General features: G+C 46.1%; 2 protein-coding genes and 1 long non-coding RNA gene across 7 annotated transcripts; 1 reads left to right on the top strand and 2 right to left on the bottom strand.

Moving 5' to 3' along the window:
- Positions 1–11,559: 11,559 nt before the first annotated feature.
- On the bottom strand, positions 11,560–68,950 carry TBCEL (tubulin folding cofactor E like). 4 transcript variants are annotated; one of them, XM_054693155.1, is made up of 9 exons: positions 68,873–68,940; positions 48,619–48,768; positions 46,820–46,959; positions 40,175–40,356; positions 38,614–38,870; positions 35,880–36,006; positions 34,289–34,405; positions 19,539–19,586; positions 11,560–15,509 (listed from the first exon to the last, which is right to left on the bottom strand). In XM_054693155.1, exons 2-9 carry the CDS (start codon positions 48,749–48,751, stop codon positions 15,191–15,193), a joined length of 1,323 nt encoding a protein of 440 aa, XP_054549130.1. In that variant the 5' UTR covers positions 48,752–48,768; positions 68,873–68,940; the 3' UTR covers positions 11,560–15,190. The 4 variants fall into 4 exon arrangements, with proteins under 4 accessions (XP_054549130.1, XP_054549129.1, XP_037361363.1 ...); XM_054693154.1 differs by lacking the exon at positions 68,873–68,940 and adding an exon at positions 68,737–68,812; XM_037505466.2 differs by lacking the exon at positions 19,539–19,586 and having other exon boundaries at positions 68,873–68,950.
- Positions 68,951–69,003: 53 nt separating this feature from the next.
- LOC129145470 (uncharacterized) lies at positions 69,004–74,828 on the top strand. 2 transcript variants are annotated; one of them, XR_008551057.1, is made up of 3 exons: positions 69,004–69,128; positions 70,294–70,432; positions 71,007–74,828. It is a non-coding gene; the product is annotated as an uncharacterized LOC129145470 (long non-coding RNA). The 2 variants fall into 2 exon arrangements; XR_008551058.1 differs by lacking the exon at positions 69,004–69,128 and adding an exon at positions 69,139–69,455.
- A 25,933-nt stretch (positions 74,829–100,761) lies between these two features.
- Positions 100,762–500,639, bottom strand: GRIK4 (glutamate ionotropic receptor kainate type subunit 4). Its single transcript, XM_054693152.1, is given in 21 exon segments — positions 100,762–101,527; positions 101,530–101,638; positions 104,690–104,808; positions 122,864–122,992; positions 126,646–126,871; positions 128,880–129,045; positions 132,673–132,846; positions 136,530–136,639; positions 149,859–149,972; positions 181,005–181,208; positions 186,429–186,536; positions 209,694–209,798; positions 210,515–210,667; positions 217,837–217,998; positions 245,833–245,886; positions 250,263–250,441; positions 261,764–261,929; positions 265,930–266,027; positions 278,307–278,471; positions 377,374–377,505; positions 500,604–500,639. Coding segments are annotated over 20 exon segments (2,868 nt in total). The 5' UTR covers positions 377,456–377,505; positions 500,604–500,639; the 3' UTR covers positions 100,762–101,282.
- Between the last annotated feature and the right edge of the window lie 18,330 nt (positions 500,640–518,969).

The following is a 518,969-nucleotide window of genomic DNA, read 5'->3' as shown; positions in this document are numbered from 1 at the left end:
GGTCCACAAGATGGTGCTGTCAATGAATCAGCACTGAGAATGGGGGGTGGCAAGGGAGGAAGTGTGAGGCAAGCACTTGAGCAGAGACTGGTCCAGCTTAGCTCCCATTGGGTCAGGAGGCCATTTAGGAAGTGTCTTCAGGGTGTCCACTCGCTGGTCACAGATAAATGACTAAAGTCTGTTTCGCCATGGTCAGCGCGGGTGCTGATTGAGTTGAAATGTACAAAGATACTGACAAGATTTAGATCCAGGGTGCAGGGGTAGCTTAGAGGAGTCACCCAAGATATTTGTGCTTTCTAAAGATGGCATAGACTGATGCTACTTTCTAGGCAGGAGGGAAAACATCTCAAACCAAACAAAGAAATACAGTTGACCCACTAGCAACTAGGGTTTGAACTGCAGGGTTCCCCTTACATATCAGGTGCTCCACTGAGACAGCTTTCTTATGCCAAAGTCAGAGCCTAGTTGAGAAAACCTTGTAAAAGCTTATTATGAAGATTGTGTGTAATTTTGTACAAGCAAGATTGAACACACACGTGATGTCTTTGTGAGTGTGGGTGGGATGGGGCTATCTGGGGAGATGCTCCCCAAGATTTTGATGCTCCAGATTTTGCAAAACTTCTGAGCTCTCAAACATGTCCCTTTCCACCTCCTTAAGAGCTAAAATTTCTCCCAGCACAGAGAGACTCTCCCACAAGGCAATAGTTGCCCCCTTCAGAAGCTGCTCCCATCTGCTCTCCTGTCTGCTAGGCCTTAATCAAGGTTAAGTTGCAACATAACCCAGCCAGTGACATGCTGGCACTGATAAGGGAGGACAGGGAATGGAGTGCAAAGGAGTTGCAAGATGCAGCCAGCACATGCCGCATAGGGCTGGAGGGTGAGTGTGCTCTGTGAAGGAGACTGGGCCATAAGACAGAATAAGGGGAGCGTTTTGGGAGGCAGACTTTACCACTGCCACAGACCCCAGGGGATGATGCAAGCTTGCTAGTAAATCTATTCCTGGCAGCCTGGAAAAGTGTGCCCACACTGAGTAAGGTTGAAATAGCTGAATTACTCTGTTAGACGGCAGAAGGAGGGGTTAAAAAATTGGAAGTGGATACATTGGATGAGGTATATTATGTGAGTCTGGAAGAACCACCAGATGATCATGTTCCATGGAATATTCCAGAAGACAGGCTTATCATTCACCAAAGCCAACAGGAACATATTAATGAGAAAAGCACCATCTTCAGTAGGAGGAGCTCAGTGGTGATTCCCCTGTGCAGACCAGGGCTGCTGGCAGGAGAGGTCGCAGGATTTGACTATCCAATGGCAGTGAGATGATGAGGACTTAAAACAACGAAGAGCAGGTGGCAGCACTCTATTGCCTGAAACCATGCGTTCCTAATCCTCATAATGATCTAGAACATCAGCCAAGAGAGAGTGATCGTTGGAGAGTTGTGGCAATGATTCATAGAGTCTGGTACCCAAGGGGCACAGCAGATGGGCAGCTACAAGTGTGTTGCTTATTACACATAATAAGAAAAGAGCAAGAATAGTTGAACAAGTGGCTGAGGGAAGATGTCCCAATTGAAAGTGTCAATCTGTTGCTCAATCTGTGGACCTGAATCAGTTTTTAAATCTGGAATCTGGAGACTGAAAAGGTAATCAGGTGCCCTGTAACACCGTGGTGACTATGAATGGTGATGATTCTTCCAGCCTCTCCCAAAAGACCTATGATGCCATTACTCAAGAGACTGTAGACCTGGGCAAGGAGAAACACTACACATTCTGAGGGCTGTTGAACAGGAGCTTGAGTTAACATCAATAACAACAATCTTGTTACAGGGGGAACATACAGAGCCTGGGTTATAAAAGGAGTCTTGGCCAAATCCAGTTTGCAGGGGTCCCCTGGGGCTGCAGACCCACCTGGATGTCATCTTCCCAACAGACAATTGAGCTTTATATACTTGGCAGATTCGGTTCTTGGTCTGTGGGTAAGAACTATCGTGGCAAGGAAGATAAGTGGAAAACTTCTGAATTTTAGCTTTATTCCTCCACCTGCAGTTTATCACACACACACCCCCCAATCAAGGTAGTAAATACAGAGGAGAATTCTCCGTAGGGTGGGGGGGAATATGGTAAAACTTAGTGTCACTCTTAAAGAGCAAGAGTGGAATATTCTATCATATCTCCAGTTAAGTGGCAGGCATAGAGCCTGAAGAATGACGCTGGATGACTAAAGCTCAACTAAGTTGCTCCAATTTTCAGCTGCTTTGTTAACAGTGTAACTTTGATAGTCAATTAACTTGGCTTAAGGTAACTGATTTGGCAATGCATTTTTTCCCCTTTCTGGGTCAAATAACGATCAGAAATAGTTCACATTTAAATGGAACAGACAGTCATATACATTTAGAGTTTTACCCCAGAGCTGAACTCTGAACCATCTGGAGCCCACAAACATCACCTTGATTCATTGCATTGATAACTGGGCATGACGAGCAAGAGGTAACCGGCAGGCTGGAGGCCTTGGAAAGACACATGTGTTCCAGATGGTGTGAGATAAATCCTTCAAGGGTTCAGGGCTACTATGTCAGAACATTATTTTTAGGAATCTCATAGTTAGAGATATCCTGGAATATCCCCTCCAAATTAAACACAAAACAAATTGCTGCATCTTGCAACCTCTGCACAAGTAAATTCTTCTACCTCTCTTTGTGTTTCTTTGGTTTCTAGAAGCCATGCACTCCATACCTAGGAAACTACTCCAACCCACATTCCCAGCAATAGGGAACTCAGCCAAATTTTACTTGGGCTGAGAGCCTAAAAACTTTGTCACGAAACCAGGCAGAAATGTGCTTACCACTTGAGCCATATGTTCAGTCCACCCTTTATTGTTGGGGATGACATTGTGGAAAAAGATGGAATGTGTGGTTTACTGCAAAGCCCAGTAGGAGAACTACAATGCTGCAGCCTGGAATTCTGGAGCAAGAATAACATACCTCCTAAAAATTAGCTCCTGGTGTGCAGCTGGAACTAAGGTACACTTGACCAAATAAGAATGTGTTCACAACTTGTCATCAGGAACAGGGTCTTGTTGGACCCACCAAGTGATAAAGTCAGGTGGGCACAGTAGCTATAGGATGGAGAATGTATGTAGCTGTGGCTGGCAATGAGCAATAAGTAGTCAGAAGGCATATCACTTGCCATGGTTATTCCCACACCCCCCATCCCAATCCAGTTCACACACCTGACCATATGTGGACTATGGGGTTATGTGTATGTGATAAACTGCAGGTGGAGGAATAAAGCTAAAATTTGGATAAATATAAACCAGTTTGGGGTGTGTTCAAGTCTAGAGCTGATGGTAGATGTATGAGAGCCTCACTCAGGGGGAGAGGGACTTGAAATACAATGAGAAGAGAACATCTCCCCACTGTGTAGAGCATCAGGTGATCTGTCTTGCCATGTATTCTGTCACGGCAACTATGTCAGGACAAAGGAGATGTGTTGTGAGGTTAAAACATGTACAAACTTGTAAGCAGTGGTGAATCACATAACCTGCTGGATTAGAGCCTGGAAGAAAAAGTTGTAAAATCAGTGACAAGGAGCCCTGGAGTAGAGACATGTGGACAAGCAGATGGGAATGGACATAAAGTGTGAAGATCTCTGCACCATATGTTAACACCCACCGGAAAGCATCCACCACAGAGTAGACAAAATGACTTGGCCAGTTGATACGAGGCAGACTTCGTCTGTGTTGATACAATGGACACATGTATGAAGGGGCCACAGCAGCAGGGGTGGGGGTAATGAATGGACCCAGTAGCATGGACTTCCACTTAGCAAGGCTGATCTAGCTCCTGTTGCCTCAATGTTCAACCTGCCAAAAACAGAGACCACAGCTCAGCCAGTATGTCAATGTTCCTTGGGGAGACCCACTGGCTCCTAGGAGGTAAAATGACTCCATTGTGTTATTATTTTTTTTTTCATCCTGGAAGGGCCAGTGATTCTGTCAAGGATTGACCCATAATCTGGATGTGACTATGCCTTTCCTGGACATCAGCCAGTACCACTAAAGGCAGACTTACAGAATGTTTGCTCTGTAGGTATAGAATCCCATGCAAAATGGACATCTGATTAGGGAATCCACCTTACAAAGAAGGAGCTGTGACGTGTGAGCCCAGGACTATAGGATGCACTGGTTGGAGTACAAATAATATGACGCCGAAGATGCCAGCTCATGCACCCCAAGAGGCTGGGCTGCTGGCCTCCTAGAGACTGTATGTGTGTTAATCAGAAGCTTTTGTATGGTGCAGTGTCCACAATAGGAAGACTACATGAACCAAGGACCAAGCAGTGGGGGCAGGGGTGGCTCCACTTGCCCTTATTCACCTTGAATAGTGAGGGACTTTGTGGGTTGTCAGAAATTGAGATCCAGTCCCCAAGAGAGCACACTGTCACGAGGGGACATAGCAAGCCCCATTGAACTACCTGTTATAACTGACGTTTTCTGTTCACTTTGGGCTCCCTGCATCCAGAGCCCAACGTGAGAGGGGCCACCATCCTGCAAGGAGTCACTGACCCTGGTCTGCGGGAGTTGGCTGCTGGTATGCAATGGGTCCGGGGATAACGTGTGGACTCAGATGGCCATTTTGGGGCCGTTGGTACTCCCTTGCCAATTGTGACTGGGATGGAAAAGTGTAGCAACGCAAGATGAGCAGCATGTGGTCATCAGGGGCTCAGACTGCTCTGGAATTAGGCTTTGGGAGCAACCACTGGGTAAGTCACTGAGATCAGCAGAGGTGATGGTCGAGGTGATAAATGGATAGTTATGGCTGAGGATACCAGTTATGGCCCTTAAATCAGCTGTAGTGACAGTCCATGCCTTCCTCCTTCTTTAAGCTTCCCTGCAGGAAGAGGGGTCCACCGAAAGCCAAGGGGAGCTGCTTCATGGTCATGGATAGAGAACAGGACCTGCGCCTTGCACAGGGCGGTCATGGTCAGTGGCAGCTGCACCACCAGGAACCGCCTTCCAGACAAGAATCTTTCTAGTTACAGGGAGTATGGTGAGCTCACAACTTCCTTCTTTTCCTTCAGGATCAAATCAGTGTGATTCTATTATGTTATGTTATGAGGTTATGTTATTAAGAGGTTCCCAATCAGTGTCCAAGGAAAGCGGGGAAAGACCCAGGCCGTTTCTGCCCACGGCAGTGCTCCTCTCCTGGGAAACCGCGCCAGAGCATCCGAGGGGCTGCAGGCTGTCAGGGCCACATGATCTTATGGCCCCACTTGCCCCGTCCTACTTCCTCCCCTTTTCTTTTCGCAGGTATTATTTCCCATAACCATCTTCCCCACTCCTAATTCCACCTGGTGTCTGCTTCCCAGAGAACTGAATCTGTGACACTGGCGTCTTGGAGACATTCACAAGTCCTGCTTATTTTGCTTCCTTGTAAAACCTGCCTTGGCGATTAGGGATATTTTTGCTGTGCAGTTTTTTCTACCACTTATCCACTGATGGATATCCGTAGTACACTCCTTGAAATGGATGGAGTGATGGAGAAAATGCAAATATGCCCCGGAAGACATCTAAATGGTAAAGACACTCCCAGAGAGGATTCTCAAGGGCACCGCATCTGGAAGTTTATGTCTGGAAGTTTGTGTCTTCTGCCTTGGAATCTTCATTCTTGGAGGTCTGGGTTAGTGTTCATAAAATGGGATAGTCATGGAGTCTTAGTTTTTCATTCCTAAAAATGGTCTTTAAAAAAAACTGATGTAATGTTTCCAAAAATTTTGTATTTATTAGTAACATGGCAATAATTATTCAACTGCAAGCTGCAAGCTTCAGGCATTTAAATTGTAGGGCAAATATTCGCAGCAACATGGATGGAGCTGGAAGGGATTATGTTCAATGAAATAAGCCAGAAAGAAAAAGAAAAACATCAATGGTTTCACTTATAGGAGGAATATAGAAGAACCAAATAGGGATCAGTGAAAAAAATAATAAATTAAAAAACAAAATTAACAGGCAACAATAAATCAGAGACACTCTGCAGGGACGGGGAGGGAGAGGGATCAAAACAGGGAAGGGAAGAGCACAAGGGACTGTGGTGATGCTGCATGGGTGAATTGGTAGTGGGAATAATACAGGCACTACACATGAGAGGAAAAAGCATACGTTGCCCAAAAAAGGGGGAGAATGTAAAATACATATATATATATATGTAATAAAGAAAAATTTTAAGACAAATATCTTAGAAATCTGCCTTTTTAAAGAATTAATATTCTTTGTAAGTGTGTGTGTGTGTGTGTGTGTGTGTGCGTGCGTGTGTGCGCGTGCTGGCCTTTACTATTCTAGATATTGGGCTTAACCTAACAAAGATAGCTTAGTTGTGAGAAAACAGCATTGACTCTAAAAATCACATTGAAGGACTTACTAGTGTTTATAACTAATCAGCAAGATTTTCCAGATCTAAGATCTCAATAATAAAGGATGTTCGTCTAATGAAATTTTAACAGGGACTCAAAGATATTTGAAACCCTTTAAAAGCAGGCCTGAAAGCAACTTTAGTATCTATCTCTAGTCAAGGACTTCGTAATAGTTCATTTTAAGCAGAGCAGCATAAACCAAAACCCTCACAATTTACCTTACAATATCATTCTCGTTAACATATCAGCAAGAAAGCTGAAAAAAATAGGATGGTGGGGGTGGAGGGGCATGCATATGATATTTGCTATTCACCAAGTACCGCCAAATAGATTCCTCTAGAAGAATCACTGGTAGGCAAAACCCAGCTCTGATTAAAGCTTACTGTAGATAATAAGCAGAGGGTTTTCGAGATTTCATCCATCACTTTTCAAGGGCACTCGGCTGAAACAAATGCTCATGCACTGCAAAGGGTGAGTAATACAAATACCTTCTGAAGAGGTGAAATCTCACTTACCCGTGATTAAAAACTACAAATTCCAGAGGAAAGATGGCTCATAAGAGAGAGGATATGTACGGCTCATGCAAATCTGTGGTGCTGAATTCCAGTCCCTGGATTTGCAGACCTAACTGGGAAGGATGAGGACCTGGTGGCAATAGCCAGGGACCCACATCAAGCCCAAGGGCAATCAAGTCTTTGCATGTATGTACAAGGAAACCATTTAACCATTGAAAAAATGTTCTTTACATTTTTGCACACAACACTAATGATAAAGGACTGATCACAAAAATCTACAAAAAGCTGATGAGACTCAACAAAAACAAAGAAAATAATCCAGTCCAAAAATGGGCAGAAGAGCTAAAAAGAAACTTCTCTGAAGAGGAAATGCAAATGGCCAACAGGCATATGAAAAAATGTTCAACATCACTTGTTATCAGGGAAATGCAAATCAAAACTACAATGAGGTACCATCTTACACAAGTGAGAATGGCACATATTAAAAAAACTAGCAACAACAAATGTTGGCGAGGTTGTGGAGAAAAAGGAACTCTCCTGCGCTGTTGGTGGGAGTGCAAACTGGTCCAACCACTATGGAGAGCTGTGTGGAGATTTCTGGACCTACTAAACATAGAGCTTCCATATGATCCAGCAATTCCACTCCTAGGTATTTACCCAAAGGACACAGAAACATCAATTCCAAAGAGCACCTGCACCCCTATGTTTATAGCAGCACTGTTTACAATAGCTAAGCTTTGGAAACAACCCAAATGCCCACAAATAGATGACTGGATCAAGAAGATGTGGTACATATATACCATGGAATATTACTCAGCATTCAAAAAAGATAAACACATGCAACTTGCAGCAACATGGATGCAGCTGGAAGGGATCATGCTCAGCGAAATAAGCCAGAAAGAAAAAGAAAAATACCGGATGGTCTCACTCATAGCAGGAATCTAGAAAACTTAAATAAGGGACCAGGGAAATGAATAACTATAAGAAAGAAAATATCAAAATCAACAAACAACTATGAACCAGAGACACTCTATGGGGGGTGGGGGTTGGGGAAAGGAGGGCTTGGGGTCAAAATGAGGGGATTGTAATTGTATGGGGAATATAAAAATAAAATTTAAATTTAAAAAAAAGAAAAAATGTTCTTTTTCAGACTAATTAATACAAAGTAAAAATCAAAATCAACAAGCAACTATAAACTAGAGACACACTATGGCGGGGGGAGGGCAGGAAGAGGAGGGATTAGGATCAAAATAAGGGGGGTGGGAATTGTAAGGGGAATATAACCAAAATGAAAATGCATACTTTGTGCAAAAATGAAAAATGATCTAAGAATTATATAAAATATTAAAAAAAAGTTCTTTTTCTTTAACTCCAGTGGAGAACAAGTTGGCAATATCTTCCAAACTGACAAACAAACGACCTTTTTGATCCAGCAATCCCACTTTTGGGAATGGATTCTATAGATTTATTTCAAACATGCAAAAGAACATTGCTGTTTACTGCAGCAAACTGAAAAGAGTTCAACAAAAAAAGGTGGGACTGGGTGAGGGAAAAGGAGAAAAACTCCCATGCCTATCAACAATGTTATTGTGGCCAAAGAGATTATGAATTACATCTGCAAATGGAATGCAATGTAGTATTGTTCCTTGAGCAGAGGCCAAGGTGATTCCCCACATACTGCTGTAGAGAGATCTCCAGGAACATTTTTAAGTGAAAAACAGCAAGGCTTGTGATAGTGTATAATGTGTTATTAACTTTGCTCTGTAAGGTGGGAACAGTAAAAATATATTCCTGTTTGCTTTTATTTGTGTAAACTCTGGGAAGGCACACAAACTAATATAAGATGGCATATAGGAGTTAGGGTGCGATTTTCTAAGGAAAACTTCATACTGTTTGATTTTTTAATCAAGTGAATGTTTTCTGTTTAAATGGTTTTTAAAGGATTTTTTGTTTTTTTGGTAAACAAATTGAAATTTAAACCAAACAATATGCTAAGAAAACCAAAGCGATTCATGTTGACCTAGTTGCATACGCGAATAATAAAGTTTGCATCTGCCCTCAAATGTATCAGATATTTCAGAATATATTTCTTTCTCTTGAGCCTGTATTCCTTATTCCCATTCTTATTTAACACCTTAATTGAATACTCACAGTGACTAAGACACGTTCAAGGATGGAGTCTCTGAAAGACTCAACAAACTGAAATTGCATTGTAATTTTTTGGCTGATCTAGATCTTGCAGACCATAATAGATAACCTGTCTTCTCTATTATGTAAGCGATATTTATATTCTTCACAGGGCTCTCTTCAATTTTAAGGAGGAACAATAAGTGACAGCCTCATCCTTTCCCATAACAAAACCTTTGATACAGGCTCTATTAGATTATAAACTTTTTTTCCTGCCATAAGCATCAATTTAAGTTCACTTGAACACCAATCCCTCTTTGATGAAAGTCTGAATTGGAGAGTTTGCTCCCCTTTGATTGCCTACTGAACAAAGTTTTAAAATTCTAGAATGTCTTAGGTTAAAAACCAAATCATCAGTTTTCTTGCATTATGAGGACTCATTTATTCTTATCAAAAGCACGCATCACAAGTGTCAATGTGACATTTTTGAGAAGCAGGAGGACAGCAGATATATGTATCTACTCTATTTCACAACACTGGAAACAGTATGAGAACAAATCCCAATTTGGATTTAGGATCATTAGCCACATCAGTTATTTTGTTATAGAGGATATAAATTTAGTAAATGGATATGCAGGAACATCTCATTTTAGTGTTTGAAGACTAACACTCAAGGAGTGTGTATATGTAGAGGGGGCAGAGAAGAACTTCAGCAAGGACTCCAGTATCACTGTACTGCTGTCAAGTGCAGGAATCTTGCAAATTGCATGGTTTTGAATCCTGGCTCTGTTGTCATTACCAACTGTATTGGCAAGTTTACCTACTCTGTCTATGCCTGTTTCCTCACTAGCAATATGACGGTAACAGCAGTGTCAACGTATTAGGGTTGTTGTTAATATCAAATGGGTCTAATATTAGAGTGGGTTGATAATAAATCCTTGTTCTTAGTATTTAGAAGAAAACATGAAAATAGAAAATTACAAACCTGAACCTCTGGTTCATTCACACAACCAACAATTGGATCTGCTAGGTCCCTGGGATGTTTGTACTATCCTCCTAATATGTGTGCCTTAAAATAGAATGCAAGCACATTGTTCAGGTGCCTAAAACATATTAAAGGCATAACACAAAGATTTTTAAGTGGCTATTAGCAATTCCTATTTTACCTATTTAAAGAGAACATATTTTCTTTATTCTAGTTTATTTCTTAGGCTTAATTATTCTTTAAGTCACTGATTTGAAATAAAATTTTAAAAATGCCACTGACTCAGCAGAATAATGCTAAACTATCTAAGTGAAAAAAAAAAACAACAAAAAAACCCCAAAGTTGCATTTAGAGGAGGGTAAACTGGGAGGCTAGAATATGTTCGCATATTATATTCATATATAAACATATATGTGTGTATATATATTTGAACATTTTGCCAGATCAGTTTAAGAAAGAAAGCTAAACATTTCTAGTGTTACCAAATTTTTGAAAGAATATCAAGTGTATTATTATATTGTAAGAGGTATAATATGGTATTAGGAACTGGTTTAACTCAATTCCTAAATCATAGTTACATTAAAATCTTAAAAGTAGATGAAATGACTCAGGTTAATATCTATAATGGCCTATATATGTTTAAAAAGTTATCTGGCTTTATTTGAAATCTTAAGTTCCAAGTCAAGTTGGAGAATACATGTGGCTTCTTTTACAGAGGAGTTGGAAAGAGAAATGTGACTTCAAAGGCTAATCTTCACGTTTTATGTGCATGCTAGTAACTGGTGAACGTCAGCGTTTTTCAGCCCAAAAGATACTGATGTGTTGAAATATGTCGGCCTTGCTAGCACTTAAAAAACTCACAAGAAATATTAACTAGATAGAATTTAGCACAGACGTTAAAATTATAGTTCCTTGAGATTTGAATGATGTAGAAGTAATCTTCAACAGATCAAGGTGTTCGTGTACTTCTGAAGCACTGAGAGAGAAGTTCGTGGACTCTCTTTTAAATACAGAAATAAAGCACAGTTCTTAGATCTTTATTTTTGGCACTAAGCTAATTCATAACAGTTTACCAAGAAATTACTGATAAGCAGGTAGTGCTTATCACTACCAAACAAGTGTCCAAATCTCTAATTCTTAAAGGAATTATTCTTCAAGGAAAAAAGTTTCCCTTGGATTAGAACTGGCAAAAATTGAATTAATCAAAATGAGAGTTGCTTTCTTACTCAAAAAGGAGGATGCCACATATCTCAAACGGAGGTTTTCATCCTCAAAGGGATACAAAGGAAATAGCAAGAGCATGTTAGAAATATAAAACTTTGTTAACACAAAAGCAATAACACATTTCCTATGAGTCTATTTTGCAGCTTTCATTTCCAAGTTGGGCAAAATTCCAGCTAAGTTTGGTCGAATTCTTACCAGCTTAACCAATTCTCCAGAGGACTCAGCCCCAGCACTGATGTAGAGTTTTAGCTATATAAAAGTAAACATGTACCTTGACCCCACAACTCCAGAAAAAAAATCAGAACACAAAGAGAAAGTGGACTTGAATTTTTAATTTTTTTTAAAGATTATCTATATATTAATAAAAAGTGCAAAGAATAGACCTTCATGTTTAAATTATATTCTAAAATAAAATATATATTTCCATTAACTGCAGGAGACAACTGGCAAGTAAAGAGCCTGAGAGAGTCCAGTCCCTCTCCATCACTACAGTGGACATATATTTTAAGGAAGCACCTATGGAAAATAGAGTGTTCACAACACATCTGGTAATACAGATAGCTTCTGGGGGTTCTTGAAAGCGGTTTGTTTGCATTTTCAATCTAACATGGAATGAAAGGAAAAATCAAATTTATAAAGAGAGACGGCATTCTTCAGAACAATCTAGCATTCTGCATTATTGTCTTACATGCCCTAGAGCTGGCACTTCCCACGTAGAAAGTCACGCTCATGTGCGCATTAGCAACAGCAATCACCAGCTGTCTCAAATAGACCAGCAACTTGTGCAACAAGTGTTGTCTGCTCATAACACTGCTGATTTAGCAACACAACAGAAACAGGTTAGAAGTGAACTTTCTTTTAGTAAACAAGTCTTTAAACACAGCACAGTCGTAACATTCAGCTCTGTAACACACAGCCCATGTTTGGGGTGTATTTTCACTAAAAGGCTTAAAGAAACAAGGGATTACAGAACATCTGGTGCTTTCTTCTGTACTTATGGCAATGGTGGCAACACGTTACAGAAACAATAGAAACTTTTAACAATGAAAAAACATATGACTCTGAAGTTTGGGATATTTCAACAATTCATATTCTAAAACTGATTTCTATTGTGATTTCAGCAGCTTCGTGTCCACATGTAGAAGGGCCCTGTGGCTTTCTTTCACTACCCCTTTCCTTGGTCCTAAGTGAAAAGAATTTGAGAAAAGATATGCTCTGTACACTGTGCCTGCAGCGACCTATCTGTAACACTGGTGGTGACAGCACTTTGTTCCCTAAATGTCACTGGATCTGGATCAAGTCAGTACTAAAATACAGACAAGCTGCAGCAATCAATTATGCATAACTTACAGAGTCAAAGGTCCGTGGTCTCTTTGCTCCTTCTTTTTGGCCCACTATGAAAATAATTTTAGTCGCAAGTGTCTACACAGCACCAATTTTTTTTTTTTCCCCCAAAAGCAGTATCTTTACTCAGCTACCCAAGTGCATCTACTGGGACACATGCTCAACTAGTATTTCTCATTTGCTTCTGTTCTGTGACTCTAAAAGACCAGTAATTGTATTAGATTTTGGTTGAATCAAAAATTATTCAGCAATTATTAAAACCATTGCTTGCAATGCTCTAAAAATACCCACGTCCACTGAATTAAATGAGAAGTTCCCCTGACATGCAACTGTATATAGAAGCATTATGCCTGCAGTTGATGGACACTGTTCTGTGATAACAGAAGGTACAGGTCCCTAAGAGTAAAAAAGCATTTCATAAAACTTTGTCATATATAAAATATCTTATTAATTGTGACCATTTCACTTATGATTAAAGTATGACATAAGTGTTCACTCTGCCTTCTGCTGTGAGACAGTCAGGGGTCATAAAATCTCAAAATAGAACAGTGCATCTATTTCCCAGTCTGACAAAAGCAACGGGCTCGATGACACTGTTTCTCTCTCAAACTCATCTGCACCCATGCGCACATCTACAAGCACCCCATTTTCATCTTCACGACACTATTGCCACACTTCCCCCCGCACCCGACTTCCAAAAACCTGTCAGGAGAATGTGATTGCAAAATAACTGCTCTTGGCTGCATCCAGCCCGGGTCTCCCTTGCACACTTTTCCGATCTTGAGAGATACCTGTGCAGCAGAGGAGACGAGGCCTTGTTCACCTTTCTCAAACCCTTTGGTTTCCACCTTTAAATGTTACAGTGAATGTAGATTTGACTCAGCAGGCCCGAGTCAAAGGCTTAACAGATACTGAACCTGAAGTGCATTAAGAGAATAAACATCTGCTTGTTAGAGCTTAGGAAATTTTAAAAAGTAGCAATAATAAACGCAACTCCCCACACATGAAGAATTTACAAGAGTCATCTAAAAATTTCATAAGAAATTAAAGAATTTGTAGGAGGGGCAGGATCATGTAATGAAGGTGAAAAGATCAAACACAATCAGATGATTACATTCTTCAAAAAATACTTCATGTGCACACCTCCGCCCTCGGCACACTAAGCCATGCTCAGGTCTCCCACCTGTCAACATGGTGGTCCAAGAAAGACATATATAGAGAGAGAGATATATATATAGATATATATAAAGGGACTACATCTGATTAACAAAGGGATAAAAGAACACACAAAATGATTTTGGAGCAGGTAGAGAACTAGCTTTTAAAAGGAAAGTGCTTTACATATGCTTCTGTGGAAAAGATAGAACCTGCTGGCAATTCTGAAGTTTTGGCTTTTACACTTTACTTAAAGATTAGGCAAAGCTGTTCTTCCATAGGAGCAACTGAATTGAAATGTAGAACAAAAAGAATGACTCAATTACATCACAAAATCCTAAGGAAGAACTGGGATTCAAAGTTCCCTTTGATTAAAATTACCCACTTTTAATGCAAAGTGCAAGATCGAGGGCTGAAAATGGTGACAGAGGCAGGAAGTCACAGCACTCTTCCTCCTGCAAGCCCCTCGTCCCACCCCCTCACATGCTGCAGTTAGTTTATTAGCTAATTCTCAACTCTCTTGGTACAAATAACCATTAATCTATTGGATTCTTCATAAAGTCAGGGCTCTATTCCCAATAGTTTAAAGTATGAAAAAGATGGATTGATAGGAAATACACACAATAAGCAAAAATAAAAGAACTCTGGAATTGGACATATTTCATGTTATGGAAGTAATGGTGGCTGCAATGTGTGAGGAACATTAAACTTGAGATAGCTGCTTTCAAGGAGATCAGACTGCTCTGTTCCCAGACAGTTTTAACTCTCCGTCTACTCTTCTTCAAGATCCTAACAGAACATAGGTTCTAAATGAGTACCTGAGATTAGAATCAGGTTGAAATATGCTCAAACACTGAATTATTTTAAAAGGGAAAAAAATGAAGAAACAAAAACCACCCAGGTTGAAAAATAAGAAGTCAGTTATGGACAGAATAAAATATTAGGTAAACATGTGCTGACACATGAAAAATTGAACCAAAAAAAAAAAAAAAAAAAAAGAAAGAAAGGAAGGAGAAAGTGGGAGAGAGGGGCTGACCCTTCAGTAAAGGTTCCTTGTTTCCTGATGTAACTGCTATCGGATGCCCTCCTCGGGGGACATGCCGCTCCTGACAGGTTTACCTAAATGGAAATGATCACCAAGCAATAGACAAGTCATGAGCACAGTAGGAAGTCAGTGATTTCCGACTCATTGTTTCATGAGGGAGAGCACAGGAACTGGAGGTGTGGCTGAAGAAATCTGTGATAGAAAATACCAAAAACAGCCCCCATCCATTCTAGGGGCAAAATATACAAACCCCCCCAAAGCCAAAGAAAATAGAACCAAACAAAACACAACAAAAGCAACCTTCTCCCTCTCCTAAAGAAAACCACATTGGAAATAAACGCCCTGCAAGAAGTCCTCATGGGTATGTTTTCACAAGGCTGGTAGAGGTTATTTTGTTTTGGATTCCACAAAAATTTTATCACCATCCCTAATGCCAAAGGAGTGCAATGCCCGAGAGCTGTACTTCATTTCCTCTGGGCCAAAGGGCGCTTCATGGTCAAAATAGTAGAGAAGCATGTTGCTTGTAGGTAATTGCACTAGAGTTTTTAATTGTTTCTTTAGTTCTGCGACTGTTTGGTCCAGACGAATGCTCATTTCCTCCACCTGATCGTTAAAGTGGACTTCTACTTTTGCACTGCTCTGGGGCCTTAGGTCCACTTCTGCCAAAGGCTCCAACTTCCCATATTTTGTGATCAGTTCATGATACCTACAAAGGAAAACAAACAGTGTCAGCTTAAGCCGTTAGTACAAGAACTACGGACTTCTTCAGAACTATAGGGAAGCTACGTTGCTACTCTCAGCAATTTTCTAATACCCTATTCTTTCTGTCTATCTGTCTATCTAATGACTATTATACAATCTGTGATCTGCTACTGTTACCCTGATATGGCTGTGATCTGGTATGTTGAGGTCAGAGTGAAACCACATCCTGTGGACAGAGGGAGGGTTTCTTCTAAAGATGGTCCCCATGCCTGCTGTTAATCATTATGTAAGAACAGGCTCAGGGAGGGAAGCAGAACTTAGAAAAGCAGATTTTACAAAGATAACAGAAGTGTAACCACTCTGCAGAGTTGCTCTCTTGGACAGATCTAAGCATATGTTCCTTTGTAATAGATAGGAAGATAGAATTAGGCCAGTAGTTTCTGAGCCTTGGAGAAGTTGTAGCTTACAGAAACATCTAGTTGTAGGTTAGTTGTTAACCCAACTCTTTCAGATATACCTGGTTTGAATGTTCCAATCTAGTTTTGTAGGCTACAATACAAAGAACCTGTAGAAGTAAAGAATACATTCTTGTAAGAAAGTAGTAAATGAAGGATACAAATCCCTTGGTCAAGAAAGAAATACAGAACAAAAGATAGCAAGAGAAGAGTGAATTATGAAGTTACGACTAGGGCCCACATGTGGAGAATGCTTGTTTCATGCTTATATCACTGCTAGCTTTGCAGGACATAGGCCTGATTTTACTGAGGAAGTCTAACAGCTTCTTTCACACCAGAGGGAGAAAAAAAATCTGATAAAAGCTTTATTATAACCAAGACACACTGAGGTTAGCTCAGGATTAGAATATAATGATTGCACAAAATAACTCCACCACCTCCCTCACCATATTTAGGGTTTTAACTCAGTTAAATCAGAGTTATAATGAGGCTGGGAAGGAACATCAAAGACACAGTAAGAGGTCTGTGGTTGGGGATGGAAGTAATCATTTCCATCAAGGGGAGGGAGGGGGTATGGTAAAATAGAGTCTTGGAGTTTTAAGAACTGATTTCAGAGTCTTGTCTTATAACTTGTTGTGTAACTTAGGAACTCACTCAATTCTTTAGGATCTCAGTTTCCTTACTAGTAAAACTGGCAAAATAGTTCTGCCTTCCTACCTTATGAGAGTCAAAAGAATTATGTAAAGTAACAGGCAAGTAAGGACTTTATAAATTCTAAGTTCTTATACAACTAAAAATATTAATGTTACATTCCTACCATTCTGAGCTTACATTATTAAAACACATAGATTTCTCAGAAAATATATGACTGAAATCTACTTAAGTAGAACCTTTTTGGAAAAAGTGGTGTTACTGTAACATTGTAAGTTCCCTACTCCACCCTAAGGAAGGACAGAGCTGGGCAGGAGGATGAAGCTAGGAATTTTAACAATAAGATGGTAATAAAGACTGGGGGTGGGGCGGGGAGACTGAGAAGCAGCAGCAGAAGAAGCAGACAGAGATGGAGGAAGATTGGAGGAGGCACATGGAGCAGAAAGACATGTAAAGAAAAAATTACTCTTGCTTCTTGGCCTTGGCCTTGTGCCAAAGACTTGGGGTACATGGAAGGAGACACTTAACATAGACTGGAGTGAGAGACCTTTGGGGAGGCTGAAAATGACAGCCTTAACCTTGATTTTGCTCTTTTCCTTTCAGATTTGCCTGACCCCTTTTGCCCCTTTTCTGTGGTTCCCCACCATAAGGTGTTTTAGACTGCAGCAAGCTTGCAGGCCTCAGCTACCCTGCTTTGGTCCAACCCTGCTTGGTTGGGCATTTGCCCACAAGGGAATGGGTAACTTTGGGTATTTGACTTGGAAACTATATTCTTTCTCTTCTTTCTATTACACACTAATTGTCTCTATTGCACACCAGTTGTATTAAAGTTCTTTTAAAGGTCTTACGCTTTAAAGTATGTTTTGTCTGGATGTGGTAGATGGCAGAACCTATTTAGTGTGGGCAGACTGGGGGTACTGGGGTATCCCTCACCCTACCCTGTAACATTATGACAAAATAGATTACAGAATCTCCTCCCAGAACTTGAGTCAAAAATAGGTTTTTTTGAAACAGATTAAAAAAAAATAGCCATCAGGAACTAACATAAGAGAGGGAATAACCTTATTGCCTTATTTAAGAGGAACAGAAACTCTGTACTACATGATTCAGCTAAGCAAGGATCTGACCTGATCCCAAGAAGCCATTCTGGAAAAGGAGTATAAGGATAAAATCCTGAGCACACCAGCTAATGCTTCCCAGTTTAGAGAAAATTGGGCTGAAGGTATAAGAAGCCAGACAGAAAGAAGACTGAGGAAACAGCATAGGGATCAGAAGTCTCTTCATCCCACTTTCAGAATGTCAGGGTCTTAGCAAAGGCAAACAAAACAGATCAAAAAGTCCAAACCAACCAAAACTACGAGGACTTGAAAATTTCCAAGACTCCACACTGAAAAGATGAAGGATTCAAAGTCTAAATGTGTCTTTCCGCATTCCATCTCCTAGTATATACCTTAAAATAAGTGAAGCCAGGTTATGATAATTGAACAAATCTTAGAAAAGAGAGCAGAAACCATGGGGTCAATTAAATGCTGAACCCAACTCCAGAGAGGTTTCCCTTTCAGACTAGAAAACCAGGCAGAATTATGTTGATAATACCCAGCTCTCAAAATCCACCTAGAAGTCAGCAGAAACAATAGTGAAGGGGTCAAGAAGAGTTTACTCATACTGTGTTTCAGTCAAGAGATGGTCTGGAGAGAGGGACCCTCTTTTAAAAACATAAGCCGGACACAAAATGACAACTAAGCAACTAAGCACATACCACAGCAAAAAGAATACAAGAAAGGAACACATAGAAAAGTAAGGTGGGGGGCAAAATTCAATCTGAAAGAAAACATAACCAAAGGAAAAGATGATGCCCCATAAATATTTTGAGGCCTAAAAATTAGTAAGCGCGAGAACATAATAAAACAAGAGCTCAAAGACAAATGATAAACAGTGCAGTGAGTTGAAAAGAGAATCTGTAGAGATAATGAAACAAATTGAGGAGCAAAACAACACCATTACCGACCAAACACATAAATCAGAGAGCATGACCCAAGAATATAATACCTCATCAAGTTTTGTTCAGAAATAAATTTAACAAGCAGATTTCTGAAATAAGAACTTAAGGAATGGGGTGCCCAAATGCCCTTCAGAGAAATAAAAGAAAAACACCATTCAACAATGAGATTAAATAACTGGTGGTAAGTCCTCACCCTATTTAAAAATAAAAATAAAACTTAAAAATAATAATAGTGTAATTCTAGGTTTATTTGTATTTGGGACTACAGCCAACTGAATTAATCTCAACAATGAACAGATTTATACACAAAATTGTGACCCATGTGCAAAAAATAAATAGTCTTCTTATAATTGGGACAAGCTAGGGTCCTACAGTCTTCTCAAAATCAACACATCCAGAAAGAATTGAATGTCACTCACCAACCACCTTCTCTTCCAGTCTTGCTTATCTCAGTATCTACCATATACTAACTAATTACCCTAGTCAGAAAGTGGACAGTCATCCCGATTCCTTCCTATTTCTCCTCTCCATTTCTTCCATTCAGTTAATTGATTTGCATCTGTCTTGTCCACTTGCTTTGTAAATTCAAGCCACTGCATTAATAGCCTGGATTGCTACTGCTTTCTGTGGATGCATAAGCTGGATGAGCTTCTTCAGTATCTGTTCCAGCCTTCTCCAGGTATGCCTTCCTGGATTCCTGGAAAGCTGAAAAACTACATTTCACACAATCCTTTGCAGATGATTCAGTGGCTCTGGAGAGATAATGTATTTAGAAGAATAGTTGTGGTAGAGGCTTCTTAATTACCAGACTGCAGTTCAAGCAACTTGTTCCAGGAGTCAACACCCTGGTTTGCCAATGTCCAGATCACCACTAAGGTGGTGTGATCCAGCACCAGGGACAGCAGCATCCTCAGACTCCACTCACCTAATTCTAGCAGAGGTAGCAGTCCCTTGGTGGGTTAGTTCTGTGATCCTGTTAAAAGGGAATCAAAGGCAGTCCTTCCAAAGATTTCATAAATAACTTTTCCCCTTTATTAAATTCCTTTCCTCTTAAAACAGCTAGTGTGGCTTTGGTTACCTGTAACTGAATCCCAAATAATATCCCTTCAAATAGTTTCCCATGACTTCAGGGTGACCCCAAGTTGCCTCTTGTTTATATTACAGGCAAAGTGTTTCTTATAAAACACACACTTGATCACATCACTCTCTACTTACAATCATACAAGATCCACTAGAATAAAGTCTTAAGTCTTTAACAAGAATTTTGGTCCTCATGATCTTCAACCCCTGGTGTTATTCTTAAAATTATGTTATTTAGCACAATTGACCTTAAGATAAGATTAATTAGATTGGACAAATCTAATCATATGAACTCTTACAAGCAGAGAAGTTTATTTAGCTAGTGGCAAAAGAGAAAGTCTGAGAGATTCCAAGCATGAGAAGGACTTGACATATCATTGCTCAGCTGAATCACCAGCTGGAGGAGCCCATAGGGAAAGCATGAGAAGGAACAGAATTCTGAATGCACCTGCAAGGTGATTATTCTTCAGAACCTCCAATAAGGAACTGTCCTGCTGAGCCAGTGATTTTGGTCTCTTGACCCCTAAGCAGAGATCCCAGCTGAGCCATGCAGTGCCCAGATTTCTGACCCGAAGAAACTGTGATGTAACAAGAAGGTGTTTTAAGCCATTTACTTTATGGCAATTTGTTATAGCAGCAAAAGTAAACTAATTCAATGACTATAAAAGGCCCTTTATGATCTTGTTCCTTCATAACTTTTTAGTATTATCTTGCTTTATCAGCATTACTACTTTCTACACCTGCCTTTCCATTTGTTTAAGTCTGAAAATCAATGTTTACTTATTAACTTACAGGTAAAGCCTGCAGCTTTATATATGAGTAAAAGTTTGGATATAGGCTATAACAAATATTCACTCTTTATGCTATAAAAAATGAAGAAAAAGTATTAGAGCTGTTACTCATTATACACACTTTGAATATATTCCCCTAAAGTTACGCAAGTGAAAATCATGATTACAAAATATAGGTTTCCCCTGCTGTCCAAAGCAGAATGTTCCTATTTGGTAGACTGCTGCTTGGGTCTAGAAATGCTAAAAAATATTCGCATAGAAATGAATGGAAATAGCATTCCCAGGCCTCCAAAATAACCTACCAAATCATACCAAACAGGTACATTCTACTTTTTCATAGCAAAGAAAATCTGTAATCTGTTCACTTGCAATTATCTTATTTTGTATTCATTTTAAGCTGGGTAAATCAGTAAATACATGACTTTACAATGCCCAGTAAATTTTAGAAACCTGTTTCTCCCTACTTTTCCAGCTTATTTTATTCATGATTCAAATGTCCATTCAAACTTAACTATATTTGCGTACTCTATATTGTCTGAGGTTTTATTAGCATTGGCCTCAAAGTTAGAGTCTTAAGAGGTATATGGGTTTTTTCTTCCCAAAATTATAGTCTTAAGAGGTAAATGGTTTCTGATGACTAAGTATTCTTCAAAACAAATGATCTGAATTTATACCCTGCCAATAAGTACCTCCATTTGATTATGTATTTAGTATTTATTAACATCACTTCTGAACTCGGCAAAATGTTATAAGCCTACCTTACATAAATGACAAGGATGTATTGCAATAATCAAATGCTAAAATGTAATATATACTTTATTTGTTTTAAACACAATTCCACAAAAAACTACTAATGGAAAACTACAAATCACAAGAGAAACACACGCATAAAGGCCAGTGTGACCACATGTGCAACTGAATGATCAACGCAAACCAAATACTAACTGCAACCTTGTGAAAAACACTACCTACAGCCAAACTGGTATTGTGTCCCGCCCCCCCTTATTAGATAAAAACACCCTCTGAAAGAAAATATTCTTTTAACTTTAAGGGTCCCTGAATCATGAGCAGTTAGAAATCAGGCTCCCAGTAAAGTGGGCTTGAAGGTAGTGCTAACAAAGAATGGGATGGCTAGTGAAGCCATCTGTGGTGCAGTCAGGGTAGCTTCCCGCCCAGTGCATGAAAACAAGTCTTTACATGCTATTACCCCTACCCCATGGCACATTTGCCCAATGTGATAGACACATGAGCAGGTGTTAGCACCATGACGGTCAGGTGGGAAGAAGTATGCCTCTTTGCCCTGCTGCCCCCTTCACACTTGATTCCCAAGATAGTTGGGAGCACTTCCCCAGTCATGATTGAGTCACAGGTCTACGACTCCAGAAAGATTTGGCACGCTACTTGAAAAAGAGTGCAGGTTCCTACTATAAATCTTAGCCTACAAGTGGACTCATGATAAAACCTAAAACTGAAAGATGGATAAAGTCAAAAGATTAACTCATTCTCAGCTGAGTAGCCTTCTAAACTATCCTAACCAAATACTACAAACATTAAATATTTTATGTAATTCTTGGGAAACTGGAAAATTAAAGCAGGCCTAGAATGAAGGGGTTTTCATATGGCAAAGCTTCCACATATGGACCCCATGTCTCCAAATCTGTAAAAGAAGCAGCTCACAATCTCAAGGAACACTCTAGAGAAAATGACAGGATTTATATTTCATGTAAGTGTCTCTACGACAATGAGGTTATACGTATCCCTGAGGTGATCTATCTCTCTCTTACAGCTGTCCAAAGATGTGCTCACAGGTGATGGAGGAAACAGTCTTTAACCACTCTGTTAATCTATTGTTCCTCGAATTTAGAATTATATTGAATCAACTGAAGTCTTATTCTAAATAAAGCTATCTTACTCTAAAATAAATCCCTGATACATACATCTCTCTTTTTAATGAATGCAACTAATAAAACATGAAAAAATCCCTGATGGCTCACTGGTTGAACCAAACCACTCATGTATAAATAGAAGAAAAACATTCATTTAGTTAATTTAGTTTCCTGGGACATGATTAAGATTCCTAAATATATTCCAAACAGCTAATTGCTGTTATTTAATCTCTTTTGCTTATAGTATGTTTTCTCTCGTTTTGATATTATTGTATCATGGCATATCAAAGAAATTTCCCTGATATTCTACAAGGCTTTTATACCTTACTGAAATAGTTTTCTCAAGGCAACCAACATCTTATTTATTAAAATACATAAACATCACATCCCATTTAGAGGTAGTAAGGACCTTCGAGATCATTGATTACCTATTTTATAGATATAGTAATTGAAGCCCAGTTAGTTAGCCTAAAGTCTAATAGCTAGAGAACGGAAGGGAAGGCATTAAAACTCAAGTCTTGTTCTCAGATCATCATTATTTCTTAGTTATAACCCTAACAGTTTGCTACAATAATGGACACTGTTCTAGGAACTCTCTTTACCTTTCTATATTTCAAATGCTCCCTTTTCAATCTACTTATGGGTTCTCATTCCTTTTTTACCATCCACATTTGGGTAGTCCTAACAATTCACTCCTAGATTCTCTTCCCTATTTTCTTTCTGATTTTCTATCACAAATCTCATTCTATTAGTTAGCTTAAGCAATAGATATTTCCTGCTTATCTTCCTCAAGCTTTTGTATTTCACCTACCTCCAAAATTATTTATTCTCACCTTTCACACATAGCAAATTATCTAGAACTGAACTTAGTATTTTCCCTATAGTTTTTTTTTTTTAAATCATGGCTTATATCATAGAATTTTGTTTCAACTCACTATATATTAAAGTCTTGTCAAAATTACCTAGTGACAGGATAAATAGAATCTGATCTACTCATAAGCTAGAATACCATATAGCAGTTAAAAGAATGATTTTCATCTACATTTATCAGTATCATTAGGACTTTGGTCAAAATGGCCATGAATTCATATTTTAACAAACTTCTGCTCTGAATAGTTTTTTAAAAATGAATAAAATATAAAAGGTTCAATTCTAAGAAGACAGGTCCAAACTCAAAAATAACAAACATCTCCATGGAACAGAAACTGAACAAAAATAAGTGAAAGTGAAACCACAGGACTGCTGGGTTCCAAATCCAAAGCAGGCAGTAATAGGAGTATTAGTCCTGTGAGCAAAGGAGATTAGATGTACTTCCTCCATGAAAAAGCAAGGAAAAAGTCAGGTTTACTGCTTGAAGTAGGGGTAGGGCTAGGGTGATATGAGACTGGGTATGAAATAAGGATGCAAAAAACTACTACAGATCCACTACCTAGGCTATCTCTTTAGAGCAATAAGTATAAGTGAAAGAAGTGAAAAGATAACTCTACCACCAGAAATTGAAAAAAATCACGCACTAAGTGATTATATCTGTATTATCTGGGTAATTATTGTGGTACAGACTCTCTAAATAAAATCCATTATAATATCACTGCCAGAAAGAAAAAGAAAAAGAAAAATACTGGATGGTCTCACTCATAACAGGAATTTAGGAAACCTAAATAAGGGATTAGGAAAAAGGCTAATTATAATAAAGTAAAAATCAAAATCAACAGGCAACTATAACCAGAGACACACTATGGGGGGTATGGGGGGAGGGAGGAGGGAGTAGGATCAAAACAGGGGGGGGGGGAATTTTACGGGGATGATAACCAAGACAAAAATGCATACATTGTACAAAAATGAAAAATGATGTAAAAAATATATAAAATAAATTTTTTAAAAATCCATTATAAGTTAAAACCCAGAGCATATAATGAAATCAGTAAAAATAAAAATTTTATTTGAAAATGGGCAAACATGAATAGACATTTCTCCAGAGATGACCAATAAGCTTATGAAATGATGTTTAATATCACTAATCATCAAATAAATGCATACTGTATCACATCCTTCAGGATGGCTATTATTAACACACACACACACAAATGAAAAAGGAATAGGGACCACTTACCAACTCATTTAATGAAGCCAGTGTTACCCAGATATCAAAAGTATAAAAAATACAGCTTTTAAAAAAAGAGAATGCTACATACTAATATCCCTCATGAACTTAAACACAATAATCCTTAAAAAATATGAGTAAATTAAATCCAACAATGTATAAAAAGAATTATTACTATAACCAAGTGGAATTTATTCTAGGTATTCAAGGCTGGCTCAACATTTGAAAATCAAACAACATAACCCCCTTGTCAACAAACTAAAGAAGAAAACTCACATCATATGTTAACTGACAAAGAAAAAGTATTTGAAAATAATAAAATATCCATTTATGATAAAAACTTTCAACAAGTTAGAAGTGAGAAAAACTAATTCAACTTGATAATGAACTCTACAAAAAATCCTATAACTACCATTATACTCAGTGGTAAAAGATTGAATGCTTTTTTCCTAAGATCAAAAGAAAGCAAAGATGTCCATTCTTACCACTGTTATGCAACATAGTTTTGGAGGTTATAGCCACTGCGTTGAGATAAGAAAAAGAAATAAAGTCACAGATTGAAAAGGCAGAAATAAAATGCTTCATATTTGCAAATGACATGAAATACTTAGGTAAGTCTAACAAAAGACTTAAATTACTTGTACATTGAAAATTATAAAATGTTGATGGAAGAAATCAAAGAAAGCTTAAATAAATGGAGAGACATACTATATTCATACACTGAAAGATCCAATATAGTGAATATGTCAATCTTCCCCAAACTTATCTATAAGTTAAACAAAATTTCCATCAAATTCCAACAGGATTTTTTTTTGTAGACAGAGACAAGTTTAGTCTAAAACATACATAGAAAAGCAAAGACCTAGAATATCTAAAATAAACTTGAAATGCTGGAAGAATCATTCTACATGAAATTAGAAGTTTACTATATAGCTACAGTAATCAAGACTGTGTGGTATTGGTATGTCTATTTATAGAGATATAGATCAGTGGAAAAGAACAGAGAACGCAGAACAAATATAGTCTCCATTTTTAAAAAAAAGATACAAAGGCAAAGAAATGGGGGAAAGATAGCTTTTTCAATAAATGGTGCTAGAGCAAATAGACAATTACAGGACAAAAGAAATGAATCTTCACCTAAATATCTCATCTTGCACAAAAGTTAACTCAAAAGGAACTACAGATTTAAGTTTAAATGTAAAGCAACAAAAAATTTTAGGGGGAAAAAAAAACAAGAAAATCTTCAAGATTTATAAATAGGCAAAGAATTCTTGACACTAAAAACATGATTAATAAAAAGTAGAAGTTGATGAATTAAACCTCATCAAAATTTAAAACAGTGACAACACCAAATGTTGGCAAAAAGACAGAGAAATGATTACTCATTATTACTGGTGGATATAAAATGGCACACCATTCTAGAAAATGGTACGGTAGTTTCTTATAAAGCTAAACATATAATTAATTATCATACAACTCACCAATGGCATTCATGGGCATTTATCACAGAGGAATGAAAACTATGCATTCTAGGAATGCAAAGATGGCTCAATATCTAAAAAAAAATTGTTAAAATTTAGATATACAAAACAAAAAAAACAAGCTCATGTCAATAAAAAACATTCTATTTAAAAAATGCTATTTATCATAGAAGAAACTTTTAGAAAAACATAGCTGGCAATTGCCTTTAACCTAATGAAGGGCATTTATCAAAAACCTATAGAAAAGTCATACTTCATATAAAAATATTTCACATCTAAACTTAGAAATAATACATTTAATATTATAGCTGAGGGGATACTCTAAAAAATGTGAAAATATCAATAAAATTATTTGTAGGTATAACTGTCTATAAAGAAATCATAAAGAAGTTAAACACTCTAGTCTATACATCAGCAAGACTGATGGATACATGATCAACATGTATTCAATAGCATTCCTATACACTAACAATCAACTGGAAGGCAGTGACAGAAAAAATTATTTCACTTAAAACAGAAACAAAATATATTAAGCATTTAGAAATAAATTTAACAATTCACAAAAGGCAAAGGCCTTTGTGAGAGATTTAGAAACACTGTTGAAAGGTGTAAAAAAAGCTTTAAATGGAAAATACCCTTTATTCACAGATGAGAAGACACAGAGCAAAAAGACTCCTGAATTAGTAAGAGAACTGAATATAATCAGAACCCATATTATAGCTGAAGTTTTTCTAGACCCTGATAAACCAATTCTAAAATTCATAGGGAAAAAGGCCTACAATATCAAACAAATCTAAGGAATACTTAGGTGGGTAAACTCATTCTTATTGGAAATGCAGGCTTACAATAAAGTAATTTAGTAATATAATTCAGTTATTCTATAATGGTACAGGGAGGGGCAGATACACTAATGGAATAGAATAGGACCCTGAAATAGACCCATGCACATAAAAAAATGAGATATATAACAGAGGTAGCATTACAGAGGTGATACTCTCTGTAATGAATTATTCACATGGGGGGAGGGACTCCTCAGATCTCTGATATTATATACAAAAATGGATCCCAGGTAAATCAAAGACATAAATGTGAAAATATTTTCAGGAAAAAAAAAAAATCCAGGATATAATCTTAAAAAAACCATTGCAAAGGAAAAGATTTCTGAAATACGATATATTTAACACTACACTTTAAAACTTCTTTTCAGCAAAATACAAAGTGAAAAGACCAGACTGAAGAAATTGCAGACTGAGAAGAAACTACAATGCACATTGACAAAGAATTAGAAAATCTTACTAATATTTAAATGAATATATAAAATATAACAAGTAGCTACCAAGGATACCAAATTCCTTAGAGTAAGAAATAAGAGAACAGACCCCAAAAGATTTTTACTGTAATATTATTTCCCTTCATTAAAAAATAATCTTGAAGAGTAAAATATTAATCATCATTAATTCTGAACGGTGTGAATACAAGTGTTTATTTTTCTCAGTATTTTTCAATATTTTTGCTTAATTCTAAAAAGCAAAAAGAAAAAGAAAACTGGCCTCTTCCCTGGTCCAAACAAAAGTTCAGATACCAAAAAAAATTCCTTCCACGTACTGACATGGGTGGACTGGTTCTTATCCTTTCTTTCCTTTGCAGTTACATTCAAATACACATATATAACTCCAAACAAGATGAGAAAGGTAGCTTATCTTCTGCTGGGCTGGGAAAGTGGCAGGAAGTCAAAATAAGGTCCAAGGTAATTGGAATGACAAAGGCTGTGAGCAACAGGGAAAGCTAACATTTCAGAGGCTCTCCATGGTGCACCCAGGAGAAAGCCCCTTTTGTTTCCCATCAGACTCCATCTGAATGTGAGGAGTGCTGTGTCATGGCCCTTGTCAGAGGATGATGGAGCCTGGCAATATGGAGAACCCCAGGAGACTCATGTCCAGTGTAGGAATGTTCCTCTACAACAGCAGGTCTTCTGTCTGGAAGGAATATGAGGTAACGGACACAGCAAACTAGGATTTCTCCAGCATCCAAGACAAAATAAGCCTTCATTGAGGTGGTGTCCAAATACAGGCTACTGCCCTGCTCTCACAATAACATGAAGATACAATCAGCTCCATTTAGAAAAGCCATTAGTGTTAAGCAGGAAAAAACAGTCCCCCTATTTTAAAAATCATACCACTAATGACTATCAAATAAACATTTAAAGAATGTCTAATATAATCTTTTACATAATAAATAAAGCTTTCCGAGGTCAAAAATTAGGGATTCCTTGGGACAAACAGAAAGTGAGATTCAGAAAGAGTAAAAGCAAAGCCAAGCCTGTAAGAAAGCCTATTTCTGGCTCTGCTGCTCAATTTCTGACAATAGCATTTCCTCCTACCTAATAACTGTTCACTGGGGCTATTCCTCTTACTTTCTTCTTTAGAAAAAGCAAATTTTAAAGTCTAAAAAAGATACCCCAAATCAATGAATTTACTTCCCTTACTGTCCTTAAAATCAAAATGAAACCATTGAACCCCAAAAGATACAAGATATGATGACTAAAAAGAAATGTGGTTTTTCTTTTTCTCTTGTCTCTCTTTAAAACCCAACAGAGGAAGACTATGTTAGTTAAGTACTAAACAAGGAATTTAACTTTAACCTCTCAAAGGAAATGAAGTGATAAAGTAAACACGAAACAGAGGGGATACTGATAAATACAGGCAATGTGGACAGCCATCTGATAACTAGTGAGGCAAAAATAATGAGCATATGTATTTTAACTGCTACCAGACACATTTCTTCTTCTCTAAGTCCTATTTTTGTACCCCTAGAGAAATCAGGGCTATATCAAAGCACATGTAGAATTTTTTTCTAAGAACTACTTCAAATTCTATGTGAACTTCAGCCCTAAAGTTATAACTGTAGAGAGATAGACACAACCTCTACCACATATCCTCCTTTATTAAAGCCTCCATTGTTAACTAGATCTCTGGGACTCACAGTTTCTCCTTCTAAGTATAAACCAAAATATGTCCATGTAACTTCCCAGTAGAGACCTTTCAATGATTTTCTACTGCTGGCAAGAAACGATCCTAGCCTCCTGGCCTGCACACCAAAGTTCTTTAAAGCCCGCCCTGGCTCCTACCGTCCTCTCGAGCCTTAACTACTACTACCTTCCACTTACACTTTTCACGAGGTCATATCAAATCATCATAGCTGACTACACATAAAGATTTATTTCATACTTCTGTGACTACTTCCCATAGACTCAAATTTGTCTGGAATATTCTCTTCTAACCTGCACCAAATTAACACCTTTTCCAGCAAAGTATCTCTCCTTTGTGTTCCCAGAGCATATTTCAAGTATTCGTTTTATTGAAGAGCTGCTATATTTTCAGGCACTGCTCCAGACCAGAGGACACAGCAAGGTACAAAGCAGAAGTTCCCACTTTCATAGAGCTTATGATTTATTGTAGTGGAACCCAGAAGGTAGATGATGATAAATAAGAAAAATAAAAGTAGAAAAAGAGAGTCATAGGATAGCTACATAGTGCTGCATCTTAACCCCTTGTGCCACCAGGGAGGCCCCTGCAGCACAAGTTCCATCCCCAGCCAGGGAGGTGACCCACATGGCGCAGCAGACCTCTTCTGTCTCGCCCGCTGCTCTTCTCAGCAGTGTATTTCAGTACATCTGCCTGTTTTGCTCCCCACTCTGTCTCTGGTGAATCCTCTCACACCCTGCATCTCTGGCCTGCACTCCAGCTCTTGTATGCATAAATAAATAAATCTTTTTTAAAAAGAGAGTCATAGGAGACAGAGGTTTGCTATTTTATTTATTTTTTTTTTTTTGTGGGACCCTCGCCCGTGGCTGGGGATCAAACTGGCGCTGCAGAGGCTGCGGGCAGCCCTGCAACCCAGCACTCAACCACTGAGCCACCAGGGAAGGCCCAAGTTTGCTATTTTATATAGGATGGTCAGGAAAGGAATATTTGACAAGGTATCAGTGAGGGAGAGTCAAGCAGTTAACTTGGTGCACTGCAAACAGGGAAAAAAGTGCAAAGGGCTGACTGAAGTGAGAGTGTGCTTGGTGTGTTTGAGAAATAGGAAGGAAGGTTTGTTTGTTTTTTAGTAAACTTGAGTCCTTATAAACTAACTGCTATATGGAGAATAAGGTATAGATGGCAGGGTGAATTCAGGGAGACCTATTAGGAGGCTACTATAATCATACAGATAAGAGATGATGAAAGCTTGATCTAAAATGAATAAGAAGTACTTGTATTTTATATATATAGAAAAAATATATATATGTTTAAATGTAGAACTGAGAGAATAAAAACAAATGGATTAGATGTTGGGTGTGAGAGAAAGAAATCAAGGATGATGCTAAGGTTTATGTTCCGAACAACTAGTAAACTGGAGACATGGAGGAAAACCTGCAGAGTGGGTGTGGTGGTAATGGGTGAGGGAGGTGGGGAGGGAGGGTAATGTAGGGTATCAAAAGCTTGATTTGGGACACACTACGTTTAAACATCCAGATGTAGATGCCGAGTAGGCAGTTGGAAATCCTAGCCTGGAATGCAGGGGTGGATCAGAGCTGGAGGGATCAATGTGGCAGTTATTAGAATACAGGTCTGGATAAAGTATCTAGGGGATAAATAGAGAAGAGAAGAAGTCCAAGGACTAAATCCTGGGGTAACCTGATTTGTAGAGGCTGGGAACATAAGGAGGATGCAGCAAAGGAAATATATCTCTAGCTTAGCTCAGATGGCAAGCTTCTTGAGAGTAGACACTACTCTTTTTGTCTTTTTATCTTCACCTTTGGCCCAGTGCCTCTTGCTTCATAGTAAGTATTCAGTAAATAAATTAAACTGTCCTTTGAAACCCAGCTAGAATACAGAATTATTTCCTAGAAGTTCTCCTGGTACAATATGAGAGTTCAATAATTGAAATATGACCAGCCCAGTGAGGACATCTTTTCAACCACCTGCAGCACACACTGAGCTGGTTTTGAAATAACACACCACTGACACACAAGCATGGGGAGACAAGGCACAGATGAAGGCTTTAGGAGAAAGAGCCTATTATTGAGAAGAGCAAACACTATGATGTTTAAAGGCCAAGAATCAGAAACAGAGACTTTTCATCTTCTATTGTTTCACAAAGTAAATAAACATGAAACATTTGGGTGATTGCTCAGTTTTTCTGTGATAGTCTATTATTACCATAAAGAGCTACAGCAGAAAGGCTAAACTTCCAGCTCCACCTACCAGTAGAAAGCAATAAAAAGGATAATTGAGCACCTATAAGACATTATAAAATTCTTAATAAGTTTGTCTCCCTTTAAACATTTATTCTGTTCATCATAAAAAACTGAAATGATTCAAGTAAATGGAGCTTTATGTTAGTCTAACATAGGAAAACAGAATACAAAACTTTCTGGATCATCTTTAAAGTCTTTGTAACCCAAACAACTAATCACATGGAAACAGATGTGTGTGAACATCCAACTGACTCAAAACATACTTTTGCTAACAAAAAGAACATTCAACTGATCCTAATGGCTTTTTATCCATGCCCTCAACGGCTAACTTTTTTACTTGTACCTAAGTTGAGTAGAGAGAGGTGTTTCATGTTTAACGATTCAAGGCAGGAAAATGAAAGAAGAAAAAGCTCAGGGAACATAACAGCTAAGGGATGTTGCAGAAATTAGAATATATAGCAAAATCAATTTAAACAATAATCTCAAAAAATTCATGGTCAAATGAAAAAGAATGTTTTCCTCAAAACAAAGAATATGTCTATTCTGCTTGGAAACTAAAGCTCAAATGTGATTCTGTTGAAACACTGAATCATCCTGAGAATTAAATTTTCACCTCTATGAAAATTTAACTATGCACTGTGCTATTAACTATTCATTGGTATTTTAGGTAGAGATTTTGCATATAATTTGGAAGGCAATTAAAGAGATAAGTATAGTACTAATACCCTGTTTATAGTCCCTAAATTCATAATGAAGGCATTTTAATACAAACTCCTCTGTGCTTATTCACTATTCCATCTTGCTATCAATAGGAATGCTGTTCTAGTTCTTTAAATGGCTATCATAGTTCCTGGCATGTCAAAATGGTTCAAAATATATTTGTTGAGTAAATGGATAATTCTACCAGGGGTCTAATAAGGAAATCTACTAGGGGACAGGTATATTGGTAGATACATGTCAACTTTTTCCAGCATCTCAATGCCTTTCTGATTTGAGACAAACCCAAGATAAATATATGAGGAAGGAACCACATGCCACTAAAAACAAAAGAGGAGTAGAGAATCTTTTTTTTTCTATTCACTGAAAGCTGAAAGCTAGATCATGAGAAGGTGACATAACCTGTATATCTGCAAGTGGAAATTTTAAATCTCAAGATATAGTGAAAGATTAAAGGTTGAACAGATTATTCATAGCAGATATGGAAGAGTCAAGAATTCAAAGCTGTGGCTGTGACTGTCTTCAGAGCAATGAAGTCCAGCAGCTTGCTGATGACTGTTCAATGGCCAGTGAGAAGCATTGTTTGTTTACCCAGAAACAGAAGTCTTAGATGTGCTTTGCTTCCCATCAACCCAACCCAAGCTTAGTGCTCTAATCTTCTTGTAAGTTCTGTGAGCTATATAATGTTCATTCTTTTAACTAAAATCTTATCCTACTTAAGTTGGACAGAGTTGATTTCTACTGTGTACACTAAAAAACTGGCACAGGAAGTGGCTTATAGGCATAGTCCCCTCAGATAATTAAGGATAACTTGGGATTGGTCCCTAGTAGAAGCCAGTGAGTATCCAATTAGTGTGCATGGAAGAGATTCTGCAAGTCCCAGACATGTAGTGAAATAACTAATTATCACTGTTGGTCACATGGTATACTCCAGGTTATTGACAAAGTGCTGCCAAGAATAAAACAATAGTATGAAAAATCCAAGACTGTGGGGAGGAACATCTGTTATTCTAAGGGTACAATAATAGCTTAATATTCTTCTAATAAATTCTTCCCTGATTAAAGGTGATTTCTATGACCTGCATTCAAGAACCCTGACTAGAAGTATAAATGCTTTAGGATAATTACACCCTCAGGAACAGAAAACAATTTACTGCACAAACACACAAACAAACACACACACACACATGCCATTTTGTAGTAGACTAGAAATTAATTAAACATTATATAGTGACAGATTTATGCTCAAAGTCAAGATATTTCTTTCATTATGATGTTAGAATGAATCAAATAAAACTAGATTTTTTTGGTAAAAAATATTTCATAAGTTTAACCTAATATTTCTGGGTTGTGTTAAAAGGCACAGTAATATCTATTTTGCCCCAGCTGCCTGTTTTTAGCTAATTTTAAGTGGCTATCTTCAAAATCCTTAACTTTCTCTAATATTTTTAAATGCTTTGGCTTTAAAATACTGCTAGTAATACCACAATATCTTTATATACAGCACCGGTTGAGCCTTTACACCATGCTGATGCCCTTTAACGTCCACAGATAAGAAAGAACTTTGGCAAAAGATAGTTACGTTCTGTGAGAGTGAATTAGAATCACAGAAATTTGTAAGCAGGACTAACTGATTTGACTCACATTCATCCTAATTTGCATCCTGTTTGTCTGAAATCCTCTGGTCAAATGGGATTTCATATTATTGCTAAAGTCATTAAGGAAAGCATATAACTGTTTTGGTAAGTGATTCTACTTCTTAACACTAGAAAACCTGTTTTGGGATATTTTGCTGTGGTTGTTTAACGTTACCTATATCATATCTGCTACAGTTCTTTTTACATTTACAGACTATTACAGGTGGTTCTTCATCAACAAATATATTAACTATTCATACACTCAAAGGTAATTACTAATTTAGCTGTCAAAATTAATTCATTTAATATTTCCTTAAGAGTCTATTTTCCAGCCCTCTTTCCATATTCTGTAAATCGAGTGTAATTTTGACAAATCTTCCAAACTGCAGGGCTTATTAATTATATCCCAAAGGAAGATGCAAAGTGAAAGAAAAAATATTAGTTTTGGAGGTAGGTGAAAATGTGTCCCTAGAGAAGTAGATCAAAAAGGAATCAATAATATGGAGAATGGAGTAGGAACCGCCGGATGAAGTTAAATACATACCCAAGCATTCTTAGTACAAATGGAAGGCTAGAAGAAATACACGCTTTTGTGTTTCTTCCTTTTTTATATCCTGTAATTAAAGTCCTCTTAAGAGGGCCCAAAAACTTCAATATCATTAGATTTTGCTCTAAAACAGTAGTTATTAAATTGCCTCATTATTGACTAAAGTGTTACAAAACTGATGAGTAATTTTTACCTGAATGGCACGTCTTCCTGTGGAACATCCACATAGTAACGAATGAAAAATCTCTCAGAATCTTCTCGTTCACCATCGGTAACAACACTGCCGTTAAGTTTGGAAACTGATGGCAATCTATAAATAAAACCAAAATAAAGACATTTTATGATACTAAAAACATTTAGTTTTAGAAATAAAATGAGTGGTTTAAAGCTCAGTCTTATTCTCTGGAAAGGGCACATTTGATATAAATTCTGCTTATGTATAACTACCCACATAACTGATGTGATATTAAAGGACCAAAAATATCTAAAGTTTCATTTTTAGCTGTGGCAATGAACCTACCTCACCTTTCAAAATAAAATTCTAGGTAGCAGAATCCAAGTTAAATATAATGCAAGCCACATATGTAATTTAAAATTCTTTTGCAGTCATATTTTAAAAAGCAAAAACAAAACAGGAGAAATCAACTTTAATAAAATATTTTATTTAATCCAAGATAGCCAGGATTTAATCATTTCAACTTGTACTCCATATGAAAAAATAACTAATGAAATACTAAAATTGTTTAATATAAAGTGTTCAAAATCTTGTTTCTGTTTCAGACATATAGCAAATTTCAATTCAGATGAGCCATAATTCAAGAGTACAAAAGTCACCCAAGGCTAGTGGTATCATATTGAACAGTACAAGTCTACAAAACAGTCAGTAAAATTTGGTTACAGAGTTCAAGGTATGAACAAGAGAACTGTGTACAGAAAATAAAGTATAAGGCCTGCTGCAAGACTTAATTCTTCTTAGAAGAAAAGAATGCCAAAATGTCTTTCTTCAGTGCGATAATAATGTATATGTTAACAACTGGAAAGCTGCGAAGGTCTGTGAGGTATTAGCTGGTCAGGCAGATCAATACCCTGTTTAAAGAACCACTCTTGTTCAGGGAACCATAGGCCTACCATTCCCCTTTCAAAACTGCTATGCATAGTTCACAAAGAGAACAAATCAAAGCTCCACGGCCCTGTACACCTTAGCCAAAATGTCCTGCTGCTAAAGGCACCTATAAAAATAAACATTCCTGGGACATTTTAATAGTCTGTGGGAAGGGGAGTCTGAGATATGAAAAGTCAGGGGAGCGGAAAGAAGATAATAGTAGTCAAATATAAGTTAGTCTACATTTCAGAAAACAAAGATTCTGCTTTCTTAAGTGTTACACTATGAGATAGCCCAGTTTTCAGATATTTACATTTTAAGTAACCATTATGTTAACAGAGAAAATCAGACAATTAATACAAAATTGATTCCCTATTAAACCTACTTTTCCTTTATCTGTTCAAATATAGTAAATACAAAAAGCATGAAAATAGAATGAATTTGTGAGCGAATTTTTCAGTGGTCTTGGCAGGCCAATTAGATTTCACATCTTTCTCATCATACTGTATCCCTTTCCTTAAGATTGGAGCTGTAGAAACAGCTCCTTCAAGCACAGTCTGTTCAATAAACAGAGATAAACTAACAGTGTTCTCTGCCCCTCCTCAATAGTTGATAGAATAACACCCCTTTAATGAAACAACAAGTTAACAAGAAAAGACAGCAGAATATCAAGACAACAGACCTGGCTATTACCAATTTTCTTCGCTCCTCAGTGGTATATGGCTGCAGAAGAGGAATTCCTAACAATCTCACTTCCTCAAGTTTGGGGAATGAATTTAACTTGTCAATATCTTCCCAAGACTGCAAACCTAATTTGAGAAATATATAGATTAAGCAAAATTCAGAAAACACACAAGAAAATAAACAGCAAAGAATATTACTTCAATAAATACTTTCTGAAATGTTAAAATGGCCATAAACAAGAGTGTGAATTTTTCTTTATCAAAGGAAATACTGGAATGCAGTTAGACACCATAAAAGCTTTCCTTTATCCCCTCCTATCCCTGTGATCCTGTGGTAAGAGAGGCCTTTGTTTGCCAATATCCACTGATCCACTGATTCTCTACCCAGATGGCTTGTAAAGGGGTTAATAGGCTTTCATAAACAGGATGTGTGCCAATAAAAAGTGATGTAACCAACTCTTTCATCAAATGTAGACTCATTGGACATAATGACCGATCAGTGAGATACCATAGTACTCAAATTTTTACTTAGCAAATTCTAAGGTGGGGCAAGGTCAATAGAACCAGGAACTAAATATTACCTCTTTCATACTGTCCTCTTTTGGGGGGACATGGAAAACAGTTAAAATTTAATAAAAAAAAAAAATCAAAAAACTTGAACCTCACTGAGAAGATTAGGGGTGACAACAAAATAAGATCATTTAGTCCTAATACAACTCTTTTCCAATGACTGAGCAAAAGTATCATCCAAGTCAATACTTGGCACTGGTAGGACAAATATTCCTGTAATAATGAAGCTGGTCAATTTTACAACACATTAAATGCATTTCAGAGAACAATGTAGTCCCTTCCTATTTTTATCAACCTTCAGCAAGGGTAGAGGAAGAGAAGTGATTTATAAGGTCCTGCTGCATAACTATCCCAACTCATAGCCGTCCTCTTCCCTTCAGAATGGCATTTCCAGCTGGAAGAACAGAGTAAGTGCAAGGGGTGTCAAGTTGTGAAATAAACAGCTTTCCTGTGCAACATACTGTTTTTAAAATTTAATTTCCATCTTTAATAACCTACATGTGGAATTAAACTGTTTATGTTTTTTATGTTGTAGGGTAGAGTTATTTTTAGTTATATCATTGTTTTACGAACTAGGCAGAAAGACAATGTCAAGAGAATGGAAAGAAAAGTCACAAACTAAGAGACTGCATCTCTTAGTTTTCTAAAGACACATCTGATAAAAAACAATTATCTAAATCTTAAAGCTCAACAATAAGAAAATGATAAACTATCGAATGGACAAAAAACGTGAACATGTACCTCACGAAAGAAGATATACAGCTGGCAGGTAAGCACATGAAAAGATGTTCAGCATCATATGTCATTAGGGAATAACTAATTAAATCAACAATGAGATACCACTATACAACTATTAGAATGGCCAAAATCCAAAACACAGACAACACCAAATGCTGACAAGACATGGAGCAACAGGAATCTTAATCATTGCTCTTGGAGATGCAAAAATGCTACAGCCACTTTGACAGACAGTTGGCAGTTTCTTACAAAACTAAACATACTCTTATCACATGATCTAACAATTGCACTCCTAGGTATTTACCCAAATGAAATGAAAACCTATGTCCACACAAAAACCTGCACATAGTGGTTTATAGCTGCTGTCAAAACATGGAAGCAACTAAGATGTCCTTTAGTTTGTGAGTAGAAAAACTATGGTATATCCAGGCAATGAAATATTATTCAGTGCTAAAAGAAATGAGTTATCAAGCCATAAAGACACAAAAGAAACTCAAATGCATATTACTAAGTAAAAGAAGTCAATCTGAAAAGGCTACATATTGTATGAGTCCAACTTTATGACATTCTGGAAAAGGTAAAACTATGAAGAAGGCAAAAAGATTGGTGGTTGCCAGGCATTAGAGGGGAGGGAGGGATGAGCAGGAAGGAGCACAGAGGATTGTTAAGGCAGTGAAATGGTCATGAACCATACTACAATAGTGGATATGAGTCATTATACATTTATCCAAACCCATAGAATACAAAACAACAATAGTGAGCCCTAATGTAAATTATGGATTTGGGGTGATGATAGGTCAATGTAGGTTTGGTTGAAACAAATATATCACTTTGGTGCAGGATTTTGATGGGGATGGGAATGTGCACATTTGGGAGGTGGAGATATGTGAGAACTCTGTACTTTCACTCAATTTTGCTGTGAATCTAAAAAATAAAGTGTATTAATTAAAAAATAAAGATGGAAAACAATCATTGCTGTGATATAGCAATGCATCAGATGGCAACAAATTGGCAGCCAACTATAAAGACTGGAAAAGGAAAGTGCATATTCAAAAGGCATTCAGATTGGCATTTCTTGACTTAAATCCAGACAAATTGCTCTAGCCTGTCATTCTTTACACCTTTTCACTCTTCTTTTTACTATTTAACTCATTCATTTCGTTTCACTCTTTCTGTAGCATAATCTCTATAATAAATAAAATCTAAATAGCTAATATAATGCTATATACCACTTGATATTTATCAGAGCATTCATGAAAACAAATGCCTTAAATTTAGATAGTCAATATTATTGTGCATATGATTCCTGAAAATTCAACCTATAAGAAGGCAGAGCTATGACAGAAAGAAATTTCCTTTCCTTGTATTTCATGATTAAGCTCCGGTCAATTCGCATGTCAATGGGGAACACGGCCTGTACCTCACCTGACTTGTGGAGGCTGATGGATCGCAGATTAGGAAACAACCTGGCCAAGGAATCATCAGGCTCCTCAATAGCATTCACATGATTGTTAGCTAGGACGAGGGTATCCAGGGAGGGAAACATAGCTCCTAACTTGCGAATCTCAGTCCAGTCTTGGAGGTTATTGTCTGTTATATGTAGTAGTTTAAGAGAATGACAGCAAATAGAAGGACAAGACACTGTTTCATAGTCATTAAGGCACAGGAAGAGCTCCTCCAAACTGCAGAGAAAAAAGGAAAGATCTCATTGTTTAAAGCAGTTAAGTTTCTATGCATCTATTGTCATTCATCCAGTAAATAAATGCCTACTGTCTGTGGGACTGCTCAGTGCTGTAGAGAAAATACAAAGATGGCTTCCTGAAGCTAAAACATAACTGGGAAGATAAAACCTAAAATACAAAGAACAGCAGAGAATGATATAACCCAGTAATAAATTAACTCTGTGCTTAAATAAGTAAGAGCCAAATTAGCAATACTAACTGTACATATAATTGTAGTTCACATAAGGATGGAACTGAAACTGTAGTCAGAACAATCAGGGAAGACAGATGACCTTGAAAGAGGATAGATTTGCATAAGTGGAGAGGAGATAGGAGAAAATTCCAGAAACACCATGAATAAATGTTCAGAAGTAGAAATGGTAACTATCATTTATTGAACTCCTGTGTCAGGACTAGGCCAGGTCCTTAATAAAGTGTTAGGTCTATTCCTGCAAGGCAGACACAACAGTGCCCAGTCTACAGACGGGAAAGCAGAGCTCAAAGAAGCTATCAGCTCACCCAAGACCACATGGTTAGTGGACTGGGGCTTGTAGGCTCATTCTAGGCCAGCTAGATGTTGGATGTAGTGAGGAAATCAACCTTTTTAGAGTGAGAGTAGAAAATAAGATGGAAAAAAGCAGGGTGAAAGCAGATTCTATAAGGCTTTGATAATCTCCATATTTAGACCGTCAGAAAAAACCATCGTATATTTCTTTAAACTACTTCCCTTGAACACTTATGTGCCAATACAAAGATAGATACAAACAAGATATAACAAAGCATTTCTAAACTGACAAGCAAAAAATATAATTTCTTGCTTAAATTATAGAAAAGGATACCAGGCCCATTTTCCCATCAAGCAAACCAGACACTTAATCTTCTCTGTGTTTATAAATTTAGAGATACTATGTTGTTTTTTCTTTCCTCTCACAGAAAAGGGCTGAAGCCAATTTGAAATCAGGTAATCAGAAGATTCAAATGGAGAAAGGTTAGGTTGATCTAGAAATGATAAATGCTTCTCAGGAATATTTTCTAGCTAAAGGATGACATATCCTATGTCTTGGAGCTAGTCAACACTGAACAAGTATTCCAATGAAAATGTTACTAGATTACCCTCACACCCTCATTCTAATTACTTCGTTTTTCTAACCTCATTCTCTGTTCATTCTGCAGCTCTAGTGTTTCTGAGATGGGAGATCAGCGGTAACTCTATGTACTAACACAGATGGCAACACAGCTCTCTCCACCACGCTCTCAGGGCTTACTCTGGTAATTCCTGCAGTATTGTGTGGACTGTCTCCCAAGAAGCTTTGCTGTTGTTGAGGACAAGCTTTCGAACCCCAGAGAAGGACCCAGCACATGTTCTTTCTAAAACCGACAAATTCAGAGGGTTGGAACTCAGGTTTAGAAACTCCAACTGGGGAACATTTGACACAATTTTACTGACCTAGGAAGAAAACAAGAAAAACACATCAGGCAGTTATCAGAGTTTTTAAATAGTAATCATGCTCAAGAGAGCCTAGGGGAGCAGGTCTCCACATTCACATTCAGAAGTCCTCTTTAGTGCAGTACCCACAGAGATGCAGAAGTAATTGCAATAAACCTTAACAAGTAATTTAATCTTTTTTCTGTGAAATAGTGGCATCACTGGAAATTATTACTACAAAAGAAAGATTTCCCATGTTACCTTCAGCAAGGTTTTGATTCTGTTCTATATGATACTCTCTTTGATAAATAAAGAGAAGATAGTTTAGATGACATTTTAAACTACAAATTTTTAAAGAGCTGAGACTGAGTCATGCAATCTCTTTGAATATCTTTCCTCTCATTCTCAGCACATTAAGGCTAATTAAAAGTTTACTGAAGACCACCTGGTAACAATCCAGGTATTCAAAATTGACTACAGAATTACAATCACTCAGAGTTCAACTTGGTTCAAAGATGTGTTAAATTTTAAAACATTATTTATTCAAATACAAAAAACACCCATACTATACAACGAAAGAGAAAGTTACAACCATCAATTTAATGATTGAGCTTGCAACTTGGTAGACAAAACAACTTACAAGGTACTCATACTACTTTTATTGTAATAAGTAAGGAAACAGGCTCAGAGATGTTAAATAGTTTGGGTCTCACAGTCACAAGTCAGATCTGGGATTAATATATTAGAGCCATTGTAATTTCCAACATACAACAACTAATAAACCATAAATATAACCAGTAAATAATAAAGAACTAGCTTAACAAGTATGAAATAAACCTAGAAGCCCAGCAAAAGTATTAAGTAAACAGCAGTGGTTAAGTAAAACTTATAAAAATAGGAACAGAACAGAATAGTTAGGACTAGTTTCAGAGTCAGAAAACTTGGGTTCAAACCAGGTTCAAACACTTCTCAGCTGTTCAAAATCTCGTTTCCTCATTGGTAAAACAGAGAAAACAGTACCCATCCATTTTATAGGATTGTTGGAAGGATTAAATGAGATAAGTGTATAAAGCATTTAGCATAATGATTGGTACATCTTTTAGAAATTCCTTACATACTATTCAACAGAATGTAATCAAGGACAGTACTTACCTAGTTCACTACTGCAGTGAGCACTTAATTTATTAAAAAAATTAATGGCACAACATCATTCAATAAATGTAACTATAACTAAATTGGCAAGTATAACATGAACTGGTATCTCAACCTTGGCTATATGTCAGAATCATCGGTGGGATTTTTGAAGTAAATTGATTCCCAGGATCTACCATAAACTATCGAATAAGAAGCCTCTTCGTTGGGATCTGGTTTTCTGTTTCTTTTAGAGTTCCATAGGTAATGCCAAGAGAATATCCAGGTTGAGAACTACTGGTATAAAGAAAAGTAATTTGCACTTTCTATCAGAACTACTATGTGTTGTGTAGTTCTGGAGCTCTAAAATCAGTAAGAAGTAGATTACCTCTAAGAAGGTTGAGAAGCAGGCTGGGCAAAATGGTTCAAGGACCTATTTTTCTATCAATTCTAAACATTATCCTTTGAAGTGGTATCATTTTTATCCTCACATTATAAATGTGCTATCTTATAGAAAAAGAAATGAAGAAATGAGCTATCTTTTACAGAAAACACACTAAACTTTAGTTTAAAATGTAAAGAATTCATACCAGTCTGCACATATTCTCCTGCTTGATCCTTATTATGATCAAACAGCACCAAACATTTGTGCAACATATGATGAGGATGTGGAATTTAGTCTGGGGCCAAAAACAGCTAAATAGTCCATACAGGGACCAACCTTCTACTGCACTTTATCACCTGAACATAGATGACATGAAGGAACTTCACATGGAAGATGATGACCAACTATGCTTTACCTCTGTTAAGGGCTAAAACAGATGAAAAGGAAGTGTGCTCCTACTATTTTTTTTTTTAATTTTCTTTTTAAGATTTATACATTTATTTATACAAGCACTGGGTACAGTCAGAAGCGCGGGAGGATGAGAGAATTCACCAGAGCCACAGCGGGGAACAGAACAGGCAGACCGACAAAATACAGTACTGAGGGGAGCAGCGGGCACAGCAGGAGAGGTCTGCGTGCCATGTGGGACCCTCACCGCTGGCCAGGGATCAAACCGGCGCAGCAGAGGCTGCGGGCAGCTTCGCAGCTGAGTGCTCAACCACTGCGCCACCAGGGGAGGCCCAATGTTTGCTCCTACTATTGCATGAAGCGTAACCCCTAACTACAGTACAACCTCAGTTAAATCAAAACAAAACATAAGCCACAACCCTCATTTTTTATAGTAAAGAGGAAATACTCCCAAATGCATAAATTTAGGGGTTTTTGAAGCAATTCTGAGAGAATTCCCAAGGCTAGCAGATATGTTATACAATCTTCATGATCTGCATTTATATTACTCTCCATTGAGAATAAAGATTTGGAATAACATTTCATTTCATAGCCCTGGAATATCCTAAAATGATAAAGTTGGAATATAATGTAAAAATACAAGAAAAGTTACATATGATAGACATAAAAATTTTCCCCAAAGGGCTAAAATTTAAAAGGATTTTCAAATTAATGATTAACTTTTAAATTACTGAGTAGATAAATCAGATTCTAGAAATATTATTTCCATTACACAAGATAATCTTATGTACAAAGGAAAAAGTGACTAATATCAAAGGCTGACAAACATTTGGCGAGTTTCTAGGACAGTACATTAACTTCCCTTCTTAAAAATTCTAAAAATAAAAAAAAACACTCCTCTAGCTGGATTGAATTGCATATACACATGTGCAGAGACACAGGGATGACCTTGGATCACCTTTTCGATACCCACAGTTCTACGATTTAACAGAGGACCCTCTACTTTGGCTTCTAAAAAAGAAAGAAACTAAAGTTTTAAGAAAATGGGTAAAGGGTTTTAAGATAACAATCTGTAATTTATACCCAAGCCATTCTCTGCCTCAGCTGAGTGGCTAATTCCACCTTCCTCTCGACCTCTTGGTTTAATTTCTTTTATAAAATGGTTTTGATAAGGAAGAGAGGAAAAAAGGAGATACCTTGGGAAAGGTCATACAAAAACCTACTTAGCCCAAAATTCAAGACAAAAGCTAAAAAAATGCATCTTATTTTTAGACATAGGTGCCCAATTTTAGAAGGGCAGAGACAAATCTTTGCCTCCCCCCAAAGTAGTATACTTCTCACTCTGCATCTCTAGATAGTCAGAACATTAGTAGTCATTCAAAACACAAAAAGTACAAACTATATTACTTTGTTCCACATTGCTACATCAAATATTGGCTAAAACAAACTTAGTTAATGGCCAAGGACAAGTGATCTTTTTGGTAATGGGTTGTAATGGGGTTGTGTATGGATTGTAATTGGGTTGAAATGCAATGTCTTGAAACCACGACCTAAGGCATTTGTAGCCTGACAGGGTTTTATCAATCCTAAAAATCAATATTCTTTCTTTGTAGTATTTCTCCCATCTCTCTATGCTCTGATATACACTCTAAAAGATTGGGATCAACTGCAGTTAAGGATAAGGACAAAATACAAAGGATGATGAAAACTAAAATAAATTGAAAAATGGAAAGCTGAAGATAGCAGCAACAAACGCTCACTTGAACACTGGCTGGAAACAGACTCTTGAGCACATAAAGGAATATACAACTGAGCACAAAAGAGCACAAATAAACATTCATGACCCTCTGGTTATCTATGTCAGTGTGGCCTGGGAAACAATTAGTGCCTGTCTTTATCTCAGCAGAGAAAAGACTGACTTACCTAGTGTAAACTCTGAGTTCCTATTCATATTTACATAAACTGTTCTTCTAAAGTAGCAATTTTATCATTATTAGACTGTTCCCCCAGTCAGCAAAAGCTGCAAGAGGTCAAAACATGGACCAAAGCACAAAGCAAAAATCTTTGTGAAACTGTTTACTCCCAAAAGAAACATACATAGAGAAATCCTGTAAACATATGAGCAGAAATAATTCAGAGGGAGATCTGGTCTGACTTGCCCTCTCCCAGCTCCAGCAGGTAAAAAACTCACCAAAGGGTCAGTGGTAGGACTATTGTGAGAAATCAGAAGAAGGGGGGCTAATAAGGTATTTTTTTGGTTTCTGTGCAGTGTGGTCAGAGCACACATGTCAATTAAGCCTTTCAATAGACCAAGGAGGCACAGATTGTAATTTGTTGGACAGTGAATTATGTTACTTATAAGTAAATAAATTAATTAATATATGTACAAGTAGAGACTGTTTCTTCAAATAGTCCAATAAATCTGTATATACTAACAAGTCACTTAGAAATCAAGTAACATACATCTTAAAAATTTTTGGTAAACATCTTAATCAAAATAGGGACTATTATTTCGCTGAGCATGATCCCTTCCAGCGCCATCCATGTTGCTGCAAATCGCATGTGTTTATCTTTTTTGAATGCTGAGTAGTATTCCATGGTTTATATGTACCACATCTTCTTGATCTAGTCATCTATTTTTGGGCATTTGGGTTGTTTCCAAAGCTTAGCTATTGTAAACAGTGCTGCTATAAACATAGGGGTGCAGGTGCTCTTTGGAATTGATGTTTCTGTGTCCTTTGGGTAAATACCTAGGAGTGGAATTGCTGGATCATATGGAAGCTCTATGTTTAGTAGGTCAAGAAATCTCCACACAGCTCTCCATAGTGGTTGGACCAGTTTGCAGGATCTTGCTCAGCGAAATAAGCCAGAAAGAAAAAGAAAAATACCGGATGGTCTCACTCGTAGCAGGAATCTAGAAAACCTAAATAAGTGACCAGGAAAAAGAATAACTATAAGAAAGAAAATATAAAAATCAACAAACAACTATGAACCAGAGACACTCTACAGGGGGTGGGGGGCGGAAAAAGGAGGGATTGGGGTCAAAATAAGAGGGTTGTAATTGTATGGGGAATATAAAAATAAAATTTAAATTAAAAAAATAAAATAAATAAACGAAATAAAACCCTTAAAAAAATAGGGAATATAACAGAGCACAGTTACCAGATTAAATAAGATGATGAAATGGATAAATATACAAGAAACTGAAGAAAACTTTCTTAAATAACCAAGATTTCTTAGAATTCATGTAGCATTTAACATCTACAAAGTATCTCAACTTTATCAGCAGTCCTGTCTTATGAATGAGCAAACTGAAGCATTGAAGGATTTAGTGAATTTCTTTCGACCACAGGAAAAAATGGAGCAAGTGGTCTTAACAAATTCTTAAGACAGAATCATTCATTCATTTATGCAGCCAACAAATATTTGAATGCCTAGCATGTTGGATGCTGATGATAAAAATGACAGAATCTTTACTTTGAATAAGCAAGTGATTGCTCTATGTTGTGATAAATCCTTTCACAGCAGCCATTTACAGGTGCTGGAATAATCTGACTCTTCTAAGTAAGCCAGTGACATTTCACAGGGATCAGCAACTTGGACCAAGTGTTGGATACAAAGGAAGTGGCCGGCAGGAAAGAGGAGAAAGGGAACAGGAGGTTCAGAATGAATAAAAGCAAGGAAGCTTTCGTGTCAAGAATTTATCACATGCTGCAAGAAAAAGCATATGACTAAAGATGTAGATAAAGCTCTAGCAACAGCAAAGGACCACATGATGGAGGGCTACCATAGAGAGTTCAGACTTCAGTTTCCAGGTAGTGAAAAGCAACTAAAGGACTTCAAACATGCACAGTCATGTTTCATTTATTAAAAGAATGCTGTTAGCGCTATAGAAGATAGTTTAGATGAAGCAGAAGGGAACCAGAGGCAGGAAAACCTAGTAGGAAGGTTTTCCAATAGTCCATGCAAGAACTATGAGCATAAATTAAGGCAAGAGAACAAATCAAGCAGAACTGTTTTTCCCTGATTCTTAAGGGTAGTTTCTATCAGGTAATGTTATATATATATTATAAGACAGAATATTATAATACCTTTATTTATATTCTTGGTATAGAGTTACACTTAGGTCAAAAGACATCAGTCATGTCAAACCACCAAAGAGACCTAAGGAAAAATTCTAAAATATTTGGAATAAATTTCAGTAGAATGAGTATTTTTATAATAGTTTGAGGCTCAAGCAATTTTTATGTCAACTTGCAGTAATAAATATTGAAATAGTAATAGTGAATTTCATGCATTATTAGCATGAAACCTAAGTGTCATTAACCTCTTGATACCTGGAATGAAGTTTTTCAGTGCTTTTTACGTAAAAGAAAAGCAAATCAGAAATAACAAAGCTAAGTGCCCAAAAAACAGTTGACGCAGTCAATTATTTATCTTGCAACATACAACAAGAATCTCAGGTGAGAACCAGAATTCAGCAGAATAACAGCATAAACAATAATACAATGGTTATTGCTTCGTTTTACCAAAATGCAACAATAAAATTAGTAATTTTACCTCTTGCCAGTCTTCAAGTTTGTTGTCAGAAAGATCTAGTTCTGATACATGAGCACAAAAGGCAGCAATTTCTTTTTCATCTCCTGCACAGGTTATTCCACAGCTGTTCAACACCAGTACACTTGGGAGGTTGAGGCGATCTAAATCATGGAGGAACAAAACACTTTCTACATCAGTCTAATTTCTGCCTACATATATTCAGCCCTCGGGAATCAAAATCAAATGGCATGAAATTGCATAGGACCTGGAAAATATAGGCTATGATGGGATCCAAGGATGCTGAATTCTGAGGGGAGACCGTCAAATACGACCCAGGAGGAAATTAAAAATACTGGATCAGTATCAACAAATATGTCCTCTAGGCTTTAACTCCTGACAGGATTGTTCATCTCAATCATCAACAACAGAGCCATCATCTTCTCTGAACATTACATTAATGTGATTCATGTCTGGACTATTGTCTCCTATTGGCCTCGATTCTTTTTTAATTTAGTTCAAAAATATCACTCCAGATAGCTCTTTTTTCCCCATATAATGTGTATTTTCACCTTTTGCTGCCTATGAAAATGATCTCAAACCATTAGACAGTCTATCTGCTAAGCCATTTCTGTTCTTTAAGTTCATATTATTTAAGAAATCTTTCTCACTTAAGTGGATCTATTTCAAAATCAACATCACTTTCTCTTATATTTGTCCATCAATCATTCCCATTTCATAGTCACGTAGAATAGAATTTGTCCCCTAAGAAAATCAGACTTTTAAAAATACATAATGGTAATGGGGGAAAGTGTTTCAGAATCCGAAACTAAATTTGGTCAAATTGGGGTAATCAAACTATTGCCTGATTCAAAAATAAAAGCACTCTTATTATCTCAGAATAAACATGAGAATTAAACCATTTGTTCCCTATCTGGTATAAAACAATGACTCACAAAGGTAATATTTTATTAATGGGGGCCTCAAATTATATGTTTTTTTTAACTTAGTACTTTTCAGTATCAAATTTCTCAGAATAGGAATGTATCTTGAGAAAAAATTACCAAGTAAGAAGTTCTTTCTGTCATTCCAGTTTATATGAAGTGATAATATATTTGCACCGAGAAATAACACACATACAGTAACCTTTGGATATAGAAACCAAAACACTGTTCAATATTAACCTCATATAATTACAAAGAACTACTTCTAAGAACTTACAACAGCAAGCAAAAATGCAAAGGAAAAACACTCTGCCCTTTTCTAATTAGATCTTTATTCACCCCATAATCCCTCTCCTAAAATGTCTTTATTTCTTCTCTAACCAAATTCTATATTCTTAAAGGGTTAGTTCAAGTGTCATAGATTTGACCCTTTTCTGATCATATAATTAATTCTCTTCTAAGTTTCTTTCCCAATCACTATGGCATTCATTGGATTCAACATAAACTGCAATTATGAACTACAGTTTTAACTTCCTAAATGTGAGTATCTTGCATTCCAGCTAGGCTATACAGTCCTTAGGACACAGGCTCAGTCTTAAACTATCTTGTACACTTCAACTTCTTTGAAAGAATATGCATTTGGAGTATTATCACTCACATATTTCTTGCCCTATGAGTACAACTAAAGTGCCTTTTAGTCAATCTAGAGTAAAACAAGTCCCTTCAGGTTTTTGAAAAAGCTGAAATTCTAGCAAGGGAAAAAGACTATTTGACCCATACTTAAAAAAAGGAAATCATTTCTAAACAAGGCACTATTCTGGTTTAATGTCTTAAGGACATTCTAGTAAATGAATGCTATTTAGACCCCACCATTCTTACCTTTCATAGGTGAGCCCTGAGGTGTGGCTGGGACATGGACTCCCATCCCAGGACCACGGCGGTAAGGAAAGTTTTCAGGACTGTATTTTTCACATAATACTTGCATAAAACTCCTTCCACTAGGTTGATCCATCTTCCTTTCCTAAAATACTACAAGAAACCATCAAAATTATTTAATGAGTCACATAAGACTTTTTTTTTTATGTGATTACTTTTTTGTTTAAACTACTCACTACCACTAAATTACTATTAATTAGCACGGGTGAGTTTTACTTTTCACAATGTAATTCACATAAGACATATTAAGAACCAATTATTTATAAGGCATCAAGCTGGGGCATAACGACATGCACAACATGGTCACCGTCCCCCGGAATGCACACTATGGTGGTATCTTAAGATTTAGAGAAACTATGTATGCAGACAAAAAGATAGCACTGCAATCCAGTATGTGATAATGGAAATATGGGTTAAAAATGCTATAGGATTTAAAAGAAGCAATCATTTCCAACCAAGGATAACAAAAAGACTTTTGGCTGGTCCAGAGGGTTCATGTGGTAACAGGAAAAATGACTTTAAAAGAAATGTATATATTAAATATCAGACTAAAGATTTAGAATGAATTCTCTGATATTTGTTTCTCAAAATCTATTTTCCTCTTTTTCCACAGAAACATCATTTAAAACTATATACTACCTATTTCTATTTAAGTTCCAGTTGATCAATTTATAAATGTCTAGATCACAGAGTAGACACTCACTGAGCACATGTCTATACACTGACAGTTTTGCTGAACAATTTATCCAAAATAATGAGTGTACATCGCAAGTCATCTTGTAAATAAAGGACTGCTCTCTGACAGGACCCTCATTTGTGAGTTTTAGGATAGAGCAAGTTTTAGTACAAGACAATCTGTTCTTTTGTCAACACAGTGATGAGTGTCTGCTACCATCCTCTGTCCCAGCACTGACTGTGTCAAAGCTGAACTGTGTTGTGTGTGTTCATCTAGGACTTGAGGAACCATCAAGAAAGTTCTTTGTTAAGGTAAACTTATCACCAACAGCAAACATAGTACTAGTGACAGGCACATGGCCTCTCTCAAGCAGAACACCAACAGAATTTTTTGAAATGTTTAATAAAAAGTCAAAGATGTTACACTGCTATCTTCCATGCAACTGGCAGTTCAAAGGAATAAAAAGTGTGTAGGGAGGGTGCTGAACTGTCGGTGTCAGAGCTAAAACAGCATCTTTTAACTGGAAGTTTCAGAATGACTTAATTGCTCTACAATACAGGGCATTACTCTTACACACAATCTAAATATAGGCAAACTGACGAATGGTAAGATTAAAGACAAAACAAGTCCTAGTAAGCAAGGAATCTTGGGAACTTAAAAAAGTGATCCCTCACATACCCATGTTCTAACAATTCCTCCCAATAGTCTGGAGTTACCCCCACCCACCTTCTTTTTTTTTTCCTAAAGATTTAAAAGCAATCCCAGTTGCCTTCACAGGTCATCGTCCAAGATATCTATTGGAATAGCTTCCCAGGAATGCGACAGGATACACATTCATACAGGGGCTTCCAATTAGAACATTAAATGTATCAGTAACATAAATCTACTTAACTGTTGAGGCAGAATGAGGAAGAACAGTAGGTGGGAAAGGAAAACTAAAAACCAAACAGAACAAAAAATGAGGAAATACAGGATGGAAAAATACTTTAACTTGAGTCTTTCAAAAGGTTTTTGGAGGTAGAGGGGTAGGGGGTAATATATGACTTTCTGGAAAGAATGGGCATTGAATTATAGCTGACTATCTCTGCAGTTGGCAGTGTTTTAATGCATTGGTGAAAGTGTTCTAAATTGGGGTTAAAAGTCAGGGAACAGGAATCTTGGGTAATGTAGCCTGGTTTCATGATCAAGTCCTAGAGGGTGACTGTGAAAATCTCAACTCATCTGTGCCTCAAATTCTGACTATACTATGCTTTTGTAAAATGTTTGGATAAAGTCAGGATAAAGAACAAGTTGGAGGAGAAGGTGCTCAGTACACTTTTGCCAGATTGATATTAGAAAAGAACATACAGTCTCCTAAATATCTTCAATTACTGTCAAACAATTTGTTCTTTATTTTCCCAATCAAAGGGTGAGATCAAAATTAGTATAAAAATCAACACAACTAGAAACAGAAAATAGACCATGTCTGACCACTAGCACTGGAAGATACATAAGAAATATTTTCTTATGCTGCTCTGCAAGATCTTTATTTACTTCACAAAAAATCTTTATGGTAGAGTATCACGCTTCATAAGGTGTGAGTACTACTAACTCCACTCACAACTTTTAAAAAATATAACTCCTACCCCATAGAGTCCCAAAACCAAGTATTTAATAATATAAAAATAAATTTATCTCCTTATATACGTACAGGTTATTTTTTGGTGGATAAAATTGAAATTAATAAAATTAGTACCTATGGTTGACTCTAGAGAAAAGAAATGAGCACTAAGGTAGAAAGATTTTCTTTTTTCACTGTTCACTATGAATCACCTGAACTCACCAAAGTGTACATCATCTTTTTCTTATATATTATCTTTTCCAAGTATAAAACATCTTAAATGACCTAGTAATGACTTAATAACTTCCCTAAGGGGTTATTAATTCCTCATTATTATCAAATTTTTCTATGAAAAGAAATATAAATTGAGCCATGTGGAATATATAATATCAACAATAATTTTAAAGAACTGGGAGATGACAAAGAAAAGAGATAAAATGGATGGCAAAGCAGAAATAGATTCTTTAGTAAAAAAAGCACTGGAAATTTTAAAGAAAGCAGAGCAACACACACCCGAGACTGAATTAATTACAATTAAAATGAAAGGCAGTAAGACCTCAATTTAAAACTATTTTTATTACTCTATTAAATGTATTTATTTACATAGATTTTACATCACTGTTCATTTTTGAACAATATTTGCTTTCGCCTCTCAGGTGGGTGTAGTCCCTATAAAATTTCCACCACCAGGGCCTCCTGGTGGCACAGGGGTTAAAGTCTCAGCCCTATCAAGCAATCTCCAGCAATCTCCAGCAATCTCCAGCCACTGAGGCTTGAGATGATCCCAGGCCAGGGAGCAACCCACATGGCGCAGCAGACCTCTCCTGTCTCCCCCCTGCTCCCCTCAGCAGTGTATTTCAGTCAGTCTGCCTGTTCTGCTCCCCACTCTGTCTCTGGTGAATCCTCTCATGGCCCCGCACCTCTGGTCTGCACCCCAGTTCTTGTATGCATAAATAAATAAAAATAAATCATTAAAAAAAATCCCACCACCAATCCACCTGTGCACCATCAATATAAACCAGGGACATTCTGCTGGGGAGGAGGAGGGAGAGGGATCAAAACTGGGGAGGGAAGAGTACAAGGGACTAAACACTCTATTTTTATTTTTTTTAAATATTTTATTTTATATAATTCTTACATCATTTTTCATCTTTGCACAATGTATGCATTTTCATTTTGGTTATATTCCCCATACAATTGCACCCCCCCTTATTTTGACCCTAGTCCTTCCCCCCCCCCCATAGAAGCACCCTCAGGCCTGTCACTTCCTCTGCTAGCCAAACTAAATGTGCTAATAAAGTTACCAAAATATTTCATCCAAACTACCCAAATTATAGCCAAACTATTGGGACTCTAGAGCCATAACTGCTCTAAGAGAGGAAGCTACAAAGCCAGAAGCCTGAGGATAAGCTTCAGGCATCCCTGTCACCTCTGACTGTAGAGACTAGCAAAGAAAAAAGAGGTGTTTTCAGCATCGGAAAGTTTATCCTACAGAATTCAAGTTACTGGACGAGTAAATAGCTGTGAACTGATTTACAATTCTAAAAAAATAAATCACAATATTTCAAAATACGAATTAACTTAGGATGAAGCTAAATCTCCAGGAAGAGTTTTCACAGCACATAATGAAGAGGGATACTCTCAAGTAGCTTAAAATTATTTTGAGTCATCTGACATGAACCCATTTCTATACAACTAACCAGTCTTATCTATTTATTAAAGAAGGGGAGAAAAACTACACTCTAATAAAAGTTACCTGCCATTATTTTCCTACCAAATATTTTAAAACAAAAGTTAGGTTAAACATATATTTTATCCAATGGCTCTGCAACTTCACCTATAGGATCCTTCGGTCACATAACATTGCCTTCTAGTCACTTTTCTCCACAAAGGTGCTGGTTTTATTCACCAGACAATTTAAGAATAAAAATCTCTTTACCACCTGCTTAATTTACAAAAATAAAAAATAAAAAAAAATGGAGACAACAAATATATTTAGTTTTCTCTGCTATCTCCTTCTGGCACCTTATAAAGGGTTCCAGTTAGGCTTATTTGCCCATTCACATAGTCATAAAATGTGTGTCCTCACAAAGCTTACAGTCTTACCTTCTTTGATTTGACAAATACAAGCCAGCTACTGAATCTATGCCAAGCACTATGCTAAGCATGAAAAGAAAATTAGAATGAATCAAATCCAAGCGCTATCATCAGGGCAATCACCCTCTAAAAAGCAATACATGAAGATAACACATTCCTGAAGTCACAGGCAATAGTGAACTGAGACATAAGATGTGATTAATTTTTGCAAGTATGATCAAGGAAGTGCAAGGTGAATCTTGAGACATTCTGAAAGATCGGGCTAGCAGGATGGGGAAGAACATTCCAGGCACAGGAAATCATAGACTATGACAAGTGCAAGAGACCTAAAACATGGACTACTAAGTAGTATTGTTAAAACCTCAAGTACATGTGGTGGGGAGTGGAGAGGAGGCAGGAGATTTTGATCAACCTTGCACAGGTTCAACTTTATCCTACAGAGATAAAAGAAAAAATTGATAGATCACTATGAATACAGTGCAATGATGGGGATTACTGACCTTTACTGAAATATCAAGAGGTCAAAAATAATGAGAATTTTAAAATCTCTAAAGATTATACAATCAAGAGTGTGTTCACCTTAAGGGACACAATTTCAGTACCAGTCAAGGGGACAGAAACCATAATATAAGGAGTTAAAGAACTTAATATGACACTGAAAACCATGCTTTGAGAAGGCAAAGCAGGAAAGATCCAATAGCTGATGAAGAAAAACCAAGTATCCAAAAAGAGTTGTATCTTGTTCTTTTTTTAAAAAGACAAAGACAGATGATAGACAGCTTTTATAAATTAAATATTTAAATAAATTTAAATGTAAAATAAATTTATAACTGAATTGGGGGGTGAGACAGGAGACATGAAAGAGGTAAGCAACCAAAAAAAGTAAGTCTGAGGAGGAAACTCTGGAGAGCTTCAAAGAATCTCTTAGGATTATTAACTTTATCAATTTTTCTAAGGTTCGGGTTCTTCTATGAAAAGCCCATTTAATTCCTATTTTGTGGATTCCTAACCTCATGCCCAGAAAGCTTCCTTTTCTGAGAGATCCCTACTGTACCCAAATCCTGCCAGATTCTTGGACATTTCAGGTAGCTGGACTTTCCTTTATTTTCTAAATCCTTCTGATCCTAGCAAGTACACCTCAGCAAATCATAATTACTCTGTGAAAGTATATCTGTGTGCTACACATTTTTCCCTACAGAAAACATTACATAAATGGATCAGTAAAGATCTATCAATAAACTTTTCCCCTAATTGTTTTTTTAAAATACAAGAGATACTTTGAATTTCTAAAATTTCCATTGAAAATAAGCATTAAAAACAAAACAAAACAAAAACTTAGTAACCCCACCATGGAGATGTAGTTTCCCTTTTTATAACTAAGCTAAGCATGTAAATAAGTGATACCCAAAGCTTTCACATCTGAAGCATATTTAGAGCCACATGCATACTAAGAAGCTTTGTTCAACAGATTTAGTGAGTAGATTAAGCCTAAGGATGCACGTTATGGTGTGTTATTTTTTCCAGACTATACTATGTAGATATGTATTTTCTGCACAAAGATTAAATTACTTTTAGATATATAGTTTTCTAAGTTGCCTTTTTGCTAAATAGCTTATGAAAAACTTTTATGCAAGCGAATATAAATCTACATAATCATTTTCAAGGTTTGCTGAGTGTTCCATTAACAAGCTTTCGTGGCTCAAGACATGAATGACAGCTACATCACCTATAAAAACACTTCAGGGACATTGTCCAATCAATATAATTAGGCTAGACAGTCACATTCTGTATGGCACTTCTAATTTCTTTTATCATAAAGTATATGTATTTGCAGCTTACCTTCCCTGAGTACTGTGTAATATATTGAAGCAGATGCCCTCTTTGTATAAGAAATAAGGAAAATAAACTAATTCTAATAAACTTTCAGAACTATTCTGTAAAATTATCGTTCACCAGTTTATAAATTTACTCTAAGCATTCCAAGTACAAAACATGAGTGTAGCTGATAAGTCCATTATCACAACACACCAGCCACCATGATTTCACACCCTGCTATGAACTACCCTACTCCTTCCTCAGCTTCTTTTTCAACTGCCTACCAAACTACACCCAAAGGTAGTAATGCAGCATATTGACTTTTCTTGGTGGAAGATTTAAATAACAACCCAACATTACCAAATGAATGTGACTGTAAATTCCTGGTCATTCCTTGATTTATGCTATTAATAGGGCATTGCCACGCTCTAGCTTATCATAGCACTATGCTTTCTCCTTAAAAACTCCAAAGATATTAAAATAATGACCCCATTTTCTCTATTTCATTATACTAATGGCACTGAAGATGTCTAAGACTGTGGTTCCATGTGAATACTGTCTCAGAGCTGTCGATATTTACTTCTAAGGAACTATACCACATATGAGGCACATTTGATATTAGACAAAGTTTTCTCATCTACAACTGCACCTTAGCAAACACGACTACCTCTCAAGCTGGTAATTTATTATATCTAAACACAGCACTTGAAATAGACAATCCAAACGCACTAGCGCAAGAACTGCATGATTTTGATGAGAAAGTATTTGAGAGGAAAAAAGAAAATACTGTTGCTTAGACTGAAGCACCTCTTTGCATGAATATTTTAAAGCACTTCTTTCTTGATTTCCATAGCTTCTCCCTATCTAGAAACGTTGGCTTAAACCAATTGCCTATATCCTTATTAAATTAGGCATTCTGAAAAACAAAAAGGCACTTTTCATACATTTTTCAGCAATCAGAACAAAAAACATTAAACAATTACTACATCTTTTACTACAACAGCTTCTAAGCTATCCTCACATGCCAGACCCCCAACCCCTTCACAAACAAATTTGCATTTACCTCTATCTTCATAAATGGTCCAGATTTGATTTGGGAAAATCTCAAGGCTTCAATATTGCACTTACTCAAAGTTCAGTAGTAGATATACGTACTCTGGAATCCATGTTCCCCAAAAGTTAAGTGTTCCCACACTGAGATTAACAATCCTTTTAAAGCCTAATAATTTTCCACAACCACCCTCCAAACCGACACTTATCTCTATTTGCAGGACCCAAAATTGAGGTGACTTGCTCAGGTTTCTGTGGCCCGACAGGCATGCTAAGTCATACTTTCTGCAACCCTAATCTTTCAAGTCACGCTGCCTTTACTGAAAAGGAATATATGATGTCAACAGTATAAGGCAGCACACTCAAATCATAGTAATACAACTTATTAAAACATATGAAAACCATACAGCCAGATAACTCTTGTGACCACATCAAAGAAACTAAAAAGTAAGCAACAGTACTGATAGCTCCAGGCACCAAAGGGGGAAATTTATTCTCCATTTCTCTTTCCTAACAAAAAGCAATGAATGAATGATTCTAGACTAGAATAGGTTTCATCAGAAGAAATTTTTATATTCATGCCAACTTTCAGCTATGACTATACAAGTTTAAGTATACTTAAGGCTCTTTACAGAAAGTACCCCCGTTATCTCTACGTGTGAGCACCTACAGAAGCTATCCATGTAAAACAAGACCTCATTAGGAACAGACCATTAGTTCATAACTCCAGCTAATAAACAGCCTTCATTTGCCAGAATGTTAAACATCAGTCACACAGAGAGGCCGCTAAGTTTACAAGTGGTTAAAAAAAAATCACTAGCCTTTTCCACATTTAGTGCTATAATGGTATTATCTGGTCGCAAGTGCTAGTTCTAGAACCAAACTACCTGGAAATAAATCACGACTGACTGCAATCTGTGTCAGTGTGGGCAAATAGTTATTTTGGTTGATTAAGTCTCCATTGCCTCACCTGTGAAAAGAGGTGACAGCCCCTAATTTTAGTGTATAGGGTACTGAAGAATGAAGAAAATATGAATAAAAAGTACATAGCACAGTAGCACATAGAAAGCATTTAATAAATATCACCTTGCTATAACTTCTGTTACTACTACCCCTATTACTACTATCATCACCACCCAGTAAACATGGTAGCATGAATATAGGGCCGCAGGACTTAACATGCAATTTTTGTGAAATAGACTTGATCCAATTTCTTGATAGAGTCTAAACCAGACCAATATTCTAATTAATGTCAGTTAATTCAAGCAGCAAAAATGACTGACATGTATAATGCCATTCCTTCTAAACTGCAAGGCATCCTCTCTCCTCTATCCACCTGTCAAAATTGTGTGTGTCCTTCAACATCCTACTCAGAATATACTTCAGAGATGAAGCCTTTTCAGACATCTCCTGACAAAATGATGTTTCCTTTGAGTGGAGTTCATGGTAACTACCATCAAAATAATCAGTGGGCAATTAATCAATTATTAACATGACATGTTTTCATTTTTGTCCTATATACCATTACTCTAATTATTACAACATTATTATATAATTCAAGCACAGTGGTGAGATTTTCATGTGATTATGTCTTGTGTCCTTAGACTATACAGCTCTTAGGGATGAGGACCATATCATATTTCTTTGTATCTAGCAAGGACTGGCACTTTCCACATAATTGGCACTGAGTAAATGTGTTAATGCATTTTCCGATCACTTCTGATTGTGTGCATCAAATGTATTTTATAAAATATGAACAAATTTAGAGATCCAGAGTACTTAGTAACAAAAATGCTTCAAAGCTACCACTGAAATACATAATATGTCTAACTCTCCATAGGGATTCCAAAATAAGAGAAGAGATGACAGCGCCACAAATCAATTACAAAGTCAAAAACATTTTTACCTAGCTAAATTCTTCTGCAAAACTACAAACAACAGATTTAATACTGCATATATTTTTATATCCATTATATACTTTTTGGTCTATGTGAGTTAATAATTTAATGCCATACTTCACAATAGGCAGTTTAATAACTAAAGATGAATACACATAAGCATGGCTGGTGAGAATGTAAAATGGTACTGGTGCTATGGAAAACAGTGTGGCAATTTTTCAAAAAATTAAACATAGGAATTATCACATGATTCAACACTCACTTCAGGGTATCGTCCAAAAGAATTGAAATAAGAGACTTAGAGAGATACCAATGCTCACAGCAGCATTATTCACAATAGCTAAAAGATGGAAACAAATATTCAAATATCCATAGACAGATGAATGGTTAAGTAAAATGTGGCATACACACATATACATACACATACCATATATGTACACACATACACACACAATGGGATATTATTTTACTTTGAAAAGAAATTCTGACACCAGCTACAACAAGGATGAACCTTGAAGTGAAATAGGCCAGGCCTGTTATTGTGATATTGGCATCTGCCAGTCAGAGCTTAGCATTTGAGAGATTCATTGCAATCATTTCAAACATAAAATGTTATAAAGATAAATGTAAGCATGAGCGGGGAAGTGCTAAAGTTAACAGTTTTCTGAAAAACTGTCTCTCCCCAGGTGTCATAGTAGTCTAGCCTCATTAGCAAATTCATTATTTGTAAATTCGCCTACTCAGTAAAATTTATTTGTAACTCCCAAATACTTGAGGTATTTTCAGTCATCTGTAGATAGTTGCAGAGCAACAAAAACTGAGTCACCAAAGTTGCATTTTTTTCAGCTGAGACAGAAAAAGGCAGCACTATCTGCCTTCTTGTTTCAACTCTCATACCGTAAACAGTGTTCTTTTCACAATATATTTAATGTCAAGACTTTCATGTTTTTGTGCTTTCTCACTGGTGGTGTCACTACTATAAATGGCCCTCAGGTGTGGCCTTAGAGCATTGTATTATGCTTCTAAGCACAAGGATGTGATGTGCTGTACGGAGACAGTGTGTGTTAGATAAGATTCATTTTGGCAGGAACTACAGTTCTCTTCATGCGTATTCAATGTTAATGCATCAACAACATATATTGAATAAGGTATCTTCAAATAGAAGTGTATGTAAAACAAGTTTGATCAGCTAATGAAAATGTACCCAGAGCTGGCAGGCTGGCCCTGTATTTCCCTAGGAGCAATATTCCCTATCCATTAATTCAGTGTTCATGGCAACCTGACTTAAGTATTATGAATAATAGGAATTGACTGCCCTTTGTTAAAAGAAACATCTCGGGGTGGGGGGGAGGAGAGGAATAGATCAATGAATGGAATAGAAAAGAGAGCCCCAAAATAGGGCCATATAAATAAGGCAGGAAGTGGCAACGAGATCATTTGGAAAAGGTCAAACTATTTAATAACTGGTTCCAGGACAAGAATCAACCTGAGAAAAACATAAAAAACTCAACTCCAGATAAAATGAAGATGGCAAACTTCATCCCTTTGAGAAGAAAATAATTACTTTTTTCTAATAAAAGAGCTTTAAGATTCTGATTTGGGGAAATATTTCATCAACAAACATAAGAAGAACCCATAAAGAAAAAGCTGACAAGGAAAACAAAAAAAAAAATGTTCAAAAATATCTAAAATGTAAAGAAGGCAAGTCAGAAACTGAAAAAAAAAAAAAATTTACTTGTTCCACATGTAAATAATATGACAACATACTAAAAAGAAAAAAGAAAAGGCAAGCAGTCCAATAAAAAAATGGACAAAAGACATGCACAGTATTTAACTGAAGATAAAATTCTAATGACTAATAAATATATGTAAAAGGTATTTAATAATACTCAGAGACAAAACTATAGTGTCATTCTCCATAAAATAACAAAACGCCACTCCCCACCACATGTACTTGAGGTTTTAACAATACTACTTAGTAGTCCATGTTTTAGGTCTCTTGCACTTGTCATAGTCTATGATTTCCTGTGCCTGGAATGTTCTTCCCCATCCTGCTAGCCCGATCTTTCAGAATGTCTCAAGATTCACCTTGCACTTCCTTGGTCATACTTGCAAAAATTAATCACATCTTATGTCTCAGTGTGGAAGAACTCTAACATTGCTAGCAGGAATACAAATACCTAGGGAAACAGGTGACAGGTTAATCAGCACTGGTCTAGTGAAACTGAAGAGGTACTTATCCTGTGATCCACAGCTTCTACTCCTCAATGTCAATTCCACAGGAACTTGTATATGCATCAAGAGACAAGTACAATATCCACAATAACAGTGAGACATAGGGCAAATTAGGGTAATTGGGCAGTTTTAGGGACATCGCAGGAAGGGACCTCTGAAGAGTTTAGGAAGGCTTCAGAGATAAGGACAACTAGAGGAATGTAACTAATTCCACTGGGAAAAACAAACATCCCAGGACCAAGGACAACATTGTTAACGCTGGCCTTGGTTTCCCTCAGGTGATAAAGGGAGATAGAGTTTGGGGAAATGGAGAGTGGTTTAATTTATGGACAAATTAGGAGGGCAGCAGACTCATGTCTGGTAGACCACCATCCGCCCCTTTGTCAGAGAGCAGGGATATTTATGCAAGGGGGAGATGAGAAGGGGTCAGCACCAGTGGCCGCCAGCCTGTTTTTCTTCAATAGCCAATGTTTAACTTTCTCTTCCCTAAAATGCAGGGGTGCTCATCTGGGAGACTGGGCCATAAAGATAAATTTATCAAACAAGGGGGAAGGTGCAACAAATGGGGAAAGACAAACCTGTTAGATAAGGAATGTGAAGATCCCCCACTCAGTAGCAGATTAAGTGAGACAGCCGAGAACTAACCAATCACAAAGAGACTGGTGGAGCTTCAGACTAATGAGGGAAAGGAGTTACATATTCCCTGAGACATGACTCCACTTTGGCTTCCTTGCCCCTCCCTGGCCTGGTTTCCTGGCCTGGGAGTCCCACTTTATTTCTGTTCCTTTTCTCCTCAATAAACTTTTTCTTTCTCTAAACAAACCTGCCTCTTCTCGCTTGCTTGCCTGAGCGTCTGCGAAGTTCCTGCTGCGGCTTCGTGAGACACCAACCCGTGGTGGTCTAGTGGCTGGGGCTCAGCGCTGCCCCTGCAGCCTGGGGTCTGTTCCTGTCTGGGAGACTAGGCCTGACAATTCCGGTATCAACAGTATTTGAAATTACAAAAATCCTGGAGATAAAAAAGGCCCCTTACATCTAAGAGCAAGCAGTTGGATAAACTGCATTACATTCATAAAATGAAATGTTACACGACGGAAATTAACAATTGATAACTTGTTATGCCTGCCTCCTCATCAACATGACTTAAAAACAATTTTGAATGAGTAAAATAATCCTAAGAATATACACAGTGTAATTCCACTTATACAAGATTTGAATCATCACACCAGCTACACTCACACATAAACATGGTAAAATCTGTAAAAGAAAAGTCAGAGAACAATAAACACAAAGCTTGGAATGGTGGTATCCCTCAAGGGTAATGGTGTGCAATCAGGGAGAGGAGCACAGGAGGACAAAAAAAAAAAAACAAAAAACAAAAAAAACACTTGATTCCCTGCTCCTCCTCCATCAGTCCCTACCTCTGGAGTTGTACTTAAATTCTTTCTCTTACAGCCCGATGTAATTAATCAGTGAGACCTATTAACAGAACCTTTAAAACACCCCAGTTCTGTTCATCTCCATTACTTTACTCTGGTCTCCGTCAACCTCTCACTAAGACTGCTGCAACAGCCTCCTCCCTGGCCTCTATCATTTCATTCCCTACAAAGCAGCCAAGAGAACTTTTCAAAATGTAAGTCATAGCTTCTTTTAAACTCTCCAATGCCTTCCCTTCTCACTTAGAATAAAATCTAATCTCCTTATCATAGTTTTCAGGGCTTCATTTAATCTATCTCCACTCATCTCTCTCACCTTACTTCCTTCCAAACTTTTCCTAGCCAGCTAGTTTCTTCCTACCATCAAGCTGATCGCCCCTGTCATTGTATTCACAAGAATGCCCTTTTCCTGTCTCTTGGTTTAGCAGGCTTCTTCTCAGCATTTAGGTCATCAATAAATTTAATCACAAATATTCTATTTTCAATGAGGCTGCCCCTGACCACCCCATTAAAAATAGCACAACTGGGCCTCCCTGGTGGCGCAGGTGGTTGAGCGCTGCACTGTGAAGCTATCCGCAGCCTCTTCAGTGTGGGTTCGATCCCGGCTGGCCGGCTGGCCACGTGGCACAGCAGACCTCTCCTGTCTCGCCCGCTGCTCCCCTCAGCAGTGTATTTCATCAGTCTGCCTGTTCTGTTCCCCACTCTGTCTCTAGCGAATCCTCTTACCCTCCCGTGCATCTGGCCTGTACCCCAGTTCTTGTATAAATAAATCTTAAAAAAAAAAAAATTAAAAAAATAGCACAACTGCCACCTTCACTCACTCACCACTTACCCTTTCATTCTTTACTGCACTCAACGCCATCTGTGAGTTTAGTGCTTGTTTTGGGGGCCCTCTCTACCAGAACACAAGTCTCACAAGATCAGGGATCCATCAGTCTTGTTCAGTGTTAGATGGAGCAGTGTCTGGCTCCTGAATTTGTTAGATGAACAGAAGTGAATTTACTGTGAAAAAACTAAGTATTATCACCTGATAGTGAGATGAAAACCAAGTACACCAATGAAAATTAAAAAATTTGAAAACCACTAGAAAAGTATTAACCTTATAGAATATATGCCACAAGTAATCCTTTTTCAACAAATAAGTTTGAGAATACTGATGGAGTGACCCTTTTCTAAGACTGGCCACAAAGGTAACCGAGTTTAAAAGACAGCCATAGGAATTCCATGGATGAAAAGAAAGGGGGCGAACATGTGTAAGGCACAAGTGACAGGAGAAACACAGCGTGCTGCTGTGCCGTATGTGAGTGGAGGGTTGCAAGGTGAAGATAGGCTGGTATGAGCTGGTTTGAGGCTTAGATTCTGTGCAAAAGTTTGTTTTTTAATCTGCAGGCAATGGGGAAAGGCAGGGGGGCAAGGAGGGAAGGAGATTTTTTTTAAAAAATCTGATACTTGGGCCTCCCTGGTGGCTCAAGGGGTTAAGCACCGCACTATGAAGCAATCTGCAGCCTCTGCAGCACCAGTTGGATCCCCCGCCAGCCAGGGAGCAACCCACATGGCGTAACAGACCTCTCCTGTCTCGCCCACTGCTCCCCTCAGCAGTGTACTTTGGTAAATCTGCCTGTTCAGTTCCCACTCTGTCTCTGGCAGACCCTCTCACTCCCGCATCTCTGGCCTGTACCCCAGCTCTTGTGTGCATAAATAAATCAATCTTAAAAAAAAAATCTGATACCAATCCTTTTAAGAAAGCAAAATATCTTTATGACTTTAAATACCAGAAGGGTCACTGTTAAGTCTAAAATGGAAAAAAAAATTGTAAACCTGAATTCTTGAAACCATGAGCAATTTGGTTATTAATAATGAAACCTACTCTCACCCTATTTCATTGACGTGAGGAACATGGCTGGCACGCTGATCATCATTTATGACAACAGCAGATAAAATCTTTTCAGCTTACTAGATGCCTTATACTGTTACTGTACATGTGTTATCTCATTCAATATTCACCCATAGGAGAGGCACAATTATTAACACCATTTTGCCGATGAGAAAATGAAAGCAAACCGAGGGTAAGGTTAAATGGCTAGTGAATGAAAAAGGCAGGATTCAAATCTAGGCTGCTTGACTGCAACAACTTAAAATTAAACCAATTTGCTGAAGTGATATTGCTAAGTTTATTCATATCATCTGCTCAAAAATTGTATGTGCATATCTATTATAATTCAAAGCATCATGCTAGATGAGTGACTCTCAAACTTCATGGTCTATCGACAGATTCCTGGGCTTCATCAGAAATTCTGGTTCAGTATGTTCAGGGTAGAATTCAGAGATATACAATTTTTATCCTAAATTCAGTCAATTCTGATTCATTTGGTCCCTGAACTAGACATTTATTAATGTTGTGCTAGGTGTCCTAGAGACCTGAAGATATTTGAATCTCCTATCTTGTAGTTTGTAATCTACAAGGGTAAGAACAAGGTTCACAAACAATATAGGAAAAGTACAAGAAAGACTTCAAGAAGAGGGGTCATTTGTAATAAAATGATGAGTGGAATTTCATAAAGAGAAAACATTTCCTGCAGACTTTCAAGAATAATGTCATGTACAAAGCAGGAACAGAGGATCTGCAATTATGTCTGAAACAGCAATGTTAGAGAAAAAGTAAAGGCTGTAAAAGGCCCTCAATTCAACCTAAATGGTATGGGCTTTAGATATAAAGACCATATTATGCTAGGAAGCAAGTAATGGCTTTTGAGGAGAAAAATGATAAATCATAGCAATATTCTTTGGAAGTGTATTCTGACAATGCTATGCAAGATCAAGCAGAACATGAATAACAGACAAAGAAGATAGTTAGGCTGTTGCATTCTAATCTCAAAGAAATAAAAGTCAAAATAGGATAGAAGAAAAGATGAAAAAGGGAGAAATGGTAAATCTTAGTAATTGCATGTAGGGCAAAGGCAACAATCAAGCTAAATGATTTCTTTATTCTTTAAGAATGCATTCTTTAAGGTGCACTCTTCAAACTGCATCCCAATTTCACATTACTCTTTAGAACTTCTTACACAGCTTACTTGGCCCCCAAAATGTGAAGATATAGATTATAGCTTATTTAAAACATACAGCAGACAAGAATGGGGATAAAGCAGACTTTTCAGTGGAAGGTGCTGTGAAAACTGGATAGCCACATGCAAAAGGATGAAACTGGACAACTACCTCACACCATACACAAAAATGAACTTAAAATAGATTAACGACCTGGTTATAAGAACTGAAACCATAAAACTCCTAGAAGAAAACACAGGCAGTAAGTTCCTTGACTGTTATGATTTTTTGGTATCTGATTCCAAAGGCATGAGAAACAAAAGCAAGCGTAAACAAATGGGACATCAAACTAAAGTTTCTGCACAATGATAGAAATCATCAACAAAGAAAAAAGGCAGCCTACTGAATAGAATATTTGCAAATCATATATCCAATAAGGGTTAATAACCAAAATAAAGAACTCATACAATTCAATAACAAAGAAACAAACATTGAAAAATGGGCAGAGGATAAGAATAGACAATTTTTTCCAAAAACATACAGATGGTCGACAGGCACATGAAAAGATGTTCAACATCACTAGTAATCACAGAAATGCAAATCACAACTACCAACTTCACACCTGTCAAAATGGCTATCATCACACACACACACACACACACTTAACAGGTGTTGGCAAGAATGTAGAGAAAAGGGAATCCTTATGCAATGTTGGTGGGGATGCAAGTTTTTACAGTCACTATAGAAAATATTATGGAGTTTCCTTTAAAAAATTAAAAATAGAGCTACCATATGATCCAGCAATTCTACTACTGGGTGTTTTCCAAGAAAATGAAAACACTAATTCAAAAAGATATAGGCACCCCTATGTTCACTGCAATATTATTCACAATAGCCAAGCTATGGAAACAACCTAAGTATTCATTGATAGATTAATGGATAAAGGATCTCTCTTTCTCTCTCTCTCACATGAATAATATTAAAAAAGAATACAATCTGTCATTTGTAATAACATACATGACCTTGAGGGTATTATTTTAAGTGAAATAAGATAGATAAGGACAAACACTGTTACGATTTCACTTCTATGTGAAATCTCAAAAACTAAACAAATAACCAAACAAAACAAAACCAATCTTATAGATACAGAGAACAGATTGCTGCATATCAGGAGGGAGAAGGCTTGGGGATGGGTGAAATGGGTGAAGGAGATAGAAAGGCACAAATTTCCATTTATGGAATAAACAAGTCACAGGAATGTGGTGTATAGCATGGGGTCCATAGACAATATAATACAGTAATTTGAAAAACTGCTAAGGATGAATGGAAAATGTTTATTGTGGTGATCACTTCAGACTGTATACAAAGGTTAAATTGTTATGCTGTACACCTGAAAGTAACAAAATACAGATCAGTTATACTTCATTAAATAAGCAACAACAACAAAAAATAAAAAACACAGCCAAGGTCTAAACCAAGTCAGTAAAAAGACCTCTGAGTAGCCAAACTACATGTCACATAGCTCATATGTTAAGAAAAAAAATGTATTTCTACATATGTGTCCATGTATTTGAATGAAATGAAAGGTTATTCAGAGTTACACAATCTCATTTTATACAAAATTCTAACAAATGTTAAGTATTTCATTTCCAAACCCACAGCAGTCTGGAAGCAAAAAATTAGAAGAGGGCAAAGAGCCTGCTATAGGCAGACATTCAACAGTCTCAGGTTCAAGAAAAGAAGTGAAACAAAAAAAGCATACACAATCACTCAGGATAGGTTCGCCACAAATTTTTATTGACAGGTACACATGCTTCCCAGAAAATAAAATTAATGAGAATCTTCATTAACATTCCAAATACCTACCATGAAAAGAAAACTTTTAAACATCCTTTAAAGCTAAATATTTTAAAACAAACATTTACCTGATCAAAATATAATTTGAAAAGATGGCTGATCTAGGCCAACATAGCCTCCTCTTATCAACAGACAGGATACAGTCACAAATATTAAGAAAGACATATTTTGTAAAGCACAAACTTTGAAGATGTAAGAATGCTTTCATGAAATAGCAATCATGGGGCCCCACAGATTAAGTTTAACTTGAGTAATTCTCTTCCTCATATCTTGGCTGCTGAATTGCCGTATTCAGATAATATGAATGCATCGCCAACAAAAATGAGCACTACTATAAACTGGTCTTAAATACATATCCTATAAATTTACTTACTGACATCACACCACATCATTTGACACTCAACATCCTGTAGCAATAGGCTGAGCTACGACTTTAAAAGAGGGTTTTAAATAGAGTAACACATGCAGACCTCTCACTTCGTTCACCAACTCTCATTAACATATATTATGATACTACTCATCTAAGGACATCAACTCTTTTATGATGGAAATATCATTTTCATGGGGGCAATTAAGATGTTAGGTCAAAGTTAAGTTGATGAGTAAGTTAAAATATGTACTAATGCATCAAAAAGTAGACCAGATAATAATTACTGGAGTAACAAGTTTAGGTTTCAGCATCAGACTTTTTTAAATAGCAGAAAAACAAATCAATGTATCTTTACGACACTGAAACATCAAATTACCTTAACTTCCTTATGAGGATAAATCACTAAATGGAATTATCCACAGCAAAGGATGTAGAAAATTAAAAAACGCATTTCAAAAATGTCAAAATACGATCAGGCAATATTAGATATCAAACATCAAGATTAAGGTACTTTAGAAGACACTACATATGCTACATATTATAAATACATAAACAACTGAAGCAGTCAACTGCATCTGGTTGGTTCTTCCCCTCCACCCCTTAAGCATCCATTTTCTTACAACCATCCTTGCTCTCTAGAAGCATACAACATGGGGACACTACAGGGAAAGAAAAGTGCCTTGGAGATAGTACTTTACAAACTGCAAGCTGTGACCCATAAATCAATTTAGTGAATTTTAGTCAGCATGTTTTAGTGAAAGAGAATGGAATAGAGTAGAAATGATCAAAATGCAGGACATGTAATAAGGGTAAATATTGCCTTGTACTTTTCCTCCCCATGCAGGTATGTACCAGATCATGATGTAAAATGTACTACTATGGAGGTCATTTTAAAAATAATAATAAAGCTACCTAGTTTGAAAGCTAGACCTGGAAGTCTAGATCTAAAGCCTAAAGGACCCAAGGGCTGGATGTTTCCATTAGTCCCTAGCACCTACAAGTACAGTAATCTTTTTGCTCATAAGCTTCTGGAAACCAATTCAAGAACTCCAGAGCAACATAAAAAGATCTGGGGCAGCCTTCAGCTAAACCATTATTTGGACCTGAAAGGATTGCTAACTTTCCCAAACAACAGTCCCAGGCATTGCCTACAAGCTCCTTTGTAGCTTAGCAACCTTCAGAGTAGGGCCCCTCCTTCCTCCAGCGACTGTAAACAGAACTCTTCCAAGAAACTTTTCTTAACTACAACTTCTAGAATCAAGAGAAGACAGTATTAAATCTCCTCTCTTTACCAATTCCCAGGATATCGTCCTAGGAGAGGAACCAGAATTCTATACTCATCAGAATATGAAGCTCCACACAGATCCCAGGACAGGATAACCTCCTCCCAGGCCCCATGTTTATCCAATCTCATTCCTCAGCATCTCCTGAGTTGGCGTAGAGATCGTCACAAAAGTCCTTTTTAAATTACCACATGCTTTTAGCAGTGCCTGGAAGGGGCAGGCCTAATGCCCACTGGCTCCTTTCCCGACCACCACCCCACCTTGTCATTTTTTTTTTTTTTTTCGTTTTTGGTTCAGTGGTTCAGAGACAAATGTCCTATTTCCTCAGCAGCCCCAGACTCGCCTCCCATCTCCTGCCAACCAGGAAGCATCTTCCCATCACCCCCTCCACCGCCGCCCCTGGGCCCAGAGAGAAGGCAGGACTCTCCCAACGACTCAGCACCCCCTTCCCTCCTCCACCATGGACAGTACTCCCCACCCTGGCCCAGGGCCTACCCCGCTCCGCCCCAGCCCAGGCCCCGGCCGCCCTCCAGCCCCAGCCCTGTCTCCCGTCCCTCCCCTTCTCCCGGGCAGGCTCCAACCCGCTCCGAGGTCCTCCCCGCCCTTCCCCACACTGCGCCCCCGCAGGAGCGGCGCTCGGCCCCGGAGGGGAGCGCCTTGGGCCTCGAGAGCCCGGCGGAGCCGGCAGGCCCGGGCTCCACTCACCCCTCAGCCCGGGAGGCGGGGGAGCTGCTGCGGCGGCTCCTCGGGCGGCGCCTCTCCTCCCCCCTCCCGGCCACCGGCGTCGCCGCCGCTCGGCCTCCGGCCTGGTCCCGGCCGGCCCGGCCCGGCTCCGCTTCACCTCGTCCCCCACTCCGGCCGCCGGAGCCCAGTGTCCTCCATTGACCCGGAAGCAGCTCTCGCGGCCCAACAACAACACGTGACCCCGTCGCACGTGTCACGTCCGCTGCGTGAGTGGGCGGGGGCGCCAGAGCCGCCGGTCCTCCTAGGCTAACCGGGGTTGCCATGACGACGGGATGTGGGTCCAGCCCGACGGTCACTGGAAGCTCACCTCTGCGCTTTTCCCTTTTGCCAGTCATGGGAGGGGACACGCCCAGGTACAGAGGAGGGTCCATCAGAGCGAAGCAGGGGCTCGGCAGGGCAGAGCCTGGCAGCTGAGAGGCCACTGCCTTTGCCGAAAAGACCACTAGGTTGGACCTTTCCAGACTTACCTGAAATTTTGTCCTGGTTCTCACTCACTTGCTGTGTGGACTTATGGAGTCACTTCCTGTCTCTGGCTTCAGGGTAATCAGTAGGTAGACTCTAGGCTGTAATTTAAAACCATCCGAGTGCTTTGCATCCGGATGTGGGAGCGTTCTGGCCTTTATTCTGCCTTCCCTTTGCAGGACCTGTGGCATCCTGAGTGTTCATGTCCCGACACCAAGGTAGTAATAGCAGCTTCTCTCTATTGAGACCTTTCTGGATATCAGGCATCGTATATATGCCATTTCTGATTTTTACAGACTTTCCAAAGCAGATATTTTATAGAACAGAAAACTGAGGTTGACAAAGGTTAAGTGATCGTCTAAGATCATCCAGTTAGTAAAAATAATCAGGCTCATATTTGAATCCAAAGGTCTTGGCACCAAAGTCCATGCACTTCACACCTGCTATTCTCTTACTGTAGCTCCATATACATTATATCTGACTGTGATGGGTCGTGACTGTTTATACACTTCTTTGTTGATTTCTTTTGTGGGAACATACATGGAATAGGGCTGATGCTTAGGCTGATGCTTCACTAGTCACATTAGGCTGAGGAGGTTTCAGCCTTATATGGTTATGTTAGCAGAAGTGCTAGGAATTAAAGTCTATGTGCATAAGGTGTGTGTGTTTTCATATAGTGTGTATCAGGTAGCACGTGAAGGGGTGTGATGTACCTGCACACACACACACAATATATATGTGTCTATATTATATTTTATAGTATATATAATATAAAATTATATTATATAATGTTAATATAATATATTGTATATAATATATAATATTGTATATTATATAATATATTATATATATTCTGGTAGTTTATCACCATCAGTTCCTAGGGATTGCTCTCATTCTGTTTTGTTTTGTTTTGTCTTACCCCATAGGTAGTACTTAGAGGAGGGGAGAGAGGTGAAAAAAATAACTGGTTAAGAAAAATACTTTGGGGATAAAGGGGAGGGTGAGGCTTGTGGGGTGGCTTAGGTTGCCAGGTTTCCTCTTCCTCCTCCTCTGCAGAGAATCAGCACCTCTGGGTTACCTCAGCATTAATGACTTTGAGAGCATCAGGATGACTGACATGGTCACCATCAAAAGTGGCCTCAGTGGACAGGACCATAAGAACAGAATAAAATTTACAGAGAGGAGGAAGAACAAGGTGGGTGCTTCATGGATTCTTTGTTAATAGACTCACCTGTGAGCTCTGATGCCCGTGAGGAAGCTAGATGTCTTATGAGCAATTAGTAAAAAACGCAAGATATGTGGATAATTATGGTTAACAAATATTGTGTCTAATGTATGTGAAAACATGAGTGTTATGTGTGACTGAGTGTGATTAGTTATAGACTTCATTGTTTCAAGGTATTCTTGAATCACTTTACTTTTTGTATCATTGCTCTCCTTATAAACTCTTAAAATCAAGATCAATGTCTCCACCCATTTCCTATATCTACACAAGACAGCCAGAATTATCTTTCTAAAACTCATACCTGATCATGTTATTGCCTGGAGTTCAAAATCCTACTGACACTCTCAGCGGCTCTTAATTGTTAACATTCTCCTCAAGACTTTGGATGATGGACCCTGCTAACTTCTCCAGCCCCATTTCTTGCTCCTGTCTCCTGTGATGTTGTAACTGCTCTGTTCAATCCATAGCCACTAGGCAGGTATGGCTATTTAGATTTAAATGAATTAAATGAAGTTAAATTAAAATTACATTGCTTTGATCGCAGATATTTGAAGTTGCCTAACTGTAGACGCCTGGTGGGCACCGCAGACGAGACACTGTCTTCTGGAGGCTTCTGTCGGGCGTGGAGCGACTTTCTCTTCATGGATCAGCTGATGATAATGTTTTGCTCGCGAGTCACATATCTTTAAATAATTTGGCACAAATGCTATATTAATCCTTTCCACGAAGCTATGGTTTCGTGAGGGGGAAGTATCATGCTGTAGTGTAATCTTGAAATCTGCAGATCAGAGCTTAGAACGAGGAGTTGAAGACCTGCCACAACACACTTGAAGCCGTGTCGGCCCTCCTCCAGGACAGTCCCTCGGGGCCGGTATTAACCTTTACCTGGCAGGATGCTGTGTTTTAAGAGATTTGTTGGAGGGGGGCCCACGAAAGCTGTGAGAAGAAATTGGTGGCAGTGGGGGCTCCTGATGTTCCTCGTTCTCCATGTTATGTTTCTTCAAGGTCACCATTATTATATGTTGGTGATTGAGCTCCCATCACCAGTTCAAATGGAGGCTGTCCCTGGGAGCAGGAGTCAGAGCTTTCCCTGGATTAGTGAAACTGGTCAAGTCCCATGAGCTCTCTGTCCCTCAGAAGCCTGCTCTGGGCCCTGGGGCTTTGGACACTTGCCTGGCTTCCCAGTCCATCCCGTGGGGGCTGGATGCTCAGTCTTGGTGAAGGGGGAACCGGCAGCTCTTGCTTTTTGCCACTTTCCAGATGTAAATATGTGCTCCCCCCACTGCACCCCAATGCTTTTCATTTCTGGTGTTAGAAAGTATTTAGAAATGGCCTTCCGTGTTCTTCTTTATTGAATGTCTGCGATTGTCCAAACAAGCTGTTTCTCAGTGGGAAAAACTGTCAGAGGGAGCACAGTCCGAGATAACTGTCCTGTGACAATAAACCGTTTTCTCATTTTCGAAAGCTAAAAAAAAAAATTACATTTCTTGAATCCTATGACACTAGTGACATTTTAGGGCATAGTAGCCATATGTGACTGGTGACTGGCATATTTCAAAGTACAGATATGGAATATTTTCACCATCACATAAAGTTCAGTTGGGCAGTGCTGCTCTCAACAACCAAGTCCTCATTATATGATCTGTGGAAACAGGCTCTGCTAAACCCTTTGCTTGACACATTCTTCTTCCAGTGCTTGAGACTGAAAGTTACACATAATTACTTATTCTTAGTATCTCCTTAACAAGCATATAAGCCTCAATGAAGACAGGAGCTAGGCATTGTCACCTCTGATTCCCTGTTATCTCTAAAGTACTGTCATAGAGAAGGAGAGAGTGGATGTTAAACTAAATTGAAAGGATATAAGAGGCTAATTTTGGGTGATTTGATTAGAATTTGTTGATATTTCAATTATTTCAGCCTATGAAGAGCAATCTTGTATGTTTCAACCTAAGGAGAAAGAACTTTTGGAAAAATTGGAACTTCTTTAGTTGGTTCTAGTGAGTTGCCTGTGATTGGGAGGTTAAGCAAAAGCAGAATCTATTAGAACAATGTATAAATAGTTCCTGGGTCTGTTGGACTGGTTAACCAGACAGATTCTAAGATTCTAAGTCTGTGTTCCTCAAGTTTTTCATCCAGGATTGCGTATGCTATGACATCAGTCATAGCTAGCTACTTTCTATGTGCCAGACACTGCTTAATATATTTAATTCCCACAAAGATCTTTTGAAGTATGTTTGGTACCATCAGATTCACCAAGAGAGATTCAGGTTAAGTTATGCACTCAGCAATATACAGGCAGTAAATGGCAGAGGTTGGATTCATTTTTAAGTCAGTCTGCACCAGAATCTGAGTTCCTAATAACCTATAGGGATGGGATACAGTTCTAATATGAAGTTTCAGCCAGATATTTATTTGTCCCTTAATTCAACATAGGTTCATTTTATAGTGGAAGTGTTCCTTGCACTTAGGGAAGCCCGTGTGTATGTATTTTTGATTGAAAGTGTCATAGATTCCATCAGATTCACAAAGAAATCACAACTCAAAAAAATTTAAGCCACATTACCACTTTCAGTTTTGCAATTCTGAGATTCTAGATTTTATTTTTGTCACATTATTGACACTTTTTCCAGGAAATGCACAGTCAGGGCAAGTGAGTATCCAAGCAAATGGCGGAGAGATATTAATTTTATACCTGGAACTATTTAGAAAGTATCAGGATTTCCTTACTTAGCAATATTTAAAAAAACTCTTAATTTGCTTTTCTGCAATTTACATCGTTAGATCAATCACAAGAAGTTTTATTATCAAGAGGGTCTTCCATTTATTAAAATAATTTGCAACAAATTAGTGTGAGTTTCACTAATCCTTCTGTTTTGTTATTGTGTTGGTGATGGTGGTAGTGAAGAATAACAAACTTACAGAAAACTGCACAATTATAATGTACATAAATGTACAGCTCAATTAGTTCTCACAAAGCAAAAATCCATGTAACCACCACCCTACCCCTAGTATAGATTGTCAGTTTTCTAAAATCTCCTCCCAGCCATTCTCTCCAAAGGTAACAACTATTCTGACTTCTAATATGTATCTAATATGTATCTAACTTCCCCATTTTTAAACTTTAACATAAATGGAATAAAATGTAATGCTTTTTCACAACACTGTGAAAGTCCTCCTTGTTGTTGTAAATAGCTATAGTTCATTTATTTTTGTTGCTAAATAGTACTTCACTTATAATCACACTGCAATTTATTCACTCCACTCTTGAAAGACATTTGAGTGGTTTCCAGTTTTTTTTTACTATTAATTATGCATAACAGCACTATGAATATTCTTGTGTTTGACTTTTAGTGAACATCCATACACATTTTTGTTGGCAATATCCTGAAGAGTAAAATGAATGGATCATTGCTTTAGATCAGTACTGTTCATCAGAAATACAGTGGAAGTCTCATGTGGAATTTAAAATGTTCTAGTAACCAAATTAAGAAAGGTTTTAAAAGTGAAATGAATGTTAATAATATAGTTTATTAACCCATAAATCTAAAATATTATCAGTTCAACATGCTATCAATATGAAAATAATTGATTAGATATTTACATTTTTAAAAAAATATTAAATCTTCAAAATTTAATGTATATTTTACATTTATAGCAATAGTTATAGTTCAAATGCTCAATAAGCAAATGTTGATTATTAACTGCTATATATGAACAGTACAGCTTTAGATAATACTATCAGCTTGCCAAAATGATTGTGCTAATTTACATTCATGAGTGCTGTGTATAAGAGTTACAATTGTTCTACATCTTTGTCAACACTTGGTACTATAAGTCATTTTAATTTTAGCCATTCTGATGGTTCTGTAATAATATCTTATTTTGGTTTAATTTGCATTTCCTTGATGATTAGGAGGTTAAGTAGAGTTTCACATGTTTATTGGCCAATTGATATTTTCTTTCATAGAGTCTGAATCCTTTTTTGTTGAGTTGTTCTGTCTTATTAATCTCATATCATTAGTTGAAAAATGTGCTCTCTTTTTCCATTCTCCACAAAGTGTTGCATAATATTGGCAGTATTAATTCTTTAGATGATTGTTTGAGTTCTCCAATGAAGCCATTTTGAGCTGGAGGTTTCTATATGGAAAATTTAAAGTTTATTTCACCCATTTATTTCATAATTACAGCACTATTCAAATTTCTCCTTTTGTCAATTTTAGTAGGTTGTATTTTTCTAGGAATTGACTCCATATAAATTTTCAAATAAAGTTGTTTGTAATATCCTTTGTCAGAGCTAGATTTGGAGTAACATCTCATTTTATTCTAGATCATGAGAATGTATGTCATGTCTTATTCCTTGATTAATCTCACCAATTTTGTTTGTATGAAAGAATTGATTGTTTTGTTGAATCTGTCTTACAATTTTGACTGTTTCATTATTTTCTACTTTTATTCTTATTATTTCTTTCCTTCTGTTCTTATTGGGTATAACTTACTGTTCTTTCTCTAATTTCTTCTTTCCTAAAATAGACCTTTAGAATTGTCTATACCACAGTTGTTAAGTTCATTGTTTGATATAAGCAACCTGATCAAATTTATTGTGTTGTTCAAGCTTCCTATATTCTTACTGACTTTTTGTGACAAATTGATTTTGCAGCATTGTTACAAGCAGATTGATATTAGTTGGGTTAACTGCTGAGCAAGGTATGTTAAAATTTATGACTATGCATTTGTTTTTTTTCTTTTTTTTTTTTTATTTTATTTGTTTATACAAGCACTGGGTACAGTCAGAAGCGCGGGAGGGTGAGAGAATTCACCAGAGCCAGAGCGGGGCGCAGAGCAGGCAGAAGGACTGAAGTACACTGTTGAGCGGAGCAGCGGGCGGCAGGAGGGGTCTGCGCGCCATGTGGGATCCTCCTCCGGTGGCACGGGGAGCAGCTGGGGATCGAACCGGCGCTGCGGAGGCCGTGGGCCGCTTCACAACCCAGCGCGCAACCGCTACGCCACCGGGGAGGCCCCTATGCATTTGTTTTTCCTTGCAGTTCTGAAAATGTTTGCAACAATGCTATAAAATATATGGTGTATATATTATATATTTATTGATATATGTTGTGTTTTGATACACAATTTAAATTATATTTCTTTAAATTGAACTTTTTTCATGATAAACTATCCCACTTATCTCTAGTAATGCTTATTGCTATAAAGATTATTTTGCCTGCACTTGTCTCTGTTGGGAGGTTCTTAATTTGATGATTCAATCTCTTTACTAATTACAGGCCTATTCAGACTTTCTATCTCACCAAAATTTATTCCTGATAGGCTGAATATTTCTATGAATTTTTCCATTTCAAAATCTAGCTTATCCAACATATGGGTATATAATTGTTTATAGTATTTTTATAATTGTTTGTATTTCTGTAAAATCAGTAGAAATGTCCCCATTTATATTTCTGATTTTATTTATTTGAATCTTCACTCATTTTTTCTTATCAAACTAGCCAGAGAGAAAGAGAAAGAGTGTGAGGGCGGGTAGCAAGGAGAGAACAACTCAGCCTTTGCAGATGACTGCTAGGGCAGTCCTTCACAGATTAACTCTGCTTGTTCTGAGTCTAGGGATCATCCTCAGGTGAAGACTTAAGGTTTTCTAAAGACTTCTCTGAGACTGGATCTTATATGAGCATGTGTCTAACTTCTAGTCGTCCATATGCATAGTTGCCTTTGAATGTTCTAGAGTCGCACCTTAGCTTTTCCCCGGGCTTTAGATTTGCTATGGTGGCTTTAGATTTTCTTTTCAACCTACCTTTCAAGTTATACAAGACAGAAATGAGTCAGTCGTGTGGGCACAGAGTACACAATGACTTTCAAATAATGTCTATTCTGTTCCCTTTGGTTCAAGTCATGGAACTGGGAACTGGTTGCTGCTGCTGATGACCAAGAGAGTTGCCACCACATCAGAGAGGTGAAGGCCAAGGATGAGTAAAAGTGTCACAGAGCTTTCCTAAGGTTTTGAGAATTTTTTTCTTGATTAGGCATACTTGTTTGCTGTAAACCTTTGTTTTCAAAACTCCTACAAAATTCCTAGTCTCCTATTTTCTGATTTTCATTGTTTTTTATTCCTTCTGTTGTCACCAACCTTGCTTCTGGAATCATTTTTCTTCTGTGAGACAATCTCCCTTTAATATTTCTTATAGCAATGGAGTAGAGGTGATTAATTCTCTCACTTTTCTCTTAAATAACAGTATTTAATATTAATATTTCAAGAAAATATTTTTGTTAGTTTAGAATTATAGATTGGCAAGTATTTACTATCAGCACTTTGAAAATATCATTCCATTAACTTCTAGTTTCCATTCTTTCTTTTGAAAGATCATCAGTTTTGAAAATTTATGCCAACTATACTGTCAAATAGTTCTCTTGACCCATTTGTGCTTGCCTTCTGAGACTCTTATTACTTGTATGTAATACTTTCTTGATGTGTCTCTTATGTCTTTTATGCTTACCTAGAAATTTTTCATTTATTTTCACTCCAAAATTTACTGTTGGTATATTCTTCTAACCTATCTTCCACTTTATTTATTCTCTTTTCAACTACCTGCAATCTACCCTACAGTCTATCCTTTGAGTTCTTAATTTTTGAGTTCTATAATTTATAAGTTATCTGCCCAAAATCTCAATATGTAAGGTTGTAAAATATGTAAGTCTATGTAAGTCTATGTCTCATAGCTTATTAATATGTAAGTCTATGTCTCATAGCTTATTATTTGAAGTCTGTGTAAATCTGATTCAATTGTACAGTACTTCTCTTGGTTTTTTGTCTCTTCATATGCCTGGTTAACTTTCATTAGAAGACATGTATCATAAACATTGTACTAGTATTTAGTACCTAAAAAAATGGCCGTGTTTCCCCAGAGAGAATTTATATTAGCTTTAGACAGAAACTAGGGCACCAATAATCTCTGAACTCTTTAAAGCAATTTCATATGTTATTTGCCTTTGGACTTCAAAAATCTTTGTGAGCTAATCCACTTCAAGTTCATCCTTTCTTCTCTAAAGTAGCCCTTTAGAAGTCTAACCAAAACATGATGGATTATCAAGGCCTTCCTTGTCTTCGTTTTATCATCCTAGACCCAGAAGGCTGTCAGAAACTGCCCAGGGTATCAAACTTTTAATTGTCTTTCCCTGAATCAGCAGACATTACTAGGAGGAAAACAACCTTAGTGCCTCTCCAGTTTCTGCCTTCCTTTGGATTTTGACCTCTTTCTTTGCCTTACTGGTTATCTGATGGCCACAAACAAAGTTTTAAATAAATATGTTTTTCTAGTTGTCTTCAAAAAGAAACTTAGTTGATATTATCTAGTTCATACTAGAAATGGGAATTGCCATTTCTTTTCTACTATGTCATTTTTAGTATTTTACTAATCTCTGACCTCATTCAAGAAATATAGTGAAAATGAATATGGAAACTTGAGAGAATTTGAGTTACTGTTTTCAGCTAAATGATAATAGTAGATAAACATGCATTGAGCTCTTGCTTGTGCCAGGTATTATTCTTAGATTTTCATACACTTATTCATTTGGCTTCTAACAATGCATCTTATGCAAACTCAAGGTATTTTTCTCCAGTCAGGATTAATCATTAAAGAACAATCTTTCTTCAAATCTTTCTAAAGTACTTTTAGAACTGTTTGCTGCTAGCATTCAGAGACTAGCTCAAAGTTGGCTATAGTAGCCTGTCGACAAAATTTGTGGAATAAATGAATTAATGAATAATAGTGAAACATAATTGAACAGTGATTGTGTTATTGAGTTACTCTTTAAAGAACCATTTGTAGGCCCAATTGAAAATATAATCAAAGCATCTAATCAAGTGCTCTCGGGAATGCTTTAAGTGTTGGCTCACAATAATGCTGCTGCTTAGCTACCTTGTTGTTCTTCACTGTCTGTAAACATTTAGCTCAGCAAAGTTGTGTTACCCTAAGTATTGCTTTCAAGCCAGGAGCTTGTCATAAGTCAACCTGGTTTGCTATTAAGATTAAATATTGCCCATAGTTATCCATCTGTCTTGGAAGATTTAGCTGTTCACCTTCCTCAGGAGGTTCCGTTGAACTCTGTGAATCTGTCATTTTAAAAAATTGTGCCAATTTTGAAATAACACTGAGTACAATTAAAAATATTATACATGATGCTAGTCCAAAAGATGCAGCCAACTCTTGAGGCACCAGAATGAGAATTCTCTCCAATATAAAATTCTGTTATGTGTTATTCCATTATATATTTGCTAGAATTTTATAGGTATTTTTCTGTAAAAATCATTAAGTACTCCCATATGACTCCTTTAAACTTGACTCTTCTTATATAAAGTTGTAAAATAGGGAAGTAAGGTAGACTACATAAAGGGAAAAATGAAATGAGAAAATGAAAATGTGAAGGGGAACTTTGCAAGAGCAGATAATGCTAATCCACATATTGTACATGAAGAAGTTATATAGCAGTGGATATCAGCTCGGTGCTGGTAGGCTAGCTTTCCATAAAATGAAAGCTCTCTCCTTATTTAATGACCTGATTCATTGACTATGCAGTAGTTATAAAATATGTCCCAAATTCTTTTACAGCTTTTCCAATGAGTGGTGGGATCTGTGTGCTTTTTTTCTTGCCTTTGGATGGAACTTCACTGCCCCAGTTGGTGGAGTGAATTGCCATGTACTACAGCTTGTTCTCTTGAGACATTTGTGCTTAGGACTCAGCCACAGCACTGGAAGGTAGTGTCACTACATGCAGAGGTCGTGAAAGGTGTTCCAGTCACGTTGGCCAAAAACCCTGGCTAAGAGCTCAGCCAATAGCTAAGCCAACAACCAAAAATGTGAGTAAATGAGCCTTAACATATTTCCAGCCCCAGTACTGAGCCACCTCCAGCCTCTGAGTATATCCAAATGAGGCCTCAAACATCATGGAACAGAAAATTCTGAATTCTTAATTGATACATGTAGCAAAAAAAAAAAAAATAATAACAGTAATAATAATAATTCCAAATCCAGAACGTAATAAAAAGGTTGTCCTATGCCGCTAAATTTAGGGTAGTTTGTTGTACAGTAATAGACATCTGGAATTCACTCATTGACTGGAATCTGAGCACAGCCTGATGTTCCTGGCTCATCTTTCATTGCTCTTCCTACCCCTGGAATCTTCTTCTGTTCTCCTGGCTCCACCCCTGCCCCCCTCCCTGCCCAGTCTGTCCTCTCTGACCTTAGCCCCTCATGCACTCTCACATTCTCTGGGCTCTTGCTGGTGCTATTTTTCGTCCTGAGCCTCAGGGAATAAGACCTATTTATAGATTAGATGACTAAAGTATGTAAAGTACTTATTATCTGGTACATAATAAACACTCAATAAATGTTAGTTATTTTTGTAAATTCTTTCTATTCTCTTAAGTGAATTTTTATTGACCAATCAAGTCTTAAATTAAGACTTTTGTCTTAAGACTGAGCTCATATGTCAATTCCTCTAAGAAGATATTCCTACTTACCAGCAAATTAAATTGCTTCTTTCATTATGTTTCTAAGTACTTTTCACATCTTCTATTATAGCTTTGGACAAATAACATATTATATATTTGACCTCCATTAAAATCCTAATTCCTCAGAAAATAAAAAGGGGTGGGGTTTAAGAGTAAGGTCTCGAAGTAAAGAATGTCCTTGTCTCTTGTGTGAGTGTGTGTATACTTACACACACACACATACACACACGTATAGTATATATAGACATCAAATGTCATAATGGGGAAAGGGAAGTAGAGAATTGGTTAGATGACTACATGGCTAGACGAGAATTTATAAAATCTTGGTTCCTGATCAAATACTCTCTCCCCTCATAAGACTTAAAGTTTTCAATTTTGTTTAGGATATGTAGGTATATTATTGAGGTCATGATGGCAGAGATTTACATTATTATTAGTTCATTATTGCCATGGTATACCAACCACTGTAGTGGGTGCTATACAATTCAAACTCTATGGTCTATTAGTGATCTACTCACTCTTGCAAACATGCCCCTTTATTGTATGGAAGCCCAAGGATGAATCTAAGGGTGCCAGTACTAGAGGGCTGAAAGCGCAAGAGAAAAATCACATAACTATGCAGTCTGGATGTCCTTTAGCTTCATTTCCAACTGCAAGTTGGAGTACTTCTTCCCCGCCTTACTGAATTTTTTCTAAGTCCCCACTCCTTGACATGCTTTCTCCCTCAAACTTCTTTTTTTCAAGAGCATTATTTATTTATGCAGACAAGAGCTGGGGTACAGGTCAGAGGTGGGGGGGGTGAGAGGATTCACCAGAGACAGAGTGGGGAGCAGAATAGGCAGACTGACTGAAATACACTGCTGAGGGGAGCAGCAGGTGAGACAGGAGAGGTCTACACCATGTGGAATCGAGCTCATGCTGCAGAGGCTGCAGATAGCTTCACAGTCCTGGGTCTCAACCCTTGCTCCACCAGGGAGGACCCTCTCCCTCCAAATTCTTATATCCTTTGTGTGCCTTCCTAATGAGTAGACAACCTCACTTCAGACTTCACTGGGAAAACAAATACTATCAGTGTGATCTTCCTCTACCTTCCCTGGAAATGGACTTGCTCTCGTCCCCATTTCTTCTATTCTTGAAAGGGAACATGTCCCTTCACTTATCAAAGGCCAGTTCCTCCCTTTGTGTTCTGGATTTCTAGTCTCACATCCATAGGCCTCCACCTTCGGGCTCCCCTTCTTTCCAGGTTTCAGCGATCTCATCTTCAATCCTGGAACATTTCCTTTCACAACATTAACATGCTTAGTACCTCTTGACTTTACTTTCTATATCCTTTCCCCTACAGATATATTTTTGTGCACCCTTCTCAGCAAAATTTCCTTAAAATAGTTGCTACACATGTTGTCTCTGCTGTTTCTCTTGCCATTCACTCTTTGGTTACCTGCAATCCGCATTCTCTACCCATCTCTCTCCACTGAAATGATTCTTGTGAGGGCCACAGATGGATGCTTCTGCTTTCATTTTAAATTCCCAGCAGCATTTCTTTCACTTAACCTCTCCCTTCTTTTTGGTTTCTGGGACATCATTTGCTTCTCGTTTTCCTCTTTCATACTGGCTGTTCTTTTAGTTTCCTTGACTAAGTTATCTTCCTCTGCCCTACCTCCAAATATTGGATTCTTAGAGTTCAGTTCCAAGGTCTCTTCTTTCCTCTCCCACTCTAGCCTCTCCCTAGATCATGTTATCTATTGTCCTGGATTTAAATAACATATTTATGCTGATAAATTCTAAATCACCAGCCCAGACATCTCTGAGCCCCAGACCTGCATTTCCAACTGCCTTGTAAATATTTCTATGTAGATAGCTGCTGGACGTCTTAAATTAACATGCACCAGAGAAAACTCACTCTGCTTCCTCCCTATCCTTCAATCTCGTCTTCCCCATCATAGTAAACAGCACTGCTTTCCACACCAGTTGCTAAGGCCAGTATCATGGAATTCATTCTTGACTCTTCCCAATGCTGCCTACCTCTAAAATATGCTTATCTTTATTTCTACAGGTACCAGCTTGAAGAGAGACACTCAATAAATATTTGTTTAATGAGCAAACAAGTAGGAAAAAATTTTTTGTTTGCCCACTTGAGGTACTCTGGAGCAGGTTGCTGGGAGTCTTAGTGTGAGAAATTGGTGTTTTTGTTGCGAACAGGGTAAGAAGACGCTGGAAGTAGGAAAAAGATTTCCCTAGCCTCTAGAATAGGAAGGGATCCTACCTACGGGTAGATGAGTCAAGGTGCCCAGATTGTTTTGGGGCCACATACACGGGTGTGCGGGAAGAAAGACTCACATAGGCTAGGGACCAAACCCTGCTAGGCCACACCTTGGGAACTTTCTTCAGTTTTCTTCATAGAAGGGTTTGTAAACTCACAGAGTGAGTCAACGCTTGGAGAGCCCACTGAAGGAACTGTAGCATGTTTGGAAGAGGGGCAGCTCTAAAGGATGAACACAGAGATCAACAGCAGTGTCAGTGGTGGTAGGAAAGCTCTAGGATGACCAGAAGCCACTGAACATGTATGAGCTTAGGGCCCTGTCAGAGAAAAGTCCTGTAACAGTGAGTTCCCAAGCCCTCATGCCCCTGAGTTACAATAGGCACTTTACATACCCACACATCCTCTATCCCCCTCCTAGACCATCGCTGTCCATATTCACATTTTTAATGCTCCAAGAAGCTCTACAGTAGGGAAAATGGCTTAACTTTATTTCATGCATGTTCCAAACATGTTTGTCCTCAGGGCCCTTTATCATGGTATATCTTTAACATGTCATTGATCCCTATTGTCCCAGCAAATACAGGACTGCAGAGAGACAATATATCCCAAACCTGGACACAGACTGTGGATTCCGGAGAGATATTTACAAAGGGTCTGCAAATCCCTGAGTATTCCAAACCCTGAAGAAACAACAGCTTTCAAATATATATGTGCTGCTTGAAATAATGTGCCAACACCTGTCGTTTAAAAAAGACTAATTCTTAACCACTCCATATAAAATGTGTAACTGTGATCCCATTATGTGGGATCATGAAGACAATTTTCTCATTAAAAAGGACTCTATAAATAAAAGTTTATGATTCAACCATCGTCAAAATGATTTTGACCTAGAAGTAACAACGGCTGATGTCTTCTGGTGCTTTGTAGGCTCAGGCACTGTACTTAGTGCTGTATAACGATTGTTTCATTTAATCCTCATAACAATCCTCTGAGGGCTGTACTCATTACGAATCTCACTTACAGTTGAGAAAAATGAGGCTTAATGGCATTAAGTTTAGCAATTTGTTGAATGTCACACATCATGAAGTGGGAGAGTTGGGATTTGAATCCCAGAGCCTGAGTCTTGACCATCCGACTGTGTGGCCCTGGTCAAGGCAGCGCATCCCAAGGGGCTGAGGCACAGACACGCATTTGAGCTTTCCTCGGGAAGAGTGGAGATTTCTGTGTCCTGTTTTATGGCAGCTAATTCTGTTTCTCCAAATCCCTAAGAAATTTCTCGAAGGACCTCTTCTCCACACGACCACAGTCTTTCTCCTTTTTCTTCATTAATTCTATGACTAAAAAAGGAAGAAATGCAATTCAGCATTTTGAGGACAATGAAGGGTTGGAAGAAGGGACCTTTCCTCACCTTTCTTTTCAGCTAAAAAATGAACACTTGTCCCTTGTGGGGTTGAAGCTATCTCCGTAGCACCTTAAAGAGAATTGAAAAACAGCAAAATTTGAGAGAATCACCAAGAGGGTTACAAAGTAAAATGGTCCTGGGGGAGGAAGACTTTCCTAAAAGAGGGGAATGGATATGGTTCAAACTGGGGCTCATCACCTCACTTCTGATAATAATGCTAAATTATGTGCACACTTCTCAGCCTGGGACCAGGCATGTGATTTGAGTGAGATAAGATCTATCTTTGAACCTTTGGCAAACCAACACACCAGAGAGAAAAAGGAAGGCAAAGGTATAATTGTGGTCCTTCATGCATAAAGATGACAGTGATTGCAAAAGTACAAGTCCTTGACTCTCTGCCCCATAAATTAGCTCCCGTGTGCCACTGCCTAATGCCTCAGATTGACACTACTTTTGTCTTTCTTTCAGCATATGGAGTAGGTTCGTGCTTACACATAAACACTCCATCCCAGATAGCATCCCACCAGGAAAATGGAACATAAAATTGCTTTCCTGAACTGCTTTTCTCTTAGCAAGTTATTTTCCAGAGTTTTCCCAGCATGTCTCAAGCAGCACTCTAACACCTCAACTCCTGAGGTGCCAGCGGGCATATGATAAATGATGGAGTAGGAAGAACACTTATTTAGCATGTAGATGGGAGTTAACAATTGAACTGCCCTTTTAAGAGCTGCATTTAAACATGTGGATCTGAAGGTTTAGACTAGTCTGCTTCACACTGATCTATCCTTAGACCACCCAGAGTGATAACACTCTTTGAGTAATTTCTTTTATAGATTAGTGTGGAGCACTATATTGTCTCAGTGTAAATATATGTATGTTGTGTGTTTCTTCAGCTACAAGCAGGGTGAATGGAGAAAACCAAGGCCAGGAACAAAGATACTCCAAGGTGAGGCCTGGTGGATGTGTACATTGATGATTGGCTCACAGATGGGCCTCAAATTGAGCTTTCTGGATGCTGACTGGGAAAGGGACAGGAGCCTTGTCCATTCACAATGTCTAGAGGAAAAAACCCCATTACTCAGAGGAATTTTAGCTCATTTTAGCACCAAGGTCAGCTAGGGAGTTCTCTGTAGAGGCCTGGGGGAAATAGATACTGTATGACGCCATGAACATTATTCTCAAAACCATTCTTTGCAAGAGTTAGTGAGATTCTTTGGGCTGTTACTCATGAAGAGCCTCTTTCTCAGCTAATAGCATCTTACCATACAAATAATTCTACAGGGGCTCAATATAATGTAATGTAGAGAATCACCTCTCTGCTGGTCAATAAAGTGCAAACAATAAAATAAATTGAAACCTGAAAACATTATATTAATAAACGGGTTGGTTACCATCTGAGTATAAAAATTTACATTTTGCCATTTGATGCTTTACTGACTTAATCAGCTTGGGCCTCCCTGGTGGCACAGGCGGTTGAGCACTGCACTGTGAGGCTGTCCCCAGCCTCTGCAGCATGGTTCAATCCCAGCTGGCCAGCAAGAATCCCACATGGTGCAGCAGACCTCTCCTGTCTTGTCCGCTGCTCCCCTCAGCAGTGTATTTTATCAGTCTGCCTGTTCTATTTCCCGCTCTGTGTCCGGTGAATCCTCTCACCCTCCTGCACATCTGGCCTGTACCCCGGTTCTTGTATAAAAGTAAATAAATCTTTTTTTTTAAAGATTTATTTATTTATGTATACAAGAACCAAGGTACAGACCAGAGGTGGGGGGAGGGCTGGTGAGAGGATTCACTAGAGACAGAGTGGAGAACAGAACAGGCAGATTGACTGAAATACACTGCTGAGGAGAGCAGCGGGCGAGTCAGGAGAGGTCTGCTGCACCATGTGGGTATCTCCCTGGCTGGGGATTTAACTTGTGCTGCACTGGCTGCTGATTGCTTCATAGGTGGCGTCTTAATCCCTTGCGCCATCAGGGAGGCGCAAATCCTTGTATTGATATACTTTTAAATTTAAGGGCCATCAGGGAGGCCCTTAAAAGTAAATAAATCTTAAAAAAAATTTTGTTAATCAGCTTGGAAAGTGTCCTATGCTTTCCCCATAAGTATCACAAGCATCAGAAGGAGAATGTAGCTGAGAGCAGTGAGCAGCAACAGCCTGGAAAAGGGTAATACAGTCATCTGTATCTTCATCATCAAAACCACAAACTCTACTCTTCCAGGACCTTTATTTATTAAACCCTGTACACACTCACTTTCAATGTGTTATGTCTGTAATCATTCAGCAACACTGCAAGAGGAGCTATTTTTTAAAAAGACATTGGCAATTATAACCATTCATGAATTGTCCCCAGTTCATAAGTGATAGAACCACAATTTAACTCCAGTTCTGACTTTGCATCACACCATACGGCGTTTATATTTCTAATGTTTAACTAGGAGTTTGTTTTCCCCTGATATCTTGCAATCCCTCTCTATTTTGTATGACTTCCTTCCAAATGGCACATAGGACAAAAAGTCACTTGAAAAAAAAAATCACTCTGTTGATCTTTTGAGTGTATTTTATACTCCAGTAGAGAGTGAGAAAGAGATGGGGGTGGGGGGGGAACCACTTTTCACTCCTTTTACTCTGTTGGTTGCAACAGTGCAATCTGAGTTCTCCAATAATAAGGTCCAGATGTCTGTTGTCTTAACACATTTTCATTAAACACTGCTTATCTGCATTCCATTAAATAGCTTGCTGCCCCTTTTGAGTCTTTGGGACAGGGAGTTACTCTTTGGTTTTGTTTTCCTGCTTGTATGTGTTTCATTTCATCAGCACACAGCAAACTGAAGCTAGGGAACGTCCTTGTGGCCCTGCCTCCCACACAGATGCATCCAAACCCCAGACCCTTCCTGGCTGACTTAAGATCAATAAATTGTTCAATTGCCCCAAATACCTATCTGAGCCTTACCCGTATAATTTAAGAATATCGCTTTGAAAGAATGGTTGAGCAAGTGTTTTTCACGGTCAATGATTACATTGGAGAGACAGCATAGTTCACCTGACATGTGAAGGTTTTTACTCAATATTCTATTGTCAAGTCTTATCCATATGGAGATCAGAAAAGCTGGTTTGTTCACTTTTACAACTGGAAATTGGCCCAGTCAATTGTTTATTTTTTTTAAAGATTTATTTATTTATGCATACAAGAACTGGGGTACAGGCCAGAGGTGTGGGAGGTGAGAGGATTTACCAGATACAGAGCAGGGAACAGAACAGGCAGACAAACCGAAAGCACTGCTGTGGGGAGCAGCGGGCGAGACAGGAGAGGTCTGCCACACCATGTGGGTATCTCCCTGGCTGGCTGGGATCGAACCCCCACTGCAGAGGCTGCGGACAGCTTCACAGCACTGTGATCAACTGCCTGCACCACCAGGGAGGCCCCCAGTCTATTGTTAAAGTCATAACTAAAAAAAAAAAAAAATCCTTGTATTGATATACTTTTAAATTTTTTCCAGTTTAAAAAAAATGTTTTGCTGTTATAAACAGCTGGAGTGACTATTCTTATTCATGTCTATTTGTGGACATTTGCAGGGATTTGTCTGGACTATACACTAAGATATGGAATTAATGATTCATAAAGTGTACCTCATCTTTACCTTCACTAGATATTGCCAAGTTGTTCTCTGTGTTCCATTCCTACCAGCAGTGAATTGGCTATGTGAGGTTTTTCTTTTACCCACATCCTCACCACATCCTCACCAGTCCCTGATATTATTATATTTAAAAAAATTTATTTTGCATACCTGATGGATATGAAATATTATTTATTGCGGTTTTAAAGGTTCTCAAGTGTTTGAAAAATAGCTGACTTGCTAGATGTCTGTGAACAGCCCTGTTTGGAAGGGAAGTGGATTATGCATGGGAAGAATTCATTTAATGAGTTCCCAGTGGCTGTGGTCAAGGAGGTCAATTGCTGTCAGTGCTTTGAACAGCTATATTTAAAATAAAAATGTCCCTGGGACTCATATTTTGACAAAATGTAAAAAGTTCTTGCCCTTTCCTATGCTATTTCCTTTTTTTCTTTTCAGATTGGGGTATGAACTACCAACAAATAAATATGGCAAGATTGGTGCATGGGGGAAGTAGTGGCTTAGAAATGTGGAGGCTGACTTTAGGCAGTGGCCTGAATTCCCGTAGACATGCTTTGAGATGTTCCTTGCTGTTTGGGGTGAGGAGAAGTGGGTCAGGGGAGGGGGTCGAGTGGAACCTGGGCAGAGAGGTGCTGGAAAGACTCCCCATGGAGATGGGCTAGCCATGTTCTAGAGGCGAGCAGCCCTAACTCCTGAGCCTGATTGATTGGCTGCCTCTTAATCCATGTTTATCTCCCCCTTTGTTATCTCTGAGCCTTTAGTCAAATCTATTTCATCATTTTAGCCTTGATGCAAATCAGTGACATGGAATCAAGGAGAGTCTGAAGTCCACTTGAATATTATTTGTGAAAGAGCAAAAGTGGCCCCAGAGACAACAGTGATTTGTGACTGGACTCCAAAAGACTCCAAAAGAAGTCGGTTGCCAATCTAGTATCCCTGTCTCAGGTAGAGCTTCTACCTCCATTTCAACATTCAAAGATTCTATTAAGGAAGGTTTGATTAAGGGAGCTCGTGGGGTTTCTTATACTTCATTTCCCACACAGGCTGCAGTAGCAGGTGAATTCTGGCTGACCCGATTGTGAAATAAATCCCTTATTCCTTCATTTCCAGGGAGTCAGTGTGATATTGCAGAGAGCATGATCTTTGAAGCTGGCAAACTTGAGTTCACAGCCATTCTGGGAGAGGTCTGTGAACTTGGGCAAATTACTTCAAATCCCTAAGCCTCCAACTCTTCAGTTCTAATGTGAGGGTAAGAGTGACTGCCATGGTGTTACTATGTGGATTAAGTGTGATAGCCTATATGAAGTATGATAGCCTGTGTGAAGTCAAGACATGAGTGAAATATTAGTCCCCTCCCCCTCTTCCTTCCACCTGCACCCGTCTATCTCTGGGACCAGCTTTCCCACACTCCAGGGCCCCTGGCATTTCAGCCCATCAGGATCCTGCGAGATAGGTCTGCTGGCACCAGACCTTGGGTGACCTCCATAACCTTCCTAAAACTTGACCTCTTCCAGATGTCCCTACTATTGGGTAACAGTTCATTTATAATGATGAACTCAGTATTGTACCTCCTGAACCCAAAGAAATCACTCCATCAACCATTTCAGGTACCAAAGCAGGTTTATGGAAGAGATGTGGTATTTGGGGGCAGTTGGAATCTTGCAGTAATTAACACTAACCTTCGTATTATACCACTTACCTTCAGGACAAGTCTTGGTGCTCACTTTTGAAATGAATGGACTTTTCGTGGAAAGCCCCCAGGGAACAGTCATTGTCCTTACTGCACCCTTAAGGTAGCTGCCTCTCCTCTGGAAGAGATTTAAAAGCAATAGATGGGATTATGATTATCTGGCACTCTTTGATTTTCAGTTTAAAAGTTTAACAGTTGGTGGGCAGCTTAGGTGCCAGCCCCATGGAAGCTTTCATCTCTCAGTTGCCATTTCAAATTGCCCCAGCAACAGTGTTCTCCTCCAGGAAGAAGGCAGCCTCAGATAATGGAATTCAAATGGAAACTCTGGCCTGTTGCTTACCCATGGACACTCAGCAGACTGGAATCTTCCTTCCCTCTGGCCCTACAGCCCTTTACAGGCAGCCTCAGTGAAGAAACTAAAGATCAAACAAGTCTAATCTCTGACCCCACACTGGCCACCTAGCAGAGTTCTGGCTTTAGGGCAAGGAGGATCTGAAGTGCTTCCTGTTGCTTTCAAAACCATGTTCATTCTCCACAGGGGCCGCGGAGGCTATCAGTCTGACATACCTCTCAGTTCCGCAGGGAGACTGAGACACCATTTAAGTCTTATTCCAACAGTTCTCAAATCATGTGGGTATTACCAAGCATGCAATCATCATCTAAAAACTCAATTTTAAAGTTCTTTGGGAAAAATAAGAGGGGAACCTTTCCTCCTGTTTATGCTGAGATTTGCTTCTCTTCAATAGTGTAGCTGTTGTGTCTTTCTTAATCTTTGGTGATTACGCTTTTAGTTTTTCACCTAGACTCCAATTTGCTCATAAATCTCTTCATTTTGCCTAATTTAAATGTCTTGGCCAACTTCATCTTTTAATAATGAGAAACAAAATTGGAGACTTAATGACTGGTAAGGAGAGAATTTTCATTTCATCTGGAATGAAAAGAGCTGTTGAAGGCATGTGCATGCTCTCAGACAAGCTGCCCCGGCCTTAGCTGGAAACTACCAAATGTGACTTGATACTATTACACACTTTTTCTACCCAGGATAATTCTCCAGTATGATTACTTGAAAATCCTTCAAATTTAGCCCTACTTAGACCCACCGGATTGCTATGTCTCTATTGATTAGCTGTGAACTATTAATTGAATTCAGGCCATCTGAGAAGCCCCTAGGTCCCTGGGGTGTCCCTCACATGCCCCCATCAGAGCCCAGACAAGTTACCCAGCTGCAATACACTTTTGCCTGAGCCGTATAATGGGGGCCCCGAGACCACACAATCAGATAACTAGGCAGGAGGGTACTATTTCAGCACTTCCACCTGAGCAGACTTGAACTTAAAAGAGAAAAAAAAAAACTATACAAACTATAAAAACTTCTTCTCATACATTTACCTGTGTAAATGTATCAGAACACAGCATGGCTATGTTGCCTAGAATTCCCTCCTTGTCCCAGAACTGAGAGGAAACACTAGCTGGGTAATTCCCTATGTGAAGAGAGGAGCTCTGGTTTCTTTTGCTTGCATAGAATATAGTGGGTTCTCTGATGGAGAGGCCTCTTGCTGCTGGATAGCATAATGGGAACTAGCTGGAGATAAACCAGCCCGTTTCTACTAGGGGCTCACTGGATGTGGAGAAAAAAGTCTCAGACTCTCCCGGGACCACCACTGAGGTGTGTCCCAGGCCATCCTTCCCCATCGGGTATCACATTTCTAAGAAGAATCCTACAGTTTCTCACTTAGTATTTAATCATATCTTGTCTTAGGTTAGAATGCTTTGTGCAATTAGACTTGGTTTTTACCATTTACACATTATAAATGCCTCCAGGGCAAGAATCTTGTTTTTTATTTGTTGTTGTTGTTGTTTATTCATTTATTGATTGATAAATGAATCAGCAATTAATCTCATTATTCCAGCACCTACTATGCTAAGAACATGATGCAGGGCCTCCCCTGGTGGCGCAGGTGGTTGAGCGCCGCGCTGTGAAGCTGTCCACAGCCTCTGCAGCACCAGTTTGTTCCCGGCCGGCCGGCGAGGGTCCCACATGGCGCGGCAGACCTCTCCTGTTGCGCCCACTGCTCCCCTCAGCAGTGTATTTCATCAGTCTGCCTCTTCTGTTCCCCCGCTTTATCTCTGGTGAGTCCTCTCACCCTCCCACACATCTGGCCTGTACCCCAGTTCTTGTATAAATAAATAAATCTTTAAAACAAACAAACAAAAAGAACACGATGCAAAGCTTATTTCTAGGGACTCCAGAGAAGTGTGGTACCTCATTTCTGCAATCCAGTATTTCACAATCTTTCCTGATAAGCTCAAGGCATGTGGAAAGTTAGCAAAGCAGGAGCACTCGGTAAGATCACAATGATTCAAAAACACAAAAGTGACTAGAAGCACATTTTAATGCATTCCTGATACTTACTGACTTTTCCTCTGCCCTTTTGGATTTTCCAAATTTTCTATAATGTATGTGTATTATCATTTATAAAAAATTAAATCTTAAGTGCATTACGTAATAATGCAGTTACAGAAATGTCACAAAATGAAATAGTTTCAGAGCTGGACGAGAGACCCAGGAAGTTCTTTTGGTTTCAAGTGCCTGTTATCGTATGCCTTAGCATCTACAGAGAAATGTATACATGATAGATGTTGAAGGAACTTTTTTTTTAACTATGTAATAATAAATGCTTATTAAGTATGAAGTTTGTTAGTTGAAGACATAATTCCTTGTCAGGTATTTTGTAATCTTATCTTTCATTATTAAATAAATCTCTTCTGTTATTTTGTTGCTGTGTTTCATATCTCTTCAATTGGATGTTTTGTGTTATATATTCTTTCCTCCTTGCATTATAGTTAAATACATTTATCTCCTTTTTAAAATGAGAATTTGTAGGCCATACCTGACAGTCATCGGAGGTGAATGTTGGAATGAAAAGAACTACACTAAAAATAGACAAGATTTTAGAGATAAACAACTGCATTCAAGTCCTAGCCCCACGACTGACTTCTAAATTGTTGCCAGCTAAGAAAAAGAGTTTCCTTCTCTGTAACATGAGGAACATATTACCTCACTATTATGAATATAAAAATAGCATAGATAAAACATACCACACTATCTGGCAATTACTCAGTGCTCATTAAAAATAACTATTACAATAGTTATAAATAATCATAGATTTTTAATGATAATATAAATATTGTTACATTACTCTTCTCAAATTACCACCATAGAGCCTCCCCGGTGGCGCAGCGGTTGAGCGCTGGGATGCGAAGCTGCCCGCAGCCTCTGCAGCGCCGGTTCGATCCCCGGCTGCTCCCCGGCTACCAGAGGAGGGTCCCGCATGGCGCGCAGACCTCTCCTGCCGCCCGCTGCTCCCCTCAGCAGTGTACTTCGGTCCTTCTGCCTGCTCTGCTCCCCGCTCTGGCTCTGGTGAATTCTCTCACCCTCCCGCGCTTCCGACTGTACCCTGTGCTTGTATAAATAAATAAATAAATAAATAAATCTTTAAAAATAAATAAATAAAATAAAAAAATAATAAAATTACCACCATACTAGTTCATCTAGTTCTGACTTCCCACCAAATGTAAGAATCTTCTCTAACATCCTTAATTTGTTAGGGTAACTCTGACATTAACCCGCATACTCACAGTAATAGGGAACATGCTGCTTTGTTTGAAAATTCTTCCTTTAACTGAGCTCTTTTCTGTATATCAGCAATATGTACAATTAGTTCTAGTGGCTGCACAGAATAAAAAGCCTACTTTCTTTTTCACATGACCTCATCCATCTTCATATCCCTCAGCTGATCCAAAAACCTCCCCCTTCCTGCCTCCAAAGGAAGCAGCTGCTGGTACAGGTTTATTGGCTTGAATTGTTTGACTTCTTGGATCCCAGTGGCTTGGGTAAAATCCTGATGGTCGAGGTATGAACTGAAGTGGAGTGCTGACTGCTAAGGGGCCTTCTGGATTTACCGTTTAGGTGGGAAATATCTAGATGTATAAGGGCCTTACTTATACTTTTCCTCATCTAGATTTTTATCTCTGATCAGTACGTAGGATTCTCTCTGAAAGAAAAACCAGCAGCTGGATGCTTACACCAACAACGAAATGAGTGTTCTGGCTATCGGTAGGTGCTATGTTCAGGCCATCAGATCTCATTGCTGTTAGTAATAATAAACACTCAGAAAACCTAGTCAAAACCCTTTGAGTAAAATTCTACCTCATAAATAATATATTTAGCATCTCTGATAATTTCTGAGCATTTATATTTTGTAGCTTGTTTCAAAAGTCAATTCAAATATTAGAGGTGAACAAAGTTGTAGAATCAAAGTGATTTTTCTGTTCCAAGAGCAGAAAGCTAATAAAAACCCAGCACATACAGAATTCTGCTTGTGTTTCGTCCTTTTTTGTCCCTTCTTCCCGAGACGGCATTAGATGACAATATAATGGGAGCTATCCTGGCAAGGAAGGCAGAAAGTACTGGGTTTGAATCTTTCCCTTTCACTATGGAAGATTTCCTTTCCACTAGCTGTGGAATTTGGGTGTATTATTTAACTGCCAGAAGTCTTCTTTTTCTCCCTTGAAAATAGCAATAATTAATTCAGAGGGTTATTAAGAGGATTAAATAAACAATTTGCAGTGTCTGGCCTTCTCCCTTTCTTTCTCTTTGATCTAAATACTAACTAACACCCACCAAAATAACATTTTTGTAAACCCATCACAACTGTCTAGACTTCCCGGTATCATAATCAATCTGCATATAGAGCTATCATTTGTTGACCTTCAAACCATTAGGAATTTTTTCACATTTTTAAAGCCAACTCTCAAGGGGATATTTTCAGTTTTGCTGGCCCGTAAAGAGGAAACTGCATTTGATTTTGAGTACTTTGGTAAGGAAGATCGCATTTGTTCTGTGCAAGTACCACTCTGACAGGCTTATATTGAAATAGATAGACCACACACCAAGTTTTGGTAATTTTATTTTGGAGCAGGAATCACTTTTTGAAGATAATGAGGAGAGAAGGGAGAAGGCTGATTGATTATTACAAAGCTGGTAGAGGAGTCAGGAGGTTGAATTCTTCTAACCTTTATAAAAGGCAGGTAGACAGCTGGAAGAAGCATACCTGCTGATTGGAACCAACTCCCCATCAGCAGATGAATATTATCAACCTGAGCTCGCCACTAGGTTCATGCCCAGTAAAATAAATGAAGTCATGTTTTTGCCTGGTGTAAATTATTAAGTTGTTGTATGCAAGGTTGCTTTAAATCAAGGGTGTATTAGCATATTCCTGTCACTCAATTTCATACCTGCAGCATTTTTATGTACATTTGCTCTTAGTTGAATTTGCCTCATTCATTCATGGGAACCAAATATGTGCAAGGAATCTTATGCACTATGAAAGAATAAGTAATGGAAAAGGCATTTTCTCTTCACTTTAGGAGCCTTACTCAGCTAGATTGGAATAAGGGGCAAAACTATGTGTCAAGTACATATAATTTAATGTAGATATAATTCAAAGTGATAAGGGCCATAAAGAAAGGTTGGGAATGTTCAAGAGGCAAGATTGTTTCCTTCCTCCCTTGGGGGATGAGGATCATAGAAGACTTCACACATGACATGATTTTTTAGCTGGATCTTAAATACGGGTTGGCTTGGGCAATGTAGAGATGAACAGGATGGGCATTCCAGGAAGAGGGAACCGCTAAAGCAAAGACAGAGAAGACAAGTGTAGGGTAAAGAAAATATCAGGCTTTTCTGCCCTTCCGCCATCAGGATAGATGATGGATCCTTGTCCTGAATGCATGCCTGATGGCGGGCACCTGGAATAGGGTGTGGGCATAGGTAGATGAGATTCAGCTATTCAGCTGAGCTAAGACTGTGCTTTTAAGGGCGGCGTCACGGGGGGGACGCCAGCAGCAGCAGTAGCAGCAGCAGCAGAACCTGAAGCAGAAGCCGAGAAGCAGCAGAACGAACGCCAGAGAGTCCAGATAGAGTGAAGACTCGCTGGGGGCTGGGAGGCTGGCAGGCCAGCACCCCTGCCTGCCATATGCCTGGTGAACCCCAAATAAAAAACCTGCAAAACTACTGAGGACTCTGACTCCTCCTTTACCCGGTCTGCATGGGATCAGAAAACCTGGACTGTGCCATGTCCTGCCTTTACAACAAGCATTGGACAAATAGGATACATAGAAAGTAGCTGTGTGAAGGAAGGTGAGTGAGAAAAGTGTCAGAAGGTGGAAAGACCAAGCAGGGACTGGATCAGGCAGGTCCTTTAATCCTCGAAAAATAATGGCAGTCTCAGCAGATCGGCTGCTTAATTGAAACAAAGGAACTGTTTCTGAGTTCTGTAGATTACCGGCCAACCGAACCACTCAAATGTTGACAGTATCATTGTCTGACCTCTTTGAAAATTGTTTTCTGCCGAAAATGGACAAGTTACTGATAAGCATGGAGTATAAATGAAAGTCAGCCTGCATTGCTCTTGTACGTAGCGACTGTTTAAGAACACTATCAGCAGAGCCTTTGGTCTGGCCATTTAATGCTAGAGGAACTTGACTTTGCAGGAAAGAGTTAAGGAGTCAGCTCAGGCATCTTATCACTCACCTGGGAATGGAGGAAAAAAAAACACCTTTTACTTCATGCATCTACATATACGTTTGGCTTAGAAATAAATTACATCAAAGACCACTCGTTGAGAACTAAGCCACTCAAAGCCTGAATACTAAACCCAGCAATGTTATCCAGAAGCACAGAAAAAGGCTGAAGTGATAATGGAGGGTGTTTTCTTTCTTTTGAAATGGATGTAAGGAGCACTGACAATAACCTGCAGGTCTGTACTAACCACGTGTGTACACACACACACACACACACACACACCCCAATTTAACTTATATAAAAAGGGAGGAAAAGCAGCAAAACGAAATTACTTCAGGTCTCTCCGTATAGAACTATTTTTCATCTGATCCTCTTGAAGCTACATTTTAAAGTCCTGTCACATCGGAGCATCTGGCACACACACTTTCTTTCAGTAGTATCACTTGTGCTATTTACCTACTTGTAACTTCTCTTCTTTGACCTTCACATTTGACCAAGTTCTGGCGATTTAAACTGCTTTCCTATGCCCACTCGGTGCTATAGGATTACTGACGATGTGGAAATGGAAGTTACATTCTGTTATTTTTAATGGAAAAGCTACTAAGAATCTAATCAGAACAATCCAAGTAGAATAACTTCCCAGGCAGACTCCTTGTGCTATGGGTAACCAGAGGGCTTAATGGACCAAAAAGGAAAATGGTTCTAAATGTTCCTGTACATCAAAAATTCAGGGTTTTAGGCCTGTATTAATTTTTCACATTGGTTACACACTCGCAGTTTTGTATTCACACTTCTTCGCCCCAATTTAAGACATGTTTGATCTTTTTTTTTTTTCTTAAGAGCTCATAATCCACCTCAGACTATTTCATTGCTCATTTCAGTTCAGCTTTCTGTATTTTTAGGGCTAGGCTCTTTGTCTCTGCAGGTAATCCCACTAATGCAACTTAAAAGAAGCCCAGGACTGAGACAGTGGTGAAAATCTCTGAACAGTGTTGTCAGCAAGCAGGAAGAAGCATCATAGGGGAGAAGTCAGAATCCCCCAAAAAGGAATGCTGAGGGTAAAAACAAAACAAGGGTGTCAACCAGTCATCTTTTGTCAGAAAAGCACTGAATTCATCAACATGAATTAACCATATTTCACTCCAAGGGAAATCTTGGTTTTCTAGACATCAACAAAATCTTGGTTTTCTAAACATCAAAAACAAATAAACAAAAAAGCAAAAAATTAGCAACCCAAAGGCACCAACAGTTTTATTTCTTCCACTCAGTTTATCTCAAATATCTAGCAATTTTAGCCCCTCGGAATCTCTACGTGGTTTATATTTGAAATCATTGACTCGAGCGCTTTGTTATTTTGTGCAGTATGTTCATTGTCTCTTACAGGTAAATTTTGTCTTCCCAGAGACCAGATCATTTCTTATACTTGGTCATTACTTCCCATGGAATCTAACGTGGCGCTGAGGGCTAGGAAATCCCTTCTCAAGGTCATATCATGGAGCTATGAAAAAGCCCCTGCAGTACGAGAGATCTTTTGATCCCTGCTCTCTTCTTAACTTCTCCGATACTGTCAAGGGAGAGCATGACATTGGGCACAGGCCGTGTGGGTAAGGCTCTTTAATTTCCTAGCAGGTGGGTCATTGCACTTAATTGTTTGACCTCCAGTATCCTCTACACAGTCTAATCTGTAAGTGGGGTCAAGTCCTCAGACCCAGCATCAGTCACAACGTACCGCTCCCTGGCACGCTTCAGTAAACCTAGCCAGTGAAATATTTGGATGCATGCTCTTAGCTAAGAGATGGGCAGAGTGCATGGGGGATTTCTTCATGCCTGTTTTGGGTACTCAGCTCTTTTGCTGTGTCTGATCAGAGAGGTGGTTTTCAGTTGCTTGCCTGCTTGCTCTCAGCACTAGCTCTGCTACAAATTGTTTAATGGTAACATTGTCTCATTCATTTTTCAGATTCAGAAATTAGTATGAAATTACTGAAATTTGGATGATTATGTGCAGCTGGCCCTTCAATGGGGTTATTGACACCTTCAGTTCTGAGGCACAGAGGATGGCCAGGTCATCAGCCCCTGAGGGTGCTTTCTGTTGGGGTGATGGTAGGGGACTTGCCGATAGGGAGAATGTCACGTTTCACAAAAGGGCAAGAGACTTTATTTTCTCTCTTTGAGAAGGCCCCATAGGAAGCACTAGCTTAAAGCAAAATCTTTATGAAAGAATTCCTTTGATTTTTCCAAACAGGACTCTTTGTTATTATCCCAAGAGAGCTGACAACCAGTGAGGGAATCAAATCTCCCTTATCATTTCCAGACTCTCTTACCTTGCTGCACACACCCCATTGGTGGGAGGCCCACAAATGTTCTCTCAAGCTTTACTCCAACTACCAATCTGCAGGGTCTGAAATGCCCAGCTCTTTCTGGCCCCATGTATTTGACTCCTGTACCATGGGGAAGTCCCCCTTGGATTCCGAAAGAAAATTAAACTCCTTGGAATCCAAAACTAATAAATGTTCACAGAGTGGGCCCAGGGGGATTGGTTATCATGATATTTTGGTCTCACCTAACCAATAAGAGGGCGGCTGGCAAGTTCCCAGGATGAATGTTCTCCTATGAGCATTGGATTAGAGGAAGCCAAAAGATTTTCGGCCATCTACATGCTCAACTTACACCCCACCTGGGTTCTGAGGTAGAGATCTTGTGACGGATGGGGCCCTAAAAGGCAATTAAAAGAAATAAAGCAAAGTATTATATTTTAATTGATGTAATCTTCAAACTACCTGGGGTGATATCTGACTAGAGTTACCCTAGGTATCAATAGATGGCTATTCTGTGAAAGTGCATTTAGGAAGACAAAACCCTCCCGACTTCATTAACATGTGTATCCATGGGGGAGGGGGGGAAGGGTGATGGGGGGAGGGGTTGCCTCCGACTCCCAGTACTACGAATGGAAAGAAGCCACCTAGACTTTCCTGAGACGTGAAAAGAGAGCTGAAGGGGTGGAGAGAGGGAGAAAAAGAGAAGGGCAGGTGGAGGGGAAGACACAAAGTGGGTTGATATTTTTATTTGCTTTTAGAGCTCCTGGCTATGAGACACACCCATCCATTCTTTCCAAACCCAAACAGTTTTCACCCATCACTAACATTTCAGGGTTTGTTTCTGTTTTATTGTAAATATTCCAGTTGAAGAAAGACAAACAGACAAGAAAAAACTGCTTTATACAGTATACAGAGTCAGATAGAAAATACAGCATGGAAAAGAAAGCCAACAACCAACAGATAAAAGTGGAGACAAACCAAGGAAGAGAACTAGCTGGCTGTGACCTCACTCACCCGCTGGACTGAGGTACAGCAATGGTCTCAGCAGCTAACAGAAACTGTCTAGTGTTGTCAGTCTTATCTTTGTCCACACGGTGAAAGAAAGACTGGATAAATGATTCATGGGGACATTTATTTCACTAATCCATTAAAAAAAAAGTTTGCTATTGATCAACATATCCTGCTCATAAAAACGAGTTTGTTTGTTTTTTTTTTTTTTTAAAAAAAAGCAACTCTTCCTGCCCCAAATGTGATCCGACTAGAGGGACCACTTGTCAGTAGCAAGGGATGGAGCTGTGGGTTGGAGCAATGTGGCACCATTAGGGTCTGCAGTCAACTGACCTTCTGGTGCCCTTCCCCACCAAATCCACGTTCTTCCAAGAGGCTTGAGGCAAGGTTTAAAAAAATACTCAGGTCCGGCAGTTTGCCATCATTTGATGGTTAAAGAGGAAAAAGGATTCAAATTCATGAGAGAGAAGAGGTCAGCCTAGGACAAAATCAACATCCTTTATAGAAATAATCAGAGTGCTGTTTGGCCCCCAGGAAGGCAGCTCCAACTAATTGTCCTGGCACAAAGAGGATGCTGATATGATACTCAAATGGCAAAAACATGAAACTAAGCTCATCATTTCCCCAAGGTGTCTTTATTTCCAGAACAGAAATAATGTGAGAACAGTGGAGGAGTAATTCAATGTGGAGGTGGAGGTGGTGATGAAGGTGGCATTAGGGGCTATTTCTCTCTCCCTCTGAATTTTCGAAGTGTACAATCAGAAATTGCATAGAATTTGTTTTCCATCAGAAAATGAAAACTCTCTGTGTGTGAAACTCCCAATTGGTGAAGCCAAGCAAAGGCCAAGCAGCTGTTGGGAAGCCTCCCCCTCCTATTAGATGAGCGGTCCAAACTCCAGGCCCTGCAAAAATCCCACAAGGAGAGCAGTCACGAGCAGTCATCCCAGAGCCTGGAAAACATCAGTAACTGATTTTGTAGATGGAAGAGAAGTTAAACACTTTACCTAGAGTCACACAAGTTGGGGGTATTTCTGCCCACGCTGAGGTTAGGACTCAAGAGTTTCTAGTTCCCAGGCCTGTGGCTAGGCAATGAGACTTTCCATCTCTCTCCCAGGAACCTGGCAAATTCTTAATTACTTAAGGTCTTTCCACTTAATAAACACACACACACACACACACACACACCTGCACCCAGGTTTCACATCTAATAGCAAGAAATCACCCAATCTGTGATAGCCTTGGGGTGGGGGTGGGGGTGGGGTCGGTGGGGAGGTCCAGTTTTATAGGCAGCTACTGAGTTTGGTTAAAAAGAGATGCAGGTGACAAAGTATGCACCACACCCACAGGTAGCCCTGTTCCTCCTCCCCTGTGGACAGCACGTTCAATGTGAAGCCAAGGCCATGGTATGGGAAACTGTCTCTACCCGGCTCTCCTGTATCCACAGGGCCCCAGGATCCTTTGTGCATTCTGCACCCCTCCCCTATCTTTCGTCTTCAGCGATGACATTCACAAAAGGCCAACTCAAACCCAACAATAGTGAAAGTCAGAAAGAGAAAGAGAAGGGACAGACACGTTAACCCCTGAAAACCCAGGCATTTCAAGGTCTCTGAGTTAATTGGTTTTTGGCATTTTAAAAATTACTTGAATGGACTTTTATTTGAAACTCTCCACCATATTCTCCCCAAGACCCTTCTATGTTTTCCAGTGCCCCCGATCAGCACATAAAAGGAGAGTTCAGCACCTGAAATCTGATGCACTGGCAGCGGTCCATAGCCTAAAGTTTAGGAAAAAGGAACAGGGATAATTTAGACTTTCATTCCCTAGTCCAGTCTCCCCCACCCCCCATCCCGCCCCCCAACAAAACAAAACAAATGAATAGAATCGCAAAGACAACAAAGAAGAGAAAAGGGGGTCAGAAAAGGGAAAAGAAAAGAAAAGAACATTCCACAGAGCTATAGGAATCCAGAAAAGAAAAGCTTCCCTGTTGAGTTTAATTTTTTTTTTTTCCTGTAAGAACCAGACCCAGGGTACAAGAGCCCCTTCTCAGGGGGGAAATTCGACTGATGATCCCACCAATTCACTGCACCTGTCTGGGCAGGGCCCTCCACCCCAGACTGTTATTATGGCCCGAGGGAAAGCCCCTCCGGGAGATGAGTCCATGTGGCCGGGGGGAGAGTGTCCCTTCACCCCTGGGGTGCAACGTCTCTGGGTGGGCCCAGAGCCCTGACCCGGGCGCAGTCTCTGGCTGGGGCGTCAGGCTCTTTGACCTTTTTGTCAAGTTACTGGATCCCAAATCCGCAGGGAAGTGTGGACGCTGTACAAGTCCGGGCTCCCGGCTGACAGCGGCGCCTGCCCAGCCGCTCTCACCTCCCCACCTGGCCGCCAAGTGTCCCGAGCGCCGCGCTCCTGCTACTCGGGCTCGCTGCTGTTGGTGGTCTTGTCCCACTCCAGGCTCTCCTCGCTGCGGGCGGGCGAAGGCCGGGCCCTCAGGCCCTGGAACCGGCGGCACTCGGGGCAGACGCGGATGTGTGTGCAGCCGCGGGCCACCAGGGCGGCCTCCTGGGCCAGTCTCTGCGCCAGCTGATCCGGGTCCCCGGCCCCGCACAGTTTGCCATTGCTGAGCGTCACCGTGCCCCTGGGCCGGCGCTCCTCGGGGATGGGGGTCGGGGCGGTGGCACCCCAGTGCGCCGCCGGCGGGGGTGGGCACTGTCCTGACACAGGATGATGCTGCGCAGCTCCGTCACCATCTCCTGGCAGACAGACACCTGCAGGAAGGGAGGTCACAGGTCAAGCTCTCAGAACCGGCCCTGGCACCCCTGGAGAGTCTGTTGGGGGGGGGTGGAGGGAGGAGGCTGGTGGGGGTGATTAAGGGGCTGCGGGAAGCATATCAGCTTAGGTATGGAGATTACCTGAAGGCCTTTCAATCCATCTCCTCCCCCATACAATAATGTTCAAAGCCCTACAAATGGGCTGTTTAATCTTTCTTGTCTCACCTTCAGAGACAAAGGCAGCAGGGGGTGGAAAAAGAGCCCATGCCATTTTTGTATATTTCGGTTCAATGCTGCTTCTTTCTACTGACTTAACAATTCCTCTTCCTGAAAATTTCATCCATTGATCCCAGTTAAATTTGGACCTCGAAGTCTAGGAAATCAACTATCCCTGTCTTGCATCGCAGTCTTTTAAGTGTTTCAAAAAGCTACCATGTCTCCATCAATAGTCTGCCCAGGCTACAGATGCTCATTCTTTTAATGAACTGGCCAGGGCTGCAAAGGATGCATTCTAATAATTACCTGTAACAACAAAAACAACAGCAACCACTATTCCTACTCTACAGTCTCCTAATAGGAAACCTGTGGGTCCAGGTGTTTCAGAATATTTAGGATTCCAGAAAGGTAATACAATCTATTGTCATCACACCCTGGGGCATCTGGGGCAGAACTCATATTCAGACATGAGTATCTGTAGCAAAATGTATGCAAATTGGCACCGAGTGAGGTACCTCACTGAAGTTCAAGCCAAGTATGATGGCCAGATGCATTTACAACAAATTGACAAAAAAACTTGAAACTTTCCTACAGAATTGGGGATTAAAAATAATGAATTTATACTATTAATACTGTATTACACCTATTTCATAGATGTGGAATGGGAGACTCAGAGAAGTTATATATTCTGCTAAAAATTACCTGGCTAACAAATAGCTGACCTGAAATTTGAAACCACACATATTTCCTTCAAGAGCATGCAGTTCGCTGCTCTTTTGGAAAGGAGACTTTCTCTGAAATGATGGAGAAGCCCATTGTGTTTTCCATGTTCTTTCTTCCAGTCTTTCGGTTCTATTGATAGGATAGCTGATAGTCTTTATCTTTGTTTCAGCTCTTGGCAGTACTTTACTCCCTCACTGAGTTCTTTAAGGTCTATCTAGACAAGGGATAAACTCTTAAGTGAATAACCAAACGTACACAGATTCTCTACTTGAAGCAGCTACAGAGTTAGGATTAAGGCCTGAGTTAGCAAAGACTGTAGGCAAGTCACGGAACTTCTCTGTGCTCTAATAATAACTACAAGTACCTAAGCAACAGCATTTGCCTGATTCCTTGCCTGTGACAAGAATATAACAACCTATCTTTTTTGACTGTCAACTGTGTATATCAAGAACTGTGCTTTGCAGTGGAAATGCAGAGATAGAAGACACCATCCTTATTTTAAGGCAATGCAAATGTCTACTAGCCAAGCTGATACAAAAATGTTTGTATTACAGTTAACGAGTGCTCTATGCACAGATTATAATGGTGATGGAAGCCAGGAGGGATGGCCGACCTGACTGGTCCAGTGGAGAAGGCAATAGAACGGGGGAACTGTGAACTGAACTGTGTCTTATACAATAAGTAGCATTACTACCTAAGGAGTAGACAAAGGGAGAAAGCGAGTAACGCTGGAGAAAGAAGTAGGAAGGGAACCAGGTAACACAGGGAGGAGCTTATGGAAGGAACCATCCACTGTACCAGAGGGCACATTGAGGTTCGATAAGGCCCAATGGGTTCTCTTAGTTTTTGCCCATTGGGACAGGTCAGATCTCTTAGCAGTGGCCTTCCAGAGCAGGGGTGGAGAGAAGCCAGGCTGTCTGGAGTGAGGACTGAATGAGAGGTGAGAGGGACAGATTAGATCACTTTGGTTTCGAAGAGGGCAAGGACTGGGCAAGAATAACAGTAATATTGCTATGATTTTAAAATATGGAATGAGCTTGGGCATCTTTTGGGGTTTCGGGGAGAGGACAGGTAGAAAAGGTGAAGGGGAGAAACAGGATAGTCCCAGAGTAGCTGAGGAAAGATGGGGTCAAGGCAGGCACATCTCCCGAGCTGCAGGGATGGCTGCAACTATGGGTAAATTTATTGGTGGGGTTTTTCATCTGACTTCTTGATGAGGTGGGAGGTAAAATTAGCCTCTACACCTTAAAGGGCAAAGGGCACGAGGAGTGGGTGATGGTGTGGAAGTCCTATGGGGAGGAGGCTGAGCGCAGGAGAGAAAGGACTAGCAGGCAGTGTTGTATCTCAAGACCCTGGGAGCCTGGACTCCATGGATTCACAGCGCAGCACACAGTTATGGATGCTTATGAGCTGTGTCTCCAGTGTCGATGAGGGAAGGAGGTTTTAGGAAGATCCAGAGTTGGGAGATAGAGCTAGAGGTCAACGTACTTAAGCAATCTAATAACACAATTGGCACGTAAGGCTTTGGGCCTTCTTTCACACAGAATGGAAGAAGGCCGGAACATGTCCCTTCTTCTCAGACTCTTCAGTCTGAGCTTCTAAGTCACCAGTTTGGGAATTAAACTTATTTAAAATCCCTGAGAAAGATGTGGCTCTTGGGCTCACGTGTATTAGGATATAGCAAAACATCTTTATGTATAAGGCAAAAAAAACAAACAAACAAAAAAAAAAAACACTTAAAATGGAAGCGCTAAAGCCATTATTTCCACTTATAAATAATTCAGTATTGTCACTGGTTTTCTTTTATCAAACAAACTATGTCTTAAGTTGTATAAGACACCATAGTTTATAAAATATTTTCCATATATTTATTTGCCAGGCTGCTTCGAAGAAGAACCTGAAGCCCACAGACGTTAAGTGGCCTTTCTGTGGCTGCATTAGTAAGTGGTGGGGCCTTGCTCGGGTCTCCTGTCCCAGAGAGTGGCGTTCTCTTCACTGCATTGACCTGTCTTGCCTGACAATTTGTCTGAAATGACTTTGTATGTGCCTGAGCCCGTGAACTCTGCCCGTTGTGCCAACACTACAGTTTGTACCCCTTTGCAGGTTTACCTCAGTAGCTTCTGAGTGTCGAAGAGTCCATAAAAACTCCAACATAGCCATAAAAATGGCCACAATTAAGCCACAAATAAGAACCACGAAGATTCCGCCAATATTCTCCATTCCCAGTCCTATATATAAAAAAATAATAAAAAAAAAACAGTGTAAAGATTAGAAGCTGTAGTCATTGCACCAAAAATGTTGGAATGTTAGTCCTGTAGAAGTTCTGGACACATACTTCTTGAAAAGCTAGAATTATTCCTTTGAAAAAAATGCAGCATAGTTAGAGTAAAAGGCAGGGGAGGGGTCAAGCTGCAAATGGAGGAGATGGTGAGAAGTCCTGGGGGTGAGTGGCGAGAGCCATCTTAAGAAAGGGGTTCGGGCCTCCCCAGTGGCGCAGCGGTTGAGCACTGGGCTGCGAAGCTGCCTGCAGCCTCTGCAGCGCCGGTTCAATCCCCGGCTGCCGGGCGAGAGTCCCACATGGCGCGCAGACCTCTCCTGCCGCCCGCTGCTCCCCTCAGCAGTGTACTTCGTCAGTCTGCCTGCTCTGCTCTCCCCTCTGGCTCTGGTGAATTCTCTCACCTTCCCGCGCTTCTGACTGTACCCAGTGCTTGTATAAATAGATAAATTTAAAAAAAAAAAGGGGTTCAGGCAAATGTTATTTAGCCTAGAGAGACATGACACCAACATCTGTAAGTTCTAGCAGCTTCATACAAATTTTAGTCATCATCCTAATGTGTTTGCATGATAAGCAATTGTTTTAACAAAACCACAGCTAGGAAAAATAATGTTTACTTATCTGTGTCAACACATTCCTAAAATACTCATCTAGAAGGCAAATCTTTTCTTTCTTTTTAAATTTTATTTTATTTTGATTTGCCTTCTTTTTTTCCCCATTGTGATAGCATAGGTTTACAATACCATCTATGGTTTAGGGGAACAGGTGCACCCCCCTAAGATGTGTCACCACAGCACACCCAGCCCCACCAGAGTAACACTTATATTCCTTTACCCAAGAACACGGGGGCCCCTCTCTCCTTTGTTCCTACCCCCAACAAGCCTCCCCATCTGTAGCCTCAATTCTGTAGTCACATTTCCAGAGCTTGTTTTGGTTTAGCTCTGTCAGTTCCTTTGTTTTGTTTCTCCATGTTCCACATAGGAGTGAAATCACCCAGCATTTGTCTTTCTCAGAAGGTAATTTTTTTCGTCCCACCAAACCAGTAGCTCCCCACACCTGGGAGAACCACCTGGGAACCTGTTAAAAATAAAGAATCCAAGCAGTGAAATTGAAATGGTAATCAAAAACCTTCCCAAAAACAAAAGCCCAGGACCTGATGGATTTACAAATGAATTCTACCAAAGATTCAGAGACTAATTAGTGCCTATCCTTCACAAACTCTTCCAAAAAATTGAGAAGGAAGGGACAATACCAAACACGTTCTATGAAGCCAACATTACACTAATACCAAAACCAAATAAGGACAACACAAAAAAGGAAAACTACAGGCCAATCTCCCTAATGAACACTGATGCAAAAATCCTCAATAAAATTTTAGCTATCAGAATCCAACAATGTATCCATAAGATAATTCACCACGACCAAGTAGGATTCATTCCAGGGACACAAGGATGGTTTAACATCAGAAAATCAATCAACGTTATCCAACACATGAACAAAAAGAAATATAAAAACCATATGACAATATCAATAGATGCCGAGAAAGCTTTCGACAAAGTGCAACACCCATTCATGATAAAAGCCCTTGAAATTCTTGGGATACAAGGAACATACCTCAACATCATAAAGGCCATCTATGACAAGCCAACAGCCAGTATCATCCTCAATGGTGAAAAGCTGAAAGCAATTCCATTAAGATCTGGAACAAGACAAGGATGTCCACTCTCACCACTGCTTTTCAATATAATACTGGAAGTCCTAGCCAGAGCAATAAGACAAGAGAAAGACATACAAGGAATCCAAATAGGAAAAGAAGAAGTCAAACTATCACTATTTGCAGATGATATGATAATATACATAGAGAACCCCAAAAACTCCACAGAAAAACTAATTCAACTTATCAATCAATTCAGTAAAGTGGCAGGATACAAAATCAACACGCAAAAGTCAGTAGCCTTCCTATACACAAACAATAAATCTGAAGAAGAAGAAATAAAAAAAAAAATCCCTTTTATTATTGAAACAAAAAAAATCAAATATTTGGGAATAAATCTAACAAAAGAGGTAAAGGACCTATACAAAGAAAATTATAAAACACTGTTAAAAGAAATAGAAGAAGACACAAAGAAATGGAAAGACATCCCCTGCTCATGGATTGGAAGAATAAACATTATTAAAATGGTCATCCTACCAAAAGCAATATACAGATTCAATGCTATTCCAATCAAAATTTCAATGTCATTCTTCAAAGAAATAGAACAATTACTGATGAAATTCATATGGAATCACCAAAAACCCCGAATAGCCAAAGCTCTACTGAAAAAAAAAAGAAGGGAATGGAGGCATCACACTCCCAGACTTCAAACTATACTACAAAGCCATAATCATCAAAACTGCATGGTATTGGAACAAGAACAGACATACAGACCAATGGAATCGAATAGAAAATCCAGAAATAAACCCACAGATTTATGGTCAACTAATCTTTGACAAAGGAGCAAAGACTATGCATTGGAGCAAAGGAAGTTTGTTCAATAAATGGTGCTGGGAAAACTGGGTCGCTACATGCAAAAGAATGAAGCTTGACCACTACCTCACACCATACACAAAAATCAACTCAAAATGGATTAAAGAACTAGACATAAGACCTGAAACCATAAAATATATAGAAGGAAATATAGGCGAAACACTACGTGATTTGCACATCAAAGACATCTTTACAGACACATCACCCAAAGCAGTGATAGTGAAGGCAAAGATAAACAGCTGGGACTACATCAAATTAAAGAGCTTCTGCACAGCAAAAGAGACAATAACAAAAACAAAGAGAAACCCCACCAACTGGGAGAACATTTTTGCACCCAACACTAATGATAAAGGGCTGATCACAAAAATCTGCAAAGAGCTGATGAGACTCAACAACAACAAAGGAAATAACCCAGTCCAAAAATGGGCAGAAGAGCTAAAAAGAAACTTCTCTGAAGAGGAAATGCAAATGGCCAAAAGGCATATGAAAAAATGTTCAACATCACTTGTCATCAGGGAAATGCAAATCAAAACTACCATGAGATACCATCTTACACCAGTGAGAATGGCACATATTAAAAAAACTAGCAACAACAAATGTTGGCGAGGGTGTGGAGAAAAAGGAACTCTTCTGCACTGTTGGTGAGAGTGCAAACTGGTCCAACCACTGTGGAGAGCTGTGTGGAGATTTCTGGACCTACTAAACATAGAGCTTCCATATGATCCAGCAATTCCACTCCTAGGTATTTACCCAAAGGACACAGAAACATCAATTCCAAAGAACACCTGCACCCCTATGTTTATAGCAGCACTATTTACAATAGCTAAGCTTTGGAAACAAGCCAAATGCCCAAAAATAGATGACTGGATCAAGAAGATGTGGTACATATACACCATGGAATATTACTCAGCATTCAAAAAAGATAAACACATGCAATTTGCAGCAACATGGATGGCGCTGGAAGGGCTCATGCTCAGCGAAATAAGCCAGAAAGAAAAAGAAAAATACCGGATGGTCTCACTCATAGCAGGAATCTAGAAAACTTAAATAAGGGACCAGGAAAATGAATAACTATAAGAAAGTGAAAATCAAAATCAACAAAAAACTATGAACCAGAGACATTTTTAGGGGGGCGGGGGCGGGAGGGGAGGGATTGGGGTCAGAATGGGGGGGGCTGCAATTGTATGGGGAATATAAAAATAAAATTTATTATTTAAAAAAAATAAAAAAAAAAAAGAATCCCCATCCTTGCCCCACCATTTTGAATCAATAGCTCTGGAGATGGGGCCCAGGTTTGAAAGACCTTTCACAGGTGACTCCTTTCCAGCCTGGCCTAAAATTAGTTTGCAAATTGGTATTTTTGGAAGCATTATACCTGACAGTAAGTGCCCGGGAGTCAGACTTAGGTTCTGGTTGTATTCCTGGCTTATGGTACACATTCAGCAGCTACTTGTAGGATGCTACGGTGGTTTCATTTTCCGCTGTGCCAAACATTGAGTTTAGCTAGGTAAGTGAGTGGCTTTTTTTGGCGGTGGGGGGTAGGCAACAGAGAAACCCAAATTGTAGGGGCGAGTCATAAACACGTGAAACCTTGATTCAACAGGAGTCAGAGTCATAAATAAAAGTCATCTCTTATCCACGCAGAGGGTGGCTTCCGTCCTGGGCTACTCTGGACTAGCACATGTGAATACTTGTTGCATCAGCTGTGTTGCCACGAGATTATGTCGTGTGGGTGTCACAGAAAACCAGAAATCTGACCTTATTTTCTGCACCTTGGAAAGCCGGGCAACTAGTCCTGCTTAGCTATTCAAGAAGCCTTGGGTTGTCCCTCACAAAGCCTCAGGTGGATGTTTGTTGGTTTTGGGGTTTGTTTTTAAAATAACATAGCATGTTACAGTGCTGTCCACAGCAGCAGTCTGCTAGCATAGGTCCGAGGGCTCACATAATGAGCTCTGTACTACAGCCTACACACAGATAGCTCTGTACTACCTGTGTGAAGGCAAGGGCTTCTGTTTTGAATAAGCAAAGACAGGGGATTATCCAAAAACTCAATTCTATAATTGGAATAGATTTTTACTTCCAGGAGGAAGGTGCTTGCAGTTCATTTGAACACCTGGTTCTCACCTGGAACCCTTTGGGGAGAAGGCTTTTGACCACAGGAGCTCATGATTCATAGGAATCTGGGGTGTGTGTGTGTGTGTGTGTGTGTGGCAGGGGAAGCAAAGGGGACCCTAAGAGAGACTACACCAAGGATCTAGTTGGAGTATGCTGGCAGATGCTCCAGTCACAGGCTTAGGGGTGGTGAGAACTGGGGTACTGAGATGTGCATTTGACACCAAGGATGAACTCGTTTCTCCAGTCAGGATTCAGAGGAGGCGGAATGGAGAACCCCAGTGCCAGGGAAGTGATTGGTGATACTAGTGGTATCCATCTGCTCAGGTAAAGGGGGGCCCCCAGGGGGTCTCCAAGTGACCGCCAAGGCATTATGAAACTCTCCTACCATTTCTTACTAACAGGGATAGTTCTGCCTGGCATAGAAAGTAGAACTAAGATCCCCTCGAAGGACCTCTGCCTGCTTGTGTGTTTCAGCAGAAGAGGTCTTCTGTCCCTTCACCAGGTCCCATTCTGTCATCCAGGTACCACCTGTCTTCCTCCAATTTTCTCCTCCCCACTGGCTCTTTCCCTCAGCACAGACAGGCACTCACATTTCTTACTCCTTAAAGGAAAATTAAAAACCCTCCTTCCTCTCTCTGACACTGTTTAGTGAACAGTCCTGTCCTCTCTCCCCTGGCCCAGCTTTTAGATGTAGTTGTTTATAACAGAACTCTTTCAAGATATTCTAAGGAGGTTCATCTCACAGGAAAGCAAGTAGAAGAAAATGCACCCACACGGCATGTTAAATGCATTTAAAAATTTTGTTTCTGGTCTGAGCAGAAAGAAATAGTTAATTTGTAATTGGCTGATTTCTCAGCTATCACTGTGCATACAAAAAATGTCTGGAAGATGAGAAAAATCTAACCCAAAAATTTGTTTCTAAATGCAATGAAGTTTTTATGACTATTAAATTTAAAAATTAATGAAGTTGAAACAATGTTGCATTTTGGAGATATTTAATTAAACATATCTTAATTTAATTTTGCAGTTTTCTCTTGGCATTTTGTAGCTAATAATATTTCTCAGACCTCGAACATAATTTTGGATGCTTGAAAAGCTTTTAGGCCCTAGGTATTGTCTGTGGTATCTGAAGGCTAAAGTGATCTTCTGAACTCACTTTTGTTCTTCCAATTCACAACTCATACCATGCAATTTTGTCTTGCGCCACTAAAGCCACCTCAACTTATCAAGGTCACCAATGAACATTTACTTTCTAACCTATTGGACATTTTCCTGTCCTGATCTCAAGAGCCCTCTTGGAGCACTTGAAGTTGTCAACCACGCCCCCTTCTTGGCTTCTGATAAAGCCACTGATCTCTGTTCCCTTCTAATCTTTTCAATTGCCTTGACTTGCACTGGGGCATGTTCTCTCATCATTTTCCTGCTTTTGGTGTCTAGCCTCTCCCCCATACACTGGCTATCAGGTAGGTCCTGCTGATTTTACCTCCTAAATACATGTTAATTTCTTACTCTTTCTATCTCTCCTACCACTTCCCTAGCTCAGGTCCCCACCATCTCTTGCTTGGACAGCTGCAGTAGCCTCCCAAATGTCTTCCTGCTAGTAGCTGTGGTTCCTCAGCAAGTCCTCCACAGACTTGCCTAAATGACCTTTCTGAAATGCAAAATCTCAGGTGACAGAAATGTTGATCCCTGCTCTGACCTTCTGTACCTTTCCTCCTGTGTTAAAACCTCTGCTGAAACCCACTTCACCTCCCAGACACACCTGGCTAACCCCATCCTCTCTTTTAAGATTTAGCTCCAGAGTGTGGGTCTGCTAATCCTAAGTGGCCTGTTCAACCACCATTTTTGTTACCTATGGTTCTGCATTCCCATACAAGGTCAGAACTGCCTGGTCAATTAGTTACAGGAGCCCAAGCCTACAAGGTGCCTTTCAAATCAATCAAAAGCAAAACTCTTGATCACCCTAGGATGAGTAATCATCACGATTTATGACTGGGAACACCTGGGGAGGAGGGACCATTGACTGATGTATGACAAGGGACCCCAGAAGCTGATAAGATTGAAACCATGGCTGGGGAAGTAGGGCTTGATTTCAATCTCAATACTAAGTCAGCAAGCAGATGAGAAGTGCCCGGGGTGGGGCAGACTCACAACCCCTGATACTATAGACGACATAGCACATTTTCTAATTTCACCCCTCCCCTTACTCTTTGTCCACCTTCCCCACACAACTGATGCTGCTTGATTATTGTAAGAATAAAAAGGCCAGGATCTTGCCTTTTCGGCAGCATCCTATATTATACATCTTGCTACATGACTCCCGTTTGCCAGTACGTTGCTGTCAGTATAACACAGGAGTCACTTCCTCTAGGCTGCCTTGTCTTGTCCACATGAACCTGCCCCTGCTAGATGTACTGATTTTGTGTTTCACTGATAATGCATCATGAGTCACTGTAGCATTGCATAAAATATTTGTCTAATTTTAACAATGCTTCAGTCAATGACGGACTGCACCCTAGGTGGGTGGTAGGCTGCAACATCTATGTTTGTGTATTTCTCTACCGTGTCCCCACAAAAAGATGAAACTGCCTAATAATGCATTTCTGAGAATGCATCTGCAATAAGTGACACATGACCGACCTGGATTTCCCACTAGACTCTGAGTTCCTTGAGAAGAGCCATGTCTTATTCAACTCCGTAACCTCCTGGTGCCTGGCCCAGAATTAGAGCCCAATAAATACTGAAAGAATGAGCAGAAAGAAAAAGGATAGAGACATCCCAGAGATAGAAGCCCGTATTATCAAAAGCTTTGGATTCATACTGTGATATGGATAATTCCTAATTAAATTTTGTTTGAAATAATAGTAAAGTGTGACAGCTCTTGTTGAGGACACCCAGCTTAGTCACAAAGGCAGATGGCCCAGGCTGAACTGGTGTCTGGCCAGAGTGGGACTGACGGGCAGTGACATGAATAATCTACAAGGAGAACTGACTGTGCTGGGTCCTGGGTGGGTTTTGGGGCAGACAGGAAGGGTTATAAAGGGACACATGATCTGTGCTGGCATCATTTTGATTCAATCAAGGAGGGCTTCTTGGAGGAGCTGAGGTTTAACAGGATGCTGGTGGAAACTGTGAGTCACTCAAGCAACCCCCAACCTTCCTTTCCCAGCTTCTCACATTTCGGCACCTTTATCATGGGTGCTGATTCTTGGCTGGGTGGCCTCCTCCCCTGAGGAGCGAGGCCTTTATACCACTCGTGCCTTGAGGAACTTATTGGAAAGTGGAAGCAAGAATAGATTGCTGGCAGAGTGAGAGTTGAGAAACAGATGGAGCGGGGAGCAAGCGGTGGGAGAGCACAGCAGTTGCATTTAACACCGTCATCAGTCATTCTCCTAGAAGGCAAATGCCTTCCCCAGCACATGGCTGTTACTCAGAAGGAGTCTTTGGTGTGGATTCCCTCCAGCCACAAGGCCCCCTCTGGGCTCACAGATGCCCCAGCACTTGCAAGGGGAAGCCATGAATTCACGCCTTCCCTTCCGTTCTTCAGAGAGAACCACACAGAAGCCATCAACACAGATGGGCCTCAAACTAGGATTTGCTCCCAACATTTGAGCCTCACTACATCCCAGCAATCAGACTGCATCAACTGAAATTGAATCGAGGTCTCCCCACACACACACCTGAATGGTAAAATACTAAGTTCGATGTCACACACAGACTGACCACAAATTCAAATGTTAGCAGATAAATCCAAAGCAATAACTTTCTTTATCGCTAGTATTACAGAGGGCAGAAGCAACCTAAGAGTGTAAGTTTGAATAGATTAGAATCTCCATCCATCCACCCACCCACTGGTTCTGCCTTCAATTCTGATGAGCAAATAATCACTCATTGGATTCAAGGACACATATGTCTCAGATCTTAAAACCCTTGCGTGTCTCCAGGTAACACTGCAAACTCTGAACTGAGATGCAGGGACATGCCTTTTGAACAAGGGGTGAGTACAGTCTGGAAGACAGAGACAGAGGTCGCAGGAGCCAAGGAGGCAGACATAGAGAGGACAGACCGGTGCCACTGTCTCATCAAGGGACAGCGGGGCTCCTTGATGCCAGGCAACAAGTCTTTCTTGCGAAGCTTCCATGAGCTGATCTCTGCGCTAGCTGCTGAAGCTCTGGGCAATGTGCCACGCTAAAAACATTTGACAAGAATGAGAATTCTTTGACCAATATGACTTTCCAGCACTTTCTATTTCAGAGTCATATTCACTTACATCCATGCAAATATATTAAATGGTCCCACTAACACAGACTCATTTGTTGTAAATAGCAACTCTGTGTGCCCACGTGTGAGCTGACCGGTGTGACCTTCCCAGAAAATAGGAAGTGATTTTGTCGTGTTTGCACTGCTGACGACTGCGAAATCGTATGCCTGATGTTTCTTGTATTCACTGTGACATCTGTCACCTAGACCTAGCAGATTCTGGAGGCAATTTTGGTAGAAGAGCAGAGAAAGGGACTCAATACAGAATGGGGATAGGAGAGGCATTTGGTAAATTTTGCAATGTATCAAAACACAAGTTACTTCCTAATTTGTCAAACTTTGGACTGGATGCACCTCCTGTTCCTTATCTCATTTGAATTACCATTAGAAACACTTAAAGAAGGCCACTCTTCCCATTTTACAGTAAAAGAAACGGAAATTCAGAGAACTTTAGTAAGTGCCCAAGTTTTCACAGCTCAGATGTGAAATCTAGAAAAATCCTACTGCCAAGCGAATGTTCTTCATACAAATAAAGCTGCCTCTCAGGAGCGTTGATTATGAACAAGGTTACCATGCTAACGTTTTAATTCAATCCTAACCCTTGCCCTGTGAAATCTACCCTACTTTCCCCTCCAGCTTCCTGACAAGGAAACCAAGGCACTGAGTTGTCAGATAATCAGCCCAAGATCCCATGGCTGATGAGGCTAAGTGTCTGGATCCAAACTGGAGCCTGAGTCCCATGCCATGCACGCCACGCCACGCCACGCCACATCACACCAGCTCTCCCAACTGTGGGTCCCTCACACTACAGGTGTGAGCTCTGAACTCAATCTGGCCTCCAGTGCCTGGACTCATTCCTGAGGACACCCCTACCCCAACAAGCCAGGTGAATAGGGAAGAGGGCCCTGTGTACGGGTTATTAGCTCAACTTACAAAATCCCCTTCTCTCCTTGAGAACATTGTATCAAATGTTTGAATCGATGATTTATTGACTTCATCTCAGCTCTGTTTGCTGACCAAACTGGGCTACAATCTTTGTAATTCCGACCTCACTGATGAAGACACAGTGGACCACCATCACCTTGGTTCCCGATCACGCTTTCTGGTGCAGTCCTGGAGTTCCTCCAGCTCTCAGCAATCAATCTGACTTGATTAGGGAGAGGCTTCCTCTGCAAGCATCTCTCCCACACACTCTCTAAACTCCTATATTCGGGTTTCCAGCCTTAGTTCTCTCCAGAGAAACCAGAGAGCCAAGATGATCAACTGGGGCTCCCTGAGAAGAAAGAGAGAGAAATGTCCCCATCACCCCCTTCTTCCACTGCTCACCCCCACTCTTGCTAAGATGTCTCGCACTTTCCTTCTCACTGTGCAGACAGCAAACTTCCTGCTGTCGAAGGATTTTATGAGTCAATGCCACCGGCCTCTTTTCTATCCCAGAATGGCAACTCTGATTTTCACAGCCTGGTGGTGTATTTCTGCTCCTTTGAAGCTTGATTGTGGGCTTGTTTTTATTCAAGATAAAGGTATTTAATTTCCTTGGAATTCACCCACTACCTTTTTGTCTAGCAATTGTTCTGCAAAGGCTTCGGTAATCCAATCCCTTTGAATTGGGATGCCGGCATCTGTGAGTGGCTAGCGATACTTCTTTTTATAGGAGTTGAGTGAGAAAATAAATAAAATAAGTGTTTATGAAAAGAAAAGGCAGAAGAAAATAAAACAGCTTGGAATGAAGCCTGCTTCTTTTTGTAATTCTCCAGTCTTCCACACGATCGGCCATTTCATTTTATGGCTGTGTATGGAGGTAGGTGGCCACCGAGCTGGGGAGCAGGGAAGAGGAAGAAAGGGCTGATGTGTTGTGGTTCCTAGGAGAGCCAAGTGAGACCTGGCCAAACGACTCGATTCCAGATTGGTGGCTTCCTCCCAATGTTAGGATTCTTCTCTGGAATCTGGCAGGGACATTTGAGCTGCAATATTAGAAGTGGGGTAGCACCAGATCCATTTCTTAGAAATTTCTTCAACTTTAACAAGATAACAAAGTAGAAAAGGCCTATGTTAGGCACAGCGCATTGTCTGGTACATTCTAATTGAAACCAGAGTGCCTATAGCCACTTTCCATTTCAGATATCTCTGAAAAAAGAATCTCCCCCAGACCCCAGCTCCAGTTCCTTCATCTCCATTCCTCTCTGCCTGCTCTATATTTTTCTCCATCCTTGTAGGGTGAATGAATTAATCAGGTTTTTTATGTCACTAGCCCTGTAGCTAGTGAATACCTGGAGTATGGATGTGCATATATGTGTAAATGTGCACATCTGAGCCTAGAGGCTGGAATAAAAGTAGTGGCAGTGAGAGGACAAGCGGTGTGACTATAGAAGAGGTGAGAACACAAGATGACGTGCAAGAGAGAGCCCAGAGAAAGAGCGTAGAGATTCATGGGAGCACTGGGAAGTTTGGTTGCCTGCCTGCCTCCCAGCCCTGCTGCCTGACCTGTGCCTGCCTCCTTGCATGCCAGCCTCCCTGCCTGATGTGCCTGTGAACCTGGTTCCCTGTGAGACCATTAAAGCCTGAAAAGTCCACTGAAGTCTCTGGGACTCCCTTTATGCCTTTGCCCGAATAGACCATGAACCTGCTCTGTGCTCACTGGCACAACACTCCTTTAGGCATGTGTGAAAGCCACTGCTTTAAATCACAAAGAAGAAAGTTCACCTAGGAGCTGATTTGGAAAGTAAATTAAAATGACTGTCTTTTGTTCAAATTAAGACACAAGGGAAAATTATTCCTGAGACTCTGTTCCTGGAGACCATCTAAAGACTTAAAGGAAGAGCTCTTTCAGGTCATGCTGGTCCTGTTTTTCTGCCACAGGAGGAGGTCTTGAGTGAAGAGTTATACTCAGAAAGTCTGATGGCTAATGAGCGAGAGAGCGAGAGAGAGAGAGAGAGAGAGAGAGAGAGAGAGAGAGAGAGAGAGAGAGAGAGAGAGACCAGTAATGGCCCCCTTCAGCCAAACTAGGGCTTCCCACTTGGCTGGGCCGTGTGTCACATGGACTTTTGCTCGGCCAGGAAGCCTTTTAGCCTTTCTGAGTAATGTTTGTTTGGGCTTCAGCCATGGCCAAAATGAGGCCACTGCATTAAACTGGCACTTGCCGCCATGGCTGGGATGGAGTCGATGCCGTGGCTCTTGATGGTGATTGTATCTTCCAGACAGCCCCATCTTCGACATTACTGCTTATTAATGCAGGTCACCCTCTTGTTCCAAAGGACAACCACATAGAGGCAAGTTAACATTTGCTGGTTGATAGATGCCTAGTGTCTGCTGAAGCATTTGGGAGCTGGGCATAATGATTTCCACGATGAATTTACCCTTTTCATCTGTTCAGTTCTCTGTGCCAGGGAACACTTGGCCCCACAGTGCAGAGTGGAGCGAAGACTCCTGGCTGCTTCTACCCATCTTCCCTGGGAACCTGATCTCCCTGACTCACCTCTCCTTCCAAGCTGAGCTCTGCTATCACATTGGTCCTCCTAAAACTCTGTAAGATGGAAGAATTTCCAAAGCCAACCACTCTGCAAAAATCATAACTAAATTTTTCTGCAAATGTACCTAATTTTCTACCTCAAACTCCCATTTCCACCTGATTCCAAAAGGTAGATATTGTCCAGTCACTTCAGGTTCAGGTTCTGATAAATACAGTGTTTCCTCTGTCCCCCCTTACCCCAGGATGCAATTCAGTGCTGATGCTGGAAAGGAGGTTCTGTGTCAGGACATGGGGTGGGGATCAGTGTTCGGTCTTAATGCTGGATTCCACTAGATGGCCAGTGTCCTTGTTTGGGGCCCAGGAAATGAAGCCCTGCCACTGGGCCCTCTCTTCCCTGAACCCCCAAGTGCCATCTCTCATGCTCCCACTGCACCAGGGCACGACATCCATATTTTTGGATTTTGTCAAACTCCAGAAGCAAGAAAAACCTCTTTATAGCTGGGAATAGCCAACTAACCTAGGGGTTATTTCTGCCACTCTCCATCTCCCATCAGGGCACATGGCTCCTTTTCAGGATCTGTCCCACTGAATGAATCCTTTTCCATTCAGAAGCTCCCCATCCTGGCCAGGGCATCTTCTCATCTGGTTTGCAGACTGGGGCTTGGCCCTTTTATTCTTTTTCCACCTTCTAACTTCTAGTGTCAACGTCCTTCCAACTTTCTTTCAGGAATTAAGTAGCCTTCTGTAATCCAAAAGATTTCTCTAGAAAATCAAAACCTTTGTTGCCAAGAAGGTTGTCTCTGTTATGAGTTGTATGAACTGCTTTTGGAACTCAGAGCCAATGACGTTAACTCTTAGCTCCTCCAGAGGCCACGACTGTTCCCTGGGCCCAGGAAGGCCAGGACAAGTTCAGATTCCCACTCCACAGCACCTGCTCCCATCATTCCAGACCTTTAAGGTTCTGGACACTTAGCACACTCCAACTGAGTCCAGGGTGCTGTCGGTGTGCCAAGGCATTTGCATGGATAAGGGTGTTTGTGGGTATCTTCCTTAGACACTGATTTTACTTCGAGTTGAGGTAGGAAAAGCATATTTACATTGAATAGGCATGACTTTTATATTGGAAGATGCAAAATACACATGCATTTTAGGATAAAACAGAAGACTTTAAAGCAATTCTAAGGATGGCCCGCTTTGGACTATGTCCCCAGGTCCCCAGAGCGCACACTCCAGCTCCTCCAATATTAATCCCTTCCACAGGAAAGTTTGGGACATACTGGCTTATAGTCCAAACACCTCTACTCCACTTTTCAATACCCTCATAACTTCAACCTCATCCTACTTACCCAAACCAATTTCTGAGCATAACAACTATGCTCCACCACAGTCCTAAAGCATGGACTCCTGATGCAGGTTTTGTGCTTCAGCCAAATGTCTCTATAAGGCCCTCCATTGCTCAGATCCATCACTTCCTCCTCTGGGCTGCATAACACTTCCTTTAGGACTCGAACAAAGCAGTAGTCCTACAGTGTAATCATTATGGAAACATGTGTGCCTCCTTGCAGGTTCTAAACCTCTTGAGGGGAAAGCCACAATTTCAGAGCCTACCATAGGTTTATAATGTCTATGGGGCAATGAGGGCTATGAGGCCCTTGTCAACACCTGGGGTATCAGGGTTCCTGTTTGGGAGGGAACAGACAGGATGAGGGTAGAAGTGATACCAGGCTAGAAGTCCTGGACACCTTGCTCACTCATTCATTGATTCATCCATTCATTTGTTGCTCACCCTTTCATCAAATACTAATGTCAGATGTTATGCTGGTTCCTGGGATACAAAAATAAATAAGATCCAGCCCTGCCTTTGAGTTTCTCACAATCCATGGTGCACAAATATCAACTGGCACAAAATAAATATCCTAAGAGTTGATTTTAGAAGAGTAATCTAGCCCCGAGGAGCTTGGTGTGGGTGGGTATACTTGTGGTTTGTGGACATTAATCATCCCTCTCAACGTACTTTTATGCCTAGACTTTAGAATAATATTTGTTCTCATTTCTCTTGTTCTGGCATATTGCCGAGTGTTTACCATGATGTGTCATATTCAATCTTCACAATAGCCATGGGCATGTGGCATTACTATTATCTTTATTCTCTACAGGAGGAAACTGAGGCTCAAAGACCTATCATAGGCTACCCATGGAGTGAAGTCCATTTGCCCCAATGCCCAGGATTCAAATCCCAATGCCAGCTGCCCCAGGGAGGGGAGCCATCCTAGGGGCTGGCAGTAGAGCAAACAGGTATGCAGGGAGGTAGAAGTTTGATGAGTTCTTAACAGGAGGGGGGGGAGGAGTCCATCAGACTTTAGTAATATCTAGAATGTGAGAGAGATGTTCTAAATGGAGGTCCCTGAGTGGAAATTGTAAGGTATCTGGATCCTGGGTCCTCATCCCCATGCTTGCCAATTTTGCTCCCCTCCAACTGTTTTTCTCTGGAAATCAGCAGTATACATAAATAAACACAAATAAAGAACTACATAAAGGGAAAGGCCCATGGCTAGCCTTAGGGGTCAGGGATGGGACTGGAGGATGGGCTCAACTCAGTAGTGAGTCCAGGAGAATGAGCTCCAAGGGGTCAAAGGGGATCAGGTTTGGAAAGGAAAGTTGGGGACTCTGCACCTGGTGGGGAGGAGCAGAGCTGGCAACCTGGGCCTGGTGGGATAACGTCAGGAGCCTGGGAGGCTCTACTTGCTCTCAACCACCCCCATTTTGCTCCAGCCTCCTCATCTGTGGTATCTTTGTTAATATCTCGTATGTTTAGTCAGCTGTTCAGAGGCAGGAACTAATGACTGAGTGGGGACTCTGGGCATGAAGGCTGGTCTGGAAAGTGATTAAAGCAGTTTCATGAGTCACTTTAACCTGGCTTAAAAGAACCTGGTAATTGGCAGATTTTGACAGGTCTCAGCCAGTAGCTCTAATCACATACCCCACAACATTTATTGAGTAGCTACTACATGCCAGGCTCTGTAGGGGAGGCTATGGACATAGAAGCCAGTGAGCCCAGGTCCTGGTGTAATGTACCATCCAACAAACAGGATACCAAGAGTTACAATATAGTGTGTTGAGTTGTCCAGGGTAATGCAAGGCACCCGAGCCTCTGTGGGTAGAGGGGCTGGGGCTTCTAGGGAGACAGATACCTGGATATTTCTCCCTTTTTACTCATCAGTCAGAGGAAGGCCTTAAGGTGCTTTGCTCTAGGTCCCAGGTTCACCTTTCCATTTCTACTTTAGATTGTTTCAGATCAAAAGCCAGCATCGCTTTCCTCTACCTCTCCTTGGCAAGATGGTGCTGTCTGCCACCACTCTGAAGTTAACTGTTACCATAGGACAGCATGAATTCATGCTGATTTACCAATTAATACATTTCATTTTGACTGTTTCAGGTCCAGTCAGGCTCAGATTGCTCTCAATATGTGTGCTGCTCCTGGGGAGGGGCTGGAGGAGCGTTTTGCTGCCTCCCCACCCCGGGCCAAGCTCTCTATGCCATCCAGCCCTCCCCAGGGCATCAGGCCCAGCCCCACAGGCCCCACCTACAGTCCCAGCTCACAGCTCTTCAACACACGTTGGCCCCCACTTCTTTCCTCCAGCTGTCTCTGGCCAGTAATGCCCTCCTTCCCTCCCCCCTACCTGTTTGGGTCCTGGGCATCTTCCAATTCTAGTTCCTTCTATCCAACCCACAAGTTTCCTGATGTTTTTCTCTGCAACTCCCCTACTTCTTTCTCTGAACAAACAGCCACTTTCTTCTACTTCACTCCCCTCCCCCAGTCTGTAATTGTGGATTGGCTGGTATCTAGAATTGTTTGCTCATCATTTCAAGTATGCTGGTTTTACTTCCAGAAATCACTTTAAGCTCCTTGATGGTAAGCTTAGAGTCTTTGTTCTCTTATTCCCGGACTATGAAATGGTGCTGTCACTCAACAGTCCCTACTGACGGAATGGCTGGCTGATCATTGAATGTAACTCTCCTGCAGCCAGCTAACAGGGTCAAACTCCCCTGAAATCCTGTGAGCAGCACAGCATGGCCTGAGTGAGGACTCTCAGTTGTTTTCAGGAGCCAATCTCTGAGCTACTCACTCTCTTTTCATAGTAATGCTACAGTGTGCTGCTGCCAGTCTTATGTTTCAGATAAAGAAACGGACACTCAGCAGCATTAACTCATGTACTAAGCTCAGCACAGCAATTGGTGGAGCTTGTATTCAACTGAGGTGTGCCCATGCTGCACCTGCTAATGCTCACTGCCCTTTTCATGGCCGGTTCTGACCTCAGAAGTGGAGAGTCAGTAACTGTGTGGCCTCCTTAGGTTCCTGCTGGGGAAGAGGCAGAATTTGCTCTAAATTACAAAGGGCTGGTCCCCATAGGTTCATAGTCCCTTGACCTCTCTCTGCAGGACAGAGATCCACAGAGACACTTAGAAACACAGTCACCCTTCCACTGTCTCATCAGGGATAATCATTTACACGGAGTAGAAAGGGAGGCCCATGGTATCATTCATTTTACTCCTCAGCTGCCTGTATAGGTAAATTTGTTTCATATTTCAGAAAGACGGCAGTAGATTACTAGAGTGACCATATGATTTATGGTCCAAGCCAGGACATTTTAAGAACAAAAAGGGATTCTAAAAATAACTGACATGTGTTAACTGATTTAGAACAGGTGTAACTAGGACTATCCTGGGCAAACCAGGATATGTGTTACCCCTACAGAAAATATAGGGAGCTCAGGGACCCTGAAAACTCCTTAACTACACAAGACAGTCAGTGATTGCTAACTATTCAGTTCATTCATTCATTCATTCACTCATTCATTCATTCATTCATTCAGATAGCCAGATGACAGGCCCTATGAAGGAGGTGAATCCTGCCCTCATGGAGTCTTCATTCTAATAGAGGAGGTAGAAAGTAAACAAATAAACAGATGGAAAAATATAATATCAGGTGGTGATGAGGTCTGAAAAGAAAACTAAAGCCAGATTCTGGTGATGGGGAGGGGAAGGAGGGAAAACATCTCTGCGGGCACCACTGAGGGAGGTCAGAGCGGGCAAGTGCATAGGCCCAGAGGCTGCAGCAGCCTGGGGAGTGGGTAACAGGAAGGAAAGGGGCAGGCTGAGGGAGAAACAGATCAGGTCTGGCTTTGAGCCACAGAGAACTTGAGGTTTATTCCAAGGGAGATGAGAAGTCACTGGAAAGTTTGCTTAGGGAAATGCTGAAATCTTCACTTTTAAAAAAGAACCCCTCTGGCTATGGGTGTTGGAGAGGAAATAGAGTGGGAAGAGGAGGCCAGACTATTATGAGGTGATGGGGGTCTGGGTCAGGGTGGAAGGGGCAGTGCTGGGGGTGAGAGGTGACTGGACCCAGGAGACAAGGTGGAAGTAGGGCGTCCAGAAATTCTGAGCTGTAGGTACTGGGTACCTGCAATAATCTGAGACTTTGGGGCAAGACTGACCCCTCCAGCCTGGCCCAGCCGGAGGTCCCTTCCACGACTGGTTTTTAGTACATCCTAGAAGTTACCAGCTAGAACATGGATGCCAGAAACAAGCTGCCTGGGTCCTCTGGGGCAGGAAGGGGAAGGCCCTGCCCGTGCTTACCTTTGGCTCTGTGATCTTCCTCTTTGGGGCACTTCCCCCCTTCCCACCATTTGCGCTTCAGGATTTCCAGGCGATTGTTCTCCTGCAGCTGGAGAATGGCCAGATCAAACTCGTCCCGGAAAACCGAGCCTGTGGGGTCACAGGAGAGCCCAGAACATAGGATGTGAGTGCCCTCCTAGGCCCACTTTGCTCCCTTGCCCAGGAAGCCTGCTTGCCACACTTAACTTGGGAGGGAGTGACAAGACAGAGCGGGGTCCCCCAGGACCACTGCTCTCCACTTGGCTCAGTCTGGGCATTGTCTATGGAGAGGAGCATGCCCAGGATTCATGCAGGGCATTCAGGGCCTCCTGCTTTCCTTCTCTCGTGCGGCCGATACATCCGGCCCATGGCTGAAACACCACTATAGGTCAAGTGACAGCTTTCCAGAAAGCTGTGCCACCCACCTCCCCACCCAGGTGCCATCACTTTCTATCCAGATTAAGTGATCTGCCCATCCACACACAGGAAGCTGGGTGCCAGGCTTCCCATCTGCATCCGGGGGCCAGGAAGGGAATTTCTGTGATATAAACCTCTCAGTCAGTTGTCTATGTTCTACTGCATTTAGATTAACTTCTCAAGCACGATAACTCTCATTCCATACTCCTGACAACTATTTCCCCAGAGCAGTCACCATTGAGAGAAGAGCCGCCTTGGATGGGACAGAAGCCTCTTCTCCTTCATCCCTGGGGAGACTCCAGTCCCCAGGCATCCCCAGCCCTACCAGCTGCCAGCTGGCTGCTGCGAACCCACAATCCTACCTGCCCATCGCTCCATTACATTGCTCCTCCCAACCTCCTCAAACAGAAGGGCTTCTGTTCAGTGCAATCCTTTTAAAAGTTTTTCTAATGGAATATGGTCAAGGAGCTTTGGTTCTGGAATTTACTTTTAATCACAAAAACAGGCTTAAATGAAACTGTGGAAAGCTCAATGTCCCAGCACAGGCTCAGGCCTGGGCTTAATAAGCAAAAGCTGCCAAGAAGTTGGAAACCAACTCAGCAGCCCAGTCTTCTTGCCCAAGCTCTGTAAGGTCTGATGGGGACAGATGCCCCTGGGAAGAGACTATGGCGAAGGATTCAGGAGGAAGCTTGGTACATATCGGTTAGTACTCTTAAACACGCATGTGCATAGGAATCACCTGCAGGTCTTGTTGGACTGAAGACTGATTCAGTGAGGCCCAAGAATCCACATTTCTAACAAGTACCAAGCTCTGCTGCTGGGCCATGGATGGCACTTTGATGGGGAAGGAACAAGATCAGCTCCCAGATGTCTTTAGACTCTGACTGCCAGGACTCCACAGCTAGGACCCTCCCTACTACTGATCCAACAACACTCGATTATGCAAACCCCACGTCTGGAGCAGATAAGTCCTGTAACTGATCTGGGTGACCATCAGCAGCACGTCTTCTATAGTGTGTTTAACACACATCTGTAATGAATGGCTACTTGAATGAACAGATGCGAATGAACAGATGCGACTGGGTGACTAATGCGATTGGGTGACAGATGCGATTGGGTGAGACTAATGAACACTCCAGGTTTAGAGTCAACTGTCCAGTCAATAGGGCATTTCAAGCAGTTTTCTAAATATATGCCACCCAACCACAACTGCGCATCAGAGGTCATGAAAAGATGATTATGTTTGCCTGCTTAGTTCCTAACCCCGACTTAGTTCCTAAACCCCAGCTTAGTTTCTACCTCATTCCTTGCTTTTCCTGGACCCAAGTCATGGCTTAATATAGGTATGCCCTTATCTTCCACTTATGATATATATACTTGTCTTTCCTGGACATGACCTCAACTGGACTTGAATTCTGCCCCACCCCATCTATGGACTATTCAATATCCTTCCCAGCCTGAGCACCTGGGTTAGCTACAGCTCACCTTCCGCCCAGCATGTTCTGTCAAGCTAGTGGGACCCATTTAGCAACACGCTCTGCCTGGTAAGTGAAACGCTAGATGTGGAGACAAGCATTCCAGACTCATGTCCAGTTTCTCTACTTAATCTATAACCTTGGACAAATAACTTATAGGCTCTGAGTCTCAGCTGTATCCTGTAGGATGGGAATGACTGCATCCACCTCACAGTTGAGAGAATTAAGGTAACACATCTGACAACAGCATCATGTCAGATATAGGAAAAATATTTCCCTCCCTATTTCCTTGACTATTGATGAAAATTTCTAGAGTTAATCTGAAATATTTGACATTCAGGTTACATTTGTTGAACTACTAGAACATCATCAAGGTGTACTCTAATTTCCTGATTTGCTCCACCATCTTGAAACAAACTATCAGCTTCTCAAAGGGGTACATAATCTGTACTGTTAATGGACAGCAATGAAATATGGTGCAAAGGGAGGGTATGAGAGTTATGAATAAACTGAATGAGGCTTCCTATCGATTGAACTGAGTTCAAGGGTGAGCCATATTATTTCCTGTGTTCATTGGCTTGGCTTCTGATCAGTCTTTAAGAAGTTGCCTGTTTTATCAAACAACAGGCTACTACAGAAATGATGAAAAGGAACTAATGTTCTCCAAGACAGGCTAAATGTGAGATGTTGTGGTAAGGTACCTGACCAGGTTCTCAGGTTTAACCCTCATGTTAAGCTTATGAGGTAGGTATTAAAAACCTAATTTTATGAATGAGATAACTGAGACTCACAGAGGTTAAATAATCCACCCATGGTCCCACAGCCAGTAACAAGGGTGCATTCCTAAGTCTGCCTGACTTCAAACCCATGCTCTGTACACTCTACAGACATAAGTGAAGCCTGTAGTTGACAGAGTTCTGAGTTAGGAGAAGAGCAAGAGAAGGGACATGTAAGATAACTACAGAGATGCACATACTGTATACCAATGTCCCCACATGGCCTGGAGGCCTCAATTCCTGCCCCTTCCCCTGCTGCTATAGACAGGACAGCCCTTTACAGGCATGGCCCTTTACAACACCAGCTCTTAATGGGGTATGTGTGTGTGTAGGTGGGGGGAAGGTGGCATATTTGAATCCCCTGGGGCAGAGCCCTGCTGCAGTCTCAATGGGCAGCCAAATGTGTTCGCCTCTCCTGGTGGAAGTATTACAGAAGCAGAAGATCAAAAGCATGAGTGCCCTTTAGAAAGTGCAACTGGGATACCTTTCTGGAAGCCAAACATCACTTCCCTCCTCTAACAAGCCAGATGGGATGCACTCAGTAAGCTGATGACCAGAACTTTACCGTCCATTCTCAAAAACTACCTAGGCTGACCTGGGGCAGAGGGATCAGTGAGCACCACAAATACTTTGAAAGTTATGTACCTCATCATGACATAGCTTTGGTAGTAATCTTTTCACCAGGGCTTCTAATAGCAAAATTAATTCATTTGAGTTTTACCATCTCTTCCTTTTCAACTCTAGTAGAGATGGCAGCCAACAGAGAAATGGTCAAAGGGAAGGAAGCAGGAGAGGGGAGAACAAAGGTGTAAAGAATCCATGAAGGACACCAAGATGCCCTTTAATAATTAATTAACTGATTAATAACTAATCAATTGGTGCTTGAATTCTTAAGGATTGAGATCTGATCACTGATTAGCAAAAGTATGTGAGTTTGGGCTTGGTTTTTTTTAAACCTCAAGAATGCCCACCTAAAGTCACTGTTAAATTGGTTCTAGAAACAGGGTGTTGAATTCAATGCTGTATTCAGAGGTTGTGGCTACTCTGACCCTGCCTGGTTGAAGCTACCCAAGGAGGCTGTTCCTCTCCTGCATACCGACTGGCATGCCAATCCCATAGCCCTTGGTGTCCAGCAGGCCCCCAATCTGAGTGAGGTTGCAGTTTCGCTGCCGATAGTACTCATTCATGGTGGATTCCAGGAGGAAGGCGTAGTTGGAATTCAACACCCTGGCGATTCCCTCCTCTGTGCTCTTCACAAACACACTTGGCTGCTTGGAATACATGTAATTCCACATGCGTTGGTAGGTCTGATAGCGGGAATTCTGGGAAAAGAATACAAGGAGCAGAATTGGGAAAAGAGAAAGGAAATGATGGTGTGAAAGCAGAGGGATTCAAAGTAGGTCTTAAAATTCTGGCCCATGTGCCTCCCTGGTGGCGCAGAGGTTGAGCGCTGGGATGTGAAGCTGCCCGCAGCCTCTGCAGCGCCAGCTCGCTCCCTGGCTGCTCCCCGGCCACAGGAGGAGGGTCCCACATGGCGCGCAGACCTCTCCTGCCGCCCGCTGCTCCCCTCAGTGGTGTGTTTCCTCAGTCTGCCTGCTCTGCTCCCCACTCTGGCTCTGGTGAATTCTCTCACCCTCCAGCGCTTCTGACTGTACCCAGTGCTTGTATGCATAAATAAATAAATAAATCTTAAAAAAAAAAAAAAAATCTGGCCCTACTCAATCCTCTCCTTTTACTCCATATGCTTTGCCCTTTCTATCTCTGGATTGCCATTGTGTCCCCACAGGAGGGGGATGTTGTACCTTTGATTCCTTTTACAGGAAGACCAAGAAGCAACAGGGGGCTTATGGCACTGTAAACTCTGCCTGCTGATTTGATCCTTGGTTTTGCCTCATCTACCCTAAAGAGGTCTCCTATTGCCAAACTCCACATTCTGGTAGAAGTAAGAATGGAAATTCTGGTTGTATCCTTCATGTTCTTCAGGTAGTGACAGTGAACTTGGGTTTATTCAGGACTTTTAGAGAGATACCATCTGAAGGAATAGTGCTGGCTATTTTATCTCAACCCTACACCAATTTTCTGATCATATATCCAATGCTGGCTTCAAATTTTTTTTTTTTTAAGATTTATTTATTTATTTATTTATACAAGCACTGGGTACAGTCAGAAGCACGGGAGGGTGAGAGAATTCACCAGAGCCAGAACGGGGAACAGAACAGACAGACTGACGAAATACACTGCTGCGGGGAGCAGAGGGCACGGCAGGAGACATCTTAGCGCCATGTGGGACCCTTGCCGGTGGCTGGCAATGGACCCGGTGCTGCAGAGGCTGCAGGCAGCTTTGCAGCCCAGCGCTCAACTGCTGAGCTACCAGGGGAGGCCCTGCTGGCTTCAATTTTACAAATAACAACAAGATTGAGTGAATTGTGGGGGTTATCCAGATTCCGTGTTTGCATAGTGCTTTTGTGGATCTCCATGCCAACAGGCACTGAGGCCGATATGGAAAACAGAAAAATGAAAGCCTTGGACTTGTCTCATGTGAAAATAAACTTCGTGGGTCGCAGGTTGGCTAGACACCTATTAACTCCTCCGTCTGGTCCAGTGTGTCAGCTTACAGAGCTCGGTGGCAGGACCTCAAAGTCAACAGGGCCCCGATCTGAGACTTATCTAGTCTATAATCAATGAAGCCAGTTCATTTAAACTAGTGCTCATCGCATTTCAGCCATCGTTTATAAGTCTAATATTGCTGTGTCTGAGGACTCTATAAAATTTTACCCACTTTAAAAAATTTAAATGCATACATTAACTTCACCCTAGGTAGTAAAAGAAATAAAAATAAAGGTTAAATTCACTGTATCTATATTTTTCTAATACCCATTAAAATAAATATGAATGAAAATAGGGAACCCCCAGAGAGCATGAAAGTTGCATACACCTTTCCCCATACTTTGCCCAATCTCTTGCATCTGCCTGTTTCTGAACTATGTCATTTTATATTAAACTGATAACCTAGTAAGTAAATAAAAATAAAATAAATATAAAATAGTTAAGTCACTGAACTGATTTGTACCTAAAAGCATCACAACTACCACTAACGGTTGTTCATGCCCAATATTTTGGGACAGGTTGATTTTAACCCAAAGTGCTTGTGGGACCTCATTCCAGGGATATTTTATGGAACAGGAGAACAACGAGCCCCATGTGAACCTCCAAACAAGATGTTCAAAAAAGATAATGGGATGAGGAGAGATGTTTGTATCTCCAGCAGATAAACATCTCATCTGTATTCTGCCCAATTCCCGATGTTGGTGAGCAACCAAATGAGTTTACTTGGAAGAAGGTCATGCTGGAGCCTCCGTGAATTGTGCCATACTCAATGGCGGTCTGGTCAGCCAGGTCATCCACTGACTCAATGGGCACATCCATGCGCTGCACGGTCAGGAAGGCTGCCAGGTTGGCCGTGTAGGATGAGATGATGATCAGCGTGAATGCCCACCTATGTAGGAAAAGACCAGGAAGTCATCATTGCCCGGGCACTCCCAGGAGTCTTAACCCCCATCCCAGTCTTGCTGTGACATTGGAGAAACCAGGCATCCCTCTTCTGAAGGAGCTCCCAGCTTAGTGGGGGGAAGAGAAAGGAGGCAGGGCAGATGATATCAACAGAAATGGACAGTTTGTGAGGGTTGCTTGGGAGAAGACGATTTTATTTCCTAAAGGAGGTGATTATTCTTTGGTTGTTATTCGAAAGGGGTGTGTCCATGCACATGAGACAGTTTGGAGACTGAAAATGAGCTAGTTCATGAACCAAGGGTGCCACTTCTGGGGGCTCTGTCCCACATGAGCGCTGGGAGGGCCCCCCTGCTCCTCACGGTGCAGCCAACCTTCAGGTGAGCATCACTGGAGCTGAGCACCTGTCACCCACTACATCAGCTATCTCAAGTATACCATCCGCTATCCCCCTACAATGCAGGGAGGTAAAAGTCTTATCCTAATTTTACAGATGGAGAAACTGAGGCTCAGAGAAGCAAAGTATTTTAAAACCATGTCTACACATTGTAATAGCAGAGACTATTTAAAAGACTAACTGATGACAAGCACCTTTGAACTACTGAGAACTTGGAATTGGAAAATACTCTTATAATGGCTATGTGATTTCAAAATAGAAGGTTGTTTACTGGGTAAAGTGAACTCATTTAAAATGAGAGTAATTTTGCAACTCAGGCAGCATATAAACTAAAGCCATTAAATCTAGTTATTTTTTTTTTCATTTACTTAGGTTAATCAAGCCTTCTACCATCTGGTCAGCAGAAAGGATCTGCTGTCCAATCCACTTGTTTATAGGAGTTCAAACATATATCTAAGCATAATTGAGGTTGGATAATCACATATCCTGAACCAGTGAAGTCCGAATTAATGAGGCTTTACTCATTATGAAGACATTGCCAATGAATGCTTAGCATTTGCAGCTGGAAGCTTCCAGGTGGGTTTTCAAGAGCAGGAAGACAGTCTTACTTCCCCCTCACTGTCCCCCCTTGCCCCCCTCAGCCTCCCTGCCACAGCGACCGTGGAAAAGCCTAAGTACCTCCTCTGAGCTCATTTGCTTGTCTAATAAATCGGGACAATCAGGCCTGCTCTATCTTCAGAGAGTAAGAATAAATGAGATATGTCACTGGTGACTCCATCATCGGTAAAGGACTAGCTGAATGAGACAGAGAGAAATGGAGTGATAGATCTTCAGGCTGAAGATGGGGTGACAATCACTTGACTGTTTTCCTTATTTGTCACCTCTAAGTGCCAGGTGTGTCTGCAGCCTCAACCTGTTGTCCTGGCTCCCGCCTTGGCTCTTACACTCTGTTGGAAGTTGTTTCCTCTTGGCCACTCCCAAAGGAAGTGGGTGTGCATGTGAATGATCCTCAGGGGCCAGTGTTTAGAAGCTGTTTAGCTTCAGGGTTAATGAGCCCTGGGTGTGGACATGACCTCAGAATTGGCTGGGAACATTCCCTCAGTCCCATGGCTACAATCTGGCATCTGTTCCACTCTGGGTGGCTCTTTACAACACTGATCACAAGGAGCAGGTGCGAAAGGGCAGGTAGCTTGGTGGAAGCCCATGGCCTCTGCTGAGAAAGCAAATCATACCCACGCTCTCTCTCCAGCAGGGGTCAGGGGCGTCTTTTCCCCATGTGAAAGGAGCCGTATGCCAAGAAAGCTGGCATTCTTGCTAGCAACATGACATTTTGTCACTTGCTCATGGTGAGGAAGCCAAGGTGAGCGATGACAGCCTCGTCTACTGACACCTCCCGCTCCCCTAGGGAGCTGACCAAACTGAGGCCTGAATTTAATAACCAAGAACTTGGAGAGGTGGAGGGGCACATGGGCAACTCAGGGCAGGGCAGGGGAAGGCTGAGCCCCCTCCCACACATGCACTGGAACAGAGAAACCAAGCCCCATGGGGCCAACTATTCTGAGCCCTGCTGAGCCCATGGGCCAGGGCTGAGCAGTCTGCCGGACACACTGGGCGGGGGAGGGGGGCCCTCCTCACTCTGCAGGAGGGAATTCCTGGGGGGGACCTGACAGGTGGATGAAGCAGGCAATGGGCCCTCTGCAGCGCCTGGGAACTGGAAGGAAAAGCCCCAGGTAGAAGGGATCAAAACCTGCGCTGACTTCTGTTGGTCTCTGGGTTCCTGCTCAGATTTCCATGATTTTGAGGGTCCTCTGTGACTTTCCTACTAGGACTGGCCCTTCTGGGGAATGTGAGACCCAGTTCTCCATGCTGACCCACTCGATGATCTGATAATGGGTGAACACCTTGCCCAAACAGCTTAAACGTGACTGTATTGATCACTTAGCAGGGAAAACAAACACCCCAGCTAGGTGTTTTGCCTTGCTGCCAGCTCCAACCCAGCAGTTCCTCCAGTAACTGTCCAGATGAACTCTGAGCCTGGCTGCCTTGACCAAGGGTGGAAACACCACTACTTTTCCTCTGGCTTGCACGGGATGTGACGGAGGCGAGAGAACCAAAGCTGTGAGCTTTGACCTGCATCCACCAAACCCAACAGTGGGCTTTTAAGTGATGATGAGGAACTTGTACTCTGCAAATTAGCCTCTCCTGGAGATATCCATCCATCCATCCATCCATCCAGCTATCTATCTAGATATCTCATTTAATCATATATGAAGGATGAATATATATATTTTATATGAATATAAAATATATATATATGAATATATATATATATTTCATTTCCCACTATAATGGTCTAATAGAAATTATTTGTCCATACATTTATGTAGCACTTTCAACTTTTCAAAGACTTTTTCCACACATTGAATCATTCAATCATTGTCCCCCACCCTGGCCCAGATGAACCAAGTGGAGATGGAAATTTCGGGCAGAGAGACCAGATGGCTGACAGCCAGTGTGGTCAGAGGTTGGACTTGCTGTCAACTCACCAGGGAAATCCCATCCAACTCTGAGGACTAAAGAGGTTGCATTTTCCCACACCTGCTGAGGTAGGCAAGCCGGGCAGGCCTCAGAGCCAGGTGCAGAGACACAGCTCAAGAAAGCAGGTAGGACAGATGGGGCTGGAGGTGGCCAGGGCTTAGCTTCCCCCATGCAGGGACTTGCAGCCCAGGCTCTTATAAATTTGCATATAATTTTGCATAAATCTGCATATGCCTTCTCAAGCCCAGCCAGTCAACCTCAGGTCAGTTTCAGGTCAGGAAGTCATGACTGCTTTGCTGAGGGGACTCAAGGTCATTTTCTCAGGTCTTTCCCTTTCTGCCTGGGTTCTCCTCTGCATCTAGACTTCCAAGATGGACACCCACTGCCCCCAAACCTTCTGAGCTGGTGTGATTTATGGTTCTCTCTCTGGAAGAGTCAGGGACATGGTCTTTTGCCCATGTGAAAGGAGCTGGATGCCAAGAAAGCTGGCATTGCTGTTAGGGACATGGCATGTGGTCACTTGCTCGTGGTGAGGAAATTTTGAAGGGCAGAAGCTCTGGCTCTGCAACAGCAGCCAGGTGCTAGGGACCCTGCTACCAGCAGTCAGAGCAGGATTATCAGGGGACCCCCTTTTTATCCTCCCCACATTTGGCCCAGCCCCTTCTCTGCTGGGGATCTTACCAGACACCACTGACACAGCGGGTGGACAAGGCGCGAGGGGCGATGGTGGAACCCTGCTGCATGAAGCCCCCGACGGGAAACCAGAGGCTGTTGCCAAGGGAGTACTGGTTCACCAGGAGGTTGCACCGGCCCTGGGCACATGGGTGGGGGCTGTACCACTCGTAGGGGGTCAACCTGTGGGAGAAAAGGAACATGTACCAGTGCCTTGGAGGGTGAGTGGAAAGAAAGGGCTCTGCAGGCACCCAGGAGCTGTCCTTTCTGGCTCACCTTTGTACCTCACTCACTGGCCTTGTGGCCTTTGCTGGATGTGGATTTTCCCAACTAAAAAATGAGGAGGTTGGACTTCTCTGTTGATCTTCGAACTCTTTTTCTTTATTCAAAGCAACATTTTGATTTTTTCAAAATAAATTCTGATATGGAGCTTCCATATACCAAATAGATGAAAGTGGAACCCCCTGACTAAGAGTTGGGAGTGCAAAGGGATAGACAGCTGACAAGTAGCTTCTTCTGCCACTTTCAGCCCTGTGAAGGCATCACAGAGTGACCCTAGCTCCTCCCTACCACCACCCTAAGACACAGAAAACCCTCAGCTTGGAAAAGTGGTCCTCAAATATCAGCCAACATCAGCATCACTGAGAAGGCTTGTTAAAACACAAATTGTTGGGCCTCATCCCTCCAGCTTCTGATTCAGGAAGTCTGGATGCTGCCCACAAATCTGGAAATTCCTAGGTGATGCTGATGCCACTGAAACAGGGACCCCACTTTTAGAACCCCTGGCCTAGATGTTCCCTAAGGCCATGTGTGGTTCTCAACCTTGCATTTCAAACTCCCCTGGAAGCGTAACAAAAATGCCAATGCCAGGATCCCACTCCTACAGGTTCTGCTCTGATTTGCCCAGGGAAGCCCGGACATCAGAGGTAATTTTAGACTCTCGGTGAGTCAGCAGGCACCCAGGATTGAAAGAGCAGCCTGTCTCCAGGCCAGGGGGCAGCCTCCCTCCCCCATCCCCCTGGCCTACGCCAGCCTGTCTGTGAGCAGTGCCTCTGATGTCTAGAAGGCGCTTTCTTCCTGCCAGCCACACACAGGCTTCCTTCCTCTGCTCTCCTCCACCTTGGAGCCTTCTAGCTCTGCCCAGAGAGCCGGGTGTGAGCACGAGCAGAGAAAGCAGGTGCTGCGTGTTCACAGGGCGTGACCATCCTCATTGCCGGGCTCCTGTCCGTTCACTCAGCCTCATGTGCACTGGCTGTCCCTACAGTGTCGTCCGTGTTCCCACCGCTGGCACTTGTTCCTGGATCCACTGCCAATGTGTCCTCGTTGGCCCCGTGTCCTGAGATGTGTGCCTTCTCCCTATGGCCTGAAGAGCTGGCTGGCACTGGAGGTGCCTATTGGTCCTTGGAAGGGAGCTTCAAAAATACAGACTCCCAGGCCCCATCCCTAGAGATTGAGACCACTGGACCTGGAAACTCAAATTTAAAAAATCTCCTCCCTGGGTGATGCTGATAGTAGCTGGCTTGGGAATGGCTGCCTTAGATCAGGGGTTTTCAAACTTTTCCCTCTAAAATTATATCCAGATTTTACCCAAATAATACAGCTGACCCTTGATCAAATGGTTTTGGAGGTGCAGATGATGCTTTCTGAATCCGCGGCTGCAGAGACAATACAGAAGGTCAATAGAAAAGGGATTTGGGTACCTGTGGATTTTGGTAACTTTGGGGATTTGGGGGGTTCCAAAAGCCAGTCCCGTGCAGATTCCAAGGGATGACTTGGTATTTTGGTAAAGTTTTGGAGAAATCAAAAGTGATGTATCAGGTTTTTGACTGGATAGGTCAGCTCCCTTATTTCCCCTCTCGCTATATTATTCAAGGGTCAACAGAATTTAAGAGATAAAAGTGGAACTGAGCTGGATAAAGCTATGGATGCCCTACCTCTTCTCACCCCACCCCCACCCCCCATGGCAGCACTGGTGCCTCCAGGACTTTCATGCTTCTTAGAACCCAGGGTCAGCTATCATGTATATATATATACATTATATATATATATAGAGATAGATAGATACACACACACATATATATGTGTGTATCTATCTATCTATCTATATATGTATATATCATGTCATATCTATATATATGACATGTACGGTTAAAGCTTTAGTGCATTTTTTGGGAATCTTTTTGTTAATTCTGGATCCTGGGGTCAGGTGTGCATGTATGACAGGTAGGGAAGGAGACTTAAACTTTTCAGGGCTGATGAAAAAGCTTGAGGCTGCAGCCCACAGGGCAAAGCAGGCTTATGTGTATATATGTTGTAGCCAAGGTCTCAGACCATTTCCAGGCCCCTGAGATCCCCTGGGAGCTATGGCCTGCTACACACAGGGGCTCAATCACAGGGGGCAAGAGAGAATTACACAGCTGTGGGGCCAGGATTCAAGTAGGCAGTTTCCAAAAAGCGGCAGCAGTCAGACTGGTGAAGTGCAGAGGGGAAGTGTGGACAGCATGCCATCTCCTGCCTGGCTCGCCAGTTATCACTGACAACAGACACTTGACAGTGATGATGCCCACAAACTCAACAAGGAAGATGGCACCTGAGCGGCACACACAGCAGGCTTTGATGACTTCCAGGTTGTAAATGAGGTCTTTCTCTGCCAACTCTAGTGGATGACTTCCCTGAACTTGGCTTTGACCTCCCCTGGAAAGGGCAGATATTGGGTGATTGAAGGTCCCCTCGGTAGGGTAAAAACAGCTCTGCAGTTAGATTAGATGCCCTGTAGTTCTAACTGGATGAGCACACAATCTCCTGGAGCCATCAAATAGGTGAGTTCTTGGGAGAAGACCCCACCAGAAGAGTTGGGGTGCACACTGTAGAATCAGCTGGCCCTATCACTGTCCCCTGAAGGCATGCTTCTAGAGAGCTGGCCCTGACTGTTTCAGATGTTTGCCATCCTCAGTTCCTTGCTTCTGTACTTTCTGGCCTTCTAGAATGGCAAATAAACGCTGAGCAGGAAGCAGGGATTCTGAGTAATGACCGATGAGTCGCTAAAGCTTCTTCTGCTTCTGGGGAGTAAGTTGGCTCTCCAGAAACCCAAGCTGGTCCCACAAACAGCCCTCTCAGTGCACATTCTCAGAAGGCCAGAACTATGGGACGCTCCTCTGGTACCTCTGTGGGCCAGGACAGTCTCTTTTTATTGAGTGGAGGGGCAGAGTAAAAGGAGAGGCCTTATTCACCCCAACCTCTGTTCTGAACCATTTTTCTCAACTCTACTTGCAAACACCTCTCTCCACTCTGCCCTTCCACGTGGTTCCCATCTGACACAGTGCTGTGTTTTCACACCAAATACTGGCTGCAGAAGAGCTAGGTCCTCTGCCGGGAAGGCTTTCTCCCTCACTTGCGCCACCAAGGCCTCCGGTCCACCCCCCCACCCCCGCTCCAGATTTGCAGACTCTGTTTCTTGTCACTCAGCACTTTGTGGCAGATCCTGGCAAGGGCAGATGCCAGGGTAGCCAGACACATTGTGCTTAATCAGAGGGATCTTCCTGTCCCCACCCCCACCCCCTGGCTCCTACACAAGCAAGGGGCCCCAGGCCCCAGACTGGGCAGCTGGAGGGCAAGAGGCAGGGGACAGAAGCAAGTTCGAACAAGCTCACCTGTCCACGTTGTGCACGAGGGAATATGCTACTGGTTGGTGGGAAGCGCCAGGTAGACAGCTGGCAGAGAGCTGTCAGGTCTCCTATCCACTCCCATCTCTCTATTTTGGCACCAAGGTCTCACGCGCCCAGCTCGGCTCCCCACCCCCTCCCCTGCAGTTTCCTGAGGTGGACACGAGGTGGCGTGTGAGGACAGGGAAGGGGAGAGGAGAGTACCGAGCCACTAGGAAGAGGACGCAGCTGACCGCCAGATAGGCTAGAAGCATGAAGAGCCAGACGCCCGGAGAAAATGGGTCCAGGAAGGAGAAATAGCCAGGTCTGCGTCCCTGGAAACAGAGATAAAAGCACAATTCACTGTACATGTTCAGTCAAGGTGGACTCTTGGGCAGGGCAGGGCAGAGGTTTGGTGAGTATGGGTCTGGCTCTAGATAGCATTGCCTTGGGCTCTGGGTGATTGGTTTGAATGATACTGGGGCTTGAAGGTGTAGGGGAAGCCCACCCAGCTGTGATCTCGACAGGCGTAACAAAGATAGCCCAGGCCACATCACTTCCTGGGGTGAGGGAGGCTTTGTGCTAAGTAAGCAAATAGCCCTCAGTGCCCCGCAAATGCAGCCCCAGGTCCTCCAGGGTGGCATGTGTCGGCTCAGAAGTGCCTATGCATCAACGATGTCGATGTCACAGCAGCACCCCTCGTTGGCACTCAAGTCTTCTCCAAAGGATGCTCACTCAACAGGCAGCCTTGGCTTTCCCTCCACAGGGTGATCTCACACATAGTGAGTCCTTCTCGTGCAAACCTCAGCACGGTGCCATGAGACCAGATGATTATTCATTTTGTTGGTGAAGATATCAAAACCCAGGCCAGTCAAGGGATGTCCAAGGTTATGCAGCTGATAAGTGCAAGAGCTGGGACTCAAATGGACGTTTTCTAACACAAAGCCTGAGGCTGTCCCACGATGCTGTGGGAAAACCTGGTTTGTCCCCAAACGAAGGATGTGCTTGGCCAGAGTCGTAGGAGCCTGAGGGTGGAGCCAGGAACAGAAACCTGGGCTCCGAGCTCCCTATCATTTTCTGCAGAAAAGCAAAATGGAATAAGAAGCATCGAGTTCAACAATCTGCTGCAGTCTTTAGCTGTGTGTCTTGGGCAAGTCCGCACCCCTTTCTGGCTTTGACTGGAGTGGGCCAAGATCATGGGTGGCCTCCAAGCCACATGTAATCCACAGGCAACTCTGCTTTGTTTGCCCTGCAATGTTTACCCATATTGGATTAGTTGCCCACATTAAAACGATTGGGAGATGACATATAAAAATCCGGACTTCTGGCTAAAATGGGGTGAAAAAATGGGGTGAGCTGACATGACTGGGCTATATTTCCAATGGGTTGGAGTTGAGTGGGAGCTGCCATTTTAGAAAGTGCTTGCTCTCTCCTGCTTCCCGTTGCCACCTGGGTCTTGCTTCAGGTTTGTTTCTTTTACTAGGGAACGACTGGACTAGATGCTTCCTAAGGAACATTCTCCATTGAAAATGATATGCTTTTATGATTTCAGGTATCCAGGAAGTACATTCCTGGGACTGAAAAGCAATCATAAGCTCAGGGGTTCCATAAACAGATACTTTCCAACTCAAGGTCATTTCCATAATGGCCTGACCTACTGTGAATATCAAGGAATGTTGCTTTTATATGGGGTGTCCAGAAACACAAAGGGGAAATACCTAGGCCAATGCGGAGCTATTTCTAACCAGTTTTTTGAGATTTCATTATCCATTGGCAGCTAGACATGCAGAACACACTGAGGAACTTGAAGTAACACCGGCTACTCCCACTGCAGCATCCAGTGGTGGTGGTTCAGGGGAGGGGGAGAGTTCTGCAAGATCCTGTTGGAGTCAAATAGCTTCTCCTCATAGACATATTCCTGAACCACAAGGGGGTACAGCTGTACATTCTCACCTGAGGACACAGCCCAGCAGGTCAAAGAGCAGAAATAAATAGCTTACACTCTCTGCCAATGGGGTTATCATTTTTTTCCCTTTTGCCCTTCAGAAGTGTGACAGTGACCTCTAGGTGGTCCTTCATAAATTGGTTTCTTTGGGAACTCCCTGGTGGCCAAGGGGTTAAAATCTCAGCACTACTCCATGAGGGCTGCCATGGTGTCCCAGCCAGAGAGCTGATCCACATGGCACAGCAGATCTCTTTTGTCTCACCCCCTGCTCCCCTCAGCAGTGAATGTCAGTCTGCCTGTTCTGTTCCCCACTCTGTCTCTGGTGAATCCTCTCACCCCCCTGTAGCTCTGGCCTGTACCCCAGTTCTTTTACATGAAAATAAATAAAATCTTTTAAAAAAAAAGAAAAGAAATTGGTTTTCTTTCCCAATATGGAACCAGTATGGGCCAGGAACTTGATATGATGAATGAGAACTTGATACCAGCTGCAAGTTCTCTGCCTCACAGGGCATTCAAGCTTGCTCTGCACAGAGCACTCAGGGGATTTATTGGGATCAGGAGACAACTTGAGGCACACAGCCCAGTCCCTGGGGGAACAGAAGAGAGATGGGGAGAAAAGCCCATTTGAGCATGTCTGGTCCATCACTCTGTAGATTCTCTTATAGGAAGAAGGACTCAAGAGCAGCAGAATCAGAGTCCCCTGCTGGGCCTTCCCTCGTCCGTCCGTCACGGGCTGACATTGTCTTCACTGTTATCCTAAGAGCCAGTGGCAGACACAGGAAGACACAGAGGATGCACGCATAGAGTCCGGAAAAATATAAAGGAGCTGATCATGTCTTACCACCTGCTGCAGCAGAAAACACTAGCTTGTTCACTCCCTGGGTCCTTCCAGACCCCATGATTTCCATGAGCCCTGTCATACATGATTATTTCACTGTGTCTCTCAATTGAGAGATATCCAAAAGAAAAAATCTTTTATTGTTGCTTTCTGAATCTGAAACCCCATTAGATGCTCAATGTCAGAAATCTATACCTGATTATATCACCAGGAGTGAAATTGAGGAAAATGACAGCACTATTTAAAGCTGCCTTATTTGGTTATGGATGATAAGGAATGATGCACAGGCGTGGGAAAAATTCCTGGAGACTCAGGTTATAAAACGCAGAACATCACACAAACAAGGACCAAGACATAAAGCCAGCTCTGCTGGAAACCTATCAGTCACGTTGGCAAGGCAACATCTGATTCCACTTGTGATTGACTGACGCCAACCAGAAGAGCAAGGAATGGACAGTGATTTGAGATTTGGGTTTGAGCTTATACTGCCTTGGCGTGGGCTGAGCCCAAGCTGTTTATATGATGCCAAAGAGAAGTATGTTACTTGCAACACTCTGACCGCCTACCATTTTTTCTATGTGGAGGCTTTTGATTGCTTTCTTCCCAAAAGACACCCAAGTTACTACTGGCGCTTAGGGCAAATAAGGTATCATGCCACAGGCATTTCTTCCAAATAATAGGTTTTCCTTAAGCCAAAGGATCTACGATGGTGACACTTTTCTTCTGAAGAACTAATGCTTGCTATATTGATTTCAATACCCAGTTTTCCATATTTACAGATGGAAGAACTGAGATCAGGGAGGGGAGTGTTTTGCTCACATCATTGGCGATGTCTTCAGTTTCTCTGGTGCTCATTCATCAAGCAATGCCGTGGAGATGCCAAGCTCTCCTTCATTTAAATGACTGCTGTACCGCATCTTCCTCTCCTTTCTAGCTTCACAACTTGCTCCAATAAACTTCCTAATTAATCCCACGCCTCCTCCCCAAAGCTAGCAGTATCCCAACCTACTCTTTCTCGCTCTCTTAAATTACTCTTAAACATTTTTTATTTATGACCCATCATCATTTACTTGACTCTGTTGTATTTATAGGTATTTGTATGATTTATATGCATCTCTGTCGACTGCAAGTTGGGTTAGTTCCTCCTGGTGAATTCAACCACTTTGAAGGTAGATAATTGGTCATATAGATTCTATGCCCCTAACATCTAGGATAGGTCAAGCCCTGCAGATGGAATTGAAAATTAGAGAGCACCAAAATTAGAACTGGTGCCCTTGACTTTTGTACAGTGTTTCAGAATGAAACGTCCGAGCCAGCATCCTTGATGCTGTCTGATGGTGGGAGAGATCCAAAGGGCTGGATACCCACTAACCATGATCTTAGTGTGGTGAGAGCCTTTGAATGTTGGCAGTGGAGTTGCTCAGAGAGTTGCCAACTGCCACTACACACCCCTTGCATGTTGAAAATTCCTCTTATCCTTAAAAAGAACTTATTAATCCACTGATGCTCCATTCTATGTGTACCAGGAGAAATAACATTATAGGAAGAATTAATTGCTTTCCCAGAGTCTGAAGCCAAATGCAGAAGGATAACACAGTCAGGGAATACAGGTACAGGTAGTGACTGAAAACACGGATTCTGGAGCCAGGTTTCCCAGGGTTTGATCCTGGCTACAGCACCTATGAATTATGGGACTCTGGGCAAGTCACTTAGCTTTTCTTCACTCCCATTGCTCTTTGGTAACAAGAGAATAATATCAAATCTATCCCATTTTTTTTAAACTCACCAAGTTTAGACACAGTAAGGGCTGCATATGTGTCTGCTCGCTCCCTGTCTAATGATGGTAGCCATGAGTGAAAGGGGAGGGGTTGGTGGTGGGTGACAAAGGAGGCAGCCTCCTTTTATATGGATGCTCCCTCAGTGGACAAGAAATACTATTTTCTGTCCTCCAGTGACACACGTTAAAGATGCTTATAAGGAGAAAGTCATCTAGCTCCAGTCACTTTCCATAATTCCTAGAGTTTCTGTGAGTTACAATACATGCATCATGAGGGTTCCCCCAGAATTCCCTGGGAAGCTATTTGGGTAACATCAGGCTCTCTTCTGGAAAGATGACTGTTAGAAGTCATTGATCCAACCTTTGGAACTCAGTTCCCTCTGACTCTCCCCAGATAGACAGAGTAGGTCAGATGTGTGATAGGTTCTCCTATGTCTGTGAATGGGAAATGTGGAGTCTAGAAACCATTTTCTACATACAAACAAGTGATGTCAACTCTCTTCCTTCTCTACACCCCATTCCCTCTCCAGCAGAACCAATGACAAAGGCTCATCCTCTCCTCCAGGTGGTTTTTGCCAATCTTTGGAACTAACTGGCAATTGATAGAGAGTTACTTTCAATTCCCAGCTGGATCAATGTTCAATAAAACATTCTCTAGGGCTGAAAGATAAAAGAACACAATTTCCATGACTCCTTCTGGGAGAGGCAGAAGGAGGTAATTTCTTTTTGTCTCGCCCCAGGAACACTCAGATAGCCTCCCTCAGTGTGTCTACGATAGATTATCTGGATGATCATTGGTTTAACATGCACTTCTCACCTCAGACTCCAAGAGGAAAAAAGACATATGCAATGAATTCCTCTCCACACGAAACAACCAGATGGGTTTGTTGCCTGTACAACCCAGATGTTAACACATCGACTTTCACTTGGCTGGTTGGAAATCTGGTATGAGGAGACTAAGTACTATCTTGGCAATGACCTTGACTTATTGAGTGGCCTTAGCTGCCACTTTCCTTCTTCTATAAAGTGGAACAACACAAGCAATACGAAGGAGAAAAGTGAGACTTACCAAAGTAATGTTGATAAAACACCTTGAGCTTCTTGGAAGTGGAATGCTCAATAAATAACCAATATTAAAATTCTATATTTAGGGAGTCATATTTCCATTATATGGGCTATTATGTTACTTAGTGTTAAGGACTAGAACACTATTCATTATTTTCTGTTCTCTTATAACATAACAGAGTATTAAGCAGTATTAGAAATGATTCACTGGTTTGCTTAGAATTGTTCTCCATTTTTCTAGACAGTCTTTTCTGAAATGAAACAAACCTTTTTGAAAAACGGGTCATATATCCAGCAAAAATGGTGGGCATTAATTTAATGTTGGCATTTATTTCTCTCATTTTTAATCGCTGTCTGTTTTTTTTTTTTTTTTTTTAACTTTTCTTGAGAGAGAAGACACTAGCCAAGAGTTAAGGGGAAAAACAAGAACAGGGTATGAAACTCTCTCATTTGTCAATCAAAGGTATAGCAGGACATTATAAAGCAAAATTAGTAAACTCATATTTTCAGGAAAGTTTTAGATGCTCAGGCTGGTATAAGATCATAGATAGTATCCTCTGATTAGAAAGGATCTTGAAAGATCTATGCGGCCCTGACATAGAGAACCGTACCTATTATGCCATAAGGACAGATTGATGGAAGTGTATGGACTTGGAGACAGAAAACCTGGGTTCAATACCACTTCCACTATTACACCATCTTTCCTCTAAACCACTAGCTACCCCTAGCCTCAGAATCCTTCTGTATAAAATGGGAATCATAGGAACTGCCTCAGGAGAGGAAACCAGAAGCTGTCTGTGAAAACATGTCATAAATAAAGAGATGCCAGACAGATGTTAGTCAACACACAAATAACCTGGACATATACCCAGCCTCCTTGAATATGACACTGAATTTTTAAAAACATGATTATCCAGTTGGGGGTGATATGTGCCAAATGTTGGATCCCAGGTTGGCTTCTGGCACACTCTGCTGATGCCTTGCTACAGCAGTCAGTGTGTGCTCAAGGAATACAAACTTACTTTAATATTAGTCTGAGCAAAACATCATTAGGCAAATTGCTGCTGCAGAAAAAAAAAAGAGAAAAACTACATGATATCCTCTTATGTCAAATATAAATGTTTTTGTTTTTCTATGCTTTTCTCCCCTCCTTTCACACAGATATTTGAAAGCTCACCATATGCTTTGATATCATAAAACCCTTGGCTGCAAATGCCCTTGGGGTTACACTGCTGTATCACATACTGTACTTTTCAATAGGAAGAAATGAGCTAATATGACCATGAAGGCAAAGAGTCTTGAACTTCAGATGTCCTATTAGTTGACTCCTATCCTTGGAATGCCAGGGGACGTCCCAGATTCTTAAGGCTGGATCTCTATGTATGGCCTGAAAGCTTCTCTGGTCCCAGACTGGAATTCTGATGACTTCTCTGAGGGTGCTCCATTATATGTGGGATATGCAAGCCTCAGGGAAGGAGGATCAATGAGTTTGCTAGGTAGCCATGGCAAGGCCCCAGCAGAAGATGTACCTGGGCTGCCTGAAGCATCTGCCTTCCAATTCTTTTTTTGTTTGTTTTTGAGACCAGCAGGGTAAAGAACAAGAAAAAAAATTTAAAAGAAGACTATTTAGGTCACTCATCCTGCTGCCTGGAGTACTGGGTCTCCAGACAGACATTCAGGGTCCCAGGGCTCAATGCTGCCCACCCAGGAGCCATAGAGAAAAATGATGCTCATAATATCACCTGTTCCCGCTCCCCTTCTCTTGCTTTCTACTTTCCATACTTATCAAGTAAATATTGCATGTTCAGGTTAAGCACATTTTCTATACCAAAATATATTATTATAAATTTATGGTTTGACAAGAAAGCACCTTCTCCTCAATGGATCTCACATCAGGATCTATTTAAGGAGAGAAAGATAAATAAGTAATAATAAAATGCAGTAGATAAGTGCTTTGATTAGAGGTATAGACAGAGGGCTGCAGCTCAGAGAAGGAAGCAATCGGTGCCTTTAGGGGAATCACATTGAAGAGCAGATGCCATTTGGGCTGGGTATTGAAAGCTAGGGAAGAGTTATAATTTTTCCCCCTTTTTGAAATTGTATTATATTACATTGAGGTAATATTGGCATACAACACTGTATATGATTCAGAGGTTAGGCTCATACTCTTCAAATGTATGTTACCACACCATGCTAGCCACCATGGTACTCACAGCAGTCCACTGGGCCCCTTCTGCTCTTACTCTTACTTCCCACTCTTACCCTCCCCATCTGATAGCTTCAATTCTACAGTTAGGTTTCTAAGGCTTGTATTGGTTTGGTTTTATCTGTTCCTTTGTTTTGTTTCTCTATATTCCACATATGAGTGAAATCATCCAGTATTTGTCTTTCTCCTTCTGACTTATTTTGCTTAGTATAATACTGTCCAATTCTATCTGTGTTGCTGCAAATGAAGATTTCAACTTTTTTCTTTTTTAAAAAAGCGGAGTAGTATTCCATTGTGTATATATACCACATCTTAATCCATTCTTCTGCCACTGGGCACTTAGGTTATTTCTGTAACTTTGATATTATATGCTGCAATGAACATAGGAGTGCAGATATTCCATTGAATTAGTGTTTTTGCATTCATTGGGTAGATACCTAGAAGTGGGATTGCCAGATCATATGGTAGATCTGCTTTTAATATTTGGAGAACCCTCCATACTATTTTCCAGAGGGTCTGGGCCAGTCTATTTTCCCACCAATAGTGTTCAAGGGTTTCTTTTTTCCCCACATCTTTGCCAAAACTGATTGTTTCTGGTCTTCTTGATAGGTGCCATTCTCACAGATGTGAGGTGGGATCTCACTGTGGTTTGGAGTTGCATTTCCCTGATGATAAGTGATGATGAGCATTTTTTCACGTGCCCATTAGCCACCTGTATGTCTTCTTTGGAGAAGTGTCTATTAATCTTTCAGCCCATTTTTTAAACTAAGTTGTTTGTTTTCTTTTTGTTGAGTTATATTAGTTATTTGTAGATCTTGCCTATCATAAGGCTGGGGATGAGTTTTTTTAGGTGGTTGGGAGGCAATTAGATGAGTATGAATCCAGATAAGGAGGCGGGAAAAAGCAGACATGAGGGGAAAGCAGTGAACAGTATGGGATGAAGTGCCTGCAGCAAAGACCTGGAAGTGGAACAGGTAAGATGGGCTTTATTTTCCATGCTAAGAAGCTTGAACTTTGTCATGTAAGTGACGAGTAGCCAGTGAGTTATTTTAAGCAGAAGGCTGATATGATCACATTTATAAAATTTAAATAAATTTTAAAAACAACTCTCAGGCTGGAGTATGGATCCAGGTTGGACTGCAGTGGGGAGCAATTCATATAGGTTTATTAAACCTAATAGCTAATACTTCAGTGTGCATCTATCAGACACTGTTACAAGCATCTTACAAAGACATTCTCATCAAATTTGCATGACAATCCATTTTTACAGATGAAGAAATAGACATATATGACATGAAGTTAGTAAATGTCAGATCTGGGACTAAACTCAGGCAGTCTGGCTCCCGAGTCCATGATTTTTCATTCTGTTGCTTCTTAGTGAAGACTTATAATTACCATGTACCTTTGATGGGGTTAAAGTGATGGATAAGGAACAGCCACCTTCAGGGAGGATACAGACCACAGCAACAGTAGCTGTTCCTGCGAATGCTACCTTTGTTTGAGAAACAGTTGAGTTCATCTCAGACTCCTGCTCATCAGGTCTCTCTTGATTCAGTCAATTCAGATTTGTTCTATCCCCAGCTGACTTTTTGGTACTTTCCAAGCATACTGCCTCAGACTCAGAATGCACTTGATAAATATTTGTTGAATAAATGCATAAACTGTCAGTTCTCCTTAGTGTAAGCTATTCATGCCAGCACTCAATTTCTACTCAGTTTGGTTCCCTGTTATAAATCAGTTCTGAGCAGCCATGTGGCATGTGAGTATCTCAGTTTGGAGGCTAGAAGAGGGGAGGAAGCCTGGCAAGTAGGGGAACTATCCGTTTGGGTTATGCAGAGACAGACCAGTAGGGTGTTTATGCATGCATGCGTGTGTGTGTGTGTGTGTGTGTGTGTGTGTTTGAGTGTGTGTGTATGTGAGAGAGAGATTTATCTTAAGGAACTCATGTGATCTGGCTCATGTGATCTGGCTCATATTAAAGTGTCTACTGTAGGTCCAAAATCTGTAGGCCAGACCAGCAGGCTGGAAATCGGCAGGATTTCTACATGACAGTCTTGAGGCAGAATTCCTTCTCCTTTGGGAACCTTGTGTTTGTTCTTAAGATCTTCAACTGAGTAGGTGAGGCCCATCCACATTATCGAGGGTAACCTCCGTTACTTAAGGGCAACTGTTCATAGCTATTAATCACATCTACAAAATACTTTCACAGCAACATCTGCACTAGTGATTGACCACACATCTGGGTATCATAGTCTAGCTAAGGGGATGCATGAAATATCATATCTCAGGGAGTAATGCAGGAGAGCTTGTGCAGGTGTAGATTTGGGGGTGGTAAGAAAACATTTGATCCAATTTAAGATGTCCACAGGATTGGTGGAGTTTCATTTCAGAGAGCTGATATTCAGGACGGGTGCCCAGGTAATGAGAGCAGCCCAGGAGCTGATAGTCCCAGATGGTGGGTACCCTGGGATGAAGAAATAGACATGGGATGAGGAACCTGCACCCATGTGTTTCCTCAAAGCCCATTAGGTCATGAGTAGGGTTCTTGTCCCCTCGGCATTGGTCAAGAAATCCAGAGCCTAGTTGTATTGCCTGGCTGTAGAGAGCAGTTGTGAGAAAGACTGTGTATTTCTATTTCTTTTGGAAGCCCTGTGGGGCTCAGTTAGGAGGCAGGGGCTCAGGAAATGGTAGTGGCTAGAAAAATGCCCAGGGAGTGGGGCAGGTTAAATGACAAGAGCCCTGTCTGAAGAGTCAGGAGACCCACATTCCAGGCCCAGCCTTGAGTAGGGCTACATGTGACTTCGGTTTCCTTCTCTTTGAGATGGGAATCACAGAACCTCGTCTCTCTTCACAGAACAGTCCTGAGAACCAAACCATGAAAGGTGTACAGAGCCCCATGCGGGACACGGTGGTCAGAGGTCACAGAGGAGGGTGGCGGTCTTGTGGCGGAGAGAACACAGTGTGTCACACGCTCCAGAGTTGAACTCTGCTCTTCCACTTCATGTGTGGCCTTGGCCAGGGTCTTAAAAGTGACTGCACCCGTTACCTCATTACTCAACCAAGAACAAGACTATATTGTTTTCTATGGCCACCATGGCAAAAGTCCACACACAGGGTAGCATCAAACATCGATTGTCTCACACTTTTGGAGGCTAAGAAGTTCACAATCAAGTTGTCAGCAGGGCCATGTTCCCTCTGAGGGCTTATGGGAGACTCCTTCCTTGCCTCTTTCCTCCTTTTTGTATAATTAATTTGTCCGTTGTATACATGTCTATTTAACTTTGGGGTACATTTTTACTCCCTATAGGTACACGTTCCACTCACCCATCCCAAACCTCCCTTGTCCTATCCCCACCTCCCTCCTCCATTCCCACTGGTAACTAGTATATTTTTCACTAAGTCTAAGAATTGTTTTTGTTATACTTCGCCAGTATATGTTTTTTGGTTATTTCTATTCCACAGTTAAGGGAACCCATCCAATATATGACTTTGAACTTCTGACTTATTTCACTTAGCATAATTACCTCAAGGTCCATGCATTTTGTCCCAAAAGGCATGATTCCATTTCCTGTAAGAGCTGAGCAGTACATTCCATTGAGTCTATTTTCCACAATTTCTCTACCCAGTCATCTGTTGTTGGGCACGTAGGTTGGTTCCATGACTTGGCAACTGTGGGCAGTGTTGCAATGAACCTAGGGGTGCATAAATCTCTTCTATGTGTTTTCATACTCTTTGGGTAAACACCCAGTAGAGGAATTACCAGATCATATGGGATTCTATTTTGATTCTTGTAGATTTGGTAGTTGCTGGCAACTCCTGGTGTTTCGTGGCTTGTGGATGTATCACTCCAAACCCTGTCTGCAATTTCACATGGTCTTCTTCCCCACGTGTCTGTGTCCAAGTTTTCCTCTTTTATCAAGACGCCGATCACTGGATTAGGTCCTACCTTAACTCACATGGTCTCATCCTAACCTGATTGCTTCTGTAAGAGGCTACATTCAACTAAGCCACATTCACAGGTCCTGCGGCTTAGGACTTCAATGTATCTTTTGAGGGGACACAGTTCAAAGTGTAACAACAAGCCCACATTCAGGGCCTGAAAGAGCACCCCAGGAGGTGCTCAATGAATGGAAGTTATCATCATTATGGAAGAGGAGGAGCAATCCAAATCCCCCTTAATCCACAAACAGACACAGCAATAACAACATCGACTATGACCAAATCCTCACATTTCTTTCTGTCTTAGCCTGGGAAGCCTGTGATTTTGATGCTTTCTCTCCTCCTAGCTGATTCGGCCTCCCTTCCCAAGTCAGGCAGTGATCACAACGGACAGCGAGGTCCAGCACAGGAAAGACTCTCTGAGCAGCCTGAGTAGGCTCTGTGACAAGGAGATTTTCTCTGGAGAAGCAGGGACACAGTTACTGCACCCGTAACTGTGACCACAGCTGTGAGTCCAGGCTGAGGTTGCGAATATAGACAATCCCTTTTCTCTCAGTTGGGATTTCTTTTTTTTTTAAAGAGGTATGTATTATTCATTTATTTATTTGTTTGTTTGTTTGTTTGTTTATACAAGCACTGGGTACAGTCAGAAGCGCGGGAGGGTGAGAGAATTCACCAGAGCCAGAGCGGGGAGCAGAGCAGGCAGAAGGACTGAAGTACACTGCTGAGGGGAGCAGTGGGCGGCAGGAGAGGTCTGCACGCCATGTGGGACCCTTCTCCGGTGGCCAGGGAGCAGCTGGGGATCGAACCGGAGCCGCAGAGGCCGCAGGCAGCTTCACAACCCAGCGCTCAACCGCTGCGCCATGAGGGAGGCCCTCAGGTGGGATTTCACACCTGCGAAGGCAGGTTATCTGGAGGGTCAATTCTTCAGCAGGTACGTGGGATTCCTTCTCTGGAGGGCAGTCTTCTGGTGCCAGATTATGTACTGGAAGATGCCACCTTAGCTTGCCACTGGTCATCTACAGTGACTAGAGTGTTGGGGAAATCCACATAACAGCCATGCACTTAGTTTGTTTGGAGAGATGCTCTTCTGGCTCAGTGGCTCAGACAAGGTAAAGCCAACGATGTACTGGCAGTGCAACGATTAGCCACTTGGTGGATGGGATACAGCCAGGGTTACTCTTCTGGTGCTCCCCCATCAACCATATCTGTCCTCGGAAGTGGGAAGTCATGTCCACCCTCTGCTGCCCGCTCACAAACTCATGTTAATACTCTCTCTAGCCAACCTAACCAGAGAAGTCTTTTCTTCTTTTAAGGGATGCAGACAAGGGAGTGGGCCCGGTGCAAGTGACATTAGATTATCTGCCCTTTATTAAGAGAGGAAGGAGACTACATTCCTCACCAGACGCAAAGCTTGGAGAGAAAAGAGGGGGATCTGGAAGTCGGTGAAGTCCTTGAGAATGTTGGGGTGACTTATCCTGGCTGGGGGTCAGCACTGACCAGTGAGGTCAATCACCAACACACTAAGTGTTGCACCATCACTCCCGGCCAGCCCTATACAGTGAGGCAGAGGCAATTTTTACTGAAAAGTCTGCCAGTGTGACTTTTCCAGGCTTCTTGTTTGCAAGTCCGTGCAGCTGATGGGGGAAAAAATAGCCCAGCATATTTGCATTTAAGTCTTTAAATCTAAATATTTCTGTGAGTCAGTCATTATTACCATATAACTCAGTGTTTGCATGCAAATAACTTTAATGATATAAATGCTTATAAAATAAGTCTCTTACCATATGAACTCGGTAAAGAATGCTAATTCCTAGAGTCATGAATGGCTTCGAGAAATCAATCACCTTCTCCCGTTCAGCAGTAATGGTGAGGCCAGCCACAGCCAGGTCTGCTTTCTGAAAAGGAGAGCGAGCCCATCAATGGGGTGGCGATGACAGTTGGGGGACAAAGGGCTGGTAATCAGAGATCATTATTACTGGAAGTTACTCTGGTTTGGCTTCTCTGCTTAGGGAGTGACTAAGTAGTCTTAGCATATTCAAGATCGAACAATCACTTATGGAAGGACATCGATATTGAAGCTAAAGCTCATGTTCACTTGGGGTTAGGTTCCTCTAGATAAATAACTATACAAATAAGGGGCAATCACTATAGACTGTTCAGAGATAGTCTCAAAATATCCTAGGGGAGAGATTCGGGAAGGGAAAATCGATAGGTAGAGCTCCTGGATTCTCAATATTAAGTAACATTAAGCAGCATTTTTAAAAAAAATTCAGATTAATTTGTTCAGTCGACAAAACTTCTCTGAATCCTGTGTGGTGTAAGATACTTTGGTGGGGTTGGAGGGGTTACAGTGAAAATTAAAAACAGTCAAACCACAGCAATTAGAAACAATCTAGTGCCCCCCATTCACTTCACAGTGAGGAAATGGAGACCAAGAAACTGACCAAGTGGCCCAGCATCGCAAAGCCTGTCCTTGTGGCAATGGGACTGGACCGCTGGCCATTCACAATGCTGTGAAGGTTGAAATTTAGGTGCCACAAGAGAAGTAAAAAGGAGGGTCTCTTTCACGCAAAATCACTAGAGTTTATTCTGAAGAGGTTTCCCTCTTTCTCTCAGTCCCCCACATTGCACCTGAGTGCTCATATCTGATGAAAGTATGTCATGAATTAGGCCTTCTGGGAAGGAGGTGCTATAGGCTTTCTCAATACACCTCTCTGGCAGGAAGCTCTCTCTGGCAGGTCTGTTGCTTTCTCTCTTGTATCTGATTTCAATCCATCCTGATGCAAAGCCAGCTTCCTTCCTATTAGTCTGCTGCTCTGTACATGGAGCAGTGGGAAGAGCCCACATCTGGGGTTCAGTTCTGGTCCACACTCTGGCCCAACTAAGCCAGGCCAGTCATTTGACTTCCTTGCGTTTCCTTGACCTCACACAGGTGAGGGGCTATGAGAGTACAAGGGTCTTTCCCAGCAATTTTCTAATGGTAATTCTCGAAATGTGGTCTATGGTCACCTGCAGGGTGTATTAAATTGTGAATTCCTGACTCTCATCCCAGACCCCCTGAATCAGGCTCTCTGTTCTCAAGACCTGAGTATCAATGTGTACGAAGTTGCTGAGGTGATTCTGACTTAGACTAATATTTAAAAACCATGTTATACAACCGAGGTATATAGTTCACACTGGCTGCCAGCAGTTTACATTCAGCTTAGTTAACTGCTTCTTTAATGCTGGTGGGTGGTTTGATGAAATGAAGAAAGAAATGGGGAAAAGTGAAATGCCTAACAGTCTACAAACAGACCAATCAGTTTGGAATGTGGTGATTCCTAAATCATTGCAAAGAAAGTAGGGAGATAAATATACTGGCCATCATTTTGCACACATGGGAATTTATAATTCATGTGCAAGAAGAACACATACATCCATTGGTAGAGGTGGGTTTCAACATCTGAACCCTCAAGCCTCTATTTCCAACTCATGTTCCATCTGCTGAAGCCACATGATCCAGAAAAGGTTCACAAACTCGGGGTCTAATAAAGGGAAGCCAGGCTTAAAAGAAACTAGAGTGCAGATATAAGAGATTTTAAATAAAAAGTGAAAAATGGGAATGATTCATTGTGCTCACTGTCTTTCTCCAAGAGACTGTTGATTACTGTTAGCAAATGAATGAGCCTTTGGGCGAGAGAGTGCAGTTTGATTAGAAGATTGTTAGTACCTCCGACTGGGAGACTCTCTGAGGGTTGTCTGGGCCTCTCAGAACCTCACCCCCTCAGCAACTTGAGGTCTGAGCATGAGCACAGGGGGAAAACGGCAGCCACAAAGGCCCAGCAGGTACAGTGCCAGCCCTATGTGTGGGTTTACCACAAATGGCAGCCAAGCCCTGCCTAAACCTCAGGGAGACAAAAGTTACTGTGTTGGAATGAAGGACTTAAAGAAAACATTAGGAACACTTAATTATGAAAATGAGCAAGAGGTAAATACAACAAGCCCTTTCTGGTTAGTAAAAATAGATTCAATTTGTTGTCATCTTGCAAAATTAAATACTCACATACCTTATATATAACATTTTCAGTCCTTTGTTCATACTCAAAAGTAAGTTTAGTAGACCGATACCACAAGACTTTACAAGAATGTTCCTAGTAACACTGTTCAAAATAGCAAAAATCAAACAAAAAATTGGAAACAACCAAAATACCACTCTGCAGAATGAACAATAATGTGATTGAAAGAACAGAAGGTAAATGAACCATAGTAACACATTCCAGGGAGAGCTACTGCTAATAATGTGGAGTGTAAAAGCTGGTTCTAACACCTCTACACCTGGATACATATTCAAGAGGAAGGAGTAAGTATCTTCTCCAAGGCACACGTACATATATGTTCATCAGAACTTCATTCAAAATACTCCAAACCTGGAAACAAGCCAAATGTCCATCACAGGAGAATGTAGTATATTTAGGAATATACTAAATTGCAGTATAGACCTACCATGGAATACCACATCACAATGGAAATTAATAATTACATGAAAAATCAGGGATGAAACTCATAGATGCAAACCTTAGTAAAAGAAATCAGTTGCAAAGGACAACCACCACATATAAATGGTCTCATTTAGGTCAAAAATAATAAAATTAGGCAAAACTACTCTTGGGTGACAAAGATTGATTTCTTTTGCTGGGAGGAAAAGCTAGGAGGGGGCATGAAGGAACTTTCCAGGTTTTGGAAATGTTCTAGACCTTGATCTGGGTAGTAATAGATGCATTGATAAGAATTCATTGAGTTGAACATTTAAGACTTTTACACTTACACTATTTAATTTGTACCTTAATAAATTAAAAAGACAAATCCCAGAAGTCAATAAAATATACCCAAATTAGGTAACCAAAGTCAACAACTCTATCTTTAAGTTTCTTTTCCACATCCCCTCACAGCTTTCCTACAAAAACAGCAAACTTTGGATTGAAAGTTGGAAATCATTTCACTATTTATAAAAGTTGGCCAACAAAGACATTATGATAAAACAATTCCATATGGTGAGAAAGCTGGAAATGGACAGCATTGCAGGTACTTTCCTGGATACAAATAGAACGACCACACTCCCGGGAGAGGGTTTGCCTCAAGCTTGGACATTTCTGTCTATTTACAAATAGACACCTGCCCAGTCTGGCCATGCAGAAACACCACTTTATGTGAACATGCTGACTCTACTGCCCCCAGCCTGTCCGTCATTCCTTTGTCCGGTGAAGAGGAAGTTGGGGGCTGGGAAGGAGGAATGACAAGGAAAAGGGCAGTGACAGGCAAAAAGAAACCATGGAGGTTTTGTGGTGGTTGTTTTTTTATGTTGAATTGACTCTCTATAGAACAGTAATTTTCTACCTTGGTTTGGATGCTTCCTGGGGTATCAGCAACGATGTCAATGGATCAGGCTCTTCCAAAAGAACGTGCCTTCATTTTATTTTACCTTTGTTAAAAAGACATTATGCTATAGAGCCATCTTAGATGAGGAGATAATGTGCCATGAAACCAAATTGACAACCAAAGGAGGCTGGGATGCAAAGGTTGCTGGTGTGGGAGGAAGAAGGGTGACAGCCCTTCATCCGAGCCCTCTGCTTCTCCAGCCACTCGAGGGGGTCTGTGTTCTCCAGTGTGAAGAGCAGAAGACAGGACATGGGGAGACCTGACTGCCCTCACGGCTGGGCCACACAGTCATGTGACCTTAGGCAAGTCACTCTATTCTCTAACCCTGAGTTTCCTCAACTTTTAAAAAAAGGGGTCATTCAGATGCCCTCTAAGCTCCTTACAGCTCTAAAACCCTGTCTCCATTTTGCCTGGATCAAAGAGGTTAATTTGCCCTTATTTTGCTCGATGTGATACCCAGCAGGATCAAATGCTACCGAGTGATCCAGGGAAATGAGCTCTGAGGAGCAACCACCAACAGAGACGCAAGGCAGGGGCAATTTATTTTAGGGAAGAAAATCCAGATAGGCCAGGAAGCCCCATCGGGAGAGAGCAGGTCTGGCGGTACAACCAGGGGGCTGGGAAGCCAGCGAAGGTTGGGCTCCCAGAGCCAAGGTTAGGGTCTGTTGGAAGAGCAGTAGGACAGGTAAAGGGGCATGGGCAGAGTTCTAGATGCATCCCGATGTTCCTGGTTGTGTAGAGTGTGTGTGCATGTGTGTGAGTGTGCAGGCACGCAATGATATATAAATACAGCCCCTTCTTGAGAAGGACCCCTCTCTTCTCATTTCTGATTGAAAGTGTTCTTTGAAGAGCTTTGTGTTCTACCTCTGAGAGATCCCCTCTTTTATCTCCTGGATGTCTGTGGAATTTACAAGGGGTGGGCAGGCTGGAGCCCTACTGGAGGTGACTTCCAAAACACACTATCCTTTGCCTTATGGAGTTCAACAGGGGTCACGCCACTGCCACCACTGCTATAAAAGCCTAAAGCCTCTGCATAGCCACTGCTCTCCTCTTGGAATCTGGGGCCTGGCTGGGAGGAAGGCAGGGGGTGCACAGCAAGGCTCTGGTCTGCATCTGGGCTCCGAGCATGCTTCCCTGGAGACCACCATCAAGGAGCAGTCTGGTGGCAGCACCAGGTCCAAGAGAACGGAAGCAAAACCTTCAATTCCTCAACCTCTTTTCCTCCTCTTCTAGACAATAACTGCACCTTTTCAGGCAAAAACCAATCCCAGTACCTCTGAGGTGACCTCCAGCTGCCTTGACCCTGCTTCCATGTGCCTGGCAGCCCCTTCCTTACAGAGCCAGCTAATGAGAGGATTGAAGGGTGAGAAGGCCATATCTCCACAGCTGCTCACTATCCTCTGGGACTCATTTTAGTCGGGTATGGCAGGGGGCACTGCCCACCTATCAGTATGCCAGGGTAGTGAGAGGCGATGTGTGAGGTCGAGCTCCGTGACTATATTCTGCAGACTTCTGCCGGGCCAGTAACATGGAGGTGGGAGAGTGGGTGGCTGAGACGTGAGACTCTGTTATTTAGTTGCTGTGTGACCTTGGACAAGTCATGTAACCTCTCTATAGAGCCAAAGTTTCCGCTTAAAAATAGTAGCTGCTTCCTAGAATTGAGACAATGCAGGAATAGGATCAAAATGGGTGGAAAAAGCACAAGGGACTATGGTGACAGCACACGGGTGAATTGGTGGTGGGAATTTCACGGGGACTATAACCGAGATGATTTCGCATACGTTGTACAAAAATGAAGAACGATATAAAAACATATATAAAATAAAAAATATAATAAAAATAAAAAAATTCTGAGCATGAGACCTGGTTCAAAGTAAGTATCTAACACGTTTGCTGTCAGGAGGAGGATGAGGATGAGGATGAACTTGATGATGACAATCCCCATAAGGCACAGCTTAACCCATGATGAGTTGTAGGAACATCTGGGACCCACAGCCCCATCTACCTCCACGCCAGGCTGGCTCTGTTCACGGAGGCCCCTGGACACCTGGCTTCTGGTGGCCTTTCCCAGGTAAGCTGGAACTCACACAGTGTGACAATGTGGTACGGCTGCCTGTCTCTGAAGAGCCACGTAGGGACTCGCTTAGGCTTCACTCTGCCATCACTCAGAAAACTGAAGGAAACATTGATCCCCCCGATGGGCAACCAAACCCAGTCCTCTTCATAGTCTCTTTCTTGTTACCTGATTCTCCTCTGGGGAGCATGGTTAAAATATCTCCCCAGCTGCCTTTGAATTCCTGGATCCACCATGCTATCTCTGATCAGCTTCCAGATCTTTTTTCACTGGCTTTTCTACACTGTCCCCATCCCACCCCAGCCCCCAGTTTTCCGTCCCTCGGGAGGTCGACTGCTCCTCCAGGCCAGCAGCTTTCCGTTTCTTTGCAAGTCACATCTGCACAGATCATGTTTCACCTGCTGCTCGGGCCCTGTGGTGCCGCCCGTTCTTGGCTGTCATTTATTTAACTCTGTAATTGTGTTACTTAACTCTGGAAAGCTTTGGGAGGCTACAGTTGGAATGAAAAAAAGCGACACAGAATGAGGTTGTAGTGAGCATTCCTGGAAACCTTCATTCCCAGGTAATTGTCTCTGGAGATCCCCTGTACATAGAAAAGGCTTACGGAATTCCAAGCAAGGCCAGATCTGAGGCTATGAGAATGGAGGTAGGAGGAATGGGGGAGACTAGCGTTATCCCCAAACATTCAGATAGGAAGGAGCTCCAAATCCAGAGAGCCTGGTTTGGGGGGAGGGAGAATGTGCATGAGACTCTGGCTGAGGATGACATGGGGCCAACTGAGGGCATCTGGTGTGTGCTGGCTTCTGCCCTCGGATGTGGGATCTCAGGGTAGGCAGGGGATGTCTACAGCATCTACTGCCTCCTCCCCAGTGAGCCCCTCCTAGTTAATGTTCACTGTGCTCTCATTCTTTTTATTGACTCTGCCCTGCTCCAGGCAGTGGGCAGGGCGCTGGGACACAGGAGTGAGCAAACAAGGCATGGTCACTGCTGGGAAAGGGTTTACAGACTATCAAGATATAGTAAATGTCATCAGGGAATAATAAGTGGCATCATGAGAAGTTACAGCAGAGGATTGAGTCTGGGAGGCCCGTGGAGCCTTCCTAAATGAGACTCGAGTCCTATGAGAAGGCCTGGGATAAGCATTCCCAGTTGAAGGCACAGCATGTACCAAGGCCCTGAGGCAGGTGGGGGCTTGGTATATTCCAGGGACTGGAAGAAGGCGAGTAACTGAAGTACACCAGGCTGGGAAACATGCTCTAAGAGGAGGTTGGCAGAAGATGCAATGACTTTAAGAGTCATTGGAAGGCCCTAAATTATTTTAAATAGTAGATAGCCTATAGGATCAGATTCATAATATTAACATGGTTAACACTTATTAACACAACTGACACCTGCGTGTCAGGCACTGAACTCAGGGCTTACAATACTCCTAAGAGGTTGATCACTATTTTACTCCCATTTGACAGTTCAGGAACCTGAGGCACAGAGAGGTTAAGTAATTCACTCAAGGTTGCACAGTAAGTAAGTGGCAGAACCAGGATTCCAACCTGCATCCTGAACCTGTAACAAAATCAGTTTACTCTAGTGAAGAAAAAAGATTCAAGAGAGAAAAGAAAGGGCCATCCTCATTTTTATCCTCACTGTGCCCTCCACACAGGACACTGGCATCCACACTACCACTCCACCAAAGTCGTTCCAGCTGATCATTAGTGGCCTCCCTGTTACAATGTTGAAGGGGTGCTTTCCAGTTCCTTCTTGCTGAACCTCCTGACCGCCACGTTTTTTTTTTTTTTGTCCCTGCCTGGCTTATGTGAATGACCCTAATGCCAAGAACACATCTGTCCTGATCTCCACCTGCTCTACCTTGTGACTACATTGTTTTGTCTCATTGGCACCTAAACAAATTGGGTTCCAATTCTAGCCCTTCCAGCTACTAACTGTATAACAACAGGGAGGTTTTGCAGCTTCTCCAAACTCACTTATAATAATCACCAATTCAGGGTTGTTACGAAGATAAATGAGATAATACAGATAACACACAAAGCATAGAACCTGGCATATAGTAGGTGCCTAAGAAAATGTTCCAGAATTTCCCCCGGTGCCCCTTTGGCCAATCTACCTGACTTTCAAATGCACATTGTACTTTGCTACAGCTCCGAGCCTCAGTTTTCTCACCCATAAAGTGAAGCATAACAACAGCCCTTACCTCATGGAGCCTCTGTGAGGATTAAATGAACAATCCATGCAAAGCCTATCCCTGCCACAGAACAACTCTTGGGGAACCTCACTGGCTCTTACTATTGTAGTTGTGTGTCTGTTTTAGCACAGTGACGGATGCATACACAATGTGATCCTGATAGGCAATGCCATCTAGGCTTGTGATACCCTAACATTGGCATGAAGACAAAATCCCAACACATTTCTCAGAACACATCCCCCCTGCTAAGAGATGCATTACTGAACTGTTGTGGTAGCTCCCATTAGATTATTATAAGAGGATCTCCAAAAGCCTTAATGTATATCACATTTTAAAGTTGTCATTGCCTCCTTTTAGAGCCAAAGCAACTGAGGCTGAAGGAGATTATTAATCTGCTGAAGTGTACAGAGCTAGGCTATGGAGAAAGCTAGAGCCCCAGGGCTCCGCACTCTGCTTTCTTATGGCTGCTCCTGTTCATCATGACTTTCCCTATGTGAATGCACAGTAAGTCCCTAATGAATACCCAGCGCAGGGTATGCCTGTATGCAGAAGAGGTTTCATCAGGGAGCCAGAATGTTACAACCAGATTCAGGTCATGCTCCTGACGCGGTTGATACAGTTCATCCTCCAGCCTGAGGAAGATCTGAGGCCTAGATTCTTGCTAGAGGCTTCCTTTCTCCTCTCACCCTCTTCCCAATTTTCTTCTCTTTGACACTTTGGACAGTGTGCCCAGGAGGCCGCACCCTCCAGGCCAGCAAGAAGAGGGAGAACAGGCTCATGAAGCGGCTTCCAAATTCTCCCCAGTCTTCAGTCTTTTTATGCTGCACAGAGGAGAGGAGCAGATTAACATCTGCAGCTCAGCCCATTTCAAATTAGATTATCTGCTCACTTCCTGTCTTCTGATCGATTTACCTGCTGGATGTCTTTCTCTCTCCCCTCCCTTATGGAGATGACCAGGATACCTCCATGACTCACCGGGGTCACCAAGCTGAGCAGCAAGGGCTCTGAAGGAGACGGGCCGCTCACTCCTGCTGCCGGCGCGGGCATCGGCAGAGTCATCATTTAGACTTTCTAATAACACGGCTCAGGGACGCACACATCTGCTCTCCTGCCACGCGAGGCAGCCTGTCTTCCTGCTCCACCCACCGTGAGCTGGGGCCAAGGATAAGCCGGGGTCACGTGGCACCTGTAAAATGTTTATTGTCCTTGGGCACTGGGGACCAGATGCCAAGCCCAGTGAGTTCTCCCTTCCTTCAGACCAGGAATGAGAACAAGGATAGAGGCATAGCAAAGAGCACCAGTTCCCCCCCACCCCAACACAGGAACAAGGAGGAGGGAACAGAGAATAGCAGCCAGTCATACTCCTCTCTCTCTCTCAATCCAGCCTGTACCACTAGGCCCCAAAGAAGTCCTGCTTCCTGTTCAGAAGGAGGCCCCACCAGAGCCTCTGCAAAGCAATCTGAGCCCACATTTGCAGGCTTTACCCAGGCTCACCTGAACCAGTTGCCCCGTGATCCCCAGGGAGCGAGGCCGAGAGGGTATTAACATTCCTGGGGAGGCAGCAATGTCATCCGCAGGTCCAAGGTCTCCTGGTGCTATTTCTCAAGGTGGCAGTCTACTCTCAGGGTTGAATGAATTTCTTTAGAGTTAAATTAAAAACCCATGAAATATTTAGTTGACTCAGCTCAGGCCTGCATTAAGGGCCGATGTGGGCAGGTTTGGGGAGGCAGCCAAGGTTTAAGGAAAAAAAGGGGTAACAATCCATTCACAGTTGAAGTGGTGCAGCCCTGGGGTTCAAGCTCAGTCAGGAGGTCAAGCAGATAATGTTTACCTTTGACCTCTTAACACACACTCCCTTTCACTGGCATGAACCTTCCTGTTCTTTGGGGTGGGATGGTGCTCTGCCATTCACCAGCTGAGCAAATGACCCCAAGTCTGGACTTCAGTTTCCTCATCTCTAAAGTGGGTGAAATAATGTCTACGGTTTGCAACAGTGAGGATTAAATCCGATAACCTTCATGCATGGAACTCAGGTGTAGCCCCGCCTTTACAATCACCTCTCCCTAATGGAGCCAGCGGGGGCTTTTAAAAACCAAAGCAGATTGTGCTATTTTCCTCTGTATTGCCGTCTTAATCTTTTTATGCCACGGACTCCCAGAGCAGTCTGGTGAGGTCTTTAAAACCTCTTTTTAAATGTTTATTACGTTTAGTCTATTACACAGCAAAACAGCTAGCACAATTACTTTTTTGTGATGGTGACGTAACAAGAGCTGGAGCTGGGTCTAACAGCAGTGCTCTAAGCAGACCGCTGGTGACAAAGTCACGGCCATGGTCACTACAGTTTGCTGCCCACCTTCATAACTGAAGGACGGTTTTCCCTCATAAGTTTATGGGCCCACCTAATGGCCTCTTCAGTTCCCTGTACGTGAGTGGATGTAGGACAAGACCCCAGAGAGATGTCCCAGGCTACTGTCTTTCTTAGTACAGCCCCAGCAGCACCCTGCTGCCACTCACCACACTCCAGCCATGTCGGCCTTTGTCCTGGTACTGAAACATGCCAAGTTCATTTGCACCTTATGATCTTGGCATTGACTTTTCCCTCTGGCTGTGATGCTCTGCCCTGGCCGAGCTAGGTGGGCCTCATCAGACTGTGCAGACCTCAAAGTGCCCTCCCTTGAAGCCCATCGCTGCCTAACACTCTCTGCCTTATTATTATTCAGTTTTATTTTCAGCACAGCAAAAATCACCATCTAAAACTGCCTTGCTCATTTATTCATTTAGTTGCTTATTATCTGTCCAGGAGGCAAGCTCCAGGCAGCAGGCACCTGTTGTCTGCATAGCTACATACAGCTCCAGAGCCTAGAACAGTGCCTGGCCTGAGGCAGGCACTAAGTAAGCAAAATAAATATCCTGACTATTTATCAGAATAACCAAGTGACTAAATAGATGAGTCAATGACAGTAGGAGCTTAGTTTATCTGATTTTTTTACCCTCACTCTGAGATGGGGGAGAATTTTGGAGGACAGTGTTATGACTGAGAGCCAGGGCCAGCTTTGACACTTACTAGGCAAGTCATCTTAAACCAGGTCACTTAACCTTTCTGTACCTTAGTTTCCTCATCTGGAAAATGGGGGCAGAAATAATACATATCTCACAGTTATGTTGTAAAGACTAAGGGAATTAATGTACAAAGAGCACTTAGAACGGTGCCTGGAACAGGAAATATTACACAAGTGTAAGTTGTTATCTTGTTGTTAGTGAAAAGATCAATTTCAATTTTATTTGAAAATAGTTATTATTTCAGAAACATCAATGTAGGTTTTGAAGCGCGTGCAAAGAAATCCCATAATTGGAAAACCAGTATGTGTTAGGTATGTTGTAGGGTGTTGATGTTGTTGAGGTGTGAAAAAGAGACAGCATGGGAGGCTGCATCTCGGATGGACACGGCAAAGGCAGGGTGGCCCTTGAGAAGCTGGGTCTGGACTCATCGCCCCTGTATCATCATCATCCTCACACCCAATTTTCTGAGGATTGGCCAACAGCAAAGAAATTAGAATCCTATCTGATTTTTCTGGATGATATGCCCATTTTTAATCAAAATATGCCCTTCCCCCCCAAAGTGATATACCCTCTAGTCCCTAGGACTGTGAAGGTATATACAGGCCATGTGAAAACAGGCACTGAAGTTCTACCAGTGAATTCACATGCTTCCTCCAGTCTCCTGTCCCTGCTGGTTGCCCCCCAAAGCTGGCTAAGGTCTGGGGTGCAATCATGGGGCCCTGACATGAGACTGGGACAACTGGCCCATTTGGGGATCAAACTTGAAGCCCTAACCTTGCACTGATCAAGAGGCCTGAGCCAGCTCTACTCTACACTTACGAGTGCCAGGCCCGTGCCAGGTAGTGGTGAGGGGTGTCCTACAGAGCATGCTCCACAGACTCGGGCAAGTGGCTTCTGCTGTTGGAGGAACCTGACAGTCCCACCAGCTTCTGGTGCTGTCTTTCTCTTATTTCCCTTCCCACTTGTCAGGCCTGTAATTAGGAATGTTGTGATTCGCAGGCCAGTAATTAGGAATGTGAAAGTACCAGCAGTTGTTGGGAGCATTGCTAAGAGTCACAGAGAATGGTGACTCCCTTCACCCCTTCTCTACTCCACGGCCAGAGGCCGACCCTCACCCCTTCTCTACTGCAAGTCAATGAACCTTCTCAGCTGCTTTCCCCATCCCTATTGTCCTGCTGGATGGAAGGGGGCCCCGGTGTTGCCTCTGTGTCTGGCCGGAGCTGCTCCATGATAACAGGAAGTGAAGGCCAATCTAGCCAAGCAGATCCCTGGCCTGGACGGCATCTAGTCCTGTCCTCATGTCTCATCAGAATATGCAAGTTATACTACTGCAAAGGGCAGGGGGGTTGCATTTTCTCAGGGACCCCTGAAGTTCTTTGAGGAAGGGAGTCAGAGGGTTAGTCATTAGCCTCTGGCCACTCTTTATGAGGGAGGGAAGTGTGCCTGGTTGGTGTTCCACCAACAAAAACACCCCCAAAGCTCTTCCTCATACACCGATTTGAGCCCCACAACCACCTCCCAGTTAGCAGTATGTCAATTTAGAGAGAGAGAATGAGACTTAGCAAAGCTTCATGATGTTAAATTTGGGGGTAACAGCTGCCATTGGAGAGAAGGAAGGGCGGAAAGAGTAAAAGGGAACTGTTGGGAGCAGAGACAAAGGTCCTCAGGGTGCTGGTTCTGGTGTCTCTCTTGGCCTGGATGGGGACCACAGGGTATGAGGCCTCTGTGATAATTCATCAAGTGGACACTTCCGATGTATGTGCTTCTCTACATGTGTATTTCAACAAAAATGTTTTTTAATAAAAGTTAAGTGATCTGCCCAAGTAGAAGGGAGAATGGCCAACTTCAAGCCTGACACCTGGTACCTTCTCTAGGTAAAAAAACCTGGCAGCTACAGAAGGAACTGTGGTGGCTGCATTTATGGTGCCATGTCTGCTAATTTCACACACGTGAGATAGACACGCTCAGGCCTGCCTGTCTTCTGTGCATCTCTCTTTAAACATTTGGATGGCTTCTAATTCAAGAAGGGCAACAAGGAACATCTGGTTGTTTTAACTGGATTTGCATTTGCATCTGGATGGAGAAAAGTCCAAATCCCGTCTAGCCCAAACAGCAGAACAGATGGTCGAACTCCCAGAGGAGTCAACTCTCTGTGGGTTGTGATCACCAGGCGAAGCCCCTGGGGGAGCTGACTTCCTGCGGGAGCTGCAATCACTTCCAGCACTTGTCAGACCCTGCCCTAGATGGGTCCTGCTCCCCAAAGGAGGGTGACCAGTCTGTCCCAGGCTCAACAGCAATGCTCTCACAGTGTATTTATGGCAGAGAGCTGTCAGAAGACCCTAGACTTAACTCTGCCTCTAGCAAGCTGTGTGATCTCGGGCAAGTTACTTAGCCTCCCTGAACTTGTTTTCTTGTGCATGGAAAATGAAAGATAACTGTGTCTAATTCCCCAAGTTGTGAGGATTAAGTGAGTTCAAATATGGGGCCACTCAGCCACACAATAAATGTCCCCTGCTAATGTTACTACACTATTTCTGATTTTGACACCTGCCCCCATCCTCTTGAACCCTGGAGACCTGCCCCCCTGCGTGGTGGGGTTTTTTTTCTGAAGGGCAAGCCCCTTCTACCTGATTTGTTCTTTTTTTTTTTTAAGATTTATTTATTTATACAAGAACCGGAGTACAGGCCAGATTTGCAGGAGGGTAAGAAGATTCACCAGAGACAGAATGGGGAACAGAACAGGCAGAATGACAAAATACACTGCCGAGGGGAGCAGCGGCCGCAACAGGGGAGGTCTGCCATGCCATGCGGGACCCTCACTGGCTGGCCGGCATCGAACCAGTGCTGCAGAGGCTGCGGACAGCTTCATAGTGCTGCGCTCAACCGCCTGCGCCACCAGGGGAGGTCCATTCTTTTTTTTTTTTTTTTAAAGATGTATTTATTTATGCATACAAGAACTGGGGTACAGGCCAGAGATGTGGGGGTGTGAGAGGATTCACCAGAGACAGAGTGGGGAACAGAACAGGAAGATCAACTGAAATACACTGCTGAGGGGAGCAGCGGGCGAGACAGGAGAGGTCTATTGCACCATGTGTGTTAGCTCCCTGGCTGGGGATCGAACTTGTGCTGCACTGGGTGCGGATAGCTTCATAGGTTGTGTCTTAACCCCTTGCGCCACCAGGGAGGCCCTACCTGATTTGTTCTTACTTACTGACTCACCTCCCTGTAGGCCAGACTGACCAGCTCACACATTTACTGGGCTTACTTCCCACACCTACCTTCTGTTTTGATCTCCTGTCTGTGTGCTCTACTGTCTGCCTCTTCCTGGCACCTATCCAGCCTCCCAGTCCACTGTTTTGCTGCCACCCAGGGTTTCTCTGGGATTTGGATAAGGAACCTCCATTTAGCCAGAGTTGACATATCTTTCTAAGTAGTCCAAATTTGTTGACTGGACCACATGCTGCCATTTAAAAGAATCTGGGTCTTCATTTCGCCGCCTTAATTGCAAATGTAGAGACAGCTGGAGTAGGAGTTTGTCATCAAGCAAGGGAGCATATCGGAGGGCTGCAGAAAATAAGGATAATTCAATAGGTTCTGGAAAGAGTGGAACAGAACGGTGCTCTGGGGTGGCTGCCTTGGTAGCTGCCAGCATTGCCATTGGCACGATCGAGCTGAGCCTGGCGCCCATGCTGACAAATGGGATGTCAGTTGCTCCTGACAAGCTATAGGATGGCAAGAAGACTAGTCTGTGCATAAGCCCCCCAAAGTATAGGATAATTTTGGCCAGAAGCTGTGAGTTGGCAAGGCCAAGCCATAGCAACAAGCAAGCTGAACACCACATGACCTGGTACAAATTCACTTCTGCGAGTGAGGCATGACCAGAGGACAGAGGGAACTGTCACATTTGGGATTCTTTGAAGCAGGGCGATTTATCCAAAGGAAGGCAAAGGATGAATCAGGTCTGTCTGCTTGGGAGGACAGGGAGCCACTGCAGCAGGCTTGGATGACTGAGGTTGTACCAGATAAGTGAAGCATAGCATGTGCTCAGGGCACTCAGCACAGTAATGAGAGAACAGTGTGGACCTGTCTGAGTTCAGATCCTGATTCTGCCACTTCTCAGCTCCATGACCCTGGACAAGTCAACAACCTTAGAGCTTCAGTTTGATGATCTAGAAAATGGTATAAAATAATGATATTTTGCCTTGTAAGGTTCTTTAAAGGTGAAATGAGTTAATATTTACAATGCAGCTTTGAGCACTGCATCTGGCACATAGTAAGCATGTAGTGAAAGGTGCCTATTACTAGCTTTAGAGCAATTTCCAGTCTAGGGGAGTCTAGGGAGCCAGGAGCAGTTGAGCACAGCACAAGGGGGTATTAGCTGGGGGGATGCAGGAGTCCAGGCCAGCAATCTGGCTGGGTGTCTGCCCCATGATGTTCAGGCTGCTGTGGCCTCCCTCCAAACATACACACTCAAGGAAACAAAGTCAGGAAGCAAGACAGGAAAAGATTGATCCCAAAGGCAGTTGGAGGATCAATGTGTGTGTGGTGGGGACTAAACAGATAGCCAGTTATGTTAGCCAAAGCTTACAGAGTGAAGCAAAGAGAAGTGAGCTGTGACTTGTGGAACAAATACAGGATTGGGACTCAGTCTTGGAGACAGATGACTAACACTGCACATTCCCACCCCGTGAGGAGAGAAGAGGAGGAGGAGGTTGCTCAAGTTCTTTTGAAGACAATATTGCATGGCAAGTGGGTGGGCTTGCGCATCCAGAGGGGTGAGCTGGAGGCCCAGCTGTGTGGAGCTGGGGAGGGCAGGCCCAGGGAGGGGAGGCAGGGATTTATAGAAGCATGTGCGGGGCATCTTCACTGCTGTGGGAGGGCAGCCCCATAGGAAACACCTCCTGCAGCCCTAACCTGCTGGATGCACCACACACTGGTTGTATTCCCTTTTACCAGTTAAAAGGGCTGTCTGAAAACCTACAAGTGATTCTCAGCATTGAACTCTTCTGTCCAGGTTCTAAGTTCTTTGAGATCAAGGGCTGTAATTGTTGATTTCTTTACACATGCCTTCCTACCATCCACTCATCAACAAGTTCACCCATCTATCTATCCATCCATCCAGCCATCCATCCACCCACCCACCCATCCATCCATAATTACTAAGTGCCATTATATGCTGGGGCCTGGACAGATATAGTTTTTGATCACGGAGAACTTACATTTTAGTGAGGGATAATGGACAATAAACAAATATTCCCATAGTAAACAAGATGATTTTAGATGGTGATCATTTCTTTGAAGATAATCCACAGGTAGGGTGGTAGGGAGTGTCTAGGAAAGGGGGGGTCCCTTAGAGTGGCAGAGAAAGAACGCTTCATAGAGGAGGTGAGATCTGGCTAAGCCTAGATAATGATAAAGCAGTATATTAGAGACTTGGGGAAACATGTTGTTGATATAGAAGAACAAACATACAGGTCCCATAAGAGACAAGGTCATCTGCTGGAAGTGGGCTTGCTGTGCTCAGGAACTAAGAGAAGTCCAGTAGGGATATAGCAGAGAGTGAGGGCAAGGAACATGGAGTCAGAGCCCAGTGGGGCCTTGTTAAGTTCTTCACATCTTAGGGATATTGATGAAAATGTGGTCAATGCAAGGCAGGGTATGGGGAAATGGATATATTCGGTAAACAGAGGAACACATGGTGGACCAGGAAGATCCAGTTACTAATTTCAGGTTCAGAGACGGCCCTTGACTTCCAACTCAAGCTGTTTTTCTCTAAGTCTGAGGACAAGAGACCTCACCAGCACTGCCACCACCTTGTCACCTAACAGAGGTGACTGCTTCCCCAGAGATGGCCCAGGGATCACTCCTTCTGCAGGGAATTTTCTGCTGCCTGTGTTCCTACAGAGAGGGGGCCGGAACAGCAGAACAATCCACCACCACTGCAAGCCCTTTCAGGAGGACCACCTCGCTGCCAGAGCACGCCTGGACGAGGTGCTTTAGTTTTATGGATCAGTTACGCTTCTGTCATCTCCAGACATGGCGCGACAAGGAGGAATTAACCCAGGCCAGCGTGGAGAGTGGAGGAATGACTCCGGATGAGCACATCTGTGAGAGCTGCAGAAACACACACACATACACACACACACACACACACACACGTGTGCACGCATTTGGGGAAGGATGGTGGGAGGCTGAGGAACTGGGCCATAGGCCCGGAAGTGCAAATGAAGTGGCTTAAGTGGGGTGAAGAGGTGGGTGACAGATGACAGGACAGATGAGGACAGGCTAGCACTCCCTGAGAGTCCAATATGTGCCGGCACACCCCACAGGCTATAGCTCACTCATCTCTGAAGATAACCAGCGGTGGTTACTGTCATTTCCATTTCGAGGATGAAGATGTGGGGGTCAGCCCATTCAGAGAGCAGGAATCTGCACCCTGGAGGCCAGGAGGGGAAGAAGGAGGTGTAAAAACAGGGGTGATCACAGTCAACTCTTCTATTTCACCACCGGCCAGTTCTGACCACTCCCAGCACTGGGGCCCAGGGCTGCCCTCCCCCCCAGCCCTCCTCACCTTTATTCTCACCTTACTGCCCTTCTCCGCCTCAGAGTCCTGCTGGCACTCAGGACCCACACCATAACCACCTGATCACTGCATCCAAAGCTACTCTTTTTTTAAAAAATTAATTTATTTATTTATACAAGCACTGGCTACAGTCAGAAGCACGGGAGGGTGAGAGAATTCACCAGAGCCAGAGTGGGGAGCAGAACAGGCAGACTGATGAAATATACTGCTGAGGGGAGCAGCAGGCATGGCAGGAGAGGTCTGCGCACCATGTGGGACCCTCGCCGGCAGCCAGGGATCGAACTGGCACTGCAGAGGCTGCGGGCAGCTTCACAACCCAGCACTCAACCACTGCACCACCAGGGGAGGCCCCAAAGCTACTCTTTTGCTGTGCGCTGTTACTTAGTTCATGAATCTCCCGGCCAGCTGTCATCCAAAGCAGAGACCAGGAGCCAGCCCCGAGACTTCCCTCTCCCCTCCATTCCATAACCAGGCCCCATCCATTTCAACTCTGAAATGTCTGTTTAGTCCATTACCGCCACTTGAGTCTTACTGCTGCTACCATCATTCAAGTCTTCCCTTAAATTATTCAATAGTCCCTGCACTGTTCTCATTGCTTCCACTTTCTCCCTCTATTCATCCACCCAACTGCAGGGGCACAGATTGTTCTCAAACTTGAACATGCATCAGAATCACCTGGAGGGCCTGTTAAAATGCATAGTGCTGAGCCCCATTCCAGAGTTTCTGATGCAGTAAGTCTGGATGAGGCCCCAGAACTTGGGTTTCTGACAAGTCCTAGGTGAAGCTGTTGCTGGTTCAAGTACCATACTTTGAGAACCACTGCTCTGGAGACTATTTCTATACCAAAGATCAAATCAATCACCCATAAAAACTCCAGACTCCCTATTCTCATTAGAATACAGCCTGAACTCTTCCTAGTAATCTTCATAACCTAACCCAGATTTGTCTTTCTACCACCACTTGACCTCCTCTAGCCTATGATGTGGCCACATTGCCCTCTCCAGGGTCCTTAAACCTGCCATCTATTTCAAACTCTGTGTCTATGCCCACACAGTTCTACTGCCTGCCACTCTTTCCCTCTTGACGCTTGTCACATTTTTTCTGTCCATCAAGGTCCAACTTGACTGTTACTTCCTTTAGAGACATCACAGTGTGTTACCATGACCAGGGACTTTGATGTCAGACAAGCTTGGCTTTGAGTTCCAGATCAATCACTTATTAGCTGTGTGACCGAGTTAGCCTCTCTGTTAAGCCAGAGTTAACTTCAGTGTCTTCATTTAAAATGTTATTAACAGCATTTATCTTGTAAGATTATTGTTGGAGAGGAAATGATGCATGATACCTAGCAAGTAGTAGACACTCAGTAAAAATAGCTATTAATATTATTAGTTCTGCTCTAAGATCTTGTCTGGCTTCCTGCTGATGAGCTATTGATACGCTTTTTCCTCTGTTCCCATAAAGTTTTGCATATGATCACATTTTTGCATACACCACATACTATGGCCTTGATATTTTTATACACTGGGCCTCATTCTCAGTATAGTTGGGGGGGGGCATTGTACGAATTATAAAAATCAATCTGCCAGAAGACAGTGGGCACATGGCTGGGCAAACAAAAGCATTTCTGTAGAAGAGAATCTACAGGTGGCTACGGCACCACACCAAAGCAATGATTGGTGAGCAGGGAGAGGGTACCTCTTGTGCAATATGCAACCTGCATAGCTGTACTTGAAGGGTCTATGCACTCAGATGTGAACTCAGTGGAAAAAAAAAATGTCTTATTCAATCTGAAACCACAATCAATGAATCTAAACACAGGTAATGTTGACTGAGGAGGGGAAGGACAGTGGGGTTAATAGGGTGCTAGCTCCAGCTTTAGGAATAAGATCCATACTTCTGGGGAGGGGAGCACAAGGACCAGGGTTAGCAATATCAGAAATTTATGCTTGGAGATTATCAGAAGCTGAATTACTAGAACTAGGTGGCAGAGATGAGGACATGATTTGGAGAAGAAGACAGAAATGCCCAGATGCTGAATTGGAGTTTTCAAAATCACTCCTGACCTCAGACTAGAGCCTGGGGAATAGTTGAGTCTGCAAGTAACGTCTCACCTTTGCCTTGTGGGTGCACAATCAGAACAGAGTATTCTTAGACGATATCACACCACTTCTCAAATCAATTCTCTACTGCCTGTCTATTCTCTTTAACAGCAAGCCAATCTCTTAAAGCTTTCAGATGCCTAATTAATACATTTTCATTTCCTTTGCAGACCCCTCACTCCCCTTAACAGCTGGCACTCGGTGGGGAAGGCAGAAATAATTCCCAAGAAGTTCGTCTTCTGACAAATTTCCCAGGCTGCTTCCAGACGCCCATGGGGTTTGGAGGAGTTCCCAGTCTGAAGCTACTGAAGGAGGTCTGAACAGAACTGAACTCCAACCCCCCAATTCCCCAAATCAACTTCTTTGGTAGAAAAGAACTATTGCAAGGATCTAAAACTGGCAGGCAAAGCCCTGAGGTCTTTTCCTGAATCTGTAGCTGACCTTCTCTGGGGCGCATGTTCTGTGATTCCAGGGAGGCCACAGGCTTGCAACTGCTTGGGAGATAAGGATGTCAGCTGCGCACCCTCCATGTGATGCTTGTTGTCTTCCCTTGGTCCTCCCCCAGCTCCCCTCGCAACATACTCCTGGTCTCTCATGTCCACATGGGAGCAAACATTTCTTTGATCTGTCCTCTCCCTGCCTCCATACCATCTGGACTGTAAACTTTCAAAGACAGAACCAAATCTCATCTGTCCTTTTACCCCAGTCCCCGAGCACAGTGACTGACACATAGTAGGTGTTAAACTACATCTTTTGATTGACTCATCAATCGATAATCTGGTTTTATCAGTCTTGGGTTGACAGTTGGGCTGAAATACACCTGCTGAGGATCATCTCCCTAAGTTTAGGCAGGGAGTACTTGTCATCTGTGCCCTGCTCTGTACGATGTAACTACTGAACTATTTATTAACATTTCTCTGTGCTCCAGGTGCATCGTGATATCTGGATGAGTAAGCGAGTCCGTGTGCTTGCCTCAAGGGCTGTGGGTTTTACTTCCACTAAGACTCCGCCCCAGGGGTCCCCACTGAGAAGTAATTTCTGCCTCCTACTCTCTACTTGAGTATGATGTGGTTTATATTTCTAATAAAGCACTTACTCCATATCACCTTGGGTTAATAATTTCTGCCTGTCTGTCTAACCTCCTAGCTGGACAGCCTTTAAAGGAAAGGGAAGTGGTTTCCTGTCCTGGTATTCCCAGGGATTGGTCCCTCTGGGGCCGTGTTCTCAGCCTGCAAACAGGTGTAATTACAGTAACACCACATTCTGGACAGCGGGTTTGAGGATGTACATGTCATCTGCTGTCCCTCTGAGACTCCTCCCTATTGCCAATCTCCTGGGCCAGCTCATTCCTTTCTCCCCATTCTGGCAGGTAGGCACAGTGGGTTTGAGGATGTACGTGTCATCTGCTGTCCCTCTGAGACTCCTCCCTATTGCTAGTCTCCTGGGCCAGCTCATTCCTTCCTCCCTATTCTGGCAGGTAGGCACAGAGGTGGGAAGACCCACCCTTGTATGGCATTCTCTGTTCCTGCCACCAGCTCTCCTGTGCCCCCTGGTGGTCCAGTAAGCACAGGATGGTGTCCTAACAGGGTATGCATGAGTCTGGGCTTGGCTGCTTGCTGTGTGTCTGAGCCTGGGCTAATCACAAGCCTCCACATCCTCCTCTGTGGAATGGATCATGATCCCTGCCTCTTAGCATGTGAGGATTAAATGGCAGAGCCCCTACCCAGCACCCCGTCCCTGGCAGGACCTAGCAGACCTCCTCCCCTCCTAATCCCTTTCTCTCCTGGGGGCTTAGCGTTGAACTAGGGCAAGGTGTGCCGAGTGTCTGGAGCAGAGGAGAACCCTCCTTCCCCATTCTCTGCAAAGCCCAGGGAATTGAGAGGAAGGAGAGAAGCTGATGGCTTCAGACTGAGTCTCCACTAAAGCAGGCGACAGAAACTATTTGGGCTCACGCTGGTCCCCAAGCCCTGCGCAGTGTTCTGGGGAGCTTGCCCTTGAATGTGGAGGGAGGGAGGCCATCAGAGGAGACTGGAGTGCACAGCTGTATTTGCCACAGCCGATACTGTCATCCCAGAGGAAAGGAACAGTGGCTGCGGGCTCAAAACTGCCTTCATTGGCTTTTTATCAGGTGGGTGAAAGGACTGGCGTGACAGAAAAGCAGCTAAGAAGTTAAAATGAGACCGTGCTGCCACGGGAGGGGTTGGAGAGGGAGTCAGAGAGAAGGTGCTTGAGGCCCAAGATGCAGTCCAGGGTCCAGACCTTTAATTCCCAAGTACAATGAAGGGATGGACTGCCTCCCTGCCCAAGGCTCAGGGTTCCACGTGGGGAGGGTGACTCGACGTGCATTCCTCAAAAAGCCATTCCAGAAAGGTCTCTTCCCCAAGTCAGGCAGTCTTGCCTCCTCCCCTGAAAGGCAGGGCTACTAGGGCGCGGGCTCAACTATCTGCAGGAAAGGAGGTCCCTCCACCCGAAAGGGCTCAGGATGACATGCTGGAATCCCACACTGTTGCCATCCTCTCCTCTGATGGGCATCCTTACCACCCGCCGCCCGCAACGTGGGCTCCGTCCCATCTACCTGGATCCCTGCGCGGCTGTCTAACAGCTCCTCTGCCTCTTGTCTTCCACCTCCAATCCACCCACGCACCTGCTGGAGTCGTCTTCTGGAAACAAAGCCCATTATGCTACTCCCCTCTTGGAATAAAACAGACCATCTTGGTGTTGAATAAAACAGACCATCCCCCACCACCACTTTAGCTCTCTGGACACGGTGTAAATATCCCAACATATAACCCTGTCACATCTGGCCCCTTTCTACCGCGCTGCTCTCCTCTGCTCCCTCCCAGGCTCGACACCCATCACACTCAGCCATCCACCCTGCTCTGCTTGCATCTCAGCATCCGCTGTGCCCAGGACATCCTCTCCTACAGAGATGATGCTTCTCATTCCTCACCCTCCATTCCATCGTCCTTTTCTGGGTGAGCCCTCCCCACTCACACCCTACCACAGCTTGTCTGTACTTGCAGCCGACCTCCGCCGGCCACTCCTGACCCACGTGATCTAGAACACTCTTCCCCAAGTCAGGCAGTCTTGCCTCCTCCCCTGAAAGGCCGGGCTACTTGGGCGCGGGCTCAACTGTCTGCAGGAAAGGAGGGCCCCTCCACCCGAAAGGGCTCAGGATGACATGCTGGAATCCCACACGGTTGCCATCCTCTCCTCTGCTGGGCATCCTCACCACCCGCCGCCCTGTGGGTTTGTGACTCAGTCTTCTCTGCGGCATTTGATGATGATTGTGAGGACGAGGTGAGTTTATACAGACAAGGGCTTAGAATACCTGGACCACAGGAGACATGGAATAAATGCTAACCATCTTCATTAGCATCATTATTAATATTATTCCTACAGCATGTGTCTCCCTGTGCAGTAGTTCTTAGTTTACCTGCCTGCCTCCTGCCTGCCTTCCTTATGGGCAATTGCTCACATCCAAAGAGTGTTTGTCAGAGAGTGGGCATTTTGATGAATGAATGAATGAAAAAATGGTCGAATTCTCATGGAAGTCCATTTCTTCCTGATTTCAGTAAGTTCAGAAGCCAAGCCTTAATGGGGAAGCTAGGGCAAATCCCTCTATTTGTCTAGCTGTCATGCAGAGAAAGAGCTGAAGACTCAGTTTTAGCCCCAGGATCAGTTTCTTTATTTTAAAGAACACAATTTTATGACCTATTTGCAGTTAAAATAGTTTCTGGCTTCAAGGTGAAAAGTAATCCCAGGAGACTTGACTAGTTGTTGTATTTTTTCTTTAGTTCAGCAAAATGTCTCTGGACAACCTTCCCAGTGGACTGAAGCCTTCAACAGCCCCTCCACCCCCCAGGTCTCTGGCAAACTCCTCGCAATCCTCTTGCAAAGGGGCCCAAGAGGGGAAATGGAATGAGGCATTTCAGCTTCATTTACACTTAATTCATCAAAATGTCATTGGTAAGAGCTATTTGATGTCCAAGGCTTATGAGCCTTGGATTTCAGTCTTCCAAAGCCCTTTTCTCTTTGAACTTAAATGTGTCATTCTGCCAATGTGGTCAGGACCACCAACGAGGTACTGAATTCTGAACTTGGATGCTAGAAGGGGCCTTATCTCTTCCCCAATGTGATTTGCTGTCTCCCAAGTTGGGTTCGGAGGATGTGAAGTGCAGTTTCACCCCCTCCTAAGGTACCCATGCTCAAGGCTTCACCAAAAGGAACGCGCCACACATACTTGGTGTGGGTGGAAGGTTCCAGAGAGGCCGTCTGTCCAGCAACCCCTTTACAGGTGAAGACCCTCTTTTGATGGACCAGATTCAGCTATGAGCACCACATCTTCCAAATCCTTTGCCTATAAGAACGTCTCAGAAGTGAATGCCAACTGTGGGTGAAGGGAGATGAGGCTGAAACTCCAGTCGGAAGTGGCTGTGCTGTTGTGGCCACGACCTATGACCCAAGCCTCATCCTACCTCTGCCACTCACTGGCCATGGAACCTGGGTGGGTCATTTTGGATTGGGAAGTTGCAGGTTGCTTAGTTATAAAGTAAGGATCATAGTATTTACTTCATAGAGCTGTTATGGAGGATAAAGAAGTAACTCTTGTGAAAGCAGTTCAAACAGGAAATCACTACTCAAATGTAAAGGGATATTAAGACAACACCTAGGACAAAAGTACCCTGACCCTAGGGATGGATTTATTGCCAGTGGGAAGAAGTGATGGTGGCTTAGCAAGGACTCCTTAACCCATTGATGAATGCAGCCTCCCCTCAGCTCCATCTACTCCCTCCTGTCACCCCAACCCCCTACAATGTTCCAGGCATGTGAATGTCCCCACATTTTCTGAGCAGCCTCACTGAGTCTTTCCACCCACACCAAGTGTGTGTGAGGTGTTCCTTTTGGTTAAGCCCTGAGGGGTTCACCCTAGGAAGGGGTGAAACTGCTTTTCACATTTACTGAGCAGCCTCCATTGCCTCTCAAACAACTCACCCTCTCAAGCTCCACAGCTCCCCCTATTTACAACCCTTTGTCTTGCTCTCCCATAAAAGCCAAGCTTCTTTAAAGAACATTCAGCCATTGCAATCAGATCTCAATCTACCAAGAATGGCTCTTACCAGCGACTTCCATGTTTCTAAATAGGCAAATATTTTTCTGTCCTTCCTCTGAAGCGGTGGAAAATTTCTTTACGATTCTCTTTCAAGAACTTCCACAGGTTCTCCTCTACCTCCGTCTTGAACACGTAGTTTTCTGCTTGGGCACTTCCTTCCCTACTCATAATGTCTGTAGCCACCTACTATTCACCTGTTACTCTAGCATCTGTAGTTTCAGTCTGCTGAGCCACTCTAGCCAACTCTCTGTGGAGTAGCTCTACCCGGATGTCCATAAGTTACTTCAGTGTTACCCTTTCTAAGGCTAAATTCATCCTTCTTTTCCCTCCGACCATTGTTTTTCCCCAGAATGTTTCACCCCAATGACCAGGACCATCATCTGCCCAGATACCCAAGTCAGAAACCATGAGTCCTGAGGCTTTATCTTTTAAATAAATTTCAACAGGCTCCAGATTCTAGGACTTGCACAGAATACATATTCTGTGATCCCATTTTTATGAAAAGAACTTGTCTAAAATACACATACATGGAGAAATCAGAAAGTATGATACTGAAATGTTAACCATGCATGTTACTGGATGGTGGAGTTTACAGTGATGCTTATGTTTTCAAAGGATTGTATACATTATATCACATATGATGTATATCATATATCTAGAAGAAAAAACTTCAGTCTTAAGATAATCTTTGAATGTGTACCTTCCTCTACCTCCCAGAGTACTTTTGGTTCTCAGCATCTCTTATAACAAGAGCTTTTGACCTGTTTCCATTCATCACTGTTCTGAATGCCAGAAGGCTATGGAGTCCACATTGTCATTTAGCCACTATGTTCTGGTCCAGGTAAACTAGCCTAAGACAGAACCCCTGCACACACTTTCATGTCCCCACACACCATGTCCCCTCCCTCCCAGCAGGCACTTCTCTGTCCATGGCCCTCTGCTACCTGGCCAACTTCTCGCTCTTAAAATTTCACGTCATACACGGATGTTGCAGTTGTCTTTCCGAGACATCATTATACACTGGGGAGCCTTTCTCCAGCCTTCTCACCCACCCACACACTTTCCCATCAAAGCATTTCCCACCTGGCTTTTACTCTACTAGACCCCATCAAACAGTGGACTATCTTATCCATCTTTGTATCTAAACAACTTGAACAATATCAGTTAAAAACTCACTTTAAGGGGTGAGTAGATTAGGTAGAGAGGTCAATTGGATGGTGATGGAAACTAGAATTCTCATGGCAAGCATCATGTATAGGGCATATACAAACTTTGATTTATAAGACTGTAATCTGAAACATACAATGTTACAAACCAATGCTTCTTCAATTAAAAACCTCACTTCAAATAAACTTATTGGGCCCTTGAGGCTTCCTGAGCCGTCTCCTCCTCCAAGCTACTCCAGTGTCCCTTCCTCTGCCAATTATCCTCCACCGAGACACCACTGCTGCCGGGCAGGCCTGCTGTGGGCTCAATTGTGAAGGATACAATGGGGGTGAAACAAATCCAAACCTGAGCACCTCCCAAGCCAGCAGCCTCCTCATCACCAGGGCTCAGACAGCACGGGTGCTGGGAGGCCACCCGCCTGCCCCGGTTTATGTACATCCACTTGTTTTCCCTCCCAAGCACACGCCCACCTTTAATGGGATTTACATCCAAACCATGCTCTGATGATTTCCAAACATATGCCGAAAACATGCTTGAATGCTCTTCTCTAACTAATGCACCCTGTATCCAAGCCCGCCAGGTGGGTGAGCAGGTAACAACAGACGTGGAAAGAATGAGGCTCCAGAACATTGCTGGAGATGACATGTGCCTCTGTGCCTCGCTCCCTGGAACCCAGACATCCTCTGTGGTCTTCAGACTCTCAGAGATTCCTTATAAAGAAACAAAGCAAAGGGGCGACAAACCAAGCCAAAACAAACCCTTGCAATCTGCCTGCAGAACTGAGGCTGGCAGAGGAGGAGGAGGGTGAGGGGTGAAGAGCAGAGCAGGAAGGGGTCCAGTGGACCGTGGTGGAGGATTATTGGGGCTTTGGTGGTGGGTGTGCTGTGGTAGCATACATTTTATAAGGTGCAAATCTGTAGGCCTAGAACACAGACAGCATTGTAAACCAATGTTACAAATACTTTAATTAAAAATTAAAAAATAAAGACTCCTTAGCCTGCTACCAGCTCCCTGTTGGGGAGCGTTGTTTAAAACAGGGGGGAGTTGTTTAAATCAGGCTTTTGTTTCTCTGGCTGCAGTTTCAGGCTCCAGGGGAGGCCAGGGGGCAGCTCTGCACACTCACACTCTTAGTACCTCATCCTTATAGTGCTCCCTCCCCCCTCCCCAGTGCCATGTGACCTGTGTGAGTGAGCAGGGACCCCAAAAGCCACAGGTGCCTGCAAGACAACTCCTGAGCCCTGCAGAGAGGTTCTGGTTCTGGACCTCTGGACCCCCATGATGAAACTGCAGCCTCCCCACCACATCCCCTATGATGCACACAATGGCTGCCACTCTGAGCTGTTAGCAGCCATTGGCTTCATTGTAGTTCCTGCACTGGGGAACACATGCTCCTCCAACAGGCAGCGGGGCAGAGAGAGAGGTTGGTGGACCTAAAAGAGTCTAATAGAATCACTCTCGGGCCAAACCAGTGCATGCTCATGCCCAGGTTCACTCAGCCATGGGGATTCCTACCTGGTGTTATCAATAACCCACCAGGTTGGCATCAAGTCCAGCTTAGTGATCTGCAAAGGGAGTCTTGAGTCTTCTGTGGTGGGTGGCTGGGCTTGCTTGGCGGGTCCCCTGTGTCTGCCATCCTTGACCTTCCCATCACCTCACCTCACTCCTTGCACTGAGTGCTTCTAGCCTGCAGCTCTGAGATGTGAGAAAAAGTGGGCCTCTTTGTAACTGGGCCAGCACTGGTTCAACCAGCTGCAGGCAGGGCTGTAGGTAGGGAGGAGGGTGAGGGATGCAGAGAGGGGCACACTAAGCTCTGGACCAGGTCACCTAATGGGGCCTGCTGAGAGAGCAGTTGCCTTGGGATCTGACTTCTTCAAGGCAGGGTCCTAGAGCACACCCCAGAGTATGGGGGGAGAGCTGTGGGGGTGAACTTTTATCGAGAGATGGGGACTCTGCAGAGACATTTTTCTCCCTCTCTGCTATGCTGACTGGTGAGGCAGTAGTGTCACAAGGCCTCTCCGAAGACTGACCAATCAGCTGTGCCTGATGCAAAGCAATGTTCCTTATATGTGCTCTTCCTCCTTGCCTGCCTCCTCCCCTTTCCCTCACTTCCGAGGCCTTGGAGTTGCACTGCCGGAGTTAGCATGCAAGTTTCTGTTCTCCAGGAAGTCTGGCCCAAGACAACACTCCTGCCCACTCTAACCCCAGTGGCATTCAGAAGACCTTCAGGAATGCTCTTTCCTTCTACCCAGAAGTCAGCTCTGTGTGTGCCTGCAGGCACATGTAGGCATGTGCATTAGCATTATTTAAATCCTTGCCAAAAATTCTTTCCAGATGAACACTGAAGCTTGAGGGAAGAATAAGATCACTTCTTTTCAACACACAGCTATAAGTGGATGGATCGAAACTCTAGTTTAGTTCTAACATCAAAATGTGAGCTCTCAGACCAGGAGTGCTCAAGTCTGACCAGGGCTTAAACGCTGGCTCTGAATGTACCAGTTAAGTGATTGTTGGCAGGTTACTCAAGTTCCCTGGCCCTCCGTTTCCTCAACTGTGTAAGTGACAGATTTACGTGTGGTGACTTCTTCCCACAGGGACATTCTGTAGCCCCAAGGACCTGCTGTTACAGCCTCTGAAATGTTCCTGTGCAGCTTGCTGTAGGGTGGATCCAGGCCCTAGGGCTATTGAAATCTCTGGGGAACATTGTGTTTCAGGGAGCTGGGTCCTGGAATCATCTGACTCCTACCCACTCTAACCTCAGTGGCATTTAGACGACCTTCTGGAATGCTCTTTCCTTCTACCAGGATGTCAGCCCAAATATCATTTCCCAAGGGAAGCCTCCCCGCCCACCGACCCTTGGCCTTGAAGACTAGATCCCAAGCCCCTCTAGTGTGTCTCTCAGAGTTGCTTCTATTTCACTTCTTTTGCATTTATCAAACATTGAAATTATATATTAATGTGATCATTTATCATTATCTGTTTCTAACTGGAAAGATGCATGACAGAAGTGTCCATGTTTACCTTGGACACAGTTTCTCCAAGGTCTAGAACAGTGGAAGGTGTCCACTAAATGTTTATTGAACAGAGGGGTTAATGAATTTGTTCCCAGTACTATGTAGCCAAGTCTTGATGAGAACAAAGCAGGGGTGTTGTGGCTTGAAAGCCAACCCCAGGTGAATGTTAAAATCCCCATCTGATTGAAATCGCCCCAGTCACTTGGTATGGTGCTGCGTGTCCTTGAGTCCAGGACTGCTATCCTCCTGCCAGTCCATGTCACAGCTCATTAGGGGGCTGATAAGGGGACAGCTGTGCACTGACTCTGTCATCCCTGAAGTCACCCTCCAGCACCAGGCTGAAGAAACGGGCTCAAGGTGACTGAGGACAAGGGCATTTCAGCTCTCTGTGGTCTCGCCACAGGGCTGTACCTCCACAGTATATCCAAACAAGGAGACTATTCTCTGAAGGAGGGTGGGGGCATCCTGAGCTGTTGAGAAAAGCAGCACTTCCTTTTCTGCTGAAGCCTGAACATAATCAGCAGAGTGGGCTCCAGTTTCTGGTTTCCAAGATGGCAGCTGGCTCCCTGCAGGGTCTTCACCTCTGCTCCCTGACCCTGTGAGTTGCTTCCAGGGCTCCCTAGGCCTTCTGTGCCCTTGTGTGGATTGGCCAGCCTCTCCCTTGTTTGCAAGTCTCTCCCTGAGGGTAAGGTCTCACATCTGAACCAGTTCACTCGGGACTGTAGGATGGTCCCCAGTTCCTGGAATAAGTCTTGCACCTGCCTGGTGAGTGCCGCTGCTGTCTGGACCACCAGGCGAGCTCCTAAGCACCCTCCTCCCCAGCTCCTAAAATCCCTTTCCATGCTCTTGTCTCTGCAGAACTTCCCACAACACATTGTCAAGGACTGCTCTTGATGCCCAACTAACATTTTTATCCTTGACAACAGACTTTAAAAATGTATCTTATATCTTAAGTATATGTCTCTAAAATCATACCAGCTCAGTAAGTAAAGGGAAAGGAAAAAGGAAAAGGAAGATGAAAAGGAGGGAGAATAAATAGGAGAGAGTGAAGAGCCTGGATTTCTGTAACATCAAAGTCCAGGAGAGGCAGCGTGTTGCAGCAGGGAGAACATGGGCTCTGGATTTAGACAGACGGGGGTTCAAATCCCAGCCTGGTCGTAGTCTAACTATGTGGCTTCATTCAAGCTCTCTGAGCTTCAGATGGCTCATTTATAAAATGGGGATAACAACTAGCTAAAAGGTATGTTTAAAGAGGATTAGAGATAATGTATGTAAAGCACCTTGCACATCGGATCGTGCTAGCAGGGAGGCTGCTGGGGCTCCTTTGCACTTGGGAATAACAGAGAGGAAGAGGGGTTGGTTCAAGGTCGCACTGACAACCGAGGTCTGTGTTCTCTGTATCGGCTACCCATTATCTATCTTCACCACAAAAACTCGGTGATAGAAGTATGGACAGTGAATTAGTAATGACTTAATTAATTTGTACAGATGTTAATAGCGCATACCAAGAAAACAAGAGCTGTCCCCCTGGAAGAACTTTCTATCTCCTTGCTCTCACCGAACAATGACTGACATTCCATGATGCTCACCTGCATTTTAATCAAGTCTCCATATTTCCCCTGCAAATCTTCAGCCTGTCTCAGTGCACCTTGGCCTCGGGTTTGTAAAAGCACATTAACAACAGCAGAAAATAATACAAGTCACCAAATAACCGTAACTGTGACCAACTCCTCTGACAGGTGATCTCTTTTCGCCTGTTACTTAACCATGTCTCCCTCCACAGCACTTTTTAAGTGTCAAAGTCAAGTCATCTAGGAGTGTTCTAGTCTCTAGGGCTTGTCCAAACTCTGCAAGGGTGCAGGAAGCAACAAAATGGTCTGAACAAGCAAAAGACAACTGCATTATCCAAAATGGAACCTGTACTCTCCAACCCATGGTAGTTGGTCAGTCCCTTTCACCTGTTACAAGCACTGGGCAGGGAGGCTACGGGGCAGGTGTCATGGTGGCCTCACTTACCAATGCACATGGCCAGTGCCTGGCTGAGTGTCAGCTGAGTGAAGACTTGTAGAATGAATGCAGGAATAAATGAAAAATGCACCCAGGACTGTCTGAATTAGTTAAGACTTTATAAACACATAGCACCGAGTTATGTCCTTCTGTCTCCCTCCCCCCTTACCCCCAAGTCCAATTCACCTGTTCTCTCCTTACCCTAGAGATCAGCTCCCCGACCATGCCCGTCCAGGTGCCATTGGCCTCGGGAACACCATACACGCCATCCCCGACCAGGCGGATCTTGTAGTTGAAGCGGAGGATCTCCGCCAGCTCCTTGAGCATGTCCACACAGAAGCCCTCGTAGCGGTCGTTGCCTTCCATCTCCTGGTGGTTCCCCTTCAGCATCAGATACGGGTTTTCCTGCAGCAAAACTGGGCAGCTGTCATTCTCATCTTAGCCCTGGTGTCTCAATCACACATGATGGGGGGGAGCAGAGCCGGGGGGAGATGGAGTAGAAGCAGATGTGGATTGGGTCTTTGGAGGGGATTCTTTGGAAGTGGCGACCAGCTCCCCTCCCCAGCTGCCAGGCAGTTCTCTAGCCAGGAATAGGCAATGATCCCACCATACGGAGGGCCCTGGATCTGGCACCACTGGAGACCACAGAGGGTCAAGTCTAAGCCTCTCCACCTTATTTGTGGTCATATCTGCTCCACTCTATTCCACTCTTTTCCCCCACCCCTTCCTTTTGTTAGGTGACACAAACCAACCCCTGGATGTTACGAGACACAAGATGACAGGCAGCAAGAGAGAAAACCTCTGGGGGCGACAACCCTCTCCTGACATGAGCGCAGTTTGGCTGGGCTTGGACTGGAGAGAGCTGGGAGTGTGCACGAGTCATGGATGGGCAGGACTGGTCAGGCATGTCGTGGGGCACGAAGAGGAAGGGTCTTAGACCTGGGGGGGGGTGGGTGACCATGGATGGTGGTGTCACTGCTACAGGTGGTTTGGGAGAGAAGAGGACTTGGATTTGAATTTGAGGTGCAGTAGTTTATCTGGGGGAGAAAGCAAGAGAATGTTTCAAATGTGGAATAAGGGCAAGAAGGGGCAGACTATGGGAAGAGATAGCCAAAGGGTGGAACACATGAGGCCATCGATGGTGAAGGGCTGAGAGAGGAGAGAGGAAAGGCAAGAGGGGGCCCTTAGGGAGACCATGATCTTAGAGAGCAGGGGAAAGTGAAGAAGGCAAAGCAGATGCAGCCAGAACACATGAAAATCAGGGAGAAGAGGTCAGGAGAAGTGGAGGAGGAGGACTTTCAAGGAGAATGCAGACACCCCTCACGATGAGCGGGCTGCGAAAAGGCCCTGGGTCTGGCATCACTGGTCACCTCTGGAAGGCAGAGTCCCTGGGGGTGGCTGAACTCTGCAAGGATGGGGGAAAACGGGGTACACGCAGGAGAATGCAAGAGCATTTTGAGACTTTAGAAGGTAAAGGAAAGCAAGCCAGTCATCTCCCCTCCACCCATCTGCCAGCAGTCCCAGCTCTCTCTGAGCTTCAGGCCCCCATCTGGAAACCACAGGGCTGGAGGATCCCCAAGGAGTCAACGATCCCCTGATTTATGGTTCTGCAAGATGGAGTGGGCCTGGAGAAGCAGCCGAGCGTAGTGAAGACGGTGGGGACAGCATGAGGGACCAGAGTAAATTTGTAGCTAGAAAGCAAGAGTCCCTCAAAAAGGAGAGATTAGAAAAGCAAGAAAGAGAAGTGCTCGGTGGTGCAGCCAGCCCCCAGGAGCCGGAGGATGCAGACGGGGCGGGGTGAGCGTGAGGCGGAGAAGCGGGCCCAGAGGCAAGAAGGACAGCAGGGATGTGGATACACCAAGGAGGTGAGGAGGCCGGAAGGTGAGGGACCCCTGCCAGCCTGCAGGGCTGTGTTCAGAGCGCAGGCAAGGAAGATTGAAGGTCATGTGTGAAAAGGTCAGCAGGATGGCTCAGGGGTGAGCAGGGAGTCCCCAGGCCCAGTGGCAGCCAAGAGGCTGGATGCAGAATGGAGCTGCGAGCAGGGCTGGCCAGGACAATCAGGCATGAAGGCAGGTGTGCGGTGAGCTGGCTGGGCATCAGGGCAGAGGGGCTACTAGAAGCTAAAGAAGGAAGTGCAGAAATGATTAGCTGGGCTCGAGCTGGAAGGGGATTCTCAGTCAGGGGAAGGCAGCCACACTGACCGGGGCCTCCAGGGGAGGAGGCAGGAGGGAGGTGTGGGCTTTATGATGCGGGAGAGGGGAAGGCAGAGGGTTGTGTGACAAAGAGACGTTGCTCTGATTTGAACGTGATAGTTTTGATTCATGCTCAGTTCACTCTGATGTCAATGAGATGGGGCCAGTCTGCCTGCCTCCCTCACACATGGGCCTTGGCTCCAGGGCTTCTCTCTGGCCCGTCTGCTCTTCCTCCCTTGTTCTGCCTGACCTAACATCTCCATCCTTGGGGTCCCAAGCCACTTTTCAGAACTCCCACTGCACTCACAGCTGGGCCCCACACTGGCATCTTTCAACCCTCCAGGTGGCAGGTAAAGTGGGGACCTGAGACTGACTCCCCCTTCTTTGACCTCCCCCAAGCTAGTGGGTCCCCCTTCTCCAAAGCCTCCAACATTAGCATTCTTTGACTGTGTCATAAGAGGCACTGAACAGGCTTCATAAATGGGGTTGGCAACACCCCAGAGTATGTGTAATTCTCCCAACGAGTGTCACAAAATTTTCTTCTCCAAATACTCTCAACTTAATTCAAAATTCACTGACAATGTCAAAATAAATACACAAAGACTAATCTTGGAGCGAGAGGAAGTATCACAAATGACAGAAATGTTGGGGTTCACTAGCACTTTGGGAAATGTGGGGGTTCAGGGCTGGCCCGGAGCAGGAGGCCCAGTCCTGGCAGGAGTGTCTGGAGAATGGCAGGTGAGAATGCAGGAGAAACGTCGACCACGCGGGCTGACACGGGGCAGATGCCCCAGGAGTGGGGGCTGCGGCTAATTCTGCACATTTGCTGGTATTAACCAATAAGTCACTCACCCGTCCCAAGTGGGCCTGATGGGAACAGGAGACAACAGGGATCCGTGCTGAGTTTTAAGGGATAAATCATTCAGGATTACCATTTGCCAGGGATAACCCACAAATGGCCACCCAGGGACTGAATTAGATAATCATTTCCAGTAAGTTACTGCATCAACCATCTCAGCCACATGCGCATAAGAAAAGGGCCACTGCAATTTTTGTTTGAGTTGTACTTGTCATATTATTAAATGTTGCCTGATACCACAGTGCCCTGCCCACCCCCCCCCCCGTCCCTTGCCTTCATGAGCACACGTGTGTAAATGTGAATACACACGATCTTGCACACATGCAGTCAGACTGACATGCCCAGTCTGGAAACACAGCCCTGCGGTGTCACTGAGACTGTGGGTCTGTGCCAAAGCCCCAAGCCCTGTCTGGTCCCGGACCCTGAGAGGCAGCACAGACAACTCAGCAACGTCCCCATCTCCCTCCTGGACTCACGCTGGCTTTCTAGGGGCTCCTTCCTACTCTGTGTCAGGCCTGTCTCTCATTGTAGAAGGGGAGGCAGAGCTGTAAAGAACCACAGCACTGTGAAGCTATCTGCAGCCTCTGCAGTCAGGGAGCTACCCACATGGTTCAGCAGACCTCTCCTGTCTTGCCTGCTGCTCCCCTCAGGAGTGTATTTCTGTCAGTCTGCCCGTTCTGTTCCCCACTCTGTCTCTGGTGAATCCTCTCACCTCCCTGCACCTCTGGCCTGTGCCCCAGTTCTTGTATGCATAAATAAATACATCTTTAAAAAAAAAAAAAGCACACTTCCAGCAGGAGAAATGCCGCAAGAGAGGTGTATAAAATGCTAGAGACCAGGACAGGGAAGAGATAGGATTAGGAAGACTTTGTGGAAGAGGTGACATCTGAGCAGAGCTCAGACATGGGAATTAGAGGAAAGACATTACTGGGAGAGGGAACAGCATGAGTGAAGGCAGGGAAGGGCATGATAGAGTGAGAAATGTGGGGCTATAGAGTACTGCTGTTCCCTAAGCTGTGTGGAAGGGAAGCAGGAGTGGCAGGCGGGGCCTGTTCATGACAGGTTTATATACCAAGCTCAGGGGCAGTGGGTTCTGGCTGCACCAGAGGATATAAGTAAGGAAATGATGGGACAATTCTGATTTGAGAATGACCACACACACAAACGAGCCTGTCTCCTACCAAATGAGGGGGAAACTCACCAGCATGGCCTTCAAGTTGCTAAGCACTATGGACCCATTTTTTCTGGCCTCATACCTTTCCTCTCACCACCTATACCCACATCCTGAGAAAACCTGTACCTTTGCAGCATTCCTGAACACCGAACAATGCTCTCCTACCTTCCAATCTCCCTCCCCATCTCTCCCTGACTTTGGGGCCCCTCTTCCAATGCCCTGACCTCTCTGATAGGTAGGACCCCCTGCTCCTTCAAACCCCACAGTGCTAGGCATGTGACTCCTTTCTGGATTTTACCCCACAGTGCTTATAGTGAGTAGATCAATAATTCTGGTTCAGGGTACATGGGAACTTGGAGTTTATGTAGATAGTGATGGAAGTCCCTGAGCTCTTTTTATTACCTTGAACAAGAAAAAATAACAACAACAACAAAACAACAAAACCCAAAAACTCAACAAAACAGACACATTTGTAGACCTTGCACATTTAGCACTGATAAGGCTGAGCAGGTTAACTAATTCATCAAGTCTCTGCTTTGGGCTGGAATTATATCAGTGTGGCAACACTGGTTATCTCCTGCTGATAAGCTGCTGTGCCAGACAGGGAAATATGCTTTTGATTAGTTAAAAAGGAGGGTAGGGTAGGGTAGGGAAACAAACTAATTATTGCTTAACACATGCAGTTGTTTAATTGACAAATCTTTAAAACATAAGGTCTTTGGGGGGGGGGGCTGTGGGGAATACCTTGGCCACAAAAGCACTTGATGCATGCCTTTTAGCAAATGCTAACCTCTTTGAAGGTGAGACTGAACGGAACTCATCTTTGCGTCTCCAGGCATGAGCACAGTGCCTGGCACACGGGGACAAGTGCTCGGAATTGGTGAAGAGAACTGAATCAGAGGCATTTAGTCCCTCGCTCTTATGGATGGAGAACTCTCTTGTCTCCAAGTGGAAATGAAGAAACAGTGCTGAGAACCCACCCAGTGTCCACTGCAGAGGGAGTACATTTTGCACAAGTTACCAGGCAAGACAGGCTGTTGGGAAGGACCAGGGGACACCCCGGTGGACCGAATTCAGTCCCCACTTGGGCTTCTCCCACCTTTGTCCTAAGGTTCTCTTCCTCTGGCAAGCACAGCTGCCCCGGCTGTCAGGGTGCCCCTGGAAGAGGCATATGTAAACTGTGGGCCTCCCCACCCCAACTCTTCCCCAGCTGCTTTAGAACTCATCAAATATCATTTCCATATGAAACAGCAACTTGAGTTTAATTACACTGTCATAAATTGGCCTCAGCGCTGTGATTAGAGCTCCTATCTCTGTTCTCTGGGAAGTCTGTGAGTGCGTGGGGCTGGGGAGGCACCCTGGGGAGCTGCAGCTGGGAGGTTCGGGGACGCCCCGCTTACCAGGATGGTGGTGACGACCAGAGTGGTGTTGAAGAGGCTGTCGGAGATGTTGGAGGCGTAGAGGCGGCTGTCCATGCTGAGGCCGTCCGCCACGTGCCACTGGCCAATCTGCCAAGACCAAGGAGAGAGGACTGGGAAGAACTGGGGGAGCGAGGAGGGGGGCTGGTTTCTCCAGCCCTGCGGGCTTCCAGGGTTGCAAAGAGCCAAAGAGTAGAGGGGCCAGTCCACAGCCTCTGACTAGGCTGCCCTTAAGCCACAGAAAGGATGCATGTGGTGGGGAGCAGAGAGGTTAGAGGGACAGGGGTCCTGTTACCTAGGACGGTGGCTGGGAGACCCAGGAGAGCAAGGGGGGAAGCGCGGAGAGACAGAGGAGAGGTTCAGGGGAAAATAAATCAGGAATGCAGTTTGTGGAAGTTCTTTCCCACAGAAGGGACGGAGCCTTATCTTGAGGCAGGAATGAGCCACAAAGCTCTTGAATTTAAGCATGTCTTCAGTACTTCTGATCTAAATAAGAATCAGAAGGGCATGCTGGAGAGAACTGGCATAGTCTCGGCCCTTCAATAAATGTTGGCCAAATAGTTCAAGGAATGAACCAGAAGAGGGAAGACCCAGGTTCTGGTCGACCTGTGTGGAACAGTGAGAACTTAGGCAAATTACTTCCATCTCTCTGAGTTTCAGTGTCCCCCTGTATATAGGGGATGGGGACATTTGCACTGTCTCCTGAGCCCCAGCTGACATCAGGGAGGTGCCCATTTGACATTACGCAGTCAGCCAGGAGCACAGATCTCCATGTGTAACCTCGGAAAACTTACTGAACCTCTTTGAGTTTGTTTTCTTATCTGTAAAGTGGGAATACCGATAGAAACTTGCTAGGGTGGTTGTGATCTAGCCTGATACTCATTTTCTTCCCTTCATTGTCTAGACTTACAGGGAAAGAATCCACAGCTTGCTCAGTTCCCCATTCTGAACATCACCTCCTCCACCCAACCCAAGAGCATTGGGTTTTCAATGGTTTGTTTGTTTTCCAAGTGGAATTCTTTTCATAAATACAGATACATGTGTGTGAGATGCCGATATACTTCTACTAGCTGGAGCCCCTGGCAGATCATTTCTGTTGCTGAGCATTTGAGGTGGGCAGCCAGGAGAGACGGCTGACAGCTGGCTACAAACCCAATGAAATGTACACATCGGCCGTTGCCAGGCGTCTCCAGGCACCAGCAGCAGCTTCCCTGGAAAACCCTCACAAGTTCCACGGATGCCATGTGGCTCTATTCACCAGAGCTGGGCTCTGGGTTACACTTCTGGAAGCTTCAACAATAATAAAGAGACATCTCATCCCCACCCCTGGGGATGAGCCGGCTGAGGGTCACAAGCAGCAGGAAACATCTCCTTGATGTCACGGTCTGAAGCTTGAAGACAGAGTCCAAGTTAGGACCACCCTGGACCCTCTGGCTTCAGTTGCAGGCAGGAGCCTGATGGTCTCTACAGTCAAGCCTGTCATCAGCCAAAGAGGAGATGACCCCAGACCCTGGCCAGCCTCCGCAAGGTACCATTGAAGGTAGGTGGGTAGCTCTCTGCACTGTACATGCTCAAGTTCAGCATTTAGCTCCTGCACATCCACATAGGAAGTCTCATTTTAGATAAAGAAACTAACGCCAAAATACAAGCAGGCCCCCAACCTGCCCATGGCCACCTGGTCATCATCTGAGAGGCCCGAGCTTTAGCCACTGGGCTCTTAGGCCCACATGAATCCACCCTAGGAAGCCCTTGTGGCCATCCTGTTGGTTTCTCCAATACCTGTTACACATTTTGGTTACCTGTCACCCCACTAGCCAGGGTGGGGCTGGCCTGTTTATGCTCTAGCCCCTGCGCCCCAGCTAAGGGACTAGTGCTTGGAAGGGGTAGCCATCGACTCAGATCTGCAGACTGCTACAGGTGGTGAGGCTCAGGCAGAAGGCAGGTAAGCTGATGAGGCCCCATGGACCAGTCAGGTCAGGTTCAGCCTCCTCCCCTCTCTCTCTCTGCAGGGGGAGAGAGTGGGGCAGGATGAGTGACCTGGTGTTCAAGTGAAAGGGGAGCAGTGGTTACTGGACACCCCTTGGGCTAGAGGGTTTTTATCATCTCTGAATTCTCCCATCTTGTGGAATAGCTCTGGTGTTTTCAGTTCATTTACAAGGGAACTGGGCTCGGGGAGGGCTACATGGCTTGCCTAAGGTCACCAAGTTTGTAGGCGTGGCACAGGTTTGAACTCAGAGCTGTCGTACTCCTAAATTAAGATCTTTCCAGTTCCTGTGGAAGTCTCATAAGGTGGAGATACCCAAAAGCATGCCCTGCAGGTAAGTCGGCCCAGCTAACAGGAAGACCTGAGGGGCCTCTCATCCAGTAGGGACCCTGGGTACAGAGCTTTTTCCTTCTGGATGTTGACACTCCAACAAAATGGGTAAAATGAAATGACTGTCCTCTTGGACACTCAGTTTTTTGGTCTTCAAAATGGATAGAATGGGTTCCTGACAGTCCCTCCTGGGGTGGGAAGGCCACATCTGGATGGAAGAACATAAAGAACAACTGGTGTGAGATGGTATCTCATTGTAGTTTTGATTTGCATTTCCCTGATTACAAGTGATGTTGAACATTTTTCATATGCCTGCTGGCCATTTGCATTTCCTCTTTGGAGAAGTTTCTTTTTAGCTCTTCTGCCCATTTTTTTGACTGGGTTGTTTACTTTGTTTTTGTTCCATATGATCCAGCAATTCCACTCCTACATATTTACCCAAAGGACACAGAAACATTAATCCAAAGGGCACCTGTACCACTATGTTTATAGCAGCACTATTTACAATAACTAAGCTATGGAAACAATCCAAATGCCCAAAAATAGATGACTGGATCAGGAAGATGTGGTACATATACACAACGGAACATTACTCAGCAATCAAAAAAGATAAACTCATTCAATTTGCAGCAACATGGATGGAGCTGGAAGGGATCATGCTCAGCGAAATAAGCCAGAAAGAAAAAGAAAAATACCGGATGGTCCCACTTATAGCAGGAATTTAGAAAACCTAAATAAGGGACCAGGAAAAAGACTAATTATAATAAAGTAAATATCAAAATCAACAAGCAACTATAAACCAGAGACACACTATGGGGGGGGGGCAGGATGAAGGGCGTAGGATCAAAACAAGGGAGGTGGGAATTGTATGGGGAATATAACCAAGATGAAAATGCATACATTGTGCAAAAATGAAAAATGATGTAAAAAATATATAAAATTAAAAAATTAAAAAAAAGAGATGGGGAAAAAAAAAGAATAATTGGGCTAGATGGCAGCATCTAGAATTCCTGGGACAGAACTAAAGTCTCCAAGTTCTATTTGTCACCTTAAAGGTGTACTTCACATCTCCTTTAAGATCCCAGTCCTCTGCACCTTGCCCCCTCCCTCCACCCTCATCCCATGGAGGGCCCCAGACTCCCTGGTCTCACCTGAGCAACGAGAACGGATCCCACAAAAAGCCAGAGATAGAAAAGATTTACTCAGAGCCAAATCCGACAGCCTGAGCAATGTACCCCACCCCCCACCCCCCACCTCTGGAGACACAGCAAAGAGACTAATTAGCCCCTAAGCTCCAGTCAGGAAATGAATCTCCCACCCACCCTCCCATTAGCCCCCAAGAAATTAATAAACTCATCAGATTCAACAAAGCGGCTTGGCAGCTATTACCCACTGCAATTTAATTGCAGAAAGGCAGTGGGAGGGAGAGGGAGAGACAGCCAGGCACCCTGGGATACAGGCTAATTGCCCCACCTACTGGGCACCTTCCATGCCACACACATGCCAGGAGAGGGCAGGATACAGCTCTCATCACTGAAAATCTGTGGCTCTGCTTCCAGCCAAACTCCCCTGCTCCACCCGCTGACACCTGCCCCAAAGCCTCCTGCAGAAACAGCTGTTTTGCAAGCCTTTTCCACATGCCCACATGTGGGCTTGATTATGTCTCAAAAATAATGTCTTTCCTTGGCCCTCTCTGTCCTTTCCCTTGCTCTGCCTTCCCACCAGTTTATAGCCCCAGGGGTTGTAGAGAAAGGAGGAGAGGGTATGGGTTTGGACAGTACCACCACTAGCCTATCCAGCCCTGAGTTACAGGTTAATGTGGCCCTGCAGGTGTACAGCTGGGTGTGCAGAGCACAGGCTGGATTGTAGCCTCCACTTGCCCTTGAGCATCGCACTATAAAGTCGAGGGCCCCAGTACTGGAGGGCCTGGGTGTAACCTGGCTTCTCTGCTTATGAGCTGCATGACCTGGGTAAGTTAGTTAATTCTTCTGCACCTCAATTTCTCCCTGCTATAATTGATTAAAATAGTAATTATTACTCATAGGGTTCTTAAGGAGATTAAAGGAGATGATAATGTGCAAAGTACTATGTAAGTAGTCATTAATTTAATTTTGAAACCATGGTTCTGAGACAGGAGGTTGGATATTGTCTGCACCCTCCAGAGGATACCGTAGACTTTAGTTTATTAGACAGATTAGTCCAGTACCACCTGTCCTCCTCACTGGCTGTTTCCTGGACCAGCCATTTCACCATTTGAAACGAAAGTCCTCAGGCCCCATTCCAGACTGATTCAATCAGAAACTCTAGGAGCAGGGCCCAGTTGTATGTGTTGCAGCAAGGCCTGCAACACAGACTGTTGGATTCCCGATGGTCTCTAACACAACAGAAAGGGCAACTCAGATGACAAGCATGGTGACAGGGAAAGGCAAGGGTATAGAGATCAGCAGTGAAATCAAGTGCTGATCCATGGTGAACTAGGAAATGTCAAAAACTGACTTTCCAGGGAAACCACTGATCTGGTAGTGCCTGCTAATTTCTGTGGTGTAAATACTCCCACCCTGACTGATGTCAAGCTACCAACATGATGTCACTGCATAAAGTTGAAAAGAGACGGGCTGAACTTTTCTTTGAGGTTGGTTTGCACAGATAACAAAGCTTGCATCTTATCAGCAAATGACCTCACCTGTGCAAAGCAGAAGCAACTAACCATGAGGGGAGCTCCCAGGCCAGCTGAAGCCTGAGGCACACATGCAGAGGAGGGGGTGCTATCCAGGGGTGAAATGTGCACCAACAGAAATCCAAAACCTGTTATCTGAAGGAAAGAAAGCCTCTTCGTACTTCATGAATTGCCCGATGGGCTGCAGCTAGTGGGGGCACCCTGACTCCAAGCCATGGGGGAGCCAATCATGCCCACAGGCTCTGTGCTGGGTGCCACAGTTAAGTAGAGGAATTTCACTGGCACTTCACTTTATTAGGAGGGAAGGTAAAGCCTGCATAAGTTAACTATGTGGCTGAGCTGGCAAGTGGAAAAAAACAGGATTCAAAAGGCCAGTGAGTTGCTGCACTGGGATCACAATATTTAAAACAAATGTACTTTTCACGGCTGAGTCTAATGCTCTTGAAGAAACATCTGATGATAGGAGTGCTTACTCAAAGAGGAAAATGTGGGTAAATATGACTGATCTGGGACCTAGAATGTATCACTTATCTAAGAGCCCAGAAGATACAGAATACATATAAATTAATAAAAATTCTGCTCCTTTAAGCACCATAGCTTTAGAAATTTTAATTTCTACTTGAAAATATCATTTACAAAAATTCTTTCTCAGGGAATTATTGTTTCCGCTGTGTGCTTAGACAGAGTGAGTGTCTTTACCTTCTGACACTGTGTCACCACTGGGAAATTGATAGTGACAGACAGATGATGCTGGTGGCTGAAATGTGAAGGACCACTTGCCTTCTCTTTTACGGTTTTATAAGTTAATTTGCCTGGTTCTCTCCCTGTCTCTTTTCTTACTGTGGACTATCACTTCTCCCTTCTATCAAAATACCTGTTTCTGGCGCGCAGACCTCTCCTGCCGCCCGCTGCTCCCCTCAGCAGTGTACTTCGGTCCTTCTGCCTGCTCTGCTCCCCGCTCTGGCTCTGGTGAATTCTCTCACCCTCCCGTGCTTCTGACTGTACCCAGTGCGTGAATAAATAAATAAATAAATAAATAAATCTTTAAAAAAAAAAAAAATACCTGTTTCTAAGACCCCTGCCCTTCTAGTAACTGTACCTGAGACTCCTGGGGTGAACAAACAAGGGACCAAATTTCAAAGAACTGCTGGAAGTAAAACACAGATGAAGCCTGATGGGGCGGAGAGCACTAGTGAATGGACTCCATGACATTATGCAAGCCGCCCATGCGCCCTCAAAGTCTGCTACTACGTGGGAGACCTGCATTTGGTTGACCAGGGACCCTCGTCAGTGTATGCAGGCTGCTCACTCCCTCAGTGACATGCTGTGGGAAGTGCCAGTCCAGGGGGCATGACCACAGAGCTGGCATGTCTCCTGGAGTCTGGAGACCTGTATTGGTGGCATCAGGCACTGTGACCACACAGCAGGGGGAGCCTGAGTAAGTTAGTTCATTTCCACAGTCTCACCCATCCCCGGGCCAAGTCCAAGTTCCCAGGGAACTTTCTCTCGGCTAGAATCCACCTTGGGTCCCTGTGTCCTAGTCTCCACACAGCACCAGGCAGTCTCTACAAAATCTCAATAATGCTCACACTCACTCCCATGTCAGACCCTTCAATTCCTTCTCACTTTGGTTGAAGAATAGAGGCCAAAATCCTTAGCGCAAATTAGCAGGCCATGAGGTCTGGCACTGCTCACTCTCCACGCTTTTACAATATTCTCTCCAGCTTTATCAGCACTCTAGTCACACCGAGGAGTTCAAGTGCAATGAGCTCCTTCCTGCCAGGGTCCTCGTGCAAGCCATTTTGTCTGGAACCCCTTACTGCACAGCCCCTTCTTCCCCAGATCTCTTTCCGTGAGTTCAGGAGTTGGCACACCATGGGCTACAGGCCAAAGTCGGCTCACCACCTGTCTCGGAAAATAAAGTTTTACTGGAACACAGGCAGGTCCACTCATCGCTGCATTGTTGTGTGGCTGCATTCAGCTATAACAGTAGCTGCAAAGTCTAATTTTTTTGCTATCTGGACCGTTCTAGAAGTTTTCCAAACTGATGAGATCTGTAGTTGAGATCTGTTCATCTTTTAGGCCTCAGTTCAAATGTCACTTCCTTCAGGAAGCCTTTCCTTTATTTTCCAAAGTCAAACTTCTCCCAGAACCATCTCCTTTTCCTTCAGTACATTTACCTCAGATTGTAATTATACATTCATTAATGAGCTCATTGCTCGTCTTTCTTACTACACCTCTGCAGGAGAGCCCTGTGCTGTCGCCTGGGATGGGGGTCCTGCCCAGAGCCACCGCACCCGCCTGCTCAGAGCCTTCTTCATACTCCCACTTAGAATCACTCCGAGTTGTCATTTTGCCACTTTATTCTTTTCCAAGCAGGTAAAAAGGGATTCATTTTTAAAGCCCCAAGGGATTTCCTCACATCCCTGCCTGCATCCGTGGGTGTACACACAGCTCTATAACATTTAATATTTTATGTACGTGCAGATCATTGTTCTTTGCGTTCAGTGCTGCCAGGATCCAGTTTCTTCTAGAGAAGCCGACAACTCCAAGGCTCAGAGTCAGAGTTCCCAAGCACTTATTGATCACCTTTGCATGCTGGGTTTGCTGGGCATCAATTTCCCTGATTTTGCACAAGACCCGTTAATAGTCCTATCTGAAAAATGCAGACAATTCCGACAACAATAATAGTGTTCAATGTAGGCACTTTCAATACGTTTTTGTTGAGTGAATGAAATCGAGACTCAGAGATGTCAAGCAACTTACTGAGAATCACAGTTAATGGGGGATTAAAATGAGATTTGAACTCATGTTCTGTTAACTGTGATGGCATCTTTCAGGTTAGGGCAAGTGCAGGCTTTCCCACCCTGAAGACCTGGGCCTCTCTGATTACCATGAACTTGTTGGTTGGATAATACAGCCCTGAGAGCAGTCAGTTACAAGAACCCATGAAAGTGATCTTGGCCAAGGTGCAGAGTGGTTATTTAGGGGTTTAGTACAAAGGGATGGGGGGCAGGGCACCAGAAGATCTACATTTCCTTTCCTCCTCTGCCATGCATAAGCTGCGTGGTCTTGAGCAAATCACTTAACCTCTCTGAATCTTCCTCATCTGTAAAATAGCAATAAATGAACCCGCTTGCCCACAGTACAACATTGCTGTTGATAATCAACTGAGATAATATGTATGATGAGCCATAATAAGCCATGGGAATGAGTCATAATAAACCATGGCAATGTAAGATAAATACTATTTCCTGTCTAGTGGGAATGCAGCTGATCAGAAATAGAAGATTTGGCTTCAACTTCCACCCTGCTGTTTGCCCCGTGGCCTTGGAAAATCAATTTTGCCACCTATAAGATAAAGGTAGTTTTCTTTCCCTTTTCCCCTTACTGGGATGATCTGAGGTAGAGATGTTAGTTTAAAGGCCTACCCAAATGCAAGCTCTCTTTAGTCCAGATCCTGATCTCCAGGGCCATCCAAAGTAGAATGGACCATAGCTAACAAATCATTTTTTTGAGGTCAAAGTTCTCATTAGGAAGGATGCATGTAATAATGTATTAGCGCCTCCTTGAGTGCACCGACTGATTTGACATGCAGGCAGGAAAAACGACAGTCCATTGTGAAACACTATGGCCAGAGACCCCAGGAATTAATTGAGACTGAATTAGTTTCAGAGTCTCCAGAGGATAGCTCTGTACCTTGAAGTAAGACCAGCAAAAAGGCTTGTAATGTAAGTCTTCATGGTGAACACCCCTGGCATGAGGTAATAAACTGTTTATTGATTTAAATCCAACATCTCCAATCATAAAAATTTAGTTTGCAAGGGAGACTGGGTCATAGTAAGGGCCCAACTGAGTGGTTGAGGGGATGATTTGAGGAGCTAAAAAAGTTGCAGTTTCGGGTATTGGTCAAACACCACACTCTCTTGTCCAAAATATACTCTTAGGGGGCCTCCCTGGTGGCACAAGGGGTTAAGACACAACCTATGAAGCTGTCCGCAGCCTCTGCAGCATAAGTTCAATCCCCGGCCAGCCAGGGAGCAACCCACATGGCACAGCAGACCTCTCCTGACACCTGCTGCTCCCCTCAGCTATGTACTTCGGTCAATCTGCCTGTTCTGTTCCCCACTCTGTCTCTGGTGAATCCTCTCACCCCCCACGCCTCTGGCCTTTAGCCCAGCTCTTGGATGCACAAATAAATAAGTCTTAAAAAAATACACTCTTAGTACAAAATCTGAGCTTACATGCGGAATTCTGTGAACATTAGGGTTCAAAGGACAACGATGGCGAATGTCAAAGGGGTGAATTCAAAATGCCAGGGAAAGCTGGGAAGAACACATCAAGTGAACTCTACCTGTGCTTATTAAACCTTCAACTCAACTGGTCTAAGGCAGTGTTTTGTTCAACTGTGGCTGCAACCCATTAGTGGGTTATGAAATCAATTTAGTGGGTCAAGACCTACATTTAAAAAATGAAATATATACCTAGAATGCATCAGAGTGTAATGCAAAGAACAGGATAACTATTGTTTCATAAGCTTTCATTCAATAATGTATGTATAGGTGGTTGTTTATGTCCTGGATTGCAACCTAAATGCACATCAGGCTCAAAAAGTATGAGCATATAGAAGGGATTTGGACAATACTCACTACTCCATTAATTAGCCTGGAGCAGAGTACCTGGAACAGGTACTTGGCATTCATGAACTCCTAGTTCTAATCACTTGTAACTAAACAACTATTAAAAAATTATACAAACTAATATTTTTGAACATTTACTATGTGCCAGATGCTGGGCTAGATGCTTTTACCTCTGTTATCTTATTTACTCTTCCCAACCGCACTATAAGGGGTACTGCCATTGTCCTGATTTTACAGATTAGAAAACTGGGCTAGGGAGGTTGGATTTCTTGTCCAAAGTTCTATATTAATGCAGATTCAAACTCAGGCAGATCTACTCTGTTACACTTGCCTCAAGTTATTTTCCTGGGCGATGGATTTGTAGCTAAACAATAAATATTTGAATTGTTATTCTTTGTCCATTCGTATGTACTTGCCGTAAGCATTTCTGTTTGAAAGTCCACATCTTGAAAGTCAGCCTTCGCTTTTTCTTGCCTTTGATTCTGACTTACATATTTGAAAGATGATTTTTATATAAAGCTTGAGTGGGGGACAGTAAAAAAAGTAAAGCATCAGGAATTCTGGGTTCCTGACTTGGCTCTGCGATCATCTGGCTCTGGTGTCCCCAGAGCTCTGGTCCTTGACCTCATACCCACCTTCACCTGGGTGCCCATCAAATTTTGACCATATGAATGTCCCCCTTTTGGGGAAGCCCTTCCCAATCCCTCTGACTCAGTCTAATCACCATAATGGCGATTCACAAGTAGTGCCTGAAACTACATTATAGATGTAGAAACTACATCTATTATATACAGTTGACTCTTGAACAACCAGGGGGTTAAGGGCATTGACCCCCATTTAGTTTAAAGTCCACTTATAATTTTTGACTTCTCTAAAATTTAACTACTAACAGCCTGTGATTGGCAGGAAGCCTTAATGATAACAAAGTTGATAAACACATATTTTGGATGTTATACATATTATACACTGCATTCTTAAAATAAAGAGAGCTAGAAAAAGAAAACATAATGAAAAAATCATAAGGAGGAGAAATATATTTATCACACTGTACTGTGTTTCTTCATACATCAGTTTACTTCATTGTTTATAAGATGAATCTGTTTATAAATGGAATTTTGCCATTCAACCCCTACCCTGCTCAGGAGTCAGCTGTAATTAGTTAAAAGTCCATCTTGCCCATTACACAATACATTCCATAAGTGATGAGACCCTATTTTGTTCCCCACTGGAGACTGTGCTTAGTAAAAATTGGTGATTGCATGAATAAATTCCTCTTTCTGTCTCCGGCTCCCAGGACAGTGTCTGGCCTATAATGGGCTCTCAATAAATATCTGTTGAATTGAATTATTAAATTCCTTTGAGTGAGTCGCTTCTTTTTAGTCTTCGGTTATCTTTCCTACAAAAGTGGATGTAGTCTAGCTCCTTCCAGCTCAAAGATGAATTCTGAAAATGCTAGTTGTATAGTGTGATATCATTTCTCAAAGTGCCTTGGGGTAGGGTCTGGGAGGAACAGGCCTGAGAGGGACAAGATAAAGAGGTCTCAGACAGGTGACTGCGGACAGGCACTGCAGGCACAGCTTCCCAGGCACAAAGATGAGACAGCCTCCTATAAGAGGGATACAAAAAAGGATCCTCTTCCACCCGTTCTCTCTGAGCCCCGTGGCTGATTCCTGGAGATCCTCCACTGTAAAGCCGTATCGTTAAGTTGAGAAACTGTGTTTAGTTAACATGGAAATACATTTGTAAGTGTGAACACATTCTACTCCTCTCAGTTGCACGCACCATTTACAAAGGGATGGCAGGTCTCATGCAAGAGAAGAGAGTGCTCTTCTACACAATCACCCCCCAAACACTGCGTATTGCTCCAGGAACCCCTCTTTAAGAGGAGCATAGACTAACTCGAGCGTGTTCTGAGGATACTGACCAAGAAGGTAAAGAGACTGAAATCACATTATATAAGGGGAGGATGGAATGAATGTTTGAACCCAAGAAACAGAGTGAGGACAACAGATAAAGGCTTTAGAAATACAAGAATTCTACCAGAGAGATGGAAAAACTTCTTTACAATAACTCTCCTGACAGCTAGCGAGTTCCCTGACACTGGAAGCATCCAAGCACAGACTGAACTTCAAGGGAATCCACCTGCATTTGATTGGTGCACTGGCCTAGAGCTGCTCTGATATTCTTTTCAGTCCTGAAAGTGTAGGATCTAGATTCCACTTCGACAGTAGGGAAGCCAGGAGGAAGACCTTAGGTCCTCAGACACTGAAAAACAGGAGACTAGGAGTGTGAGGTAAAGAACACGGAGAGGAAAAGCCAGTGTTGGGAAACTGAAGCTACTCAAACGGGCTCATTCCTGGTCTTCTCTGCTGGCTGAATCTCATTACAGTCGATACTTGTTCTCCACGGCACTTATGTTCTGTAAAGCTGTCACACACACTGACCTGGAGGCTACAGAGCCATTGTTCCTAAGGGGTAAAGAGGGTTAGGTTCCCGTGAGCCGCTGGTCACATCATTTTCACCAACCAACCAAAACATAGCCTGGTTTTATGCAGGTCTCTGCCTACAGACACTTGAATACATAATGCGGGTTCATTAATCCTGAACCACAGCACTGTAGCTCATGCACGATACTTGTTAGACACAGCTGCATTTTCTCTGCAAGGCACCTAACAGTTTTCTTGCACTTAGGAACACAAGATAGTCCTTCAGCACTAAGCTTGGAGCCATTTTAGAAAACTAAATCTCCATGAAAAGCACAAACATGCTAAAGGCATGACAATCTGAGAGCAGTTAAATAGCAGTCATGCCCAACTGGCTCTCCGAGTACTGTTACCCCAGCGATTGAGCCAGTTCCTCCTTCTGCCAGGAGTTTAAGTTGTAAACCTCTCGGCCACGTAGGGAGGCAATGAGGGGCTGTCCTAACAGGGGAGTGTTGCCAGGCCTCATCTCAGCAAGGAACGACCCCACTGGCCAACTCAAATTTCCCACTGCTCCAGCCACGTCTGAGACGGCACCATGGTTATGGATTTGGGGGTTACAAATAGATTTAATGAGTAGATGAATTTGCAAGTACAGAATGTACAAATTACAAGGCTCGAGTGTACTCATCTGTGCTCGAGTGTTTGGCTTTTGGCAAGATGTGCTCAGACTTCTATCCCGAATCCCCAACCTCTGGGACGTGAGGTAGAGTGTGGTCTTACCATCATCGCTGGATGTCAGCGACAGATAAATACTGTCGGGGGCAGGAGAGTCATTGCACCCCAACACTGCCTAAAAACACCAACCTCCAACATGTTCTGAGGGGTTTAATGGACTCTCCAACTAGTTCAAGGTCTCAGAGGAGGTCAGTGAGGCAGCTCGGAGGGCCTTTCTTATTGGACAGAAGCACCAAGTGAGGGCCTCCCTGGTGGCCTAGGCGTTAAGCCTTGTCAGGTGGAGAAATATCTAGGGAAGGCAGTTTACTAATATCACCCTTTGAGGCCTGAGCCCTCTACAGCCTGGGACGTACCCACATATGGCACAACAGACCTGTCCTGACTCACCTGCTGCTCCCTCAGCAGTGTATTTCAGTAGAGCTCCCTGTTCTGCTCCCCACTTTGTCTCTGGTGGATCCTCTTACCCTTCACACCTCTGGCCTATACCCCAGTTCTTCTATGCAAAAATAAAAATAAAAATAAAAAATAATAAAGTTAAAAAGAAAAAAAAGAAGCACCCATTGAGTTTAATTATGTCTTTAACCCACATCTCAACTCCCTTTTTCTTTATGGACTATTCTAAACATTTGGGGGGACTGGCCTTATTCCCAACAGCCTGGGATGAGTACAGGCAAGTCTGCAAATATGAAGACCCAGCTGCATGCCCCCCATTCACCTCCTAGAAGAAAGAAAGGATTCCAAATCAGCTGAAGGAGAGAGCTCATCAGAGAGCACAGGTTGGCTCGACATTTTTCATCTTACAAGAAAATCACTGCCGATGAATATGACACAGTCAGGGCCTGCAGAGTGTCGGCTTCACTTGTCAAACTCGCCAGGTGGAGAAGTATTTAGGGAAGGTAGTTTACTAATATCATCCTTTGAGGCCTGAGGATCAGATGCCAGTGGAGTTCATGGTCCTAATAAAGTGTCAGGGCAGAAAGGAAGCTGGTTACTCCCTCTCCCTCAGGGCTCATAACTGAGTGGGGGGAGGCAGATGCACAGCTGAGCTAAGGGTAGGCTAAAGTCTGCCCACCCCTGCCTTAGATGGACCAGGAAATAGTGTGAGGCTGGGAAAGATGGGGAGTTTCTAGTTTGGGGATGTCAGCAGCACTTGTCTGAGCAGAGTCTTGTTAGGCAGGTTCTAGATGTGCAGACTCTCCCAGGGGCGAAGCCACAACTTACTCTTGTCTTCATGCCCACCCACAGCCACTGCAAGAGGAACTGGCACATTAGGGGTAAAGGAAGGAGTGAGAGTAGGGGTGCAGGAAGACATGGGGTGGGGGTGGAGAAGGACAGAGGTTGGGGGTAGAGGAAGACACAGGGTGGGGGCAAAGGAAGGACAGAAGCTATGGGTGGAGGAAGACACAGGGTGGGGGTGGAGGAAGATCAGAAGTTAGGGGTATAGGAAGGACGGGGGTAGGGTGGAAGGACAGAAGGAGGGGGGCAGCAAAGCCATGGGGGAACCCATCCTGAAGCAGAGAAAGGCTGGCTGGCAGAACTTATTTCCACCAAGCCTGACTAGGGGGCTGGTCCTTGCAGCCCTTCGGCAAGCCCCCTATTTGCAGCAGGAGGGACACGAGTACACAGTTCAGGCTGCTTAGTCCTCCTCTTCTCCCCAAATCAGTCTAGAAGCAAGATTACTGGACTGCACAGGAAGATAAGGAAATATGTAGACAGACATCTCCATGAGAGATGACAGAACGCACTTGGCAAAATGTGGCAGAATCCTCAAAGCACATCTATAAACAATTTTTCATTTTGTTCTCACAAGAATTTTATGATGCACAGAAAGCAGCTATTATTATGACCATCATCCGTATTTTACTGAGGAGGCAAGAGAGAAGTAGAGGATTTCGATGCTGCAGAGCTGGGCCTCAGCTTGTCTTTCTACTCACCCCCACGCCTGCCCTGAGTGGGCTCCCTCTCACCTCCTAGATTCTTCTTCCCTTGGCCCACTGGCTTTCATTCCCCCAATACCTCTGACCCATGCCAGCCCACCTCTCATCAGAGCAGCCTGATGCAGGCTGCTTCAGGAGACTAAATTAGCAGCCCAGCCTCTTCCAACACTGCCAGGCATGAGCTGGCTGAAGAGGCGCAGAAAGGAGTCACTGAGAACTGGCAAACTTCCCCAGGCTGAGCTCAGGCAGGACGCGTGATCGGGCATATTACAAGAAATAGATTTAAAATGCAGCACTTTCAAGCTCCACTCCTCTCCCCAAAAGCAGCCCCCTGTTTGAAATGTAAGTACTTTTAATTTGTTTGCCGGCTGATGTGTGAATAAGCTTCTGCAGTGAGTGAATTTGCCATCAAAGCTGATAAGCAGGAAGCCCTGTTCTTGGGGAGAAAGAACCAGATGGATGTGGGGCAGGGAGGCAGGAGGAGAGATAGCCCTTGGGTGCACCCTTGGCTGTGGCTGTCCTGGGGGTGGCTGGGGGGCCAGGAGGCGTCCTGAACAGCCTTTTCATTAACTCCAGGAGTGCTGCTCTTAAGAGGGAAAGGAAACGAAAGGCAGACATGTATCAGAGGCTGAGGGACCTACCTCTGCACATTTGCAAATTCCAGGTGCCCATGGGGAGGCTTGTCAGATAAAATCTCTTGAGAACACATTGGGGAGCGATGTCTTCAGAGAACTGTCTTGGCAAAAGGTGTCCCCGCTGGATGTGAGCTCCTTAGGGCTGTCAGGGCAGGCCCAGCCCTGGGCTTTGCCCACACCTGTCCCTGCTCACTGGCATCCTTTCTCCACGCTATGCTGGGCCCCGCCATCGGCATGTGCTGGGCCTGCGCTGCAGCAGTCCCCGTCCTACAGGGCTAACAAGAGACGGCTGCAGCGGAGGCACAGAGGAGCAGAGAGGCAGGCAGAGCCCAGCTGCCATTTCACTGTAAGGGGTTTTGAACCCCAGAATGACAGGCTCCCCTATGTATTCTCAGGTGGGTAAGCTGGACTGGAGACCTTTCAGGTCTCCTTCAACTTGATGAATTTATGATATTCTAGTTGAGACGTGGCCTCAACTATTTTAAACTTCATGCCAATTCCCTTTCTCCCAGCTCTTTAATTAAAAGGAAGAAATAAGTGATTTCTCAGTAACCTTCAAAGCAGCCCCTCAAACCACCCACCTCTCTCTCCCTGTCCTCCACTGGAAAATCTGCAGTCTCAGAATTTCCTCATCAAAGGCAGAGTTGCTGGGCTGGCTCTGGGGGGATGGCCGCCAAGCAGCCTCCCCAGTTGGCCTACGCTTGTCAGGTCGGTCCCCTAACCAGGGAGCTGGCACTTGAGGCTGCTGATTTCCAGCAATCAAACCAGCGCTCTGAGCCAGGTCCCGGCAAAGGCAGCTTCAAAGGTTCTGCATATTTATGGTAAACTCCTGCCTCAAATTGCAAATGCATTACACAGGAGTAGTCAGGGCCCCTCAGAGCTGCTCCCTCACTGGCAACCTATGTGAGCCTCACCAGCTGTTCTGAGTGCAGACAGGGCCTGAGGAGTCACAGAGGTTTGTAGTAGAGGGGCTGAGGAAAGGGTGTGGGTGCTGGGTGGGCCCTCACCATAGAGAGGAAGAGACTCTCCTCCCAGGTGCCCCAATACCTTGTGCAGATTCCCATTTGATGGGTGTTGTTAGCGTTTTCTGTTGTTCTTTGCCTGCTTTTGAGGTGGAGATAGGATGGGGACCCCTCGACCCCTCGATAAGTCTGCTAAAATTGCATCAAAGCAACAGATGTTCCTGGCATTCCTGGCCCCAGAGGGTTATCAGAGAAATGGAGCTGGAGCCTCCGTGGTGGCGCAAGGGGTTAAGCACAGCACTATGAAGCTATCCGCAGCTACTGCAGCACGAGTTCCATCCCCTGCCAGTGAGGTGACCCACGTGGTGCAGCAGACCTCTCCTGTCTTGCTCGCTGTCCTCTCAGCAGTGTATTTCAGTCAATCTGCCTGTTCTGCTCCCCACTCTGTCTCTGGTGAATCTTCTCACCCCCCCTACCTCTGGCCTTCACCCAAGTTCTTGTGTGCATAAATAAATAAATCTTTTTAAACAAAAAAGAAAGGAAGAAAAAGAAAAATGGAACTGCCTTCACAATGCTCAGGAGTATGGCCCAAACCAGCTTCATAGTTCTCAACCCTGGGAGGTCCTAGACTTCTCCAGAAAGGGGCAAATGTGGGTGTGCTTGTGTGTGGCCTTTATCAGGGAAGGTTTCAGGAAAAGAGATTGAAAAGAGATAGCCTGTCCTCCCACCAATTAGTGGAACCTAAATGAACCTCGGGAAATTGAAGCTGGAGTCCTCGAACCTTCTAGAAGACACTGGGTCCCTGAATTCTAGGTTTGCTTTTGACTCACAAAAGTTATCTTGTCCATCCTTCTACCTCTAGTCAGAACTACATTCAAACCATTCGAAAGAACCAGTTCCTGGAAAAGCCAGGTTTTTGTAGCTTTGGGAAGGGAAAAACGGCCTGCAGTTCACAAGGCGTTTTGCTCTCCCCTTCTTGGGCAGCTCTGCCAATCTCTCTATCTCCATAGGAACAGAATTCAATGGATCAATGGATCAGGTCCAAGGAAAGGGGTGGTCAGGGCTGGTCTCTATGAAAAGTTCATATGAAAATAATCCTGTATAGTTGGGGTGGAGGGAGGGTAAGTGGAGCTGTGAATTGATCTTAAGGGCCAGAGTTCAGAGTGAATCAAAAATGCAAAGACTAAGTTAGCAGCAAATGCAGCGAATGGAAGCAAGTATTTGGAGTGAGGAAGGTGCTCTCAGCTGTGTGTCAATTAGCCCCATCTGGAACAGGGGTCGAGGTTCAGGCCTCACAGTTTAATAGAGACACAGACACAAACTATAATGTAGGCAAACTAAAATGCAGTTTGAGACTCATTAGTTTTGCTATTGTAGGAACAGCCATGGATGGCTGTTTGGGGAAGAGCCAAATCTGAGAGGCAGAACAACTTGAGCACTGGACAGTCACTGTTGACCCCCATTTCTACCTTTCTTTCAAGATGATGAGCTCTTGAAGGGACCATGACTCATTTATTTCACATTTCCAGCCCTTGACACAGAGCAGGTGTTCAAAAAATTTTATGCTGATTTTCAAGAGAGAATGAACAAAAACTACCTTCAAATATTTGAAGAGTTGGTGGAAAAGAGAAACAAGGCTCTACTGGGTTGCTTTAGAGGGTGGAACTGGAAGGAAGATTTAGACTTAGGACTTGGAAGACTTAGGAATGTGTCCTTGCTGATTTCCAGCCGAGGACACGCTCAAGGAGAGGCTGGAAGGCTGTTTCTTTCAGGGGCATATGGAGAACCTTGGGATTTGGGTTGGAAGATAAGATCATGCACCTTCAAGGTCTCCTTCAACATATTCTAGAGCCACAGCAGAGTGGGAAGACCATGTTCTTTAAAGACAGCTAGACTCAGACTCTGTTCTTAGCTCTGGAATGCACTAACTCAATTGAAATGACCACACCACTTTATCTCTGTTTCAGTTTCCTCACTTGCAAGATGGACACAATAGCTTTTATGCATGGTTGATAAAAAGAGAAGAAATGTTAAACACATACATGCAAAGCACCCAGCACAGTGTGTATCATGTACCCAATATTACTTAACTGTTATCATTATGTCAGTAGAGTCAGCTTTCAATCTAACCATAAGCAAGCAGAAGAGCATGCTATACAAATCTACTGTCAATAACTGTTGGATTTAGCCAAGCCAAATGTTGAAGGGGTAGCATCTTCACCGCATAGAAGAAAGTTGAGGTGCTGCCCCACGCCACGTGATACACAGTGAGGCAACAGAACAGTTGAGATCTGTATCTTTAGCTAGGATGTCAAACCCCCATGTCAGCCCTCCCTCTCCCGAAGGCTTAATTAGAGCCTGTTAAGCCATTTCCGATCCTCAGATGAAAGGTGTGCTCATCTTATTACAGCCTGAACAAAGTCGCTTGGGGGCTGCTCAGAATCTCTGATCTATAGACTAAGTTAAATGAGGGAAATTAAGGGCCCTCTAATGCCGTGCTGCTTTTTTCCTTTTCCTTGCCTCTTTTAAAGACAATTTCTCCCAAATCAGGAAGAGAGATTATACAATTCCAATGCCACCCAAGATATCTTCTGGGGGATGAGAGACGAGAACGTGGGATGGAGAAGGGAGATTTCACAGGGAAAAAAACTGGAGAACGGAGTTAGAGAAGCTGATGGCAATGCTATCACTTGTACGCCCACAAACAATCAATCAGATATAGTCCTAATTGAGAAATGTCACTTATAGGATACCTCAGCGAGTATTTTCCCCCAAACAGGCTCCAGCGGAAACTCCACAGAATACCAGATGGAAAACTCTCTCCAAACAGAACCAAAATAGTAATTTCTTAAATGGTAAAAAATAGCCCTGAATTCTGAAAAAACTGTTTTTACAATGGCAGTAACCCTTTAATCAGCCACCGGCAGGGAATATAGTATTTGGTTCAGACACTTTACCAATTACAACCTACTGGGTCGCTGTGTGGTGCTCTCTGAATAATCAAAACTACTCTTAATAGTCACTTGCCCAGACAAGAAAGAGAAAGAATAAAACCAAACCCAAATGAGAAGATGCCATTACTTCAGGCAGCCCAGCCCAGCAGGTCACTGGGAACCAGGAGCAGTCCCGGTTTGCAGCACGTGGCAGCAAAGCAATAGACTGGGTAAAGTATTCGGAGTCAGAGGCTTAAATATTGCAAGAAAGTGAGAAAAAGCCAAGAGTGAGAGACCAAGAGCAGACTTTGGAGGTGGGCAGATCTGAGCATGAATTTCTCCCTAGCCTGAAGTCCTTGCCAAGAGTGGACTTGAACCACGGACCTTATGCTACCTGTGCCTCAGTTTCCTTATTTGTGAAATGGGAGTTTGATCCACCTCGAAGGGCTGCCCTCCAAATTAGTAGTGATCTGTGCAAAGAGCCCACATGGTGTCTGGGACATGACCAATATTCAAGAGATATTTGCCTACTCCTGGTCACTCTTTCTTCCCCTGCCAGCACCACCTTGGATGGAATTGGGAGAATATCGAAGCAGACATCCTGACTTTCCTTCCACCCTGGAAGAGAGAGGAAATTAATTATCGCTTCCCAAACCATTTCTTCATCCTGTAATAAGCAAGGGAAGGGCACCTGTCAAGAGGCAAAGATTGGGCCAGTGATTGGGATGGGACCTGGGGACCAGCGCTGCCAAGCACATCTGTGCCCATGATGCATCTTGCGGTTTTCACTGGTACTCAGGGGACCTGAGCCAGACAGGGAAGCAGCAGGACAGTCACCTGACTTGTTGAAGAAAAATAAGTAATAAAGAGGATTACTGCAATCCACTTTAGAAGTCCAATCAGGTGTCCCTCAGTGTGGCTGAAGGGCAAAAACACTCTCCATTTAACAGTAGCTCAGAAACATGGGGGTGGGCTGCAAGGAGGTCAGGAAGAAATTCTGTGCATAGAGTGTGCAGTTGACTAACACTCTTGGACTAAGCTGGTTTTTGTCAAAGGGTACTATGGACCAACTGCCCAATAATCATCTATCTAGCTGCCAGTTAAGAACGTGCAGTTTCTGGAATGCACCCTAGTTATTAACTCATCACTTACTGGAGTGAGGCTGGGGTATGTCCGTTTTCAAACCAGCACACTCAGTCACCCTTGTGCATACCTGGGTTTGAGAAGACCTAGCCTATGCCAACAGAGCTGCTTAAGATGTCTCAGAGCAGGCTGGGCTGGTGGCTGGCAGTGGTGTTTTTCCATAACTCAGGCAATACTGCCGTCTGGCAGCTGGAAAGAGCCAGCCTGAGTGGTGACTGCTGGAAAAGCAGATTTAAGGTGAAGAGGTACTCTCACCCCTAATCACTGTCATTCATGGGGTGGGTGGGCTCAGGGCCTCTGGCCAAGTCTGCCACCAGAACTATCGCTGCCAGAGGACTCTGTGCAGGGAGCACCCAGAGGCAGGACTGACGTCCAAGGGACGTTTTACCCAAGCCTGGAGTGGAACTGGGGCTTGGTGCGAGCATTATGTCCTCCTGACGACTGCTCCTGCCTCATTATTACCCCCACACTCCATCTCCTGACCCAGCTTTACTGCTCCTATAGTGCTCATCACCACAGACAGCAGGCCAATGATGTACCTGTTTGCCTATTGCCTGTCTCCTGAACACGGGCACCACAAGGCACTTTGCCCATTTTTTTAAAACCTGTGCATAGAAGAGAGCCCAGCACACAGTAGGCCCTCAACAGGTATTTACTGGGGAAAAAAAAAAAGAAGAATCACTGTTCCTCACTTCATATCCCCCAGGCAGGCGGGGGCTCAGGGAAGAGTCTGCCTGATATTTCCCTCTAGGCTGGCAGTTTCTTTTGTTCAGAGAATTATGAGCCAGAGGGCACGATTTGAGTTTAATAATTCCAAATTGCACCTATTTTTTTTTCTCTCTGTCCCTCTTTCTTGCCAGGCTGTGGGAGCTCTCTCCACGCAGAGGAGTGCAGTGCCTGACATATAGTAGCAGCTCCATAAATGACTCATTCAGCAAATGAAATGACCATGTTGTGATACTCCTCCCAGTGTTTCTGGCTGCTGGCCTAACTCAGCCCCATTTGGGAGCTGATAAAATGGCAGCCATTGTCATGGCTTAAAGGTCCCACAGCTGGCGCACAGCTGTAAAGGGTTATTTACAGAGTCAACACCAGGATTTAGGGTTATTCTCTCTCTGTCTGGGACTCTTTCCTTTTATCTTGTTGTTATCTAAGGAGACTCTCATGGACCAGTGTCCTTCTAGAAGGAACTCTAGTGACCTAGTGAGAAGATCTGAGCAGAGTTGAGCATGCAACCCACAATGTAGCTCAGGATTTCATCACAATCGTGCCAGGTGTCTGTGACCACTTGGGTTCCTAGGCCCTATCCCAGGCCCACCCAGTCAGAATCTTATGGTGTGAAGTCTGCAAAGAGGCATTTTATTTTTTTTTTTTTTTTTTTTTTTTATAGAGGCATGTTTATTTATTTGTTTGTTTGTTTGTTCTGTTCATACATGCACTGGGTACAGTCAGAAGCGCGGGAGGGTGAGAGAACTCACCAGAGCCAGAGCGGGGAGCAGAGCAGGCAGAAGGACCGAAGTACACTGCCGAGGGGAGCAGCGGGCGGCAGGAGAGGTCTGCGCGCCATGTGGGACCCTCCTCTGGTGGCCGGGGAGCAGCCGGGGATCGAACCGGCGCCGCAGAGGCTGCGGGCAGCTTTGCAACCCAGCGCTCAACCGCTGCGCCACCGGGGAGGCCCCCAAAGAGGCATTTTAAACACTGAATGCCAAGGTGATTCTGAGGACTTGTCAAAATGGTTAAGGACTTAAGGACTTGGGCTTCCGAGCTAGATATTTGGGTTCAAAACCAGCTGCCACTTTGAGTTCAAGGCTAAAGTCAAACTCCCTTAGTTTCCTCACTAGTAAAATGGGGATTAACAAAATGTACCTACTTCGTATAAATAAGAAAATGCATGTGACACACTCCACACGGGACACGGCCTGCAGCAAAAGCTTATACAGAACACTGCTGTGAAGATGATGAGGGTGAAGCTGATGCTGGAGATGAAGATGATTTTAAATAATCCGTCATCTCCTGGGGAGGTGATTGTGCAACCCCTTCAGTGGTACATTCCCTTGTTCAGCCCCTCTGACAGCCAGGAGGCTCTTCAAAGTGTCTGTTTCCTGCTGTAATTAGTGCATCATTTTCTATTTCTCAGGCTTTGCTAAGGTGGCAAAAGGGCTAGACTAAGAATAGGGGGTTGATTATTCGTGTGACAGGGAGGTTGGGAGACCTTCAGAGAGGTCCTTGGAGTGGCTATGATTTCCTTGTTTCCTCTGATGTAAGAGAATCAGAGAAAAGGAGAATAAGAAGGTTAATGGAGGAGAATGAGAAAAGGGTAGGGAGTTGAAAACAGCTACAAAGGACAAAACAGCCCTGAGCTATTGGGAGCGGACAAGTAGCAGACAGGAGAGGAGGGGTGGGTGTTGGTCAGCAAAGAGCTGACGGGGAGAGCTGGCTGTCCATTCCAAAGCCGAGGGGAGTCCACCACTCCGTGCCAAGACAAGCTTGTGTCTTGGTAGTGAGCTGCTTGGGATCTAACACTGTTCCAGGGTTAGGGTGAGATTCGGGGAGAATAATTTAGAATAGCGGACAAGGTCTGGGAGTGCCTTCTTTACATGACATGCGCTGCCTCCCCTCTCCCTCCACAGAGCACACTTGCCTCCCTCCCAAGCCCGCTGCAGTCTCTCAGACACAGGCTGATCCTGGTGCAGGAAGGGGGAGGTGGTGCAGCCAGGAGGCTTGCTCAGGATGCCTGCAGCTGTTGCCCTTGGGGATGACAGAGGACATCGTGAGAGCCAAGGAGAAAATGGGCTGGGGACAGAGGAACAAAGAGGAGGCTCTACCACCCCAGCACAGTGAGGCTTACCTGCCGAAAACCATTCCTAGTGAACTGTAAGATTTTCAAGGCATAGTTGGACCTCTGGCCTTTGCTGTTGAATTCAATGTGGCCGGTGAGACCTTCCAATTCTACCTGTCCAAGAGAGAGTGAGTTACAGCACCAACCTGTGTTCCGCTCGGCCCCACACAAGCATTCCACGCGTGTGCTCTGTAAGGGTGCACGAGAGGGGAACCATCCAGATCCATTCTCTGCCACTTCTCGGCCTCCGGGTCTTACAGCACAAATGTGATGGAACCAATTCAGCCTTGGCCGGGGCTGGACAAGAAGCAGGATGCCCCCTACCCGGTGACCTCACAGCTGCACACACCAGCGCGGTCCCAGACACTAGCCTGTGCTCAGAGCCCCATGGCCCTCTAGGTTGTAAAGAGCGTGGCTTCTCCCGCCCTCAGGCCTGCAAGAAGTCAGCGCACCTGACTGTAAATGCACAACCCTAGTCACTCACACAGAAGGCTCTTCCAACAAGTGGGTCTTTTTTGTGGACTGGACATCACCCACGGAGGCATGGTGGAGCCTGCCACCATGCAAGTGAGTCGGAGCTGTGCTGACGCTGCCTCTGAGTCCAGGGTCAGGTCCCAAGTCTACCATCCAGGCGCCCCTAGTATCTAAGGATTTAGGGCCTGTTTTGTAAACAAGTTTGCCGTGGATTCTCAGGGTGTGTAAGGAGGAGGGAACAAATGTGACCCATGGTCACGGAAAAGGACTGCCACAGATTGCTCCTGAATTTGAAAGCAATTCAGGCAATGCGGGACTTGAGCTGAGTTTTCCCAGGGGCCCCAGGTGCCCCTCACCATGCGCAGGTAGTTCATGAGGCTGGTGCCATGCTGCCAGATCTGGGCCGAGCCGCAGGACAGGGGCTTCACGCCGATCTCCTGGCTCCGGTTCAGCTCCTGCACCGCGGTCACCACCGCATAGACGGCATCAAACAGCAGGGCGGAGGACAGCTGGGAGAGGCCAGTGGGAAGAGGAGGGCGTGTGGGAGAGGCAGGGGAGAGGGGCAGAGGCGGGATATGTAAAGGAAGGGACGGGAAAGGAGGAAGAAAAGAGGAACAAACGTGGGAGGAGGAAGAGAGAGAAGCAAAACAAAATAAGGACATAGCCTCTCCGTCTCTGGAACAGTCCACTTGACCTAACATTCCAGGTGCTCACCCCGGGGCAGACAGTGGTGGCAAAGGCTTTTCTGGGATTAGGCCTTTCTTAAACTACCTATTTGGGTTCAAAATAGTATCCTTTTCTCTTCAAGGGTATCCTTTTCTCTCTTTGCTCCACAGAAGTAGAAACTTCCATTGTTCTCAGACCAGGAAGGAGGTCTACCGTCTGCCTCAGGAAGCCAGAATCCAGCCTCTTCCCACAGACTTGTCCACCCTACAAGGCTCAGTTACAGGTTACCTCCTCCCGGAAGGCCTCCATGATAGTATGACTTCCTAGCTGTATGAGCCATTGCAGGCTCCTTTGTACTACTCAACTGGATGAGTACGTATGGAACACACTGTAAGTTCAAAGCCCCAAAATGAGCAAGACTCCATGCTTGTAAACAATGCAGAGGCACAGGTGGAGAGGACCCAAGCAAGGAGAGAATAAAATGGGGCAAGAAGAACCCACAAAGGTCTGTGGAGGACCTAAAGAGGGAGTTTTCTTATCCAATTGAGTGATCAAGAACATATTCCACGCAGGACGCAGTGTTGGAATTGGGCACTGAGGGATTTTGGTAGAAAAGCTACTATTATAAATATAGGCATGGGAGAGGCTGGGAAAGGTGAGCAGCAGCGGGTGGAACTGCAGAGGCAAAGCCAAAGGGGTGGGCCACATGGGGCACACTGGAGGGAGGGAACGGGATCCCTCTTTTCTATCCTCTGGTCCTGAAGCCCCCCTATGACCTGAAGACCTAGCAGGGCAGGGCACCTGGGTCGTGCCATCGGGACGAGTGACAGCCCTTCTGTCCTGCTGCCCAGCCGCTCCTCTGCATTCCCAATCCACCCCCACTCCCATTCTCAGCGTGGCCTCTTCTTCATTTAATCCTGGCTCACCTACTTGGCGCCTCTCGACAAGCCTACAACTGTCCTTGTCCTGGCCATGGACGGCTTCTTTATTAATGGAGCTTTCACGTTTCCTTGCCCAATGGACATGTGGAAATTATGAATGCTCCCAATTCTCCTAGCTTCAACATTTACATAAGGGGACTTAGGCACCCCTACTGACACTGGCTTCTAGATCCTGCAGTGTGTCTATTTAAATGATGCTGCAAACTAATTCCTGTGCCACCTCCTTTCTTGCCTCCCAGCTAATCTCTCCCTTCTGAGATTCTCGAAATCACAGTGTTAGAATAGGAAGGACCCGAGAAGTCACCTAGTCCAGAATCCCTATTTTACAAATGAAGAAACTGAGGCTCAGGCAATTGTCCTTCTGCCTAAATTCACCACACAAGACAGTGGCAAGGCCAGGGATGGGGGCAGGGGAGTATGTTGGGCAGGGCTCTCTGCCATCACCCAGGTTGCCTCCCGGTGTGATTGATGGTCTTATATCACTCCCTCAGTTAAGGGCCACTTGGGATTTTTGTTGGAACAGGACTGCAGGGCAGGAGAGATGGAGGGAACCATCACTCGCTTACCTAGTGCCCAGCATCTCCTTCATCCTCCCTACCGGCACCCCCATTTTGATCAGGTGTCCTCCCCTCCCCCAAGTAGCCAAGTGCTGCTGGGGTGGCTAATCCAGTCCCAGCTCCTAGGGGAACCCAAGTGTGTTAGAGTCACCCTAGTCCCCTGTCAGTATGTGATTCGGGACGGGTAAGTGGCCCAATTCTGACCGGTGGCATGGCAACTGAAGCCTGGGTGAGGGGCTGTGTCTCAGAAGAGCCTCTTATCTCTAAAGAGCCAGGCCTTCCTTCCTCCAGGGCATATTACTGTGTTGCCTAGTCCTGCAGGAGCCACCTGCCTCCAGCCTGAGGATAAAGTTGATGGCAAGGGTGCCAGAGCAGAGATGGAGGGGCTCTGGGTTTTCAACGACAACACTCTGGCTCCATCCTCCCTCTTGACTTGTTGTGACATGAGGCAACATGTTTCCTTTTTTTTTTTTTTTGCATAAGGCAGTTTAATTCCAGATTTCTTATACTGGAAGCTGAAAATCACCCTCACTTGCTCCAGGAACCCCCTTCTTTTTAGGGGCACTGTTGCCCAGACCCCCAGAGAGCCATGGGCCTCATCCCCTCTCAAAGGCCCCTTCTTCTCACAAGGCTGCACACTGATCCCCAAGAGACCCTCATCACTGCATACTTGCAGACACAGCTCACCACGCCATTTCTCACTTCCTCCCACTAGGCCCCAAGCTCTTTCCTGCCACATGGTTGTCGCTATTCCCACTCTGTCTGGGATGCGGTTTTCTTGGCTGATGCTCCCTTATTAGCAAATGATCCGGATGCTGGGAGATCAGCGTGTGCCTGTTTGCAGTGTTCTTTGGCATCTCTCACTCTGGGGTCTTCAAGATTCTTCAAGTGCTTCTAGTAATTACAACTCCCGTGAGGGAGGAGGAAGTGAGGAGCAGATGGAAGGCACATCCTCAAGGTGCCTGTCTCTTCTCCATCTGTGCATCACCTTCAGAGGAGTGACATGGTGATATGTGCCCAGTAGGCTTCCAGGGTCCTCTCTGTGGTTTAGCCTCAGCTGAAACATCACCCAACTTCTTCTTCCAATTCCGGCTCCTCAGGGTTCTCCAGAGATGATCAGACCCCATCCTCTCTCCCTAGCCCCTAAAAACCTGCCCAAGACTCTCCCCGGCTCCTCCAAACTCTGGTGTTTTTTGTTTTTTTTTTTAAAGATTTTTATTTATTTTTATACAAGAATTGGCCAGAGGTGCGGGAGGGTAAGAGGATTCACCAGAGACAGAGCGGGGAGCAGAACAGGCAGACTGACAAAATACACTGCTGAGGGGAGCAGTGGGTGAGTCAGGAGAGGTCTGCTGAGCCATGTGGGTAGCTCCCTGGCGGGCCGGGAATCGAACCTGCACTGCAGAGGCTGCGGACAGCTTCCCAGCGCTGCGTTCAACCCACCGAGCCACCAGGGAGGCCCATCCTCCAAACTCTCTGGAATTTGCCCCCATCTCTGCTTCCCCAGCTTCTTTACCTCCCATCCCTGCTCCCCCAGCTTTTCTCCCGGGGATCGCCAATCTCATCTCATCTGATTTTATCTTGGAAGTTGTATGAACCTGTAAGTTCTGCCTCCATCATGTTTTCCCATTTCACTTCAACTCTGCATCAGAAGCATGTTTTCACTCTGCTAATTGCTTTCTCCCTCTGCTATTATTTACTAATTCATCTCTGGAAAGCATTTGGATCAGCAGTTGGAAAAAAGCAGTTCTGGTACAAAATAGCACTCTGTCCACATCTCCCCTTCTTTTCATGACTCCCCATGTTTCTATGGCCTGTTCCCCATCTGTGTGTGTGTGTGCCTCTCAGTCTTGTCTCTGCTTTTCCTGTCCCTGTCATTTCTAAATATTAAATCCCCCAAACGGCTCCATCCACATTTAAAATCCTTTTTGGCACCAAAACGCTGCTTGGCAGGGAACGCTCAATTCTCCTGTTTTTATATTTTCATTTGGTTCGTCATTGTTATTTTCTTTTGAGCTGTTTGTAAATTGTTTAGAGGAATGAAAGAGTCTGTATAAATTAAGATGAATCAATCTGACACAGAGCATAGTGGCTGAGTTTCTTCCCCAGCCCCCCAAATAAAAATAACTTCTAAACACACACCTGTAACCTTCATCTCTCCCAATGCCTCCTAGATCACTGAATTACCAGGGTGCACCCCAATGCCCATTTGTCTCTTTAGCTTAAACTTTGCCCCCCCCCCAGTAGAACACCCTGACAGGAAGCATTAAAATCTCATAGAATAGTTCTTACAATCTGGGTTTTATTCAATGAAATAAACACTTAATTACAAACATCTGTTTTAGCCTAAATTCTAATTACTTAATCTAGCCATCTGTAATTTTAATGATTTTCCACAATTTTTGTTCTTTGCAGCATGATTAATGGGGTGACACGTGAAACTAGTGGGTCTGCCTCTCCATTCAGGGCACCCCTTCTGCTCGTATGAGCTGAGGCGAGAAACACAGGCAGCTTGCTGTCAGCCACCTGGCCCAGGTGGGCAGCTCTGAGCTTTCTCTCACGGTTCCCCCTTGTAGGGTAAAGAAAATCTCAGGCTTTTCTGCCCTCCTGCCATCAGGATAGATGATGGATCCTTGCGGTCCTGAATGCATGCCTGATGGCGGGCACCTGGAGTGGGGTGTGGGCATAGGTAGATGGGATTCACCTGGGCTAAGACTGTGCTTTTTAAGGGCGGCGTCACGGGGACGCCAGCAGAAGCAGAGGAGAAACCGAGAGAGAAGCAGAGAAGGCCGGAGAGCCCAGATAGAGTGAAGACTTGCTGGGAGGCCTGCCAGCCTCCTGGCCCCCCAGCATCCCTGCCTGCCATATGCCTGTTGAACCCCAATAAAAAACCTGCAAAACCACTGAGGACTCTGCCTCCTCCTTTACCCGGTCTGCATGGGATTCTAGAAAACCTGCACTGGGTCCAGTCCTGACCCTTTACACCCCTCCAGCCAGCCCCACCCCGAATTCTGCCTGTAGCTGGGAAGATGAAAAGAGAGGGAGACTCACACCCAAGTGAGGAGGACAAGAAAGAGGAGAGGAGAAAATGTTGAGGGTAGTGAGGGAACATGGATGTAGGAGAGAAAGAAGAAAGGAGGTTGTAGGGGGAGGGGAGGGCAGAAGGGAAGATGGGGAGAAGATGAGAGAAGAGGAAGAGAGGCAACGGAGTCCAGATGAGGGGAGAAGACGGGAAAGGAAGCAAGGAGAGAGGGAGAGAGAGTGGGCCCCGGCTAAGATGGGGGCTGGTTGCAGCCTTTTTAGAGAGCTGGATGGGGAGCAAGAACCAGGCTGTGGTTTCCTGGAACTGATTATTTCTCACCTCGAGTTCCCCAGCAAATGAAAGAGCTCGGCTGTGTGTGCTGGGGATTTCAGCTCCGAAGAGACAGGAAGAGGCACCACTTTTCAAAAGGTAGTTGCTAAAGTGAGAAGCCTTGAGAAAGATTTGTTGTTGTTTGAAGCTGTGAACTCCCTTTCCACGTACTTGGAGGTGATGACTTTCTAGACTATCTTCTCTTCCTCCTCAGAGGCCAGCCAACATCATGGACCCCCATTCTTTGAGTGAGTTTAGAGAGAAGAGCAGAGCTGCCCAGGAGAGCCAGCTCAGATGAGCTGATCTTTAGCGGACCCTCAGAGGCATGAGCTACATAAATGCTTATTGCGTATGCTAGCGGCACTCTGGACTGATTGTCGCACACCATTCCTGTAGCAAAGCCACCTGATGTATTTACTAATGCCTACCCCAAGTGTCTGGCATATAGAATGTTCAATAAACTCATTCAGTGAATAACTACAAGTTGAAGATAGACTCATCATCCATGTTATCTTCTAAGAGGATCAAACATACTTAGCCTGAAATGAACCATAAAGAATCTGAGGCAGGCCTCCCTGGTGGCGCAAGGGGTTAAGAAGCAGCCTGTGGAGCTGTCCGCAGCCTCTGCAGCACGAGTTTGATCCCTGGCCAGGGAGCTACCCACAAGGTACAGCAGACCTCTCCTGACTCGCCTGCTGCTCCCCTCAGCAATGTACTTCCATTGATCTGCCTGTTCTGTTCCCCGCTCTGTCTCTTGTGAATCCCCTCACCCCCCATGCCTCTGGCCTGTACCCCAGCTCTTGTATGCATAAATAAATAAATCTTTTTTAAAAAAAGAATCTGAGGCCCTGCAGGCTTACACGTGACCTAAGACCACACAGCAAGAAAATGGCAAGCCAGTACTTGAACTCGGGTCCTGTGCCTCCAACGCCAGTGCTCTTTCAGCATGTGGGAACCTCATGGAAGACTTTGTGTAGGGTTCTTTGTGTGGGGTCCTTATGAGCCATCCTGCTAGGTACCCTTCTGCCGGCCCATGGTACCCAGGGCACTAGTGGAAGAGCTGAAACTTTCAGAAGGGAAATTGGAAATATGGCAAGGGGACCTTTAATTCCCATCCACTAGGCCAGATGCCACATGTGGGAGGTCTGGGTGGATGGAGGTTTTGCTTTCCTTCCTCACGCTATGCTGGGAGCCTCTGCAGTTGGTGGTGCCTCATTAGAATGTTGGATCAAAGACTGTGAGAACCGCAGGTGAGACCAAGGGACAGGCTGATACTCCTGCAGGGAGGGATGAGCCTGGCCCTATTCCTGTTACCCTGCTTGACACCACGCCCCCTAAACCATTTAGGGGGGTGAGGACTCCCTTCCTTCAGATGCTACACCCCTGCAAATCCTTCCCATGGATCCTTAGTTCTTTGGGGTCCAAAACACCTTGTTGGGATGACTCCACACGCCTTCAATGATTTGGTTCTCAAATCTTCTCCTCTCAGCTGATTCCCTTGATCCTGAGACCCTGACACGAGCACAGACTCCTTAACTACTTCTTTCATCCTGAGGTTTCCACCAGGCGGAAGGCTCAGAGTTTGGTGGGAGGTCATGTGTATGTGTGCAGGAAGGACTTGGGTGAGGGCAGAGGAGGTCTCTCTGGAGGAGTTCCTAGCAGGAAAGCGGTCCAGGGCAGAGGAGAGAACACCAGACAAGTCGGGTGTCTCGGATTTAGTTTTACTCTGCCAAATCTTAGGTGTTTGGCCTTGAACGAGACCCCCCGCCCCCCCGCCGCATGTCCCCATCCTTATCCATGTTCCCAGCTGACATTCAGTTTCCCTGTCTGAAGAATGAAGAAGCACACCAGCTATAAGGCCCTTCCAGTGGCAAGACACTTTCATCCTAAACCCCGGCAGTGCTCAGCAAAGGCACTTTAGGGAATCAGGATTCTTGCAGATGGCACCCCCTGGCATCACTTGGTACCCCCACCAGTGATCCTTCACAGCCGCTGCTTCCCCAGCCTTGTCCCTCGTCACCACCTCCCAGGACTTCTAAGTGCACCCTTGTGAGCTGGGACTGGAGAAGTTGGACAGCAGGAGGGTGGTACTCAGCAGCTGACCTTGAAGGGGTATGTGTGAAGCGAAGGCGCACCAGGGAGGGGCTCTGGGGGCTGCTTACCGCAGGCCCGGTGAAGGGCACGTGGTCACAGTTCTCCTGCCAGGACTGGTTGAGGCTCTGGGCAAACTCTTGGAAGAAAGCATGCGATTGGTTGAAAATGGAAAATCCCAAGATGTTGACACGGTCGTCCACAAGGCTGTCCATTCTCTGGAGTGAGAACTCCTGGAAAACAATCAGAAAAGAAACAGAGTTGGAGGCGGGAGAAAGAAGTGACTTTGGCCTGGGCACCGCTGCCCATCAGTGGATTCTGATGGGCACTAAGGATCCAGAGCTAACTGAGAGAGGGTCTCCTGAGAGTTCCGTGTTGGGGGGGTGCAGGGGATGGGGGTAGACTGGGGAGAGAAATGAGCAGAATGACAAAATAACAAACTCACCCAGGTACCTTTTCATAAACGGGATGATTTTTTTAATTAATATTTTATTTTATATAATTCTTACATCATTTTTCATTTTTGCACAGTGTATGCATTTTCATTTTGGTTATATTCCCCATACAATTCCACTCCCCTTATTTTGACCCTAATCCCTCCTCTCCTCTGTTCCGCACCCCGGTAGTGTGTCTCTGGTTTATAGTTGCTTGTTGATTTTGATTTTTACTTTGTATTAATTAGTCTTTTTCCTGGTCCCTTATTTAGGTTTTCTAGATTCCTTCTATGAGTGAGACCATCCCATATTTTTCTTTTTCTTTCTGACTTATTTCGCTGAGCATAATCCAAAAGGGATGATTTTTGAAAAATTTTTAACTTGTCTAATTTTTTAAAATTAATTTTGCATACTGGTCTTTATTGAGGTTGTAACATTGGTTTACAACACTGTTATAATTTAGGGGATAGGTCCACACCTCCTCTGATATATGTCACTACCTCACCCCACCATCAGAGTGCCCTTAATCCTTTACCCTAGACCACTAGGGCCCCTGCCCCTTCCAATAACCTCAATTCTGTGGTCATATTTCTTTTTTAAAATTTATTTATATATTTTTACATCATTGTTCATTTTTTTAAAGATTTATTTTTTATTTATACAAGAGCTGGGGTATAGGCCAGAGGCACGGGAGGGTGAGAGGATTCACCAGAAAGAACGGGGAAGAGAACAGGCAGACTGACAAAATACACTGCTGAGGGGAGCAGCAGGCACGACAAGAGAGGTCTGCTGTGCCATGTGGGAATCTCCCTGGCCAGCCGGGAATCAAACCTGCGCTGCAGAGGCTTCGGACAGCCCCACAGCACTGTGCTCAATCTGCTGTGCCACCAGGGAGGCCCCATTGTTCATTTTTGTACAAGTTTCATTTCTTGTCTCAGGTATAATCTCCATAAAATTCCCACCACCAAGACACCTGTGAATCATCATCATAGCCTCTTGTGCTCTTCCCTCCCCTGTTTTGATCCCTCTCCCTCCTCCTCCCCTGCTGAATGTCTCTGATTTATAGTTTGCTTGCTAGTTTTGTCTTATTTTTTCCTGATCCCATGTTTGGTTCCCCTATGTTCCTCCAATATTTTCCTGACTTATTTCACTGAGCATAATCCCTTCAAGCTCCATCCATGTTGCCGCAAATGGCAGGAGTTTATCATTTTGATTGCTGCATAGTATTCCACTGTGTATATATACCACATCTTGATCCAGTCATCTGTTTTTGGACATTTAGGTTGTTTCCATATCTTAGCTATTGTAAATATTGCTTCTTTGGTCATATTTATACAGTTTGTTTTGGTTTAGTTTTGTGATGATTTTTGTACCCCACATAATACCAACTGAACAGAAGCTCTGGTGCTGAGGCCCAGGAATCTGCATATCAGCAGGCCCCAAGGTCTTATGCACACCAAAGTTTGGGAGCCATTGGATTAGCACACAGCAGATACGGCAGTGGGGGAGAGGAGAGAAATGAAGTGGTCAGGGGCTGAAGTCTAGGTTGCCAGCCTAGGGAGCATTTACTTTATCCTACAGGTGATAGGATCCCAGGGGACAGTTGGCAGAGGAGCAACAAAATCAACTTTGCTTCTAAAAATCCCAGCATGAAGGTCTGTGGGTCAGGTTGTGCTGTCATTTGCTTTGATTTTTTCATTCTTTCAACAAATATTGAAGTGATTCTTATGCACCAGATACAGTTGCATACACAGAGGATATGAACAAGAGACACACATTTCTTGCTTTCGAAGTGCTTACAGCTTTGGAAGCTTTGTAAATAAATAAATACATATAATTTCAGATAGAGCTGCAACTTTAGATGAGGAGGTCAGAGAAACTCCATCTGGCTCCATGATATTTAGAAACTCAAAGGAATTCTCCCAGCAATCCAATCACCTGGCTAAGGCCAAGAGGGAGCTCAGCAAGCCAACACCTGCAGGCGTGAGTCCCTTGTGGCCAGTTAGAGTCCTAGGGAGAAGAACTGCCATCCTCAGGCAAGGCTGAGCTCACAGCCCTCGACCTCCAAGTCCCCACCTTGGTCCTCCACAGGGAACCCAGGGTGTATTATTTGGCTCACCAACCCACACTCCAAGAATGCTGCCTTCCTGTGGGTCAGGCCATTTTTGTACACTTGTGTCCCATTTATCACAAGTTTCTGCCAAGAGCCTGTACACAGCTCTGCACCCCATAGGCACAAGGTACTTAGAGATTCCAGGACTAACCCATTAGCCGCTCAGCCTGACAAGACAGATGGAGAACTGCTTTCCTTCAGGAGGTCTCCTTTTCTTAAGAACTTAGCTCCCCAGGCCCCTGGCACGTCACCTGCCTCCTCACTCATATCTACCACCACTGCCAAGGCCTCCAGCCGCAGGCCTGAACTCCCCTGCTCAAAGCCCAGCCTCACGAGCTGCAGCAAGCAGATTGAAGTTACAGATATTCCTTGGGAACCCCTGACAGGGTGGAGTCGGACAAGGATTAAGTGTATTTTGGATCCCGCCACATTCTCATTAGGGAACATGGACGTGCCAGAGAATATATTGATTCCTAAGCTGATATTATCCTCTGTCTCTATCAGGGCAGCTGCCCATGCACTGTGGGCGATCAGCAGGCACAAGGGGGCAGATGGCTAATGAGAAGAGCTGCAGCTGGCAGAGGGGAGGTGGCTGGGCACAGAGCCAGATTGCCGTTGGACAGCCGAGGAGCCTCACCAGTCGTAGGATGTGGGGAGCTGGAGGATACCCCCATTCCCTTGGCTTCCTTCTCCATGTAGGCAGGTCATCACCCCTCTATGCTCTCCCCGTGCACACAGCCTGATGGAAGGAGGCCATGTATGGAAGCCCTGATGTCTTGGATACCTACAGACTCACAGCAGGCAGAATGGGGGGATAAAGTGGATAAGGGCTTTGGTGTTCAGATCCCGGTTCCACCCACCCCTACAGATGTCTGACCTTAAGGAAGACCTTTAACCCCCTGGGCATCAGATCCTCACTTTGTAAAATGGAAACAATGATCACAACCTCATAGATTATGTTAAGAAACAAAGAAGATGCACGCAGAAGGCTTAGCATTATAGCAGGTGCATAAGAAGGGCTCTCGATATGACAGTCACTGAAATACCACAGCCAGATCCTGGGCAGCTTCTGGCTCCCCACTTCTTCAGTCCCACTTGTCTTAGGAGGGTGTTTCCTTAAATGTATGCTCCGGGCAGAGTAAGAATGAATGAGTTAATTACAGATACTTTGAGACAGCCCATCCAGAAGTCAGCCAGTCTGTCTTCTTGCCTTTTAATTCCTAGTTTCTTATCCTTCAATTATACCCTATTTTCAAAGGCCCCCTTAAGATAAAAAGATCCAGGAGCTTCATTGATAATTCATTCTATTTATAATGACTCAAGGGAGAGCTTGTAAAAGGACAAGAAAGGGGGTAATGTGTTCTCTTATAATTTCCCAGGACATTCTAGGATCTAGTCCCTAAGCATCCTCACAGTTAGGAAATGCTTCTTTATGTCTAAAGTTAGACTCTTCTGCTGCTATTGAAGGCTGTTATCTAAACAGAGATGGCAAACAGGTGATCGCTGCCAGGTTCTACACAACAAAAACCTTCTAAGTCAGTATTTCCCAAAGCATGTTCATCAGGACACTAGCTTTACCAGAGGATGTTAAAAAACAAAAACAAAAACAAGGTGCCATGTTGAAATTAGGTTAGAAAACATTGTATATTATATCCCCTTTTCAAGATTCATAACGCACAATAGCACTTAAAGGTATAAAAGAAATCCTACAGTGAAACAGCTTCTCTAATTTTGTTTAACCCAGAACATTGGAAAAGCATTAACCATGGCATGCTTTCTCCCCTCCCACCCACAAATGTGTCACAGCAGCGTTTTACAGGAGAGGTTTTGGGAAATACTACTCTAAACCTATGCGGGGATACAGGTATCATAACTCCCAAATCAAAGAGTGGAGACATTTTGTTGAAAGGGAGCATCCATAAAATTAACAAATTTCCTGATGGGAGGGGATCAGAGGCCATCTGGCTTCTGCCGCCCACCACAAGCTCTAAGTCTCACACCTGGCTGGCTGTAGGGTAAAAAGTTTCAGGCTTTCCTGCCCTCCCGCCATCAGGATAGATGAAGGAACCCTGTGGTCCTGAATGCATGCCTGATGGAGGGCACCTGAAGTGGGTACACCTGGGCTCTTAAGGGCGGCGTCATGGGGACGCCAGTAGAAAGCCGAGAGAAGCAAGAGAAGCGGAGAAGCAGAAGCCGAGAGAAGAGAAGCAGACAGAAAGCCAGAGAGCCCAGAAAGAGTGAAGATTTGCTGGGGGCTGGGAGGACTGCCAGCCTCCTGGCCCTCCCAGAACGCCTGCCTGCTGTGTACCTGGTAAATCCCAATAAAAGCCTGCAAAGCCACTGAGGGCTCCAGGACTCTCTCCTCCTTTACCCAGTCTGCTGGACCATAGAAAACCTGCTCAGTGGCCCTTCCTGCCCCGACACTGGTGCAGGTTCCTATGCTTTCCTCTCTGCCACTCTCGTTGCCTGGCTGGCAGTGACCTTAATTGAAATGACAGTAAAGGAGGAAGCCCTGGTTGGACAGGCTCTCACAGGGACCTTGAGTCTCTTATAATAAATGTCCCAGGAAGGGAACTCTTAAGGTCCCCATTCCTGAAGGGAGTGGACTCCATTATCACACCAGGAGAACCAGAATGAACAACAGAGCAAATGGCCATCTGGGAGAGCTGAGGGGTAGAGAAAAGACCAAGATCTAATCTTTAATTACTCCACATCCAGTTCCTTGCCAATCCTGTCAAATCTGTCTCCTGAAGTCTTGAATCTCTCTCTTCTTTCCACCCCACTAGGCAAGATCTTTATCATTTCTCCTTTACAACAGCCTGTTCACTGAGAGGGCACCTGTGCTCTCAGAAGACAAGCCACTTAACACTGCACAACTCCCAGGTGCCCTTTGTATGGACGGTAATGTGAGTGGCGCCCCCTAGAGTTGAGCCATGTGGCAACCTCATCTGGAGACGGCTGGATGTAGTAGAAAGAGCACAGGTTTGGAAATAAGACAGTCCTGGCCATCCTGATTTTGGCCACATATTGATGGGGTGATCTTGGGCAGGTCAGCATCCTCTCTGAATTTCAGTCTGCTCACGTGTAAATAAGAACATCTATCTTGCAGTGATAATCCACAGAAAGCAGCTGGTGCTTAATAGGCCCTTACATGTGGTTCTGTTTTCCAGTGCACCCCATCATGTCTGCCCACCCTTATCCTGCTCCCCAAGCTACAGGTAGGTCATGAAAAATGATATATCTGGCTTGGGGGCTTCTCCCCCCTCGTTTTTTTGCCCTCTAGCTCTACAAAAAGCTAGTCTTAGCTACTTGTCAAATGAGAAAAGTTTTGCTAAATAAGTCAACATAAGGTGTTAATTGCTTGCTATGGCTATTTGTGTCGAGACAGAAGGCTTGAGTTGAAGTTCCAGATCTTCCAACCATAAATAATTATAACAAGCACTAATGCTAGTAATAATAACTGCTACAACTTATTGATCACCGACTGCATTCCTGGAAGGAGTAAGCATTTCATGTGCACGCCCTCAGCCTAACCTTGCAGCAGCCCCATGGCATGGGAGTTACTGCCATGGTGTAGCTGAAAGAACTGAGATCCAACTAGTGACGTGGCTCTCAAGGCCACAGAGCTGTGAACAAAGGGTCTGATTCAAGCTCACATCCAGTGCACTATGTTCTTGTACCACTTACTCACCCCTCTGTGGCCTCTGTGTAGAGGGCACTGAAGGTCAAGGGCATTGCGAGTTCACAGTAATTGTGCTAAGTGTAATCTGGCTAAGTTGTGTTACAACTGATTTCAGAATACTCATTTCGATGTAAGACTGGTGAGATCTGTGGCTACACAATGAACGCTGGTAGTCTAAATGAGTCAAGAGCTGACCGAACATGAGCTAAATCTCTGCATGAGAAGGATTTTAATTACATAGGGAAACTGAGGGTGTGGGGTCCAGACTGAATAGCCAAACAGCGAACTTGAAAACACCGGAGTGCTGGGGTTGGACCCCTACCAAGAAGAACCCGGAGAAGGAACAAGAGCAAACGTCAGGGTGCAGCAGGTGGGGAGGAATTTGAGATAAATGCAGTCTAATTAAAGATATATGTGTCCAGGATGCACATAGAGGCATTCAGTCAGATGCAGCTACATGAACTTGGCCAGCTTCTGCTGAGAGGTGTTTAGCAGCCTTAGACATGTCTAGTAAAACCTTTCTAGGGGCCCCATCCTTGAGCCATAAAGGCTGCGACCTTGAGGGTGGCACGGGCTGTCTCCCTCATTGCTAAATCCTAGCGCCTCAAGAAAACCAGTGCAACCAAAGGCTGGTTCTTTGGTTTAATTAAATGATTAAGAGAATCACTGTGCAAGAAAGAGTGGGTATAGATTTGGAGTTATAACATTTTAAATCATAAACTGTCTATTGGTATTTTGGCCTAGATTTTCCTCCTTGAAATTCCTTTCAATCTTTGTTTTTTACTTTTTTAATCTCTTTATTTTTATCTCTTTTAATTAGACAAGTTTCCTCATTATAAAATGGGGGAAATAACACTTCACAGTGTTGCTGTGAGACTTAAGAGAGATAATATATAGGAAAGCACTGTGTAGACTGGAGTTATTGGTATTATTAGTAGCGACGATAAAATAGCTCATGGAATGAATGCATTTTGCATGCACTTTCAGGCATCATTAACAGGCAATGAGGAAGACAGCACGGGGAGGGAGCCTTCCTGAAACCAACCACATTATGCCACGAAGGCGGTCTCTCTGCTCCTGTACAAGCCCCCCTTGGCCCAGAACGTTAATAGCTGCCTTCCTGCCAGGGACGTAGGCAACCGACAAAAGGTGCCCTCCATTGCCTCTAGGAATCCTGGAATCTCTCCAGACTCTACCACCTGGACCCAGCTGGGTGCTGGCTGCCTTTCTTTGCAGACCCTTCACTACAGAACTGGTTTTTATTCTTAAGAGTGCTTTTCCAAACAGCCTCATGCTTCTTGGTTGTTTTCCCCCAAGACTTAGCCTTGGATTCTCTCTGCTACATGCCCAGCCCTGACACCTCACTGCCTGGGAGGAGAGGCCAGCTGCCTTCTCCCACCCAAATCACAAGTAATTTATTAAACAGTCACTTATTATTGAGCATAACACTAACTTCCTCCATCAATATGGCTTTACCTAGCTCACAAGACACTTGGAGGTGAATAGGACAAGTTTATTTATATTCTCATTTGGGAGAAGAAAAAGCTGAGGTTCTCAGAAGTGAAGTATCTTGCCTGAAAGGCGGATGTGGGATTAACATCTGGGTACCCGGCATACAAGACCAGTGCATCTTCCATTTCTCCCTACTGTGTACTCAGCACTGGGCGAGGTCACCAGGAGACACAATACCAATTCAAAATCACGGTCCCATTGCTGAAGTTGTTAAGGACTGACAACACTTACTGTTCTCACCCCAGCAGTACTGAGAGCACAAAAAAATTGCAAATTCTTAAGCCATTATTGTGATGCTAGAATGGTGGCAGATATCCTGAAGACGTCAGCACTCCTGAACTTGAACTCTTTCCTTCCACTCCAATGTGACCTCCTCACTTGGTGGCCTATGATTGAATAGTGAATGTGACCATTATTCTGGCTAGTATTTGGAATGTCTCCTCCACTTCCTCCATTCTCTCATGCTCTCCATCTCAAGGATTCTTGCATGCATGCGCTCATTCATTGTTGCTGGAAAACGTTTTACATCCTTAACAACACTTGAATTTGTCCCCTGCTCTCCATCCTCATTGTGTCTCCCTCCATTCAGATCTTCACCAGCTTGTTCCTGGACCGCGATCTGATTGGTTTTCCTTTCTCCAGTCTGGCATGTCTCCAAGTTCCTTCTCTTCACCTTGACTTCCTCCAGCACCCAAGTTAGGCAGAACTGGCCACTGCCTCAACTGTACCGCTGTACCTATTGGTATACCTATCATCATTTAGACAAGCTCAAGGTTCAAAAAAGCTACCTCCCAAGAACTGGGGACTACTGGAGGCAAATGTTCTTATTTATGTTACCAGCATCGCCCCTGGGGCACAGCTCATAGAAAGAAGACAATGCAGTTGACTGAATGCATTTAGGAAGGGAACCCCCATTAGGCTGTCCCTCATCTTACGCTAGGGGCAGCCTGGTCCTCTCAGCTTCCGAAGGATCTTTGTGATGTTATATCCATTCACTTTTCCATGGGCCCCAGGGCCTGGTGTCTACTAGGCCCTAGACCCATCTCATTCTCCTCTTAAGATTTTCTTGAGAAAAGCTCTGGAGCCACCAGGAGCCCAGAATCTCCTGGGTACCCTTACATCCTCTTCCCTACCCCCCAGTCTGCCTCACTGTGGTTACTATCTATTTATCTGCTTCAAAGCCTGTGCTCTCTGCAGACTGGGCAATTGCTTCTTGTGTAATAGGAAGAAAGTAGCAGCTGGGAGGCTAATTCATACCTGTCTGTGAATTCCATTTAATGGAAGATTTGGTCCTAAACCTCCTGGCTCCCGACTACTAGATTCTTTTCCCTGCGTGTTTCCTTTTCATTTATCCTCATGACCTGAACATGCACATCCATTCCTCGCCAGAACTCTGTCCCTTCTTTGCTTCCCTTCCCCAACATGAGTCCACAAACAAGACTTCAAAAACAGACCCTATTCTGGGAGCTCATAGCTCTGTCCCTCCCTGTACTTCCCGGCACTTACGCTTAGCATGCGCTCAGCTGCATTGATTAAATGCACTAGTGTTCACCTGCAAATGCCCATCAGGAGGGATCAATGGTGCTGACTTGAGTCACTGCTCCCAGGAAGAGGAAAGCAGAGGCCAGGAGGAAGGCTCATCCTCCCCTCAGCACCTGTGACTGCTCATTTTGTATTAGAAGATGCTTCTGGGCCTCTGTGACTAAATACATAGTACTTAACTGGGAAGCTGAAACCTCAGAGGGTCAAAATGACATGAGAAATGGTGGACAGTCTGCATTCTCCTCTCAGGGTGGTGCATGATGCTGCTTTCCTGCAGGCCTGCTTCTATCAGGCATTGATTCCCCACCTCTGAGGTCACCTGTGCTCAGGAACCACCAATCAGGCCATCGGAGCCTAAACCTCTTGCTTCCCAGGTCTCAACTTACCAGCCTCAGGCACGTGTGGAGGCCCAAGGTGCTGCCCCCACCTCCACCTCCATCCCACTGGGGGTATAAGGAGCCGGTAAGAAAGCTGAATAACCGTGTCAATCAGCAGCTTTGGCTTCCTACCAAGTCTGCCTGCACCCACCTCTGCAGCAGAACCAAACAATGAGCTGCTCTGACGTGCTTAAGATGGCTCACAGGTGGGACTAAGGCCCCAGGCCTCGCAGCTCTCAGATGGGGCCCCACAAGGGCTTAGGAAATGTATAAAAGAAGAGATTTTTCAGATCTTGGCCACTTTTGCCTCAATTTGCTCCACAAAAATAAAAGCATCTCTTCTGGGACCCATGTTAAGGACCAGAAATATATGAGCAAACCCATCCTTGTCCTCAAGGGGCTTATGCTTAGTGGCAAGCAGGAGGCAAGGGCTGAAGAGTGCTGAGTGATGAGTCAAAGGTTTTGGGGCACCGATCAAGGGGGTTCTTTCTATCAGAATTTCCATGACTTTGCTGAGAGCTAATTGCCAGCCGAGGCCTGAAAGAGGAGCAGGAGTCAATCAGCTGGAGAGGTGGAAAGAGGAACTTCCCAGACAGAAGCCACAGGGCTGAAGAGCCCCAAGGGCTGGGCAGGGGGTACACTCAGGGAACTGCAAGCCAGCCTGGCTGGGGTGAGCCATGGGAGGTGGGTAATGAGAGTCAACTGAGAAGAGGTTGCTTTGGACTTTATCAAGAGGGTCCTGAGGAGCGAGCAGGGTTTAAAGCAAGGGAGCAATACCATCAGGAATGATTTTAGGAAGATCTTAACTCTTGGCCAAGATAAAAATTGTGCTTTGACACTCACAGGAGAGGCGCCACCACGTGGATTACATCTGGAGGCTTCCTCAGGAAGGGCAGACCTCACACTTACCACAGGGCTGTGAACGTGAACTGTCAGCACCTCCAAGACAGAGCTGAGGAAGCCTCAGATGGTGATTAATTGAGCTGTTGATGTCTTTGACACTGAGTGGAGCCTGATGCTGGGGACAGAGGAGCTGGATTGCTTAATAATAACAGCACTTGCTTCTCCTAATGATGCTTGTAATACAATAGCACTTAGAATGTAATAATAATAACAATAATGTGATTTGCTATAATGTCTTTTACTTTCGATCTCCCTATGCTTTCCAAACATTCATTAAATCCCAAACATTCCTCTCAGCAGGGAACAGATCCCTCAGGGCCAGGAACCTCTGTGGGCTACAACAGTCCCAAGTGGCCTCAGTTTCCCTCTTTGCACCAGCTCTCAGTTTCCTCTCAGGGCTTTGTTTGCAGACCATCACTGGGTGCCCAGTCTCAGAGAGGGCTGGACAGAGCCTGGGCTTATCATCTCTGTTGTTAAGGGGTATATGGTTTCCTGCCCTGAGTCTCCAGGGCCTTCTTCTGATTCTCTCACTTGATCTTTCCTTGCCCATCCTTTCACCAGGTGGTGAAAGGGGGAGGCGGGGTAGGGGAGGTGAGTAAAAGAAATAAAGTGATTTACACCATTGGCGTATTGGTCAGCAGGAAAATAAGATGAACCCCAAAACATGTCCCTCACTCTCTCTCTCTCATTCTCTCTCTCTCTCTCTCTCACACACACACACACCACATACACACACAATCCTCAGGACTCTGATTATAATGAATGATCCTTCCATGATTAGGTTATGGTACATGACTTAGTTGACTTTAAAAGAGGGAGATTGGGGCCTCCCTGGTGGCGCAAAGTGTTAAGACACAGCACTATGAAGCTATCCCTCAGCCACTGCAGCACGAGTTTGATCCCTGGCTAGGGAGGTGGCCCACATGGCGCAGCAGACCTCTCCTGACTCACCTGCTGCTCCCCTCAGCAGTGTATTTCAGTCAGTCTGCCTGTTCTGTTCCCCACTCTGTCGCTGGTGAATCCTTTCACCGCCTCCCCACCTCTGGTCTGTACCCCAGTTCTTGTATACATAAATAAATAAATCTTTAAAAAAATAGGGAGATTATCCAGCTGGACTTGACCTCAGCACATGAGTCCTTTAAAGACAGTTTCGCCTGGCTGGTGGCAGATGAGGAAGTCAAAGGACTCAACTCAAGGGAGGTTCTCTGTTGATGAGATGGACAGGTCATGACAAGGACCACAGAGTGGCCTTTAGATGCTAAGAGTGGGCCTCAGTCAGGAGCTCGAAAGGAAACAGAGATTTCCACCCTACAACTGCAAGGATGCAAATTCTGCCAACTACAGAACTGAGCCAGGAAAGGCCCTGAGCTCTGGATGAGAACACAGTTGGCCATCATGTTGATTCTGCTGAGCAGAAAACACAGCCATGCCAAGATGGTCATCTGACTTCCAGAACTGTGAGCTAATAGCTGGCATTATTGTAAGCGACTAACTGTAGTAACCTGTTACACAACAATAGAAAATAATACAATACTGGAGGAGCCATAAAGAATAGTTCGATAAAGAAAAGATATGGGTTGGGATGTCAAGGGCAAATTGTCACTTGTCAATTGAATAATCTTAGACTCAGTCCCCAAACTTCTCCGGGTCTCACTCTCCTGTTTGTAGAACTAGACTACCTCCCTTGTAATGACATTTTGAGGATTAAAAATCATGAACATAAAGTGCTTTCAGTGGTCTCTAGCTCTTCACTAGCACTCAGATCCACGAGAGTATTATTACAATGCCAGTGTGAAGAAATGGGCAGATTTTTGAATGTGGATTATAGGGAATTGCTGAATCACTAGTCAGAAGGGGAGGCTTAGGCATCTCTCACTGAATTAATGAGATCTCTGAATCTTTAACACATTTCTGCCAGAGGTCAAGGCAGGTCTCCCCTGTCTAAGAGCTCCATTAGACAGAAGGCCTGGACAGTAAGAGAAGACGTTTCTATTATGTTTCCAGAGATATTAAACCAGTGCAGCCCCTGGAGTCTAGTTCTTATTTCAATTTGATTTATTTCATATGCAGTCTGGTGTACCAAGTCAGCAATACACAAAGGTAGAGATGAGATTGAGAGTTTGTGTTGTGCATGAGTGTGAAAGCGGGTGTGAGAGAGTGCATGTTTTCGTGAAAATGTGAGACTGTGAATGTGGGTATAAGAGTGTGAGTGTGTGAGAGAACATATGTGAGAGTGAGTGTGAGAATGTGAGTGTGTGAGTGTATGTGTTTCTGTAATTGTGAGTAAAGAGTGAGTGAGTGGGAAGAATGCGTGAGTGTGTAGTGTGAGAACAGTGTGTGTGTGAGAACAGTGTGTGTGTACATGTGTCAGGCAGACACAAGGAATGAGTTTCAATTTCTATTAAATGGATAATACACAAATACCTCACACTTCTTCGGGAGTCCCGTGGGGCCTGTGCTCACTGCCATGCTGTTTGTCAAACATCAGCAAAGGGGTTGTCTGATAATTGGTTCCTCTGACACGAAGCAGATTTTCTTCACCTTCACCAGGGTCTCAACACCTGCTATCGAATACTCTTCACTGTCTATTGATTTTCTTGGCAATACTCATTCTACGCTCCTGGCCCCTCCCTACGCGGTTAGGAATCAAGTACATCTGCCTCACTTTTAATAATTAGATCTCACTGTGAGGCGCAGGTGCTGGGCCCCTCCTCTCCACCCAAGCTCTGGGAGAGATAAAGGCCTAATTGGGTCGTTTGCGCTCTCAATGATCCTGCATCCCTGGTACTGGGCCCCTGTTCTTCTTCTAGGATAATTGACAATACCTCACCGCCACCCCCCTTCAGATCACTCCCAGCTAAGACTAACTTGCTATGGGTAGAGAAAAGATGAAGGGACCAAACAGAATATTTCAGATATGTCAGTCCTTGGAGATGACTTCCAGCAGCTCGGGATGATTCTTTGGGTCACCTGGTCTTGCCAAGAGGCGGGACCCATCTACAAGACCATTTACTCCTCCCTTATTCAACAGGGCTTGGGTAGTAGCCAAGATGGGCAGTGGCTTGATTCAAATGCCCACTGGTCTAGGGCTCTGTACCAGGTACTATCAGGAGAGGGGAACTTTCGGAAGTTTAGGAGGAGTGGCCATCTGTAGATGCTGGTGATAAAAGGGGTGGGCAGAGCATCAGAAACAAGCCTGCCAGCCCAGATTTGCCCAGAGCTCCCGCTACAGTCAACCTATACCACCAGTCACTGAGCCTTGGGTCTGCAGCTGTGCCTATTGTCTTTTGACCCCTCAATAGCTGCCACAGCTCCCTGCAGCATTCCTGCTCCAGATCTCAAAGCCAGAAAGCCCTCCAAGGGGAATAGCAGAGGAGGGACCAGCCCACCAGGCCAGGCTGAGCCTGTTTCATGATGATGGAGCAGACTCCTGGGAGGGCAACATTGGATTTGCTTATCACCTACTTATTAGCAGCCGGCACATGAGCATCGCAGGGCCACCTTGCCTATAGGACTGTCCAAATCTCCCTACTTTACCCTACAGCAGCCCCAGCTCATAGTCTCTTTTTAGACCAGTGGCTTGCATCACCTTGAAGGGGACACTCGTGACAGCTGTGCAGATGAGCAATGCAGGGGTCTCAGGCATTTGTGACAAACTACCACCACGCTCTAGGTGTCCACTTGGGTCCACTGGGGAATCACGCCTTCCCTGTGCACCTGCCTTATCTGGACAGGGAAGTCGGCTGCTTGTGTAGAGTAATATGAAAGCTCTGAGAGGCTCTCCTCACTCCAAGATACCTTTCTCACCAGCTTCATTATTTCTCACACTCCTATTTCCATGGTTAAAGCCTTGGCTAAAAAGCGAATTTTGTCTAAGTCACTAAGTTATGTGACTTCTTTACTTAGAGTGTTCTAACCACTCACCCCCTCTCTACCTGGCTGACTCCCACCGATTCTTCAAGGTCCAATGGGGATGGCCTTCTCCAGGATGCTTTTTAGCAGCTTGGGAGGCTGGGATAGCCCCCTAAGATACTATATTACACCTCTGCATTTAACCCACTGATCTCAAATACTCTATTTGGGTTTGTGACCCCTCTAGTCTCACCTCCACAGAGGTTATTCTGATCTATTCATTGCTGTATCCCTGGACGAAGCCCAGGAAAAGCTCAGTTAATGTCAATCCAGTGAGTGTGCGGCTCGTGAGCAAGGAGGCCACCTCTCTCCACTCTGACTGATTGTGGGAGCTTAGGCAAGTCACTTTCTCTCTTCAGTTATTTTCCCACAACTTCAGATGTAGTTAGACGTTCTCAAGAGCCCTCCAAATTCACTGCTGTCATCAGCCATTACCACCTTGGCATAAATTAGACTTTGAGATTGGGGAGCCTGTCATCCATCAGGGCTCTGGGGAGGTGGGCCGGGCACAGAACACAGGGCAGTAACTTGTTGGCAGGAGGGAGTGAGAGGACAGACAGCTCACAAGAAGGGGGGCTGCCCCACCTGACAGGGGTGGGGTCTGGACAGCAGAGGGCACTGAAGGGATAAGCCAGCCTGATAAGGACACTGAAAAAACCATGGAGAAGAAAACCAGCCACTTCACGTGGAAAACAGACAGGAGAATTCCCCAGTCATTTATTAGCTATTCATCCAACTCACGAAGACACAGAATGTGAGCATTGAAAGGTGTCTGGTGAGCCACTAGGGTATCCCTATAGGAGGAAAACTAGTCCAAGGTCACACAGGGTCAGGTAACAAGACAGCCAAGACCGAACCTTGGCCTGCTGAGGCCAACACCAGTGCTGAAAATGTTGAGCAATTCTGCAGGCAGATGGGATGTCTGACCAGCCACTTCCTTTTTTTTTTCTGGCTCCCTCTCTAGTACACCCACCCCTTTGTTCTGGCCAGAGCAGGCACCACACTCTTTCTCAGCCCCAAAGCATATCTCATGTCATGCTCGCATTTTCATTTTTAACCATCCTTCCATAAAAAATTCACAAGTGGGGCTCCCTGGTGGCGCAAGGGGTTAAGATGCAACCTATGAAGTTATCCTCAGCCACTGCAGCACGAGTTCGATCCCCAGCTGGCCAGGGAGCAACCCACATGGCGCAGCAGCCCTCTCCTGACTCACCCGCTGCTCCCCTCAGCAGTGTATTTTGGTCAGTCTGCCTGTTCTGTTCCCCACTCTGTCTCTGGTGAATCCTCTCTCCCCTCCACACCTCTGGCCTGTACCCCAGCTCTTGTATGCATAAATAAATAAATCTTTAAAAAAAATTCTAAAGAAGCTATACCTGTAAACCTTTCCCCAAGCTTTCAAAGAAACACTATATGTCCCTCTGGGCCTCTACCTCACATTTATAGACGGGGAGCTTTTTAAGCCACACCCTATTACTGCTATATTCCTCAGCACACAGTAGGCACTTAATAAATGTTCACTGAAGAAGTATAGTTGATTATAGAACTTTATATAGGCAAGCTGCTTCATCATGACGGGCTAGTCATTTATAGTTCTATAATTTGGACCGAGGGGCTTCCAGCTGTCAGCCGCAATTTCCCGAAAGGCAAATGCAAAAAATAACTCTTTCATCAAGGCCTTTCAAATCACCTTCCAACTCTCCCTGCCACCCCTCCTTCTGAATACGTCACCCTCTACCCATGGCCTAGTTCAGAGAACAGGCACAGGAGGGTGAGCAGCTTTGAAGAGCACAATTTTGGAGCACAATCTCTACCTTAAGATGCCACTGGACCCGCATATGCCCAGGAGACATTGGTCACGGCCCAAACTGCCTCGTGTCCATTTGCAGGGGGTGGTACCTTGGAAGCTCAGGCAGACACATGGGGAGATTTCATTCCATTACTCTTTTCCTAGTTACACTGAAACCATATTTATCCACCAAAGTGTACTGTATTATGCAGAGTGGTTCTCCTAAAAGGCTCAATAAAGGTGAAATATGTGCATAGTCTTAATAATTTTACAATAAACTACATTTTAGAATCAATTGCTCTGGCACTAGGAAGTTGTCTGACTGATGGACTGCAGCTTTTGAAGAGCTGTGTGTATGCATGTGGGGGGGGTGTGTGAGTGTGTGCGCCTGTGCACATGCACACATGTGCGTGCAATGTAATCAGTAAAAGACCGCAAGACATGGAGGTGGTTTAAGCAAACCGTGAACTGTAGTTCCAATGAGGTCAGGGCCAATTTTGAACTGTTTCTAACAGCTTTGGAGTTTTGGAAAGCTGGAGGCAGTAAATCAGGGAGCTGAGGTAGGATGGAAATAACAGGGAGGTAGGGAAGGGAGGGAAGGCAGCCCTTTCCAAGCAGCTCCATGAGGACGATAAACTTTCCATGTTCTTTGCACAGTGATGATCAGAATTCTCATCCCCATTTTACAAAAGGGATAATGTAGACTCTGCAGCTTAGTGACGTGCTACCTCCTGTACATCTAATACAAGGCATGGCTCAGATTCACTCTCTAGTACCCTCCCCGCTGAGGCGCTGGCTGCCTCCATCATACTGTGTTTCTGTCCTCTGTGTCCACAGTTACGTGGTTCACCACCCTCACGGGCCATGGCATGGGGACAATGGACAGGACCAGACAATTTTATAATGACCTTGAAAATCTGAAGGTGGGGTTTTGTTTCCAGGCCCTTGCGTTCTGCCTCCATGACTCAGGTGCCAGGTGCCAGCAGAGAAAGTAGCCCAGGTGACAGACCACTCGGACAATCAGCTGGACAGTCCTTAAATGGCCTTTTTTTAAAAGATTTATTTTATTTATTTATGCTTATAAGAACTGGGATGCAGGCCAGAGGTGCCAGGGGTGAGAGGTTTCACCAAGGACAGAGTGGGAAGCAGAACAGGTGGATCTACTGAAATACACTGCTGAGGAGAACAGCGGGCAAGACAGGAGAGGTCTGCTGCACCATGTGGGTTAGCTCCCTGGCTGGGGATGGAACTCATGTCACAGTGGCTGGTGATTGGTTGGTTGTTCTGAGACTTTAACTACCCTGCAGCACCAGGAAGGGAGACCCCTCAATGGCCATTCTTTATGCCAACCATGGGCCTGAGATGAGAGCAGTGCCCTCACTCATCAGCACCCCCTACAACCCTATCCCCTAGACCCTGCACTAAGCCTCCCATTGTGGTGCTGCACATCTGTAACTCTAAACCTTCCCATCCCAGAATGGAAGAAGAACACTCCAGACTGAGCAGTGACCATGAGGGCTCTGAAAGTGTGAAGCCAGCCTCAGGAGAGGTGGGGCTGGGTCTAGTCCTCCTTGCTGAGCTGAGTCCTCTGGCTTATGGGCTTAGTCTAGACGAGCTGAATTCCTGGTGGAGATGAGCTATCTCACTGGCCCTCCCACTCCAAGAACTTGACAACATCAGGAAGTGTTCCACTCACTCAATAAATACTGAGTGTCTACTCTGTCCCAGTAGACCAGTAGAGTTTCACTGGTGGACAAGACAGACTTGGTCTTGCCTTTATGAAGTTCAAAGTCTAGCAGAGGGGTCAGGTCGAGAAGGAATATCCACCTGAGATGAATGCTACAGAACACAGGGCCCTGAGAGAGTGTGGAACACCCTAGTGGGGTGTCAGTGAGACTCCTTGGAAGAAGTGACATTTTGGTAGAGGAGGGCTGACTCGCAAAGAAAAGAGTGGATGAGCAGGATGGTGAACATGCTCGCCTCCTCTAGAACAACTGTTTCTCCTTTCCCTGTTTTTTCCACCTCTCCTTTCTGTACTAATGATGGCCATTTCAATTACTGATGCCTAATCTCTCTGATAAACACTCAGAAAAATAAACACAGCTTGGTCAACTTGATAATAACATGAACCCAGAGAAGCAAAACTGGCTGCTCTGTCCATCCTGTCCACACAAGACAGAGCCCAGGGCGTGGCGGGTTCTTTCTGCTGGACTCAGTGGGACCTGGCGACTATCTGGGAATCCGAGGAGCTGTTGGCTGAGGGGAACCTGCCTACACGGGTCACATGGGCACTACACTCTGAAGAAACACTCTCCCCTCTCTCCAAGAAACACCCCTAATGAAACAAGTCCAGGGCAGAAAAATCCTTTAGAGATCTCCTCTCACAACCTCATAATTTCATGGATGAAGAAACTGAAGTCCAGTGAGGAGAAATGAGTTGCCTAGATAAATACAGTGGCGCAACGTGGCTAAGACCCATGATGTGGCTCCACTACCTGGAGCAAGATACCAAAACTTTACTACACTCTGCTTGCTCTTTTCTAAGATAGGGATAAACATAGTCCCTTCTGCTAGAGCTGTTGTGGGGTTTATTTTTATTTATTTACTTAATTTTTAATATAATTTATTTATTTATATATATTTTACTTCATTGTTAATTTTTGTACAATGTTTGCTTTCTCCTCTCAGGTGTAGTCCCCATAGAATTCCCACCACTTATTCACCCATGTGCCATCGCCATAGTCCCTTGTTGTGGGGCTTATTATTTTTTTTTAAGATTTATTTATTTATACAAGAACTAGGTACAGGCCAGAGGCATGGGAGGGTGAGAGAATTCACCAGAGACACAGCGGGGAGCAGAACAGGCAGAAGGACCGAAGTACACTGCTGAGGGGAGCAGTCGGTGAGACAGGACAGGTCTGCCATGCCATGTGGGTATCTCCCTGGCCAGCCGGGAATTGAACTTGTACTGCAGAGCCTGCAGACAGCTTCACAGTGCTGTGCTCAACCCACTGCACCACTGGGGAGGCCCTGTTGAGGGCCTTTAAATGAGAAAGGTGCTGAGAGGCTCTTAGGACAGAGCCTTGGATGGAGAAGGTATCCCATACATATCAACTATCACTATGACTATGTCACCCCACCAGTTAGTGGCAGAACTGTGACTAGAAGTCTCAGTGGCTTAACTACCAGTCCTGACAAGACCTCCTGCTGGTGTGACCATTCCCCACACCTTCCAACATGACACCATAGCACCTGCCCCACCATTTCTAGATTCTCCAAGAAAAACCTACGAGGTGTCTGCTGCCTCTATATACACCCCACAAATGGCAGCCTGAGTCCCACCATAGGGGTTGTGCCAAGAACATGGGGCTCTCATCCTGCCTGGACCACAGCAACGAAAGGGTGAGCAGAGCACTCAGTCAGCCATGTTGCCTGTAAGGCCGGGAGGGGCCCAGGTTGCCTGCATACCACACAGCCTCCGCCTTCTGCTGCCCAATTATTTGCTGCTGTTCATTGACACTGAGTGACGTCTGAACCTTAACCTTAAATCTCCACTTGTCCCCACCAAGGCGGCAGCTCCCTCCTTTGGCACAGAGCCCATCTGTGCTCTCTAACAATAGATTAAGATGATTTTATCTTTTCTATTAGGCTGTGATTGCAAATCTCTCTGGGTTCATTAGTAGCTGGATAATCCCTCTAGATTTATTAGCTCAAATTTTGCTTCCTCCTTCACCTCTTCTCTTCAGGTGGCACCTCGGCTGTCTAAGCAGCGGACTGGGTTTAGCCTGAAGGCCCTAAATTCTCATGTCCTCCATCCAAACTTCCCTGAGTCTGGCAGAACAACGGTTTCTCAGTCAAACTCAGAGGCCACGTGGAGGACAGAGAATCCTTCCAGACTAAGTTGAGGAACACCTGTCCCACATGTCCCACCGGGGCACACCAGACAGGACTTTCAGGCCAGCAGCACACCTGCACAAGACCACTCCAGGTGCGGACTTTTCCCGTGATAAGGGAGCTGATACCCCTCTAACTATGTGCACATCTCCACTTACAGGATAAGTTAAGCTCTAAACAGACCTGCCAGAGCTTAGGATGCTAATTTCCTTCCCTGCACACACCTTGAGATGTGCATTGATGACTAGTAATTTAATAATGTGGTTGGTTGGGAAGGTTAGTTGATCACCAAACCCTTCCCTTCTCTTCCCTGGGCACAGAGAGACTATATTTCCCAATCTCCATCTCCCTTATAAGTAGATGGGGCATGTGGCTGAGTGCTAACTAATGCAGTTGGGAGGAGAAATAGTATGTGCCAGATTCAGGTCTGGCCATGACACCCTCTTGTGTCTGACCCTCCATGCTTTTCCTCCATTCCTGGTCTCTCAGCATTTATAAACTAGAAGAAGCCTAGACCTCCAAATGACTTTACAGACGACTGCCCACTTATCAGGAACACCCTATTGGGACTTCAATTGAGTGAGAAATATACTTCTATTGTGTGAAGCTGGGAGATTTGGGGACTTAATTATAGCAGATAGGCTACTTACCAGATACAAAGTGTTATCAAAAGCTCGTTTTTCATTTTACCTAGGTCTTTTTGAGATGGATATTATTATTCACATTTCATGTATGAAGGAAGAGAGGTCCCCGCGAGCCTCTAGGACACAGAGTTGGTGAGCTACTGGGCTGGAGGTTTTCACCAGGTCTCACGGACCAAAGGACTGAGCTTTTACTCATCGCTTCTTAGTCAGCAGGAATCTCAGCAGGATGGTCTGGTTCCCTCCAATTTGCAAATTCCGAATGGAAGTAAGAAACACATCTGACTACTTCCTACCCACTAGATGGTTATTATAAAAATATAATTAAAAAATAACAAGTATTGGTGAGTATATAGAAAAACTGGAACCCTTGTACATTGCTAGTCGGATTGAAAAGTTCTACAGACACTCTAGAAGAGAGTTTGGTGATGCCTCAAAAATTAAACACTCCTAGATATAGAACCAAAAGGACTGAAAGCAGGAACTTACACAGATATTTGTATACTCATGTTCATTGGCTATTATTCACAATAGCCAAAAGGTGGAAGCAATACAAGTATCCATTGATGGATAAATGAATAAACAAAATATGGTATAAACACATAATGGAATATTAGACAGCCTTGAAAAGTAAGGAAATTCTGACATGTGATGAACATTGAAGACATAGTAAAGACATGTTAAGTAAAATAAGTCAGATACCACAGGACAACTATTATATTATTTCACTTCTATTTCGAGTAGTAAAACTCAGAGATAGAAAGGAGTGAGGTGATAATGGGGAGTTATTTTTTTTAAAGCTTTGTTTATTTTTATATAAGAGCTGGGGTATAAGCCAGAGGCGCGGGAGGATGAGAGGATTCACCAGAGACAGAGCGGGGAGCAGAACAGGCAGACAACAGAAATACACTGCTGAGGGGAGCAGCAGACATGACAGGAGAGGTCTGCCACACCATGTGGGATTCTCGCTAGCTGGCAGGGATCAAACCCGCACTGCAGAGGCTGTGGACAGCTTCACAGCACAGCGCTCAACCCGCTGTGCAACCGGGGAGGCCCAGGGGAGTTACTTTTTAATGAATATGAAGTTTCAGTTTTGGAAGATGAAAAATATTCTGGAGATGGATGGCAGAGATGGTTGCCCAGCAGTGTGAATGTACTTAATGCTACCAAGTAAAATGCTTAAAAATGGCTAAAATGGTAAATTTTATGGTATATGTATTTCACCACAATAAAGAAAGTTTAAAGAAAGAATGAAGTTCTGAAACATGCTACCACATGGAGGAACTTTTACGATGTGAAGTGACAGAGGCCAGACACAAAAGGACAAATATTGCATGATTCCACTTCCAGGAGATATCTAGAATAGGCAAATTTACAGACACAGAAAGTTGATTAGAGGTCTCAGGGGCTGAGGCAAGGGGAATGAGGAGTTACTATTTAATGACTGTATTTCTGCTGCAGGTGATGAAAATGTTTTAGAAAGAGAGAGCCATGATGATTGCACAACACTGTGAATGTAATGAACGCCACTGACTTGTAAACTTAAAAATAGTTAAAATGGCAGAGCTTATGCTATGTATATTTTACCAAAATCAAAACATTGAAAAACAAACAAAAAGAAACAAATCTGGATAAAGCAGGAACCAGTTCTCCAGGTTGCTGGTGCATCTGCGTCTGTTGTGACTTCAGGATAATTTTACTGTTTACCTCGATTTGTTTCTTTTTTTGATCCATTTTACTTTAGCCTGGACTCTTGGTGCCTGACCTTGGCCTACCCACCAGGACTTGCTTCCTTCCGGTTTCCTCCCCTGATCTCTGACCACAGGCACATCCTGGTTCGCAAATGACTATTAAGATGCTCATGATTGGGACCCTGGAGCTGCCCCTCTGGCCTGGACTCCACTGAGCCAAGTGCCTTCAGCAGCCCATTCCACCAGTTGATCAGAGACTCAGTGTACTGGGTCTGAGTCTCAACCCATTAGAACCAGAAGCAGAGGCAGGAAGCTGTTCCACTGATCAGACCTCTGACCCCAGTACAAACTAGCCTAAATCCCATTTCAGAATAGATGTATAAATAAAATACCTGGCTATCTGGCCCTGTTTGCTATGACTGAGTACCTTCAATAGCTACAATCTTCCTGTCCGTGATCTCTTCCTCTGTTCTGAAGAGGGTCTGTACTACCAGCCAAAGTGTCCCTCATTGCCTGGCATCCCACAGTCATCCTCAATGAACCTCAGCTTTCTCTGGGCCCCCAGACCTGCATCTTCCAGCTGCACGATCCTCTGAGCAAGCCCAAGATCTCTCTGACTTCATTCCTTTCCTTGCATCAGTCAGCTCTGCTCCAAAGCTCAGAGTTGGCACACCCACTCTCTCTGCCAGTTAGACCCGGACAAAAAGAAACTGTTTCCACAGGGTCAAATGAATAGATGGTTTGGAAGTTTGATTCACAATGGACAATTTTGTCCTAACCTTTGTGATGGACAATCAACTGATCGAATCCAGAACAGTCAATCTAATTCATTTATTATAGATGTTTTCAATCAATCAGTCTTCTTAATGTCTGGATGAGTATGGGGAGTTTGGGGATTGATCAATTGCTCAGTAATGACTGGCACAAACAAACCCTACAATCGCTCAGTCATGCACAATAACTGAACTACCTAATTCTATTCATTCTCTGGAAATAAGTAAAATGGCAATTCAGGAGTCACCTTACAGGCCATTAGAGGCTGGGTAACAAAATAAGTATCTCCTCTTTGTTTTAGCATATGGGAAACAGAAATAAAACTTCTTAAAGTAGTACTTTCCCTTCAAATTCATATTTTGAGCCAGTTGCTGTGTGGACATTATCTTCTGAGGCAGGTGTTATTAGTCTATTTACAGGTAAGTTTGTTGAGGCTCAGAGAGGTTAAGAGAGGTTAAGGAACCTACATGGGATCACACAGCTATAACTCTGACTAGTAGCTAGTCAAATTAGAATTCTAAGACATGCCTACCTCAAGCCAATGTCTGTGGCTTTTTCAGCTCGCCCTGCTGGTTCTGAAGCTAATCTGAGCACCTGCTATATCTCTGTGGCAGAATTCAGAGTGATGGGACATGATGGGGGCTCCTGAGGAATTCAGAGAAAGAATAAATAAGAACTAAAGTCTGGAGGCATCTGTATTAGGGAGGAAGGGAAGAGGCAGCAGATGGGTTACTCACTACTCCCTCTGGATGAAACACTTTCTTCTCTGGCCCAAAACTCCAACTGCAACTGGGTAGGAAGAATAAACCAAAAATAGCTTCCTTACTCCTAATAAAGGCCTGTCCCTTCCAGCAAGCCAAGGCATTAATGGGAGGCTTCTAGAATATTCTTTCACTGACTGATGTTTGCAAAAGTTCCACTTCTATCTTCTTGACTATGATTCAGCCATCATCATTCATACAGTTATTTTCACACATCACCTTGCAAACTTACAAACTGTGAGCCCTGTTAATTCCAGGTTCAAAGAACCCTCTGACCGAGGCATCTTCCCAGAGTTTGTCTCATTCCCAGCCCATCAGAAAAGGAAAAAAGCTCTTTCAAAACTGTAAGAATTATAGCATTATATGGAAAAAAATACAATGGCTTAGAAATATATAGTACTTCACAATTTATAATGCGTTTTTACTTTCTCCTTTCAACAACCTTGTAAGATTTTATTATCCCCATTTTAAAAGAGGAGGGAGTGATGATACACAGCAGGGGGTGACACTGTGTTCTTAAAAATCTCCAAGCCAGAAACAATATAGCGATCCCTTAAAAAACTAAAAATGGAAATGCTATATGAGGCAGCAATACCACTACCACATCCTAGGTATTTATATGAAGAATATGAAGCGCTTATACGAGAAGATACATTTCCACCTGTGTTCATAGCAGCATTATTCACAAGAGCCAAGAACTGTGAATCAATCTAAACACAGAGAGATAACAAAACCGTGGTCTATTTATTAATGGAATACTACCAAGCTACCAAAAAGGATGAATCAGTGCCTTGTGGAGCAATATGAATGGCTCTTAAGGTGATTATATGAAGTGAAAGAAACCAGGAAGTGAAAGACAAATGCCAGATGGTTTTGCTCATTTGTGGCATATAAATTACCAAAAAAAACCCAACTGTCAAAACCCAATAAAAATAACTCTGCCACTCTGAAATCTAAGGTGGTTACCAGCAGGGAGGATGGGAAAGTGGGGGTGCTAAGAGGGTGAGGTGATGGGGGATGAGCACTGAGCCTTGCTGGAGGGTGAGTGAAACATGTGCTCACATTCAGGTATAAAGTTGTAAGCCCAAAACTTAAATAGTCTTGAAAACAAATAGCAAAGCAATAAAATTTGATAGAAGAAAAGATGTGGAATAAAGAAAAAAAAAAAAACTCCAAGCCAAGCAACTTCTCTTCATTCTGGTTATGGCGTTGGGACTTCTTACTGCAAATGGCTGGCCTGCTTCCATCAGCATGCCACCCCAGTGCACTGCCCCACCTCCTCCTCCTCTGCTGGCCAGGCTGGGGCTGGCACACGGCAGGCAGCCCCTGGCCTGTCTTTCCCTCTCCTCCCCTTTACTTCCCAGGCTCCCAAAATGGAACACAACTGCACTTTAATCGCTCTTTGCGCTTCTGCCAACTTGTCCGGGCTCCCCCAGATGCCTCCTTACTTTGAGCAAATGCGTTTGCATTGCTCAGGGAATAGTCTAATCCTTTTCTCCCTCTTTACATGTTAATGCTCTGATTTACAGCAGCAGTGTAGAAAGAAAAAGGAAGGAAGCCAAGGAAGTTCCTTCTATTTTACAGTTGAGGGGTAGTGACTGGGAGGGAAGAGGTGGGGGACTGCTGGGGTGCTGGCAAAGTTCTATTTCTGGAACTGGGTGCTGCTTACACAGGTGTGCTCACTTGGAGAAGGCTCACTAAGCTATGCATGTGTGATTTGTGAGGTCTTCTCTCTGGGTGCTAGATTTCAGCTGGAAAACTCTGCAATGGAGCAGACTGTTTGGAGGTGGTAGTGAAGAAGCAGGTGATGGCTGGATGACTCCCTGGAAAGCTTAGTGTGAAGGGAGAGTCTGTACCAGGAGAGAAGTGATACTGGATTCTTCAAACATGACTTTAACTTCGAGAGCAAAGGTCTACAGGAGGCATCAGGGTTAGCAGAGCAGCACTGACAATAGGCTGCTGATGGAAACTGACAGCTGGAAAAGGACAAGAACCACAGAGTCAAAGACTGTCTCTTTGGACAGGCATCTCCTCAAACTCCAGCAGGCCTGGCTCCTGCATCCAGGAGGGAAATTGCACAGTCTTCATGATTACGTAACCACCAATATGTGGACCAAAAAAGTCTTAACTTCTAGGTCACCTTTACTATTTAAGTGTCAAATCCAGGAGGCTGAGTTCTGTTCCCCTAATATATCAAAGATCTTGCAATTCATAGATATCTCTGCTATAAATCTTCTAAATAGTTTCCTTGCAAGGAGGGATGGAAATAGGGAAGTAAATAGTAATTAACTTGACATGCACATTCTGGGAACAGTCCACGAGTTTGAAAAGACTCACTGTTTCCTAGACATAGCATGTACTTTCAAATCTCCAATTATATGGATATGCTGTTCCTTATTCCAGGATGCTCTTCTTTTCTTGGTTTATCTAGAAAACCCTACTCCCCTTTCAGGGCAGAGCCCAAAGGCTCCTTCTTCAGTGATGCATTTTCTGTTCACCCCAGGGAGAACAAGTGGGCCTGGTCCAGAGTCTAGCGCATTCTATATGCAAATAGAATAGAATCCACCACTTCGCACTATGATAGGTACCTTGAGTTTTTCCAAGGCAGGTCTGGACACTTATGCCATCTAATCCCTGCTGCCCAGCCCAGTGCCTGTTACATCGAAAGCATGCCTGCATGAAGAGGCCACTTAATTGATCACAATATCTCATTCATTCATAAAATAAAATAAACCTCTTATCTGAAGGGTCATTTAAGACAGCTCTATTTCTAAAGATCTAAAACTAGAAACAACCAAGATGTTTCTCCACAGGTGGGTGATAGAGCCACACCAAAAAATACAACTCAGAAACCAAGAGGACCAAACTCTTCATTCATGCAACATGTGTATGTCTCAAGAACATTCTGAGTGGGTAAAGTTAACCTCAAGAGGTCGTAAATTGTGTGATTCTGTTATAGTACATCCCCCAAATTATAAAACCATAAAAATAGAGAGATTAGTGGCTACTAGAGGTGAGGGATGGTGGAGAGGTGGGTGAAAGATGAGATTGTGAAATGGTAGCCTGAGGGGGGTCCTTGGGTAATGAAATAGTGCTGTATCTTGGCTGCAGGGAGTTACAGAGCAACACGTCTTGATAGGTTTGATATTTTGATAACCAGGTTTGACACTGCAGTGTAATTACGTAAGATGAAACCACTTGAGGAAACTGGGTAAAGGTACGATGTACCTCTTTCTTTGTTCTTTGAAATTTCTTGTGAATCTATAATTATTTCAAAATCAAAAGTTAGGAATTTTTCAAAAACCTGTTCTCCTGGGTTCTTTCTACTCTTGAATTGAGTGTCTACACTTATAATAACCTTACACAGTTTTTAATGCTTTACGATTTCAAAATGCCTCTGCATAGATGAAATGATATTATTTCAAAGTTAAGTAACCCTATACCGCAGCTGTTCCAATGCGCCTTTGAAAGACAAAGAAACCAAGGCTCACTGTGTGTTCAAGGGTCTACAATTGGCGTGTGTGTGTGTGTGTGTGTGTGTGTGTGGCAAAACTCATGTTCTAACCAAATCTATTTTCTTATCTGCAAAATAGGGGGATATGGCAAATCCAGAGGCCAGCCGGAGATGGCCTGTGAGGATACATACATTTATGACACCACAAACGCATGCTCTTGGGGGTACTATCTGTCTTACTTCTGAGTTAGCATAAGGATCTGGCCAGGCACAGACTGGACTACTGAAGATTACAGAGAGGTGTCAAACCCACAGAAAAGAGTCATCCCGTTTGAGTGAGCGACACTATGTAGCTGGAGGCATTTGAGTGGAGGCCTAGTCTCCACTCTCCCCAGGCTAGAAGTATTGGGACGAGAATCCCAGGCCCCTGGAGTTCCAATTTGCCAGGATGCCTTGCCTCTCTGGCAGGCTTCCCTCTTCTGCTTCCATCTTCTCTGCTCCCGATCTCCCGGGCTTCATTCCATCACACCCTACAGACCCTAATTAATGAGACACTCTATGCCAAGGCAGTAAGCAGTGAGAATGTCTTACCAGATTAGTGAAGATGTATGTGTAATAGGCTGACACCATCCCTAGTTCAGCTGCCTGCAAAGGGAAGAGAAGGAGATTAGAGAGGAAAATACAAACCCACCGGAAGTGAGTAAACAGCAAGGGCTTCAAGTGTATGCGATTTGTCTGGCCCACAATCCTCCAGCACCACACAGATAAGACATTTGATTGGTTCTTTCATTCCCCTTGACCTTGAGGGATAGAGCTTAGTGGTTTCTAGAGTAGGGTGTCTCCATCTCCACCTTGCTCCCCGCTCCCACAAAGCCCCCCAATAGCTGATGATCTCATGCACAACACATTCTCTTGGTATCACCTGATATTACAGAAACCAAAATGACTTTAAAGGAAATGAAGCAAAGCATAAAACAGACTATATAATAATTATCTCCACGACTTTGAACAATAACAATGCCTAACTCACCCACTGTTTCGTATGTGCCAAGCACTAGAAAGCACTTCTCTTGGATTAACTTAACGGGGTAAGGACTAGCAGGGAAATCTGACAGCTGAGGAAACTAAAACACCAAAAGGCTGAGTCACTTGTCCCAGATCTGCATAAATGGAAGAGACAGAATTAAAGCCAGGCAGCCTAATTTCATGCTTTTAACCAAACTGTACTCCACCTGGAGGACTGTGATGTTGATGGAACTCCGATACAACAAGCCTCTGAGGGGCAGAGGCATAGACAGGCATCTGTGGGTTGCAGACCATTCCCAAATGAACCCCATCCCTGTTGAAATTTGAGCGTGGGAGACTCACTGGTCTGCATTAATGTAAGAAGCTGGTGAATCATTTGCACACTTTGGCCTTCCCTTGTAGTAACAAACAAGTTGCCCATGATATGCCTCCCCCGAGATCAGAGCACGCAGCATGCCATCACCCCATAGTTGAGACCTGCTACTTCAGCGCTGACTCCCTATTGTCTGATCTTTGTAGCCATCATAAATGCGCCTCACCAACCTTCCCTGTCAGTGTGCCTGGCTTTGAGTGTGACAGGTGTTATAGAAACTGACAAGGAGATGAGGTAAATAATGAGCCCCACTGTCCCCAGGGCCCGCATCCCTCCTGACAGTCAGTTAGATTTTCATAATGCCTCCTCCAGCCCTGGGCCACTGGGAAACTGCTTTTGTCCTGACGATTGAGGTGCATGGGGGAGAAACAAGACCAGTGATGATTACATTTTCCCCTTACATAGTGCTAATCTCCCAAGGAATTCCAATAACTTTGGCAGCATTCTTAAAGGAACCCTCCCAGGTTCCTTTGAAGAACAGGCTGGGTTAACCATGTCACCTCCATTCGAAGGGAAAACTGGCATGCATGAAGGCTTAGGGACTGGGGCGAGATTACGCAGGGGTCGTGATGGAGCTCAGAGAGTCCTATGGGATGCTCGTTCTTCCTCCAGCAAAGCTCCATGTCCTCCTTCACTCCCAAGAGCATGGCATGGTCCAGCCCATGCCCTCCTGCATGCTTACACTGCGCACAAGGTAGCGCCCTCGCCTCTCATCACTGCCTGGGCCCATGGCAGCCCACTGGCTACAGGGTTGGGCTAGGGGTAGGGAATAGGAGAGGGCACCGTCAGATGGTTAAAACCCATTTTGTGAAAACTGCTGTGCTAAAGATAAAAGACAAGAGATCCTTGGTTTTTAAGACCTGAATTCTGGGTAAACATGGAGTTCGTTGCTGGAACAGCCGCTCAATAAAGTAGGGGATTACTCTGCAAATCCTCCTGAAATCAAGAGACAGCAGAGTGTTGCCAAGCTCAGAGGCCAGGCTCATGGGAGCACGGCGAGGCTTCCAGAGCTGTGTGTGCTCTCTGCTCACATGGCTTCCTACCCTCCAGGAGCCTCCAAGGCTGGGATCTAACTGGGAAGGAGGAGCACGGGACCCCAGGGCAGCATGAGGGCTGAGTCCTCGCCTGAGGGGCCTGGCTGCCTGGGTCACTAGAGAGTCACAGGGGAAGACAGGAAACAAGGTTCTTGAAGCTTCCCTGGGAGGCTTTGGTGGGTTTGATGGCAAGGAAACAAAAGCTGAGGCTGATAGGTAGTCTCTCAAAAGCCCACCATTGGCCCCCAGCACAACTGTCTGCTCATGAAGCTCATTGCAGAGGTATTTCCATCAAAAGCACAGTCATTCCAAATAAATGTGTTTTTAATGAAAATACCCAGTACTGGCAAGGGCGCTGTAGGACACCTGTACACTGCTGGTGAGATTGTACATTGTTATGGCCTCTCTGAAAGATAATCTGGTGAATTATTTCAAAATCCTGAAAAGCACGCATACCTTTAACTCAGTAATTCCACTTCTAGAAATATTCGTGAATGTGCATAAAGATTAATGTACAAAGATGTGCATCCCAGGGCTATTTATGATAGGAAAAGATTAGAAATCACCCATATATCCAACAATAAAGGGGCAGTTAAATAAATTATGGTACATCCATATAATAGAAAATGATGTAGCCATTGAAATAGCTGCAGAAAGATATGTAATGACATGGGGGAAATGCATGACAAATAATTAAGTGAAGAAAAGTAGGTTACAGAAAAGTAGGTGCAGTGTGGTAATCTTGGAAAAGAAAAAAATTGGGCCTATAAAGGCATAAAAGATAGATATCAAATTTAATAGTGGTTAACTCTGGATAATGGAATTGTGAGTGATCTTTATTTTCCTCTATGTGCTTGTCTGTACTTTCCAAAATTTCAAGAGTAAATTATAAAACAAACCAATAGAGCCTAGCAGCATATGCTTGAGAACCTAAAAAGGAGTTCAGGTAGCTCCATGGTTTTGGGGGCCAACTAGCTGAGCTGAGGCTCTCACTCCCTTCTCCCCACTCCTTAGTCTGTATCTCTCTCATGCCCTGAAAATTTAGAGGAACTTTTCCATCCTTGATGACTTACTGGTCATCGCTCCAGACATAAGAGAAGAGAAAAAGGAAGAAAAGAGACAAATCCTGTGTATATGTGTACACACAAGTTGGGTGGATATACACAGGCATGCTTTGGGAGCCATGGAAGATTACTATGGCAACACACCAAAGGGACAGCCCGTGGTACAGGGAACTCATTCAAATCTCTTGTGAACTCTGAGACAAAACCCAGTTGGGGAGGACAGATTCGGAGAGAGGTGGGAGGGAGAGGGAGAGACAGTTGAGTGTCTGCAGGCTCCTTGCAGCTTGGCAGAGGTTAACGAGGAGCCTGGCTTCCCCACTGCAAGATGGCAGGTTGCGTTTAAATGTGCAATTAAAATGGCATTAGGGCCTCCCCAGTGGCACAGCGGTTGAGCGCTGGGCTATGAAGCTGTCCGCAACCTCTGTAGCACCAGTTCGATCCCCGGCCACCGGCAAGGGTCCCACATGGCATGACAGACCTCTCTAGCCGCCCGCTGCTCCCCTCAGCAGTGTATTTTGTCAGTCTAGTCTGTTCTGCTCCCCGCTCTGGCTCTGGTGAATTCTCTCACCCTCCCGCACTTCTGACTGTACCCAGTGCTTGTATAAATAAATAAATAAATTTTTAAAAAATAGTAATAATAATAAAATGGCATTAGAAGAAGCCAGTGTGCCTGAGATGCTGGGGGAGCTACTGGGAGTTGCTGTGGAGTCTGGAAGTGGGGTGCACTCTGTCTGGGGTTGCACATCTCACCCAGCACCGGTACCTGGGGGATTTCATTGCAGCTGGGTCCAGCTGTTTGTCAAGTGAGGCCCTCAGTCACCCAACTTCTGTCTCTCTCATAACAGCACCCCTCACTGAACTTCATGCAAGTCTGTTCTGACTTGGGGGATGGCGACCTGCCCCTCCGTATGCTGGGGGTTGCAGGGTTGCATAAACTGCCTGACTTGCTATCAGAGATAAGGGGTGCAGGCCCTGTGCCTCATAGGGTGAGCCTTGAACAGAGCTGCTCATCTCCCAGAGATGCAGTTTCTTGTCCCAGTTACTGTCCAGTGGACAGTATCCTCATGTCACGTTGTTGAGAGGATTACACTGGGGAGTGACGCGGAAGCGCTCTGTAAACTGTAGTGCGCCGTGAGGGGATTACACACAGGCAGACAGGAGGCAACACACACAGACAAGATGGTCCCAGTTTCAAAATGTAGAAATACTTCTATACTTTTTGGGAGATAGTCAAGTGCCCTCCACCCCCAACCCCTCCCAGGAACCCCAGGGCACCTCCTCAGAGCCTCTGGCTGGTCTAGCTTGGCCAGGTCTCAGTTGGTGGCCGCTCTGCTGGCCCAGGGGTTAAATATTTTGACAACCTCATCGTGCTTTCTCCTTTCAAGAGCTGTTCACTGAAACCAATATTCAGGGTAGGAGGCCCAACCCTGGCACCCCAGGGGCAGGGAGAGGAAGGCTGTGAGCTGAGAAGGAAGGAGGGGGAGGCTGCAAGGTGCCACCCACACCCACCCGGCCGGCTCCCACCTTCAGGAGGATGGTGTGGGACATGGAGGCGTTGGCGTGGATGATGATGGTGGCTGTCTTGTCGTCCCGGATCTCCTTGAGGAGCGGGGTGGGGTCTCGGGTGTCATCCAGCATCCGGACCGAGAGTGTGTCCTTGGAGATAAGGAATTGCCGGAGCAGCTTCTCTAGGTTTAAAAGGCCTGGAGGGGAAGAGAGGATGAAACCCCTGAGGGTCCACAGAGCTGCCGTGGGGAACAGGGGCAAAAGCAGGACCTGCCAAGAAGGCAGGGTGGTGGGGCTGGCCCCTCCGCTGGGGCTAAGCAGCCTCACCTTAACCTGAGTCAGCTTCTGAAACTTGAAGGGCCTCAGTGAGCCCATTTAAATTAGGAAAGAAGGCTCCTATGCACTCTAGGCCTCCCTGACAATGCTCTGTTCAAGTAGAGAACAAGCAATCCCCACTCAGGGGGCAGCAAGGTCCAGCGGCCAAGACCTGTTCAGAGACTGCCAGGCCTGGGTTCCTCTCCCTAACCTGGCCACATCCTCACTGTGTGACCTTTGCGTGTGGCCTGCTCTCTTGGCCTCAATTTCTTCATTTGAGAAATGAGAACCTTAACAGCAGCCTAGAAGGGCTGTAGTAAAAATTAAACAAGGTAACAGGTGAGTAGGCCTGAGCCTTCTGCAGGCGCTCAGTAAACCCTCATAAATATTACATGCATGCCCAAGAAAGCCCACGATTCCATTGTGGAGGTGAGGCAGCAGTTCCCCAGATCATAAGGCCCAGAAAACAGGTTAGCAAAACCCTTTGAACTCCTCCGAGCACAATGACTGCATTAAGATGAGGTATTATTATGATTGTAAAGGAACAGGCTTTGAACTGCACTCCAGCAGGCAATAATGTGGACCTAGAAAAAAAATAGAAATCTGGGAGTGTGAGCGAAGGACACTCTCCCTCGCCTCCCACCTAAGCTGTTCATGGTCTAGGGGCATAGGTGGGTGGAGGGACTCCAGAATGATGTCACTGAAACACAAGGGACTTAATTCTGCTTTGTGTCTAAAAAGGCAGGCCAGAGGAGGTGGGTGGCTGTGGACCTCCTGGGAAAACAGTGGTCTCAATTGCAAATGGAAGGAGACCCACAGGCATTTGCCCTCCAAAGCAACAAGAGCAACATTTACTGAATTCTTACCATGTGCGGGGGTTAACAGGTTAAGCATTTTACGTGGCTCATCTCATTGAAATCATCACAACAATCCTCTAACATTTGCAATCCCATAGCAGAGAGGAGCACATGAGGCAGGAGGGTGAGAAGCCCCCGGGACATGTGCTCCACACTGTGGTTTTGTGGGAAGAGTTGGTTTCTAACCCTTGTGCCCGGTTTCTGCACTGAGTAAAGGGATCTTAAATACAGGACAGCCTTGAATACTATCTAAAGACTCCTCCCTGCATGGTTTACTCACCCTCCTGAGCCTGGAGGATCAAAAGGGAGGAGGGGAAGCTCTGAGGAGTATCGCATCCACGTCCCTTGTTCTGTAGAGAGGACAGCGCTGACCTGGTCATGTATGGACACAGCTGGACCAGAGTTCCCATCTTATCATCTCCTTCAACCTTCTGCCCTTGAGACCAGGCTGTCTCTTAGGCCAAGCCTGAGACAGCAGGTACAGAACCCAGGGGAGGCCCAGGGACATGCATCCGGGCTTAGAAAGGAAAGCCCATACTAGGTGTGCTTTGTTAATCAAGAACAAAAGCCTGGCATGATGGAGACAGGAGCTCTGAGAAGATAGTGCCAACTCCTTTTCTCCATCAGAAGTCCGGAGAAGGCACTCGAGGGAGTGGGAGGCTGCGCAGGGAGGGTCTGTTATTCACAAAGAGGCTTCAGAAACAGCCCAGCAGTGTCAGCCACAGCCTGGGCTTGTCCTTTCCTGCCTTCCTCCCCGCCAAGGTCTCTCACAGTGATCAAGCGCTGTCTGTGCCCCTTTAGCCCCTCACCACCAGCCTCCATCAAGAGTGGCACTGAAGTTGCTGGGGTGCTTCCTGCCAACCCTGATGTAGAGGTTCTGAATTCAAGCTCAGGGTCAGCCCTGGCTGGCTGGGTGACCTTGGGAAATCATCTATCCTCTTGAGAGTCTATTCTTCATCTGTAAAAGGGGTGTGAGATGAGGTCCCTGAGTCTGGCACTGGCTGACATGCTGCTGCCAGCAGAAAAGATGGGTCCCATGCAGACCCCACCCTCCAGGACCCTAGAGTCCAGGAGCCTGCAGCTAAGTCTCCAACAAAGTTCAGATCACGTCCCTGCTTTGTTTGACAGCCTAAATAATCTGGTTTCCTGTGAGGCAGCTGCAACTGGCTTTATATATAAGGGGAAGAGAATATTCACATCTTCCTCAGAGATGATATAAAAAGCACCATCACACCTGCACAGGGTCTGAGCACCTGAACCAAAAGACTCCAGAACAAGGGAGATGGGGTGGCACCTCCTTGGCTCAAGAGAGACCTTCTGGGCTTGCTATGGTGGGAGGGAGTGCATGGTGGAAGGTGAGAGTTGGGGGTCAGTGGAGGGAACTCTAGGGTCCTGCAATGTAGCAGGAAGAGTCTTTGGAATCTGGTTGGGACAGAGCCAAATCCCCTGGGAGTCTTCCAACAGGCAATGAAATTCAGTGGGATGAGACAGGAAAGCCTGGGGGATAACAGTAGGATTTTGCACAGCATGGAGATGCCTGGCAAAGGCAACCCAAAAGCCCTTCATCCTTTAAAATTGGCAGGTGCACTGAGCTACAAGGGAAGAGTCCTCCGGATGTCAGATAAATTAGGGACCCTACTCTAATCAAAGCCAGTAGGCCCCATCCCACTGCCCCTTGGGATGTTTGGGTGCCCTGTAAATAATCATGCAGCCTCCCCACATCATACCAGTTACTTTCTGTGTGCTAAGAAGCTGGGTAGGGACAAGGGAGGGAGAAGAGCAGCAAGTACCCAGGAGGGATGCAACTTCACCCAGGATCTCCTAATAGTCACCCCTTTCCCAGTGTGAGCCCCACGTGGGCCACTAGGAAAAGCACAAGGTCGAACATGAGCCCCAGTCCAACTCTGGCAGGTAGAGAGTGATCCCCACCACGCCTCTGCACCTCAGTGTCCTTATCTATAAAATAAGGTCAAGGACCATGTTATATGGTTAGTAAGAGGATGTCAAGGGAACAGAACAGCGTCTGTCATCTGAAGTGCTACTCATCCCCCTCCCACACCCACTGACACCCCAAGTGTAATTTCACCCCATCTCCATAACTCTTACAGGAGTTATAATCCAGAATATAGCCCTTGGGAACTCTCCTGCACTGTTGGTGGGAGTGCAAACTGGTCCAACCACTATGGAGAGCTGTGTGGAGATTTCTGGACCTACTAAACATAGAGCTTCCATATGATCCAGCAATTCCACTCCTAGGTATTTACCCAAAGGACACAGAAACATCAATTCCAAAGAGCACCTGCACCCCTATGTTTATAGCAGCACTATTTACAATATCTAAGCTTTGGAATCAGCCCAAATGCCCAAAAATAGATGACTGGATCAAGAAGATGTGATACATATATACCATGGAATATTACTCAGCGTTCAAAAAAGATAAACACATGCAATTTGCAGCAACATGGATGGCGCTGGAAGGGATCATGCTCAGCGAAATAAGCCAGAAAGAAAAAGAAAAATACCGGATGGTCGCACTCATAGCAGGAATCTAGAAAACTTAAATAAGGGAACAGGAAAATGAATAACTATAAGAAAGTGAAAATCAAAATCAACAAACAACTAGGAACCAGAGACACTCTATGGGGGATGGGGGATGGGGAGGGGAGGGATTGGGGTCAAAATAAGGGGGTTGCAATTGTATGGGGAATATAAAAATAAAATTTATTTAAAAAAAAACAAAAAAAAATATAGCCCTTGGTTACAAACCATATTTGCTAGCACAGACACATTCAAATATGTAGATATAACATATATACTAATTTTTTTATGATGTTGAGTAGCAATCTCATTTCAGTCTTTTTGGTCTATCCCCATTATTTGTTGGTGAACTAAACTAAAGACTTGGGGGGCTGGGACAGTAGGAAGATACTCAACATTCTACATTTGAAAGTGCAGCAGTGCTGGTGGGGATAGATTCCATATCTCTTGAGAAGCAGTTGCAGGAAAAGGGTGCCTGGCTTGAGGGAGAGCAGGAAAGGCTGTCACAGACTTGATCTTGGCAACCTTGAGGCCTACACCCAGGAACAATGAGTGGATAGAAGTCACAGAGAGACAGACTTAGCTCAAGACAGGAAGAACTTGAGCTGTTGAAAGATGTAGTGAGTTCCCCATCGCTGGAGGTAGTCAAGGAAAGACTGAAGTCCTGCTACAAAGATTCTTGCAGAAAGAATTAAACCAGTGGATGGAAAGTTGGATTAGAAGAGGGTTGATATCTTTCACCAGGAGATTCTCTAATACTATGAATCAGAAAAGAATACTTTTGAAATCCTAGGCAGGGGAAGGGATTTCCGGAAGAGAAAGTATAGCTTAATTACATTAAGAAAATTGTGAGTTTTTCAGTGCAGTATGGCATTTTCCAATTATCATTCTCCTCACTGCTCTCTCTTTAATGGCGCTAAGGGATTTACCAAAGGCAGCAGTCCCCAGAGGGGTTAAAAGCCGCTCTCTTCTCCTGACTCCCCTCCACCTCCAGTCCAACCTTCCTCTCCTGGGGGACTCTTGGATCCTGCTGTGGGTCGGCCTGCCAAGTCCAGGGCTGAGAGAGACCTGGGGAACCTATTAGTCTCGCTCAGGATGCAATGGGATGGATCGATGAGAGAAGCAGCAGGACGCTGTTCTGGGAAGGAGGAGGGAGGCTGGCTTCTGGAACTGGAAGGCAGGGGGTCAGGCAGGATGGGGGGAGGCTGGGGAGGCTGTGAAAGGCATGGCTTTGTGTAGGACAAGGACACAAATATCCAAGTAACGGGTCTGCAGGGGACACAGAGGACCCCGTATCCAAAAATAAAAATAAAGGATCATTTCAACTTCTGCTGCTCTTGGCAGCAGACTTAGGTTCTGGAGAATGCTGATATTCCCTGGAGGGGTGGCACTTGTGGGAGGTAGCTGCGGATGGTCACCTCAGGGAATAGTGGGGGGATTTAAGGAGAGTGTGAATTCACCATTTTGCTCAGTACCCTTGAGCCAGTAAGTCCTCATTCCCACCCAGGTCAGAACCACATTTATATATTTTTTATTTCATTTATTTTTTTCCTTTGTTATTAATTAGTTTTTTATTTTTTTTTTACATCATTGTTCATTTTTAAACAATATTTGCTTCCCTCCACCCCCTCAGGTGTAGTCCCCATGGAGTTTCCTTCCCCAAGGCACCCGTGCACCATCACCACAGTCCCCTGAGCTCCTCCCTCCCTCCCTCTGATCCTTCTCCCTCCTCCTTCCCTGCAGGATGTCTCTGGTTTATAATTGTCTGTTTTTGCTTTGTTGTGTTTTGTACTGTTATTATTTTTTTACACTGATGTCTTATTTTTTTCCCCTATATTTCTGCTACAAGTGAAACCATCCAATATTTTCCTTCTTCTTTCTGGCTTATTTCACCGAGCATAATTCCTTCTAACTCCATCCACGTTGCTGCAAATGGCATGACTTTATCTTTTTTGATTGCTGAATAATATTCCATTGTGTATTCATACCACATCTTCTTGATCCAGTCATCTATTTTTGGGCATTTAGGTGGCTTCCAGGTTTTACCTATTGTAAATAGTGCTGCAATAAACATAGGGGTACAGGCGGTCTCTTGAATCAACGTTTTTGTGCCCTACTGATGAAAACAAAGGAGAAAGGAGGTATCACACTTCCAAACTTCAAGCTATACTACAAAGCAGTAATAATTAAAACAGTTTGGTATTGTAACAAAAACAGACACACAGACCAAAGGAACTGAATAGAGAGCCCGGTAATAAAACCACACTTACATGGACAGCTGATCTTTGACAAAGGAGTGAAGAACATGCAATGGAACATGGACAGTTTGTTCAATAAATGGTTCTGGGAAAACTGGACCAACCACATGCAAAAATATGAAACTAGACCACAACCTCTCACCATGCACAAAAATCAACTCAAAATGGATAAGAGAACTGGACAAAAGACCTGAAACCATAAAATATATAGAAGAAAATATAGGAAAAAACACTACAAGACATACATCACAACAACATATTTAAAAACTCATCACCCAAAGCAAAGATAGTCAAGGAAAAGATAAACACCTGGGATTACATCAAACTGAAAAGCTTCTGTGCAGCAAAAGAGACATTAACCAAAACAGAGAGACACCCCACTGATTGGGAAAAAATCTTTGCACTCCATTTAACTGATAAGGGACTGATCACAAATATATACAAAGAACACACACGGCTCAACCAAATCAAAATAAAGAATCCAGTCCAGAAATGGGCAGAAGAACTTAAAAGATATTTCTCCAAAGAGGAAATGCAAATGGCCAACAGGCATATGAAAAAATGTTCAACATCCCTTATCATCAGGGAAATGCAAATCAAAACCACATTGAGATACCACCTTACACCAGTGAGAATGGCACATATCAAAAAAAGCAAGCAATAACAAATGTTGGCGAGGTTGTGGAGAAAAAGGAACTCTCCTACATTGCTGGTGGGAGTGCAAACTGGTCCAACCACTATGGAAAGCTGTCTGGAGGTTCCTCAGTCTACTAAAAATGGAGCTACCACATGACCCGGCAATTCCACTCCCAGGGATTTACCCAAAGGACAGAACCACGTATTTTACCTGCTTCTGGGTTTGCCCCATACCCCACCTGGGCGAGTTGCAAGAACAGGCAGGGAGGAGAGGAGAGAGGAATGGAGGAGCAGGCTGAGTCTCTCCATCCCCTCAAGGCAGTCCTGCTGGCTGGCTTGGCACATTACCTTCTCTAAAGGCCAGACTAGAGTGAGAAGAACCTGGCCTCTGGGTGCCCATGGCCTTTTGACTTCAGGGTATCTTTTGAGTTGTCCCTGTCCAGGGAATGGTCTTCAGTAATTTCTAAGCTTTTTCTCTAGAGTTGATTTAGCCACACGAGTGGTCAGGTGTTCTTAATATTATGTGTGCAAATAAAATCACTGAAGCGGGACAGAGGCAGCGACTGAGATCACTGAGTGGTGATACAGGCACTGGCTCAAGTCCAAACCCAGGTTTTCTGGTTCCAAGTTCTGACCTCTCATTCACCACTGGAGTTGGCAAGGGAAGGCCTCCCGTGAGTAGGAAAGATGTTCTTCTCATGTCTGCTCTTCCACAGAGAGGATGAAAATGTTTATAGAGTCCATCTTACAAGAGATCACTTAACACCCTTGGCAGAGTGTCTGGCATGTAGTAAGTGCCCAACAAGTGGTCAATTTTGTATCCCTGTGATACAAAAGGCCTCCCACAGCGTCCCCTGGAGACAGCACAGGGAAAGCCCACTACTGTCTCCCTCCTCTCCTGGTTATCATTCCCCACTCCACCACTCTCCACCAGCTTCAGCCATAACAGGGCTGCAGGGTGGAATGATAGTAATGAAATGTGGATCAGGTTGTGAGCATAGATCTTTCCACCCAATTACTCTGAGAGGAATTATTAGCCTCACTTCACATAGGTGCAAACAGGCTCAGAGAGGTAGAGTGACCTGCTCAGCATCACAAAGCTCAGAAGCAGCAGAGTTGCTTGGCTGGGTTACATAGATGGTGCTCTTTTTACTGCACCATCCTGCATTTCTTTTCAGCTGCACTTCCTTCCCAGGACCTCAGAGCTTACTCCTCAATAGCCTGGACTGAATTTAGCAAACACACAGTGGTTTCAGGACAAAGCCAAACCTCTGCTTTCTCTACTATAAGTTTTTCACCTGTCCTTGTTCAAAAGGGATCCAAGGATGGAAGAAAAGGAAAAGCTGTGCTTGCTGAGCACTCCCTAGCACTCCCTAGTGTCCACTGTGTATGTCCTCCTCTTTAATCCCCTCAGTCACCCTGGGAGCGCAGACGAGACACCAGAGGCTACAGAATGTCCAAGTCATGTTCCCAAGATCACACATGTAGTAATAAGTGGCAGGAGATTCTGTGCCCAGAACAGGACACACCACCACAAAAAGGGATTTAAAATACTTAGAAAGAAATGTCAAAGCAAGCATCAAAAGCCAAAAGAATATTTAATCTGTGTGCAAAGACACCAAGGAAATCTACAACATGCCACACTTGTGGCCACAAGGAATCCAAAGCCCTGAATCCACTGTCAGGGTCTCAAAAGGTAGCTCTGTTGGGGGATCACAGCAGGGTTGGGGGATCACACCAAACAAGCCTCAGGACCATCATGGGGAACCCCACCTTTCCTTGGAAGCCCCAATAGCCAACTGCCCCAAGAACTGTGGGGATGATCAGGATGACCACGCCAGGGCCCTTCCCTCATTAGAACGTGGCATTTGTAGAAGTTCAGATATTTTTTTCCCATTAAAGAAAAATAATACAACCCACAATAAAATTCTGCTTGGTCCAAAACCTGCTTATTAAAAATCTACTTTGGGGAAGAAAGAGAGTAAGTGGCATGATTCCCCATGGAATGATCTCCGTTATGCCTAATTTTGATGGCTGGGAAATAGAATTAGATTCCTGTTCTTAATTCGACTTGCAGTGTCTCAGGCCTGCATTAATAAGGAAGATGGAAGAGCCTCTCCTCCCAAGCTCTCTGCTGCATTTCCCTTCAGTCCCTCATTTCTTCATCCTCTGATTAGATTTTTAATCCTCTTTGCCCTCAAACTTCTCCTGCTTTACCCCACCTTCCTTCCCCTGGCCCTGGTTGGGGCTGAGTCACTGAGCAGTATCAATGTCAAGGGCACTGTGTGGTGGATGAGTCCGCTGGGCTGGGGGCTGGCCTCTCTGGCATTGGGACAGGCTCATCCTCTCAAGGACCTTATCTGCGTGCTGCTATCCCACATCCTGCTCCTGGGAACAAAGGGACACACTGTCCTTCATCTGCATCTGCCCTTCCAAGAGTCTGTACCTGCCAGGCAGAGGCTGTCCAGAGCTACTGCTCTGAGGTGTATGTGCAGACTGGCAGGGGATGGGGTGGGGGGGTGCACAGAAAGGGAGAGGGAAAGGAAAAGGTCCTCTGCTCAGAATCAGAGGACCTTGGCTTTGTAGCTTTGCCACCTACGGGTTGTGTGACCTGAAGCAAATCCCTTAACAGCTTCAAGGCTGTGTTCTCAGTTCTAGCATGACTGGGGTGGAGGGAGGTAAGGTGGAAAAACATAAAGGCTTTGAAGTCCTCAAGAAAATGAATGTCAAGAAGTATCATAATTCTAATTCCGGCTAGGAGGGAACAGTATCTAGCGCAGCATTCAAAGCCCATTAGGTGTTTAACAAACATCTGAGCAACTTTTCAAAACTTAGGAAGACCCAAGGCAGAGCAAACAGGACTTGTCATAAAAGAAAGAGGGACTGTGGCTAGACATAAGAAGAACTTCCATGGCTGCTGGGACACTGAACCAGCACTGAGCGAGAACACAGGGAAATCTTCATGTGCAGCAACTTATGGCTTTTCCTCTGTCTCTCAACATCCCCACCAGCTCGGTCCTGCCTGAGGGGGCTGCTGGCGGAAATTTCAGGGGAGGGTCCTTGAATGGACCATAGTGCCATTCAATGGTGGGAGAAGGCTACATAAGGAGGGCCTCAGGCATGTTTCCCAGCTGCGTTCCATCAAATGCTAGCATCCTATGGGCTTTTAGATCAGCATCCTTTGGGGGCTGATAGTCAAGCCAATTTGGAAGATGATACAGTCAACAGCTGTTCTGGCTTCAGAACAATTCAGAGCATCCGTGCTACTGGGTGCTGTCAGTCTCCATGAGGGGGACACAGAATAGAAAGATTGAATAGAATCAAATATTTCTCTTTTTTTGACCATGAAACTCTTGGTCCACAAAGCATTTATCATTTAATGCAGCATTGTCCCATAGAAATTTCCATGAGGAATGTTCTGTCTTTGCACTGCCCACATGTGGCTGTTGAGCTCTTGAACTGTGAATTAATTGGATTTGAAATTTTTATTTTATTTATTCATGTAGTTGTTTTTAGTAAAGCAATTTATGTTATTGTATTATTTTGAGGTGTGCATCATTATAAATCAACATTTGTATACACTTCATAAAATGGGGAATTCTATCTAACACCTCCAAACCCACTGGGCTGTAACAATTAAATAAAGTAAATAAAAAGCACACATTGTTGGGTCTCATTATTTTGGTTCGTGGGTAGGACACATCAACCTGGATGGAATAAATGAATGAAAGCCCAGTGGAGGCAGTCAGGCGCACGGGCCAGTAAAGAAGTGGTCCTGGGCCTCCCTGGCGGCGCAGGGGTTAAAGTCTCAATGCTATCAAGCTAATGCCAGTCACTGAGGCATGAGTTCGATCCCTGGTCAGGGAGCTAATACACATGAAGCAGCAGACCTCTCCTGGCTCTCCCGCTGCCCCCCTCAGCAGTATATTTCAGTGGATCCACTTGTTCTGTTCCCTCTCTGTCTCTGGTGAATCCTTTCACCCCCCTCCCACCTCCACACATCTGGCCTAGACCCCAGTTCTTGTATGCATAAATAAATAAATCTTTTTTTTTTTAATTAAAAAAGAAGTGGTTCAGATGGCAAACAGGGAGGAAGATTTTGTTTTCAGATGCAGCAAGGCTTTCAAGGAGAAGAAAGGACTTAAGCATGCTGTGGTTCTGAGAAGACATAACAAGGAGCCCTGTTAGAGATGGCACTCTGCTGCCAGTGCAGTCCCCTGGGACCTGCAGAGTAACACCTGCACTGGTGAGCTGTATGGAACATAGATACCTGGGACTTGGGCACTGGAATCCAGTGGTAGCCAGTGGCCAGCACCTGCCTTACCATGTGGGGACACAGCTGCCACCAGGAGCACACAGATGCACAGATCTGTCGGAAGGGGCTGGCTGAAATTAGTTAATCTCACAAACACTAAATTTATGTCACAAATTGTCTGAGAGTCAGAGAAAATGGATTTCCAAAAACCTGCATTTGCAAAAAAATGCTTTATCAGGAATTGACCTTGAACCTTGTTCCATCAGCAAAACCAGCTCTCTAGGGGAAGAAGCTCTTCAACCCATCATGTACAAATGCATCCAATTTTATATTTTCCCTCTCTCTTTCTCTTTTTGTAGCTCCTTAACAATGAGGCTGAAAATGTGGGAATTGAGTTTGCAGATGCAAAAGAGGTTTGGCAGTTGGCCAATCTCCCTGCAACCTAGTTCCTCTCTGTTTCATCCATGCCCAGGAAGCTCCTGGACCTCTGTCATACACACACGGACAAACAGCCAAGGACACATGGGGATGCCCAAATCCACTGGCTATCCTCCCCATGACCTGCGGGAGCCCTCCCCTGCCTGGTGTCCCCCAAGCCAGGGTCAAAGTGGAAATGGACCTGACTTGTCTGGGGTGTGGGGCCCGCCCAGGGAAACTTACATTCTGCTTTGGCACAGATGAGGCAGGCGGTGGTGCAGTTGAAGAAGTTCAGGATCCCAGCGACAGCCACGCTGATGTCAGTGTTGCTGGGGTGGAGGTTCAGGGTTGTGAATCTCTGGAACTGGAACTTAATAAACTCCTCTGGGGCCACTTTGAAATGAGGGACCTGGGCGAGGAGTGAAAGTGGGCAACAGGGAGGATCCATGATGAATGAGAAAGAATGAAGAGTGAGACAAGGCTTCGGAGGTCGGGCTCTTCCTGCCAGCAGGAAGGGGAGGTCGTGGGACCCAGGTACCCAATCCGGGAAGGAAGATGGGAAAGGCTTAAACAGGAAAACCCAGGATGGGAGACTCTGTGCCCCTTGGGATGGGGGATTACGGTCCTGAGAAGGCAAAGGAATAGATCTTTATTCTCAGAGGAACTTCCCATAGCAGGGCAGCAAGACAGAGGGCTCTTAAAGGGACAATAATATTTTATCTGTACCTAATAAATCATAGCAGAGATGCAGAAAGAGAAAAAGCATCAGCCCAGCTGGCTAACAGGTGTATAAACCAGCTCCCAACAAACTTCCTGGGCGAAGCCCCAGGATGAGCGCCTCCCTAGATGAGCACACCGGGGAGGAAGCACCGCAGGCTGAGAAAGCATCTAGAAAGCCTCCACATGGAGCCAGGTAAATAAATACCTGCTTTGGCTTCATTAGGGCAGTGTCAGCTTCCCTCTGCATCTATTACTGACATTTCCGGGAGGCACTGCCCCTGCCTCCTGCCTCTCTTCTCCCAGGAAGAGATGTTAACAGATTGTGATGGCTGCTTTATTGGTGGCCTAGGCTATTGGGGAGGTAATAGGAAAGTTAAAATGCAATAAGCTGCCATCCACCTTGATTTTATTCTGTCACCCTCATCCTGGTACCCAGAGCCAGGAGAGTTGAAGGCCGTTTGGTGTCTCTAGCAGAGATGATGTTGAATTCTGAACCCTTCCCTTAAGACCGATGCCCTGTGGGAGAGCCAAATTACATGTGTGTGTTGGGGGGGAGGGGTGTTGAACTGATGTAAAAGCAAGTAAGATTGAGGGTAGATAACAGAAAGAACTTCCTGATGGTGGGTTGGTGGGTTTCTAGAATGGATCAGTCAGAATATTAGCAGGAGCTTTCTTTGTCTGGGCTGGCCCAGAGTCTGGGGTGATGTTAAGATGGTCTCTGTAGGATTCTGTTACCTATAGTTTTAAGTTCGTGGAAGAATTCAGAAACCAAAGTTCCTCCAAGGCTGGGTAAGGGGAAGGTAAAGATTTGGCAGAAACTGATGGAGAAAATTCCTGAGTTCAACTAAAATTAGCCCTTAAATCACAAAGAAGGCAAACACTATTTTCCAGCAGAGGTAGGAAAATGCAGATTTGGGGAGAACCTGTGAGTGATGATAAAAGACTCTAAAAAGAGTGAAATTTACCTGGGTGTGTCACAAAAAGGGACTTTCTTCTCCCTTCTATTTTGTATCCCATACCAGCTGTCTAAAATGCATAACAAATGCCCCTTAAAGGAAAAATCATCCCAAGGGGCAAGATGGGGTCAAGGCTGAAAAAGGGTAGGGCAGCCAGGCTGGCTGGCTTCCACCTTTGAGCATCTCTGACTAAGATCTCCCTGGGTGACCTTCCACCCACAGGCCTCATTAGCAGCTAACTCCTCCACCCCCATTAGAATGTACCTTCAGAGACACCTTTGAATCTGTGGACCCCACAGATGGGGGATGGGAGGTTACAGATACCAATAGGTGCTTCTTAGAGCTTTGGGATGATAAAATGAGATCTTGTGCATGAAGAATAGAATAGCTTGCTACAGGTAACATGTAGTACCTGTTCAGGGAAGGCCTTTCTCAATCCCTACCATTCTCTCACAATCCAGGCGCTCCTGAAACACTCTTGTGCAGGGAGTGAGGGTTGAGTGCCCCTGCTGTAAGGGGAATTGGTGGGAAGGCCCCAAAACCCCTGCCATCTTAAAGGCTGCTGGGGAATTAGCCAGTTGCCTTGGAGGGCCCAATCAGGGATGGCTCAGGCCAATCCTGTTGATAGGACAAAGACTGATCCATAACAGAGCTGCATTTACAAATGCATCCAGGAAGTCACCATGGAGGCAGGGGGCACAGGATTGGTGTGCACAACAGAGGGGAGGGCAGCAAGGGCGAAAGCAGCAGCTGTAAGAGCTACGGAGATGCTGCCTCATTTCAAGTTAAAAAAAAAAAATTCCTCATGGCAACTCCCTCTCTTTTCCCTAGGACCAAGGGGATTCAGTGTAAGGCAGTTTAAGCCTTATAAAATATTAAAATACATGCACAATCTGAACACAAAGGAAAGACTGTTCCAGAAGGAGCTTGACCAGACTAAGGAGGAGTAACCATCTGGCTGTTTCCTGGGAGGCACATCTGTCTAGCTGGTCAACCACACAGGGACAGGGTGGGTAGTTGCAAACTGGGGTCTTCTTCTCCAACCTGAGACATCAAATAGGGTTAAAGTAGGTGTCAGCTGAGCTCACATCCTGAACCCTAAGAGGTGGCCATTTTGGAGTGAGGATGAGGGAGGGGGAACTGTAGGGGGTGGTGAGGAAAGTGTGAAGCAGGGGAGGGCAAGAGCAGAAGCCAGAGAGCAGAGCAGGGGAAATGGGGAGACTTGGCACCCTCACTTGGTGAGGGATAACAACCTGCCGCAGATCTGAGCTGTTACTTGGAGCACAGCAAGAGAGATTTAAAGGAAACATCAGGTCCAGCTTCCTGGGGGCCAGGCCTGTGAGGATCTGGAAGGGGCTGCAGTGAGACAGAGGCTCCTTTTCTGGCTTGGGCAGGCTCAAGAGTTACTTCAGGTCATCTGAGTAGGGAGGGGGTGGGAGCCACCAAGGCACACAGGTGCATGGCAAGAGGCTTGGGAACTTGGCCTATAGGACAAGAGCAGCAAGGGGCCAGGGCCAGGGTCACCCAGCAAGTTAATCTGCAGGAAGCAAGTGTGAGATGGGGCTCAGCAAACGAGGAAAATAGCCATCCCACCCAAGGCCTCAGGGACTCGCCAAGCCTTCTGATCCTAAGAGAAATAGGGGGCCCTATGGGGCTAGATTCCAGAGAGCATGGGCTAGATAGGGGCCTGTCTGCCTCAGTGGGGGCATCTTGTCGAGGAAGAGTCCTGTTCTACTTCTCAGAACTAGACCCTCTCAAAGTTAAAGCTACAGGAAGGCTGAGCCTCCGGGCCCCTGGGGTAGGTACAAGATGGGTAATTCCTTTCACTGTCCATCTGCCAGGCGTCCACCTCCCCAACCCTAGATTCTGACCTTGTGCCCCTCAGCATCAAGTTCCTCTGTGCCCAAAGGAACTGGCTAGAAGGCCCTTGAGGTGAGAGGGCTGAGAGGTGACTTTGCCACTGTCTTCCAGGGATATGTCCGGAGGTAAAGAACAGGTCAAGTACAGGAAGGACTAGAAGAGAGTCCAGCAAAGACAGAATCTCACCATTCCCGAGTTTATTTTCCCTGGGGAATGAGGAGGGAGACAGTTGATGGAATAGGGAGCAGGTTATTACTCAGAAAGTCATCCCAGACCGTCTTCTCTGGTGGAACCAGAACTAGAAGGAATGGACTTGGCCCTTTAAAACTGGAGAGATTCCAGTCAGAGGTCCCATCAGGGGAGGAATTCCTGATTAAGAAGTCACTACTGGAATTGCAAAATAAAATAAAGCAAAATAAAATCTCTTTTTGCGAGAACTTACAAAACTGAGGCTTTCAGACTTTATTTCAGCAATATAAATGTAACGATGCCTTCCCCTAAACATTCTTCCAACATATAAGCTGATATCCACGGAGCTGCACATGCAGAGCTCAGATTTCTGCCTTCCTCGTTCTCCACCCTCCCACACACACCACCCTCCCCAGCCTATCCCCCCAAGGCCCCCCTGCAGAATGCTGAGGCTCAAAGGAGCTCAGTATGAAAATTTTAGGAAACCCCTCCTTCGAGGCTCCTCCTTCTAAACTCAGGGGAAAAAATAAAGAGCTCAGCAAAGGAACACTCTTTGTTTGTTTGACGGTGGTAGTTAATAACACCAGCCAGGCCTTGAGGGACTCTTCAAGAATCCACTACAGCTCTGGGCCCCGGGCCCAGCTGCCAGCCCGCAAGTGTCCCCCAACCTGGCCCAGCACTCACCTCCTTCTCCCCACAGATGTTGCTGATGATGGAGCTGGAGGCCGGGCTGGAGGATGGTCCCAGGACAGCGACGACCCCCTTGGGGAGGATCTGACACACTGCAGCCAGCAGCAGAGGCAGAGCAAAGGGAACAGGAAAGGAAAGGAGGCGCTCATCAGTTGGGGTACATGCCCACTGCCTTCTGAGTGTGACCCAAATCCCCAAATCTTCACCCGCAGCCCCCTTACCTCCCACGCGTCTCTGCCCATGACCCTTCCAAGCCCAATCCCCCTCCTCTGAACTGCTGGGCTCGTGGCAGGACACCTTTATTGGAGTTTATGGGTGGTATTAAATGAGGAAATGACCCAGGTTATGACAACATACGGCCACAGCCAACAGGGCACATAAATTGTCGGGGCTGTCACCAAAGGACAGAGGCTAATGACGGCAACCTGCAGATTCAGCCCCGACAGGGCCCCTAGGGCCGGCACCAGGGGGCTAAGGGTCGTCCTACTAACAGGATGGATGGCGGCCCCGGCCATCTGTCAGGTCCCCCTCACATATAAAGGAGAGTCAGGGGGAAAGAACGCAGATGAGCAGAGGGACAAACTAGAGCAAGGATGACAGAAACAGAAGAAAATGATCTCAGCTAAAGTCAAGGGAGCAGGAGAGACAGAAGAGAGAGAATGAGAGAGGCCATATCCCTCAAGGCCACTGGTCTCCCTCATTCAGACCCGCTGCACTGACTCCCCTGAGGGATCAGCTGCTCCAGACCAACTGCCAGCTTCCCTGCCAGGGGGGCCACCTTCCCCACTCTGCTCCCACACTCACCTGTCAAGGAGCACCTCAACAGCTGCTTTCTTACACCTTGCTGGACTCCTCTAGGTGGAATTAATCCTCCCCAGGGCTCCTGGCGTGTCTCTCTGTTTAGATTTTAAACCCCTTTGGGGCAGGAGCCGAATCATATTACCTCTAAATCCCCATTCCTGGTCCCTCCATGTCCTATACCAAGATGGCGGCTGCATGCACACTTCCTATCTGTAGAGTGAAGAGGGGGTGAATGTGACGTGGTCAGAAGAGGAGAGAATCTAAGACTTGAAAATGCTGAGAAAGGAAGCAGGTGGAGGAGAAGACAGACGGAGTGAGAACGTGAGGTCATTCTATAGACACACATTGATATCAGAACCGAGTTGCTGTGCTGGGAATGTGCACCCAGATTCCTGGTGGCCCCATGAGACATCCTGCTGTGCAAAACTCAGAGCCAGAGTCTGGGCACATGTCCTCCTATCAGGAGTTATGCAGAGCCATTTCCCAGGCCGGTAAACTGAAGCTAAGGAATCCATCTAAAGACCTCGCTCAATCAGCTACAAAGCTGTACCTGCAACCTGGGTTCTCCTAGGGTAGAGTCCTCCACTGGCCCACAAGGCCCAGTGGTATCCCTGATCGGGAAGATGGTGGATAGGGCACCAGCCTTCAAATTGCTTATGGAAGACAGACCTTCAGAGCTTTCTCTCAGCCTGAAGATCAGGCAGGGAACCTGCAACATCCAGATATCAGGTGACCCAGAGGCTATGGGAAGGGGGTACCACACGGGGTCCCATCAGTGCCAAGTATCAGAACTGTCCCCAGTGGTGGGGTGGCTGTGACCAGGCTTTGAGGAATGGTCTTCCAAGTTCATGCTATTTCCACATAAGTCATCTCATGTGATCTCAGCCAACTCAGCTGCTGCCAGGTGTCAAGTTCATGGGTTCATCAAATCCTACAATGGGACTGGTAGGGGTGGATCTTAGTTCCCAATTTTATCAATTAGGAAAGAGCATCCTAGAGAGGTCGATTGGTCTAAAGTCACAAAGGTCAGGGCCAGCACTGGCATTCCAGTCTGTTGGCCCATCGGGGTTCATTCTCTCTCCCAGCCACCTCACTGTCAGTCCGACTCCTTGCAGCCACTTAACCCAGCTCTTCTTGACCCCTTACAGTTGAGCTGCCCACTCATTTCACGTGGTGAATCTGTTTTCCAAGGTCAACAGCCACTTTTTATTGGTTCTCATCCTACTCTCTGTTTGTAGACTTGGGTGCCAGCTGATAGAATTTCATAAAGCCGCCCAATACTAATTCCCACTGCTTTTCTCATCACTCATCCTCACTTTCTCTGATAACTCCCCTTCCTTCTCCTACTGTTACATTCTGTTTCATTGAGTCCTCACTCTCCTTGGGCAGCCTCAGACTTACATGGGGTCTCCACTCTCATCTCTGCTCAGGTGATCCTACAACACTGTCACCTGTTTCCTAGGATTACAAACCTTGTTCCACCAGATCCTGGATGGAGCCCAGGCCTCCCCTCAAGTATCTGCATGTCCACAGCACAGAGGCAGAGGCACGACTATTAAGAGCATGGACTCTGATGGAAGACACTGCCTGGGTTTGAGTCTCGCCTTATCACTTTCTAGCTGTGAGGCCTTGAGTGAGTTACCAAACCTTTCTGCACCTGCTTCCTCATCTGCAAAACTGGGATACTAATAGCACCTTTTTAGTAGGGCTATTGTGCAAATTAAAGTGAGTTACTACATAGAGAGTATTTAAAATAGTCCATTATTATCCCCACTTTACAGATGGGGCAATTTGCCCTAAATTTAAGTAACTTGTTGGAGCTCACACAGGTAACAGATGGCTGAGCTGGCCTTGAGCCCGGAGACCCATCTGTCACCAAAGTCCAAGCTCTTAAGCTCTCCATTTCACCTCCTTAGCTCCTCAAGCTCACAACCACAGTCACCCTTGAGTCTTCCTAGCCTTTCCTCACTGAATATATTCACTCACTAAATCACCTGGGCCCAGACTCTGACCACCTGCCCCGCTCACTCACTGTCACTGTTTCAGGTTCGATCCTTTACTACTTGCCTCCTAAGGGGTCTCTCTGTCTCCAGAATATTCCATTTCCAATCCATAATCCAACCTGAGAGGCCAATTATCACCCTAAAATGTAAGTTAGTGGGCTCCCACAGAGTTGAATGCTAGTTAAATTTATCTCTGCATCCTCCATCCCTAGCACAGGGTCCAACTTGGAGTTATAAGCTCAATAAATAGTTGTAGAATCACACTATCATGTCACAGCTCAACACTTTCTATGGAAAATTGGAAATAAACTCAGTGTCCAAACGTCAGGGAACAGTTATCTAATAGTGTGAGTCATTTACCCAAACTGAATATTATGTAGGCATTTAAGATGCTTATAAATGGTTTATACTATATTAAAAATATTTATTTAATACTATTAAGGAAAAAAGCAGGATATAAAATGATATGTACATCGATAGGAAGACTACGACTAAGCAAATAAAGAAAATGGTGAAGCACTAAGGAATGATCGGAAGATGTTATAAAAGTCCACATTTATTGAATGCTAATTATGACCCATGTGAAGCCATTTGCATGAATTGGTTTAATTCTCCAAACAACCTGATCAGTAGGTACTATTACTACGAGCTTCATTGTACAGATGAGAAAACAGGGCAAGTAAGTTAAAGAACTGAGGCAGAATTCAAACCCTCAACCCCGACTTCAGAGACAGTCCCTTAACCACCACACCACACAGCCTCTCATGGCTAATGGTGATCCGCTGGATGGTAATGGAGATCACCTTGGCCACTGGAACATGGCGTGATTCTCTTCCCTTTCCCATTTCTCATGAGCAGGTATTCCTTCTCTAATACATCATTATTTTAAGAATGTCACTGTAAAAAAAATTCTCTGACAAGCAAGTAAAATCCAAATGGGGCTGATCCCTTCAAGGTCCTCCCTTTCCAGCCCATTCTCTCTTGTACCTCCTCTACTTCACACCAGCTCACCTAGAATATACTCTGGATTTTCTACCTGAACCTAATCCTAGATACTGCTCTCTGATGAGACCAGGGATTCTTAAACTAGCTTTGCGTAGAAGTCAATGGCCTGTGAATATTTTGGCGGGGGGTGGAGGAGGATGACATTATTTTCTGTAATTCATAAATGAATCTTAGCGTAGCATTCCCCTTCTAATATGAATATAGCAATAAGCCACAGTTTAGTGACACTACTGTGACTCTGTCATGACAGATCACCAATGTTTTCATGTCACATCACAGTGCTGAAGATATCTTGAAATGTCACCAATATTCATAATTACTTAAAAATTATACTAGTAGTCAGAACTGATGCCAGCCTTGGCCATTTAATACATTAATAAACAAAAACATATATTAACTTAGCGCTATTAAAATACTGTAACTGTTATCTCCATATAATTGGTTTTCTTGATCATCCTTTTATTTTATTCACTATAAAAATACTTGACTAAAAGTAAGTCCTGAATTGTTCCCAGATCACCATGGTTAGACCCTCTCTTGCGCTTTCACCTGGTAAACTCTTACAGATCCTCCAGCACCCAGCTCAGATCTTGCTCATAGGCAAGAAGGCACCTCTTCTTCCCTCTGTATCACACTGTGGTTCTGAGTCTACTCAGCGTTAGAATTGCCTGAGAGACAGGTTAGCTTCCCTATTCTCTGAATTCTTGGCCAGCTTCTGCCCCAAGTTGTCTCATTATGTTGGATCGGAATAGAGAGAAGTTTCTCCTAAAAATAAATTCTTATAAAAGGCCACAGTCTCTATTCCCAGTTCCAGAATTCAAAAGGCTCTGAAACTGGATGGTTTTCAGCAAACTTATTTGGTGGCAAAATCTTATCTAAATAAAGAAGTGAAGCTATTTATAATATACATTTGAGTATGGGGTTCTGCCCCAAGTGCCACTGGAGATACTAGTTAATGTATATAATGCACTATAAGCACCACATGACCTTGCCAGGATCTGGAAAGTTCTAGATTTTAAATCAGGCCTCAAGGACCAGTGCCTATTACTTTAAGTGTCCACCTCCCACATCTCTTACTGGATAGAAAACTCCTAGAGGGCAAGGGTCACATCCAGCCAGTCCTGGCAGAAAAGGAAATGCTCAAGGAGTGTCTGCTCCCTGAATTGAAGTGATCCGAGATGAGACTAGTGAAATTGAATTTTCATCTTTCCAGCAGCCACAGCCTGGCGATTTCCGGGGGTCTGGGGATTGCGCTTTCATCCCCTATGAAGGACCCTGCTCAACAGGAATGGAAAACGTTCATAACACATCCTCAGTTCTGAAACCATCCTGATTTTGCAGGCCCCAGGCATCTCTGTGAGGGTGTCTGGGCAAGTGTTTGAGGGGCAGGAGGGGAGGGAGTCACACTTTACCTCTACCTCCCAGGGTGCAGAGAAGAGAGGGAACTAGGAGCCTGAGTGGCATTGCCATGGCAACCAAGTTTTTCAGCCAGCACAGGAGTTGGAAAGCAACTGCCAGAGTAGCTGCTGGAATGGGGTGTTGTAAAAAGGGGGTTTTCTTCCCCTCAGATGCTAGCTGTGGCCTGGGTTTGAAGTTCCCTTTGAAACTGGCTGCATAGGAGGGGCTCGTGGGAAGTTACTTCTCCCCTGAGTCTTCCCTGGGAGAAGGGAAGGGTCTGGCTGTGATGCAGGTGAGCCAAGAGGTTAAATGTAGGCACCACTGACTGCGGGTGCTCCAGGGAAGGGGCTGCCTCCTGGGCGGGGCCTCATCACTGACAGTGTGGTCCTCTGTGAGTCTTTGAGCCCATGGAGCCAATAACCTGGCCACCAGCTGCTGACAGCAACTCGGAGCAGAAGAGGCTGGGAGGACTAGAGACCTTCATGTGCAAACACCTCACAGTGCTCGGCCCTGAGTGCGGCAGGAGGGCAAGACCTATCTTTGTGGCAGTTCTGCTGCATGCCAAGTGCAAAACTTGAGGCCCCAGACAAGGCAAACAACGGCTCGATCAACACTCCAGAATCTTCTTCTCATGGGTGCGAAGCCTGCAGGAGCGCACATTCTCTACTCTCCAGGGCTGACCAACACGGGCTGAATGGACTGGCCTTGCAGGTGCCTCAGCCCAGCAGGGAGGGAGGGAGGTAAGGAGGGAGGGAGGGGATGTGGGGTCCCTGCACTGCCCTGTCCACAACGGGCCACCCTGGTCAGACAGCAGGGTAGCCAGAGCTCAAAACTGCTGTGAACGGCCTGTCATTCAAAGCCCCCACAGGTCCCAACCAAGGTGGGAGCAGCAACTCCATCTACAGGCGGCATGCCGTGCCAGGCAGCAAGCTGGCAGACACCCTGAATCCCTACAACCACCTTGTGAGGGGGGAGGACTAGACTAATTCTATTACTACTATTGCTACTAGTGTTGTTACTACTGCTACTGCTACTACTATTACTACTGCCACTACTGCTGCTGCCGCTACTATGATACTGCTACCGCTACTACAATTATTGCTACTGCTACTATAACTGCTGCAACTATTACTATTGCTGCTGCTAGTATTACTACTACTACTATTACTATTACTGTTACTATTACTACTACTACTATTACTACTGCTACTATTACAACTACTACTACTACCATCACTAGTATTGAGAGCTCACCCTCTGTCAGGCACTGCTCTAAATCTTTTTTTTTTTTTTTAAGATTTATTTATACAAGCACTGGGTATAGTCAGAAGCGCAGGAGGGTGAGAGAATTCACCAGAGCCAGAGCGGGAAGCAGAACAGGCAGAGTGATGAAGTACACTGCTGAGGGGAGCAGCGGGTGAGTCAGGAGAGGTCTGCGCACCATGTGGGACCCTCGCCAGTGGCCAGGGATTGAACTGGCGCTGCAGAGGCTGTGGGCAGCTTTGCAGCCCAGCACTCAACCGCTGCGCCACCAGGGAGACCCTGCTCTAAATATTTTAAGGGTATCATCTCATTTGTCCTTGCAACTACTTCATGAAGTGAGAGCTATTATTTCCATTTTACAACTAAAGAATCTAAGACTCAGGAGGCAGATCGAAGGTGCTGCAAGAGCCAGGATTATGATCCAGAAGCTAAGTTCTGACCACTACTCTACATGGCTCTCCCATGCTGACCCTTCCTACCCCTCAAAGCCCCTGCTTTAGCTTGCCCCTCTGTCACCCGTGCCCCAAGGCACTCTGATTTTTCCTGCCTCGAGCTTTGGCTCATGCTATTATGCCTTCTGCATCTTCTGGATGCCACTGTCCCTCCTTCCACCTATCAAACATTCCAATGTCCTGCCCAGAGTCCTCCATGACCCAAGCCTACAACTCTAGGTAGAAGAGCTACTGAGATTTATGTCATTTTTCATAAGTGAAGGTCTCACCTGGCTCCTGGGAAAGACTGTGAGCCTCAGTTTCCCCATCTAGAACATGAGGAGGGCAGACCAGATGGTTTCTAGGCACTGTAGTTCAGTGTGTTTCTGAGACCATGCTGCAGATGTGATGTGAGTAGCTCAGAGAAGAGGATCAAGGAATGTTCCTGAATGACTCATCACTATTCCTATGCCTTTCTCTGCTTGCATTTTTCCCCCTTACATTTGCTTAGATTCATGCTCTTGGACTGATGGAGGGATGCTCGCCCTCTCTAGCTAGAGGTGGCTTCAGATCACCTGAGGTCATGCCCACAGAGCCTGCCAGGAGTCGCGGAGCTTGTGCAGAAGGAGCAGCTGAGTGTCACGCGTCGGCAACATCATGTGGGCCAGAGAACCAGTGCACTTCTGGGTCTCCAGGGGAAGCAGTGTGGACAGCTGATAGCACGCTTGGCCTCACAGAGACAAACCGAGGCAGAGGCGAGGGCTTGATGGGGCGGCTCCTGCTTCTAGCTCTGCAGTAAATTAAACCTCAAAGTGGCTCTGGCAGCAGCAGGGATGGTGCCTCCGGGTGTTTGGGTGATAAGAGGGTGGGCACTTAGTTAAGCTCTAATACCTTAGCTGCGGGAAACACACTGATCTCTGGGAACAGAGGAGGGCAAGGCCTGGTGGGAGCTTCCTGCATAAGAAAGGCTGAGCTGGAGATAAGATAGGGAGGCAAAGCCAGGGAAGGGGCCAGGCAGGAAGGGGATGACCTAATGGGTCTTGTCCATTCCTCTCATTTCAGATCTATGGGCTATGTAGAGGGATTGGTAAGTCAAACATCAAGAAGCCTCAGGCAATGATGGCAAAAGGGCAGAGAGGTCAAGGGAGTCAGACCTGCATTTGAAGCTTTATGAAGGCCCCCTCATTTTAAATAAACTCACTCTGAAAATCCAGATGAAGCAAATAGAAGAGGGGTGATTTTCTACAGGTACCTTTCCAGCATGCAGGGATGATATTAATTAATCTCATCTTTCCACCTCCAGTCCTGGTTTCCAACCATCAAACGATGAGGCTGAACTCTGGACTCCACACCTTTCATTTCTATACAACTCATAATTTCTGATTCTGAAATAGCCATGACTCCCCTTGACTGCCATGCCCGCCCAATATAATTCATGAAGTGTGACTTGTGTGAACTTTCAGAAGCTCACACATCACTGAAGGTAGGCTCGGCCACACATTGCAGGATTGCGGCTTTCAGACCAGGCCCTGGCTGCACTCCAACAGGCTCAGGGCCCGGAGCCACTCAATTGGGTTTAAGTTAACAATGCAAATTAGCCCTGGACCACCAGCCAAGGGAAGCCACAGCTCATTGTTAGCACACAACCGTGGGGGGCCCAGGGACCCCCAAACTTATGCACTCTAAGGCAAAGCTGAAGGAACTTTAATAGAATTGATGTGCATAAAGAGGGAAAAAAGGAGAGGATATTACTAATAAGTGTTTCCCAATGATAAACTCAAAATGACCCACACCCTCATGGGCAAATGTCTAGTCAAACAGGATGGGCCAGAAATGGGCTGCTAAGGCCTGAAAGTTTGTCACAGTCTAAGGTACCTTCTGGAGAGAACCATAGGAAAGGGGTTCTGAAGCAGGTCCCAGGAAGCTGGGAAAACAGGAGGTACACATCAATAGAACAGCAGTCATCGTCAGCCTCTCCTCACATGTCTCCTCCAAGTGTCTCTGCACATCTCTCCTTCATAAGTCTCCTCCAAGTCCCCTCTCCAGCAGTGCCAGGCTGCAAGCTGGGCCGCAAAAGCAAGAGCCATCTCTTTAGCCCACCTACTTTCTGAGTTCTATAGCCTCACCTGGCTGCTCAGCTCTATAGTTCCTAGCAGCTAGTCCAGGGTGGCTGCGTGTAAGGGCGGGGGGGGGGGGTGGGGAACATGGTGCCCCTTCTAACATCATGACACAAAGCAGTGGGGTCTTGGGGTGGCCCACTGCAACTTCCATGGACCCAAAGCTGTCAGAGGCATCAAGTCCGGAAGGGGAAGAGCCTTTGATAAATACTGTCCCACAGGCATATGGACAGCAAGAAAGGCCCTTGCCGAGGGGCCCGTAGGTAGATGTGTTGCCTTGTAGGGGTGCTGAACTTTGAAACAGGAGAGAGAGAGGGATGACAGTAAGAGATGGGGGTGGGGGGGAGTCAGCTCAAAGGGAGAGGGAGCTGACTCCACTTACTGAATACCTGTTATGTGCCCGGTGCTTAGCCCCTCAACAACACTGGCTCAAGTTGTGCTCTGAATGACTCACAAGGAGAAATGACCTTCACCCCTATTTTTTGAACAAGGAAACTGGGACATAAAATAGTTAAGCAGCCTCCCACAGTCATGCAGCTAGTAAGTACGTGGTCAGTCCCATTGTAAAACCCATGCTCCTGATCTTTACATTATACAGTGTCCCCAAAGCAGGGCTCCCAAGAGTGTTGCCCCTCCCTCTCCCAGGCATCCTGTCTCCCTCCTGCCTACATTCTCCCAAAACTGCTTCAGGTAATGGCACGAACCCATTACCCACTCATAACCTTCACTTTGGCAGGGAAAGAGCTGGGCTGCAAACTTTCTATGAATTATCCGGGTAGTGTTTAAAATCCATTGTGGGAAGCAGCTCTGGTTTCAGATGAAAGGCCTCTGGCGTAGAAAGATCCAGAAGCCCTCTTTTTTTAACAAATGCTAATCATACCTCAAATATATTGAGGTGTAAAAGCTGAACTAAGGGCACTAGCTAATAAAATACTTGGTGCCTAAAAGAAGGGTATTTGATGATGCCCCAAAACTCTGTAATGTGGTATAAAGATATCAGTTTCCTTTATTCCCTTGATTCATCTGGCTTAATGTTTTAGATATACTGACTTTACTGAGCTAGGCTGCATGGGTCATTGGGAGAGGAAATTTACATCTGCTAATGACCTCCATCCACAATGAGTCAAGTGTATTTTCTGTTCTGCCAGGAAAGCCCTCAAGAACCAAGGAAAAGGAAGGAGCTGGTTTTTCAAAGTATGAATTGTGGAACTATTTAGAAATCTGGACCCTCATCTAAGAACGGCCCTCCTGAACAAAGAAACACTACAGACAGGACTAGGAGATTTACAAGAAGTCATTGCTATATCGTATTTCATTTGGAAGACCCAGAGATATCTGAATCTTCCTTGAGTTGTACTAGAATTTAACCTCTCTGACAACTGGGATTTCGATCTATTCTCTGGGGAGTCCCACTGCCTAGAATAGAGTAGAAAAGAGTAGAGTAGAATAGAATAGAATAGAATAGAATAGAATAGAATAGAATAGAATAGAATAGAATAGAATAGAATAGGCACCCACCAAAGATTCACTGACTGAACACATGAAGAAATGAATGACCACTGCAAGAAGTGGTTCCCCAAGCCCGCTTCTGGGGGAATCTGGGTCTATTGCTCCCCTGACCCTGTTCTGTATAGTAGGAGCCCACTCTCAGTCTCTGGAAATGGACACTCTCCCCTAGGGAGTCATCAGGCCTTCTGGTCAACACCTGTGACTTATGAGGCCAACCATGGCGAGGTGAGCTGCACCAAACAGATCCTCTACTGGGAATCCAAACCAAGAGGCACTGAGGAAAACCAGTGATGTGCTCACAATAAGGGACTATAAGTCAGCTGAGGGCAGGGATGTCTGTCTGCCTTTCTGCATTGCTTCCTATGCACGATATCCTGAATCATGCCAGGCCTAGATCAAATAATCAATAAAAGTTTCTTGAATGAATAAACCAAGACTGAATCACACATGCATGGCCATTCTGGGGCAGGTGCACAAGGAATAAGGCAGCAAACCAACATGGCAAAGAGAGCAGAGCATGGATTCAACATCCGAAGTGCACTGAAGAAACTATGAGCCAGATAGGGAGCCTAGCTGCTTCTCCCTGTCCTCTCTGGATCCTCACCATATCCTGCCCACCCAACTTGGCCACTGCCTGTGTGTTCCTTCTCTTTTAACACAAACAGTTCAGATTAGACCACTGCTGGATTCACACACAGAAGACCAGATGTCTGACATAATATACTTGGGTAAACTGTTCTGTTATTTTATTTTGCTTGTTTGTTCCACTGAGTGTCCTTAAAGGTTGAAATAGATGAGAAAGGGAGTCCGGGACACCTCAAGGTCTTGGGGAATTGATACTACCATCCTCCGGGCTAGAGGGGCTCCTCTCCTTCCCCTACCCCCCAACGCTATTGGAGCTGTTCACTTCCAGCTTAGCTATAAGCCACCAGCTCACTAACTGGGAAGCCATCGGGTAAAGTGGTCAAGGCAATATCAGCAACACACCAGAGAAGCACAGAGGGGTGGGGGGGTGGGCCCTGGACTTGCAGGCAGAAGGCCTGAGTTCAGGTCCCAAGACCCACTGAGCCATGAATTAGCTCTGAGGTTGGGCAAGTTCTTCAATGTCTTTGAGCCACAGTTTCTTTTGTAAAGTGGGGATAATAACACTTAACTCTCAGGTTGCTGGGAGAATTAACAGTAGCGCACTGTGCATAGTGGGTGACATTAGAGACCTACTACGTGTGTCTGTAAAACATGCAATTCACAGAGGATTTTCCACACTTTTAGTCATTTAAATCTCACAACTTGCAAATATTTGCCAGGTGCAAATCTTAGAATTTAGCATTCTTAGAATTTACCAAATCTTAGAATTTAGCATTCCCACTTCACAGATAGATAAACTGAGGCTAAATGGTCCAAGGTTACCCACAGAGTGAGGGCCAAACTCCATCACAGGATCCATTTTATTCCCACAACTCTGCCCTCAGCACAAGATCTGATGTGCAAGGACATGATAGCCTTGGACTGTATAGTAGGAGCCTATAAGGACTGCTAGCCCTTCTTTCTTAATCACACACAAGGTACAAAATGTCCAGGAAATGAATGGATCTACATTTGAAGGAATGAATGAGTGGATAAATGAAAGAATGTGTGGTAAGTGATAATTCTGTCTCCATTCTACTCTAAATGTGATTTACAATAAAACCTGGACATTTCATCCAGACTAAGAGCCCCATATGGTCTTGTGGTTCTCTCCCTCCCTTGGGAATACCTCACTATAGCTCAGGCGATGGTTGCAACCCAACCACCAGCCCCACTTCCACCGGAAAGGGAAAGAGGGCTGCCCTGCCCATTCTACGTACTGGTTTCTGCAGTCTCGTACTCGCTGTCTCTGAGCAGCTCAAAGATGTCCACCTCGACCTTGGCCTTGCCCAGTCTCTCAGGTGCGCGGTTGATGCGGTTCTTGGCCAGGGTGATGGAGAGCCGCTCCCCTCTGCTGCACTCCATGGGGTCATCCAAGATAGCAGCTGTGGGCAGGCAACCACAGGGAGACAGTTGGTACTTGGCCCTCTGCCATTGCTCTTCCTCCTCCCCAACGCACCCCACTGCTACCTTCCTCTTGCAGGCAGCTTCTGCCCCTGTCATTTTCCCTCCACCCTGCCATCCTCAGAGCTGCCACCAAAGCAAGCCCTTGCCATGCTGAAGGTCTGAGCTTGCAGCAGTGGAGTCTACTGTGGATAGGCACCTCAGGACACCTGTAATGCCATGGCCGGCCACCAGAGGTCCCAGCTGCAATGAGGTCCCGGCCATGGTGCGCCTCAGAGGGACGTCTACATACATACCAGGCACATGTGTGCAAAGAAAGTGAGATAGTGGCTGTATTTTGAAAATGGTGTTCTGGGTATATGAGAAACTCTCCCCAAGGTGAGGAGGTCTACAGGAGGCCAAGTTTGAGAGGGAGAACAGCTGTGAGATACTGCCGCGTGCTGGCTCTGACACCAGTGAACAATGTCATACACAGAACTATGCAGTTTCTCTGAACTTCTTTCCCTCACTGAACATTAGGGATAGTAAGACAACCTGAGGATTCGGTGAGATAATAGATGTAAGTGGCACAGCATGCAATTTTATCCATGTGCTCCTCAGCCGATGTGATTGGTTGGAGTGCGATAGTACCCCAAGTTCCGGAAGCAGTATTAAGGATAAGTGTTATGGTAGCATAGAGACATAGGGTCAGATCCCACCTCCACCCCACATTAGTTGGGGGACTCAGTTACTTCCACTTGTCAAATGGGGAGAAAGCCCCCTCCTTGGGCTACAGTGGGGATTATGTGAATAGCATGTGTGAAGTGCTTAGCACAGTGCCTAGGGGCACGGTAAGCACTTGATAAGTCTAGCTATTGAATTCATTCTCTTGGTAGAAGTCATAAAATTAAAAACTGTCACACAAAAACATGTATGTGTGTCCACAACAGCACTATTCATAATAACAAAACAGTGGAAAAATCCAAATACTTATCAACTGATAAATGGATGAACAAAGTGTGATACAACCATATAATGAAATGTGACTTGATAATAAAAAGCAGTAAATTGTGGGTCCATCCCACAACATGAGAACCTTTAAAACGTTATGCCAAGTGAACAAGCTGGGCGCAAAAAGCCTCATGTTAGCTGAACCCACTTATCTAGAAAAGTCCACCAAGGACAAGTGCATAGAGATAGAGAATAGATTAGTGGCTGCCTAGTGGTGATGGTGGGTAAGTTGGGGAGAAGTGGGGAGTGACTGCTCATGCACAGACTGTTTCTCTGCAGAATGACAAAAATGTTCTAGAATTGATTGTAGTGATAGACGTACAACTCTGAATATCCTAAAAACCACTAACTGGCGAATCATGTCACATATGAATTATATCTCAATAAAGCTATTACCGACAAAAAGAAATATCAAGTTTATCTTTCAGAGGGTGATGGCTCAGAAAAGCAACATGGGGAGTAAAGCCAAACAGATTTCATCAACTCAGGGTCCTTGAATCTCTGCGGCTGGTGTGGACAGAAGAGACTCGGCTCCACACTGTCTTTTCTGTATAGTCCTCCCATACCTACTGTGACCCATTTTCCAAAGCAAAAACCAGGACACGGAATATTACAAAGCTTTTTTTTCCCCCAGATTTGAGAAGTGACAGATGCATAGCCCTATTGAACAATAAAAATTAGAACTTATGGTACAGAGGTAGGTCCTACATTGGGCACAGTTTGTCCCTCAGCCTCAGCTCGGAGGGCGCTTCCGTGGTTAAATAGCAGAGTCCATTCAGACCCGACCCGATTAGACACCTGCAGCATTCCCACCAGGTGGCCTTAGGGAAGCAAGACCAAAATCAGACCTTACTCGGGAAGCAGAAACCTCAACAATTACACTCGGCTGCATCCCAGGAAGAGACTTTGGGAATAGAGGGGAAAAGGAGCAGCCTGCAGGATAATCAAATGGGGTTCTGTGCAGGGTCCCTGGGTTTCCTCAGAGTTGTGAGAAACACATGTCTGTATTCAGGCCCCTCAGTCTGCTGTTTTGTTATGGCAGCCCCGGCTGACCACACCCGATGTGAGGACACCAACCAGCCACGTCTCGCTGGAGAATCAGCTCACAAAGTGTCACTGGACACACTTGGAGACAGAGGGATCATGTCAGGTCGGGCACAAGATGTAGGGATTTTCTATGAAGGGGTGTATGAGGTCCCCCCAGCACTCCTACCCCCTTCCCTCCCACACAGGATTCTGCATGCGCATGCACTCAGCACCATGCAATCCAGTCCTCCTTTCTGCCCATCCCCCGTGCTGTCTGGCACCACTTCTCATTAGGTTTTAGACAATGATTAATTTCTCACTGGGGTGGCTGGTTGGCATCAAACATATTGGGATTAGAATAATGAGTGACCACAGGAACCTGGGCTCTGGACACCAAGGACAAGGTGCAGGCTGACGCGTGCTCAGGACACCAAAGGAACATGTCCCGACAGGTGTGACAAACATTCGCTGTTCTTGGTCTCCAGCCAGGTGATGAAAGAGAGCAGGGTGCTGGGAGCAAAAGTGCAGCTCGTGCTCCTGGGGACATGGTGTCCTCAGGCCTGGCTGTCAGGCTGGAGGGGTGCACAGAGCTCCCCCTGCTGCCTAATGAGGAGCAACTCTGTTTCCTGCTCCCCTCCCTGGGGCTGCTCTGCAGAGAAGGTGACCAGCAGGCACTGTGAGGTGGGTGGTCTGGGACTGCAGCAAGGGCAGGGCGGAGATGCGGAGACACATCAGATGGGGGACCAGGTTCTTCACCCCCTTTCCAGTCATGGAGACTCTGCATTCCATGACTCATCCAACCCAGGTGTACTCAACCTGTCTCCTTCAGGCCCAGGGAGCCTTCCATTTACACTGGGCCTTTCCTCCATGAACCAAGAGTTGCCCCCCTGCCGAGTTTGCTCTGAGTTTGAAGTCTCAAAAGAAGGGTAGCCTCTTGGTTCTGTGTCCACCGCAATCCAAGCTCCTCTCCATGTTCTTGGCCCCTGTCTATCACCATTCTGGGGAGCACGGCACCCCAGGGGTACAAATGCATGTAGCTGTGACTACCTGGGGGAGGGCGTCTCATCGTTGGCCTCCTCTCTATCCTCAGGTCTCCCCAGTGCCTGAAGGGCTGGTCCCAATACAGTCTCCAGAAAAGCACCAGGTCCTCCACAATCTGGCTTCCACACATCTTTCAAGCCGCATCCCCTTCCACCCCAGAGAGACAGCGCCTCCGTGTTAGGAGGACCTGGCTGGCCTTACACTCCCTCCTCCAAGCCTCTGCTGACAACGTACTTCTTCTTGTTCCCCCCTTCCCTACCAGGCCTCTTCTTCCCATCAAGCCCACCTCTTTCATGAAGTCCTCCCTGACTTCCCCAACCCAGGCTCTCTTTCTCCAGGATTTCCCATGGAACATTCTTTCTATCTCTGTAGAGGAGCTTCCTTAGTTTCTACCTTAAAATCCCAGTGTGATCCTTCCTTTGAAACACCCAGATTCCTCATCCCAAATCAATTCCCTCTTTTTTAGAACTCCCACAGAAATTTTTCTGTACCCTTCTGACTTTTATTGTGTTAATTTGTCCATCATCTTTTCTCCCCTAAACATCAACTTCTGGAGGAAAGAGTCTGACTGATTCATCTCAATAATGGCATGATTCTGCACACACAGTAGGCCCTTCATGAATGGTTGTTGAGTGACAAACTGATACACAGTTATGTCTTTTCGTGCCCATAGATGCCACACCTGTCAGTGGTGCAGTGCACATGCCATGATGCGTAGGCTGGCGGCAGCCCCTAAGCATGGGGCGCGCAGGGCAGAGCGTCTGGGCAGAGACCTCAGGGCACGGGCTCTCCTGCTCCCTGCCCACCTGTGTAAACTGGAACAGAGTTAGTTCTCCCTCCACAAATTCTCAACAGCTCAGACGTGCCCCTTCAAACCGGAAAATCAGTCTAATCCACCGTTTCTTCTAGAGTCTCATTGCTGAAGGTTTCCAAGCACTTCAATAACTCTTACCTCTTTTAGGGGGGGAATAAAGAGGTTTTACTGGAGACTCTTTATGGGCAGTATCTATAACATTGCCTGCAGCTGCTTGGCTCAGCCAGTTAGAGCCCTGTGCTAACAAGGAGAGCTGGTGAACCCCCAGGGAACCGGTCAGCTGTGCTCCCAGGCCAGCTCCAGGTACTTGCACCCCAGTACCAGCTACAGCCCATCACCATCACTCACCCCGCACCAGCTTCCTCGCCCCTGTTGGTCCACGTCATCCCTTCTGCTAAAGGAAATCATACTACAGTGCAGGCCTCTCTCACTACCAACTCACACCACCTCCTCCCTGGGGCACGGGGCAGAAGCCCAATTGGCCTCACTTGGGCAGCTGTGCTGGGGCAGCCATGACAAAGGACCACAGACTGGGGGACTTAAACCCAGAAAGCCATTTTCTCCAGTTGTAGGAGATCAGGACCTGAGATGAGGCACTAGTAGGGCTGGCTCTATTCTGAGGCCTCGTTCCTTGGCTTGCAGGTGCTTGTCTTCCCTCCATCAGAGTCCATATCCTAACCTCCTCGTCTTGTAAAGACACCAATGACTCTAGATTAGGGTTCATCCCATGACCTCATTTCAACTGAGTCACCTCTCTAAAGGCCCTGTCTCTAAATACAGTCACATTCTAAGTCACAGGGGGGTGTAACTATGTACATTTGGGGAGAACCTCACTCCTAGCCATTGCTCAGCTGCCATCCCACACTCTGGGTCCACAGACTGGTTAAACAGAGGCTAGTGGCTGTGAAGTGCCTGAACCTTGGGCCCCCATCTCTTTCCAACAGGCACAGAAAAGAGGACCCCTGCTTGAGGAGAGAAACCCCTTGATCGACCTCACCACACTTCCCTTTTCTCTTTTATTTTTAGTTGCTCTCCCAGACCAGCTCATTCCCCATTGCTAAAATACAGCCAGAGCCCTCTACTCAAAGGGGACCACCTAGGCCCCTCTGGCTCCCCCTCTTGTCTCACCTTCCATTCAAGCCAGGTGTCCCAGGTGGTTCCTCCATACTTGCTTCACTTCTTCCCATAGTTCCCTCAACCACCGCAATCCTTCTGTCCCCACCACCCCACACAAACTGTGTCAGAAAGTCACTGCCAACAACCATCTTTTTGGAAAATCAGTGGACACTTTTGACTCCTTGTCTAATTATATCACCAACTGGCATTAGGAGAGATAGCAATCTGCTGGGTACCAGTCAAAGAAAGCAAAAGTATGATCATACCTACTCCTCACATCACCCTACAACTTTCTGTCCCATTTTACAGGTGAGAAAATCGAGAAAGGAACTTGCCCGAGTAGATGCAATCTTACTAGCAGCCTGGGTCACAGGCCTGAGAGCTGCAAGACCACTTTAATAGGCTGCTTTGGTCTCCCTTTGCAGCTGACAGTCTGGAACCTTCTTTTTTGCCTGAGACCGCATGTCTCTGACGTGACCCCCCTAGATTTTCCTCCTACTTCTCTGACCATTCTCTCATTCTTCACCCACCTCCACTTTAAATAATAATGACCTCTGAGGAGCTGTGCCAAGTCCTTTCCTTGTCTCCCAGGAACATCTTCCAGAAGGATACTTCACACCTGTGCCCACCTGGCTACTGTCGTCTGCATGTAAAAGTCTGATGAGCATCTCTAATCTCTTCAGTCCCAAAGTAAACCGCCCTCTTCCTGCCTACATTCTTCCTCTTATGTTCCTAAGTTCAGTTAACAGCTGCCCAGGCATCATGACCTTGCCCTAATTCCTCACTCCCCCAATTGCGTCTGGTTTTACCTCCTCAGTACTTCTCAATCAGGCCCCTTTTCTCAGTCAGCAGAGTTTCACTGCCTCGGGATCTCCTCCACCACACCCACGCACAGCTGCTAGCCCCTGCTTTTAGCTGTCAGTCTCAAAATAAACGGAATTCCTTGGCGTGGCACACAGACGTGGTTCTATCTCTCAAGTCTTACACTGTGCTTCTCTGCTCATCCTTCTCCATCTTCTGGGTGGTTTCTTTTTTTTTTGGAAAGCTCTCGAATTTTCTTTATCCATATCCAAATCCATAGCCATGCTCCATTCTCCTGCCCTCTCCCACCCTGCTCCAGGTGAGTGCTGCAGCACTCTTCAAATCCCCCCAAATGCTTATTGTCTATGCCATCCACTCAGCACTTAATCTTGTACTTTGTAATTGACACAGGTAAAGCATTCATCCACTCACTCGTCTCTTCATTTATTAATTCATCACATACTCGTGCAACGCCCCCCTGGAGTAAGGCACTACTCATCTAGAGAAGGAGAAGTTGTGGCTGTGCTGTCGAAGTGCTCAGAGGAGGACATGGTCCCGAAAGCAAAAAGTCATCAGCCCAACAGGGGAAGCAATATGACAAATCTTATTATGCTCCAGCCATGGGCCACTCAGGTGCTCACTGTGCTGGGAAATCACAGAAAGTAAGACCAGTTCTTGGCTCTCAAAGATATCTGCTGGGTGGGGTGGGGGGCGAGGAGGCTTTGGGGAGGTCTGGGGGAGATGAGTCTTTCCCATACATGGAGAGAAGCCGAGTTCCACGGAAGTACAGATAAAGGCAAACCAAACTCTCCGGGTGGCGGAGGGAAGTTTTAGGGAAGGCATGCTTTTACCTAAAACACATGTGGGGTGCAGGGGTGCATCTCCTACCTGCCTGGGACTCCACCGGGCTTCACAGGGGCTGTGATCTTGAAGGAAGCAGGGACAAGCATGAGACTGAAGAAGCCTGGGGTGACTGGGTCAGCTAGCAAGAGGGGATTGAGCCCCTGGCAGGGGTGGCTGAGTGGGGGGACAGAGGCCTGTGAATGAGTGACCTCAGTGACATCCCAGGGGACTCAGCAATCTGGCACTGTGGATACAACGAGTGTTGATAGATGAGCCAGGACGATCAGTTTGGAGGTGATTTTAATAGCACAGGAAAGAGAGCCAAGCTGGGCACGATGGGGCAGGGCAGTGAGGATGAAAGAGGGAAGATCAAGCGACATTCATGAGTTAGACTTGACGGTGACTGACTCTGGAGGGGTGGGAAGAGGTGAGAAGGCGCCTGACTTCACTATTTGGATGGTGACATCACTGACCAGGATAAGGAACACAGGGAGATGAGGTTGTTCTTTTTGTTTGTGGACAAAGGTAGAAATAATGGGGTCATATTATGTTTGGGGCATGATCTTTAGCAGCAAAGTCACCCAACCTGGCTTTTCAGAGAACCATCCAGGCTGGGGACACAGACCTGGGAGAACTTGACAATTTGGACCTGGCACAGGGTGGAGAGTAAGGAGCGAGAGGGCAGAAGGCAAAACCCCCAGGAACTCAACATCTGAGTGAGTGTGGAGGAAGAGAAGCTGGTTGAGGAGACCAAGCTGCAGAGGTCAGGCCAGAGGAAAGTGGAAATCAAATAAAATAAGGAGAGAATTTTCCCTGCGATTTGGCAATTAGGAGGTCGCAGGGGATACTAGCAAGTCATTCTAGTGATGAGGCGTTTAGAGGGCGGAAGGTGGCTGAGAAGTGAATGAGTCAAGTAGCCCGTCTTGGAGAGGAGTGTGCCGGGGCGCTGGGTGGTGGGAATGCCACTGTCCCCTGGAAAGGTCTGTAAATTCACAAGAGAGGGGGTGAGAGACGGATGCCAGAGGGGAGAGAAGAGCTGAGCACTTCGAAAGAAAGAAGACACTTTCTGAAGCAAGTCCTGCAAAAGGGCAGGTAGAGAGACACTTCGGGCACAGGGTACAGGCCCACCTGGACAGAGAGGGACAACAGGGAACAGGGAAGGAAGCTGGCAAAGGTGGCGACTGCCCCTGGGCACGTCCTCCTTTTCTTCCTTTCAATCATCCAACACCCCAAGCGTTCCCTGGAGGCCTGGAAACCTAACTAGGTTTCCCAGCCTCCTCTGCAGCTGGGGGAGGCCAGGAACTGAATTTGGACCAGTGAGTTGGGATGAAAGTGACTGTGGAACACCCAGGTCACCTTGCCCTGGGTCCTGTTCCCCTATTTTGCTGGTTGGAAATGGTGACAACAGGCACACCAGAAATGATGTGCCCATGTTCCCATCACTGCTTCGACAGCGTCCATCCTCACAGCCCTTCCCCCAGCAGCCGTGGACTTCCACCCACCTCCACACTCATGTGGGAGAGAAATACACTTCTATCTTTGAGCTATGGCATTTTCAGATCTCCCTGTTCCTGTAACACAGCTTACATTCCAACTCGCTGCTGGCCAGTAGAAGCAGAGTGCAAGCCACCATGTCATTTCATCTTTTCAAGCAGCCACATTTTAAAAAGTGAAAAGAACCAGAGGAAGTTAATTTTAAGGACTGAACCCCAATTTCCAAACACTATTATTTCAGTATCGAATCAATATAAAATTCATTGTTTTTCTTCTTTACTCTGGATTTCATGCTGAAACTTTAATGCCCATTGTGTATGTTATAACCCACAGTGTTACAGGGCAACCCCGATAGAAATGGGTTGCCTGACTGTGAGTCCTCACCAGTGCACTTAAAAGGCACTTATAATAAGACTCAGCTGCAGGCACACACAAAAAAGATTAATAAAGGGTTTATTTACATAAGAAGGGGAAATAAAGAATAACTCAGTGAGAAGAGAGGGAAATAAATTCGTGAATGCGTCCTACCAGTTCCGCTAAGCCAGAATCCCTATAGCACGCTAACAGCCGGCGAAAAACCAAGAGCCATGAGCCTGGAGCCAAGATCCAGGAGACCCCCAAGGCCCACATGTCTGGTTATATATCAGACCTGGCTGTTTAACGCCACTCTCAGTTTCCAGCAATCCTCCCTTGCATGATGATGCCATTATGGGATTTGTAGTTCTTCGTGTTTTGAATCTTAGGTCTGGAGTGGGGGTGGAGTCCATAAAACCTGTGTTTATGGAGTTCGTTCAGGGTATGCTTTTTCCCCAACAATAGCACTTCTCAATGCAAGGGCTCAGCAGCTGGTAGCCACCACTTTAGAAAGCACTAGTCTAACTAGTACTAGTAGGTAAGTTGGAACAAATATTTGGGGGGGAGGTTGAGACGGAGCTGAAGAGTTTCTATTTTCTCTAAAAATGGTTAAGATAGTCAGCTTCTGAGAGCCAAGCTCAGGGAAGAGGCTTCAGGAAACATCTAGAACAGGTGCTCTGAGGTGTAAAGGTATTTGTTGGAGCCAGTTTGGTGTGTCTGTGTAAGTACAGTGCAAAGCAAAGGAAGGGTGATGGGCCACAAATAGGATAGGGAGTGAACCCCAGAAAAAAAACAGTCCAACTGGTTTGACCAGAGAGGCAAGCAACTGTATATATACTTAGAGTACGTGGCTAGGTGGAAAAGCATTAGCAGGTGGAATAAGCTGGTAAAGCTAGGTGGGCGCTGTTTTCATATAGCAGGATTTTGAAATGTAAGGTTTTAGAGGCAGAAGAAGATCAAAGGTTGCCACAACCCAGAATGTGATTTAGATAGGGCAGTGGAGAGGAAGACAGTCCCTGGAGGGGTTAAGTTAAGGATCCCCCAGGCAATGGCGCTGGAGGGATGGATTTAGTCACTGAGGAAGATCAGGGTGAGAACAAAGGAAGGGTTGAGAGGAAGTCTGTGAGACAGGTAAGCCTTACGGGCACTTGTCCTGGGGGCATCAGGAGAAATGTCTGTGGGTTGCACAGGGAGCTGGTGAACGTAGCTGCCACTCTTCTGAGCATGCAGCTGCCTCTGGAGAAGCGTGGAAGGGAAGCATTCACCTGACAGGTTTGGGCTCTTGCACGTGGACGGGGCTGTGTGTGATGGGTTTGACATCTCAGCAGTGTGGGGGCTACTTGTCAAGCTGAGAAGGGGCTGGAGGGAGGTCAGGAGACAGAGTGCGAGTTGGGGAGAAAGCACAGAGTAGCAGGGGAAGTGGCTGAGGGAGGATGTACCCTGCAGCGTTGAGTACTGCCTCCTGGTGTGACAGGACAACTCTGAACTGTGAGCACCTTCCTTCCATGCTGGAGCCCTGCCTCCTCCTTCCAGGAGTCCTGCATACAACGTGCACAGATGCAAGCAAATGCACCTTCTAAATTTGTTGAAACACTTGATTCTGCTGTGTGTTGATTATTGGACTTGAAGATGCAGTTCACCTTTTGGTCCATCCCTTCATCCTTCACAACCCCACAGTTAAAAGGACATAATCCCTAGAAGAAAATCTGTGCCCAAAGTCCCTAGCATAACTGGCAATTCCATCTGCATCAAGGGCCTCATTGAGATGGCCACTCTGCAAGGTCTCTGCACACCCCACTGATATTCCCAGGTAACCTTAAGCTATTCCTCTCTCTCTGGATCATTCACCTCCCTCCAGGCTTTCTCTGGGAAAAGACAGTCCCTGTGTGTTCTCATAGTCATAGAGGGAGCCACCAGCTATGTCTGTGGCAGTGCCTCTGGTCAGTTCTGGCTCCACCAGATGCACACGTACAGCAGGGCAGTGCCCGACAGCCACACTCAGGACTCCCTGCATGCACAAGCAGGCGGGGAGAGAAATAGGGGCTGGAGCTGCCCATTTGTCTTTTCTAATGGTTGCCAGTGACAGCCTTCTGGCCGAGTTATAGGCTAGAGTAGAATGAAGGCAGGAGGGACGGGGAGTGAAGAGGGCTGCTGGGAGGCTGAATGGGTCTAGCATGTACAAGGATGTCAGACAAGGTCTGCCTTTCACTGCAGAGGAGACGGCCCAGGTCAACTTCAATATTGAATGTGACAAGTATTGACTGAGCACCCATCACATACCAGGCACGAGTCGAGAGCTCTGGCTCCTGTGCTCAGAGTCCTACACTAGTTGGGGAGATGGCAATGGGGGTGAGCAGTGAGGGTAGAGAGCAAAGTACATCTGAAGTGTAAGCTCGGCTGGGCACCTGGCAGGTGCCACTCCCAGAATCCACTCACCTCTGAGTCATCATGACTCCATAGTCATGGTCATGACCCCTTCCCCCTATATCAATATCCATCATGCGATGTCACCATCACTTCATGCCATCTCTGATTCTAGGGAGGGAGACCCTATTCCATAATACTACCCAGGGGTTCTTATTGCCCCATTTTACCCAGAAGTGTGAATAAAATGCAAGTCCTGCCCCCTAGAGTTTACAGCACAGGACCTGGTCACTTCCGAGCAGAAATGGCAATTACAAAAGGGAGTTAGACTTTTGACACATTTGATTGATGCTAATCTCCCTTCTAGCCAAAGAAAAGGGCAGGAGAGAGATAATGACCAATTAGAACTGCTTTGAGTTCTTTGCAAGAATATGGCTAGAAAAATCCGAACTGTCATTACTTTGATTGTTTCCACCTTGCAGTTATCTGTCACTTTTCCTGGGAGATCAAAGCACAAGCAATAGGTCTTTGTATTCATCGTCATCATCCCCCTGGGAGAGAGTCCGAGCAGGACAAGGAATATTTATACAGGAAGGCACTGGGGTTCAGAGACTCTTAAGTTAGGGCTGTAGAGGAACAGAAAACTCATTCGCTCATTCATTCAAAAAATATTCAGATAATCTGTCATCCTTTCTCTCTTGCCCTTTTCTTAAGGTGGAAGGGAGGAGATTCATATCAACAAAATGTGTCAAACTTGTACCTCACATTGTAATTATGGTTTCTCATTGGGGTGACAGTCACTGTTCTCCCTGCTGGGAAGGCAGGCCCCTTTCTCATGGAATGTACTTCTAGAATGTGATGGGAGCTCTGTCTCCCCTCCCCAGCACCTCCCTGCCATGCTGCCTCCCTGAGTCTGCAGAAGGCTCAAATCTCTTTCATGGCATCTCACAAAAACAAAATACCTCTCAGGTCTGTCCTTCTTGCAAAACCCACTCTATGCACTTCGTTTCTTCTTAAAACTGACTTGTTTGTTAGCAGGCATCTGTGGGCACCTCCGGGTGTCCCTGCAGAATCCTATTCTTTGTGGAGGGATAATGAGGAGGAGCTGGGATGGCACCTTTGAGAAAGAATGAGACCCAGGCTACCCGGACCCCAGAGGGGCCAGCCAAGGTGGGAGGCAGGCACTCAGCTCTGCATCAGAACCCAGCAGAACCAGGTCTGACTCTGGATTTTCTGGGCAACCTGACGCTGGCTTGGCTACATTTCCTGAAGAGCTGTTGTTGGCTGAAGAAGGAGCTTGGTGGCTGCTGTCAAAATTTCAACATGCACAGAGGGACAAGGGAAAAAAAAAAAAAAAAAACCAGCATTCACCTGCAGGAGATAAAAGCCGTCCCATTCCAATGCCATATGCCACAGAAGTAAAAAGCTAGTAAATTTAATTTAGTATAGACCATGCAATTACCCACTTTAAAAATTAAGGACTGAGACCATAAACCCACTAAACTTCAAAGCTTCATCATGAACAGTTAAATGAGTGAGAAAAAGAGAGGGAGCAGAGGGAGAAAGAAATAAGAAAAAGACAGTAGGAAAGAGGGAGGGAGGCAGGAAGGAGGAGCGGAGGAAGGAACAGGCAAAAGAAAAACCAGGTTAGCAAGACAAGTAACACCAGCGCAGTGAACAGAGCATGACATATGCACCTTCCCAGGGGGATTTCCCCTTCTGGGGTCTTCTGATTCTGTTGCCAAAAAGATTTAGTCACCATGGCAGGCACAGATGGGGACTCTTCGCTCGTGTTCTTTTCTCTGCAGACCCACAGCCACCACTCAGTTTACAGCAGGTTTTCTCCCCCTCAGCACTACTCCCGTTTGGAGCCAGCTAACCCTTTGTGGTAGGGACTGTCCTGTGCATTGCAGAAAATGGAGCAGACCCCTGGCCTCTGCCAACCCACCTGATGCCAGCAGGACTTTGCCCAGTTATGACAAAGTAAACGCCTCCAGATAGTAACATATTCCCCCTCAGAGGCGAAGCCAACTGTGCAGGGTTGAGAAGGAAATTTAGACCCTCAGCGTTCACAACTCAACTCAACTCTTGCCCCTCCCAGACCTCCCTCATTGCAGAATCTTCCTGCTTCACCACCCAGCACAGAAAGCCACGAGAGGAATATTTTTCCTGAGGGCCTATTTTCCAGGAGTCGCTTGGATATTCAGAACCACTTAAATGCATCCCAGAGTCTACTGAATAAAAAAATAAAAAACTATGTGCCAAGTTTTGTTCTTAGCACTATAAATAGGTAAACAGGACTGAGTGCCAGACCCTAGTTGGGTAGAGTAAGAATATGTAAAGTGTAAAGATGTAAAGAAAGAGGATAATTTCAGAGAGCAAAAAGCGATATGCTCTCTAATGAGCATATCACTGAGCCCTGAATGGAAGAAACTGCCAGGGAGGAGGGTGAACACCACAAGCTGGAAGAACAAGATAAGCGGGGGCTGGGTAGGTGGGGATGGAGTTCAGCAATGACGGCAGAATGGCAGGAGGTATGGTGAAGAGGAAACAGGTGATCTTACTGCCCCGTGGGCCACAGCAAGAAGTTCAATATAATTAAATAATTAAATCTTTAATTAATTATTAATTTACTTATAGCTGCAATAAGCAGTCACTGGAGGGTCATCACAGAGCTCATGTCCCCTAATCTAACCTAGGCTTCATCACCTAGCCCCTAATCCAGCCCTCTGTGAAGCCACTTCCACTCCTCTGTATACACTGGAGCCCTCTGTACACATTGGAGCCCTCTGTATATACTGGAGCCCTCTGTATACACTTGAGCCACATCAGAGTCCTCAGGAGGGGTGTTAAACACAGACTGCCAGGTTTCTGATTCCACACAGGAGGTAGTGGTTCCCAAGAAGTCACCGCTGACCTAGGCACCACCCTGGAGTAGTATTCTCTGAACAAACTTGCCTGCTTCTGAGATATGTCTTCAGTGGCATTTTCACGAGGAGTCAGCCATTGCTCTGACCCTCCTCCTCAATCTCTGTGTATTGAAATCCCAGTATTCTTCAAGGTCTGGCTCAATAACTAACTCAACACAACTTCGGGCAAATAGGGCACACCACCAGCTGGCAAAGGACATTTGTGGGTGACCTGCAGCCTGTAGTCTTGTGTGAAAGCTCAGGTCCCTTCTGGTGAATCCTGACTTCTTCAAGGCAGGGACCTCATCTTAGTGAATCTGTTTAAAAGTCTCTTTGTCTGTTCTGTTTTGAATGAGGTATAAGTTACCATTAAATCAATGATTTGGGTAAATGACTAAACATCTATCTTCTTTTTATTTGATGTCCATTTTAGGATGATTATTATCAAAAGCAAAAACAGATGATGAAAACAAGAATAGAATATAACAAGTAAGTATTGGTGAGGATGCAGGGAATGGTACTTCTCATGCATGGTTAGTGGGGATGTGAAATGGTGCAGCTGCCACAGAAAACAGTCTGGTGGCACCTAAAATAATTAAAAAGAGAATTACCATATCATTCATCCATTCAAAATTTCTGCATATATATAGCCAAAAGAATTAAAAGCAACATCTCAGAGAGATATTTTCATACCCATGTTTGCAGTGGCAATATTCACGAAAGCTATAACACGGAAGTAACCAAGGGTCCATTGACTGTGAATGGAGAAACTAAATGTGGTCTACACGGATGATGGAATATTATTCAGCCTTGAAGAGGAATGGAATTCTTTGACATGATACAACATGAGTCAACTTTGAGTACATTATACTAAGTGAAAGGAACCACACACATACACACACACACAACCAAATACTGAGTGAATGCCACTTTTATGAGGGACCAGGAGCAATCAAATTCATAAAGACAGAAAAAAACAAAGATGGTTGCAGGAGCAATGCTGGAAGTGGGGAGGGTTGTTTAATGGGCACAGAGTTTCAATTGTACAAGATAAAAAATGTTCTGGAAATGGATGGTGGGGCTGGTTGCAAAATGAATGCATGCATGTAATAGTATCAAATCATACACTTAAAAATGATTAAGATGGTAAATTTTATGTTATATGTATTTGACCACAATTTAAAATATTTTTTAAAAAACTGCAAAAAAATCATGTCTTTTTTTAATTGCTTACAAAGAAGCACTTTCACACATCTTATCCCACTTGTATCCCCTAATAATCCAGGTGATTATAGTAAAATATTATCATTCCCATTTTACAGATGAGTATTCAGAAGCCCAGAGAGAAATCAGTTTAAGATACACAGAGATGTGTGGCGGGATTAGCACTAAACATCAGATCCTTTGCTCTGCAACCAGTATATCACAATGCTTCTCCTAGAATGTTCTGTATATTAAATCACCTTTTATCTGCTAAGTGATCTATACATACTAGCTGGCTAGTTGGGAGGAAGGAAAGAAGGCAGGGAGGGAGAAAGACAGAGAAGGAATTGTTAGATCTGAAGAAGGTTCCTCTCTTGTGTTTTCGGGAAAACCAACATTGGAAAGTTCTAGCTGCCTGGCTGTATTTTTTTTTTCCCTTAAGTCTTGTATAGGATAAATCTACATGATGAGATTCATTATTTACTTATTTATTTGTCTAATAGATTATGATTAGGGTCCTTTTATCACCTGACCACTTTCACTACTACTTTGAATCCAGACCTGTGTGACTCTGGGCCCAGACTCCCATCACTGGGAAACACAGTGACCTCCATGTTCTAGAAAGAGATCAATGGTGATGGTTCATGGGTATCTTGGTGGTGTTAATTTTATAGGGACAACACCTGAGAGGAGAAATCAAACAATGTACAAAAATGAACAATGATGTAAAAATATATATATAAATAAAATTTTAAAAAGAAAAAAATAAACCAAATCATTGAAAAAAAGTCTGGTATTTTGGAAGCTGCCTGAGTCAAAGGCATCTGCAGGCTGCCACGTTATAAAAAGGTAGCGGGACTCTGAGTTCTCATTGATCTGAAGCAGGGGCTCATCGACCCTGGGTAATGAACTTGCCAGGAAATGTGGCTCCAGCCCCTGATTCTCCATCAGAATCTGTCATTTAGTAGCTTTCATTCCTCAGCATCTGGAACTGGTTAATCTACAAAATGTTAACCCACTCCATGAATCTGATGGTAATGAGGTCGACTTTCGCTTTATTTATCATTAGAGCTGGCAGACCCAAAGGGTAATTTAGTGTTTGAAAAGGCTGATTTTAAAACTTTATGGCAAGGGACGCATTGCCAAATGCAGCCTAATAACTGCATCATTAAATACGGACTAAAGTCTTTATTTAAATTCACATTCATCTCATCCTTGTCTATAAAACATAGGCATGTATACAGGGCAAGTCTTTGATCCTCAAACCACATTTATCTGCACTTGCTTTTCTTGCTCAGTTTTCCTGGTGCTGGTGGAAGTTCTCTGGGTGTCCGATCCTGTCTCTCTTAGACGTTTTTCGGCTCCCGCACATCAAAGGGATACTTATCACACATCAAGACTCTAATGTGATGTAAACTTGATATACCCACGGTCCCTGGCCTGGAAGAGCTTACAGGCTTGGTGAAAATGAAAGCGAGTAATTCCAGTAGGACACACCTGGACCTCCCTCCCAATTTAGGGCCTCACTTCCTCCCAGTGTCTGTTCCACATCGCCAGCGTCAGTCACCGTCTCCCAGGCAGGCTGTAGGTGCACTGAGAAGGCCTGGCACTTCAGGAAAGCATCCCCTTTACATGACAAGTACCCTGATTGGGGAGATAATGAAGGAAGAAAGTTCCTTTCCTGAGCACAGTGTAAGGCATGGCCTGGGAACCCTCCCTTCCCCAGCCGTGCGGGATGTATTTTTTGTCCATTTAGCAACGCCAGCACACTCCACATTTCCTCGTTCCTGTGGCCTGTCCATCCCCACGACAGTGTGAGGCTCCAGGAGGCAGGAGTTATGTCTGATTTGTCTACTGCTGTCCCCCTGGCCCCTGTGCAGTGCCCGGCACAGGTGACACTCAAGCAATACTTGTCCAGCATGGGCTGCGGCAGTGCAGAGGCAAAGAGATGTAAGGTACAAGGGGTTCTGGGCTATTGGCAAGGTCTCTTTCTGGGGAGCACAGGGAGATTTCACAAACGAGGAATTTACTCTTAGCAGAAGAAACAGTCATGGTTCATGGGCAAAGAGAAATGAAAACAAATCATTCATGTAGTTGGGAGTGGAGGTGATGAGAGAGAAGGCCAGAAAACAAGGCTGGGGATGCCAGTGGTAGAACTGTGAAGGGTCTTCTAAGCCACTTCAAGGGACTTGAACTTTATCTTAAAGGTACTAATTGAGAAATCTGTGACCATATCGTCTCCTTAGAACTTGGAGGAAACCCCCCAGGTGAAGTTTCTAGTTTCCTACAGGGCCCTACTGGTACAGGTTTCTGCTAGACCTCTGGAGTTGTCAGTCCCCAAGATGGCCCCAGAGATGTCTGCTCCTGGTATTCACACCCACCTTATAAGCCCTCCCATGTTGTACTGAGGTACTGGGGCTGCTCTGACCAAGAGCACAGGGCCAAAGTGACTGGATGTCAGCTCTGGGACCAGCATCTGTCTTAGCACAAGTAGGGAGGGTGTCTCTCCTCTCTTCCTCCTTCCCTTCCTCCCTCTTTCTCTCTTTCTCTCTCGCTCTCTCTCTCTCTCTCTCTCACACACACACACACACACACACGCGTGCGCGCACACATGCATACATGTACACCCTCCCACTCTGGGAAAAGCAAGCTTTTGTGTTCAGCAACACTATGGGGACACCCACATGGCAAGGTGCTGAAGCCTCCAGTCATTACCAACACAGAGGCCAGGTCTGCCAACAGCCACTCGAGTGACCTTGGCGATGACTGCCACCACGGCTGGCATTTTGACAGCAGCCTTGTGAGAGACCCTGAGCCAGATCCACCCAGCCCAGCAGATCCTAGATTCCTGCCTCTCAAAAACCACGTGTGATAAACAGCATATAAAGCCCAAAGTTTCTGGGCTAATCCCCACCAAAGGCATACAGTGACCTTCCACCTTTGAGACAGAGATTAGAGCTGAGATGGAGGCTGTCCCTTCTCTAAAGGCCATGACTCAGAGATTCCTGATGAGGTCAGACAAAAAGCCAGGGAGCTCCAGCAACTCCCCTGCAAAGCCCAGCAGGTCGGCGGGGGGACCCTGGAAGTCAGCTCCTGCTGAACGGGGACACCCTCTCTCCAGCTGGGGACTCACAGCTCCCCCAACCTGGCACTCTGATCCACACAGGTCCCAGAGGTGCAGCAGAGATGTGAGCATGGGCCGTGTTACAGCTTCCCCAGGTAACTCATGGACTCCTTCAAGGGCAGGAGGCAGGGATGGCACAGCAATAAGGATGGATGTTCTTGGGAGAACAGACAACCCAAGGCAGGCTTCGTTCCTATTATAACAACACTCAGAGCCTGCCCCTCTTTTGCATTTACCAAGTGCTATCAATACTCTTAAAGTGTTATCAATACTCAGTCACATGGAGTACCAGCCTGCTATTGCACCCTGAGCCTGTTGAGGGTGCTACAGTGTGGATTGTTTGTCCATCTGGCTTAAGGTGGCGCTGAACTCCAATATTTCCGAGCTTCAGTGCCTGAGTGTCTGATCTTGTCGTCTGTTGCAGCTGTTGATTCTCATTCTGGGGGCTTTGTGGGGATCCTTGGTAACCAGGGTTAAGGGGTTGTCCATTTGATTTGATTTTGCTTCTGCCAGAAATTCTGGGTGAATTACCAACCTGTGACCACTTTTACACAAATGTTTCAACTTGGTAATTCTTGGACCAGCAGGGAGCAGAAAGTCCAACTTCCAACCAATTCAGGGTACTCCATGGTGGTAAAGTCTCTGGGAAACCGTATTTTCTTACCCAGAACACTCATTAGCACCCTGCACGGGTCATCGTACAGATCCCCATTTCACTGAAGGCACTACCTCTATCTGGGGCCCTCAATGCTAACTCAGGTCATGCCTCTTATCTCTTTATGGGTAATAAAATCCAAACCCCTTGAATCCCAAGACTGGCAATGCCCACAGCCCCACTCCGGGTGACCGCCCCTTAGTTCAGACACTTAGCACTTCAGTTTTCAGCTTTCATTTCATTTTGGTCCCTGGTGTTTTTCCTTACTTTCTTTCTCATACAGCCAGCTTCTCCAAAAAGGTGGTTGCTATATTTTATCCAGCATTTCTTGGCATTTTCTAGGAGAGTTTTCCATTTATCTAGTCAACCCTACTGTCAGAACTAGAAATAGGTACTTATTTTAATTATTTGCCTGCACAGCAGTCCACAAGCTTCTTGAGAGAATACACCCAGGGCTGACCAGCAGGGGCTTCTGTGCACAGGCTTGCTGGTTTCAAAGCCTGTGGCTGCCACTGGAGCCCTGTTACCTTGGGCAGGTTACCTACGCTCTCTGTCTCAGTTTATTCACCTGGAAAGAGTGATGACATCAGCATCTGCTATGATGAGGATTAAATGAAAAGATACATGCCAAAATCTTCTAACAAAACCAAGCATGTGATAAATACACACTGCTACTATTGTTGGGACAGCACACAGAAGACAGGTGTCCTGCAACTGTGTATTGGATCCATTACTTTTCATTTTATATGCTCATTACCTTGCCTAGTAATGTTGGCACATTACATCATTCAACACATACTTAATGAGTTAACAGGAACAGATGACTAGATAAGTGAACGAATTTAGCAATATTTGCACCCATTTTCCCTCCTAGCCAAGGGGAAAAGATACCTGTTATCTCTACAAAGTTAGCCCTTCTCGCAATCCTCTACACCCTACTCTTTCCCACTTTCCCTGTGCCCTCTCTCCAATAACTCCGCCTTCACTAACCTCCTGGTCCCCAGAATATAGCCCATTCTTGTTTCCCCCGTGCTAAACACCACATACACACACCCCTCCCTTGACTATTTATTCCTTAATTGTACATTCTAGTCTAAGTTCAGCTCCCGAACCAACTTCTCTCCTGACCTCCCCAGTCTTGGTTGGATGCCCTTCCCAGTGAATTGTTATAACCTCCCCAGTGCCCTGCCACAGGCCCTGAAGCAGTGCAGGGCAACTGGCAGTTTCCTAGAGGGTGGGGACTATTGCTCTCCGCCTGGCAGTCCGAGTCCTCAGCAGGAGGTCAGCATGTGGGCTAAATAAATGAGAGACTAGGATCCAGTGATGACACAATATTCACAATATTTATTATTCCCACCCAGGAGCCAAAAAGAAGAAAAAGGATCCCTCAATAGTTATAGCCCAGTCAGCCTTGGGATCACCTAGGTGAATCGGTTAGTTGTCAAAGTTCCAAATCAGATTTATCTTCATGGCTGCCCAGACACACAGGATTAGAGAGAAGGGAGGGTGGCAGGGGTGGACTGGAGGCAGCGTGGTTCAATGAAAAGAGTATATATTTTGACACAGTCTGAGTGTCGAGGTTCAGTCCTAGCAACATTAGTTAGGGAACTCCGGGCCAGTCAGCCTCTCTGAACCTCTATTTCTTCACGTATAAAATGGGTATGATGGTGTTAGCCCTAGTGCAACCTTACTATCTCACATGGTTTTGCCTCTGTGTGAGTGTATGTGTGTGTATGTGCGCGAGCACCCACACAGGCTTATAAATGGAAAAGTGAAACCTAAACATTGCTTAAAATCGCTGCGACTTCTGCCCGGGTTCTCTCTCAGCCCCAAATCAATCTCAGTCCTATCTTGCTTTGGGCTATTATTATCTACTCCAGAAACACAGTCTCAATCCATAAAATACAAAATTAGGCAGAAAATACCAAAATGCACACACAATATGGAAAAGAAAACAAACCAACTGGAATTCATTAAGAGAAATAAAGTGCCCCAATCAGTCCCGCAACGGCAGATCCTCATTGTGTATAAAGCCTGGAACAAGGTCAGCAAGGAGACAGAGCCTGGTATGACCATGAGGCCCAGAAACAGTTTGCCACTAACAGAGGGAACATGTCTTCAGAAAGGATGGCTGGAGCCAGAAGCTGAACTTTGGTTGACTTCCCAGTTTCACTGAGGGTCAGCCCTCATTAACTTTCACTGTGTGGCATAAACAGATGCTGGGCACTGAGGTCGTTTTATCATGGCACTGTCACCCAGGCGGGCTGTGCTGTGCTGCAGAATTTGGACAGATTTGTGTGTGTTTGTTTTGTGCACCACGCCTTTGCTATAAAGGAGGATCATTCGACTCCTCCCGCTTCCCCTACAGCACCCAAGGGGGCTGCAAACCTGGTGAGTGTTTCAGTGACTATTTACTGACTAATTGCAGGCCCTCCTTTGGGTCTAGCAACAAGAGTGGAGGCCCTTCTGCAGGAAGACCTTGATATCATGCGAGGCTTTGGGTGTTACCCGGGGGGATAGAGGGAGATTGCTCAGTCTATTGCCACAAACCTCCAGGATTCATTCTTTAAAGGGCACATGGTTCAGCAGGAAAGGCGGCAGGGTGCACCCTGGCAGGAAGATGGGACAAGCTGCCCGTGAGTTGTGGATGGAGGCTTTGTGCATCAGGAAGCATGCACGCATTACATAGATGCCCAGATATGCTACACTTCCTGCAGACCTTCAAAAATACCAAGTTCTCAATAGAAGACACTGGGGTAGACTCCCCCTCCACGCCACCACCTCCTCCTCGTGTGACAATGATATGGCTTAGAGACTGGACTCTACTCCAGGAATGAGTTCTGATGAGTGTGAGTCAGGGGTCAGCAAACTATGATTCAGGAGCTAAATCTAGCCTGTCGCCTGGTGTGTGTGTGTACAGGGGTGCATGTATGTTTATTTTTTGCATAGTTCACAAGTTAAGAACAGCCTTAAATGATTGGGGAAAATAATGAAGAATATTTCAAGACATATGAAATTAAAATATTATCCATAAATACAGCTTTTTTGGAACAGGGCCAAGCTCATTCACTTGTGTCTTATCTGTACTGTTTCTGTGCAACAGCCAAGTTACAAAGTGGCAACAACCATTTGGTCCACAAAGCCTAAAAATATTTATAGTGTAGCCCATAAAGAAAATAATTTGGTAACCCCTGGTCTAGGGCACTCATAGTAATCCTATTTTCTTCACCAGTGTTTTTCTTGTAAAAAATCAGACTAAGTGAATCTGAGCCAGCCATTCCCTTGTGACAATAATTGGCTCGGCATGGTTAGGTGCTCCAAATTGGCCCATTAAGATTTGGAGGGTGGGGGTAGGAGAAAAGACTTTGTTCTGGTTCTCACTCTCCTACTAGACTTGAAAAATAAGTTGCTACTGATAGCCCATGATATGAGAAGCAACCCATCTAAGGAGAGAGGAGAGAGGGGTTGGAGAAGACCATCAGGGGACATGACCATCTGCTGAACCCTGAGCTGGACTCGGGGAATTGGGGGGTTTTGGTCCCCCTGCCCCATCCTTGGAATTTGCATTTCACTTGCCTTCTCTGCTTGCAGAAACTACCCTAAAACTTGAGATAATAATTGAGACCCTTTGGACTGTATACAGAGTAAACTCAGTTTAGGTTTCTATATAAATCTTTAAGATTTGGCAGACATTAACATTATCAAAATGGCTATCCTACCAAAAGCAATTTACAGATTCAATGCTATTCCAATTAAAATTTCAATGTCATTCTTCATAGAAAAAATATTGATGAAATTCATATGGCACCACCAAAAACCCCGAATAGCCAAAACCCTCCTGGAAAAAAAAGAAGTGAATGGAGGCATCACTCTCCCAGATTTCATACTATACTACAAAGCCATAATAATCAAAACTGCATGGCTTTGGAACCAGAACAAACATGGACCAATGGAACCAAATAGAAAACCCAGAAATAAACCCACAGATCGATGGTCAACTAATCTTTGACAAAGGAGCAAAGAATATGCACTGGAGCAAGGAAAGTTTGTTCAATAAATGGTGCTGGGAAAACTGGGTCACTACATGCAAAAGAATGAAGTTTTGACTACTACCTCACACCATGCACAAAAACCAACTCAAAATGGATTAAAGAGCTAGACATAAGACCTGAAACCATAAAATATATAGACGGAAATATAGGCGAAACACTACATGACATGCACCTCAAAGACATTTTTACAGACACATCACCCAAAGCAGTGATATGAAGGCAAAGATGAACAGCTGGGACTACATCAAATTAAAGAGCTTCTGCACAGCAAAAGAGACAATAATAAAAACAAAGAGAAACCCCGCCGACGGGGAGAATATTTTTGCACCCAACACTAATGATGAAAGGACTGTTCACAAAAATCTACAAATTGCTGATGAGACTCAACAAAAACAAAGAAAATAATCCAGTCAAAAAATGGGCAGAAGAGCTAAAAAGAAACTTCTCTGAAGAGGAAATGCAAATGGCCAACAGGCATATGAAAAAATGTTCAACATCATTTGTAATCAGGGAAATGCAAATCAAAACTACCATGAGATACCATCTAACACCAGTGAGAATGGCACATATCAAAAAAAACTAGCAACAACAAATGTTGGCGAGGATGTGGAGAGAAAGGAACTCTCCTGCACTGCTGGTGGGAGTGCAAACTGGAAAGCTGTGTGGAAACCACTATGGAAAGCTGTGTGGAGATTCCTCAACCTACTAAACATAGAGCTTCCATATGATCCAGCGATTCCACTCCTAGGTATTTACCCAAAGGACACAGAAACATCAATTCCAAAGAGCACCTGCACCCCTACGTTTATTGCAGCACTGTTTACAATAGCTAAATTTTGGAAACAACCCAAATGCCCAAACATAGATGACTGGATCAAGGAGATGTGGTACATATACACCATGGAATATTACTCAGCATTCACAAAAAAGATAAGCACATGCAATTTGCAGCAACATGGGTGGAGCTGGAAGGGATCATGCTCAGCGAAATAAGCCAGAAAGAAAAAGAAAAATACCGGCTGGTCTCACTCATAGCAGGAATCTAGAAAACCTAAATAAGGACCAGGAAAAAGAATAACTATAAGAAAGAAAAAATCAAAATCAACAAACAACTATAAACCAGAGACACTCTTGGGGGGTGGGGAGGGATTGGGGTCAAAATCGGGGTTGCAATTGTATGGGGAATATAAAAATTTTAAAAAAGTGAAAAAAAAAAGATTTGGCGGACAGGTATAGAAAGAAAGCAACTCAGTTTGTAGTCTTGCAGCTGCACAAGATAAGCCTTTGAAGTACATTCCCTTGGTTATTTAGACTGTATCTATCGATATGGAGTGGTCGGTCTTTGTCTTTGGGAGTCTCCTTGCCCTCCATCTATGGGGGTGGGGCTCCAAATGACACCAGGGAAGCTCCCTTAGGTTTCAACCTAACAAAAGTTGATAGAAGAAAGGGGAAGAACGTGAGTTCCTGCTGCCATCACTGAGACACAGAAACCACAACAGGGAGATTCACCTTTAGACTTCTGGTCGTGGAAGTCAATTAATTTTCTTATTGATTAAGCTGTCTTGGGTTCGGTTTTCTCTTACTTGCAGCCAAAAGTATCTCCTGACTCTGGCCATTTGCACTCACTGTTCCTTCTGCCCAGAAAGCTCCCTTTCTCTTATCCAGTTGACTTCTATTTATCTTTCAAGATTCATAATTAATAGCAATGGCCTCAGAAAGCCATTTGTGACTCCCTAGATAAGGTAACATCCCTGTGCTACGCAACCCCCGCCCCCATCCACAGTGCCCTGCATTCACCCTGTTGTAACACACAGCCTATATTTATTCTTATTTATCCTGATTTACTAGAGTCAAGACCATGTTTGTGTTTTTCTCCACTGTTCCCAAGAGCCAAACAGTGTCTGCCACTATGTGTTAAGTTGACTAAAGAGCAATGTTTCCCATTGTTTTGTGAACCACCAGTATCCCATGGGATGTGATTAGGTAAGACACCCAGCCATTCTCATTAATTTATGCCTATTATAGACTAATTAACATCTGATGATTATTTTTAGCTATCCCCCTTTTTCTTCTGTAATGTTTTACTCCAGTGACCTGTATGGACTATATACTAGATGGAAATTTTTTTGTTATTAACTGTTTCAGGTCTGACATCTAAATAATTTCAAAAATCAAAGTTAAGCAGTAGCTTCTACTACAGGATTTCTCAGAATCCTGGTTCCAGCACTGAGCAATGCTGGAACCTGATTCAACGTTGTTAAGAGGGGAACAGAACATGCAGCATTTTTCAAACACTTTTGACGATGGAACTTTTCCGTAAATCAAGTCACATCTGAGTAGACTTGAATTTTGTTTTTATTTTAAGTTGAAATGCTGACTTAGAATCTTTGGGGGGAAATGCAGAAGCAAAGAATGAAGAGGTCCTCAGTAGTCTTCATCATAAAGCAACTATTTTGCTAAAGAGCTCCAGAAGCACAGAGATTAGGTGAGGGGAACCAGGGGTCCTCAGGGTGGGGAGGCAAGGCAGTAGCCAAAGGCAGGTAGGGGAGAAGCAGGCCTTTCACCCATTGTCTGCTGTACTGCATTGAGCAAGGTGCCTGCTACTGGTGTGGTGTGAGGGCACAGGATATGCTGCATTGAGCCAAAGACAGGGGTGCCCAGGCAAATGGATCCAGAGGGGCCCCCTGGGGGTCAAGAGCAGGCTCCAGCTGTTATATTGCTCCAACCTTTACTCCAGAAGCTAAATTGTCTCCTAAGCTTAGATGGTTGGCTCTGGAGATAATTCCTCCAGTGAGACGGGGCCAAGGGAGTGCCACTTATTCTGTATGATTTCCCTCTGTGGGTTATGATATTAATCTCCATGCTATCAATTTCATCAACTGTAAGGAATCTGAAAAGGCTTTTATTAAGATGCTGCCAAGGAACGCTTCAGGGAAGGCGCTGGAAGCTTTAGCAAGCACAGCAGGTACAGGTGAGAGCGGAGGAACCCTGCCCCAGAGGGAAGGAACGCCATCCAAATGCTCTTCCACACACAAGTGAGATCTGGTAACAGCCCTCTGGTCACTGCCGAGGGAGGAGGACAGGTGACTGCATGCATGAGACGGAAAACTGGTATTTAAAAGGAGTTTTCCTCCTTTCTGGAGCCCAAGCCTTATTTTGGAAACCAAAAAATAAAACAGAGAGTGCTGGGGGATGGAGGTTTCACTGCTTCCCCCTGACCCAAGGAGCTCTTCTCCCCTTTTTAGCTGTGAAGGTGGAGAGATTCTGGAGAAAGAGATATTCTGGGCCTTGCACCAGCCTTGGTATTTTCCATATACTGATACACTAAGTCGTTTTACCTTCCAATTCCCATCCAGCGAGACAGGTAGTACTATAACCCACATTTCACAGGTAAGACACTAAAGCAGGTGTCACGGGCAGGCAGACAAAGCCAGACATGTCCTGCCAGGTAGCCCTCTCCATACTGCTTTCAGGGCATCTGCTGGCTTCCCTGTTGGCCTTGTGACCCCTGATGGCCAAGGATGTGCCTCCATTGACCTCTTGGAGCCTCTCCCCAGCTGGAAGAGGAGGCAGCACCATCTGATGCTGCTTGCATGCGACAAGACACTCACAGGCCACTGAGTTGAGAAGCGTACACTCAGCTCACTCAGGGGTAGAATCCTATACCTCCTCCAAGAGCAGAAAATATTAGCTCCACTGAACTGTGTTCTTTGGGCAGAGAACAAGCTGAGCATTGGCTGGAATGTCTGGCTGCAGGTGTCTGGTGCAGAGGGAGGCAAAGGCTGTTATCCAGGCTGCATAAAGTCTGCTTAAAGAAGCTGTCGGGGTAGCCCTGCTTAGGCCACAGTTGCAGGATATGATCAACCTAGAGATACTCTATTGAACCTGTTTCTTGACTCTTAAATAATAAAAATGTGCAGGTATCTCGGCATCAGATTCTGAGCTGTGTGCCCACTGCAGACCAATGGAAAGTCTGGAAAATCCATGGGGTGGGACTATTAGGATCCATTTGCATGAGGGACTGAGGAGACATAAGAGAGAAAATTTGCCCTGAAAATTTGCAAAAAGCGAGTAATTGTAAATTCGGTTCAAGAGTTTACAAAGACCAAGCAGGAAGAGAAGTAATTTTGAGTCCAGCATGGCTCACAGACCTCACACTGCCCTTTTGAGCCAAATTCTAGAGAACATGTAATAAAAAACAAGTAAAACCAAGAGAAAGACTTTCATTAGGATACTGAGCCTATAAGCAGCCCTGTTTCCTACCCTGTGCAAAGGCAGCTGAGGACTGGGGGACATATTATCCACACCAGGATATCACAGAGAATTCGAGGGTCAGGAATTAAAGATGGAGCCACTGGGACACAGGGGTCTGAGGGCATATGGTCATAGGGCCCCATCATTGTGCTGGAAGGCGGGGCAGACAATCTAGAGTAGCATACAACAAATGTTGGTGAATGATAAAAACACTTTCAAACTACTAGTCCTCAGGCTAGTGTGGCCTGGAGAACCAAACATTGCAAAAGCAATGATAGGCATTGGTTTGGGTGGGACAGGTGACAAGTGCTTTGCCATCCAGCGCAGGGACAATCATTCCTGTCTTAGGAAGACCATCCAGTTTATATGGTGAGAGGGATCCAAAATCCAGCAACTAGGACAGAATCCATGATGTTGGAGGGAAAACATCTCTGTTCTAATCCCAATGCCAACAATTAATAACTGTCTCCATGGGCAAGTCACTTAACATCTCCTCATTTCTAAACAGCAACAAGATAGTTCACCCACCATCTTGTCCTCATCTTAAAAGATGATAAAATATCCTGGGTCCTGCAAGGAACAGCAGAAGCATCAAAGCTGAGTTTCTTCAGAGGAGGAGGCCAAGTCAACCTCAGCTTCAGTTAGCACAGAAATGAAAACCATCACAGGCTCCAAAGGCACTTAATTTTCCTAAATAGTTTTCACTGCTCGTTTGCTTAGTAAACCCTTTTTTAATAGCAGAGTTAGCTCTTCCTTCCCCAGGGCCATGCCATCAGAGCTCAGTCCATTGGCTGGGGGTGCTTTTGATTTCTTCTCTCTACAGACAGTGGGTTGCAAAGGCTGGCACTGCCCGGGGCACCACTCAATCTCCAAGGCCTGGCACAGTCCCTGACCACAGACAGTCTCAATAACTGTGGGTTGAGTAAATGGACTTTGAACCCCTGCCCTGACCAATTCCAAATTATTAGCATCCAAATTAATGAGGTTTCAGTGTAGTTAACATTGACTTTTTTTGCAACTCAGAGTCAAACACCTTGCTTTAAAGGACACCATCAAGAAAATGAAAATACAATCCACACAGTAAGAGAAAATTTTGTAAACCATCTATCTGATAAGAACTTGTATCTGGAATATAACTCTTAAAACTTAATAAAACAACAAAACAGGGCCTCCCTGGTGGCGCAGCTGGTAGAGCGCCGTGCTGTGAAGTTGTCCGCAGCCTCTGCAGCACAAGTTCGATCCCCGGCTGACCAGGGAGATACCCACATGGCACAGCAGACCTCTCATGTCTCACCCGCTGCTCCCCTCAACAGTGTTTTCGGTTCATCTGCCCGTTCTGCTCCCTGCTCTGTCTCTGATGAATCCTCTCACCCTCCCGCACCTCTGGCCTGTACCCCAGCTCTTGTATAAATAAATAAATCTTTTAAAAAAAGATAAAACACCAAAATAAAAATGGGCAATAGATTTGAATGGATATTTCTCCAAAGAAGACATACACATATGCAAATAGCACAAGAAAAGACATTCAACATCATTATCCAAGGCTGTTGTCCCTTTGAAAAACAGTTTGGCAATTCCTCAAAAAGTTAAACATAGAATCCAGAAATTCTACTCCTAGGAATGTACCCAAGGGAATAATGAGGAGGGGGAGGGCAGAACCTTGTGAATCTCTTCCAAGGAGGCACACAGCCCTCCTGCCTCCCACCAGGATTGGGTGGGGACCTTCTTGGTGGGAACGTGGGTGAAAGGGGTCAGATAAGGCCTGGATGTCAAGTCCACAGCTGTGCTTCGTGCCGTGCCTGTAGTGCCGTGTCTGTACATACAAGGACAATGGGTGGCCCTTTCTCCCCCTTTGAGGTCCAGAGGGCAGAACAAAGGAAAAGCAGCATCAGTAAAGAGAGCTCAAGACTGGGGGTCAAGAGTCTGCCAGGCTGCAGACCCCCACGCCCAAGAGCCGCAGAGGGCAGATAGTGGGCACAAACGATTAACAAAAATTCAGAAACTTGAAAAGGAAAAAACAAATTTAAGCTGGATGCTCTTTAAGGGACATTCAAAGGCCCACTTGGTTCAAGTTTCCCTGGGTGTAAGAAGAATAGATCTCCCTACCTCCCACCCAAGATGGGGTGACTTTGGTCTTTGCAGCAACTTTTAGATCAGGAATGGGCCCCGCCCTGGCAGGCTGTGGATAGAAATGACCCTTCCCCTCTAGACCACTGCATCTGATAATGTGGGAAGGGGCTATGCCGAGTCTCACCAGTACAGTTGTTGCCTCATTTCAAGGGCCCTCCCCCTTACTAAAAGGCAATGGGATTTGGGGTCTGAAGAACTAGATTTTAAGTCAAATTCTGCTTCCTGCTTGAAGTCTGACCTAGGGCAGACCTTGGCCAGTCTGAGGGTCTTTTCCTTTTCTGCCACTGGAAGTTGGTCAACTCTTCTTCCACGTTGTGGGAGAAGGCACAAGGAGTGTGGTGTGAGGGCTGGGGCCCGGGCAACAGGCAGATGCCCTGGGGGGAGGGCACTGTCACCGAGCAGTTCCTACACCCACTACCTTGGAGCAGGAGTCTCAAGGCATCACTGCCCACCCTCCAGTTGCCTGGGTCTGCTCTAGCTGTGCCCTATCAGCCTCTGAGACTAGACCTGGGAACCCGGACTGTGACAGCTGCCCAGGGGTTACTGGGCTTACCTACTGGAGAATTGCTGCTGGGGAAGCTACCCAGCCCCAAAGCCAAGGTGAGCAGGGAGAAGGGTCCCTGTAGAATGCAGGGGCAGCTTTGATTGAGCCCAGGAGCTGCCCTATCTCTGACCTGCCTCCTTCCCCCAGAGCTGTACCATGAAACCTGCCTCACCCCACCCCACAAACAACCTGGTAGTTAGGGCTCTTGGGAATGCTAAGGAAAACCCAACAAAGCAATAACTTCCCCCTCAGAGCACAGGCAATGGGAGTCTGCTTGGCAGTCTCACTGGCCCATTCATTTTATTTATTTTATTTCATAAAGCTACCGGTAGGACTTCCTATGCAAATGACTCCCAGATGAGATGCAAATTGGGACTCGGAGCCAAGAACCACCATGGCTTTTTCTTTTTTAATTGCAAGAGAACTGCAGCACCTCCCCCCTGGTCCTCTGCCCTAGCTCAGTGGCCTCCTAGCCACGTGCTCCCGCTGACAGTCAATGGCAGGGCTCTGCTCCCTCCTGCCAGGCGCAGGGTTTTGAGCAAGCCACGGAGAGCTGGCTGATTGCATTCATGCAGGGGGGCTGTGCAGTGAGCAAGCCTGGGAGCTGGGACCTCCCACCAAGGTGAAAAAGAACTGCTCCCTCTCTATTGAGACTCACACTGGAGACTTCTCACCTCCTCCCCAGGACACAGTTCACATTCGATGCAGGTGCAGGGCAAGAACCACTTGCTGCCTAAATTTTACCAAAAAACCCTGATGGCACAGGCATCTTTGGAGCCCTACAGACCCAAGTTCAAATCCTGACACAGCCACTAACCAGCAATGAGCAAACAACTTCACATCTCTGGGCTTCCATTCTCTGCGCTGTCACGAAACTACTCCTACTTCCTGACCTGGGGAAAATGGTGGGGATGCTTTATCCAGAGTCTCAGACAGAACAACTCATCAACAGCAAGTGAATTAGAAACAGAAACCCACTAAGTTCGCAGCGCAGGTGATAACTTGTCAACACTGTGTACAAATTACTATATTATTTCCAGAAACAGCCCGTGGAGTCCTCCCTTTGAGAAGCTATAGAGGAGGTTTGCAATATGAAGAGCCCTTTTCACAACCAGGAGGGTCCCATGACCACATGCCTCAGCAGCGGTTTTTTAAAATCAATAAACACGTTTGTACTGACTACGGTGTGCGTGAACTGCGGTGTGACATATGAAGAGCCTCCGCGCTGTCATTCAGTAGCTCCCCCGCCCCTTCACAGAGTAGTATCAGACTGGGGCTGTCAAGAGTCTCAGGGTCTGGTCTCACCTCTGCCACAGTTTCTCCACCCGAAGCATAGGAGGTCGTGACGGGGCCTGTGAGGCTCTGTCCAGTGCTAACACGGTGGGATGCTCTGCCCAGACCTTTTTTTTTTTTAGATTTATTTATTTATGCATACAAGAACTGGGGTACAGACCAGAGGTGTGGGGGATAAGAGGATTCACCAGAGACAGAGTGGGGAACAGACTGAAATACACTGCTGAGGAGAGCAGCAGGCGAGTCAGGGGAGGTCTGCTGTGCCATGTGGGTAGCTCCCTACCCGGGGATCGAACTCATGCTGCAGTGGCTGTGAATAGCTTCATAGGTTGCATTTTAGCCCCTTGCACCACCAGGGAGACCCTCTGCCCAGGCTTTGGCCTCCCTTCCTTCCCCCTGCTCTGTCGAGATAGCCCATTACGGAGCGGCTCTCCTACTGTCAGTGAGACAACCCTAAACTTGGGAGCCCTGCCAGATTGATTTCTCTCTCATCCATCAGCCAATATGATAAATTTTAAAGAGATTCTAAAATTCTTTGCCACTCCCATCAGCCTCCTATGGAGCCCTCCCAAGGCTGCCTTCATGAGAAGCCCAATAGGAGTCCTGGGGGGCATTTCCTACCTACCTTCCTGCTGTCTTTCCTCTGGGGGTTCTGCTGACTGTTCATGACCCTCCATTCTCAGCTGGGTGGACCAGGCCTTTTGGGCCTTGAGTGGCCCATTCTGGGGAGTCCCTCTGCTCACCTTGTACTCTCAGCTGCCTGCCTGGAAAGTTCTGCAGATGCTCTTCTCCCAGTGTGAATGGCACTGAGGCAGGAGCAGGACTGTCTTGCTTCTCTGTAACCCCTTGTCACCCATTGGCAAATAGAAGCTCGCTGGCCTTGTTGCCCATCCCCCAAATCAAGCTGATAGCACCTGGGTCACAGGAGAGAGGAGGGCATCCTTTCTAGCCAGAAGCACAGCTATCAGAGGTCAGAGGCCGGCTCCTTTGGAGTTGCAGAGTGATCCTTGCCTTCACCAGCTACATCAGATAAGCAGACTAATGGGGTTGGTCGAGTGGAGGGTTCAGTACTCCCTTGAGGCAAACAAGTCTAGGGGCCAGCACTGACTTTGCTTCCAAACCCCAAACCACTGAACTCTCTCATTCCTGCCTAAATATATCCACCTCAATATGTGGGCCCAATTTCCACTCCTCAGGGCTCAGTCAAAGGAAGAGGTGGTGACTTTAAAAACTTGAAAATAGCCACAGAGCCCAAGCAAGTGAACTGAACACAAACCCACGAAGTTGTCAATCCAGGAGAAGAGCAGTTGGCGCCATATACAAAGGTGATTTGATAAAGAGGTCCTGGGCTCTTTAGTTCTCAATTCTTCATCCCAATGCTCATATCAATGACACAGACTGCTCAGAATTTGGTCAAATGGGGCGGAACATTGTCCTGAGAAAGATGAGGACACTTTGTAAAAGCTACCGAGGAAAGAAAGGTCGATTTCTGTAACAGCCCATCTGACCCAGTCTCTCCTGTTCCCAAGCTCCCAAAGGCCTCTAGAGACCTCACTGTCCAGTGGTTTTAACAGGAACTTTTGCTCATTTTTATGCAAAGAGCTAGAGGACATGTACGAAGATACTGAAACCCCCAGGTACATGACACTACTGTCACCACCACAAGCACTGAGAAACATTGATGGAAGGTCAATCCTCAGTAGCAGATGCTGTGCCCTCTATTGTGTGGGCCCCAGAGAACCATACCCTGTGATCCTGATCCCCCAGGAGCTCATAAATAGGAGGGAGGAAATAACAATTAACAAAACAAAATAAAAGACAAAGTGCCCAGGAGAGAGATGCAGGGAGTTCTGGACGATTCCCCTGGGTATATTGCTGGACAGATTTGGAAAGGTGACTCTCAATGGGCCAGTTTCCTATTTAATGAAATGAGAGATGATTCCTGATGGTGACCAAGGAGAGCCTTATGGAGGGAATAGGTCTGGCATCTTCTTAGGATGATGAGTAGGACTGAGGTGCAGGGAGTGGCATTCACCCATCAGGTGAGAGCCTGGTGCAAATGTCAGAGGCAGGAACAGACAAGGCGGGTGTCATTCATTCATTGTTCTCTTCTACAACTATGCACTATTCTACTGTGTGCCAGGAACTTTCTAGAAACTGGGGCTGCCGCCATGTGGGCACGAGTGCGTGAGAGAGTATGGACAAGTGGAAGTGGGATCCCAAGGCCAGCAGAGGACCAAGTACCTGCCTGGCATGCATCCGTCCATGACAGATCCCCAACTCTCCCATCTCCTCCAGACATCAGGGCCAGCTTATATTAAGGAAAGGCTTAAAGGTGATAAATAATAGCAAGAAGAAAATGAGGTGAAGAAGAAGACAGAATCAATTATTCTACGCAAATTAAAAGTGCTCAGCAGGGGGGTGGAAGGAGATAGAAGGAGGAAGGGGGAGCTGGGGAAGGCTTCCAGTGGATACAACAGCCAACCACGTGAGGAAGGCAATGGAGAGAGAGGAATTAAGCTGTCAGGGACTTCCTAGACACAAACACCCCAACCAGGGTGTCGGTAGCCAATGGAGAGACTGGAGGCTGGTCCTCGGAGCAAAATCACACTCCCCAATGGTGCTTCTTAGAGAGGATATTGAATTAGCTACATTAATCCACAGAGGCGCCAGGCTCGGGGTAGCAGTGATAAGCTTAATTAAACCATTTAGTTACTGGATCATGGGATTGGGTTACAAACAGTCAAGTTCACTTATCATGTTAAAGATTCAAACCCGCAAGGCTCTCACCCTGGATCTTGTTTGGAAAAAGCTCACTCAGAAAAGATGAGGCTTGAGAACTGGGGTGTGTGTGTGTGTGTGTGTGTGTGTGTGTGTGTGTGTGTGTGTGTGTGTGTGTGTGTGTGTGTGTACGTGCATGCATGCCCACAGAGCCTGGCACACACAGATTTTGTGCTAGACCCTGTGCCCTCTTCCAGAAACTGTGATAAAATTCTGATTAAATTATCTGACAAAAATGTTCGCAATATTAACCACAATACTAAAAATATTAACAGTAATACTGGGCCACGCTCAAAATAAATCACTAGGCAAAAGTATCACAAATGGGGATGACAGTGAACACAACCAGGAATCCTGGCAGCCTGCACGCCTCTTCTCACCCCCTCATCCCCGCCCCCACACTGCTCTGAATATTTCTAAAGCAATTTCTAAAGCTTTAGCTATTTGTCGAAGTTTTTCATGAGCTTCAAACCACCTTCACACTCCTGACTTTACATCTATGGTAATCCGTTTATGAGATTTTGGACTTTTCCCATCACTCTCTGGCTTCCTTCCAGACATCTTCACCACCCCTAACATTGACTGGGTTTGTCACAAACCCTGGGAGGGGAGGAGGCTGCAGCAAGTCAAGACAGGCCGAGGATGTGCAGGTCTCATGCAGAATTGAGGTTGCCCAATTCCTGTTAGGACGTGCAGTTAATCAGCTTCCAACTAATGTGAACTAATGACCAGTGGATTCATAGGATGTGCTGAGGAAAAGCCTTTGCTAGCCCACTAATTGCTTATTTGTGTAACTGATGATTATGGTACTCATTGGGGTAGTTAGCACATCAAAACAGTGTCTGCTGATACTGGGAAAAACCTGAGTTTATGGACCTTAATTGTTAGAACTGGACACTAATACATACAGCTGTTACTTCTGATGTGCTACATTTCATGAAGCTACCATTTATTGAGATATTACTATGTTCTGGGCATTTTATCTTATTTTTAATTAAGTCTGTGAGGAAGAAATAAGAGAAGCCTGGTTCAGAGAGGTTAAGTGATTTATATAAGGTCACAGCTTATCAGTGGTAGAATGGAGATTCCATGCCTAACCACTCTGTAGAACTGACCTCATCCTCCAACCCCTGCCTCCACACATAATGATGTCATGAATTTAAGAGTTTTCTCTGCCAGTCTACTGAGGGATGTGCTAACAGAAGGCAAGAAAACCTGTATACTGCCCTGGGTTGAGTCCTCTTCTGAGGACTCTGGGGTTCCTAAGGATGACAGGGATATTTCTCTCTGATCCTTGTACCTCCTGAGTATTTCTTCATGTCTCCAGGGTATGGCTCAATGAAAATAGAAACCTGACTCCACCTTTTGGGTGAGTTAAAGCTCCTCCCCATCTGCTATCTAGGACAGTTCCCTGGCCACATAGCACCCTGTGTTCTTGAGTCTTGAGAGCACAGAGCCTGCCCTGACCATTTGTCTTTCTACCTACTTATCCTACCTACTTGCTTACCTGCCATCTACCTATCCTACCTATCCACCTGTCCATCCTATCTATCTATCCATCCATGCGTCCATCCATCCATCCATCCATCCATCCATCCATCATCTATCCATCTATCATTCTTTCCTATTTATCTACTTGTCCTACCTACCCATCTACCTGTCTTACTTACTTATCTGTCTGTCTTACCTACCTGCTCTACCTACCTAGCTACCTATCCCACCTATTTACCTGCCTGTCCCTGACTCTCTCTAAAAATCAGCAGAGCATGTCTATTTAGGTGTCCTAAACTAGAAGGATGCTTTCAGTGAAAGCTGCTTCTAATCACCACGGGGTTGCTCTTCTTATACAACTGTGTCTCCTTCAAGCTCTCAGAAGGGAAATTCTGGCATAGCGTGGTTAATAACTTCTAAGGTCAAAGAGCAACGAGGATAAAATACACTTCTGTTCTTGAGGTCTTGGAACTCTGAGCAGTGTGGTGGAAGCTGGAAGAAGTGTGGGAATACTTTGTCAGCTTTACATAAATCTCAGGTTATTAATAAAGACATTGACATTTAAGTAGCACTTTCTATGTTACAAAGCAATATTACAAGAATTATCGCATTTAATCCTTATAATAACTGTAAAGTGTCTGTGATGGTCTCCAATGGAAAAATGTAAAAAAACACACCCAAGCCCTGAGTTCCTCAATGGCAGGGCTGGAATCCCAGTGCTGGCCTTGCACAGACGTCCCGCGTGCCTCACTCATCGTCAGTGCTCACTGTAACTGTTATTACCAGCAGAGGCAGCAGAGGTGGTTATCATCACCCTCAAACACTCCCAGGTCACACCACAGACATCATCCGGGGGCCTGGGCTCAACACTCCATATTCTCTAACCAGCTCCATCTCCTCAACTTTTATCCCTAAATAAGCAAAAGCACCAATTCCCAGAAAGATCTCTCAGAGTTCTGCCCACCTGTCTGATATTACAAGAATTCTTTTGACTTAGACAGCAGAGGTTGTGAGCTTTGTGTCTCAAAATCTGCGTCAGTGGATTCTGATTTACAATGTCCATACCCTTTGATCCAAATCTTTCACGTTGAGGAATTGCTCTCCAGAAATACCCCCACAAAAGTACAAAGACTGAAGTGCAAGGATGGGACGAGCCCAACAGAATGTGGGGGATGCTTATCGGGCTTTGGTGGTTGGGGAGCTGTGAGCCTATAGCCCTAAAACATGTGCAGTGCCGGAAATCATACCTCAATAAACATAATTTTAAAAAACATTCAAGGCCAGAGATAACTTACACCTCATCAAAAGGCAAAGAGTAGCTTAAATGCTGGACTATTCATATAGAGGATGTAGTTTTTTAAAAGTACATAGATTCACATAAATTTGCAATGTGGAAAACTGTTCATGATACAGTAGAAAAGGTTGATTGCAATACATCTCTGTATAGAAGGACTCCTTCATTTTTCAAAAAAAAAAAAAAAAAAAGAAAGTATAGATTTAGTGAATAGAAAAAATCCAGAGGAATATTCGTTCACCCATGGTGGTTAACTTGGCAGGTGGGAGAGCAGGGAATTACAGGAGCTGGGAGTAAACTTTCTAGAAGATGCCCACTGGACTCTGACAGGAATTGCTCCTCTGTCTCTGTTGCTTTCCCTCCAGCTGTGACAAGCAGGGGAGCTCAGGGCTTCTCTCCACGGTTGTCTCTGGACATCAATAAAGATGCTCTGGGGAAGGTCATTCCCATTTATATCTTTCCTCCATTCCCTTCAGTCACCGAGTCCCATCAGATTCAGAATGAAATCAAATAATAAAACTGAAACGCAAATTTATTTACCACCGGGGTAGAATTGGGTCATTTTTTTCTATCAATTTTCTAGCCCAGAAATTGCCTTTTAAATGGATAATGATGATTCTGAGGGTCCAGTTATTACCTTGAAACCTCACATTTTGATCTATCCAATGCTGTTCTCTTATATAAATAACAGTTATTATTGCAAAGTGATTTTTTTCCCCTGCACTTCCAAAGTGTTCCTGCAGGAGATGGCAAGAAAATGGATTCCATTAATATTCCACTTAGAATGGTTGCTTTTTCCAGCACTAACTTCTACATAAATCTCCTCATGAGTCTTTTATACAAACACCATCCCATGTACCTTGCCTGCCCCCACTCCTTCTACCCATCTTGCCTCCTGCTCCCTCATCTCTTTCCCTGGAAAAGGATACTTCATCCTCTGGTTGGTGAGCAGGTTGCTGGGCTGTGTCCAGGGTCTATCCCAAAATAAATGGCAGCTGCAATCCCACTCTACGTCCATCAGTCAGAGAACCAGTCCTGCATTTTTCCCCCTGCCTACGAAGCACTAATTAAAACCCCAAAGTTAAAATGTATAAACAACAAAAAGCTGAACTGATTGACATGAGCTGGGGACGGTCCTAGACCCTGCTGCGTCCTGTGTCCAGGCCCAGAGGGAGGAGGAGGCCAGCGCCCCACACAGCGGCTGATCTCGGCGGGAGTCTGATGGAGGCCAGCTTTAACAGAAACCCAACAGCCTCATTAACGCTCCTGCCAGCCCCGCTCCCCCTGGAACTCGTGTAGGTTGTTATTAGGAAGTATTTATAAAAGACTCTGTCACTGCAAAGTGCTTTACAGTCACTTCACGGAGAGACCAGGGTGCGGGGAGAATGGTACTTGACGTTGTAGCTGTCGCTAGTCTCTCCTGCGAGCACCTTAAAGGCGCAATCCTGTCATCTGTGCCCTAACTGGGCACCCCCGTCTCCCCACGCAACCCTGATGTGGCCTGGCCCTGCAGGTCATTCCCCATGAAAAGCAAAGTTCACATTCAGAGGCCCCTTCTCCAGGGTCAATGGCCTACCCTTACCCCAGTCTTCACAAGTGGTCAAGACAGATACCACTACCCCCATTTTATAAATGGGACAACTGAGCTGGGAGGAGACTGGCTGACTTGTTCACAGACACACAGCCAGGTGGTCAAAAACAAAACAAAGCCCCTCCCAACACCCTGACGAGACCTCATCCATACTAAACCTTAAACTGAGTCCCAGCACACGTGGTCATTGCCACCTCCCAGCTGGTCAAGGGCAGGGCTAGGATTTGAGTCCACCCAGGCCTTCCTCATGCCAATTCCAAGATTCTAATATACCCGACCTTTCCTCAGTTCCTGAGATAACAGTCTGTCTCCAGAGTCCCAGGTCAGATTCATTCCCCTACGTGCCCTCGGTGGCTGGCCACCACCTCCACGGCCGGTCATCACCTCCACAGCCAGCTGTCACCCCCACCGCCACACCTACTCCAGAGCCCCTGTCTGTTCACAGCTGCTCCCCTTTAGCCCTGGGGTGGGTCAGGGACTGAATCTGACTCTCTCTCAAGCACCAGTATCCACCACAATGCTAGTAAGGCTCAATAGGTTCTGTGGGAGGGAGGGAGAGAGGGAAGAAGAGAGGGCAAGAAAATGACTATGGGGCCTCCCTGGTGGCGCAGTGGTTGAGCGCTGGGCTGTGAAGCTGCCCGCAGCCTCTGCAGCACAGGTTCGATCTCTGCCGCCGGCGAGGGTCCCACATGGCGCGCAGACCTCTCCTGCCGCCCGCTGCTCCCCTCAGCAGTGTACTTCGGTCCTTCTGCCTGTTCTGCTCCCCGCTCTGGCTCTGGTGAATTCTCTCACCCTCCCGCGCTTCTGACTGTACCCAGTGCTTGTATAAATAAACAAATAAATCTTTAAAAAGAAAAGAAAATGACTATGTTGATGTAAGTACATGCGTGGGCACACACGCATAGGGTCCTACACTACTACCTAGGACCACAGAAGGCATATTCCATCCGACCTGAAGGGGTAAGGTCTCCTCTGTGGCACTCACATGCGCAGAGAGATGCCAAGGAAGGAGCACATCGGTCTTTGCGGAAAGGCAGGATTGCAGCATTTTCTCTATGAAACCTGGGGCCAGTTTCTTAACTTCTCTATGTCTCCAATTCCTCAGTCTCAAAGTGGGGGATGCTGAGAACAGGAGATGAGTGAAAGTGTGCAGATGCTCAGAATGACACCTGGCATCCGTGGGTGCTCAGTGGTGGCAATCACGCCAGGAGGAGGAAGCGCAGCAGTGGGTTCTGGAGCATTTACTGGCCCTGGTGAAGGAGTCTGGGCATGCACTTCACACACAGCCCGCAGCTCTCAGAACTAGGAGGGGTGAGGTAGGCCAGGCACCTCAAGACAGTCTTGGCCCTTTGGTTCATACGAAACTGAAGAAAGATGCCATCTCTGTGGAAAAGCGAGGTGGCCCATAATCAGAACAACTTGCACAGCACAAGGTCAAAAAGGTGAAGGGGGGGGGCCTCTGCACTTGACAGATGCACTGAGACCCTCACAAGGGGCTGACTGATGGGGAAGGAGGGGGGCCACACAGCACCCCCACCACTCTCCAGGCACTCAACTCCCTGGAAACAGAGTGACTGGGACCATCTCTTCCAGATGACCCCAGGGTTGGTAAGCTCCCCTCTGCCGCACTCACATGAGCAGAGAGCTAATCTCAGGCAGAACCCAGAGAGCTCCCCGGGCCACCAGGCAGAGTTGGCACTTTCTGGAGGATCACCTGTCCTCTCCCGGCTGTGCCGGGCATGATGGACCAGGAGGCTCAAAGTTCCTGCTGAGACAGGGCCAGGGCAGCTGTGATAACGGGGGTCAGCATGCCCGAGTCCCTGCCTCCCTGTAGCTGCAGTTTCCACTACTCACATGCAGTGAGAGTAGGGGGTGGGGAGGAGGCAGGGGCTGAGTAACTGCCGCTCTGATGGTCAACTGTGATTGACCTGAACCCCCTCCCCTTGATCTTCGCATCAAAAGCCACTGCACGGGGCCTCCCCGGTGGCGCAGCGGTTGAGCGCTGGGTTGTGAAGCTGCCCGCAGCCTCTGCAGCGCCGGTTCGATCCCCGGCTGCTCCCCGGCCACTGGAGGAGGGTCCCGCATGGCGCGCAGACCTCTCCTGCCGCCCGCTGCTCCCCTCAGCAGTGTACTTCGGTCCTTCTGCCTGCTCTGCTCCCCGCTCTGGCTCTGGTGAATTCTCTCACCCTCCCGCACTTCTGACTGTACCCAGTGCTTGTATAAATAAATAAATAAATAAATAAATCTTTAAAAAAAAAGAAAAGAAAAACCTATTTTTAAAAAAAAAAAAAAAAAAAAAAAGCCACTGCACGGATGGCATATAACCCTCCGAGGGGCCTAACTAAAACCCACTGCTAAGCTCAGGCAGTGCAGGCTGTAGATTCACAGACCCTGCTGGGCTCAGACATCACATTACAATTCCGGGAGGCTGAGAGTGGGCTTGGGAAGGTGGGGGCAAGGACAAAGCTCCACCTCTGTGAATCAGACATCTGGTTGGAGCCACACCAGTTCAGTCAATGGCCCATGTCACCCAGATTCCAAGCTGCTCCGTGTCATGCGAGCCAGCCATCTGTAGTCACCAAACGCGGACACTGGCCACCAGATGGGCTGTCCTGGTGGACAGGGCCAGCGCACACGTGAGATCAGCTGGCTGGAACACAGCCCTCTGACACTGGCCGTGGCTTGCTCTGTGGTCCTGGGGGTGTGATTCTGTTTACAGCCACAAAAGCAACCTTTAGGTTAGGCCTGCTGCTAAATAGTAGGTATGAGACAGACATGTGATGGAGCCAGGTCAGCAGGAATTCACCACAAATGACAGCAAACAATGGCATACGTACAAATGATGCTGAGCATTGGAGAGAGAGCGAGCAAGTGAGCGAGCGAGAGAGAGAGATCTATGATAGATTTACTTTTCCAAAATGCCCCATCAAGCAATGCAGAATTTTCACTTCAATCCACTTTTCATCAATATATATGAGATAGCTATTTTCACTCAGATAAACAGAATGGGAGAAAACTCTAGAAGGAATAGAAAGGATTCTTCCTCTATGGGCCTCAGAGCTCTCACCTACAAAATCATCTCTGGGGCCCCCTGCACCTTCCAAGTCCCAGGACAGTGTGCAGCCCTAATCTGAAGATGTACAGCCTCCTCCCCACCAAGGGGGCTCTGGGGTACAGAGCAGGGCCAGCGAAGCCCCAGGACCAGCCTCCCAGAGGTGTCTTCACTGCAGAGAGGACAGAAAAACAGACAGAACCTACAGGAAGCTTAAAGATCTAGTCAACTACAAATGGCCCCACCTATTGTGAAGCTGGGTCCTCAGAATTCATGCATACACAGCACTGCTACCTCCACACAGGTGAAGAAAGCCACACCTGGTTCTTTGTCACTATGCCATTCTGCTAGAACATCTGTGCTCACGGGCAGGTGGGTGGCTACAAGGTGGGGATCTGCAGCCTTGGTAACAACTGGGTAAAAGGGGTGGGGTGCAGGCAAGTGTGGATCAAGGGCTACAAATGCCAGGGCTAGACTGCCAGGCTGCTCTGAACAGGGCGTCTAGTCCTGTTGTTAAACTTCTCTGCCCCAACTTTTTGGCTCTGATCTTTCAATGAACAAAGGGCCACTCTGCTCCTCTTTGTGGACATGTCAGAACCGGCTCCCCACTGGCTCTGTCTCCAACAGCCTGGTCCTGCCTTGTCATCAGGCACCGGGCCCTCCTGTCGCACAGAGATGAGAAACAGCTGCGGCTAAGCTTTGGAGGAAAGCATGCACAGACACAGGGAGTGCTGGCTCAGCTCTGCCAAAGCAGGTTGTGACAAGAGCAGACACCCTGGCCGAGGGCCCTTGGTTCTGACTGTCCTGTTGTTGCCCACCACCTTCACTCAGGCCCTGCCTGCTCTGCCTGTAGCACCACCTGGCCCCCTGTGGCAGGCTAGTGTCCTCAGCATCCAGCACTGGCTGGAGCAAGATGAGGGACAGAGCGGGGTACGATGGAGTAATGGACTCCAACAGGACAGGTCATGCAGTTAACCTTCCAAGCAGAGTGCCCAGGCCATGGGGCGGGGTAGGATTCCCATCCTGCCTGGCACAAGGGAAGTTCAAGGGCTTTCCTGACTCATTCAGAGTCGCAGAAGCAGCATTTACTCCATCTTGAAATACTTTCCCTGGGATCCCACTCATCTGTTCTTTCATAGCTGTCTTGTTTTCCTGCCTCTCTGGCTGCTCCTTCTCAATCCTCCTTCTTACCAGACTTTCGGCTTGAGGGGGTGCCCTCAAGAATCAGTCCTGGGCTGTCTTCCCTATCTATGCTCTGTCTTAAGGGACCTCATCATGCCCAAAGCTTTCCATTCCACTTGCATATTCATGACCCTTAAAAATGTTTATGTGTCTACCATAAAATGAAATACAGACACAGGAAACTACACAAGACAAATAAATAGTTTAGTGAGTTATTTAAGGTGAATCTTTTCATAATTACACAGGTTAAGAAATAGAACTTGCCCCCCACACAGAGAGCCCGCCGCCCCCATGCCAACCGCAGCCCCTTCTCTCGCGAGGACCACTTTCCCAAAGTATAATCATCATTTCTTGGGTTTTACTTTTCTTTTATGGTTTTATCACTTAAGTACATTCCTAAACACTGAGTTTATTTAGTTTTGTCCATTTTGGAAAGTTTGTCTTTCAGTTCTCCATAATTTATAGATTTCTCCTTTATCTCTTTCTTTTCCTTCAAAATGTATCTATTCACTGCCCTGTGGAGTTTCCCACTGTCTGTATTCTGCTGCCTGCAGGCTCCTGCTGCAGTTCCACGTGGCCTCTGTGAATTCTTGTAAGTCAGCAGCTGGATCAGAGGCTCGATCAGGCTCTGGTTCAAAGCTTTGGCCAAGACTACAAGTGATGGCATCAGTGGAATGTCTGCCATCGACTCTTGTTTTAGTGTTAGCAACTATTGTTCCATGTCCAAAACCCAGACCCTGGATCCAACCATTCATTTTAGTTTTCATATAGCAACTTGGATAATTGTATACAGAGATGGGGGCCCTCATCTATTTTCGGTTACCCAGAGGAACAGTTCATCTAAGAATGACAGGATACATTTTTTTATTTACCCAGTTTTCAAGATAACAAATTAGTTTCCTATCGTCTTCAGATGATGACCAATTAGTTAATGTTTGAAATGTCATTATGAACTCGTGCATATACATGTTAAAGCCACATTTAACCAAGGGTTTCAATCCATTGTGATTATTATCCTAATTAAGGCTCAACTTGTCAGTTGGCCAGTGGGACTCTCTTTAAGTTGGCTCCTTAGTCATTTGGACACGATCTTTCCAGACTAATTTTGTACATTTCCTGCCCAGACCTGGGATCAGCCATTTCTCCAAAAAGCCCTAGTTTCTTGAGGTGGAAAAGGGTATCACATGACCACAATCTGGGCATAGAAATGTTTCTTTTATCTCTGGGTCACAGTTTTTAGGAATTTTTCAGTGGACAAGGTTGGGGGGCAGAGAAACCATATATATGCATGTGATAAAATAGAAATCAAACTGATGTCTACAATTTTTACTTTGTTTCTTCTACACTACCTCCCCCCAGACACATGTCCACTGCTACTGCCATACTATCCCACCAAATTTCCTACTGAATGCCTATTGCTACTTTGAGGTTCTTTTAATCTCAAATCCATCTTCTCTCTGCTTTTCATGTACGGACACCAAAAATAGACAGGTCTTGCATTTCTTAATTATTTCTCTCATCTTGCTGTTAGATGTTCATGTCACTCAGATTTATCATAAATGTTGCCTATGGGGTTTTGCTTTTCTGTCTTAAGTGGGGATTTGGGAAGATCTAAAAACTGTGCTGCCACCATCTTACTAAAATCTCTGCTGCTGACAACATCCAAATTTTAGCCCAGACTGCATCTCTCACTTGGCCAACTATTAACTGATTATCTCCACATGGATATCTAATAGGTTTCTCAAAAAAGTTGGCCAAAAGAGGTCAATTTCCCCTCTTAAATCTACCATCTTTATTAATTTCTCCCACCTTGACAAATGGCACCACTTTCCTCCCAGTTGTTCATGCCAAAAACCTCAGAATCAATCCTTGTCCCTCACATGCCAAAATTAATCAGACCCATAGCCCTGGCCACTCTCCCTCCAAAACATATCTCTAATTCAATTACTGTCACCACCTCCATGAGCCAGCCCTGGTTTAGGCCCTACCACCTCTCCTCTGGACTTCTGAGATAGCTCCACCAGCTCTCTGACTCTACTTTAGGGCAGCCAGAGTGTTCTTTCTAATGCATAGTTCAGATCACATCATTCCCGTGTTTAACACAACCCAACAACAATAAAATTCCAACATCTAACCATGGGCATAAGACTGCAATCACTCGGACCCGACAACCTTCTCTGAATCTACCTCCTCCACTCTCTCTCTGTTCTCCATGTTCCAGATACCTGGTATTTTGTTCTCCCAAACATCCCCATATGCTTCTCAGCTCAGGGCCTTTTATCCCTGCTACTCCCTGTGGCTGTAATGCTTTTCCTCCTAAATCTTCCCAACATGCCTCTTTCTTATTATTCAGGTTTGAACTCAGAGAGACTTTCCCTACACCTTAGCTAAAGTCATTAACTGATCGCCTTCTTAGCACTTTTCAGTGTATGCAATTATCTTTTTCATTTATTTGTACGTACACAAGTATGTATGTGTGTGTGTGGTATATGTGTAGTTGTGTATGTATATATGTGTGCATATGTCCAATCTGCATGTATACCTTCCTAATACCACCACAGTGATTCCATCCGGTATATAGTGAGAGAGCAATGAATATTGATGAGCTATTTTTTTCTCAAATGCCTCTGGATCTGACCAAAAGAACTGAGCCCTGTGCCACAGTAAGCTCTGAACATGAACAGTTTTTTAAATTGCCAGTTGTCAACCTCAACCTTTCACTGAGGACATGGCCCTGTCTATACAGCTGGATAAAGTGTCCTGACCACCTGATTCTTGTAAAGAATAGTGAAAACAACCAACATTCCTTTCCTACAACAGATATTTTATTATGTCCTTTTCTATTCTGAAATAAAATTCATATATAACTACATACCTAATTCTTTTAAACCCACATAATTCCTTAATTACAACATAAAGGAGTAATGGAAAGAAAGTAATTTATAATAAGATAATAAGCATTTCATTATGCAAATACTTGAGCATGACTGAACTTGAAGACGTAATGAAGTAGTCAGGTGGTTTCACCTTTACAAAGAATGAAATAAGAAACTATAAATTCAGACTGACACAGGAGTATTGTGTTGGCAACTCAAATACCACAAGCTGAGCTGACAAGAGTGACTGACGATGTGATTTTCCCAAACGTTGAACAACTTTTGATATAATTCAAAACAAAGTACAGTCTTTCCAATTTACTTAGTAATAATTACATTAATGGAAAATTCAATGCATGAGAAATCTTTACAAAACTCTTCTGCACTTACAAATAAAATAGAATAATAGAACCTGGTTTATAGTTCAGCTCTTTGTAAGTAGGTTAATCACTTACATAAATAAATGTCCAGTAGAACACTTGAAAGACCTGCAGGAAGCAGGAAATGCCCTCACTGGGTTGGCGCATCCTGAATCTTGAAAGGCACCAACCCATGGACACCAGTAGTGGCCCCTCCTCACCCACTGTGGAAGGTAAAATGAACTTACTGAATATTCTATACAACGTCTCCTCAGAGTCTATCACTGTAAAAACAGCAGCCTTTCTCACTGCAGCCCCAAACTGAAAACAACCTAAATGTCCTTCAATTGGTGAGTGGATAGACACCATGCATAGGACAGGATACTACCTAGTGATAAAAAGGAATAAACTTCGGGGATAGGTAACAATATGATTGACCGTCAAATGCATTATGCTAGGTGAAAGAAGCCAGATCAAAAAGGCTCCATACTGCACATCTTAGAAAGCCATAGCCTAGATGGATTATAAGCAATAGAATTATTACTCAGTTCTGGAGTCTCGGAAGTTCAAGATCAAAGCACCAGCAAATTCAAAGCCTACCTCCTAGTTCATAGACAGCTGTCTTCTCACATAGTGTCCCAAGGTGGGAGAGGGAAGGGAGCTCTCTGGGGTCCCTTTTACAAGGGTGCTAATCCCATTCATGAGGGCTCCACTCTGATGACCTCAAACCCTCCCAAAGGGCTCTCCTCCTAATACCACTCATTGCTTTGGAGGTTAGATTTCAACACATAAATTCTGGGAAGAACACAAACATTAGGCCCATAGACCTATATGACTCCATTTATCTGATCTTCTGGAAAAAGTTAAATTACAGGACCAGAAACAGATAGTCGCCAAAAGCCAGAAGTGGGGTGAGAAGCTGACAACAAAATCATACAAGGGAATTTTTGGGGGGAGCACAACTGTCCTATAACTTCATGATGGTGGTGGTTCCATACTGTAGGTGTTGGGCACAACTCAAAGAATTGCACACTGCAAAAGGGAATGTTACTGTATGTCAATTATATCTCAAATTTTAAAAGTATTACAAAACACCTCCACTGAGAACCATTGGTATTGACAGCATTTCAGTCTATAAAGCACTTGCAGATGTCCTGTCCCCCAGGAGGAAGGCGGATGAGACTTGTGATCCAGGTCTGGGAAGAAACCGCCTGGCACATGGGAACTTTTTATGGGACATCAAGTGGGAACACCAACATTTAGGCTGAAGGTCTGCTTGAAATCACTGAGCAAAAGTGTGGAGGGAAATACCTACAGCAGGTGGGTCAGGAAGTTCGGGAGGCAGCACATGTAGGTAAGACAATTTTGTGACAAACCAGAAGTCAACATCTGCAAACTCTCCTGCTCTTGGCTCTTGACCTTGACAAGGTCCTTTTTCTAATGATCAGCAGCACAGGGGTTCCCAAGAGCTGATTCCCTCTTTCCCCTTCTAACTCTGCTGCTCCATGACAGCACACTCCCCAAGGCTCAATCTTTCCTGAAGTTCTGTCTGATCACCTCCAAGGGTTACAAGAACTCACTTTACACTATAGACCTCCAGAGGGTCTTTTCAGGCTGAGGGCTGAACCCCAGCCTCCAACTGAGCACCCCACCTGCAGTACCTGCAAGAAGTGTTCATACTAACTGAAGCCTATTACACATCACGCAGCCTTAGTCATCAGAACAGGGGAGGGCAGGCAGCTTCCCAGAAGTCACAACTAGGACTTCCCAAAGTCCTAGTGCTGTTCTCACTACTAGGTTGACAACTCTGGGGATGGGTGAGGTGAGGTTTACCCACACATAGAAGCGAAGTTGTGCCTGCAAGTTTTGAACATCAACAGCAAATCGATCGAATTTTATTTTTTTTAAATATGGCAAGACATGTATCTCAAACCTTAGAATTTCCTTCCTTCCTTAGTCTCCAGTTCACTGGGGTCTTTATAATTGGAACCCTTCACCATCTTTTGTTTATGATTCTGCCTTCAAAGTGCCATGTACTGCCAAGGAATGGTGGTGTCTGAATAAAGCCTTATTCGTTACCACCGCCTTCAAACTTCGTTAAGAAAATATAATTACCGAATAAATCTCATTTGGGCTCACTCAGTGTTCCAAAGGCTTCAGCACAGACTGTTCTTTGCCCCTTTTTTTATAAAAAGAACAGTACACAGGCTTGCAAAAGATTCCTGGAAACCTGGAGACACTTCGTGAGCATGCAAATGAGAAAGCAAGGAAGCACAGGGTGCTGCCCTGGGAGGGAACCCTCATCCCTTCCAGAAGAGCTAAAGTTGGGGGTCCAGCTCCCCACTGAACTGAGATGTCTCTTTGGAAAAGCTTCAAAAATCTTTCTGATTCTCACTTGATCCCACTACAAAATGTCATTCCCTCCATCGTAATAGAAGCAGTAGAAACAAGTGGTGAGCTTTGAAAAGAAAAATGCCATATAGAAATGCAAGAAATTCTCAACTTTAACTACAATTGTCACTGCTGAATGAGTGTAACTTGCTTGGCATCTACTAGAAAAACAACATAGTACAGGGACTGAGAACCTCAATCCAGAAGCTAGCCTGCTGGGCTATACTCTGTTCAGGCACGTCCTGCTAGCTGTGTGACATAGCTCAAGTTCCTTGACTTCCCTTCTTCTGTTTTCTCAGGTAGTATTTAACTCCTAGCAATCAAAAAAAGATATACGCATGCCATTTGTGACAACATGAATGCAGCTGGAAGCAAAATAAGTCAGAAGAGCAAAGATAAATACTGGATGGTGTGACTTATATGAGGAATATAGAAAACCAAACAAAGGGTCAAACAAAGGCAAACTATAAAACCAATCCTTAAAAGTCATCTGATGGGCCTCCCTGGTGGCGCAAGGGGATAAGCACCACACTATAAAGCAATCCCCAGCCTCTGCAGTGCAGGTTCGATTCCCAACTGGCCAGGGAGATACCCACATAGCGCAGCAGACCTCTCCTGTCTCGCCCGCTGCTCCCCTCAGTAGTGTATTTCAGTCAGTCTTCCTGTTCTGATCCCCACTCTCTCTCTGGTGGATCCTCTTACCCCCTGCATTTCTGGCCTGTGCCCCCGCTCTTGTATGCCACAGGGCACTGTGGCAGAGGACTCTGGGTGCTTTGGAGGTAGGAGAGATATGATGACCACAACTTGCAGGAGAAATCCTATATTGTCAAAATATGAACAAAGATGTAAAACAATGGTATTTCATTAATTTAAAAAAAAAAGGAAAGTAAACTCCTAACATTGCTGTGACAATTGAGCTAAAACAGATAAATTACTAAGAAGAGTACCTGACACATAGTCAGCGTCTGTTAAATGTTCTTCGTCATCAACCCCTTACCTGCCTGTAGTAACCACGTCTTTTAGTTACTGCAATCTGATGCTGTGACATTAGGGACCTTGCCGAGCCTGGAGGGACCGCCCCTCCCAGGGAGAGCCCACTCCCTGGGAGGCTCAAGCAACAATTCACCGTCAGGGGAGCTTTTCAAAAACAAAGGAACTAATCCAGAGCCAGTGGCCCAACCACCTTCTTTATTTGCCCTCACAGGGCTTTCCCATTCAGGGAGACAGACACCTGCCTAATCAACCCAGAGCCAGGGGCAGCGCCCCAGAACCCAATCAAACCATTCAAACTAGCCAGTCCTTTGTCTATTTACCTGCTTCATCTGTTCCTTCCACAGAAACCACAATCAATGCTCCCGCCCATAGTTCCCCTCACTCCCTCTGCCTCCTGACCAACCCTGGTGCTTCCCTGTGTGCCCCCCAAAATCCCCCCTCCATGACACAGCCTGCCTGTGCCTCTTAGGAAGTGTGAATAATAAACTCTTTCTCCAATGGCAGTTATCTCCCTATCTTCTGGCCTACCGTACCTCAAATTTTCCATTAATATACTATATTTTAAAATACTGCCTTTGCCATAGCTTTAATTCGCCCAAAACTGCTCTCTTGGAGGTCATCAATTTCATACTGTCAACCAAATAGCTTCATCCATGTCCATTTTCCCCCATGGCCTTACTGTACTATTTGACTTTGTGAACTAGCTCATAGCTTTTAGAGGTCACCTATTCCCAAGAGTTTTCCCAAATCATTCCCTCGAGCTAATGCCACCTCCTATGTGCTCCCATAGAGATTATAATTGCCCATTTTGGGGGCTCTACACCTTCCATTAGAAAGTCAACTCAGGGGGCCTCCTGGGTGGCGCAGCGGTTGAGCGCTGGGTTGCGAAGCTGCCCGCAGCCTCTGCAGCGCCGGTTCGATCCCGGGCTGCTCCCCGGCCACCAGAGGAGGGTCCCACATGGCGCGCAGACCTCTCCTGCAGCCCGCTGCTCCCCTCAGCAGTGTACTTCGGTCCTTCTGCCTGCTCTGCTCCCCACTCTGGCTCTGGTGAATTCTCTCAGCCTCCCGCGCTTCTGGCTGTACCCAGTGCTTGTATAAAGAAATCTTAAAATATAAAAGGATTTCAAAAAAGAAAGAAAGAAAGAAAGAAAGAAAGTCAACTCAGGAATGCTAGAGCCAGTTTTCCCTCCAGTTCAATGCCTGATGATGCTCAGTAAATATTTATTACTTGAAAGAATGAATGACTACACGAACACATAATCTCATCCAATTTTTGTAACTTTCACCCCTTTTCTTCTTTCTTCCTTTTCCTTCCCACCATCACCCTCCACTCCTCTATCCTTTGTATCACACACCTCTTCACTCATTTTCTTAATTCAATGAACTCCCCTTCCAAGCCATATTGTACCCCCCACATGAAACTGCTTAAAACATAACGAAAACCTTCACTCCTCCCTCCCTCCCTGCCTCTCCTTGGCCTCCCCTCTCATAGATTAAATGGGAAGTCCCAGCACCTCCTCCCCTCTGGCTCTGCCGCAGCTACCCAGAGCTGACACCAACAGCTCCCAGCTGAAGGCTGATTCCTTCCTTCCCATTCTGGACACACATACACCCAAGGATCCCGCCTCCCACACTGTCCAACTCTGGTATCTGAGGGCCCCGGCACTATCCTAAATATTAGCTCCTTATTCCCCATATGCGTAGGGCTGCAGGGGAATCAGCTTTGAGACCTGAAATGTGGTGGGAAAATCTATATTAGTTTGCTCACGGCCAAAGACATATCAAAGGATGTCTGGAGAAAACAGTCTACAATAAACCAGAGTCAAACACAGAATGCAGTGTTGATCGATTTCATGACCAATCCTGCCTCAGCAGACCTTAATGTGCTGTGACTGTGCCTGGCAGAAGTAGTTTTAATGGTTATGCCAACAGGAGCCCTTGCTTTCAATCTCTCCTCTCCCTTTCTCCATACCTCTCATCCTTCTCTTCACACACACACACACACACACACACACACACACACACAATGTGCTTGGCATTCTAGCTACAAGGTAGAGCAATGCTCTCCAATTGAGATACACATTGCAAAAGCTACTTCCTAAAGCAATTAGAATTTTATAAATCAAATCCCAGTTTTCCCCAAATCTTACTTTTCTAATCAAATTATCCCTTACTCTAATTGATCTTTAGGAGATAAAGGTTCCTAATATTCCTAATATCTAAACCTTCAGCATTCAGCCTGTCTTCTCGACTTCTCTGACAAATGGAGAGTCACATTGAACATGGAGAAAAATGTCCTTTAATAGGAGCACGCTAGCAAATATAAATGCAAAATGAAGCCTCCTTCTGTAACATGTCTAGCCATTGTGCGCTAATTTGTTTTGTAAATTCTGGTTTTTGAATATGGGGTGGGAAAGAAGTTTACCTAACTCATTTCAGGTAAACCTGAATCTGAAATGGAATGCCTTTCTTGTAAGAGAAGGGGTGTCTGCAAATTAAATTTGGACTCATGAGGCCTGAAGGAAAAGGAGAAGGACAAGTAGCAGGAGTACTAATATGTACCAAGAGCTTGCCAGTTCTCCGGGAGACAAACTTCACATCCCGTATCCCAGCTCATCTTCACAACCAAGAGGTAGGTGTTAAATCAGTCTGACTTGATCAAAAGAGACAGCACTCAAGATGGAAGAGGGGAAGAGCTGGCCCAAGGTCACACAGGCAGAGTGTCAGTACTGGGGTTTGAATGGAGATCTGTTTGACTCTAAAACCGGCAACCCAGATTGTGTCTGGGAGCAAGGATCTGGTCACCACCCCCCACTTCTGCCCAGCCCAGACAAGTTATAGGAAATACTGCTGGATGTGTGGCCACAGAAGTTGCTGTAGTCTTTCTATATTTAAAAAAAAAAAAACACATATTTACTTCTTTAAACACTACCCAATTCATGAAAGATTGGAAGAGGTCACCCTCTTTCTTAGCAAAGCATTCCCATGATTAACAACTCTTGATAAAACTAGGGGTCAGCCAGTCATGGAACTGTCCAGACTAGTCAGCATGGAACCCAAACCAGGCAGGGTGATGGGGAAGAGTGAAAAGGTACAAGCCGCCAGCTTGGGGGAAAAGGCAGAAAGCAGGGTGAGGAGGGTCCTGAAACAGCCTTGAGATAAGGGCCCAGACAAAGAAGCTAAGTCAAGGCAGGACCAAGTGGGCGAGGGCAGATCCTCGGTTGGGAGAGAGGAATCTGAAGCCAGGCCAACTCTCCCGAGCAGCAGGCCACAGCCCTGGCCACCCATCTGTATGCCGGCAGCGAGGAGTGTTCTGGGGATGGAAGCTTCAGCCTCCACATCAGCACACGGACAGTGCTCAGCACGTGCTCAACTGCGCCCCCTTCCTTCCATCTTGGAGGCCTGATTAATCCCATACTGTTTTTAGAGCTGGAGGTTAAGTGTCCTCCATGAGGAACACTGGGGAGGAGCAGGAGCGAGGAGCCCAGCAAATCTCATTCAATAGCACCAACAAGCTCTTTCTTAACCCCAGCCTCAATCCGGCTTGCTGCTGCCCAAGCCAATTTCTTCTCGCTTTGTCCTCAGGGAGAACAGGAACTGGCGAGCAGCCTCTCCTGAATAAGGACGTTTTAGCAACTTAGGGCGCTAGTCACATCACTCCTCAGCCGACCGGGAGGTTTTCCTTCTGCGTGTGGAATGTCCGAGGACAGACAGGGAGGGGAGAAGATGGCTGGGAGGCCTCTGGCTGACTTATACATGTGCCTGATGGGGGAGTTTGCAGGGTTGATGGGGAGACAACTGCAGATCTGGTGAGTGCCTTCCTTAGGAACTCTGGTGACAGCCACAGGGCTGCAGTCTTTGCTCTTGGTGACAAGATGGAGCAAAGTTGGTGTCAAAATAAAGGGGAGATGGTAGGAGGGAGATGGCAGGCTTCTGCTCTCCTAAAACAGCAAGCAGGTGACTTATGACCCTCCTTTCAGGAAACCAGGTGTGTGTCTAGACAGACACTTAAGGCGAAAAGCTGCACTGACTTAATTCTATTGGGATTTTTTTCAAGCCCTGTAGCAACGGGCAATTGCTTCAGTTCAGAGGGCAGAGCTGGTGCTGTGAGGCTGGAAACTGCCCCTGCTCTGCATGGAGCTCTCCCATATGGGCACCCCAGAGGGGTGGGCCACAGCCTCTGCACCCTGAGAGCACGTTTTTGCCCACAAGCCCCTAATAACACCACACACACCCCCAGAGGGTTTCCACCACTGATGTGTTCTCCCATCGGCTCACTGAGCATCAACTTGATGAGCTAGGAAGAGGAAGATTCTTTCTTCCCTTCTTATAAATAAGGGAAAAGAGACCCAAGTGGTCAGCTGGCAAAACCATGTTCACAAATCAAACTCTGGCACCCAGTTTGGCTTTGGGGGTTCAGATTTTCTGGCCCTGCACTGTGGGGGAGTGAGTCATTCTCTACAAACATCTACTAAAGTCATTCTCTGCTAACATTGCCAGTGCACAGGAGGCAGGAAGAAACTGAAAGGGGCAGCACTGGTGACAATGCAAGCATTTTCATGGAAGAAGCCCACAGTGCTTTGAAGCCTTTCTGGAAGCATCTATTCCTGCAGTGCTGCCCACCTCCAGAGCACTAGCAGTCATTTCCTCTTTCTCACCCCTTTGTTACATTTTCATTAGCCCAGCCAGGAGATCCCAGCCCCTGGCTTGCAGTAATGTGACCAGACCTGCAATGAGCACAGGGGATTTCATCTTCATTTAATGGTTATCTGAAGAAATCCCCCAGCACACCCCAAACTGCCTGACAGAGTGATGGGAAGCCGCTTCTTTGGCATTCTCTTCCCTTGTAGTTATGTATAACGAGGTCACCACAGCAAATATTTAGAGGATTTGGATCCTAATCCTTGCCCATGCCCTCTCTAACCTACCAACTTAAAATCTCAGCCCATGGCTGTGCAAATAGGCTTCTCTACCAGGGCTCTGAGCCCCTAAATGAAGAGGCAACTATGATGTGGCATAACCACCCTGCCCTAGAATCTCTAATCAGCTCTGCACAGGGTGGAGGAATGGCTGGTGAGGGGGTGCCAAAGGCCTGAGCTCCTTCCCCATCCACTTATCACACCATCTTTCTCTTTCCAGCCAGGCTGCCAATTCTTTGAAGCCAGGGACTGCATCTTACCTCTGAATCTCTTAGGTCAAGTTCTAAGCCTGCCAAAAACAGGTACCAGATTTACACTGGGTGCATTAAGGAGTTCTATAATTGTGCAAATCCAGGTTTGTGCTTCTGCAAATCAGACCCTGTTCCTTCATGTCAGCTCTGATGAATTCACCCCATCTCAGAACCACAGCCAGTCCCCCCCACCGCCTACTGCCTGCAGACCATCCAGACATCTCCCCTCCTTGCATTTAGGACCATCGGGCTCCCGTTAGCCTCACTCCCCCATGGGTGAGTTTCCCTACACCGGAAGCCTTCTCTCTGCTCGGGACAGGTGCTGCCTCCGTGCCTCTGTTTGGGTCCTTTCCTCCACCTGGAATCCACGCCAAGAAGGGTCTCAGGAAGAGCATGTTTAATTCGTTTGAGTTAAATTAAAGTTGGAACCAGGGGAGGCTGCATCCCATTTTCTGCTTCAGTCCCCCCAGCTCAAAAGTGGGAGCAGTGCTCCGAACCTGCCTGCCCCACAAAAGACAGCTGATGAGGTGCCGCCATGCAGACGGGTGGGACACGAGGCTGTAAATGTCTGAGGTTTCCTTTCTGGTGGTTTTGGGCCAATGGGATTTGAGAATCTGGGAGCCATTTGCAAATGTCATCCTCCATACCTGACCGGGAAGTCACTGGTGGGGAAAACTAATGTCTAGAAAAGGAAATGTGAAGTGAAAGTAGGAAAACAGGATGGAGAGAAGAATTAGCCTATTAGAGAAAGGAGGAGGAGCTGCCAACGCAGATTCGAGCTCCCTCTGGGGAGGTGCTTTAGGCAGTTCTTCATCTGAGGTCACAGTTCAGTCTCTATAGAATTTATGAGTCTTGGGTCTCTGATCTTTTTGAGATATAAGTTTGCACTAGATTCCACTGAGACTCCAAAAGGGCTTCTTTTTCCCGGATTGTTTGCTTGCCCTCCTACGTTGCTGCTCTCAGGCTCTATCCTAGACCCTCCCTTGGCGGTAGCATCCACATCCATGACTTCCATTACTGCTTCATGAGCTGACTCAGCACCAGGCCACAGCCAGTATCACTGCCGTGCTAACAGAGACATGGTGTGTTCCTAGCTGCAGCCTGCACCTCACTTCTGGGTTTTAGACCTGAACATTCAGTACCTACAGGATGGACGGCTCCACTGCCAAGCCCAGGGGTACTTCTGAATCAGCAGGCCCCAAACTGAATACCCACCCTTTTGATTCATTCTCCCCACTGTAGCTGAAGGAGTCTCTCCAAAAGGAGAAGTCTGATCATGTGCCTCCCTGCTACCTCTTCAGTAGCTTTTCTCCTAAAGTAGCTTTTCCCCTAAAGTTCACTCTCCTCAACTGGTCTCCTAAGGCTCCTTATGATTTGACCCCTGTCTACCTGTCCAAGTTCATCTTTTCCTACTTCCCTCTTGCCTTACATTTCATAAAAATTTCATGTCTTCTCTAGTCTGAGTTTTTGAACATATTTTTTCCTCTAACTATAAAGCCTTTCCAAGTTCTCCTCACGTGGACTAACACCTACCTTTTATTTAAACTTTTGCCCTCTTAAGTCATAATTTCTTCTACAAAGCCTTCCCTAACCCCCAGATCAGGGCGCAGACTCTGGCTAAGTGACCCTATAGCACCCATACTTCCTGTATGAGGATGTAATTAATACTTTGCAATAAGACTCTGTGGCACAAGATGCTAAGTTCCCAGGGGCCAGAAACAAAGTCAGCTGTTCACCACCATATCCCCAGCATCTGGCTCAATGCCTGCACACAACAGGTGCTCATAACAAAAAACAAACAAACTTGCTGATAGAAAAAATAAATGGGAGGGTGAGTGAAGGGAGTAAAGGAGGAAGTTAGTCCTGTCCTTCTGAGAGTCCCTTCTCTTTACTCTGCACTGCAATAAACACATGTGCTAGTGCTTTCCTTTCTCCAGCCCTGCTCCCCACCCGCCCGCCCGCACCGAGTTATAGATCATGAGTCAAGATGAGTCTGTGGGCTGGGTGGATGCCTGACATTATTCAGCATCACTCCTACTGGAAAGACACAGTGCCTATCATATCACACACTCTGCATCCAGCGTGGTGCCCAGCACGGGTCTGGCACACAGCAAGTCCTCAGTCAAACAACAGAAATTATCGATAGCACCCTAAGCTTCCATGACAGTGTGCTGTCATACACATTATCTCATAAATATTGGCAAAGAGGAGTGAGTGGCAGGAGAGAGGGAATCCTGTGAATACCACTGGAGGAGAAATGTGCTGTATGGTAAAAAGATCAGAGCCCAAGACTGGATCCCAGCCCTAGTTCTATTTCTGACTTTCAGTGGGACCCTGAATGGGCAGCAAATCTATTCTTGACTCAATTTCCCTCTCTGTAAAATGGAAAATTGAGCCCACCTTTCCCTATCTTCTGGGGCTGCTATAAGGAGATAAGGCCGAAAAAGCCCTGCCTAGGTGAATGCAACTATGAATATTCATATTGTACTTGTCTCAGGGCACTCTTAGCAGCTGCAACTCATCAAGTCGCTGTACCCACCTCTCCACCTCGCAGAGTACCCAGTTCCAGTCCCACTTGTCTTTTCTCCTCCCTTAGAAATCCTTTGTAGCCAGAAAGGATGAAAGAGACACAGCCACATCTATTACCTCCCACAAGCTACGGTCATAAATCCCACTGCAATTAAACCTAGCCAGGGAAAGGGCTAGAAGCACAAAACACGCTACTGCTTTTGCATTTGCCAATTACAACATGACAATGATTGAATAGTCATGTCAGCGATGTAAGCGGGGCCCTCTTGGCCTTCCTCTGCTAACATATGGAGTTTACCAGTCGGGGTCTGGGGGCTTGCAAGTGCCAGGAACAACAATCTGATGAGCCAGAGCATGCTTATCAAACCAGCGGAGGGCTCAAAACTGGGAGGGGGCCCACTAAGTATGTCAGGTGACAGAATCCAGACTCTAAATGACCGGCAGAATGGAATTCTGAGGACATCCAATAAAATGAAATCTTGGGTGGAAAATGTACAATCTTACATTTGGATTCAAGACATCCATAGCAGGCCCATAAACAGGGGGACACTTCACTTGGACATGTTTATGAAAAGAAAAAGCTATGGGTTTTGTTTGTTCATTTGTTTTTAGAACCACAAGCGCGGCATGAGTCAACTGTGACAAACTGCTGCTTATAAAGAAGGTAAGTGCAGTCTTGGGCTGTGTTAACGGTGGCAGAGTATCTGGGACAATGGAGCGGAGGCCTCTGATCTCCACTCCAGCCAGACAAGCTCCACTTTCAGGACAATGAGAAACTAGAAAAGGAGAGGTTGCTCTAGTGACAAATAGAAATCAAATCATATGAAAAGTGACTGAAGGAGTTAGAAATATTCATCCTGGGGAAGAGAAGATTTGGAAGAGACTTCATTTCTGATTTCAAGTGTGTAAAGGACCATCGAGAAGAAATAGGAACCCACTTCCTGAGGCCCTTGAGGACCAAACCAAGGCCAATAGGAAGGAACAAGGCTCACATTTGGACTCAACATCCCGAAAATCGAAATGGCAGCCAGGGCCGCTGCCTCAGGAGGCAGTGAGCACTCTGTGCCTGGCAGGATGCAAGCGGAGGATGACCTGAAGAGAAACCAAAAACAGAAGAGTCTGTGGCTTTGGTTGATGTTAATTCTGTAAAGTACAGAAATGAATGAGCTGGAGAGGATGTTCCTGATGGAGCAGAAAGTGCTTTGCTGAGGAGTTTCAGGAGACCATAGGCTCGGTTCCCATTCCTCTCTTAAATCCTGCCACTGCTGGCCCTTCTCTGGCCAGCTCCAGCCCAGCATGGCCCATGGCCAGACATTAGGGCTCAGCTCCCCACCTCTTCTGAGAAGCCTCCCACCACCCTCAAGAGCAGGCTGAGTGCCCCTGCACCCCAGAATCCCTCAGCACCCTGTGCTTTCAGTATCGACACTAACCCCCTTCAGTTACTGCCTATTTACTTGTCTGTCAATTCTTCTGTTGCAGGCAGGCTGGGTGGAGGAAGATGCTTGTCTGGCTTGCTCATCACTGTACCTGGGGCAGCCGACACATGCATGGCACGCGGTAGATATGCATGTGTGGGAGAGCTGCATTCTAGATGACACGACTCAGACTGCAGTATGAGTGGATTCGGTGCGAGGACTTACAGGATTTTCATCCCTTTGGGGAACCACCTCCTCTCCATTCTGGGCAGCAGGTCACTTTGAGGCTCTGAGGAGGAAACCCTTTTCCTCTCCAACCCCAACAGGCCTTCCATGGACTCTTGGTGCACTGACCCCACCTTCCCGAGGGACTGTCCTGCCGTGGACATGTGGGGAAGCTGTCTCCTGGAGAACACGCAGGATGGACATGTTTGATATGGCTTTGCCAGGTGGTTAGAGACTACAAAAGGCTGTCTTTGAGGCCCCTTTCTCCTCTGGGAACTCTGCCCTTGCATTCTGCAGGAGCCTGTACTCCTCGAATTGGGCTGTGGTGAGCGCCCCTTGGATAGAAATCTGTCCAAGTCCAAAATGTGACTCAGCAGAATTCTGAAATGGATCCAACACACCCCAAGCCCAGGGCTATGCATCACACAGAGGAGTTTGCTTTCTCCCTGCACACCTGGAGCGGTGGCAGAGACAGGTGAGAGGCCCCAGGAAGTCTCTGACTGGGAACAAAGTGCACAACACTCACCCCAATGTGGCCAGCCCATGAGGGAACTTAAAACCCAAGGCGGCCAGCGCCTTTGCCTTGCTCTTGAAATGCTCACTCTCCTCTCAGGAGTCAACACGGCTGCCCTTAAAACGAACAATTTTATAACTCACTCTTGTTTACACTCCGCCTCTACTGCTGCCATTCCTGCTATTAATATTTAATGTCTCTCGAGGAAGGCGCGTTTCCCCGACATAAAACCTCTGCTGCAGTGATCATCAGAGAGCCCAGCCTGGAGTTTCCTGCTTCCTGCAGCTCAGCAGGGCCCACTGCAGGCAGGAATGGGACACCAGGGCCCTGTGGGGGCTCACATGTCCTCCCCACCTCCTGGGGGCATCCTGGTCTGTTGCTGCTGCTCAGGTTCTGCGCTCCCCCCCCCCACCCCAGGGATGACAGTCTTAGAGTCTGCTGAAGACCCCCAATTTATTTATTTACCCCTTCCTCCCTCACAGGGCCTCTGGTAAAGAGGTCTCTGGGCACATAAACAGATTTTAAAATAATACAAATCATTAACATTTAAAATGGGACAGTGGCAAAAGCTCATTCTACTCCAGTGAGGTGGCAAAGCAGTACAGAGGGGAGCCTGGGGTGGCAGTGCTGGGTGCCATCTTTACACCCTGGGGGCAGAGTCCAGAAACTCTCGCCTTGGTGGGAGGACAGGTGCTCCTGGCTCCTCTTTGACCCCTGGGAACAGAAACTATCCTACATGCCAATCTGTGCAGAAAGACTTTGTGGTAAGTGTCCATGTTCAGGAAAAAGGGGTGCACACAGCTGGCACCTCCCAAGCTAGAACCAGGGACCAGTTTGCCCACACAGGAGGCCAGACACAGAATCAGTGTAGCTTGGTCAGTGAGGGCCAGTGAGTCTATCAGAGGAGCATGGGGTGGGCGGGGGTTGGGGAGCAGGCAGCAGACCGCAGTTGCAGTTCAACTTTTCATTAATGAGCCCTGTAGTCTCAGCTGGACCTCTTCACCTCCTGGAGCCTCAGCCCAGCTCAACTCAGTTTTTTCATCTGACAGATAATAGAATTATTCAATTTATAGAGCTGGAAGAGGCCCCGGAAAAGATCTAGTCCAATCTCCTCCCTGTACCGATAACATCTGTCTTCTCTATTTCTCAAAGTTGCTATAAGGATTAATTGGAATACAGGACACCTTCTGTATTTGTGGATTAAGGATTCAAGATCTGACATGGGGCAATCATTTCATTTTGTTTCCACCTTGCCTCCTGTCAACCACTATTCAGCTTGGACCAGGAGCAAACTCTGAAACCAAGGCACAGAGCTCCTTTCTCAAGTCAGATATGCTTTGCTGCTTTGCAAGTTGCTGCTTGGTTTTCCAAGCACCCCCATCTGCTTTGTCAATGTGATCCCCATGAGGTGAGCAGAGAGGCGTCAGCCCGGCAATGGGAAGGTGAAGTCTCATGGGTGGCAAGTGGCCAAGAGGGGACTCGGACCCTGACATTTACTCATTGGTATAATCTAGAAAACCTAGAAGAGCCACAGAAAGGAAGGGGCTTTGGGAACAGTTGTCCAAAGCATTCTGTGTATGGAACAAACACTTCTAGATTTGTCTACTTGCAGAGATAGTCAAAGGTGCCATGTGAGAGTAAGTATGGTCATTATTGAAAATCCCACGCTGCAATACCAGATGGCACGATTCCTCAGTACTTCCATCAAACTTACCTTTTATTTTCAATAAAATAGTATTTGCAGAGAATCCCTGAGGAAGTCATTCCAAAACACTGGTAGAAGGGGGGGAGGAGTCTCAGGACAGTGAACCCCCATTTTCAGATGCTAACACTTAGTCCAGAAATTTCTGGAAACAATGGTTATCTCCCTGGCAGGTACCATGACTTATTTATCCTGTCTGAGCACCTAACATGACCCATGGCACAGAGGTGGTGCTGGATAGAGGTGAAGGAAACTGGCATCCTTGGCCTTCAGTATAGGGCATAGGGACCACAGTTGGGATTCAAACCTCCAAATCCCTATAAACTACTGGGGTGCTGCTAAAATGCAGATACCAGATTCAGAGATCCTAGATTCAGTGGTTCTGAAATTTGCACTTTTAAGAAGTTGTCCAGGTAAGATTCTAAGTAGGTGATCCTTGGCCTACCCTTTGAATAACCTGGTTCAGAAAAGACTCAGTTATACATCTCACCTCCACAGTCTACCCCCAAATTCTTGGGTTTTGTAAATACCCTCAAGACAACCAGGTAAAGGTCACCGCCCTGACTGGGCCCAGGTGCTGGGCCATTGGTGAGGAGCAGCTGGCTGGCTGGAGTCTGACAAACAATACCCACCTCCCACAGCGTGAGACAGGGTGGAGGTGGGAGACAGAGAACCCACGGACAGCACTCTGGGGGCTCACAGCTGCTGCGTCCTAGGCTGACACAAAGGAAAGACATCAACTGGCACAGCCTGAGAGAATATCAGAAGGACAGAGGATCTCAGCCACGGCTTTCTGGCCTTACACAGCTGAGGGCAATTAACCTTTGCAGGGCAGCTTCATTTCTGGAATAAGCAGCTGCTTCTGTCCTCTGGAGCCATTCACATTCCCACAAGGAGCACCAGGCTGGGGCCACCTCCCTGGATGTGGCTATGTTCCAGGGTCCAGAGATTCAAGAGGGAAAAAAAACCCACACTAGTCAATCTGCCAGCTGCCGGGGCTATACCTCAGAGCCCTGTGCTCATCCCCGCCTCTGCCTGGCTGTTAAGTAGGAAGATATTTCTGGTCTCTCCCTGATGAAGAGCATTCATCAGGGATTTCTGTTGAGCTGAGCTAGAGGTGGGAGGGGATGAGGAGACTCAACACAAATCCCATTAGTGTTTTTCTCACACAGGATCTCATATATATCAAAGAAGCAGATCAAAAGCTTTGTGCTCCAACCTCCTCCCACCCCAACCCACGCACATACACCCAGAGCAGAAACAAGGTTCCTTGTGCCAATAGCAAGATTCCTTTCCTCACTTCCTTAGCACCCTGCCTTTCACCCACCACCTTTTTATCAAGTCCCTTAATGGTTTTTTGAAAAGATGGCCATTCCTTCTCCAGGGTTCCTATGGAGATTGTATTTTCCAGAAATGGTCACAATAATCCTTCCCATGCCATATGCCAATATCCTAATATCTCCCATTTTCCCAATCCATATACTATTATCCTCTCAGTGGAGAATCTAAGAGTTCCTGGAATCTAGCTGGGTTTGTACTACAGGGGAAGTAATGCTATGTGACTTCATCAGGTCAGTCAGAGCAACACATCTTCTGCACCTTTCTTTTGGGTTCACATGTTCACAACCAAGGTCATGAAGAGCTATTTCTATGTTTTCCTTAAAGAGTTTTTTATTTAGGTTTTCGATGTATTTTCAATTAATTTTTCATATGGAGTGAAATAGGGGCCCAACTTTATTCTTTTGAAGATGACAAAATTTTTAAAAATCCACAGAACTATTAGAGCTAATAAATTAATTCATCACAAATTGCAGGGTGCAAGCTTAATATTGGGAATTGGGTATGCTTCTAGATACCAGTGATAAAATATCTGAAAAGGAAATTAAGAAAGCATTTCCATTTATGATAGCATTAGAATGTACAAGATACCCAGTTAAAGTAGGCAGGTAAAAGACTTGCACATTGAGAAATATAAAACATTACTGAAAGAAAAGAAAGAAGATACAATTAATGGACATTCCATGTTCATGGATTGACAGACTTAACATTGTTAAGAGGGCAAAAGTTCCCAAAGTGATACAAAGATTCAAAGCAATCTCTATCAAAATTCCAATGGTATTTTAAAACAGAAATTGAAAAGCTGATCCTCAAATTCATATAGAATTACAAGCCAAAACCATATTGAAAAATAAAAGCTAAGCCAAAGGACTCACATTTCCTATTTTCGAAAGGAACTACGAGACTACTGTCATCAAAACAGTGGGGTATTGGCAAAAAGACAGACATGTAGACCAGTGAAATAGAATTAAGGGTCCAAAATAAGCCTAAATATCTATGGTCAGTTGACTTTTGACAAGGGTGCCAAGACTATATAAATAGAGAAAGAATAAACTCTCAACAAATAATGCGGGGACATTGGAAAACAATATGCCACCTGTTTTTGTAAATTAAGTTTTATTGGAACAGAGTCCTGCTCATTTGTTCATGTGTTGCCTGTGATTGCTTTTGTGCTAGCATGGCAGAGTGGAGCAAATTCAATAGAGACAGTATAGCCTCCAAATCTAAAACATCTACTATTTGGCAGACCTCTGTATAAAATATGCTTTTCATGCCTACCCATGGGCATTTCTTCATTCAACAAACATTTATTATCCCCTATCATGTACCAGGCATTTTTTGAGACAAAACAGACAAACATGTCTTCATGGAGCTTAGTGTCTAATAGAGAACAGTCCAGTCCAGTCTTGCAACCTGAAGAAATTCAATGGCCCTTTGGAAAGGAGTAGCAGTGACACTGCAAATTGCAAGCAGGCATCTACGCTGAAATAAAGACTAAAGTCCTCTAACAGCTTGGGCTCACCAGATGCTCCTGCTGACACTGGGCCATGTCTCATTCAGCTGCATCTCCTGAATTAAGGCCAGAGGCATCCAGGAAGCAATAACTCTGGTAGCCCAGTAGCTCTTCCTAATAACCTAATGTTTAGGGCATTATGTAAGTGCTGTAGGGCACAATGGTGAGGAAAATACAGTCCCTTCACTATAGAAGATGTCAGTCTAGTGAAGAATAAACCAAAGGCATATCATCATAAGAAAAAATAAAGAAACCTTATTTCTTAATGAGCACCTGCTAGGTACAGGTGGTAGGCAAAAACTTGTATAGTTATTATCTCATTTGACACAGAGGAAAACACAAGAAAGTTTGGCATCACATCTGATAGATGGGGAAACTTCAAAGAGCTTAGTATTTTGCCCTAAGCTTAATATTTGAGCCTCAAAGTTAATGGGTAGAAACCCAAAATACTGAACAAAGACTATATGAATCTAAGCTTAGACATTAAAAGATTAAACAGATATTTATGGAGCCCCACCATTTTCTAAGTATCACTCTAAACTCTACTGACACAAAGATGATCAAGACTAGTGTTCTTTACACCACACCACCCTCCACCTACCATGAACAAGAGACAGGACATGGCATTATTCACCTGCCCACAGAAGTTTATAAGTGATTCAGAAAATAGGATGTAGACATAAATGAGAAAGTGACAATAATAGCAGGTATATTCTAAGTGTCCAAAAAGAGTAAATAATAATAATTCAAAGCAATCTTAGGGATGGATGGACAGGGAAAGGTTCATGAAGGTGTGGAAACCGACAGAGGGTAGGATTTACAAATGACCAAATGGACAAGGTATACCTACCCTCCCCTCAGGTATACCCAGCCCACAAAGTCTGGAATGGACTCAGAGGTAGGATGTAAAGGCTTCAGGACACTTTGGAGCACCTATACACTAGCTAATAAACTTTAGATAAGCCCCTAAGTCATATACCTTGCCTCCTTCTTCAACTCTGCTCTCCCCAAAATGTACCAGTTCAGGTCAGTCTAGTCCTCTTTGGAAAATTCTCTCATCCTGTGGGAAGCAGAGGGTAGATTGGGAAGACTCTAGTTCATGGGTCCAAAGACCTGGGTTTAAATCCAGGCTTGACTGCTTAAAAATTCACTGTCCACTGAGGTCACCATTAGCCACAAGCAGCTCTTTAAATTTACATTAATTTAAGTCAAATACAATTAAGAAAATAGTTCAGTTACACTAAACACATTCCAAGTGTTCAAGAGCCATGTAGCCCATAAATCCAATATTAAGTAAAGCAGCTACAGAAAAAAATATTTCCATCATTACAAAAGTTCTTTTAGCCAAGACTGATTTAAAAAACCCAAAACCTAAAGTTAGCTGTTTCCTCTTTGCTTCTTATCTTCTTCGTGTTAAAATGGGAAAACAAATACTTCCCTAATAAGACTTGTTGTGGGAATAAAATGAGATAATAAACTTGAAAATGTACTGGTATCTTCCTCTTTCGCTTCCAAGAGAAATAAATCTTCCTTCCTGTTTACTGCAAGGCTGGGACCTCCAGCTCTCCTGAGACAGAAATGCCCTCCCCACTGGCACAGTTACTCTTCCCTAGATACTTGGAATAAAAAGCATTTGTCAAAGAGCATTCTGTTTGCTTCCAGAAGACCTTCTCACTTGGTTTCCCTCCTGTGCTGGCTGCTCCTTCTTCTCTTTTGCTGGCTCCTCTTCTCTTCGAGCCTTCATTTTCAAGTGCCCCAGAGCTGTGTCCATGGTCTTCCCGTCTGTCTACACAAACCCAGTCTTTGGCTTTGACTGCTACCTATGTGTTGACCTCTTCCAAATCTGTATCTCCAGCACAATCCAGTCTCTTGAAGTCCAGACTCCCACTCCACCTGCCACTGGAGACAGTCGTCCAACAGGCTTACAGTCCAAGACCGATTTCAGATGTCTCCTATTCCCCAAACCAGTCAGTCTCGTTCCCTATCACTGTCTATGCCAACTCTACCCTTCTAGTACCAATCCAAAATCCTTGCAGTCACTCTTCTTTATTTTTATTGAGTCATAACTGACATATCACCTTATATTCGTTTCAGGTGTACAATATACTGATTCATTATCTGTATATACATATACAGGCCCTCAAATAGCATCATTTCATTTCATTGATGAGAAGGAAAAAACAATCTGGCTGACAGTGAATGAAATAGATTATCCAGTTTCTGAGAACCTATTGATGAATTTAAGTGAGGATGATCACACAATTAAGACTAGTTAAAACCCATCATACATGGTTACAAAGCTTTTTTCTTATGATGAGAACTTTTTAGATGGACTCTTAACAACCTTCAAATATGTAATCCAGTATTATTAACTAGTCAGTGTTGCACATTATGTCCCTAGGACTTATTTATTTAACAACTGGAAATTGATACCTTTTGACATCCTTTGCCCATTTCACCTCCCCACCCCCAGAGTTACTCTTGATTACATCTCTTTCTCTCACCTCTCAATAAGTTTTCAGGAAAGTGATGAGTTTATCTTCAAAATCTTACCAGAATTTCACCACTCCTTAACCTGTGCTGCTCCACCTGGTGTAAGTTACCACCATCTCTTACCTGGATTACTGTAAGAGCCTCCTATTGGTCTCCCTGCTTCTTTCCTTGCCTCTTCAGTCTATTTTCTTACAGAAGCCAGAGTCCTCCCTTTAAAATCTGTCAGATCATGACCTTGCTTTGCTCAGAAACTTGCTTCCCGTTTTTTCTAACAAACCCACATGGTTTGACCTCACACCCACATCTCCGACATCATCTACTGCTTTGCCTTTACTCACTGTCAACCAGTCACGTCAACTCCCTGGTTATGCTCTGAGCATCAATGAAGCAAGAGTTGGGGGTCCTGGTGCACACCTGGACCTCCATGGGGTCGTGGCAGCTGCAGGGGTGACCCATGGCCACCAGATGCTCAAAGTAGGTCGCCTGGAGGAGCCAGACTAATCTTCCCTTAGAGCAGAGAGTTTTTTCCAGACTCTGGAGGAGTGAGGCTGGAGTGGGGCCACCAAAAGGATTGGGGGCACTAAGCCTGCCTTGCTACCGGGGGTCAGAGGTCACAGGCAGCTGGGAGGACAGGAGCAGCTGTTTCTATGACCAGCACATGGCAACAGCACATAGTGTGAGATGCTGCCCGTGAGACGAGCAGACCAGCATGGAAGCTTTCCCGGAGCAGGTGAGGATTTCCCCCCATTCTCAGAGGCAAGGGAGGGTGACCAAGTATTGATAAGGACACCTTACCTGGAGTTAGGCCTCTATGGGTACAGATGAAAGCTAAGTGTCACTTCCCCTAACTACTACAAAGCAATGACAACACAGAATAACTTATGCACTCACGGAGCGGGTGAATGGGCTGCTGGGGCTTGCACTACCCCCAACTCAGGGCAGTGGAGGCAAACAAGCAGGTCAGAGGCCCAGGGAGGTCTGAGAGGGTGTGCTGGACCACAGGGGTCACAGAGGGAGCGCGGAGATGGGGAGCATGGGACAGCCGACTCCACAGCATGACTGCATTCAAAAGCCAAGTACAGAACAAAGGTGAGGCATCAGGGAGTTATGGATGGTACCAGGATACGGGTATCCAGAGCAAAAGCAGCAGAAGGGAAAAGCTGGCCCTGTGTAAAGAGCTTTGAAATACTGTATCTTGTTAAGGCCGCTCATCCACCCAGGGGGCTGCCACTCACAGATGAGGAGCGAGGGGCTGACTCACTTGTCCAAGGACACAGAGCTGTCCAGGGCTGGACACAAAATTTGAATCCAAGTTCATCTACCTCCCAGACCTGTGGTTCTGAATAGGAGCCCTATGAAATGTTCTGGAAGTTTGAGTGACAATTTTGCTTTCTAAAGGTAGTGATACCCATGCACTTAGATATTGAAATACATTTCCTTATGCTATTTTCTTTTAATTTATCCTTGTTGTTATAGTGAGGGTATTATATGCTCTTAAGTCATTACACAAAAATTTGGGTATCCCCAAATTTCATTTTAGGATGCTACAGTGGACTGTTTCAAACTATTTGTTGTAAAATGGATTGTTTCAAGTTTAGGAACCCTACTCCATACAAAGGGAGAGTGATGTCATCCCAGCTCTGGCCAATCCACCCCACCCCAAGTCCTACGACCTTGGAAACAGAGGGTAGCCTAGGGCAGGAGGAGGAGTATGGGTATAAACTGACGCGGAAGGTGGCAGGGTCTAAGACCCTCTCTGGAGAACCCCGCCCCACTGTCAGCCATTCCCTAGGGTCTGGTTCCAGCCCCACAGCCAGACCCCACATACCTGCCTATATAAACTGCCCCCTGGGAGCTCACCTGATCCCACCTTCACAAACACCACTGTGTGAAAGTCAGTGCACTCTCGTGCTTTGTAGCTCCTTCCCAGCCCCTCTGCAACCCAGGGGCTCCGTCCCCACCCACAGTGGCATGCGCTAACAGAGCACACTTGCACTTAGTCACACTTAGTGAAATCAGTTTGAACACAATGTGCTATGGAGCACTTAGGACTGGAGGTGGCCGCCTACCGCAATCACATCTCCTCCCAGATCTATTTTCCCATCTATAGAAGGAGGAAGCAAGACCAAAGGATCTCCAGAAAGTCCCTGACCTCACACAGACTATGAGCTGGTGAGTTAGTTGGCAAGGTGGGTGCAAAGAGCAGAGTCCCAGCCCTCCAGCGGGCTCTGTCATAAAAGCTGTCACCATCTCCTTCCTGTCTGTCCCGATCCCCTATACCACTGCCTGGGTCAAGCTCTTCTCGCTCGTCCCTGCCCCTGCTATCCCCCAACCCCAAGCCCAGCTGGCTGCATCTAGTTCTCTTATTAAAAAGAGAAACACAAGGAAGTCACCTACACTGGCTCCCCAGTGCTCCAAGGATGATGTCTTGACCCCAAGTTGGACACAGAGCACCCCCCAACCCCAACCTCACCTTGATCCACACCAAATATGAACTCCCCAGGTTCTTCTCTCTAACATTTCTATCTAGAATCTTCTTGCTCAAAACTGAGCTCAGATGTCATCTCCCCTGGGAAGCCCTCCCTCAGTCCCTAGGCAAAGCAGAGAGGTCATTCAAGACAAGGGGACCCTCATACACTGTAACAGACATGGGCAGGGAGAATGGTCTTCCCAAACCTAAGTTCAATATTGGATCCACCACTCACAGGACCCTAGGCAAGTCCCCCTTCCTCCATGAGCCTCGTTTTCCTCATCTGTAAAATGGGTGCAGAGGAGCTGGCTCCTCTGCCATCTGACACTGTGGGCTCTGAGCTGGGGTGGGCCCTGCCATTCCCCGCCGACCCAGCAGGACTCTGTGTGGGTGGTGTGAGGTCTGCTGCGGGGGCACATCTCTTTCCCTGTTGGCTACTGGGCAGACACACCTCAGAAGAGACATGCTCAGAGGCAGCCCCTGCAGATGCATCTTTTCACTCTGCCCCCGCCCCAGGGTTTATTAGCTTTCAGCATCTATAGGGCTGCTTTCTCCTTTAATAGCCAATTAGGTCTTGTTAGCTCAATTGTCATTTATAGGACAAGTCGCATTGGCACTCCCAGGGCCGCTGCCCCTTCTTGCATAGGCAGGCAGCCCAAATCTCTCCACTGGGAAGAGCAGCAGGCCTACTACTGGAAAGGGGCTCCCCAAAGAGCACGAAGGGGGGGGTCCCCTCAGGGTAAGAGCACCTCCAGGAACCTGGATGGAGAAGCAGAGCCCTGTGCTCTGGTCCTGCTGTTGCAGAGAGGGACTCTGTGGGGATGGTGGGAGGTCCCTCAAAATGCTCCTTCTGGGGCTGCACACAGCTGGGTCATTGGGCAGTAGTCTGAGAGGCGGCTCCATCTGCCAACCTGCCAGCCTCTGCAGGGCTAATCATACCCAGCCAGGCTGCCCTGCTAATGACACTGCATCTCTCCCTGGTGGCCAGGGGCATCTGCCGGTTGCTGCTTCAGCTCAAGGCACGGCCTGGGTTGCACTAACGAGGCAGGGACAGCTCTGGTCATCTCCACCTCCCGTCTGTGGCTACCCTCCAGGTCAGGGAGGAAGTGGGCAGGTCAGACCCTGTAGGCTGAGCTCTCTGCCTCTTCTGCATAAATGAAATTTCTGACAAGCATGGCCCCAAGTGCCCCTGGTGCTAAAGAGCTGTGTTTGATATGGCCAAAGAACATCTCGCGCGCTTCACAGTGGAAACAGAGAGCCTTTTCCGGGGGTCCTGGGTGAAAAATGTGTCTTGGAAGCAATCCCTTAGCAAGGTCGCAGAAGTTCCTTCACAATAAGACGTGGCAACCACACTGGTCAGAGGGAAGGCCAGGGGCTTGGCGGGAGAGCAGACTGGCACCATGATGTGCTGGAAGGGGGGGGGCACAGGCCCCCGAGGTCATGGGGAGCTGAAAACCCTCAGCCTACTTACAGCCCCTCTGGGATGGTACACAACTGGCAAACTCACAGCAAGGAACACGGCTCAGCAACCAGCTGTCTGCAGGCGCAGCCCAGCTTGCATGGGTGAACAGCTCCCCACACTCCTGGGTCTGGAGAAGGAGGGCCAGGGCAAGGCCTTAGCCAGGGCTCTCCGGGTCTCCTCCTTTGGGATGTGGATCATAAATAGCACAGGTCTTTGAAAGGGGTGCGAAGCAGAACCAGCTGCAGCAGAGTCTCAGGATTTTCTTTTCTCTCCCTCTTTTTTTTTTTTTTTTACCTCCTAAATGCTCTGGAGGGGAAAAGGAAATAATAAAGTTCCTGTGATCAAGCCTGAGGATGATAAACTAGGAAGAACCAGAACTGCAGGAGGGAACAGGGAGACATGGCAGGAGGCTGCAATGTTTTATGGCCTGCACTGCTTTTCTTTTTCTTTTCTTTTTTTTTTTTTTTTTAAGGAAACAAATTAAAGGACTTGGATTTTAATTAGGCTACTGAGAGACAAAATACACCCCGGGTTTGTGCGGGTGGGTTGGACCCCAGGCAGCCTCTCTTCCCAGTCTCCCGCTAGCTCCACTGCAACCTCTGGGAGGCCTAAGGCTCAGTCTCTACCTCCTGTGCCCAGGCGGCTATGAATCAGATTTCAGGAAGCTGGCACGAGATGGATAGGACCTCAGAAATCCCATAAATTTCTTGTTATCAAACTGTACACCCCGAGCACCCTTAGGGACCATGGCTGGTTGTAGGGAGGTGGGGGAGAAGGCTGCTCAGTCTCCAAGTCCCTGACATCCTGCTTCTCCAAAGCAGTTCAGTTTTTACCTATTGGGATTCCGTGTGTGATTTTATTTGAGCAAAAGATTTAACCACTAAAAATAAGTTTGGAGATCACTGATGTGGTCAGATCATCTCATTTTACACATCAGGGCCTCTGAGGCTGTGTAAGGGGGAATCACCTGTCTTAGGTGACACTGCAAATGAATGGTAAATCGAAGCCTCTAGTCAAAGCTTCTTGACAGTTATTCCAGTGCTCTTCTCCCTACCCCATCATTTGATCAGTTCTCGTGGTTTCCTTCACCAACAATGTCAAAGCTGTGCTTCCAGTCCAGGGCCACCTCTCACGCTTCAACCTGCACTGAGCTGATACTGGATGGCTCTACTTAGAGTCTGTGGGCACTGCAGCCCCCCACTGTCCAGCCCACCACCTGCCCCACTGAGTGTCCACTTCAGCTAAGGCCCACCTACTCAGTGGCTCAGTGGCAGCTCCAGGATTTTTATAGGAGGCAATGAAAGGCAGTCGGGCTGAAAGGGGAATGGTGCTACTGATAGTGTCTTACAGCTGAGTCTGCATGGTGAGCACACTGCTTCTCTTCAGGTTATATGCTTAATTGGGGTGCTGAGGATGCTAATGGAAGGCCTCCTCCTGACTCAGCCACTGCAGTCATCCCAAGTGGAAAATGGGAGACATCTTTGCCCTAACTTCATGTTTCCCACCCGCCTCATCCAGTCAATGACAGATCCTACGGAAGGCACTGCCAAAATGACTTTTTACTTCATCTTCCTTCCTCTGAGATCCAGGCTGTCTCACCTCTCTGTGGAAGTCAAGGACTCTTTCGTATCTACCTTGGTATACTCAACATGGTCCAAGGACTGCACATACAAGAGGATTTCAGGAAATATTTACTAAAAGGATGGATGGATGGATGGATGGATGGATGGATGGATGGATGGATGGATGGATGGATGGATGGACAGATGGTCAGTTGGATGGAATGCTGAAACATTCCCTTAACTAGTCTCTTCTTTTAAAGCTGTATCTCCTTCAAATTTGCCCTCCCTCTTACCACTGAGATGACTTATTTAAAATGTAAATTGCCAGAATTCTCCTCATCTAAACCCCCTCTTTAATAGTCCCTGGTTACACCTAGACAAAGTTCAAGCTCCTTACTCTAGCACATCAGTCTCTATGAGTTGGCCCTGAATTCTTCTCCAGTCCCATTTCCTCCGCTCCCTCTCTGTCCTACTTGTAATTCCCCTTTGGCTTCCTTCTCTTTCACCTGGCCCACTTTCACTTCTTTTAAATCTCACTCAGGGAACATCTGCCTTAAAAGCCAGTCTGGCCTCTACCATCTATATTCTCGGCTGGTTGAGGCCTCTGTCTCCAGACTGCAAATCTCCATCTCTGCAATTGCCCAGAGTCGACCTGATCTGTCTGTGCCATCTCCTTGAAAATGAGTTCGTGTCCCACGTCTAACTAACTTCTGTCTCCCCAGTATCTGGCCCAAAGACTAGCACAATGTCCACAGCTGGAATCTGAAGAGTAAATGTACCCCATGCGGCTGATTCTGAAAAGAAAAGCCTCCTCAGATAGTTTCCCCAGAGCCCAGTGTGCTGCAGAGGGAGGGGTTGGGCTAGTTTGTCTCTGCCCTTCCCCGAGGCCATCACAGGCACTGGCAACCTCCACTATGGGAGAATCAAGCCCTCTGCCTGTTATTTTCTGATGAAGGCACTTTCTTTTATGTTTACTCTTACATCAGGATAGGGTAGGTGGCAAAGGTAGCTGAGATCCCTCGCTGCTCCCCCATCAAGTGGCAGGAAAGCACCCTCACACCAGGGACCATGGCTGCTAGGCCATATTGGGCCAGCACCTCCTCCCCCTGCTGCTGGCTGGGCTCAGAGTTGGGTGGGGTGGGAGGCCACCCACAGAGCAGCCATGCTCTCAGCCAGACCCAGTGCACACACATCATGGGAGGGGGCCCTCACAGGAGCTCCTAGTGGGAAGCAGGAGGGTTTGCTATGGGGAAAGCTCTTGAGCTCTAGGCTAGCGAATGCACTCTACCCAGCTCCGCAGTAGTGAAGAGCACAACAGAGCCCAACATCACCCTTCAGGACAGCAGCAGGGACTCTGGAGGCACACGGGTTCCAGTGCCCAAGAGGCAGGGAATAATCTGAGTTCCAGGCAAAGGGAGAAGCCCGTGGAGTAAGGAAAATGAGTTTTTTCTATCAGGCCATACTGGAAGAAAGCCACAGGCTCCCAGAATCCAGGCTCAGTGAGGACAAAGCAAACAAAGCCCTCACCTTAATGCTGCTCTGAGTCACTCAGCTCCCTTTGCAAAGCGCTCTCTCCTGCTTTCCTTAGAGGCTGCAGAGAATGGAAAGAAAGACTTTGGGGGGTCAACTCACAGCCTGTATTCAAATCCCAGATGTTGGCTACATGCTCTTAGGAAAGTGAGTTCACAATTTGAGCCTCAGTTTCCTTAACTGCAAAAAAAGGGGGCAATAAATCTATCTCAGAGACTTATGTGAGAATCCATGAAGATGATCTATGGGAAGTGTGGCACAGATCCTGGCCCATCTGGGCACAGAGCACCATACCAGTGACTCCCCTTCTCCTGCACCCTAAATTTTCCCAGCCTTAGCTTCATACTCCTCCAAGACTCTTAACCACATCTAGAGATTGGCTATGGTGAGAATAAGCCCATTTTAAGAAAAGGTAAAGTTTAGAGTAGACACTGGGGGGACAGTGAGGCCAAGGTGACATGAGTGTCCTCAGGCGAAAGAAGCAGAGTTCCCAGAACTGGGGTCCCTGCTTACCCCTCCCCACTTGGGTTATTCTTGGAACACATTCTAAAGTTTGGACCTTTTGCTCTTAAAAGAAGCCAAGGAGGGAAACTGAATACAAAGGAAGGTAATAAAAATGATTAAAGGAATTAGCAGGCTTGACCTATAAAGGGAGGTTAAAGGAACATAATATGTGGAACCCAGAGAAGCAGGGCCTACAAGGACATGATAACTTCCCATAAATATGCGAGACAGAGTCACATAAAAGAAGGGCAAGAATTATTTCTGGCAGCTTGGGACACCATTGAAAGAAGAAATGGCCTGAAACTAAAATAAGAGAAGTTAAATCTGGGCCGTGGGAGCGCTGGCTGCTGGTGAGGGTAAGGGACAAGGCACCTGGCTGTTCATGCAAAGTCATCAAAAAAGCAAAAGCCACAGGTCCCAGGGCTGTTGTCCCCATTTGGGAGAAACAGCTCCTTTGGGACCCATTGTGGCTGCTCAGGTGGTGTTCTCACTTTCCAGTTGGCGCTGCTGTTTCCGGGCATCCAATTCATGACAGGCAGAGCCCTGGCTCTGGCAGCCTAGACTCAACTTCACTCTTGAAATAAAAAGAGACAGGTGCAGCCAGCTCCTGCTGTGGCGGTTGGCTCGGCTGGCTGGAGCAAGAAGCCAGGAGGCCAAGGTCACAAGTTTGAGCCTCACGTGGGCTGTGCCGAGGCTTGTGGTGAGAAGATGCGGTCAGACAAGTAGAAGCTACCTCTGAGCCAGTGTGCCAAGGAGCACAAGCCCCATATGGAAAGATCATGTGGAACATGAGGCTTTGGAGCAGTATATGTGAATAAACACCATAACCACCTTAACACGCTCGCAGGAGTGGGTACTTTTATCTGGTACTTTAACACCACACACTGGCACCCAGGGGTGGGGATGGGGGCAGAGGATTCAGTCTGAGGGCCTCCAGGTCTTAGTACACCACTGAAAGCAACTGTACTTCTGCATTTGGGGGTTTGGAGTAATGGGAGGAGCACGCAGGAGCTGAAGATGAGCATTTCCCCAACCTGTTTGCACAGATCTCCTACTCAACCATAAATCACTTTTTTTACAGTCCTTCTGAAACCTCACGTAAAATTAATCTTGCTTTTTGCCTGAAATTGACTTAAAAAAAAAAACTTTAATTACAATAAGAGACACCTAGAGCAAAACACATGGAAAAAGCCCATTCAATACTCATTTATTCATGCAATCAATAAATATTTATTGAGCACAGGGAAGGCACAAGGCGCCGTGAGGTGTGATGGAGACTGCAAGATGAATAAGGTGTCCTCCCTGCCTTCAAAGTGCTCACCCTGCTGGGGTTGGGGATGGTGACCAGAGACAGAGACACAAAAAGTTGGAGGATAGACAGGATGTGATTTATTGTGACAGAGGGGTAAATAGTTAAGGTAACTCAGAGGGGAAATGATTCATTCTGACAGGGATGTTTCAGAGAGAAGGAGACATGTGACCAGGTCTTGAGTAAAGAGCAGAATTTCATTAGACAAAATGGCAGGGAAGGGCAGCACTTCAGGGATAAGGGATGCCTTGAACACAGCCATGGGGCAGGTCACTGCTGGCTCTCTGCAGGAGCTGAGAGTGGTCCAAAGAACAGGGTCCAGGGTAGGGATTGAGGGACAAAAAAGGACAGTGAATGAAAGGGGAGTAGGTCATGGTGAGACATGGGAGGGCTTAATGCACACCAAGGATTTTGTACTTTATTTTAAAAGCAAGAAAAATCCTAAGAAGTTCCTGAGTTGTGAGCAAATGTACCCAGATCTTCGTGTTAGTAAGAAAACATGAATTCAACAGGTAGACTCAAGCAATGAGAGACAGGAGGCAGGTAGAAGGTTCTCTCCAGGAAGGATGTCATGAAGACCCATCCCAGGCAATGGCGGAAGCAATGGAAAAACTCCCTGTTTCTAAAGGATCTAGCGCATTTAATTGCAATATAAAAGCAAGCATTTCCTTAACCTGTTATTTTGACTGGAATGTCCTCCCTCCCACCCAACTTGGTAACTTCAGAGATCAGCTCAATCATTTCCTGACCCACCCAAGTCCTGCCCCTGTTTTGTGCTCCCAGTACAGCCACACATTCTTCTACCCAGCACCTAGTCCTACTGTGATTAATCACCTGCCTACTTTTCAGCCTCTACCATCAGACTGCAAAGTCCATAAAGGTAGATCTTAAGTCTCTATCTCAGGATTCGCAGGATCTGGTCCAGACTGGATATTCAGATAGGGTTCTGGGCTAGAGAGAATGTCCCGGCAGCAGGCTCTGTGCATACAATTCTCTCTCTTTCTTACCCACACACATAAGCAAACTCCATTTTGGTCCATATAAGGGCCGGCCCCAGGTCCAATTCCTCTCCCCATCCCATTCTTGCTCTGAGCCCCATACCTCTATTTACAGTATAAATCATCCTTGACGAGCCTCCCTCAACCCATTAAAATATGATGAATTATTTTCAGCCCTCTCACAGGCCTCCATATTGGGTTATCGGGGCTGAAACACAATCTGTTTGCTGATCTCAAAATGCTGCTGCTCACCCGGGGGATTAACACTCTGACAAAATCATTAGAAACCTGATGGAGTATCGAGGCCTCCTGAGCTTGCCGAACACTCATTCCTCAGCCTAATGAATGCCTTCCTCCCAGGCACATACTCATGGCCCATCCATTTCCCTGCTTTCTCCTGACTGGATAGCCCAGGGACTCCTCGAAAGGCCCTGATTAGGGTTCACCCCCAGTTGCCTGGGCCACCTACCAAGACCTCCAGCTAAGGACTGTCCTTGTAATCCTGTGGGGTTTACAATCAACATTGGCTTTCCACTTCCGGGTAAGAAGGGATAGTTTGTGGCTGATCAATACCTCCACTAAGAACAAACAGCAAAGCTAAAATACAATATTCATCTTGTTTAAGGCATCGTAGACCTGCTGGAGCAAGAAGGATCTGTGAGGATGTCATTATAGACAGGGGAAAGGGAGCAGAGGTGAGCTGATGCTCAATAGCTGCTTTAAGCTGAGGGGCTTGCCATTCCTGGGTCTTGGCTTTGCATAGGCTGCTCCTGGGGACTAAAAAGCCAGCAGAACTTCTGGGAGTCTTAGAACTAGAGAGAGAAAACTGAGGTGTGGAGGATCAGTTTTCCCTTGTGGTCATGTACAGAATTCTGAAGCTAAATGGAGAAGGCCAAAAACACCTAAGTAGAATACCCCTATAAAGCACTTTTTTGGCAAGTTTTAAGGTACTACAGAGACAAGTCTAGAACTTAGGACCTAGCAGAGGAGAAACTCAGGAACACACCTGGCTGTCCATTAATGCTGCCTTTCCCTGGAATCAGAGGTAGATTAAGTCTTATCAAAACATAACCGTGCTTGGACTCAGTTTAGGCTTTAGTTGGATTAAAAGCATTAATGCACTCTGCTTAGGAAAGACTAAACCCTCTCTTGAAGATCACTGACAATACAATGTCCAGCTTTCAATAAAAAAAAACAACAGGCATGCCAAGAGATAATCTTATGACCAACTCCAAAAGGAAAAAAAAAAACCAAACAGACAACAGAAACAGACCCACAGGTGATCCAGATATGAGTTAAAAGGACTTTAAACCTGGTGAATTTGGTCAAAAAGAAAGAAAATGTACAAAATGGACGAGCATGAAGCATTTCACCAGAAAATTGGAAACTATAAAAGGAATCACATGGAGATTCTACTAGTGAGTAGTAATAAACACCTTAAAGAATTGGAGTTTCGGTAAAGGTGCATGGAAAGATGAGAAAATTCTGGAACCTAAAAGTAAAAAGACAACAGCCATGGTCCCTTGATTTGCCTGTGTCCACCTAAAAGAGCCTGGCAAGTCTTTTAGCTTCTCTGAGTCTTGGTTTCCACATCTGTTACAATAGGTTAATGAGACCTACTCTAGCTGCTTCTGGCATCACGCAGATAAAATTAAATAACATAAATGAAAGCCCTTTATAAATTATCAATCATTATATAAATGTAAGCTACCATTATTGTAATAGTTTGGCATCAATTCAAAACAGTTCTTCTGCTCCATTTTATGTGGATGACAGGTGATTAGGGTGCCCTTGACTAGTGCTTACATTGTTATAATGGGTTTTGACCAGCGAAAGCTAAGAAAGGAGTGGTAACAAAACTCTCAGGCATGCTAGGCTTGATTATCCACTTTGCGGAGTATTCTTAGACAATTAAAAGCCCTAATCTCACTTCTTCCACTTTTCTACATGACTTTGGATCAGCCCCTTCAGTTTTCCAGATGGCATATACTCATGGAATGCAAACTCACACTAATGTGTGCCTGATGAAACATAATCAGCAAGGTAAAGCTGAAGCAGAAATACTACAATGCCTTCCAAAGCCAACAGCAATAATGTTGGGACAGCCTGTTATTTTGATTCTCCACATCACTGCTCTCCTCTATTAGCATTTATAATGGAGAATGAGGTGCTCGCTTTCACAGGGAAAGGTGAGGAGCCCATCTGCCCTCAGCAGGACATTTGAGATGCCCTGGTCTGGGAAGGACGGCACTTGGCTGGGCCTTTAAGGGAATAAAACTATTAGAAGCTCATAACCCCGGCCTGAATGGAGTATTTAGTCTTGTAGGGGAGCAGTCATATGCCTAATTAATTATAATATAAGGTACTAAGTGATTTAAGTAAAAGAGATGGTTAAAGAATTCTGTACTTCTTTAATTTGTGCGAAAGCTGATCTAGGATTGAGTTGATCATAGACTTCAAGGTCAAGGTGATAACAGTTTACCCATGAAAGACAGCAAAACCAGGAATAATCCAAAGAGTGTAAGCAACAATGCAGAATGGGGAAAAATGCAGGATGGGGACAAGGAATTGAGTTCAATTTGATAGTGGTATCACAAGGAAAATTAACATTTTTATTATTAACATTAACATTTATTAAGCACTTTTATGTGACTTGGAGTTTATATACATTATCGCAACTGGTCTTGAAAATAAGTTTCTATTCAGATTAATTTCACTTTAGAGGTAAAATGAGCCTCAAAAGTAAATTAATTTACCCAAAATCCCTCAGCCAAAAAGTGGAGAACAGGACTCATATCCAAGTGGGTTTGGCTTTTAAGCTCATACACTAGCTACCTCAGGGAAGCACTACTAAGCCACGGTGTGAGTGGCTATATCACATACATGGGGTACCAGGAGCTGGAGAGGTAGGGTTGCAGCGGGTCAGGACGTTGTTTACATAGAGATAGTAATTACAGCCATAGAGTCGACAAGATAGCCCGGAAAGGGCAAGTGATGTATAAAGGGCTCAAGAAAGGATAATAGTCAGGAAAAGAGACCAACAGGAAATAGTTGGGGTTTGAAGTACTGGGAAAGAAGACCCTCATCTAATGGAAAGGAAGATCAAGAGAGCTTCCAAAAGCAAGAGGTGGTTAAATATGCAGCTGCTACACAGAGGCTGAGAGGGTGAGAACACAGACAATGCCATTGAGTTGGTGGTCTTTAAAAGAATGACTCTGATGGAGAGCAGAGTGCCACACCAGGTACACATGGTGAGAAAGCTGATCTGGCCCTGGGACATGGTCATACACCTGAGCTTCAAAACTTCTCCAATGGCAGGCATCATCTAGGGGTTCTTATTAAAAATATGATTTTCCAGGTCTCACCCCAGCCCCACCAGTCAGCATATCCATGGAGGAGTGTCTGGGAAGCAGCCCAGAAGATTCTCCAATCAGCAGGACTACATCAGGGTTTCAAAAGCTCTAATGAGCACAAGAATCACCTGGAGGTTTGGCTAAACTCACTGACACTGGCTTTGCAGGTCTGGGGTAGGGCATGAGATTCTTCATTTTAAAATATCGCTAGGTCAATGTTGCTGGTCTGAGGGCATGTTTTTAACGACAATGGACTAGGCCAAAGTTTACTTGTCCCAGAGAAGCAGGGGGCAGTTTTTGATTCTTTTTGACACCTTTTATTTTTTGACCACCTGTGGACCATGCTCCTGGCTCCTTTCCATACTCACCAACAGATGGCAGCAGATCTAAACGTCATCTTCCACAGAAGTACTGGCTCAGAGACAGATACTATTCCATTCCATTTGACTTCCTGTATACCTTCAAAAGCAGCCTTTCTTCACTTCCCCAAGAACAATAATTGAATCAGGTAGGCACCTACCTGATTATATTGGTAGAGAGAAGGTGGGTTCTCCTCTAGGGGGTTCTTACATCATACCCTGTCTGCATCATTCCCTGAACCCTTAAACATGTTTTGCCTTTCTGTAGTTATTACATGTCTTGCAATGCCGTTCAGTTTCTCATATGTGTTAGTATTGTCCCCACCAGCCCTCAGAGATCAGGGATCAAACACTATCCTTCTCTCTCTTCCTAATCTCCACCTATAAAGGTAGATTGCTCATAATATTGAGTATCAATGAATGAATGAATTGCTCACTCACCAATCTAAACAATGCATGTTCTATTTTTTTGGATTTCTTCCAAAAATAAAACACAGAAAACATACCAGAAAGTTTTAAAATGGTCTGGAAAAGCTCTGAACCTATTTGCAAGTCTATGATTTGTCCACTGGCAATCTACCAACACACCACAATTTTCCTAGGCTGGCAAGTGGACCCTCCAGGGCTAATGCTTCCTGTCTCTGGGGCAGGGTGTGAGCCCACACTGGCTTAGCACAATGTCAGCTGTCAACCAAAAGGCATGTTTGTTTCTCAAGAGCACTCTTGACTTTTCTATGGCTAGCCTCATTGGCCAACATGCCCCCCCACTCCCAGATTTCCACTCTTTCTTGCTGGTTAAAGTATTCTGACTGGTTAAGACTCATAGATAGTTTAGTAGTCTGATTTATTGTTTATTCATCACAAGATTATGTTCATTTTGCAAAATGGCATCTTTCTTTTTTTGAGCAAGTATTTTAATGGTCTGGTCCCAGGCTCTCCACACCATTCTCTCCCTAGGAGGCTGCCCAATCTCATTGCTCTGAATACCTCTTACAGGCCAATGACAGTCCTATTTATATCTCCATCCAAGACCTCACTTCTGAAGTCTACCGTCATATCCATTGACCCCTGAAAACTCTACTGGATGTCTTACAAGCATCTCAAATTTGACATTTCCCTAAAGGACTTCTTCATCTCCCCTTATCCAACCCCCCCAACACACACACACACACGCACACACACATACACACACCCCATTCCCAAGTTTCTTTTCCATTCTTTCCCTTGTTAATTCGTAATACCTCTGGTCATCTCAAGCCAAAAAGCTGGTCATTAATGAACGTGGAGTCATTCTGCCACCAAGACTGACCAGTCCAACTGCAAAAAGGCCTGTTAACTTCTCAATATCTCCATCGCTACCCTCCTAATCTAAACCAACATTATCTCTGGCCTAGATTATTAAAAATAAAAGCTACCAAAAACTACTTTTTGATCTTTGAACTCATTCACTTCTTCACTCAACAATTTATGGAATGCCCACTCTGCAGTCATCCATTCCCTCAAGAGCAGAGCAAGTTCAGGAAAAACCCAAGTGCAAACCAGCCGCAATAAAGGCTTTCATGAGGCTTGATGACATAGAAGGAGGGCATGAGTGGTAAGAGGGAGAAGAAAAGGTGCCAGAGAACACTTTCTGGGGATCGTGACGTTTAAACTGGGTTTTAGAAAATTAGTAGGGATTTCTCAGGTGGACACACAGACAAAAGCCTTCTGGGTATGGTGGCAGGAAAGTATGGCATGTTCCAGGTATGTCAGGCAGAGCACAAGTTGGAAGGGAAATGGAGACATGACTGGTGAGGTACGCAGGAGCTAGATCACATAGGGGTACTCTTATGGGCTGAAATGTGACCCCTCAAATTCATATGTTGAATTGCTATCCCATTGTACCTCAGATTGTGACTGTTTTTGGAAATAGAGGGGATTGAGGGGAAAAGAGGCCATTAGGGTGAGGCCCTAATCCAGTCTGACCAGGGTCTTTATGAGGAGATGTGGCCACACAGAGGGGCAGCGGGAGCATGTGTGTGCAGCACAAGGCCACGCGAGGGAAGGATGAGAACACTGCCATCTGCAAGCCAAGGAGAGAGATCCCGTAGAAACCAAACCTGCCAACACCCTGATCTTGGACTTCCAGCCTCCATAACTGTGGTTTACAAGGCAGAACCTGTGGTATTTTGTAATGGCAGCCCTAGGAAATTAATGCAGATGCTGAGTTTGGACCTTGTCCTAGAGGCAACAGGCAACTGGGAAAGGGTTTAAGCAGGGAAAAGATGATCTGTCCATCCCTCACACCCCACACTCATGTGGGAAGGATGCCAGGCACTAGAAGTACAGTTCAAAGAAGCCTCATCTGCATAAACAATTTTCCCTGAGGGATGAACAGGAGTTAGCCAGATGAAAAAGGCAACAGGCGGAGGCGAGGACATAGAGTCAGAACAAAAGGCAGAGGATGTATGAAGGCCTAAAACTAGAAGGCTTTTACACACTCAAGCCACTGACATTAGCCCAATGTGGGCAGATCTTGGAGAGAGAGGATAAAGCTTCAAGAGATACAGAAGGAGGTCAAGGCCAGATCATGCTTCATAGGCCTCCAAAGTAGGTCCACGATTCAGAGAAATTTCTCTGTGGACCCAGGCCAATTCCGGGCCCTGGGCCGAAGCTGAAGCCATGGCCCCTGGTCGTTGGCATCGTCTCTTTCACAGAGCAGCAGGGGAAGCCTCCCCGCTGCCCGTCTGCCTGCCCATCTGCCTGCCCAGCACCGCCAAGGTGACACCACCAAATGCATCTCTTTCCAGTCATCAGGATTTGCATTTCAATTTGACTTCTTCCTTATGATTCCAGCCAGAGCTTGGGAATCACTCCCCCTGTCATTCTCTCACCAGTTCTGTTTTCCCTCCCCCCAAGCCCTTTCCTCCTGTTGAGGTTTTTTTTTTTTCCTTGACATCCTGCTCCCCGATGCAGAGAAAAGTCATCCTTAACAGCAGTTTTATTGCCCGGTGATATTAACACAATGAAGGAAATCACTGCTAATTTTTATGAATTATCTCATCATCTGCAACTAATTAACAGCTGCTGAAAGAGCAGGCATTCGGTTTCCCCTCAGAGAGCCTTTACCTCCAAGCGCTTCATAATCGCCCTACCCTTGCCATCCAGGAGGGTCCCTTGCTGGAGACGGCAGTTCCTCTCCACGAGCACTCTCCATCCCCATGCCCCCCAGCCCTGACCGTCAGCTTTCTTGCCTGCCCCATCCTGGGGAGGCAGCAGTGACCCAGGTACTCAGCCATCGCTGGGCCGCCTGTGATGCAGATGATTTAGGTAAGCTGGAACTTTATTAAAATCCTTTCTAAGTGGGCCGCTGCTGCTCTCTGTTCTCATTACCCTCCCTCTCCAGAAACCAGGCCTTGGCCTTTGTGCCTTGCTCAAAGTGTCCATAAAACAGAGAGAACAGACAGCCAACAGCTAAATGGCACTTAATCAGGGGATAATCTAGACCCAGGTGGATAGTAAATACTTAGAGGGGCAGAGGGAAGGAAGAAGAGACAGCAACAGAAGAGGAAGACAATGGAGAGGTTAAAAATACATCTGTGCAGCCTCCAGAGAGAGGAAGTGCGCAGACACGCCGTGCCCCTGGCTGGATGGGGCCTCTGAGATCACAGCAGGAGAAAGTGATGAGAAAGGCTCAGAGAGGTGATATGAACCCTAAAAGTTCAATACTTCCATGACCTGGGACTCATTCTCATTCTCGTCCTGGGCTTCCTGTCACCAAGCTTCTCTGGTCACGTTCTGGCCCTTGCCAGGCTTATTCTTCCAATCCCGCTTTACTCTTCCTCCAACTAGAACCCTTCCTGAGACTGAAGATCCTCCCTTGCATTTGCAGAGATGAAGGGAAGCACACCAAGGGGTGGCCTGGAAGGTGAAAAGCCCCTCAGCTGGCCCACCCCTTTGTGGGAGGCATCAGAGCCAAGCAAGGCAGGGGATCCCAGCAATGACAGGCCAAGCACATACAGCCCTCCTTCTAATGGTCAAGCGCCTCACACAGGGTGTTCTAATCTAACTGGAAAGGCCAGAGACTGCACACTGCTGCTACAGTCCCTGGACATTACTGGAGAGACACTGGCAGGGAATCAGGAGCTGAGTTATCCCTGTGAGGAGGGTCCAGCTCTTCCCAGAGGTCTGGGGTGGAGACACCATGTGGTGTCACCCCCAGTTCTCATGCATCCAGGTCTGGAAGAGCCCAGGCTGCCTACCACCAGCTTCCACCTTCAGAGGTCTTGGCAACCACACTCTGGGCCTTGGCAAGGAGGTCCCATTGCCTGAGAAGCCTTTTCTCAACATCCTGAAAAGCCCCAAGAGGCCAGCTCCAGGTTTGTATAGGGGGTCCTGGGTTGACAAGGCCCTCGGGACAGACAGTCCATCCTGAGTGGGCTGTAAGAGCACAAGGGAAGCCAAGAACTCTACCCTCTTTCCCAGGCTCCAAGGACTATGGGGGCGGGGGGGGGCGGTCCATACTTCTGGGCTATTGATTCAAAAAGTTCAGTTCAACCAGAAGAGAAGGAGGCGGCACTGGTTTTAAAGAAAAGGAGAGCCATATACTCAGAGGCAGACAGGACCTGGATTTTAATGCTAGCTCCAGTCTCATACTAGCTGTGTGACTTCGGGCAAGTTCTATAACTTCTCTGAGCCTCATCTGTCTTACCTATAAAATGTACATGATGGTGGGATAAAAAATTTCGAGCTCTATAGTCCCCAGAACATAATAAACACTTAATGTTGCTCTTAAAATAAGGCTAGATACTTCTGGCTCCCAAAGCCCCCACTGTTACATCAAACTCTTCTTTCTCTTTGAGGGTGATATCCCCACTCCTACCTCTATTTCCCCTCTAAAAAACAAAAACAAAAAACAAAAAACTGGAGCCCCCTACCTGGGCTGTGTATCCATCTTAGAAAGAAAGGACTCTTTGTGCCTTCCTGGGAGAGAAGCACCCGGTACATTTAACAGGGCTGAATAAATAGCAATAATAATATATGTTCAGCCATTAGCCGCATAAGTAATCAAAGATCACTGCCATATGATTCCTGGTTAAACATCATTTGGAATCTAATAAATAAGCGGCTATAAATAAAGGCACTGTGCAGACTCGTCCTCTCTGAGCGGGCACAGCCTCTGATCTTATTTTTAGCCTAAAGGTGCTTTCAGCGCTACTCCCGTGGTTCAATTTTAAGTTAATTTCTCTCTCTCAAATGTCTGAAAAGGAAGCCTGCATGGGCAGGGCCAGGGAGGAGAGCTCAGGCGCACGTTCTGCCTTCCGACTCTTTAAGGAAACCCAAGTGTTCCGGGGGTCCTGTCCACCCCTCACCTTACAGTGGCCTCCAAAAGGGAAGCACAGTGGCGATAAGAGAGGAAGGTGCCTGTTGTGGAGGATGGAGCCCAGCTCTAGAGCCAAAGAAATCGGGGTTCAAATCCAGGGTCTTCCATGTTCCACATCAGCAACCTCAGTCTCTCCAAGCCTAAATACCAGATGTTATCAACCCCACTGCTGCAGAATGTTGCGAAGTTAAATTACAATATTTATAGAAAGTGAGCGCCGTCACTAGAGGCTCAATAAACACAAATGTCATTTCACCCAGGCATACAGTCCTTTAAAGCAATGGCCCATGGCCTTTTCAGGAGCTCCACTTGAGATGCAGAGAGAAGAAATATCAAGAAGGGAAAAAGAAGCCCAAAATGCCACCATGTCCATGGGCCCTGAACCACAGGGGTCCCCACTGCTTAACTCTGGAGCCAGCCCGTTCACACTAATGTGCCGCTATTTGTACGGCCCTAGAGTTCCCTCATGTCTGAAGTCCTGATTTTCCACATTTTGAATATCCACAATGAAATATCCTATTTTCTGTATTTTCCAAAAAGCCTATCCCCCTGCAGGGCACGATCCACATGAAGTAAGTACCAGGGCACAGAGCACAGGCTGGACCAGCTCTAGCACCCAGATTCCTAATTCCCGGTTCATGGCAGGACCTTCCTACATCACGTTGCTTCTCTAAGCACAAGCAGATCTGTCCCTTTCTGGAAGGATGACAGGCAGAGTAGAGACAGTATGCTGGGACTCTGGGGGACGTTATTCTCTGCAGGCCCCGTGGCAGGAAATAAACTCATCACTCCAAGCCAAAGCCAGCAAAGCCCACGTGACCTGGCCTCCGAGAACATTCGGCCTGTGGGCTAGCCGTTCAGAACCCTAACATGTTATAAGTGGTGGGATCACTAAATCAACATAATGAAGTGTTTCCTGTTGCACAGTCCCTTCCCAGCTCTCTGTTCCCTTGTGGCACAATCTCAGTCACACTAAAGGGGCCAAGGTGTCAGGTTCCCTCTACCCTTCGAGGAAAAGTATTGGCTCCTGTGCTCCGGGCTGCCTCTTCTTAAGGTAACAGTCAACTCTGACAGGAGTCAGGACACTCGGGCCAACTTTATACTGGGGACAGTTTACTAAAGAATGTCTGGTCCCCTGCTGTTCAAGTGGCTTAGCCCTCCATCTTGGAGGCCATCTACACAGAGGTGAAAAATAGTGGCTCCCCCCAAGATGTCCACATCCTAAAACCCAGAATCTGAGCATGTGTTACCTTCCATGGCAAAAGGGACTTTGCAAATGTGATTAGGGTTATAGACCTTGAGATGGGGCGATCATCCTGGAAGATTCTAGTAAGCTCAGTATTACCCAGTGACTTCTTAAAATTGGAAAAGCTTCTTGGCTGAGGTCAGCAAGTTGTAAGGTGAGAATAACTTATGCTGAGCTTTGATGATAAAGGAAGGGGACACTAGCCAAGGGATGCAACCGACTCCAGGAGCTGGAAATGGCCTCAACTGACATTCAGCAGTAAAACCCAAATCTTGGCTTTCTAACGAAAAGGAACTGAATTCTGCCAACAATCCAAATAAGCATGAAGCAGATTTTCCCCTGGAGTCTCCAGGAAGCAGCACAGCCCTGCCAACATCTTAGTTTAGCCCAGTGAGACCTACGTTGGACTTCTGACTTACAGACTATAAGATAATAATTCTGTCTTGTTGAGTCACTAAGTTTGTGGTAACCTGTTACCAATAGAAAGCCACAGAATAATAATCATGGGTGAACAACTGATAGTAACTATTATTTATTGACCTAATAATTATCAGACACTGTGTTAGACATTTTGCATGTGTTACTACATATAAACCCCAACAATCCTATAGGGTATTATTGTCCCGTTTTATAACTTAAAAAAAAAAGAGCAACTCAAACTTTGCCCAAGGTCCTGTGCTCAAACTAATTAAATCCCTGGCTTGTGTGTCAGGAAAGCCCACACTATGCTGCCATCCAAGAGTACACTTGCCAGAATGTTGAGTAAAACTACTAATTTTTGAAAGAAACAAAAGAAAGGGAACTACTGTCCATTAAGTATCACTAGATGCCTACATATATCCTCTCTATTAATATAGTAACCAGCTATGGTAAATGCCCATGTGAGCAACGTTGAGCAATTTGCCTAAAGGAGCAGGGCTATAAGGGAGATTCATCTCCATGAATTGTGAATCTTGCTCCATTGTGCTGAGCTGCTCCAGTATGCCTGGGAAGTGAAGGCCTGAATGTGAACTCCAAGCTCTTCGGGTGAACATTCCCATGGCTTCACAGTAAGATGAGCACTTGCTTGAGACCCAAAAGAGAACCTCCCCACACAGCCCCCCCTCCCATGACCAGGCTACAACCACAAGGCAAAGCAGCAGTCCTCCCTGCCCCAGCATCTTGCTCAGAAGAGGGTGGCCCTGGATGTCCTGTCCTCCCAGGGACCAGTACTGCTGTCTGGGAGATAATTTCTGGGGCAGATGGGGACTAGCTTGCTTACATGTACAGAACACCAATGGGAACACTTTGCACAGACATTTTCACTCATTTATACCCTATTTCATCTCTACCATCTCCACTTATTTCCGTTCAACAACCTCAATTCCTTTAGCACTCTAGATTTTCCAAGTTGGCTCTAAAGGGGATATTAGCATTCAACCACATTTCTAGGTAAAGGTTTCTTTAGGTCTAGAAACCCCAAGAGCTCCATGAAGGGCAAGGAGAATTCCTAACTGATGGCGTGTTCTCCCCCTTGCCCGGCCTGTTGGCCTGAAACTTCCAGAGGCCTGCCCAGAGGTCAGCTACTGCAATTCTATGCCTGCACAGGCCAGTGGCTGGTCCCTCTTTGGAGCAAGTCCTTAGCAGAGCTTTCTGCTGAGGCCCCTGGGGCTGTATGCTTCTCTTTTCTGTCATCGCTGGGAAAATCCCTGTTCTTTCATCTGTGAGCTGAAAGCTCAAAGTCTCATGTTGTTAGATCCCTGCCACTGGGGGAAATTTATGAGTGTTACAGCAAAGCGGCATTCCCTCGCCTGCCTGTGTCACTCCCTGCTTGAAAGACCGTGTGCTAGAAAGAATGGGAAAGCACAGCTTGGAAGAAAACCACCAGGGTGACACAACTTAGCAAAGTTCCTAGCACCCAAATCCTTAATACAAGTATCTTCAGACAATGGGGTGACCTCTGCAGGCTTTCAAAGAGTGGCCTCAGCTCTGCATGTTGAGAGCAAAACTTGACAGCTGAAGAGCAAGGGTGGGGTTGTAATTACAGGCCTAGGCAGAGATCTAGTTGGGTTTCCTTTCACCCAAGACTGGTCAGCCAATTGACTGAGATGGGTCCACCAAGGGGCTCTGAACCCGCTGAGCAGACCCCACCGGGCTGGAGCAGGTGCCTCTGGACTGGAGGTAGATGGGGGTGTGGACAATATTGACTGTTTCTGATTTGGGGGATCATATTTTAACTGGGAAGGAGATAAAAAGAAAATCCACTTGGAGGTTGACCAAGATGATGAGTGGAATCCAAATGCTGAGAAGGAAGGACAGTCAAAGGTGCTAATGATGACTCTCTGGAAGGAAAAAGATACCGGGGCCGTGAAATGGCAGTGCTGCAAACTCCAGAGACGGCGTCATGGCAAAAAGCACTAACCTGTCCCCTATGCTCCTGAGGAACAGAGGTAAGATGTAGAGGGAAGGCTCAGAGACAGGTTTTGGCTCCACAGAAAGAAAAAACAATGGTCAGAACTACTCAAAGGTAGAGGGGGATATACTGGGGTCCTAGGCACCATGAAGATTTGTGACTAAAGTACCAGCAGACAAACCAAGCTCAGTACGGGAAAAATCTGCTGGCAGACAACAGGCAGGAAAGAGCTGGGGGCGAGTGGAAGGATCCCAGCTGGGAGGCTGGGTCCAGATTCAGGACCCTAGGCTCTGGAAAGGTGAGACAAACAAGGTCAAATAATGGTCCCAGGTGTGCCCAGCACAGTCAAAACAGCAGGAAGGTTTCAAAGTTGATAACAAGCAGAGACTTGGCACCCAAGTGGCAACACAGATGAAGGGGGGGCTGCGTTGGGGGAAGGGGATTATACATCAGAGACCTGGTGTTCAGATCTGAGGGACAAAATAAGACCAGAAGCCAAGACTTATCTTGATGTTGGGTCATTAAACTGCTAACTTGGTCATAATGGGTCAAGACCAGCTCCAGGACCAGGAATTTGCAGCAGGGATCAGGGAACATGGAGACAGAGCAGCGGGGCCACTTTGGTGTCCCTGGCAAGGACCACTTGTTAAGAACCTCTTTGTGTTACATGAGACCATCGTAGTCTCTGCCTTGCAATGGCTTTCAAATGTGAGGCTCCATTGCAACTTACCTTAGGTCTACATCATTCATTCATTCACTCATTCATTCACTTAATAGATACTTAGTGAGCACTTATTATACACCAGACACTGTCTTTTGGGCTGGGGAAACAGCATAAAAGCAAATGAAGAGTTTTTCCTGATGAGAGGACTCAGACATTAAGCAGATAGATAAGTACTGAGTTTGTCAGATGGTGGTAAGTGCTAGAGAAAAAATAAATGAATTAAAAGGGCTAGGGAGGGCTGGGTGTGACCTGCAGAAGGGAGGGGGGAACCACGCAACTACCTGGGGGAATTCTGTTCTGGGCAGAGAGAAGAGCTGGTGCACAGCCCTTAGGAGGGAGCACGCTGGGTATGTCTGGGGAGAAATAAGGAAGCCGGTGGGTGAGGCTGGCGTGGGGTGAGCAGCAGGCAGAGTGGCAAGGGGTGGGAAGGGAGTAACAGGACAGTGAGGGAGACCACACAGAACTCTGGGCACAGTAAGGACTGACTCTGTTTTACTCTGGTGTGAGATGAGACAAGAAGGCACTGGAGGAGTTGAGCAGAGAAATGACATTACCCAACTCACATTTTGAGACTCAGAAAAGACAGAGTAAGAGAGAAACAGAGACACCAGTGGGAAAGCAATAATCCAGGTGAGAGGGAACACTTTCTTAGAACACTTTCTTAGAACTGAAGTGGTAAGAAGTGGTTGGGTTCTGGACACAACTGGAAGGAAAAAGCTAACAGCATTTGCTGATGGAAATGATATAGAGTGTCAGAGAAAGACAAGATGGATTATGACTCCAAGGATGCAGATAGGATGACATGAGCATTAATGAAATGGGGGGGGGGGCGGTAAGAGAAGCAGACTTGGAGGGCAAAATCAAGAGTTGAATTTTGCACATGTCAAGTGTGAATTTCAATTAAACATCCAAGTGGGAACAGCCACCTATGGGCCTGGAATTATAGGAAAAGGTCAGGGCCAGAGATGAGATTAAAGAAGCAGAAGCATGGAAAGCCAGGCAGTGGGAGTGGAGAGCGGTCTGGCGACAGAACCCTGGGGGTCTTCCACATTCAGAGGTCAGAGAGATGAGGAGGAACCAGCAAAGGAGACTAAGTAGATGGTGCGGGAGGGCAGGTGCTAAGATGGAGTGTGGCCCAGAAGCCAAGAGAGAGAATTGTCTCAAGGAAGAGGGAGGGAAAGACTCTGTCAAATGTGGCTGGTAAATCTAGTAAAAGAGGCCTGGGGGTGGGGGTTGGATCTAGCAAGGTGGTGGTGTCATTGGTGGGGTAAAGCTAATGGGAGGGAGTCCTGTTGATGGAGTGAGACATGGAGGCAGTTCTAGCAGGACATTCTTTTGTAACTTCACTGTGAAGGGAAGGAAATAGGGAGTTAGCTGCAGAGGGATGTGGGGCTCAGGGAGGTTTTTAAGCTGGGGGCCATTCAGGTCTGTCAGCCAGGTCCTAGGACTACACCCCAGTGTGGAAAGCCCATGACACTCTGAGGGCAGAGGAGAGAGAGGTCAGTCTCTCAGGATGCGCCTAGGCCTGTGAGGCAGGTGGAATTCAAATAAGTTTTTTTCAGAGTTTGGGAATGAGAGGCAGGTAGAGGCAGGTAGGTACTAGTGAAGACGGTGTAGTTCTGAGTAAGCAGATGCATCCGCTGACTGAGAATTCTGAAAGGAAGCGCTTTCCAAATCAGATGGGGATTCTCAGCTCCTAGAAAGAGGTGAAATGTAAACCAGGGTTTAGAAGAAGGGAACAGACAGGATTTGGTGGAGGAGCAGGGAAGAGTACAGCAGGCGGGAAAAGGCTAAGTGCTGGAGATGGGTGGTGGCGGTGGTGAGTTTTCCATGATAACAGATGTCATTCTCACACACTCGCTGCACTCCTGACACTGTTGAATGCCTCCCATGTGTTAACTTACTGAATTCTCATAACAACATGAGGTAGGGACACCTATTATCCCATGTTATAGATGAAGAAATTAAATCACTAGGAAATTAAGTTCCTGGCCAAGGTCATACAACTAGTAAGGGTGGAGCTCAGATTTGAAGAGAGTCTATGGGCTGGCATCAACCTCTAAGTTATGCTGGAGTCTCCTGGAGTCCAGTCTGGTGTTACCCAAAACACTTAGCCCCATTCCCCCTTTGTTCTCCAGCCTCACTCAGCTTAGAGTTAAAATAGTCATTTTTAAGGCATCTTGGTGAGTCAGGGGGGAAGGAACTGAGAGAACAGGAAGACACGTGAGGGACACAATCGTGGGCTGCCCCAGATGGCAGCTCCCCCCCAATTATGTTGGCTTTCTCAGCTGGAACACTGTCCCTGTGATGAGAGCTGAAAAGCAGGGCTCAAGTCTACCCCTGGGGTGGTTTCAGAACAGTGACCCTCTCCTCTGAAGGGGCTCATGCTTACAGGAAGAGTCTCAACTCCAGAAATCTCCCATCATGGCCTCAGGGTCTCTGGGGTCCAGCACAATGGCACTGTCAGCCAGGCCAGGGCACCGGGTACATCAACATTGAACCTCACTGATCTGGGGTTCTCTTTCTCCTCCTCATGACAAGCCCTACAGTCTGGCCTGCACTTGGCTTCAACCAGGCACCATCATTCACCTCAGTGGGGAGAAACACCCACCAACAAGACACAGGGGGGCCGTCGGATGGCCTGATGGTACTGTCTGTGGCTCTTGTAGCCCCCCCGAAGTGTTCCCCAGCAGTCAAGGCTCAGCCCCACCAAGTCAAGATGGAATGTGTGCCTGCTCACCAGTGCGAGGTGTGACCACTGTCTTGCCTACAGCTGAGCTGCAAGGCTGTGAGTGGGTGTGCGGGTGGTGGTTACACACACGTGTGCACCCACCCACATAGGCACACACGCGCTCAGGCATTCGGGGACATCTGGTGACAGCTCCCACCACCGCCCGTGCTTCTCCAACTCTTCCGTCAGAGGCTGCAGGGAGAAACACCCAGACAGGCTGACACCAACCAAATAAAAAGAGTCAGTAGGGCTTCCTGTCTTATCTGGCTGACCCGTGCCATCAGGACCAAATGAGGTCGTGGCTTAAATTAGGCAGATGGTCTCTTCAATGCTAAGCTCTTATTAATGGTTGTTAATGAGGACACAGTGATAATGGAATGTCTCCCTAGGAGAACGGACCAAAGGCTAAATATTCTATCACAGAGGATATTGAAAGGGGTCTTAGAGGTAACAGGTACAATGTCCCAGTTGATGCTGAAATCTCCGTCCAACCTCCCAGCGGTCACCTCCAGCTGTGGGGACCTTCGTAACCCAAATATACCAGTCCATCTGTTTAATGAGTGTTCCTTTTTACATCGAACCAAAAATCTCTCTCCACAATTTCTACCTTCCCCCCACCCACCCCACATCACCAAAAAAAAAAAAAAAAGCTTGCTAATGACTCACTCCCCACTTGAGGACTTTTGTAAACCATTTCACAGTGCTGGAGACAAGGCTTTGAAATTCAGATAAAATATCACCAGGGTTTCATCCAGCAGAGCAGCAGACACCATCCGGCCACCCCAGGTGCAGAGGGGTGAAATGAGAGCCCAGAGAAACCAGGCCCTTCCAGCACACAGGAGCAGGCAGCCACATACCCAAATTATCTGAAAGTCAGCTCTGTCCAGTCAAGTCTATCCAGTCAAGTCTATCCAGGACTTTGTTTTTGTTGTGCAACCACATCCTCATCCCTGCATCTCTGAGTGCCCAGCTTCCTCCCAGAGGTCACCATGATATGTTTAAGGAAACATGTTTGCAGCCATCGGCCTGATTTCATGGGATCCTTAGCTCAGCGCACTGGCCCCAGGTGGCTTTCAGTCCTCACCCACCGAGAACCCACTGCTTACTGGTTCCCAGCCACCCTCACACCTCACCCCTTGCCCCACCTGAGACACATACTTTCTTTTTTCTCTCTGAGGTTTCCTTCCGCCTGAGCTTGGGCAAGTCACAAACTCTGCCCTCCCCGAAGATGTGCTCACTTCTACCTGCTCAGGTGACGCTGTGTAAGAACCTGTTAATGCAAATGTCACTGGCTACCGGGGCTCAACAGTCCTGACACTGCCAAGGGGACTTCACCAATTCACTTTACCTTCCTAGCACCCCCGTTTTCCTTATCTGTAAAGTTGAGCTGTTCAGCCTAAGTCATTCCTCACTTCCCAAAAGACAAGGTCGCCTGAGGAAGATGAGGTCCTGAATGCCACCACCCTGAAGCGGACCACGCCAGAGGTGAAGATGGCCGATGGACCGGTGGGCTCAGCAGTGAAACCCTCCTCATTCCTCAGAAGCCGTGGGGGTGGCAGGGGTCGGGCAGGGAGGAGAGTGGAGACACCCTAGTACATGCAGGCACAAGCACGGCTGTTTTCTTTCTCGGCAAAGGACTTCTTCACCCGATTACACATCTTATGTACCTATTGATAAATATGATTATTGACATTGGTGAGTAAGGACCCCTACCTGGGAGAAGAGAAATCTGAAAACTGACAGGTCAGCCCAGATAATCTGGGTTGTGGCTGTCTGTTCCTTTGTGCTGGAAGAGCCTGGTTCCTCTGGGCTTTTACATCACCCCTCTATGCCTGGGATGGCCGGATGGTATCTGCGTCCCCACTGGATGAAACCCTGGCGATATTTTATCAGAATTGCAGACTTGTCTCCTTGCCATTGGATAATCCATCCTGCAAACATTTACTGAGCACCTGAGATGCGCCAGGTTCTGTGCTAGACCCAGAAATACGAACAATGTAAGAAAGTCACAGACTCACACAGACGAAAGTTAGGGGAGAATTCACATCCCAGAAACCTTCCTACACGTCCTCTCCAATGACAGATGAAGGAGAAAGGCATCGACTTCCATTTGTCTCTAATGGGAGAGACCAACTGATCGTCTATCTGGCTGACTCAACTTAGAAAAGAGATGAAAACTTACATGTCAATGTCAATCAAAATTTCATAAACCACATTAGCCCATCATATTATTAAAGGGATGCCACTATTCAAAAGCCCCATGGCGACTCCCCCACATGGCAGAGAATTCAGCTTGTGTAGTTGGATCTCAGTGTGCCAGATATATTTAATAAAGAGCTAAGCAAGATGAGAATCCAGTATTTTTTTAATTTTTCCCCTTTGCCCTCTCAATTCCCTTATTATCTTCATCTTTATAACATTTCAATGTTCTGTGTTTAACATTCTCCACACAGGACTTGGAGTTTCTTGGGAGAAACAAAGTAAGTAAAAAATTGTAGTTGTAAGGTGCTTAGGGGTCCGAGGAAGACAGAGAATCGAATAAATTCAAGATCTTGCTGCTTCACTGCACAGGGAAATCTTATACAAGGAAAAGCATCAATTGCTACCTGCCTGTGAGTTCAGGGCCACCCTCGACCAGCAGGACTTTGAGGCCACCAGCTGCGAGACCCTGTCATTCCCACATCTCGGGGTCCTCATCTGTCCTTTGGATTTTGTTGTTTGCCCTTAAGAAAATTATTTGGAGGTAAAAGGATCACAGAAAAGCACAAGACTCTATTAACAACAAAGACTCCTTTCCTCAATTCCTTCACCCAACATATGCGCTGTGATGGCTGTGATGATGGGGGGGGGGGTCCAATGTTTCCAGGGGTGCACCAGCTGCCTCAGAGCGAAGCAGAAGAGACAGCTTTGGAGACAGACAGATTCGAATTCCAGTATCTGTGTGACCTTAGACGAGTGATTTAAACTCCGTGAGCTCCCATTTCTTCATCTGTAATGTGGGATCATTAATTCTGATGTGAAGAGTGCCTGAAATGTGCGAAAGACTCAGCAGAGCGCCTGACAGAGAGGAAGGCCTTTCTAAGGCAGGTTATTCTGGTGATTATTATTGTTTAGCACCATATCCTCAGTGCTTGGCATGCAATAAATACTCATGGAGGGAATGAATGAATTAACTGAATCACTGCATTTACTATTATAGCCCAAACATTGCAGTCATATCTTCAACTTGTTTCTATCCTCTTTTAAGTAAAAGGAACAAATGGATATTTCTTTCGCTTTCCGCTTGCTCTCTTTTCATCAACTCCCTCCAATAAGTCCACCTCTTTAAGCACAGGGAAGACCAGAAGAATGTGCTTTCAAACCATGATACTGAATTTGCATGGGAACCATGCAAGAGCCATGGGCTCATCCACCCATCACATGCATGGAGCTTGAGCAACAACACGCTTGGTCGTGTCAGGCCCTGTGTTAGGTGACTGCTCTCCTGTGACACGCAGAGTCTGGTGGGAAAATGGCACAACAGTCGGGACAGCCTGGTGAGCGCAGAACAGGTGTAAGCACAGGGGGTGGGAGAAAGGCAGGGAAACATGATTTCCCCAGGGAAAGACAGGTGGAGTGATGGGAGGGGAGGGCGCAGGACCTGTGCACAAGAAGAACTATTTAAATCCATGATGGTAGTAACAGAAGAGGAGGAGGAGTTTTCCAGAGAGAAGACGGAAGGGGAGGGCGTCACAGGAGGTGAGTGGGTAAGGCAGGAGTGGACCTCCTGCTGTAGTTGGGTAACAGTGAGTAGTTCAGAGTGGCTGAAATGAGGGGGGCAAGGAAGGAGTAAGAAGAGGTAGGCTGGCAAATACTGATTCAGTACCCAATGTGTTAGGAAGAAGGGTAGCATTTGCTAATGTCAGAGACATGATCAGAGAAACAGGAGGTAATGACCTTCACGTACTGTGGAAGCTTCCTGGCTGGCGAGGGGAGATAGGGTAGGCAGCGAGGAGAGCACTGCAAGAGGAGTCAAGGAGATAGGGCTGTGGTGCGGGCCACCTCCCTGCTGTGTGACCTTGACCAAATTATTGCCCCCTCGGGGCTGCTTCCTCATCTGTGAAATGAGCAAGTTGAAAAGTGGGCTCCTTAGCATCCGTCATGGCTCTACGATATTATGATGATCCCTTTAAGTAACAGAGGGCTGCCAAGATGGGGTAGGGTCTCCTCAGAGCATTTATTAACTTGTGCTTCCCACAGTCATCACTCAGAGGACCCAGAGGGACAGAAGCAAAATCAAAAGACATTTCAGAAGATAGATGACGGAAGGGGGCTGACATATGTGTGAGAGTTTGGGGAATTTATGCGGACAGCCTTGCAGTCATAAATAAAATCCTTTTCTCTAACCCAAAATCTCATTCGGGGGGTAAACACTGGACACTGTAATTTGGCTGTATCTCCCACCCCATGCCTCACTTGAATGAAAAACAGCAGTCCCAAGGCAGGGTAATGGGTTAGACCGCCTCTTTACAAACATCCATATTGTCAGCGGCAGACAAGCGGGGCTGAGAATGGAGCAGGCGGGGCAATTTATCTCTGTGATTCCTGGTCTTTTCTTGAAGCCTTGCTTGCACAGCCATCTATTCTGAGGCTAGGGAGCGGGGGGGCACTGGGGAGCGAACCCAGAAAAAAAAATATGGGGAGAAATGACCCTGGAGAAGTGGAGCAGAGCGCCCCCTCCTTCCGCACGAGCCTCTTGAGGACTTAGGAGACTCCAGCGCCATCCACACCGGTCCAGCCCATCTGTGTGCAAGGCTGCCTGCTGCGAAGCGCAGCTACTTGTGTTGTCTTGACCTACTTCTCTCCCCATCCCTGCCCTACTCCAGATCCCCTCTGGGGTCCATGTAATTAGCACCTTTCCATCCATAAAGATCAGGAGACTTTTCAAAAGCTTCTGGGCTCCAGGATAACCAAGGAGACAAGGAAAACGGATCCTGGCATGGCTGAGGAAGCTTTTCTTTTCTTTTCTTTTCTTTGTTGGCTTAACTCTGCTTCCTGGCCTCTGTGGGAGTCAGGCCTGGTTTGACCTTGCCAGTTAGCGGGGGCCCTGGCTGGAAACCCGTTGGAAGTGGCCTGGCATGAACCAACACTCCAGGCCGGGGGGAGTCTTGACAGAACTGGACAAGCAGTGCTCCAAGGGTGGGGGTGGGAGCTTGAGGGGTGCCTCTCATGGTCTCTGTTGTTGGCATAACAGCCAAGAGAGGGATCTGTCAACTCCACTTTCTGCGTCCCTCCTGGAAAACGAGTGTCAGGAGAGCTGAGGCTGGGAGGCGCCAATTCTGGCTCAATCCCTTTCCGCTTCCCATTAGCGACAAATGGAAATTGATGGGTTACCACTTTATCCGCTCATTTAGAGGGGGAGAAACCCTCAGCAAATGCTGAATAACTGTAGGCATCTTATAAATTAAGCATCTTAAGGATACGCACCGTTTTGCATTGCTGCTGAGCAGAATTAAATTAGGTTTTGAAGTTTCTGTAGAAATGAATGAGGGAGAGGGAGGGAAGGTTTTGTTTTTAATTCCTTTTTTTAAGCATGCAGAGAAGAATGCCAAGGGCGGGGGGGGGGGGGGGGGGGGGGGGGTGGAGAACCACGTCACCTGTCGCCTTTCTGATTCCAATCAGCTGCTGCTGCAAATGCATGGAGAAACGAGCCCACGTTCACAGACTGCAGCTCAGATTCTGGCACGTGACGCCCAGCCTGGGCGAGGCCTTGGCTTTTCACTGACCTCTTCCCTCTCAGGTCCCCTGCCCATGGCCAGAAAGCCACCCTTTGGGACCTTAGCACCAGCCCAGATGACCACAGGAGGAGTTCAGGAGCTTGGAGCCAGTTCCCAGGACTCAGCGTCATGACAGCTTCCTTCTAAACCAGGATTGGGCTACAGGATCCTGCTTCGTTCAAGGACTCTACATTCCTCCCTCTGCAGCTCCCCTGCCCCGGTCCTGCCAGAGAGGCTTTGGGTGGGTATGTCAGGATAATCAGCCTGGGGCTTGAGTCCCTCGGCACTCCTATCCGGCCTGGCCCAGGGGGCTTCCTTTTAGACTGGCCTTCTTGTGACCAATAACCCACCTGCCTGGATTTCTCATGGCTCTGCTCCACTCTCTGTCCACACTGACCCCCGACACCCATACACATGTAACACCCCAGTTCCTGACATCTTATGTCTGTCCCAGGCCATTAGATGACTGTCTGCACTATTTCTCTATCCCTGGTGCTAGGCTGGGGCCCCAGGACCTGCAGCAGTGGTGCCTCAGCCTGCAGTGCCCAGACCCTGCTCAGTGTTGGGGAAAAGAGGCACCTGGATTCCCAAGGCCTCTTAGACCCCTGGTAAAGTCAAGGATCCCCCAGGGATGGGGGTACTGATGGGGCATGGGGCAGCACTGCCCACCCACAAGACCGTGGGCACCTCCCCATAATGACAAGGAGAGCGCAGCCAGAAAACACATCGCCAATGACCCTGCCCTCCCTCTCCAGAACCAGGCCAGGATGAACAGACACCAAGACAGAGGCCTGGCCAGGAAGCGGCACCAGAGTCACTAAGAGGGAGCCAGGCTTCATCCAAAGTCAACTCTCCAGAAAGTCTTCTGGGATTGACCAGAAGAGAGGAGAGGTGCTGTCTTCTCTTGTCTCCAGCCTGGATCTGGACTCCCCTCCACCTTCACCTAACGGCTGCCCCTCAATGAGCTGGGCTGATTCGGTCACAAAGTGTAACAGGGATGTCAGCATCTTTACTCTCCTCACAAAGGAAGCAGAGCATGTTGGCCAGATGAGAGATGGGCGCCTGTTGGCTACCCCCATCCTCACCATCATCCCCACCCCATTTGAGCTCAGGAACACACAGGGCAGGGCCAGATGTCCCCTGTGGGCATCAGGGGTCTCAGGAGGGGCATGATCCAGAGCCCCCAGGGGCGGTATGAGCAGCACTTACCGATCCTCAGGGAGTGCGGGCTGCAGGCAACCATCACGAGCCACGCGGGAAGCAGCACCAAAGGCGCCGAGACGCGGGGCATCTTCTATAAATCCTCATGGAGCCCTCTGCTGGTCTGGGCATGACATAACTCTGCAAGACAGCGGTGCCAGCTGTGAGTCCCAGGCCCCTGCCAGGAGCCACCCACTCAACCCAGTGACCCCAGCTCCTGAGAGCCTCTGTGGTGAGAGGCAACGATGCTTCCACAGAGCTGCCTCTGTCCATCCCCCCTCCTAACACACACAGAGGGCCCGGGTCCTAACCCCCTCACCCCACTCAAATCGGGTGCAGGCCAGTGTCACTGAGCTGAATGAGCTGAGGGTTCCACTTTATAAAAATCTCTACTTGGGAATGCAAACTGCATCTGCTCTTAAAGAATGGGAGCCATGAGCAGAAGAGGAAGGTGGGGGGAAGCTTATGTCATTGTCCCCAGATATATCCCAGGCACTGCACACAGGAGAGTGGTGTAGGAGGGGACTGGGTTCAAGTCCAGCTCCTCCACTTGCCAACTGGGGGCCTTTGTGTGACTTTCTCGGTCACTCAACTCAGCAAGTATCGTTATGGCAGTTTTACCTGTGTGGTGGAGTTACCTGAATGCTCACTAAGATAATACAGGAAATGACACCATGCTCTGGGGCTGGCCGAAAGAGAAAACTAACTGTTCACATGTCAGTTCTCCTCTGGTCCAGAAGGCAGAGGTTCATGCCAGCAACTGGTGAGGGCAGAGATGCACAAGCACATCCCAAGTTAGGAGCAGGTTTCCTACATGCTCCTGCTGCCTGCTGAGCTTGAGTTCCTCCTCACCTTTCACCCACTAACCTCTCTCCTCCTTCCTGAGATGAGTACCCAGATGGCAAAGCCAGAACTTGGAGGCGCTGCCTACCCCCAAGAAAGCATGAGTGTTATCCCCTCACTGAGACCTTTCTGATCCCTTGAGACCTGAGACAGACTCCGGAGGCTGCCAGTTCCGCTCCCATCACTGGGGTGAGGGTGGAGCTAATGAGCACTAGATATGTGAATCCTGTGGTTGAAGAGTAATATTAAATTGACCCCTCCTCCCCTCCCCCAGCCAGACAATCCAATAGGAAAATGGGCAAAAGACCAGAACAGATAGGTCATGAATGACTCTATCCAAACTCCTATAAGCACTTGTAAAGGTTCTCAGCCTCAATGGGCATGGGGGAAAAAGCAATGTTAAACCACAATTAGATACCTTTATATACCTGCCAGAATGACTATTAAAAAATAAAACAAACAGTATTAAGTGTTGGCACGATGTGGAGCAACTGGAACTCTCATGAGGTGACAAGGGGCATGTAAATCCATACGACTATTTTGTAAAACTGGTCTGCTAGAGCTTTACACTTACCCTGATGACTCAGTGACTCCACATGTGGATCTAACAGAAATGCATATATTTGCTCACCAAAGAGGTGCAAGACTGTTAGTGCAGCATTGAGTTTCCCTAACCTGGAAACTACCTAGAGGCACTCCTTGAGACCTCTAGGAGGAAATGCAGTGTATGCTCACACAATGGAAAGCTATAAGGCAATGAAAATGAATAATCAATTGCTGTGCAGATACATCTCATAAACATAATGTTGAATAAAAAGAAACCAGGTCCAAAAGAGTTTCCCCACTCACTGAAAGCAGCACATTCCTATGAGACCTTTCCTAAGCCAAAATGGCATAAAGCAAAGAAGCAATTACCATTCATTTATATGGAAAAATGCTCATTCCCAGACCCCCCAACATAACCTACCAAATCATACCATGTAACAGCAAACCTAAAAGCACGCTGATGAGTGTAAAAGCAGGAATGATACAATCATACAACACATGCACAGGGCACTTCTGGAGAAGAAGCTGGGCAGGCTGCTCTCACTGCTTGGGGGTGCCACTGCCTCTAGCATGACTGCTGCAAAGTCATACATGAACCCAGTTTCACTCTCTGCATTTTGTTGGAAAAAGTGGAAATCCCTTCATTGAGCACAAACAGGTACTGAGATAGTTGTTCATAAAAGTGAAGTGGCTAAAACTTATGGAAAGCAGAGGATGCCATACCTACAATGTGAGTCTGTCTCAATACATTACAAAACATACAGTACAAAACAGAAGTCCTGTTAGTGGTTACCCTTGGGAGTGGGTAGTGACTAGATGGGGACATGGGGGTCTTCTGGGGGTGCTGGTGATACCCTGTTTATTACTCTGGGTGCTGGTAACACGAGTGTGTTGTTTAAGAAAACTCGCTGAGTTGTGTGTTTATGCTTATGTTCACTTGTATCTGTTACTCTTCAGTAAAGCAGTTTAATGACAGCCCCACCATCCACACACTCTGTGTTCCAGCAAACCAGCACCTTGTAGTCAGTCTCCTGTGCTCACTGACTTCCCTCTGCCTGAGGATGCACCCCACCCCATCCCACCCCTCCCCAAATCAGGTACCCCGGGTGCCATCACAGCAGCCCCAGAGGCTCTGCTAGTGGCACCTTTCCCTGTATTGCTGGTGCGTTTATATGTCTCCACCTGGCATTGCTGTGGGCTTCTTAAGAGCAAGGACTATGTCCAGTTCTGTGTCCCCAGAGCCCAATGATACACAAGAGGCATACAGCACATGTTTGTTCAGTGAAGGGAAGGATGCAAGCAGTCACCTGCTATAGGGAGACAGAGGGAAATAAGGGAAAAGGAGACAAAGGCAACTCTGCTGTTGACAAATCAGGTCCAGAATCTTTATCCTTTAATTCATGGGTATTGGTGCAGGGAGAGATTAAAGCAAAACAGTCTCCAGGGAAGCTTGACATTCTTACTCATTGCAGATAAAGCTCATGGTTCAGTGATTATTTCCCTCCTAGAATATAAGCTCCATGGAACTGGGGCAGCAGGGAGAAATCATGCTTGTCTCTCTCCTGGGGGCCCAGAACAGTGCCTGGCATATATTACAGTCTCAATAAATGTTTGTTGAGTGGATAAATGAATGAACTGTCAAAGACGAAAGAACTGTAATAATCTGGTTAGGCTATCTAAAAGTAATACTAAATATAATAATTTATGTCAAATGCCTCCCATTTATGCCCGATCAGCACGCTACATGGTAATTATTATGCAGACCGCTAAATAGATGTCAGATTAGCCTGTGTAAATTTTATTTGATGACAGTACTACGCTCTGTTCGTGCAGGTCTGGTTTTTGTGGTTCACGGCCCACAAACCTGGCTGATCCTGGAGATCATATGTAAGGTCAACAGTGGCCGAGGTCCTGGGCTGCTCTGGGGCCTCAGCCATGTGACCTGCACAACGATGAGAAATGACTTCCTCCCCAAATTAACAAAAATAAAAAGAACCATCTTGTTATATGTTTGTAGGGCTCAGTGATTTGCATAATTCTTTGCACAGTTTTTATCTTATTTAATCCACAGAGCAAGCTCTCTTAGAGATGAGGAAGCAGAGTCCAAGAAAAGCGAAGTGTCCTGCTCAAGGTCACACAGCTGTCACTAGGCATAGGTAGAGCCTGAGCTAACTGATCTCTGACTCCCTGGCATTTCTTCTATAGCTGAATGGCTTGTACTAGAGAGCAAAAACATGACATTTTTAGATTCTTCATCAATACACACAAAGAGAATAAGGTCTTATTTTCAGTTTAATGTTTACATGAATCAGGTCTTTGAATTTGCAGTCTTTGCGGATATTATTGTAATAATTTAGGGCTAAAGAAAGAGGGGTACAGCATGCAGCCCCTCTTCTCACTAACATTGCCCCCCTCTGGGGAGTCCCACATACATCTATAGTCAATTACTACCTGCTTCTAAATCAGCATCTCAAGCCTAGAACACTTGCACTTAGCTTCCTCCTGAAACCTCACATGATTGTCCCACAGCACTGCAGAGACAATTGGTCCTCAAAAGAAGGTAGCCTCTGCAGCACCTCACCAGCTGCTTCTCCTCCCATATTCTCCTTCTCAGTAGGGAACACCACAGTTCACTAGGCACCCAACCAGAAAACTGAGAGTCACTACATCCCCAATGCAGCCCCTTCCCACAGCCCCATATTTAATCAGTCCCCAAGTTCTGACAATTCTGCTTCCTAAATCCCATAGCCTTCTCTCCATCACCACTGAATACCCCCACCCCCAGTCCAGATATTTGCCAGCAACAACCAGGACCTTACTGGTCTTCCTCCCTCTGGTCTTTCCCTCTCCCATTGGTTCTCAGGTCAACAGCCAAGGGTTCTTAATAAAATGCAAGCCTGATAATGACATGCCCACATCCCCAAGTCTTTGGTAACTCTCCATTGCATTTGGGATCAAAGGAAAAATCTCCTCTCTTCAACATGTTAAATCTTCCATGATATGACCCCTGCTCAGGGGTTTCCTATCACTCACCCCACTGCACCTGACTTGGCAGAGCTCAACACTCCCCCCCCAACTTTACCTCTGCACATGTTTCCATGTGCAACGCAGCCTTATCCCCTGAAGGACTAAAGCGGTTCTTCAGGTTCACTGCATGGCCTCTCCACTGAGGTTTTCTGTGAGCTTCCCTCATGTGCTGCTCTCCCACTGGAACATTCCTATTCAGGGCACACAGTCTGTTTATGAAACTATCAGTTGTCATGGCAGGGACTGTGGTAAGCACCTAACACACTATCTAGCACAGAGTAGGTGCTCTCTTAATGCTGGTTGATGGGATAAATGAATAGACGTGTCAAAAAGGCATTTTTCTGAGTTAACCAGTAGGAAATAAGTTTTCAGTTTGCCTTGTATACATTTTGTAGATTTGTTGTGTTACAACAAACAACCTAAGCAGACATAATGTTGTAGATTCCAAAAAAAAAAAGGGGGGTAATCACAGGAATATATGCTGAGAAGGGGCGGGAGGCAGACGTTCATGGTGCATGGAACCGGGGCTGATGGTCACAGCTAAGGGCATGGGTTCAGGTCCTGCACTGCCATTTACTAGCTGCACACAGGCAAACTGTTCACATCTTTAAACCTTAACTTCTTCATCTGCAATGTGAAGATGATGAAAGTACCTCCAAAGATGTTATGAAGATTAAATAAGGTGCTTGCCCTGTGCTGCTTGCAGGAAACCCTGCATAAATATTAACTATACATGACTATCCTATCAACCCTGTAAAATATTAGCACACCCATTGCATAAGCATGGAAGTTGAGCTGAGAGAGGCTGGGCAAGCCATCCACAGCCACACAACTGAAGCAGCAGTGCTGGGGTCCAAATTCCAGAGTGCCTAATCACAAGCAATCACAAATTCTGTGTTCCTTCTTCAACTACAGCGAGCTAAACACGGAGACACTGGCTGAATGTAAATCCTTAGAGGATACACAAGTATGGCTTCTGCTTTCTGAGCGTCTCGACAGTCCCCACCCTAGAAGGACTAGGCCTCAGCCTTGTACTTAGATATCTCGGAGGGCAGAGAGTCCAAACACAGCAATGCAGGGTGCTGTTCCAGACAGGCTAGGGCGGCCAAGCTCATCAGAACAGAATTAGGGCCTGATGTGAAGGCAAGCCACCTCATTCCGGCTCTGGATCTCATGAGGGAAATGTTCTCCAGAGCCCTCAGAACCCACTTCCCCATGGCGAACAGCAATGCCTACCTCACAGGGTGGTGAGCACCAAGAGCACAAGGAACACGTCAGAATTTTCCATCAGTGTCCCCAGCGCCTAGCACAGGCTGGCCCATAGTAGGCACTCAAAAAACATCTGCTGAGATGTGAAAGAACCCAATCAGATAACCTGTGTGGAAGGCTCTCTCAGCGGGAAGTATTTACTCGGGACTTGCACAAAAGGAATTTACAACCCAGGTACGTATCTCCTCTGAGCCCCGGCCCTCAGGGTCAGCAGTCATGGCAGCATTTAATCCAGACTGGGAGAGTTGAGGCTTCTGAGCCCTTAGCTCTACCTACCCATTACCTGCCTGGGGTGCTTCCTCACCCAAACACCAAAGACCAGACTTTTTCCAGAAGGGTCACTTACTTTTTTTTTTTTTAAGAATCTCAAAGACTGGTCAACTTTTTCAAGTGAAAAGATCTCCTAATGTCTCTTTCAGATCGAAACAGCTCTGACCCCATCTTCTCTATGAATATTCTGAGTGCCAGCTCCGTGAGGGCAGGGCCTTCTCCCTCTTACTTGCAGCCACACCTCCAGCTCCTAGACCTGATGTGACGCAGCAAGTGACAAGCATTGTTGAATGCAAGCACACACGTGTGGAGGTTAGTTAGCCTTGCACTTACTTATGCCCTCTCCCCATAAGGAGACAAGCTTCTGGGAGAGGGGGGATATCTCTTGGGGACACATCTCTTCCTGACATACTTGTTTGGTGTCTACCCTGCGTAGAGGCTCAATAAATGTTCGCAGGTTCCCAACCAGCACCACTGGCAAACACTATCAGACGCCCCCTGCTGCTGGCAGCTCACGGTTTGCAGGCGGTCAGTGCACTGTCTCAACTCCCAGGCCCAGTTGGGCTAAATGGCCTCCCTTCCTCTGACTTGTCAGCAGTCCCTCCGTGGCTCTTTCTAGTCCTCAGAAGGCTATTACACCATTAATCGCGATTTTGTGGGGTGGGTAAAAGGGGAGATTGACAGCTACCAGCCGGCGTTTGGTGGCAGGGAGACAGAGGAAATCAGAGGAGAAGCCAGATTAATTACAGGTTTTCTCTCAGCTGTGGGCAACAAGATCTTGATTACTCCTCATTACACTCCAGGCTCCTCAAGACAAATGGATGTGGGTTTCTCCACTCCCTGACCCCCCTGACTGGCAGAAACTCCCAGAAGCAGCCAGTAGTTTGGATGGAGAGTGCAGGGTGGCTGGTGGCCAGGGTAGGGGAACAGGGCCTCCCCAGGCCCTGTGACCTCCCAGACAGAGAATCAACCTCAGCAGCTGATGCAGTTGGGCGGCAGGTGTAAGCGGCTGGAGTCCCTGGCAGTGGGCCCCAGGGCACTGGCGCATTCCTGGGAGTCAGGAGTGGCAGACGTTCACCAGCCCTAGGAACCACCGCTGAGCCTGGGCATCTCATTCTGTAAAATGAGGTTCTCTAAGGTTGTTTTAAGCTCTGAAAGTCTACAGCTTTAGGAACTAGTCTTCATGATAACAGCACTTACTAAATATCTACTAATACATGCAAAGCGCTATTTCAGACTCATCGTTCTCAAAAGAACCCCATGAAGCAGCTACTCTATTGTCCCATATGCAGATCTGGAACCCAAAGGTGGAGAGAGACTTGTCGAGGTCACTCAGCTGGGGAGTGGAAACTCTAGCACCTTCCTAACCACTGCTCTCTACATTTGTCTTCTTGAGGGATCCCGGGCCTGCACTCAGTTCTCAAGGGACTGGGGAACTACTGGATGCGATTAGGACAATTATCATGATGCTGAGGAAAAAAGTGAAATGCAAGAAGATCTATGACCTGTGTACAAATTTTTGCCAAGTTGGGGCAGGGGGACAACAACAGAATGATTCTGGGGGTGACTTTTGGTAACATGATCAATCTGGGTGTCCTCAACCTTTGGGATTCACCCCGGAGTTTACGGGAGTCCCAATGTGGCAGTTTAGTCACAGGGGACTTGCAAGCTTGGAAGCTGAACCTGGATGACACATCAAGACGAAGTCCAACCCAGGCTTGATTTTAGGGGAGTGACATTCAGAGAGCACCCCCCTGCAGGTACCTGCTAGCTCTCAGGGCACATCACAGTTTTCCCAGTGCCCAGGCACTAACTGGCAAGATTTCAGGAACCCACAGTCTTGTTACCCCCTCCAACCACCTCCATGTAGATTTCAGGCTGAAGCCCCAGTCCCCCTCTGTATGAAACCCCTCACCTGCGGCTAGTGCAGACACCCCTGGTTTCTGTGTCTTAAGCTGGAAACTTAACCCCTAAGGGCTTCATTTTCACATGTTTAAACTGTGGGTGACAATCCCTCCTTGCAAAGCTGTTGCAGAGGATTTGAGGGGTGATGTAATCAATAAAGTGAACTTCCTTTCTTTCCTCTCCCCACCCGATGTAGGCTGCCCGCCTGCACCGTGCACAGTGCCCTGGACCGCATCCTCCTCTTGTCCCAGCAAGACAGCTCAGGGCCCTTGCTAACATTAATCCACAGCCCTCTCCCCTCCAAAGCACTGCTCACAGTCAACCCCATCTCAGACGCCGCTCCAGAAGAATCAGTCCTTCTTCGCTCAGGCTCAGCCTAGCGCAGGAGAAAAACCAGGGATAGGAGGGGGCAAGCTGTGTGACTTGGGACTCAACTCTCAACCCCTCGGGGCTTCCATTTCCTCTTCAGTAAAATGGGGAAATTACACTCCCATCATCTACCCTCCAGGGTCACTAAGAGGATGAAATGAGATAACAGGTGGAGAATTATTTTGCAGATGAGTGAAGTGCATTCAAAGTAAAACGGTAAATGCCGTCCCTTTACCTGAGAGCAGCTACAGCATATAAATGTCCCTAATGCCGCTGTGTGATTTATACTTTATTCACTCTACAAACATTTCTACAGCATGTCCACTATGGAGCAGACAGAATCCAGAAATACAGCCGCTGCCTTCATGGGGCTTGCAGTCTAGGAAGGCGACAATCCTGTATCCAGGTAGCTAGGTGCATAGCTAAAGACGGTGGCAAAAAAAAGGCGAATTTGAGGGGTGATGTAATCAATAAAGTGAACGTCCTTTCTTTCCTCTCCCCACCTGATATAGGCTGCCCTCCTGCACTGTGCACAGTGCCCTGGTCCACATCTTCCTCCGACATAGGGTGATAGGGGGCTCATGTGGCAGGACAAGAAGGCCTCCCTAAGGATGTAATGTTTGCCTTGAGTGAGTCAGGTCCTTTGAAGGGGCAGGGATGAGCAGAGATCCCCAAGGGGACAGGTAGGAGGAGACTGAAGGCTGCTGTTTTGATGTCTCTCCATCCTCTCTCTCTCTTTCTCTCTCTCTCTCTCCCAACACCACCCCCACACTCCAGGTCCAAGAAAATGCTCTCCATCTAAAGCCAATTACCTCCATGAACCTCGTACAAGAGCCAGCAGCCTTCTCAAAAGGCTACAGCTCCCACCTCTTCCGTCCACTGCAAAGCAGGAGGCTAGAGGTGAAGAGATGGAGAGAGCTAGTCGCCAGGAGCTCAGGGAGGTGGCAAGAGGGCCATAAGGATGGATGTGAAGGGCAAAACGGGCTCTAAATGGTGAAAAATGTTTCTGGCATTTATCTGAGGGCACCAGGACAGGCCCTGGGAGAGTGAGTGCCTAGCAGAGGCCTCGTGAGCAGAGGCTTTGAAATGAAATAGTCCAGCACTGCTCGTAACACATTTGGAGCAGAGAGACCTCGCGAGAGTGGCCGCAGAAGAACAGCGAGATGTAGAAGACGAACGAAGAGAAAACGTTTTGAAGGACAGGATTGTAATTACCTCTGGATAAACACAGCCCTGGCACCTGCCTGGGGTCTTCCCAGTGTTGGGAGGGAAGGGACTATTCTGGAGCAGCATGTCTGGGCCTTGGCAGTAGGTGGTGTGCACAGTAACCCCCCAGAAGGAGATCTGGGAAGAGCTGGGCCAGGCAGCCTGGAAAGGTGGATGGGGGAGTTGTAGGATGGGGAACAGGAGGTGCATTCAGAAGATGACTATTAGAAGTCAGAGAGGCTATTGCAGACTCACGACAATCTCCAGGCCCACGGAGGTCAAAGCCAGGGAGGAAGGTCCTCTAACTGATGTCAGCAATTAGAGGCAAGATCTGATGCTGAAAGTTGTTGGGTCTCAGATGTGGCGCTCCTGACCTTGGCCCGGCTACATCACGCCCACGTGGAGACCTCACTGTGTGTCCGCCCATCGTCACATCACATCAGCCGTTTTTGCTGTCTGAGAACAAAAGAAAGTAAGGCCTTGTCTCTTTTTGTAAGTCCTAGCCTGGGAAGATGAGCAAAGAGTGGATGCATTCATGGGGAAGCACTCCCATGGGTAGGAGACAGCGGAAGGGAGGAAGATAGGAAAGCTAGACACTATAAAAGAAAAGTCCACAACAAAACAAGCGGTGACCCCTTCAAAATGCAAAGTGATGGCCTCTTCTCCTGCTGTCATCCCAGCTCAAAACAATCTTTGGGTCTAGGAGCACAGACAGGGTCTGCTCCACCCCTTCCCAGCCATGCCCTTAGGTCTCCATGAAGGAAGACAACAGGAACTGGGGCTGGCCAGCTGCTCTGGGAAGATGTTCTAGAACTACAATAGGGGCAGGCAGAAGACTTGCTTTTCATTCTATTTGCATTTACAAACTAAAAAGTTGAACTGATTTTTCGAATAAAAAATCTAGTTAGTGATTTAAAAAAACCATACCCATCTTTGTAATGATTGGCTCCGACTTGGGTACTAAACTTAACCCCTGGAGCCTGGGTTGCCTCCTCTGGAGAGTGAAGGTAATAGCACCTCAGGTTCAAGTACTTTGGTGAGAGCTGGGGCTGCCCAGTTCCCTCATTGCAGGCCCAGGGGCTCTGGCTGCAGGAAGAGCCTCATGGAGGTGCTGCTCATCACCAAACCTGGCATGTACTCTGGGACTGCGTTACCTGCCGATCACAGTCTGACTCTCCTCATGTCTCCCACAGCCTCAGCCCACCTGAATCTATCTGCACCACAGTGTCACCTCAGAACTTCCCCACCCCCTCATTCTTGGCTGGATCCCAGGTCATAGGCAAGAGTAGGACCCTCCATCAGAAGGAGGGACCCTGGGCGGGGGAAAGTCTCTAGCTTCAGCCAGACTGCAGGGTTAGAATGTGGAGGGCGCCTTCTCCAAGTGCCTTGGGCTATTTGCATTCATCACAGGCCACAGAAGAGGGCACAACTTTCTCTGGCCAGAGTCCCTCACCTCTCCTCTGCCACAGCCTAAAGATGTCACACTGACCACAGGTACGGCCAGGAGGGAATATGGGTTGGAAGTTCAGGTGCAGATGGCTCTGCGCCTCCCTGTCCACATTCACAGGATGACCTCGGGGAAATCCCTGAAGCAAGGGGAGCTGTCTCCCCACTCCACCGCCACTCCCACAAGACCTTGACGAGGGCACATAGCCATGAGAGGCCAGCTCCAGCTGCCAGAGGTGGGGAGAAAGGCTACCATCCCTCCCCGAGTGGGACTGCACCTTGGATCAGACCTGAGACACTCCCCAGACTCCAGCTTCCCTGCAGCCCAAGCCAGCGACCCTCATACTCTGGACCCACCCTGCTCTGTGCTGGACCTCTCAGCAGTCAGAACTCTCAGATGTGCTGTCTGCCCTCAAGTTGCCTACAGGGAAAAGTACAATGTCCTGGTGTGAAAAGTGAAGCCACACTGTGGTTTCCCAAGGCAGGGCAGCCTTCATCAGCAGGTGGAAAAGGTTGGGAAGACAGAGGCAGAAGGCATCCTGGGAGCAGAATTGTGCAAGATGTGGACCCCATACTGGGCCCTGAGCATGTGCCCCAGAGCGGATAGATGGTCCAGGTCTGGGCAGGGAAAAGAGAGGGGTGACCTAACTTGGCAGGTCACTTGGCAGGAGCACCTTGTATGCAAGGGGCCCAAAGAGAGATCATTGTGGGGTCAGATTCTAGACAGTCCCAAAGGTTGAGGCACTTGGACTCTGTCCTCCAGGAAAGAAAGAGCTATTGAAGCTTCTGTGCAAGGGAGGGCCAGGCCAGAGCTGTGCTTTAGGAACTGATGGGACCGAGGCTGGACAGATGGCCAGAGGGTAGCAAGCCCGGTCAGCGGGCCCTTAGCACATGGGAGGGCACAGGGGACACCTCCCCCGAAAGAACAAAGCTGACACAAACTGAACACGAGGGCCCCCAATTTTCCCATTAACTGAAACAGATGGTTTCTGAGCAGCCAAGTGTTGGGTGGGAGTGTCCATGCAGATCTCCAAGGAAGAGAGTTCTAGGCAGCTCCGGGACAGCCTCACTAGGACATAGAGTGTCAAGCTTACAGTCAAGACTCAATAGGGCCTGGGGCATATGCTGGGCTCTGTTGAAGAGCCTAGATGTGCATCAGAAGGCCTGTGTTCTGGGCCTCCCTGGTGGCCTAGGGGTTAAGTCTCAGTGCTATCACCATGACAGCCTGAGTTCAATCCCCAGCCAGAGAGCTAACCCACATGGTGCAGCAGATCTCTCCTGTCTCATCTGCTGCTCCCCTCAGCAGTGCATTTCAGTAGGTCTGCCTGTTCTGCTCCCCTCTCTGTCTCCGGTGAATCTTCTCACCCCTTGCATCTCTGGCCTACACCCCAGGTATTCTACACACACACACACACACACACACACACACACACACACACACACACACTAAATCAATAAAAAAAGGCAATTTTTTTTTTAAAGGCCTATGTTCAAACCTGGCTTTGCCACTTGTTCCCTGTGTGACCAATATCAGGTCCTAAAAATCTCTGTGTTCCCTAGTTTCCCATAAAACGAAAGATAAGCAGATAAGCTACCTGGCCTGTATACGTCACGAGGGTGTTCAGAGATCAAAATGACCAAAATGTTTCAGTAACACAGTCAGATAGTCAGGGAGGTTTTCTTCTCAATCAGATTTCAGTGATTGGTTAGTCCTTACTGCCTCCACCCCCACTCCCAACATTTCACTCCCTATCTATTGTTCTAGAATATATGTCTGACTCCGCATCTCTCAGATTTATGAGTGGATGAATGATTTATCTTTGTTTTCTCTAAAACACCTAGGATGACATTTTCCACCTGGTTGGAGCTCAATAAATGTATGATTGATTGATTAATAAACGTGAACCTATAGAGAATGTTTTAATTCTACTCATCATTCCCCCCACTCAGGTGGATGACTCATTTTCAGAGCAATGCTAACAAAGAAATAATTAAGATGGCAAGTTGGAGTTCTCTCCCCAGCCTCCTGCCATCTCCATTCACAAAACTTCACAAAACTTTCTCCAGAGGGAGGCGGCACAGGTAGTGGTGAGCATCGCACTTTGCATCCACTTGAGACAGGGCTCCGTGACCCTGGGCTCCACAGCTCACTGGCAATGACAAGTGATTGACTTCTGCAAACCTCAGTTGTCCCCATCCACGAAATGGAGAAAACATTAGACATTCCCAAGGTCGCTTTCAAAGATTAGCTTCGATAGTAATAGCGTGCCTGCAAATAGAAAGTGATGAGGCTTCCCTGCTATTGAGATCGCTGAGAGCTATTATTGTGATTATTGCTATTATTATCCAGAGCCAAATCACCATGATTTGGGAGGATTGGTATTTGGATACTGATTTCCCATTAGTGTGGATGATTATGGGTGCTCTGTGGCTCCCAGTGGATTAAGCCTCTCTTGACGCTTCCAACTGGAAACAGCAGATCAGGGGACAAGCTGGAAAAAGCCTAGATCCCCAAAGCCAACCTTGTATCCTGCTATCAAGTGGCATCTGGGCTGGGGGCATTGAGTGGATCCTCGCCCTTATGGTGCTAACCCAGCGTTAATGGTGCAAGTGAATTATAAACAAGGCCCACCTGCTGTGCTCAGCAACAAAACCCTGCGGGAGGGTAATTGCCCAGAACTTGAGCACAGGGGGACACAGCAGGCTTGGCTCACATTAAACATGGGGCAGAACAACTTCCCCATACTTTGCTTCTCCACATGGCCCAAGGAGAAGCCAGCAGACAAGGAGACACAGCACAAGTGCCAGAGGGGACACTCCAGAACCACAGAAGACAGGCTCTTCCAGATGACCGCAGATGGCTGTCCAGGCCTGCACCTACACAGACCTGACAGGGAGGGGAGAACATCTGGGTCAGCTCCGTGCAGCCTGGGGTTCCTGCTTAAGCTTGATTGCCAAGAAGGCAGGCATTTCTCTGGGCCCTGCTCCACACTCCACACTCCTTGATATGACACACACACACACGCATACAACGCACACATGTGATCAAGGGGAGCTAATGGGCTTGTTGAGGTTGGTATAGGTAACAGGGGCATGAACACCATTATTTGTATGTTTCTCACCCACACACTCATTATGCCATCATTAGGCGTCACTTATAAGTGGACAGAAAATGAAAATGATACAAGACAATCTCTCAAATGGAGACAGGCACAGAGGTCTGTCACCAGCCTGGCAAGTGCAGTCACACAGTCCAGGCACAGAGCAGCGCTAGCACCAGGCAGAGAGCTGCCAGCACTGCCCCGGTATGCTCAGAGGAGGCTCTGCAGAAAGAGCCATTAACCATGGTCTTAGAGAATGGAGAAACACACACACAGTCAGGTACACACTATACATGTGTGTGCTATATATCATATGAGCATATACACATATGTACACATATGTACGTGAGGCTTTAGACTCCTGCAAGGGAAACTTGAGGCCCAAGGCTCACATATCAACATTGACTATTAACATACTCTGAGACCAAAATGAAAAGGACAGACTCGGCAGACAGCAGAAAGCAAGATTTGTCTTTGACCGTCTTCATTGTCTGCTGCAGGCAAGGTCAGAAAGGCTTTTGTCTTCTCCCCTTCCACTGGAAAGGTCTGCCAGTGACCTGAGGAGTGGCTCTTGGCCTGGCTGCAAGCACAGCCTTCCACCTTCTCCTCATCTACCCCTCCTGTCCCAGAGATCAGACCATGAAAAGGGGCAGCAACATTTCAGCAACATTGTCAGTCTCCATCACAGGAGCAGACAAGTTCATTAGCTCCAGAAGGCTGGTTCCTGTCCCAGCGCCTCCATTTACTAGCTGCCGTCAAAACAGTGACTTCTGAGCCTCAGTTGACTCATCTATAATATCATGGTAATAATAGTATCTAGCTCCTAGGGCTGTTGGCTGTTTAAATGAGAAATGCCTGTGGAGTGTTTAGTACAGTGCCTGGCACACAGTTTAATCCTCGATATATATATTCAAAATAGAATTCACAAAGGCCCCACTTTCCTGCTACCTGGAAGCAAACAGTTCTACTGAATTTAATCCACACATTTGCATCAGCACTACTTCGTTCATTCAACAAGGATGCAGTGAGCCTCTAATGCGTGGGAGGCGTGGGTTTGCACACAGATACAGCCTTTGTCCTTGAAACATTTACGAATAATAAAAAACTTACTGTGTCCGGTGGAACTGTATATATGCAATCTTATACCTATATACACATATACGTATACAGGTGTGCACACACACACACACACATATACACAGATTCCCTGCCCTGGAAATTTGTCAGTTATACTTAAAGTACTACTGTTCACATTGATTGACTTGAGAGCCATTAAAGTCTAGGCTTCAAGCAGTCTAGGCTTGACTCTACTCTGTTTTCTGGAAGAGGAAACTGAAACTCAGAGAAAATAAATATCTTGCCCAAACACTAGGGGAAGGATGTGCTGGGAACTAACATTCCCAGCATCCACTCTGCATGCTGGGAGTTAGCTGCTTTCAGCTGGTCACTCCATCAAGTACCACAACAACCTGCAAGGGAACGTGAGAGCTTTCCTGTAGCGATGAAGGAAGAAACAGAATCTCAGTGAGGGTATGTGATCCGCCAAGCATCACAAAGTTAGTATGTGATGCGACAGGATGCAGACAGTTTTGTCTGATTCAGACCCATTTGTTTCTCCCAGGGGCCTGGGTGGATTTAATCCATAACACCATTCTGATAAAATGCAGGCCATCCAGCCGCAGGCTCTGCAAATGTGCTGTCTAACCCCCCATATGTACTGGTGGTGGACTACTGTCCGCCAGTGTGGCAGGTGACAGCAGGTCCATGGGGTTCCACACCTACCCCCTGCATGCTCTTGCCTCGGGGTCTTTGCAAGGGCTCAGCCCCTGCCTAGAACATCCTCCTCCTGGGAGAGCTCGCACATGCCTTTACCTTCTTCTAGGTCTTGGCTTTTCTCCCTACTCTGTATTTCCTTTCTTTCCGTAGCACTTACCACTGCCTAGCTCATTACGAAATTTGCTTATTTATTATGCATCTTATTTATATGAGTTGTCCCTACACATACTTACTAAAGTGTAACCTCCTGAGTAGAGGGATATTTGTTCTTTATGTGTCCAAAGCGCCTAGAACAATACCTGTCACATAAGCGCTGAACAAAGATGAGAAACCATGAGTGGTAAATAGGCATTAAGATTCAACCATCCCAGTGCTAAGATGGTGGGCACTCCGGGGAGGGGCGGTACCAGGCTTCTCCCCCATTTCTGCTGGGGGACGGGCAGGACATAGATGCCACTCCTTCCTGTTGCTTCCTGTGACAATTCGGAGACAGGCAGCTTCCTACTTACAACATCCTGACAGCCACCAAGATGAGAAGGACATCAGAGAATTTCAAGGCGTTCTTGCCCTGGATAGAAGGACAACCCAAGGCCAGCGCTGGCCACTCCCGAGCCCGGCTGAAGGCAGGAAGCCAGGCTCAGCGGAAGGGACAGGCATACTGAGAAGGAGAGGACAGAGCAGGGGCGGGGTGGGGGGTCCTCAGAGTCTGCAAAGTGAAGAGCCAGGAGAGCAAACACGGGTACAGAAGACGGGTCCCAGAATCTCAGCACATCGAGGGATCTTGGCGATCATGTGGCACAGGTGCCTCACCTCTCACAGAAGCTCAGAGAGGGAAAATGACTTCATGGAGGTCAAGAGTTTATGCAGAGAAGGTTCTAAAACCTCTCCTGCCTGCTGGACAATGCCGGTTTGTGGTAGTACCCCTCACTGAAGCATCTTGTTCATTGTCTTCCGCAAACCAGCCATGACTAGGCACTGGGTAAACACAGGTAGCCACGACTACAATACATAGTGCACCGTGTGATCGTGGAGCAAGCGGTTCCTGGTTGCCATGGGAACACTGGGATGGGGTAACCAAGCCAGACTTGGGGGGTCAGGCAAGAGTCCTCAGAAGAAAGAACATTCAAGACCTGAACAATCAGCCAGGGGGAGGAGCAGGGGAGCAGGGGAGGAGGAGACAGACCACATGAGGCCTGAAAGGGGAGCGGAAACAGGGTCGGGAGGGGTCTGAAAGCAGAGACAATGCCTGGGAGACAGGACCTAGCATCTCAGGCTCTGGCAGCCCAGCTGGACTTCTACTCTAGGGCAGGAGCCACCGGAGCAGGGTTAAGTAAAAGGGCGGAGCAGGGTTAAGTAAAAGGGCGACGTAAGCAGAAGAATTTATAGAAAGATTACTCTGCAATTTGAAAGCGGTTTTCGAGGGGCTGGGTCTGAACTGAGGCACGGAAGAAATAAGCGGGACTTGAACTAAGGCAGTGGAGGGTGAGGCAGTCACCTCCAAGACCTTTTTAGGAGACAGGGTTCACAAGATTGGTGTTTAGATGTGGGTCATGAAGAACTAGAAACAAGGATGACTTCCAGGCCTCCAACAGAGCAACTGTGTGCATGTTGGGGCCACTTACTGAGACAGAGACACCAGAGAGAGGTAGGGGAGGGGTGGATGACACTCCCCAACCAGATCAGAGGAAGGAAAAGCAAGGAGGGAGAAAGGAGGGTGAGCTCCGTGATGGCAAGGCCACCTGGGGCAGGTACATCCAGCCAGGTGAAGAGCAGCAGCAGCAGGCTCTTTGAGTTCCTCCATCCAGAGCTCGGCAGCTCCAAGTGCCTCTGTCTCCATCCCTGCGTTCCTTTGGGTAGATGCACTACACAGCTGGCGAAGCTTTCCCACACGCTGACCCTCTGCTCAGCTAAGGTCAGGGGCTGCCCTGGACAGGGATGATGTTAGGAAAGGCACAGAAACTCACTCCATACTCCTGAAGAAGGTGGGCCCCTGCTTAACATGCCATAGAAGACATAATTGAGACTGCTGATGTGTCAGTGAACAGCCGGGACTCAGCACAAATACTAGTTCCACCACCAAGGAGCTGTGTGATCTCAGGCAGGTCACTGAACTTCTCTGTGCTTTGTTTCCCTCATTTGGAAAATGAGGCTCCAAATAGTGCCTCTTCGTAGAATTATCAGTGTTAAATGACTAATATTTGCTAAAAAGTGTGGACATCCAGTACGTGCTACAGGATTGTTAAATTGATGAAAATGCAGGTATCAGGTGGGAATTTAGGTGCCATCACTGGAAACAAGATGACTGGGGGGTGAGGGAGGTTTGGTTCCGCAGGCACAGGGGCCCGGGGGAGAGAGAAGGTGAATTCCGCAGTGTGGGTTTGGAGCGAGCATCCTGGCACACTTGACTTGGGAAAAGACCGAGGTGCACCAGATGAACAGATTAAACCAGCTGGCGCCTCAGCTCACTCCAAAAAGTGATCTTCTTGAAAAAGTAATGTTTACTTCAGAAATGCTGCATTACATCCCAAATGGCTTTGATGGATGTGTAATTTGACCAGGCTCCATTGTATGCGGGGAGGAAGTCCCGTTTAGGTAGCAGGCTCTCTCGAAAGCACTGAGATTTACAGCACATTTGTTATGCGGCTCAGCCAAAGGTGTATGAATAAAGAATAACCTGCTCAGTCAACACTGCTCAGCCACAAACCCAGGCAGCTACTCACTGCCGGTGAAAGGGATTCGCCAAGTGCCCGGGGAAGAGCAGAGCCTATCCCGCCCGCCAGGACATCCTGACATTGCTTTTCTCCAGCCTTGTGTTTCTGATTCCACTCTGTCACTTGATAGTAAAAACAATACAGACCAAACACGGGGACACGCGCTTCCCCCAAGAGCTCGGCTCTGTGCCTGTCTGGCTCTCTCCCTCCCCGTGCTTCTGGAAGGGAGGGGAGAAAGAGTAGCTTGTGCCTTCTCTCTCTCTCTCTCTCTCATCCCTTCCCTCCCTCCCTCCCTCCCTCCTTGCTTTCTCTTCCCTCCCTTCCAGTATCTTCCTTCCCCTCTATTCTTCTGGACTCCTCCCTCCCAGCTGTCTCCCTATGCTTGTGTCTGAGAGACCCAAGGCAACAGGTTCCTCAGAAACACAAAGGGGCAGAAGCTTATTTCCCTCTGGCTTGGTCTCTGGGCCTCAGTGTAACTGCCCAGCCAGACACCTCTCACAGTGGTCCTATCCCCATCTCAGGGACACCCAGGACCCAGGTGGGGTTCAGAGCCCAGAAGCAGCACTTTCTCCAGGGAGAACTCCTAGCTCATGTCCAAGGCTCCCCAACATAGCTCTCCTAGTAGCAAAACCAAGTCCAGGCAAAACTAGGTGAAATTTTCCATTCATTGACTCAACCATGCTTTTGAGTATCTACTCAAAGCGCTGAAAATAGCACTGTTTGATCTTCCTGCCATTTCGGAGTATGACCAAATGCCTTTGGGGATAAACAGAGGGCTCCCCTGCTCCCCCGAGGATGGAGGTCAAAGGAACTTTCCCAGGAGAAAAAAAGGACACACATCTAAACATATTCAAGGTGTCAACTATTCATGGGAGTTGAAAACCAGACAACAGAATGTCCATCAGCCACAGAATCAGTCGTGTTCCCTCATGGGCTGGAACTCAGCCACAGCACACAAATAACGCCACGGAAGGATCCACGCAGGGATGCTGAACCACAGAAGAGCAGGCACATGAAAAGGGTACCAGGTGATTCCATGTTCATACAACTCAAAAAGATACAAAACTTAGCTGTGGCACTGGGGGTCAGATCAGGGGAATTCTTGGGGGGTCCAAGTAACTGGCTGGGGGTCCCAGAGGGGCAACTGGACGCTGTTTCAAAATCCAGGTGCTATGCACTTATGTGTGCATTTTTGGCATGTTTGGTAGGCTTCCCTGAAAAGGTTTATAACAAAAAAAAAAATAAGACAAATAAGAGATAACCTGGCAAAGCACAGGTCCCACCTGCCTTCAGTGCCCTCAGCTCCCCTGCTTGGCCATCTGTCCACGATCACTCAGTGTGACCTGATCTTTGCAACTTCACCACACCCCACCCACTCTGCACTTACACGGAAACATGTCAGATTAATTAATTCACACTAAATTATCCATGACTGATGGCAATTCAACAGTATTACCCCTCCTTGGGAGATTTCCTTTTTAATAAAGCAGAAATGCTTTAACTCAAAACACGTACTACTACCTGTCTAGGGATCAGGAAGGTAAGTGGCGGGGTGGCAGGCACTGCCTAGCACCCATCAAAACACCCTATGCCACTGCAGCAACACAGCTGGACTTCTGAGGAGCAACATTTGGACATCTAAAGTGTGAACTTTAACTCTCTAGAAAGATTTTCCTCTGAGAGCAGAGGGCAGAGCCTTGGGGTCAGCCCCAAGATAGGCATAGAACAAGCAACAGAAACACACAGATGCTCAGGGCACATGGGAGTTGGTGGATGACTCCTTGTGCCCATGCCAGGCTGGCCAGGGCATCTGCCATCTTGCAGGACAAAGGGACTGCCACCTATACCTCTCAACTAACATGGTACAGAAAACGCTGAGCAGTTTATCATGTTTCCCAGAATTATCCAAATATCTCTCCGCTTCTGAGCAGGTGGGGGATTGCTAGGTTTGTTACCCCCACAGCCAGATTGTCTGAAAATATTCATAGGCAGGGGTGGAAACAGACACGCATGGCCCAACACGAGGCAGCCCCTGCTGCCCTCCCATCTCCTCAGACTCGAAAGGGGATGAGGGGGCAGGAACCAAGCCCTTGGTACTTCAGGCCCCTCAGCACACAGGGACATTTTCTCCTGGGCTTTGCTCCCTGGCAGGCAAGGCCAAGCCAGTGGTAGAATCATATGGCTTCCCAGGCAGCAAGGGATGGAAGGCAGCCTGTCTGGCTACCTGCTCGGGCAAGTCATATGCTGGGCAGCCCTGTGAGCTGGGCTGAAACATGGGGGGAATGGAGCTTAAGATAAACCCCAGAGGGGGGAGCCTGCCCTCACCTCCCTGCAGGGTCTTGTGAGGGCTCCAGGCATGAAGCTCCTGCTGTCTCCAGCGCTGATCCCTGTCTCTTCTGTTTCCAAAAGCATGTCTCCTGACCAGAGGGTTTTCCAGGCATAGCAACAGGTCCTGGTCTGACTCAGCCCTGAATGGGTCCCCAAGGGAACACTCAGCTCTCCAAAGGGCCCCTGGGGAAGGCAGGCTGGCAGGCAGGGAGAGCTCTTTCCAGAAAGGCCCTGCAGGGTGCTAACGAGGGCAGGACCCTGGGGGAGGGGAACTGTGTCCTAGATGAAAGCCTTGCAGGTGGCCTCTGCTGCAACCTGGTGGAAATGAGGGGCTCTGATTTGAAGCCAGGTCCACCTGCCATGAGCTGCGGGACCTCAGGCTCAGCCCTGGCACACAGGAGGCTCTCAGTCAATGTCACGTTCACCGACTAATACTCTAACAACCTCGGAGTGATGGTGAGAGCAGCAGCCCACGCCGGGTACACAGTCCACCTCTTGCCTTTATTAGGTGGCTTACAACATGTTGGGCACTGTGCCAGGCACTTTACATACATTAGCACTCTTAATCCGCACACACACTGAAAGGCAGGTCTGAAGAACCCCTTTTAGCGATAGGTTCAGAAAAGGACAGCTGCCATTCTCAGGTCACACCCAAGTGCCAGCATCCAGACTGGAACCTGCATTTCACCCACCATGCTGTGCATTGCTAGAACTACACATCCCTCCTGCTGCACCCCAGGCTTAGGCAGCCACTGCCCAGCACTGGGGTTTGCAGAGGTCTTTGGGGGCATCGTCCAGAAAGGTTCTGCAAGTGGGGTCCTCTCCAAAAATCTCTGAGTCCAACCACACTTTCTTTCTGCCTCTGCTTGATTCCCCCAGCAAAAACAACAGTGCACCAGAGAAAAGAGAGAGGGTCTCAAATTTACCCCCCACACCCCTGCTCAGGGGCCTTTTAATGCTGACACAGCACATCCTGTTATTCCAGAAAATGTGCCTTTTTCATTTCCCTCTTTACGTGAAAAAAGCTAAGTTAGTCCAGTTTTAATGCTTAGAATTATCTTTATTAACGAACGATAAAAGTTAAAAGCTCCTCAGGTCCCTATATGAACATCACCCATGGCAGGTGCAGCAGCCTCACTTCAGAAACGGCATCATGTGCTAGAAACTTCTCAGTCAGAGCACTTGCAGCTATAGCCAGACAAGCATGCACACATGCTTGCGTGGACAGAAAGGGGCCAGGCCCTGCAGGAGACAAGGCTGCCATCTGCAGTGTGCACACTTTATTCTCCCAGGGAACTCTTCTCTCTGCTCCTTGTCCTGTGAGGCCCAGCCCTGGAGTCACTGATTTAGGGAGCTGGAAAATTTTGACATGCCTGCAACTAAGGAAGCACTTTAAATAAGTGACGGTGCTAATTACCCTGCTGATCAAATTTCATCTTAAACAAAGCCTTAGGCCAAGAAACTATTGTCACCAAACTGACAATGCTCTTGGTTGACTCGGATCCTCCCTACTGTGCTGGTGGCCCTGTGGGCTGCTGTCACTCAAGACAAAAAGCACTAAACTTAGAGCCTGATGGAGGCTGGAGCCACCCTCCCCTTCCGAGTATGTCTTTAGGGAGCCTGGCCTGCCTCAAAGGTTGTGTGTGAAGATAAAGGAGGCCACATGGGCACTCCAAGTGGGTTACAGACGGAAGCAAGAAACAAGGCCTTGGCATCAATGCCCTGATTTGCATGTCCCTGTGCGGGAGATGGGATGCCCAGCTTCTGGGGAGAGGCTCATTCGCAGCGAACACGCAGAGGCCTCTGGGGCTGCCAGGGTAGCGGAGGGGCCTCAAGGGATTTGAGTCGAGAACATCAGATCAATTGTGGCTTCTCCACCCACCCCCCAACCCCCCAACTCCACCTTCCAACAAGCAGCCCCCTCTCCTGGAATACACTGGACAGTTCCTGCAAGAGCAAAGTTTTCAGCAAGATAAACAGAGGGCAGGGAAGGCTGGGGGTGGGGGTGAGGGGAAGGGGGCAAGTTTCCGACCTTTATTTTTCACAGCCTGGAGTGAACCTGGAGGTGAAAACCTTTAAGGAGTGAAGCCTCAAAGATGAGCATGGAGTTCTAAGTGGCTCCAGAATTCCAAGAGGGCATGATACAGCTTGAGAATACAGGGGAAGCTGGCGAAAGGAGATGAGTAAGAGGGAAAATGGAGTAAACAGGTAGGGAGACCCCGCTGTGAGCTGAGTCCTTGACACACTTTGTCAGTGAATCCTGACGCAGCTCTCAGGTGGCCTCTGCCATTTCAGCTTTCCAGATGAGGAGACTCGGGCAGGCAAAGGAGCGTGCCCTGCCCAGACACAACAGTACCTGACCGTGCTGGGCGGTGGCCAGGAGTCGCCTGATTCTGAAACCCAGGTCCTCATGTACTCAGGTAACAGGGTGGTCCCCAGGGAAAGGGAAGGTTCCAGGTTCCCTGCACACACACCCTCCATACTTCTTCAAGGAAGGGTGGAGCTGAGCAGGGAGAGAGAGAAGCTGGAGAGGAGATAGGAGAATGGAGAGCAAGAAGACCTGGAGGAGGCACATGGAGCAGAGAGACATGTGAAGCAGCTACACTTGCTTCTTGGCCTTGGACTGGGGAAACAGATGTGGGTGAGAGGCCTGTGGGCCGGTTAACAATGGCAGCTTTTATCTTGATTTTGATTTTGTTCCTTCTGTCCCAGACGTGCTGGGCCCCCTTCTGCCCCTTTCCTATAGGTCCCCACCAGGAAGTACCTTAGACTTGAGGCAGGCTTTCAGGCCTCAGTGGTTCTGCTTTGGGCCAACCCCATTTGGCTGGACATTCACCGACAAGGGGAGAGGTAACTTCGGGTGCTTGATTTGGAAACTATAGTCATTGTACACTAATTGTTTTAAAGTTCCTTTCTATTAAGGTCTTCCGCAGTACAGTATGTTTGAGGTGGCAGATGGCAGAACCTATTTAGAGCAGGAAGGTTCGAGGGTTCTGGGGTGCCGCTCACCCTGCCCTGTAACACTCATGCCCACTCCCCACTACCTCCAAGGCTGGTCTCCGGGCACCAGCATCCCATGGGCCTCCCATGGGCCTTGATCCTAGCAGCTCTGGGATAAAGAAGAACGTGAGGCCAGACCCGAATCCTCAAAGAGCTTTCAGCATAATTACAGAGACAAGCCCCAGACTCCTGAGGCAATCACAGCGACTAGCCTGAAATTAGGGGGGAAATGAGTGCAAGGAAAGAATCATCTTCAAACTCTCTTTCGTGACATCAGCCAGGAAGATCTCTCCTGATCTCCTGGCCTCCAAAGGCCTCTGTCCTCTCTCTTTTCTGATGCTGCTGAAGTTACCAGGCTCATCACTTCTCTTCCCCGACCCTAAGAAGCACCGCGTGACTGATCCTGGATGACACACCCACCCGCGCTGAGAATCGCCTCAGAAGTGTCACATCCACACACTGAACCGTCAGAGGAGCACGGCCTGAGGACAGCAACAGCCTCACTGGGGGGCTAGTGAGAAGTGCAGAACCTGGGCCCCACCACAGACTGCCACTGATTCAGAATTGGCCTTTTGACAAGATCTCCGAGTGATTCACATGCAGCCTGAAGTTTGAGCCGTGCTTGGGAGGCCCCCGCCAGTGGCACAGACAACACTCAGAACTGGAAGGAAAGATGATAATGACAGTGACAGCAGACAGGATGGAGTGTGTCTGGCATGCCACCGGCGAGCTGGGCACCGTGCTAAGTGCTTTCAGTGCATTTCTGCAAGTTCTCACAGGAGCCCAGGGAGGCCAGCACCAGGGCTGTTCCCATTCTGCAGACAAGAGAGCAAGCTGAGAGGCCACTGGGCTTACAAATGACAAAGCTGGGACCAGGACATTCAATGCAGTAGCCATGCACATTTCTCCCTGCCCAGGCAGGGTGCCCCTCCGAGAGCCCAGGCTCACCTGGGCACGCTCATTTTACAGATGAAGAAACAGTTCCAGCAAGAAAGGACCCACAAGACCCCACAGTCAGGATGCCAGAGCTCTGCTCAGCATTTTTTCCAATATATATTGCCCTTCCTCAGCATCCGACGGTGTTGCACAAAGAGGTAGCAAAGCTATGTAAACCACTAGCTCATTTTTGCTCAAAACAACATGGACTCAAGGACTGTACGAGAACCCTTCTCCCAGGAGAGTTTCTCTCTTACCTTACGCTCCTGAGACAGGGACCCAGCCACCCAGAGCCCAGCCCAACGGCCCCAAAGGAGGGGTCAGGAGCCGGCTTCTCCTCTGATGTCACTCTTCCCTGGCAGCACAGGGATGGAAGACAGGAGAGGACTGTAGCTCAGAACCGCCAGAAGTGTTGCTTCAAAGCCTGGGTGGCCTCCTGTCCCCAGCGGGCTGCGAGGGGCATGTGCAACCTAAAGAGATTCTGATTCACTGCTCTCCTTTAAACATGTTTCGATTGGTTTCAGCAACACCCTCTGGATAACACCACAAAGTGGCCAGGCAGTCTTTTGTCTGAGCTAAAGAGCAGGCCACTGGAGGCCTGGCCTGTCCACTCCTGAGGGGCTTAGCTCTGGTGTCCGGTCTGTGGGGCCCTCTGCTCATCTTAGAGACTGACAGGTGAGAGGGGGGTCAGCCTAAACACCCCATGTCCTGCATGGGAAGAACAGCAAAGAACAATGACTCTGCAGCCTGCTGCTGGGCCAGAAGAGAGGAAACTCTCCTGGCCACTTCATCTGCAGAATGAGCTCTGCGGGGCTCCCAAGCCCTGACTAGAAAGGGGGCTCCCTGCTCTGGGCTCATAGTGGCCCTGCCACCAGCACAACCACCAGGAGCCTTTCATCCTGGGCTGGGTATGCTGCACCAAAGCTCTGCCATGCCAACTGCAGGCCTGATGATATGGATTAACACTAGGGCACCGGGACAGGCCCAATTAGCACAGAGGCCTCTGCCGGGTGCAGACAAAATGTCAGGCACGGGAGGGGATGAGCAGACACTGCCTCTGAGGGCATGGTATCCCCCTTTCCTAGCAAAAGGCCAGCTCCCCAGACACCCAGCATGGGGGGACGCCTGGAGGAAAAGAAGGTTGGAGCTGTCAATACAAACAGCAGCAGCCTGGCAGGGAAACTTTCTACCTCCGAGGACAATTGGAGCAAAGCAGGAGGGAAGCTGGGTTTAATTCACACCTGCCAGAGGCGCCCTGGCCTCCTCTGCTTGGGGAGCCGGATTGTCCATAGGCTGAGTACAGAACCAGTTGGTACCCGGCCCAGAGGGCAGGCTCAGGGATTCTGGCTGGGGCAGGAGGACAAAGTAGCTGGAAGGCAAGGACTGAGTCACCCGGCATGACAAAGGTTAGCTTTTTTGGAAAGTGCATGTACTCTGGAACAAACTCGGTCCGACATAGTTTTTATTTCATTTAATCCTCAAACAATCCTATAAAGTGAATACTGTTACTGTCCCCATTTTCAAATGCAGTTGAGAGAAGGTGACTTATTTTCGATAGTCAGTGCTGTTGACAGTTAATGATTCAACCAGACCATCAACCCCTGCCCTGTGCCAATTTTGTTCTCACCATGGGCTTCCCTTAAAACCTTTCTGAGCTCTGCAAATCCTACCCATCCTCCAGGGTCCAGCTCTAGGCCACCTCCTCCATGTTGCCCTCCTTGATTGCACGAGACTTTCCCAAGCTCTCCCAACGGAATGCATTGCTGCTCCCATCAGTGCCAGTGTTCACTGCCTTGTCCAGTGGTTATTCCATCTTCCTTACTAGATTGTGAGTTCCTGAGAGGGCAGGCAATGTGGTCCTCACATTCAGTGTCCTAGCACAGCACAAAGCATACACAGCTTGCTCAATAAATGAATGGAGGGATGGGGGCGGGAGAAGCAGGAACTTTGGGACCTGAAACCCTCTTTATTTCACATTTATTTTTTCATGATAAAGAAAAAAAAAAAAACACAAAGAGAACTGAGCGTGGGGTTACTCATCTTTGCTGGAGAGTCTCCCACATGGGGAGCTGATGAAATTGCCAAGGACCAGCCTGGGGCCCATGGAACAGCCTTCATCAGGCCTCTTTTTAGCCAATTTCTCCTCCCCTCCTCCAGCCATCAGTAAAGCAGATCAGGACCCCAGGAATACAGCTGACAACCTTTACACCCTCGTGGGCTTTCGCCTTCAAAAGTCCCCTCTGTGCATCCTGCCAGGAGGACTCTAGAGCACAGGTCCTGCCTTCAGGAACCTACAATCCTCGAGGGGGACTCTTACTCAAAGGGGTAGTGGGGGCAAAGAAGCCCCACAAACAGCAAATAAACAGATTTTCAAGGGTCAGGGCCAAGGAAAAGGGCAGCTAAGAGGCAGTGAGTGGTACCAGGTTGGCTGGGGTCCCTGGGTGCCAAGAGCTACGGATATATTTCTGGGGCAGGAAAGGGATATATTTCAAGCAGGGAAGAAAACAACTCCAGTCTGTGGCCTGGACCAGAGATGTGAGCAGGAGGGCCAAGTGATAAGGACAGAGCCCACTGCTGCCTCCATCACCAGCTTGCCAAGCCTCTGAGCTTCTCGGTACACTGGATCCATCTTCATCACACCCCATGCAGGGAGGTGCCCTTGCCCCCCAGCATTCCTTTAGCACCCTGTCACAGGCTCCTCGGCCCCTGCCCCACCCCCCAGGGTGAACACTGAGATATCTTTTACACTTTTCAAAGGCTTTCTCACACTTTGCTTCTTTATCATGGGCATTTCAAGCCCCTTTTACAGATAAGGAGACTGAGGCTCAGGGGAATGAAGGGGCACAGGAAATGTCGGCAGCACCCGGACAAGAGCTCAGGAGTTTTCTTTGGCATCCGTCTCAGCCTTAGTTCACAATCTTAAGCTTTGAAGGACAATTTCACACTGGAAGAGGGGGCTGTGCAGCCACCGGGGAAGCCCCCCTGCTTGTCTGGCTCAGGCACTCCAGCCAAGACTAAGCCAGGCCTTCCTGCAGCTCCAGCAGGTACCCCCAAGCCACAGGTTTGTGCCGCTGCAATGGCAGCCATGCAGACAGCCTTGCTCCAGCAGCGCCACCCCTGGGGACAGGCAGCCTCCCTCCCCAGGAGGTGACTCCTTCTTCAGAAGCTGCTGGGCAGCCCTGGGGCTATGTGCAGCAGATCATTAAAAGAAAGACAAGGCCTCAGTGGCAGGAGGCGGGGACAACGAGGGCTCATGCAGCTGGTCCTGCTCCATCTACCAGGCTGGTCCTGCTCCATCTACCGGGCCTGGGTGGAGAAGGGAGATCCCAGAGCTGGGAGGAACCAGCAGAACCCTATCAGCCCACTATAGAGACGCACCCTGGGGTGGAGCACCCACATTCACAGAGCAGGAACTAGACTTCAGGCTAAGGCCTGAGGATGCTTTGAGGAAGCTTCTCATTTAGGGAGACCAGGAAGGCAAAGTCTCCAGTTTTGTGAGTAAATGGCAGGCGTTTGTAATCTCTTATGAATGAAGAACTGGACTCCTTTGGACTCCATCATGTTGATTCATCAAAGGATATTAGTGAAATACCTACTAAGCACCTTCCCTGGGGGTTCCACAGTAAATTAAGATACTGACGTAGATGGACACTGAACCATATAACCCCTGCATCCCCAGTGTGAACTGGGGGTTCCCAAGACAAGGCTCACATAGACAGAGTGTGGCTTGGCATCTGCCTGGCCCTTGTTCCCAGATGCCACTAACCCTGTGTGCACAGGACCTTGGGCAGTGAAGAGACCCAGAAGGCTCTGGGTGTGAGTTGGCACATCAGGATCTGGGGTGCTGACCACCAGTGATTCCTACTGCAAGTTTGATAGGTTGCCTATCAATCATAGCAAGCAGAGCAGGCTAGAGGCTTCCAGAGCAGGCCAGAGGCAAATGTCTGAGTCTGTTTTGCCCTCCAAAATTCTGGCTCTGTGACTGACTACCATTCCTCTGATGAGCCCTGAGGAGGTAGGAAAGCATAGAAAATGCAAGAGGGTTTCCAGGCTGTGTGGATCTAAAGCAATGAATGGACAGCAGCTTTGGAGTCCTTGAGAAAGCTGAGCAAACTGTGGGGGTCTTGGGGACCTGGATTCCCTAGGAAAAGCCTGGATCAAGGTGAGCTTAAGTGTCCTTAGCAACGGGTCTAGCCATGGAAAGGTGGTAAGACCATAGACTCCAGGGTCCTAGAATCATCACCCTGTATGGTCTCGAGACAGCACAACCTCTTGAACAGCTTTCCTCGCCATTCACAAAACAGATGCCACTCTATCTTCAATGACAAGGGAACTCATGAGCTCCTTCCATGAAAGAGGCTGTGCCAAGTGAATCAAATCAGGTAAAATGGTTTCAAGTTCTCCACAGTGTCTGATCGAAATAACTAAAACCCACTTCCCCCTTCCCTGGTCTCTCGTCCCCTGGTGGCAGAGTCTTGCCTCATCTGTCACCAGTACATAGGGGCCTGGGCAGGAGATGTAACTCCCTTTTCCTGGCTGATCTAGCCCTCTAGATCAATAACAGTTGTAAAGACTCAAAGAGAAATACATAGTTTTACGTGATTCCCCAAATGAATCTTTTTTCAAAGTATCTCTTTTGGGGGGCACTTTGAAATAATTAAAGTCTTCCATCAAAATTATCCTGGAGACCTTTTTCCATGAAAAGCCTTTAATTTCATCCTCCTTAATGTAACTGTATCCCGGCAAAGGAACTTGGTTTTTTACATTTCTTCAAATATTGTGTCCAGGTCCTTAATCAGAGGTAGAATCTGAACGGAATAAGGGGCCGCACAGGAGGTAGCTACCATGGTCACCTCCCTGCACCCCCAGAAGCTGCTGCCACCACCCCCTAAAAAACAGCTCCTCCACACAGGCTTCCACCTGTGAGTGCTGATTCACCCGCCCACCCTCCCACCAGCACCCTGTTTTCACCATGTCCCTGGCATTCCCTTTGGAACTGGGGTGGAAAGACAGGACTAACACAAGCCAGACAGGACTTCTGTCCATTGAAACCCAGACCAAAATGTTTCCTGGCTTGGACAGATGGCGCTGTCCCATCATAAGGGGAGACAGAAAGATCTCAAGAGAAAGAGCAGCTGAAGAGCTGAGTAATCAGCATTTCCCACGTTCCTGATGAGAGGCAGCAACACTGATTCCTGACCTAAAGCCAAGCACAGCGTCTGTTACTAACATCCCTGGCTGCCACCGGCTGCCCTTTCTCTCTCTCAGCCTCTAGGCTCTCCGTCCCCCTCTGCTCCTTTTCGCTGTCACTCTCCTCCCCTGACCAGTTGCTCCTCAGCCATATTCACACAGTGCCTCCAAAACTCCCTCTTTCCCAAATGCCTTGGCTGACCACACTCTGAAATTAAAATCTATTTTTAAATATTTGCGTTAAATGTAGTTTCAAGATTGCTAGTCTTTTATTTTAACAGACTGCACTGCATTTTTTCCAGGTCTCTCTTCGATCCCTAGCACTGTCCTCCCTCTGGAATAACCAGATATAGAACTTGCAAGGAGTCTTATTTTGGTGTGGCTTTCTGGGCTTTCTGGGGCACCAGGTGGGGAGGAAGTGAGGTGGGAGCTGGTTTGTGGTCCTGGAACAAGAAATGAGGGTCTGGGCCTCCCTGGTGGCACAAAGGGTTAAGCACAACATTGTAAAGCTACGCAGCCACTGCAGCACAAGTTTGATCCCCAGCCGGCCAGGGAGCTACCCACATGGCTCAGCAGACCTCTCCTGACTCGCCCGATGATCCCTCAGCAGTGTACTTCAGTCAGTCTGCCTGTTCTGCTCCCCACTCTGTCTCTGGTGAATCCTCTCATGTCCCACACCTCTGACCTGTACCCCAGTTCTTGTATGCATAAATAAAATATTAAAAAAAAAAAAGAAATGAGTCTGAACTAGTGGAGAAGGAGGAGGGACAGAGCTAAGAGCAATTCCCAAGGTGCTCCAGAAAACGTAGATTCTCCGCAGGGGGTAAGAGAGCAGGGGACTGTCCATCGGAAATGATGTCCTGGGAAGGGATTCCCCAGGTTCTCTTCTCTCCATCTGTGCCAGCTGGCTCTGGAGAGGAAGCTAAGAAAGAGAGGAATCTAGAAGCTGGGGTGGCCAGCACAGAGAGGTAGGCAGGACAAATCCTCCGGGGCTGCTGTGGGCCACTTAGAGGGCAGGGCCTGGGTGTGGGACAGGAAGAGAGTGACGTAATGGGCAGCTGTCAATGACAAAGCTTGCCAGAGCGCAGCCTGGGGCCTGACCTTTGTACCTGGTTACAGGTGAGGGGCTGCCCATGGAATAGCCACACTGCCTGCAGATTTCTGCCCCACATGGCTCTACCTGGGGGCTACAGAGAGAACTGGGCAGGCAGTTCCCCAAGGGAACTTCAGGAGCCCTCGATGAGAGACTGAAGCCGCACAATGAAAGGATGTTTGGATTTCAGCGTAATTATTTCGATAACAATTTAATCATTTAAAAACACTATCTTGTGTTGCTCTAATGAAGAGAGAGGCTCTTTTCCATATTGTTTGTGCCATCTGTGAGCAATTTTCACATTAGCCTCCTAGAATGGCAAAGCGGAGGCCCGACAGTGATGGAGAGGGCAGGGGATGAGAGGGGTGGGTAGAGGGGGGTAGAAACCCAGAAGGAAGGAAAGGCACCAGGGTGCGCGGAGGCTGGGCAGGCCTGGCATGTGCTCACTGGGTCCTGAGGCCACAGGGGTGCCTGGATGAGGACTGGACCCCACCTCTGAGCCACTTCCCTTCCAGAGGGGAAGGAAGTTCATCTCTCATTGTGCGGACAGAGCAGCCCAGCACAGCAGCCTTCAAACTGTGGGTCACGAGGCATGGGTAGGCCTCTGAAATCAATTCAGTAGATTGCGATCAGCATTTTTTTTAATGAAATAAAATAGAATGGACAATATCAGAAATACCATTTGTTCCTGAAAGAAATCAAGGCGACTTGGAAAAATTCCAGGTCAGGGCAAGGAATATGCACAGCAAGCCTGTGACAGCGTGTGCCAGAGAGCAAGGAATTGCTCCCAGACTAATGGGGGTCGCATCTAATGAGCAAAAGGCCAAGGTGAAGGGACTCCCTCTGGCCTAAATAACATGGGACAATCCAAGCTTCACAAAGACGAGTGATACCCATGGCCTGAAATACAGTGAAATGATGAGAGTGCACAAGGCCACAATGGCAGTGGATCATAATCCTTGGCACCTGTGACTAGCACCTTCTATGGCAACAGGTTTGATGAAGTCAAAGCTCCCAAGAGGATAAGCTGGATTATCAGGAGGGGCCCAAATGTAATCACCGGTATCCCCACGAGACAGGCCCATAGCAAAGACAGAGGCTGACCATGAGACCACAGAGGGGGAGGCTGGAGTCACTCAGCCACAAGCAAGGCTCCTGTAGAGCCTTTGGAGGGAGCGCAGCCCCGAAGACACCTGAATTAGGACCCACAGCTTCTGTGAGAGAATAAACTTGTGCTGTTTTAGCCGCCCCATTTGTGGTCATTTGCTGTGGCAGCCCCAGCAAATTAATATAACAGTGATATTCAAAGAAGAGAAAGCCAAAGGCAATGAAAGCAGGAACTGTCAGAGCACACGCTGTAGCTCACAGAATGTGAGTTGTTCCATATATGTTGTTACGGTTATTTATAACAACAACCACAACAATAATAAAAGACATCCATGAAGACAAGCACAAGCTCTAGCCATGCCCATGTCATGATGACAAAGGCCCTCTGTCCTGCTGCCCGGGACGAGAAGCCTCTAGGGATGGCAGAACTGCAGTGTGGAAGAGGTGGCTGAAATCACACAATCAAGTGCCTTCACTTCAGGCAATAGCAAACTGAAGCCTAAAGACCAACAATGACTTGGCCAAGGCTACGTAGTTAATGACAGAGATGGGACAAGAACCCTGTCTTTGACCTCCCAGTGGGAGGTAAAAGCCTGCTAACTCCATTTCCCCATAACCTCTTGTGTGTTCCTAGGACACCGCAGGCACCACTTCTTCTAGCCTCCTGCCTGCCCAGGTATCAGCCCTACTCCCCAGTTTCCAGGGAAACCTCCTTTGTGTCCACCCCACCAGAAATCCCTTAGATGCAATGCCCATTGATTATCCAGGAGGGGGTTTCTGTGCCAATGAGCTTTGCTTGCACTGAACAAGCTCATAATATCCTATGATTACCTGTTCAAATGATTCCAATATTTCTCCCTGACAGCTCCAAGTGCCTGATCCCCTGATCCTGTCTAGCAGGAGGGCCTGGAGGCCTCCAAGCAGCCAGCTGATCAGAGACAAGAAAATGGAGTGTGAGACGGGCCTAGCTGTGGAGAGGGTGCTCAGGCACACTCGCCCTCTTCAGACTCACCAGGTCCACCCCAGCAGCTTTCCACTCTCACCCCAGACTCAGCCAGCATGAGAGGAGCCTTTAAGAAAACCCAGGCACGAGTCTAGTAAAGACTGCTGGATGCAGAGGGGGCCCTGAAATGACTAGTCACGTCATCACAGTGTGTCGTGTTTGTTCAGTACAAGGAAAACGCACAGGCTCGGTGTCTGAGGCAGAGCGGCATCTGATAAAGTCTGAGCAACCCCATTGCACTCCCTCAAGCTCTCCATGTGGCTTCACCTGCTGGCCTTTGGCTTCCCCACCGTTTATGGGGAGGGGTTGATGGGTCTTGCAGGCTCATCTCCAACCCCTCCACTGTCCCTCGAGGCTCTGCTTCTACACACACAGGCCACTGTTGCCCGGGGCTCCGTACAGGCCTAGCCCCCAGCTCACCCTTGCTGGACCGCCGTCAGGCCGTCAAGCCTCTGCTCCTGCGGTGTCTCCTCCCTGGGGAATTTTCCAATTGTGCCCCACGCACGCCTGCTCTCCTCTGGAACACTTCCTGCACATGTTTGTCTCCCCTCACAGGGTCTCAGCTCCTTGAAGGAAGGGTATCTCTCTGTCTTACTCATCTTTGAATGCCACGGAATCTAGCATAGTGACTAACAGGTGCCTGGTCAATGTTGCTTTCTTCTTTGGAAAACAGACTGTGTTCTAGGCAGGCGGGGAGACAGAATGCCGGGGGGCTGGTGAAAAGGCCCAGGCATGCTAGCTGAGCCTGGCACCCTTGGGATGAGGCAGTATAGGGTCATCTTATTCCTTCCACCCTGGCAAACAGCTTATGGTCAAATTTTCTGGACCAAAGAAACCAGCTTCTGTCTGATGACAGCTAATAATGGCTCCTTGAGGGACACATCTGTCACAGTCAATTGGAAAGAGCAATCTACTAGGCTCTTCCTCGGGACCCCCTTATAAAAGTGTGCTCTCCATTGCAGTCTTTATGACTGAGCTCTGGCTAAGCTGCATCTGGGGATCCCTTAGCAAAGGGATTATTGACCCAGAAGCCCTGTAGGAACAATTCGTCACAGGCTGGTCCAGTCCACCAGCCAGGACTCCAGAGGCTGGCTGCATCCTACCCTCTACCCGCCATACACAAATCTCCATGTTCTCCCCTCTGCCCCTCAATCCCATGAGATCGAACACTAGCTATTTTTCAAGCTCCTCGGACAGGCAGGGTCCAAGGTTGTTCGTGGGATCCATGTGGTTTGAGCTGTCAGCTGCAGACAGCCCAGACCCAGGGGACACCAGCATCTGAAATCAGCTGTTAACCCTCTGCCCTCACTGTAACCCAATCACATCCTGCATCTCCCTGAGTCATGGGATGTGGGGACTGGAAGAGATACTAGATCCCATTACAGGCTTTCTTGCTAATCATAAGGAGAATGTTCCTGTTTGGGATGATCTGGCAGGTTTTTGTTGGGAAGGGAATGCTCAGAAAAATTTTCATATAAATAAATTGTAAGAGCATACCCAGACCCAACAACAACCTACCAGATCATCCCAAGTAGGAACAGTCCACTTTAGGATAGCAGGGGGAGCTGTACTTAGCCTATGAGGAAACAAAGGCATAGAGAAGCCCAAGGACATAGAAGCAACGCGTGGGACTCAAATCAAGATCTCCTGTCTCCTACTCCAGGGCTCTTCAGCTGTACAACTAAATGAAAACTCAGTGCCTGATTAAAGAGGACCCTGGGGGTCCCCTGCACACAAGCTACAGGCACAAAGCCGGAGGGCACTGTCTCAGTGTCAGTCTCTGGGGACAGAGAGAGCGCCAGACAGGCCCAACAGGTAGAATGTGTTGCTGACAGGTCTCCAGGGACTCCCTGAGACAAAGAGAGTGACAAGCAGGAGCTGGCCTGGCTGGGTTTCCTGGAATCCAGGAGTGAGCCGGGTCCAGGCGGGCATTGCCAGACCCAGGCCCTGCCAGGCAGAGACAAATTCATCAAAGGGCCAGAGGCTGATAGTCTTCAAAGCCTGATTGACAGGCAGCTCCCATCCATCCAGGCCACAGGACCCATCAACCCATAATGCAGGGACATCATTAACAGGCTTTCAATAGCACCTTGGAGTCTCTATACAAGGGAGGGCACCAAAGCAGCCCACCCCAACCTGCTCAGCACTTCAGGAAATGTCAGTTGGCATCACCAAGCTCCCAGATCCTGAGGCAGGACAGCCGGCATGGGGCAGGAGAAGGACCTGGTCCAACACCCAAATTGGCCTCTTACAAGCTGCGTGAACTGGGGTAAATCACTTAACCCTCTTCACCTCGGCGACATCAAATGGAAAATCAAAACACTACCACCTGTTTCATGGGATACCGCGAGAACTAAGAGGCATGCAAGAAAAGCATTTAGCACACTGCCAGCACACAGAAGACCCTTGAGAAATGATTATTTGTACTTTGAACAAATCAGATCACTACCAGTCTCTTCAGGAAATAAACATGCAAAAATGGCCCTAAACCCAGAGGGTAGCTGGCATCTACGTGGCAGTGGGCCGTGGCCACGGGAGCTGCCTTACCCCAGTGGATCAAGCACAGTCTGGTTTGCAGGCCTGTTGAGAGTGGACAGGAGAAGCCCTGGGGCCCTGCCCACCGAGGGCTTCCAGCCGCAGCCCCTGCATCTCACCCGAGAACTTTCTGGTCTCTGAAGACTGCAAGGCTCATGCACATGGGCAGGTTCCAAGTGCCACAATTTGGGCAGCAGCCCGGGCTACCTCCCCTTTGAGTTCCCACTCTCATTCACAGTCCCCAGCGGGCTGCCCACTGTGACAGCCTGTGACCTGCTTGCCTCCTTTCTCTTCTCTGCCCTTCCTTCTCCACTGCTCCATCATGCAAATGATTGTTTCCTGGGATCAGCTCCCAAGAACGACCTGCACCAACAGGTCCAGCTCAGGCCTGCTTGGGGGGAGCCCAGCCAGGCACACACTGCGGGCCTGTCCTCTCCACACAGAGGAAGGAGGGAGGAAGAGGGAAGCTGGCACAGATGCAGGCAGAGCTGCTTATGGGGAGGAGAGGGTGAACACGCTGCCAACGTTAAGATGAAAACCCAACTCCTGGGAAAAAACAGATGGCCACTGAGTCAAAGCAGAACAGGGTGTCCCTGGGTTCAGACTCCCCAATTCCTGGCTACAGCTGGCTGGCAATTTTGTCAAAAGAACTTATCAGACTGATGTTTAAATGCTTCAGGCATCCTAAGAGGAGGAGAGGGCAGTGCTGAAGCTCGCCCTGCATCAGGCTCTTATTTAAGCCCTTCATTGGAATGGTCCTCACACAGGCGGGGTCACTATACCCCATTCAGCCCTTGGTTATTGACTACGTATTATCTTAGGTTCTCTTGGGCTGGGTTTTGTTGGGGTGCTAAGATCAGTCTTCCAACCATGACTTTGAACTCTTTAAGGGGACACAAGGAGATCTGCCTTAAGAAGGAACACATCCCTGAAACCCTGTTTAGGACTGGAACATATTTCCCCATAAAGACCCTGCTAAGCACAGCTGATTGGTTTTCTTCAGAGCAGTGACAGAATTGTGATTCTGAGATATAATGCATTAAATAAATCCAATCCCCCATTACCCCCACCATCCCCCTCTTCAGACTATATAGGTGTATATTCAGGATTTAGGAACTTCTTGCCCTATGGGGTTACCTTCCAACCAAGGATAGAATCACAGAATTTCTGGGATGGAAAGACATAGGGGGAACATCTCCTCCAACCCACATCTGATAAATTAATCCCTACACATCAGTGCTGCAGCACCTTTGAGGGAGCATAAGCAACACGTGTTTGTGCACAGACACACCTACAAATGTGCGTGTGCGCATACACACACTCACATTCTCCTCTCTCTATGGTACCCTGCACACCTAGTCAACTCCCCCAGTGTTGTCTGCCTTGTACATTCCATTCACACACCCGCCCTACACAGATTAAGGGGATTAGTTCTTATCGAGAGCTTTGTATCTCCAAAGCTCTTACGAACACTAGCTAATTAAACAGACAAGGCCCCTTCCCTCAGCCGTGCTGTGTAGAAAGCACAGGATATGAATTAACAAGACCCAGGTTCTAGTCCCAGAGGAGTGGGGAGTCTGTCTCCTTGTACAAAATGCAGAGAAAGAGCTATTGTGCTTACCCCACACAAACGATGAAGAAAAACAGTCTGACACTTACCCAAGGTCAGTCAGCTAGTTCGTGGCTATAAACTTGGGCTGTTCCAGACCCAGGGCCCTAACTCTTAGTCACTACTCTATAGAGAACACAGACATTGTCCTTATTTTCACACTCCAAGATGTCAGGGCAGAGACATACATTTCTGGCCTTGAATGACTCTCCCAGCATCCCCACCACTCACACATACAGCTCCACTGACTTGGAAGGTAATGGGCTTGAAATGTCTTTTATTATACCAACACTCAGTCTGGAATGCTCCCCTTCCAGACACTGAGTTGTCAGCAGTCACCTCTCTGCCTCTGTGTCCCCGGCCCCCTGCTCACGAGAGCCCTTAGCTCAGGACGCTGTGTGTGGTGGAAGCTCAGAGTTGTGACGTGGCATCCACTGGGCTCAGAACAAGCAGAGACACCCTCTGTGTCTCCATCACAGATATCACAGGGAAAGCCCTAGAGCAAGTTACCATCCACCCCACGGCAGCTCAATTAACCGAGGCCTACATTACAACTTCTATTGTCAAGTCTAATAATTCCCTTTAACTGAGATCTTTTGCCTTCATTAGAGTAATCAGTGGCTGTCGGAAAATGATCAGAAAAACTGTTTGGATTTCTACCCATCATAGTGAATCCCACGTGCAAAATGGTTCATCTCTGGGACTCCGGCTCAGTCAATTTTTTCAAAAACGTTCACCCCTTAACAAGGCTAATAAAAGTGTTTTTAATTTTTTTTTTGCTTCATTCTTAATAGGACAATTTGAAAAATCAATCAGGAATCAATTACACATTAAGCAATATTTTCAGTACTGTGAGACACAGAAGTATTTAATAAGATGCTTGTTTTCCAGGGGTTTAGAACCCTGGATGAGTAAAGAAACCTAGCATGTCAAACAATGAAGTAACAACAGAATAGACTGCTGCACTAGAAATGCAATAAGAAAGCATTTACTCACTTGTTGATTCATTCATTCAATATACTGCCATTTAGACTAATAGAAAAACAGCATAGTAGCTCTTGTTGACAAAAGTGTCCAGTAGGCACAGACATGGAGTATATCCCTTAAGAGTCCAGAGGAGTTAGGTTATGTAAGCAGACTACAGGACAAGGGGAATGACAGTACTGTAGTATTCGGGGAGTAGTACAGAATAGGTGAATGGCCAGGGAAGGCTTTGTGGAAGCAGCAAGACTCAAGTTACCAATGGCCCTATAAGGAGGTTAGCTGGGTTTCCCCATCACTAGGAGAGGATGCTGTGAACCCAGCAGTATGGTGTTCCCTGAGCAGCATAAAAAAAAAAAACTTATTGGCTAATCTTGGAAAATGAGAAGCAGGTATATTCACAGTCCTGGCTTCCTTCTAGGCCGTGCTTACCAGGCCTGGAGCTAGATCACTCATTCATTCAATGAACATTCACCAAAGGATGATGCTCAGGGCCAGGCAGAAAGTGGCATGGTCTCTGCCCTCAATGAGCCCCCACAGTCAGGTGGGAGAGACACACAGACTCCAACAACAATACCAGTGGATTAGAGCTTGTACCATACCAGGAGGATAAGGCATGCAGACTAGGGTGGTGGGCAGCCAGGCATTATGTCCAGAGCAGGTGATGACTAAGCTGAATACTGCAGGACAGGTAGGAGGTGAGCGTGCAGGCTGCGGCCATGAAAACAAATGATGATGACAGGAACAAGAATCATAACACACCATCACTGCCATCAGTACTTGAGAGCTTACCTTGTTTGGGGCCAGAAACTAGACTTGGTATTTCTCAAGCACATACACTCATTTTTTGAGTGTGTATTTAATGTCTGAGCAATCCTTACAACTATACTATATATTCATTATTATAATTCTTGTTTAATAAAAGGGGAGACTGAGGCACAGCAACATGAACGGCTTTCTCCTGACCATACAGTGATCAAGCTGCAGAGCTGGGATTCAGCTCTTTGAACTTGCTCTCTCGTCTTTCTATTTGCTATTTACCTTTGGGAACTATAAGGTGGGGTCCAGAACTGAAGTCCTCAAGTCTACTTGACTTCACCTCCTGGACAACTGAGCCGTGCATGGATCCACACAGCCAGAGGCGAGACTCAGCAAAAGTGATGGTCCCAGTCTCCGTGCTCCAGGCTGGAATCCCCAAGGAACAGCCAAGGAGCACCAGCCCTTTGCAGCTCTCTTCCTCTCACTTCCAGTCAGAAACTAGGGGACTCGACTAGAGGTTCTTTCAAGATTTCCTGCCCTGACCTTCTCTAGTCAAGCATCGATATGAAACTACACCTAGACAGGGTTTCTATCAACTGGTTTCCCTTGGGTCCCCCTGGTGACTTAGCAAAGACTCCCCCATCCAGAAGAGACTTCCCCAGAGCAGAGGGGCAGAAGCCCGGAGTTTCTAAAGTTCAAGGCCCTCTAGGAGTCCCTACCTCCTGAGTCCTTCATTAATGTCACCCTCTCCCATCCCACTGATCCTTTAAAAACCTGGAGTAGTTCCCAGGGCACAAAAACACACCTCATGGTCTCCAGCATCTGGTCCCCCCGCTGAGCCCGGTTGCCCTGCCCACCTAGACCCAAGCCGAGCCGGAGGAGAGAGCTCCAGCAGGAACCAAGGTGGCAGAGGCCGCCCCTCTACCCACACCCTCCCGCCACACATACAGCAGCACCGGGTTTCCAGAGGCTGACAGGGCCGGCCAGGAACCAGGAGTGCTGCGCACAAGAATAAACAATCTCATCTCCAAGTGTATATTTTGTCTTCATTATGCCACTGTGAAGGTGTTAATATACAACTTACAACATATTAATCACCCCTCTAACTTCCAAATGCTAAATGCATCATTAACATTCATGTTTTCTTCAATTACTTGGCTGTTCTCAGGGAGGGGAGCATGTCAGCTCCTCACTAACCATCTCCTGGGGCTGGCTTGGGGATCAGGAAAGGCAGCCCGGCCTCCACCCCAATGTGGACAGAGGGAATTCCTGCCCCCAGCCTTCAGAGCTTGCTCCCAGTCTAGACACAGGGGGCCATAAAAAAAGCCACTGAGGCCAAGAAGTGAGAGGGAGGAGACGAAATGGAGAAGGCAAGAGAGAGGGAAGAAGAGGAACAGAGGACTCACTCACACTCCGTTTCCTAGAGGACAGACTAATGTTCCCATTTCATAAGATTTAGGTAGGGTCGGGGTGAGTGACTTGCCCAAGATCACACAGTGGGTGAGTGGAGAGACATGGGGGAGGGACAAAGAATATGTAGGAAGGAGGGAAACATGAATACATGTAAGCCCAGAGCTGTCTTCTCTTTATTCCTCCGCTGCTTGGCACCCAGATCCAGGAGCAGGAGAGAGTTGGGGAAGGGGGTGAGACATCTCCGGTGGGGATGAAAGACTTAAGGGGGAGGAAGAAATTCTGGTTGGGCCTCTGCCCCAGGGCTCTAACATTTCACCAGACTAAATATGACACATCATTAAAGTGTCATTACCCCACAATGGTGCTATCCAAACTTCACTTGGAATTTGTTACAGGCGCTGGTAGTTACAAAATCAATTTGCTATTGTATTTCAGCAAATCAGATTCAATAATCTCCCTGCCAGTGGGTTGCAGACCAGCCCTGGATTGCAGAGAAAAGAGAAAAAAGGCTCCTGCTGGCTGGCCACTCTTCTGTCCACAGGCTGCCGTCCAGTCAGGCCTGCCCACCTTGAGGTGGAAGCGGCCAAGGTCAGTGCATGCAGGAGCTTCCAGAAGGGTTAGAATGGGGGCCTCAAATTCCAAGCAAGCAGAGCCGAAGGACATCAGGCCTCAAGGTCAGCTTCAGAGGCCACCATACTGGGCTCTGAGAGTTTTGTGACCAGAGTTAAGAGCTCACACAGGTCATTACCGTGGCTTTGAAGTGATGAGCCATCTGACTACACAACTTAGGAGGTGGGCCAGGTGGGCATCTTTGCTTCCTGCTCAACCAGGCGAATGTCTCAGAGAGGTTAGGAGCATGGCCAATGGCAACCTTTCATGTGCATTAATGATGACCAATGACCACACTTAGCCCTGTAACACACACATACTCACACACACTCATGACACAGTAGTCTGCAGGTTCCCATCATAGCACTGTAAATGTGGCCCCCTAGCCTAGTGGTCTGAGCCTTATCAAGCCCCCACTGCAAAGCTGTTGACCATTTGTCTCTCCTCATCTAAGCCCAGGCCAGGATCTGGAGTGTTGGTCTCAGGTCCTTGCTACTTCTCCTCAGTCCCATCTTGCACACCATTTCCAGTCCCAAATGTCACTTTGACCTTGACACAACCTTGTCAGAAACCTCATAAAGATGCCTCTGCTCCATTCCTCAATTGAAGACTCACCCACCCCACTGCCCAAGGGTCCCCAGACCTCCTCACTGCGCAGCAGAGGACACTTTCTATTCTCACCTTTCCAGAGCCCTCAGTCAATAGTCGGCCATTCCCAACCACTTCCTTCCAGAAGTTGCCTCCCTGGGTTTCTCGCTTGCTTTGGTTAGTCCATCTCCCTCTCTGGTTTACTCCCCAGCTGATTTCTGGGCATCCTTTCTCACTGGGAGAAGTTGCTCTATAAATTCTCTCGTGTCTCCAGTTCTTTCCTCCATCATCTACTCTCCTGACTCCTTATGTGATCATAAGTAAATTCATCTCAGCCCAGGGCATTGGCTGCATCTCTATCACATGAAGGCCACATCCCTCTCCTGAATTCCAGACCCCATCCATCAGCTGCTTGCTGGATGCTTCCACGTGGCCATCTTCAGGCACCTCTAACTCACCAAGTCCAGGCTGAAAGAGTCATCTCCTTTCTGCTCCCAAATGGCTACTCCTCCCAAATTTTCTTTCTGATCTGCCACCCAACCAGTTGTCCTGGCAATCACCTCGACTTCTCTCTCTTCCTTACCCATCATACAGATGCCAACAGAGTGCTGCACATCCCCTTGGCAAGCGCCAACCCCACAGAGCACCTGTCAGCCCAGCCCGCAGACTTTCTCTCTGCCTTCTGCAAACCACAGTGCTGGGGAGTTAAACGTGGACAGGACCCTCAGCCAGTATGAAGGGGAACTAGATGATGAATACCCCAGCTTCCTGGCCCTTCAGCTAGAACACCTCAAAGCCATGTTTCCCACTGACTCGTCGAGACCTCATCACAACTGAGCTCCCTGAGTGCACAGCATTCACCTGCTCTTTAAGCACTCAATCTTGGCTCCTTCCCTTCCCTGTCTAACTTTGCCACTGGTGTTTCCTGTGATCACTCCGAAGGAAACCTCTTACAACTGCAATCCTCTGGGTCTAAGGGGCCGTCTAAGTGCCCACCAATAACGGGTGAGTTATAGCTCTCAAATGCACTTCCCAGATGTCTCCTAAGCCAGCCCTCTCTCCTCCATGGGGCTTCCAGCCCCGTCTGGACATGGAAGAGGCCTCCTGGGCCTTCCAGGCCTAGCCCTGCTCCACACCATCACCCAATTACACATTTGACCATGGCTTAAAGTCCTTCGAGGACACTCACTCCCTACAGGATACAGTTTGTATGCTGTAAAGTCTGTCCTTCATCCTCCTGGCTTCAAGACCCTCCATGATCTGTCCCCACTGCCAATCCACTCCTTAAACCCAACAGCCCCAGCCATGCTGACCAGCTCCCAGCTCCAAAATAGGCTGCTTCACCCCTCCACACCGCTGCTCCAGTGGCATTCCCTGGCACGCCCTTGTCCTCCATCTGCCTTCTGCGCTTACTCAGTCCGAAACTGAGCTCGAAGATCACGCCTGCTATGAAGTCTGTCCTACTGCCCCATCCACCCGGTGGGAGAACCCTGCCTCCTCTCCATGACAAGCATGTCCCCAGATACCTCTGAGACTCTAGAGCCCCGACAGGTGCACGTACAGGTGAGGCAATAGCTTCTCATCTTAAAATCCCCAGGCCTAGTTCAGTCCTTGACACTTAGTAGGTGCTGGGCTGATAGCAGGAGAGCAGGAATGGATGGGGAGACTCAAGGCACATGCAGCCTCTTCCTCCATTCTCTGCCACGGGCTTGGCCATTGTCTGACATGAGATCTGGAGCTGTCTGGCAGAGACCTTGCTCTTCCGCAAATGTTTACAGTGCTATGTAAATAACTCTCTCCGGGGATGATGTATGTGGCCTTTCTGCCCCAGGTCTGCGACGGTCCATGCCAAGTGGGCTGTCAGTATGGCTGCTCCAGCAAGACACAGAGGCATGTGGGGGTGAGGGGCTATAATAAAACACTGAACGAGGACCAGTCTAGGCTCCGTGCCATGAAAAATGTGAGTCTGTCCTTGACTTCAGTGGCAAATGAGGCGTGAAAACATATCAAAATATGATATTCAATATATGGATGTATTTAATATTTTATGAGACTGGAAATCAGTTACTGAAGGTTTGAATGATAAATCAAGCACCAAGCAGATGAACTTTCTCAAGTGTCTGCACCTGATATGTGCCATTCCCTAGGGAGGGAGGAGCAAAGAAAGAGAGAAAAAGGGCAAGAACCAAGGACCTAGAGACTCCAGGAGGAAAGGTGCTGGAGACAGTCCTCTTTCAGGCCCTCCCCACCTCCGCACACTCTGTCCCTGCTGCCGACAATCCTTCTGCACCTTACCTGTCTAAAGAACTTAATTTATTCTGAAAAACCCAGCAATTCCCCTTAGAATTCTCTCTAAGCAGCTTCCCAGGGTGTGTGTCCCCTCTAGTCCCAGACCCAGAGAAAGCAGGTCACGCATTGCTCTGTACGCTGCATGGATGGTGTTCTGAAGGGTTGGGGGCTTACGCACCCAACTCCCCACCACACTGGAAGCTCTCTGAGTGTCAAGGCTAGGTGTCTCTCACTTTCATTTCCTGCGGAGCCTGGAAGATGCCCAACACAGAACAGACCCTCAACACACGCGCAACCTGAATGGAAAGAGAGGCAGCTGTTGTGTGCAGAACCATGGACAGCAGCCAGCTCCCGAACCCACCGTGGCCCAGAGGCTAATTGAGGAACTAGCTGATGGTGTTCACATTACTTTTACATAAATTTCTCCAGACGCTGTGCTCTAAGCGGCATTTGTCCTGTTAACTAATGAGGAAAATGAAGCTCAGAGAGGTGGTCACCTGCACCGAATTCTATTCTGGGCACTCTTGGAGGACAGGAGAGCTGTCCCCTCTTCCTGTTGCAGTAGCCTGACATGTGGCAGGTCTTTAAATGTTTGTTGCAGCCCAAATAACAAGCTTATCTATCCCAAGGTTCCCCAAACTTGACTGAACTATATCGCCTGGGGAGTTTTTTAAAATTCAGAGTTCTGGGCCCTAATCCTGGCCATTCCATTTCAGTCTAGCTTGGGGTCTGGTCATCAACTTATTGTTCTTAGTAAAGCACCCCAATGAGTCTGATATGAAGCAGATTTGGGAAGCCCCAATGCAGCCCCTCTAAACCTCTCAACTGCATCCTGAATATATTTTTCTAGCTCGGACACAAATTTTTCTCAAAATCCTCCTGTGTCCTTATCATCTCAGGTGATGACCATGAGCCTCTCCTGCCTTCTCCTGATGCCACAGGTCTGAGTACCTTCCAGTCAGGGTTTCATCCAGCCCTAAGTTGAAATCTGCCTTCCAAGACAGACTGCTCTTCCCAAACGCTGCTCTCCCTTTCCTGTCCAAGATGAAAGTTACCTTTATTGAGCGCATCTCTTTCTGAGATGGAAAAAGAAGGGAGTTGTTCAAGGGTCCCCACCAGCTGAGCCAGTGCTCAACCTCAGCACCACCGACACTTGGGGCTGGGTCAGTTCTTTCTTGGGGGGCTGTCCTGTGCCCTGCAAAATGTGGAGCAAACCCTACTCATGGATGCCAGTAGCACTGCCTCCACTTGAAACAACCAAACTAGTCTCCAGACATTGCCAAATGTCCCTGGGGGTTGTGGGGCAGGGAGCGAAACTATCCCTAGTTGAAAACCAAGGAACCAAGTGATCAAGGAGTGCTGACTTGAAGAGAAATTACTTAACTTTGAACCCCAACTCTGGCCCTCCCCTCCCTACATGCATTTCTTTATTTTCAAAATGGGGTCAATGACATCCCCTGTGCAGGGTAGCTGTGAGAAGTAAATGAGATTGAATTAAATCAGCCGATTTGGACGAACATGCTTAGAACAAATGAGTCTTTTAGAGCAAGGGTTGAAAGCAAATGCCTATAGGCAGTGGCGTGCAGGTAAACAGGCTCTCAAGCAATAAACAACTTGCTAACTAACTAAACAAAAAAGCTCTGATTTGTAGTGTTTGCTGATTTCTATGGTCCAAAACAGCCAATTTCAAGCTACCAACCTGCTGTTACTGAACTTGGAATTGGGGAGAGATATGCAGACTCGCTGTCTTGAGCCAACCAAGCTAATACAATAATGGGACCTGGCCTGGTGTGTGGCAGGCAAAAGTGGGCCCAGTGCCCCACAGGGAAATGTCAGCCTGCCCAGAGGCGTTCAAAGGCATCTCCAAGGAACAGCATTTCCGGACCAAGCACATCTGCCAGCAGGAGGCAGCTCACCACTTAGGGTCTCAGCTCTGTGATTCCCCAGGGGCAACATATTCCTCAGCCTTCCTCCTCTTCTGCCTTGCCCTGCAGGGCCAGCACTGAACACGGTGGCTATGTGCTTAGCATTAACAAGAAACTCATGAAAATGCAGTCAGGAAAGGCAGGGCAGGCAGATTCCTTCACACCCAGTCAGGCCTTCTACCAGGCAGCTGTGTATTCAAGCTTCCTTCTGTCAAGACTGGAGCCGGCTCCATCACTTCTCTGAGACTTTATCTTCCCATCTGCACAATGAGCTACCCACGTCCACCCCTCAGTGCTGGGATGAGGCTAGTCTGTGAGAACAGCCATAAGCCAGCTCCTTCCTGCCTCTGGGGCAGGTCCCAACCAGGCCATCCATCCCCATCCCAGAATTCAAGGGCCTACTAGTCCCTGAATGGGGCTGTGGGCACCCAGGGGTCAGCAAGGTGGTAACCAATTCCTATAGAGTTTTGTTTTATCAGCTAATCCAGTCTGGCCCCAAGAAACAAAAACTCATCCATTAAGACTAGCAAAAGGGTGATTTCAACATCCTCCTCATTTCTGAGGAAGTTAAAGTGGGGGATCCATGGTTTGGCAGAGGAAACAAAGAAAGAGGAGAAGCTCATCTGTGTGGAGCTGGCCCCAGGGGCGACCCGATCAATACCGTAAGTGGTGCAAGCTGGAAATTTAAGGAGCTGCAGGATGAAAGTGGGAGGATGACAGCAGCTGCTAGACGCCCCGGGGCACCTGGCTGGTGACTGAGCTGAAGAGAGGAGCCCAGGCAAAATCAAAGGCCAAGATCAAGGGCCCAGAAGGCAGGAGTTCCATTTCTATCCTCCAGGCCCTGCAGAAGCTGGGAGACACTGTGAGCCTGGGGTTCCTCATCCAAAGAGGACAGCAACCCCTTAACCCCATTGTCCCGGAAAACAAAGCACAGAAACTCGCCCAGCTTTCTGTCACCGGTGCTGCTCTTTTTCCATCCCATTAGCTCTGGGCAAGGAAACATACGGGCCAGCTTCAGCTTTTCTCCTATTCAATTCTGAGTCAGTTTTACCCCAAACTCACAGTTGCCTTTTACTTTCCACTTCCCCCACACGTTGAGCCTGTTTATTCCTTATTTATTTTGCTCTTCTCAGCCCCTTTACTTCTGGGAGTTATTCCAAAACACACACACATACACACACACACACACACACACAATCAATTAAGAGTCAAGCTGCTTGCAAATCACCAGTAAATGAGCAAATGCCTCCCCTCCTCACTAGTGCCCCCTCCCCTTAAACAGGAGGCCCTGATCTCTAAATAGGGTCACTGATGTGCTGTGTGACTTTAATCAACTCACTCGCTCTGTCTGAGCCTCAGGTTCTTCGTGTCCAAAAGGAGAAGCTATGGCTGATGATTTTTTTCTAATTAAAAAATGAAAAATAAATGAGAGTCTGAACTAGTTCCCATGAACCTTAATCTTCTTTTGGGTCACCGACCTCTTTGAGAACATGAAGAAGCTCCAGATTTTCCGCTCCAACTTCATTTTCTGTACAGATGAAAAATGTTGCCCATAATGTCAGGGGCTCCATGAACTTGGGCGAGGGCGGGGGGGGGGGGCCCTGAATCAGAGGAGTTCCCGCTGCCCTGACTAGCGTTGCACTTCGATGGGCCTCCCTCATCAGCCCTCTGTTGAAGGAACAGACCAGAACTCCATCTTCCTGGGAGGCTGTGAGAGTGGAAACCCCAGCATTCCTGGGGTAGCCTGAGGCACTGCTTCTGGAAGGCAGCCTTTCAGGCAACCAAAGCTTATTTGACATTTGTTTAATTTGCAGGAAAACTCTTTCTCTTTTTTTTTTTTTTAAGACAGAGGAGAAAAAAACACCCTCATAAAACCTTTTACTCTCTTGCTCTAGGGGGAGTCATAAAGGCTGACAATGCACAAGGAGTTGGCAGGACTGAAAAGCCAGCAAGCTGGGGTGGATGGGGGCCAGGAGAGAGCAGGGAGGCAGGATCTTCCTTCCCAGGGAAATGAGGTAGGCTTGGGGGCAGGGGACGCTGAGGGTGTCACCTTTCCCTTCCCCCTCCTCCTTCCTGGGCAGCCAGAGTAACCTATTACACTTTCACCTGAATAAAGCAAAGCTACCAGCACCACCCTCTCTGGAACCTTCCACAGAGGGCTTCTACCACCTGCACAGGCCCAGTGGGCAAGTTCCCTTCTGGGCATTAGTCCTGGATCAGGCTGAGTGCTGTAGTCAATGCAGGAAAGAAGAAAACCCAAGAACAGTCACTAATTTTAACCAGGCCTGGCAGCCAGGGGCATGGGGCACAGGTCATAGCGCCTTGCTGTGTTTGACTGCTCATGGGCCGATTCACCTGAGAAGGCCAGACTAGGGCAAGGCCGAATGGATCTGGTTATCCCTCTACTGTTCTGTCCTTCCCTATTGGAAGGAGAAGTTCAGAGCAACCCCACCTTCACATGTAGGCCTACATGTACAGGCCCACATCCCAAGAGAGCCCAAGGCAGGCTGCCTTGAAACAGGTTCCCTCAACACTCTGACTATAGTCATTCCTATTCCAGAAACAGGTTGGCGTGGTCTTGGAAGCACAGGAGAAAGGATGGGGGGAGGGCAGGGGATACAGGATCTAAGATGAAGCTGGCAAGATACAATGATGCTCAGTCACTACACTGGTTCTTCTGAACCTCTCCCGCCTTCAAAGAGTCTGAAACTCTCTGGTCTGCATTTCTCAGCCCATGGGGGGAAAAAGTCATGTAAAGTTCAGATAGAGAAACCTGAGCACACTGTGCACCCTCAAAGAGTGGTGAGGCCTGGGGCACAAAGCTGCACCCTTCATCCCTGCAGCTACATGCCATACAGCGGGGACAGTCCACACCACCAACTCCAAACATGCACGCCCAGCATCTGGTCCAGGGAAATAAAAATAATGAAAGATAATGGCCAGTTATGAGAACGTGGATAAATTACCAAGGGGAGGTTTTGTCTTCTCATTCTCTGCATGTTAAATACACACACACACACACACACACACACAATGAAACAGCTGTCTGGAACAGGCCTGATAACATCCTGTCCAGAGAGAGCGGATCAATAACCCCCCACCCACCCCCAACTCTCTCTTAGTTTAAGGGGCCAGGAATCATGAAACAGCATCTGAAGGTCATTACCGTGTGTGATAGATTGCAAAAGGGCCACAAAGCCTCCCTATCTCCGCTCGGATGCCATTTGTAAGGGACTTCCTAGCCCTCCATGAAGACAAGGAGTCTGCTCACCACCCCTAGAATCTGGGCTGGGACATGTGACTTCCTTGGGTCAATCGGATGTGACGTGAAGCAACAGGCTGTAGCAGTGCGTGTGCCGTGGGGTTTGCCTTTTCTAGGAACCTCCCATCACCGCTGAAGAAGTAAAGCTAGACATGGCTCAAACCAACGAGGTTATCTGCAAGGCAGAAGGATGGCTATCTCTGGCTACGTCCACATCTACACCCACATGCACGCCTCCGTCTACCTCCAGATATAAGTATAAGAGCCCAGGCCTGGACGCGCCTCCCGGAGGATGAAACCACGTGGCCCCAGCCCAACTGATACTGAGTGTGGCCATCCCAGACCTCCTGGCCCCAGCCAAGTTTGCAAACCCAGACCCCAGGACCATCTAGCTAACATACAGCCGCAAAAAACACAATGTTTGCTGTTTTAAGTCACTAAGTGTGTGATACAGAGAAGTTAACCATGACACTCCCTTTGCTATTAGATCTCAGGTTAAAGGACTGGTCGGAGGCTCCGGGGTTGGGTAGACTAGACCCAGCAGGCCAGGACATGCCCCAATGCCAGAAAGGGGGTGGGGGGGGGGAGAAGCAAGACTCAGCACCCGAGGCTGAATTCAAATCACCCAGCTGCTGCCTGATGGCTGGGTGTGACCTCGGGCTGTTACCAGGCCAAGCTCAGCTTCCCCTCTGCACACTGTGGGCAGCGATGCTATGAGAAGGAAAGGAGAGGATCCCTGGGAAAAACCCCAGCACACACACAAGAGCTCTGTTAAGTGCTGTCTCCTTTTTATTCAGCCAGACGAGCAGGTCAAAGTGTCTTGCACTTGGTTTGCAGAGGAGGAGAAAGTGCAGGAAAGGAGGGACCTGCCTTCCCTGACCCCAGACCTGCTCAAGTGAGGGATCAGCCAGGCCAGGAGCTACAGACCGCCTCTAAAAACAGTCACTCTGGTCTGCACCCAGCCACTTGGTTTTTCATCTCTCTGAGGAAAGAGATGTTTCATCCAACATTCACCGCATCAGCAACTCTGTAAGTAAAATGTAGAAAACACAATGTCTTTATTCATTCCATCAAGCGGTAATTAGGCCCCGGAACAGGAATCTTCATCGGCAGACACTCTGGCTCCTAAAAGCCAAGCAGGTTTCTAATTGGGCTGGAGTATGATTTGGGGGAGATCTTACAGAGGCTGCTGAAGAGGGACTCCTCCAGTGCCACAATTTCCCTTTCCCTTTCATATCCTTAGAGAAAAAATTAGAAGGCTGCACTGTATTAGGAAATTAGTCAAAGTGGGAGCTGCACTAAGTAGGCAAAACACACACAGCCCACCACCTGGAGGACCCCCGCAGAGCCCTTAATGTAAACATGTTGGCAAGGCACTAGGCTGAGGCAGCCAAGTAAGACAGAGAGGCAATTTTATTTTTGTTGTTTAAAAAGAAACCGCTAAAGAAATCGCCTTTATGTGACACAGAGAGGCTGCTGCCCGGGCTGCTGAGCTCAGCTGAGGGAGCAGGACCAGCAGAAGCAGGGCCAGGTCAGCACCTGTTGGGTAGATCAGCCGGAAGTGGGGGAGGAAGCAGAGGGACCGGCAACTACCACGCTGTCAGTGTGCAGGGCCCTGGGAGATGCTTTCCATACAACAGCTGATGGAGTCCTTCTGTGACTCCTTTGAGGGAAGCATCATCACCCATCACAGTAGGAAGGGCCCTGACCCAGCAGGTAAAGGGCAGAACCAGAAACTTGGAGGAAAGAGGTCAAACCTGCAAGGATCATGGAGATGCTTCCAGCAATCAGGAGCCAGGAAAACAAAGCTACCTGAGGCTGGCTGGCATGAGGCTGGTGTGTCCCAGGTCTGTGAGCAGTGCTGACTGAGCCAGGGGTCCTGGGGCCCACCCCACCCCCACCCCCCAACCCCCACCTCCCACCCTAGAATTTACAAAGAAGCTCCAGGTGAGTGAGAACTGGATGAAGCACAAATCTAGCTGCTGAAGCCAATTCCCCTCCCTGTCCCTACACGAGCCCTCCCTTACCTCCCAGCCCGGCCCCTGCTTCCAGATGTTTCACAGATACAGACACACAGGGATGTAGAGAGAGACGCAGGTGGAGATACACAGAGACAGACAGCCAACCTCCCTCCTTTGGGAATAACATTGCTGGCTTGAACCCTGCTCTATCTTTCCTCCACCTTCCGCTCTGAAGCTCTCCCCAACACCCCCATCCTCCTTCCCAGGCGGAATTCATTGTTCCCTCATCTGTCCCTCTCCCTACAAGCATCACACTATATTATAAGTACCGCTTAATAGGCCTGGTTCCCTTTCTAGAAGATGAGAATAGGGACAATTCTTTTCATCCTTGTATTCCAAGGGGCACAATATTTGACACACAGTGGGCACCCAAATATATTATTCGACAAGTAATGTGAGGACCTACTATGGGCCCAGGTGTTAGGGATACAGTGATAAGAAAGCATCCCCTCAAGGAACTGGGAGTCTCAGCACGAGGGGAGCCACCTACACTCAGCACTTAGTCTGGTATGCGCATTGCTGGGTGAAAGCTGGGTCCTGAGGACTCAGGGTTTGGGAAGGAAGGTTCCAGGAAGAGGAAGTATCTCGACTGAGATTTATGGAGGCTGGTTGCCTGGAGAACCAACCACATGAGTAGAGGGTGGGCACTTCCAGCCCCACCCCCAGACCTCCAGGAGAGGAAAGGGGCTGGAGATTGAGTCTAGTGCCAACAGTCAGTGATTCCAGCCATCTGCCCATGTAACGAAGCCTCCATGAAAGCCCAAACAGGAGGGGCTTTGGAGAGTTTCCAGGTTGGGAAACCAGAGCGCTTCCTCCCCCATGCCACGTTGCTGGACCCCCGCTCCAAATATTAACGCTGTTTCGCTCAGGGCCTCTCCCCAAGTGTCTCTTCATCTGGCTGTTGATTTGTATCCTTTACTATCCTTTGAAATAAATTTGTGATCTAGTAAGTAAATGGGTTTCCTGAGTTCTGCAGGCGATTCTAGCAAATTCATAGAACCTGAAAGGGGGAGCAGGGTCATGGAACCTTTGATCTGAAGCTGGCTACATAACCTGCGCCTGTGACAGGCACCTGAAGTCTAAAGAGGGGGCTGTAGGAACCTCGGATCTGCATTCAGCTGGTCAAAAGCACAGCCTGGGCTTGGGACCGGCCGCTTCCAAAGAAGAGGGTGATCACGGCTGACTAAGCCCTTCCCCTTTGCAAGTGGATGCTACCTCCAGGTGGACAGTGTCAGAACTGACCTGGATTCCTGAACACCCCACTTGTGTGTGCGAATTGCTTATTGGGGTGGGGAAGCCTCAGACTCGCTCACCTTGGAATTGGGTCCACTCAGCATTCAGGAGCCTCATCCTTGCAAGTCTCATGGGCCAGAACCTATCACAGAGCCTTAAATCCACCCCCAGAATGTGGGTTATGGCATTCCCATGAAAAGATTACCTGTGGTTACCTCCTGTGGGTGGGAGAAGGCTCGCCTTCCCTGTTAACATCACCACCTCTCTCATGAAAAATTCCCCCCATCTGAACAAAATTGGAATTCAGTTACATGGGATTCTGGGAGGAAATGGCTGGTAGGAGGTACCCGATCAAGGTGGGACTGGGGTCTTAGATGGACGTGCCAGATCATTCGAAGCATTATAAGGCACAGCGAGGGCTGAAGATTTTATTTTGGGGATAAGAACTGACCACTGGGGCCTCCCTGGTAGTGCAAGGGGTTAAGCACAGCACTGTGAAGCTATCCGCACCCTCTGTAGCACGAGTTCAATCCCCAGCCAGGGAGCTACCCACATGGCGAGCAGACCTCTCTTGTCTCGCCCACTGCTCCCCTTGCAAAGTACTTCAGTAGATCCGCCTGTTCTGTTCCCCACTCTGTCTCTGGTGAATCCTCTCAGCCCCCACACCTCTGGCCTGTACCCCAGTTCTTGTATGCATAAATAAATAAACCTAAAAAAAATGATCACTGAAGGGCTGGAGGCAGAGAAGTAACAGGCAAAGGTCTAGTTCTTCAAGTGCTGTGCTGGGGGAAGAACAGGGAGCATGAGAGGAAGCAGAGAGACCAGCGTGAGCCCATTGTCTAGGTCTGGAGAGAGACAATGGCAGCCTGGGCCTGGAGGGGCAGGGCAGATGCAGAAAAGGGTGTGGTCTCCAGACTTGAATGGAGATGGAAGAGAGAAAGAAGAAGCCAGGGCTGACTCCTAAGGTTTTGGCCTGGCAAGGTAGTGGACAGGGGAGACATTTTACTGAAATAGGAGATTTAGGGAGAAGCAGGTTTGGAGAGAGACAGCAAAAGTGTGGTTTACATTTATATATGTTTGGGGTATCCGCAAGACATTCAAGTAACAAATTCAAGTAGAGAGAGGGAACTGCAGGACTAGAGCTCAAGACTAGAGATGGTGAGGGGCCTCCCCTGGTGGTGCAGGTGGTTGAGCGCAGCACTGTGAAGCTGTCGGCAGGCTCTGCAGCACTGGTTTGATCCCAGCCTGCTGGCGAGGGTCCCACATGGCGCGGCAGACCTCTCCTGTCTCGCCTGCTGCTCCCCTCAGCAGTGTATTTCATCAGTCTGCCTGTTCTGCTCCCCGCTCTGTCTCTGGGGAATCCTCTCACCCTCCTGCACATCTGCCCTGTACCCCAGATCTTGTGTAAACGAATAAATAAATCTTAAAAAAAAAAAAAAAACAAACCTAGAGATGGTGCGTCAAGTTTGGCAACAGGTGGGCTCTCCAACAAGGGCGTGTAGATGGCAAAGATCGCCCAGGGCCAGGACGGGGATAGCCAATATTCAGACAAGAGTAAAGGAGAAATAAACAGGAAGGCTGGTAGAGAAAGCCCCGGGAAAGGGTTCCATGGAGTACAGGGAGCCCAGAGGAAGTGTCTCTGAGGAGGAGAGGGTGTTGAAAGCTGCTGGGAAGCCAAAATGAGACCAGCAAAGTGTCCACAGAATTGGGTCACGTGGGAGGGCCTCCTGGTGGCGCAGGGGGTTGAGCGCAGCACTGTGAAGCTGTCCGCAGCCTCTGCAGCACCGTTTCAATCCTGGCTGGCGAGGGTCCCACATGGTGTGGCAGACCTCTCCTATCTCACCCACTGCTCCCCTCAGCAGTGTATTTCGTCAGTCTGTCTGTTCTGTTTCCCGCTCTGTCTCTAGTGAATCCTTTCACCCTCCCGTGCTTCTGACTGTACCCTGGCTCTTGTATAAATAAATAAATAAATCTTTAAAAAAAAAAAGGAATTGGGCCACGTGGGAGCACTAGTGGCCTCCATAAGCTGTGGAATGGCGTGGTGGGGATGCACGCCAGACTGACACGGTAGGAGAGTGCCTGGAAGGTAAAGTGAAGGCCATGTGTGTTGACAACTCCTCTGAATTGCTTGGCCAGGAAAGGGTTCAGAGATGGAGCAGGGGCTGAAAAGCATACAATTGCAGGCCGCCTTCTCAAAGACAGGTAAGAAAGCTAGCCCACGCTCTGCTGGGAAGGGTCCCAGGATGAGTCCTCAAGGAGGTAAGAGAAGGTCTGGGACCCAGCACCCATGGAAGGGCCAGCTCTTGGAGCTCAGTAGGCTTGAGTCTGAGGACCCGGCAGGAGGGCTTGCAGATTTGGGGTGTTTGGGGGTGAAAAGATGAGGGCGCTCCTCCATGATGTCTGAGGGAGACACTGAGCTCAGAATGAGGAAATGGGAGGTGAGGGGGCAGCTCTGAAGTGAGAGAAGGTGACTTCGGAGCCTCGGGAGCAAGGAGACTACAAGAGAAACATCACACAATAAAATCTTAAAAGGCCGTAGCCTTGAACTCTGATTTTCAGTTGGGGAATCTCCCAGCAGCCTAAGGGGATGCAGAGCTGAGTACAGTAGGGCTCGATCAGAAAGCTCAGTTCCTGTTCTCAGGGTTCCCCATTAAAGGAAAACAGGCCCATTTCTGTCGGGGGCCGGCAATGCTATCTAAGAGGAGGTGTTAGCTGTGTTTTGGCGCATCCGTCCGAATTTCCCCATGGGCTTTCTTACAATGTCTGGGATGCTTCGTCTTCATTTCTAAAGTCTCTATAATTGGCACTGGTTCTTAAGCTTGAACATAAAGTTTTCCTGTCCCTAAAGTCTCTCTGTCAAGTACTTAATGACCTGTAAACCACTTAAATAAGCCAAAAGAGTTCTGATGTGAAGGAATCTTGCAGCAAATCTTTCTGTAAATGAAGTTTTTGTGTGATACAAATAGCCTCCACCTAGTGGGTTTACCCAAAGAGAGGCCACCTGGAGCTCTGTGGCCAGAGCAAGCACAGGTGGCTTGTACTGACGTCTTTCATTTCCTAGGACATTGACACACATCTGCTCAAATTAATTACTTTTCCAAGATCTGTCCCCTGACTCATTTGATGGGAACAAGGGTTCTTGCAGCGAGGCGAGTGCAGAGAGGAGGGGCCGGGCAGCAAGCAGAGACCTGAAGCCAGCAGCCTGCAACTTAGCAAAATAGGGGCATCAGCCCTTCACTTAAACCCAGAAGGTCTGTCTGTGAACATCAGCCCAGAAGCAAGCGAACACCAGAGCTGCCCGGAACAAAGGCAGAGGGACTTCAGAGAAGTGGCAGAGGAGGGAGGAAGGGAAGCCAGGAGGTGGAGGTGGCAGAAGTGGCTGGGGCAGGTGCCGAATTTGTCTAGGTTAACCCTTTCAACACTCTTCTATCTTAAGCTTCTGACATTATCAGTGCTCTGGCTACAATGAGAAGATATCAAGAAGGGGGTATGAAAATGACATCAAGGTGTATGCAGAAGGTGTCTTAGGATGGCCCTCATGAGGCATGAGCTCCCGTGCCAACCAGTGGCACAGACAAGCTTGGCCTACCTGCCAATATCAAACTCCAGCTGCAGGCCTAGGAAGAGGGGTAAAAGGGCACAGCCCCAGATGTGGCAGGATCGTCTAAGATGGTGGTCTCCTTTTATGCTTCTAGTCTGAAAGGAAGTAGGTTGAGAAGCCCGATCGCCTGTCATTTAACCACTGAACATCAGGCCCTTTGGCAATAACCATCACAATTGAGTGTCCCAGGCCTCGGATTAGGGTCAGCCTGCAAAAAGCCAGGAAAGAGAGCAAGTTGGGGATTACTTCAGCCAAGTGCTTAATCAGGGCATCTGGTTAAATGGACACCTCCATTTAACCCACTTGTCAAAAGAGACAGCAATACCCATCTCAAGGAGTGCTAAGAGAATCAGCAATGTACACAAGTCACTTAGTATCAGAAAGTTCTCCACAAATGAAGGTTAGGTGGAGCCTGGAGGAAGGGACTAGGGACTCTGCCACAGAGGCCACCTCCAGAGGGCCATCAGGGCCTAAGATCCCAATAACATGGGTCCTTGAGTCATGTAAGAGTCACAATATGGTCAGCCTTGGCCTCCCAAGAAGAGGACTAAACCCAAGTCACGAGCATGACCATAGCTTATTTATGCATCCCCTTAGTCACCCTACAGTTGAACTGAGTGCCAGTTACATTTCAGGCACTGTGTGCAATCTAGAAATACAGCAGTGTGTTTCTAGAGATGACCGGCCAGCAGCAGGTGGCACCTGGATGTTAGGATGCAGGAAATCATCCCTGAGGATTTGTGGGGGGAGGTGGCAGACTAGGCTACCTGGATGATATAAATGGCCCAGTGTTTGTTCTGCATAGGACAGTTGAACCTACACGATGGATCTCACACTAGTCTCCTGGGAAAGACAAAGCATCAAGATGTAAGGAAATCTTCTCTAAGCAAGATAAACCCAGTTGTGGTTCCCATGGGTAGAGGCCTCCTGGGGGCAGCTGAGAGGGAGCAGAGGTAGGGGTCAAGGGCAATGGCAAGGTGCTGGGTTGGGGGTTGAAACACTAAAGGAGAAATGTGGGAACTCATCTTTCATGGATGAAAAAGGCATTGAGTCTGCCCAGGCCCCCCCCTTGACCTTCAGGATAGGGTTGTCTTGAATGGCAGGATGGGCTTTTGATCGATCAAAAGCCCACAGTCCCCACAGCTGACTTCTACAGTCATGCCTCCCTTTCTGGCCTCAGGTTTAGCGAGAGCGGCTTTTGAAGCCCCTTCCTGCTCTGGCTCTCTGGAAGAGGCGAGAGAAGCCTTTACATGTGAAAATGCCAGTCACCCAAGAAGGGTGCTGTGCGCTAGTCCCTCCAGCCTTTTAGGTTATCAATACCTTTTAAATATGTATTAAAAGGGCAAATGCACGCTGCCCCCTGAGGACATTTTGTTATTGTGGACAGGGGGGCAGAGCAGGCAGTGGGTGGTGTGAGGCCCAGGGAGTCACCTCCTCCAGAAGGTCACGTTTTGTTTCCTGAGTTCCCCGTGAGCCAGGGAAGACAAACAGGGAATGTTCCCAAAGCAAACGGCCATAGGTTCACTGTCTCTCTGCATTTTCCAAACATCCTGAGTCCTGTCCTCCAGCAGCTGTACCTATTTCAAGAGGCTGAGCCGACAGGATGAGACGCAGGTAGCCAGCACCATGGAAGTTCAGGGGCTGAGCCAACAGGAGCCCCTGAGGCGACAGTGAGCCAAGAGCAGCTGTCTCCAACCTGTCGAGCTCTCCTGAGCAAGGTCTTTACTTTTTAGCTGGTGAACAAGGTAGAAGGAGGCCAGGAGCCCATACCTACAGCCTGCACACGGGTTTTGTGTGGCCTGGGCGGTGTTTTGTGTAGTTGCGGCAATGAGCTAAAATTCCATAGTGCAATGGTTCTCAAAGTGTGGTCCCTACACCAGCAGCATCAGCATCACCTGGGAACTTGCCAGAAATGCAAATTCTTGGGCCTCTACTGAATCAGAAACTGGGAGGGTGGGGGTGGAAACTAGTAATCTGTGTTATCACAAGCCCTCTAGGTGCTTCAGATGCCTGATAAAACTTGAGGACCCATGAGGGAGTAAAACAGGGTAATCTCCAGGGAAAGGGGAGGTTCCAGGTTCCCTGTCCCACCCAAGGGAGGGTGGAGCTGAGCTGGGAGAAGCTAGAGAAGACATGGAGAGGGGAAAAAGAGATCAAGAAGACCTGGAGGAGGCACATGGAATAGAAGACATGTGAAGAAGCTGCACTTGCTTCTCAGCCTTAGACTTGTACCAGGGACTTGGGGGACATGGAAGGAGACACTTGAAACAGACAGAGACGTAGGTGAGAGACCCGTGGGGAGACTGACAATGGCTGCCTTTATCTTAACTTGGGTTTTGATTTTGCTCGTTTCATCCCACACTTGCCTGGCCCCTTCTGCCCTTTCCTCAAGGTCCCCAGCTGAAGGTCACTTAGAATCATGGCAAGCTATTAGGCCTCAGTGGCACCCCTTTGCACCAACCCCGTTTGGCTGGGCATTTACCCATGAGGGAATGGGTGCTTGATTTGGAAACTATATGCTTCTCTTCTTCTTTTCTTTATCACACACTAATTGTATTGAGGTTCCTTTCTATCGAAGTTCTCAAGCACTATAGTATGTTTTGTCTTGTCGCAGCGGATGGCAGAACCGATTTAGAGCAGGTAGGTTTGGTGGTCCCGGGGTGCCCCTCACCCTGCCCCATAACAGATGGAAATGCAAGCTGTCAGTGCAAGCTGTTTTAACCTCTGCTGTCTCCAGCTTCATCGACTTGGTGCATTTATGTTACATAACCAGCCCACTGGACCCCCTACTGCATCTAACTCTTGTGACCCTTGGCAGAAAATGCAGCTCCAAATACTTTGCCCTTGGTTTACACCCTTGCCTCCTGGAATGCCTGGAATCACTGAATCCTCCTGCAAACCCCATTCTGTGGTGAGGTTGTCCAGACCATAGTCACTCCCTGGCCTCTGAAAACATACCTAGGAATTAGCTAGAAAGAGCGGTGTATCCTACCTGCCGAGTAATCCCCTCATCCCAATCCTCTAATACAAAAAACACCACATCCTAATAAACTTCTACCCCCAACAGACCCCGAATCCAAGCACCGAGAAGCTTGGACAGAAGTGTGCTGTGCGTCCCTGCTAAGAAAGTCCTCTGGCTTCTGGGTGTCCCCTAGGATGGCCACACCAGCCATACATCAGCAGATAGCTATTCTGGACATCTCTGTCTCGCTCAGCTCCACACACACCCACAGTCTGTGTGCCGGAGCTCACAATCCAGGGTGATAAATTGAATTCATGAATACGGTTTGGCAAATCCCGGCAGCCGAGTGACTGACAGCAGTTTTCATACTGAGCCATGCAGAGCTGAAACAATTATGCTGTATCAGTTAGGAATTAGAAAGATCTCTTAATAATACAGCTCTTGCTCCAGCAGTGGCTTCCTTGTCCAACAAGGCCCTGCTCCTCCCACTCAATATGAAAGGCAGCTAGCTCACAGGCCTCCTGGTGAGGACCCCTCCCCCTGAAGACGTACCCAGCACCAGAGCTGACCAGTACCTGGCCAGGTGATGCAGCCAGCCCTGGACACACCACATTAGGTGGTCCTGCCCATCTGAGCCACAGCCAGGCTACCCTTGTAAACAGGGCCGAAGATGACCAGGTTGGGCCTGAAAATCTACTCTGAAGAACTGTCAACTTGCTCGGTACTCAAGTTACCGACCCAAGCACCTGAACACACCCACTCTTACCCAGAACCCCACTATGGAGATCAAGCTCATCACTACATATGTCCAACACTACGCTGGGCCACCTCATTAGTGATCATTATCCCTATTTCAGGTGTCAGAGACTTTAAGTTTTCCCAGATGACACAGGCAATAAATAGCAGAACTAGGATTCAAACCTTGAGGCTTCGATCCAAAGCCTCTGCTCCTCTCCCCATGTGATGCTCTAAGAATGCTTTCTCCATATCAAAATGGCTCCATGGTTCCCTTCAACTATGAATGCCTGGCCTACACTGCCTTCCCTGGGGGGCTCTAACCCACGATTGTCATTGCCATTACATTAGGCTTCTTTTCACTCCAGTTGCCTTTATATCATCTCGGCCTGGCATTATAAAGCAGCCCCATCATAAACATCAATTTGATTATAAGCAGAGACTGTTGCCTCTAACAAATAAGCATGTATAATGTATACAGAGGGAGAAAGAGACACCTCCATATTTTCAGTTTTGTAAAGACAAATCAACTCGATTGTTTAATCAATAAAAAAGCCTCTCTAACTCATACTGTTATTACAAAGCAATTCCAGACAGAGTGAGAAAGAAGCCTCACATCTGTATTCCTGTCAGGGCAAACAGGGTCTGATTAGGCCGACAGATGAAGGATCAGACCCAACGCCAGTCCACCGAAGCCTGTGTCTGGATCCCCTCTCTGCTCTTGAAGCAGAGGAGGAAGTAGCAGGTGTCTTGATGTCAACTGCATATCAGATTTGGGGGAAGTCAGAGCATAGAGAGATTCATCTAAATTTGGGGTTTGATCTAATTGTAGGATCCCTAGGGACAAACATACCCTACGGGTCAGAGGAAGGTCAGCCTTGGTGGTTGGGCAGAATGAGGGGGAACTAAAGGGAAAGACCTTCTTCCTAAATATCCCATCCTCAACCATGGTGCAGTTAAGACACTTAGCGTTTCAATTGAACAAGCACCTCCCCACTAACCTTCTTGCTTCTTGTCTCAAGGTCTCTAGTTCTGAACATTTAGCCAAAACAAACATCTGAGGAAAGACAAAAACTGCTCTCCCTTACAGAACATTTTATTGATTCCCCAATGTATGTCTACATGAGAAAGTCCAAATTCCTCTCATCCTGAACTGGTCTTATCTTCTTCCAAGCTCACTGCCTGCCCTCCCACCCATGTGCATTTTCTCTGGTAGTTCTAAACTCTTTAAAATTTCCTGAACACCCCAAACTCTTTGCATATTCTGATCCTTCCCCTAAAATGCCACTTGGTAAACTTTTGATAAACTTTTGGTAAACTCCTATTCACCCTTCAAGCGCACACACTCGACCTCCTCTTTCCAGTCTCTTCTGTATTCCTCCCCCCAGGGCATTGCACACCTTGCACAAAGTTCTACTGCTGCACTGGGCACAAGGCACTTCAAGTGTCTATTTCTATGTGCCAATTACTTGCAAAACGTGTGTCCCCAGCCCTATCTCTGTCCTGAACTCTAGATTCATGTCTAAGCTATCTCCTTTCCAAATGCTTGTATGCCTTATGTGCATCTCCCAAACCAAACTCTGAACTCCCAACCCCATTTTTCCCAAAAGATCCCCCATCTTAGAAAACAGACCTTGATGCAACCACTTCTTTTGAGCTATAACTCATAATTACTCTTAATTTCTCCTCTTTCATGTTCCACATCCCAAAGCAAGACCTATCAATCCTATCTCAAAAGCCTATCTACTGCAAAAGAAATTCAAAGGAGGAAGTATAGTCTTTTCAACAAATGGTGCTGAAATAGATACCCATTTATTAAAAAAAAAAAAGAAACTTACCCATACCTTTCACCATATTAAAAAAATAATAATTTAAAATGGATAACAGACCAAACTATAAAATCTGAAACTGTAAAACTTCTAGCAAAAAAAATAGGACACACTATGTGTGACCCTGGATTGCACAATGAGTACTTAGCTATAATACCAGAAACACAATCCATAAAAAATTGATAAATTAGCCTTTACCAAAATTAGGAACTTGTGTTTTTCAAAAGCCACCTACAAGAAAATAAAAAGAATTCAAAAAAATTGAAAGCAGGGTCTCAGAGAGATATTTTTACACCCAAATTTTTAGCAGTGTTATTCACAATAGGCAAGAGTTGGAAGCAACCCAAATATCTACTGGTAGATAAAAGATAAAAAAAAAAAATTATGGTCTGTACATACAATGGAAAATTACTCAGCTTTGAAAAGTAAGGAAATTCTACCAAAGAAGTAAGAGACTTAAATAATGAAAACTATATTATTAAAGGATTTGGGTCATAAGGAGATAGGAAGACATTCCATGCTCATGGATAGGGAGAATCAAAATAGTCAGAATGACTGTTCCACCAAAACCAATATATACATTTAATACAACCCCCATCAAAACACCAACAATGTTCTTCAAAGAAATTGAACAAAAAATATGAAAATTTATCTGGAACCATAAAGAGCTTTAAATGGCAAAAGCAATCCTGAGAAAAAAGGAGAGAAATGGTGGCATCACATCACTTGACTTCAACAGTAATTAAAACAATATGGTTTGGACATAAAAATAGACACATGAATCAGTGAACAGAATTAAAAGCCCAGAAATAAATCCACAAATCTATGAATACTTAACTTATGATAAAGAAGCCACAACCATGCCATGGAGAGTCTTTTTAACAAACGGTAAAAATGGCCACATTTAAAAGAATGAAGTTGTATCACTCTAACTCCATAAAAATAAATACAAAATATATTAAAGACTTAGCTATAATATCTGCAGCAATAAAATACATGAAAGAAAACATTGGTGATATATTTTATAACATTAATGATCAAGATGTTTTTGAAGACTTGACCCCTACAGCAAGGGAAATTAAAGCAAAAATAAACAATGTTTGAGGTATGCCTCAAATTAGAAGTTTTTATACAGTGAAAGGAGAGACAAGCAGGTCAAATAGACACCCTACTGAATGGGAGAAAATAGTTATACATTATACAACCAACAAGGGACTCTTATCCAAGATACATTAAAAAACTTACATAATTCAACAATTTAAAAAAAAACTCCATTAATAAACGGATATGAAGAGAGAATTCACCAAAGAGGATATCCAGAAGGCCAACAGACACATGGGAAAATGTCCATCATCACTTTTAATAAGGGAGATGTAGGTCAAAACCACAATGAGATGTCATCTCACACCCGTGACAATGGCACCCACAAAGGAGACTCCCAATAAGTGCTGGGAGATGCAGGGAAAGAGGAACCCTATTACACTTTGGGTCATAATGTTAACTGTTGCCACCACTTTGGAAAGCAATATGCATTCACCTTAAGAAAGCAAAATGGAAACACCATATCACCCAGCAATTCCACTCTTAGACATCTAGCCAAAGGATATGAAACCATCAACTCAAAACAGTATATGCTCTACAATGTTTACTGCAGCATTATTTACAATTGCTAGGACATGGGAACAACTGAAGTGTCCCCTAATAAGAGGACTGAATCAAGAAAGTGTGGTACATCCATGTGATGGAATATTATTCAGCCATAAGAAAAAATGAAATGCTACCATTTACAGCAAAATGAAAGGCATTTGAGGGAATTAAGTGGAATAAATAAGTCAGAATGACAAAGATAAATACTGGATATTTACATGGTGGATAATTTAACAAAGTAAAACACCTAGAAAAAAATCAGGAGGCATCAATAAATGCAGTGAGGGCTCTGAGGTTAAGAGGGAAGGGTGAGAGAAATGGTCTAAGGAATATAAGGGATGGTAGTGGGGGAAAATGAAAATATTTTTATAAGTAAAAAGGAAGAAAAATTTGATACATGTTATAACATGGATAGAACTTGAACACATTGTGTTATGTGAAATAAGCAAGTCACAAAAGGGCAAACACTCCATGATTCCATTTAATGAAATTCATGATAATGGAAAATAGAGTGGAGGGAGCCAGGGGCTGGGGAAGGGCAGGGATGAGGTGTTGTTATTTAATGGTAAAAAATTTGTTTTGAAAAATAAAGAATCTAGAGATTGAGTGCACCAAAATGTGAAGGTACTTAATGCTACTGTTTGTATGCTTTAAAGTGGCTAGAACACAATATACAGATTCAATGCTATTCCAATCAAAATCTCAATGGCATTCTTCAAAGAAATAGAACAATTATTGATGAAATTCATATGGAATCACCAAAAACCCCGAATAGCCAAAGCTCTACTGAAAAAAAAAGAAGGAAATGGAGGCATCACACTCCCAGACTTCAAACTATACTACAAAGCCATAATCATCAAAACTGCTTGGTATTGGAACAAGAACAGACATACAGACCAATGGAATCGAATAGAAAATCCAGAAATAAACCCACAGATTTATGGTCAACTAATCTTTGACAAAGGAGCAAAGACTATGCATTGGAGCAAAGAAAGTTTGTTCAATAAATGGTGCTGGGAAAACTGGGTCGCTACATGCAAAAGAATGAAGCTTGACCACTACCTCACACCATACACAAAAATCAACTCAAAATGGATTAAAGAACTAGACATAAGACCTGAAACCATAAAATACATAGAAGGAAATATAGGCGAAACACTACGGGATTTGCACATCAAAGACATCTTTACAGACACATCACCCAAAGCAGTGATAGTGAAGAGAAAGATAAACAGCTGGGACTACATCAAATTAAAGAGCTTCTGCACAGCAAAAGAGACAATAACAAAAACAAAGAGAAACCCCACCAACTGGGAGAACATTTTTGCACCCAACACTAATGATAAAGGACTGATCACAAAAATCTGCAAAGAGCTGATGAGACTCAGCAACAACAAAGAAAATAATCCAGTCAAAAAATGGGCAGAAGAGCTAAAAAGAAACTTCTCTGAAGAGGAAATGCAAATGGCCAACAGACATATGAAAAAATGTTCAACATCACTTGTAATCAGGGAAATGCAAATCAAAACTACCATGAGATACCATCTCACACCAGTGAGAATGGCACATATTAAAAAAACTAGCAACAACAAATGTTGGCGAGGATGTGGAGAAAAAGGAACTCTTGTGCACTGTTGGTGGGAGTGCAAACTGGTCCAACCACTATGGAGAGCTGTGTGGAGATTTCTGGACCTACTAAACATAGAGCTTCCATATGATCCAGCAATTCCACTCCTAGGTATTTACCCAAAGGACACAGAAACATCAATTCCAAAGAGCACCTGCACTCCTATGTTTATAGCAGCACTGTTTACAATAGCTAAGCTTTGGAAACAGCCCAAATGCCCAAAAATAGATGACTGGATCAAGAAGATGTGGTACATATATACCATGGAATATTACTCAGCATTCAAAAAAGATAAACACATGCAATTTGCAGCAACATGGATGGCACTGGAAGGGATCATGCTCAGCGAAATAAGCCAAAAAGAAAAAGAAAAATACCGGATGGTCTCACTCATAGCAGGAATCTAGAAAACTTAAATAAGGGACCAGGAAAATGAATATAAGAAAGTGAAAATCAAAATCAACAAAAAACTATGAACCAGAGACACTTTTTGGGGGGCGGGGGGCGGGAGGGGAAGGATTGGGGTCAGAATGGGGCGTTTGCAATTGTATGGGGGAATATAAAAATAAAATTTAATATTTAAAAAAAAAAAAATAATGAATACTTCTTAATTTTGAATTTAAACATTTTATAAGCTTTATATTTATTTTCAAAAAATCAAATAATGTTTAAATTAAATCTGCCATTTCAGTCCCTAAATAATCCTGCCATGTGTTAATGATCTTAATCTTGTATTTTCTCATTAACTTGCCTGTATCCATTAAATAATGTTTTGTGTGAACACCAAAAAAAAAAAAAAAATAAAAAATAAAGTGGCTAGAACAGTAAATTTATGTTATGTATGTTTGGCTACAATTTTAAAAAAAGAAAGCACAAAATCATCAAAATAAGATTCTTAAAGGTGTCTTCTGGAACCATTCTCTGATAGTAAAGGAGTGGTTTATGATAAAGAAATAATGACTGGGCTTCCCGGGTGGTACAGCGGTTGAGCGTTGGGCTGCGAAGCTGCCCGCAGCCTCTGCACGGCCAGTTCAATCCCCGGCTGCCAGCGAGGGTCCCACATGGCGCGCAGACCTCTCCTGCTGTGCCCGCTGCTCCCCTCAGCAGTGTACTTCGTCAGTCTGCCTGCTCTGCTCCCCGCTCTGGCTCTAGTGAATTCTCTCACGCTCCTGCACTTCTGACTGTACCCAGTGCTTGTATAAATAAATAAATAAATCTTTAAAAAAAGAAAGAAAAAAAGAAATGATGACTGTTTTAGTCTATGTTCTATTTTGATAAAGAGACTTGATCTTATGATTGAAAAAAAAGTAAGAGAATGAAAAATCAAGTCATACACTGGGAGAAAATATTTGCAAATCATGTATCTGATAAAGGACTTTGTATCCAGAATATACAAAGAGCTCTCAAAACTCAATAAGATCTCTAACAAGCAATATAAAAATGTACAAATGATTTAAGCAGATATTTCACCTAAGAAGACACAGAGGTTGCAAATAAGCAGATACTGAAAAGAAAGCAAAGATACTCAAATCATTAATCATTGGAGAAATACAAATTAAGACCACCATGAGATACCACTGTATGGCTATTAGAATGGAGGGGGAAAAATTAATGTTTTTTTAAAAGGAGAATCCCAAGTACCAGTGAGGATTCAGAGCAACCGGAACTCTTACCTGCTGTTGGTGGGAATGCAAAATGGCACAGGCACACTAGAAAATAGGGTGGCAGTTTTTGTGAAATAAGATGATCTGGCAATACCACTCCCAGGTATTTACCCAAGTGAAATACAAACTTACGCTCATGTAAAATCCTGTACTTGAATATTTACAGCAGCTTTATTTGAAATTGTCAGCAACTGAAAATAACCTGCGTGTCCTTCAAGTGGTGAATGAATAAACAATCTGGTATTTCCACAGAATGGGGTCCTCCCCAGCAGCAGAAAGGTGAGGAGTAGAGAGGCAGACGCAGGGAGACTCCCTGGCGTATTATGCAAAATGAAAGGCCATGTTGTGCTTAGACCCCAGAAACCACATACTCTACGATTTCATTTGTATGACGTTTTCGGAGAAGGTAGACCCATGTGGACAAAAAGCAAAGGAGAGGTTGCCAGGCTTGGGAGGTAGACAAGAGGCTGACACAGGGGCTCAGGGGAATTGGGGGGACAATGCATCTGTTTCATATCTTGACCTTGGTAACAGTCACCCAACTGGGTGCATTCGTGAAAACTCACAGAACTTTAAACAAGGTGAAAACCACCACATGGAAAGCACAGAAGGAAAGCTCAGCATATCTGGGATCTGCCTGACACCCCGTTGCCAGGCCTACTCTGGTCAAGCCTCCATCAGCTCTCCCCCACCCACTGCTACTCCTTGATTCCTAACTCTCCCTCCCCTACAATTTATTCTTAAAGAGCAGTCAGAATTGCTTTTTTCAAATATAAATCACACTATGTCATTTCCCTGCTTAAAATTCCTGTGGCATCTTCACATGTCCCCACCCCTCCCTGATCTTTTTTTTTTTTTAACAATAAAATCCAAATTCCTTCCTAATTTACAAGATCAAGCCTGGCCCTCAGGCCTCACTGCCACCCCTTTCCTTGGTCTGCCATGAGGCAGCTACTCCACCATCTTTCTCTCAGGATGCTGAGTGCCCTAGTGGGGTCCCCACCTAGTTCCCTGCCTGGGAAGGGCTCTGCCCTGACCTCTGTGTGTCTGGCTCCATCTTGCCTTTCAGGTCTGAGTGTTACCTCTTCAGAGGGGCCCCCTGGGTTCATCCAACCTCATCACTCCTCACCATACCTCCTCTGTCCCAGGTTTCCACCCTGTCCTGGCACTTGGGTGTCCTACTAATCCCTGCTCCCCACTGGCCATCACATCGGGTTTGGTTACCTCCAAATCCTCAAGGCCAGGGCCTGACCACTTCGGGGGCTCCATCAATGCTGCTTGAGCTGTCCCCTTTGGGTAGTCTGTCCCGGTGCCTTCCTGGGCACTCATGGTGGGTGGGACCCCGGGAAGGCAAGCCGGGCCTGCAGGACCTGCTCTGGGAAGGGACTTACCCTAGAATTGCCAACTATCAGTCAGAAGCTGAGTTGGGCTCAAACTCTTGGATCTGGAGACATCAGCAACCCTTTCCACCTCCTGCTCTCTGCAGGAGACAGGTCAGGCTGGGGCCAGGCAAGAAAGGAAAGAACACACAGCAGTCCCAGATCCACAGCAGCTCCGTCCAGCCCAGGGCCCTACGTACTTCCAGCTGCCAGAGCTGAGGGGACGCTGCTGGGTGGTTCTCAGGATTCAGAACCTGATTGTGCCAAGTTGTACTGAGGACCAAGCAAGTCTGGAAGTGCATGAGGCGTCCCCTTGCAGAGGGAGGGAAGGTGGGCGACGTGGGCTTACTGGGTGCCTCTTATGTCCTAGAAGCTCTAGCTGTAGTCTTATGAACATCAGAAACTGAGGGTGAATGGTTACATTGCTTTCAGATCCCAAAGCACAAAAGAAAATAAACTTTTATCAGAGACTTGTTTTTGCAGACACAACAGTCTGGATACTTATTAGCAAACGATACCACCTGAGCATGCACAGAAGTGCTAGCCCTGAGTTGAGTCCAAGGCTGACCAAAGCTCAGGTACGCCCCAGGGCTACATGGAGAGGGGTTGGGACAGGCTCTCAGCCTTGCTGAACACCCACCAGTCAGCTGTGGCTCCACACCTGGCTACCAGTGTCCGGAGTGGGGGTTGGGGGGTGGGAGGCTTCTGTCCAGAGGTGCAGGGGGTGGGGGGCAGCTCAGCTGCAGCCCAACAGTGTGGTTGACGATGGCTAGAGAAAGCAGCGCAGGGACCCACATAATTTCATGTCTGGCCTTTCCCAGTCGACAGGCAAAATGACTCTGTGATGCCCTGGCTCTCTAAATTAGTTGCATTTTACGATCCCCCTGTCTGGTGGGAAATGTCCCATTAAATCTTAATGATCTGCCTTCCAAGAAATTCCCCAGGCCTTCTATCCCCTGGAGATTACCTTGCCCTGGAAGAGCAGGGTGGGAGGCAGAGGGGAGGGAAAAGGAAAGATGAACACTCCAGAAAAGGTGCCTGGAATGAGTCCCCATCCATCTTTCATTGGGCAACCTGAAGTAAGAACACCCTTCTAAACTGAGAGCTCCCCATCAGCCCCTTCTGCCCTTCCCACTTGTCTCTCAGGCTGCAGCCCACTCACCCACTCTGATACCCACCGGGCCCTCCTCCACCCTGGGTGGCGTATGTCTCCAGGCTACCAGCTGGCTCCAATGCCCCAAGATACAGAATTGAGGGAGAACTGAGCCCTGCCCCACACTTGCAGGAGCTCAGGCGAGGCCAGAGCAGGCAGCTCTCTTTGATAAAAAGATGCCACGTGACCTTCAGGATTATTCAAATGCTAACTACCTGGATAAACAGTTTCTCCTATGTTCTCATTATCACCTCTGTAGCTGAAGCTAAAGTGCAATATTTCTCTTTAATATCCAGAGTGGAAGACGCTGCTGCCGGTGATTCCTGGGGAGAAGGGGAAGATGACAAGAACGAGGAGAGGGCAGGCTTAAGGGAGCCGAGAGTGGAATCCTGCCAGTTCCCCACCCCAACAGGCGATCAATCTGGATACTCAGCAGGAACTACGGCAAGACTTGAAGCAGAAAGCTAGAGGTCACCCAGAACCAAGCAAACTCCCCTGGTCCCTTGCTCGGCTCAGGCTGGTGGTCACAGAGAAGGAAGGCTTGGGTACGCAGGCTCACAAGGACCCACCCAGCTTCAAGAGCTCCTCGGCTTTGTCCCCACTTGGGTCGGCCTCTCCGGGGATACCCCCACTGGCCCTGGCATGAGAGCTGAAGGTTCCCCTTCAGTGACCTTGAATTTAGCCCTCCACGTACTTGGCTGACTTCTTTCCTTCCTTCTTTATTCCCTCTCAACTCCCGTTATCTTTGGTTTCCATCTGCCAGGTCATGAGCAAGGTAAGAACAGTGTGTGTGATCTTCCCATGCTTCCTCTACCACCTGTGGTCAATCACAACTCTCTCCAAGTCCGGAGCACCTGCCTCTCCACACTCCCCCACCCCATCCCCTGAGAGGAGGCAGAAAGGGTGGTCTCGGTCCTCCTGACGTCCAGTAACCCCCAGCAGACATGTCCATTACCAATTTCCAGCAATGCAACCCATTTTAAAGTTATTATTATGGATTCTTAGGATGTCAACAATGAGGAATCCTATTGTCCCACTAATTAATTCAGCAATCTCCCTGATATAATAGGAGTTGTAATTGTAATTCCAAACTCACCCCTCGACCACTGGAATCAACTAATTAAACAACAATCAGTCAGCGCTGGGCTTTCATGGGGAAGATGGACTATTCCTTTTTATAGCTGCAATTAGGCAACACATTCAATAATCAGAATGAAATACAAATTTACCCAGGAGCCCAGTAAATTATGGCCATTCACACTTTGTTTTCCTACGGTCACCTCCTAGAAAATCAAGGGGCTGCGTCTTCCAGCTGCACAGGATGCCTCCTGGACTGCTTGTGGGCCCCTCCTTAGACTCCCCCCATCCCCAGCAGTTCCCTTCATAAGAAGGGAGGAAGCTGCTGGGTGTTCCTGTCTGGTGCTGCCAACATCTGCAGGAGTGCCCAGCAGGATGTCAGATGGCTGTGGTTTCTGGAGAGAGTGATGGAGCAGCAGGGAAGAGCTGGACTGTACATACGGTTATGCCTGGGTGGGATTGAGGCACACTCCCCAAACGCAGGTTCACTCTCCCAAGAGTACACCCCTTTCAGAAAGAACATTTGTATTTCCTGCAAAAATGTCCCAGAGGAAGGAGGGTTGGAAGATGGTGAAAGAACCCATACACCAGAGGGAAGCGATACCGACAAGTTTAGTGAGATGTCATCGAATTAGGCGTGAAAACTAAATCCAGTAAAAGGCGGTGGTTGGCCAGTACGAGGGAAGGAGAGGCAGAAGCAGACAGAAGGAAAGATTATCAGCACAGGGGCCTCCCTGATGGCACAAGGGGTTAAGACGCAGCACTATGAAGCTATCTGCAGCACGAGTTCGATCCCCAGCTAGGGAGATGACAGCAGACCTCTCCTGTCTCACCCGCTGCTCCCCTCAGCAGTGTATTTCAGTAGATCTGCCTGTTCTGCACCCCACTCTGTCTCTGGTGAATCCTCTCATCCCCTGCACCTCTCTCCTGTACCCCAGATCTTGTATGCATAAATAAATAAAGCTTTAAAAAAAGAAGGAAGGAAAGATACTAGCATGGAGATGCCCTGGGCAGCCACAGGCTGAGCAGCAGACTTGCACTTTCAGAATTTGCAAAGGGAGGGAGCCAAGGATCCTAACACCAACATATAACTAAGCCATCTCAGCTGCTCTGCCTCTGGGTGGTGGGCACAGCAGGGTTTTCTGCAGCTGAGGTACACAGGACCCATTCACCTCTTCCCAGAACTCTTAAAGGGCCAAGGAGGAGTCATTTATCACAAACATGGAGAGATCAGGGGAAACAGAAAGACAGGGATTTCTTTGCAGAAGATGTTGGAAACTGCCCAGGTCAACCAGCATTTCCGAGCCCCTCCCACACACCTGTCACAAGCTGGGGTTCGTGTGGAATTAAGGAGAAGTGCCTGACTTGTTCTTAAGAAGCTTATGATAAGATTGACAAGAAGACAAAGCCAACACTCCTAGCGCATAGACCACCTCGGAGGCCCTGGTCATGGTCCGGGAGGTGAGAGGATGTGTCCGATGTTGTCAGGACTGTAAGGCCCCCTAGGATAGCAGCTTGGGACCCCTGGAGATGAGTCAGCAGGGGTGCTTCTGTTGCCTCTGTCCAGGCTTCTCCGCAATGCAAGAACCAGAATGCACATACCGGCTTACCTGTCAGTACCAGTGACCTCCAGACATGGGCTGGGAGAGAGTCCTGAGCCTCCAGCCCTGGGCCTCTGTGGCTCCCTGATTCCTGACTTAAGCCCATCCCCACACTGTGCACGGTGGCCTGGAGCAGGGCCTGCCTCTCCATGGGTAGACTCACCTGCATCTCTGCCCACTCCCAATTCGCTCTCTTGGGTTCCCACTCCATTCTGAGCCCCCGGAGCTGACTTTCCTTCCTCATGTGCACCTCTCCCACCCACCCAGAGACAGGACATGAGCTGGAGTCCAAAGGACCCACAAGCTAGAGCTGAAGAGAGCTAAGCTGAGTCCAGGGTCCTTTGCTGCTGTGGGTAGCATGGGTGGGGGTGAACTGGACAGCCAGAGCCAGACTAATTCAGCGACTCCATTTTCTGCTCAACTTCGCAGCATCAAATTGCCAAGGCCTTTTTCATCATGGCCCAGCTCCTGGAAACCATAAAAAGTCTAATTGAGTGCCCTGTTCAAGGGGAAATTCTCACACACATGAGTACAGATTTATTCTCTGATGACAAAGCCATGATTAGCTTTATTGATCAAGCATCACCATCATCAACAACAAACATTTATGGGGTTCTCACTCTGACCATAGTGCCTGTTCTTCAGTCTAAGTCATGGACAGGGAGGACCCCAAACTGAGCAGGTTCACGGCCTTGGGGTGCTAACAGTCCACAAGAAGCCACTTTGCTTTAAATACACTTTCAGTACTTCACATGGAAAGATACCGTGATTTTGTAACACCAGAACCTAGAACTTTATTAAATCAATAAAGAATTACTGAGTGGGGTGAGTGAGTGAGTGAGTGAGTGAGTGGAGCACAGTCATCTGTAATGGCTTTGGGCCTGATGACGTAATTTATGGATGACTGAGGGTCCCAGGTCTTCCATCTTCTTGCAGAATATTTAATGGCCTTCCTTGGGTTATTTCATCACTAATTTGTATCTCAATCAGAAGCAGAGGGAGGGAGCAGAGGAAATGGAAAGGGAAAAGATACAAACCAAAGGTGTTGTTCCCTTTGGCAGCTCTGGATAGAAACTCACGGCTAGAGCAGGACTTGGGAATTATCTGTAGGTTTTATTTTTTGCATGACTTCTGGTGTGAATTGCCACACTGCCTGGAAAACTTCCCAAGAAAGGCAATGTTTTGGTAAGGGACTGAGTGGAGCGGGAGGAGGAACCTGGAGAGGGGAGGCGGGTCCCCAGAGGAAGCCTGCAGGGAAGGGGTTCCTGTGCCCATTGTCCTCTTAACATGCCCCCTCAACCAAGTCTCAAGGACCTGATAACAGGCCTCACCTGATCTTCCTGTGTGCTGTTCCTTCACTTACTTGATTCAGGCCTGAATTTCTCCAGGCAGAGGCCATCAGATATGTTGTAGAGGGGACCCCCTTTATACGCTTCCTGCTAGTTCAAAGGGGCATGCACAGGGTGTGTGAGAGGCAAAGGAGAGAGGCAATCATGCCCTCAACCCTTATAATCCACACTCTCTGCCACTGAGTAGACCGGCCACCCAGAGAATATCTAGGTCACATCACAGACCCTGGGTTTCCTCCTGGGAGCCCTGGGCAAAGCCCAAGCAAGGCTTCAGGATGCTAGATAGACATTACCCGTGGGGCTGGCTAGAGAGGATGGGAAGGAGAGAAGAGACAGGGTTGGTGAGGCCAGAGGAAGGGAGGACCATAGTGACGGCCAGGAAGCACTAGTCTTGACGATGGTAGGAAGAGCAGGAATACAGCTTAGAGGGAAGAAGAACACCGAGCATGAGCCAGCAGATCTGAGTAGGAGTCAGTCCTGCCACATACTGCCATGACATGCACGAGGGCCCTGCCATGCCTGGCCTTTCTAAAAGTCAAAATCATCCCACAAGATGAAGGATGATTAACCTCCCCATGAAATCAAAGGACCATGTGGGTTAAAAAAAACAGGAGATCCAGCCCAGGGGCGAGGACACACCTGTGCACCAGGGGCAGAGGGCTCTGCCCTGGGTGGCCAGCACCATATTGTAACTCATCACCAAGTCCTCATCCACTACATTATGAAAAAGCTCCTGAAGGATGTGCTCCATCAAAACAATGGAGAAAAGCAAAAAAGAGGAAGAGGCCAGATCCCAGAAATAGGGACTATAAATCAGGGACAGGCAAAGGGAATTGCAGAGTAATCTCCATGTCACAGAACTCACAACAAAGCATGCAGACAGAATAGAGGCGTCCAGGAGCGATGTCTCCAAGAAACATGCTGGAACTGATTGATGGCCTGATGACACTGACCTTGAAAGAAATTATTCTGTGAGGCTCCTGGCAAGTACAAGGAAAAATTAAAAAAAAAGCAAAACATAATTTAATAGTCAGCTGTGAATAACAGTCAAACAGGCATAACAATGTAAATCCTGAATATTAATTTAACTAAAAATTAAATACACCATAGGAGGTGGGGGGTTAAGAATCAGACGGGATGACAGTGTAAGAGAATTAAATCCTCATTATCATAAATGGAAATTCAATAGATAATGTGATCAATGCATTAAAATACAGTAAATATAGATACAATATTTAGAATTATGACGATATGTAAATGTCAGAAGAAACAGAAGTTGAAGTCCATTGCTTCTAAGAAGGGACACTGGAGGGGGTGGGGGGACGGGGATCGCAGGGAAGGGGTAGGGCAGGGAAATACTGTCTATGGTAGAAGGCTTATTAATACTATTTGACTTATAAACTATGAGCAATTATTACAATTAGTGAGTTTTTTTCTTCTGGTAAAATACACAAAGCATACAATTTATCACCCAAACTATTTTTAAATGTACAGTTCAGTAACGTTAAGTATATTCGCATCATTGCATACAATTAATTAGCTTTAAAAATGCTCAAACCCTGACCCTCGCAGCTGGCAGTGGAGAGGCTTTCCAGAGAGGCAAGGCAGCAGGCTCTCTCTACCACAACACTGTCGCCACAGCTTCATCTCAGCCAGTGGTGGTGGGAGGCTCTCTGCCCCCTGAGGGCTGATACCAGCAGGGTGGTCTCAGGAGCAGCTGCCACCCCTTTCAGATAAAGCTTTGTATGGACTTGGATGCTTTGCCTTAATCCCCACTAATGAGACTGGCAGGATTAAATAAAACTTCTCCAACAGCCTGGAAACGCAATGGAGAAAGAGAAAGTGCCTCTTCTACCCAAACTGGCCTCTGCCCGCTGGTTAGATGTTCTCCAGAGTTGCCAGCTCACCTTCCTGGCTCCTGACCAACTACAAAGAGAAAGCTCTGGTCCCCGTGCCCACCCTCCTCCAGCCACCCTGAGAGCCTCCTGGCCACTCCTGCTTCCCGGCTAACAGGTATCTTCCTCTCCCTCTTGCTCCCAGTGGCTGACGCTGTGGGGCACTCCCATTCAGGGAGCCCACACGTCCTCCACCATATCAGAATTCCATATAAACACCCTGACAGGTGTCCCGCAAGGGGACACCGATGTACAGAAATAGGGGGAACAAAGGAGGAGGAGCCTCTTAGTCTGAGACAAAGGAGAAATATATCCCAAAGTCTCAGTTTTCTCATCATTCAAGTGGGGATAATAGTACCTGCTCCTGCCCTGGGGAGGTTATCAGGATCCAGTCAGATAATAGCTGTCCCTTACAAACGCCAATTATTATGATCACTGTTAATGTTTTTTAAACTAGCAGACTACAGGAGATCTGTGAGTGGCAGGAGACCAGTGCACTGAAGTTAAAAGCCTCCTCCCCACTGGGCAGCCCTTTCCCAGGTGAACCACAGGGGTGGGACCTTGAGGGTCTGTGATGAGCCTTGCAGCGGTGCCAGCTGCCCCGCCTGGAGCTGCAGACGGCCGGGGCACAGACCTTGATGCTTCAAGCAAATAGATCCAAACACCTGTGCCACTTCCCCTTCATAAAATAAAATTGCTCACTAATGCTCCTCAGCTTCTTTCCCACGAATGGCAACAGCCGTTGTTCTTATTGGATTGTAGATGAATCACTTGGAAAATATTTTTGGGCACATTATAGAGGCAATAACATAAAAGTACCTGGGAAATGGTTCTGTTTTGTTTTCCACTTTGCAAACCCAAACTGGAGCCTGGGGTTGTATTACATATTTTTGTCTCCTTTTTTTTTTTTTTTTTTAACAGAAATGTTTTGCTCATTTCCTCTCCAGGCTGGGGAAAGGGACATGCTAATCACCCTGAATGGAGAGTGAAACCTCTCAGAGGGGCTAGCTCGGTCTTCAGCAAGATAAATCTGAGCTCGAGAAGAGATGGCTGGAAAAAAGGTGCGTTACGTCTGTCTTCACCAAGGACAGAGCAGAAGAAAATGGCAGCGGTAATGACTTAAGCTGGACACCAGGAGGAAAAGTGGTAAAGTAAGGAATGGAGCAACATTTGGTATATCCCCTGAAGAGGTTGTAAGGCCTTTGTTGTAGATTTTATGTGGCTGGACACATGTGTCTGGAGGATCTTTTAGCCCTTTCCTGCCTTGGCCTTGCGGTAGATGAAGGGACAGATGACTTTGGAAAAGCCTAACTATCATATGCTAGTCACATGTGTCTGAGAAGGGACTGTGGGCTTCCCAGCCTGGTCAGAGAAATCTCTCCATGCCAAGAAAAATCATCATTTCAACTCCTTATCCCCTGCTCAGGGAGCATCAGCCTATCTCTGCAGGCTGTCTGACTCAAGGCTTTCCATCATGTGTCCACAGCCTACACTCTCAGCAGTTCTGACTCAGACACAGAAACCCCTCTCCAGCCCCTCTTTCATCAGCTGAGAGCTTTCTGAGTCTTGTTCCAATATTCAATTCATCAAAAACACTGAAGTGAGGAAGAACGAGGACAAAGTGCTGAGACGTGCCTCTAGAAACTCCCTCCTAGTTGACATCAACCCATTAGTTGCTCAACCAGTAATGACTTCACTATATCAGGTCCCATTCAGGAAACTAAACCTAAAAAGGCAAAAACATGGAGACAATAAAAAGATCAGTGGTTGCCAGGGGTGAGGAGGGGAAAAGTTGATGAATAGACAAAGAACTAAGGCTTTGTAGGGCAGTGAAAATATTCTCTATTATAAGGATAGATACGTGTCGTTACACATTTGTCTAAACCCACCAGACAACATCCAGTGAACCTTTAGATCAACTATGAACTTTGTGTGGTTCTGATGCATCAACACAGGTTCATCCTGGCTAACAAATGTACCGTTCCTATGAATAATACTGATAATGGGGCATTAATATTGATAATGGGGTGTTATATGGAAAATCTCTGCACCTGCCTCTGAATTTTATTGTAAACCTGAAACTGCTCTTAAAATAAGTCTTTAAAACTGAACCTGGGCCTCCCTGGTGGCACAAGGGGTTAGGCATCAGCACTATGAAGCTATCCACAGCCACTGAAGCATGAGTTTGATACCCAGTCTGCCAGGGAACTACCCACATGGCAGAGTAGACCTCTCCTGTCTCACCAGCTGCTCCCCTCAGCAGTGTATTTCAGTCAATCTACCTGTTCTGTTCCTCACTCTGTCTCTGGTGAATTCTCTCACTCCCCACAGTCTGGCCTGCACCCCAGCTCTTGTATGCATACATAAAAAAATCTTTAAAAAAAAATTTTTAATAAAATAAAACTGAACCTACAAGCAACAAAGGGGTTGTTTGTTGTTGGAATTGTTTATGATGTCTATGCTAAGCGCCTTCCTTGGTCCAACTCCAGAGGGTCCAAAACACTTTTGTTGGCCCAATCTAGTCCACAGATTAGTTTGCAATCAACTTAAACAGATGCTGTCTTAATACCGCCTGGATTAATACCTGACAACCCAGGCCTGCATCGGTAGAAGGTATGTGGAGTCTGGGCTCTTTCTCTGGCAATTCCTGGCTGGATGACCCTGCACAGGGTGACTTCCTCTGAAAAGCAGACTAAATAATATCTCGCCTAGATCAGAAGATCTCTTGAAGTCCCTTACAAGTTCAAGAGCTACAATTTCTCACTAAATGACCCCCTACAAATGAAGAACTTCCTTTTCATCTGTCAAATAAAATCTGAGGCCTCGGGTGATAGGCAAAGGACAGGATCTGGAGTGTGAGGGACCCCCAACCCCACCCAGGCTGCCACTGACCAGACCTGGTATGTGACTTCCCCTCTCTGGGCCTCTCAGTACTCAGTCATGGAAATACAATAGCAGAGCACCCACAGCTAATGCATAGTCAACAGTCTCACCCCTTCCAGGCTTAAGTACCAAAGTCCTTCCTCCCCTAAGCCCAGAAAGGCCACATAACTGAATTCTTATTTATTTATTTATTTTACACAAGAACCGGGGTGCAGGCCAGATGCATGGGAGGATGAGAGGATTCACCAGAGACAGAGTGGGGAACAGAACAGGCAGACTGACGAAATACACTGCTGAGGGGAGCAGCGGGGGAGACAGGAGAGGTCCGCCGTACCATGTGGGACCCTCGCCAGTTTCTTTTCCTTCTTTTTATTTTTTTAAAGATTTATTTATTTATTTTATACAAGAACTGGGGTACAGGTCAGAAGTGCGGGAGGAGCCAGAGTGGGCAGCAGAACAGGCAGATAGAGCGAAGCCACTGCTGAGGGGAGCAGCGGGTGAGGCAGGAGAGGTCTGCTGCACCATGTGGGTAGCTCCCTGGCCGGTGGGGAATCGAACCGGCACCGCAGAGGCTGCGGACAGCTTTGCAGCGCGGCGCTCAACTGCTGCACCACTGGGGAGACCCTCTCCCAGTTTCTTATGCTGCCTTTTTTACTCTCTTTAAGACAAGATGACTTTGTCCATTCCCTACCAACTGATGTGCTATTAGTTAACTTTTTTCTCGTGGCCAGGTATTATGTCTGAATTCTCCATGGAAAGGCTGAGATGGAGGAAGGAGCCAGGGAGGCAGGGGTAATTAATGAGAAGAAGCCTGAATCCAGACCCTGTATTATGCTCAGGTCTCATTAACCAGGGAGTGTTGCCCTGGGTTGGCAGCATCTCCCCCTACCTGTCCCTCCCTACCCCCCTGTTCTCTGTTGTACCTCTTACAATATTGGATCTGTTAAATGCTTTATATTCCGTTTGCCAACGCAGGGATGATTCAGAACAAGATTGGGTTATTACAAATTCAGGAGGCACTACACACACGGCTGTCATGTTTCAGTTACCCTTTCTCTCCATTTAATAAAATTTGCCACACTAATACAAAGCCATCTTTTATCGTTTTCCCTGCAGTTGTAACAACTTGTCCAGCTCCCTCCTGCTAATTAAAGGAGGAGATGCGGCAGCTCCTTGGAAAGCCAGTTTCCAGGGAGGCTGTCAGTATCTTTGCAGCCACTTAGCTCCGGTTCTTATGGTCCTTTAGCCGCCCGTTCCTCCATGATAGGCTCCCTAATGAGGTCAGCAGCCGGTGGCTACCAGGCAGCAAAGCCCCGCTTGGCGGCGGCCAGGGCACCTCCGCGGCTGGCAGGAGAGCCACCAGCTCTCCCCACCGACACGATGACGCGCGCTCCGCAGTCCGCCCTCCCACGCCTGGCCCAGCATCACCTCCTGGGCCCTGACGCGTGACAGCCCCCCTGGCCGAGGGTCCCCAACAGAAGAACCGAGGTCGGGAAGTGGGGGCGGCTGGTCAGGACCCGCCCCTCGAGGAGCAGAGAGCCGGAAAGGGGGAGGAGTAAATGGGGAGAGTGTCTGGGGCTGTAAACAAAGAGCAGTCCTTGTGCGGAGTCCAGAGCCGGGTCCAAAGCAAGCCTCTTCCGGAAGGCCCAGGCTGGGCTGGTCACCCTCTCGGGAGCCCGTGTGCAGCCAGGCCGGGGAGAGGCGCCAGTCTAAGCCGCCAACCTCTGCCTCCGCACCGTCCCCATCTGTCCAGCTAATTACCTGCGGCAGCAGCCGGGCCGCAGCTCTTTAAAAAGGAGGCGCGGGGCCTCGCCGGTGGCGCAGCGGGTTGAGCGCCGCGCTGTGAAGCTGTCCGCAGCCTCTGCAGCGCGGGTTCGAGTCCCGGCCTGCCAGGGAGATACCCACATGGCGCGGCAGACCTCTCCTGTCTCGCCCGCTGCTCCCCTCAGCAGTGTCTTCAGTCCATCTGCCTGCTCTGCTCCTCGCTCTGTCTCTGGTGAATTCTCTCACCCTCCCGCGCCTTTGACCTGTACCCCAGTTCTTGTATAAATAAATAAATAAAATAAAGTACAGAAAAAGCAAAGAAATTAAAAAAAAAAAAAAAAAAGGAGGCGCGGGCGAGCGGGCGCATTAACATTCCCGGCCCTGGCCCCGGCCCCGGCTGGCTGCCTCCCCTCGCGGCGTGGGCCAGCGCCGGCGGATCGAGGCCACCCCCAGGTCTGGGCGGGGATGCACCCCGTCCTTGTAGGGGAGGGGGCGTCCTCCGCTTGGAGATACCTATCTGCTTTCTGGGTCCTAAGACCCTTCCCATGTGTGCGCACGGACCCCACTCCCCGGACCACGTCTGGGAACCGGAGCTGGCAGAGCGCGGGGCTCCGCTGGGGGTGCGCTAGGGCGCCCCTCCCGCCCCTCGGCGCAGCCCGCCCTCCTGATTAGCATGCGGCGGCCGTCGCCCCTCGCGTCCCCGGCGCGGCGGCCCGCATTCCCCTGCCCGCTCCCCGCGCACGCACACTAATAAGTTTACAAATGGTAGCCGGTGGCGCCGGTTGCAATAAAAGGCAGAAGCTCCACTCGGGCGCTTCAATGAGAGCATTTTCCCCTGTAACAAGGGGCTGGATTCAGCTGCCTGGTGCCTTCTGAGAGGGGCGAGTTGCCAGAGTAACGCGGCCCAGTGCACACGTGGTGAGGGGGAGCCGGCGGGGGCGCTTGGGCTCGCTGCTGCCACCGCGGCCCACTTCCAAGCCCAGGCCCTGGAACCCGACCTCATCCCACGATGCAGTCCTCCAGGGCGGCGCCGCCCCCAGCCCAACTTTCCCATTGGACAGGCTCTTTCCGATCCCCAAGGCCCAACCCCCAATCTTTTAAAAGTCTCCATGGAAGCGCCTGGAAAATTCATGAGACACACCTGGAGCACCTACCCGCAGCAGCAAAGGTGCCAGGCCCCAAGGCGTCTGTGGACACTCTAGGCAGGTCCACGGAGGCAGAGCCAACGCCAGGCGTGGAAGGTGCCAGAACTGGCACAAACAGCCAGAGAGAGCAGGTGGGGATTTATGGGCTTTCTGAAGAGGAGCTGGGCTTTCTGAATGCCTCAGGACTGGTAGGAATTCAGAACTGAAGAGCCAGAATGGCACAGCTAATTTCCTTGAGTGGGGGAGGACCAGAGGATAGAGCTCCAGAAGTTCTTGGGTCTGATAAGCTGAGGGAGGAAGCCAGCCAGATGGTGGACAAAACCCACCCCAAGACAGCTGCTGGTGCTTTCCCCCTAGCCCTCGGCCTAGCTTGGCCCAAACTTTTAGTCCTCAGTCTTCAAAAGTGCACATTTTACTCCCAATGGTGAAGGTTTCCCATCCATCCTGCTTTTCTCCAGGGGATGTAAAGATACAAGGCTTGTCTTACCCCCACTGACAAGCTTCTCCTTGGGCACTGGGTTCAATCCAGGACCAGGGGCTGTTCTCTGTAGCTCAGAGAGGCCAGGGTTCTGGGGAACCTGGAGCTGGGGGGGTGGGGGTGGTGGTGCTGGAAGTACTACCAGAATCTCTCAGCTCCTCTCCTGAAGCTAAACTGAGGGCTTCAGGGCAGCTGCCTTCCAAGAGGCCATATGCTAAATACCAAGGAGACTGGGTCCAAAAAGTCATGTTCCTAGTCAAGCAATCCCTAGGCCACACAGGAAGGCAACAGACAATGTCCGCATGTCCAACAGAGTCTACCTCATTTGTAACCAAAAAAAGAAGGGATTTGCCTGGGGGGAAGATGAGGTGGGGAAGCAGCCAGAGAGGTAGCAGAGATCAGATCTGGGCCAGCTGAATCCCTAACTTCAAGACTGACATCTCAATAATCAAGCATCCCACTAAGATACCCAGTGGTTTTAAATACATCAGTTTCATCCACCCAAGACTAGAAGGGGCCCATGTCCACAGTAAAGACCCCCACTGCCACCAGGCAGGTAGGCCTTACTTAGATGGGTGTCCATCCTGATCCCTCAGACTTGAATCTTCTACACACATGATACCCGCCATGTCCAATCAGCATTGGTTCCTATCAACTCTACTTTCTAGAATCTCTCTAGAAATCCAGACATTAGTTTAAGCCACATACATTTCTCACAAATGTCTGTAATAGCTTCATGGTCTCAATACCTCCTGTCCAGCCACAGCACCAGCACAGAGGACCTCAGCCTGTGCTCCAAGTATAAATCCCCACAATGGCTTCCTGGTGCCTTTAGCCACTGGACAAGGCCCCCTTGTGATCTAATCTCTGCTACCTCTCTGGTTTCTTCTTTCTCCCCTTGCACTTTGGCTGCAGCCTGCTTGCTGTCATCTAAACACAAATCCTCATTAGTTTCTAAGTCTGTTGAAGCTCCACCCCAACTTCACAATGCCCTAATTCCCTTTGTCCCCTTTGCTGGCTCCTATATAGTCTTCTAGATTCAGTTCGGGCATCACCTCTTCCAGGAAGCCTTTCCTGATTTCTTGCCATCCATCCTAGTCTGAGTTCACCCCTCAGATAGACTCATCTGTTCCCCAACTAGACTGTGAGTGTCTTAGGGGCAAAGCCTGGCTGCCTGTTGATTTTCAAAAAAGCCTTACTGGCGAAAGATTAAAAGTGATTAAAAATCAGATATAGGTTTGATTCTCAGTTCTTCCATCTGAACAGATCACTTAATTAGGCTGAGTCACAATTTTGTTATTAAAATGGACAATACTAATATCTTAAGGCTCTTAGCATTAAATAATGTGTTTAAAAGAAGATTTAGCATAATGCCCAACACTAGGTAAGACAGGCTTTTCTCTTTCTTGCTTGTATTTCTTTGGTATCTAGCACATCTGGCACATTCTAACCACTTAGTCATAATTGCTGAGTAAATGAACATATGAAAGGAAGAACATGACATGTTTGAGTCTCCTCACCAGCCCTGGCTGTTCTTGGTTTGTTTAGTTTGTTTGTCTCAAACGGGTTACAAAGAACCGGTGACCCATTCCCATGCCCACTACCAGCTGTATACAGTGCAATGGAGGAGTGTCAGATCCTGACACATGACCAGGTAAGAAGGCAGTAAAAAGAATAGAAGATGAGGCTGGGGCCTCCCTGGTGGCGCAAGGGGTTAAGTGTCAGCACAATGAAGCTATCTGTAGCCACTGCAGAACAGAGTTCAATCCCTGGCCAGGGAGCTACCCACATGGCACAACAGACCTCTCCTATCTCGCCCGCTGCTCCCCTCAGCAGTGTATTTCAGTACATCTGCCTTTTCTGCTCCCTATTCTGTCTCTAGTGAGTCCTCTCACCCCTTGCATCTCTGGTCTGTAACCCAACTCTGTATGCATAAATAAATAAATATTTATTTATGACCCCAGGTCATTCTGGGCTTGGGGAGAAGGAGCCTGGTGATGGGGGTGTTTTTCTAGAAGGTAGAATCACAGGTAGAGGCCTCACCCAATCTCTTCACCCTTGGACATGGGTGTGCCACTGCCTTTGTGTGGTTTGGGGGGCCCTTTCTCTATGGGAGACACCTCAAAATGTTTGCCTTTGCTGGGTGGGGGATGCCTACATGGTACAGAGGGAAGGCGCAGAACAGGCTCCCAGCAGCGCAAGGCACTAACAGAAAAGCCCTTGTCAGCAGCACCTGAGGCAGGGGAAAGGAGGGGACCCTGCCTATGAGCAAGAAGGCTGGGGGGAGGCGGGGGAGATGACAGAGGGAAGCTTGAAGCCCAGTAGGGGTGTCCAGGATGAAGATCCAGAACACAAAGAAAGAAGTCCTCCATCAAAACCGTCTGAACTTCAAAGTCCAGATGCTAATGACCTGCAGCAACCAACTGTCAGCAGACGCCCTTAGCCCTGCGCCTGCTCCAGTTCTGCTCCCCAGCAGCTGCTGCAGGAGCCCTTTGCCCCACCCACTGTCACCCTAAGACCACCCACCAGGGGGCTGGCTTCTTCCCAGGCTGGTTTGCAATTTTAATTTCTCACCTTCCTAAACAGCCAAGATTTATGGCACACTTGACAGAAATATTTAATTTTCCAAATGTCTATTATTCAAAGGCTGTGGAAATCTCCAGCCCTAACATTTCTGCATTAATATCCATCTAGCGCGGAGGCCAAATAAAGATCTTCCCAGAGGCGTGAAGGGGGGAGGGGGAGGAAGAAATCCTGGGCAGAGAGGAAGGGCCACAAGAAAAACTCCCACGGAGCTCATATTATTCCCACTCTTCGCTAAATCCAAATGGAAGCCTTTTTATTATTGTCATGAACATCACTGAGCCCTCACTATGTGCCCACTATCATGCCAGGCCATTTTAACCACCATGCTCCCCTTTAATCTTCACAATCCTAAAAAGTAACCCTATAATTAGCCTATTTTTGAGATAAGGAAACTGAGGCACAGTAGTCTAAGATCACCCACCCAACTAGTCAGTGAAAGCCCTGAGATCAGATTCCCAATTTCACTCACCTTCACCATCATCCTGTCTCCTCCATATACATCCTGTCTCTTCCATCCTGTCTCCTCCACATACATCCTATCTCTTCCATATGTCATTTCCATATACAAAATGCTCTTTCCAGTATTCTAACTATGGCAAATTCCATTTAATTCCCTATCTCATTCAACAGATTCATTGATAAATTCACTGTGTACAGGGTCCAGGGTCCTAGCTACGCATGGAGCACTGCTGTGGGAACAGCATAACAAATATAAGCTGAGGTCCGTTGTCTACCACGATCTGAAAGTATATTTGGAGCCTTGGGCATATGTACAGACAACACAGCACTGACATAGGGATCCAGAAAGCAACCAAAAGGATTCAGAATAAAGAAGAGAGACCCCCTCCAGCCCCACCCGAAGCCTAATGCTGAGAGAGTTTATTCACAAAGAAGAGGGGGAGGGAAGCAGACAGGCTGGCAAAAGAGAAAAAGAAAATCATATAAAAAGAAAAAATGGATAAAAAACTCAAGTCTGCAGTCCTGGGTCACTTGTGTTGGGGAAAACAGAATAAGGTTTCCCCGGCTATTCAAAAATAGTGTTCCTGTTCCTATGAAACTTTTCCTAAGCCAGAAAGGTATAAAGTGAAGAAACAATTACCATTTCTATTTGGGAAAAATTGTGAGCATTACCAGACCCAAATATTAGCCTCCCATATAACACCTAAAACCTAAAATCACAGTCACATGTAGTGAAAAGCAAGAATGGGAGGATATATGCACAGCCTGTAAAAAGCAGTTTCTAAAGAGATCCAAGCTTGGCGGGGTCACTGCTGCTGCCCAGGGTGCCATCACCTCTAGAATGACTGCTGTAAAACAACACGGAACGCTGTTTTCCCCTGTAGCCTTCCCTCTTAAAAGGGATTTCTTTCAGTGGGCGAAAACAGGTATTAATGCAACTCTTGTAAAGGCGAAATGGTAAAGTGATCTTTCAAAAAGCAAGGGTATACCTGAATCCTACTGTCCCCTGTAGATTGGTTCATTAGCACACAGGGTAGTAATGAATGTACATATTAATGACTCTGAGTAATGAAAAAGGATCAATTGTGTTTTATAAATAATATTTAAGAAAGCACGCATATTAGATATAGCTTTTTTGTGTCCATTTGAATGGAAATATTTTAAATGAACCAACTTTTTTTTTTTAAGTTTTGATGCTTCAGTCATTAATTCTATAATTAAGTACCACTGCCAGTCAGGCCTAAGAGCTCCTGGTGGAGCGGAAGACTCTGTCTGACACTCTGCTCTGAAGCCCACACAAGTAAGCACCCAACAAAAGATCAAGAGTCACAGGGTGCCAGTGCCCAGGTGCCTCACTCACACACGGCTGAGATGGGGCAGAGCCAGGCAGTCCGGGCATCCTCCTTAGCCAGCCCTCGGAGCCAAGGGGCTCAAGGCCGAGCTTAGAGGAGAGCTGCCACTACCCAGTCCAATGGGACCTTTGCTACCCAAGAAGCATAACCAGTCCAGACTTCTCTAGGACTTCTCAGTCCAGACTTCTCTAGACTTCTCCTGATCTCTGATCTATGTCAGCTGATAAGACAGTAGTTTTCTCCATCTGCCTTTACCTGGAAAAGGCTCTACTCTGCGGTTACCAAAAGGGGGACAGGAAGAATAAAGAAAGCATCACTGTGGTGAGGCCTTATGACCACCTTATCTTGGAAGACCTAGGAACCCCATACCACACATGCCCGCCCACCTTCCTCCTATGTGAACCTGAAATGTCCCTGAACGCATCTCCCTCCATTAAAAAAATGTATTTCACTGATACTTGCATGTGATCTACTCACCTGTTAATTTTCTACCATTTATGACACATGCAAATGCCGCTACATCAGCATGACTATCTGAACCAAAGACAACCATGGGGTCCTTAAAGCTTACTTGCCATGGGAGAAAAGAAACTAACCTACACAGAGTACTTGCTATAATATAGCCACTTCATGTAGGTTTATGTCACTGAACCTCCTATTTCTAAAGTAGATAACTATTTCCTTTTTACACATCAGAAAACTGAAGTTCAGAGAGGTTAAGGAACTCATTCAGAATTGCACAGCAAGTTAGCATCAGAGCAGGGATTCTGTTTCATGGCCATCTGACCCTGATTCCAAGTGGCCTACCCATGATCCCTTCTTGATGTTATCACCAGCAAGAGAACAGAGAGAGGCTTCTCCATTGGCAAATCTGGGGACAAGACATACCCCTTCTGACTTCAGATAAGAACACTCCCTCTTTTTGGCCGAAGCCAGGCTGAGATTTCAGGGACTGACTTGCATGATGAATGGGCTTGGGGCACACAGGAGATGTAATAAGTCTTGATTTACTGAAGCGCTTGATAGGTCGTCTGATGAAATTTTACTTGCAAAATTAATTCAGATTGTCTTGGCTGGGTGCTCCCATCACCCAGACAGCAGAGAGGCTGGGAAACGGTAAACAAGTGGTCAGGAGAAGAGGCTAGTGACTGCTGCGCAGCGCCAGGGGCAGGGACTCCAGCAGCAGGAGGTACTCTGCTTTCTCCCCCCTCAGCCTCCAGTCTGCAGGCAGTGCAGAGACTGAGAGTGGATGCGAGGGCAGGGGTGCTGAACATGCGTACCCTGGACAGGGAAGAGGGGTTCCCCCACCGTTGGGACTTGCTTGCCAATGGGAGAAGCCAGGGGAGGTCACAGTCACCTTCTCAATCACCTTCCGGTCCCTGAACTCTCTACGGTCACAACACATGGCTCAGGACGAGACAACAGTCAGCCCGAGTCCGTGGAAGCTGCCATGAAGCGTCTCCAAGAAGAAGCTGTGTCAGGGTGATGAAGTCGCAGCCAGGTCAACCGGGCAGCGGGAGTTAGAGGCTTCTATGGGCAGGAGGCAGCCCGGATGGGGTCGGCTCAGAGGGGAATGTCAGCTCACCCCAAGAAGAGGAGATCCATACTGGCAGGCAGGAGGGAGGAAGGGTGGCAAGACACAGGGGAGGGAAAGCTCACTGGGTTCAGCTAAACTGACACAGGGGGTGGGAACGTGACTGCCATTCACAATTAACAGAGGAGCAAGCGAAGATGAATTACTGTAATTATGAACCTATGGAGCACAATAAAAAAAAAAAGTGTCCTTTTGTGTATGTATGCATTAGGTAAGAAGAGGTGGCAATTTTTTTGTCTTCCTAAAGCAAAGGGTAGGGGGTAAACCCCCATTTCCGAAAGCAGATGTTACCCGTGATGTAGAGGAATAAAGCAGGGAGCTAGGGACCCAGAGAGAGTGGGTGAGAGGAAATGAAACCAGGCAGACCCAACAGAAAGCAGGCAGCAAGAAATCTTGATCCCAGCCTCCTGGAGGAATTGGCAACAGGTAAGTGGAATTGATTGGGGGTTGGGGGGTGCGCCCTCCTGGATGCACTCTGTGTTATCCTCCTGAAATGGCCAGATCTGACTTGCATTTTAAAAGGCTTGCTGTGGGTGTGATGTGAATAGACTGTGGGGAGGGGGCCAGAGGAGTCAGACAGAAGCAGGGAATTGAAAAGATGGTGGTTTGGACCCGGGTGGCTGTGGCTAGCCGAAAGTGAAGAGCGGTTGATGGGAGGTACATTTAGAGGGTAGAACGAGCAGGATTGTTGAGCAGTTAAATATGGGGTATGAGATAAAGAAGGACGGTAAATGAATAAACAAAGGAACAAATGCCTGCCCCACTCTGACTGCATTACTTTGTGAACCCACCCAGTGGCAATGACTCTTTCTTCCCCCAGGCGGCCCCCAACTCCCCACTCTTTCTCTTGCATTTAAACTTTGTCCTAGACACCCCCCCCTCCAACTATCTGATTATTTACTTTAATCCGACTTAAACAGCCCTTTATGTGCTGACATGGAAACGCACATCCATGAGAAGAGCTGGGTTCAAGTAGCCAACAGCCAATTTATAAATAAAGTGCTAGAAATATGGCCTGTACAGAAGGGGGATGTGTCCATATAAACACTGTCATAGCCTAAGTCGTCAAAGCCAAGGTTAACCAATTTCTGTGCCCCAGAGACGAATGGCACCCGCCTGGCCATGATGGGGGGCTGGGAGGGCAGAGTGTCCATAATGGTGAGGGTGAGACGAAGCCCAAGGTCTCTCCTGAGGACAGAGTGGTTGGGGATGGAGGTTAGCAGAGGCTACACAGAAGAGAACTTGGAGAGAAGGCAGGTCTTCTCTCTCCCCATCTCCCACCTCGCCACCTCCATGATGGCTAATTTTCAACTTGATTCACCAAATAAGGAACTGCCTAGGAGCAGGTGGAGGGTGAGAGAGGATGCCCACGGAGTGCACCCGGCAGCAGCCTGGGCCCCCGAAGTGGATTCTCCTGAGGGGAGATGAGAAGCCTGTGAGTGCTGGCTGGCGAGTCCGGTATGTAAGCAGGCCCTGGAGAAAGCTTTCTTAGCAACCTCTATGCAAATCAGACTTGGAGAAATAAAAGCCAGACCTATGACTGCTGTGTCAGCTCCAGAAATGCTTTTCCACTTCTCATCTGGCCCCCACTGCCTCGCTGTGCCTTCTGGTTCACCACCCAATAACGAGAGCTCCCAGACCTAATGAATGAATAAACAGGAAGCTGCTAGCTGGGCTTTGCATGCAGAATACTCACCAGTGAAAACAGTAGAAGCACGGGGAATTTTCCTGGACTTAATATCTCCATTTGCAGCAGTTAAGCATGAAGTGGTAAAGATGGGTGGACTGAACAGCCACATCTGCACTTTGCCCCAAATGTGCAAGGCCTGCAGGGCATCTGGGCAGCAGCTCCTATGCTGTTTAGGTTTCCTTTTTCTCCAGGTTTCTCTAAGCGGTGCTGCAGAGCGCCAGCCTTCTCAGGTGTCCCAGCAGCAGAAGCGACCTATCGTCCCATCCCAGGGGCCTCCAGGACTGAGGACTCCAGCCTTGCACGGGGGAGGGGGGGAGTGTCATCCTTGTGAAGGGGTCAGAAATATCAGGGCAAGTGACACATGGGCAGGCAATGCCTTGCCCCCCTTCCAGTGCAGGTCTCATCTCAGCACCCCCAGGCAGACATTCTCACTTGAAAGGAAGGGGGCAGGATGCATAGGATACCCCTGCCCCCCAGGATTGTGGGCTGCACATCTGTCTGGGGGATGGGGAGACAAACTTAAAGAAAAAGGAAACCTGAGGGGAGGCAGGAGCCCACGCAGCGGGGGCAGGATTGAGAGATACTGTCATCCAACAGGGGACCTGATCACCACCGTGACACTAAAAGAGATGGCGAGACAAGTTGTGAAATGTGCCAAGGCTGTCACGGAGGAGTCCAGATTGCTGCCGCCGACTTTACAGGGCTATTTCAGAGCATAGCCTGTTCCTCCCAAAGATATCCTGGGCATAAAACTCTTCCACCTATAGGTATTTTTGCTAATCCCATTTGGGCCCAACCCTGCTTTCTTTGTTTTTTTTGTTTGTTTGCTTTTTTTTTCTTAAAATGACAGCTATTCATTCCCTTTGTTTCATCCATGGACACTTAGGGCACATGGCTATTCTAGGAACTTGGGGGGAACCTATTCCAAGGGGGGGGGAGCCTGTAACATTTTCCTTAAATGTAACTGTCCCAAATCCAGCCCAGTCACGACTGCTTCTCCCTCCAAATGGCTTTTCTGTATTAAAGAGTGGCCTTGACACTGTGGCCTGGACCTTCCTCAGTCCTCCCTGTCGGCCCCCATCTCCAGCCGCGGGTGATGGAGTGTGCAATCTACTTTACGTAGAGGTCAGAAATCTCACAGCATAAGTGACACATGGGCAGACAATTTACAGTTACTCAGCTTGTTCCTATTCACTAGCAGCACAGGCCTCACGCCCAGTCTATTCCCTGCGCACCCCCCAACTTCTCCAGTGATGGGGTGCTCACTCAATTACAGCTCAGGTGGGCCCTGAGGAAGCCAAGGGCTGCACCCTGCTTCCAAATATAACCCCCGCATTCAGGTCCTTTTTCCCCGTAGTCTCCTGGAAAATTAACACACTTATTTCTCCAGACCTGAGTCAGGTTTCCTCAGTTGCTGACACTTGAAATCCCTTTGACCCCGCTTGCTCACTGCTTCCATTTTCCCCCTCCCTTCTGCTCTACCAGCTCTCCTGGAGGTCACCAGCAGCCTCCAGGGCACTTCCTGGAAGCAGGAGTCAGGCTGGGCCACTCCTGCTCTTTCTTCCTCTTGGTTTCCATGGCACCGAGTTCAGTCTCCCCAGAAGGCTCCTCCACTCACCCCTTCAATGTTGACTTCAGGCTTTGATTACAGGCTCTCCCCCATCCCCCTCCACATGCCCCCCGGTCAACCTCCTCTAAACCTTTCACTTGCTGCCCATGAGCTGAAGATCCCAAACCTTTATTTCCAGTGTCTTTTCGCCCTAGGAAGTTCTTGGATTTATTCATGACAGCTCCTAATCACCCTCTCCCTTGCAAATAACCAATCCTACACCCAGTTATCTGTCTTCTCCATTCCTGCACCTCAGCACCTCAACACAGAAGGAGAACCCAGAGTCAGGTCACTGCTTGCATTTTAATTCTATAACCACAAGCTTCAAACAGCCCCTCACATCACCCCAGTCTCCGCCCACAGATCCCAGGTAAAGTTCTTCCCAACCCTCACACACCGCTCTTCTATGCCTGTCCTCTCACCTCAGTGCCCCCAACACCCTTAGCCATCACCCTGCTCCACGGTCCATTGAGAAAACATTAAACAGGAACCCCCTAAACTTCCCACCACCTGAGCTACAGACCTCCCTCTCACTGTTCTCTTGGCCCCTGCTCTCCCTCTCTCTCTGCTCCCTCAGGCCAAATCACTTGTTCTCCACCCTTCAGTTTCTCAAGGTCTTCCTTCTAGAAATTGGCCCCCTCTTCCCTGTATTAACTATCCCCCCTCTACTAGTTCATTCCCATCACTAGACACACACAAGCTCTCCCGTCTCCCTTCTTTAAAAATAAAATGGTGGGCCTCCCTGGGGGCGCAGCGGTTGAGCGCTGGGCTGTGAAGCTGCCCACAGACTCTGCAGTGCCGGTTCAATTCCCGGCCACTGGCGAGGGTCCCACATGGCGCGACAGACCTCTCTTGCCATGCCCGCTGCTCCCCTTAGCAGTGTGTTTCGTCAGTCTGCGTTTTCTGTTCCCCACTCTGGCTCTGATGAATTCTCTCACCCTCCTGTGCTTCTGACTGTACCCAGTGCTTGTATAAATAAATAAATAAATCTTAAAAAAAATAATAATAATAAAATAAAAATAAAATGGTGCCAGGAGTTAATAACCACAGCACTGTAAAGCTATCCGCAGCCTCTGCAGCATGAGTTTGATTGAGTTTGATTCCAGGCCGGCCAGGGAGCTACCCACATGGCACAGCAGACCTTTCCTGATTTGCCCACTGCTCCCTTCAGCAGTGTACTTTGGTCAATCTGCCTGTTCTGTTCCCCACTCTGTCTCTGGCGAATCCCTCACCCCCCACACCTCTGGCCTGTACCCCAGTTCTTATGTGTATAAATAAATAAATGTTTAAAAAATAAATAAATAAAAATAAAATGCCCTCACTGGAACTTCCACCAGCCCCTGCACCATTCCTCTGCTCCTGCTCATGACACAGAAAACCACCGTGTTCATCCAACTATCCCCTGCTCCCCTCACCTCTTCACCCACTCCAGTCTGGCTCCGGTCAAGGTCACCCATGATCACCACGTAGCCAAGTCCTGAAGACATGCTGCACCCTCCCACGTGACCCCTCAGCACGGGACACAGCCTACTGTGCCCTCCTCTCCCCCTTCTCGGCGATGCCCTGACACCCCAATTCCTTGGCTCCCCTCCTGTGTCCCTCCATTTCTATGGCTGGCCTTTCCACCTGTACCTGCCACTCATCTGGGCTAACCTTGGCACACTCCAGACTCTGTCACCTGTTCAGCCCTCTTCTGCGCAAACTCACAGTTTTCTCCCTACATTACTCACGTTCCTCTTAATCACTCATGACTTCCAAATTATCACTCCAGCCCTGACCTTTCGCCTGGACAAGAAACTGACACTGAACTGCTGACTTGCTATGGCTACCTCATTGTCTGATCAGCATCTCAACATTAACCTGCTCAAAGAGAACCCCCAGCCCATAGACACCCAAACTCAGCACCACCGACCAGCCCCCACGGCCCCCAGCACTCCAGATCCTCCCAGCCCCTCCACAGCAGGCTTGCTGGTTCTCCGTCCCTCGATACCACGACTCCGTTGGTGCCGCCCACCCCACCAGACCACCCCAGATTAAGTCACTTCTCCCTCCTGATGACCGCGAAGGCCTCCTGAGTAGCCCCCACCTGCCCCGACACCATTCATTCACCCCACTCAGCCAGAGTGATCTTTGTAAAATGTAAATCAGATCATGTCACTCTCAGCTCAAAATCCTTTAATGGCTTTTCATTGCACTTAGAACCAAATCCATTGCAAGTGACAGAAAGCCCAACTCAAACTGGCTTAAATGATAAAAACTAATTTATTGATAGAATGGCTGAAGCAATTGCAGACCTCAAATCTTCACACCTTGATATCTCGGAGGAGGTGGTAATGGGAGGCTTTTCTAAACACTACAGAGGGGCCAGGGAGGCTGGAGCAGCCCTGAAATTCAACTGGGAACCCCCAGTTGCTAAGCACTCTGTCCACTTAGTGGTTTCCCTGGTCTCCCCTCATTTCAGCCGTGGCCACCTCCTCCTTCCTCTGTACCCCAGCTGCTCTCAGCCGCTGCTCTTTCTGGTGCCAAGTCCAGGAAACCTACTCAGGCTTGGGGGGTACAGACTCCTGTGTCTCTGGCATCCTCTCTGCAGCCCCACATCTTGTAGAAGGAAAGAGGCTTTCAAACACATGTGACTGCAGCTCTCTACGAAGGTGCCACTTCGCCTTTATTACACTTTGCATCTGACCACATCTACCATCTAAAGTAGCCCATGGGGGCATGTTCCTTCTGATAAGAAATGGGGAAGAAACACGGCACCCCGCAGAGCCCCTGCGCTGCCTGCGAGGATGAAGCGAGAAGAGGGAGACCAGACACCCTACGTCCCGCATTTGCTGTTTGACCTCAGGTTCTCCCGGGGAGCCTGTGGCCTGAGCAGAGATGTTCTCAGAGGAGCATGGCCCTTCCCCCCACACACACAAAAGCTGCCCCCAGTGCTGAGAGACTTTCCATGCACCACTCAGCCACTCAGGACTCTGGTGTCCTGTCTGTAAAATGGAGGAGCTGGCAAGGTGAGCCCAGGGCTGATTCTGCTTCTAAGTTGCAATGCTTCCCTGGCTGGGATGTTTCCAGTAGTCCAGACAGATGCCTAAGAGAATGTTTGCTGATGCAATGCAGAGGGGTCTCAGGACTGGGGGCAGGAGGGAGGGTACCGCCCAAGAACGTGCCCCTGCTAGAGTTCTTGCATTGACGGTAAGACCCTTGGTTCGCAGCCACCCTCCACACCACCATGACGATGCTCTTCCCAAGATACCAGGGGATCTTATGACCCTGAACCCATCACACAGACTCTCTGAATGCATTCCTGGAAGAGAAAGGTCGAAATCCCCCAGCAAGGCAATCAGCCGCCATCTCCTGTCATTCCTGCAAGCCTGACTTACAGCCAGGTGAGACTCTCTGGTCCTTTGCTGACGCCTCCTCCTTCCACGCCACCAGGCCTGCCTGCACTCAGCATCCCTTGTGCTTGGGATCCGATCCCCTGCCTCTTCCCTGTGTCTTGACCCACTGCAGTTCTACTTAATAATCAAGGCTCTGCTCCAATCTTTGTGCACACCTGCCCAGCCCCAAACCCGCTCCCCAGCACAACCAAAGGCAACTCATCTGGACATCCAGGCACTGGATCCTCTTCTATGCTCTGACCAAGGCAACACTTATCCCCTGGCACAGGTGAGTTTCACACATCAGGGAGCTTCTGGGTGGTAGGTGGGGTCAGGGAGAGTGCTGGGGGGGTAGGAGAGAGTGTGGGCTCTGGTCAGGCCTGAGCTACCATCACGCTTAGTTACCTACCAGCACCAAAACTACGCAGGATACCTACACATTAATTTCCCTAGTGTCCTTTCCACAGCGGACAGCACCCCCAGAGTCAGCACGCTGGCATGTATCCTCTCACAGGAACCCTCAGGAGTCACCATGACACAGGCCAGTGACCCTGCTCACCCTGGTGGGCACCCAGCTCCCAAAGCTGCAGGTTCCCCTGCACCCAGCACATTCATCCCACTAATGAGAAGTTCCTTAAAGCCCTAATAAGGCTCTCTCCACCGAGCAGGTTCAGTAACAAATTCTTACAGAAAATAAATTCAGCACATTAAAGCCAGATTTCAGCACATTAGTGGACTCATGGGGAGGGGCCTGAATTTACCAAATACCAGGCAGTTGCTGTCTTTTAATTAAAAAATAATAATGAGGATAAGCTCGTATAATTTCTGGTCTCTCCCTAAGAAAGACTTTCTGATTTCCCAGGGAAGATGATCCGGGGGAAACGCTGCATGCTGATGTCAGGACAAAACCGGCTCCAAACGGCTGGAAGCAGGAAGAAATCTCTGACTGGCCCCAGCAACACAAACCCCCTGCAACTCCTCTTCCCCCACTTACCTGACTACTGCAGGGAGGTGTGTGAGGCTTCATGCCTGTGCAGGCCACTGCTCAGAGCGCAGCTCCCTGTCACTAGCTATTCCGCCCTCCCTCCAGCCACCCTGTCACCTGTTGAAGCCACTGGGAGCAGGGAGCTAGATATGCAAAGATGCTTCGCGCAAGGCTCTGACCTCCAGGAGCCACAAGGAGAGCAAAACTGAGCCACAGTACAGCTGTGCACAGGTCACCTGGGGACAAAGAGGGGGTGACTTTCCAGGAGAGGTTTCACGGAGGGGATGAGTGAGGATGAGCAGAGGGCGGAGAGAGAGAAGGACACTTTAAGTAGATGGAACTACCCAGGCAAAGGCACTGAGGCACCGCACGTCAGACACCACCATCAGGGAGAAATGCCAGGCAGCCCAAGGGGCAGCTCCTGGGGATGCAGCTCCTGGGGATGCCCCTAGGCTCTGCATGCTGGACATTGAGCCGGCTGGTCAGCCCCCCTCGCCATTCTGAAGCTGCACTCTGTCCCAGAGCAGTGGGATGAGAGACCGAGCAAGTTGTATTTGGTTCCTCTAGAAAGATGTGAACCTTCTTTATGCCCACTTCATGGAGGCCTGAAGCCTCCCACAAATTCCATCCTAGCCTAGTCACCACACCATGGTGAAGGGACTTTGGGAGTGGGAAAGAGGCACCTGTGACTCAGAGAGGGAAGTGATGAACCAAAGCACTCAAGGAGGACGATGGAGCTGAGGCAGGTCCCAGGCCCTCCCCATGGACTTGACCTGCCACGGACTCTGTCCTTCACCTTCCAGGCTCTCCGTGTGACAGGACTCGCATCCTGTACCCACCACCCTGCAGGTGCTAACCGAGGTGCAGACTGCATTCCCCTTCCTCTGAGAGGACCTCTCCAGAGAAGGAAATAGGCTACTGGTGACACAGAAGCCGCCACCCTCCCCAGTGTGCAGGAAGCGGGCAGGCAGAGTCTGGTCAGTTCTCCCAAGCTTCACCCACCATGACCCTGGCTTCTTCCGACCCTCACCCACCACAGAAATGGCCCTGTTCACTTCTCTGGCCCAGATCGAGTTCTAGGTCCTCTTTCTTGCAGTGCAGTTGTGGGAACTGCAGGAGTAAACCCACATCAACTGGGTTCGAACCAATTAAATGGGAATGGCTGAGCTAAAGCTAAGGGTGGTTTCCAGGGAGGGCTCCTGTATTTGTCTTCCTCCTTCTGACTCATTTTACTTAGCATAATCCCTTCTAGTGCCATCAATGTTGTCACAACATCTTTTTTTTAACAGCTGAGTAGCATTCCATTGTGCAAATAAACCACATCTTTATCCACTCATCTGTCCTTGGGCACTCAGGTTGTTTCCATAACTGGGTATAAATAATGCTGTAATGAACACAGGAATGCATATGTCCCTTTGAATTCATTTTTTGCATTCTAGGGGTAGAATTATTGGATCATATGGTGGATCTATTTTTAATATTTTGAGAAACCCCATACTGTTTTACAGAGGAGCCAGGCCAGTCTAGATTCCCACTAATAGTATAAAAGGGTTCCTTTTTCTCCACACCTTCACTAACACTTGCTGTTTCTGATCTTTTGATATGGGTCCTTCTCAGAGGGAGGAGATGGTCTCTGGTGTGGTTCTGATTTGCATTTCCCTGATATGTAATGATGAGCATTTTTTCATGTGCCTGTTGGCCATCTGAATGTCTTCACTGGAGAAGTGTTTGCTTAGCTCTTCAGCCCATTTTTTGTTCAGTTGTGTGTTTCTTGTCGAGCTATATGAGTTCTTTGTACATTTTGGTGGGCACAGTGTGGTAACACACATCTAAAGCAGTGTGAACCTACAACCCCAAATAATATACACTGTTATAAGCCAAAGTTACTGCAATAAAAAATTTTTTTTAAGTTGTTTTAATTAAGAAAATTAAACCTCCACATACTTGCAGCCCTGGGAGGATGCAGCCCCAAGGATCCTTTTAGGAACAGAGGCCCCCTGCCTCAGGGCCAAGACCCCGGCCAGTCCCTGAACACCAAGGACTCTTGGCCATTGGTCACAAGGGTATTAAGGGGAGAACCCCATGGTAACTCCAACAGCACTGTGGGACAGCGGAACACAAATCAGCACCTGTGGGACAAGTGTCAAGTAATCTGGGCCAGGGCCACTTCCTTTGCTGGGAGGAAAGAGATACGATTTCACTGTTCACACATCTCTGTAAGCAGGCGCTGTCAACGGAGAGGAATTCTCGTTATGATGTGTGGCGCCGCAGTTCTCAATAACTCTTACTCTGTCTTCATAAAGCCTGAGTTAAAGAACCTCTAGGTGCTGTTATCTAAAGATTCCTGAAACAGGTGGTCCCTCCCTGACAATTAGGATCAAGATTTCTGGAGTGCCAAATAGATAAACCCAGTAAATAGCCTCAACTCCTCCCTTTCAAAATTTATTGCAGCTGCTAATTTCACACAAGAAAGAGAGAGTGAAGGGCCCAGGCCCTGGAATCACACTGCGTTTTGAAAAATCTTATCACGTCCCGGCTGTGTGGCCTTTGCCAAGCTACTTAACCTCTCTGAGTATGTTTTCCTCACATATTAAAAAATAATTATAGTGTCTTTAAGCACTTAGAAGAGTGCTTACTACATAGCAATGTTAGTTATTGTTATTAATAAGATATACACGGTAGGACTGCGGTGAGCCCCACCCTTCTTACATTTTCAAATTTTCACTGTATTTTTAAACTCTTCCCAAGAAGCATATTCCACCATTTTATAACAAGGGAAAAAAGGATCTTAGGAAAATAACCTCAATTAAATTAATGTAATAAAGCTGCAGCCAAAAGAACATTCTAAAGATGAGAGATAAGGTGGGGAGTAGTGAGTGGGGTTCATTTCTGGAACGGCGACATAGCCCACAGAAGTGCTTACGGTCCCTTTGTGGCCAAGCCCCGCATCCTTGCTCACAGCTGTGGCTGAAAAATTATAACCCCACAGCAAACCAGGGGCAGCTGGCGCACCCCCACTATGCCAGGCCAGACCTCTGGTTTGCTCACACCTTGGCCTCACCACTGGACTCTCAGCTGAGTTCTGACCCTAGTGCTGACCAGCTATGTGGCCCTATGTCAACAGTGCAACTTCTCTGCCTCAGTTTCCCCAGTCACAAATTACTGAAAACAGGAAGTCTCCAGCAGAGGGCTGCTGCTACCATCAAATGAGACAACTCAGACCCTGAGCCTCTCACGGTGCGGGAACCTGTGAACCTGAGCTGTGCCCGGCAAGCCTTGCCTCCTCTTCTCACCTATTCATCAGCCTCCTTTTCCTGGCCCCCTGGTAAGATGGGGCAAATGTGGTTTCCACGATGACAACTCTGTTGACAGTTCCCAGCCCTGACTGCTCGCCCCTATTTTAGGACCAGAGCTCTGAGGCTCCACAGGCTGTTGCTCTGGTAACTCAAACTTCATCTGTTTGAAACCCAAAGAGATATCACTGGGAGGCTGGAGGGCAGAGGACACAGCTTCCTAAAAATAGCAGTGCTGCAATATTTCTAATTTCCAAGGTTAAAATAAAGGGCATTTTGCTTTCTACTTACCTACTGTGGTCCTTTTGGAATTCTGGTCAATTCAACACATTGTATTTCAGGTTTACTCCAAAGGCTTATTCAGAGAAGACCAGCCCTGCCTTTGAGAAGTACCTAGTCTGGGGCAGGGGACGGGGAAGAAGTACCTAGTCTTCTTGGTGAAACAGACACCGAGTGAATCCTCCCAACACACTCACAGGTAAGTGCCTCTGTAAGCCTAGGAGCCTGACACTGGCATACGGAGGGGTGACCACCTCTGCCAGGGAGGGTCATCAAAGGCCTGGTGTGGGTGGGAGAGGATGAGTAAGAGTCTGGCAGGTGGGAAAAGAGGCAAAGCTAGAGACAGAACAGCACTGCAAAGGCCGTGAAACTTGAGCTATCCCAGCAGGTACAGGAAGCTGTCCCTAATGTGTGTTTGGACCCCAAGATAAGGGGTGGGGGACAAACTGATAAACTGGAGAGACAGGCCAGAGCAGGTGGAGAGGGCCTTCAATAGCAGGTGAACCAATAGGTCTTAGATATTTGAGACCACACTGCTCTTCGGGAAGCAACAAATGCTATGGACCTCTTACAGGTTTCTCCTGCTACCTGAAAGTAGAGGGTTCCTATGAGGCCTTTCCTAAGCCAACGCAGCGTCAAGCAGCATCACCATTTACTTATGTGGGAAAAATTTTGTTCATTCCCAGATCCCCAAAATAGCCTACTGAATCACATCAAATAACACACAAAAACCTAAAATCACACTCACATACAGTCAAAGCAGGAATGAGGTGAAAATACCAGCCTGCACGCAGTCGCTCCTGGGGAAGGAGCTTGTTGGGGCCATTCTCACCGCTCCAGGCGCCACTGCCTCTAAGTGGGCAGGTGCAAAGCAAGCACTGGGCCCTATCTTCATTCTCGGAGAAGCAAAACTCTGTTTGGATCTTTCAGTTAGCCAGAACTTACTAATGGAGATCTTTCATAAAAATGAAGTGGATTAAACTTTTATAAGGCAGGGGATACCTGCACCCGCCCCCCAAAAGCAGACTCACATTCTACATCCAACTGGAGAGGCTTCCCCGCTCCTGAACCTAATCAATGACCCCTTTATATTATGAAGCTCTGGTCATAAGCCCTGGGTGAGGTGTTCTAAGGAGAAACCCCTGTATTATGACGACTTCCTCTTACTCAGACCCGACACTCTCTGACTTGGAATATTCCTCCCTAAAAATGCGTAGTCCCAGTTCCACAGCAACTCTGTTATTTAAAATGCCCCTGGGTTGTTTCCATAGCTTAGCTATTGTGAATAGTGCTGCTATAAACAGGGGTGCAAGTGCCCTTTGGAATTAATGTTTCTGTGTCCTTTGGGTAAATACCTAGGAGTGGAATTGCTGGATCATATGGAAGCTCTATGTTTAGTAGGTCCAGAAATCTCCACACAGCTCTCCATAGTGGTTGGACCAGTTTGCACTCCCACCAACAGTGCAGGAGAGTTCCTTTTTCTCCACAGCCTTGCCAACATTTGTTGTTGCTAGTTTTTTTTTTAATATGTGCCATTCTCACTGGTGTAAGATGGTATCTCATTGTACAACCCAAATGCCCAAAAATAGATGACTGGATCAAGAAGATGTGGTACATATACACAATGGAATATTACTCAGCATTCAAAAAAGATAAACACATGCAATTTGCAGCAACATGGATGGAGCTGGAAGGGATCATGCTCAGCGAAATAAGCCAGAAAGAAAAAGAAAAATACCGGATGGTCTCACTCATAGCAGGAATCTAGAAAACCTAAATAAGGGACCAGGAAAAAGGGCTAATTATAATAAAGTAAAAATCAAAATCAACAAGCAACTATAAACCAGAGATGTACTACGGAGAGGGCAGGAGGAGGGATTAGGTCAAAATAAGGGGGGTGGAAATTGTATGGGGACTATAACCAAGACGAAAATGCATACATTGTGCAAAAATGGAAAATGATGTAAAAAATATATTAAATAAATAAATAAATGAAATGAAACACCCCTGGTGGGAGGGGGGGGGGTGTGTGCAATCTGGAAACAGCCTTTGAAGCCAAGCGGGTTAGAGCTGCTGCTCCCCTACACCAGGCTGACTCCTCGGCCTTCCAGAGCATCATTCTACCATCCCAACACACACTCTCTGCAGAAACCCATCCTCTGCCCCCAAATCTCCACAGAGGCATTTGGCTTATGTATTGGGTGACCCTGCTCAGATAAGAGAAGTTGACATGGCTTTAAATATTTAACATTTTAAATACATTTGTAGTGATATTAAGTCTGTGGATGACAACTCAAATTAAATTCCAGATCAAATAAGATGTGTTGAACCTAAAATACTTCCAGTTAACTCCCCGGCCAGCTTTCTGCACAGCAGATGGCAACCAGGGTCACCAGGGGCAGCTGTGTGCCCAAGCAGAGCCTTGGACTTGGAGTCCATCTGTAACAAGGGGCAAATGGACCTTATTCCCATTGTGTTGTGAAAGCAAATGAGATCGTGTTTGCAAAAGTGCTTTCTTTGGTGACCTACTATTAAGCGAAAACAAATGCAAGGGATGGTTATCATGTATTATTGTATTATTGTATTATTATTATCATTAATAAAGACATTCCAGCTCATCCACAGGTGTCTGTCTAAGACAGATGTCTTAGCTAGAACCTTTTCAGAAGGGTGGGGACACAGGCCTGGGATGGTTCCAGTCCCAAAAAACCACGCCAGCATCAGCAAGGAGGGTGTGCTCTCCTCCCACAGGGAGTAGTCCCTGTGAGGGCTCCATCTGCTATTTCCCACCCTAGGGCGCTCAGGTCCAGCCACAGCCTGACCCTTGTGTCTCTCAGCTGTTCTGGACATGGCTTTGGTCTTGGGGGTACCTAAGGAACTTTGGAGCCAGGTGATCAGAGTACTTCCCTGCCCTAATCCAGAACTTCCAGCCAGGAATGCCAGAAGAGGAGGAAACTCCAACCTGGCCCCCAGCCCAGTGAGGACCCCATTCTTCTCTCTGATACCTCCCTTGGGAGGACCTCAACCCACCCTGGTAGCCAGCCATTGCCTGGCATCAGCAGGGTTGTCCTGTAGACCTGCTGTGAAGGGATTCCCTTGCCCAGAGAAAAACCCAGCACCTTTCTTCTCCTGACTTGTGGAGTGAGCTAGTGTCCAGGAGGCTGCCGTGTAAAGACCTCAAGAGAGCAGCAAACTCCAGCACCTGGCCCATCTCTGCTCTTCAGGAAGAGAAGGAGCAGAGGCAGTGTGCTCGGCTAGCCCTAAGTGGCAAGGAAGCCAAAGATAGTGGCTAATGCAATACAGACTATTTCATTACTAATGCGAAAATTGATTCTAACTCACGGAGAAAGAAAAGGGAAATCTGCTTGGCATGTTAAGTCCCAAGGATGTGGAATACTGGATGTGCCGGCACTGGAAGAGTGAGCCTTTACAGCATCGACCTCCTGGGGAGGGAAGCAGACATCTGCCTGACAGACGGGAGTGGCTGTCACCTGGACATCTGCTTCCCTGAAAGAGCACCTGCCTGGAACCAACAACATGCCCCGTCCCTTCTTCCCAGGAGGAGCCATCACATCCAGAAAAGGGCCCTCACCCCAATGCCTGGGCACCAGCCCTGCCCAGGAAGGCAGCCCACCCCAGCCAGGCACACCTCAGAGGCATGTGCTGAGTTACAGCGATGGATGATTTGGGTACTTAGGCTTCTCAGTATCTCTAAGAAAGATTTCTGCCCTCATTAGAGCTCTGTAATATATGAACGTCTGTGGCTGTGACATCAAAACATGCTTTTCTTGATTAAGGCTAAATAATTAAGACACCGTTTTTATTTAAACATTGGTCTTGAAGATAAATCAGCAACTTGCTCTGTGGTTTTCGTAGCTGCGTGGCACACAAATCTCTCTCTATCCTGCCCTCCACCCGGGGCCCACCCCCCTAGCAAGGAAAACCCACTCAAAGGTTGTTTTGGTTTTTAAGAACAAGCAAGTATGTGTTCCAACCTGTACACAGAACAGATTTAGACAACAGATTCTCTCATTCATTATTGAGCATCTATTTTGTGCCGGGCGCGGGGCCAGGACCGAGGTGTGAGATGAGGAAGGAGCTCCACGGCATGGTTAGGGGTGCACCATCCATAATGCACTCCCAGAAGTGTGCTGGGAGAGGCAGGAATCAGCAAAGTGTTTGGAGAGCAGAGAAGGAGTGATGGATTCTGCCTCACGGGTTGGAGAGCGCTTCCAGGAGGAATTTGCATTTGCTTCTTTCACTGTGGTTTTCCAGTAGGACACCCCCACCCCAGTACAGAAGCTGCCCTGCTAGAGCTCAGAGATCTCATTTGTACACTCATCTGCTTTCTCTTCATGCTCAATAACAAGCGATGAGGCACCCCATTAAGGACAGTGCCTGTTCACTGTGGAGCTGGCTCTCTGGCTGGGAACCCAGGAAGCATGAATACATCACCAGCTAGGAGCTCCCCTGGACCACAACCCAGATGTCCTCCTACTTTCTATTTTCTCATTCCTAAACAATCTGTTAACCAGCCAAGGAGCAGATGATGGAACTGTGGGAGAGAAAAGGAGGGGTTCTATGTGTCCACTGGGGGGCAAAGCATCAGAGACAGCACACAAATAGGGTAGACCCTCCCTCCTTCAGCCACACTTCGTCAAATGTTGGAGCCATTTCCCTGAGTCTTCCCTCCAGCTTCTTGCACCCCCTTGCATCTGACCAGCGCACTCCTGCATGCACTGCCTCAGCACATTTCAACTTGACACGGGGTATGGTATGCCCCCACATATACACTTATCAGGGTGCAGTGTGGGGAACACGCCTTTCAGCTGAACACATGGTCCCTTCCTCCCCTGATATCTGGGTCTCATGGACCTGGTAGTCAGCCCCTCCTCCATGTTCTCTGCTAAGTCAGGCTTTCCTGTCTTTCATATAATTGGTTTTGTTTTTTTTTTTTCAAGTAATTGATTTTTTTTTTTAAATCCAGATTCAGGACTTTTCATTTGCTCATGGTTCAGTCCATCTTGTTGGTCTTGCTCCATCGTTCTGTGTATCGATCATTCTACAGGCCGATTATGTCATCGGTAGGAGTCGCTCCTCTTCCTCCCTGCCTGGGATCATGTGTGAATTCAGTGACCTGCTTTCTCTCTTCATCCAAGTCCTCGATAAATATGTCACCCAGATGATGCCCCATGGCACTACAGATCTACAAGGGCCCAGTTTATATCTGTCACACAAATAAGTGAGTAGCAGAATGAAAAAACCGACCAATCTGACCCCTCTTGAGGTCCACTCTGATCCTTAATCCATGTTCTGGGTCCCACTGTTCAGCAAGCCCTGCACCCACCTACGGGCACCCGCCTATGGGCACCTCACGGTGGCTCCCAGCTTTCCCTCTTATCCCTAACAACACTATCAAGACTTGGCTCCATCAAGACTCACAGAGGTTCGCTGAAAGTACCATGCCCCAATTCTAAGATAGTTAGATACGCTGAGCTTTGTAAATAAAGAAAAGGAGGTGATCTGGACTTGGTTTGTCCCTCACGGACCCTTGCCATTCCCCATGGCACCTCTCGGGTCACCCAGAGCCCCCAAATCATCTGCTTCATACATCCTTTTAAAACATTGGAGGAAAATGCACAACATTTACTGCTTTATCATATTTTTTAATCTGCCTTTTTCTTCTCTGTAAAAACATCTGCTTGTCTTCAGACTCCTGGCACCTCTTACCCTCCCCACAATCTCTCAGCACAGTGCTTCTAGAACCTCATTTATAATCTTCCACTTCTCCATTAAGAATGACTTTATGGCTGCCTTTGTTTGTCGGGGTCTCAGATTTACCCTGAGCTTTGGCTCACCAACGTATAAACGCAGCCCCATGGTCAGGAGCAGCCAGTTAAGCTTGCTAATACTGTATTCATGTGCATTCATGCCTACCATCAAAAAATAAAAATTATGCCCACTGATTGAAGGTGGCTGAAAGCATCACTTTCATATCTTAGGGCTGCTCATTATGTGTGAGCAAGGTATGAATGTGTGTGGCAATGCAAACAGGAGCAAATGCGCATATATATGTGTGCCCAAAAATTCAACACCCATTGAGTTCCTGCTATAATAATAACAGTTAATGTTTATATCACTTACTATGTTCAGTACCAAGTGCTTCAGATAGCTTACTATTTAATCCTAATATCCTGGGAGGTGACTACCATCATTATTCACATTTTACAACAAACACAAGCACACAGCTGTTAACAGTAGAGCCAGGACTGGGGTTCAGGCAGCCTGGCCCCAGAATTCAGGCTGTCAACTACTCTTGACTCTTTTTAGGCTTGCTTGCATGTATTAGCAGCACCCCATCCTTCAGCCTCTCAGTACATACCTCATTCTTTACAGCTGGAGTCTCCTCCCTGCTCTCTTAAGACTCCACATACTTTCACAAAGTTGTGCCTCTGTTCATGCTATTGGCTCTGTCTGGAGTCTCCTTTCTAGACTCAGAAAGGAGTCTATTCACTCCTTCAGAAAACTCCTATTCACCCTTCAAAGCCCAGTTCATTATTGCCATTTCTACGAATCATATCCTAGTCCCACCCACTGCAGAATGACTTGTTGCCTCCCTTCTGGCCCTACATGTACTATATCACAACCAGCTAGTTCACACTTCACAAACAATGAAAGACTCTAAAACTGGGATGTAAGAATTGACAAAAAATAGTAAGAAAGAAATAGGCAGATTATTTGGGTTTCTCACGTATTCATTCAACAAATATTTATTTAATGCCTACTGTGTAGCAGGCACTGTTCTAGATCCTGAGGCTAGAAGTCCTTCTGGAGCTGCTAGTGAGGGGAGAAAGATAATAACAGAACAAACAAGTCACTCAGCTACCTGCTGAGCATCTCCACATGGTTGCGCCACAGCTGTTCAAGCCAACAAAACCAACATGAAACTGAACCCTTCACCTTCTAAAGCCTTGTCCTGCCCATCTGCCATTTTGATGACCTCCTACTGCCCCACTAAAGACCCCAAGAATCATCCCAGCCCCCCCGCCTTTCACCCACTGCCCCCATCAGTCAACCAACAGATGCCCTTGATTCTGCCTCCTTCCTGCTCCCTGGCCCCTGCTCTGCTCTGCACCCTGAAATCCCACCTCCGCCAGCCCCAGGACCATTGCTACCTCAGTAGCTGCTCTTGCCCGTCCTCCAGGCTGGGTCCGGCGCTACCCTCCTCCACACCATGGCTACAGTGACTGCTTCTAAAAGCAAATCTGACCAAGCTTTTCCTCTGTTTAAAAGTTCTTAGGGGCCCTGAATCTCTCAGGATAAAGTTAAACGTTATAGTTTAAGACCTTCCATAACCTGGCTCTGCAGGCGCCCAGCCTTGGTGCAGCATCCTTGGGTCACACAACCTCTGTGGGGCAGCAGGGTACTGAGGGAGCCATCACCCCGAATCAGGCACCTGAGTCCCAGCTCTGATCCTCTACCAAGTGACTTGGAGCTGGGCTCAGGCAGCTCAGCAAAGACGGGAGCTAATGGACAACATGAAGAGCAGTTACAAGGGATAAACCAGACAGATAACCCAAAGGAAGCCATTAGACAGCCCCCCCGCCATGCCCACTGAGTGCGTGGACATTACCATTATATAATTATTATTGGCCCCAGCTTACTCCTGGTCACCTCTCCTTCAAGTACCCCTCGGTCTGGCCACCACACTATTTCCCCTGCCCTTTGCCTGGCTAACTCCTTTGTCAGGCTCATTTCTATTTGTGCCTTGAAATTCAGTGCAAGCTGTATTACAAATATTGTTCTTCCTCCATGAAGCCTTCCTTGTTCCCCACAGTATGATACTAATGTCCTCTCTGTGTCTCCATGGCCCAATGCTTTGCCCTCCACCTTTGCATGTCACACTACGTGGCATCATCTACTCACTTCTCCATCTTCATTACATAATATTCAACTCAGAAATTTGTTCCCTCGATGCCGAACACTGGGCCTCTAGTTGGTGCCTACAATATATTCGATGAAGGAATAAACAAACAGACGGACGGGTGTACAGAGGGACAGATGAATGAACATCCATGAAGCAGCAAAACCAGGATTCATCTGCTACGTCTCCAGGCTGCTGCCCTTTCTGCCCCCTTCCAGAGAACAACTCAAAGCGTTGAAATCCCCCAAGGCAACGCACCAGGGCAGCTGCCTTTGTCCTGGCCCTCCGGGTACTTCAGAGAACTCCAGTGGAGGAATGAATCACAGGGATCCACTTGGGAGAAACTAGTGGCTACAGGAGGCCAAGGCTGGTGCCAGAAAACAAAACACACTCATTATGAAGCCAGTGAAATGAAACCAAGGTTGGGGGCTCAGAGAAGGAGTCCATGTTAGAGAAAGAAAAACGAGGGCAGAGCGAGCAAACTATTTAAGCAGTCGACTGAGACTAGGAAGGGAAGGACAGATTAAATCAAACCTCTGACAGGCAATCAATGGACATTCAATTAACAGTTACAATATTACTAATTTACACAAAATGTCTAAACAATACCCTTTCCCCCTCTGAGAAGACCTGGAGTCAATAGTTCCCAGCTGTTTGGACACTCCCCACTGGCCCGGCTGGGCCACCCCGTCCAGGGCAGACCCCATGGCCACCAGATCAACGATGCCAGGGAGGCGGCTGCAGAGAGTGTGGAGTGAGGCAGGCGGGATGATGTTGAGAGCAGGGGCCAGGTCACTTCTAGAATGGGGAGGGCTCGCCAAGGACAGAGGCTAAATCGAAATCCAGCCACTAGCCTGCATGTGCAGCCCAGAGGTCAAGCAGTCACAGCACCCATCTCAGACCCTTGGTGTCTGGTGCCTACGGTGCTTTGAACACCTGCCAGGCCTTGGGAGGGTCCTCTGCTCAAAGCAACTAGGGATGGAGGTGGGAGCAAGGACTCCATTTGAGTGAAAGAGGAGAGGAAGTGGCGGCATCCACCCCACAGGGTCACCCCCAAGTCACTGACCCAATCCTGGGCTTGACACCCCTGGACCTGTTTTCAAGTGACCTCCCTGCTCTGGGCCTCACTTTCCCGCTCTGGTGCCCACCTCAAGGTGGGGTGCCATATGTGCAAGCACGCATCCCGCGGCGGGGTGGGGGGCGCTTGGCATTTAAGCACTAATGTGGGCAGCGCCACAGAGCAGGCACCCACAGCAGGGAGGGGAGGAGGAAGTGGAGCAGCGGGGAGGGCCTGCCGCTGCTCTCCATCACAGCTTACGGTGAGTTCTGAGGTGCTGCAGGTGCCGACACACAAATCCCAAATGCCCTCACATTTTCTAAGCCTTCCAAAGTCCTGCATGAACAAAACAGTTTCCTGAAGAGAGTGTGAGTCTCCAGTATCTGACAGGCTAGCAGGACCTTGCTGTGTAGACAGCCTGTTCTCCCTCTTGACCCCATGAAGTGGGCCAGGCAGGTCTCATCATCCCATTTCACAGATGAGGAAACTGAGTCACAAAGGGGTTGAAGAACTTGCTCAAAGTCACATAAAACCAGGACTTTCTTAAATATATTTTGCAGGTCATGATGCTCTTGAGACACGAGCAGGACCAACAAATTATAGGGGCGGAGGTACTGGCGACTGTCAGAGAAGGGACCTAACAATCAGAGCTCACTCCAAAAAGCCATCCAGGTCCGAGCTCCCTCAGCATCCCAGGGCCCCTCGCTCTTCCTATATTCCCTGACCTCATAGAGCATATGGTTTGTCCCAAGGTTTTTCTCCGAACCCTCTTACGTCTTGCCTGCTTGACAGAACCCAGGCAGCTCAGAACCCGGCCTGAGAAGGCTCACAGGCACGGGACAGCAGGAAGTGGCTTTCCAGCTAAGGATTTTCAGCACACATGACGGGAATAGACATTTGGGGAGCTACTCATGGAGCCAAGAGCCACCTTCTCAGCCTGTGTGCTCCTGACCAGTTGTAACATGCAGAGCAACAACCGCCCGAACTAGACCCGGAATGGTGAGCTGCCCCCACCCCCAGCAGTCTTCCCATCCCCCAGCCTTGTAAGGACCCCGAAGTAGCTGAGTCCCCCTGTCACACCTCCCCATGAAATATCCTTCCCTGCATCTTCTCCCCATAGGCCATCGACCAATTCATTTGCTCAACATTATTTTTTAAACTCAAATTTTATTAGCACTGGAGCATGAGTAATAAATACTAATACACTGTTTGCACTTGAATTAGCCCTGCATGCCTGGGACCACAAGGCCATTTGTCAAAGCCAGACATCCCCCACACCTGCACTTTGTGGTTGGGACATTGGCCCTTCCAAGGTCACAGATTCTCAGGTGCCAAGCAAGGACAAGGGGTGCTCTGAGGACTCACACTGGGGCTCCCTGATTCCTAAGCAGGGCGCTGAGCTGCCAGGAAAGGCGGCAGCTGCAGTGGGACTGTAACGCTGCCATTAGAGGGACTGGATCCCAGCTCTACTGTTCACCGGCTGTGGAGCCTGGGGGCATGGAGCATAACCACTCTGAACTTCCATTTCCTCATCTGTAAAAGGGGTCAGTAACACCCACCTCCCAGGGTTGCTGGGGAGAGAGGGGAGTTAAATGAGAAGCTGCCTATGAAAGCGCATTGCACAAGGTGGGGATGGTGATGGTGCAGATAGGGGGCAGTGCAGGAGGGACTCTGCCAGAAGTTGTAGGGTACCTGCAGTTCCTCCCACCAGGTGCCATGGAAGGATGAGTACCTTTCTTGGGTCTCCCTATCCCACTAGCTACAGGGGACTCATATATTCAGATATCCAGACATGGTCATGAGACACTATTGTGCCCCAACTGTTTGCAAATATTGGCACTCAGCACAGAATAAAACAGATGTGGTCAATGGTGCTCAGGCTATGCTCTAGACTCCCTCCTCTAGCAGCTGTTTTGGGGTTCAGAGTCTGCTGGAGGGAGTCACAGCCATGGGTGATCCTTTCCATACAGCAGCTGGATTCCCAAAAAAGGCTCCAGGAATCATGTTCCTCTCTTTGGCACTCGACAGCCTCAATTCTTTCAATAAACTTGTAGCAAGGTCCTCCCATGTGCTGGCTCCATGTAAGAGTTTAGGACACTAAACTGAATGTAATGGCCCAGTGTAATACCTGGTTTCCCAGAGTTGCGCCCAGTCAGGGACGCTAAGCAGTGTGGGGAGAGCTCCAAAGGGGAAATATGCAGGAGCCAATGGGAGCACACAAGAACAGCCTGTTAAGGCAGAGGGAGGTAGTAGGAAAGGGCTTTCTAGAAGAAGAAATAAATATGTAGGAGTGAAGCAGGAGGAGAGGAGGTGGAGTAAAGAGCTCAAAGCAGGGTGAAGAGCATGTGCAAAGGTCCTGAGACAGAGAGCATCGAAGATATACTGAGGAACTAGAGTCAACCCACAGATGGGCACCTGCTAAGTGGACAGAATCCGACAATGGAAGAGTCCTCAGAATCTCTGCCCTCAGCCAGCCTCCAGGAAAATTGGAGTGAGAAGACCAATGCATGGGAGACAGACAATATAAAGCCATAGGCAACCAGGACATATTACTTTGCCTACTCTACTCGCAGCATATGTTCTTGCTGAGGGCTGGGATGTTATTAGGGGGAGCTGAAGGGGTTAATCAGGGCAGGCCTCCCAGAGGAGGTGAGGGGGGTTAGCTGGTAAAGAAGCTGCCCACCCTCCAGTACCCTGAAAGGCACCACCAGGTCCTTTTTCCCTCATCTGATTAGAAACCTTGGACAACAATAAGGCTTTATCTGCTTTGCCAGTTGCATATAAACATGGACACAATGCCATCTCTCTCCCACCAGACAAGGCCACACGTCAGGGTGGCTTAGGCTGAGTTAGGCTGACTTGCTTAGCCAAATAATAAAGGCAATAAAAGCACTTGACATCTCATCTTCCTCCCAGGCCCCAGCCCTCCCCCTGTAGCAGGTGCCCCAGGCTTCCCCTGGTGAGCAGTGAGGTCTCCAAGAAGATGCAAATCCACCTGACCAGGCTCTTGGACACAGCGAGGGAATTCACATTATGCAGAGGCAACTCTCTCCTTCAGCTGCCAGAGAAAGATCCCACTTCTCACTTTCTCACCTGGCAAAGATCAACCAGGGAGGGTTTTGAGGGGCAGCAACATCCTTTGCCCTGAAGCCTCCACCCTGACCCCTGCTCCATCCACCACAACCCTGTGAGATCCTGCACCTGGCAAAGCACATCCTGCCCTCAGCCAAAAGTGGTCCTCTGGCTGCTGCTTCCCACTTACCTCCATGTTGGAAGCATCTACAGATGAGGGCTGGCATGGGATCTGTGGCTGTTCTGCACCTTCCACTGAAGTGCCCAGCACAGTCAAGATTGCCAGGATAGCACAGACCCAACAGCCAGCCCCAGTTATGGAAGAAGGGGTCAGGGCAGCCCTGATGTCCAGCATACTCCACTGAGCATGCCAGCTCTGGAGTCAGACCTAGCTGAGCCCATCTCTGCTACAGGCTGGCTGTGTGACTTTGGGCAACTGAGACAACCTCTCTGAGCCTCAGTTTCCCCATTTGTCAAAATGGGGGGTGGTGTAAGGAGCAAATGAGCAAATGAGTATGAAGGGATTAGTGCATTGCCTTAAATGTTCAGCAAATATCAGCTACTATTTTTATTAATGTCATCCAGGTGTCCTCTGGGACCTTCTGTCAAGTGACCCAGACTCTAGCCGTTTAACCTGATCATCATATGCATTATAAGCACTTTAAAAAAAGCTTTAAATTGAAGTGCAACGTATGTATAGAAAAGGTAGAGCTCACAACGTATGTATAGAAAAGGTAGAGCTCAGCGAATTTCCCATCGAACAGCTCTCAGGTGAAGAAACAGTATTATGGGGGGCCCCTTGAGGCCCCTTCCAGGGCATCAACCATCCTGATTTCTATTACCACAGATCACGTTGCCTGTTCCTGAACTTTATATGAATAAAATCACATAGTATGCATGTGATTAAAAGCACTGTATGATAAAAGAAAATCCTTTCATAGACGGTATCAGATTTGCTCTCCCCCAAATCCTGTGAGATTAGATTTTTAACTGTTCCCATTTTATTGCTGAAGCAAACAAAGGCTACAGATACAGTAACTGACTTGTCCAAAGCTGCACCATAAGTAAAAAGGCAAGGACTCCAAGCCCAGGCTGGCCAAGCAGCTCTCCTGTCACCTTTCCATCATACCAGGTACTTCCCATACAGCCTTCCCTGTGCTGCCTGCCAGGAAGCCTCCTTCTCCAGGAAGCTTCCTTGGATTGCTCATAGACAAGCCATCAGTCTGTCTACTCTGCCTCATTTCACATGGAAAACAGGTTTTAAGATGAAGCTGATCGAGCATGTATCCCATGAGTATGTGCTTCCTCCCTGCTCTGGGTTTGTGCAATGTCTCTGCCCACCTCCTGGGGTCACAACCTCCAGAGGGCAGCACCATGCCCTGCCCAGGACGATGGGGCTGGCTCAGTGCTGCAGTGGGGAGGGCACCACAGATTTCTGCCCACCCAGGTGGGGATCAGTGGAGCAGGGGACTTGCTCCCTCATTTGGTAAGAGGTTCCTTGTTAATTAGTCTGAGGATAAGACAAAAACGGACTGGGGGCAGGGGACCCCATTTAGAATTCTGATTGTGCAAGTCATGTAACTTTGGACAAGTTACCTCCCCTCTCTGAGCCCTGGTTCCTCATTAGTAACACAGAACGATGAGATTAGATCTGACGTGACCAATTCATTGGATCCTATGGCCACGGCAGATTTCCCAGGGAGCCCAGGCTTGACCCCTGGCTCCCCTCAACCCAGCACTGCAGGTACCACTGACAATCAGCAGAAGTGGCCCAGGAGGAATCCTGCCAGCACCACATGGCCAGAGTCACTACATGTAGATCCTGATCACACCCCAAGTCCACACAGTGGAAGGTCACCCAGGGACCATCTCTGGGTCCCGGGGCGCTCCTTATCATCCTACACAAAGGCAACCTCTTCCTGGGTTCCAGGCGTGGTCAAGCACTTACAGCCAAGGTCCAAACAGACTTAAGGTTGCCCTCTGCTTCACTGTGGGTGATAGTAATGCCAGAGGTCCCAGAGAAATGTGTTTTGAGATCCACACCACTGACTTTGATTCCATACATCTGTGAGCTAAAGCAACTCACCTAAGCTTTCCAGAGCCAAGGCTTACCACTAGCCCAGGATCCAGGGCCTCTGCAGACAAGCAGCTCACAAAAGGTGGTGTTTATTCAACAGACCCTTATGGAGCACCAGCTGGATGCCCACACTTTCCCAGATGTTGGGGCAAGAATGCTGAGAAAGACACAAGCCCCATGACAGCGGGACCTGTGCCTTACAGGGGAGATAGACAATGACCCCTGTTGACCTCCTGGCAGCATCCGTGAACGGCCAACTTGCCTCCATTACCACCCTGAGCTTCCCCCAGGTGAGCTGCTTAAGTTCCTGACCTGCTGGGGGCCGGAGGCTCAGGTAGAGGCTCCTGCTGGCCCCACAGAGAAGCCAAGCAATGCTGTTTCAACATGACCTCGTGCAGGGTACAGGGTCTTGGGGTATCCATCCTGTCCTGGGCCAGACAACTAATAACAAATCCCCTGGATGGAGGAATGACAGCGAGGGTTTGCAATGACATGTGAGGATGGACACTCCAGACCAAAAAAGAGTAGCAGCATTACTGGCCTGGAATGTGGGGCAAAGGACAAATCCACTTCTGCTCCTGAGATCCAAGGTCTGAGCATCCCCCCTCAACTAACCCTCCTCCACAGAGGAACGCAGGGGACCAGACCACCCACCAGCGCCTGCCAGGAAGACCTCCTGCTAATGGAAATGCACTTTCTCAGCTGACTTCCCACTACTCACACCGTCCAATTGCCTTGTTTACTTCCAATTTGCACCATACCTGGCAGATCTCATGTTCCAGCCTATTTACGCTGGACTCTGGCAGGACTCATACTTTGCAAAGGAGAGTGGAACAGGGCTATTTTAGCTCAAATCAACTGGCGAGCTTTCTCCACCTAGTTGCCCACTCTGTACACTCAGATTTGGGTCATCTGAATTTCCTGGCCCTCTGATGGGGTGTCTGCAGCATCCCCTCGCTTCCTGGGAGCTCAAAGAAGCTAGATCATCTCTATCCTCAGTCCCCTGTCCCCATGACCTGAGGCCCAACCTAGCAGCTGACAGATTCAGAAGTCTGCACACACATTTGTCAGGGACCAAGGGTCAGGCGGCTCTCTTCCCAAGAGGGGAGTCCTACTGGGGACTTTTCTCTGGGCCCCCAGGCCATCATCTTCCTGGCCAGGGGACTCCCTCGGGGAATCTCAGACAGAAACCAAGGTGGCGGGAAGCAGAATCCTGGCTCTGGGGCTTGCTCTGGAGGCAGAGCCACATGCCGCTGGAATAGGGAGAAGGGGGAAGTGCATTATGGGCCTGGGGTAGTTTCCTCGCAAGCATCTTCACTGCATAATTAATTGGCTGGTGGTAAGGTTATTTTTCTGCAAAAAGGAAAAGGATGAAAAATAACAGGAGGACATTCAAAAGGACATAGTGAACTAATTGGCCATAGGACAACTTCGTCAAAGAGGGACACTCCAGAGGACATCATAAAACACCAAAAATTAATTACAGAATTAAAGAGACAAAATACAAATATTTGAATGCCTATAAAATGTGAAAAATACAATATTCTACCACATTTAAAACTGTATGTAGATTCATGACAATGCTGTGTGAAGAATTAACAGTCTTTTGTGAATTGTACCCAAATCATTCCATGTATTTCAAGTCTTTTGTTGGTTCGCAGCACCATTTTTTTGTATTTTTCAGTGATTAAACTTACTATAAGAGTGAATTAGAGTGTAAAGCCAGATTCATGCTACTGTACCAGAAAATGATAACACATCCATTTGCAAAGAGTTGGTTTATTACTTCGTCAATGGAGAAATTCAGTAAATAGAGCTTAAATACAGTAAATAAAGCTTAAATACAGTAAATAGAGCTACCGAAGGCGGTTGATTGATTGATTCATCAATGGAAAAATGAAACCAAACTCTCAGTCAGTTCTTTTCTCTTTTATGGCCAATTAGTTATGCAGTAAAATGTTTGCAGTGAAACTGCTTATGTCAAAACCACCAGACACAGTACAAGGGACTCCAAGGAAGAGAACAGAGCAAGGGGAAGCAGATTTGCCTTTTATAGCAGGTAAAAGCTTGTGAAATTTTCTGAAGAAAACCAGTAGCATTGGTGAGCCCCTTCTTTGTGCCAGGCAGTGGCAGGCACCCCCACAGGCCCATGTTGTTCACAGCCGCCCAGGAGGGATGGCCAGCCCTACAAGGGGTCAAGACCTCCCCTCCACCAGGGGATGTCACCTTGGGCAAGCTGCCCCACCCCTGCCTTGGGTTTATTCATACGCAGAGGCAGAGTGAGACAACAGAAGTCCCTGCCTCACAGGGTCAGCTGTGGGCAGATCAGTGTGATATATAAAAAGCCTCTAAGCAGGTGAAAATGTTGGTTTTTCAGAAGACAGGGAGGAGGAAGGGAGAAGAGGCAGCTGAGGCTGCATAACTAGCCAGTGGATGTTCTGTCTGCAGACCAGAGGAGAGCATCAGGCAGGATGCTGAACAAATGATCCCAAAGACGTTCTAGAAATTCTATTCTATGATTCAAGGTACCTCCCAGGGTTTCAGTTTTCCCAGCAATGAAATGGGCATTATCACCCTGGACCAGCACTGTTTTGTTCTGTGTAATACTCTCAGCCTTGGGAAAAGCAGGTGCCCAAGGACACTCCAGAAGGTGCTGGGTATGGACACAGCCCTGGATCCTGATCCAATCTCTCAATCAAATAACTCTGGTATTTGGCTAGTCACTCAAATTCTGATGGTCTGGGACAAAAATTCCTACCTGTTCTGTCTAGTTCTCAGGTGAGATCCCTGGGGGCGGGACAGGTCATCAAGAACATCGTAAGTCTCTGAATATGCAGTACCCATGTGGCAGAGGCAGCATCAGCATAAGGGCCCTTGTGGGGGTCCGGGAGCTGCTGGTGAGGAGCTCCACAACCTGCCACCCCCCCCCCAAGCAGTGATGCCATAGTTGTTTCCAGATGCTCCCTAAACCCACTCTGGTCTTCTCTGCTTCTGAAAAGGCTCTGCTGCCTCCAGACATCCAGGCCTCATCTGTCATCAACCTTGCAGGAAGTTCTTCTTTCATGAGCTTATGAAGGGAGCCAGGGGAGGCTGGAGAAATCAGTAAGAACCACAAGGTAAGAGTACCTCTGGTCCCTGACTGCAGCCAGGTCCTGGGCAGCCACACCAGGCAGCTGGGTGTAAAGTGTAGGACCTTGGAGAGGCAACTGATGGTGGTGGACCAGGAAGGGTGGTCTCACCTAAGCCTCATCCCTGCTCAGGCTGTTTGGCTCATGAGAGCATCTTCATGTCCTGCCTTTTTCCTGCCTCTATCCTAGGCTCTCCACAGCTGGCATCCATGATGGGCTGGGAACCTGACTCGGGGAACTCCACAGTAGGTCTGGGGGGATGGTGGATCGTGGATCACCCAATATGCCCAGTGACAGCTCACTCCAGGATCTAAGAAATCAGGCCAAGGAAAGATCAGACCCACAGCCCCTCTCCATGCCCAGTGCTGGTTAGACAGGCAAGCCCAGGGCTCAAGGCTATCAGCATAGAAATGAGCTTTTGCCCCCTTGGTTTGAGATGAGGAATAGGAGAAGAAGACAGGTAGCCACAGCCTGGGAAGTCAGGGGAGGCTCAGTGCACACTTCACAAACCCAAGCATAAGTGCACACATGAGTGTGCACGTGCACACACACCAGCCTTTGAAACCAGACCTGGGTACAAACTGACTCTGCTCTGTAATAGCTGTGGGACTTAGGGCTAATTAATCTTCTACGCTGAACCTCAGACACCTCTTCTGCAAAATGGACATAATAATAACCTTAAAGTTAGAAAGGATGAAAGAAGGTAATACGTAAAGCACTTTGTGTTCAGTTAATACTGGCAATTCTCACCAATGGTAGTGTTGTTCGTTACTTTGTCCACTTACAAGTAACTCCTCAGAACCCACTGTGTCAGCCTGGTACTAGAGGCAAAGAGACAAGTCCACGTCCCTGCCCTCAAAGCCTTAAAGAATCAAGACTATCCTCCTGCTTGATAATCTCGCCCCAGCACATGCCCCAGCTCTGTCACTCCCCACTTTTTAACTTGGACAAGTGACTTAACCTTCCTGGGCCTTAGCATCTTTCTCTGTCTGAGGTTTGCACTAAACCCCCTCTAGAATTTTCTGATGATAGAAAGAAAAAGAAAAATCCCCTGCTGCCTCCCAAACAGCCAGGGCCATGCCCCATGCCCACCTCTCACCAGCCTTGCTGGGGACATTAGTTTTTTTTTTTTTTTTTTAAGATTTGTTTATGCATACAAAAACTGGGGTGCAGGCCAGAGGTGCAGGGGGTGACAGGAGTCATCAGAGACAGAATAGGAAGCAAAACAGACAGATCTATTGCAATACGCTGCTGAGGGGAGCAGTGGGCTAGAGAGAAGAGGTCTGCTGAGCCATGTGGATTAGCTCCCTGGCCTGGATTAGCTCCCTGGAAGATCGAACCCATGCCGTAGTGGCTGGCGATAGCTTGATAGCGCTGAGATTTAATCCCTGCGCCACCAGGGAGGCCGGCTGGGGACATTATTCTGTGTTCCTATGAAGGGGAAGGGGCTGGGAGAGACACTAGAGGGACGAACCATGAGCATCCTAATGGTGACAAGGCTGAGCATTTACTGGGTGCTCCTGCTGAGATCACAGGGGCTGCGCTATGCCCAAAGTCACAGGGTACAACTCGGGCCACCCCAGAAAGGCAAACTGAGTAGACTGCCCCACAAAGGGGGCAGCAGCACTTTATTCCCTTACCCCTGGCCCCCTACTTGAAGCCTGGTGAGCAACAGCCATGTCAGCCTCCCTGAGCCCCAAGATGCGTCTCCACCCAACATGGCATCTTAAACTTTCCTTTTTTATTAAGTGAGCGTGGTAGCCAGCCTCTCACTTACACATCTTAACCTCCTCTGGGCTATTGATTTCTCATCCTATTAAATCCTCCTCTTTAACTCTGGCCCTTAAACTCCAATTCTAAACATGTGTTTACTCCACAGCCACTCTCCCCAGCCACTGCTGTGACCCCTGTCCTGGGGGTCATCTGCTCCCTCCCCTCCAGGCTGCCCCCTGGAGCCTTCTCTGACCACTCACTGAATCAGGGAGCAACTAACTCAGGGAGGTAGCTGAGGAGGCCCATGGTGAACAGAGGAAATTGAGGTAGTAATACATAACCTGCATTTCCTGTTTCTAAGCCTGGCAGTCTTTCCACAGGTCCACAGCACACCCTCTCCCCCAACAAAATGCTCCCAGAGACTCTGCACACCCCAGGCTCTCATGGCCAAGAGTCCCCCCCAGTACCCCAAATAGCAGTAACAACCACTTAGTTTCCCTTGTTTCCTATGAGCAAGCTGTTAAGCTTGAGGGAAAGGAAAGGCTGGGAACGTGAGGGCTGACATTCAGGTGAGGGCCGGTGACTTCCCGGTAAGGGCAGGAGCTCACAGCAAAGCAGCCCTGCCCAGGCCTCGCTTCAGCCTTACAGTCAGAATGAAGTAATAAGTGAGGCCTATCGGCCTTAGGACCCACTCTCCTACCCCCGTACTCAGGCCCCAGCAGCCGGGGGGTTGGGGGGGGGCACTTCAGGCACTGGTGGATGGACATAAAGGAGAAGAGAGGGTCACAGATCGAAGTGCTGACATACCAAGGCCCCTGGGACGCCCCATGCCCAACGGCCCCCACAAGCCTTCCTCTCCCCTCCTCAGCCCCCACCTCTGTGGATGTATGAATGGATCTCTAGAACATGTCAAACGTAAGATGACGTCACTTAAAGAAGACAAAAATTTATGTAGTACCCGCCTGTGCACGAAGCTGATGGGCAGCACCCCTCCAGGTGCCCTGGAGGAGACAGAGCAGACACAGGTGAGCAGCTCCACTGGCAGTGAGGCCTGGCACAGGGATCTCAGTCCAGGAGGAGAGGCAGGGAGGCCCTCTTGGGAGGTGGGATTCAGGCCTCGGGGGTGTCTAGAGCCAGTCCCCAGGGCAGCACCTGCCCCAAGGTGCGGCACATACTCTCCGCATGCAGGGCCGCCCAGCTGCTGTCAGGCCCCCGCGGGCACCCAGGCCCGGTTCCCCATCCCTCACAGCAGGGCTGGGCACCAACTCACCAGCTTTCCCTCAGACCCGCCCCCCTTCTGGCTTCCCTATTTCTGAACGTGCCATCACATTCTCCCCAGTCTCCGGGCTAGAAATCTCAAAGTTCTCTCCACACTTCCTGCTCCCTCATCTGCTGATCCCAATCTGTCGGTGCTTCTGGTGTTGCCTGGAAATGTCACTCAAGAGCACCCCCTTCTGTCATTACCCCCAGGCCCCCAAGAGCACTGTGCCCCTCCAAGGCTTCCCAACCCTGCCAGGTCAGTTGACACTTCATCCCTTTGGCCTCTGAGGTCCTCCTGAATCCAGTTGGCCCCACCCTGCCCCTGCCTACCCTTCCTCCTGCTGACAGGACCCGTTCTTCGCATCCCTGTACCCCAGTCTGCCCTGCAGGTCCTGCCTCCCGGTCACTGGTCACTAAGCCCAGCCCCGTGTGATGGCCTGCTTTGCTGGGGCCAGGGCACCGCCACACACAGCTCACGTCCAGCGGGGGGTACACCCTCTGTGTCCCACTCCACATCATCACCCCACTGAAGGAGAGCCCTGCTCCACCGTGCTGACAGCCATGCATCCCTTGCTGGGCCCCCTGAAATGAGTGACGTGTTGGAGGCCCATGTCTAAGAGCAAGAACCCAGGTTCTGGAGCTCTCACTGGCCCATGACATGGGTGGGGGGTGTGATACACCGCAGGGTCCCCGGTGGCCCCCATTTCCTCATCTGTAAAAACGAGGTGCTCACATCTAACTCGCAGGGCGGCGGCAGTGATTGAGCAAAAGGAGCGGCGTGCGCAGTCAATACGATGCTGAATTGATTCCCTCCTTCCTTCCATAATTTACCTCGCCTGGTACCGTAGCGTATAATTTTTTGCATATTGGATTTGCTAAATGTAAGGCAGACTCTATTTTATGTACCCAAATGTTATAACCAAGTATCAACCATTTCCTACGTTCCCACCGTGAGCAGAGGCCAATTTACGGATGGCGAACGCCAGCGCTTGCTCCATTAGGAGCCGGAGCATGTGGAAAGGCAGCAGACAAAAGTCTTGCTCCTCGAGGGACTTGCCATCTGGGTGGGGGACAAACAGGGGCAGACACCAACAGCAAACCGGAGCTGCATGATGAGGGAGCATGAGAGGAGCCCCACCCCTGGGCACCCACTGCGCAGCCTTGACAGAGCACGTCTCATCCCACTCATGATCAGGCTGAGACACCTTTCAGGCTTGTGAGGTCATCCCCACTTTACAGGTGAAGCAAGTGGGGCTCAGAGAGGTGAAGTGATTTGCTCAGAATCCCTCAGGGCGTGACATGAGGAGGGGACCCGGGTCTGCCTGACACTTAATGCTGCAGCGGCACCACCCTCACTTGGAGGAAGGGCTGGGCTGGGAGGGGGCTGCCCCTGGAAGGTTGGGAGGAGACTGGGTGAGGAGGGTGTAAGTGCCAAGGGGGGAAGGTGGGCAGAGCATCCATCCTGTCCGGAGGCATGAAGCTGGGCCCGTATGCAGAGCCCCTGGGGTCCAAGCTGCCCCATCAGAACTTTGCCCAGCAGCCCGGGGAGCCTTTGAGGGCTTCTGAGAATGGGTCATAAGTTGCAAACACCTTCCCTTGCAGGAAGGCAGGTGTGGCCGCAGGTACCTGGAAACATCCTGCAGATGCCTCTCCTCAGTCCCAGTGACCCAGGAGGAGGCCTGGGGCCAACAGCAGCGGCAGCTCAGCAAGAACGGAAAGGTCAGAAGGACCCAAAACATCTGCGTTGAAGTGATTCGGGCCAGGAGGGTGGGCTGGGGGAGGCGGAGGATGCGGGAGGCACGGGCCCTCGTGTCCAGGCTGGGTGCTGGGAATGCCTGGAGTTCTCTCAGCAGAGGAGTAAGAGACAATCCAGGTCTGGGTGGGGGTGCAGGACACCACGGGCTGACACTGAAAGAACGTAGAATCAAGAAAGAGCCAGGCCCCTGGCGGGGGTGGGGAGCCACAAGGTCAGCCCCGCATGGCCTGCTGGGAAAAGCGCCGAGCTGACCCTGGAGAGGAGGAGATGAGCCTAAACCTGGAGCAGGGAGAGGAAGGGTCGGGCAGCCGAGGGCTCACATGCAACAGGTAGCAGTGGGCAGGGAGTCCAGGCGCCTGGAGCGCCTGCAGAGCCCCAGTTTCTGGGGATTGACAACAGCTCTCTCCCTGGCAGCAGTGGATCAAATGCTTGTAGGGCCGTAGTGGAGAGCAAGTGAGGTAATTTTTCTAAAGGCATGTGGAGAACTGCGGAGTTCAATAGGCGCACGGGGATTGGTACTATGCAGAAGTCACCAGAGAGGCCGTCTTGCCACATGCTCTCGGCCACTGCCCACCCCACCAGCCACTCGGCCCAGCCCAGGCCCCTCCTGCTGCACATCTCCATGTCTGAGCAGCTCTGCCCCCTAAACCCGGCACCTCCCCACACTGCCTTCCCTCCAGCTGGGTCAGACGGAGACCCACATGGGGAAGCTAGGGCCCACCCTGCAGCAGCCCCCGTCCCGCCGGCTGGGATCTTCTCCCTAGAGACTCCTTTTCTCTCCCACTATGAAAAGTTCCTTCTCCATCCTCAGGGAAACCAAACCGGACAATCAGACCAAGAAACAGATCTAGTCTCCAGAAGAACTCGGAGTGCTGAGGAAAACACCAGTCATTGCCGGAGCCAGCCAGGATGGGGGAATGGGAACCAGAGATGGCCCAAATGTCCTCCCCACAGAGCGTCCCCTGGGAACTACCTCTGCCCCATCCGTCACTCCAGAGAGTTCGAGCTCAGGGTTCAGCCTGGCCTCTGGTCTTGGGTGGCAGGTCCAGAGGAGGACGGGGAGCGGAGGGGACAGAGTAGGAGAGGCAGGCAGGAGGCGGGTGGCAAGCCCAGGCTCCCCACGGAAGGCGCACACCCCATGAAATGAACAAAATAGGGAAAATTAACAAAGCCAGACATTGTAATGTGTGCATATGAGATTAACTCTCCAAAGGGTCATGACCTTGAGAAACACATCCAGCCAGTGAGGAAAATAATAAACCTGATTAATGAAGAGGCATGAGCTGCAGCTTCAGCAAATATAAGCAGCCTGCTGGTGCCCAGCGGAGCTCCCGGGGCTTCCTTCCCGAGTGGGACTGGAACGCGGCTGACCTCTCCAGGGCTCCTGCGCCCATCACAGGAGCACAGGCAGTCGGGAAGGGGAGCGGGACCAGGTTTCTTTCAGATGCCCACTGCCAACCCAGACGGCCTCTAGCCCATGGTACACCGCGCCAGCTGTTTGCAGGTGCTCCCAGAAGTGTCACTATTACCCAAGTGACCCAGGGAAGCCAACATGAGGGTAGTTCTCTTTGTTCCTGGCAGGGCTCAGTGCTCTGGGCCAGTCCTGGGACCTCTTGGTCTGGTCTTGACAGATGTCCACTGCCTGGCACGAGGGTCCAGCTGAGCCCAGAGCTCTCCTCCTCTTTTCAGGCAACCCAGGCCCTTGGGAGACATGCCCAGGAGAGCCGCTGGAGGGAAGCAGGGAGGTGGCACCGCGTGGCATCACCAGACAACAGCACCAGGAGGAAGATGGCAGCATAAAGTAGAGATGCCAAGAGCTGGGCAGCCAAAGGTCCAGCGGGCAGAAGCCGGCTGCATTGCCCCACCAGTGCCAGACAGGCAGGCCAGAGGGCCCGCCCAGCCCCCACTGCTGCCTCCCCCACCCCAGAGGCCCTGGACAACTAGGTCCGGCCCCAACTCCTCCCCTCTCACTTTCTGCAGCCCAAGGGAGCCAGGCAAGGAGACACAGGTGCTCCCAGGGCCATGAAGCCCCTGTCCCAGCGTCGCAGGCTGGCCCTCCGCCCCGGCCAGGTCTGAGCCGCTCGGCTCTGCCGTCCTCACTGGAGAGAATCTCCATCGGCGCCCCTCCCCCTCCGCCCAGCCCCCTCCCCCACCCCGCCCAATGCAGGTCTCTGGAGTTTCTCCCTCACTTCCCACTCGCGTGAACTAGGGTGGGATGGGCGAGAGCCCCGCGCGTCCAGGGACGAGGGGCGTCTCTGGCAGGACGCTGGTTTCCAGGCGAGCCGGCGCGCAGGGCGGGGGGTGTGGTGGTGGCCGGAGTCCAGGGCAGGGCAGGGGCAGAGGCGGCGGGGGGGGGGGCGGGCGGGGGCTCCGTGGGCTCCGGGGCGGCCCGGGCTGGGCACCGCGGCCGGGGAAGCGGGGGGACGGGGAGCGGGGGAGACGCGCCAGGGCTGGGAAGGGGCCGTCATCCCTGCAGGGGGCAGAGGCAGGGCCGGGAGTTGCTCGCAGGAAGGGGAAGCCCGGAGCGCGAGGGCTGCGAGCCCCGAGGAGGGATGCGCAGGGGGCGGAGGGGGCTGGAGACCGGAGGAACTACGGGAGCAGCGCCGCGGGGTGCCGAGCCCCACCGCGCGCCGGAGACGCAGGGCTCGCGCGCAGGGCACCGGCGGCCGAGGGCGGGAGAGGGGAGGCAGGGCGCGGGGAGGGGGCGGGCTGGGGGGCAGGGCAGGGTGCGGGGCAGCGGCCCCGGGGGACGGGAGAGGCGGAGACGTCAGAAGTAGGGGGCGCGGGAGCGGGAGGGGGCGCGCGCGCGGGGCCCCGCGCGGATGGGACGCGGGGGGCGCAGGGGCAGCCCGAGGTGCGGGCGGGGGGCGCCGCGGCGGGCCCTGCCCTTACCTGGGCGGCTCCGCACTCCGGCGGCTGAGTCGGGGCCGGGCGCTGCTCCGCCGGCCGCCGGGCTGTTGTTCGCCTTTTTTTTTCCTCTTCCGCAGCCGCCGCGGCGGCTCCAGCGCGATCCGCCCGCCGCTGAGCAGACTCTGTGTCCGGCGGCGCGCGAGCGGGGAGCGGGCAGCGCGGGAGGAGCGCGGCCGAGGCGCGGGGCGCCGCCCGGCGGGCAGCGCGGGAACTGCGGGCGGCCCGCGCACGCCGGCTGAGGTGGGGGGGCGCCCCTACGGGAGCCCTGGCGTCGGCGGGTACCTCGCCCGGCGCGCCCCGGAACCGCGGCACGCGGGGAGCGGGTCCGAGCCCCAGGGGTAAACTTCCCGCCGCGCCGCGGGGCCGAGGCCGAGCGGGAGGCGCCGGGCAGGCGCGCGAGGGGTGCGCGCGGCCGAACAGCCGCGGGGCCGGGGCCGGCGCTGCGGTGCAACCACCTCAGGGGGGCCGGGGCGCAGCCCGTACCCCGCACCGCCCTGCGCCAAGGGGTAGCCCACCCCGGCCCCCGGAGTTCGAGCCCGGACGGTTTTGGCGGGCAAATGGCGCCCCCTGGTGGGGCTCCGGGGAAGCGCGCGAGGGACGAGCGTGCGGGCGGCTGAAGAGACTGCGGCCTCAGAGGTGGCGAAGATGCGGAGCCCGAGGTGTCGGGAGAGAGAAAAGACCGAATTGTTCCGGGAAGCTGAGGAGAAACAGCTGGCATTTAGTAGTTCCAGGGCACTGTTTTATAAATACAAACATTTTGGGGGGAACGGTCATCCTCAGGTCCCGGATGGGACCCCAGAGTCTAGGACACTCAGGTCCTGAGGGGAAGAGCCGGCCCCCGAGCCCGGGGCTCCCGCTGAAGCAGGCAGCCCAGCATGAGGGCCAGGAGGGCAGCCAGGCTTCCTGACACAGGCCGGTGCGCCTCTTGCTACACCACAGCTGCTCTCAGGAAGAGGCCGGGGAAAGGCAGTTCCTGGGGAAGAGGACCCAGGAGACAAGGGACCTCCTCAAATGTTGCTTCTCTCTTCCAGCCCACACGGCCTTGTCAGACAAGGGGCCTGTCCCACCTGCCCTCTCTTCTCCCATGGCCTAAGTGCCCACACCCAACCCACAGCCAAATCAAATTTGCTGTGAAGGGTTTGTTTGAAATGGCCTCAGCTGGGCCCTGAGCTCGAAAGGGGACTGTCTGGACTAGGGAGCATTGGCTGAAGCGGGGGGCTGGGGCTCACAGGTGGTCTCCCAGTGCCCCAGCTCCACGCACTGGGCACCTCAGGGAGGGCAACCACTTCCCCTTCTCCAGTCCAGCATTATTGAGCACCTACTGGGTGCCACAGTGACAACACTTGGAGAAGTGATTTTTCAATAACCACAACAACTTTGCTGGCTGTTAAGGTGACTCTCCCCCCATTTTACAGAGAAGGCCTGTGAAAGTTATGATCACCTGTAAGCCAAATGCAGCCTGAGGTGAACAGGTTACCCAGAACCCATTTCTGATTCCAGCCCTTGCACATTAGGCCTCATGTGCAAAATGGAAAGAAGGACCATGTGGACAGAGCGGAAAGTACACTGGGTTGGGAGGAAGAAAGGTGATCTCTGGGACTCTGGGATTTCCTGTCCCTCAGCTTCAGTTTCTACATCTCTAAACAGGAGGGAAGTGAACTAAATCTCTCAGTTTGCCTCAGTCTCTGAAATGCCAGGCACAGGCCACTTTTATCAGAAGGATGCAAGATAGGTGAGACCATAGTGGCTTAAGCGTTTGGAAAGAAAACTACTAAGTGAATCGCTTCCTCTTGTTTTGCTTGGTGAGCTCATCCTATTAAGCAGAAAGTGCAGAGGAGCTTTTGGCAGGGCCGAGCGATTGCTGGTGGCTCCAGAGGTAACCTTGTCTGTGGCCCAGTGAAGACCCCAGTTCCTGCCCTGCCAAGTGGAAGGGAAGGACTTTCTTTCCATTTCTTTAAGGTCTTTGCTCTAAAGTCAGGGGGTGACGACGCCAGATAGCCTGTTCAAGTCCCACCCACTTTCTAGTCTCTTCTCTTGGGTGCCTGCTGAGTGCTCTTGAGGTAGTCCCTGCTTGCGCTACTCCTGATTATCAGTGCCACTTGTTCAATTAAAATGTAATTCCAGACAAGCTAGCATCCCCAAGCTCATCAGGGGAGAGGGGTCTGGGGAGGTCAGTGCAGTTCAAGTTTGGACTGCAGGGCAGGGGTATGTTTGTCGGACAGGAAATGAGACTGGCCCAGCTGATCTATTGCTGAGGCTGCTGCCTTGAAGGAAAATGCATTGGAAAGGCCTCCCCGGTGGCGCAGCGGTTGAGCGCTGGGTTGCGAAGCTGCCCGCGGCCTCTGAGGTGCCGGTTCGATCCCCGGCTGCTCCCCGGCCACTGGAGGAGGGTCCCACATGGCGCACAGACCTCTCCTGCCGCCCGCTGCTCCCCTCAGCAGTGTACTTCGGTCCTTCTGCCTGCTCTGCTCCCTGCTCTGGCTCTGGTGAATCCTCTCACCCTCCCGCGCTTCTGACTGTACCCAGTGCTTGTATAAATAATAAATAAATAAATCTTAAAAAAGAAAAAAGAAAATGCATTGGAAAAGGGTTGGGAAATGAGGCTCCCTCTCCTACAACCTCTCATCTAGAGCATCCCCCACAGGCAGCTGCTGTGCTGAGCTAGATGGACAGAGTTCACATGCTTCATCATCAAGGTTAAATCTAGTAGATCCAAGCTCTTAGGGAGCTAGAGACCACCAGGAAGGACTTTGTTCTCCTGGATTTATTTTTATCTTCTTCCTTTTTTGTATTTGCCTCAGGTGTGTGCACAAAGAATAGCTGATCTTAAATGTAACTCCTATGTCTTTTCCAGCAGTCCTTTGAAGGCTCTCAAGTTCATAATAAACCTAGTGTATAAATTGGGCTAACTGAGGCACATTGACTGGGCGACCTGTCGTCATATTGCTTAGTGCCACCTGCCATCACATCAGTGTCTCTCAGAAACTATTGCCACAGTCTTTGAACTGGTCTCCCTGCCTTATTACCACCGGCTACCAGCAGCCCATCCACAAACAGCTGCCGGAGTGATGGATCTAAAACAAACTTAACTGCTTCACAGCCTGGCTGAAAACCCTTTCTCCGCCCCAGATGACCCCCAAGATAACACTGAACCTAAACTCCTTAGCGTAGCATCAAGCCCCTGCTTTCTCACATCCCTCACCCTCTTCGCTTACTGCCCATCTTGTACTCCATAGGTACTGAACTGCTTCTGGTCCTCTGGGCCTGCCCATTTTGTATATCTGTGCCTTTAACACGTTGAATTCTGCTTGGAATCCACCCCCACCACTCCCCAGCACGCGCACGCACACACACACACACACACACACAATCACAAGTCCATGTTATCTTTCAAAACTCACTTTACTTATCCCCTACTAGAAGTGTCTCCTACCATGCTATCTAGTCCCTTCCAAGCAGAATTCATTATTCCCTTATCTAGACTTCTCCCACATTTGCTAGAGCTTAAGGTAACTTACTTGCTTCATGTCTGCTTTCATTATGAAGTATGGACATAGGTTTATGTTTCACTTTCCCCCTCTTTGTGTTTGCCCCAGGTTCACCATAAAACGGAATACTTGTTCTAGAATTTACCTCTCATCTCTTTTCCAAAGGTCCCCCTGAAGGTCCATCACAAATGCCTAAGGGAGGCAAGGACTTAATAAAAGCCTCTGTGCACAACTCAGCGTCTTTGCAGTAGATGAGCAGTGAGTGTGTCGAGTGGGTGACTTGATGTGGCGTAAAGGTGAGTAGGGCCGCCATCCTGGGAGAGGAAATCGGCCTCTGTCATTGGTCCAAAAGGGTTAGATGAAACACCTAACTGGCCGTATAAAACCATTGGTCCCCCTAAACGTGAAATCTTCACAAACCTAAGCCGAGATTGGGGTTCACATATGAGGAACTGGAGGTGCCAGAAAGCACAAGCTGTTGCACCTCTTTGTTGCCATAAATGCGGCAGTCCCACCAGACCACACACCTTGAACTCCAGATTAAATGAAAATCAATTCTCTGTCCTTCATGTCATCTGTCTGGGGGATATATGATTCATTCCTAAGGGATTATGTCTAACACAACCCGTTAGAAACTCCAGTTGAAATTTTATTATTTATTTTCAATTGAAATTTTGGAACAATCAGTGTTCTTTTTTACTCACCTCTTAGAGAGCAGGTGTGTGTATGTGTGTGTGTGTGTGGACATGCATAGTCCCTAAGCCTGGCAGCAGCCTATTGCTCAGCCTGGTCGCTGCAAGACTATATATAATAGTAAAAAGCCCCACCTCCACTTGACAACTAAATTGCACGCTGCTCCCTTCCCCCAAACTCTCTTATCTCCATTTTATTAGTCTGGGCATAAAGAAGACTGCTCATACTGAAATTAAAATGAAAACTTGGATCACCCTTGATCAGGCTACAGTCTGCCTCTCATTCTGCAGCCCTGCTCCCATCCCTAATACAAGAACTGAATTCATTCCCACCACGTGTCAAAGTTTCCATTCACTACTCGGCAGAGGAGATAAGCTGCCATGGCAATTTATTCTTCAAGAAATCTTTGGTGCCTGTTGATGTGCCAGGCCCTGGAGACAAAACAGAAAAGCAGACAAATCCAGGGCTTGCCCTCTTGGAGCTCATACTCAAATGAGGGGTATTGTAAAGGTAGTCCATTCTCCTTCTAATAGTTCTGTTCCATACTGACATAAGGTTCCCCATAGAATCAACTCTGTGACATGGTTATCAGCTAGACGGGTGGACCTAGGGGGGTGAGGTAGAGGTATGTGGCAGTTTCAGGGTTGGAACAGAGGTCCTTTAGCATGCTGACTGGGAGTGCGCCCAGAATCCCCAGCCTGGACCTTCCACAGACCTACACTGTGGCTGGAGATCTCAGTACAGCTGCAGCAGGGTGGACGAGCACGTGCAGGCAATGGCCTCCACCATGAAAGGCCTGTAACCAGTACAAGAGAGTGGAGTGCTATGTTCATTTCTAAAAGCAGCCTTTTACCTATGATAGACTGTTTAATTCCAAATTCACCTTTCCTCATTTGATCCTCATGGCTAACTAAGGCAGGTTCCACTGCACTGTGGTCTGAACCATTTTGCAAGGAAGCAGCAAAGCTGGCTCCAGGGTAACCCGCCAGGCTCCGGCCCCAGGAGAAAAGCCTGCTTGCTGCATGAAGAGCAGTGTTCAAAGACCACTGAGAGAAAGGGCTCTTGCTTAAATTGGGTAAAAAGTTGAATAAGGCCTAAAGAAGTTGTATCTTTTTTACTCTCTTACTGTTCAACTTTCAGTCTCTAGTGATAAGAGTGAATGAAGAAGCAATACATCAGAAAGGAGGAAGAGGAGTGTAGGGTGTAAAGTCTACCTGGGAGCAAAGCATAATCACTTTAGCAATGGAAGACACAGAGAGAAGGGTCTGCCTTCTCAATGCAACAACCCTAGGATATAAAAATAAGGGGACACTTCTGTTACCCAAGGTGTTTAGGACTTGCAATTTATCCAGAAAACAGTTTGCATGAACAGTGGCATTAAGTCTTCCTATGAACTATTATGAAATGACTCTGGGAGATTAAAGGTATTTGAAGGCAAAAAACTGTGTATGTTTATGTATGTCTATATAGGTCTCTTAGATAGATGATGGATTGATATTGTATGTGTGTATGTGTATGTATACATATATTTTATATATACCCAAAACATATATTTCAACATAATGTAGCCTGTTCTTATTTTCAGCTCAATAGAACAGTAATTCACAGAACAGCTTCTATCTGTCAGGTATGATATTAGGCACTATAGAGGACAGAAAGAAAAATTGAACATGGTTTCTACTTTCAAAAAGTTTATATTCTGGTGCTTTTACTTTTTCCCTCTAAAGGAAAAGCCTTAAATTTTACCTCACAGCAGTTTTTAGGTGCTGTGCTCTCAAGGAATTCAGAATAGCAAAGAATTAAGACAGGAGAATTTCTGTTTGTCCAGGACAGATTTCTTAGGAGGCCTAGCTAAATGAGGACTCTGCCTACATATACATACATAAACATACGCACAGTTTTTTGCCTTCAAATACCTTTAATATCCCAGAGTCATTTCATAATAGTTCATAGGAAGACTTAATGCCACTGTTCATGCAAACTTTTCTGGATAAATTGCAAGTCCTAAACACCTTGGATAATAAAAGTGTCCTCTTATTTTTACATTCAGGAACTGAACAGTGGGCTGGGCCCAAGTTTGAAATATTAAGAGAGGCTTTACCAGCCAGGCGAAGTGGCAGAGGGAGTTTTGTATTGGGTGCCACATGGTCTAACACTGAATCATTTCCATCTTTGTTCTTCCAGGTTCTAGGCAAAAGTCTTAATTTAGAAGAATTCAGTTATCCTAATTTGAAAAACACTAAAAGGGACATGTGGTAGTTGTCATCAAGTACTTAAGATCTTTACTAAGATATGCCATGACTAGAACCAAAGGATAGAAGTTATGGGTCGATTTTAGCTCAGTAAGAAAGGAGTTAGGAGTTGCCAGCTCCTAACTGGCACCAGGAGATGACAGCTCCCCAGCCCTGGAAGCATACATGCAGGTGGACGCCGTCTTGTATACTTCAGCTTGCGGACCTCTAATTCTGGGGTTGCCACCAAGGTTAGCTCAGCACTGGATTAGGAGGTTGAATGAGGGACCCTCCACCTCTAAATTCTCAAATTCTCAATCTGAGTCCTTGACCCAAGGCAAGCAGGAAATTTTAATCTTTGGAGAACATAACTTATTATTGATCGTAAACTCTTGCCTATACCTGTGGGCCTTTCTCTTTAGATGCAGTGACAATACCTAATACTAGAAAGTGCAGTAGTAATTTAAGAGCTGTGACAAAAGTATTGACATACTCCAGTGTTGCCAGATAAATAGCATTAAGGCCTTGCTTAAAAAAGGGAATATTTTTGCGAGAGGAGGATAGTTCCAAAATAAGACCAATCTGACCAGGAGGTATAGCTCAAGGTTAGAGCATTTGACTACAAAATAAGGCCACTCTGAATAGATGAACATCATGCTTGCTTTTTCAATGACTTCTTATGCATGTTCAACATAAGAAAACTTCAAGAATGAGCCATCAGATTTAAGAGAAAAGTCTGTCCCATGTGGGGATTGACAATGCCCTCCACCTCACCCCCCATGAATACTGCCTTTCCTGGTATCCTTAGCTATCAGATTTCTCATTCTCCTCTTTGCATACTCAAACTCACTGTTAAATGTTTCTTCTTGTTTAGAGGTCGTGAAACTCCAATTCCTACTCCAAGAGGAACAACAGCCAATCCAAACACCCCACTCCTTGGACTCAGTCTACACCCTCCTTCCAGAACCAGCATCAAGTACCAATCTCAATTCAGGGGTTAGCACTAGGGATACCATATCCCAGCCCCAGACCATAATCCCAGCTTTCTGCCCTGTTCAAGCCTAAGCAATTACAGAAGACTGATCTCCCCTCTCTCCTTCAACTCCCCAAAAGATTTTGGGCTAGATATAGTCAGGGGACATTTGATAGAAGTATAGAGTAGAAAATTTAGGGTGTAAGTTTCACAAGGCCAGAAACCAGAGGTGGGAGGTAAAAATGATAAATGAATTGTTAAACCAGCTATGGAGGTTTTGCAAGGCCAGGAATTGGAGGTAGGGCAGAGATTATTATCAGTCATTACAGAAAACCAACCCAACCAAACCCCAAAGCGAAAAATTCCACAAAGAAATGAATCCATCAATGAACAATATATTGCTACAAGATCATCCCTTGTTCTGCAAAACACAGCTCTTTTCCCTTTAAAACTGCTGCCAGCCTGTGTTCTTTTTCTTTAAAAAACCTGCCATGTGCCACTAAACTAGAGACTGCCAAATCCTTTCCAGAAGGGACTAAGAAACTCACACACTGAACAGCAGCAGCTATACTATACAAGTTGGAAATGTGGAGGGGCGGGGGGTGGTAGAAAGTTTAGGAAATAATGAAATTTATCACTGGGGAGACATTTTCAGCCTTCAGGTGGGTTTAGTAAAGAATATCTCAGGGGCCTCCTAGGCAAAGGGTCCTGCTGCTGGGAGGCAGGGATGCACATGTATTTGGGGAAATCCCTGCCTTGTGGAAGGCCCCTCACCCCTGTAGGTACCTTTGTAGAACTCATCCCCACTCATCTCCACCCTCAATCCAACACTGCTACCCTGCATGTTCCTTCCAAACAAAGTCAGTCGAAGTGTGTGTGTAAATACATTTGCACACATTGCTTCCATAAAATACAAGCAATATAAATTAAGATTTTTCAGGACACTTCTCAATTCACAGTTTATAAGTGTCTTCACAGCTACTATCATATTGTTTCCCTATCAGGGCCCTCCTGCATCCTCCCAGACAGGAGAGTAACCTACCTCATAGTTAATCATTAACCTTCAAATTGTATTTTCTGACTTTCAACCAGGAAATTCCCCATCCAATACCACTGTATTTTAACCACCCCTCTACCATCTTAATGTCAGATAGAACCCAAAGTCAAGTGTTTAATTGAACAAAGCTAGGCCACTTCTGGATGAAGTGAGTCACAGTCCAAACTGGTGCTGCTCTAAGGGCCAGGCATTTTCCTTCTAACTCAGCCAAGCCACCAAATTTGCCTTGGGCCAAATGAAAAGATCAAAACATTCTTGTAGAATGAAAAACATAGGTGAGACCAAAATAGCTGGGAAATTCAACTTATCACTTGAAATAAGTGCAAAAGTTAAACCTTACTTTTAAATCAATCTTACTTTTAAAGTAAGTTCTCCAATGTATTCTATTTATATCTCTCATTTTGTGCCTTTTTTCATGTATGTTTCCCTTTTTTCCATATCTTTTCCAGAGGCAGGGTGGAATGTTTCATAATTTAATATAAAATATTTGGAGAACATCCCCTAGAATGCCTGTACACTGTGCGGTATACATTATTGTATTTTAGCCACCAGGGCTGAAACTAAACTCACCAGCATTCGCAATTTTGAATCCAAACAGTGCCATGCTAGCTCTGTGTTTAACAGAGCACATGGTTGACATTTAATAAATGTTAGATAATAAAAATAGAAGCAGGACTTCAAAGCCATAATATCTGAAGAATCTCATTAAGCACAAAGTGAGGTAAACAAGCGACCCCACACATCTGGATTCGCGTAGGTAGGCACCTTCCTGCTGCTATTACGGTAGACACAGACGGGCTGGTGGGTGCCCCACCAGATGTGCAGGACAGCATTCTTCACCGACACCATGGTGAGAGAAAGGAAAATAAGCTCTTTTGTTCAGCTCTCTTCCCTAATTACATGTCGGATCTAAATAAAGAAAATACAGCACACATGATCAGAAATCATTTAGAAATAAGTGAAAAGCAACCAAGTGGGGAATATAATCACATTATCAGTGACAGGGCCAGAGAAAATGGACAGATGGAAAGGTCAAATGACCCACAATGGCATGAAACAAAGGAACGTTCAAACCCAGAGCAGATGAGTCAAGAAATTAAACTTGGTTTCCATGTTAATTCAAAACTATTTGTTTAGGGGCTGAAGGAAGGAAGAAGCAATGATAACTCCAGCAGGGAAAGTGCTCATTAATGTCCTAGCAGGACAATAACCTCAGATAATAGGAAATATTATGATATCTCCAGAGAACACAGAAAAATTCTGATTTACTCTCCCATCCATGGAGTTCAGTTTAATAGAGTATATTCAACAGAGCTGAATAAATATCAACAAGAAGGTTAAAACATTGATTAGGGGATATCCTTCACACTACTGACATCTGGAAATGAGTGAACCAGTTTAAAAACGCAGGCAAGAAAATTTAGGTGGTTTTATTCCTCTGAAAGCACCACTGGTGATTTGTGGCTCCTGTTGTCCTGTGGGGGTGGGGGTGGGGAGTAAGAAGCAGAGGGAATGTGAGATGGGAGGAGACACTCCCTTGGTGCAAAAGCTATTGAAGGCTGTGGCTATTGGTTTATTACGTGTTTTATGAAGCAATACGAGATTACCCAGACATCTTCAGCTAACACCAGGATTGCACTAGACACATAATATAACAAATTTCTTGTAAAAGGTTACCAAATCTTCAAGATGATTGAACCTAAATAAATCATCTCCTGTCTAGGATATTGGTGGCATATCACTTTACAGTTATCTAACCTTAGCCCAAACAAGGATAAGATGTGAGATTAGGACCAGGATCTAGGAAACAACCTCTCTTCCCTTTCACATACCTTACAGACTACTTTTCTCTTAACATCTTTAGTTACCACAGGGCACAGGAAGGTTTGGGTAGAGTGCTCTACACGATGAGACTGCTCTCACCCTTGTTACTATCCCTGTTTCTTTTGGGGACAAGAAACATCAAGAGAATACACAAAGCAGTGTATTTTGTCAACTGCCTGTTCTGTTCCCACTCTGTCTCTGGTGAATCCTCTCACCCCCCCCCCCACACACCTCTGGCCTGTACCCCGGTTCTTGTATAAAAAATAAATAAATCTTAATAAAAAAAATTAAAAACAAAACAAAACAAAACCCACTAATTGATCCAATATTTGCACAACTCTTTTAACCTCATGGCCTCAATGTGATAGACTTCTGGGGCTATCAGAACACCAGAACATGCAGTGTTGTGAGTGAGGCTTCATTAAGTTTTTGGTGCTGTGAAAAGCAGGCAAGAAATAAGCTAGCGATCTTTTGTGAAGTGTAACTGTGTGCTAGGCCCTACACACCTTACAATGTTTCATTGGCATCAGTACCATCCTGTGAGGTACATACTATTATTACCCCCATTTTGCAGATGATGAAATTGAGCCTGCGTGAGATTAACCAGCCTGCCCAACACCACACAAGTTTGTCAGTGGCCGAGATAGGAAAGTCTAATGTCCAAAGTCCATGCTCTTTACCCACTGTGCCATATGTACCAATTAGAGGCCCCAAAACATGGAATGGGCTTCTGGGTGAGAGTAAGTTACTAAGACAGTGTAAGCAGATGATGGAGGAAGACACTGACCCACTGGGATGGGGACAGAGTAGGTGATCTCTGAGGTACTTACTTCTTAGTGAGGTAACTTGGTTTACAAGATTTAGGGGTATAGGTTCACATCTGTTCAGATGTATGTTATCCCACCATGTCCATCACCAAAGCACCAATAATCCTTTTTTCCCCATTTTTTTTTAAAAAGATGTAACTCACATGCCCTAGAACTCACCCTTTCACAGTGTACAATTCAATGGGCATCAGTGTACAATTCAATGGTCTTTAGTATATTTGCATGGTTGTGTGATTATCAACACTAATTCCAGAACATATTCATCACTCCACACCCATTAGCATTCTCTCCTGTCCCCAGCCAATGGCAACCAACAATCTACTTTTGGTCTCCAGACAGTTCATATAAAGGATTCATACGTTATGGGGTCTTTTGTAACCGGCTTGTTGACTTAGCATCCAGTTTTCAAGGTCTGTCATGTTGTAGCATCTATCAGTACTATATTCCCTTTTGTGGCTAAATAATATTCCATTGTGTGTCCCATTGTGCTTATCCATTCATCAGTTGATGGGCTCTGCAGTATTTTCAACTGAGATTTTATAAACATAGGCCCCTGTCCTTAATCCAGCCAGAAACACTAACAAGTATATTTTCAGGGCTGCACTTGCCACTTCTTGGTTGGTAATTCTAAGTTGATATAATACCACTGCCTAAAACTCAACATGGCTGAATTAAACTCCTTTCCTGCTTAGGCCCATCTCTCCTTCATGCTACTTCTGTTAACAGCAATACTAACTCTTTAGGTTCAAAAAGTCTTATTTCTCCCTCTTCTGTATGTTACAAATCAACTTACATGCCAATGTCTGTAAATTCTATCTCAATTATACTATTTTCCCCTCCTATCACTTTACCAAATTTCAGCCTCTTGTTGGATGTAACAGTAGTCTCCCTACTTCCTAACTCCCCCTTCCTACTGTATACTACTCAGTGCAACTCAGTTCCTGAACTAATTTTTTTACGTTCAGCTATGCCCAAATCACGCCCAGGATCAAACAGCTTGAATGAGTGCAAAGTTCTACCTCTTGGTCTAGTGTAACTGCAATTTAGTAAAGGAGAAAGTCAGAAGTTTGATTCACCTTTTTGCCTTGCTTTCACTACTTGACTGTAAATACTTTTTTTTTTTTAATTTATTTATACAAGCACTGGGTACAGTCAGAAGCGCGGGAAGGTGAAAGAATTCACCAGAGCCAGAGCAGAGAGCAGAACAGGCAGACTGATGAAGTACACTGCTGAGGGGAGCAGCGGGCAGCAGGAGAGGTCTGTGCGCTATGTGGGGCCCTCGCCCCGCGGCCGGGGATCGAACCGGCACTGCAGAGGCTGCGGGCAGCTCCTCAACCCAGCGCTCAACAGCTGCACCACTGGGGAGGCCCTTGACTGTAAATACTCTTTAAGGGCAGAAGTTACTTCCATCGTGGGGTAATGAAGACAAAGCTTTAGAAGATAGACCTTGTCTTGAATTTGGCTGTTCCACCAGGAACATGATTGCCACTTGTGTCAATTACCTCATCTATTGGGAAAAAAAAGGGTGGGGGGGCAAGGAAGAACTACTCATCCATCCAGGTGCTTGTGAAGTTTAGAGGAAACACATGTAAAGCAGACCCTACCATGCAGTTCACACTTAATAAACTGTAGCTACTACTTTTAACCCTCACTGTTGAATCTTCAGCAAGACATGGCACAATATTCTGCAGAGTGTGCCCTCAAAAATACTTGTTATCACTAAGTGGAGGCAGGGGCATCAGGCAGGGGAGGAGATACAACCAACCAATCTATCAAATTGAGTTGGCCAATAAATGACAAACATCTCAGAAACTAAACAGAGTTTAATCTCACTACAACACTAACCATAAAGCTTGGGCAGGCAAACGCCATGATGAAACCAAGAGGAGGAAATTCATGCTGGAGTTTTAAGTATCCTCATGTGTGGCAAAATGATCTGGTGACAGTGGGAACTGAGCAAGGGGTAAACTGGAAAGATATTTTGAAAAGGGGAAAAAAAAAAAACCAAACCAAACCACAGGCTCTTTTAGAAAATACTGTGAATGATCTTACCCTGTAGTCTCATTCCCTAATTTTCTCCTCTCCAACTTAACTTCAAACTCTCAGTTCCTCAAGTCTTTGTTTCCTGAAACAAAACTAGGAATTAGTTGATTGATCAATTCATCAACTCTTCTCCCTATTGCCAAGCTATTCTGGCCCAGGATTGAAAGATTCCAGCTTATTTTAATCTACTTAGGTGTGCCTGGTCTTATTTGCAATTCATCTCAGAAGTTCTCTAAGAGAAAGGAAAAAGTTGAGAATATAAATTAATCATGATTCATATGTAAAAATCCTCAATCTTCCCCTCACACTTAGAGTAGAAATATCTCCAAAGGAAGCAAACTTTAGGCTATGTATTGTAGCTAAATGTCACTGATTGCCCAATCAGTTAGAATTGATCCCAGGAAGGCCAAATTCTAAAGAAAAAAAAGATAGTCAAGAGTATTGGGGTCCTTCAGTTTCCGTAGGTGACAGGAGAGTTTTGTCCCAACTTTTTCCTTCTACCTGAGCTGTTTATAAATAATTTGCATGAATCTTCCAAGTTTCTGGGACTTATTCTTGCTGGCTGTGGTAGTTTTTCTGATGGTGCAATTTGCCTGCTAAATCACCCGTCCAGCCAGCTCACACTCTGGGCACTCCACTGGTAGTGTCTCTAAGTTTGCTGTCTTTCAGGATAGGCCATCACTCTGAACATGAGCTGAAGTGGTGTTAAGCCCTTTCAGTCTCATTCAGTCAGTGCTCAAGACAGTATCCTCTGAACCAGGAATGTCAGATCTTTCCCCACAAAATCCCCTAAGTTTTTGTAAACCACCAGTGAGATCAGGGCAAAAGAAAAAAAAATGAAAATAATGATCCATCAGACTGCAGCAATACTGGATTAGCGAAAGCTAGCTAAAGAAAGATATTCTGAAGAATTGGAGAAAAATTAATTTTCAGGTCAGACTTCAGTGAGTGGTATTACACTGTTACTGGAGCTACCCACGAGGTTGGGTATTTACCTGAAGTGAACCAGAAGTATGCTCTGTCTGTGTGCCCGTGTTACCAATTTCATAGTGTCAGAGTTTTTGAGGGCCCTAAAAGAGGATCACCATCCAACCTCTTCAGCGTAATGGAGACCCAATGACTTGTTCAGCTTAGATAACCAGCTAATAGCAGAATAGAGACCAGAAAGAATGCAAGTTTGGTTTGGTCTTGCTTCCTTGGTACTTTGTATAGGTCTTTCCCTATGGATAGCAGAAGCCAGTGAAAAATCCCAGAAACCCTGCCATACACTTGACTTCAGGCCATGATGAGGACCCATACAGTGTGGGCTCTCCAGAGAAGGTCTCAAAATACTATCATAATTTGAACTAGCGAGCTTATGCTGTTTAGTGCAATGGACATGGTAACCAATGCTTTTTTAGAAAAACACAAACTCATTAAATAATCACAATATAACTCAGTCTGTAAGTAGCTCATACATTTTGAGAATAAAAGATGTTTCAAAACTACCAATATCTAGCTTTATTGGAAAACAACTCCAGGTAGAATTAGTATTTTGCATACTAGGGGGCTTTTAGCAAAATTAAATTCACTAGTTACATACTGTTATTAAAGTTTCTGGAACATCTCCTCCCACCACATGCCACCCCCTTATAACAGAAGCACCAAACAGATCTGTCCAATATACAGATTTCTGTAAAACAGAATCACAAGCTTTTTCACCTTTCTTTACATTTTAAAGAACAATAAGGTTAGACAGCTACAGTATTATAGAAGTCAGTAACCTATTTTTAAAGGATAAACACACACAACATACACCCATACACACATCCCCTAAGAACGTAGGGTTTAGACACACAAAACCATTATAACACAGGAAATATATTTGTTTCAGTGAGAGATATTCACACATTCTAAGTTCATTAATCATTTTTTGCCTCTTCTGCTTTAAGTACTCAGATCTGGAGTGGGGGGAAAAAAATTTGGGGAGACATCAATCACATGCTTGATAATTCTCAATTATTCCACACACCTCTGTCAGGGTAAGGATTATTTAACCCAATTTATTAGAAGAAAATGGAAACTGAGAGGAGAACCTGCTCAAGTTCACATAGCAGTTAAAGAGCTAGAATTGAATCCAGATCATCTAAGTTTGGGACACTTCTCACAAAGTGGAGTTTCCAGACCCCCAAGAGTCTCTCCAGCTCTTTCAGAAGGTCTAGGGAGTTCAACTATTTTCGTAAAACTATGAAGACACCACTTGCCTTGCACCATGTTAACTGATGGCACAAAAGCAATGGTGGGCAAAGCTGCTGGCAACAGGCAGTGGAACCAAATTTTACTGTCATTGCATTATTCACTGCCATTTACTCACAGTACAAACACAGCCAGTTTCACTTTGAAATAGCCTTGAAGTAGTTAAAATGAGCCATTTATTAAATATCAACCCTTGAGTGTACATATTTTAACATTGTGACAAAATGGAAAGTATGAATAAAGCACCTCTACCACACATGGAAGTACAGGTTTCCCCTGTAAGAAAGAACACGCCTATGAAAAATTTCCTAAGCCTAAATGACAAAAAAGTAAAGAAAATGTACACGGAAAAATGTTTGAGTGTTCCCAGACCTCCCAAATAACCTGCTAAATCAAATCAAATAGCACTAAAATAACACTAATATACAGTAAAAGCAGTATGATACACAACCTGTATGTAGTCATTCCCGGAGAAGGAGCTTGGTGGGGCTGCTTGGGGTGCCCTGCTGCCTCTAGAAGAGTTGCCGCAAAACAAATGCTGCACATTTGTTTCGCTTTTTGCTCACCTTTTCACCTTCTGCTGAAGTGGAAATCCTCTTCACGTTTCTTTGTGACTAAAAACAGGTACGATGTATGCCTTTTGTAAAAGAGAGCTTTTGAAAAGCAGGGGTATCTGTAAGATGTTGTGTCAGAAGGAAAAGTACTTGTGCACTGAGTTGAGAACAAAAAGTAGCCACTTTTTTAAAAGATTGAACTTGAATGACTGGTAAGCAATGGCTATTCAGTCAAGTATTTAACAGGTAATTTCTCAAAAATAGAAAAGTGATTTTGATTTTTACTTTATTATAATTAGTATTTTTCCTGGTCCCTTATTTAGGTTTTCTAAATTCCTGCTATGAATGAGACCATCCGGTAATTTTCTTTTTCTTTCTGGCTTATTTCGCTGAGCATGATCCCTTCCAGCTCCATCCCTGTTGCTGCAAATTGCATGAAGCAACTATAAACCAGAGACACACGATGGGCGGTGGGGGTAAGGGTGTGGAGAAGGGAGTAGGATCAAAACAAGGCGGGTGGGAATTATATGGGGACTATAACAAAGATGAAAATGCATACATTGTGCAAAAATGAAAAAATGATGTAAAAAATATATAAAATACAATTTAAAAAATAGAAAAGTGGGACTGACATTTGAAAGAAACTGTCACTATTTGTTGCCAATAATAAAATTTGCATTTGGAAGCAAAAATTAGACATTTTAGAGATTTACAACCACCACGAGACTTTTTTAATGAGAGTGGTATTTGATATAAAGAAACCTGAGTTTTTGATATTATATAATGGAATGTGTTAACATTTGGAAGACCTGAATCATTCAGTTAACCAGTACTTTCCAAATGACCAATATAGGGTATTATATAATCATCATAGGCAAATGACTCCTTTCTTCACATATTTAAAGTATAAAATGGGCTCATGGGTTTTAGTGTAACCAAGTATAAAAATTTGATTGATATAGTTCCTGATTCCACATTGCAGCAATCTTTTAAGAAACTACCACTTGTTAAATTTCAGTGTTGTATCTACCCACAATTATAGGAAAAGACCATTAAAACACCCTTTCAAAATATGTCTGATGCTGGCTTTTCTTCATATACTTTAACCAAAACAACAAATCACATCAGATTGCATGCAGAAGTAGATATGAGAATTTAGTTCTTCTATTATACTCAATATTGAAGAGATTTTAAAACTATGAAACACTCTTCTCAAATATTGTAGAAAACAGCAATTTTCCATTAAGAATGTGAAATTATGTCAACCTGTAATGGCATCACCATTATTTTAAATGAATTACTATTTTTATTATTTCTCATTTTAATTTCAATAAAATGAATATCAACAGACATAATTTATATGACCATAAGCCCCCCCATCAGGTTCTCAATAATTTCTAAGCATGTAAATTGGCCCTGAGCTCAAAAAAATTGAGAACCAATGCACTTTATCACTGTGAAGTTAACATTTAAAGTAGCAGAAAAATTCTCCATATAACTACTTCTCTAAAATTTTAAAGATTACTGAGAAGTGTCCTAATACTGTTATTGGTCAAAATGTGTTCAGGAAGCCCCAATCCTGTGGTCACATGTACTAAGAAATGAATACCCTGAAATAAAATATTGTACAGAAAGTCTTAAGTTATAGGTAAGCTAAAAAAAGCACTAATCAAATTGGAGGCAAATACTAGAATAGAAGGAGAGCTCCACCTCTCTCAAATTATTTCATCCAGGGCCTCTGCTGATGCTCAAGGAGGATGGTGTCTCGTTAGTAATACTAGGTGGCAAAACAAACATATTTCCTGACAGCTAAAATTGAAGTATTTTCAATTAGTAATAAAAATTACACTTGATATTACAGGGAGAAAAAAGGGAAACACCTACATCTATCAGTAACATTTTATGACATTCATCATAGCAGGAAGACATCAAATTTAATTGAAAAGCAACTTTTTCCTTCAGGATACATCCACTTAGCTTTCAAGTTGGTATTAGTGTGATGAACCCAGTCACTTGGGTTGGAAGACGACAGCAAGAAGTAGAAGCAACTGCTCGCATGCAAAGACGAGTTTTGCTTTTTTCAGTGCTGTTAGAACAGGGCATCTAGGAGCAGGTGGGAATGGTGTGGGTATTTGTTTCTACCAGTTAGGTGTGTAGACAGAACAGTACGAACAGGTTCTCTGTAAAGTGTGCTTGAATATCCTTACTTTTTAAAAGGTTTAAAATAGCCTACAAAATGCTCAGAATTTTCTGTTAAGGTTATTAGATCAGCCAAAAATAACATCCTACAAATAAGTCAAATTATATCTATGTCAAAAACACTATATGAAAAAGCCAATTCAGAAAGAGCCATCTGAATTGAAATAGGCTCCATAAAAGCATAGAAATGGTGATATATCTGGGACTCCAGCATTAGGGATAAG

The sequence above is a fragment of the Talpa occidentalis genome, unplaced genomic scaffold, assembly GCF_014898055.3.
Source record: "Talpa occidentalis isolate TD23 unplaced genomic scaffold, MPIMG_talOcc4v2.1 talOcc4.12, whole genome shotgun sequence".
Lineage (NCBI taxonomy): Eukaryota > Metazoa > Chordata > Mammalia > Eulipotyphla > Talpidae > Talpa > Talpa occidentalis.
This window is presented reverse-complemented; position numbering and strand designations above follow the sequence as displayed.

Excerpts from the sequence above, each read along its gene's own strand:
- TBCEL (XM_054693155.1), bottom strand. The coding sequence starts at position 48,751 with ATGGATCAACCTAGTGGAAGGAGTTTTATGCAAGTATTATGTGAAAAA. Across the intron at positions 40,357-46,819 it reads AACTTGAAGACTGGCAAGAG|GTCAGTAAAATTGTGTCAAA; the intron begins GTAAAATTACTA and ends TTTTCTTCCTAG. Across the intron at positions 19,587-34,288 it reads CAGGAAGACGTGCCATTCAG|GATCACAGAACTAACCCACC; the intron begins GTAAAAATTACT and ends CCCTTTTAACAG.